The sequence below is a fragment of the Pelobates fuscus genome, chromosome 1 (assembly GCF_036172605.1).
Source record: "Pelobates fuscus isolate aPelFus1 chromosome 1, aPelFus1.pri, whole genome shotgun sequence".
In the NCBI taxonomy this organism is placed as follows: domain Eukaryota; kingdom Metazoa; phylum Chordata; class Amphibia; order Anura; family Pelobatidae; genus Pelobates; species Pelobates fuscus.
Genome location: NC_086317.1, coordinates 411600434 through 412095433, shown reverse-complemented (window position 1 = coordinate 412095433; position 495000 = coordinate 411600434). Strand labels below are relative to the sequence as shown.

Below are 495000 nucleotides of genomic sequence, written 5' to 3'. Positions count from 1 at the left end.
GCCTCTGCTATTTAAATGTTTAGAAATATTTATTTATTTAAAATTCTTAATTTTTCAATATTAATTTTTTATTTGCTTTTTTCATGTTTTCTTTTCCCATACTGATTTTCTAACTCTCCTATTCTAAATATTTTAAATATATATTTTTACTATAATGCTATAATGGTAATTTGCCCTGAGTCCTGCAAATGCATTCTTTCAAGTTGTAAAAATTGTGTGTACACATTTACTTAATCTGCATTGACTGACTTTTATTGCAATACATGAGGTCTGCACACTTGGCATCACTTTCCCATGGTACTATGACCATACATGCACAATTGCCCATGAGCCATGTGCAGTAGATCATTGGACTTCATTCATTGTATCAGATGCCATGTCTCGCCTCAGCATCTTTAATAAAATATTATCTTAGTGGTATGAAAAACAGACAGAGAATACATGTTTCAAAACATTTTAAATATTTCAATACATAATTGTTAATAAGACGATTTGCAAGGGATCTTGTTTGGAAAATTCTTATCTAGGTTATGTTTTAAAAAAAAAAAAGTGTTTTTTAGTATTTAATTAAGAGATGAAAAATATTTACATTGGTACCTCCAACTCTTCTTTATATTTTCTTTTCTTTAGAATGCCCTATTGGGAACTAGTTAATAGCTATTATTACTTTGGAAAATGCTACAAATTCTGCTAAAACTCCCCTGGAATTCAGCACCAGACAAGGATCTTCCATGCCACAACTTCTCGCTGTGTCACTCACTTCCTTTCCATGGTCCAACCAAATGCTTCTCTTTTCATAGAGAAGCATTTGATTGGACCATACATACTGGCTTAGAGCACGAAAGGGAATTCGATGGTTAGAAAAATCTGACAAAAGAACAAATGTGGGAGGCAAGGAGGCTGGAATGGATTATATAAGCAGGGAGGACGCGTGTGGCAGGAACACTGCAAATACAGATTCCTTCCTCGATTTCCATTTCTAAAAGTAGAAGTGGTCATGGACGTTGGAATAACCCTTTAATTCCATAAACATAGAAAAATAAATAGTTGGAAGCGGAGCCAAGCAGCCGAGCAGAATGTTCGCATTAATTCTGGGATCTAAACACCAGGAGCCAATATACCTCACTGTGGGTCTTAATGCCGTGACTTGACTGACCTGGAGTTTTCAAGTAGGATGAGAGAAGCAGCATGGGGCGCAAAAATAAAAATCAGAAAAGCCACGGATGGGCTTAAATATCGGGGACTTACTGCGGCACCCGCATAGCGTGACAGGGCCCAAGATGGCTGCCTATCCGAAGGCCTATTATGAATTCTCGGATGACCTCTCCCCCGAGAAGGGCGCGGAGGATTCCCCAGTAATACAATCTTAGACACCTAGGCCTTTGGGTGCAGTAACCGCTCCGGTGACTATGGCTGTGCTTAAAGCACTAATGGCAGACCTCCAGAAAACTATCAAGGCTGATGTGGCTTCTATCCGCGTAGATATACAAGGCTTGTCGGGCAGGTTGGTGGTGGTGGAGAATACCTCCAGCGAACAAGCTTTACAGATCACTTCACTGCAGTCAACTGTCAAGGAGTCCAACAACAGAGTGGGGTGAACAACCGTCGCTTCGCGTCCCTTGAAGATCTGAGGTGCAAAAATAATATAAGGTTTGAGGCATTGCAGAAGGCATACCAGCAGCAGAAATTCCACATTTCCTGAGACGACTCCTGATGGCAATACTCTCGACTAAACAGCGCAAAACGGTGGGTATGGATGGGTTCTTCAGAGTCCCCAAAGGCACCATAAAACGTACCCAGGGACCTGGTGGTCCAGTTCCAGAGTGGGAGAGATAGGGCCGCTGTTCTGGCTGCAGTCAGAAAGCATGAAGACATGTCACTTACCTTCTTTGTGGACCTTTCAGGGAGCACCCTGACTTGGATACGGACGGTCCCTGCTGCCATTCACTTCCCTTCTCCGACAGCAGAACATACCCTAACATTGGCGACTGTCCCGGGCATTACTGGTTCTCCTGGGCGAAAATAAGCATCTTGTCCATAATGTTAAAGAGACACAGGCCCTGCTCACCATGTTGGACCTACCTCAGGATTCTCTGTCAAGGGCCGGTCCTGGAACGACAATCCACCCACCACACCAGTGGAACCCTGAGGCCACTGTGCCTTTTATCCCACGACAGCCTGTAATGGAGGTCAATGCAGCGGCCACTACTTGACTCACCTACTGGAACTGTCTGCTCACACTCACTGTGACTGTGTCCTAGCTTATCATGCTCCAGAATCATTGTATAGGTTTAATACTGTATTTATAATTTACAGCTTGCTTTATATGTTTAATGTTTATTTTATTTTATTTAGCACACTAATTCGCAGCTACACAAACCGTCTGTTTGAATGGCTACCAGAGCCGAACGTATACCCCCCCCCCTCCGCCATTAGGTGGCGTCACATGCCTTTAACACCTAGGCATTCAATTCTAAGGGCGTAAACCGTAAATCTTCACAATACATTCGGCATCTATATTACTGATCTCTTCATGGTTTAAAGGGGCCAGCGTTATCATAGATGTATATTGTTTATCTTTATATCCAACGTAAAATTGTAAAACCTCAATTCATGGAACACCAGGCAGGTGCGGACTCTTGACTGTCTTGCTGTGTTTTTTTTAATAGTTAAATAGTATTAAGATAATTGTATTTTATTGTAGTCAAGTTTTAGTCTAATGAATTTCCAGTAGATTTTAGTCGTCACGATTAAAATCTAATGGGTTTAGGTAACCCCTTCCTGACTGATGACGTACCAGGTACGTCTGCCAAAAAACGGTTGTTAATGACTGCGAACGTACCTGTATGTCATTTAGTAAATTGCCACTTACCTGATCGCTGGCGATTAGTGCATGGAAAGTGTTAATATTCCACCATTTAAAATACCCTATGATGCCTACTTTTCAAACATATATGGTATGATGGGGGTAAATTACATTGGCCGGCTTCAAAAATTTCCCAAATGGGTGCATGATGACCAGCTGTGAAAATTCCAAGTTGGAAAACTGGAATGCACACCCTCCAAATAAGGTATTTTAGCCCCCAGAGAACCCGACACACATACATGGGTGGTATCACTGTACTCGGGAGATGTTGTTGAACACATATTGGGGTGTTCTTTGGCAGTAGCCCTTAAAGTTCTCAGTGCATATATTCTTAAATTGCTATGTTTGTCAAAAAAAATCACCTATTATTTTTTTTTTTTAATTTGGCATAGATTGACGGTAAAATGTTGCATGAAAAGTTTAATACCTTAGGTTGTCTTCTTTTAAAAGACAGATATCAGTCCTACAATGTAACTATCGTTAATTGAAAGAAAAAAAAAGGTTTGGAAATCGCAAAGTGATACTTGTACTTATTCCGCTATAACTTTAAAAAAAAAAAGCTAAGGACATGTTAACATTGAGTATTTCTAAACTCAGGACAAAATTAAGAAATTATTTATCACGGGTGATTTTTGGTGGTTGTAGATGCGTAACAGATTTTGGGGGTCAAAGTTAGAAAAAGTGTGTTTTTAAAGATTTTCATCACATTTTATATTTTTTATAGTAAATTATATGGCATGATGAAAATAATGGTATCTTTAGAAAGACCATTTAATGGTGGGAAAAGCAGTATATAATATGTGTGGGTACAGTAAATGAGTAAGAGGAAAATTACAGCCAAACACAAACCGCAGAAATGTAAAAAACAGCCCTGGTCCTTAACGGTAAGAAAATTGAAAAACAGTCTGGTCACTAAGGGGTTAACAGCTCTGTCTCTCTTGCCCCTTTCCCAGTCCGTCTGTGTCTCTTTATGTCCCCCAGCCTCTGTGGGTGTCTCTCTCCCAAGCCCCGGTCTGTTTCTTTTGCCCATTCCCCAGCCTCCAAAGGTTTAGTCGACTAAATCTGACAAAAATTATTAGTGGACGAAATTAACACTGCTGCATTGTTTTACATTTCAGGGTTAACACACCACTAGTGGCTGTTTTACGCCAAGGGAGGGTCAGCGCTTGGGAAAAGGTAACAAAACACTTATTTAAAAATATTATTATTTCATTTGTGGGTCCTCGGAACTACCATTAGACTAGGCTAGGCTCTATAGCGTTAGAAGGTGGTTTAAGACTCTCCCAGTACTTGATGCCGATTATAGCCATTCAAAGTGGGATGGATTATTTAGGATGATGCAGAAGGGAACATTTATTCTTTCCATATTATAAAAGGTACAGGATATGAAACATCTATGTTGCTAAGTTTCTTTTATGACATCCTGTTAAATCCTGTCATATGTTAAATTACAGTGAAAAGGGAACAAGTGATCCCAATTCGGAAGGTCACAAGATATTTATTAGTGTGTTGTAACAGGGGGTTGCCACTGATGAAAGTTATGCCACAATGTTTTATACTACAGCACCAGAAATCAACATAAATGAATGAGTATATATTTTAATTCAATAGGGTTTATTCACTAAACAGTGTGGCATCTTGAACATTTATTTTAAAAAAATAATGATAACAAGTCAAATAGATAAATTGAAACATTTCTGCAGTTCAGCTCTTTGTCCGACTTGGCTATGCTAGTCTACTTCCATTGATAAAGCACAGGTAAAATTAATTTATCCCCCTGTGAGTTTTCTTCTGTCTCTGATCATAATCTATAATCTGATTGACTTAAATCACCATGCTACTGATTGGATTACTTGTTTAATTGGTGGGTTATGTTTGAGGCAAACCTATTCCTACCCAATAGAACACATTGATTATCCTCTCCAGAGATTATTAAGCTTACTGTGGCCTCAGTTTATTATTATTGGGTAACCTTTTCAAATGATCTAATCTTTGTGAATCCACTTTTATGAAAATTATTTCATATTATGATAACTATTTAAATTCATTCATATTTTGCTATTTTTTTTATATATATTGCTATATTTATTTATATATAATTTTATAATTTAATATGTTGAAAAATAATTTTACAACTTTTTGCAATAATATTAAATTCTTTGAAAAGCTTATTCAGCAATATAAAATGTTGGCTTATATCAGAAAATCAGCTTTAAACTTTACATTATTCATACTGGGTGTCTTTCAAGACTATTGATGGTTCTTAGTATTTTACTTATGGAGTTACTGTGGAACCACCCTAAGCTACTAACCAATAGACCATCCACTGCCTTTTCATGAGAATAGTGCACATTGTGCAAAATACACTTCTTCCATTATTTTTAATTATACCTTTAGTGCTTCACAGATTCTTTGTGGATGAAAGACTATAGAGGTAGGTTTTTTTGCTCAACTTTCTCATTCTAATATGACTGAGTTAATGTCCATAGTGGAGCTGTCTCGAGCAGCTCTTCACTTTTGGAAGAATAGTTCACTGCAGTTCACAACCACATGAAAGGGACACCAAAATTACAGCTTGTTGTGTTTGTTCTGGTGAGTATAATCATTAGACATGTGCAATTCATTTCGGTCCAAATTTCAGCAATTCGAACATTCGGATGCTTCTGAATGTCCGAAGGGGCGAATTGACGAATTTCCGAAGTGTCGAATTTTGGAAGTGCCAAGCCGAAGTGCTTTGGATTTTTGAAAAGTGACAAAACTGGAGAGGAAGGTAAAATTAAGTGAATGATGACAGGAATATAACCCTAGCCCTAACCCTAACCCTACCCTTCTTGTAACCATACCCCTAATCCTACCCCTTACCCTTACCCTACCCCTAGGGTTAGGGGTAGGGGTAAGGGTTAGGGGTAGAGGTAGGGTTAAGGATAGAGGTAGGGGTAGTGGTAGTGATAGAGGTACGGTTAGGGCTAGAGGTAGGGTTAGGGTTAAGGATATATATATATATATATATATATAGGATTAGGGGTAGGGTTAGGGTAACGAGTAGGGGTAGAGGTAGGGTTAAGGGCAGCGATAGGGGCAGAGTTAGGGTTATGGGGTAGGGTTAGGGAATTTCTGAAGTCCCAAAGTCCTGAATTTCGGAAGGGTTGAAGTGCCGAATTGTAGAAAGTCCCGAATTTCGGAAGTGCCGAATCGAAACAATTTTTTTACCCATGCACATCCCTAATAATCATTCCCTTCAGGCTTTTTGCAGTAAACACTGTCAGAGAAAAGGCAGTGTTTACATTACAGCCTAGGGATAACTCCACTGGGCACTCCTCAGATGGCTACCAGAGGTGCTTCCTGGGGCAGTGCTGAACAGTGTGCAGCACTGATATTCAGTGTCTGCACCCTCTGCATGGAGACACTGAACTTTTCTAATAGAGATGCACTGATTCAATGCATCTCTTTGAGTAGATGCTGATTGGCCAGAGTGGTGTTTGGCTCCACCACCCCCAGCCTGCCTCTTTTGCTGAGATGATCAGAATTGACAACCTCGGCCAATCCAATGCTTTCCTATGGGAAAGGATTGTGATTGGTTGAGATCATCAATTCTGATTATGTCAGCCAAGGAGGCAGATCAGGGGCAAAGCCAGCACCAGCAGACTGGAATAAAGGGAAGGGTGGAAGGGTGGCCAGAGGGTTGAGATTCGAGGGAAATGGGTGGCCAGGGGTTTGAGATAGTGTTTTTAGCACTATTGGATCAGGAATACATGTTTGCATTCCTGACCATATAGTGTTCCTTTAAGGAAGAAATAGCACAACAAAATATTGTCTGTAATCATCTCAACTCATGTTGTTAAAGGGAAACTATAGAGCTAGGAAAATAAAACATTGTTTTCCTAGCACTATAGCTCCCTATAGTGCCCACCCCCCCCATGCAGCCTTAACCCAGTGGTGCTGAAGTGGTTAAAAACCCTTTATCACTTACCTGATTCCAGCACAGATGTCCCCCTGTGCTGAGTCAGCCTCCGCCTCTGCTCGTCCTCTGCTGACGTCAGCGGTCTTGGAGGATTAATAAGCATGTGTGCTTATGATGCTGGATGTCCTTGGGCAAAGTGTAAAACGTCCAGCATTAGTTAGGCAACCAAAAGTTGCCTAACCACCCAAAAGTCACTCTAGTAGCCTACTGGTAGCCAGGGACTAAAGGGGGAGTTAATCCTGCAATGTAATTATTGCAGTTTATCAAAAACTGCAATAACTACAATTGCAGGGTAAGGGGCCTAAGACACTTAACTTCAATGAGCTGAAGGGGTCTGGGTGCCTTTAAGGTTAACCTGGGGGATCTCAGTATGCAGGATAACTTGTTTACAATATGTAGCATAACACAACCAGAAAGACTCAAGGAAACCAGTTAGGGAAGTTCCAAAAGTGTTATCAGAGTGAAGCAAGGGTCAGTCCTGGCAGCATAGGTTCAAGGGTGGTAAAGCATACAAGGGGTCAGGAAACTATTCAATTATAGAAGCTTAATATGGTGCAACAATGTGTGAGATACATCCAGAGTGGTCTTTAAGATGGGAGTCAGGCACTTTTTCTGACAGACTCCACTATATCTTCTGCTCAGTTTGTAATGAGTCACAATAGTGCCTTATGTGGATGCGACTGACAAGAGGGAGCCCCTTTCCTGGTCTGACAAGTAGTAAAGTGGGGAGGCCCTGACACATGCTCATCAATGTGAGGTATTCATGTACTGCTGTGCTAACTAGTGAAAGAAAAAGTACCCATGTGATGCTTTCTGTTTATTATCCCATAGTCTTGGCTGTGTCATGATTAAGTATTAAAATTAATACAGGTCTGTGGTAAGCAGCCCACAGCAACATATACCCTTATAATCTAAAATCCAGGTTATGACAAGCCTTCAATGGAAATACTACTGTAAAAGGGGCAGGTGGAAAAGTATTCCAACTTGCCAACCCCAATAACCTTGCAGATAGAAACATAGAAACATAGAACATAGAAACATAGAAACATAGAAACATAGAACATAGAAACATAGAAACATAGAAACATAGACACATAGAAACATAGAAACATAGAAACATAGACACATAGAAACATAGAAACATAGAAACATAGAATGTGACGGCAGATAAGAACCATTCGGCCCATCTAGTCTGCCCAGTTTTTTTGTTTTTTTTTAATTTAGTTTTTTTTTTCTTTTTTTACTACCATGTGGATTTATTCAAATTAAAACAGAATATGGGAAAGCAATCTTTAAATAAATTAATTTAGCAATGGCTAAACAGTAAAAGAAAAAAATAATAATGGATTTAATGTTCTTAAACATTCCAGTGCTACCTTCGGGTTCTTCTAAAGTAAAGCTGCGGGCTTTCCTAAATGCAAGAGTACAGACATAGTCGAGTAAGCAAGTTAATCTAGTCAATGATGAGCAAATGTCACCAAACAAGCACAGCTTGATTCCCCTGAGCAAACCAAAAGGAATCTTGCAAGCTTCTTCGATGCCAACATTTGCGACTCAATTCTGCAATTCCCCAGTGCCAATAAAGGGTATTCTGACATCTGACACAGAAGAACCCTAAAGTGGGGGGCACTAAGACAGGTAAGGGGGGGAGAGGAACACTAAGGGACAGGGGAGGGAGGGGAGAGTAACACTAAGGGACAGGGAAGGGAGGGGAGAGGAACACTAAGGGACAGGGAGGGGAGAGGAACACTAAGGAACAGTGGAGGGAGGGGAGAGTTACACTAAGGGACAGGGAAGGTAGGCGAGAAGAACACTAGGGGGAAAGAGAGGGGAACATTAAGGGGGGCACTAAGGTACAGGGGAGGGTTGGGAAAAGGAACACTGAAGTGGGGGGGACCACTAAAAGAAATGGGAGAGGAACACTAAGGGGGATGGGGTGGGAAGAACATTAAGGGGAATGGGGGCACTAAGGGACAGGGGAGAGGAACACTAAGGGACAGGGGAGGGGAGAGGAACACTAAGGGACAGGGGAGGGAGGGGAGAGGAACACTAAGGGACAGGAAAGGGAGGGGAGAGGAACACTAAGGGACAGGAGAGGGAAGGGAAACAGGAACACTAAGGGACAGGGACAGGGATGGGGAGAAGAACACTAAGATGGGGGCACTAAGGGACAGGGAAGGGAGGGGAGAGGAACACTAAGGGACAAGGAAGGGAGGAGAGAGGACCACTAAGGGACAGGGAAGAGGACCACTAATAGACAGGAAGGGGAGGGGAGAGGACTATTAAAGGACAAGGAGGGGAGAAGAATACTAAAATGAGGGGCATTAAGAGACAGGTAAGGGGGGGGAGAGGAACCCTAAGGGACAGGGAAGGGAGGGGAGATGAACACTAAGGGACAGGGAAGGGAGAAGAAAGGAACACTAAGAGACATGGAGGGGAGAGGACCACTAAGGGACAGGGAAGAGGACCACTAATGGACATGGAGGGGAGGAGAGAGGAACACTAAGAGGCATGGAGGGGAGAAAGACACACAGAGGGACATAAGGTGGGAGAAAGACACACAGATGGGCCTGGGGGTGAAAAAGATGCACAGAGGTGCTGGGGTTGAGAAAGATGCACAGAGGGGCTGGGGGTGAAAGTGACACACAGAAGGGCCTGGGAGTGGAAATACAAAGGGGCTGGTGGTGAAAGAGACACAGAGGGGCTGGAGAAGAGGAAAAAGAGACATAAAGGGGCTGGGGGGAGATAGACAGGCTGGTGGTGAAAGAGAAACACACAAAAGAGCTGGAAAGAGTAATAAACTCAAAGGGGCTGGGAGAGAAAGAGACACACAAAGGGGTTGGGGGAGTAAGACACGCAAAGGGGGGTTATAAGAGATACACAAGGGAGGTGTAAGACACAATGGGGAACATTAGGGGATAAGACACTAAATGGGGCAAGACAAACCTGGTGAAGGTTTAAGAGGCACACTGGTGAAGGTTTAAGAGGCACACTGGTGAAGATGCTTTTTTTGGGGGGGGGGGGGGGGCGCCAGAATCATCTTCGCCTGTGTACCCAAAAATCCTTGCACCGGCCCTACCTGTAACAGTAAGTTAACAGTCCCCCTGCAGCAGCTCCGTCCATAATCATATGACCGCAATGGAAGTCTATGGAGCTGCCAGCAGGGGGACTGCCTGAGCAATCAGGCAGTCCCCCAGGCACTTAAAGTAAAAATGTATTAATTAATTAATATATTATACACATATTATATATGTATACTATATTATAAAATGATTAAATAATTTCATAATAAATTATACATATGTAATGCATATATATTATTGCATTATAAGTATACTTTGAGATATATACACATATATCTCAAAATACACTTATAATGTAATCATATATGTATAATATATTATAAAATGCTTTAATTATTTTATAATATATTATACATATATAGGAAATAAAAACATGTGTGTGTGTGTGTGTGTGTGTGTGTTTGTGTATATATATATATAATATAGTAAAAGTCCAGTGGGACTGAAACGTCGACAGTCTGTATCCAAAGATTTGATGCTTAAATAAAAAGCACTATTTGAAGTACATTTTGAGTCCAAGGAGTTGGCTAGACTCCCAAATATATATATATATATATATATATGAAACCAGGGGGCTGCACTCACCTGAACATGCATAAATGGGGTGCTGCTGGGGGCCAATTTATACAATACACAAGATCCAGCGGACTCACCTATCCACTAAATAGCAACTTCAATGTTGAAAGATTTTATTTGTTTTTTTAATAACACCTAATCTAGGTAAAAATGATGGGTGTTTAGTTACATTATATGATCATACATTGCATAAGCCTGCCACAACGTCCATGTACCCCATCTTTGGCAGGTCCTACACTAACAGCCTAATATCTGCTCTTATGAGATTAACCTACTTACTTGGGGGAATTCCATCTGGGGCTGTCTGCAGTACAAGGCTAAATAGGGCCCTAGGATGAGGCACCTGTGACAGGGAGGGGTGCAAAACCAAGGAGTTGCCTAGACTCCCAAATATATATATATATATATATATATATATATATATATATATATATATATATGAAACCAGGGGGCTGCACTCACCTGAACATATGAGCAATGTATGATCATATAATGTAACTAAACCCCCATTATTTTTGCCTAGCTTAGTTGTTTAAAAAAAAAAAAAAAAAAAGAATAAAATCTGTCAACATTGAAGTTGCTGTTTAGTGGATAGGTGAGTGCGCTGGATCTCGTGTATTGTATAAATTGGCCTCAAGCAGCACCCCATTTATGCATGTTCAGGTGAGTGTAATGTCTCACGAGTACAACAGTACCCCTCAAGTATAAGTTTAATGGGGATTTGGAAAGTTACAGGGTCAAGCATAATATTTGCCAATTCCATTTTTTGCCTTTGAAACGGTATGGCTGCCCAGAAATGAAAATTAACCCTACCATGACTTACCATTTGAAAAAGTAGACAATCCAGGGTATTCAAAATGGTGTATGTCCAATCTTTTGTAGTAGCCACTTAGTCACAAACACTGGCCAAAGTTAGCCTTTATATTTGTTTGTGTGTGAAAAATGCAAAAAAAAGAATAGGAACGCTAAGTTTGGCCAGTGTTTGTGACTGCTAGAAAAACGTGGCTACTAGAAAAAACTGGACATACCTTATTTGCAATACCTTGGGTTGTCTACTTTTGCAAAAGGTAGGGCATCATGGAGGTAATTCTTATTCCTGGGCTACCATACGGTCAAAGGCAACATAACCAATCTGGATATAAAGTTATCAGTAGATGTATTCTTAAATTGCTCTTTGTGTCAAAAAAAATCACCAATTAATTTTTTTATTTTAAATTTGGCATAGATTGGTGGTAAAATGTTTAATTTTACCAAGTTTAATTGTCCCAAGTTTAAAGGGACACTATAGTCACCTGAACAACTTCAGCTTAATGAGGTTGTTAAGGTGAGTGCTACAGCTCCCTGCAGCCTTTATCTTGTAAGCACTGTATTTTCATAGAAAATACAGTGTTTACATTGGAAGCTTGGAACACCTTTAGTTGCAGTCAATCAGACGGCCACCAGAGGGACTTCCGAGTTCAGAAGCCCTAAAAAGGCTTAATTCACGTCTGACGTATTCACGCATGGGTGAATACTTCAGACTGTGAACGCGCTTTGTGTCCTGAGGCTGCCAGCACTGCGTGGGAGTGGCTTGAGCTGACAGGTCTGAGAGGTTGAAGACTGAGGAGGGGTGGATTCAAACTGTAATTAAACTTATTTAGTGAGTGTGGGTGGGTGACTGAGGGTGAGTGGGTGAGGATGGATATGGATGGATGATGGATATGGATGGGAGTGGATGGATATGGATGGGAGTGGATGGATGAATATGGACAATGGGAGTGGATGGATATGGATGATGGGAGTGGATGGATATGGATGGTGGGGGTGCATAGATTTGGGGATGGATATGGATGATGGGAGTGGATGGATATGGATGATGGGAGTGGGTGGATGATGGGAGTGGATGGATTTGGATGATGGGAGTGGGGGATGGATATGGATGATGGAAGTGGATGGATATGGTTGATGGGAGTGGATGGATATGGATGATGGGAGTGGATGGATGATGGGAGTGGGTGGATTTGGATGATGGGAGTGGGGGATGGATATGGATGATGGGAGTGGATGGATTTGGATGATGGGAGTTGATGGATATGGATGATGGAAGTGGATGGATATGGATATGGATTGGGATGGATGGAGAGAGAGAGTGTGTGTATGTCTTTAATTTTTTTAATACTATAGAGATCTCTATATATAGTGTTTCTATGCAAACACATAGTTTGGCTGAGGAGGGGGGCGGGTATAGAAAGCGAGCTGAGCTGTCTGTCAGACAGCTCAGCTCGCGAACGCGCATTCCGCGCAGATGCGCGCTAGAGGCGCTGAGTTCATTCACAGGGCAGCATTTATGCCGCTCTATGAAGAACGCGATTGGTGCAGTGCGAAGCCGCGCATGCGCACCAGATTGCAATGACGCTTCTCTGAGAGAAGCGTCTGATTGAGCCCCGCGATTTCGGAATTCTGACGAAAAAGGGGTCGAGGCATGGCTGGGAGCTCGGCGCTGGAACGGAGGTTAGTTTTATTATATAAAAGCCTCCAAAATTAGTTTGATTAAATGAAAGTTCATACAAAAGCAAGAAGGAAGGCTGAGGGACCTGCCTTTCTTGCTTTTATATGTAGACTATAGTGTCCCTTTAATACCTTAGGTTGTCTTCTTTTAAAAAAATATATACATGTGAAGGGTTATTCATGGATTCCTAACAGATATCAGTGTTACAATGTAACTTGCCTTAATTTTGAAAAAAAAAATATTTTGGAAATAGCAAAGTGCTACTTGTACTTATTGCCCTATAACTTGCAAAATAAAGCTAAGAACATATTAATATTGGGTATTTCGAAACTCAGGACAAAATGTAAAAACTTTTTAGAATGGCTGTTTTTTGGCGGTTGTAGATACGTAACTGATTTTGTGGGTCAAAGTTAGAAAAAGTGTGCTTTTTTAAAAAAAAATTCATCTTATTTTATAATTTTCTTTATAGTAAATTATATGATATGATGAAAATAATGGTCTCTTTAGAAAGACCATCTAATGGCAAGTAAAATTGTATATAATATGTGTGGGTACAGTAAATGAGTAGGAGGAAAATTACAGCTAAACACAAACACCGCAGAAATGTAAAAACAGCCCTGGTCCCAAACTCGAAAAGCTGTCTGGTCACTAAGGGGTTAAAGGGTTACTGCAAGCACCATAAACACTGCAGTGATTCAAAGTGCTCATGGTGCTTGGATTCTGTATGTGCAACACTTCAGTCAGTGACGTACATACTGGGGTCGCAGGGGTCACGGCTGCCACCGGGCCTGGCCCACCAGGGGGCCCGGCCGCCTTGTGACCCGGTATGTACGACAGTGTGGCCAGCCTCTTCTCTTGGGGGGCCCAGGAGCCGGCCACCTCAGGGCCCCCAGAGGCTGGCCCTGGTGTCACCGGGCAGGCTGGCGGGTGGGCGAGGGAGCACTCTCCCCTGAGCTCACCGCAATGATGCCGGAGCCGGAATATGACGCCATCTTCCGGCTCCGGCATCAGTAAGCGTTGCCAGAGGGAGCTGAACAGGGAGCACTCAGGGGAGAGTGCTCCCTCCCTCGCCCGCCAGCCTGCCCACCCGGTGACCGGCTGCCCAGCAGCACCACTGGACCCCAGGGAATCCCTTCAGCACTCCCAAAGGTAGGGAGGCTGGGGGATTACATTTAAAAAAAAACGTGTGTGTGTTAGTGTGTGTGTGTGCGTGTGTTAGTGTGTGTGTGTGTTAGTGTTAGTTTTTGTGTCTGTGTGTGTCAGTGAGTGTGTTACTGTGTGTATGTAAGTTTGTGTGCGTCTGTTTGTGAGTCTGTTTGGTGTCTGTTAGTGAGTGTGTGTTTTGTAAGTGAGTGTGTATGCATGTCTGTCACTGAGTGTGTGTCTGTTAGCTAGTGTGTATGTGTCTGTTCGTGAGAGTGTGTGTGTGTGTCTGTTAACTAGTTTGTGTGCGTCTGTTCGTGAGTGTGTGTGTGTCTTCAGCACTTACCTTTCTCCAGCGCCGGACTCCCTTGGCGCGGTGGATCCCTCCACCCCGATCCGCCTCTAAGCTCCGAATGCAAGAGCCGCGTGCGCATTCAAACCGCCCATAGGAAAGCATTACTCAATGCTTTCCTATGGACGTTCAGCTTCTTCTCACTGTAATTTTCACCGTGAGAATCGCGGAAGCTCCTCTAGCGGCTGCCAATGAGACAGCCACTAGAGGATGGATTAACCCTCAGTGATACATAGGGGGGACCCACGGATCATTTTTCGCACCGGGCCCCATGGGTTGTGTGTACGCCACTGACTTCAGTATGACGATTTCAAGCACTTTGCTGCCAGAGGTGTAACAAGAGTTCTGGTCTGACCAATGTTAAATATGTTCATGTTTGCATCTGTTGTCAGCACGCATAGAATGCTGGTGATGGACAGCCAATGATGGTGCAGCTTCCCCACTCCATATCACACTACATAATACCTACATGAGGGGAAGTGATATTGCCAGAGGTGCATCTGATGACTACAATGAGAATGTGGTCTTGATGCAGGGTCGGGGTACGTTTCTGGTGGTTTATTGTTTCTTTCTTTCTTTCATGGGCAGGGAACATGCCAGCAAGGCTTACTCCATTCAAAAACAACATTTTATTAACACCCTTTTTTGTGGTTGGAATAACCCTTTAATCGATATGGATTTTACCATCTCCCCTACATAGATAAATTAATTTTATGCTACTCATTAAAGCATTGCATGAGGGATATGTTACTTTGTTTGCTACTTGAAATAACTGTAAATTAATTCTTTAAAAAATGAATTGCTTGGCCAAGAGGTTAATTTGTTTTTCTATGCACAATGATATTACCATAATGACTCTATGCTTCATGTTATACTTTATAGTTTCGTTTTATATGACATTAAACACATATTTTGCTAATTTCTACCCATAAAATGCATTTGTTTAACCTTTAGCTACATTGTTAAAAGTAGAAAGTTGTGGGAAAAAATCAATTGCTGTTGTAAATGTCTGATTTCCTACATGAAACATCCGAGAACAATTGAATCATATATATATATATATATATATATATATATATATATATATATATTTTATTAGCATGCTCCTAAAAACATTATTGCTATTACATAACTGGGCCTTCCCCCGATGTGTAAGTCATTACATATCCCCCATTGTATTGTACACGGTCCACTCTTGCGTAAGATGTGCATTGACTCATTATCAGCACAGGATATAGTGTCATATCTGGATGTTTTAAGGAAATTGACTCATAGCTATGATACTTCACTTAGTGTTTATATGTTTACATACACTTTACAATGATTTTTATATTTTTTATTCTATGTAAGCCTGCTACTTAACAATGATTCTAGGAGAGTTAAATTTATGTTTGTATTTATATACCCCATTGTACAGCGCTGCGGAATCTGTTGGCGCTTTATAAATAATAATATTAATATACGATTCTATTCTGCATGCATTTTATATATTGCCTTTGGTGACTCCTTTCTTAGTATTTTGGACATTAAGTAACAGCTTGACTTTAAATAATTACCTAACATATAAATTAAAAGGTTTTACGAGAATGGTTACAATACAAATGTAGTAGCTGATGTAAGTAGTGTTGGTGACCTTCCAAGTGAGTGAACGTGTAAAGGTTGAATTTGATTTACTTTATTGGTTTTGTTCAAGTCATATTATATTACTTTCATTCATTATGTCCTAGGCAATCTGAGCAAGATTGGTCATTGTATACAGCCTGAATATAAAGGGCAATAAATAAAAGTTATTTTTATGTTTTAAACTTGGCTTCGTTTTAGAAAAGGCAGTGAGTGATATCACCTCTATCAAAGGATACAGAGGTGTTCTGACCATCATGACCCATCTTTCATGTTTGCATAGTGTAAAGTGCACACACTCGCCCGTCTTTCCTGCACTCTGTTACTTAAAGTGAAACTCTAACATTTGAAATACAAACTTGTATTTCTTTTCAAATTCTTTTATTTAAAGTTTTGTATACAATTTTAAACATAACATACGTTTTAAACAGACATAATAGTTATGACAAGAAAAAAAAAGAGGGAAGGGAAAGGGGACAAATTATACAAACATAAAATGTACTATATATACAAATCCAAATCAATAAATGTAATTTATCAGTCAATGTGATAACACAAAATTGTAACTCTGTAACAAAAATACACTTGAATTAAAGGATCACTATAGGGTCACGAACACAAACATGTAATCCTGAACCTATACTGAAAACCCACCATTTAGGTGGCAGAATGGGTTAAAACTTACCTTATTTCCAACTCTCCACGGGTCTGCCGGCACTGGCCCCGCCCTCTTGGTGACATCATCAAAATTCCCATGGTGAAAGCATTGGACTGGTTAAAATCAGCAAGGGGCGCAAACGCCATTTTGGCCAATCAGCACCTCCTCATAGAGATGCATTGAATCAATGCATCTCTGTGAGGAAAATTCAGCAGAGCGTGGGGACACTGCAGCCCTTAGCCAGGAAGCCCCTCCAGTGGCCATCTGAGGAGTGGCCACTTGGACGTGTCCCTGGGGGCAATGTAAACACTGCCTTTTTTCTGAAAAGGCAGTGTTTACATGAAAATGCCTGAAGGGAGCTATTATACTCACCAGAACAACTACATTAAGCTGTAGTTGTTCTGGTGACTATAGTCTACTCTAATATATAATGGTTGATATAGTCTGGTGACTATAGTCCAATATATAATGGTTGATATTTCTAATGCTGTAATTTTCTTCCAGTTTAGATTTAGGGCCTCACTTTAGAAGTTAGAATAAATATTAACTTGTCTTTAACCCTGCTACGCCACAGCTAAGACCATCTTAGTCAAGCCAATCTTAGTCAAGCCAATGCTTCTCCTCAGAGGAGCATTCAGAGGCTTACTGTGGGTACAAGGCCATAAGCACTTTGCATCAGTCACTCTGGTGATGTAGCTTTTATTATATTTGGCTTAGGTATTGTATGGTCACCTAGCTGGGGTTGATGATCATTACAGTCCACAGCAAGTCACCAGTAAAACATATCAAGGTTTGAGTGGGGAGGAAGGGGTACATGAACTGATATTTGCCCATTGTTTAAGCACCATTATATACAGACTTGGATCCTAGTTTGTGGTGGAAGGATAGTGGAAAGGGAGGGGTGGTGTAGACTGAGGCAGGATGTCCCACATTTAAAATGTCTGACCATATCTTTTTTTAGCAGACCTCAGCTCATTGCTCATTGCACCAAAACAATGTTAGCTTAATAAAGTAGTATTGGTGTTTGGATGATGCCACTGCAGTCTCACGGCCCAATTCTCTGCCATTCAAAACTCTATAAACACTTCATGAAAAAGAGTCTATTTTTTTAGCTTCCCTTATTGCACAATGTGTTTAATTTAGAATTCATTATGTCCTGCTCTGTTAGTAGCCTGCCAGATCTGGCAATAAACACGTGTGTGTGCGTGTGTGCATGCTTAAAGTTCAATCAGGAGATAAGAACATCTAATGTAAACACACTGTGCTGTAAGATGATTGAAAATGAAACAATTTTCCACTTAGGCTATGGTAGGGGAAGAGTGACTAGGGTTGCATAAACAGAAATAAAAGTGATCTAACTCCTGAATGGCAGAGAATTGAGCACTGAGACTGCAGGAGTGAGATATACACTAAAATGTCTTTATACATTTAGGTTGTTTTGGTGCTTAGAGTATCCTTTTATTCTTTTTTTTTTTAATCATTCTTTATTTATCGGATTTTTTGTGTATTTAAATAAACATATCAATATTCGGGAGAGGGGGTACAGAAAAGAAAAGAAGGAAAGGGTTGGGGTGGGGGCATAACATTTGCATCCGTTCAGATTTGTACCATCGCAGGGTACGCATAAAAGTATTATAAAGCAAGCAATGGTATACAGTGGTGTATCGGTATTGATTGGTAGTCAGGAATCCATGCGTTCGTTCTCGCTCGTTTGGGAGCCAGTAATTGTGTATACCAATATCGTCGCGGTGGGGGGTTGCCTTTAGATTAAGGGGGGGGGGTCTGGTCAGGTCGTGAGTCCAGCCAGGGTTAGAGTGCCTAGTCCCGTCGGGGACTTTGTTTGGTTCCTATCTGTCGTGTCCGTCGGGGGTGATTCGTTTAGGGTTGCGTCAGTGGGCTTGCCTGGTTGATCACCCAGTTGGTATTGAGTGGTGAGGGTGTTGGGGACTCGTGCTGAGGGTAGTCCTGCTGTAGACCCTGATGTCGGGTCTGTCCATCTCTTGTCGTTTGTGATAGGCTGTGCGTGGTCTCTACAGTGCCCCATCTGTAGGGTCACAGTAATGGTCTGCTCTTGTCAGGTTCGGTAATGTGTGTGTTGGTGGGGTGGTCGTCTGTGCGTCCCTCTGATGCATGGGTGTGCTGTGTGTCTGTTTGTGTTGTGTTAGGGGACGTCCTGATGGTGGGATTAGGTAGGTGGGTTGATATCCCTGCAGGTGGTCTTATATGGGTGAGTTGGGGTATAGGAAGGGGTTACAGCCTGTGGACCGCCCGGGGCGCCGGGCCCCCCCGCCCGAGCCCTGGGAGGGCCGAGAGTGTGTAGTGTGGAGTATGAGTTTTGTGGTGAGCCAGTGTTGTGGTGGAGTGTTGGCGGTTCAGTCTTTACTTATGATGTTGATCGTGTCCCTGTCTGTGTGTGCGAGTCACCAGGGGATGGTCGTGTCCCCCTCCAGCCATGGGTCCCATATTTTGTGGAACTGTTTAGGGGTGTCTCGAATTAGTGCCGTCAATTTGTCCATTTGCGAGCACTCTACTATTTTTCGTGTGATCATGTCTTGTGGTGGGATACGGGGCGTGGACCAGAGTTCTGTAATGGATCTGCGGATGACCAGTGCGATTCGGGCAATTAGTTTGTTTTCTGATCTTGTGAATGGTTCTATGGGTTTGGATAGCAACAGGGCCCAAGGGTCCACCGGGCACGGTTTGTGTAGCAGTTTGGTGATTAATTGGGTGGCGCTTTGCCACAGCGGGCGGAGTTTCGGGCACGTCCACCAGCAGTGTAGGAATGTCCCCGTCTCCCCGCACTGTTTCCAGCATGTGTTAGTCGGCGTCTGGTGCATGGAGGCTAGGCGTTGTGGTGTGAGGTACCACCGGAACAGCATTTTATATGCTTGTTCTGAGTGGGTTACGCATATGGACACTGAGGTTATTGCCTCCCAGATGTCGGGCCAGTCCGTCGATTCAGTTGGTGGGCCTAGGTCTCTCTCCCATGCTAAAATGTATGGGAGGGAGCGTTGTGTGGGGTGGTTGGCGATGGTCATGTATAGGTCTGATATTTGGCCTTTTCTGTTTGGGCGGGTTGTGCATTCACGTTCGAATTTGGTGAGCGGAGCCGTCCCCGCTTGCTTGATACTCGGTGTAGCCGCGAAGCTTCGCAGTTGGATATACCTGAAATGGTCAAATGTTGTTAGGGAAGAGGATTCTGGGATGTCCGCGAATTGGATGGTTTCGGTGCCCTGATAGAGATGTCCTATTCTGGATATATCTCTTTGTTCAAAGTTGGCAGAGTGTTTGGGGGTGAGACCTGGGGGGAACAGTTTGTTCCTCCAGATGGGGGTCATCGGGGATAGGAAAGAGGAGAGGTCATATTTGTCCCTCGTCTTGTCCCACAGGTCCAGTGCATGGTTAATCGCGGGAGCCGTCGGCGGTGGTAGGGGTCTATGAGGTCTGGGTGTCCACATGTATAGGGACGGGTGGTCGCGTCCAAAGATCAGGTGTTCCAGGTCCACCCATCTTTTCTTTCCAGGCGGGATATGCCATTGCTGGATCTGGGCTAAATGTGCTGCCGTATGGTAGTGTAAAAAGTTAGGTAGGCCCAGACCTCCCGTTTTCTTTGGCACGTATAGTGTGCTCCTTCGCACCCTTGGTCTACGTCCGTTCCATATGAACGTGTCAATAGCTGATTGGAGGGCTTTGAAGTCCGGTTTATGTAGCGGGATGGGTAGGGTTTGGAAGAGGTAGAGGAACCTAGGGAGGAGATTCATTTTAATGGAGGTCACGCGCCCTAACCATGATATCCCCAGGGGTCTCCATTTGATGAGGTCCTCATGTGCTTTAAGGAGTATGGGGGTGTAGTTCTTGGCATATAGGGAGGAGACGTCAGCTGGCAATTGGATTCCGAGGTAGGAAATAGCCAGGCGGCAGATCCTAAGTGGGAATGTTTGGCGTAACCTTTCTAGGCTCGCAGAGTCTAACTGCACGGGAAGGAGTTCAGATTTGTTTAAATTGAGCTTGTAGCCCGAGATGTCGGAGTATTCCTGTACGATGCTTAGAAAGGGCCCTAGGGAGTGTTCCGGGTTGGTCAGAGTTAGGAGAATGTCGTCGGCGTACGCCGAGATCTTGAATGTCTCCCCCCTTACAGTGATCCCCTCCACCTCCCCGCTGGCTCGCACCGCCTGGAGTAAGGGTTCCAGGGAGAGGGCAAACAACAGGGGTGATAAAGGGCACCCCTGGCGCGTGCCGTTGGTGATGGGAAAGCGCGGGGGCGGTATGTGGGGCAGTAGGAGTGCCCCTTGAGGATCGTGGTATACCGCCTGCAAGAATGAGGTGAATTCCGGCGGTAGTCCTATGTGCGTTAGGGTGTGGTGTAAAAAGGGCCATGTCAGGCGGTCAAATGCCTTTTCGGCATCAAGTGATATTACTGCAGTTGGGATCTGTCTATGGTTAGCGAGCCATATAAGGTCCACTGCTCGTCGGGTGTTGTCCGCGACCTGTCTGTGGGGGATAAACCCCACCTGATCTGGGTGGATTAGGGATCCTAGGTACGGGTTCAGTCTATTTGCCATGACCTTAGTCATGAGTTTGAGGTCTACGTTAAGTAGAGATATTGGCCTATAGTGAGAGGGCTCTAGGTGGTCCTTACCGGGTTTGGGCAGGAGGCAGATGTTCGCGCTAGTCATGTCCGGTGGGAGGGTTTCTCCCCTAAGTGTAGCGTTAAATACCCTGCACAGGTGGGGGAGCAGTAGTGGGCTAAATTCCTTATAATATAAGGCAGAGTAGCCATCTGGGCCCGGGCTTTTGTTGGGCTTGAAGGAGCCAAGGGCTAACGCCATCTCTTCCACCGTCACGTCTTGCCCCATTGAGGTCTTTGCCTCCTGGGTCATCGCGGGTAGGGACACGGTGTTCAGGAATTTATCTATACGGGCGTGTAAGGAGTCTAGGTTGTTCTGGGAATGTCGGGAGTGGTTATAGAGGTCAGTGTAGTATTCTTGGAAGATACGACCTATGTGTGTCGGGCAATTGCTTGTATCACCTTTTGCGGTGCGTATAGCGGAGATCCGTTTAGCTTCGATTCGTTGCTTGAGGCGGCGGGCCAGCATTGTGTCCGCCTTGTTCCCTTTTTCGTAAAAAGTGCGTTTTAGCCACATCAAGGCTTTGGCGGTGTCTTTTTGCGTAAGGCTTTTGAGTAAGTCCCGAAGTGCTGTCAATTTAGTTAGCGTGTTGGGGTGTGGGTTCTTTTTGTGTAGGGTTTCTAGGTGACGGAGCTCCGTCATTGCGTCTGTGATTTGCTGTTGCAATCGTTTTTTCTTATGTGAAGCTAAGCTAATAAGGGTGCCTCTAATGACCGTTTTGTGTGCGGCCCATATCATCGCGGGTGTGGTGTCTGCCCGTGTATTGAGGTCGAAGTAGTCCTTTAGTTCCTTTGTGATTTTGTCTTTGATTAGGTCGTCTTGTAAGAGGAGAGGGTTTAGCCTCCATGTCCAATGTTTGTGGATGGTCGGCAGGGTCAAAGTAATAGCGATCTCAGCATGGTCTGACCATGATATGGAGCCTATTTCTGATCTGGTGACCTGGGGTACTAGGTTAGGGGTCACTAAGAAGTGGTCTATACGGGAATACGTGCCGTGTGGGTGGGAGTAAAATGTGTAGTCCCTGATTGTTGGGTGTTGTGCCCTCCATATGTCGATCAGGTTTTGTGACGTTAGGAATTGGTGGAATAAAGCGTCATTTTGCGATGGTCGGGTGCGCGTGTTATGGGGATGCGTCCTGTCGATGGCCGGAGTATGGACTGCATTGCAGTCTCCTCCTATCATGAGGCGTGCAGTGGAATAGGTGTTGAAGTGTGTCATTAATTGTTGCCAAAATGATGTATCTGGTATTGTAGGTGCATAAACTGAGGAGAAGGCATAGGCCGTGGTGCCCACCCTCCCTTGTATCGTGACGTAGCGTCCCTGTGGGTCCCTGTTGCATACTATATCAGAGAGGGGGCAATTGGCTTTTAGTAAGATGGCAACTCCTTTTGTTTTGGAGTCTGGGGACGTAGCCATATAGCTTTTCGTGTAGTATCTATTTGTTAAGGGGAAGGCTCGTTGGGTTGTGAAATGAGTTTCTTGAATAAGCAGGATGTCTATGTTTTGTTTATGTGCCCATCTGAGTATGCTGTGGCGTTTGGTGGGTGAGTTTAGGTCTTTTGCGTTAATGGATACGCAGCGTAGGTGTGTGGGCATTGTGCTAGTGGTGCTCGTGAACGGTAGCTGGGTGTGGAGTGTGAGCGGGCGTGGGGTCCGCGCCCGGGCGGTACAAGGCTGTGGGGCTGAGGGGAGGGGAGAGAGGGAGAGATGGGGGGGGGGGCTCTAGTCCTCGGTTCCCGAAAGGGGGAAAGGGAGAGGGGGGGAAGCCGGGGAGGAAGGGACGGTGAAGGGCAAGCGAAAAGTCGGGGGGGGGGGGTGAGCTACTGGGCTTATAGTGTGGCCAGTAGGGAATGGGGGTGAGCGTCTAGCCGCTCCGTGGGTATTCTTACCCTGGTGGTGTTGTGTCGTTTGGGGTTGGCGGTCTCTCTAACAGAGTCGCCGGCAGGCATGTAAGCTGGTGATGCGTATACCTTAGTGTGTGGTGGTCGGTCCGTGTCACTGGTGGTTCCGTAAGGCCTGTAATGTCTTACCTTATGCCAAGGCGTAAGTGTCGTAGGTCAGTGCTGTCAGGTCGTAGGGAAGTTGGTACAGTATCTTGGAGTTGTCGATCGGGTAGCTGTCCGTGTCGTCCTTTGTGTGTCGGTGGGTCCCGTCTTCCATGTAGCTTACGCTAAGTCTAGAGGGGAGGCAGCGTCACAGTGAATAAGACATATAACAATCAAAACATTTAAAACATTGAAAACATGGCATGCATAACATAAACAGCTTGAATGTTCCCTAATGCGGTTTAGCTTCATGTACACTAAGTCCTGATCTCTAAGAGACCCTGCGCGGGGTTGCAGGCATGGGGAAAAGGGGATGCCAATCATTTGGTGACGGTTTCCCTGTTTTTCGCGCCTCCGATTTCAGGCGAGGTGGCATCCAGCGAGCGTGGAATATAGCAGGGTGGCCATGGGTCTTGGATTACTCGTATGTCCCCCCCCAGGGGCAATGGAGAGTTGCTTGCCTATCCTTTCTTGAGCATCCCCTACATCACCTATTCCCTGTGATGCAGTCAGAGGGGTTTAAAGTCAGCGCTATAGGTGAGGATCTAAGCTATAGGGTTAGGCAATCATGAATACTTTTTTTCTTTGTTTTTTTTTATTTATTTTATTTTATTTTTTTATTTTTTTATTTTTTTTATATTATTAGTATTTTAGCATTTTTTTTGTTTCTTTTCCCTTTTTTTTTTTGGTTTGTGAATGGCTGGGGGGGGAGTGTAGCGGGTTGCGCTCAGGGCCAGCGGAGTAGGGTAACCCATTTTTAGGAGCTAGCGTTGCGCGTGGGAAATCTGGGGTAGGCCTAACGGGGCCCTGGCGGCTTTCCTGTTGATACATGGTGATTAGGCTAAGGTCGAGGCTGGTGTTTTATCGTGCCCCTCTAGCCTGTCATAGGGGCAAGAGCTAAGTATACATGTTCAGGACAAAGTCATATCTTATCTGGTTCTTGTCGACAATTGGCCGGGAAAATGTTGTCTTCTGGTGAGTGTGTCCGTGGGTTCGGCAATCTCACGGATACAGTCCTTTTAGTCCTGGTGGCTTATTGATGGTGAGGTTTGTGGAGGAAGTGGTAGTCTATTCCCTTATGCCTCTCGCATATAATCGTGGTTAGTTGGTGGTTGGGGGACGAGGTCCTCCGGGCGCTGGATTTCCTGCTAGATTTGGGTGTGGGCCTCTGGCTGCTGGCCTTCCAATGGGTCGCCTGTCTGTCGATTCCGCAGAGAAGTCAATGGCGGGTAGGCCCAGAAGTTCTGCGAATTCAGCGGCCTCCGAAATATTGTGCAAGGTGTGGGTTCTGTCATTCCGCCTGACCTGCAGCTTGAAGGGGTGTCCCCAGGTATACCTAATATGTCTTCTGGCCAGTTCCAGGGTGAGGGGCCGTAGTTCCCGCCTTTTGCGTAGAGTGCTCGGGGCTAGGTCTTGGTAGAAGGATACCTGATGCCCCTCTATCTGCAGTGGGTTGTCTCTGGCCGCCCTCATGAGTGCTTCCTTGATGTGGAAGTAATGCATGCGGATAATAATGTCCCTGGGCTGGGTTGCATTGGGGAGGGGGGCTTTGAGGGCCCTGTGTGCCCTGTCTAGTAGTAGTTCGGCTGGTGAGGCTTCGGGTAGTAGGCCGCAGAATAGTTCCCGCAGCGTGGATGCTAGCGTATCAATTCCCACTGATTCTGGCACCCCTCTAATCCGTATGTTATTACGGCGGGAGCGGTTATTAAGGTCTTCCTGGGCCTCTTCTAATTGGTGTACCTGCTCTTGTAGTGCAGCAATGGCGGTCTCGTTCGCCTGGGTCCGCGAGGATGTGCGGTCCATTTGATCTTCAATGGCGGTGGTTCTGTGTGTCAAATCATTGAGGCTCGCAGTGATAGGTGCTAGGTGCCTGGTGAACTCAGCGGCCATATTAGATTTGATCTCCTGTAGCAGGTGCCGGAGGTCGTCCTTTGTGAGGGGTTTTGCAGCTGCTGTGCGGCTTGTGTCACTTGCCGCGGAGTCAGAGTCCTCATCGCGGCCATCTTCCCCGCGTGTGGAGCTCTCTGCCCTGCGGGCGCGGAATATCGGCGCCACCTCCGTGCCGTGTTTTGATTTTCGTCCTCCACCCATGTCAGGTCGGTCAGGGGCGTTGTGGGGATGTTGTGGACCGAGTGTGGGGAAATTTCGCCGGGTATACTTGCAGTTAGTATTGCTTGATAAGCCTGCCGGTACGGAGCTCTAGAAGAAGGCAGCCATCCGCACCGGAAGTCAGGCGCCGCCCCCCATCCTTTTATTCTTGTATAAAACTATCTGTGCGAATGTGCTGCTCTCTCTTCTCACATCAATACCCTCTCTGCTCCCTTTTTGTGCCCCTACCTTCTTCTCTGCTCCACAACTAGTCCTATCACTCCTATTGCTCCCTCAGTAACCTTTTCCAAACCTCCTTCTCAATTCAACTAATTTTCACTACTCCACTGAGTGACCACAGCAATGTAGAGGTAGGTCAAGTTTCTCATTGAAATGTGGTGATTGTGGTGTTCTCTCATGCGCATGGTGGACTCACAAACATTCATGCTCCCAAAGAAGGGCTGTGACTGAGAGCTGGTTGCAGACCAAGAAAAAGGGGTGATGGTAGTGCTAGAATAGTTTAGCAGGAGGTGACATTGAAATTTAGTAAAAAAAAAAAAACCACAGTTCATTCAAACACTACACATGTGAATTTGATCATTGAGTGAGTGTTCCTTTGACATCCAATTATCTGATTTTACGGGGATTTAATTTGTAGAAAATTATAAATAAGTTAATATTACTCACAGTTACATACACACTCACATTCACCCACAGACACACATATATACTAACTGACAGACACGCATTCACCGACAGACACATGCACACTCACTGACAAGACACACATGCACACTCACTGACAGAAATGCATACACACCCACTGACAGACGCACACTCACTCAGTGTCAGACACGCATACACACATTGACAGACACGGATACACACACTGACACAAACTAAAACACGCATACATATGCTGACAAACACACATACACACACTGACACATGCATACACACACCGACAGACACACATTTTCAGTGACACATACACACACACTGACAGACACACATACACACTCACTGACAAACACATATACACTCTCACTCACAAACAATCATGCACACTCACTGACAAACACATATACACATTCACTGGCAAACACGTATACACTCACACTGACAACATACATACTCACTGGCAATAACATATACACTCTCAGTGACAGACACACACTAACACACACACACTCTAACAGACACACACTAACACTCGCTAACAGACACACACTAACACTCACTAACATACACACATGCACTCTCACCAACAGACACACTAACAAACACATACTAACACTCACTAACATACACACATTAACACACTAACTGACACACACACTAACACAATGACAATTTCTATTTATTTTGTTTAAAGTTCATTCCACCCAGCCTCCCTACCTTTGGGAGTGCTGGAGTGGATTCTTTCCTGGGGTCAAGTGGGGCTGCTGCTGGCTGGGCTGGCAGGCACATGGGCGGGTGGGCAGTCAGGAAGGCAAGTTCATATTGGAGGTGGCGAGGGAGCTCTGATCCTCCTGCTCAGCTCCCTCATGTGCCTCTTAGTGATGCCAGGGCTGGACTGACATCATATTCCAGCTCCGGCATCACTGCGGGGCGCGAGGGAGCTGAGCAGGGAAAGCTCAGGGGAGAGCGCTCCCTCGCCACCCGCCTACAACATCAGTAGATGCTAGCCTTGGGGGGCCTTAAGGTGGCCAGCTGGCCAGCTCTTGGGCCCCCCAGGGCAAGAGGCTTGCAAGTGCCGCCCAAGGCAAATGCCTTGTCAGCCTCGCGCTAAATACAGCGCTGTAGTGATTATTCATTCTGCCCAAGTGGTTCTGGGTGCAAAATTATCTTTCTGTCATACTTCTATATTGTATATAATATAGCAGGAATGTGGAACTGCACTCAAACCCATTTGAAATGTATCCGGGTGCCCCAGACTAGCCCCAGTACCTGGAACCAAGTATTTAATGAGAAAAAATATAAGAAGTCCAGGCACTCTCAGGATACAAAAAGGCAAATTTCTTGAACCCACTGCAACGCTTCGACCTACATAGACCGTTATTTTAGACTCTTTTATGAAAATTTTTCCAGTTCTACATCCCTTATTTTAATGAATTGCATCAGCTTATAATTGGATCTGGATTTTTTTCCATATACCACAAGAGCATCCTGATTATTTTATTTCGAATCATTTGCATTAATAAGGAACCAAATGTTGGGACTGTGATTCCCCGTGGACTGAGCATTTTTGGTTACTAGACGTTTGTGGCATAAATTTGTAGTTACATCCTTCTATCAGCCTTCATTCTTGGGCAGTACGTTCCACTAAATGTTGTATCATGAGATTTGCTTGCATACGGGCACAAGATTATTATTGATGTGTTGGTGATTATGTCTGGCTCCTAGCTGGCATTTCAATATATCCCAAAGTGTATTGTTTGCACCAATTTCAACAAACATTTTCAATACAGACATCATTGCCCAAACCACATAAACAGCCTTGGATCATTATTCTTCTTCCATCAAACAGTTGACACCATGCAGTCGGGCACCAAGTGCTCCTTTGACATTGGCTAATCCCGTCGTTTTCTGTGAAGTTCTATTAAACAGTTGGCACCCTACAGTCAAAAAATCTAGTGCCTGACTCATTAGCCAACAGCGTATGTTTACTGCTCCAAAAGTCAAACAACGGTGGGCTTTACACACTCCAACTGATATCTGACATTATGCATAGTGATCATAGACATGGAGATGTGTCTTACAACAAACTACAGACTATTTATGAGTTCTTCACATATCACTTTCCTTTTCTTTGAGATTGCGTGGTGTACCGGACAAGGAATTGGAGGGTAGTGTACCAAGAGATTATTGGGAAGAGGCAAATTTTGCCTGTACTACATGATGACCAAAAATTATATAGAGATAAAAATCCAAGGGCAGGAGGGGGCGGGGCCGGGCCGCCGAGCAGAGCGGTCGCAGGGCTGCCGGAACCGGGGAGAGGCTTGCTCACTGAGTTTTAGTCCCCCAGAGGGGAGATCTCTGCAGCAACAGGCGGCACCTTTCCTGGTGGTGAGTGGAGTGGACGGCCGCCGCTCCACTATCCTGCCTACCAGAGTCCGACAGAACAAGCTGCACCTGTGCGGACCCGGTCCCGGTCCCCCCCCCTCTGGACCGGTGGGGGTGATCCCGGTCCCAACTCTGAGGCAAGTCATCCGAGGCACAGCAGCGCTGCCACTAAGATCTGCGGCCTATATCCCTCACCTAAGATGGCGGACGCCACGTGTGCTAACGGCACTGTGAGGGCTGGCAATTACACAGCACTGGCAACACAAAGTGCCCACAGACACAAGCTAGCCTACTACCCGCAACACCTGGAGGTTAAATCACATCAAGGGGCCCTGGCACGACATCAGCCTTCTGAGACGCATAACTGTATCTCTGCACCAACCCCAGGGCAGGCCCGAAAATGGCAAGAGAGGCAAGGGCACAGCAAACCAGTACCCGCAGCAAAACGAACACTAAAGGCAAAAGGCCAGCAAAACTTACCCCTCGGATATGCAGGAGTGCCGGTCTCCCACATGAAGCACCGTCCCCTCACAGCCAACACAGACGAAGACGCCCGTCACTACGACGTGCGATCCACAGTGGGGCCCCGCAAAGCCCCCTGAGGGAGGCAGCAAAGCAGAGACCCAAGAAGCCACACCGCTCCACTACCTTGCAACCATCTCACCAGCCACAGGTCCAGAAGCGACAGACTACTCCTTTAAGCCGCGACATGGCGCGGGACGAAGTGTCCCTGAGCATACACAGGACATTTGTTGCCGGACAGTACACACATGGAAGCGGAGCGCCCAACCAAGGCATCGTCTGACTATAGTGGCTGGCTGTCATCCAAGCCACATCGGCCTGGGACTCTCGCCTGAGATGCAACAGATCCAGGGGCACACAAGTGACGACCATTCTGTTTTATGTTATATGGTTTAATTTTTCCTTTAAAATATTATGTGCTGACAACCTGCCATACTTCGTTCACTCTAACACCCATATTACGCTGCCCAAGACAGGTAGGGCAACCTCATACCACTTACTCACTTACATAACCCACACCCTAGCCTCTCTCGCCACTGCTCCGCATGGCGGAAGTAACACCATTTGCCAACTTGATAATACTGGCGGGCTAGGCGCCAAGGCAAAATAGCGCTGCCACGAGTCATACGTCCCAAGGTGGCTTTTCTTTTCCACTAACAAATCAAAAATGGCACATCACATCTCACTGCGCACCCTGCGACTGTACTGTAGCCATCCACATATAGGCGCAAGCATGTCATATAGCAAAATGTGAGGGAGAGAGAACCGCTATAATGGGTGGTAGCGTGCTGAGCATTGACCTTGCCTGCAATGCAATGAGTTTAAGCCTGCATATATATAATTATTAAAGAATATTATAGTCTAGCATGCAGTCTAAACGTGGAACCTTGGCCTACATTATTCCCACAGACAGTAAGAAAAGCCTGTATCCTCTGACTACGTTTTGCCTCTCCACTGTCTTTTCATCCTATCGTTACAAACAAAAAAATTGTGCTGTATATCTGAACGTCCATAATGCTTGTACTTACTCTGATTGTGACGGCTATTGTGGGGATCTCTTAAAGGACTTTAGGCTTAGGGAAGATTTTAAATTGTGCGGGAGGTCGTCACACAATTGCAGTGCTCTGTAGGAGAAGGAGGATCGGGCTGCTTTCTTTTTGTATTGAGATAGACTAAGTAAAGTGTTGGTACTGGATCGGAGGTTATAGGAAGTGGGAACAGCCGGGGAAAGCATTGTGTTCAGGTAGGGTGGGAGTTTCCTAGAAAAGCTCTTAAACACAAGGCTGGAAAGATGAAGGGTGCGTCTGGATTCCAGCGACAGCCAGTTTAGTTCTTTTAGCATGTCACAATGGTGGGTCCTGTAATTACATTGTAGCACAAATCGGCAGCACGAGTTATACAATGTGTTGAGTTTATTAATGTGGGATTGCGATGCAGATGCATATACTACATCTCCATAATCAATTTGGAAGATCAATTTGGAAGATGCATCATTGAAAGTCACAGAGCTGGGTAATAGAAACATAGAAACATAGAATGTGACGGCAGATAAGAACCATTCGGCCCATCTAGTCTGCCCAATTTTCTAAATACTTTCATTAGTCCCTGGCCTTATCTTATAGTTAGGATAGCCTTATGCCTATCCCACGCATGCTTAAACTCCTTTACTGTGTTAACCTCTACCACTTCAGCTGGAAGGCTATTCCATGCATCCACTACCCTCTCAGTAAAGTAAAACTTCCGGATATTATTTTTTAAACCTTTGCCCCTCTAATTTAAGACTATGTCCTCTTGTTGTGGTAGTTTTTCTTCTTTTAAATATAGTCTCCTCCTTTACTGTGTTGATTCCCTTTATGTATTTAAATGTTTCTATCATATCCCCCCTGTCTCGTCTTTCCTCCAAGCTATACATATTAAGATCCTTTAACCTTTCCTGGTAAGTTTTATCCTGCAATCCATGAACCAATTTAGTAGCCCTGCTCTGAACTCTCTCTAAAGTATCAATATCCTTCTGAAGATACGGTCTCCAGTACTGCGTACAATACTCCAAGTGAGGTCTCACCAGTGTTCTGTACAATGGCATGAGCACTTCACTCTTTCTACTGCTAATACCTCTCCCTATACAACCAAGCATTCTGCTAGCATTTCCTGCTGCTCTATTACATTGTCTGCCAACCTTTAAGTCATCAGAAATAATTGCCCCTAAATCCCTTTCCTCGGATGTTGAGGTTAGGACTCTATCAAATATTCTGTACTCTGCCCTTGGGTTTTTACGTCCAAGATGCATCATTTTGCACTTATCCACATTAAATGTCGGTTGCCAAAACTCTGACCATTTTGCTAGTTTACCTAAATCATTTTCCATTTGGCTTATCCCTCCTGTAACATCAACCCTGTTACATATCTCAGTAACATCAGCAAAAATACATACCTTACCATCAAGACCTTCTGCAATATCACTAATAAAAATATTAAAGAGAATGGGTCCAAGTACAGATCCCTGAGGTACCCCACTGGTGACAAGCCCAAGCTTGTATACTGCATTGACTACAACCCTTTGTTGCCTGTCACTCAGCCACTGCTTTACCCATTTAACAATATTGGAATCCAAACTTAAAGATTGCAAGTTATTGATAAGCCTTCTATGTGCAACAGTGTCAAAAGCCTTACTGAAATCTAGGTAAGCAATGTCTACTGCACCACCCTGATCTATTATTTTATCAAAAAAATCAATAAGATTAGTTTGGCATCATCTCCCTGAAGTAAACCCATGTTGTCTCTGATCTTGAAATCCAGGTGTTTTTAGATGTTCAACAATCCTATCCTTTAACATGGTTTCCATTACTTTCCCCACTACTGAAGTAAGGCTTACTGGCCTATAGTTGCCCGACTCCTCCCTATTACCTTTCTTGTGAATGGGCACAACATTCGCTAACTTCCAATCTTCTGGGACTACTCCTACTAACAATGATTGGTTAAATAAATCTGCTAATGGTTTTGCTAGTACACCACTAAGCTCTTTTAATAACTTTGGGTGTATTCCATCTGGTCCCATGAACTTATTTGTCTTTACTTTTGACAGTTGAAATAGAACCTCTTCCTCTGTAAACTCACATGTAATAAATAACACATTTGTCCTTTTTCCTAACTGAGGTCGCTTTCCTTCATTTCCATCTGTAAATACTGAAAAAAATATTAATTGAGGCAGCAGCTAGACTTTTATCCTCTTCTACATACCTTCCTTCTTTTGTTTTTAATCTAACTAATCCTTGTTTTACTTTCCTTTTCTCATTTATGTATCTAAAAAATGTGTTGTCCCCTTGTTTTACTGACTGTGCTATTTTCTCTTCTGTGTGTGATTTGGAAGCTCTTATAACTTGCTTAGACTCTTTCTGCCTAATCTTATAGATCATTCTGTCTTCCTCACTCTGGTTTTTTTTTTTATAATTACTAAATGCTAACTTTTGTTTTTTTACTATTCTGGTCACATCTGTGGAGTACCAAAGTGGTTTCTTGAATTTTTTGCTTTTACTGACAAGCCTAATGCAATTTTCTGTTGCCTTCAACGGTGAAACTTTTAAATAATCTCATTTCTCTTGGACTCCATTTAAATTGCTCCAAATTGATAATGACTCCTTTACACATATTCTAATTTTAGAAAAGTCTGTTTTTTTAAAGTCTAAAACTTTTGTTTTTGTGTGGTGGTTATGTGTCATTCTGCTGTTAGCCTATGGTGATTGCATGGTTGTGTATTTTATGCAATGGTATCGATAAAATAAATAGATCCACTAATTATAGTGGGTGCCCCTTTAATTTGATTTATATAATTTTGTTAATTTAGTAAAGAGAGGTCCAGTGCTGAATTTTAAACATTTATTATGCTTTGGCATTACAATGGATCTTTTTTTTTAGACTTTAGACTAAATTACAAAAAAAAAAAAAAAAAAAAAAAATTGATACCATCAAGAAAACCTCAAATGTGACTGTGAAAAGGGACATTCCAAGCACCATGACCACTACATCTTTTTAAAATGTAAAGTACCTGTTTTTTTGTCGAACAACTTCCAAACAGTTTGACAAAAACTTGTGATTCCCCTATTTTTTTCCTTAAAGGACCACTAAGAGCACCCAAACCACTTCCTCTCAATGAAGTGGTATGTGTGAAGTAGCCCTGTAGTTATGTAGACACTGCAATGTTTACATTGCAGGAATAAAAATACCTCTAGTGGTTGTCTTCCTCTACAATGGTCTACAAGCATTTAAATGGACTTGTGCAAGCACCTCTAGTCCACAATGCTCCTCTACAAGGAGTATTGGATTGGACAAGAAGCCGGGAAGTGATGCCTGCAATATGACATTGTGGGAGGAGAAGTGGGCAATAACACCAAGTGAGTAAATTCTTTCATGGAACACTATAGCGATAGGAATACAAATGTGTAAGTAAAGAGTAGCAACTTCTATTGATTATAATTGAAACTGCTCACTCCTATTTAATTACCATCTTCACATAGCAGCCAGTAACTTCCTGTCACTACTCGTGAAGCCGGGTATTCAGTAGGTTGCCACTACTCACTAAAAGTACCGATAGGCATTTTTAGGGAGTAAAAATGGACCCATAAAAAATAGTGATAAGAAATCATCATTGTAGCAACTAGAAGTAGGGGTGGGGGTGACAAATTCCTTAAAGACTCTCCATTTTGCACCTCCTTGCTGGATCACTCTAAGATGGATTATGCTAACTTATGCCTTTGCTAACTTATGGTAGCTCTGATCCCATGTATTCATTGAACTCTGAACTGTAGCAAATGAAAATATTTATTACAAAATTCTTACTAAAATACTAAAATAGCCAACTGTTTTCATTGCAGAGAGATTTTTTTTTCCAAATAATCTACTTTGCCCCTAAATTTTGCCATTTGGATTTTGGTTTGCTAAAATTTAGAGTTTACTTAATAAACCCCATTGTAATACACTACAATCTATATTATATCCCTGCACCCATCTATCATGTAAATGAGATATTCAGCAGTGTCTCCTCCTCAGCAAACATATTTTAGAGGATTGAAGTGTTCCTTTTAAAACTTCGTACAGAAATGGAATCTTGCATCAAAAAGTGCTTTCTATGCAAATGGAACCACAACCTCTAGTTATCTGATTGCATTAAGATTATGGCTCTGATATATATATATATATATATATATATATATATATATATATATATATATATATATACCTAGGGTAGATATTCATTTAATTTCGCTTTAGTAACTAAGCCAAGTTAGTGTGTACTTTTAATTGTTTTGCACACTCTATGCTAAACGATATAAATTGATTGAGCTAATTTAAATTCTCAAGTGTTCTCTAGTTTTATAATACAGTTTCTGTTTACCAGCTAATTGAAACTTGGAAGAATTAAATCAATGTGTGTTAGGACAATTTATGGTTAACGTAAAACATTGTATTTGTATATTTTTCTTTCTTTTTTTTTAATCATATTTCTCTGTAGCTTTTAAATCGCAGCTTCATATATTTATATGCTGCAGGACTGAAATCAGTTAATGCTGACATGATATGTTTCCACGAAACATGTGGGATCTGACAGGGTTATTCACTAAAGTGAGAATTCAAAGTGAATTTAAAATTAAGGCCAAAATAGGCAAATTGGAATAAATTCTCTTGGTCTGCTATGCTTCCAATTTGGGTGCTATGAACTAAAATTTGATGTACACTTTGTGTCAAAATAATGATAAGCCTGCATCTCTTAATAATATTTAGATAATAATATTTAGATATTCCTTCAGTAAGAGTGGTGCTTCCGCAACTAATGATAGCTTTGAGCTAAGAGTGAAAATATGTTTGAAACTCTCTTTGACGCTTCAATGAACACTCCCAAGTTGTTATGGAACCAGAAGTGTTGGGGCACCATAATACATTCTAAGGTTAAATCATTTGGCAGCGGTTTAACCCACAGTTGGAACTCTAGCAGTCGACACTGCAGCTGATGCTCTCAGCCTATCACCTGCCACTTGGCTAAACCATCCTTACACTACAGAGGGAGGGAGAAAGAAAGCTGGGGGTAGTTGTGGTTTGCACTTGAGCCCCAACTTTGAGATAAGAATGTTGCAAAATGGTTTAAATTTAGAAGTCAATGCACGAACATGCCTGATCCTCTGACAACTTAAAATACTTTAAGGGTGTTCCTTCAATCGTCAAAGAGCCCACATAATGACTGCAGCAAACCTCTGCGTCATTCTACTTGCATATAAACACACAGCTTGGATCCGCTGTGTTGTAAAAGATCAGGTGGATTCAACATGAAAAGCAAATGAATCATCTAATTCTAAAAGTAAACATTAACTAGTGATTCAAGCAATTGTAAAAATAAAACATCATACCGAAAGTCAGACATTAACTCAATCTGGGTTATAAAGAAGCAAACTGATGATTTCTGTCTGAAAGGAGAAAAAACATTTGTCATTACTTATATTCGTAAAATAAAATCTTATAACTCCTGAAGTATGCTTTGATCTTTATTTATGACTTCATACATGTGGCAGACAGGGCAAACTGAGAGCCACACATTGTCATTTTCTGCTAGGGGTTAACAGTCAAGACAGCACAGCCACCAGATGGCCATCTAAACCAATCTCGCATTGGTAAAATTGTCCACGTCTACATTTGATCAGATGGGCGATGACATTATGCAGACAATATCTCTCAAAATTGTATGATACATCACAATAGTGATTGATTAGCAGTGTTCCAAACACTTGTAGTGTTAACAGGTCACAATCTCAAAAGTATAGATTTGATCTATAAATTCTGCTGACAAACGTTTTACAATATACTTATCAAAAAGCATGCACACAAACACAACACAGGTCCTAGAACCATAGAAGCAGGTGAACGACCTGACTGCTGCTCACACTACTCTCACCCACCAACTAGCAGCTATGGAAGACAAGCGGCAATGGAAGCATGTGAAAATCAGGGGCCTCTCTGAAGGAGTAGCCCCAGCTGAACTGCATCACTTTATTCGCAGGCTATTTGTGGCCCTTCTACCCCCCAAGCAAACTAAGGGAATACAACTTGATGGAATGTTCCGCCTGCCCAAGCCAACAATGCCCTCAGGTGCAGCTACTAGTGACCTCCGTATTAAGTAAAAAAAATACCCCTCTCTGTTTCATTAGAGATATCTTTGCCAGAAGCTCAAGGAAGCAAGGTGAAAGGTCAGTGTAGGACCCACCTGAGGGGGTTTGCCTTGACAGGGCAGGCTGGCATTCCCTCCAATGGCCATTGGAGTAACTAAATAACCTCCATTTGTTTAAATATACATAGGGATTTAGGAGAGAGTGCAGGTAACTTTTTCTTTGGTTTCTACTGTATGTATTGGGGCTGATGAGTACTGTGGTAGTACTGTGGTCGTTGCTGCCACCCAGGAGTGATGAGAGTGAGCGCAGGACTTGTTTTTTTGTATTTATTTTTCTCTGTGTTGGGCTTAGCCCTAAGTTAAATGTTAAATGTATGTCAACAACTGTTTTAGATGACCACTAACTCTAAGGCCAAATAAGGCCGAGACCGGGAACATCCCGGGTAGGCTGGCTCCATTCTTAACAACCACCCCCCACCCCCAGCTCCCATCATGTAAATCCATACTATGCATATCATCTTGGAGCTGGTTTTTTACGCATTAGGATGCGCATCAGATCACTCTGCACAATTGTAATGCTCACTGTAGCAATTGGCATGTACTAACCCTTTCCTAAAAGTTAACACAGGAGTTTCTAACATGGCTTATACACCTCAACTTTATTATATGCAGAGGTACATTCAATTTACTGATGTTCATATACTATTAGTATTGGCTCTGCTCCATCACAACAGGGTCAACCGACCAACCTATTTCTGCGCCTCTGTCATGCATACCCTGCAGCCTCATGGATCGTTCCTAAGAGCCAATTTTACAGTAAGCTGTTGTTTATTCATTTCTGTTTATTCTCACTTATAAAATGTGCAGTTCTCTCAAATGTCATGACAAAGTCTGAAGCTATGCTTGTTACAGTTGTTGTGGCCATACAGGCTGGATTGCAATTTTATGCACAAAAATAAAGAATAAAAAATAATAAAAAAAAAACCAATAATGTCATACTAAGTGTATTTTATATTAATATAAAAGTACATTTATAATTAAATTACACACGTGTGTGTGTGTATATATATATATATATATATAATTACTATATATAGTGTATATATATATATTATCATAAAATATAAATAATAAGTAAATAAAAATAAATGTAAACAAATTTAATTAATTTTTACAAAAAATATATCAAAATATACTTAGATTGCAATTGTATATATATCTATATATATAAATAAAAATAATACGAAATATATATCTATATATCCGTATAGAAACATAGAAACATAGAAACATAGAATGTGACGGCAGATAAGAACCATTCGGCCCATCTAGTCTGCCCAGTTTTCTAAATACTTTCATTAGTCCCTGGCCTTATCTTATAGTTAGGATAGCCTTATGCCTATCCCACGCATGCTTAAACTCCTTTACTGTGTTAACCTCTACCACTTCAGCTGGAAGGCTATTCCATGCATCCACTACCCTCTCAGTAAAGTAATACTTCCTGATATTATTTTTAAACCTTTGTCCCTCTAATTTAAGACTATGTCCTCTTGTTGTGGTAGTTTTTCTTCTTTTAAATATAGTCTCCTCCTTTACTGTGTTGATTCCCTTTATGTATTTAAATGTTTCTATCATATCCCCCCTGTCTCGTCTTTCCTCCATGCTATACATGTTAAGATCCTTTAACCTTTCCTGGTAAGTTTTATCCTGCAATCCATGAACCAGTTTAGTAGCCCTTCTTTGAACTCTCTCTAAGGTATCAATATCCTTCTGAAGATAGGGTCTCCAGTACTGTGTACAGTACTCCAAGTGAGGTCTCACCAGTGTTCTGTACAATGGCATGAGCACTTCCCTCTTTCTACTGCTAATACCTCTCCCTATACAACCAAGCATTCTGCTAGCATTTCCTGCTGCTCTATTACATTGTCTGCCTACCTTTAAGTCCTCAGAAATAATCACCCCTAAATCCCTTTCCTCAGATGTTGAGGTTAGGACTCTATCAAATATTCTGTACTCTGCCCTTGGGTTTTTACGTCCAAGATGCATTATCTGCACTTATCCACATTAAATGTCAGTTGCCACAACTCTGACCATTTTTCTAGTTTACCTAAATCATTTTCCATTTGGCTTATCCCTCCTGGAACATCAACCCTGTTACATATCTTAGTATCATCCGCAAAAAGACACACATTACCATCAAGACCTTCTGCAATATCACTAATAAAAATATTAAAGAGAATGGGTCCAAGTACAGATCCCTGAGGTACCCCACTGGTGACAAGCCCAAGCTTCGAATATACTCCATTGACTACAACCCTCTGTTGCCTGTCACTCAGCCACTGCCTTACCCATTCAACAATATTGGAATCCAAACTCAAAGATTGTAGTTTGTTGATAAGCCTTCTATGTGCAACAGTGTCAAAAGCCTTACTGAAATCGAGGTAAGCAATGTCTACTGCACCACCCTGATCTATAATTTTAGTTACCCAATCAAAAAAATCAATAAGATTAGTTTGGCATGATCTCCCTGAAGTAAACCCATGTTGTCTCTGATCTTGAAATCCATGTGTTTTTAGATGTTCAACAATCCTATCCTTTAACATGGTTTCCATCACTTTCCCCACTACTGAAGTTAGGCTTACTGGCCTATAGTTGCCCGACTCCTCCCTATTACCTTTCTTGTGAATGGGCACAACATTTGCTAACTTCCAATCTTCTGGGACTACTTCTGTTATCAATGATTGGTTAAATAAATCTGTTAATGGTTTTGCTAGTACACCACTAAGCTCTTTTAATAGCTTTGGGTGTATTCCATCAGGTCCCATTGACTTATTTGTCTTTACTTTTGACAGTTGAAATAGAACCTCTTCCTCTGTAAACTCACGTGTAATAAATGACTCATTTATCCTTTTTCTTAACTGAGGTCCCTTTCCTTCATTTTCATCTGTAAATACCGAACAAAAATATTCATTGAGGCAGTCAGCTAGACCTTTATCCTCATCTACATACCTTCCTTCTTTTGTTTTTAATCTAACTAATCCTTGTTTTACTTTTCTTTTCTCATTTATGTATCTAAAAAAGGTTTTGTCCCCCTTTTTTACTGACTGTGCTATTTTCTCTTCTGTGTGTGATTTGGAAGCTCTTATAACTTGCTTAGCCTCTTTCTGCCTAATCTTATAGGTCATTCTGTCTTCCTCACTCTGGGTTTTTTTATAATTACTAAATGCTAACTTTTTGTTTTTTACTATTTTGGCTACATCTGTGGAGTACCACAGTGGTTTCTTGAATTTTTTGCTTTTACTGACAAGCCTAATGCAATTTTCTGTTGCGTTCAGTAGTGCAACTTTTAAATAATCCCATTTCTTTTGGACTCCATTTAAATTGCTCCAGTCTGATAATGACTCCTTTACACATATTCTAATTTTGGAAAAGTCTGTTTTTCTAAAGTCTAAAACTTTTGTTTTTGTGTGGTGTGACTCGGTCACTGTTCTTATATTAAACCACACTGACTGATGATCACTGGATCCTAAACTTTCACCTACAGTAATATCTGATACCAAATCTCCATTTGTTAACACTAAATCTAGTATGGCCTCTTTACGAGTTGGCTCCTCAACGACTTGTTTTAGAGACAATCCCAGTAGGGAGTTTAGAATATGTGTGCTCCTGGCACAAGTAGCTATTTTTGTTTTCCAATTTACATCAGGAAGATTAAAGTCACCCATGATGATAACTTCCCCCTTCATTGTCATTTTAGCTATTTCTTCAACTAGTAGATTATCTAACTCTTCAATTTGTCCTGGGGGCCTATAAATCACACCTACACGAGTTACTGTGTGATTACCAAATTCTAACGTAACCCAAACTGACTCTATGTTCGCCTCACTAACCTTTATTAGGCTAGATTTTATGCTATTCTTTACATACAGGGCCACCCCTCCCCCTTTCTTGCCTTCCCTGTCTTTTCTATATAAAGAGTACCCTGGTATTGCTATGTCCCAGTCATTTTTCTCATTATACCATGTCTCAGTAACAGCGACTAAATCTACACTATCAGTTGCCATTATTGCCACAAGTTCATGGATCTTATTCCCTAAACTGCGAGCATTTGTAGACATGACTCTAAGCTTATCATTTTTTAACACACTTGCTACAGGCACCTTCTGTCCTTGTTTTGGGGGACAATTGGATTGATGTTTTATCACCCTTTTGCCCCCCCCTCCTAGTTTAAATACATCCTAACAAAACCTCTGAACTGCTCACTGAGAACATTTGTTCCCTTTTGAGAAAGATGCAAACCATCTTTTTTGTACAGTTTATTTCCATTCCAAACAGAGCTACCATGAGCAATAAAGCCAAATCCTTGCTCCCGACACCATACACCAAGCCACAAGTTAAAGTCCCTAATACGCATCCGCCTGTCATTCTGAGTGTTATGCACAGGCAGAACTTCAGAGAATGACAATGTGGAAGCAACCTGCCGTATATCATTGGCAAAAACACTAAAAACTTCCTTAACCTCTGAAAGCTCATTGCAAGCCAAGTCATTTGTCCCTAAATGGACAAGTACATCCAATTCCCCTTCCTGCTTTGCTTGCTTAACAATATTACAGATACGTCTCCTGTCTCTGTGAGCAGTAGCTCTGGGAAGACACCTCACAAGACCACCATTGTCCATCTCCACACCTCTTATGATGGAATCCCCCACCAACAACTGCTTTCTATTAGGCCTCACCATAGTCTTCAAGCCTCTCTGCACAACACCACTAGCCTCAGTGCCTCTCTGCACAACACCACTAGCCTCAGTGCCTCTCTGCACAACACCACTAGCCTCAGTGCCTCTCTGCACAACACCACTAGCCTCAATGCCTCTCTTCACAACACCACTAGCCTCAATGCCTCTCTTCACAACACCACTAGCCTCAGTGCCTCTCTTCACAACACCACTAGCCTCAGTGCCTCTCTGCACAACACCACTAGCCTCAGTGCCTCTCTGCACAACACCACTAGCCTCAGTGCCTCTCTGCACAACACCACTAGCCTCAGTGCCTCTCTGCACAACACCACTAGCCTCAGTGCCTCTCTGCACAACACCACTAGCCTCAGTGCCTCTCTGCACAACACCACTAGCCTCAGTGCCTCTCTGCACAACACCACTAGCCTCAGTGCCTCTCTGCACAACACCACTAGCCTCAGTGCCTCTCTGCACAACACCACTAGCCTCAGTGCCTCTCTGCACAACACCACTAGCCTCAGTGCCTCTCTGCACAACACCACTAGCCTCAGTGCCTCTCTGCACAACACCACTAGCCTCAGTGCCTCTCTGCACAACACCACTAGCCTCAGTGCCTCTCTGCACAACACCACTAGCCTCAGTGCCTCTCTGCACAACACCACTAGCCTCAGTGCCTCTCTGCACAACACCACTAGCCTCAGTGCCTCTCTGCACAACACCACTAGCCTCAGTGCCTCTCTGCACAACACCACTAGCCTCAGTGCCTCTCTGCACAACACCACTAGCCTCAGTGCCTCTCTGCACAACACCACTAGCCTCAGTGCCTCTCTGCACAACACCACTAGCCTCAGTGCCTCTCTGCACAACACCACTAGCCTCAGTGCCTCTCTGCACAACACCACTAGCCTCAGTGCCTCTCTGCACAACACCACTAGCCTCAGTGCCTCTCTGCACAACACCACTAGCCTCAGTGCCTCTCTCCACGACACCACTACACTCTGAAAGTGCAGAAAATGAATTATGTAGATCAACAGACTGTGCAATATGCCTTTTATCCACAACTCCAAGTCTACCAGATCCTACAGTAATCCATCTGCCATTCCTAGTATGTCTCTGCGGCAGTGGCTTTGCAGCAGTTCCAGCCTGAGTTTGTTTACCAGATAATTTACAAATCTCAGACTTCAAAAATACAATCTCCTGCCGCAAAATAGAGAACTGTCTACAGATTAGACAACAACCAAACCTCCAAAAAGTGGAACGTGAAACAAATGCAAAGCAACTATTACACTGAACTAAGTCTGCCATTCCAATGAGGTGAATAATTTAAATCAAACAAACCTTAACTTTTTATTTATCCTCCTGAATACCTCGGATTACCTCCAGGTTATCTCCAGAATATCTCCAACCACAGACACTTAGAAGCAACACTCTCCAGAATATCTCCAACCACAGACACTTAGAAGCAACACTCTCCAGAATATCTCCAACCACAGACACTTAGAAGCAACACTCTCCAGAATATCTCCAACCACAGACACTTAGAAGCAACACTCTCCAGAATATCTCCAACCACAGACACTTAGAAGCAACACTTAGAAGAAGCAACCAAGCTCTATTAGCCAAGCTAATGACAACAGCCCTTATATACTCCTAAAATCACCTCCCACTAGGAATGTTTAACACCTGGGTAGGCCTCTGCTTATTAGCAAACAATAGCTAATTTAAATAGCAATCAATAGCAAGTAGCTACCTAATCCAATCAAATGCCTTATAATTACCAACAGGAAATCAAACCTTGTGCAGTCAGTAACCTTTTCCTACAGATGAATCTTACCTGTAACAGTAAAAAATAACTCTTAGCACAACTCTTAGACAGTTGAAGCTTCTGTAAAACTCTCCAGAATATCTCCAACCACAGACACTTAGAAGCAACACTTAGAAGAAGCAACCAAGCTCTATATACATAATTACATAAATAATTTCATAAATATACACGTAGACTTCAAATATATACTGTATTTTTTGCTCCATAAGACGAACCACACCATAAGATGCACCTAGTTTTTAGAGGAGGAAACCCAGAAAAAAAAAATATTTTGACCAAACTATCCCATAGTGTTTTTTACTATGGGAAAGTTTGTTCAGAATATTATTTTTTCTCCCCTGTCCAATAGTGTTCCTTACCACCCACTCCCCTCTCCTGTCCCATAATGATCTTTAACCCCCCTCCCCTATCCCATAGTGATTTTAACCCCCCTTCCTCTGTCCCATAGTGATTTTTAACCCCTCCTCCCCTGTCCCATAGTGTTCTTTAACCCCCATCCCCTTGTCCAAGTGTTCTTTAAACCCCTCCTCCCCTTGTTCAATAGTGTTCTCATCCCATAGTGTTCCCCCCTCCGCTCCCCTCCTCCCATAGTGTTCCCCCCTCCCCTCCTCCCATAGTGTTCTCCCCCTCATCCCATAGTGTTCCCCCCTCCCCTCCTCCCATAGTGTTCTCCCCCTCATCCCATAGTGTTCCCCCTCCCCTCCTCCCATAGTGTTCTCCCCCTCATCCCATAGTGTTCCCCCTCCCCTCCTCCCATAGTGTTCTCCCCCCCTTCCATAGTGTTCCCCCTCCCCTCCTCCCACAGTGTTCCCCCCTCCTCCCATAGTGATCCCCTCTCCCCTTGCCTTGTCCACCCCCTCTCCCCTCCCCTTGTCCCATATTTACTTACCTGTCTTGTAGCGTGGGCCGGCTTCACAGCCCTCACCGCGGTACTGGAACTTCAATTTCAGGTTCCGGTTTCCGGCGGGACTGAAAGGAAGTGTGCAACCGCCTAGGGCGCCATATAGGAGGGGGCGCCCTCCTCCCCTGTCCCATAGTGTTCTTTAACCCCCATCCCCTTGTCCAAGTGTTCTTTAAACCCCTCCTCCCCTTGTTCATTAGTGTTCTCATCCCATAGTGTTCCCCCCTCCGCTCCCCTCCTCCCATAGTGTTCCCCCCTCCTCCCATAGTGTTCTGCCCCTCATCCCATAGTGTTCCCCCCTCCCCTCCTCCCATAGTGTTCTCCCCCTCATCCCATAGTGTTCCCCCCTCCCCTCCTCCCATAGTGTTCTCCCCCTCATCCCATAGTGTTCCCCCTCCCCTCCTCCCATAGTGTTCTCCCCCCCTTCCATAGTGTTCCCCCTCCCCTCCTCCCACAGTGTTCCCCCCTCCTCCCATAGTGATCCCCTCTCCCCTCGCCTTGTCCACCCCCTCTCCCCTCCCTTTGTCCCATATTTACTTACCTGTCTTGTAGCGTGGGCCGGCTTCACAGCCCTCACCGCGGTACTGGAACTTCAATTTCAGGTTCGGGTTTCCGGCGGGACTGAAAGGAAGTGTGAAAGGAAGTGTGCAACCGCCTAGGGCGCCATATAGGAGGGGGCGCCCTTCGCCCCCATCGCCGGCCCTTTAAATGTTGCAGCCGCCCAGGCGGCTGCTGCACTGCCTCACCTCCCCTCCCCTGTAGCATGGCCGAGCTCCTCTCCAGTCCGCGGTCCTGGCCGGACTGACAGGAAGTGCACACTGAGTGTGCACTTCCTATCAGTCCGGCCGGGTACAGGAAACTGAAACTCCTGTACCGCGGACCGGAGAGGAGCTCGGCCACTCTACAGGGGAGGTGAGGTTAGGAGAACTGGGGGAAGGTGGGGGAGGGAGTGAAGGAGAACTGGGGAAGGAGTGAAGGAGAACTGGGGGAGGGGGGAAGGAGAACTAGGGGGGGTAAGAAGAACTGAGGGAGGGTAAGAAGAACAAGGGGAGGGGAAAGGGGTAAGAAGAACAAGGGGAGGGGGGTAAGAAGAACAAGGGGAGGGGGGTAAGAAGAAGAGGGAAGGTGGGGGAGTAAGAAGAAAACTAGGGAGGGGGGAGTAAGAAGAAGACAAGTGGAGGGGGGGAGTAAGAAGAAGACAAGTGGAGAGGGGGAGTAAGAAGGAGGGGGGAGTAAGAAGAAAGGGGGGAGTAAGAAGAGAGGGGTGAGTAAGAAGAGAGGGGGAGTAAGAAGAACACAAGTGAAGGGGGGAGTAAGAAGAAGAGGGGGGGGAGTAAGAAGAAGAGGGGAGGGGGGAGTAAGAAGAAGAGGGGAGGGGGGAGTAAGAAGAAGAGGGGAGGGGGGTGTAAGAAGAAGAGGGGAGGGGGGAGTAAGAAGGAATAGGGGAGTGGGGAGTAAGAAGAAAGTGGGGAGGGGGAGTAAGAAGAAGACAAGTGGGGGGGAGTAAGAAGAAGAGGGGAGGGGGAGTAAGAAGAAAGGGGGAGAGGGAGTAAGAAGAAAGGGGGAGGGGGGAGTAAGAAGAAAGGGGGATGGGGAGTAAGAAGAAGAGGGGGATGGGGAGTAAGAAGAAGAGGAGGGGGGAGTAAGAAGAACACAGGGAGGGGGGTGAGGAGAGGGTGAGGTGAGAAGAACACAGGGAAGGGGAGTGAGAAGAACACAGGGAAGGGGGAGGTGAAAAGAACACAGGAGAGGGGGTGAGGAGATGAGGAGAAGGGGAGGTGAGGAAAACACAGGGAGGGTGGGTGGGTGTGAAAAGAGACCCCTAGGGGAGGGGGGGCGAGAGGAGAGACCACTAAGGGGCAGGGGAGAGCTCTGAGGGACAGAAGGGAGAGCTCTTTCACACTACACGCACACACACACAATGCATCCCTATACATACACAGAAACACACAATGCATCCCTTACACACACATGCAAACACACACACACACTGCTTCTCTTACATACACACAGAAACAATGCATTTCTTACACACACTCAAAGCCCACACTTACAGACACACACCTTGCATCCCTTATGCATACAAACACAGATTCACACAATGGATCCCTTACACACATAGGCGTGCGCACGGGGTGTGCCGGGTGTGCCTGGGCACACCCTAATCCCCGCGGCACGTCTATGGATTGTCCTGCAGGAACAGCGTTCCTGCACTGTTATTTGCGCAGGAACGCCGTTCCTTCAGGCACTCAGCGCAACTTAATGTCCCCCTTCCTCCCCCCTGTCCATATCAGCCTCTCTCTCCATATCAGCCTCTCTCTCCATATCAGCCGCGGCGAGGGAGCTGTGAGCTGTGAGCTGTGTGCTCTCTGCTCCCTCTCGCCGAGCGCTGTTTGCTGATGCTGGTAGCCGGAATATGACGTCATACGCCCAGCTACTGTAGACAGCCCGCGCGGCGAGAGGGAGCAGAGAGCACACAGCACACAGCTCACAGCTCACAGCTCACAGCTCCCTCGCCGCGGCTGATATGGAGAGAGAGGCTGATATGGAGAGAGGCGCCCGCCCCACTGGACCCCAGGGACAAGTCCATGCCAGCACTCCAGGTAGGGAGGCTGGGTGGACAATTTTTTTTTTTTATGTGAATGTGTGTGTGTATGTGTGTCTGTGAATGTATGTGTGAGTGTGTGTGTGTGTGTGTCTGTGAATGTATGTGTGAGTGTATGTGTGAATGTGTGTGTCTGTGAATGTGTGTGTGTGTGTGTGTGTGTGTGTGAGAGTGTATGTGTGGATGTGTCTGTGAATGTGTGTGAGTGTATGTGTGAATGTATGTGTGTGTCTGTGAGTGTGTGTGTGTGTGTGTGTCTGTTAATGTATGTGTCTGTGAATGTGTGTGTGTGTCTGTGAGTGTGTGTGTGTGTGTGTCTGTGAGTGTATGTGTTTGTAAGTGTGTATGTGTCTGTGAATATATGTGTGTGTCTGTGAATGTATGTGTGTGTGTGCCTGTTAGTGTGTATGTGTGTGTGTCTGTGAATGTATGTGTGAGTGTATGTAATTGTGTGTATGTGTCTGTGAATATATGTGTGTGTGAGTGTATGTGTGTGTACGCGTATATATATATATATATATATATACACACACACACACACACACACACACAAGTGTATATTATTTTTTTGGGGGGGGGTGGGAATCTTGGGAGAGATCCCACACATTATTCCCCAGCACTTGACCCCTGCCGGCAGGGGAGATCTCCAGATCTCCCCTGTCGGCTCATGCAGAGCTAGCGCTATCTGAGTGCCAGCTCTGCTCTTAGCCTCCATGGGCCGGTGGGGAGATCAACGATGTACCTCACCAGCCACAGCAGCATGGAGGGAGGAAGGAGAGGACCCGGGGAGCTCTAGACAGAAGCTGCGGCAATTGCCGCGGCAATGCTCAGATCTCGCGAGAGTGAACTCTAGCTCCGCAGGCTAGAGTTCACTCTCCCTTGGACAGCAAAGGTAAGAAGGGAGGGGGGTTATTTACTAATCTTCCCCCACCTTCACAATCCCTCCAAACATACAGCACCCACACACACACACAGCACCTACACACATACAGCACCCTAACACAAACAGCACGCGCACACGGCACCCTCACATACACAGCACACAAACAGCACCCTCACACACACAGCACACAAACAGCACCCACACACAGCACACATACAGCACCCTCACACACAGAGCATCTTCGCACACACACACACACAGCACCCTTACAAACACACACACACACAGCACCCTTACAAACACACAACACCTCACACACAGCACACTAACAGCACCCTCACAAACACATACAGCACCCTCACACACACACATATCACACAAACAGCACCCTCACACACACATATCACACAAACAGCACCCTCACACACAGCACACTACCAGCACCCTCACACACAAACCGCACCTTCACCCACATAGCACACTACCAGCACCCTCACCCACATAGCACACTACGAACACCCTCTCTCACACACACACACAAACAGCAGTATGTGTGTGTGTGTGTGTGTGTGTGTGTGTGTGTGTGTATGTATGTATGTATGTATATATATATATATATATAAAAATATATATATATATATATATATATATACATGCGGCGTGTGTTTGTGCTTTAGGGTGCACACCCTAATGCAATGCTTACACACAACCACAAACACACACTGCTTCCACTACACACAAACACACTGCATCACCTACACAAACTAGTATGCCTATACACTACATTCCATAAGCACACCCATTAGATCCTCTACAATAACACATAACACATCCCCTACACACAAAACTCCCTGTGAGCGAATTTAATGGGTGGAACATATAGGTGAACTTATGGGTGTGCCTTATGGGCATATTCACCGTGTAAGGGGGCCCAGACCTTGAGCTGTGTAAGGGGCCTCAAAAAATGGAGCTGCTTCCTGTTCTCCCAGAACATTGAATTTTGTGACTGCAGTTACAACAGCCTCCAGAGATCCGGATCTACACCAGACCAGTGGAGCCAAACTGCAGCCAGTGCCCATCACCATCTTAATCTGGTTGTAAGTAGGCAATCTAGTATATTATTAGTGACACTAATCTCTAATTAACCTCACATTAAAGGGACACTATAGTCCCCAGAGCCACTGCAGCTTAATGAAGTGGTTCCGGTGTCTATAGCCTGTCCCTGCAGGCTTTTTAATGTAAACACAGTGTGCAGCACTGGCGTTAGTTCATATGGGTGGGACATTGTGATGTCACATGGGGGGGCGGCGGCAAATTTTTCTTTTGCCTAGGGCGGCAAAAATCCTTGCACCGGCCCTGAGTGTGCACACTGAGTGCGCACTTCCTTTCAGTCCCGCCGGAAACTGGAACCTGAAATTGAAGTTCCTGTACCGCGGTGCGCGCTGTGAAGCCGGCGCACGCTACAAGACAGGTAAGTAAAGCTTCATATTCGCTCCATAAGACGCACAGACATTTCCCCTCACTTTTGAGGGGGAAAAAAGTGCGTCTTATGGAGCGAAAAATACGGTAAATATGTATATATATATATTTAAATTCTACGTGCATATTTATGTAATATTTTTACATAATTAAGTAATTTTATTGATTGCAGTTTGAGGGACCTGCTTGACAAACCAGGCCGAAAGTCCAGAGAATTTAATTTGCTAGTACTGTATTTAACCCTGTAACTTTCCATGACACCTGAAAACCTGTACATGAGGGGTACTGTTTTACTCGGGAGACTTCGCTGAACACAAATATTAGTGTTTCAAAACAGTAAAACATATCACAGCGATGATATTGTCAGTGAAAGTGACGCTTTTTGCTTTTTTTACACACAAACAGCACTTTCACTGATGATATCATTGTTGTGATACATTTTACTGTTTTGAAACACTAATATCTGTGTTCAGCAAAGTCTCCCAAGTATAACAGTACCCCCCATGTACAGGTTTTATAGTGTTTTTGAAAGTTACAGGGTCAAATATAAGGCTTGATTTTCCATTTTTCACATTGAAATTTGCCAGATTGGCTATGTCGCCGTTGAGAGCGTATGGTAGCCCAAGAATGAGAATTACCCCCATGATGGCATACCATTTGCAAAAGAAGACAACCCAAGGTATTGCAAATGAGGCATGTTCAGTCTTTTTTAGTAGCCACTTAGTCACAAACACTGGCCACAGTTAGCGTTCATAATTGTTTTTTTGCATTTTTAACACACAAACAAATTATACATGCTAACTTTGGCCAGTGTTTATGAGTGGCTACTAAAAAAGACTGGAGATACCCCATATTGAATACCCTACTAGTTGTCTATTTAAAAAAAAAAAATGTACATGTGAGGTGTGATTCAGAGATTTATGACAGATATCAGTATTACAATGTCACTATTGATACATTTTAAAAATATATATTTTGAAACAGCAATGTCCTACTTGTAATTCTAGCTCTATAACTTGCAAAAAAAAAAAAAGCTAAGACATGTTAACATTGGGTATTTCTAAACTCAGGACAAAATGTAGAAACTATTTAGCACAGGTTTTATTTGGCAGTTGTAGATGCGTAACAGAGTTTGGGGGTCAAAATTAGAAAAAGTGTGCTTTTTTTCCCATCATATTTTATAATTGTTTTATAGTAAATTATATGATGAAAGTAATGGTATCTTTAGAAAGACTATCTAATGGCGAGAAAAACTGTATATAATATGTGTGGGTACAGTAAATGAGTAAGAGGAGAATTACAGCTAAACCCAAACACCACAGAAATGTAAAAACAGCCCTGGTCCTTAACGGTAAGAAAATTGAAAAACGGTCTGGTCACTAAGGGGTTAAACATCAGATCTCTCTTTACTGGAATGTGCAGGGAGAATGTGTAGGTCACATGCAGGGAGGTGTAATAGAGACTGTAAAACCAACGGGATTTAACTCCTAAATGACAGAAAATCGAGCAGTTAAACTGCAAGGGCATGATCTATACACCAAAACCACTCTATTAAGCTAAGGTTGTTTTGGTGACTACAGTGTCCATTAAATGGTTTTGCATTACAATCCTCCCAACATCTCAGATCACATTTCCTCTTTAATACATGAGAAAAAATGTTCAGGTTGTCTAATTGTCATGCGGTTTTGAATGAACAGAAAATTATATATTTACATTTAACTGTCAACTAGAATATGAAGTCAAATAAAAGATTTATAATGCAGGTCATTTTTAGTACATGTGTTTTATACACAGTCACACCCATAGATACATGTTCAATACACACACAAGCTTCTGCAAAATATCAGACTGAGCAACAACAGTAGGCTGCTACTATTTGACCCAACTTTTACCTATGTACATGTATAGTGCAACTACAGCCAGCTCTCCAACTGCAATATATTTCACCCATTAATCTCAGCCATCATTAGACATAAACCTGTATTATTGGGTTTGATTTTGGACCCCCCCAAAACAGAATCCAAACTTTTAAATATACCGTAAAAGGTACTCAAAGTACAATAGCCAGTACAGCTTATTTTAGTGATATTGAGCAAGGATCTTGACCCTACAGATAAGGCAGCGCTAGCTCTATTAGAATGTTGGTCCTGTTAATATTTGGGCAGATTTATGTAGATAAAGTGGAGGAGACATTTCTGCATTATCTATAGCCAGAATTGTGACCCCAGGATACTCATGCTTTTAACAAACTGCTTAAATGGTAACTGTCACTTCAAAATATTTTATGATGTAGTAATCCGTAGTGTTTAAAAACCAAGAGTTAGTCTCTATCGTTTGAAGCAGGGTGAATGTACTGTATATGGCTGAAGGATCCTGTCATACACTAAAGGGAGGTTTTGCTGTGTGCCTGCACCTTCCATTGCTCCCCCCTTCTGTCAGTCATTGGCTTCCCATAAGGGCACAACTTAAAATTCTGGTGCTTGCTTAGAGAACTCTACTGTCATGCCTTAATTATGGTATCCTCTTACTTCCTGGTTCCACGGAGCTTAGCCACACCTCTTTATGACACGGTCTCCCTATTTAATCTGACCGCACCAGCTGATCGACGCTGGATTAATGAACTACGTTCCGTACTCACGAACCGGCTGCAACATCGTTGTGAAAGCCTCTGTTACCGGACCGGACTGGAAGACTTCAAGTTCCCTTCACCTTTCCTCATCCACGACTAAAGCTGAACTCTCCCCATTCAGGATAAACCGCCTCTGAGGAGATCTCGGGAACCAGTGTTCTATGTGCCGGAAGCTAAGTAAAACCTCTGTGATAAGCGTTGCATCTCAAAGCTGTTATTTCCTGTCTCCAAAGTCCTTCGTTAAAACAAACCCGTTACAGCTAACTTCAACTCATACTTTGTCTCAGTTAGCTGCATCTGTCTTACTTCAGTTAAAGTCTATGGAACAGCTATTGTAACTTCTTATCACCTAATTAATTAATACTACTAAAGGACTCTTTCTGATTCAGTCATCGTTTACTACTTAAAGCTACAGTGCATATAATTGTGGACTTCAGTTATCGTTTACTACTTAAAGCTACAGTGCATATAATTGTGGACTTCAGTTATCGTTTACTACTTAAAGCTACAGTGCCTATAATTGTGGACTTCAGTCATCGTTTACTACTTAAAGCTACAGTGCATATAATTGTGGACTTCAGTTATCGTTTACTACTTAAAGCTACAGTGCCTATAATTGTGGACTTCAGTTATCGTTTACTACTTAAAGCTACAGTGCCTATAATTGTGGACTTCAGTTATCGTTTATTACTTAAAGCTACAGTACCTGTAAATTGGAATTAAAGTCAATACCTTTTACTTTTTATAATAAATATTCAAACTATAAGAAATCTGCAGTTGTGTTCCTTCATAACAAATGTTTAGACGTGACATCTACACACAGTGACTGAACTACTTTGGTCGCAGGGGTCGCAGCTGGGACCGGCCCTGTGGACCCCCGTGACCAGGGTGCCCGCCGACAACGTTATGCGGCCCCAGCCCGCACAGTAGAACCACCGGGGCCGCGCATTCAGGGCCCCCTCGGGTGGCCCATGCTGTTAAGGCCACACGTGGTAATAAATTTACAGTGGGCCCAGTCAGCGCTACGTCGCTTTAACAGTGCGACCGGGCCCCCTTTGATGATGTCAGAAGCTGGGTGGTAGTGACTGCCCTGGTTACTTCCTCCCAGCAATCATGGATAGCCATGTGGGAGGAAGAGGAGGAGAGTGTTAGGAAAGCATATCAATTAAACTGTTCATAGCTTTACCTACTTTTGGTAAACCACATGCTTCCTCTCCTGCAACTGTGTCATCCAAAAAACTAAAGCATCACTAAAAACTATTTTAGTAACCTTCATTTTCCTATACATGAAATACATCCTAACCTTACCTCCTGTGCCACTTTACCCCACTGGCTCTAAGATGTAATTTTGTTTAAGAAGGGCCCTTAACTCCCTCTGTTCCTGTGCATCCAACTCATCTTGCTGCAAATCCTTCTCTGTTAGTTCACCTATTGTACAGCGCTACAGAATTTGTAGGCGTTTTATTTATAATAATAATAATAACTTTGTTCTGTACATTATTTTGAATAAACTAAGTGTTAATTTATGCAGACTCAAGTAAAATAACATGCATATCAGCCTGTATTCACATTTATCAGCACCCAAAATACTTTTAAATAGATGAAACTGCTGATTGCAAATATCACCTGAGAATCTGAAACTATCCCTCGGGGCAAGCATACGGCTCTCAGCTAGATATCTGTGATGAAACAAACAAACGAGTGGGTGCAATGATGCTGATGGAAACAACAGAACTGAATAGTCAAAACAGAGAAGCTGTCATGGTAGCACTAAGTGTGCCTAAAAGTGCTATAGCGCTGAAGCTATATTTAACATTTTCACCTGGGTATTTGTCTAATGCACAAATCCTTGATTCAATTAATTCATAATGAAAACGTGGATGGAAGAAAGGTAAAATAGAATTCATGCCTTGCCTTGTATATTGTCAATGGGGTAACCACTACACACAGAGAGTAGGGAAACAGCAGCTAGAATGATAGAAAGAGCGAGATATATGTATACCGGACCTTAGAGTGGCCAGGCTTAACGTGTGCCTTAGATAGGCGAAAATACACAATTAGTATATAAGCAGAGGTCAAAGATTCCACAGGTACTCATAAAACGATAAAACAAGCCAGGGTCAAGGTTAAAGAATAGCAGCTCTCGGAAATAATAAACCATGACAGGGCAAATATCCTAAGAAAGAGGGATATATTTATTGGGGCAACTCCAATACTATTGGACCGCATCATCACCCTGCACCAATTCACATAAAGGGGTGTGACTTGGGTAGAGTAGATGATGTATCCCAATGATATGACCTTTTTAAATATTTATTCTAAATTCGCGTGGAATTACAGGGTCCTGTAACTTTGAGGACCCCTGTAGGTGGCGCAAGGTTGCCATGGTGATCTGACAACCTCGCAAGATTATCCACATGCAGAACATGTTATGACAGGTATGACATATACACATCTCAAATAACTTTTATGGTAATAGCAAGTGTAATAATAATAATACTAGTACTCTACATAGCCTCTCTTCTCAAATGGATTTCTGCATGTGCAGGTAACAAATAGCTATTGTTATTGCCCAAATTGAAAATATAAATTTTATTAAAGGGACACTACAGGCATTAAAACAACTCAATGAAGCAGTTTTTGGTCTATAGATCATGTCCATTATTTTGAGTTAAATCACTTTGTACAGCAATGATTTGTGGACCCAGGACATACTTGAAAACGAGAGAAATCTCAATGTATCTTTCCTGGTAAAATATTTTATAAATAAATAAATTAGTCACACCTCCCTGCATGTAACTTGTACAAACTTCCTGTAAAGAGGTATCTAATGTCTGAATGTCCTGTTTTGCACATTATGTTTAATTTAGAATTCATTATCTCCTGCTCCGCTAATAGCCTTATAGACAATGCAGGAGCAACCTGTTTGTGATTAAAGTTTGTGATTTACAAAGCAAGAGATTAGACCTTTTCCAATAAATTAACATCTAATTAAAAATGAAAAATTTTTTAATGCAGACTGTGTAAGTCACAGCCAGGAGATATATGGCTATGGCTGCATAAACAGAAACATAAAGGATTTAACTCCTAAATGGCAGGTAATTGAGATGTGAGACTGCAGGGGTATGATCTATAAATCAAAACTGCTTAATTAAGCTAAAGTTGTTTTAGTGCCTATAGTGTCCCTTTAACTTGAAAATATAAGGATGAGCTACTAGCTGTTGCTATGGTTCGTGTCTGGACACTCTAATAAGATAATACATACAACGTCTCTTTTTACCATGTTGGATATCACACTTGTTGATCAAATATTGAATTTCAAAAAAAGATCAGTGAAGTTGGATAAAAAAAAACCACAAAAACAAACAGTTATATATATGATTTATATGTTAAATATTGAGACAGACTTCTTTGTGTTTTATAACAGATTTTGTTCAATTTAAAGAATTGTTTATTTTTTTTGTATTTTGTACAGATAACTACCATGAGTAGGAGACAGATCCACTACGCAGCATACTGTTTTATATCTCTGAATTTAGGAGATTTAGGCCTCTTTAAATCAAAAGGAACAAATGTATTCAAAGCGAGGGGAGAGTGTGTGAACACCGTTCAAGTGGAGGTGGAAATGCAAACATTTTGTGGACATTTACAATTTCTTGGCATGGGCCCAGGGGTATCCTTAACAGGAAATTAGATTTGAAAAATAAATATGAATATGGTCAGAATATAGGAACTAATTCTTATCTTTTTTATTTTTACTTTTATGACAGAACGTGTCTTGCTGGCTATCCCATGATGTAAAGGGAAAGAATTCATTTCGATCAAATCCTGTTAAGAACTTTATTACACTCTGTGTTCAGAAAAAATGAATAGCAGCCAGGGGGAATAGAAACAATTACTTTTAGACTAATTACTTTTACACAATATTTCACTTTAGAGAGGATCTGATACTACCCAGGATTTTCAATACATTTATCTTTATACATAACAAATATGTATTTGTGAGGTGTAAAAAGTACAATTAAATATATAGGTTTTTCCTGCAACTGTGTTCCTCCATGTTAGCTCCTTGTCCATCGCAGTTATAAACTATATAATTTCCACCTGTCAGTCAGCATAGTAAAAGCCTAAAGAGAGGAGGAGCTATGAAACAACGTTTTTATTTCTCCTCTTCATTTGCAATGTTGGCTCTGCCTAGTCTGAACTCGCTTATAATGAGATTTGCTAAATCTTAAAATATATATTTAAAAGAAAATAGAGCATCTCAAGAAAAAAATTTAAGTTAGAATGCACTGATTAGACACCATATTAAAACCACTTGCTTAATATATAGTTCCCCCTCGTGCCAGAGCAGTTCTGACGCGCTGAGGCATGCACTCCACAAGACCTCTGAACATGTCCTGTGGTTTTTAAAAAAACAACAAGACATTAGCAGCAGATCCTTTATGTCCCGCAAGTTGCGAGGTGGGGCCTCCATTGGTCGCATTTGTTGTTTCATCACATCCCACAGATGCTCATTCGGATTGAGATCTGGGAAATTTGGAGGCCAAAGCAACATCTGGAACTCTTCCCATTTTCCTCAAGCCATTCATGAGCAGTTTTTGCAGTGTGGCTGGATGCATCAGCCTGTTAAAAGAGGCCCCTGTCATCAGGGAACACCATTGCCATGCAATCTCTAGGTAGGTGATTTCCCAGCAGAACATTGCTCAGAGGATCACACTGCCTCCTCCGGACTGCCTTCTTCCAATATTGCATCCTGCTGCCATCTCTTCCCTAGATAAACAATGTACCCACACCCGGTCTAAAAGAATACGCACTTCTTCAACCAGGCAACCTTCTTCAATTGCTCCTTTATCCAATTCTGATTCTCATGTCCCCATTGAAGGCACTCATGGTGGTGGACAGAGGTCGTTGTACTGTGTGTTCTAATACCCATCAATCATGGCCAGCATTAAGTTTTTCAGCAATCTGAGCTAGAGTAGCTCTTCTCTGTGATCGGTTCAGACAGCCTTGCCTTTGCTCCCCATGTGCATCAATGAGCCTTGGGCGTCCATGGACTTTACACTGGTTGCCCTTTCTTGCACAATGTTTGATACAAGACTTACTGTTTTAGAGATGCTCTGACCTACTTGCCTAGCCATCAATACACATGAAATTAAATAAATGACTGTTCACTTGCTGCCTAATATATCCCACCCCTTGACAGGTGTAATTGTAACAATATAATCCATGTTATTTACTTTACCTGTAGGTGGTTTTAATGTTGTGGCTGACCAGTGTAACTCATAGGTGATTTTAAATGCTTAGTTGAATGGTGGAAATTCCAGAAAAGTGACAACCTAGCCCAGGGGTCGGCAACCTTTTAGTGGTACTGTGCCAAAATAGATTTGGAAGTCCCTTGGTGTGCCGGTCCTATTTTTTCAAGGGGAAGTATGTATGCTGCTGTGTTGTGCTTGTGTTATTTATGAATGCTGTATGTAGTTGCTTTGTAGCATTCTGTTTGTGCGTATCTGGGCTATTATATTGTATATATTCATGAGTAGTTTGTGGTATTGTGTATAATGTATGGTGGCTGCTTATGGAATTGTGTGTGTGGATAATATGTCACATGATGTGTTTGGTGTGTGTATTGTCAGTGGTGTGTCTGTGGGGATTGTGTGTAGTTTGTTTGTATTATTTGTATGACGAGGATGCTTATTCTGCAGCTCCATGCATATCTAGCAGTGTGGGTCCATTGGGGACCGGACTGGCCAGGTACAGGAGCTGCAATAGCTGCTGCGGGAAGCTCTACTCCAGTGTGGTTTGCGGTTCACACTTTGCTGGGAGGAAGTGATCTGAGACCATTCCTATAAGTGCTATAATGCATTAATTGAGGATTGTTGATCTTTCAGCTGTTTGGTAGATAGCGCCCTAAGTTGACACCTTTGTGTGAGATTGCTATTTTTAAGGAAATAAAATTAGTGAGCTATCTGCTAAACAGCTCAATAATTTGGTATCCTTGGGAATAATGGCTCGATAGTTACCATATTTAGGACAAAGCAATATTAAAAAATGAACTAATTTAACCTAAACTCATTTTTCGTATGTGTGCATTTCGAATCATTTTATTTCGTATCACATAGAACTATAGAGATATGTAAAGAAAACATGCCTTCAGTTAATGTTTCTGTACTAAATTTGTAGCAGGTTATTTAGATTCCCATTTGACTTACATGTTAACCAGATGTTTTTTTGCTAATTGTAGCTAAATTAAAATGTGCTAATAGTAGTGCACATGTGTATTTCATTGCTAATCTTGGAAACATTGGATGAGATTTATCTAATTAATCTCGTTATGGTGTGCTTTAATTCCCAATGATATAAGGCACTTATGCATCATGATGTGTTACAAATATGGTAATTAAATGATTGCTTGATTAGCTACTGGAAAACATATGGGCACAATTTGGTATGAAGATTTCAACATCATTATTTTCATTTTATATGTCCTTGACATATGTCCATGGATGGGCAAATATTCCCCACAGATGTATGTTCATTACAGGAACAGAGTAAATATATGTAGTCATGGTGTATTTGTGATGTATGTGAAAACTCCATCATTTATGTTTGTGTATGTCAATCCAGTTATAAATCGGTCTCCATTCTACAATGTACATTTCATATAATTCTATGTTATACAAATTAATTTTTTGATATTACATTTTGTTCTAAAAATATCCTCTTATATCTGCCCCCCTTTTTTTTTATTCACTCTATCCCAACAATGAACAAGTTCTGATGTTTTTTTTTTTTTAAATTAGAGCCTGTTTTAGGCTCTTCAATCATTTGAAGAAAAAAAGTAAAAGAGGGACACTTTAATTTTAGGGGTGTTAGTGGGGATGTGGCCAGGGATATGACTGTTTTGAGAAATCTTAGGTGACTTACTAATAACATATTATGCAACTAAAATGTTAAAAAGAACGATGTATCTGATTTACACAGACTGATCTCTAGTTTAAAGAAACATTGCTTGGAGTACTATTGCTGTGGAGCTCTGGTATACACTTATACACATCAACAACAAAGAGGAACATTTTGGGGACTGTTTCTGCAAAAAAATGGGGACTTTTTCTGCAAAATAGGAACACTTGGGAGATATGGAAAAACAAAGGTCTCAAGGCTATACTTCGCTAGAAATAAAATATTTCAGAAATTCCCCTGTGTATAATAGTGTGTGTGTGTGTGTGTCTGTATGTGGGTCTGTGTGTATATGTATATGTGTTTTGTGCATGAGTGCGGGAATATGTGACCATGTGCGTGTTTGCATATGAGTCTTTGTGTATTTATATTAATGTGTATATGTGTATCTGTCTGTGTGTGTATTTATTCTTGTATATGAATGTAAGTATGTGTGAATATGGATACCAATGCATATGAATGTGGATGTTTATATGAATATGTGCATATCATTTCCATGAAAAAAAGTTATTGGGGGTGCATAGGGTTCCCTTTAAGCTAACTTTTCCTCACTGTGCCCCTTCCCTTTGCTCTCCCTGTTAGTGGAGTGTATTGGGATTTTTTTTATTATCTTTCGATTATGGTCTTTAAGGGTTACCCCCTATGAGGAGCACAGTTTAGGTGACCGTCCTCCTTAAAGGATGAGAGATTCTGCAATACCTTTACTCCCCCCACGGTTTGGTGGGATAGGTAATTATTGCATCTCTGGTTGAGTCATTTTTATATGAAACAAAACGGATGTTTAATTTGTATAGCCTCAGCAGCTCTTGATAGTCAACAGATACTTGGGTGACTTTGCAAGCCTAAGTTTCACTCCGTTATGAGTCTAACATAATATTGTAAAGCGCTACGGAATCTGTTGGCGCTATATAAATGGCGATGATAATAATAATAATAACATTCCAGAAATTTTAATATTTTGAATTCTTGTGTTTTTTGTTTTTTTTTAATTCTTTATTTTTTCTGTGCGAGAAAATTACAGGCATTTGCGAAGTGCCACAACAGCACGCATAGATTAGGTAATAAATATGTAGTTAGGCACTTGGAATCTGCACATTTTTAGTTATTATGTTGAAGCAGGCTTGACACAATTTTTTAAGTATATAGCGAGAAGATGACACGTTAAACACGTGTCAGTAAACAATAGTAAGACAATAGGCTAAGCTCTAAAAACTCTAGCTGACAGCATGAAAGTGAGTAGCCAAGGTGAGTAACCAGGGTGAGTCTGCGTGCTAAGGTATAGTAGATAATGTTAGCTTAAACAACAGTATAGAGGGATCCCCTGGACTGTAAGGAAGGGGAGGCATGACTGCTGCCACACAGTAAGGGGTGTGGACTGATGGGATACAATTGTGGCAATATGGGGGACAGTATAAGTATGTATGCTAGGGGAGGGTACTCACCATTCCTGAAAGAAGGCTGGAACAGGTTTTTCCCTATTGTTTCCCTTCTTTCCATATACTACACAAAAAAAAAAAAAAAAAAAAAAAGGAAAATTTCAGGAGATTTTATTATTGCCTTACCTGATTTTTGATTTTAAGATGGCTGCAGTGTCTAAGGATGCCCTGATTGGGATGCTGCAGGCTTACCGTTCGTCTCATGGAGCTGGCTCTCTGGCTGAAGTAATGGCCGGTTTACCCCAGGAGGTGAGAGGAGAGGACCTGCTGGATGCTGAGAGCCCATCGCTGGCGAGTGGTAGGAGGCCTAGGCGGTCTAGGCCTCCTACTCGTCTTTCTCCAAGCCCAGTGAGACGAGGTGGCGGTGAGGTGGCTGTTCCGGTCGGGAGAAGCACCAGGATCGTTGATGGCGTGGTGAGCGGTGGATCCCGGGCTGCCAGGAGGCGGCCGCGGGCTGCAATGATGTCGGTGAGTCGGGCCCAACATGGCGGAGCGCGGGAAGAGCGCTCGAGGAGTCCTCCTTCTCTTCCGGCCGCACCGGAAATGACGCGCTCACTCAGGATGGCGGGAAAGAGCGTGGTCGCGCCGGCAGTGACGGGCGGCGCGCGCGTGATGACGTCACGCGCGCAAGTGCCGCGAAACCCGGAAGTGGGGCAGAGGAACCCGGAAGTGGGGCAAAGTCGGCGCAGAGAGGCTCGGGAGAGCCAGGAAAGAGCCTCAATAGGTGAAGGAAGGCACCGGAGAGGCAATATGGCGGGGGGTCGGCCCCTGGCTGCTGAAGGACGTGGAGGAAGCAGCAGAATGGTCACTACCAGCAACCCATCTGGTAGTGGACCCAGCAACTGGCGGACCGGCCGGAGTACTGCTGACCCACAGGATTCGGAGTCTGGATCCCACGAATCAGATGACCAGGACCAGCAAGGAGATGGTGGCGACTGCCCTGGAGAGCGGGCTCACGTGGCAGCTCCTGTCAGTGGTGAGTTGGCCTGCGCTAGCGCTTGGGGTAGCCTAGTTGGGGGGTCACATCAGGAGCAAGGGGACTTGTTGCGCCTGCTTAGAGAGGTAGTAGATAGGTTGCCTCCCGCTGCGCACAGTGAGACCCATAGGGAGGTGGTACCTAGGTTGCCACCCGCTGCGCACAGTGAGACACATAGGGGCCTGGGGGTGCAGGCCCCAGCAACGCCGGCATGGGGAGGGGTGTTCCGCCCTCCGCTACCTGGCTGTGAATTGTCTCCGTTGGGCATGCATGTCCCAGTAGAGACATGTGATAAAATTTTAAAAGGAGAGTTTGTAGATTTTCTCTCACTGGTCCCTCCGGAGAAGGATTCTGCCGTGTTCGCTACTATCCTGACCAAGAGTTTTCCAGACCGGGCACCTGCCTTGTTCGGCTACCTAGACCTTATTTGGGGTGCATATAAGGTTTATGGTGGTCAGAGCTGGTACCGGTATGACCAGCAGTTCCGCCAAAAGATGGCGGCGTGTCCAGGGTTAGATTTTAGTACCCAGGATGGTAGCCTATGGCTGCTGATCATGACTCCCAGTCGTCCTTCCCCCTTTTCAGGAGCAGCCGGGGCTCCTTCAGGGGCACCGGCTGGTCCAAAGAAAGGAGTGTGCTGGCTCTTTAACGAGAGCCACTGCAGGTGGTACTCCTCCTGCCGTTTTAGGCATGAGTGCTCGCATTGTGGAGGGGCTCACCCCGCTATGCGGTGCTTTAAGAAGGCGAGGCAGCCTGTGCCTAAGGCGGGGGGGCGAGACGACGGGTCAAAGGGGGAAGACCCCAGTGAGCGTGGCAAGGATGTTGCCGTGGCTCGAGCTTTACCCTAGACGCCACGACGCAGTGGTGCTGGGGGAAGGGTTTTTCCGTGGGTTTTTGGATCCCGTTTGTTTTTTCCCCAGAGCCACGTTGGGCTGACAATCTCCGGTCAGTCAAGGGCAGGGAGCCCCTGTTGGGCGCAAAGTTGGCTAAGGAGACAGCGATGGGTCGCATGGCTGGGCCATTCGATTTTTCCCCTTTTTCTAACTTACGGGTCTCCCCTTTGGGACTTGTCCCAAAAAAGGAGGCTGGCTCTTTTCGGATGATTCATCACTTGTCCTACCCGGCTGGGAGTTCAGTGAATGATGACATTGACAGAGAGTTCAGCAGGGTCCGGTATGCCTCCTTTGATCGGGCGCTGTCGCTGGTTAGAAAAGCGGGAGTAGGGGCACTCATGGCAAAATCTGATATTGAATCGGCATTCCGGTTATTGCCGGTTCACCCGGAATGTTTTCACCTTCTGGGTTGTCAGTTTCAAGGGTCATATTTTTATGACATGTGCCTTCCCATGGGTTGTGCCATTTCCTGTTCCTATTTCGAAATGTTTGCTTCATTTTTGGAATGGGTAGTTGTTCAGTTCTCAGGTATTGCGTCAGTTACGCATTATCTCGATGATTTTTTGTTTGTGGGTCCTCGGGAGGGGGTGGAGTGTGCCCAGTTATTGTCGGCGTTCCGGGCAGTGGCGCACAGGTTTGGTGTGCCGGTGGCGGAGCAGAAGACAGAGGGGCCGCTTACCAAATTGTTAAACACGTGTCAGTAAACAATAGTAAGACAATAGGCTAAGCTCTAAAAACTCTAGCTGACAGCATGAAAGTGAGTAGCCAAGGTGAGTAACCAGGGTGAGTCTGCGTGCTAAGGTATAGTAGATAATGTTAGCTTAAACAACAGTATAGTGTGATTGCACACATTTCTAGGTAAGTGACTGGGTTTCAGACTATTCATGTATGTCCTGTTTTATTGTACTATAGATTCTATCTTCAGTGTGGCTTAGTTGGACACGTGAATGGATAAATAAACTAGATTAGCAACATGCTTATAAGATACGAGTTGGGAGGGAGTAATTGTTAGGCAATCAAGCAGGTCAGTAGTAAAGGGACACTCCAGGCACCCAGACCACTTCTGCTCATTGGAGTGGTCTGGGTGCCAACTCCCACTACCCTTAACCCTGCAAGTGTAATTATTGCAGTTTTTCATAAACTGCAATATTTACATTGCAGGGTTAACTCCACCTCTAGTGGCTGTCTATTAGACAGCCACCAGAGGTCACTTCCTGGGTTCTAGCACAGGTTTCCTGGGTTCTAGCACAGGTTTCCTGTGCTAGAGCGTCGCTGGACGTCCTCACGCTGTGTGAGGACCTCCAGCGTCGCTCAAAACCCCATAGGAAAGCATTGAAATGATTTTTCAATGCTTTCCTATGGGGAGACGTAATGCGCATGCGCGGAATTTCCGCGCATGCGCATTAGGTCTCCTCGGCCGGTGAGCGAGATTAGTCTCGCCCACCGGCCGACGTAATCACTGGGAGGAGCGTCGCGGAGGCGGAGACAGCGGCGAGGGACATCGCCGCTGTCCCAGGTAAGTGACTGAAGGGGTTTTCACCCCTTCAGTAACCGGGGATTGGTGGGTGGGAGGGAGAGGGACGGATCGTTTTTCTGGCACTGGAGTTTCCCTTTAAGGCCAGTATGTGACCGGCTATCTGGAGACATGGCTAGTGGAAGTACTAAGATAGTTATAATCATTAGGATAATCTAACTGAGCCTATTCTTGTGCATTAGAGTTTACAACAGAGATACCTGTAGCGCCACAACCGCGTTTACAGGCGTTTCCTTGGTATACATAGTCATGGCATAACTTAACCGCACAATTTTTCTTAAGGATAGAAAAACACAGGTTAGTAACACATTTAGGTTTATAAACATTTTGTGTGCTGGCTAACAGAGCCTGTCTATTGAGGTAGGTCACAGTGCTTCATTCATACCACAAGCTATGATTTTGACCTGTACAATAGCAATTAGAGCCGTTCTAACTTTGCCTAACTGGCTGAGAGTATTATCTCGGTTGCTCGTACGTATGGCGTTAAACCGACGGGATATTGTCGTCAACTGAGCAAGTAATATATACAAACATGGAGTAACATGAAGTAGCAGGAGATTAGGTCCCCAGTTCAGTTATGAGCAAGCTACGCGTATTGCAAGATTCTCACACGTTATGCATTAGCATAAGTATTCACTCGTTTCAAGAATAGTAACCAGCTTATGTAACCGATTAACTGACATTAAGTACCATTCAGGGGTATACAATATTAGTGTGCGCCGTAGGTTATAGGCTGGGTTTTAGAAGGCAAAAGAAGACAAACAGGCACACAGATTATGGGTTAATGTCGCTTGTCAAAGGGTTACCTCCTGTCTAGTTATTGGTGGGAGTGATGAGCAAAAGTAAATACAAACTAGATATAAACATAGTTTAAATGCACTCTATATATGGTTAGTAGTATGAAAAACCTCAGGTACTCAGTTCACTGTAGGTAAGAAAGAGGGAGTCCGCAGGAACTTGGAACTTGGTAAGATTGCAAGGTATACTGGAACCACTGGGTCTGATGGTATAACGTCAGCTAGCATTCACCCAAGTCTCAGCATCTTACGGCAGCTTCACAGTTCAATATGGATGAGGTATGGGCGTTGTGTCCTTGTATGCTATGCTTGGGGCTGGCTGGATAGGCCAAGTGAACCCATTCAGCCGATGCCCCTGCGTGAGGCCAGTGCCGTCGGGTCTGCCGGTGTTGCTGTCATCGGGTACAAAGGCCCAGATAGAGACAGGATTTGTGGCGTAGTGGAGCTTGAAGGCGGTCCCAGCTGCTCTTGTGAGTAATAATATGCTGGGGAGCGATCTGGCTGGGTCCTGTTCTTAGTGTCCTGCCAGTTTCTCGCCCGCGGTGTTCTGGTGCTGCTCAGGGAGGTTTGTTGACTCGAGTTGCTCTGTGGTTTGAAGTATGCCAGCTGTGTCTTTCGCGGCTTCCTTGCAGCCTCCTGGTGTGCTTGTCGGTGCTTGTTTGGGTGGACGCCCGCTTGTAATGCCTGCAGTGGGGCACCATAATGGCGTCGGCGGGTCATCGGCCGGATCCACATGGCCACCGCCCGTGCTGCGTTAAGGTTTGGCATACCCCTGCTGTGCTGCAGTTTGTAGAAAGCTGAGCAAAGCCTGTCGAGGGCCTCTAGGGAGGAAGGCTGTGTATGGTTGCTCGTGGCTCCCCTCTGTGGACTGTGACGAGCGGCCATCTTGGACGCGCTCCGCCTGACCCGTGTTTCTTCCGATTTTTGAGTTCCTTAGCCAGAGGACTGATCAGCTTGCCTGGTCTGTCTGTCCAGCGGGGACCGGGATATCCCCCACCAGTCCAAAGGGGGGGGGGGGGGGGTTTGGAGACCTGCTTAGTTGCTTAGGGGATCCGGTGTCTGAGAGAGCGGCCGCCTCTCCCTGGCTCCGCCTTCTGTAGGCCGCGCTTGGTATCCCGCTTTTCTAGCTCCTACGGGCTTCAAAAAGGCCTCGATTTGTTCAGGGGTGCACCCCCGACGTGGGTGATGCACTCTGGTGGGTCCTTGGGCAATTTAGCCCTCAATAATGCCTTTTTTCCTGCTTGTTAAGCAGGAGCTCGTGTCCCCTGCTTCTGCTTAGTTCGACGGTCGGCTCCGCCCCCCTAATTCTTGTGTTTTTGACTACACAATACATATATACCCCAAATATCTATTCAATGGATTCAATAAAAAGCAAAACACCATGTTTAATTGTAGAATTAAAATGTTTTTAGACATTATATAATATTTTAATTAATTTAGGCTTTGAAACACAATTTTTGACAGTGTCTTTTTTGAAGAAGTAAAACAAAAATAGTATTTGTATACATTCTGACAGTAAGACATGTTACTTCTCATTTAGAATAGTTTAATATACAAAAATTAATATTTTAGCCATTACTTTGACTATAACATTGTATAGGCTTATTTGTTCTTACTGTGGTTTCCATACGGAATGTGATACGATACATGGTCATAACTATCTCAAAAAGTATGGGGATACCTGACCGAGGTAACCAGTAGGCTGACAGAGAATTCAATGACATCACCTCATAAAAACAAAGGGAGTGAACTAGCAAACAAAAATCCAACAAATAATAATTTTGTATCCATTCTCAAGTTATTTAATCTGTGTACACTATAATAAAAGACATTTCCTTTATTTATTCATTTTGTTTTCTTATTTTTTTTATATATATATATATATATATATTTTTCGTTTTAGCTAAGTGTAGTGGTCAAGGTGCAAAGAGACCATGGGTGCGTTTCACATTATTTGTCAAACCATTTTGCAACAGTTTCACAAAACTGAGTCTTGTCCTTTATTACCAGATAACAGTTGTGCTGTTGTGGTGTAGCCCAGTGATCTGAGTCTGTTACAGTCTGTAAGCCGTGTGTGTTAGTTACCATCTCGTTAGTAGTTTCCTTTGTGTTTCTATATGGTATTAAACAGTGAGTACATATTTTATCTGAGGTCGCTAATCTCCACTGTTCTGGGGAAAATTGTTGATTTCATTCTTTCTACCATCGTTCCTTATATTTAATTTTTTGTGGTCTAGATAAAGTTGCTAGAAATGTGTAACAGAGCAAAAGTGGCTTTTGCTGGCTTATATTTCATTTACATATACTTCTGAAGGCATTGAGGTCAACTGTGTTGAGCCCATGAACTGAAGCTCGTTGAGAATATGTTTGATACTTGTGAAAAAATGTGTATTTGGGAGATTATTGTAAAAATGTTTTAAAGCCTACACAGTTTAGAAGTTGTGGTATTTTGTCAATGCCACCATCTTCCATCTCAACAGAGGTAGGTCGGATGTGTGATATCACAGGCCATCTATTGGTGCAATTGACAAACTTGGGACTGGGCCTAAGAGCTTGTTAGCCAATGTTAAGCATAGTTTCATAGTCACTAGCATCACTCACCTTGGGTAGTACAGCAGGGAATAATTTCTTTAGGCATGAAGGCAAGGTTTCTTGGGCAAGCGTTTCTGGTATCCCACATACCTGAATATTGTTTCACCTGGAATAGTGTTCAATGTCAGCTAGTTTCCCAATCATCATTTTTTTGTCTTTCTCTATTTTTTGGAGTTTATCTATGAGCTTGTTGTGAGCCACGCATAGTTTGTCCATTCTGGCACCAGTGCGTCCGTCCTGGAGCCAATATCTCTTCCTCATTCCTTGTGTATACCTTCTGTTATCAAGAAGAAATCTGCTTTTAATGTGGAATGTACAGCTTGCAGCATCTTTGATCATTTTTGTGCTGAGACTGGGGAGTCTACTCCAGTGGTCTCTTGCATGTCAATCTCTGAACCTGCATCATAGGAATGGGTTGGTTAGTGCACAGCTATTCCGCCATCTTGGATATTGCTTAACACCTCCAATGCATGGAGGCTCCACTAAACTGAAAGTTCCGCCCTGTGTGTTAATAATTCCATATAAATAACAGAGTCGTTAGATTGTAACTATGTGTATGTGTCTGTTGTCTGTTCCAAGATGATTATTAACAGATTGAAGGACAGTATCATGATTATGTAATTGAAATAAAATTCCATGTTTCATTTGATCAACTAACCAATTAATCAACTATTTATTTGACTATATTATATTTCCCTTTTTGCCCTAATGTATTTATTAACCTAAAATGCAAGAACAGGAAGTAATGCAAGTTACTAACAACAACTAAGATTTTAGACACAGTTAATTATTATGTGTTTGGTTTGCAAGTAACACGGTTTTACTGTGATGTCCACAACCTTAGAGGGAGTATGAATGCATTGCTGCAAACCAGGATTCTCCATCAACAGAGCGCGGCTGAAGCATTTGATTATGGTAAGAAATTCCTGTAATGATATGCCCAGATACAGATACAGCAGAACCAGGGTCTAAAATCAGAACAGCCCACCAGATTTGGGTAGCTGGTACTCATGCCACTATTTTATAAAATTGATGCATAAAATGTAAATCTGAAAAAATACATAAAACTGAAAATTATATCTACCAAGCTTATTTAGCTTAAAGGGAAACTCCAGTGCCAGGAAAACAATCAGTTTTCCTGGCACTGCAGGTTCCCTCTCCCTCCCACCCCCCAATCCCCGGTTGCCAAAGGGGTGAAAACCCCTTCAGTGACTTACTTACCAGAGGCAGCAACGATGTCCCACGTCGCTGCTTCTTCCTCCGCCGCCGCTCCTCCTCTGTATTATGTCGGACGGTGGGCGAGACTGATTCAATGCCACGCAATAGAGCTCCCCATAGGAAAGCATTGAAAATGCTTTTCAATGCTTTCCTATGGGGCATTGAGCGACGCTGGAGGTCCTCACACAGCGTGAGGACGTACAGCGACGATCTAGCACAGGTTTTCTGTGCTATGATGCAGGAAGTGTCCTCTAGTGGCTGTCTAGTAGACAGCCACTAGAGGTGGAGTTAACCCTGCAAGGTAATTATTGCAGTTTATAAAAAAACTGCAATAATTACAGTTGCAGGGTTAAGAGTAGTGGGAGTTGGCACCCAGAGCACTCCAATGGGCTGAAGTGGTCTGGGTGCCTGAAGTGTCCCTTTAACTGTGTAGTGAGTAAACCTCTAAAATAAAATGTTGTAAAAATTCACTGTAAATGTAATTTGCACTGAATCAGTAAGTTATTGCATTAAAAATGTATTTGATTTTATTCAGCAGGCATATATATATATATATATATATATATATATATATATATATATTTATTTATTTATTTTGTTAGACGAGTTCAGATAGTACTTGGCAAACTGCTGAATTGATTTTTATTAAATTAGAATTTATTTAGTATTTTTAAGTAAAGTATCCAGTAGAAAAAGTAAAAAGTATCCAGTAATAGAACTGCAAGCTAAACCCTATCAGAAGCTTTATTGCATAGAGACAATATGTAGCATATATCCATATGGTGCGGATTACTGATCATAATAAGTCTGAGAAAAAGAGATAAAAGTCACTTCAAGTAATGGCACTATCCCAGGTGCTACTAAAACCAGCAATGAAAATAGTAAAATACCAGCCTGTTACCAACCAGTCAACTGACCCCAACTTACCGTCTTCTAAATGATTTTCATATAAAATATCCAATATAAATGCTTGAAGACATAACAACTAAAGTAAAAATTTAAGGTAAAACTAGAGAAAAAATACTTATCCAAAGGATTACTGAAAGTCTGTAAATTTTCACAATATACGTGAGGGGTTGAAAAATTCCATAATGCTAATGGGTTCAGTAAGTCAACAATGGTTAGCCTGTTTTCAGTCAAGGATATGTTAAACCTCTCCCAGCGCATTTATTTTTCTAGTACACATTTGTTTGCAATTTTCATAATATTGCAATAAAATTGTGTTCTGTGCTTTCATGTTTTGATTTAGTTTAGTTTTTTTGTTTTACATAATACATTAAACTCATGCTTTTTATTAAATACATTGGCTGTTAACTTCATACATCATTAGTGGGTACCAGTGGCGTAACTACCACAGTCGCAGGGGCCGTAGTTTGGGATACTGGCAGGAGGGGAGTGCTGTACTGTGCTGCTCCCCTCCTGCTGGGCTCAGCGTGTAGCGTGGCAGAGTGGACTGCAGTCTGACAGGAAGTACTCAATAAGAGAGCTCTGCCTGTCAGAACAGGTACTGCGGGGAATAGGTACAGAAGGGGATCGGAGATTGACACATGGAGGGGCTGGGGGGCAAGGAATGAGATACATGGAGGGATTGGGGGAGAGGAAATGAGACACATGGAGGGGATGGGGAGAGGGAATGAGACACATAGAAGGGATCGGGGGAGGGAATGAGACACATGGAGGGGATGGGGAGAGGGAATGAGACACATGGAGGGGCATGGTGAAGGGAATGAGACATATGGAGGGGCTGGGGGTTGAGGCACATAGAGGGGCTGGAGTGGGTGGGAATGAGGCACATGGAGGTGGGGAAGGAATAAGATGCATGGGGGGGCTGGTGGCGCAAGGGAATGAGACACATGGAGTAGCTGGTGGGGAGAGGAAATTAGACACATAGAGGGACTGGTGGGGAGAGGGAATGAGACACATGGGGGGATGGTGGGGAGAGGGAATGAGACACATGGGGGTAAGTGGATGGAAAGCAGGAAGGAGAACGACAGGCATAATGACATAAAACATTCAAATAAATATTTTAGCAAAATATCTTTTAATCTTTCACCTTTTTAATATAATTATTTATTTATTTGCTCAATAATGTATGGGGGGGGCTCTTGAGAGGTGAATGTAAAATGCATTTTCTCGATATGCAGCGTGACATTGAAAGGTGGAGTCTCTTGAAGAGCTGCCAATCACAATTTACAAAATAGAACTCTATGTAATTTTGCTACTGCATCTATCTATGCCAAGAATAACATGCATCGTACTGTACACAGGGTGTTCCTACCTGGTGTCTCTGTTATGGCCACGGCACAAATAAAACAAAATATATCAACAAACCATAAACTTGACATGTTCCATGAAATGTAAATGCTAGTGGACAATGGAAAGTGATATATATACCGGTATATATATATATATATATATATATATATATCTTTATTTATATAAACTCTAGGTGTGTTTAAGATTGTCAGCACTTAAGGCTACTTGTCCTTGAGCCAACTCTTTGCTGTGTCATCATGCAGTCATTATCGACACATCACTAATTAGTACCCTATACTTGTGTCCCTTCTCTCCTATTATGGTATCAAAGTAAATATACTAATTGTGTTTTATCTATTGAATTATTACTTTCTGAATCTTGCTACAAGTATACACTTTATAGAAGTATGTCGAAAAAATAATAATAATATATATATATTTCATTATTACCGTTTACTTGATATTCAAATATCAAGGGGCCTGGGGCCTATACTAAGCAGGGCAACGGAGAGGCGGCCGCTCTCCCAGCCCATAACCGCATGCAGCACCCGCAGCAAATGGCATCCCCCCCAGGACCGGTGGGGGTTATCCCAGTCCCAAACGCCTCGACTGGCAAGCCCCAATGGACCCTAAAAGCGGACACCGACCCTATCTACGCACCGAACTTGCAAGCAGCCCACCATATCAAAATGGTGGACACGCAGCCTCGTGGACAATCTGGGCCTTCACTACAAAGCCCCAACACAAACGACTCCCTCACTACCCGCCTAGACGGGCTGTTTGAGGCCTTCTGGGCAAAGATCGCGGCCCGACATAAGGAAGAGCGATCCAAGCTGCTAGAGATCAGAGGTACGGAGGGCCAACAAGGCGACACCGACCGGAGTGGGACCAGGCTGCCTTCGGGACCAAAGCCGTTAAAACACAGTCCAAGAATCTCCACACCAGCCCATCTGGGCCAAGGGCCAACAGGGGATCAACCCCAGAGCATCGACCACGCAGGCGGAGACCCGTCCGCCAGAGGCAGCATACCACAAACCCCAGGATCTCCAGACCTACCCCGAAAGGGAAGGACTCGGCCTTCAATAGTCCCCGAGTCCGTGGCCACAAGGTGCCGGCCCTGCTACAGGCCCGGAGCGAGAGGGCACCACTGGTTAGCTCCTGGCCGACCGACAACCTCTACACTACCCCACGCAAGCTCCAGAGGGCACAGCAGCACGCACCCGTGGCGAAAGCTCTACCAGCGCGCAAGCAGCAGAGCCCAACGAAGCCATCAGCAGCATGTAGGTGGGAACTGCCGAAGTACAAACCTCAGCCCTGCATCAAACCTTACAACAAGCCATGGAGAGCCGGGTCCCTGACCACAGAACAGCACAGCCTCAAACCTGGGACTCAAACTGGTAACAACATACCCTTCCTAATCTGCGTCTGGAAACACCATAGCAGGATAGCAGAGCAGCTGGAACCCGGCAAAAGACCGCTAAGCGGCATCGGTTGACTGAGCCTGGCATTACCAAGTACCTAGTAGCGCAGAGCCTGGGCTTCTTTTATCATTTTTTTTATTTTTTTCTCTTCACTTCTCAAATTTACATTAGCCCACTGTTGATTAACTCTGAGTTGCATAACTGCGCTGCCTTATTATAATTATTGTATTTATTTGAATTGTCTAGGCGTCATATAAATGTCCAGTGATAGAATGTCATATGTACTTAAGACAATGTCACACACAACATGCCGACCAGCTGACACATTCACACTGATAAAGCCGGCAACCAACCTTCGCTGTGCTTCATGCTATTTAACCACTCAACTCCCTAGATATGTCACCTGTCACATATTCGGCTTAAGGCACCTGGCATTATGATACTTAAAACGATGCTCACACACTTACTCAGTCCTAGAGGCACCACGTAGGCCTCAACCACGTTTAATCTCTGAAAGCTTATAAGATAACTCAAACTGTCTATTTTTCCTTCATGTAGTTCCCAGCATGGATGTCACTCATGTTACGGACAGTCCGACTAAATATGACCTTTTTAAAAAAATGTGCTGTAAATGCTTGCCATGTTACTGAATATTTTGTGTTACTCTATTGGCTTATATCTGTTGTCGTGGCGATATAAGCGTATCTGTAATTCTAAGCACTACAAAAATAAAGAATTAAAAAAAATAAAAAATAAAGGCCCCTTTCTTAATTTGCATCAAGGGTAGGGAGTGGAGAATGGCTTTTTAAAAAACAAACAAAAAAAAACAACAATGTTCAACAGAGTTAGGCAGGAGGGAATGCAGAGTGGGTGTTTGGGTGGGAGGGGAAAGCTAGCTTCCCCTTCCAGGTGCTCTGTCTGCAGTGGGACATTTTCACATCTGTCGACAGCGTGCAGTGTGTACTGACTACAGATGTATTTTATGCACAGAATTAACATTGCCAGCCCGGAACAAAGTCGTGGCTTGCCAATGTCACGTGTGCTGGGGGTGCAACTAGTCCCCAACACACAATTACAAATTTCTCAGCATATACAATACTGAAACACTGTACATAATGACTTCTACCACTACGACCACTTCAAATCACTGAAGTGGTCATGGTGGTTGGAGCAACCCTTTAATTGATGACCTCATTAAAATAAGTACCTATATTATGGAATTTAATAAATGATATCAATCAGTTTGATATGTCTAGAAAGTGTAATCTTTGTTATGCTGCAAATTTAAAAAATAAGCAGTAATGTACAGAAGCCCAGAGAGGCCATGTATTTTAATATTCTTCTGATTTGTTATTAAAAAAACAAACTTGTTTTCTCTAAAAAAACAACTATTGTTATCTTAAAAAACAACAACTTGTTATCGCAAGAAACAGCAGCAAGAAAACATATGTTAAAAATGCATGGCCTCTCTGCCTGCCATAGTAATGTGCTATGTGAATTTCATCATTTTCTGCATGGTGTATTTACTGTTTGTCTCTTTCATTCACTATTTATCGCAGGTGTGAGATTATACGCAGTATGTTGATCTTTTTTTCAGTCCTAGTGCAAATAAGCAAAATTAGATGGGATGTTCATTATGTATGAACACAGTCACTCTTGTATATACAGGGCATATGGTAGATTTACATCACTTAGTTATTTTGCTTGCACCCTCATTACCACACCCCTCATATGCTGGAGTTACCTTCTTCTTTTTAAGTACTTTTGTTCCAGCACCCTAACTGCTATTACAATAAATGTGTTTGATTTTCAGAATCAATAGTTCCAGCAATTTCCACCCCCTGGTAGCTTGCATCGGTTTGGTGGTGCTGAAAGGCCAAGAGGCAACATGTATGACAGGATTTGATTAGGAGAGTGCATGCTCACTCCGTACATGAGTTTGAACATAATATGATTTCTTCAACGTGATGTCTCAAATTAAAGAAACATTCTAAACACCATAACAACCACTGCATAGTGTATAGTACAATGAGGTATTCTGGCACAATTATTATAACAGCAGGAATCTGCAAAAAATGTATTTAGATGCAGATTATTCACTGCACCTGTTAAAACCGGTTAAAACAGGTGCAGTTAATAACATTGATTATACCATTAAAATGGCACCTGTCACTAATGATATTGATAATTATGTCAGTTCTTGAATTCCATGTGATGGAAGCAGGAAAAATAAGCAAGCAAAAAGTTCTGAGTGACTCTAAAAAAGGCCAAGTAGTGTTGGCTAGATGACTGGGTCAGAGCATCTTCAAAACAGTCTTGTGGGGTGTTCCTAGTAGGAAATGGTTAGTACCTACCAATAGTGGAGCAAGGAAGGACAACCGGTAAACTGACATCAGGGTCATGGATGCTGAAGGCTTTTTGATGCACGTGTGGAGAGAAGTCTAGCCTGTCTGGTCCGATCATACAGAAGAGCTATTGTAGCTCAAATTGTTGAGAAATTTAATGCTGGCATGATAGAAAGGCGTCAGAACACACAGTACATCGCAGCTTGCTTATGGGGCTGCACAGTCGTAGACATGATGACCCCTGTCCACTGCCAAAATCACCTTCAGTTAAGACTTGAGCATCAGAACTGGACCATGGAACAATGGAATTTGGTTGCCTGGTCTGATCAATCACGTTCTATTTTAGATCAGGTGGATGACTAAGTGCAGGTACATTATTTACCTGGGGAAGAGATGGCAGTAGGATGCACGATGGGAGGGGAAGGCGGGCTGGCGGAAGCTGTGTTGTGCTCTTGGCAATGTTCTACTGGGAAACCTCGAGTCCATGAATGTTACTTTGACACATACCACCTACCTAGAGATTGTTGCAGGCCACATACACCCCTTCGGGCAATGGTGTTTCCTGATGGCAGTGGCAAAATAATGCAAATTGCATGAATTGTTCAGGAATGGTCAGGAAATAGTGAATAAGAATAGTAAAGTATAATAGGAAGGTGAAATAAAATAAAAGAGAATGAATTTTCACAGTATCGGAATAACAAGTTGTGAGTCATGAGAGAATGATGGTAGAATGATCAATCCAGAATTTGCATTCAAGAGAGTAATCCCTTCCTCTATTCTCCATAACATTATACATGTTTCCTTATCTCATCTAACAGTTATCATTTAGGCTAAATAACAGTACTCTTAAACTTCACATAAAATTAAAGTAGAGCTATATAAAAACTAATCTGCATAAATTACTAATTACACTACATTCATGGGTTAATTAGAGACAATCAAAATATAGTCTGAGCACAAGCTCTACAATCTACAAGAAAGCCATAAGTAAACAATCATTTATCTCAATTATAACATCTTGCTGAGCTTTGTGGGGCAGCTAGTGTAACGGATCACCTGGCACCCCGACTGGGCACCTCCGCCAACATATGCTTCCTAGTTGACGCTGAGAATTGTAAGCACCGCACCAGGCACTACAAGCACTGCAGACTCCACAACCGCCGTAGCTTAGCTGGGATCTCCCCGTCTTCCTCCCACCCTGGACCATCTTCAGATATCCAGGACCGTGTGGGAAAGACCTCTCCTACTTCAGAGAGCATACAGGAACAGCTCTTACAAGAGCTAGTGGTTAGAACCCAGGGGAGTATAGGGAGCATAGGAATCCCCAGTGTGAATATAGCAGTTCCCCTCCAATCACGAGACCAAGCTACGTGTTGAGAGTAAAGCAGGAACTCAATTTTAATGGAGGCCCACTGGCCTTTTCTGCAAGTTTCCCAACAAGGGTGACACCCAGGTGGACCTTGTTGGGCACAGGGACACAAAGGGAGTAAACCAATAAGAACAGTTATTAACTGTAAGACACTCCCATAACACACATACAATCCCTCCCCTCTGCCTGTGAAATAACTGAATGAAGTACTGTATGTAGCTCAATTATCTCCAGGCAGAAAAACACACATTTATTATAAAGTCCCTTAAGTACCCCAAAACACAACATATCCCCTGATAGCCCTGATCTGGGTGAACAACATATCCAAAAATCACCCAGATCAGATCAGGGGTTCAGAAATTTTATGGAAGTCATAGTTTTGCCCAGTCACAGGCATGGTCCCATGCCCAAAACAGTTCCATAGAATCGCAGGCTAAGTGCCGGTGGAGAACCGACCGGGAACCACGAGGTTTTCATGCCAAAAATAGTTCCAGGGCATTTACGGCTTAATCCCCCCGAAGTCTCTTTTCGGTTTTGGTCCACAAGATGGCCGCCACCACGTGGTGGAATGGCACTTCAAATGGCTTTGGGAGTTTGGGAGTTTGGGAGTTCGAAGTGCCGCTTCGAAAGTTCGAATAATTATTGTCCAAAGTCATTATAAGAACAAATAGGTTTTCTTTAATCATAAATTAAAAAGGCCATAGTCACAGGGTAAAAGGCTGGCAAGTAGTCACCTCCAAACCCAAGTGGCAAAGTGGCTTTCGCCACAGGTAGTAATTTTCAAATTTAATTAGAACATTTTTAACTGTAAAGGCCAATCAGATATCTCTATTTTCATATATGTTAATACCAAAGGTTGCTATTCATCTGATTAAGCTACTTCCGTTTAACGAACATGATAAAACAATTTCCTTCTAAACACCAATGCAGATTCTCTCAGGCTTTTGAAACAGACCTCAATAAGGTCTTCACATTCTTTACTTCTTCACAAACATCAGTCTAGTTTCTCTTCTATAAACTTTAAAACTTCTCAACACCTCAAACACTTTCACCTTCGCTCTTCACATACTGTACGGGACTCAAGTTTCAAAATTCCTTGACACAGTGAACTTTTAAGTGAATATTCATTTCTAAATCCTTTAGAGCCACTCCATATTTACTGACATAAATTCCAGCCATATCTACATTCATTCTGCTTAAACAATTCGTACCAAGAGCACATACACTTAAACACTACATTTATATAAAATAAGATATTCTACAATTCAACCGAAAGCAGAAGGTTTAGAGATGCAAAATATGTTATCAGTGGTGGGTGTAAAACATATCACTGAAATATTTAATTTACTAAAATCTTAAACATCTATTACTATACCAATTACTTTAACCCACCTCACCCCTGGGAATTTAAAACCTTGCCTGCAATTACAGCCCCTTACAGTAACAACAGGATTCCCATCGTGGGAAAGCAAGATAAAACAAGCTATCAGCACACCCTCCTTTGGGATCCCATTTCTGCCACCAAGTTTGTTGGGGCTCCTCTGCTCGACCCGAGAGACTTATTTTGTGCTGACACCTTTCCCTGTATACTGGCAAGATCCGGTCACACCCTCAAGAACTTGGGGAGCAACAAACTCAGAACGGCACAAAGTAAGTAAAATAAGTACTTCAATTTAGTTTAAGAAAGCAAGGGTTTATATAAACTTCATAATGGAAAGTTTGAGACTTTAAGAGGTCAGCATAATTGAGCCATAAGGGGTGTACATAATAAAGTAATACGAGGGATGTCTTTTCCTACTATTAGAAAGTTTGGTGTATGTGACAAACTGCAGGTTTTCGTTTTTTAAGCTGCAAAGCTTACATAGCGATAAACTGGCCAGAGCAAGTTTTAGCCTAGTGGAACTCCACTAAATACATTTTAACCCTTTCACTCTCTTTACTCATGTTCTTGCTTTTTTTTTTTTATTTCACCTTAGGGTTACCGTTTCTTATGCAGAGCGTGATCTTTGGCAACTTTTGGTAATTGGTGTGGCTCTAGTTGCCTAGCAAATTACCAATAATGCATCAGTCAAAAGAATCTCAGAGGAAGATAAACTACAGACATCATGGGCAGAGGAGAACAAAATGGTGGCGTCCAGATATTGAGAATCAGCGCAAGGTAGAAAAGATAAATATAAATAAAAGAAAGTGGCAGGTCGGAAGCTTAGTCATAAGGAAGGAAAACCGAAAGGAAAAAAAAGGACACTGTCACTTTAAGTGTCTGTACAGTTCATTAGAATTGCAAATGCAGGTTAATAGGACTTGAAGAAGAGCTACTCAATATTCTGGTAAAGATAAATGAAGTTTTTTTTTCCCAATTTTGACTTCCTTTACATAATTCCACAAGGCCAGCACTAACTTCCTTCTGCTTTTCATTACAGTGTGCACTGTAATAAACCATTCTGATTTTCAATCCAGCCCAACACTGTCCTTTCACTGAATGATGAAATAGTGGTCAGTGTTAAACGGCTAGCTTAAGAAATATAGATAATTACAGAGAAATGCAGAAGTATTTACTTTGCAACAATACACTCTACCACTTTGTTCAAAATCAATGCAGTACTTTTTACTATCTAAAAATTTTTTACTGTACCCCTGAGCTACTATCTCTTGTATGTCCTCTTAGACTTCATCCCTCTCCTGCTTAAACAAATTGAATGATAGATGTATTCATAAACGTATGTGTATTTTCTTTGGCTTCGTCTTATTTAAAATAGGGTAATTAAACAATATTGCACAAGACACTTACTGTAACTTAAATGGAAAAATACTCTAAAATGTGAGCTAATATTTTATATAATGATACATCATATCCTGGGGATCATTCTGAGTGGAAATACTTGTTTCCTTTTAGGCTTCATGGCAGGCAGGGACGGATTAAAATAGGGGCTGATGGTGCTGCAGCACCAGGCCCATGGAATAGGCCCATTAAATTATTATTTTTTTTAAGTACTTTTTTTCTTTCTTTACACACTACTCTTAGGTTTGCCACCTGACTGGTATTTTACTGGCACAGCTGGTATTTGAGGCTGCCTGGCTGTGCAGGTATTGCAGTAATACCGGCAATACAAATGCAGGTATTTTTCTCAGTATAAATGGAGATTACTCTGCAATACCAGCACCGGGCAGTAGGGTTTACTGTGTGTGGAGAGTGGCAGGGATAGGAAGTTACAGCATATCCCTGCCTCTTTCTAGTACTCACTGATCCGTGGGGGAGCAGCTACACAGCCCAGAGAGTCCAGACAGCAGCTCAGGTAAGTGAGGTATGGGGGGAAAGGCAGCAGGGACACTGGGAGACCTGGGGACACTGAGATACTTATGGACACTGGAAAACATGGGGATACAGACACTAGGGGACACTGTGAGACATGGGGATGCTGAGACACATGGGGACGCTGTGAGACATAGGGACATTGGGAGACACTGAGACATTGGGACATGGAGACACTAGGGACACAGTGTCCTCATGTCTCCCAGTGTCCCCACGTCCCCCAGCCAGTGTCCCTAGTGGCTCAGTGTCCACATGGCTTCTAGTTTCCCTAGTCTCCCAGTGTCTGTTTCCCCGTGTCTCTCAGTGTCCCTAGTGACTCAGAGTCCCCATGTCTCCCAGTGTCCCTATATCTTCCAGTGTCCCCAAGTCTCCCAGCGTGTGTCCCCATGTCTCCCAGTGTCCCCATTTCTATGTCCACAAGTGTCCCTAGTGTCTCAGAGTGCCCATGTCTTCCAGTGTCCCCAAGTCTCCCAGTGTATGTCCCCATGTCTCTCAGTGACCCCAAATGTCTGTGTCCCCATGTCTCTCAGTGTCCCAATGTCTATGTCCACAAGTGTCCCTAGTGTCTCAGTGTTCCCATGTCTACCAGTGTCCCCTAGTCTCCTAGTGTCCCCTAGTCTCCCAGTGTCTCTGTTCCCATGTCTCTCAATGTCCCTAGTCCCCAAATGTTTCAGTGTCCCCATGTCTCCTAGTGTCTGTGTCCCCATGTCTCTGTGTCCCTAGTGTCTCAGTGTCCCCATTTCTCCCAGTGTCCCCAAATGTCTGTGTCCCCATGTATCCCAGTGTCCCGATGTCTGTATTCACAAGTGCCCCCATGTCTCCCAGTGTACCCAAGTGTCTCAGTGCCCCATGTCTCCCAGTGTCCCCAGGTCTCTGTGTCCCCTAGTATCCTAGTGACATGGGGACACACTGAGACATGGGGACACTGGGAGAAATGGGGACACTAGGAGACTATGGGACTGGGCGACATGGGGACACTGACACTGTGATACATAGGGACACTGAGACACTGGGTGACTTGCGAGACTGAGACACTGGGAGACAGGGAGACACTGGGAGCAATTTATCTATACAGCAGAATCAAACTGTGAGTAGTTTGTTGGTGATTTTACAGAATTTTCTTTTATGTCACTCCTTGTGCTTTACATCATGTGATGTCATGCATAACAAATTAATTATACAAATGATTAAGGCTGGTATTTTTTATTTTTTTTTTGCAAGAAAGGTGGCAACCCGAACTACTCTTCACATACTCTTGCTTAAAGGAACACTATAGGGCCAGTAACACAATCATGTATTTCTGACCCTATTATGTAAAAACAACCATCTAGCCCCCCTGACCTCCTCTTGCCTCCCTAAATATAGTAACATCTTACTTGTATTCAAGTCTGCAGATGCTGGCTCTGCCTTTGCACTGACATCATCAGAAGTGGTGGTCTGAGCAAATTACAATGCTTCCCCATAAGATTGGCTGTGACTGTCAACTAGGCAGTTTAGGGGCAGAGCCAGCACAAGTCAAACATAACCCTTGCCAATCAGCATCTCCTCATAAAGATAAATTGAATCAATGCATCTCTATGAGGAAAGTTCAGTGTCTGCATGCAGAGGGAGGAGACACTGAATGGCAGTACTGCCCCAGGAAGCACATTTAGCAGCCATCTAAGGAGTGGCTAGTGGAGTTATTGTCTCTGAAAAGACAGTGTATAATGCAAAAAGCCTGAAGGGAATGATTCTACTTACCAGAACAAATACAATAAGCTGTAGTTGTTCTGGTGACTAGTGTCCCTTTAAGGTTGGAAGCTTAAGAGGGATGTATGGCAACAAAACTTGTGTGGACTGGTTGACAATAAAATTAATTTAGGTAATGCAGACTTTGGTTTCTCTAACACTGTGGCATGTCCCATTTCTTCTACACTCACTACATACACCTTTACTCTGTCCCAGACTATATATCAGGAACTTCTGCCTGCTAGTAAGATGATACGGAGACACGTGGACATGTGAGTACTAAGGGACAGTCCTTAGAAAGCGTGGACTAGGCGCATCATTTGATGCATTTATGTCAAGCTCAGGGTGCTGCCTGCATAGTATGCCCTTAGTTGGACAGCCTGCATGATTGGCAGGCAGGCCTTCCAGTTCTTTGGACAAATATGCTCCCTTTTTGGGCATGTTCACCCCTTTTGGCAGGTCTGGTCATGTGATTCGCGTCAGTGGCACACCCTTTTACCCTGCCCATTGATTTCCTGCTTCACTGGACACTGCTATTAGGGGGTATGGATTTACTTGAAAGATGAAAGCATAAATTAGAGAGAGATTAGCATAGAGTATGTATTTTCGTATAGCTGCATCCTTTCCCTCCAACACCATCTCCATTAGATACACGACGCTTGGGAGGTATGGTTGTTTCAGTGTTTTTGGTCGATACGATTCTGTAATTAGGCTCATCATAATTGTCAGCTCCAGGCCCACTGGGCTCTTAATCTGGCCCTGATGGCAGGGTTAGGAAACATTTTAGCAGCACTGTGCCAAAAGAAGAAAGAAGACACTAAAGCCCCTTGGTGTACCAGTCTTATATTTACTTTTTTTTTGTGTACATGTGTATGGATGTTGCAGTATTCTGCTTGTGTTATGTATATTTGCTGTGTCTGCCTTGAGGGGCTGTTTGTCAGTGTATGTAGGCCGTTACTATGTAGGCTGTGTGTGACACCTGGTCACCCAAAACAATTATGGTAAGTGGAGTAAACATTTTGTCACTTAATTTATCTTCTTTCATGGAATGCACAGTACTAAAATATGCATTTATGCAATTTGAAGTACCAGAATAACATTAAATGGGGAAGTATGTGGTATGACAGTAAAACACACAAATACTTTCTATTTGTAAAACATACCGATTGCAATTGTGATCTAGCACTCCAACAATTGTACTTTCTTGCCAATTGGAGTTTAACCAGTATCACTTAACTATATTCAAATAAATGGAAATAGGACTGGAAGTATTCAGTTTTATTCATATAAATTCAGTTTTCAACTTAGGCCCTGTCAACGCTTACATACTTGCTTGTCTTTGTCAGAACTTGAGGTAAAGGAGTTTAAGCATGCGTGGGATAGGCATAAGGCTATCCGAACTATAAGTTAAGGCCAGGGACTAATGAAAGCATTTAGAAAATTGGGCAGACTAGATGGGCCGAATTGTTCTTATCTGCCGTCACATTCTATGTTTCTATATATATGGAAAATATGAGTTCTCACATGCTGTTTGTGGCTGATTCCTGCATTTAAAGTGTTACTCCGAGCAACATGAGGACGTCAGTTATTTGAAGTGGTCATGGTGTCCGGAGTCCATATAAGAAATGCTTAAGTTTAAAGAAATTTGCTGCTGGAGTTGTAACTCCATCTCCAGCAGGGTCATTAGCCAGCCTGAAATGAGTGGCTGGCTAATGTTCATTCGATTAATTCCATGAATTAAAGGCATCTGTTGTCAGCACACACAGCATGCTGTTGACAATCAATGGCGGCAGGATCCCGCCTCTGTGCCGCACAAGTCCTCCCCTCAGCTCAGCTTTCTCCCCAAGGCAGATCGGACTGAAGGCAGATCGGACTGCAAGGAGAATGTGACCTGTGTGGGACTGCAAGTGTTTTTCTTTTCATTTTTTTTTTTGGTAATGTTTTTTTTTTTTTATTCATTTTAGTGGAGTTTTTTTTTTTTTTTTTTTTACATAGAGGAGATGCCAGCAAGGGTTACTTGAACCAAAAATTGTGTTTTATCAAAAAAACAGTTGTTGGTTGGAGTAACTGTTTTACATCTTGCACATGTAAACCCTGGTACTTTGTTTAAAATGTCCTATTATTTAGTATAGATAAATGGATGTTATCCCATCCCGCACTCCACTTTGTATAAATGTATTACACACAAGAGGACTCTTATTTTCTTTTCTATCAATGTGTCTAATAGTATATTGTATTCTATCTAATCCCAGCCTTTTGTTAATGTTACGGTTGACTAAATCTGTGTAACATATTGGTGCTTTTCTATTACCAACAGCTATTCAAATCTATGCATTGTCTACTTCACATCCTTTTAACCGGTAGGTGGAATGAAATATAAAAAAATAAAAAAATAAAACTACAAAATTAGATTACAGGTGAAGAGAGGCTCAGTTCCTGTCATTGTCGGTCAGTGAACTATTCAATTCATGAATTGCCAATGCATATCATCATTACCCAGGCAAACTTGTTGGAATATTCCTGTCCAATCAGATGCGGGCTACCAGTAAAGAAAACTACCATTACCTCCTCGTGCTAAACTTTTAAACTGCCACATGCTACCATTGACAAAGCATGAGAAGAGACTCAATGAGACACTAGAGTTCTTAACATTTTGACTGCTTTGATTAGGCTTCATTTACATCAGGCAAAAACCAACTGGCCATTGTCTATTCATTCCCCTTATAAATAAATGTATCTCGTACTATGAAATTTTATGGTAATGCCAGGGTGTGAGTTATATAAATAGATACCATACCCACAATCTACCTTCTCTGCCACTGATGTTTTTCTGTATCTCAGTAGTTCTCTTTTATTATTAATGCCAGATATATTGAATGTCTCAATGCATTGGATGTTAAGACCAGATACATAACTTTAAATATATGATTCATTTCCATTTTCATATTATATTTTTAAACCTTATTGTAGATAACGGATGTAGCACCACACACTCATCGGATACATGAGTCCAGCGGTCTAATTATTACACAGATTAAGAGAGACAAAACAGATGTGAAAGAAAATGTTTGAGTTAGGTTGAGTCATCATGGTTCTTAGAGTGGAAGTCGTGTTGGTATATTGGGTGCATGTGATATGGTGCATGCAATATTTAAATAGAATTGTAAATAGAATTGTACAATGTTTTACAGAAACAGGACTGCAAGTGGTTTAGATGTTAGACAATTTAGGGATCAAGGCAGACAACAAAATGATCATCCATTAGGAAACAGTGTAGAATGAAACTTGAATAGAATTGATAAAATTACCAAACATATACAGTATACAATAAATATAATTTTTTTTTCTCTCAAACTATGTTGATACTTATTTCAAGACCTCATGCAGCATTTGATTGGCAGAGTCATATAGGAAGAGCTTTTAATGGAACACTTCCACCAACATATTTTATGAAAAACATGATGCCATTGTAAAGAACTGTGCTCTGCTCAGTTATGAGCCTTCCAAACCGCAGCCCCTTTCCTTTGCCTGTTTGCCTACTTCAGAGAGCCGGAAAAAGTTAACACTGCCAGCAGGGCAGATCCTAGGGTCACTGATACCTGGGTGCAAAAATATTGCTGGTGCTCCCACGTGGGCATGGCTCCTCCCCTTCACAAACATAACACCTTTTAATCACATCAATTTTATATGGAAACACTCCAACTTTGGGCCCCCTAACTATACAAGGTAGCATGTCAACCATTTCTTACATTGACAGCTTTGCCCCCAAAAAGCTCATCGGTGACATATTTGTGCCCAGTTTCCCAGTGCCATCTCTTTTCCTATACAGCTATCCAGAACCATTTTGTCCCGAAATAACTAATCAGTACCCTCTTTTTCTCAACATGACTAATCAGTGCCATTGTTGTGCCCAAATAGTCTATTAGAGACATATTTATGCCCATGTAACTTATCAGGAGGGGCATTGGTAGTGGGCATTAGTGGGGTAATAGGGTCTGTAATTCAGGAGTTAGGGGCTCTAGTAGGGGGTTAAGGGGCTGCAGTGGTAAGGGGTGTAGAAGTGGGTTTAGGGGCTGTAGTGGTAAGGGGCAGAAGTGGTGGGTTTAGGGGCTATAGTGGTAAAGAGGGTAGTTATGGGTTTAGAGGCTGTAGTAGGGGGTCTAGGGATACCAGTGGTAAGGGGTGTAGTAGTGAGCATTTCTTCTAAGAGTATGGTATCAGAGTGCTATTTCCCAGGATTGGGCGCTTGAAGACAAGCTTTAAGGGTATACCAGATTTGTGGGACTCTTACTGTTTTTACGTTGTATTTTGGGGTTATTTGTGTAAGCACTCTCTGTATCCTAGATATAATTAATTTAATTAAGAGCTGACTCAATTATCTACCAGACACAGAGACACCTGGGTGGGCTTATTGCATGTTCAATGGGTACCCCATGCTGGGGGTCTGTGTATAAAACCCTGTGCTTTTCCCAGTAAAGACATTATTTTTATACCCTTCCTCAAGTCTAGGCTGATATTTGGGTGGGAGTTAAAAATACTTTCACTCTGCAAGAATAGGGAGAACCTCTTACCGGCAGAGCCGCCATCAGGGGGTGACAACCATAACGGTTGTCACGGGCCTGTCGGTCCTGGGGGGCCCGGCAGTCCGGGGCCCCACAATTACTCTCTGCACCTACATATAGCGATGATCGCTATATATAGTTGCAGCCGCGGGCCCCCGGCTCCCTATACTTGCAGAGGGGGCCCAGCGGACTGCAGGAGCATTTTACAGCATTTCCCTCGCTCTAACTCCCGCGAGACGTGCGGCCGTTAGAGCGTTGCCATGGGTTACCATGGCAACTCTCCGCGCGGCGCGCACGCCACGTCTTGCAGGAGTTAGAGAGAGGGAAGATCTGTAAAGTGCTCCTGCAGTCCGCTGGGCCCCCTCTCCAAATACAGGGAGCCGGGGGCCCCACAATGCCACCGGACCACCAGGGATGGAATCTCCCCCCTCCCTTAACCAGGTAAGAAACAGGGAGGGGGGAGATTCCATCCCTGGTGGTCCGGGATTACATATACATTATTACATTACATGCATACACAAGTAAACACACACACACACACACACACACACACTGCATTCACTACACTAACACACACTCTGCATTCATTACACTGACACACACTGCATTCACTGCACTAACACACACACTGCATTCACTACACTGACACACACTCTGCATTCACTGCACTGACACACACTCTGCATTCATTACACTGACACACACACTGCATTCACTGCACTAACACACACACTGCATTCACTACACTGACACACACTCTGCATTCACTGCACTGACACACACACTGCATTCATTACACTAACACACACACTGCATACATTACACTAACACACACTCTGCATTCACTACACTGACACACTCTGCATTCACTGCACTGACACACACTCTGCATTCATTGCACTAACACACACACTGCATTCATTACACTGACACACACTCTGCATTCATTGCACTAACACACACACTGCATTCATTACACTGACACACAATCTACATTCACTGCACTGACACACACTGCATTCATTGCACTAACACACACACTGCATTTATTACACTGACACACACTCTGCGTTCAAAACACTAACACACAATCTGCATTCATTGCACTAACACACACACTGCATTCATTACACTGACACACACTCTGCATTCACTACACTGACACACACTCTGCATTCACTGCACTGACACACACTCTGCATTTACTACACTAGCACACAGTCTGAATTCATTACACTAACACACAGTCTGCATTCATTACACTAACACACACTCTGCATTCATTGCACTAATACACACTCTGCATTCATTGCAATGAAACACACTCTGCATTCATTGCACTGACACACACTCTGCATTCACTGCACTGACACACACACTGCATTCATTACACTAACACACACACTGCATACATTACACTAACACACACTCTGCATTCACTACACTGACACACTCTGCATTCACTGCACTGACACACACTCTGCATTCATTGCACTAACACACACACTGCATTCATTACACTGACACACACTCTGCATTCATTGCACTAACACACACACTGGATTCATTACACTGACACACACTTTGCATTTACTACACTGACACACAATCTGCATTCACTGCACTGACACACACTGCATTCATTGCACTAACACACACACTGCATTTATTACACTGACACACACTCTGCGTTCAAAACACTAACACACACTCTGCATTCATTGCACTAACACACACACTGCATTCATTACACTGACACACACTCTGCATTCACTACACTGACACACACTCTGCATTCACTGCACTGACACACACTCTGCATTTACTACACTAGCACACAGTCTGAATTCATTACACTAACACACAGTCTGCATTCATTACACTAACACACACTCTGCATTCATTGCACTAATACACACTCTGCATTCATTGCAATGACACACACTCTGCATTCATTGCACTGACACACACTCTGCATTCACTGCACTGACACACACTCTGCATTCATTGCACTAACACACACTCTGCATTCATTGCACTGACACACACTCTGCATTCACTGCACTGACACACACTCTGCATTCACTGCACTGACACACACTCTGCATTCTTTGCACTAACACACACACTGCATTCATTACACTGACACACACACTGCATTCAGGGTGGGGGCAGGGGCCCCAGACCTTGTGCTTTGTCAGGGGCCCCAACATTTCTGGTGGCGGCCCTGCTCACCGTATATACTTAATCAGAGTATAGGGAATCCGTTGCAGTCATAATGCAACGTATATATGCACAACATATACATTACATATACATATACTTTCTTGTATTTATCATGTGAAATAATGTTTTACATGTTAACAGTTTGACACTCTGACCTTTATAAAGATTGATGCTCCTGTATTACTTTGATACACAACTCCCAAATCCTCCGCCTACTTGAGTCAAAGCATTTGCATCTGTGTTTGTGGAAACAGTTGCATTTCTTTATTCTGAGAAAATGTCCAGATTTAAATTGTTTTTATACCTTCACATGATGATTTACAAATAGTAAGAGCGCTATTTCTGTATCCCAAAATTTGGGATTGATAACTCCAGAGATATCGACTATTTTTAATGTGTAAAATTATGGTAATCTGTACTCAAAACTTTACCCTTTATCCTTAAATCCTGTGTTAGAGTTGTTATACATCGCTAGATACCATGTCTGCACATATCTGCATTGGAAGGCACTGACATTTTCAGATAATTTCTCCTTATTGTGGCTTGTTTAGTAAGATAAAAGTTAGTGTGCACGAACACATCATAGAGAGGACTGTTAGGCAGATATTTGGGTTTTCGTACCAGGTGAATCCAATCTTTTATAAAATTCAGAAGAAACAATTCTCTATGTATTATCCATGGAATAGGAGGTTTACGTATCTTGTTGAACAGACTCAAGTACTCTTCTGCAGAGAAGGATTACAATTATGCAGGGCCTGAGGTGGGTTACATTGCTCACAGAGGGATGGTGAATGGGTCCAAGTAAACTCATGGTGACACTAAATAATCCCCGGGTCTTAGGCGACTGCCTGAAATCACCTTGTGGTTAACCCTGGTCTGCCCCTCTGAGAATCACATTTTTTTTTTCTTCACCTGCCCTCCAGGTCACTTAATTTTCCTGAGCACAGGGTTTTTTGTTTTCTGTGAGACTCTTTCCCTCAAATCAGCTATGTATCTTTTAGAATCTGCTTATTATTATTTTAAATTGTAGCAACTATGTGTATGGCATTTCTTGCTCCATAGTTTTCATCTATTGTATCTCTCAGAGATCAGCCAATCTAGTGTCATAATAAGGATTCGTCTTTCTCACTAAACTCTTCTTCCAACATTGATATCCCACTGGACCCATCATGCTCAGCATTGTTTGGTCAAAAGCGTTTAAATAAATATAAAATTAGCTACTGAATATCTCCTCTTAATTACACATCCCCTCACTCATTACATGTCCTTCTCAAACTCCATATATAGTTCCCTTCTTTCCCCCCTTCCTGTTCGAGACCTCCTTTTATGACAGATATCCACATAGTACATTAGATAAAGGACTCCTTCATCCATTTTTTTTATACGAGAAGAGACACGATAAGAAACTAAAGTTCTTAACATTTTGACTGCTTCACTTGGCTCCATTTGCATTTAGACAACACAGTCTACCTTTTCTGTTTTTCTGTATCTCAGAAGTTCTTTGTTATAATATTCTTTTTTAATATTATTAATGTCAGATATATTGAATGTCTCAATGCATTGGATGTGAAGGCCAAATACATAGCTTTAAATATGTGATTCATTTCCATTTCTAATATTATATTTTTAAACCACACTTATTGTACCACACACACATCAGATACATGAGTCTAGCGGTCTGATTGTAACACAGATTAAGAGAGGCAAAAGAGATGTGAAAGAAAATGTTTGGGTTAGGTTGAGTCACCCTGGTTCTTAGAGTGGAAGTCTAGTTGGTATATTGGGTACATGTGATATGGTGCATGTAATCTTTAAATAGAATTCTATAATGTTTTACTTTTACTTGCAAAAACAGAATATTCAAGGATATAATCTTTCAATGTAGGGTAATAACTGCTTGATCCAAGGATAAATCTGACTGCCATTCTGGGGTCAAGAAGGAATTTGTTTCCTAGCTTGTTGCAAAATTGGAAGTGCTTCAAACTGTGTTTTTTGCCTTCTTTTGGATCAACAGCAAAAAACATATGTGAGGAAGGCTGAACTTGATGGACGCAAGTCTCTTTTCAGCTATGTAACTATGTAACTACCGTATATACTCGAGTATAAGCCGAGTTTTTCAGCACATTTTTTGTTCTGAAAAACCCCAACTCGGCTTATACTCGAGTCAATAGTCTGTATTATGGCAATTTGCATTGCCATAATACAGACAGGGGCTGTGGGGGCTGGCAGAGCTGTAACTTACCTCTCCTGCAGCTCCTGTCAGCTCCCTCCTCCTCCGCGCCGTCAGTTCAGCACCTCGGTCAGGTAAGTTACAGCTCTGCCAGCCCCACCTCTCCCCCCACTGAACTACCAATGCTGGACCACCAGGGAAGGAGAGCCCCCCTCCCTGCCATATATAAACCAGGGAGGGGGGACGAAAAAAATATGTATTAACAATAATAATTAAATTAAATAATAATACAAAATTATAATAATGAAATTAAATAAAAAATAATAATAAATAATAATAAAAAAATAAATAAATTGCCCACCCCCCACCAAGCTCTGCAACACACACACACACACACACACACACTGCACTCATACACACACTCTGCATGCATACACACACTGCACTCATACACACACACACTGCATTCATACACACACTGCATTCATACACACACTGCACTCATACACACACTGCATTCATACACACACTGCACTCATATACACACACTGCATTCATACACACACTGCATTCATACACACACACTGCATCCATACACACACACTGCACTCGTACACACACACTGCACTCGTACACACACACTGCACTCATACACACACTGCATTCATACACAAACACTGCATTCATACACACACACTGCACTCATACACACACTGCACTCATACACACACGCTGCACTCATACACACACTGCATTCATACACTCACACTGCATTCATACACACACACTGCATTCATTAAACACACACTGTAAATAAATATTCAATTAATATATTTTTTTTAGGATCTAATTTTATTTAGAAATTTACCAGTAGCTGCTGCATTTCCCACCCTAGTCTTATACTCGAGTCAATAAGTTTTCCCAGTTTTTTGGGGTAAAATTAGGGGCCTTGGCTTATATTCGGGTCGGCTTATACTCGAGTATATACGGTATGTAACTGTGTAACTATGTTTTACAAAAAACAGTATTGCCGATCATATTCTAAAGTTAGACAATTTAGGGACCAAGCAGACAACAAAGATATACCATCAAGAAGCAGTTAGGTTTGAAACTTCCACAAAATTGATATAATTAGCAAGCAGTATATCATAATTATTTTATTTTTCTCTCAAACAATCGTTGATACTTAATTGAAAGCCTCATACGGCATTGGATTGGAGAGGTGACAGAGGTTTGAATGAGAGATGTTGTGTGATCAAACTCAGTATCTTTAAAAAGGCATATAGGAAGAGCTACACATTATGTGTAGAATATGATCTCATATTACAACATACGTATATACAAAATATAAATTACAGTGTTTATTTATTATACTCATTTACTAAAAAATAAGAGGGAGGAACAAGATGTTTTAAGTATTAGTTTACAGTTTTTCCCTGACCTTTATGAAGATTGATGCTCTGGTATTACTTTAATACACAGCTCCCAAATCTTCCGCCCACTAGATTCAAAGCAATTGAGTCACTTTCCATCTGTGTTTGTGGAAACAGTTGTATTTCTTTATTCTGAGAAAATGTCCAGATTTCAAGAGTTTTTATACCTTCATCCGATGATTTACAAATAGTAAGAGCTCTATTTCTTTATCCCAAAATTTGGGATTGATAACCCCAGAGATATTGGCTATTTTAATGTGTAAAATGACTGTAGTCTGTAATCAATCCTTTCCTATGTTATAGAGATGTAGATTACATGTCTGTACATATCTGTATTTAAAGGTAATGACATTTTCAGAATATGTGTCCATATTGTGGCTTGTTCTCAAGATTTGCTATATTTTTCATTCTTTATTTCAGCTTGAACAGCCGGGATATCACATGAAATTGACAGCGGACAACAATACGAAAATTATGTCTGTAAGTTACACAAGAAATCAGGCATGAATAAACTGCGATAAAGTGTAACCAAATACATGAAAAAATACGCCATAACATAAGATAGTATTAGTTAAATAATCCACATTGTAATCATATCAGTAGACGTCTGTACATTACATCAAGTGACAGTAACAATATAACTTCCAATATAGTAATTAATGCATACTTTTGTCATCCATTATCAAAGTATAACAACAGGTAGCTTTATGGTAACTCATTCTCTAAGGATTTCAGCTCCTTTTTGGAGACGTCCCCGCTCAGGAGCTCAAGATTCGCTATTTAGTATGCTAAAAACTGGTGTGCAAGAACACATCACAGAGAGCACTGTTTAGGCAGATATTTGGGTTTTTGTACCAGGTGAATCCAATCTATTAAAAAAAAGCAGAAGAAACAAGTCTCTAAACAAAGTAAAGTATAGCATAGTTTTTTAATTTGTCTTGTTGGACACACATGCAGAGCAGGATTAAGATTCCACAGGACCTTAGGTGGGTTACCAGTTTGGGGCCCTCCTTTCATTCTTCACATCGGGGTGGTGAATGGGTCCAAGTAAACTCATGGTGGCTTTATCTAATCCCAGGTTTTAGGCGACTGCCTAAGGTCACCTTATGGTTAAACCTGCTCTGCCTCTCGGAGTCTCAAATTGACCTTCCCCACAAATCACTTAATTTACTGAGCATGTATCATTTTATCATGCTTCTGCAAAGTCTTTTTATTTTGTTTTCTAACTGTGAGATCCTTTCCCTCAAATCAGCTTTGTATATTTCAGTATCTGCTTGTTCTTTTAAATTGGGGAAACTATGTGCCTTCATCTATCTCTCAGAGATCAGACTATCTAGTGTCATAACAAGGATTCATCCTCTTCACTAAACTCTTCTTCCAACATTGATATATCACTGGATCTATCTTGCTTAGCATTGTTTGATCAATAGCCTTTAAATAAATATAAAATTAACTGCTGAATATGTCCATTCAATTATGCATCCCCTCTCTCATTACATGACCTTCTCAACCTCTGTATATGGTTCCTTTCTTTTTTCCCTCCCTCTTCCTGTTGGAGTCCACCTTTAATGGTAGGACCTGGGCAGATATCTACATTGTCCATTAGATAAGAAAGTCCAGTATTAATTTTTTTTTTTACTCTTAAAGGAACTCTTTAACGTCACCCAATATATTTTCTCAAAGGAAAACACTAGACCAGAGTTAGGCAACCTTCGGCACTACAAATCTTGTGGACTACATCACCCCATATGCTTTGTCACATACACGTACAGCTGTAAGAGTTTTATAGGAGATGTAGTCCACAATATCTCGAGTACTGAAGGTGCCTACACCTGGACTAGACTAATGTATCTCTATGGAAGCTTTCACTTCACAATAATCAAGTCGAGTGAATCAGCAAGCCTCTTTGGCTATGAGCTTGTCAGCTAGAAGTGTGTTCCTAAATCAATTCCTAAAGTACAAATTGTTTCTTGAAATATGCACTTTTAGGAATTGGGTAAGGGGGCCCGTAAATAATATGTGTATATTTAAATTGTTTATCTATTGTTTTGTCTATTGTACAGGACTATGAGTCACTTTACTTGGGGGAACTTTTGTTAACTTTTGCACTTCAGCACATTATAGGGGTCTTTTTAATATAAATGTATTTTATCTTTTTTTTTAAATGTCTGAATATAATTCACTGAAATGGCAATATATTAATCTTTGACAGCAAATACTGTTATTTAGGATATTAAATGAGTGTATATCCCATTGTTTCATTGAATACTGCAGAAAAATCAGAGATATCTGGATAATTTGTGTATTTTTTAAATGTGTTTTGACAAAACCAGATAGATTTTCTGTGACATATGTAAAAACATGCCACACTAAGTCTTGTGAATCACTGTACTGCCCCTCCCCCCGCAAAAAAGTCAGCTTAAATATTATAAAAATATATATGAAATACTCATGTTTTATTGTTGAATGCTCTAGAAACTAATTCACCAAGGCAAATTATGTAATCCAAAAATACATAGAACTAAAAAAAAAAAAAAAAAAAATGTAAAATGCTATTCTATTGACAAGAGTTTGGATTGTTCAGCAAATGAAAACAATGACTAGAGAAATATAAAAATATTCAATTAATCCCGTCTTCCAAAGACAAATAGGGAGAAAAGAAAAACATTTATACGTCTAGCGTCTCAATAACAAAACATCAATTCCACCCATGTCTAGAGGCTTGCCCAAAAAAGCATGTTTTCTTTGGTGTCTTTGTTTTCTTCTTTCTTTGTCTAACCTGTTTTTTGCCTTTACTCACATTTTGAAGATGAAATAAATAGTTTATCCCCTTAAGGACACATGACGTGTGTGACACGTCATGATTCCCTTTTATTCCAGAAGTTTGGTCCTTAAGGGGCTATAATTGTATTCTATATTCTGCGGTGAAGTTTTGGAATCTGGACAGTCAAATTTACCTAAGTGTGATAGCAAAGCAGGATTTCTGTGTTATTTTAAACTTACAGAAAATAAGTACTTGCACCCTATCTGCAAAAGTAACACAATTTTATTGTATATTGTGGGTGTGCTGCTTCCTTTTCCACTCTGTGGACCAAACATTTTATTGTATATTGTGGGTGTGCTGCTTCTTTTTCCACTCTGTGGACCAAACATTAAAAGATATGTTGAACTACACTTCCCATTATTCTGTGCCAATCATTACACAGGCATAGCTGGATGCCCTATTATGTAGGTAGGAACATATACATTGCCCGGCCAATAAAAAAGTCGCCACCAAAAAAAAAGGTCACACAGTCTAATATTTTGTTGAACCGCCTTTAGCTTTGATTACGGCACGCATTCGCTGGGGCATTGTTTCAAAAAGCTTCTGCAATGTCCCAAGATTTATTTCCGTCCAGTGTTGTGTTAATTTTTCACCAAGATCTTGCATTGATGATGGGAGAGTCAGACCACTGCGCAAAGCCGTCTCCAGCACATCCCAAAGATTCTCAATGGGGTTAAGGTCTGGACTCTGTGGTGGCCAATCCATGTTTGAAAATAATGTCTCATGTTCCCTGAATCACTCTTTCACAATTTGAGCCCAATGAATCCTGGCATTGTCATCTTGGAATATGCCCGTGCCATCAGGGAAGAAAAAAATCCATTGATGGAATAACCTGGTCATTCAGATCAGAGCACTGCCCCCACAAGCTTGTACAGTACACACGGGGCATGATAGATGCATTACTTCACCGGCCTCTCTTTTTGCCCTGATGCGCCCATCACTCTGGAACAGGGTAAATCTGGACTCATTAGACCACATGACCTTCTTCCATTGCTCCAGAGTCCAATCTTTATGCTTTGTAGCAAATTCAAGCCTTTTTTTTTCTATTAGCTTTACTGATTAGTGGTTTTCTTAAGGCTACACAGCTGTTCAGCCCCAATCCCATGAGTTCCCTTTTCATTGTGCGTGTGGAAATGCTCTTACTTCCACTATTAAACATGGACCTGAGTTCTACTGTTTTCGCCAATCACAATCAATCTGTATTTTTTTACGACCGCATTTCTTCCTCGAAGACGATGGTTCCCCACTATCCTTCCAGTTTTTAATAATGCGTTGGACAATTTTAGTAGTTTCTACAATCTCCTTAGATGTTAATTTGACCCTTCTCGAATAGACTAGCATCTTTTCCACGTCCATGGGATGTGTCTTTTGACATGGTTTTTTTAAGAAATGAGAAGCTACTCATTGCATCAGTTGGGGTTAACCCCTTAAGGACACATGACATGTGTGACATGTCATGATCCCCTTTTATTCCAGAAGTTTGGTCCTTAAGGGGTTAAATAACTAGTTGCCAGCTGAAAGAGAATCGTCCATGCAGTAACTGTCCAATAGGAGGCCCTTACCTATTTGCTCCAAGATGGAGGACACCTCATGTCAAGGTGCATGCTGCTGAGACCAGGTTAAGCTTACCTCCAAATTAGACCAGATCTTCGCGGATTTCTGGGACAAGCTGGTCCAACGTGTGCATCTGCCAGTCAGGTAGGAGGGGAGCAAACACCCTCCTAGGAGATCATCATCCAGATTGCAGCAAGCAGTGTCGAATGAGGGTGAAAAAAGGGCCAGAGACAGGTGGCAGTAGTCGGAGCAGCCTAAAATAGCGGCTGCAGTGAGATGCATAATTGGGGGAGAGCATGGCCCACTCAGTTCAGATCGGGCACTGGCCCAGAAGATTGGCATACAGCAGTAGATGTCACCGCCATCAGCGGGCTTATCTTTCCAGAATGCATGGGTTCCGCACCTGCTGGCAATGCTAACATGGAGCATACAAGTAGCCATACCAAATTGTGACCATCTGGTACCACTGGAGGGGGTCGGATGACTTGTAAATCCTGATTTCACAATTATTTATGCATCTGACATGTTCTCTTTCTGTAGGATTTTCCAGTAATCTGGTTTTCCTTTTTTCTGTTTTTCACCTAGCCTAACATTTATAATTACCCAGGGGCATTACTTACCTCAGGCATGAGTGCTGGGCTCCCCAGGCCGTAATTATACTCTAAAGCTTATAGCCTGCTTTTCTACTACTTTTTAAAATAAGTTTGTATATGGCATAGCAATTAATCTTTAGGTCTGATGATTTTTGTTTTTAAATCTCATACATTGCCTCATACTCATACACAAATGTTTAGCAGAATACTTCATTAAAGGAACACTATAGTCACCTAAATTACTTTAGCTAAATAAAGCAGTTTTAGTGTATAGATCATTCCCCTGCAATTTCACTGCTCAATTCACTGTCATTTAGGAGTTAAATCACTATGTTTCTGTTTATGCAGCCTTAGCCACACCTCCCCTGGCTATGATTGACAGAGCCTGCATGAAAAAAAAACTGGTTTCACTTTCAAACAGATGTAATTTACTGTAAATAATTGTATGTCAATCTCTAAATTGAACTTTAATCACATACAGGAGGCTCTTGCAGGGTCTAGCAAGCTATTAACATAGCAGGGGATTAGAAAATCTTAATTAAACAGATTTTGCAATAGAGAAAGCCTAAAAAGGGCTCTCTTTACAGGAAGTGTTTATGGAAGGCTGTGCAAGTCACATGCAGGAAGGTGTGACTAGGGTTTATAAACAAAGGGATTTAATTCCTAAATGGCAGAGGATTGAGCAGTGAGGCTGCAGGGGCATGTTCTATACACCAAAACTGCTTCATTAAGCTAAAGTTGTTCAGGTGACTATAGTGTCCCTTTAACATAAAAAGTACAGCTATTGTAACATGTTATTTGCCTCTTTGACTGAGAATAATGTCATACCTCCTTGTGTTATTTATGTATCGGTCTGTATTTCTCTGCACTACAAAAATAAATAGAAAAAAAAGGAGGGGCATACTTGATGTTTAGTCAGAGCACAGGGCTAATCCAGAAAAATAGAATGTGACGGCAGATAAGAACCATTCGGCCCATCTAGTCCATTAGTCCCTGGCCTTGTCTTATAGCTAGGATAGCCTTATGCCAATCCCACTTCAGCTGGAAGGCTATTCCATGCATCCACTACCCTCTCAGTAAAGTAATACTTCCTGAAATTAAATTTTTAAGCCTTTGCTCTCTAATTTGAGACTATGTCCTCCTGTTGTGGTAGTTTTTCTTCTTTTAAATATAGTCTCCTCCTTTACTGTGTTGATTCCCTTTATTATTATTATTATTATGTTATTACTTATATAGCGCCAACAAATTCCACAGCGCTTTACAGTGGGTGGACGAACAAACATGTAGTTGTAACCAGACAAGTTGCACACACAGGAACAGAGGGGTTGAGGGCTCTGCTCAATGAATGTACATGCTAGAGGGAGTGAGATAAAGTGGCAAAAAAGGTAAGGATAGTATTAGACTAATGACAGTTTAAATGTCTCGTCTTCCAAAGACACTCATTGCCCCAAAATTATTTTTTTACATTTTATTTAAAAAAAAAAAAAAAAAAAATCACTTTAGCCTCCCAGGCTGTCTGAGTAATGGCCAGGAAGGTTTTTATGTCCTATATTGACAGCCACAAGAGGCCCTTCTGTGGCCCTGACAGCTTTCCTATGGCGAAACCTTTGTAACCACTACAATCCACTGTTGTAATTAGCAATGTGGACAGCGAGGGGCTGTATGCATGCTCCAAGAACAGCCTTGATTTGTGTCAAAACATTCGAAAATGCTTTCACACAAACCAGGAAATAGAACACCATTACAACTGCAGCAATCCGTTATTGTTGTATAGTGTGGTTCAAAGTCATGTTTCGTTTTTATATATTATACAATTTATATTTAGGTTATATATTTTTTTCTAGAGGCTGTTTGTCTCAGCAATGGATTCGCTTTTATTTTTTTACATTTTTTATTTTTATATATAATAAAGTCTGTTCTGCAGAGCCCCTAGTTACTAAAAGTGTTGTTGGCTTTTCTTGGCAAACCAGCTTTCTAAGACTTCTATAGCTCTGCTCATATAAGAGAATTTCGGTCAAGATCAAACAGCCTTCTAAAGCTGCACTATGCAACATCTACAGTGAATATTCATTAATGCTCCAAGTTGTTAAAAAAATTACACTATATAAATATATAAAAAGAAAAAGAGAGTACAACAATACTATAGAAATATAAACATTTATTATTTACATATAGCATTTATATACACAGAGAACAGAGAAGCTGCAGGCACAAAACAGCAGTGTTACACATTGACAAAATAATTTAGTTACAATTTTACAGTGCATCTTTTCATATTGTGCTCATAAAATACTAAATTCAGTGACTTTATATTAATAAAAGTTTATCCTCCTCAGTGTGACTTATCCAAGTAATAATGTCCAATTTTTATTTACCATCTTCTTATTTTTCCAACAGTGAGCGAGACGACTCTCTTGTAAGCGTCCCGGAATTGGCGGTTCATGGCGGCATAGAGGATGGGATTAATGCAGCTGTTTAACCAGGTGAGATTTGCAGCAATCATGTGAAGCATCTGGGGGGCTTTATTTTTAGCATCAAAAATGTTGAGTAGCAGGAATGGAATGTAGCTCACCACAAAAAAGATGAACACCACAAAACACATACGGGTAACTTTTTTAAAATCAGAACCAGAGTCTTTAGGTTTTGATATTGTTACTGATCGCCCCTGGTCAGTGGACTGAGAAGAAATGTTTGAAATATTACTCTTGGAAGAGGGAACCTGTTCCGAAATGACCTCACTTGAAGCTGCAGTATCCACCCCACTATCTAGCTCGTGGTATACACCTGGAGTTGTTGAAGTGACACCAGCAACATGTCCCTTTGGTAGTGTAGCAGTTTTAAGTTTGTATTGGTCCAGTGCTTTAGCAGCAGATTTAACTTTACGGTGAATTAGGAAGTAAAAGACACCAACGCAGCTAAGACCAATAACAAAGTAAAATGCCATCAGAATGGTGGTGTACGGTCTCCCTCTTATCCGGTGGAAACTGCAGGTGCATACTTTAGGCACCAAAACAAAGACGTTCCAAAGTGGTGCAAAGCTTGCAAACCCGATCACCCAAGTCCCCAAAAGAATGAGGAATGTTCCATGTTTGGAAAAGATCTTATCAAAGAGTTTGTTGTTGCTAATGAGTATATATCGACTGACGGCAATGAGGCACAGATTCAGGATGGATACAGAGTTGGAGACAAACAGTAGCATGCCAAATACTCGACAGAAAGTGGCACCACTTCTCCAGTAGAGATGGAGGTAGGCATCTACGGAGAAAGGCTGAAGAAATGAGCAATACAGGATGTCGGCCAGGGTCAGATTGAGTATGAGTAGGTTAAAACGGGTCTGTAACTTCTTATCCAGAAGGTATGCCAGCACAGTAAGCACGTTTCCTACTGTACCCACAATGGATACGATGATACCCCATGTCACACCGACATATCGGTAGTCCACAATTGAAGGGTGGTAGCAGGAGAAGTTGGAATCTGTCTCGTTCATATTTATAGGCAGTTCTTGATACAGCTCACTTTTCTAAAAAAGAAAAGAGAATATGTTTATTATATAATACACAACATGGTTACTTATGTGAATCTCTTTCTTTGTGCTCATTAAGCGTTTGGACTATCCACCTCAAGAAGCCATGTAGAAGTCTGTGCTTGATAATCACTCTGCTTAAGAAGGCAGGAAAAGATACATGAGTGGTGCTATCAGTTGAAAGGAAGGCTCCAAGCACCATGACCACTATAGCTCACTGCCCTGGAATGTCTTTGACTATTTTAGACAGTAGGGTAAGCCTGCACTACTTCCACCAAAGAGCCCAAGGTTCTTTTTCTGAGCCAAGCCCAGCAGTGCAAGTCTTAGTTCATTGGCTGAGAGAAATTAGCCAACACACTTTGTCAATTAGCTGGCCCTGCACTGCAAGGCGTAGATCAGGAGAGCCTGCAGAAGTTCTGGTTTAGGAGTTTTTGGCTCGGTCAATAGTTGTGGAGCAAGCAATAGTGGTTATAGTGATTGGACTATTCTTACTTACCGAAGGAGAGATATCTGTAACTATAAAATGTGGCCTGCTGGAGCATTACAGATAAAATAGTAAAATAGTAAAATATTGTAAGCTTGTATTATAAAAAATATCAGCTACTAACACTCCTGAGACACAGACCCCCTACAGCAAGAACCCTCTAAACAAAAGGACCCTCTAGAGCCTGACCACCACCTAACCCCACCGGGCCCACCGTACTGGGGCCCAGTGCCGTGACCCACCCTAACCAATCTCCCAAGGAGCCCTCCGCCCAAGAGACCTCCCTTGAGACCCATCCCCCACCCGTGACACCACCACCTCACCCCTGCACAGAACTCATAAGCTTCGATACCCCTTTTTGTCGAGACACACAAGCCCGGACACACACAAAACCACGCTACAAAGGAAGTCCGAGACCCAGGTCTACGCCTGACCCTGTGATACAACCACACAGACTTCCCAAGCAACAGGTACCGACGACCGACTGCATCTTCACAGAGGTCAGCGGGGGGAGGGGGGAGGAGAGAAGGGGACAACAGGATAGATACCTCCAGAACATAACGAAGACCCCTTAGAACCCGCAGCAACACAATAAGCCAAACGGGCGCGCAATTGCAAACTGTAACGCAAACCATAGCAAACTGGGTCTCTTCCCTATCACTCTCCTTCCCCCTGCCTTTAGTTATAACTCTCTTCCTTATCACTTTATTGAAAAAACAAATCCAACTCGGACATACATAAATAAATATATGAAGGGCAAGTGTATGATTGTACAAATAAGAAATCCAGAATGTAAAGCGAAACTGTTCAACTGTGCAATACCTCCCCCACCCCTCCTCAACTTCTCTTCTGTAACCCCACCCCACTTACCCTGTTACATAACCCAATACGCACCACAAATGAAGAATTCTAACAAAATAATACTAAAAACAAAAAAAAAAAAATCGATAGGGCATCCGTATCCCCTCCCTTTTCTATTTTGTACCCCTCCCTAACCCTTAGAATCAGAGCTGCAACAAATGTTACATACAGAGTACTATTGTATAAACAAATAACAGATACGGTAACCAAAGATGAATCGTACCAAACCTGTTTCATATGCAAGATTGTCGTTAACAACGAAAATAAGCTCTGCGAACTTTGTAACAACAATTTTACTCCCTTGTTTTATTCTGTACCCTTACCCCAACGACAATGAAAACATTTCAAAAACATGTCAAAAATAAAGAATTTAAAAATAAAATAAAAAATATCAGCTACATAGCAGCCAATTACTTGGCAGCTTACTGATTCACAAAAAAAAAAAAAAAAAAAAAAGGAATTAAAAACACTTCTATACATGTTCTCGGGCAGGTGGTCATGTTTGCTTATCAAACTTGTTAAAACTGATGAAGCCTATTCACTCTCTGATTGAAATTTTGTTCACAATGTTAAGAGTTTGCATCTACATTTCTCAATAAAAAACTGAAAATCATCCACTTGGCTAACTACTGTAGTGACCGGATATTGGACAGCTTGGTCTGCCTATTACTATGGCAAGACTTGATAGCAATGGTTTTCAAACACCAGAGTGGTAATAGGTTGAATATTGTCTTTAAATTGTCTTGTTATTTTTTTTTTTTGTAGTAAGTGTCAGCATTAAAATTGTGATTCCCATCTGGCAATTAAATAGGAAATTTCGCTATAAAGTATGTACACGATATCTATCTAGAAAGGCTTCAAACGTGATATTTACAAGGTTCTGATGAAGGTTACAAGAATAAAAGAGGTGGAGTATATTTTTTCTTATTAAAGTCTGTCTTGGTCAAGAAAAGGGTTAGGAACCACCGCTAGAGAATACCAGTTATACAGATTTATAAAGGTAGAAAAATGTTCTATACTTCCAGATTTATTGGTACAAGCAAATTTATTAGAGCGTGTCTCCTCCGAGACAGGGAGTTAGCCCTAAAAAATCATCAAAGTACTGAATAATATTGCTAAATAATTAAAACCATGAGTAACCTTAACATTAATTTTACCCACAAAAAACAAACAAAAACAGTAAATGGTTGCTAAAACCACAATCTTTACACAACTAATTTGGTTTGATGTTCCCACAACAGAAAACAAGTAATGATGCAATGTTCTCCCAATCAGTGTTTGGTCAGAACCCAGTGATACTGGAATATGTAGAATTTAAAGGGTATCAGAATTTAATATGAATTTAAAGTTAAACTGAAGCTGCAGACACAATTTTGTTAAACGAGAGCACAAATCACAACTAAACAAAAAGTAAAGTTTGAAGAAAAAAAACAAACAAACCCTGAGTTTACATTGACCTCAGGGATTAGAAGGTAATAATCCAACACCATCCAGGGGCAATAGGGCCATAACATTTGAACATTGTTCACAAGTTTTTTTTTGTTTTTTTTTTATCAATATCCGGATGTTGCAATACTCACTAGGAACACAGAATGGATTACAACCAAACAGCTGGATTCTGGAACCACATTGTAGAAATAAGCAACCAAACAGAATGTACAGGCAGATAGTGTCCAACTTCCATACCAGCAATTACATCACAAAAATCTGACACTCATTAACTAACTTCTTGGGAGGGATGTAAATCCATAGAAGAGAATAATATACCCAATACTTATAACATACATGTTTAAATGGTAAAATGAATGGCAAGTTCCAATTTTGGCTATTTTAACCAGATTTTTCTGAGCCAGACCAACTTCAGTACTTGGTGAATGACTGTGTCAGCGTTACATAATATGGAACAAATTGATGATTACCAGGGGTAGGTAAACTTTGCTCCTCCATGTTTTTAAACTAGAGCAGCCAGAATTCTGTATGGCAATGCCAGAGAATTATGGGAGTCATAGGCCAACATGACCTGGGGAAGGTGGGAGCAGCTTGATGAAGCTACAGTAGACAAGTGGCAATTTGCAATTTTTAACATAAACAACTGACAGATGAATTAGTTGTAAGAATGCAAGAGCTACATTAGTTGTCCAGAAATAAAAGGTTATCCCTAAAAACTAAACAGAAATTCTCCTAAAAAAAATAATAATTAAGTAAAGTCACTTTGCAAGAATCGTTCCATAGTTTGATTCCACGAAATAGCCAGTTTAATAAAAATTACAAGATTCAGAATAAAAAAGCTATTTGTTAACTACAGCAAAGTTTTTTCAACTATTTTTTATTTTTAACGAAGAGGTGATTAACTAAATTGTGAATCGTAGTGAATCACAATCTGAATGCCAACATTTAGATGAATATAACGGAGCTGTGAATATAGTGGTGTTGGGGATTTTTTTCAGATCAGCATATTTTGCAATTACAGTTTTAAATGTGCTATGAATCAGAGTTTAATGTTAAAACCCCCCAAATGAGCTATATCCCCCCAGTTCTGTCATTTGGAATGAATGTGTTCTGAATAACCACGATTGAGTTGCTAGTTATATAATATTTTCTAGTCCAGTTCTAAGTGCAATTCGATCACTTTCAAATATTTTATTACTTACAATTAGGTACTAAACTCTGTAAAATATTAACTACAAAAATTACTTCCAAAAGGTGTGGCATAAAGAACATCAATGGCTTTTTAAGGCTTGATTCCTAGGAGCCAGGCAATTAACCCCTTAAGGACCAATTGTTAAACCTTGATGTCATCACAATCGGATCCTTAAAAAAACTAATGTGATGCTCTTTTTATTTTGCTTTGATAGCTACATGGAGTGGGTCCCTTCATTTCCGTACAGAATCCATAAAGAACAAATTGTTATGACCATCGTTGGACATTAAGGTGTTAAATCCGAGTGTTTATAAACACAGATTGTAATGAATTGTCACTTAATCTATCATCCACAATTTACATCAAAGCGTGCCAGGCGAATCTAGAAATGTAACAAGTCATTAAAATAAAAAGACTGGCAGAACTAGTATCTGATTTAACCCCTTAAGGACCAAACTTCTGGAATAAAAGGGAATCATGACGTGTCAGACATGTCATGTGTCCTTAAGGGGTTAAAGTATAATGATTTCATTGATATGTCAATTTAGGTTTTACGCAACGTTAACTCAGCATAAAATAAGCAGTAAATATCATGCAAGGTTTCCCTTACCTATCAGAGGTCTGCAGCTGGTGGTGTCTAGAATTTTAAGAAACGATCTGGGTTTTATATACACTCAGTCTTACTCCAGTGTGAGCTATGGAAACCCCACCTTGCTCAATCCTTCCCATAACTTCCTCAAGTATCTTACTTCTTGTTTTAACTTGTATTTTTTATTTTTTTTTGGAAAGTTACAGAATTTATTTGTTTTAACTCGAGGATTGCGGATTTACATTGCCTCGAGACACACTTTAAATAAATAGATAATCTAATTATTTATTGGCATTAAGTTCTTGTAGTACTCAGCTCAGCATGATGGGGTCTGTAATCAATTTTGTTTTTAAATTGGAGTTATAAACCACTGCATTAAAAAGTTACTCAAACTCTTTTTCACATGTTAGGTTTTGTACCTTATAATGCCCTATTGGATGTTTCTAGTGAGGTCTCTCCCCCTTAAATGGTGAAAAAAAATGTTTTAAAAACATACCTTAAAGGGAATCTCCAGTGCCATGAAAACAATCCGTTTTCCTGGCACTGCAGGATTCCTCTCCCTCCCATCCCCCAATCCCCAGTTGCTTAAGGGGTGAAAATCCCTTCAGTGACTTACCTGAGGCAGCGACATGTCCCACGTCGCTGCCTGCTCCTCCCCCGCCGCTCCACCTTCTGCCTACGTCGGCCGGTGGGCGAGACTGATCCCGTTAGCGCACCCCATAGGAAAGCATTGAAAACGATTTTCAATGCTTTCCTATGGGGAATTGAGCGACGCTGGAGGTCCTCACACAGCGTGAGGACGTCCAGCGACGCTCTAGCACAGAAAACCTGTGCTATAGAGCAGGAAGTTCCCTCTAGTGGCTGTCTAATAGACAGCCACTAGGGGAGGACTTAACCCTGCAAGGTAATTATTGCAGTTTTAAAAATACTGCAATAATTACACTTGCAGGGTTAAGGGTAGTGGGAGTTGGCACCCAGACCACTCCAATATGCAGAAGTGGTCTGGGTGCCTACAGTGTCCCTTTAACCTCCCTGGCGGTCTGATTATCTCAGTGTGTTAAAGCAGTACATTGTTTTTACAATGTATTGTGTGTATGTTTGTTTTTTTTTCGTCTGGTTCTGCCAGGCGGCGCTGGCAGGGAAACGGAAGACAGATGCCAGCATTGGGCATAGGACACTGCGGGAGGACACAGGGGCTCGTAGGGACAAGGTAAGTGATACTACAGTGTAATCCTGAGCGTAGCTCGGGTTACCACTTTTGGTACTGAAAATTAACCACGCTCGGGATTACCACCAGGAAGGTTAAATCTCTTTGCCAAACCAGACATCACAACAGCCCTAAAGCATTCTAATAAGAGGCTTCTCATAGAGAAGCCCGTGATCGTTCTATTTTGCAGGTTCTGAGCCGGCGAGGGTTTTTCATTTAAAAAAAAAAAAAAAGGCTATTAATTTAATGTGTGCTGTTTTGAAACACTAATATTTGTGTTCAGCAAAGTCTCCCGAGTAAAACAGTACCCCCCATGTACCGGGTAAGTAAAAAAAAAAAAAACGGAGGGCGTACTATTACGCCCTGCGGCATTAAGAGCCGCTTAGAATAGGGCGTAATAGTACGCCCTCCGGTAATAAGGGGTTAAAGGGAAAATGATAGTGACAGGACAACAAACTCGTTTTCCTGGCACTATAGCTTCCCCCTCCGTCAAGGCGTTAAAAACCCATCTGTCACTTATATGGGCCCGCTTTCTTTCCTCCCCTGTTTACGTCAGCCGGCAGGGAAAAACCAATGCACATGAGCTGCAATGGCCACGCTCGCATTAGGATTCCCCCATAGGAAAGCATTATTCAATGCTTTCCTATGGGGTTTTGGGTAACACTGAGCGTCCCCATGCACGTTGTGAGGACATCCAGCGTCAGTCGCCTAACAGCCTAGAAGTCCCTCTAGTGGCTGTCTGGCTTTGTTAAAAACTGCAATTATTAACTGATCAGTGTTAAAGAACCTGGGTAGTGAACTGATCTGGGTGCCTATAGTGTCCCTTTAATATATATAAGTTGATAAGAACTGCCTAAAAAAATAAAAAGTTTAAAATTACAAAAAGTGTGTGTGTCAGAAGTTCAAAGTTAAAGTTGACTTATTAGTGAAGTCATCTTTAACCAGCCTTGGGCAATTCTAGTCCTCACATAGACCTAGTAATGAACCCAGAGTTTAATTAAAGATATTGCTAAATGTTATATGCAAGAACTAAGTGCAAGTGTATCTAACCACATTCTCCCTTCTCGTTTATGGTGCAATATCTCCCCTTACCCTTTGAATGCCAGGATTAATGTATGATTCAACACCACGGAAAATCTTCTATAAAGCAATACTTGATGTTAAATATTATACCACTAAAATCAATGCAAACTTTACTAGTTGATAACCAAGTCATCCAATAATCACTACACAATCTACATTGAGCCCTTTTAGTTGCAAATTAAATAGTGCTAGTGATAAATAAGCTAAAGTGTATTTAAATAATCTGTTGTAAAAGCATGTGACTATATAATCAGGGCCGGTGCAAAGATTTTTGGGCTAAACAGGCGAAGATTAATTTTGCCTCCTGCCTCCCCCCAAATAAAATGCCTCTTTAGCGGTGTCTCATATCCACCCTTTTGAAATTCTTACTCTATATAGTGTATTGTACCCCTCTTTAGTGTGTCTTACACCCCCTTGTATGACTCTAACAAACCTCCTTGTGTATCTCTTCCCCCCCCACCCCTTTGCCTGTTTTTGTGTCTTTTCCCTCCCAAGCCATATAGACATAGATATATAGCAACACACACACACACACACACACACACAGTCACAGAATTATGCAGGCACACAAACAAACACAGTCATAGAGGTACACAGTCATATAATCAACGCATACAGGTACACTGTCATACAAACACAGACATAAAGTCATACTGACACACACAGACATGCAGACACGGTCATATAGAGAAATAAAGACACAGTCATACAGTCATACAGAGACATAAAGACGCAGGCACACAGATACATACAGGCAAGCAGAGACATATATACACAGAAAGTCACACAAAGATATACAGAACAGGGCATACAGAGACATATGGACACAGTCATACAGGGACATACAGAAACATACGGACACAGTCATATAGAGACATACAGACACAGGCATACATACACAGACATATAGTCATACAGAGACATACAGACACAGGGTGTAAAAGTGGGTTAGGGCTGTAGTGTAGTTATGGGGTGTAAAAGGGGGTTAGGGACTGCACGTGGAGAAATATAGGCTGTAGTGGAAGGGATGTGAAGTAGGGGAGTTAGAGGCTGTAGAGGAGGGTATAGGGGCTGTGGTGGGGGCACAGGGGCAGTAGAGGTGGACACGAGGGCACTAGAGGGGGACACAGGGGCAGTAGAGTTGGACACAGGGGCTGTAGAGGAGGACACTGAGGAAATATAGTGGTGTCACAGGGACAGTATGGTGGGGTAAATGAGCAGTAGAAGTGGGGACAGGGGCAATATGGTGGTGCACAGGGGCAGTAGAGGGGGCAACAGAGGCAGTAGTGGGGGGCGGACAGGGACAGTAGAGGGGGCGAACAGGGACAGTACAGGGGCCACGGGGACGGTAAAGCGTCCAAAATTGCAGAAAAAGAGGAGGGCACAGGGGCGACTGAGGCTGTGGAAGGGGGACAGAGGCAGTATGGAGGGGGCAGGGGCTGCAGAGGTGTGACAGGGGCTGTAGATGGAAAATAGAGTGGCTGTAGCGAGGTGATGGGCTGTAGAAGGGGGACAGAGGCAGTATGGTAAGGGCAGGGGCTGTAGAGGGAAATAGAGGGAGCACAGGGGCTGAAGAGGAGGGCACAAAAGCAATAGAGGGGGACAGGGGCTGAAGAGGATGGCACAGGTGCAGTAGAGGGGGACAGGGGCTGTAGAGGGGCACACCGGCAGTAAAGAGGGGCTGTTAAAATAAAACAAAAAAAATACTAAACGGTCTTCCTCCCTTACCAGAGGCTTACCTGGGGCCAGGGAGGGGAGAACCTTATCCATGGTGGGAGGGTGGGACGGGCTGCACTGGAGGTTGGAACTGCAGATAGAGTGGAGCGCTCTTCAAAAGGAACATGCAAAAAGGCAAGTAGACTAGAAAATGAGAAAGTGATAGCCAAAGATAGCAAAACCAAGCCCAAAACATTTTAAGCACATCAATTCTAAATATATATATATATATATACACACACACACACACACATATACATATACACATATACATACACACAAACTGAAAGCAGAGACGGACAGGGCCGGTGCAATGATTTTTGGATATACAGGTGAATATGCATTTTGTCACCCCTCCCCTCAAAAATGTATCTTCACCTGTTTGCCTAAAAAAAAAGAACATTCCCTTTAGCGTTACATATCCCCTCTTGAATATGTTACCTCCTTTAGTGTACTATATCCCCCCATGCCCAGTGTCTCGTACTTGCCCACCAGCCCCTTTCTGTGTCACTGTGCTTTAGTGTTGGGGAAAGGGGCAGATTTGTGTGGGATAGGGACTTTATTATTATTATTATTATTATAATATACATAGCGCCAAAAAATTCTGTAGCGTTGTACAATAGGGCTTTAGTAGGCGGATAGGAGCAGTACTGTGTCTGTGGGACAGAGGCTTTAGTCGTAGTATTGGGGAACAGAGGCAGTATTGGGGGGCAATAGGAGCTTTAGCAAGGGTGGAATAGGGGCAGTATTGTGGGGGGTTAGGGCTTTATTGTGATGGGGCAGGGGCCGTATTGTAGGGGACTGGGGTTATGGTGGGAGGGGATATAGGCACAGTATTGTGGGGGACTGGGGTTATGTTGGGGGGATAGGAACAGTATGGGGGCAGCGGTGGTATTGTGGGGGGTAGGGCAGCATTGTGGGGGACTGGAGCTCTGGTGGAGGGGGGAAATTGGAACAGTTTTAAGGGACAGGACAGCATTATGGGGACTGGGGCTATGGTGGGAGGGGGATGGTAACTGTATTGAGGGAGCAGGGCAGCAGTGTGGGGGACTGGGGCATTGGTGGGAGGGAGGGATAGTATTGTGGAAAAGAAACACACTTTATTCAATCCACCCAGTCTTCCTACCTTCTGGAGAACTGGAGTGGATCCACAGCCTGGGGTCCAGTGGGCTGCTGCAGTTCTCCTCTGAGGGAGTTCCGACCCAGATCCGCATTTCCTGTGTAGCTCCATCGCGCGCCCCATTGTGGTGCCTGGGAGTCGGAATATGACATCACATTCTGGCTCCCAGTAACTCTACAGGGCGTGCAAGGGAGCTATACAGGAAATGCGAATTTGGGTTGGAGCTCCCTCGTACGCCCTCTCCTTCTGCGCCGGGCAGCAGAGGTACTGGCGCTTGACCATGCTACAGAAAATAACCATCAGGAGAAGAGTGCTGTGCACTTCTCTCCTGATAGTCAAGTAGATATTTGCGCCCCCCGGGCCGGAACATCCTAAGGCAGCCGCCTGTGCAGTCTTATGATAGCGCCGGCCCTGGAGACGGGCGTGTTAGTTAATGAAGACCAGGAAAGGGTAGACATTTTAAATAACTATTTTTCCTTAGTATATATTAAGGAGAATCCAATGGCAAGAGATAGGTAAATGATTGCTGCAAAAACCCTGCATACAAATTGTGATTAGATGACTCAATACAAGGTGCTGCAGCAGCTAAAGAAAGTTAATGTAAACAAAGCTTGAGGGTCTGACGGTATTCAGCCACAAGTACTTAAGGAGTCAAGTGTGGAAATAAGTGAATCTCTGTTTTTAATCTTTCAAAATTATTTTCTTTCAGGAATTGTACTGGAGGTCTGATAGTAGACAGAAGTGTTTCCTATATTCAAAAATAATTCTAAATCTTTGTCTGGAAATTATAGACCTGTGAGGTTAATTTCTGCAGCTGGGAAACTATTTGAAGGGTTATTAACCCTTTAAGACCGGAGGGCGTACTATTATGCCCTATTTTAAGCGGCTCTAAACGCCGCCGGGCGTAATTGTACGCCCTCCGGTCTTTTCTTACTTACCCGGTCGCCGGCGATCCCACGCCGGCGATCGCGGTTGGGGGTACTCTCAGGGAGCCCCCCGCGGCACGTCCTTCCTCGTGCAGCCCCCCCGGCCATGTGAGAGTGAGGTCCTTGCGAGGACCTCACAATCACATGGCCGGGTTAGCTGGCTGCTGCATTGTAATGACAGGTAGTCCCCCTGCTGGCTGGAAATAAAATAAAATAAGTGTAAAAAAAAAAAATATATATATATATATATATATATATATATATACACACACACACACTGTCTAGGTGTATTTTACTATTAATATATATATATATATATATATATATAAAAATATGTAAATACGTAAAAAAAATTACAAATAAATAATTAAAAAATATATAGATGTGTGTTATTTCGTTCTAACTGTATTTTGATATTAATATATTTATATCAAAATACACGTAGAACGAAATAATATATATATCTATATACATAAATATATACGTATATATCCAGTGGTGTATCCTGGTTTTGTGCTGCCCTAGGCAGGACAAAACTCAGGGGCCCCCTCCCCCCCCACCCTTTCCCCTGCCCCCCCCCACCCTTTCCCCTGCCCCCCCACCCTTTCCCCTGCCCCGCATTCTAAATACACACATTCACTGACAGATACGCATACACTAGCTAACAGAAACACACTCAGTAACAGACACACTCACACTCAGTAACAGACACACTCACACTCAGTAACAGACAAACACACTAACAGACACACACACTAACAGACACACACACTAACAGACACACACTCACTCACTAGCAGACACACACACTCACTAGCAAACACACACACAGTCAGACACACACGCACTAGCAGACACACACACACAGACTAACAGACACACACACTCACTAACACATTTTTTAAATTTATTTAAACACCCCCCCCCCAGCCTCCTTACCTTTGGGAATGCTGGGGGGGGTGTCTCTTCCCCCCTGGGGGTCCAGTGGCTGCTGGGCGGGCGGCACTGGCTGTCGGGCGGGCGGCTGGCGAGGGAGCACTTCCTCTGAGCTGTCTGCTCAGCTCCCTCACGCGCCGCAGAGTGAGGCTGGGAGGCGGAGCCGGAATATGACGTCATATTCCGGCTCCCAGTCTCACTCTGCGGCGCGCGAGGGAGCTGAACAGACAGCTTAGAGGAAGTGCTCCCTCGCCAGCCGCCCGCCCGATAGCCAGTGCCGCCCGCCCGCCCAGCAGCCCGCCGGCATGTCTGTTAACCGCAAGGCTAACAAGGCATTTGCCCTGGGCATTTGGGGGCGGCGTTTTTTGCCGCCCCCTGGAAAATGCCGCCCAAGGCAAATGTCTTGTTTGCCTCGCGGCTAATACGCCCCTGTATATATATATATATATATATATATATACACACACACACATATATATAAATAAAAATATAAAAAAAATTAAAAAAAAAAATATATATATATATATATATATATACACACACACACACATATTAATTCTACACATATATTTATGTAATATTTTTCATAATTATCCTAATTAATTACAATTAGCGGGACCTGCCTGACAACCCATGCCGAAAGTATAGGGAATTTAATTTGCTAGCACTATATTTAACCCTATAACTTTCCAAGAAACCATAAAACCTGTACATGGGGGGTATTGTTTTACTCGGGAGACTTCGCTGAACACAAATATTAGTGTTTTAAAACAGTAAAATGTATTACAACGATGATATCGCCAGTAAAAGTTAAGTTTTTTGCATTCATCACGCACAAACAGCACTTACACGGACGATATTATTGCTGTGATACTTTTTACTGTTTTGAAACACAAATATTTGTGTTCAGTAAAGTCTCCCGAGTACAACAGTACCCCTCATGTACAGGTTTTATGGGGTTTTCAAAAGTTACAGTGTCAAATATAAGGCTTGTGTTTCATTTTTTTCACATTAAAATTCGCCAGATTGCTTACGTTGCCTTTGTGACCCTATGGTCAGTGGTGTATCCTGGTTTTGTGCTGCCCTAGGCAGGACAAAACTCAGGCGCCCCCCTTCAGCCCACGCCACCCCCACCCAACCCTCCCCTCCCCCCCTGCCCGCGCCACACCCACCCAACCCTTCCCTCCCCCCCTGCCCGCGCCACACCCACCCAACCCTTCCCCCGTCCCGCCTTCTAAATACACACACACACACACATTCACTGACAAATACGCATACACTAGCTAACAGAAACACACACACACACTAACAGACACACACACAGTCTAACAGACAAACACACTAACATACACACACAGACACACACACTTACTAACAGACACACACTAACAGACACACACTAACAGACACACACTAACAGACACACACTAACAGACACACACTAACAGACATACACAGACACACTCACTCACTCACATATTTAATACATTTTTTTTTTAATTTTAACCCCCCCAGCCTCCTTACCTTTGGGAATGCTGGGGGGGTATCTGTCTCCCTGGTGGTCCAGTGGCTGCTGGGCAGTGCAGGCGGGCGGCGAGGGAGCACTTCCTCTGAGCGGTCTGCTCAGCTCCCTCGCGTGCCGCAGAGTGATGCTGGTAGGCGGAGCCGGAATATGACGTCATATTCCGGCTCCCAGCCTCACTCTGCGGCGCGCCCGCCCTCCCACCCGCACTGCCCAGCAGCCCTGGGCAGCCCAGCATGTCTGTTAGCCGCAAGGCTAACAAGGCATTTGCCCTGGGCATTTGGGGGCGGCTTTTTTTGCCGCCCCCTGAAAAATGCCGCCCAAGGCAAATGCCTTGTTTGCCTCGCGGCTAATACGCCCCTGCCTATGGTAGCCCAAGAATGAAAATTACCCCTATGATGGCATACCATTTGCAATAGTAGACAACCCAAGGTATTGCAAATGGGGTATGTCCAGTCTTTTTTAGTAGCCACTTAGTCACAAACACTGGCCAAAATTGACGTTTTTTGCATTTTTCACACACAAATACTAATGCTAACTTTGGCCAGTGTTTGTGACCAAATCACTACTAAAAAAGACTGGACATACCCCATTTGCAATACCTTGGGTTGTCTACTATTGCAAATGGTATGCCATTATGGGTGTACATTTATTTCCTGGGCTACTATACAGTCTCAAAGGCAACGTAACCAATCTGGCAAATTTCAATTTCAAATGTAACACACTATATTTGACCCTGTAACTTCCCAAAACACCATAAAACCTGTACCGAGGGGGTACTGTTTTACACGTGAGACTTTGCTGAATACAAATATGTGTATTTTATTGCAGTAAAAGCAAACAGTATTATGACATTGACAGTTAAAATGTCATGTAGAACTAAAAAAATAAAAACAATTCTTATTTCCTCCCATTTATTTCATATTAAATTATGTTTCATAGCTAAATATTTGATATTAAATGAAAGCCCTGTTTCCCCTGAATAAAATTATATATAAAAAGGGGGGTGCATTTAATATGAAAGAGGTGAATTACGGTTGGACAGACATATAGCGCAAATACCAGGTTTTGTTTACGTTTTGTTCTGTTCACAACGTGTACATTTGGCTCAGTCCTTAAGGGGTTAAGAGATAACATTTGGTGGGGAGAACATTGTTATTAGAAACTATCAGCATGGTTTTATGGAACATGGGTCATGTTAAAAAAAAATCAGGGCAGGGGTTCCCAATTATATTTTCCCGTTGAAACCTTTGACATAGTATATAAACATCTTGGAACCCCCACAAAAAGATTTTGCACTGTAGCATAAACTTTTAAATTAGCAGAGTGTAATGTTTTCTTTTTTGGCAAGTTTAGTTTTTTTTGCTATACACACACACACACACTAATTTCAGATGTAGCTGAACAATGTAGTGATTTTTATTACAGTGGGACACATCAAGTCTTCTAAATAAACAGCTAAATTGCAATGCTTGTTAAAAAAAAAAAAAGCTAACATACACATTTTGAAAGAAATTGGTGCAAAAATGGCTGTTCAATATGGATTAAAATATTGATGACAGACCATGTGTTTAGTTTTTCAAATGATATGCATTTATGGGGTGATTTGAACTGTCAATGCCCCAAAATGAGAAATACGTCTATCAAATTCATCTCTTAAAGGGACTCTCCAGTGCCAGGAAAACAATCCGTTTTCCTGGCACTGCAGGTACCCTCTCCCTCCCACCCCCCAATCCCCGGTTGCTGAAGGGGTGAAAACCCCTTCAGTAACTTACCAGAAGCAGCGACATGTCCCACGTCGCTTCTTCTCCCTCTGCCACGGTTCCTCCTCTGTATTACATCGGCCGGTGGGCGAGACTCATCCCGCCGGGGAGACCTAATGCGCATGCGCGGCAATGCCGCGCATGCACATTAGAGCTCCCCATAGGAAAGCATTGAAAATGCTTTTCAATGCTTTCCTATGGGGAATTGAGCGATGCTGGAGGTCCTCACAAAGCGTGAGGACGTCCAGCGATGCTCTAGCGCAGGTTTCTAGTAGACAGCCACTAGAGGTGGAGTTAACCCTGCAAGGTAATTATTGCAGTTTATAAAAAACTGCAATAATTACACTTGCAGGGTTAAGAGTAGTGGGAGTTGGCACCCAGACCACTCCAATGGGCATAAGTGGTTTGGGTGCCTGGAGTGTCCCTTTAAAATTCTAACCGTAAAAGTCGAAATGGTCAGGTCTATTATATGTGGCTTCACAGGATAGTGAAATACATTGGGGGTATTGTACTCAGAAGATGTTCAGCTGAACACAATATGAGGTATTACCACAATAGGGAGTATTGTATAGTTTTTGCACATGACAGGTTTACAAAGTACACATGAAAAAAAAAAACCTTGTGTTACGTGTGTATGTTAAAAACAAATCAGGAAAACAACACTTTTGCTACAATATTAAGTGTCAAATTACACTTCAGTAAATGGGCTGTGATGTCTACTTTATATAGATATAACCGGTTGTGGGGCAAACCAAATTCTAAAACAATTCCACATAAAAACATCATACTAAAACTTGAATTTTGTGACCTGTAACTATCAAAAACAAGCTGAAATCCGAGACATGTGATGTGCTCTGTAAATCAGGATAATTAATTAATTTACTTTTCTAAAACCCCACTAATTATGCACAGGTTATTATTGCCAAAATTATATACATTATATTTTTTGTATGTCACATCAAATTAAAGTTAGTTTTCCTTAAAAAAAAAAAAAAAAAAGCAGCCTATAATATATATATATATATATGTTGGTGCAATAAATGAGATAGACAGAAACTGTGGTTGAAAACAAACATTAAAATGTCAAAATGTTTTTGGTACTGAAGTACAAAACAAGCAAACCGAGACTTGGTCCTTTTGGGGTTAAGAACAAAAACTGTGCATTCTTAGAACAGGGAATGTTAGAAATAATAGCAGAACTGGAAGAGAAGGGGAAAAAAAGCTGATTTTGAGATTTGAATTCCTCTGTCAGTTCTCCAAAAAGTTCTGTGTAGTGAATAAAATCTTAATGAATGAATTAAGGCACTCTGGCTGGTAATGAACACAGATCACAATTCAGATTATGGAACATTTAGTTATTTTATTTCTATGGTTGATGCCACTTAGATACAATTCCTCTAATTTAAATGCTGCCTGAGTGTGATATGAGCAGTATTCCAAAATCACACAAACACTTTTACACAGCCTTATCTAGTATTCCATTTGTTCCCCCTAGATAACTGTAAAGCCTGGATCAATCAGAATATAATTAGCTGGGTATTTTTTGGAGCCCTTCATACACTCATCATTCTGATTCTTCCCCCTTTTAGCCATTGGACTCACCTCAACACCTCTTGTAAATCACAGGAATCAAGGGAATAAAGTTGTGTATCACTGTCCAGCCTTCTCGATGAGAATTGAGTCAGTGTCTTCTCTCAGGTTATAAACAGGAATGTAGACAGTACTCACAGTGGGTTGGGCAGGCACATGATGTGCAGGGAGACAGATTGCACAAACTGTAACTCATTCTCTTACTCAGAGAACACCTACTATCCCCCTGCATTCCATCTATACTGCTATGACAGAGTACTGCAGGCTGTGCTGTCTGTAGTTTTAAGGTTAACAGATCTACCATGATTTTTCTGGACATAGTGCTTCTTTATGTTAGACAACACGTAAATAGTGCGGCCTTGTAGTATGTAGTATTCATATGCTGCAGGAAGGATCAATCCTAGATGGAATCCTAAAGTGATGGAATCCTCCCCCACGAAATCCATATACTACAGGGAAGCACCATTCATGTGCAATCCATTATGCATGAAGACATATAGTGTGTCCTGAAAAAATTTAAATTCTAGAGAATTTCAAAGTTTAGACTTAAATACCCAGACTGTGACTATAATGGAGTTGGAGAGGTTTTTCCAAGCCAGCTCTGCCTAAATGCTGTAATTCAGCTTTCAGTTCAGTAAAAATAGTTGCTTAGTGTATAAACCCCAATCCAATTGTACAGCGCTGCGGGATATGTTGGCGCTATATAGATGCCAGTAATACATAAATAAAGAAAGAAATTAATGGGAAAAAAAAACTAAATGTAATTAATAGTACATGCAAACCATTTTACACAGTAAAGTGTTGGTTTTAAAAGAAAATACCCAGGGGGTAAAACTGTACATGCCCAAACACCAATGAAGGGTTTACATTCCACACATGTATTTTATCTAATAAGAGTTTCACTCTGTATTCTGCCTGAGGTTCTTCAGAATGCAGCGCCTTCACCTGAAGGGTAAGGAGCCTATAGCATCAATAAATAGTATTATTAGAACACTCATTAACTGATAATTGACATCAGGCAAACACATCACTCAGCAGGAATCACCCACAATGCTCTCAGCAGACACGGTTATTTACCAACGTGAGAATTGTCTGTAATTCACAGGTAATTTCAAACTTAAGGATAAAATAGCTGAATTGGAAAGATTGTCCAAGTAAGCTGTGCTTCCAGTTTGGCTATTTTAGTAAAAAAAAAATCTGAAATTCCCTTTGAATTACCGACAATTCTCACCTTAGTAAATAGCTGTGTAACTCTTGAATTGGTTACATTTTTTAAGTGTCCAGGGAATCCTCGCAAAACCTGCAGAAATCAGGCCATGCTCCTCCCTCTTCCCCTCACAATTATAAATACAGGGCATGTATAATAAAGGGTCAGGGTGGACAGTGCAAGTTCCTTCCTCAGCCCAGGGCCAAGGGATAGAGCAGGTCAAATTTGCCTCCAGGAATATCCCCCACAGGGGTCCTTGTTCATTTTTCTGAATAACCTTTTTACTATAAAAATTGCTGAAACCGGAAACCTGCCAGCTAAACTGACACTTTAGTTAATACTATGTATTTTATAGCTTTTAGCCTAAACTACTACCTATACTTGAGCAATTCCTTAAGTTGTTCTGCCCCTTTAGATTTGGTGCAATGTACAGTTAACAGGACACTATAGGGGGGCAGACCCTGACAGTGATGGCAGCTAGACGTCTTTTCATGAAGCTCCGTATAAACTGTGCATTTTAAGCCGCTTGCCTGTATCCTCGACCTACTACCGGGGTCTGGGTGTGCAACAAGTGTACTCTGCATCAAACGACCGGCTTGGGAGTGCATCCAGAGGTCGTGGCAGACATCTGGACCTCCGTGAGGCCTAGCAGGTGCTGCGGGCGGGAGAGGAGGACGATCTTTTGAACCAGCTCAGGCTTATCCTCGGCCAAATCTTGATGGAGCCACGCTATCCCCCTCCCTCTGGACCAGTGGGGGTGATCCCGGTCCCCACCCTAAAGGCTCACTCACATCTCCAGCGATATGTGGTTCTGCTTTAAGCAGTGCTAATCCACCAACAGGCACACTTAAAATGGCGGATCCCACATGCCCCACACCTGACTACACTGGAGCAATGTCCGTAGTGCTGTCCAAGCTGGACAAACTCTTGCCGACTTCTGCAGGAAGCTGTCCCTCTGGCACTTGGTGCCTACCCTGCACCAAGCTCACAGGATTACTCACCTGAACATTCACCTGCATGAGGACATCCAGCGTCACCCAAAACCCCACAGGAAAGCATTATACATTATACTAACGCGAGCGTGTCACTCACCGTGCATTAGGTCCTCATGCCGGCTGGGATCAGCGAGGGTGGGGCGACTATAGTTTACCTTTAACTTCAGCACAGTCAAACAAAATACTTTGCCCCACATGTCAACAGTTTGACTTGCAGATACAAATTCCACATTTCAGTAAAGCAGTACCCCATCCAGCTCTTCCAATAAAGTTGTGTCCGTCTAAAAGTTGGCAAAGCACCATGGAATGCAGAGTTTCGCAATAACAGAAAGTCCTTCCCTTCCCTTCCCTGTTGTTCATCCATGCATTAGGTGAAAGAGAAAAAGCTGGAAGTGGAGTTCTCTGATAAAATATTAGCATTTTGAACCCAGGCTAGAAATGAAACAAATGAAATGATTTGTTTAATGCAAAAAATTTTTTATAGATAATATTGGATGAAAACATTATTATACATTTCTTGATGGAGAAATTACTACTACAAAGATTTCAAGAATTTCCCAAATACCTCTTTATTTGCTACTCCCATAGTAATTGTCTACATGCCTTGTAACTAGCAGGGTGTGTGCTGCGTGTGCCTTAATGTGGATTGAATGCGGAACTTGTTATGTCTTGTAGGGAGAAAAAGCATTTGACCCCTTTCTTACAACTAATGCTTTTAGCAACCACAGATTATACTGTATTAATAAATGCATGCTGAGTCAGTGGTTGTGGCACATTATTTAGACTGTAGATCTGATTCACGAATAACTATGTAAATAAATATATATTACTGCAATTACTGCACGCTGTAAGTTCATGGTAAGAAGTGCCGGAGGCACTTTTGTCTGTAGAAAGCAAATGCATTTATTTTGTAAATGTGCCTTCTATTAGAACATGCAGGTATGTGTAGCACATCTCATTAGGGTGTGCACCTGGAAATTCTGTCCCCATGTTATTTTTTTATTTTTTACATCAGGTGAATATTGACTATTCACTCACAGATGAAATTTGTTTTTATCAAACAAACTAAAACTCAACATGTTTGTGTGTGTGTGTGTGTGTGTGTGTGTGGGGGGGGGGGTGGCTGTTGGGGGTTGTTATGTGTCTGTGGGAACGTTGTGAATAGGTGCAGTGGTTTTGTGTGATGTGTTGGCAGCAGTGTGCTCGAATTCTGTTTTATCCAGCCCAGGGCTGTATTTCCCATTAGGTAGACAAGGCACCTTGCTACAGTTGCATGTCCTGTAGGGAGTGCCTGAATATATAAATTCTCCACAGTTCTCACATTAGTGAATAACCCTATTACAACTACTATACATTGTAGTTGAAAACAGGCACCACTTACAAGACATGCGCCTGTAGGCAAGTGCTAACTCTACATAATGGCAGTTCTTTCTTTAGTGAATAACACTTTTAGTGAGCTTATGGGGAGAGACAAGAACAATGAGTCTCGGCCAGTGTCCTTTGTAATCTACTCAGTCCCCTATACTTGATAGTAAAGCTGCAGAAACAGTTATAGAGGGTGTAAAACTGTCCTAGCTCCTCCAGTGTCTGTGTGAGGCAGGCCAGGAAGTGGGAGAGATCCCTTCCCATCACTTCCCATCACTTCCCACTAACAGCCTCTCACACAGGAAATGTCTGTCAGGAGGATGAGGTACATGACTGAGTGATGCACACTGTGTTGCAGCTCATGCAGCTCTATCAATCATAGGAACGTGGCTAAACTACAGCAGACGGGAGGGTAAGAACTTTGAAAACAATCCTTTAGACTCCACATGCCCTCTTCCCTCTTCCCTACATTTAAACTTTCCAAAACCTTAAACAAATCCTCTCCTCAAAACTTAAAGATGGGAAAAAAACGTTAGTCTCTTTATTTTCTGAAAACTGGAGCACTCAGGAAAAAATAAAAATAGATACAGACTCAATGAGCTATAGGAGCTATAGAGAAGCAGACTAGGTAACGTTAGTTTAGATGACAGAGCCTATTTAAGAATAACTGGGAACTTCAGATATCATTTGATACGTGGGGCTGACCTCTGTTAGATGGGTTGAGAATAAGTGGCCCCATGCTGACAGAGTGCGTGCTGCATACATTCCTTTAAATGGGGAGTTAAATCACAGTTTTGAAAACTTCATGCTAGCAGGATTTAGTGGCCCTAAACTGATAGATGAGCTGTATGCAGCACTCTAAGTTAGCTCTGCATTCAAGCCTTTCATTCATTTAGAAGTTCAGTCTTTAAATTACCGTGGCTAAATTTCCAGGTCCAGCTGATACCGGTGATTCCCTGCAATAGGACGAGACCCACAGGGTCTGAGGATACTCAGATCAGGTCTTCCTACAAGCCCCATGCAGCACAATCACTGGCTGTAGAGGGTGAGTAGCTCTTGGCTATGTAGGCTGCCCTGTGCTGATCACAGTAAAGGGTTGCAGTTGCAGGGAGAATTTGAATATTTAAATACTGTTGTGAATAACTGGCCCAATATGATTTAGCAGAAAAGAGGGAAATAATTCCTTCAATCCTGCAATTGTAAAACGCAGAGCGCTCAGAGAGTGGTGTCAGGAAGGGATCAGCAACGAATTCCGTTTGAAATTTAACAAGAGATTCCCTCTGCTGACATCAAATCCCTTGCTAATTCTAATCCTAACCCTAGTTCAATTGCTAAGAATGGGGTTATATTTATGATTAGGATTAAGATTAGAGTTAGGGTAAGGATTAGGGTTAGGTTTAGCATTAGTGTTAGGGTTCATATGTTTAGCATTAGGACCAGCAAGGGAATCCCTCTGTTGAAATCAGCAAGTGAATTCTTCTACTGACAACAGCAGAGGGAACCTTTGCAATACAATTGCTAGGATTAAAATTAGGGTAAGCATTATGGTTAGGTTTAAGATTAGGATTGATACTTTGCAAAGGTATACATAGGAGATATTGTGCTCAAGAGATATTGCTAAGTACAGTTCAGGGAATTTACTCACTTTTTAAAAATTCTACATTTATTGAGCATCAAGTTACCGGGCAATACAATTTGTCAAGAATGGTAACATAATCAGACAATACAGAATCATCGTACATAAACACAAAATCCTATTAAAAGACTTTGTGGTGATCAGAAGATTAGTCCCCCTGGCAACATCTCACCATTTTTGCTCATTAATCTTCATAATCAAGTCATGGCCTAAATACATTTCAAACAGCAACACAAAGAAATATAAAACATTGAAAGGAAAAGATATCCAGTAGAAGGAAAAGAAAGATTGCAGAGGGGAAAAGTTGTGGGAGATTGGTGCAGGTTTGCCACAAAGGAGGGGTAAGCGAATAAAGCCACCAACTGCTCAGAGGGAGACCCACCTCCAACTACCAGATAGCTCCAGTTCTGTGCAGATGAAAAGTTCATAAGGATCCATTGGAAGTCAAACTAGTGGTTGAGCACACACACACACAGCAAAATACGCCAAAATTTAATGTGTCACTAAGCAGAAAACAAGCACACTGAAGCGATCTCTCCAATTGATTAAATGTTTGTATAAAAAGATCCTTTGTTCCATTAAAAAAAAAATAGTAAATAAAAAAAGTGATTGATGGAAAAACATTCAGAAAATAGTTAACAAAAGAAAAGATATTATGAAACAAAGGGTTAAACAATATACAAAATATATAAACTATTGAAAGTCACCTATCAATTTTAATTTAGTTTTTTCACATCTAACAGATAGATATGTGTTTGTGTTAAATTGTTTTGGTACCAGGGGTGTCCCTATAAGATAAGCAAAAAAATAGGGGATGGTCTGCTAAACCAATAACAAACGATAAAACATAGCGTATAACTGCACACTACCAAAGTCCCTGAGGAAGTCCTATCCACGGACGAAACGCGTAGGACCCCTGGTGGTGACTCAGATATACTACCCCTATTGTTTTTAACCTTGATGTAAGTGATTAAATAAATTTTTTACTACACTCTTGTGCACTACAATTTTATTATTCTTTCTCTCTTGAGCACATATATTCCAGCCAATCCATGTTGATTTAAATACAGATGGAAGAATTGAATAATGGGAAGGAATTTATACTTAAGGCTCTTTAACTTCAGTGAATGTGTGAGTGGCCATTTGTGAATAGAGCATTTGTGGTTAATTCATGTACACAGTTATACGCTATGTTTTTTCGTTTGTTATTGGTTTAGCAGATCATCCCCTATTTTTTGCTTATATTTTGTGGAAGACAAGAGGAAGTCTTTGGGGATACCATTGAAAGCTTCACCTTGTACAGGGAAGTTTTGTTTCTGCTTGTACCTAATTTGGCACTAATTGCACGTTTTGGGTTTGTGTACACGTATACTGTGTCCCTATAAGAACAGAAATTGGCAGGTTGAAATTGTTGATTTTTATTCTGGGACAGTTTCAATAAAGTTTGTGGTCAATGCTCGTATCCAAATCCACTAGGTCTCTTATTTTGGTGGTCACATTGGGTGGATCTCCAGATATTTTATAATTACAGCTGCCAAAGCATCATGGGAGTTGTGGTTCTAAAACAGCTGTAGCTCTACCTTTTGGAATATTTACATATTGCTTTGTAAAAGGGTTCACTATAATAAAACTTCTTGGCAGATAGCATGAACAGCTGGAGCTGGAGTTGTATTTCTTTGGAAAGTGAGGCAGTATCAAGTTTGTCATATATTTTATAGTTAAGCTGTCTTATATTTTAAGATTATTCTAATTCGTTAATTATATTCAGGTGTGTCAATAACAAGACAAGGAAGTTGGGGGAAAAAATGATTCATGCCTTTATCATGTGTCCTATTTCACAACAGCTTTTACCTCTGAGGTTGTTTATATTGGAGCAAGCAGATCATTACCCATTATTTTCAGGACCATGACGTAATGGGTACAATGCTGAACAGCTCCCTGTAACTAGTCTGGATTAAAGTGCCAATACATTGCTATGAGTTTGGGAAATGTGAGGATGTTTATTTACGCAGCATGAATTGTGGAGAATTAAAGGAACACTCTAAAGCACCATAAGCACTACAGCATGAATTATCTGAGCATGTGCCCAGTTTAAAAAAGGGAGCATCAGGTATCTTTTGTTACTTGAGGGTCCCTTGGGGTGTCACATCATGGTGCCGATCTGGTGCTGTCACACTGAGGTGCCGATCAGACACCGTGACAGTCTTCACTCAGGTTTTTGATGGTCCTATTAATGCGTTGATAACTCATTTTTGGCAGGATTGTGATGGAGAGTACGTATAGTTTAGGGCCATTTTGTCTAATTCAATAAGGGTAAAAGTGTCGGAATGTGTCGGAATGGTTGGGATTGTGATTGTGTTGACATCATTAACAGTTTATCAGTAGCCATTAATATGTTAATAAATAATGGGAAGACCACAACACATCAATTTAATATACAGAGAGTGCAGAATTATTAGGCAAGTAGTATTTTTGAGGATTAATTTTATTATTGAACAACAACCATGTTCTCAATGAACCCAAAAAACGCTTTAATATCAAGGCTGAATATTTTTGGAAGTAGTTTTTAGTTTGTTTTTAGTTATAGCTATTTTAGGGGGATATCTGTGTGTGCAGGTGACTATTACTGTGCATAATTATTAGGCAACTTAACAAAAAACAAATATATACCCATTTCAATTATTTATTTTTACCAGTGAAACCACGAGGCCATGCGTTTAGACTGGAAGAAAGAAGATTTCGTCTAAGGCAAAGGAAAGGTTTTTTTACTGTAAGAACAATCAGGATGTGGAATTCTCTGCCTGAAGAAGTGGTTTTATCAGAGTCCATACAGATGTTCAAACAGCTACTAGATGCATACTTGCAAAGACAGAATATTCAAGGATATAATCTTTCAATGTAGGGTAATAACTGCTTGATTCAAGGATAAATCTGACTGCCATTCTGGGGTCAAGAAGGAATTTTTTGTCCTAGCTTGTTGCAAAATTGTGCTTCAAACTGGGTTTTTTTCTTTTTTTTTTTTTTTTTTTTTTTTTTTTTTTTTCTTTTCTTTTGGATCAACAGCAAAAAACAGGTGTGAGGAAGGCTGAACTTGATGGACGCAAGTCTCTTTTCAGCTATCTAACTATGTAACTATGTAATATAACATCTCAACATTCACAAATATACATTTCTGACATTCAAAAACAAAACAAAAACAAATCAGTGACCAATATAGCCACCTTTCTTTGCAAGGACACTCAAAAGCCTGCCATCCATGGATTCTGTCAGTGTTTTGATCTGTTCACCATCAACATTGCGTGCAGAAGCAACCACAGCCTCCCAGACACTGTTCAGAGAGGTGTACTGTTTTCCCTCCTTGTAAATCTCACATTTGATGATGGACCACAGGTTCTCAATGGGGTTCAGATCAGGTGAACAAGGAGGCCATGTCATTAGATTTTCTTCTTTTATACCCTTTCTTGCCAGCCACGCTGTGGAGTACTTGGACGCGTGCGATGGAGCATTGTCCTGCTTGAAAATCATGTTTTTCTTGAAGGATGCAGACTTCTTCCTGTACCACTGTTTGAAGAAGGTGTCTTCCAGAAACTGGCAGTAGGACTGGGAGTTGAGCTTGACTCCATCCTCAACCCAAAAAGGCCCCACAAGCTCATCTTTGATGATACCAGCCCAAACCAGTACTCCACCTCCACCTTGCTGGCGTCTGAGTCGGACTGGAGCTCTCTGCCCTTTACCAATCCAGCCACGGGCCCATCCATCTGGCCCATCAAGACTCACTCTCATTTCATCAGTCCATAAAACCTTAGAAAAATCAGTCTTGAGATATTTCTTGGCCCAGTCTTGACGTTTCAGCTTGTGTGTCTTGTTCAGTGGTGGTCGTCTTTCAGCCTTTCTTACCTTGGCCATGTCTCTGAGTATTGCACACCTTGTGCTTTTGGGCACTCCAGTGATGTTGCAGCTCTGAAATATGGCCAAACTGGTGGCAAGTGGCATCTTGGCAGCTGCACGCTTGACTTTTCTCAGTTCATGGGCAGTTATTTTGCGCCTTGGTTTTTCCACATGCTTCTTGCGACCCTGTTGACTATTTTGAATGAAACGCTTGATTGTTCGATGATCACGCTTCAGAAGCTTTGCAATTTTAAGAGTGCTGCATCCCTCTGCAAGATATCTCACTATTTTTGACTTTTCTGAGCCTGTCAAGTCCTTCTTTTGACCCATTTTGCCAAAGGAAAGGAAGTTGCCTAATAATTATGCACACCTGATATAGGGTGTTGATGTCATTAGACCACACCCCTTCTCATTACAGAGATGCACATCACCTAATATGCTTAATTGGTAGTAGGCTTTCGAGCCTATACAGCTTGGAGTAAGACAACATGCATAAAGAGGATGATGTGGTCAAAATACTCATTTGCCTAATAATTCTGCACTCCCTGTACAAAATAAAAACTGCAACCACAAGATAATCCAGGGCTGTTCAAATGAAGGTATTCTACGACACAATAGTTTTTTTTTAAAAAAACAAGATCATATGGGGAGATATTTACATTATTGCGGTTCCTAGAAGAAAAAGATTGTTGAACTATTAATCATAAACTTAAAGGTATTGACAAAATACCTCAAAACAATGAACTCAACAACTCACCCCTTTCTGCTGAGCAAATTGAAATCTGCAACTACCAGATCTCTCAAATGAACACAGGTCCTTGGGAAATAGGATTGAGTAAAGATACCAAGAAGGGGTTTTATGTTGGTCAGAAATGGAAACAAGGTCATGCCAGTGAATGATGTAACTAAAAAGCCATTTCACACCCATGTGCTAGAGCCATTTTTTATGTTTGTTTTTTGTGCTCACTGGCTTTAAACACCTACACCAGTGCTTTCTCTGTGAATTACTCTCACAAATTATATAAGGTAAATTAGATTAATTAATCTATCAAGCAGACCTCATAGATTGGATGAATGCTACTTGACTTAAAGTGAACCCGGACAAAACAGAGTTACTCTTGGTGACAACAAAAATATCCCAGGATCATCTGAACTCATTAGTTCATCAAAAGGTACGGAACCTCGGAGTGCTGATTGACTCTGGAGTATCATTTAAACAGCAGATTTCCTCCATAATAAAATCTTCCTACTTTCATCTGAAAAACATAGCCAGGATACAACACTTAATTCCACAGGATGATATGCCAACAGTAATTCATGCATTTGTATCCTCTCGGCTAGATTACTGCAATGTACTTTACTTGGGCCTCCGAGAAAAAGAACTCCATCACCTTCAGACTGTGCAAAATGCAGCAGCCAGACTACTAACCAATCAAACTCGCTCCTGCCACATAACACCTGTTCTCTACTCCCTGCATTGGCTTCCAATTAAATGGCGAACATATTTTAAAATTGGCCTGCTAACCTTCAAAGCCTTAAACAATCAACCTGAAAGAGCTCTTGACACCCTACATTCCATCCCGTTCACTTCGGTCAGCCAGGAAATCCTTCCTGTCAGTGCCAAGAATAGAGACAGACTCAGATTCCAGGGCATTCAGTCACGCTACCCCTACCTTCTGGAACTCTTTACTGTGCACAATCAGAGAGGCACCGTCCTTACAGACTTTAAAAAAAAAAAAGCTGAAACCCACCTCTTCCATCAGGCATTCAGTCCGCTCATCTGACCTGAAGAAACTCCTAATTTTTATGTCTTTATGTTTGTATATTTGTAAAGTATATTGTAAGTATATTGATATTTTCCTCTTTTATTGTTATATTTTAAACAATATTACACTATGGTATTTCCTCTGATTCCTCGAGAGGTGTTAGAAGAAGATATGAATAGCTTTATGAATATACTCTTGATTAAGGAGAGGGGCCGCATTACCTGGCCAAGGAGCAAGCACAGCGAGAGGAAGTTTATTAGCTCATGTTTGTGGGAGTGTGCAATGAACCTATATTTTTTTTAATTTGGGTGTGTTATGTCACATTACACTATGATGTGTGTATTTTATGTTTTGGAGGTTGAATTATTGATGGGACTGTGATACAAGTTGCAATTTAAAGGGAAACTCCAGTGCCAGGAAAACAATCCGTTTTCCTGGCACTGCAGGTTCCCTCCCACCCCCCAATCCCCAGTTGCTGAAGGGGTGAAAACCCCTTCAGTAACTTACCTGAGGCAGCGACGATGTCCCTCGTTGATGCTTTCTCCTCCGCGCCGCTCCTCCTTCTGACTCCGTCGGCCAGTTGGCGAGACTGATCCCGCCCACCGGCTGAGGAGACCTAATGCGCATGCGCGGCAATGCCGCGCATGTGCATTAGCGCTCCCCATAGGAAAGCATTGAAAAAGATTTTCAATGCTTTCCTATGGGGAATTGAGCGACGCTGGAGGTCCTCACACAGGTCCAAAAATATTTGCTATGAGTCAGGAAGTTTCCTCTAGTGGCTGTCTAGTAGACAGCCACTAGAGGTGGAGTTAACCCTGCAAGGTAATGATTGCAGTTTATAAAAAACTGCAATAATTACACTTGCAGGGTTAGGAGTAGTGGGAGTTTGCACCCAGACCACTCCAATTGGCAGAAGTGGTCTGGGTGCCTGGAATGTCCCTTTAAGTGTGTAAATTCTGGTGTTATAGTGATCTGCTTCACTGTTATATTTTGGTATGTAGTGGTTCTAGTGTCTCTTTAAACCCAGGATTTGGAGCTGAGGTCAGGACATTGTTCAACTTTTCTGAACGTGATATAATCTGTGTAACTAGCTGATGCAACCTGCTTTGTCACAGTAAATGCATACTCTGTAAATTAACTGTTTGTGCATTATTGTTCTGCAACCTGCTTTCTGTTCTACAGAAATAAACCCACAATCTGCACAGAACAAAATTTGTTTCCTAAACACCAACGGAAATGCAATTCCCTAGACCACTTACACAACATTAAATTCTGGTGGACAGTGAAGTAGTTGATCACCTGCAATCTAAAAGGACAAGATAGCCTTTATTTGAAAGGGCAGATTTAGTCATGGCAAATGAGGGGTACCTTGTTCCTTATGGTAGAACGGTAAAACAGAAGAAGAGGTAGGGGCTCAGTTAGAGCACCTCTTTGCCGTGCGGTGACGTTCAATCCCTTTTTATTATCCTCTTGTGATGTCAATAGGGGCTGGGATGTGAAGGACAATAATATGTCAACATCCACATTTGTGTTACACTGTCAAGGGATGAAATCGTTTTATACACCACAGCAAAGCTGTTAAAAGATAGCAATGTTTCACAACAAAGAAACTAAAATAAATACTGTATTTTTGGGTTTAATTGTAAACCAATAATTGAAGGCTATTCATACATGTGACTATTTAGATAATATTTTGGAATTTTTGCTGTGCTCTTTGGGCACCTGAGGAGCCTGTAACTATAACATAAATTGATTAAAAGGCTAAATCTTTGCTTTATAAAATAATTGTAAATGAATGTTCGTGTCTAATGTTTGTTAAGATGTGTGAATCACTATTTTCTAATAAGGAGGTACAGGTGTGACTACATCAAAGGGAAACCAAAGTGGAAAAGAAGCTATATGCAGTCACTTATAAATACGTTGGTTAAAGGACAAAATCTTAGGGATCAAACAATATATGTAATTAAATGGAATGTTATATGTGTCTATGAATAAAGTATGATTAACTTAGATATTCAGCTGTACTGGTAACCACGGTTTTTACAATCTATGCCATAATCATCACTAGCTCACTAGGGTTGTCTGAGCCATAGTGATTTCCTAGACATTAAGGAGTTTTCATTTTTTTTTTTTGTCAATCAGTTTTTTTTTATTGAGGGTAAGACAAAGCCAGGTATATCACAATATCACAATCGTTTTGCCACACCTCATATTTTTTATTTTTTTTATTTATAAGAAAGGACAAGTTAAGCTAGGCATACATGTCTGATTTGAAAACAGATACTAATATCGCAAAATAGAAAACTAGCTAGACATGGGTGTTTTAAATTATGCTAAGCAAAAAAAAAACGTCTAAATGAAGGACAATGTATAGGCGTCTAGGATAGCATCAGACAGGTGTAAATAGTATTGGCTATGCCTGATGAACAGGGGCTGGAGAAAAAGTGTTAAACATGTCACTCAGGCATTTAAAGTGTCACTGGGACTGAACACCATAAGTAAATTATTATTAATATCAGAATGGCTGCTCCGCCCAACTACAAGTAAAATTAAAAACAAATGAAAATACAGGACATACAAAGCAAAATAAAACGCTAGCTGTGAATTGCAATACGACTTATATACCAGTACAGCATAGCCAATACTATGGAAAGCACGAGGTCAGAGTGACTTCTTACACAAGGAGATAATATTAATAACTGATGATATCGGTAAGATGGCATCTGCCAGTGCCCCTGCTAGGGTTGTAGTTTACTTGTGGGAGCAGCCCGTAGATCAGCAGCACAGTCGGTCCAAGGTGAGATACTTTGCCCACTCCAGGCCAGCTGCAGAGCCACCACCATGGTGCCACCAACTCAGTAACTCCTAGAGATAGAGTTGAATGGAAACTCACAGAAGGCCGCTGGCACCACTTACATCTCAACCTGTTCTGTTTGCGTGGCCAGTGCGTGGGGGCTGAACCCCAGATAGCTCCAGGCCCAGGTGAGCATGAGGCAGGTTTGGTAGGAGATGTGATTGTCAAGCCATCTGTAAAGGGCTTCTCAGGCCTCTCCCCGCAATGCCTCCATTCCAGCAAGTATGACAGTGACCGACTTTGCCAGCTTCGTTCTCTCTTCCAGGGTGGCCCAGAGGCAGTCAAAAATTTCAAGTCGATCTGCAAGGCTGTATTGTATGTCGGTGAGGTCAGCTTGGTGCATAGCCAGGTTTTGTGTCATTGGTGCATATGCACCCGCCAAGTTGTCTACTGCTGCGTATCTCTGTCTGTGTAGCTGTGAGGCAGTCTTCCATGCTACAGTAGACTCTGGTTTGCAGCCCAGCATGGAACAAGATGACTCCCACCGGTCCAAAGTGGGTGGGTGAGGGACGAGACACAAGCTGTCGACTAGTCACTGAGTAGGCGGGAGATTGGCCACTTCCCCCACCTAGGATCAAGAGGTAGACCTCAGGAAGACTTTCAGGGTATAGGATGCCTAGACACTCACGCCACAATGGGTGTCTGTGTCAACTCAAGTAATGAAGAATGTCTCCACTTTTAAGGTTAGTTACATAGGCAAAATTGAGGATTGCACTCAACTCGCATCCAGCTCCTGTTGTAATTTTGGATCTTTCTGTGGTAGCATTAATATATGATTGCGATTGCAATAACATTTTTTTATATTTCTGTTTGTTCCGGTAACCTGGACAGATCACAAACTGTCACTACACACATGGGTGGCTTTGTGTGGTGAAAGTTTCCCTGCTGTGGCAAGAACCTGCCCAAGAGACGCACCTACCTAAGGACGGGGCGTGCGACGTCAATACCCAGAACATTTAAAACCAGACCAGGCGAAGCAGCGTTACTGCATCAGGTATCTTACAACACCAGTTATATAACATCAATGTTCAATCTTCCATGTTTTATCGACCAAAACAACTTTTTATGCAAGTAAATAAAGTCTCCTTATTTTCACTCATCTGGCTGCGTCCAATTTATTGCTGAGATCCTGCCTGAGGACCCGAGAAGTGCTATCCTAAAAATAGCTGCTATTTATACCAGAGCCAAAACATATAGGCTCTAGTCCATGTGAGTTTAACTCCTAAATGCAGAGAATTGAGCAGTGAGACTGCAGAGGCATGATCCGTATCCAAGAACTGCTTCATTAAGATAAAATTGTTTTGGTGACCACAGTGTCCCTTTAACTTACACGATTGAGAAATGTCAATATAATATTTTATCTTTGTAATATTCTAAATTACTTATACTCTTTATCCAAAGCTATTTTTATTTATTTATTGTTTTAAATGACGTGTATCTTTATTATAACAAGAAAACAACCCATTATGTCTTCGCTAATTTGAATAGGCTTACAAAATAAGAGCTGCACGTTGGAAAGTGGCATAGTGCCCATTACAAAATCAGAGGTAATTTGCCATTTAATCATGTAATACTCACAGAGCAGATTACTAATGTCTTGTATTAAATAAAATGCTTGTTTCCTCCGGTTGCATTTAGCAACTGCAATTTGTTCAACAGACGTTTAAAATGACTGATGAAAAATAAATTGGAGAATACATCTGAAATCGATCAACAATTTAATGGTCACTTTATTCTTGCACATAGCTTAATCTTAGTATCCAGAATGATTTAGAGCGTGTGAGTTATGTTGTTGTCAACCTAGATGATTAACCTGAAATATGTATCATTTTGTTTGCAAGTTTCTCTGAGTTTGTATGGCTTGATCTTCACGGCCTATATGTTTTGTTTTGTTTACCATTTTCAGTCTCTCATCTTTATTGCGCTTTTTATTTTTTCTTTCATACATCTCTTTCTAGATTAGAAAAGTTGTTTCGCCATAGGTTGATGTGATTGTGCCTTGTGGATACTCATTGCCTTTGGATTTTTTTGGGAAGAAATAAACCACCTTCTAAGTAGCATTTTCTATGATTCACTAAAAAGAAAAATAACTCATATCATGTGGTTTTTACAATCTAGACTTTTTTTTATTGTAAAGTGATTCAAAATAAAGTCTAAATGGGGAACTGTCACATCCAGGATTTTTAGTAGTATGTCTACCCTCTGTTTTATTTCACTATTTGAAATACTAAAAAATAATATACTTTTAATCTCTAGCTGTTGTATCTGTTAATACATTTATGCAAATAAGACTATTATTACAGGATGGTCAAACAGTAATATACCATGAATAACAATTCATAGCAAATGTCATATATCAAATGCAACAGACTAAATAAAGTCCAATATTGGTCTGTGCAAATCGACTTATTCCAGGTATTCTCTTGGATAGTGCCACTCCATACTAGAGTTGAGTATATGAAAAGGTATATAGAAAAACAAATTAGTGGATTTTTGTATCAGTGAAATACATAAGAAGCTATCCAAGTTTGTAAAAAATAAAACTGGCTTTATTAGAGTCTTGGCTCTCAATTAAAAATCAATGTAGAAAAAGCTCAGATAAAAAAAAAAGTCCAAATAAATTACTAACACATGTGTCTGTAAGCTGATTCATAAAGTGCATATTAGGTGCAGACCTTATATTGCTCACGGTGTCCCGGATCAGCAGCTGAGATGTTACTTTGCTGGATACAATATAGGCAAGTGCTTCCTAGACACTGGCTTTCAGTAATCAGCAGTCAGTCCCTCCAATTACTGATTACTGAAAGCCAGGAAAAATAGGCTGTAGCAAATTGGTGGACGACCAGATAATTCAAGGGCCTAACCCTATTCATTCATTACTTATTCACAGGTGTTAGTGTTCACATCATCATTGTTGTGGTCATACTCAGTGTATATATCTCCAACGCTCTCCAATTTAATTTATGTTGAGAAAGCACCAGGGGGGTGCAAAACACGTCCAAGGTTACACTCTCTCATTTTTGGACAAGTAGTGGTGATGATGGTCTCCCTCATGTTTGGCAACTAAAAAGTATTATCATTTCCTGGCTAATCATGGCAGCATCACTTATGGGTAGCTCCTCCCTTAGCAGTCACAGGACAGGAATTAATTAGATTAATTAATTAGACTGATAGGTATAAAGAGTCCCTCCTCCCCTTACACCACAGTCTTTTTTCCTGTCCTTAGCAAGTTCTACAGGACTTTTAACCTTTTCTTTTATGGCCGCCTTCCTGCGTTTGTCGTGGGTTCGTTCCAAATGAAGTTCAGCCTCTCTTCATTTGAAGGACCCAGTAAACAGCCTGCATGGGCAGGACTAACTGGGTCAGGTTCTGTGTAAGTACTGAACCGCTGCGTGGGATTTAAGTGTTCTGAGGGAGACACTGGATTTCTATTTGCCTGATGGGGTTGGTCTTCCTTAAAAATTCCCCTTGTTATCAGCTTGCCCCTCTTAATTGGGGTCCAAAATATCCCCCCCCTGCACCTATTTCTGGCAGTTCTTGGGATCCATACTATGGGGCCTGGAGTGCTCCTACCTGTTGCTTGTCCGGTTTCATGTGGGGTCTCTTGGGCTGTTGGCTATGCCTTCTGGCCCATGGGGCTATTCCCCGACTGCCTGTGGCTTCCTGGGGGTTCGGGCATCGCAGGCTGGGACTCGGTTTGTTTTCCAGCATCAGGCTGGTGCTCGCGGCCGGATCCGGCGAACCCGGAAGTGATTTTCATTGGCCGCGAGCGTTTGGAACGCACAGCGTGCGTTCCAGCGGTCTGCGCATGCGCGGACCGGATGGGTTTTCCCGGCTCTATTTAAACAGGCAGATTCTGCCTGTCTGATCGTGCGCTGCATCAGCTGTTCGGAGATCTCGTTCCTGACTCCCCTGCAGTTCGCCCTTTGCTGTTTCTTGGCTGCCTGGAGGTCTTTGTGTCATTATAAGGTAGGATTCCTGATTATTCTTGTTTGAGGTTGTTTTAATTTCTCTTGCTGGTCAGTCTGCTCTGACCTTTTTGATTGGGATTGTGTGTTGAATTTTCCTTGGTTCTTCCTTGTAGTATGGATTCCCCCTCTGCCTCTGCAAGATCCCTCTCTAGAAAACATAGGTGAGCCATTCAATTTTTTCTATTGGGGGGGGTTGTTAAAAAGAGTGCCTAACTAAGCCTGTAATATATGTCATATATGGCTTTATTTCAGCCCCAGCAAGCATCTGGATTCCCCAGCGAGGAAATCAAGGGAAAAGTCCAATAAATGCATTAATTGCTCATCACCTGCTCCGCCTGGAAGGAACCTCTGCAGGGAATGCTTGTCGGAAGCGGCTAATGTCCCCAGTAAGACTTCACCGCAGGATGATCTTAAGCTCTGGATTTCCCGTGCAATTGCTGAGGGTTTTAAGTCTACCACGGGATGTGGTGGCCCTCCTAAGAGACGCAGAGCGGAACCTCAGTCTTCCAGCTCTGAGGAGGATCCGGACCTGTGGGAGGTCTCTGATGAGGGGGAGGAGGAGGCGGACTATGTCTCCAGGTCTCTGGACTCTAAATCTGTGGATCGGCTTATTAACCTCCTCAGAGACACTCTTAGCCTCACGGAAGAAAAGTCTGAATTGAAAGAGGCTGACGGGTTTTTTGAGGATCTGAAACCTAATAGACCGACGTTCCCTGTGCATTCCTCTATAAAGGACATGATCCTTCAGGAGTGGAATAAGCCGGAGAGGAAGTCCACCTTGAAAAACAAATTTACTAGGACTTATCCTTATTCTGCCGTGGACTGCTGCCTTTGGAATTCGGTTCCCAAGATTGATGCCGCAGTGATCCATATGGCTAAAAAGACCACGCTTCCCATAGACTCCATGGCATACTTAAGAGAACCTATGGAAAAGCGTATGGATGGTGACCTGATTAAAGCCTATCTGGCGCTAGGCTCCGCCCTTCATCCGGCAGTGGCGCTGACCACTCTCTCCAGGGCCTTGCGAGTTTGGCTCGCTAATTTGGAGGAAGATATTGACCAAGGTGTCCGTAGAGAACATCTCCTGGGAAGTCTCAAGGATTTGAGCCTTGCCACTGAATTTTGCTCTGAAGCCTCCCTGGACATCACTCGCATGATTGCCAAAGGTATGGCCCTATCGGTGGCCTCCAGAAGGGCTTTGTGGCTTCATTCCTGGGGGGCGGACTATGCCTCCAAGGCGTCCTTGTGTGGTCTACCGTTCCAAGGGGACCTCCTGTTTGGTAAGATCCTGGAGGATGCCATTCAGAAAGCGGCTGATGGGAAAAGAGCGTTTCTTCCACAAGTCAGCAGAAAGGGTTTTTCCTCCTCCTGGAAAACCAGGCGATTTAAGGATCGGTCCTTTCGGGACAGTAGAAGCTACAAGCCCGGAAGGGAGTATTCCAGGAACTCTTCGTGGAAGTCCTTCTCTCACTCCTCTTCCAATAAGGCTTCCAGAGGTAGAGGTGCCAGGACCTCCGGGAAAACCTTCTGAAGGTCCTCGGGCCCATCCGGGTACGGTGGGTGGAAGACTGCAGTTCTTTTACCCGGTGTGGGCCGCAAATGTCACAGACGAGTGGGTCACCTCAATCATAAAAGAAGGCTACAGGATAGAATTTTCCTCTCGTCCACGTGCTGCCCATTTCAGAAAATCAAAAGTGTCAGAAGGTGTCAAACGAAGGGCCATGAGGACTTGCATTTCCACTCTGTTGGGACAGAAGGTGTTGGAGGAAGTCCCTTCTCACGAAAGATTCCAGGGGATGTATTCCACTGTGTTTTTGGCCCCAAAGCCCCAGGGAAAGTGGCGTCTCATCCTGAACCTAAAAGGAGTGAACGCCTTTCTAGACGTAAGGACTTTCAAAATGGAATCCTTACAGACTATCCTAAAGTGCGTAAAACCAGGAGATTGGATGACATCCATAGACTTAAAAGACGCCTACTACCAAATCCCTGTAAACAGCAACCACATGCAGTTCCTTCGATTCTGGGCCTTAGGAAGACATTTCCAATTCCGAGGACTTCCGTTTGGTCTCAGCTTAGCGCCAAGGACTTTCTCGAAGGTCCTTGTCTCTCTGATTGCCGTCATAAGGATGAGAGGTATCGAGATATTCCATTACCTGGACGACATACTCATCGTAGGGCCTTCGCAGGGAATAGTGGAGCATCATACATTAATGGCAATGAACATCCTGCAAGATCACGGGTGGCTTCTCAACATAGAAAAAAGCTCCCTGATTCCGTCTCAGACCATCGTGTTCCTCGGAGCAGTGATAAATACCATTTCTGCTCATGTGTTTTTGTCTCCGGAGAGGGTCCTGAAGCTACAAGACAAGGTCAAGAAGCTCCAGGTTCTCGAGAAGGCCTCGGCAAGGGAAGTCATGAGTCTCCTGGGTTCTTTGACATCTACGATAGGTTTGGTGAAGTGGGCCCAATGGAAGTTTCGACCGGTACAGAGTTGTTTTCTTCTCCAGTTCGACAGAGGAAAAACGGATTGGGATCAGGAAATTTCTCTGCCCCTGCCAATAAGAAGAGAGTTGGACTGGTGGAGGAACGGGAAGAACCTAGCAAAGGGTTTTCCTTTAGAAGAACCTCCGTGGACCGTCATTACGACGAATGCCAGTTCTTCTGGTTGGGGTGCCCACCTCGATTCCTCATGGACTCAGGGGTGGTGGACTCGAGAAGAAAGTCAGCTCCACTCGAACCTAAGAGAACTGCGAGCTGTTTCCAAGGCCATTCAAGTGTTCCTTCCAGAGATCAGGAGTTCCTGGGTGTTGATCAAGACGGACAACCGAGCGGTGGCCTCTTATATAAACAACCAGGGAGGCACAAGGAGCAAGCAGCTCTTAAAAGAGCTGGATCCTCTAATGGTGATGGCCATGACCTATCTCCAGGGACTGAAGGCTATCTATCTTCCAGGCTCGGAGAACGTAGCGGCGGATTTTCTCAGCAGGTCGGAAATTCTCCCGGGAGAATGGAAACTTCACCAGTCAGTTTTCGCTTGGATCACCCGTCGGTGGGGCATGCCCCAGATCGACCTGATGGCCTCATTCAGGAATCGCCAGGTGGAGAATTACTACTCCCTCCACTCAGAGAGTCAGGCACTGGGCCAGGATGCTCTATCTCTTCCTTGGTCGTTCGATCTGGGGTATGCGTTCCCTCCCCTACCCATGATACCCAGATTCCTGAGAAAAGTTTGGGCAGAAGGAAAAACCGTTATTGCCGTAATCCCGATTTGGCCTCGAAGGCCGTGGTTTCCCCTACTGTCAACGCTGAGCCAGGAACAGCCTCGGCCCCTGCCTATATTGAAGGATCTGCTAACACAGGGTCCAATATCCCATCCTCATCCGGAACGCCTCAAATTGGGGGTGTGGGTCTTGAAAAAGAAAGACTTCAACAATTAGGCCTTTCAGAAGCAGTGGTCAATACTCTCTTACACTCAAGGAAGGCTTCTACATCTTCATGCTACCATAGAATCTGGGATGTGTTTCAGGAATGGGCTTCGGCCAAGCAAGTTGACTTCATACGCCCTCGCAACACTGACATCTTGGAGTTCCTGCAGGAAGGTCTGGATAAGGGTCTTAGCGTCAGCACTCTTAAAGTTCAGTCTTCGGCCCTGTCAGCTTTGTGCAACACCTCTTGGTCATCAGACCCATTGATCTCCAGATTCCTCAAGGCAGCTTTCAAGTTGAGACCGCCCTCTAGATCCACTACCCCTCCTTGGGACCTTCCGCTTGTTCTTGACTACCTGTCTGAGGATCTATTCGTTCCTCTTGAGAATTTGGATGCTGTCCTCCTAACTTACAAAACATTGTTCTTAGTAGCAATTACTTCCGCTAGGAGAATTTCAGAGATCAAGGCCTTCTCCACCTTGCCTTCTTGTCTCCAATTCTACCACAATAGGGTGTGCCTGAAACCTAATCCAGCATTTCTGCCTAAAGTGGTCTCTCGTTTCCATCTATCTCAAGAAGTGGTCCTGCCATCCTTCTATCCCAATCCTTCTTCACCAGAGGAGATCAAGTGGCATCGTTTGGATGTTATGGACTGCCTGTCTGTGTACCTTGAACGTTCTGCTCCTTACAGGAAAACTCACCAGCTTTTCGTTTTGCCTTCAGGGGCCAGGAGAGGTGAGGCAGCCTCTCTATCTACATTAAAGCGTTGGATTGCTCTTGTAATTAGAAAGGCTTATCTCAATAAAGATCGCTCTCCTCCGCTGAAGATCAAGGCTCATTCAACCAGAGCATTGTCAACTTCCTGGGCTAATTGGGCAGAGGTTCCATACGATGATATTTGCAAGGCAGCCACCTGGTCTTCCCCGATGACGTTCATGAAACACTACAAACTTGATGTGGATGCTCCTTCCACCTCATTTGGGAAGAGTGTCTTGTCTACGGTTTCTTTGTCCCGTTGATATTAAATTCAGTCATAGCATATTGATTTGTTCTGTGTGTTTTTATCATACTTTTATTCCCACCCTAATTTTGTGAGCTTGGGTATTACCCATAAGTGATGCTGCCATGATTAGCCAGGAATGGAGAAAATTTATGCCAAACTTACCGTAATTTTCTTTTCCTGGCTATTTCTCATGGCAGCATCAGGGTTCCCGCCCATTTTTATTTTCAGCTTTATAATTGGACTGTGGTGTAAGGGGAGGAGGGACTCTTTATACCTATCAGTCTAATTAATTAATCTAATTAATTCCTGTCCTGTGACTGCTAAGGGAGGAGCTACCCATAAGTGATGCTGCCATGAGAAATAGCCAGGAAAAGAAAATTACGGTAAGTTTGGCATAAATTTTCTCTATTCCTTTCCATCTGTTTGCAACAGTGTTCACATTTAGCAAGCATGTCACTTCTGCCTGAAACTGAACAACTGAACTTCAGACATACCTACATTTATGAAGATCCTGTATTCAGTTTTCTGAACTTTGCCAAAACTTTTTTTTTGCCTATGACTGCTGTTATCTTGCCAATAAATGTGCACTTTTTTCATCATTTTCTTTGTTCATTGATGTATTTTTTTTTTTTTTTTTACTGTGGATTTCAAGGCTTATTTTTTGAGTGCGGACCGTGTTATAAGTTTTATCTAATTTAAGTATAACTACCTATAAAAAGAACCCCCACCTGAGAGTTCGACTAAACTAATTACCTCTAATAAAATGTCACGTGTAATTAATTTGATTAAAAGTACTAATCAGAAAAAAAGGGGGAAAAGAAAAAGAACCAAAAACAAATGTACCAATATGCAAGTGATAATGTGAAATGTATTCTAAGCAAGACACATAGTTAGGATTGGGGATGGGGCTGAGAGAATAATCAACCCCCTTTTCTCAAAAAATGAGCTATAACAAAGTCGAATTCCACATGGGTCAATGAGTCTAGAATGGCAAATGAAATATAAACTTTAACAGGGTAACACAATATGTTGAACACTGTATTAATCTAAAAATAATATATTTTTCAGTTTTTGCAAAGGGTCAAAGCTATCACTACAGAGCTGATTAGAATCTAATTTCATTGGAACGCATTTCGCAAATTCAAACCATAAATTAGATCGGATAAGGAATCTATCACTCTGCCAGGTGTAATCTGAAGCTTAATATGTACAGTACAGATACACTGTCAGAGACACAAAGTTACTAATTATCAGAGACATTACAGACTCCCACTAACCATAAATAAGTAAAGAATGTAAAAGCTACAAAAGGTATTCTACACATTAATTATCCAAGTACAGGTAACATTTCAGTACCAATGTACAGTTACTGCAGTTGAATATTTCACAATACCTTGCTATCACTGATGGCTGTTAAAACTATTTTTTTTTTATATATATTGCAAGGGTGTACATGAGGACTGAACTAGTGCTATGTAAAAGTCATGTGACATGGAATGTAGGGAGAAGAGAAGAGAGGGGTAGTTGGTGAAGCCAATTGTCTATATAGGTAGTTATAGCCATGTAACCGTACATAATAATTTTGTGGTCATTAAGGCTATATAAACGAAAACAGACAAATTCAAGTAACAATGGCACTAATAAACAGATCAAAGAAACATTCAAATGAAGCTGCTCCTCATACAGTGTATAAACCCAAAATGACACTCAGTACAATCTTAAAAACAAATAAGGTGTGCCGTGTCTTTAAGACGCGTTCTTAGTAAAATATATAAAATCTTTGTATAAATGTTATTTGCTAAAGTGCATATATAAAGTGCAAAAGTAAATGTGCACCAGTGCAATAAATAGATAACAATGAAGTGCTGCAATTCTTGTGCAAAATAAATGTTTTGTTTGTTTTCATGGAAAGCAGAAATACTCAAAAAGTTGGAAAGATCCAACCTAGCAGAGTATAAACTGTTTATACTCTAGTTTATACTCTGCTAGGTTGGATCTTTCCAACTTTTTGAGTATTTCTGCTTTCCTTTTTGAATAGGGGTTATGCCCCAGGACACCTCTGGAGTGTCCAACTAGGTGTACTTCCACCAGTTGGACGGGTCCTAACTTTAGGACCCCTCTACACAGGTGGAGTTTCTTTTGTTATTCTTGTCTGCTTTCATAACTGTTTATATCAGGTTTGAATTACTGTAAGATAAAAGAAAAGTAACAAATATTCTCTAAAATTGTATACACTTCTCCACGCCCAGATCCATTTTTATGTTAAGACAGAAACAATAAAAATTGTGTACATTTACACAATTAAATTTTTAGATATCACTGGCAAGCAAACAATTTAAGAAATAGTTATGTTGTTCTACATCAATGTTCTAGATATTCAACACAGTTTTCAAATAAAAATTATGCTTTTTATTTTTTTAATTTTTTTATATTCTTTATTTTTATTGCGCTTTGAGTGTAAAACATACAGGCTCGTGGTGCCCCAACAGCAGCCCTCGAGCTAATTTTCAGGCAAAACAGTTGGTGCATTAAGATTTTCGGCACATTTTTTTTTGTATACGTTAGAGTAATGCTGAGTAAATCAGTAGATTAGTTATTGCAAATGGCATTAGCAAGAGGTGTGTTTACAAGAGATAAATTGTCATGACTGACATGGATTAGTAACATGCTGATTTAAACATCTTCATAACAGGCTGATATGTCTACCTATACATAGGTATTAATCTGACGAATAGCTGGAGCACTCCTAGCCATTAAGGCTCTAGGTTAATGGTCTCCAAGGTATGTGTGTTAAGCTATCTGTGATAACCCGGTATTAAGGCTATACTTGGAGAGGCTCAGCATGAAATCGCTTGGGTCCTAGTGGCTCCCCCCCCCCCCGTGGCCCCCGGCGTGAACAGTGTTGAGTGCCAAGTTAACTTGCAAGTGCCCAGTGTTAATAGGATGTTGGGCATAGGGGTTAGAAAGCAACAGTGGGCTGGCTTTGCACGTAGTGTGTAATTAGCAGGCTGATGTAGTGCGTAAAAGGAAGAACAAAAACAATTAATGCAACATATATAAAATCAGGGAACACTTTGTACTTTTGCTGTAAATAGAGTCCTCTGCTGTCTGTGATTAGGTATGTCCACAGTGTAGTTAAGGTCAATAAGTGTCCCAGTGGAACCCGAAGTAGGCGTTGTGCTCCGGTAGCCGGTTTAAGGTAGTCATCTAGCCGACTCCAGATCTCAGGGCCTGCAGCCTGGTCGCAGCGATCCGCTTGGAGGTATGGTGTAGCCAGCCACTTCGTACGATGCTGGCAGTCCTTGCGACGGCGAAATCAGAGCCCCGTTCCGGCGAGGTCGACCTGCTAACGTGCGGGTGTCTGTGTGAGGTGATGTATTGCAGGTTGTGGTGTCGCCTACGGGGTATGCCAGAGTGAGGGTCCTCCTCTGCATGGTGTCGGCAGGGGAGTTGTGGTTTGGTCTGCTCGGGACCCTTCAGTTGTGTCCAGTCCTTGTTTGAGACAGTGTGCCGCTGCTGCAGGGTCGCGTTGTCGTGTCTCTCAGGTAGGTTTAATTTCGCCGGGTACTTGTTTTGATGGGTCGCCGCCATTGGCAGTGTTAGTCGCTTGAGCTTACGGGTTCTTCGGTTTTGCCGTCCACGGTGCCGTTTATGGGCTTTGTTTGCCTGAGGAGGTGTGCACTCAAGTTGAGGGTTCACCGGCACCATTGTGGCAGGTGTGTGTGCTTTGGCCTGTTGCTCCTTGATTGCCATTGTCCTCCAAAACCTGGCAAATAGCTCATCCAGCTTGGCCTCGAGGTCAGGTTTCTCCTTGCCTCGAGCACACGTGGCGGCGGCCATTTTGCCTTGTTGTGCTGCTTCTCGCTGCTCGACGGGTTCCACCCCTGGGGCCCTGGTAGAAAGGTTGCCCCTCAGGGCTGGACCAGGATGACCCCCACCGGTCCAGGTGGGGGAGCAGGGCATCGCTGGGTCTATACCTCCAATGTTTGGGTGGGGAGAGTGGCCGCCTCTTCCCGATCCCGCGATGTGTAGCCGCAGCTATCCACCATGGGCTCCCGATCTCCCACACCAGGGGCGTATTAGCCGCGAGGCAAACAAGGCATTTGCCTTGGGCGGCATTTTCCAGGGGGCGGCAAAAAAAGCCGCCCCCAAATGCCCAAGGCAAATGTCTTGTTAGCCTTGTGGCTAACAGACATGCTGGGCTGCTGGGCGGGCGGCTGGCGAGGGAGCACTTCCTCGGAGCTGTCTGCTCAGCTCTCTCACGCGCCGCTGAGTGAGGCTGGGAGCCGGAATATGATGTCATATTCCGGTTCCCAGCCTCACTCTGAGGCGCGCAAGGGAGCTGAGCAGATAGCTCAGAGGAAGTGCTCCCTCGCCAGCCGCCCGCCCAGCAGCCAGTGCCGCTCGCCCAGCAGCCACTGGACCACCAGGGAGGAAGAGACCCCCCCCCAGCATTCCCAAAGGTAAGGAGGCTGGGGGGGGGGGGGTGCCTAGGGCAGCACATAACCAGGATACACTACTGTCCCACACGTCCGGTTCTGATATCAGGATTATTACCGGGTCACCCCTGAAGTAGGCAGTGCACCCCGGTATACCCCAAATATCTGTAGGAAATCGGCAAGTAAAGCAGGAGCCCAGCTTTTTACTTTGTTTTTACTTCAATTATGCTACTTCCTCTTGATTTTACAGTCTTGCGCCACATATATTTTCCAATGTATAAAAATTCAAACTCAGTACTAATGTACTTTATAAACGCAGAGAATTAGCCACACTGACTCCAGACACTTGTAGCTCTCATTGAAGCAATAAATAAAAATAGTTGGCATTTTATGGAACTCAGAATGTAGTTTCAGATGTGTCCACTAGGTGGCATTAATATGTTTAAGAAAATTCACGTTGAATACGGAATACTAAAGAATTGTAAGGGAGGGGATAAGCTGAAACTAATAATTTTGTTTGCCGATAGTCTTAGTATTAAATATTTACTTAAGGTTCTCTTTTAAGTTGCTTTTTTAAGTTGAGTTTAATAGAACAGAATGAAGCAGACAATTACAAATATGGTCATTTTTAATTCTTGTTCTACTTTTTAAGATGTTAAGCTTACTGTTGTGTTGTCTTCTATCAATATTAAGACCTGCTGCCTTTGCTCAACTATTTTTCCTCCCTTGAAATAGTTTTTTAAGCGTAATATTGGGAAGCAGATAAACAGTGCTTCAATCTGATCTCATGAGTGTGCTATGATTACTGGAAATGTTGTGTGATGTAAAGAAAGAATACTACTATAAAAGTACTACTGAGCCTGAACAGCAAATAATTAAAGGGACAGTATATTCACCAAAACAACTTTAGCTTAATGAAGCAGTTTTGGTGTATAGATAATGCCCCTGAAGTCTCACTGCTTAAAAAAAACACTATAGGGTTAGGAATACAAAACCATGTAAATGCTCTAGTCTAGTGCCCCTCAGCAATATGACTGTCTGCCCACCCCCAGGGATAGAAAGAGGTAGAAAAACTCCTTTTACACTTACCTCCTCTGACATCAGCAATAGGGGAAAAGTGAATGTGCATGCCACACACGCTTAAGTGCTTCCCCATAGAAAAGCATTGAGTCAGTGCCTTCCTGTAGAGACTTTGAAGATGCTGGACTTCCACATGTAAAGTGTGAGGGTGACCAGTCGCGTTTCACTGAGTTAACCCTTTCTAATTTAAGGAACTGCATATAGTGGCTGTCTTAACCCTGCAATGTTTTACATAGCATGGATAAGAGGACAGGGACACTGCACCCAAACCACTTCAATGGGATGAAGTGGTTTGGGTGCCTATAGTGTTCCTTCAATTCTCTTCTATTTAAGATTTAAATCAGTATGTTTATGCAGCCCTAGTCACACCTCCCTGCATGTGACCTACACAGCCTTCCTAAACACGTCCTATACTGAGTCATCTAATGTTTACATTTCCTTTATTGCACATTATGTTTAATTTCTTATCTCTGCTTTGTACATAGCATTCTAGAGGCTGCAGAAGCCTTCTTTGTGATTAAAGTTCAATTTACAGAGCAATAGATAAAAACCATCTAAACTGAACACACTGTGCTGAAAATGAAACCATTTTTATTATGTAGGCTGTATTAGTCTCAGCCAGGGGAGGTGTGGCTAGGGCTACATAAACAGGAAAAAAAACACATTTAACTCCTAAATGGCAGAGAGTTTTGCACTGAGACAGGAGGGGCATGATCTACACACCCAAACTGCTTCATGTAGCTAAAGATATTTTGATGCATATAGTATCCCTTTAATTTGGAAGCAAACAGTAATCCCAGCCAATGTGATAATGTTAAGGAACCCAATAGCTTTGTAACTTCTAAGGTTCCATCTCCTTGCGGTCTAGTGTAAGGGATTAAGGTTTTATATTCTTTATTTTTGAATTCACACAGGGGGAGATTTATAAAAAAAAGTCTCTGTAGAATACTATAATTATAATATATAAACATATAATCTAATCACACTTAATGTATTTATTACAATCTCGCCAGAAGCAAAAAGGAACTAAGGCAGAGCAATCATTATGAAAACCAATGGAAGGTTATATTTATTCCATTCTTTGCATTGTGATTGGTAAATTTTTAGAACTTTGCGACAGTTTTCTGTTGGTGACACTTCTACAAGTCTCAGCCAGGTTACACAATGTATAAGAATGTCCAAATTTCCAATATGTAAAAGAGGCGATCTTCACATCAATCATCACATATAATGAGTTTCCTTGTGAGACTAAAACGTAGGTGGAGCAGAGCTGTTAGAAGTGTAGATAGTTTTAGAATCTACTACGTTCTGTACCTGTACTCAACATGGCTCCATGTTTAATAAGAGTTCTATTCTACACAGTTTCTAATTATGTTTCTTAGCAACTATTAATTCATTGCATTCTTTTCAGTCTACAGATTGACCTTGAACAATAATCTGGACCTAAAACAATCTGTATTAGAAGGAAGTTAGTGGTACGTCTTCAACACAATAAAAAAAAGTTAGTTTTGAACTGCAACCAGGCACAAGTTTTCAGTGGCAAATCCAAATAATAGAAATGATGCTTGTCACGGGTTCTAGGGTCTCTTAGTTTCCCTTGGTCGTCACTTCTCTAATCTTCCGCTGCTCCTGGATTCAGCTATAGTATACAGCGATTCTAGCCCTCTGGAACCTTGTAAAAATTCCCCCAATGTAGTGGACAAGACCAGTCATATTGGGTAAAACAAGATAACTGTTTATTTCAGAGAAAAACACATGCATTTATCCCCCTACACACAACAGGGGGTTTTCAGCCAGCACAATGGAAACCACTCCCTGGTGTCCTGGTGTCTGGGACATAATTGGGTCAAGACACGATAACTTAATTTCCCGATGGACACCATGACACATAGCACAATAGCTATTACATAATACAATTAAAACAATAGCTTTCATCCAGCTCAACATTTTACACAATAACTCAAAATTAACACAATGTACACCCATATCCTATATATCATTTTAAAGTCTGTGACAAGGCCCGTAGTCTGTGGGCAGGAGGCTAGCTGTTATGCCTTGCTGTGGCATGGGAGCTTCCGTGACATTGCTACTATCTGGTTGTTTAACCTCCCTAGCGGTAATCCTGAGCGTGGCTCGGGGTTAATTTTCAGTTTCAAAAGCGGTAACCCCGAGCCATGCTCGGGATTACACTGTAATATCACTTACCTTGTCCCTACGAGCCACTGGTGTAAAAAAAATACACACAATAAATTGTAAAAACAATGTATTGCTTTAACATTAAAAAATACTGACATAATCAGACCGCCAAGGAGGTTAAGCTTGAAATGTTGACATCCAATTACTTGGGATGTGCTACACAGAGACACAACAATTTATACTCATGCAAAATGGACAGAAAGGATAGATAATAAATAAAATAAAATAGCACAATAGCAAGCTTCCTTGTAGAAAGTGATCAATACATTAATATCATGAATGAAGACACAGCAAGAAACTGCATGAATGTTATTTTTAAGAAATTGTATAAGATTAGGCTGGAAAGGCAAGAACACATGAATGCTGCGGTAGAACCTATCAAAACATTTGGGAAGATATGAAAGGCAATCATGTAGTGGTTTATCCAAATCAAACATTTACAAAGGAAACGTGTGTAGGGAATACAATCCCAGGGCCAGCGCCCAAAGTCCACATAGTAAAATAGCAGAAACCCAGGTGCGTTAATGCTATAAAAAAAGCCAGTTATATCAAAAGATGCATGTGGAAAGATAAGCAACAGAGGTTAGTGACATGATGGTAAAAGGAAATGTCAGTTCACACTTCAGGGAATGGATGTATTAATGTTACTGAAAATAGTTCTTCACATGTCTGGTGGACTAGGTACCATTATGAACAAAGGGGAAGCAAAAGAACTCTAGATGGACACTTGTACAAATTGACCACAAACATTCTAAAAGGCTTCTACAGACAGGTACCAAGTATACGAAGCCACAAGAAACCAGAACCCCATTATGGATGTTACAAGAGTCCTATGAGATAGTGAGGGCAATATAATAGGCCTTAACATTAATTTGATTACCTGTGAAGAAAACACAAACACAGGCTTGGTTCTAGGTTCAGAGAGCCATCAAGAATAATCTAGGCATTGTGGCTGTTTATAACTCCCAGAAGAAAAGAGATGAGACATTTTAAGATTTTCCAAAAAGTTACAAGAACAAGAAGAAATAACCCAGAAAAAGCTACAAAAAGCAAATAAGTAATTCAGCAACTGTGATGGCACAGGTCTAGTAAGGTTTGGATAGCAGCAGATGCTAGAACGACCGAGAGTAGGACAGAAATAAAAGATATGAAAAGTGAAGGATGGAGGAAAAAAAAAAAACATAATAAGGACAAGACAGACCATTTGCCTATAATGCAGTTTAATAAATACGCACTAGGGGGAGTTTGAACTCAATATTATATGAGTTTTAGGCAGAATCATTCTTTTGAGTTCTTTCTCCTACTGCAAACCATAGTTTTATCCTTGTCTTTTTAGTTGTGTTTATATCTAATCATACAATCTGTGTAATCTAGACAGTTGCCTAAATTCATAAAATTAATTTGTTTGTGGTCCCAGGACATACTTGATAGCGAGAAAAATCGCAATGTATCGTTCCTGGTAAAATATTTTATAAATACAGAAAAAAAAAATTCATAAAATGAAAAGAAGTGCATATATAACCTATCAATGTTAATTTATATATTTGTTGCCAGATAAAGGGCAACCTTTTCTACTATCGTTTCTTTGAACCTGGATCCTCATTCTGTACATCTTGACTGTTATTTAATTATTATCATCATTTTATTATTTATATAGTGCCAGCAAAATTCCGTAGCGCTGTACAATGGGTGATTTAATAGAGGAGTAATGCTATTTAATGTTATTTAAAACATATTTTATCCTCATATATATTGGAACGTTTTATTTTTCCACAAGTCCAGATAAGTCAGAGGAATTTTAGAAAACAATTGGTGGCTATTTTGTCCTAAATTGTTAATTTTGGTTTAAATTACGTAATTCTTCATGATTCACTTTTTGTTAATAAACTCCTTTTGGATTCATGACCTGCATTTGACTTATGTGAGACTAGTTTGATTCTTCATCATTCGAGCATAGTCTGTCTTCAAAGTGTTCCTGTGAAGCTGGTATGAAGCCAGTGATTATGTCATCCTACCCGCTGGAATCCTATGATGTAACGCACGCTGGTAAACTTGGCAAAATGTATCTGGAACTGAGTTAACTTAAGTTAATATCTCTGTATTAAGGCTTGAGTAAATGTACTTTGTCAGCTTGTGTCCTATTCTAAGGGTTTACGTTCTTTTAATTTATTAATAATTTATAGACTTGTGCATTCTTTTTCAGCCGAATGCAAATTCATCAGAAATTTGGGTCGTTTAACCAGTCGTACAATTCACAAATAAACTAATTGCAATTCAAACTAAATACATTGCTTATCGGATGGAAACGTAATCATTGAAAAATAGACGCTTCCTTCCCTCAATCCCCCAACGGGTTAAATTAAATCTCCACGCTTACTTCAGGAGAGAAATCTCATGAACTAAGCAGCAAATAAGACCGCTTTTTTATTATAAGAGACATTTAAAATCTCCCTCGTGCCCACTCACACCATATCGAGAGTGTAAACATGTCTACCAAGCAGCCAGCAGCCACTGTCATAAACCTTTAGTAGTCGCCAATATAATACATGGAGGAACTGAATAAACAATAAAGGGGGAGGGGTGTTAGATAAAATGAATGGGGGAAGCGTAGTGTAGTTCCCAGCCCCACCCAACCTATTAAATAAGTACAAAAATACATTAAAATTCCCCCGCAAGTCTCAAGAAAAGTAAGACTTGTCTCTCAAAGTACTCTTACTGAGATTACATAGCGTGGGAAAGCCCTTACAAAGGCTTTTCCCACTATGCAAGCTCAGTCTGCGGAAAACCATAAATAGGCTAACTTGGACATATTTTTTAACCCACATGTTTTTTCCTGGTTAGTTAGGTCTCTCAGGAACCAGAGAGCAATGGCATAGATAGAGTGGTTCAGAGTATGAATCAGTATGATCTTTGAAGCCAGTCTCTATGGCAAGGTTGGTCAATGTTATCATGTGCCAGACACAGAGGATTAACAGTTTGCATTCCAGAAAGTGTTCCGGTCTCTCTCCTATTGTGAACAGGCATTCTGTAGTCCCCTGTGCAATCAAACCCCTTACTGACATAATGATACCATGTGGGAAGACAGAGTAGAACCAGATTGTATGGGTAACCTGAGAACCCCTCAGAATAGCAGTGGTAAGTAATAAACTAGTCGTGCAGACCTGTACTATTAGGGGTTTCGTCCAACTACCATGACCACCTTACTGATTTTAAAAGGCCATGGTACCTGGAGTCTGAATGGGCAGTATTTTATTATGAAACACTGCACATAGGTGTATCTCCACCTCCGTCTGTCATCAGCCTGGAACAATATTTCTGAGTAGTTAAGGTCAATTCTGTGCAAAATGTTTGTCCGATGCCAGCATGCTAGACAACCATTTACAGCATGGGGAGGAGGTGGCATGCCGCCATTGGCTATTTGGTGCCAGCATGCTATGCTTGTCCTCCGCTCAGCATGTCCTCCCTTACCTCCACTCCTCTGGTGATAGGGAGCGAGGTCAGCAGTGGAGGATCGGACTGCAGAAAGAGCTAGGCCTCGGTTCTGGAATGGAGGTAAGTTTTAGCTTTATTTTTGTTTTTGTTTAACTCTGTCATAACATTTCTGCAGCAATGCGCTATAGAGAGTGTGCTAATATTAGAGCATGAGAGCTTCAGTTTTAGTGGGATTCAGTGTTTAAACTTTTTTTCCTGCCAACATTAACAGCTACTTGTTTATAAAGACGTACTTAGCTGTTTTTTATGTGTTTTTATTGAGTTTAGAGGTCTTATCCTATGTTGTTATAACAAGCAATTTACTAATCAGCCAATGGCCAATTTTAGCAAGTATTGTATGTATTCTCTGCTGGACTGATTTGTTCATCTACATCTTATGCTATGAGTGGCAAAAGTTCAGAAAATAAATGGATTGTCATGTTCCTGAGCAGGTCAGAGAGGAGACGATTGCCAGGGTTATTGGTTGAAACGTTGTCTTTTTAGACCTAGCAATTTACTTGAAAGAAATAAATAAGGCAATATGCCACAAAAAGGATACTTTGAGAGTTAAAACAGAATAAAGGCAATATGTCACAAACAGGATACTTTGAAAGTAAATGAATAAAGTCTATTATATACAAGTAGGTTTGACGTTATTTCCAAGTAGATTCATTTTTTGTGGAATGTCACACTGCAGCCAGGTTCAGGGTGATACAGGGTTGAAATGGTTAAAGCTGGTAAGTACTTTCAGTATAATACAGTACAGGTTGCTTACAGGATCATGCAGTGTTGCAGCAAATGAGACAGGTAAGTAGATTCCAGTATAATGGAATACAGGATCATGCAGTGTTGCAGCAGGTGAAACAGGTAAGTAGATTCCAGTATAATGTAATACAGGTTGCTTACAGGATCATGCAGTGTTGCAGCAGGTGAAACAGGTAAGTAGATTCCAGTATAATATAATACAGGTTGCTTACAGGATCATGCAGTGTTGCAGCAAATTAGACAGGTAAGTAGATTCCAGTATAATGCAATACAGGATCATGCAGTGTTGCAGCAGGTGAAACAGGTAAGTAGATTCAAGTAATGTAATACAGGTTGCTTACAGGATCTTGCAGAGTTGCAATAGTTGAAGATAGGAGTTTCAGGAGGATTCCGGTGACGGGACACACGGAGTCTCAATAGAGGATCAGGATGTTTTCAGGAGTCAGGATCAGAAGTTCTATGTCAGAACACTGACTTCAATGTAAAGCCCATGTGAAGAGTTGGGTGTGGCCTTTTATAGCAGACTTGGAAGATCAGATGAGGCAGGTGAGAGCAACTGAGGATTGACTAGTGGTTAGGGAGGCCACTAGAGGCGAGAAACAGGTATTGCAGCAATAAAATAAAACAATACCTTGGTTGTCAGGATAGAATCCTGACATGGATCTTCAGCAATAACCCAATACACAATAGGTGTACAGTCAGCAGTGAACAGGATAGGGCAGCAGTATATTGTGTCTAAAGGTAAAGATAACTCAGACCAGTGATGTGACTTGCCCAAGTCTTCAGACCTGAATCCCATAGAACGTGTATCTTACTATTTGGCAGAATGGTCAAAGCAAAGTTAAAATCATCTGGTGTTTCCAGGTGAGTTGTCTGGTGATTGGTCCATATGCAGCTATAAAATCCTGCCACAATGAAAATTGAGTGAAACATAACCAGTATTGTTTGCTTTATGGGATGAATTGCTTTTAATCCGTTTAGAATAAAGGAAGTATATTTTTGATAGATTGGCAAAAGCATTTATTAATAATGGGACAGAATGTCTTCATTCTTTCATTTATATAGAGGAAAAATACAAGGTTATTGTTAATTTCAGTGTTTTTGAGAAGTTGGTATTATGAAGATACAGAATGAAAGTTTTTGTTCACTGTTCCTCGCTATAAACCCACCCCAGCACGCCCTCCTATTGGTTTATAAACTTGGGCAGTGGTGACGGGTCATATGATAAAAGTAACTGATATAATTCAGATATGCCTCTGCGAAGACAATCACCTAGAAAGTAAAGATGTTCAATAGACATCCCAGGATGTTCAATAGACATTTAATTATGCAAGCTTGCTGTTAATACAGCATGGAGTGAGGCTAATACAGGAGGTGTGGCATTTATAAATGTAGGCTTATATAAAATTATCAATTCACTCAAATATTCACAAATTCTCAAATATTCAAAAGTCACTATATGCGGATGCGGCTATAAAATTAACAGTTAAACTAAAGCCCTGGCCTTTTGGTCACCTAGCTTATCCCCGGTTTAGGAGACCATATTAAGGCTACAAGTGTCTATTTTGAGCAATAGTAAAAAAAATAAAAATAAAATAAAAACATATATAAATATATATATATATATATATATATATATATATATATATATACATATAGATAGATAGACACACAAACATACATACATACATACATACAGAGAGCATCTCCCATGTATGTACTCTAAGGTACAGTATACATGTATATATATATGTAAGTTCTGACCTACTAGACCTTTGAACAAATCTTGTTATTATTATTATTATATATAGAGCACCAACAGGTTTCGCAGCGTTGTACAATGGATCGCCATTAAGACACTTAGTTGAAACCAGACAAGTTGGACGCACAGGAACAGAGGGGTTGAGGTCCCTGCTCGATGGACTTACATGCTAGAGGGAGTGGGGAATAGTGACACAAAAGGTAATGGTGGAGTAGAAAACTAGTTTGCTACAGTAGTAGTAGCAGCTATGCTTATTTAATCAAATGTCTGTTAATGGTTGGTTGGTTGGTTGGTTGGATGAAAGAATTGATTAGTACCTCAGAACACAAACAAATCAGTTTGTTCGTATAGCGATTAGCAGGCATTTGGTTAGTTCAGCACAGCTCAACAGGATTTGTTCACATGTCTACTGTATATTAGGATTGGTAGTGTAGGTCAGCATCTCTCCACTAGAGGGTAGACATGTTTTACTATCGTGCAAAGTCATTTATTTGTTTTTTTGTTTGTTTATTTGTTTTTCTTTTACTTTTAAGAACAGACATGTTACAATCCTTTGGGATTTCAGATGTAGCAAATGATTAAAAAGAAAAAAAAAGAGAAAGTAGGAAGAAAATTGCCATTACAACATTAATACTTTGAGTCTGAATATTTTTATTTGCTCTATAAAACTGGTGAGATGGACCAAGTGTGAAGGTATTCCGTCTGCAAATAGTTAGAACGTTAGTGTTTTCTATAGCAGGTTATGAAAAAACAGCTGTCTCAGCATAAAGCAACAGAATTCCTGCACATAAAGCCAGATGTTCTCATGTGGCACTTAACCCTCAGAGCAATATGGATAGAAATAAAATATATACAGTATTTAGATTGTTTGAATTCTACAACTCTCATGTTTCTGAACCTATCCCTGCCCCTGATGCAATACGTTTGTGATACAAATTATGAAAAGACACTCTACCTGTTGTCACCTTACAAAAACTGACAAAGAAAAGGTTAGGTGAAATGGGAGTTGCATTCCATTGGAAGCGAGGCTCTATTTGCGGCCCATGTTTTTCTCTGGGCAATCTCCAGTATACAAGGACCATTTTTCAGTTTACTATGGAGATTATCAAAACCATTTTTTTCTCTAATTTAGAAGATGCGTGGATCCCTCCTTTCCCTAAGTCAGGTTCTACCCCTGCCTTTGGCATGATAAAGAATTGGAGCAGTAATATCTTTATCTTTCACTTTCATATAGCTTTGCTTCGTGGAACTGAGCTCCCACAACTATTGCACTGTTAACAGCCTTTCACAATATTAAATCATTCATGAGATATTCTATAAAATCTTTATAACCTTCTTACAGTAGATCAAAGGGAACACACTGCAGGGAACCTGTAATATAGAAATACAGGTCAGAGAAAGCACGTGCTGTCAACAGCCAGAACTTTAATCACCCCCTATAACCGGGATTATAAATAAGATTTTAGGTATTCCCAGAAGCTCCACAGAATGAAACAGATGTCTTACTATCACCCATTTTTAGCCTCTAGAATAAGACATGGGTTGGTGATATACTACTATGCACCATTTAAACCCCATTCTTTCAAAGATCATAGGGCAAGAGGGTGATAATTGCCACAATCCAAAATTTCCCCATAAATGTTAACCACTAATGTGATTGTCTAGTCCGATTACACAGAAAAGCTATTGTAGCTCAAATTGCTGGGAAACATAATGTTGCCCATGATATAAAGGTTCAGAACAGGCAGTGCATCACGATTTGATATATATATGGGGCTGCATAAAACATACAGACCTGTCAGAGTGCCCAATACTTGTCCACCTCCGAATGTGCCTTCAATTGGGATGTATGCATTAGAACTGGAACTTGGAGCAATGCAAGAAGGTTACCTGGTCTGATGAATCATGTTTTCCTTTTGATCAGGTGGATGGCCGGGCGCATTGTGCATTGTTTCTCTGGGGTAGAGATGGCAGCAAGATGCCCTCTGGGAAGAAGGCAAGCTGGCGGACAGAGTATTGTGCTCTGGGCGATGTTCTGCTGGGAAACATCGGGTCCTGGCATTCTTGTGGATTTTACTTTGACACGTACCACCTTCCTAGAGATTGCTGCAGACCATGTACACCCTTTCATGGCAATGGCGGTCAGCTAAATAATGCACCCTGCCACACAGCAAAAATTGATCAGGAATGGTTTGAGAAACATTACAAAGAGTTGAATGTGTTGCAATGGCCTCCAAATTCCCCAGATCTCAATCCAGTTGAGCATCTGTGAGATGTGCTGGAGCAAAAAATCTGATCCATGGAGGTCTCACCTCATAACTTGCAGGATTTATAAAATCTGCTGCTAATGTCTTGGTGGCAGATAGCACAGGGCACATTCAGAGGGTTTGTGGAGTCCATTCCTTGGTGCATCAGAGCTGTTTCAGCAGCACAAAAGAAACCTACACCATATTAGGAGGTGGTTTTAATGTTTTGGCAAATCAGTGTAGATATGATTATTTAATAATTTTTTTTAATAATTAATAGATAAGGAACTAACCCAAACTTACACAATAAGTGTATTTTGGACCAATAATTTAAGAAATTAAGTGCAGTTTGTATATCCAATACTGTCTGCCTGGGCATATCATGCTCATCCATTGTGGGCATCTACTTACCCAAGGAAAAATACAATACCAATCTCTTTGGCAAAAAGCAACTAACAGCGATAAATCAGTCAATCAAAAAAGTCACACAAGTTTATGATGAATGTTCACCATGCCCTCGTATTTGATCTACGTAAAAAGCTTGACAAAAATGTTCTGCTGCTTCAAAAGTTAAAACAACTATTTTTATTAATCCAGTGGCTGTTAAAAAAAAAAAAAAGACATTTATATGCAACTTCCTTTATGAAGCAAAATTTGATCTGAAAAAGGAATCAGAAGGTTTGGCACAGAATCTAAAATCCATTCATTAAAAAACAAATGTATAAATATTAAAATATTGATAGCAGAACTCACACTGTGAAAGAAAAAAATAAAAGTATTCACATATAGAATCTGGAGATATGGAAATCAAGTCTTAGAAGTGTGATCCATAGATCAGTTAAAATGAATGTTTCACTATGAAATCTCCAAGGATGAGATTTACTAAGGTACATTTAGTTCTACCACACAACAGTTATGCAAAACAACTATATAGGTGGAATTTATTTATGTCACTAATGCGGATGTAGGAATTTCTGCATTCGTGACATGATAAGATGTGGCTAGACTTGAAATGCCGGGGAAGTGTCAAAACGTGTGAAAACAGATTGACTATTACCTGGGGATCACACCATGCTTGTCTTTGCACTACAACCATTTGTGGTTTGACAATTAAATGTTAGTTCCCATCACCGAAGCCAGGCCCAGGCCCCCTGCTTGAGAGATGGAATGATTTTTTTTTTTCTACCTTGTTTCCTATTATGTCAATTGGTTTGTGTAACAGGCTTTGCTTCCTTTCCTGTCATTTTGATTGGCATGTTGTGTTTGCTCGGATTGATACAGATATAATTTGTAGCAATTGGTTACCTACACAATGCCTGCGGGTGACTGGAGAATATGCTTGCATGTTTGATGCATGTTGACAGCCTGTTTGTAAGTTAGGTTCAGTTTGCTGTTATTGGCATTGTAGAACTTTTTCTCATTTCTATGGTTGTTGGGAGATAGAAAATAGGCTTCTCATCAAACGATTTAATAGGCCAAATTTAAAAGGGAACCTTCATGCACCGTGACCTCTTTTACAATGACACTATGGTTACCCCTACCCAAACCACTTCATCACATCGATGGGCCAGTGTCCCTGTCCCAATTAGTTCTGCAATGGAAATCATGGCAGTTTTAGAGAGACTGTAATATTTCCCTGCAGGAGTAGGACTGCCTCGAGTGTCTGTCAATTAGATAGCCACTAGAGGAACTTCCTGGATTTTAAAAGACTCCAGGTCGCCTTAATGACGCTGGAAGTCCTCATGCTTTTTTGAGAATATCCAGCATCAGTGAAATCCCCATAGGAAAGCATTGAAGCAATGCTCTCCTAGGAGGAGGGCCTAATGCGCTTGCCGCACATGCGCATTAGTCTGCCCATCGGATGCCGATGAAGGAGGCTGAGCTCTGACCCAGCTCCAAGGGAAATCGGTGCGGGAATCAGGTAAGTGACTAAAGGGGCACAAGGAGAGGGGGGAGGCAGAGGGCACTATGGTGTTATGAATACAACTTTGTATAGATTCCCTTTAAGATCACTGCATAAGATAGTACACAAAACATCCTGTCCTTACTTTTATATTGTTCGCTGTAGTTGCAGTGATTTGTACAGATCACTGTAGCTATATTCCAGCCATCCCACTACTGACCATACATAATCTTGTTTACTCATTAGCATGCCTGTCCACGATAAGTCTAGTACATGAAAAAAGATGAATGGAATTATTTGGCAAATTAGTAAAAGCAATATATCAGCTGTTGTTTTTCTTACTTTATACCTAGGGGCATTTCAGTTCTATATAGGATACTACTGGTGGACCCGCCACTCCTTTTTCAGGGTGCATGGGAGATAGAGTTGGCGACATCACTATATGACCCGCAATGGTCTAAAACAGCGTTTCCCAATTGGTGTTCCGCGAGAACACAAATAGGGTTCCACCAAAATGTGTGTGTATTCATACACACTGACACACAGATACACACACTGGCGCATACAAACACAGATACACACACCTTGATACACAGACACACACCGGCACAGATGAGGACATGAGGTATGAGCCCTTATCAGTGCTCCTCTCACAGACTTCAGTCCTGATTTCCAAATATAAGCTGTCCCTGACTAGACATTTTCTAACGGCAGTGAGATCTCTGATCCTTGCCCTTGGGAGGCAGCGTGTAGTGCCAACCTTTAACAGTTGGGTGGAGAGGGTTGAGGAAATCAGATCCACGGAAGAACAGACTGCCACATTACATGACAGGCCGGCTCGGTTCTTAGCGGCTTGGACTCCATGGTTGTTCTATTTATCCTCCCAGGCGACTGTGGGTTAGCAGGGGACTTGGGCAGGGGGATGTCTCCATACAGGATGGGAAATTTATGACGGACAATACTTGTGCAGTAATACAGTTTCGCATAGAAAGGGGAGAGACACCATGTTGTCTCTTCTTGTAACTTGTGTATTAAGCACTAATTTCCTACGCACATTATAAACGACTTAATCTGTATATATATTTTACCCCCCCTCCATCCCCCCCTTTTTTCCACTCCATTTTCTTCCTACTGCTTCATTGACTCTCAAAGCTGAAGATAATTATTTTCCTAATCTTCCCTGAGATAATCTCGATATCCACTGGTGTGGGTATCGTTCATGGACCAAATACTTATTTACCCATATTACGAATGGAAATATCCATCCCCATCAACGTATGGCATGGATGAATAGTTACTTACTGTTTTATTGATTTCTATTGTTCTCAGCTAAATGGAGTATTGGGTTGAAGTGTATTTGAAGGGTAGTCTTACATTATGGTGCTGTACATTAAGAGGATGTGCTGCATTGTACGATCCTATTCTTATAAATCACGAATAAGTTATAACCTGTATGACATTTTCAAAATACCTGCTGCACAAAAACTATTGTTCATCTCATCACTTCTTGTTTGTTTAATATGCAACAACCATGAAAAAAAATAAACTTTTTTTGCTATAAATATTGTCAAAAAAATTAAATAAAAAGGAGCTGAAGGCAATCCTCGCCTGGGGTGTACTGATAACATATAAATGTAACATTCGATAATAGTGGCTGATAACAACTAGTTGGCTATTTTAGGTGATCAGTTATGAAATCTTAGACTTGTTTTGCTTATTGTTCTCAAGGCGGCCAGCTTTATGCACACCCCAAGAGTTTTATTTCACCATGTTAGCCTTTGTTATAGCTTACCTTCGAAGGTTATACAAACTATCTACTACACTTCCTGTAATATTGTAATTTCACACAACTCAACGTGTCCATGAGGACAAGAGAGGTAATTCAGCTTTGTTCCATTCTAAGTGACCTACGTTTAGGAAAGAATATTACTACACTATTGGGCTGAGCAATACAAGGGATATATGTGCTTATTATGCTCTACACATTGTCCGAATTTTTTTTTTTTTTAAATATGGCAACCAAATCTAGCATTTTGACATCAGTTTTGGTTTCATTGTTTCTAAATTAAATTAAATTAAAAGAAAGTGCATTATTTAAAAAAGTTTAATTAAAAACAATGTACCTAAGATATATGTACCTACAATTGAATTGGAGAGATTGAAAACACCTCATTAGGAGCCATAACATAAAGAATCACTGTGTGTATATATGTGAGCTGCAGTGACCTCATGGCTCATAAATGTTTAATACACTTGGACTGGTTTCTACTCAGTTTAGTTATTTGCTCCGTTGGGGGCTTACTGCCATATACACTTGGCTCAATATCCACCATAGCAACCAAACACTCTCTAGATATTTTTCTTTCAGCATTTTCTGAAATCATATACTCCTAGTATTGTTTTTCTATTCTTTTTTTTTTCTTTCTATTATTCACGTTTTCTTTTACCCAAGCCTCAGAAAAAAATGAATTGTGGTTTGTGAGTTTGTTTGTTTTCTATTAAGGAAGTAATCCCTAATTACAATGTTTCCCATCCCAAATAGCTTCCATCAAACAACGGTCAAACAGAATGTTTTATTTTCTATATATTACTTTTGTATAATTGTATAATTTTGTTTTTAACTGAAAAAGGAGCCATCAGAATGTATGAGTTTATTTTAATATTTTACAAAAAAAAAGCGAGTGTGTATGGCTTCTTACATATGTTTTTCATTTCATGTAATTTTCACCGAGATCACAAATGTATTTTTAAAAGATATATTTATGAATATCACCCCTTTTCCCATGATTCCTCTCCCTTCCAGGAAAATGTTTTTATGAACAGCACACAAACTCTGTTATTTGGGTTCGGGATAGAGCGCAGGTAACTTTTTTTTGTTTGTTTTTATCTGGGCTGATGAATACTATAGCCATTGCTGCTGACCAAGAATAGTTGGTAGCACAGGGCTTGTTATAGTGTGTTTTTATTTGCTTTTGCATTACACAGCTATGTTACAGTGCTGCCACCCACTTAAAGCTTAATTTTTTTTCACAAGAACACCCCATTCTGTCTCATTAGAGATCTTGCCTTTTAGCTGGACGCAGCAAGGTGTATACGTAGTGTAGGACTCACTTAGAGGTTTTCCTTGATACCACAAGTGAGCTTACATTTGAATGTCCAGCACAACTTTAGCTTAATCAGGCAATGTTGGTGTATAAATAATGCCCCTGCAGTCTCACTGCTCAATTTTCTGCCATTTATGAGGTATAGAGTATGCAGCCCTAGGCACACTTCCACTGGCTGAGACTCACACAATCTCCATAAAAAAGTAAAAATAATTTTTAAATCGATCTTTGCAGAACAGTGTGTTTATTTTAGAAGCTCCGATCTTCTGTTCTGGTAACAGAACTTGATTCATGCACATGAGGCTATTATAGGCCTTAGCAGGTATTAACAGAGCAGGAGATAAGAACTTATACACTAAACACACTGTATAATAAGCTAAGTTTAAAAAATAAACCTACAAATGAGTATGGAGGCTGTGCGAGTCTCAGCCAGGGGAGGTGTGGCTAGGGGCTGCATAAACAAAGTTATTAACCTAAAAGTGGCAGATAATTTAGCAGTGAGACTGCAAGGACATGATATATTTCACTAAAACTAAGTCCACTTAAGATTGTGTGCAGGAGTGAGCATACCATAAACCATTAAAGAACAACAGTCACATTGTCTTTTATACATACTACTGGAGTGACCAAACATTCACGAATTCCACTTATGTATGGTGCTGTACAAATACAATGATGGTTTTGTGCATCTACCAATCTGACAAAGAAAATTACACATTTTTATTTTATTTTTTTTAAAAAGGAAGACACGTTTTATTCAGATTTGTCAGTAAGACGCCAGAGCCTCCAGGAGCCTGCAATGTGGTAAGAGACAGATGGCATGACTGCAGCTTAGTAAAGACAGTTGCATTCTCACACATCTTGTACCCCTCTCATAGACATGCCTGTTTTACATGCTATGTGTTCTCCCTGCTTCTAGAATCCCATCTTGATTTAACAATAAACTTCATCAACTGGTACCATTTCCTAAAAGATATGGCCTGAAGTGGCTCCAATCCTGAGTGCTTTATCATGCCAGGCAGCGCTGGCACAGTTAGCTTATTGCAATGGCAGCTTCACAAAGCTTTTTTTTAAACTTCTTATTAAAAATAAAAATCTGACATCATAGCCGTTACAGTTCTTTTTTTTGGGGGGGGGAGGGGGGGGAGCAAAAAGGTATATACATTGGTCCTCAAGACCCAGTTTTATCCTAATCAATTGTGGCTTTTAATATATCCCACAGAGCAGCTTCCTAAGGCCACTGACAAAACAGTGTGTACCCGGGTGCAAACATATACATGGAGCGGAGTTACTTTGCCCTCCCACATATAGGTAACAGGTGAACAGTTAAAAAAAAAAAACATACATCTTTAACATGGTACATAACATGCATTGCAGATCCCTCTAGTAGTGAAATGCTCTAACCCTGTTAAATTTACTAATACAAATTACACCAGATAATCTAATGACCTTTCTTTCTGTAGGTTTAGGAACACATAAAGGGAATGCATATACCACAATAAACCTTTGTATCTGCTGCTGTATTTGACTGCGATGTAAATTTGCGATAGAAAATACTGAAAAATGTCATGTTTGCACACGTAGTAGATTAAATTCTCATCAACTTAAATTCTCATCAACAGCTTTAAAAAACATTTTTTTTCTCCTCCTTAAGAATAAAATATGTGATTTACCTTTGTTGGAGGGAAATTTGAACCCAATGGTAATCAATCACTGACCTTCATGTTATTATTAATATTATAAATATTGATTTTATTTAAAAAAAAATGCAAACATATACTGCAGTGCTGTACAACAGTCAAACAAAACTTACAGATAGTGAGTGACATAAATAGTTTAGACAAACAAAAACAAAGGGTTGTATTCCCAAAATAGTGGGTTTTGGTACACTGAGGTAAACTAACAGCTGACCTATAAAATTTTGTTGAAAATAGCCAGTTTAGGGGGAAAACAAAGGCTGTTTAGGGCCTAAATTTTGCAAAACAGTTGTCAACTCAGCACAACACAGTGTTTAGGGAATAAACTCTAAAATGATGAGGAGGGCCCTGTTCAAACTATATGACAGTTTGTATGGCTTAAGGCTTCTAAAAATCTCAACCAGCCACATAATTTGCAAGTGTCTGGCAAAGAGTTCTAGAAGTTGCAGTCCGGTAATACTGTGAGGTCTGCATTAGATGAGCGTCTAACTATTGTGACAGCCTGTGCACCTTCTCTCCACAGTTAGAAGATAATTTATCACTCTGGTTGCTGTCTGCAACCTCCTAATCGCATTTTACTGACAGAAGTCAATGTGATGACCATTTGCAAAGCAGCTACGTACCTGTCTACAAGCTGAATATTTATGTACCGTGCCTAGACATTAGTGCTGAGCCACTCACTATTAATGCATAAGGATATACTGACACATGCGATTGACAATCTAAGTGTGTGAGTGATGTGTAAGGACTGTATCTATGCTCATAAAAAGAAAAAAACAAGCAAATGCATCGTCCTAATGATTGCATAGTCTTTATGAAAGATCCATCAGCAAAAATAAAATTGATTGTCAAAGTGCACAAAGCTTCATTTCCCAGAAGTGCGAATAGTTTAAAGGGGGAGTGACCCTATTCACTAAAGAGGGATTTCTAAAAGCATTTCTCTAGGCCCTTATGAGTAGCACAAAGACAGCAAAAAATGTCATAAAACCAATGGCTTAAAATATGCTGTATAATATGATAAATAATACCAAAGTTGCCATTGTCCTGCCACAATCCATAAAACAGTAAATGGTACTGTGATACTTTTGTCAAGACTCAGATAGTGTAGGTTTTACACTTTTGCTAAATAGATCTAGAAAACAGGTCTAGAAATCCCTCCAAAGCAAGGTGTTCATTTAATCAACGTATTAAGTGCCTATCTGAGGAAAGGGAGATCAATATCTTATTGCAGACATCTGAACGTCAATGCAGATGTTATGTACTCCTTGGCTACAAAGCTAACACTCTTTCTATGACAGAGTAATAAAGTTTGTTTCAGCCACGTTTTAAAGACATTCAATTTTAATGTGCTATAGCATCCCCTACTGGTGGTTTACACTAACTTGCAGGTATATTACCGTAATTACTATAACTATATTGCTTTTATTTTGCTTGAGGTCATAGCATAAAAAGGAAAATTCTGCTTAGTAAATTTTCTGAAATTGCACCCACAGCTGGAAAATTACGCCCATGTCATCACTTTACCACCTAACTTGCTAAAATGATCAAATAACCTGTAACATTTTCTGCAATAGGGAAGAATGATGACTACAGGATAGATATGCACAAAGGGCGAGGAGAGAAGAAAACATACATTTTGTTACAGTTGCACTATAGGAAAGTGACTAGTTTGTATTTATTTTTTGAAAGGTGACTGTTGCCCTTCTATCTCACATCAGAATGCGTAGCATATAAGGTGGGGCTAGAAAAATCACCTTGCCTTTCTAGAACAATATTCAGAGGTTAAAAAAATGGTATGTAGTCAAAAATACAATAATCTATATGGCGAATGATTGATTCAACACCTTGTTGCCAAAGTAGGAACTACAATTATTTGTTTTTTTTCATTACGGATATATATGTTCGTGTATGTATTAATTTATCTATAACTTGTTGTTGTAGGAATACTTATTTAGAGTACATACTAATTTAGATTAAACATGTTTTTTATATCTCCATGCTTTTATAAGTTTTTTTTATTTTATAAGCCATTTCATTTTGACTTTGTGATATATTTAATTTATGACTTGAGATATTTGTCTTTCTAAGAACCGCTTTATGTGGCAGTAAGAGCATTGTGTTGTCTTGAATTATCTGAATACTAAATTCCGTTTTACGGTCATAGGCCAGCAGAACATGTTTTGTATTAACTAGATATGAACAACCAAATACGTTTTATATACCATATGTCTTGGAGATTGTAAATCAAATACAAGAATGCATGTTCTTCTCCTAAAGTATGATGCTTACCCCTCCAAAAAAATCTAAAATACTGTGGAGATTATTTATTTAAAATAAAGGGAAAAAAAGTCTGGTGGGCATCGAAGAAGTACAAGGGCAATCATAAATCACAATTAATAGCACTCCTTCCCCCATCATCAGTGGAAGAGGGAACAGGAGATGTAAGCAAAGCAGCAATGATTGAATACACCCTCACTCTGTGGAGACTATCAATCCAGTAAGTGAAGGCATGTTGTCTTACAGTGGACAGATTTCCCCTTTCGAGTCTAGTGAATGTCAAGTTTAAATGTCAGTGTGTTTATTTACTTATGAGTTGGCAGGTTCTTTGCCCCGGATTAATATGCTGTTTCGTTCAGGTTAACAAAAGACAAATATTTCAGACATTCACTGCATCTTCATATGAAGAAGAACCAACCACGTGAGTGCGGCAATTGGCCTCTAATGCCCTAGGCTTCTATCCCTAAATATATACCCTGAGCTATCCATCTGTTTCTAAGTGGAAATTCTGTATATGTTGTTTCTTTTCTAACACATTGCCCAATTCATTGTAACCTTCAGAAGGTCCATATATGACTTTTTCAAGCTCATCATTTCTGAATGCAGGCAAAGTCCCACACATGGACAACTCTTTATCTTCTGTGATGTTTCAAGTGTCTTGGCAAGATCGGTGTCCATGCACTGGGAGAGTGTTCCAGTTATTAAATATTATTGAGGATAGGATAGGAGGCTGAACTTGGGGTCATCGGTCAAGTCCTACCCCATTTTCTCTAAGTGCAGGTTTAGGTTCCAGTGGATAAGTGTTGGATGTGAAGGTAGCGAGGTCTCCTTAGTACGGGGAGAAGAGAAAAGTTCCATGTGCAGTTCTGATGGGTCCTGGTGCTGGTCGGAGAAGATGGTGTGTAAGAGGTGGAGCCTGAAGTAGGGAAGGTGTTGGAGCTGCATGTAAGCCTAGCGGAGAAGGAACAGCAGCTGCCATTGCGACTGCCAGTGGACTGGGAAGAAGACCTGCAGAAAATGATTTGCGAAAGTTCTTGGGGAAAACAAGACCAGCCTGCAACAGAAGAATACATTGTCACTGACTAAATATAGGACCTTGTAATTTCCAAATTGTTTTGGAAGATAGGATGCATTTTTTAACCCTGCCTGCATCCTATATTCCAAATATACATTTATCAAAGATCTCCTTCAAGTGCACAGAAAAGCTTTCCAGGGTGGAGGGGTCCATGAGACTCTAGCTAGCACCTTCACCAGGTGCAGACAGAATATTTCTCCCCCAAGTTCTGGCCAGTTCAAAGCTTTGTTGCGGGTTACCACATCAATGCTCAGATATCAGATAGTGCTTGAGCTTGCGAGCAGAGCACACTCAGTCTGCACCCGCTGACAAGAATCTCTCACCACTGGACATCCAGTGCATATGCACTGCAATCACCGTTCTGCACCAATCAGCATCTCCTTAAAGAGATGTATTTGCTCAATGCATCTCTACGGGGAACATTTGACGTCTTCATACAGAGAGCAAACATGCTGAATGCCAGGAAGGGCCTCTAGTGGCAGTCTGTGTGACAGCCACTAGAGGTGACCCTAATAGCAATGCTTCAAAAAAGGCAGTGTTTGCATTGCAGGGACTCCATGGAGAGTCTCTTTGCTCCAGAACCACTACATTACGCTGTAGTAATACTGTACTTAGAGTGTCCCATCAATACTATTAAATACAAGTGTTTTTTCATGTTTTTACAAATTTGCTGGCAAAACTTTTTTTTTTTTTTTAAATAGATACTCAACTCTTTCATTTAGACAAAGTCTTTATCAAATTACATGCATCATTCGGTGTATGATTTTGTGAGTTGAAAGAAATAAAAACGTGTTGCAGCCTCTAGGTCTACAAGGAAAAAAGTTAATTTATGGCATTTAAGCGCCTAGGAACCAAAAAAGTAGATTTTATAGGCTGTGTCTGGGAGAACTTAATTTATTGTATACAAAACATCTTTCATTGGAAGTGGATAGTGTCCATGTAAGGGAACGCGGTTTCTGCTCAGAACTTTTTTATGCTCTAATTACCGTGAGTTCTTGTAGAGTTTGATGTTTCTTGTGCCGGCTCAGAAGAGGGTTGGGTTTTCCGGCCACACCATCACGATGTCTTCGACTTGAGATATGCTGGAAAACATTGAAAATTCTTTTCTAAGAGTTCAAAGCACTTTTAAAGAATGTACAATGAAGAAACCTGCAGGGTTTTCACTAAAGTGTCAACCAGAGCAGACTGAAATCTCAATGGCAACATGATGGCTCAAAAACTATAGTTGAGATGGAGATTTTTTCCATATCCGGTATTTTGCCATATTGCCATATGGATATTAATTTGAGTTTCACTCATAAACCTCATAATATGGCACTTCTGAACATTGCAGGACCTCATATTTGGAACTGAAACTTCAGTGGAATAATTATCTAGACCCATGGGCGTAGGAACCAAGGGGGATGTGGGGGACGCATCTCCCCCAGGAAATCATGCAGGGGGCAGGTAATAGAGAAATCCCCCCAGTTAAATTTGGCATATATCATTTTGCTGCCTCTGCAAAACGATATATGCCAAATTTAACTGGTGGCATGGAACCCTGTTCCATGCCGCTTCTGCATTACTGTGGTGCCGGCGCTACTAATAACCCCTCACAGGGGTTCCATACATTTCGGAGTGAGTCTCCTACTCCTGCACTCTAACCTTATGGCAATCGACCAATCCGCGGTCTTGTTGCTACGTGGTCGCAGATAGTGCCGATTGCCAGCCAATTGTGGCGCACGCTGTGTCGCCAATGACGTCACGCTGCAACGTAACCCCTCCATGCATTCCCCCATCTGCGGTGCACAGAAGAAGGAGAAGAGAAGAAAAAGAAAGAAGGAGACTAGCTGAAGGAAAGGTAAGGAGAGCAAAGCAGAAGGAGAGCAAAAGGAATAAGGAAAGGAGGGGAAAGCAGAAGAAGAGCAAAAGAAAAGGAGGGGAAAGCAGAAGGAAAGCAGAGCAGAAGGAAAAGGGGGGAGAACAGGAGTCAAGGAGGAGAAGACCGTGTCAAAAGAAGGCAAAGAAAAGGAGATTGGAACAGTGTGGACGACAAGTGATCCCTCCACTTCATCCTGGACACTGGGCTGAGGCTTTGGTACCTGGCAGGCAGACTTTGGACCCTCTCAACATCCCAAAATAAAAATAAAAAAAAATATCAATGTATTCACTTTTTTGATTATGTGAGTTGTAGACATATTGGTTATTTTTAAAGGAACACTGTTCACCATAACAACTTAACCTAAATGAAGTTGTTGTGGTGCCTGTAGGACCCCGGGCGCTCTATTAACTTAATGAGTTAAAACCTATCCTAGATCTTTAGGTCCCCCAGCAGAATCCAGCTTCTGAAACTGAGCTTCAGAAAGGTCAGAGTCCCGCTGCGTAATGGCGCCGCAGGTTGGGTATAGCAAAGAGTTACTGATTGGCTTAGAGCACCAGATGACCTCTCTAGCCAACCAATGACATCCCTGCCCGGCTGCAATCTGTGTTTCCTGAAACTCCTTTTCAGAAGCTGAATGCTGCTGAGCAACCTGTAGATCTGGCTTTGGAGGAAGCATTTGGGGTTAAACCATTTGAGCAGTGGCGTACATACCAGGGTCGCAGGGGTCGCGGCTGCGACCGGGCCCGGCCCACCAGGGGGCCCGGCCGTCCCTGCGACCCGGTTTGTACCCACAGGGCCAGCCTCTTCTGCTGGGGGCCCAGGAGCCGGCCACCTCCGGGCCCCCCGAGGCTGGCCCTGCTGTCACCCGGCTGGCGGGCGCGCGAGGGAGCACTGTCCCCTGGGTGCTCCCTCTTCAGCTCCCTCGCGTACCGCACTGAAACCGGAGCCGGAAGATGACGTCATCTTCCGGCTCCGGTATCAGTACGCGGCGTGCGAGGGAGCAGAAGAGGGAGCACCCAGGGGACAGTGCTCCCTCGCGCGCCCGCCAGCCGGGTGACCAGCAACACCACTGGACCCCAGGGAATCCCCCCAGCTCTCACACAGGTAAGGAGGCTGGGGGGATTAAATAAAAAAAAAAAAACAGAAAAAACGTGTGTGTGTGTGAGTGTGTTAGTGTTAGTGAGTGTGGTAGTGAGTGAGTGTGGTAGTGAGTGAGTGTGTTAGTGAGAGTGTTAGTGAGGTGTTAGTGAGTGTTAGTGAGTGTGTTAATGTGAGTGTGTTAGTGTTAGTGAGTGTGTTAGTGAGTGTGTTAGTGAGTGTGTTAATGTGAGTGTGTTAGTGAGTGTGTGAGTGTTAGTGAGTGAGTGTGTGTGTTAGTGAGTGTGTTAATGTGAGTGTGTTAGTGTTAGTGAGTGTGTTAGTGTTAGTGAGTGTGTTAGTGAGTGTGTTAGTGTTAGTTTGTGTTAGTGTGTGTGTTAGTGAGAGAGTGTGTTAGTGAGTGTGTTAGTGTTAATGTGAGTGTGTTAGTGTTAGTGAGTGTTTTAGTGTTAGTGAGTGTGTTAATGTGAGTGTGTTAGTGTTAGTGAGTGTGTTAGTGAGTGTGTTAGTGAGTGTGTTAGTGTTAGTGAGTGTGTTAGTGAGTGTGTTAATGTGAGTGTGTTAGTGAGTGTGTTAGTGTTAGTGAGTGTGTTAGTGAGTGTGTTAGTGTTAGTTTGTGTTAGTGTGTGTTAGTGAGAGAGTGTGTGTGTTAGTGTGAGTGTGTTAGTGTGAGTGTGTTAGTGTGAGTGTGTTAGTGTGAGTGTGTTAGTGTGAGTGTGTTAGTGTGAGTGTGTTCGTGTGAGTGTGAGTGTGTTAGTGAGTGTGTTAGTGTGAGTGATTGTGTGAGTGACTGTGTGAGTGATTGTGTGAGTGATTGTGTTAGTGATTGTGTTAGTGAGGGTGTTAGTGAGGGTGTTAGTGAGTGTGTTAGTGAGTGTGTTAGTGTTAGTGAGTGTGTTAGTGTTAGTGAGTGTGTTAGTGAGTGTGTTAGTGTTAGTTTGTGTTAGTTTGTGTGTGTGTTAGTGAGTGAGTGTGTTAGTGAGTGAGTGTGAGTGAGTGTGAGTGAGTGTGTGTTAGTTAGTGTGTGTTAGTGAGTGTGTTAGTGAGTGTGTTAGTGTGAGTGATTGTGTTAGTGAGTGTGTTAGTGTTAGTGTGTGTCTGTTACTGAGTATGTTTGTGTGCGTCTGTCACTGAGTGTGTGTCTGTCAGTAAATGTGTGCGTCTGTTCATGAGAGTGTGTGTGTGTGTGTGTCTAAAGCACTTACCTTTCTCCAGCGCCGGGCTCCCTTGGCGCTGGGGATCTCTCCGTCCCGATCCGCCTCTCGGCTCCGAATGCACATGCGTGGCAAGAGCCACGCGCGCATTCAAACCGCCCATATAGGAAAGCATTACTCAATGCTTTCCTATGGACGTTCAGCGTCTTCTCACTTTTATTTTCACAGTGAGAATCGCAGAAAATCCTCTAGCGGCTGTCAATGAGACAGCCACTAGAGATGGATTAACCCTCAGTGAAACATAGCAGTTTCTCTGAAACTGCTTTTTTCAGCTGCAGGGTTAAAACTAGAGAGACCTGGCACCCAGACCACTTCATTGAGCTGATTTGATCTGGGTGTCTGTAGTGGTCCTTTAAGTGTATGTGTTTATGCATGCACTGGCGTACATACCGCGGTCGCACGGGTCACAGCCCTGCGACCAGGTGCCCGCCCGCCATGTGTTGCGGTCCCAGCCCGCGCAGAGTAAGCGCGGGGGGGGGGGGCCCACAGATCAGTTTTCGCACCGGGGCCCCATGGGTTGTGTGTACGCCACTGCATTTGAGAGCTGTTTAACCCCTTAAAGTAAAGAGAGCGCCCAGGGGACTCCTGGCATCATAACATCTTCATTTAGATGCAGTTGTTAAAGTGACCAGAATGGTCTTTAGTTTGCTGAAAGGAACACTATAGTGTAATGAATACAAACATGTATTGCTGGCAGCATAGTCTTAAAAATAGTTGTCCTGCCCTTATTTCCTTCGCCGCTATCCCTGCGGCTCACCCTGCTTCGCCTTCCCATGGAAAGCATTGCAAGGCTATTGCACATGCGTGGCAAAATGCCACCCTGCGCCAATCAGCATCTTCTCACAGCGAGTCTTTAAATCAATGAGGAGCGTTCAGCCTTTTCTCTTATATATATATATTTTTTTTTGCATAGAAAAAGCTTGTGAAGGGCGAAGGTAGCCATCAGACTATGGACAATGTAACCTTCTCTCAGTCTCCTTTTCAATCTGAGCCGGCCTGCATGGACACTGGACTGGCTGGCACACCCAATCGTGTGGTCCCTCTCATTTCATTTAATCTCTTTCAGGTAAGGAACCTTTTTTTGTTTTTTTGTTTTTTCACTACTTCCACTGCAGTTTGAAGCTTGAATCAGGAAGCCTCTGACTGGCTCAGCCAATCACAATATTTTCATATTTTTCTCACGGTTTGTGTGAATGGGGAAATACTGCTAGGCTGAGCTCTCAGATGATGTTCTTAGCCTATCATTGATGCCCCAATCAGAAGGTTCAACCAAAGTATTAATTGGGTTTGAGAAAATATATTTTATGTATGTATATATATATATATATATATATATATATATATATATTTTTTTTAGAGAACATTTTTTTTAAAAACTGGTTAAGTTGTGTCTCTCTTTTTTTTTTTAATTTGGTTAACTTTTGGTTAATTTCTGTGACCTGAAAAATAAAGAACTGTTCCTTTTGCATATTTTTTTGTTGTGAGATATTTTACACACACACACTTAAAATGTAACGTTTTAAACAACTCCCAGTTTACTGAATAAGAATATACCTGACGGCCGGCGAGTAAAAATGGTACCCCTCGAGATTTGTGGGGGTTCCTACGTCCATGTCAAGACCATGGGTAGCAATTTTCTAAAACTATGCAACCTCATGGTCTGGATCAACAAGTAGAATCTTGGTATTTATCACTAATTTAGGTGGAAGACTCTTTCATGCTAGTGCTCAAGACCACCAACATTTAGGGATTGACCAAATGAAAATATATATTAAAATATGAATTAATCAAGGCCTAGATGACTGGTATGACAAACACTATCTTTTTTTTTTGATGGCTTGATAGCCCTAAGTAAATGAATTCAAGGTGGTTTTAAAGCTGTGATAGGACATTTGCCGTACAATTAACATTAAATAAAAAACACAATCTATATAGTAGGCCACATGTAATTGGGCCCAAAATAATACAATATTCTACCTGTTTAAGTTGTCCTTCTGAGGTGACTCTAATATTACAGATCTCACAGTGGAAAGTCCTCTCCTGATTATTGGAGTCTGCAGATCCAGTGGAACCATTGCTCAAACCACCCATTCGAGGATAGGCCTTAATTGGACCCAGCCCACTGCGAGCCTCAAGTATAGTCTTGTGCTTGGTACCTGTAAACAATATAATCAGTGAGTAAATCACATTCACAAATAAGAATGTCCCCAATAACTAACAATCTGCAAGTTTTGCTCAAAATCAAGAAAATATAACAAAGAAAAAAGCTGAGTTTGGGCAAGCTGGGCAGCTGTATTTTTTCCTCATCAATAATCTAGCTTACTTTCTATAAATGACTGCAACTTTGTAAATCCAGTCTTGTAAAAAAAATACATCCGGCAAATAATGCATTTAAAAGAACAAGCTTTTGGCTGCCAATACCATTATTCTTATTGTAAATAAACATATCCTCTCCTAAGTGCAAAGTGTCCCTCCCAGATGTTCCAAAAATCTGCAAACCGTGCAGATTGGTGAATGTAACCTCCAATAAAGGCGGAGGAATGCATGGCTGGAAAATTAAATATAATTTCACCTTTGTTATGGGCCTCCAGTTGAGAAGCAGAGTTTACAGAAACCTTGCAGAGGGCACAGTACAACTGTTTCTTGGTTCTGTCATCATCACTCTCTGACGTAGATGTGCTTGTTCCACTGCTGGCAGGAGCTGATGAAGAAAGTGGCTTTGTACACCCCAAGTCTGTCTCAGGAGATGCATACTGATAGCTTGCTTCTGCTGGATCCGTGTTCTCATGTAGCATGATTGTTTCGGTTTCCGGGCTCTCTGCAATCATCAAATCTGCTCCATCACTTCCATGCTGATCTAATGCAAAAAGAGAACAAAACATATAATACCTTGACTGGGTATTGCAAGAGTAGTCAGCAAACATGCTCGGACAGCAAACATGGAGTTGGAATGGCTTTACATTGAATGTTCTGCATATACAATGTATTAAGAGATACAATTGTTACAACTCATTAGATCTGAAACTACTTTAAAGGAACACTATAGGGTCAGGAACACAAACATGTATTTCTGACCCTATAGTGTTCAAACCATCATTTAGGTGATTTGCTCCCCCTTAGCCCCCTTAAAAGGTAATATAACTTACCTTATTTCCAGAGCCGTGCGGGTCTGTCGGTGCTGGCCCTGCCCCAGATCCACCTCGTTGCTGACATCATCAGAATTTATGATTTCAGCATATCCAATGCTTTCCCATAGGAAAAAATGGGAGGAGTGGCCACTGCAGGTGTGCCTAGGGGGCAATGTAAACACTGCCTCTTCTCTGAATGGAATGAGTATACTCACCAGAAATACTATATTAAGTTGTAGTTGTTCTGGTGACTAAAGTGTCTCTTTAATATCTAAAGGATGGATTGACCAGCTGCATCTTGCCATTTCCAATATTGTGGGTAAATAATTGTAGAGCCCATTGATCAGTTGGAATAAGTGAAGTATGATCTTGCTCTCCATGCTTTATTCTGGATAACGTTTAGAGAGTGAACTAAATACAATTACTATAATCAATTCTCACTGGCAATGAAAAAATAATTCACATCACACTTTGAATAATTATCAGTACTACACAATATAAAAGGTGGCATAAACTGTTACCAAATTTCCACACAAAATGCCATTTCATGCCCCTTTCATAACCCTCCCTGACCCTCAGCAGCTTCCTTATTATCAATCTACTTGTTAAAGGTCCGACTTAACTCCAAACTATGCAGACTCCTGATCTGTCTTCCTTACACATTGTTCCTTTTCTGTTAATGCGCTCAGCCCACCCTCCCCTGGCTGGCACGTTTAATCAATAGTAACAGTGTAAAACCTTTTCTTCACTTACCAAGCCCTGCATAACGCCTCTCTGTATGTCTAAACACCCACCATTCTTAACAAATACTCCATTTCCAAATTACAATTCTTCTCCCAAGCTGCCTCACAATCTCAGATTCCCAAATATGCAGAGTCTTCCCATTTTATTTATTTTGCCCAACGCGCACTACGTGTATTTGTGCCTCACCTTTTCCTTTCTTCTTTAGATTTTAAACTTGTGATCAGGGATCTTCTAACCCAGTGTTTCCCAACCCAGTCTTCAAGGCACACCTACCAGTCCAGGATTTAAGGATTACCCAGTTTTGTCTAAGGTGTTTTTTCTTTTTTTTCTAAAAACTCCTTAGACAAAACTGGGTAATCCTTAAATCCTGGACTGGTAGGTGTGCCTTGAGGAATGGTTTGGGAAACACTGTTCTAACCCGATGTTTTGGTTCCCTCCAGTTGTCAGTTAAGTGTTGTTATATATTTTACGTATCAAGTGACCGTGACATTCATAACACATGCTTGTTGACATTGGTGGCAATTTAGTCTCTGGACACAGAGTCAATGACATGTTTCTTTTAATATTCTGTCACACTGTGTGTGCAAATGATGAAATTTGCAGGGATCAGTTGCTTGTTTCTGTTTTTTATTTTATTATTTATTATTTTTTAAAATTTTTAAATGTATTTTAGTAAGCTCAAGTTTACTTCATGTGTCCACGAGAAAGATCGTTATTGTAGTGGTATTACAGTGCCATACCAGATTACGTTATCGGATTTTTATCTATATGGTTTCTTTTTTTGCTTTAGGCTCAACTGAGTCTATATATAATTATATTTATACAGGCACTTGGAATATGCAGATGGTAATATGCTTTGTAAAATATTGTAATTCACTATACAGTATGGATTGCATTTGTGCATATATACTTCTCTTTAGGATATATGTTCTGATATGATGTTGTGCACATTTTTTGTTGTATGTGTCTTTTATTATTTAAGTATATAAAAATTGATGAAAATTTCTTCAATAAAAAATAAAATATTGAAAGAAAAAAAAATTTGCAGGGAATATATGATGTCACACCTCGCAATTCTAACAGCCTCCATTTGTCAAATTTGAGTTTTGTGCACAAAAAAAGGTAATTTGTTTCTACATGCCCTTCAGGCCCAATATTGCCAGACCCCTCCCCCTGTGGAGTATGTTGGTTTCGCATAGATAAATCCTAGTGTTATAGCTTCATATGCTTTGCAGCAGCCGCAACGTGACAATCAGCATAATCTGATGCAAAAAAATGACTTTGCATCTAAGTGCGTTGCCCAGTAGACATATTCTATTTAACAACAAATCCAGTGGTGAGGCAGTCATCCATTTCTTAAATAATGCCAGTAGGGGACTGATAAAGGTCTGATTGTGGATTGGAAAGGTCATTTTACCCTTTACTGAGCTGGCATTACTGTAACTCATTGCTTCTACGACTGTGGTGTACACAGTGATAATACAATCTGTCAGACTACACAATGTAGAGTTACCGGACATTAACAGGATAACACATTAAACACATTGATGGAAATGAAATAATAAAGCTTGATATTAAGAAACCTAACAACAATCTGGAGGTATATACTCAAAATTGCCGAAAAAATGGCAGATCGGGAAAATGCTAACTTATAAATATAATATATTTAACCTAACTCTGCTTTTCAACCTGATTGATTTGGATAAGAACTATGATAATCCATAAACGAATATTGTCTAATCCTAAATATTTTGATATTATTATAACTATACAGCCGGTTAATCAGAATTTTACAAATGTATCTCATAGGAACACACAATAGGTATCTTGGCAGTATTATATATTTTAGGTTACAGCATTTATCTGAAGTGAACAGAAAATAGATACTGAAAAAGTGTTTTATATGAGTAAGTGACGCGGGTTTCAGCCTCTCTGCCTTACTTGAAAACCACATGGTGGCTTTTTAATGAGTAAGCACTGGCAGTACAGTCAGCAATATATTATTAAAATAATTCTTCACACCTCACTTGTCATCTGCATTCTTCTCTTCCCAAATTACTACACACATCCACTGCATTGTCAGAGAAACCAGTAGAACAAGGCAGATGCCTCTGGCATCATCAAGTTTAATAACAGTGCAAAAGGCAAAGCCCTTGTTAAGTCTTAAACATTCATTCTACAACCAAATACCAAAATCCTGAGTTTGTACATAGTGCATGCAGTATAGAGATGTTACTGCCTGGTAAAGCAGATATTGGTTCCACAGTATCCGTCATGAAAAAAATAAATGTACCCTACATGTACAATGATACATTTAATCTGCTCTCATATTGAAATGCTTATATATTACTTTAATTACAGCCCGATTGTACTGAAATTGACAATTTAATATTAAAGTGACACTATAGACATCAAAACAACTTGAGCTTAATGAAGCAGTTTTGGTGTATAGATCATACCCCAGCACTCTCACTGCTCAGTTATTTGCCATTTAGGAGTTAAATCACTTTTGTTTCTGTTTATGTAGTCCTAACCATACCTCCCATGGATGTGATTCATCCATGGGAGGTATGGCTAGGACTGCACATGCATGAAAAAATATCTTAATTTTCAATCAGATGTTAATTTGCTTTAGAACTTTTTATCTCTTGCTCTATAAATTAACTTTAATCACACATGGGAGGCTGCTGCTGCAGGCTCTAGAAGAAGAATCTTAGCACGAACGTATACACGATTGCCAGTGTAGATACCCCTCAACCGTGTATAGACAATTTGCATAATTACAAGTTAAAATATTTTATTGCAAACTAATTTTGTTTGCAAATTATGCCTATAGTAACTTCTGAAATGTACACCTCTGCAGCATCAAAAACCACCAAGCTGTAAGCTTCATAGTGCTGAACACAGAGACTGGCTGTGTGTTTAGCTCTCTGTAGCAGCTCTTCTCCTCGGAGCTGATTTAACTCCTATCTTGCAGAGAATTCAGTAGTGAGCCTGCAAGGGCATGATCTAGACACCAAAACTGCTTCATTAAGTTAATATATCCTATAGTGTTTCTTTAAAGTATAATAATAATAAATGATAAAGTATTTAACCAGGAAATGTACATTCAGACTTCTCTGATTTTCAAGTACGTACTGGGGATGTTACCTTAACCCAACATCCTGGGGTTGTTACTATTACCCAAATTAAGGGTACTCATCACCCTTTATAAAATATCTTTTTCTCACAAGCATTATTTCTAAAAGAAACATAGATGTACAATATAGTTGTATAAATGCCACATTACACATTCCACCACAAATAAGTAAGATAACTACACTGCTACCTGCAGCCACAAGGAGGTAAGAACGTAAGGATCAAGTGGCCAATCCAATGTTTTCCTGCAAGTAATCGCAGAATATTTTAAATTGTAAAAAAAAAAAAAAGTGAAGAAGTGGCAATCTCCTAAGAATAATAGCACAAGGACACAAATTGTTACCAAAAACTTAAGTTACAGCTTAAGGTTTTTTTTTTTTTTTTACACAGTTTGGTTATGGTAATAAGATGTAATGAGGAGCATTGAAATCCAACTGGAGTAATATGTATCATATTTATCGTTAGCCTTATATAACAACAAAAATATTTTCAACAATAATTATAAATGGCATAAAATTTGCAAATATTAACATACTAATTCTTTAAAGCAAGGTCTTTCCGAAATACATAAATAATATATAACATTTAATGTAACGAAAACTGCCTGCAGCTTCTCAGCCACATTTTCAATTTGCAGTATGTATACCCCACACCAGTACTTGGGAACTTTTTTTCCAATCTCATTTTAAAGGTTAATCATTTTTAGTAGGAAATGTTGATGTTAAAGCTGTGTGTTGTCATTTACTATTTAAATGCTAATCGGCATCACTGCTTTATATATTTATATATTTCCAATGAAGTGCTGTAGGTGCTGTGCCCCTACTAGTTAAACCCTGCAGTAAACATTGCCATTTTGTAGCAATGTTTACATTGCAGGGTTAAATCACACTTCTAGTGACTGTCTTCCTGATAACTACAAGAGGCACAAACCCTGTGAGAATGGAGTCAGACTCGGTTCTCAATCAAATGCTGCTCGTAAAGGCCCATCTGCTTGGCGCAACTCAGCAATTTGCCACACATGCACACTGGCCTCCCTATAAAAAGCATTGGGTGGGGCTGAGATCATAAATCTTGATTATCTCAGCCAGTAACAAGGGGTGTCACTGGCGAGGGCAGAATTAAATGTAAACACAGTTTTTTTTAGTGATTACATGGGGGAAGAGATCTGGTAATCCAAACAGCAGGGCTCAATAGTTTGTATTCCTACCACTATAATGTTCTTTAACCCCTTAAGGACACATGACATGTGTGACATGTCATGATTCCCTTTTCATTCCAGAAGTTTGGTCCTTAACAGGTTGAAAGATACATTACTATAATTATATTATTACTATTATTGCTGTGGAGCTCTCTTATACATAATATGGCGCTCGTACAAAAATAGAGACAAAGGGATTCGGGCACAGAATAGGGAGGTATGCAGTTATCATTTAAGCCAGTTGTTGCCAAATTTGTCATATTTTTGGCATACTTAATGGAAACCATATTTTCAAGTGCACACCTACTTCTTTTTCTTCTAACCTTCATAAGCAGCTTAAAAATATCACATTTACTTGAAACTTTCTAGAGAGATATACATACTTCAAGCCACATTAACTTATTAGTTTTAATTAATTGCCAGATGGTAATCCAAATTTTAATGCTGACATTCATTAAAACACGTTCATGGACAACATTCAACCTATTATAGCTCTGAAGTCATTGTTTTTATGAAATACTTCGAGGTGGATTGAGGTACACAAATGTGCTACTAGTTGAAAACCACTAATCTAAGGAAATGTACCTATGCGTATAAGCACTTATTCCAAATGCCAGCATTGTCGCCTTATTCCTAGCCTGCAGAGATGGAGACATGTATTATTGAGATATAAAATTGAGGTGCGCTTAGATTCGATGGCGCATTAGATTTGAGTAAATATGGGTAAATACCGTATTTATTCGAGTATAACGCGCATTTTTTTAAACCGATTTTTAATTTAAAATTAAGGGTGCGCGTTATACTCGAATAAATATACCTTCCAGGACCGCCGGGCTCATTACAAGCCCGGCGGTCCTGGGGGGGTGGGCAGCAAGCATTTACTCACCTCCGTGCAGCTCCTCCAGCTTCCCAGTGTAAATCTCGCGAGACCCGCGGCCAGCTCTGACGTCGTCAGAGCTGGCCGCGGGTCTCGCGAGATGTACACTGGGAAGCTGGAGGAGCTGCACGGAGGTGAGTAAACGCTTGCTGCCCACCCCCCCAGGACCGCCGGGCTTGTAATGAGCCCGGCGGTCGGTATTATCGAGCACCCACTCGAATATTTATTCGAGTATAACAAGCACCCTAATTTTAGATTAAAAATCGGTATAAAATTTTATACCGTTTTTTAATCGAAAATTAGGGGTGCGCGTTATACACGTGTGTGCGTTATACTCGAATAAATACGGTATATTTAAGATGCTAAAATACCTTTTTTATTGGACTAACATAATATTTCAAAGAAAAGTTTTCGAGAGTTTTCCTCCCTTCCTCAGGTCTGAATCTATCAGATTGATCAGTATTGCTTCAGACCTGAGGAAGAGAGGAAAACTCTCTCGAAAGCTTGTCTTTTAAATATTATGTTAAATATTATGTTAGCCCAATAAAAAAGGTATTTTAGCATCTTAAATATATTTACCCATATTTACTCACCTCAATTTCTGAAACCTGGAAGCCGAAAACTGTTTTTGCAGACGAATGTAAATGCGCATTTATACAAGAAGATACTTCTACACAACATTGTGCTACAATTAAAGTGTTTATTGCCATATACCATAATAACATTGGTGGAAGTTAAATTTTAGTTTTACATGTTAAGTTTATTTCTTTCTTAAGCTCTCTTTTAGGAACAAAATTTGCCTGTGTGAATTGACCGTAATGACATTTGCCTGAAATTTTCAAATGTTGCCCCGAATGTAATGCACCACCGCATCTAATTGGCATTCAAATTTTGGAATCTTTATTTTTTTTTAAAAAGGGTGTGCATTAGATTTGTGTAAATACGGTATATATACCGTAGTTCATCTCAATATATACATATGCCCATTTCTCAGCTGTGCACAAGATTATCTATCAGCTGATTGAATAAAGTTTCCATATTTCATCCCATTGCTATTGATAAACAGTTACGGTCGAATACAATGCTGAGCTACATAGAGAAACGAGTGATTGCCAAAATTAGGGGAGGTGTCATGTCTACAGTTATTCACTTATTTCCATGCTAGGCCCTTAGTAAACCTTTGTACTCCATGGACAATTTAATACATGCACCAGGTGGGTCATAAATTAAATGTTTTCTAAGAGACAAGTTCCCGAAATGCAGTGCGTAGGCGTATTTTATCCTCATTTATAACGCTAATGCCAATGCCATAATTAATGTAACTATCAGCCTGTGTTCAGTTATTTGGTTTTCATGAATGGAAGGTCTGAAAAAACCGTCTAAAAATAGATCACCATAGCTATCATAGCCCAGTGAAACCTGGCTGGAGTCTACGGCAAGCTGTTAAAGAAAGGATTTCTGACTCTGAGTAGCATATTGGAACTGTGAGGAAATGTCTTCCATATACTAAGGCTGTTCCAGAGAAAGAGTAATAAAGTTTATTGTGGTTGCTATGCAACCAAATGATTCTGTTTGGCAGGGTTCTTGGCTGGAATACTGGGCGTGTTTCTGTGTATTTTATGTGATGGACACTGAACTCTTGTCTGGGTGTAATCCAACACTGTGAGACCCACGAACAAGGCAGCCGAAGGGAGAATGTAATATCATCCTATAGCCAGAGTGCTGTTACATACTAAATTAACCAATGAATGAATGAATGAATGAACGTTCCAGTTAATATCAGGAATGGCAAGTATATTTTAAAACAGAAATACAAAGAGCGCATATTAAAACTAGAAAAAAAATATATAACAAGTGTCGGGAATCGGACATGGAAATAGACCTTCCTACGTGGATTATAGACAATGGCAACGTTCCTGCGTGTCTTAGACACTCGTAAGGCAAGGTCTATCGCTGCTTAGCAGGTGGTCAATCATTCTTACATTCAGGAAAAGGTCCCAGTGCTTGTAGCTGGTTTATCTGAAGGAGAATTATGTTCTTGGATTTCATTTAATGTTGAGTATGGCTTGTGTTAAAAAAAAAAAAAAGTCCAGCTTGATGGTGACATAATTTCTATTTACTGTTTGACCATAATAGGAACAGTTGTTAGGAAACTGTCATCAGTAGGCAATTGCACATAGGTGGAAAGACGCCTGGAGGCTGAAAGCATGCCATGATCATGCACCAACCACAGGCATTACGTCTTTGGAGTCAAAGCAAACTCAAGCACTCGTAACACCTCACTGTGTATGTTGGCTATTGTTGACTCCATGGGGATCAGCAGTATCGAGGTACATTTTGATAGTTGCATTGAATTTAGTTATGAAATTAATAAGGAAATGAGAGATGATTTGGTAATTTGTATCCAATGAACACACACACACGTTGTTTGTATCAGCAAATGAGAAACAATTATTCCCCCAAATCATGAGATGAAGAAGTTTATCCTTGCCTTGCAATGACCCTGACCCTGGGTCTAAAATAGACATGCCACAAGGTGAAAGGTTATTTCGAAAAAATGTGACTGAAGAAAATATAATGGAGTTGATCTAAGTTCAATTTGAAATTAATTGGTAAATAGCGATTTTGCCAAAATATTTTAACTAAATGAAGAACTAGGGAACACTGGGAGACATGGGGACACTGGGAGACATGGGGACACTGGGTGACTTTGAGACATGAGAGGGCACTGGGAGCTATGGGGCACTGAGACACTGTGATACATATGGGACACTGTGATATCAAGGGGACATTGGAAACTTGATAAAGACCTGGGTACAGGTCAAAACGTTGCAGTGTCTAATAACTGCTTAAATCTATCACAGTGAATGCCTGAGATTTTTTTCTTTTATACTAGGGGACACTGAGACACTTGGGGGCACTGTGAGATATGGGGACACTGAGAGACTAGAGGATTCTTAGAGACTAGGGGACACTGAGACACTAAGGACATTGAGACCCAGTCGTACTTCCTCACACCCAGTCGTACTTCCTCTACTACAAATTCATGTTGCGTTTACACAGCACAGTCCTTGCCCTCGCCAAACAGTCATACTTTTACTCCCTCATTAGCTCATACTCCCGCAATCCCAGGCATGTTTTTAATACCTTTAACTCCCTTCTTTGCCCTGCTGTTGCCATCCCCAAACTAACCTTACAGCCGATAGCTTTGCATTCTACTTTACCGACAAGATTGAACAACAAAGGAAAATATTCTCACCACTTTGCTGCTCTATTTCTCAACCACATCTGGATCATGCCTTTCCTACCCTTCAGACTTTCTCCCCAGCTACTGAACAAGAGGTGGCTGCGCTTCTCCTTTCCTCTCGCCCCATCACTTGCCCGCTTGATCCGGTCACGTCTCACCTTATCAGATCTCTCTCCTCTTGTCTTGTGCCTTCCTTAACACACATCTTTAACTGCTCTCTCTCTTCTGGTGTTGTCCCTGCTGCCCTTAAACATGCTACTGTAGTACCCATCTTAAAAAAAAACATCTCTTGACCTGTCCTGCCCTTCTAACTATCGCCCCATATCCCTGCTCCCCTTTTTCCTAAAGCTTCTGGAAAGACTGGTCTTTACCCGTCTGACTTGTTTACTCAATTCCAACTCTCTCCTTGACCCTCTTCAGTCTGGCTTCTGCCCCCTCCACTCTACTGAGACTGCTCTTATTAAAGTCACTAACGACCCAATCACAGCTACATCCAAAGGGCACTACTCCATACTAATTCTTCTTGAACTCTCTGCTGACACTGTTGACCATGTTCGCCTTCTCCAAACTCTTCAATCACTTGGCCTCTGTCACACTGTCCTCGCTTGGTTTTCCTCCTATCTCTCCCAATGCTCATTCAGTGTCTCCTTTTCTTTTTTTTTTTTTTCAATTCTTTATTTTTGACGTGCAAATACATAGTACAAGCAGGCGAGAGGTGCCCCAACAGCAGTCCTCAGGCTTTTCCACGTGGAACATGTGGGGTACATGAATATCAAGCACATTTTTTATATTGTTATCAGGCGTAAACAATTAAATTTAAACATAGAGTGAAGGTATATGAACGTTAGATCTTTGCGAAGGCCATGTTAGAAGCCACCTAGTTAGTGCATTGGAGTGTCATTAGTTTTACAAAAAGCCTCTCATTTTAGTATTAACAACATATTGGACTAATCACACTGCTGTAACATACATTTTCGGTGGCATTAGATATTACTGCACATTCCAAACACATATACAGAAGGTGTCACTGGTAGGCTTCAACACAAACATAGATTTTATAATTTTATCATTAGAGTGATCATTTTATCATTAGAGTAAACATTCAGGCAATGCGTGTAAACTGTAGGTATGAGTATGTTAGGCTAGGTATACCAGCTATCATATTGCGCTTAAACGATATGCTCATAATTGGGTGCTTGGTAGAAGTGCTTAGGTCGCATTGCTTAGCGGCAGGCTTAGGGAGCCATGGCCCCCACCCTGCGGTTTACACTAGTGAGAGATATGGGTCTGGTCTGGTGTCCCCATATAGGCTTGCCGTGTGTGCGGTAAGTGTGTGCAGATGTTTGTGGTCTGCTGGGTAGGTAGGTGGCTGTGCTCCTATCCTTTGTATGCGTGTACTGGTACGAAACCTGTCGGTTATTGGTGAGTCGCTCAGCTAATTTACATGCATACCCAACATTCTGGATCAATTGCATTAACGTGTGTCCGGGGCAGTTCTACTGTTTCAGGGTATAAGTATCACAGTTCGCTATGAGGGTGGCCCTGTGCATGGCCGGAGCGAAAACAAGATTTTCATTAGTGGATATTTAGTCCTATTTACTGTGGCTGTCTGCGCCATTGTACAGCAAAGACTCTGTCCCTCTTGTGCTCTGTGTCGGATTCCAGCTCAGGGGGTGATGTGAGGGCTGGGGGTAGCGTCGAAGCAGTTTCCCCCCCAGAGCCCGGGCTGTTTGGCAGGCCTGCACCTCTTGGCCTTGTAGCTGGGTCCTCGGGCAGGAGGTCGCAGTTTTCTTCCTCGGTCCCTGCGTTTTGTCGCCGCCAGCGGTGTTGAGTCTGCAACATTAGTGGCCGGTGCTCCTGGGTAGCGTCCCCGGTGGCCTTCAGCTCGGAAGGGCCTTGTAAGTAGGAATGAGGAGTTGGTGTGAGAGGGGCGCCTGGGGGGTCCCGGTTGTTCTCTGTCCCCTGTTCAATCTGGAATAGTATAAGTAGTGCTGGTGATGTCAGGAGCCTGTTCCAGTGGCTGTTATCTGCCCCTGCTCTGCTGTGTCGCCTCTGATCCCCACCACCTAGTGCACGAGGCAGTCAGTCGGCCGCCATCTCAGGGTGCCGTGTCCAGGCCGCGATTTTCCGCAGGATGGGTAAGTGTGGTGAAGTGTAGCAGTGGTTTGCCATGGGAACCGGGATGACCCCCGCCGGTCCGGGGGGGGGGGGGGGACGGGGCAGCGGAGCGCCGACCGGAGAACTGGGAGAGCGGCCGTCTCACCCCAGCTCAAGCCTTCCTAGGCCGCAGACCTCAATCAGGTTACTTTGAATCCGGATCGGAACTTGAGGGGTATCCCCGTGTTCAGCGGCAGCTAGTGAGTCCTGTGGGTCCAAAATTAGGGCTGTAGCTGTGATCGGATCGCCGTTAGCACCGATATTCCGGTTCTGGTGCAGGAGCTCAGACGACATGCGTCTGATCCGGTCGGCGGTCAGGCCCCGCCCCAGTGTCTCCTTTTCTAATGATAACTCCTCCCTTCATCATGTCTCTGTTGTAGTCCCCCAAGCCTCTGTACTTGGTCCCCTTCTATTTTCTCTTTATACTGCCTCTCTTGGAAAACATATTACCTCATTTGGATTCCAATACCACCTGTACGCTGATGACACTCAGATATACCTCTCCTCCCCGGACCTCTCCCCTGCCGTCCTGCAACGTGTCACTGCTTGTCTTTCTTCCATCTCTGACTGGATGTCCTCCAGCTTTTTGAAACTCAATCTCTCTAAAACTGAACTCCTTGTCTTTCCTCCTCCTAATACTGATCCTCCTCCTTCGCTCTCCCATCAAGTTAGTGGTACCCACATCAGTCCATCCTTGCAAGTGCACTGTCTTGGCGTTATACTTTATTCTGGCCTCAGATTTGAGCCTCACATCCAGTCTGCTACCAAATCTTGTAGATTCCACCTTAAAAACATAGCCCACATCTGCCCCTTTCTCACGCAAGATGCTACTAAGGAGCTTGTCCATGCTCTAGTAATCTCTTGCATGGAATATTCTCTCCTAATAGGTCTTCCCACAAGTCATATTGCCCTGTTACAGTCTGTAATGAATGCTGCCGCCAGATTGATTTTCCTCTCCTGTCGCTCCTCTCACACCTCTCCCCTCTGTCAGTCCTTAAATTGGCTTCCTGTATTCTATAGGAGTAAATTCAAAGTACTAATCCATACCTATAAAGCACTGACCAATTCTAGCCCATCCTATATCTCTTCACTGATCCGCAGGTATGCCCCTTCTCGGTCTCTCCCATCTCTTTAGGAAAGCTTATGGCCTCCCAGAGTAACCTCTACCTTACATACCTGTATCTTGCTCTCTCCTAAAGGGCAGCACTCTACTCTCTCCTCCAGCTCTGCTTCCCTCCCACCCTTTTTGATTGCTACCTCCTGTCCTGTTGTGTTTTAAGCCCCACATCCTATAGACTGTAAGCTTGTTTGAGCAGGGCTCTCTTCAACCTATCGTTCCTGTAAGTTTTTGTAATTGTCTCATTTATTGTTAAATCTTCCCCTTTGATAATATTGTAAAGCGCTACGGAATATGCTGGCACTATATAAATACCAGTAATAATAATAATAATGTACATGCTTTTTTAATTGTTTCCTGTCCATAACCAAGAATCTACACAGATATTTACTTTTTTCTGTTGAATAATTTGTAATATATGCATGCTGAACTGAAAAGTAAGTTTACACATTGTTTTTCAGAACAACAACAAAAAAAAAAGTCCAAGAAAACTCTGCTTTTTTTTGGTCTTTTGTCAAACTGCCTGAACGATCAATAACTATACTAGTATTAATAATGTCACTGAAATTGCATGGAAATCAGACACAAAATAAAATCACTCAGCATAGCAGCTATATAATTGACATTTAGACCATAAATAAATTATGCACTTGCCCCCATTCTGTCTCTCTGCAGAGATACTGTAAATGCCTCTTCCTGCTCTGACCAAAAAGTAAAAAAAAAAAAAAAAAAAAAGACTACAGACTTCTGTCTAGACTCTAATACAGGCTTCCCCAAACTCCGGCCCTACAGATGTTGCTGAACTACAACTCCCATGATTCTATGAATGAAATAGATAGGCCGAGAATCATGGGAGTTGTAGTTCAGCAACATCTGGAGGGCTGGAGTTTGGGGACGCCTGCTCTAATAGATAGACTCAGTCTAATACTAATAGATAAGGGAGGTGGGGGACATAGGAAGTAAGCTCTCTGAGTACATTTAGCCCAACTAGATGGTTTGATTGAGGGATGCAACAACGGCAAACCTCACTTTTATATTAACTTTTACCTCGTTTCCCAGTGGTGCAACAGCAGACAAGAATTCATCTCCCTGCATCGTCATGGCTGTACCAAGTAGTGCAATACACAGCACAGGATGTGTGGTCATGTTGTCTCCCCATGTACACAGCCAAGTCACAAGGATGTGATGAAATGGGCGCCTTGTAGCAATGAGGGCACATTCTGTTCTTGCTGCAAAAATGGCCCTGACTACAAAACCATGATGACAGTTGAGGAAAAAATAAGATGTCACAATTTTCACTTGCAGATGTTAAATTTCCACTTTCCTACAGAGAATGGCCAAGTGGAATGTTTGAGCCTCGTATATATTACTCTTAAATTCTAATGGCATTGTTTTGGAACCTAAGTTGGGTTCTAATCAGGTTCTTGACAAATTTGAATACTTGTAATTTTAAACATACACTAGACTGCATTTTTTGCGAAAAACTTATGAATCCCATGTTTTAGGAAACTGGCATTGAATTTTTTGAGAGAATGAGAAGAACATGGCAGTGAATGGGTTACATGTCAACTAAAACCAAAGGTGAACTATAATCTATGTTTATTTGTTATAAGAATGAGGAAAGTACTATACAGTGTAGAAACATTTTGCGCAGCTTAGCAAATACATTCCAATCATTTGACTGTGAGACAAAATCAACTTTTTCCAAATTGTAGTATGTGTGCATGGAAAAATTAAGACTTCATAAGTGAAAACATGTGATTGAAACCTGAGAAGTCGAATGTATTGTTATTATCATTGTTCTAGGATGAGCCAATCTATTACACACTGCAGTATAATAACAATAAAATGACAACACTGATTTATTCCAGGGCTGAATGCTTGGACAGTCTTGCTCGAAGGAACACTAACAATTCCAGGTTGCAAAAACACTCTGGTATAAATAGTATCATCTCTGCTGCATCAAAGAAATATAGCTTTCTGAGCAGTTTTATTGCCCAATACATCTGGTGCAATTTTTGACCTACTTTTAGTCTGAAACATTAAAGTAGGAGATTTTTATCTACATGTTTCCAGTCTTTATCCTATATAAATGCATGGTCTGATTTTTATCCTATTGCAAGATTTAAAGTGACATACCTGACCCCTAAATAACTTTAGCTTGCTAAAAAAAAACTTTATGTGTAAAGAGTGTGTCCTATTTTTTTTAATTATGGAAATAGGGCAGATTTCAATAGAACTTGACACTTTTATAAATTATACTGGTTACACCCCCTGGCTTTTCAAGTAGACAACAGGTCTTGTTACTTCCTGGTTTGGTTGCACTGAACTCAAGTGGCAGCAATTGCCCAGACCACCTGCTTTGCAAAGACTTCTCATTGTACTGCATTAGAAAGTCTGTGATTGGACAGCCACATAAAGTCTGGGTGGGGTCAGAAGGGGAGGGCTTGCAAAGGCAGCAGACAAGAGAACTGCAGGTTTGTCAGGCACTCAGTACAGGCAGAACATCGAAAGCCTGCCTGATAGCTTCCGATGCTCTGCTCTACACTGCCGGGCGCCACATGCGCCAGAGATGCTGAATGCTCCCCATAGAGATGCATTGATTCCATGTTGCAATGCAGTGTTTTGCCGCGCATGCTCAATAGCCTCCCAATGCTTTTGAAACGTCCGAGATCATCATGGTAATACCAGTGTGGTGAGGGAGAAAAAGTACGGTAAGTAAAGTCAACTTTTCAGAGTGCTCGAAAGGGGGGAATGGGACCTTAACACCCAAACAGCAACTATAGTGTCAGGAATACATGTTTGTATTCCTAACATTATAGTGTTCCTTTAAGCATTGGATATCTTGTCAAACTAATTATGTCATGTGTAAAATATTGTGACTACGCAGGAGAGTGAATATGTTCAACATTCAGATGTTCTAGCACGACCGAAAATTGGACAAGGCCGTTGCAAAACATTTTCTCACCATGAAAAGCCAGCTCTCCTTAACAAAACCTGTAATCATGGATCCCTAGCCATGTAGAAGAGTAAAATCTTTAGATCTCACGCTAGGGAACAATTTAAGACTCACTTGGGTTTGTTGCAAATTATGCCAGTATCAGAATGTGTTCCTTAAAACAAAAGCTGAAACACTCACAGGGGTAACCACAGGAAACAAAAACAACAAAGCACTTTATCAGTTCTCTCTAATGAAATATATGGAGATATTGTAAAAGCCCTTAAAAACCTTTCTACAATGGGAAACATTCTGGATTGCATCTTTATTTGATTGTCAGTAATGATATCCTCCTCGTATTTTCTTTATATGGTGTTTATCGTTTATGATTTGTTTTTTCCACCTAGTTTTTATCTGTTACTTCAATTAATAATATTTTCATGTCTCACATTTACCATCTCAGTAATTCTCTCAAACTCACTATTCCACTGATGTCTATTTTCCATTTTTTTTGTATTTTTCTTTTTAATTCGTTGTTTTTGCTAACTACATGCTCTCGCTTTTACACCACACATTTAGTGTCACATTCTGCTCTTTATTAGCACTGTCATTCCATTCAACATAAAGCCCCAATCACTTGTTTTCTCTTATATTCACACTATTTTAATCTATGTTGGATCATCAACACTTCATAATGTATCAGTCCTGATTCTTGATTTTAATTTGTGGGGCCAAACAGTGGTGACTCTCTATGACTATCTTCAGTCATTCGTTTATGATAGTGTCCACCTCCAATTTCATAGTGTGCTATAGTGGTTATAGTGCCAGTATTGTCTGGCACCCTTAATGTAATTAGTCAAACTGTTTTAGAGCAGTTTAACTTGTTACCTGGGATCTGCCCCCTGCAGGAATCCCTTTGCTCTGAGCTTACCCCAGTGGTGCACAAACATCTACATCTGTTGGAGGGGAGGAGGTAGGAAACAGCAAGTAAAATCATTTTAAATCAGTTTTGTCTACTTACGATGGGGGTGGGGCAAGGCAGTCCAGGTACCTTGATTACTACAATGCATGTAGTGGTTATGGTGCTTGGAGTGTTCCTTTAATTGTGAGTATTCCATTTACCCTCTGCATTTCCCTCTGTATTTCTCTCCAAGAAACCATTCTTGGTTAATGATGGGATTTGCATTGAATGTATGTATGATGAGTCTATAATATTTATGTTGGCGCCATTGAACAATAATATTTTTGGAATTCCAGGACCTCTGATTTCAAAATCAGAAAAGGTCTATTTGACAAGCAACATAATAATCCCTCTAAGCAGGAATTACCTATAGCTAAAGGATATCTCTATCTATACTGTGTTCATATAATGGTATTCTCAGTTTCATCATGTATTGAAGCTGTACATACTGATGGGACTCCTTCAATACAAGAGCTAGATGTTACGGCAAAGGATCCACTCCATTATTGGCTGTCCCTCATGGCATCATTATCTGCATGGGCAAGGAAGGAACCACCAGATGACACACTTGAAAGGAACATGGTAGTGACAAAGAAATAGTAAAGGGCTTCTCTTCCCTTATAAGGGTAATATTCAATGGACACTCCAATGCTCAGATCCTACAAATAAAATAAGTTTAAAAAAAAAAAATCATAAATTAGTAGCTATACCCCCAATGAAAACATGTAGGCATTTAATAATTCATTTTTCATTGGGGGAATATCTAAAACGTCTTTCAAAGCATGCAGATCTCTTGCCCACTGAGCTAACCAAACCAGGAAGTAACAGGACTGGTTGTTTGATTGACAGTCAGGGGGGTGTAACAAGGTTAATTTAAAAAGTGCCAATTTCTATTGAAATCTGCATTTTTTGTTTAATGAAAAAAATAAGACAGACTTTTCACACGTAAAGCTTTTCAATACGTTTAAAAGTGCTTAAGGGGTCTGAAGATTGCCTTTAAGACAGGATCCTTAAATTCAATTCATACACACACTAACATGTATATGTGGATATATACCCACAGAGTGAAGATACCACATGGTATATTTCCATGTAAGCGTCTCTCTGTCATCACTGTATTTTGGTACACGTTCAAGGGTATATATTTACTGCTTTTTAGCTGTTGGCTGTAATTAGACAGTGTGCCAAGTACAAATACCACAGTCCCACTGTTCAAATTAATGAATGCTTTTCTGAAAAAGAACAGAAGGTGATGTGAAGTGCCACAATGAAATATGTGTGTGTAACGAGGGGAGGTGTCACATGTGTTCTGTGCTTCTGGCATTGAAGGCATTCATTAGCAATATCAAAGGGGTGGGCCTCAGAAGTCATCCCAGCACTATGAGTAAGGGGGCTTGTTTGTTATACAGGCATATTTGTCTATGTAACTGCAGCAGTAATTAAAGTAAAGAAAATGGCTACAGTAAAAAAAATTTCTGACTGTGAATTTAAATATTATTAGACAGGTGCATGTTTAGATAGTAAACTAATTACTAAGAGAGTTTATGCAATGTACTGTTTTCCATCAGGATTCTAGTGCAATTAGTTTTGCATTCAATAGAGAGTTATAGGCCGCTGCAGGTCCACATTTACTGAAGTGCAAGACAAATGGCTTTATCCAGTTTTCGGAACGGCACCATCTACAAACCTGTCACGGAAACCCGCACTAATATGTTTGCGACACTAACAAGTTGTATTATAATGACATGTTCCTTTTGGGGGATTTGTGCTCTTGGGAAGGAGTTACAATCTCTGTGTCCTCAGTTCACATTGCAAAAACAAACACCGACATGGATTGCAAAATCCGGCCAGCAGCAGAGAGAGAGAGAAAAAGACCTGGGATCTACAGACTCGCTGGCATGCAGTTTAACAGAACCTGGTTTATTGTGCATGTGTGGGAGGCAGCCTGTACAGGAACAGCAGAGAATGCTTGTGAGCAAGACCGGAGTTGAAACAAAAAAGGAATGCGCAATGTCAACAAATAAACATAGAATTGCAGGATTGTCAAGGGCACAAAACATTGTTAATATCTTCAGATGTTCTCAGAGGTTAACTGCTGGGGAGCTAAGGAGCTAACACTTCGCTAACTCGAACTCCTAGGAAATAAATGATTTAGGCAAATCTCAGGCAAGAGATTTAACCATTTCAGCGCTACTGAGATGGATTACAAAAACGGAATAAAACCACAAATGCTCCCTCCTAGTGTAATTGAAATAACTGAAGCAAAGCTCCAATATAACTAGAACACGAGTCCATCGATTGTTAGTATGAGGCAAACGGGTTGTTTGGGGGCAAAATGTTAAAGAAGGAAAAATCACAATGGAAAACAGTAAAACGTCTTTCAATATTTGCCCTAGAATTGCACCTGTTTAGGATTGGGAAATATAACACATTAAATAATGAATTCAGATTACAATGTGCAAAACAGGATATTGTTATCAAATCTTTTTTAATCAATGTGTTATTTTGTTTATTTTTTTGTAACTTGTTATACAAGTATTTTTCTTTTATTGTAGTGGGACATGTATGAAAGACAAAGAGCATAATTTTGGCCAAAACAGCTGAGCTAGAAAAAGTATTCTAGCTCTAAAACTGTTTCTGATTGTTTCTATAGGGTTTCAGGCTAAAGCTTGTCAGTTCCCCACAATTCTGGATTTAGAGAATACATTACATAGCTGTGTATCTGTGAAATAAAAGAGGCTTCAGAAATTGCTTTATCAAATGATCTCTGCACAGCTCAGAGCAATAGACCAGAAAATGAACAAACCCATCCACTTCTTCCAGTCTGTCTGGACTGGATATATTGAGTATGGCTAAAATTCTGCACCTCTGCCACAATGCATTGCAAAATACACCTATACTTGCACTTTGTTTTATTGAGTTAGCTTAGTACACATGATGTGCAGGTCCTAAAATGGGCAAAAGGATACATACAGTATATATTCACAATCCAGATTGCAGTGAGACAACATGTACAATGTACATGCGGCTATTGATGTATATTATTAATATTGTATATACTGTATAATGCATATGCTTCTGTCACTGTATGGTGCAATGTCATGTAGTATTGATTTGTTGCTATACATAGTTACATAGTTACATAGTTAGATAGCTGAAAAGAGACTTGCGTCCATCAAGTTCAGCCTTCCTCACACCTGTTTTTTGCTGTTGATCCAAAAGGCAAAAAAAAACAAAACAAAAAAAACCCAGTTTGAAGCACAATTTTGCAACAAGCTAGGACAAAAAATTCCTTCTTGACCCCAGAATGGCAGTCAGATTTATCCTTGAATCAAGCAGTTATTACCCTACATTGATATGTTGTGATGACATCTACATATTACATACTGCTATTAATATATGTTGTATGTAAAACTGATATAGTACTATCTATCAATATATGATATGCTGGCAATGTATTTTAAGAACATATTGCACTTCCTGTAGATTGAAAAATGAATTTGCATGGTTCTACAGATCACAACAAGTTGCCACCCTGCAGACCCCATTTAAAGCATCTAGTCACGTGAAGAGCCAGCAGGGATACAATAATAACAAAGTATTTAACCAGGAAAGGTACATTCAGATTACTCTGTTTCCAAGTACATCCTGGGGCTGTGACATGTGTCCAATTTAATGGTACTAATTTTATCAACCTTGGAAGGATAAAAGGCTGAGTTAACCCTGCCAGGAATTGAACCTGCAACCCCCAAGGGTTGAACAGATTCTACTGATAATGCATTAGCCAATTGCGTTATCTCACTGGCCTTTGTGGAGTAGCTTGTTCCCATCCCATCTCTAATATACTCAGGGTAGCGGTATACTTTAGGTTATACTAACTTTTAACACACCAAATCAATGTGCATAGACAAAATACCATAGATCTGTTGATAAACATAAAACAAATTCCATAATTCTGAGTCTCGTACAGTGTACTCCAGAAAGTGGTGCTATAGTCATGCACTGTAATAGCATATTTGGCCATAAAACAAGCCTCAGGATAGAAGTCATAGTTCAGCGAAAAGCTTCATGATCCTGGAATATTGGGTTCTTTCCAATGGTCTCTAGTCTACTGGAAGTAAGGCTGTTTTCTTATGTAACGTCTCATTTGTTGTCAGTTTCATATTCTTTAAATGTCAGAGATAAATGGAAAACCTCCATTTGTCCATGGCTCCTAGTGTTCAAAAACATCTTATTTTGCAGCTACACCAGAATCCACACTAATTTTAACTTTCATCTGCTCAATCAGCAGTATCCACGGGAATCAAAACTGAGCATCATGCAACTCCTACAGCAACCTGAATTCTAACAAACACTGTCTTTTGATTGGTCAGTGTGGTTCAAGCCTAACATCTCTGAAGAAAACAACCCACCACAAAGATATCTCTTCTCTGTAGCATTTACTAGCCAACTGCTGATGGACCTCACAAAGCACAGATACAAAGTATACTCAGAATGCATTTAGCATATTTTATGAATAAGTGTAGAATGGAATAGCTATATCTACCGTGTTTTCCCGAAAATAAGACATCCCCCGAAAATAAATCTTAGGATGCTCCTAATATACGCCCCACCCCTTAAAATAAGCCCTAGTCGATTTCCCCGAACATAGATACGCAAGATTCCATTCGCGAGTATGTTCCATGAACATAGACCTGCTTTCTAGCACACGTTTTTCCCTGAAATTAGACCTCCCCCCAAAAAAAGCCCTAGTGCATTTTTCAGGGGAAAAATTAATATAAGACCCGGTCTTATTTTCGGGGGAACACAGTATCCTTCATATTAAATATCACATAAACTGCGCTTAAACTATGCAAGTCACAAAATAGTAAAAATTACAAGGAAGACAGATGATCCAAAAACCATACAGATCTGATGAAATACTACATAAATGTGTTTATCAGCAAGCTATATTTGCCATGTAAAATTCACACAGGTTTAATTACTAAAGTGAAAATTTTCAGGAATTCAAGTGTATTTCAAATTTAAGCCAAAATATTGGAATATTGAATTGGAAACATGTTCATAGCCGGTTATGTTTCCAGCTTTATTATTATGGTCTAAAATTTGAAATAAATTACAATTTCCCACTATTCTCACTTTAGTGAATAGTTCTATTAGGATGACTGGTACTCAACAGGAGAATAGCAATAATTCAAATGAATATGTGCAAATTCTGAATTTCTTACAATGATGTAATACAAAGTGCTCTATTAAAACCAGCCGTGAACTTTCTTTCCAAATTGTCCTATGTCAAACTACATAACATGATCTATGTAAAGCCAGACAGTATAATCACATACACAATAGTTTAAATGCAAACATATGGAGGCTTTACTACATTCTCACAAAAATAGTAACACTTTAATGTGACACAGTGTGTAAAGAGGCTTGGTTTCGCTATGGATGAGTTAGATTAACTAGCTGCATAATATTTTAACTGCGATTATAGGTGGACGATATCTATCTGATAAAGTGGTATATGACTGTTGTATGTTTCATATAGCATGAATGATCACAGCTACTTTTAATAATTTATTTAATATGTTTTTTATTTGTATCAGTCTATGGATTTATAGTGAATAAAAACATAGTGATTTTACGCGCTGTTAATCTAGAAGATAAATACATGTTAATACAAACAGCTCTATAGATTATGGAAATGTTCTCAGTAGTGGTTAGCACAGATAGGGAAGGATCGAAGACCTTTGTTTTAAGTTTCTCTTAAAACACTGAATGTTGCTTAATTGTTGATTTCCATAGCTGTGCTCTCTGCAAGGATGGACTTTAACGTCTGTCTTTTTGAACCATTTTACCCTGATGCGTAATGTTCTTGAGGACCTAGATTATAGGGAAGGAAAAATAAAATTAATTCCACTACCACGGGACATGTTGACATGCTGTGTTGGTGGGCCAAGGTGAAGAGTGGGTCAAGATGAATATTTTGAAATGTGATGTCTACATATAAAAAAGTTGGCTAAAACTAGTCACTGGGGGATCGCTGGTGGGTCATGTTAAGCACCACTGCCCAATTCAACTGGCTGTAAGTTGCAAGGATAAGTCTGATATAATACTGAGTTGCCCAACATTTTTTTTTTTTTTTTTAAATTCTTTATTTTTGCACTCGACAGGAAAGGCAAAAGCAATACGACATGTAAGCTTGCGCAGAAGCCAAAATATACAGGAACATATATTCAAAGACAAATATATAACACCTTTGGCACCCACAACAATTCACTGTATGCAGTCTGTAATACCTGCCCCCTATCGAGGGATTTTTTTTTTTTTTTTTTTTGTAGCAACATCAATTAAGTTCCTTACTGTTACACAGGAGAGGCATAGCGAGAAGTAGCGGTAAGGCAAATCCTGTGCAATAGTATACATTGTTAGATAACCCCTACCAGAGCTCTTATCGTAACACATACCAGTCCTATAGATAATCCACCTCCGGAATTCCAGGCTATCCGCCTCTCTGCAAGTATATTGTACTACTAGACAGGTCTTGTACCTTAAGCAATAGCCCAGAGGCCACCCAAAGTAGGATGAGCCCCAGGGATCCCCGTCTCTCCAACATGTCCCATGTCTGTGTTAGGAAGGAACCACTTCCAAGTGAACTGAGACAACACAAATGAAAGAATAACAGAATAGAAGAGAAAACCCCTATATATATCAAGGGTTTTGTAGAAGTATAAAAAGAAGAGAAGAAGAGAGAAGAAAGAATAGAAACAAGGATTAAGGAATAAAGAGGGGGGGGGGAGGGAGGGCGGACGAGCTAGGGACCCCCCGAAGTAGTGTGCGTGATCCCATCCCATTAAGTATCCCCAGTGCCCGGGGCGCTATTGTCCCACGGTTCCCAAACTTTTTGGAAGGCCGCTACGGTCCCTCGCATCCTGGCAGTAAGATCCTCCATGATCCTGCTGTCCCTAATTCTAGAGATCACCCCCCCGAACTCCGGTCCTCCAGGTGTTAACCAAGCCGCTGCTATAGTTCTACGCGCACTCAAGGTGATTGTCCTCACCAATCTCTGTTCTTTCCTGGACCATCCCTCTATAGTTCTATTTAAAAGATAGATCCATGGGTCTAGGGGGAGGGGTCTGCCAAATGTCTGTCTCATTAGGTTTTCAACAGCCTTCCAGAAACCCTGGAGCGCCGGGCATTCCCACCACATATGGAGATACGTACCCCGGAAATGCCCAACATTTTTAACTACCTACCAACGCCAGTTAGGTGACCACATGCCCTCTTTAGCAAGGAACACATATGGCAAAGGCATAAGGTAGAGCTGTAAATGAATGTCAAAAATGTTTTGCAATAGATTAAAAATGTATATAGGGCTTATATAATGCAGATATGTATTGGAACATCCAGCATTAAGTTGGAATGTTTTATTTTTGGATATAGTAGAAGAATTGCTTTTTAGTTATACATTTTTATATCCTGCAATGTACGGGTTGATTGAGGCAATGTTACAGTATGTGCCTGCAGTGCTTGGCAGGCTGTATTGCCATATAATGAGTTAAGGCTATTAAAATGTTTGGATAAATCATCCACTCAGCTGCACGCTAGAGCAATGCATGTGATTTTTACAGATGTTCATTTTGGTTGGAACAGCGTATCTTGGCAAGCCTTTTTCTGTCCTACAGAAGGTAAATAAAGCTCTTGATGCAATAGTCTCACATTTTCTTAGTCGGAAAACAGGTCAAATACAAACACACAGGTAAATAATCAATAGGACGATAAGAAGAAAGGATATTGTAAGGATGGACAGGTTTGGAAAATGTATTGTATGTACAGGGCTGTATGAAACATAAAGCTACCCTGCATAGTGTGTTTGCTATAAGGTAGGCAAATCAGTGAGTTTTGTTTTAATGGCATATATAGTGGATGATTGACAAATCCCTCCTGCAACAGAAATGGTCCACGCTGTCATATATTCTTTGTTATGTGTCTCCTAAAAGTATAGTGACGTCCCATGTGTCTGCAAAAAACACTGAATATATGTGGTCACGTTCATAAGTATAACAAGAGGTTTGTTTGTTTTTTTCTGCTTTTTTTTATTTTTTTTTAATATGCAAATATACATTTTGTATTGGACTATAATATATATTTTTTAAATTAGCTATTGGTAGCTGCTCTCTCAAGAGACACTATAGTTCTCAGAACAACTACAGCTTAATGTACCATTTACATTGGTGCCTAGTAACACAGTCACTCACACGACCACTAGAGATGCTTCCTGTGTCAGTGCTGCATGCTCTGCAAGGAGACTCTGAATGTTCCCCATTCAGATGCATCGCTTTGAGGAGATGCTGTTTGGCGCAGTGCAGTGTTTTGCCACGCATGCACATTAGTCTCCCAGATCTTTCCTAAGGGAAAGCTCTGGATTGGCGGACATCATCAGCACTGATTATCTCAGCAACAGAGGCTGGGCCAGCCGCGGAGAAGAAGAAAAGGTGAGTAAAATCAGGGCTGGGTACCTAAACAGCCACATAGGTGTCAGGAATAAATTTTTATTCCTGAAACTATCGTGTTCCTTTAATCAAGTTGAAAGAATTCAAATATTTTCTAAAATGTATAGCAAAACATATGCACACACCCACCTAGATACCTAGATGTCACTTTTCCATATTAACCTATAACCTCTTTGTAAGACAAAGATGTATAGTTTAGGGTTGTACAGGATACATTAGTATCATCCCGATGAGAGATGGGCGAAAACAACCTACTGACCCGGGTACATAACCGAATAGGAATGCCAGATTGCTAAATTGTTTTGCATGAAGCATAAGGATGCTTCATACTATGTGGATATGCATGAAGAGAGCTCCTCGAAGTAAGTAGGTTTCATGTGCTGTTGTAGTCACAGTGGTTCCATTGGTATCCTTGCCACAATAAACAGAGTTCACTCTCACAGCACATGAATACTTTACTGCTGCTAAGAGATCTTTTCCTGCACTGTCTAAAAAAGTTATTAATATGTAACCTGCTAAATTATGACCGTTTGACAGCTCTAATATCATTTTAGTGCCCAGTCTCTGTATGCACTCTCTAAATTCAAACAGGGCGATTAAATCAGAGGGAATGCCAAGGCATGGATCCCAAAATGTACAGTCCTTGCACAGTAACCCAGGTTGCCCTGATAGCCATGTTAGCTTCTACAATGTGGTGTTCATTTTGTCCAATACCTAACTGCAATTTTACATTTTAAGCTTTACTGATTATGTGACATATCCGGCACACACTGTAATCATTTTGGAGCTCCAGAGAATTCTCCAGTCCTAATGCACTCAAATTTGTTGGGATGAGTTCAATGCAATGCACAACACATGTACATTTCCCGAATAAAACAGACAGACAGTATAGAGCAAACACGCAAATAGACACAAAGCCTAACTGGGCATAATCAGGTGCACATGCAGTGTGATTCCGGGGTGATGGTGCAAAGGGACATGCTATGTTCTTTTTCAACCCTGCTTTGCTTGTAGGTGGGGGTAGGGATAGTGGGTGGGGGCTAATGCTTTTAGTAGATTAGTTTCTCAGGAAACTTGTCCAAATCTTGATAAGTGGCCACAGCTGGAAGAGCAATTACTAAATTAACCCCATTTTTGCTAAGGAAACCAGCCAAGGCATACTCCTATATTGCAGCACTGAGCCAGTTCTAGATTTACTGGGCCTTAGGGGTGCCACATCAACATTTTAATCATAATAAAAATGTATACTCAAGGGCTGTTATTTATATAAATTGTGGACAATCTGCGGTCTACCTTTTACCTAATGGAAACATTAGCCTGATGTACGTCAGAAGAAACAGAAGGATAAAGGGTCTGTGTTCAAAAATATACGCAACAATATAATCTGTATAAACACGTGTAATTTACAGAATGGCTCTTTAGAGAGAGAAAGGTGACACTAACAGGGTTATCCACAAAATCATGAATATTTATGAAGTCACCTAGGATTTACAAATTTAAAGCCAAAGCAGCTGAGCCGGAAACATTGCTGACTTGAAGAATGTTCCAGTTTGGTGGGTTTGGCCTAAGTTCTGCAATCCTCTTGTCGATTCTCCACAATTCCCAATTTAGTGAATTATTTCAACAATCTAATTCACTAAACTCCAAATTGTAGTAAATTGAAATCAGCTCAGCTACAGACAAAATTTGAATTTACTACAATTTGAGGTTTAGTGTAAGTCACATGCAGAAAGGTGTGGCTAGGGCTGCATAAACACAATTATTTAACTCCTAAATGGCAGAGAATTGAGCAGTAAGACTGCAGGGGCATGATCTATACACCAACACTGCTTCATTAAGCTAAAGTTGTTTTGGTTCCTATAGTGGCCCTTTAAATATGAAATTTAGTATACATTGTCGACAATCACCACTTTAGCAAAACATCTGGAATCCGCAATCAAGAAACTTGGAAGAGATTTATCAATGCAACCAAGTGCTAATCTGGGTAGAAAGTGCTAAATATAGAAGTACATTCTATATTGGTTTCCATAGTGGCTGGTTTTTATTTTGCACTTTGCTCCAGAATTGGCCTTCATTTTTCTCTTGCTAAATCTGCTTTAAAACAACCTCTGGCATTAAAAATAGTAATTCTATGTGCAGCCACATTCATAAAGATTACAGCTCATATATTTCTTCAAACCAATTCGTTGGGGACTAGAGACTGGTGTGTGAAGGTACCCCCTATAGCCCACCCAGAGGGATAAAAATCTGCTAAAATGAGATAATATATTCCCTTGCTGCTGCACTGACATTTCTTCTGCAGTTTTATTTTTGGTAACTTTCCAGCAACATACTAGAATCTTCTGATCATATTATCTGTTATTTCAAACAATCTCTAAAGAGATCTACAGTACATCTTTTAACTGATATTCCTACTTTGTTCAAAGACTTTTGATTAGGAGAGGTATAAATAAATCACAGCATTGCCAAAGTCTAAATTGAAGTAGAAATGTAGTATGTCGGTATATAAAGATCTAAAACTGTATATCACCTTTTAACCTACATTTTTTTTTATTACATTGTTTTCAATATAATTGTATATTTCTGCTGACAAAATTATATATATATATAAAACATTTTTTTCTAAACTGGAAAAGCAGCATGAATTTCAAATTGTATTCCAAATACGCTGAATGCTAAAACAGAAACATAACTGACTTGGACATTTTTTTACGATTTATCTATTTCGATCCAAAATTTAAAATTCTAAATTGACTTTGAATTGCTGGCAGTTCACTCTTTAGTAAAAAACCATCTTCATCTCTCAATTTTGAAAATTGTCTTTTGTGCTCCAATAGTAGCTCTTCTACCTGTCTGGTCTAAACCATAAAACGATGCATTTTTATAGTAGGTCATTATGAGATGAAAAAGATGAAAAGCACCTTTTTTTGTAGTTGTTGTTAAGTACTGCCTCTCCCTTTGCTCACATGGTAGCATCTCTGGGAACGAGTATTTAAATGCCAGTTGGGAGGATATCCCAATCAGAGTCTATCCAGTCACTGGTTTGCCATAGAACAACCATCCGTACCAAGGAATTGTAATTTCCGACAAATCATTTTTTCTTTACACTGGTACACTGGTAAACCTTTGTGATACATTTATCTAAGAGGCTGGTTGCTTAACAGACTTCACATTTTGTGTCTCAGTATCTTACCAATGTCTACGGAGAATCTACTGTCGTTGTTGGGCAAAGAAAACAGTGGGACTACATAATGCACATAATTTGAATGCTGCTGCTTTCTTCTTGAATAAAATAACTGCTTTATTGATTTTTCCTAACGTTTAAATAATGCACATCCTAGCATTAAGACTATGCATCATTCAACAAAGAACTAAGGGAAAAAGAACCAGTTCACTTAGTGTCACAAGAAACCACGTTAAAACCCATTAGAGAGCAAACTCATAAACCGTAAGAGGCCCCTATTTTCCATAATATGCCTTGGCATAATATTTACTTTTGTCTTATTCACATGACAACAATTACATTTACCGTCAAGTGGAATATTGACATAAAACATTGTGTAAATTATATCTCCAGGGAGTTGAAACAGATTGAAACAACTATGGTTGGCCTTAGTCAAACTGAAAAAAAACAAATTGTTACTAGAGTATAAAAAAAAACCTGTATACTATATTACCACCCATGGAATGTAACTACGGAATGCCAGTAATTGCAGTACACTGTGCCACCACCTTGATCATGGGTCTACGGCAATATGGAAGATACTATACGATGTATCACAACTGTGGCCATTTTATTTTTTAAAGCTTGCTAAAATGGGGTCGAAGCCAAGTGCATGCTGGGAAAACTTGACTCCAAAATTTTACTGCCAAGTATTCATTTACTTCAATGGAAAATTCAGATCATGGTGGGTGGTGCATGAGTGAAACAAATGTCTGTAAGTCAGCACACAAACTCAACAATTTAGAAAGGCTGTAAATGCACTTCAAAATGGTCTTGGAATAGTCCAGTGTGACATTTGATTGAGGTGAGTTGTGGTGCATGAACAGGAGTACAACAGTGATTTGGTTCCTGTTCTTGTCTTGTCAGGCATGTGTCAAAAAAATATGTCAGGGGCCCTGAGGGTAGAGGTAAACAAATCTACCACACTCGCTCTATCCTACTGTGTTCTACTATCTATCTTAACTATAGCACACATGTTAAAATATAGAAACCCCCCAAATGACAGGTGTTGCATGCCATGGTTTTAGATGCTACGTTTTGGTGAGTATTTAATGTAATAAAGCACCAGTAATACACAATGTTTAGATCCACCATAGTCAATTTGCATGTTTTTGAATAAGCCTAAAGTTTTCATGAAAAAATTTACAAGCAAAACAATTCAGTCCTTCCCAGAAAGCATGCTAGGATTTGCTGCTAGTAAAACTGAGTGCATAATGCTCAGCGTTTTCTCAGTTACAGGCACACTCCAAGCACCACAACCACTACTGTTCACTGCAGTGGTTATGGTACCAGGAGTTTCCTGGTGTGGTACCATAGGGAGATGTCAAACTGTCTTAGCATGGCGCATCACATCCAGTCTCCTCCGACAGGAGAAACCAGTTGTCACTGTAAAACAAAGCAGAACTGCAATCATTGGCTGAGAATGTAGGCCGATCACTGTCAGCCAATCACTGCAGTCCTCTATCTCTTCTGCTTTGCTCTAAAGTAAATAATATATGGTTTCTCCTGATAGAGAAGGCCAGATGTGGCAGATGTGCTGGTGGGACCCAGATGAGTTGTCAAACCATGCTAGAACACTATGGCCACGCACTCTTGGCACCATAATCACTACAGCAGGCTGAAGTAGTTTTGCTGTTTGGAGTGTTTCTTTCACAATATAATTAAAAGCTATTCTGCTTATGGAGCAAAAAGTAAGAACTGATACTTCACCATATTAGAGTCCACCTGTTTCAGCTATTTGTGAAGGATTCTCTTGAATTATAATTTTAGGTTTTGGGATTGTATTATCCTAAAACTGTTAACTTGCAACCAAGAATTAAATTGCATTGTGTATTCACTTTACCATGGCTTTCTCTTCCCCAGTTTACAATCTGTTACATCAACCGTTGCCTCAAACATTAAATAACTTACTACCCACAGTATACAGGCAGCCAAACACATACTTACCTCAAACTAAAAATGCCTTATGTGAAGATTACTAATATTGGAAACTACAGCTGTTGTTGATTACGTTTTCCATGAAGCTCATCTTAAAAAATCCCTAATCAGATGGAGAATAAGCTAAAAGAGTCCACATTTAATCATTGCATGACACTGGCATGCAGTTTAGCTGCAGTGTCTAAGAATCACACTGAAGTGAATAGCTCATGTTGAATATTGTCTGTCACTCACCTTTGCTGTCAGTGTCGCTCTCTGTGACGCTGGGTACCGGACTGATCATCGGAGTGGTTCTGTCTCCATCCTGTCCTCCCTCTTTCTTTCGGGTCTTGGCATTTTCTATTCCCTTCACTCTCCGAGCATGCCGATTCCCTTTGTAATGTGCCTCCGCTTGGTTCTGCAGGGAGAGAAGACATTCAGTTGATTGGTCAAGCTTTCATAGTAATGTAGGCACCACTAAAATATCACATTCTCCTAGTAAACACAAAAAAACACCTTGAGAACTGTGCTGTGTGCCTTTTACATACCATGTTGCTGAAACAAGCATTATTGTCTGCACGTGTTGTCCTATCTAGTTCTCTGTGTTTCTGTGCTGTCCAACTATCACTCCCTGTGAAATCATAAATGGCTCTGCCTTGTGACAAGAAGCATTTGGTAGCAGCAGGAGGGTGTGTATTTTGGGGAGGGGGGGGGGGGTTGTTATTTAAATATGAATCTTAAATCTGCCATGATTTCTCTTGCAGCAGTGACTCATTTGTTTCAGAAGGGAGCTTAGTGCTTGTTAAAAATATAAAGGAAAAAAAATGTATATTGCCACAAGCAATGTCATAGACAGGGTTACATGAAGAAGATCTGAGGACAATCCATAATTATAAATCTAAGGGGTCACATTTTAGGTATTTGTCCTACATAAACACTGCTACCTCAATCATATTATGCATCAATAAGACATATTGAAACAAGCCACGTGCCCCCATGCCTGCATGCTGTCCAGTACTCAAACAGTTGTGGACAACTGCAAAACTACTCAATGCAAACTGCATGGTGCAGTTATGATAAATGATCTTGGCTTTTAGCATTGGAACTGCTAACAAAAGTGGCTAGAAGGAATATTGGATAGGCTTTCCTTTCAATGTCATATGCTATGACATGAACACTGTATAACTAAAGCAGGTGAACTGGATGTGGACAACTTATAAACAAACATCTTATTCCAAAATCCAAAATGGTCTCCTCATAACATCCCGTCAGAAGGGTTACCACTAGATAAATGATAGTGATGCGTAATCTTGACTACTAGATGTTTGTAAACTACATTTCCCACAATACTGGTTGTTACCACAGGAGATGTAGGTTACTATGATATTAGAGAAAAAAAAGTAGCAAGAGAGGTGAGAACGGACAACAGCTCAATTAGCCTGCTCAGATCTAAAGCTGGTTTTAGCTCATCTTGTGCCATTACAGAGAGAACATATCTGAAGCATATCAGACTGGTCCCACCCGTACGGGTAATCCAGATCCAAAATGCCAGCAAGTTCCCTCTGCACGAGAGATACAGCAACTCCAGATGATCGTTTCAACCTTGTAAGGTATCATCAGTGAGGTATAGCCAATGGCCACTAGGCACCATGACCAAGGGGTCCATGTCTGGATTGCCCTTTAAACTCTCTTGCTACTTGGTTTTCTCTCCTTAAGTCTCCTACTATGATATTAGAACACCTATGTCCCCCAAATGAGGATACTGGGGGCTAATAGCATTTTCATTGATTTTCCATTTATGTTGGTTGTGACATATATTCCCTATGTGATCAGGGTATGTGACCAGATAGTGTGTTTTTTTTTTCTCTATTTTCCTTGATCACAAACTTTCAGCAAGTATTGGAGTTACCTGCCTTGGTACAAAAAACAAAAACAAAAAAACAACAACTGTGATTCTACAAATGTTGGTGATGTAAGTTGGTAAAAATCACATTGAATCACTTCAGAATTCCAACTATTTATACACTTTCATATTCAACATATAGAGTTGAGGCGTATGTTGTAACAAGACCGAAGTCAACAATATTCAGTTCATTTAGAAAACATTACAAAACTCTATCGCTGTGGAAGCAATAGTGCTTCTTGCTCTGTTTTATTTCTGTACTTTGATGACATGTAGGAATGTATTCCATCAAACGACCCAGTCAAACTAATGACTGTTGCTTTTAAAGATGGAATATTCAGGGTTTGTGCTCACCTTTGTTCTTACAACACGGGATTAAGTGAACTCACTTTGTTGTAAGTATGTTCGTTATTATGAACTGTATTATTTGGTAAGCATTGGGTTTATTCCTGAACACAGTGACTGTGTGTCTACACTTTATCAGAGGTCATTGTGGCTTAAGAACCTTTTATTTATGAAACAGTGTCACAGTGGAACCTTGTCATTGGACTTATCATATCTCCTGATTTCAGTGAAAAGACAGAGAAGCAATTTTCTACTAAGAGGTACATAAGATGCGCTGGCAATATGCTTTCAATTTGTAATTCAACAACTGAAAACAAAAAAAGGAGGCAGTTAAGCAATGGACGGTCCTGCTTTTTATATTTGTCTGAGAACACCAGCTAAATTGATGAAAGCTATGTATAAATATACACAATTCGTATTACACAGCCATGTTACGATACTGCTGCCCAGCCCATGTGTTCCCTAGTAAGGCTTAATAGGTGTGTACTGGTTTAGAAAAATACCCCTCTCTGTCCCAGACCTTTTCTTACCTGAAGCTGAAGGAAGCAAGGTGAATTGTTGGTGTAGGACCCACCTAGGAGGTTTGCCTTGACGTGGCAAGTGGGCTTACACTCAAGTGGCCACTGGAGAGATACTAAAAACCCTCTAGTTATTTAAATGTGCATAGGAATTTGGAAAAGCACACAAGTAACTATTTTCTTTTGTTTTAAACAAAGCTCTGTAAAAATGCTTTTTGGCTGCACTTTCAAGAACTATGGTATAAACTATTTTATCTTTACTGGCCTCTTGACATTGATGTCTGCCTTTCTGTCCATGCACATGCTATAAAATATTTCAGCAAGGACTTGTGAAAGAGAGCTGTTTATACATCAACTTCATGTTGTAGATTCCTTTATATACACAAGTCATTAATCCTATGTACACATACAGAAATATATGCAGTGTTCAGATCATGCAACATGGTCATATTCCACAAACATAAGCACAGCTTGTGCACTTGCCAGACTCCAAAAGCATTTCAGATGTGCACAGACATTTCTGGCCTTAGTAAGGTGTTGAGTGAGCTTATATGCTGGGCTAAAACCATATCATATGTCATTTCTGGCTACCCACCCAGTTATTGCAGGGATCAGATTTACACGTTAACTGCACTCTTATAGACTGCCTTCCTTCAAAACTTGTTGATAACATGCCTTGGTGCCATTGTGGCCTCTTATAAATCGGTCTTTTTTTTGTAAAAATAAAAATAACAAATAAAATATATATATATATATATATATATATATTTACACATGTAAATATAATATAATATTGAGACGAGATCCTTCCCACTATTGGAACTGTTGCTCACTGTATATTTTTTTTTTAATTCTATGTAATTTTAGAGATTGTTCATAAAAATCCCACAAAATCAACAGATAATTAAGTCGAAACATCTGGCACCAACAATCGTTCCACAATCAAAGTCACTTCGTTAATATTTCTGCCTCATTCTGATGTTTGGTATGAACGAGAATGGAACATCTTGATCATGTGAATCTGCTTTTAAGCATGGAGCTCTTGCCACAAGATTCGTTAAGTAGACATTGGCATCAACGAGCAAATGTACAGAAAAGTGTAAAATGACCATTAAAGCAGTTCTGCCTTTTTTTTGTTTTTTAAATAAGCCCTTTTTTGTTCCTCTATTTCTCCTTTTTATTTGATGTGCAATTCACCTTTTTTTTTTCACTAATAGAAAAAATTATGATTTTATTTTTCTTATTAGGAGCTTGATTTTTTTGCAATGTGTGGAGCTTAAAGGGACACTACTGTCACCTGAACAGCTACAGCTTATTGTATTTGCTGATTGGCCAGGGCTGTGTTTGACTTCTGCTGGCTCTGCCCCTGATCTGCCTCCTTGACACTCTCAGCCAATCCAATGCATTCCCATGGAAAAGCATTGTGATTGGCTCAGATCATCAATCATCAATTCTGATGATGTCAGCTAAAGAGGCCGATCAGGGGCAGAGCCAGCAGTAGACCAAGGACTGCAACTAACTATCTCTAAATATATATATCTCTAAAGTGATAAAACATCTGGGTTGCAGATTCCAGACCTTACATGGTTGATTTGCAATTTGGTAAATGTTATACTGGCCTGGGTCTACAAAACGTGAGAATTTTAGCTGATCCCCCACACCAGTTGTAATTAGGTACAGGCACATTTGTGTTTTGCTACACCCTTTCATTGTAATGAAACAGAACAGCTAACAATGTCACTTGACTTTGTCCTAATAAGAGTGAAATAATCCTTCTTGCTTAAATAATTCGATATTATGAAATAAAATGATACTAAGATCTAGTATGAGAGTGGCAACAAATTAAAAATGCAGACAAGGCAGTGTCAGTGTTCGGACCTTGATTTTTCTTTTAATTTAAAAAAGTCATAAAAGTTTAATAGGGTCACAAAGAAAATCAATTTAAAGATAAAGCAATAAACAAATATATGAGGTGGATCGGAAAGTAAGGTCAATATAGGGGTTATAGACAAACTTGAAATAAATCATTCAGTATAATAGGTGTGGAAAAACAATTGATGTGAATTAGAAATTGGCAATTGTTTTTTACCCCAGAACAAAAAGTAAATAAAAGGCTTTTACTGCAGTGAAAAGCACGGGTCATAAAAACAGTAATCTTTTACGCCATACTATTTGTTAACACAAGCAGACATTTTATACAAAAATGATGCAGACAAAGACATTTTTTTTTATATTTTCTCTTTTATTTTTCCAAGTATTATGACAAAAATAGGTGCAGATCTATGAATGCAGCTTTAAAGAGGAAAAACAAATGTAAAAAAATCAAGTGTCCTTTCGCCAATTTCTACAACAAAAACAGACATGGAGGCGCAGCAGACTGTGGGAGAAGAAATGAGAAAAACAAAGAAGAAAAGTTATGGCTACAAAAAAAAACAAAATAAAAGGAGCAGAAAGTAACAGATCGAGAGCAGAAGGAGAGAGCAGTCTCTCCCTTTTGGCTGCCATTGAGTCGACATACGCTTAATATCTCCCCACGCCGCCTCAGTACAGTGTTTAGATAACTGGGGATTAACAGGAAGTCGCCTCTGAAAAAATTCTTGGACGGCCTTATCCACAACACACCAGCAGTCTCCTGAGGCAGAGGGGAATCTGTCAAGCTCCTCACTGCCAGAAATACTACAGGCCCAACTTAAGAGGAAGGGATGAAATTTGCTGATTTGAAGCAATCAACTTTTAATCAAGATGATAATTAGATTATATAGCTTCCATATGAAAATGCCTTTAATTACATCTGCGGTAATAAAGCTGTGGGTTTGATTGCTAATCAGGAATTATGGTCGCATAAGGATGTGGTGTTAATGGGTGTTGGTCCAAGTCTTTAACACCCTCCAGTCCTGACAGTTATCTACTACAATTAAGCTGTCATACAATGGCAAATTAAATATATTTTCTTTTCTTTTGACAAAGTTTTTCCATGACGCATTAAAGAGTCCTGAGAAATTCCACAGATTGGGGTTTTATGAACTCATGGACAACGCAACAAGCACATCCCCGTTCTGAGCAGTCTTGACATTTCAGTATTTGAGCTCATGATTAAAACGGATCCTCATATTTTCCTTTCGTGTATGAATGTATTTCCATGTAGAATTCTGTGAAAGCAATACACAGTTACATCTGCCTGGAGAAGTGCAAAAAACACCCAGATAATTCCTCTTTCCATTCTCAAATTGAGCTGCTTATAAAGAACGTGATATACCAAAAATCTGAGCATATGTACAATATTTCAACCTATATAGGCGTCATCTGCCATTCACGTCGCTCCCAAGCTTGTTCTGCCGTGCAATCTGGCAGAAAACGATTTAACCCCTACAGAATCAAATGTTACACATTGCTGCCATCACAATCTGTGCCCTGGAGACCTAATGCCAGTATGAAATATCCTGCTTATTTAGCTTTATCAGGTTTATACAATCCTTTAGTTGTTAGTTTAGTGAGTTTGATTTTAAAATAGAAACAGATTGTTATGATGACATGGACCACCTGCTCTGAGGGGCTAAACCAGATATATTATCATCATGAATTTAAGCATTTTGTAACTCGTTCTACTGACTCGTGGCAGCTGGAGGAATTAACCAATCACAACTGCTAAGCACATGGCAAGTAAATCACCTTCATTTAGGAAGCTACTTACGAAATGCCACCCAATAGAGGAACTCCCTTGCAATAACACTTTAGAAATAGAATTTGTAAAATGAGTTAACTTTTGGGGTGACAAATGACTGCACAATGGTTTTCCAAGCAATGCTTTGTTGACCTTCTGATGCTGGAAGGGTTAAATAATGATTCAGATTTTATATTTAGCCATGAATTTTGTGCAGTAGGCATGAATTCACACTTTTAGTGATACTCATCAGAAGTTTAACACAGTATTTGACACTGTAACAGATGGGCTGATGGGTAATGTGGGATCTAATTAATACAGGCTTTACAGTCTTCTTGCAGATACACGCAAACTGGTTATATTTATATCAATGGAAGAGCCTTGTTATTTTGCTGTAACAGAGTTGCGAAATAGGATAATTTTAGCAGTGGGGCAGAAATAGAATTAGCTTGGGATGCATACACTAATCTTGCTGTCTTTCAATAGCACTCAGCAGGATATTGGATAACCTATTGTCAGCTCAATATTCAGAGGTCAAGTACTATTGAACGTTAGTTGTGCTTGATTCCAAGTGCTCTCTCATTTGGAACAAGTGGGAAAAGCTCTTTAAATTCAGTTTTTACAGGTTCATAGCAGCAGAAAGCACAGTAAAGCATTTACACACATTATATATAGCATAACCGTAGGGCTAAGTCCTGTTGAAGGATACTTGAGCTCGATTTCAAGGGCTCACTCATTTGAAACAAATGAGGGGAAGTTTTTCAGTTTAGTTTTCTAAAAAGTTCATATCAGAAAGAAAATGTACAACAAGGTCTATGCAACATGAAAATGTACAACAAGGTCTATGCGATATGTTGTTTCGTCCGGTTCTTATGATATTATATTCCCAATAGAAATATTGTTATGAAATCTATGGGTGTATAAATTGTGGGTGTTGCGTTCTAGGGTGCATGTAACTCTGGATATGCAATCCAGTAAATACGAAAGTAAAAAGAAAAACCATAACTGGTCCAGCATTCCTGAATTCAGAGCTCTCCTTCGTGTGCCCGTCTTAATAAAGTTCTGAATATAGGAGTGCTGAATTGTTTGGTTTCCTTCACTTGTTGACAGAAGCAGAGTCACAGTCCTATCTGGCAAGAGTTTGGACTATAATCCCATTGATGGACCATAGGTCACCAGGTTTGACCCACATGAATGGTCAGACATTTAGGTCAAACTGTGTGGCACAACTCCTATCTGTAGACCTTCTAATCAGACCTTCTTTTTAAATTTACTTTGTGTTGTTTTGAATCCCATTAGTTGTCAGTGACACCGCAGGTTTGTCTGGAAACATTGGCAGTGCTGAGGTTAGAATTACATAAACTGGTTTTAGATCACACCCAATCAATCTCTGGGACAGAAATCCCTCTTTCATCCTGAAGCTTTGGTAGATAAAGCTATGGTTTACTGATACAAATGTAGGCTCCATTGGGAAATGTAAGATTTTTCATTGATGACATCTTGAAATGGCAAACTTTTCACCTCTAAGTAAATTTTTCCTTTTAAATGCTATCTGGCAATTTTTACCAGTTAATGAAAATGATGAATTGCTGCTTTGGTGCGTTATGGTGTACTCATCACAATAATCTACCCAGTATGGGTATATACCACTTTATCATATAGCAAGGGGAAATTAATACACAATTCAAATGGAAGAAGTGTTGCTATGTATTCTGTCAGTGAAAGCGTGTGTGCCAATGACTGTGTTACTGTCAGTGAGTGTATGTCAGTGTACGCGTACCAGTGAGAGCACAAGGGAGGCCTTTCTTTGATTCTTGCACCGGGGCCCTGAAATTATAGTTATGCCCCTGGACCTGCTTCCCCTTAAACTGTAACGCACTGCTCCCAAGATGCAATGTTATTAGCAACACAAGCAGAGTAAAGATTGAGATAATTCGAATTGATGATCTCAGCCAATCAAATATTTCCCCTATATAAAAGCATTGGATTGGTTGAGCTCCCAAATTCTGATGATGTCAGCCAAGGAGGCGGATCACAGGCGGACTTGACCCGCACTGGAATAAAGGTTAGTTTTTACTGTATTTAAGAGTAGAAAAGGAGAGGGCAGGGGGTTAGATTGTTGTTGTGTTTAACAGTATAAGGTCAGGAATACATGTTTATGATCACATAGTGTTCCCTTAAATGTGTACTGCCACCTGCAAAATATTATGAGTTTTTAGCATGTGATAGTGTCTGTGTATCCCAAGGTGAGGATGTTATGGAAATAAGTTTTTATTAATAAAAAAAAGCTACAAAAAAAAACAAAAAACACTGTAACAAGTCACCCTCCGCCCACTTTTTCCCAAAGCTACTTCTTTTTTCCTCTGCGGTAGTGCTGGGAGGAAATTATCTTGTCATGAAATTAGTGTCTTTAGTGTCATGAAATTTAGTAGTTTCAAGTTATATGCTCTTAATTTTTTCCTACAAATCTGGTTTTAAAAATTGAAGTTGACAATTTTTGTTGTTCATTTTTTTTTGTGTAGGAAGTAGGCCCCGGGTGCAAGAATCAAAGTAGCTGGTCTTGCCTTTGGCACAAAATAGTTTAAAGGACCACTATAGTGCCAGGAAAACATACTCGTTTTCCTGGCACTATAGTGCCCTGAGTGTGCCCCCACCCTCAGGGTCCCCCTCCCGCCGGGCTCTGGTGTGAGGAAGGGGTTAAACTTACCTCTTTCTCCAGAGGTCCTAGAGGGACCTGGCACCCAGACCACTTCATTAAGCTGAAGTGGTCTGGGTGCCTAGAGTGGTCCTTTAACACTGGCCCTGGGGACAGCCAGTAAATTAATGTAACCCTTGTATGTCCGCAGAGTGTACTACTGAAGGAATACTGAGAATGTACAGCATTTTTGTACGCTCAGGGCTGCTTGGGAGACAAAGCTGCCCACAACATGGAAATGCTGTGGGGTTAGGTAACTTTTCTGCTTACTTTGCTTTGTTCTCCTGCAAAAGCGTTACTGGAGTAATGGAACAAGGAGCTCTCAACCACAGAGAAGTGTCACTGCCACTTTAAATTATAATTAAATCAGTGTAAAGAAAGCAGAGCCAAAAAACAGGCTGCTAGCTCTTACGTGACTAACACTACATAATATCCATCAGCCACTTGCATTATTTGCGGCTAGAAAGAGTTTAGCAGATACAGGCTGGAAGTTGGAACCCATTTTAGCCTATACCTCTTGTGAGGTTTTAAATTAAGGCCTATGCTGCTTTTAAAGCCTATAATTGTGAATTACATTTATCCTTCCAAACCCAGAAACCAGCAGGAAATTAAAACAACGAAGAAAAAAAAAAAGGCTTTGGCCTACACCCAAAATGTTTAAACGCACTTTCAGTGGTGTCTATAGAACAGTCAGTATAACATATAATTCAGTACAGTCTGAGCTTCAATGTACATGGACTGCTGAAATAAAAAAATAAAAAATAGAAATGATAATAGAGAAAATGGAATTTAATGAATATACACTATATATATATATTTCCCAGGTCAATACAATGAGTGACATTGAGTTAGGTAATACAAACATTTATCCCTCAGTACACAATTAAAAACAAGAGCAAATATGAATGCATGCTAATAAAAAGGGTCTGTTACTTTTGATGTCACTGTGGGGATTTGAATAAGAACTATACGTACTACTCCACCAATATGTGACATTTAGAGAAATCTCTTCACTAGGAATACTATGAGTGTTTGCAATTTGTGTGTTCAATGACCTCTGTCACTATGACAATACCATTCAATTCAATAACGATTGCAAGAGGTTCTAGGAAAGAACAGATGTGGAGGAATTCTTTATCAGAAAGTATTCTGGTTTACAGACCCGGAGGAATGCTTTTAAGGCCTCTATGTCAGTAAAAAAAAAAAAAAAATTGCTGAAGGAACCAAGTACATTTGCATAGAATATTACACGATTATGTACAGGAAATGGTCTTTTAAATGTTCTGAGCGAAATGTATCTTCATTAAACACCTCCACCACTGCATTTCATTGTATAAAACAGGGCAGCTCGACACAGAATGGAATGCAGCACAGCGGCAACAGTATAATTATATCTAATACGTATGAGAACAGCTTGGAACTTTCTAAATTAAATTAATTGGTCAGGATAGAAAACCCTGAATAGAAGATATAGACTGAACCAAACAAAATGGACGAGTTGCCTGACGAACATGAACTTGTAGCTCAGTACCAACTGGAGGACCACAGACTGCCTGTTTTGTTACAGACTTAGAATTTTTCTTAGTAGATCCATTTCCTCTCTTGTTGTGATATATATATAAACGATACAGCCTATCTGTCCCAAATTTGGTAGGACCTAACAGTAATGTTCCCCGCCACCCCGTCCTTGGCTGGTGTTCTGATGTCCAACGTCTGTGGACAACTGACACACAGGGTGAGCATATCATTAAATGAACTCATACAGTGCTCCACTAATAAAGAGCATTTGACCTATGGAAAAAGAGTATTTGGCATTTAGCACTTTAGGGTTTGATGGAAAATATGACTTAATGTTTCTTCCAAGACCTTGAGAACCATAATACATCTAGGCCTTCATGTAAAAAATTATTAACAGGTGTTTTCAGATACTGACTCTCCGACTTTCGATGAACTATATATCTTATAAACCTCAGCTAGCCACTCTCTGTGTTGTGGGGTGCTAGAGAATCGCGTTTTTACCTGCTAAGAGCTGGAGATCTGTTATTTGGGAAACTAGGAGCAATGGGCTTCTTAAAATGGGCCGCAGGCTTGGGATGTGTAAGATGCTAGCCATATGTAGACTGTTCTTCAGTTCTTTTGTTAAGCCTTAATTTAGAACGACTGACATTTTTCTAAATATATCTGGGATTAGACTAGTGCCTTTTATTAAACACAGAAAGATACATTTATCAAGGTAATCTATGGGCGATTCGGGGGCACACTGGTAAATGTTCACAGACATTCTATTGGTTTCATGGTATTTAGGTACTCCTGTGCCCCAGAATTATGCCAACTTAGCTCTGATGAATATGACCTGAAGCACGGGACCCAGCAGTCCTATAAGCGTGATATATACTTGCAATAATATACTGCCTCATGACTACTGGCAGATAACAAAAGATGTTTTACGATGAATAATGGATTTACTACACATCACATGAAAAAAATGTGGACTCGCTTGCTAGATAACATTCCAGAGGCCATATGCATTCTCTGGGGTACAATGTATCTATTACACAGTTCTTTTCTTTCATTAGTTCTCACAGAAAAGTATGTGTGTGCTTTAGAAAGGGAGAAAACGTTGGACATCAAAGTTTATAACAGAGATGTTAAAGACCTTAAGCAAATCTACCATATTTCTAATTCCCCCCTCTTTAATTTAGCAGATTTTTACAGATTTTTATTCTTGCCCGTCAGAAGCTACCTTACCCTCGAAGGGAACACTAGTGTGTAAATCCTGCCTAAATGTTAATGACCTGGGGTTATTTACCTTATTATTCCCCATCCAATGGGATTCAGTAAACTCAGAATAACAATGCAAATCTGACCATGATGTACCTGGTACATTGATTTATCCATAGTAATTATATATTTATACAAAAAGAATTACCAAAAATGGGGGAATATTTCAGTCTCACATATTATTGCAGGGAAAAATAATTTTCTCATTCCTGAATCCTAATATCCTTTAAGTGATTGCACAAGTACATAAGCAGAGCCCTCCATCCCGCATCACTTCATCTCACCACTGGAAGATAAGTGCAGGGGAAATGCAAATGCTCAATCAACTTGCTCTATGAGAATTCACTAGGGAAGGTTTAAGTACAGTGCACCCGCTAACTTAGACATAAATCGACATAAAAGGAAAAAGGATGGTACATAGTAGGGATAGACCTATTATCAGTTCCGCAAACTATTAGAGCCGATATTCAGCATGTTTCAGATTATTGGTATTAGTCTTGTAATTTACTGATATTACCGATAACTTACTCACTTCTCCCAGTCGCTGCATGTCGTCTTCAGCCAGCATCCAGAAACTCCAGCAGCCAGCCAATGGGGACCACGTCTCAACCTCCCTTCACCCCTCTCTGTGAGTCCCCTCATGCGGAGCTCAACAGAAGGCAGGGAGGTGCAACAGTGAACAATCTCCTGGGCTGACTGAGAGTGATAGGAGTTTGACTGTTGCCAGCAAGTACACTCCTATCAGTAGCAGCACTGTACATGCTGGTATCTCACTGATCCCGGTATGTACTGGATATCTGAGAGGGATGTGAGTGTGATTGCTGTCAGCATGTTCTGTTACAACCAGATTTGTTTAAAACTATGTTTCTTTTTCAAATATCGGAACCAGTTATATGCAATCGGCTAGAAAGGCAACCGATAACCTGCATCGGCTATGGAAAAATTATATTGGTGAATCCCTAGTATATGGACCATCTTATGTACGCACATGTCCCTTTCATGTCTATGGTAGCAACAGGATTGCCTGGGAGTCTTAGCCTCCCCTGCATTTTTGTTTCTGAAGTTAATGTATTTTTCGCCGGAAGGGGAGGACTGGACCTGAAGGAAAGTTTCAAGAAACTGACATTTGTTTATTTGTTTAACAGAAATTGGCTTTATTATCTTAATAAAAGTCTTTTTTTTTACAAGTTGGATGGTCCCTTTATGTAAATATTCTGTACTGATGCTTTGAAAAGCTTAAGAAGGTTCAACCAGGAATACTTAAAATGTGTGTTTTTATTTGAAAGTGTAAGACAGCAGTATTAAGGAAATGTAACCATACAATATATTATAGCTGATTTAATAAGAGACCAGCTGCGCACTGCTCAACATCCTTACTGGCGAGCGTAAATATTACTCTGGTCCTCTCTGAATTTTTTGTCCTCAGAATTTGCAGCTGTGGATGGGAAATAAATACAAAAGCTCTCCCAGGGGTTTCCACCGCCCACTTTACAACCCTCCCATTCCCTCCCTCAGCTGGGTGCTGGGAGCTGAGATATCATTTGAAGAGACCCAGCTGTTCAGACAGCTGTTCCAAATGCAGGACAGTTAACTAAAGCTAGCAGAGACTGATTAGACGTGAAGCAATCAGACAGAGATATAGGTCGTTCGCAATTAATTTCTATTGCGCTTTCTGATCACTATGGATAATAGCTGTGATTAATCCCTTGCAAACAAACAAGTCGAAACGCATGTCACTAGCCTTTTCTGCCCTTATGTAAGTTATGTAACTAGGCAACTCTAGAAGTTGTGGACCACATATCCCCTAATGCTTTGTCAGCATTATGACTGTAAGAGCATTATGGGAGATGTAGTCCACAACATCTGGAGTGACGAAGGGTGACCACCCCTGCGGTATACCAGTGCTTACCTTTTCCATAGCTAACCTTCTGAGGATATCTATAGAAAATGAATACTAGATGCTATATTGCAAACCTTGCTGTCATTGGAGTAAAATATTATAATGTGACCCAAATAAACAGAGTGCTGTGTATGTGTGTAGAATATTGGATATCACATTAGATGCAGAGCAATGGTGAACCTTCACGTGTTTTTAAAAAAGATAAAAGGACAAGCTTTCACGTTAACCAACAACATACAAAAGTATTGACAATTGCTACCACCCTTTGGATGGTAAACTTGAGGAGAGGGCTTGCAAAAAATGACTCACAAGGCTCAAAATCTATGTTGCCATTTTGCCAACCCTGAAAATAAATCTGGGTCTAGTTATCAGGGAAGGGAAGTCTAGTAGAATTTTATTTTCATAGTGGCTTCATGATAAGTGTCAAATAGAATGATGAGAACTGGGCACTGGTTAATGGAGGATCTAGGACTAAAGCCCCTGGTGGTGGTTCTTTCCTCCCAATATTAATCCTCCTCTCTCGCTCTCCCTTCAGATTGGTGGTACCCATATCAGCCCATCCTTACAAGCACGTTGTCTTGGGGTTACTTTTGATTCTGGCCTCACCTTTGAGCTTCACATCCGGTCTGTTGTCAAATCATGCCAATTCCACATCAAAAAACATCGCCCGCTCTAGTAACCTCTCGCATGGACTATTGTAACTCTCACCTTATTGGTCTTCCCAATAGCTGTATTGCCCCGCTACGGTCTGTAATGAATGCTGCCACCAGACTGATTTTCCTCTCTAGTTGGTCCTCTCACACCTCACCCCTCTGTCAGTCCTTACATTGGCTTCCTGTATCATATAGGAGTCAATTCAAAGTGCTAACCCATACCTATAAAGCACTGAATAATCTTAGCCCCTCTTATATCTCCTCACAGATACATAGGTATGCCCCTTCTCGGTCCCTCCGCTATGCCTGTGACCTTCTTCTGTCCACTGCTCATACCCGTACAGCCAACTCGGCTTGCAGGACTTTTCGCGGGCGGCTCCCGTCCTATGGAATAGCCTGCCTACCACCATCAGACTCTTCCCTAGTCTTCAGACTCAGACTCTCCCCTAGTGCCTTAAAACGAATTTCTTTAGGAAAGCCTATGGCCTCCCAGACTAACCTCTACCTCACATACCTGCCTCTTGCTCTCTCCTAAAGGGCAGCACTCTACTCTCTCCTCCAGCTCTGCTTCACTCCCACCTTATTTGATTGATATTTCCTGTCCTAATGTGTTTTATACCCTACCTCCTATAGACTGTAAGCTTGTTTGAGCAGGGCCCTCTTCAACCCTTAGTTTCTTGTAAGTTTTCTTGTAATTGTCCTATTTATAGTCAAGTACCCCCTTTAATAATATTGTAAAGCGCTAAGGAATTTGTTGGCGCTATATAAATCGCAATAATAATAATAATAATAATCACTTAGAATACTACACTATGATGTGTTCCCTCGTGTTTGCATTTTAGGAGATACTTGTTCCTATATATATTTTGAATGCACAATTCAATTTGGTAACTATAGCCACTGTGTGAACTCTCACTCTTTTTATTTATTTAATCCCTCCCTTTACAGATACTGGCACACACTCAAGTTATTTGGATTAGTGGTTTCCATTGACCATTCATGAGCCCCTCCCCATATACTTAACTGTCCTCACATAAATACATATATACCTAGCCACCTATCAAGACTATCATCCATATGTATCCACATGTACATACTATTACAAAAATAGATAGGACACAGTCACACACACATACATACTTAGAAACACAGTCACATTCAAAGACACAGCCATGCACACAGATGACAGACACACAGTCCCATATATATATATATATATATATATATATATAAAACATACACAAACATACATGAACATACACACAGTCGTCTACAAACATACATTTAGTAGATTAGTCAACAGAGGGGGCTGAGATAACCAAAATAGTTCCACACAAACAAAAACACTAATATATTCACACACAGCGACACTCTACATAAATATGCATCTCAATTCACACAAATACAATCCTGCATCAAAACACTAATATTTGATACATGTAAATCCCTGCCTTCACACCATCACACCTCCATACATGAGCACTTTCGTCTTCACACACCGACAGACGATATACACATACATACACACCCTACATACACTCAACTTACAGGGGAGCAAAATATGCTCTGGCATAATGTTGCAATGCACATTTAGAAGTTGGAACACATACATGATAATACACATTGAGTATACTTTAAAGGTAAAGATCATTAAGGTTTTGAGAATTTTATTACACGCTTGGATTTCAGAAGTACACTAGTTATTTCTCCATTATTTTTACTATTCAAAAATAAAAAATAAACTATTAGTACTAGTATATATATACAGAGCCAATATATATAAAAGACAGTACAACATTCACAAACCAATACAAATGGCAAAGAGAACTTTGCCCAGGAGAGATACTTAGCCTGTCAAACTCTTTCATACAAAGTACTTAGCTAGATAGCCCGTGAGCTTACAATCCATACTGACTACAAGATAACACATATCGAGTTCTCATGCTAAACATCTATTTTGTGCACAAAAATACCTTTGATGTATAATTGTAATGATACTACTTCTAGGTTATTTTTCTTTTCTTAGAACACAGACAGTTATGTTAGGAAAACGACACAATTTTGCAAAGTATCACTATACGTGCATAATTTTTCAGATACGTATACATTTCTAATTGCAACTATTTTAATATTACAGCAAAGATATTTTTTTAATTTAATACTATACTAAATATTGCAACTAATAAATACTGGAATCATGTGTGTAATATATCAGTTAAAAACTTCTGCTGGCTAACTTTTGACAATTGTATCAATGATGTATAATCTTTTGTCAAGTGGCTGGCTGAGGTTTCTGGGAATTATTGACCACAACAGCTGCAATACCAGAGGTTAACTGTCACTGGTCTAAACGTATTGGCTGATATCAAGTACACTGTAGGTACAAGCACTTACCTCTGAATTAAATCGGATCTGACACACATTGCAGGATATCACTGGCCTCTTGGTCCTGATAAAGGGGACTCCGAAATTAGGGCTGACCACGGCCTTTCGCACAGGATCCATCTGTGTAGAAAAAGCAGGAGGGAATTCAGTCAAACTCGGAGTTAAACAACACATGCCAGAACAGGGAAGTGAGCGGCCAGCAAAGCTAAGATCTGCTTTCCTTAGACGAGTTTGTCCCAAGCCACTTCATTTCCAGAAATGCACAGAGAGCACACAAATGAATGATGCTGCAGATGAACTGGTTATAACACTATCCAACAAACTAAACGCAGGTGCCCAAGCCCACTGGAGGTTCTATGAATAAAGAGCGGATCGGATCCGGGGACGAGCTTTGCATTTGAAGAAGCAGGAGGTTTGCCGGCAAAGTGTTTATGGAAGGTTTATGCAGCAGGAATGTTTTATAAGGCAACTCGGATTGAATGCTCGATTCTCCCACCCTTCCCCTGGGGAAATCCACCCTCATCACTCATCCACAAATGAAGAAAACCACAGCCAATCAACAGTGATAATCCAAACCTTAAAGGGACAGTAATACCCCCAAAAATGAATATGATTCTCATCAACTGATTCCAGGTATTATAAGCAGAAAAGAAAAACGAACATCAACTAGTTAACGTGATACATGGCAGGTATTTTGGCACAGTCCCCAGGTCTTTAATTAGAGGACATTAATGTGTACAGTAATTAGGGCACTTTGTGAAATAGTCTCTCAATAAAAGACTTGGGAGAGTTTTAACCTCAGATTAGTTTCTTTGTTCTTTAAATATCTCTCTTAAAAAAAAAAAAAAAAAAAGAGAGAGAGATTTTGCAGGACACGATTTTTGAATTTCCTGACCCATTTCCATATTCAAGTGTTATGATTCCTTTACAGAATGATGCTAACACTGCATGCAGGCGAGTGGGAGTGCTGTGTGCTTAACTCTTTGAACACCATCCCATCCTGAGCTATTCTACAGAAATCATACCTCAATAACCAAAGACATCAAAACTTTATCTAGGTTGTCAAAAAAACTGCAACAGGAAAATGCATTAGAGTGTGAATTGCTCAGAATTCAAATTTTAGGCAAATGTAGCTAAAATAAGAAAAACATAGATGAGTTCCCCAATTGAACTATTTTGGCCTAGCATTAGAAATTCACTGAATACATTTTGATTTCACAACAGTTCATTCATTGGTCAGTAAAAGCACCAGAGATTTCACTTTAAAAACAATTTGATTTCATAATTCACACTTGAATTTCCGCAGCAGATGTTTCTTCACTAACAGCAATTTCAGGTTAAGCAAACTGCCTAGCCCTATCAGCTGCATTCAACAATTACTTTGAGATTGACTAAACATTATGGGAGACAGGATCTATTCTTAAAGCATCTCTGTCAAAATGTTTTTTCTAAAAAATGAGCATTTCATGAAAATAAAATCTTTGTGAAATGTTCAATAAGGTTGTGTTCAAATTTCAATGAAATCCAATACAGCCAATAAATATCATAAGACAAAATAGGGACTACTTTATCGTAAGGTAACTTCTGAAGTTGTCAAGACTTGACACAAGGTGTAGCAACCATCATCAAGTTTTGTTACATTCCAAAGCCATAACTAGCAATGTCTGTGGGTATAAAGCAATATCTTGCTCATGGCGAGATAATATCTATGGAGAGACTAACAGGATCTACATAGACATCAGTGTGTCTGATGATAGCCAAGATGATGGTGGCCAAGATGGCATCACCCACAGGGGACAGCATCAGGTAAGTATAACTCACCACTACCACTGCACCCCCAGGACACTGCACACCAAGAACTATTGGCGGATTATCCTCGAGATCTTTCTTCAACCCAAGTTTCTCAGGCAACCTTCATTTGTTCCTGCATTTTAGAATGTGCTTTTAAATGAAGCTGTTGTACCAATGTGTCATGTAATGCTGAAATAAGCAACTCCCTTAAAGGGCTGCTATTAGATTATCCCTACAAGAGCAAATATGAAAAAGTAAACCAAGGTCAGGCAAAATGTATTTGATTTATGACTCTCCAGCTGATGGTAAAATACATAGTCCATGAGCTGCACTCAATGGATCATTGGAACATTAGCTCAATAGCAACTAGAGCTTCATAGTAATTCATTCTATGCTTGCATGGGTAATCTAACCTCCCTACATCTTTTTAGAATATGCACAGGGTGTAAACAAGTTGCTTATGGATGTCCACAATTGCAATGGACCAACCAGTGAAAAAGCCAATGGTGTCCGGCCAATTCATTCTTGTCTTTCTTTTTCTGCATCCAAATATTTATAACAAAATACGGTTCTTTTTCAATGTTCGGTCAGTTTACAAACTATATCGGAAGCAACATAATCGAATTTTACCCAGTGTAGCTTCCAATGATCTTGACAGTTGCATTCTTGTCCAGAGTTTATTAAGTATCTCCAGCAGTGGTGTATCCTGGTTTTGTGCTGCCCTAGGCATGACAAAACCTTTTTTTTTTAAATTCAACCCTGGGGTCCAGTGGGGCTGCTGGGCGGGCGGCGCTGGCGAGGGAGCATTGATTAGTGAGCTCTCTGCTCAGCTTCCTCGCGTGCCGCAGATTGATGCCGGGAGCCGTAATATGATGTCATATTCCGGCTCCCAGCATCACTCTGCGGTGCGCAAGGGAGCTGAGCAGAGAGCTCAGGGGAAAGTGTCCCTCGCCAGTGCCGCCAGGCTAACAAGATATTTGCCCTGGGCATTTGGGGGGAGGTGGAGAGCTACTTGTTAGCCAACCCAGGTTTAACGTTTAGAGCAGGGGTGCCCAAAAAAAAGGTCCCCAGATGTTTTAAAACTACAGCTTACATTATGCTTTTCTTCTAAAGACATGCACAGCATCATGGGAGTTGTAGTTCTGCAACATCTGGGGGATCTACCTTTTGGGCACCCCTTGTATAAACTTGAGAAACCTTTAGATTGCTGACTATATATAAATATTAGAAGATTTGCCTATTATGTAAATACTAACAAGTGTTTTTACTAAAATAAAAAATATTAAAGTGAATTCCAAATTCATTTCAAAGGTGTGTCTTTTTGCGGATGATACTAAGATATGTAACAGGGTTGATGTTCCAGGAGGGATAAGCCAAATGGAAAATGATTTAGGTAAACTAGAAAAATGGTCAGAGTTGTGGCAACTGACATTTAATGTGGATAAGTGCAAGATAATGCATCTTGGACGTAAAAACCCAAGGGCAGAGTACAGAATATTTGATAGAGTCCTAACCTCAACATCTGAGGAAAGGGATTTAGGGGTGATTATTTCTGATGACTTAAAGGTAGGCAGACAATGTAATAGAGCAGCAGGAAATGCTAGCAGAATGCTTGGTTGTATAGGGAGAGGTATTAGCAGTAGAAAGAGGGAAGTGCTCATGCCATTGTACAGAACACTGGTGAGACCTCACTTGGAGTACTGTACACAGTACTGGAGACCCTATCTTCAAAAGGATATTGATACCTTAGAGAGAGTTCAAAGAAGGGCTACTAAACTGGTTCATGGATTGCAGGATAAAACTTACCAGGAAAGGTTAAAGGATCTTAACATGTATAGCTTGGAGGAAAGACGAGACAGGGGGGATATGATAGAAACATTTAAATACATAAAGGGAATCAACACAGTAAAGGAGGAGACGATATTTAAAAGAAGAAAAACTACCACAACAAGAGGACATAGTCTTAAATTAGAGGTACAAAGGTTTAAAAATAATATCAGGAAGTATTACTTTACTGAGAGGGTAGTGGATGCATGGAATAGCCTTCCAGCTGAAGTGGTAGAGGTTAACACAGTAAAGGAGTTTAAGCATGCGTGGGATAGGCATAAGGCTATCCTAACTATAAGATAAGGCCAGGGACTAATGAAAGTATTTAGAAAACTGGGCAGACTAGATGGGCCGAATGGTTCTTATCTGCCGTCACATTCTATGTTTCTATGTTTCTATGTTTCTAGCTGAACTTAAATCATAGCTTACTTTTTTCCAGTTACACTGTTTTTACTATAAAATAGATTTCACCCTGGATACTCACTTCTAGTGAATCACCTAACCCCTATAGTACCTTAATGCCCTAATACCCACACTACTTTAAAAATTACCCAGACCTAAAATTATCATATATATAAAACGCACAATGAAGAAGTGAGCTCATAACCAAGGGCAGTGGTTTCTAAACCAGTCCTCAAGACCTGCCTACCAGTCCAAGATTTAGGGATTATCTATTTGTGTCAAGGTGTTTTTGTTTTATACCACCTTGGACACAATTGGGTAATCTCTAAATCTTGAAATGGTGGGCGCACCTGGAGGCTTGGTTTGGAATCCACCGATCTAGAGATAAAATGTACAGTGATACACTAGGTCACAAGAAGCATTTACACAAATATAAGTCGGTGCTGGTACTTGCAGGGTATTACAATAGCATATAATAAATCAAATAGGAATATAAGTCAATGACTAAACAGTGAATCACGTAGATTACAAGTATGATTAATATGGAGAAATACATTTGGAGATGCCCATGTTTGAGCAATTTTGGGAAGAAAACATGGTGTTTGGTGAGTGTGAGAGAGGTTACAATGTGTATAGCATATATATATATATACCTAGCTGGGCCATATTCCAAGTGTTAAAATTAATCTGACAGGAGAAATTGGATGAGGGGGTGGAAACTGTACAGTAACACTGGTCTAGAGCAGGGGATTATGGGAGTAGGATATAGTAAACTACAATGAACTGAGAGGAATCAGTAAGGGATTTGATATATATTTATATGAAAATAAGTAACATTTGCCAGTCAATGGGTTAAACTGTATCAGTTTTCAGCAAGCACAAGAAATATTTGAAATCATAATATTTAGCATTCACCAGAGAAAGTAGCCAAAAGCGCACTCCAGATAGTGCCTTAAAATGTAAACAAACATGCTTTCAGAAAAGTCTTCAATCTATCTAGACCACTAATAAATATACATAAGGAATACACAAAATAAGAAGCTCAGTGTACTACAAATATGTGTTTGTGCAACATTCTCAGGGCCCCTCCCTTAGCATGTTCAGTGTATGGTTATTGTTTATCCATGGAGCTGGGAGTCCAGCAGAGACAAGTCAAACAAACACTCAGAGAAGGGAGTATCAGGACAAGTCAACTTATCCTCACTGCAAGATAACACTGCATTCCTAAACTAAAAAAAACAGCTTTGTTAAAACCAAATAAATACTTGTGTGTTCCTCATAGGCCAAATTGTGCATTAACTCCTCTCCTTCAGCAAATCTCTTCATTCTTTACTGTGAACTACACAGGCTATTCACTAAATGGAGAATTAAAAGTTCATTTAAATTGAATTTCAAATTTAAGACCATTTTCGCTGGTCTAAAAGCATAGCTGTCTGAAATTTACTTTGAATTTTCAGTTAGTTGAATAACCCTTAAAGACGTCAAAATGCATGGGTCTCAATAAGCCACCAGTCATTTTTATTCTTGGGTACCGGCCCTAAAATTCTAAGAGGAACAATCCAAGCACCATACAAATTTCATTGTTCTTTTAGTGGTCCTACTCCTACACAACTGTGCATCATTTAAAAGAAGGTTACCTGTTGCCTTGACTTTAAATCACACATACCCTGTTACTCATTGCATTCCCTAATAATAATCTACTGTCTTCCATTAGATCTTCTGGTAACGTATTTTTAAACATTCCCTGAAACTATGTGGGCTATTCAGTAAAGTGAGAATTCAAAGTAGCCAAAACAATAGCCGGACCTTTCAATCAATAAGTCAAATCGTGCTACTCCTACAGCCTCATTGATTCTTCCACTCTGTCTGTCTAGGACTTACAGAGAAACCCACGATCTCACATATTACACTTGAAAAACGAGCACCCCGGGGATCAACATATTTTTTTTCTCCTGAACCACTTTAGAATGGTGTAACTTTGAAACAAACTAATTCACTTTTCCTATTGCAGGCAGAAGATTAATTCTGTGCACGTTTCTATGGTTTAACTACAATATAGTTCTACAGTATTATTTTATAAAGAATTGACAATAATAAAGAGATAGAATAACTTTGATAATGTGAGGTTCAGGTATACGTATAAAGGCTCACTAAAGGCACCCAGAGCACTTAGTCTCAATAGAAACTGCAATATTTACTTAGAACGGTTAAACTCTCGTCTAGTGGCTTTTGCCCTGACAGCCACTAGAGTCGCCCTTGCTGCAATGACCAAGCTTCCATCACTCATGTTATTTTCGATGTCCATGAGGACATGGAACGTCATCACATGCTGCTCACAGAGCAGCATTGGATACAATGCTTCATTATTAGAAGCATTTGATTGGAGGAGCATGGTGCTTCTCGTCTGCAGTGATTCTCTATAAGATTTAGTCGTTTGATTGGACGAGAAGCAGACAAGATGAGGAGAATCTGCAAGGACTGTGATGCAGTGCTGGACAAACAGTAAGAAAAAAACGTTTGTTTTTTTTCTTTCATTTTTTTCAACTTAAGCTAGGCAGGTGAATATAACTAGGGACTAGAACCGGCATAGGCAACCAGATGTTTTGGACTACACCTCCCATGATGCTTTGCCAGCATTATGGGTGTAAGAGCATTATGGGGGATGTAGACCACAAAACCTGCAGTGCCAAAGGTTGCATATCACTGGACTAGAACATATACAGAATATTCCTAACATCATAGTGTATTTGCAGCAGGTAAACTCTTTTCCACATGTCTGCACCTTTGTAAATAAACCGATTTAATTGCGTTACAAAATAATAATTCACCTATTAGTAAACAAACTACTATGGTGAAACGATACACACTCCCTATCTCGTGGTGAGGAGTGGACGTGCTCCTCTAACCTCACACCAGGGTCGGGCGGACAGGGTAAGTTGCTTTGGCTTACCCTTAGAGTTGTTTAGCTCGGGGATACTCTTCATAGCAACACCCTTAGCCTACCCCTGGTCGTTTGGCCTGTTTAAGAGCTCCCTCCCCCAGGATTAGTGGATGTGTTTGGATATGGTTGTTTTTATTTTACATTTTCTTTCCTAATTTTCATGTGCACACTTTTCAGTTCCAGATACTACCATTTCATCGGTGTAGGGGGCCCCACACTGTGCTTTGAGACTTGGTACTGGATAACATTATTGCTGTTTGTGTGATACATTTATTTCATTTTTATTGTATCAATATTAGTTTATTTTATTACTTCTATATGTAAATACATTTTGTACTGTGTATTCCACATCTGATTGATTCCATTGTTATACTATATCAGTTTTAATGATCCTTCGATGATCAATCAGATACTTATCAGTTTTGTCCAGTAGTTGCCATCCTGGAATACAGTTTTAAGTGGTGGTGATATTTGTATTTGGAGCGCTCACACTTGTTTTTTAACATACTGCTCTTACTATGACTTCAATGTAGGCAATGGTACATCATTTGTAGACTTTTTTTTAAAGTAGTTTCTTTTTGGAATTATATAAAAGGAATGTATATTGTGGGTTGATGGCGCTGGGTGGAAAGTTCCTATGACATTAAAATTTGACTTTTCAGCCAATGCTACTCATAAAAAGTTCAAAAGCATTTCTAAGAAATGGGAGAAACATAGCACAGGTACTAAAAGGACAGGAAACCAAGGTTGCATTGATTAAAACAAGCCAGCTGTGCCGTTTCAGAAGGTTGCTTCACAAGAGTGAAAATTTAGGAAGGAAATTCTATATAAAAAAATGTGACATTGGTGATCGCTCAATATGACTTGGATTGTTTTCCATAATCCTGTTAGTCTGGAGCCACACATTCTCTGACAGTGTGAGCACGTGTATACTAAGGTGTATACTAAGCATATTGGAAGTAGTTTGTGGTTATTTATGCTGCACTCGTATTGAGCTGTACTAAATTTTCCTCATAATCATTGTAGCTATTAACAGAAACTATTCCCCATTCAGAACAGTCCTGGACATAAATGTTATGATTCTGAAACATTGTCTTCAAAGGAGAATGCAAAACCAGTTGCAAAACGTAAAGAGACACTATAGTGACCCAGATCACTTCAGTTCATTGAAGTGGTCTGGGTGCAGTGTCACTGTCCCTCTTAGTCCTGCAATGTAAATCATGGCAGTTTTAGAGAAACTGCAATTATTGCCTTGCATGACTAAGACTTCCTCTAGTGGCTGTCAATTAGACACCCACTAGAGGTACTTCCTGGATGTTAACAAACCCCAAACACACCTAAATTATGCTGGGCGTCCTCACACTCTGCATGAGGACATCCAGCGTCCGTAAAATCCCCATAGTAAAGCATTGAAGCAATGTTTTTTCTCCGTGGAGGTCCTAATGCACTTGTGTTGCTCACAGCGCATGCACATTAGCTCCCCGTCAGATGACATCAGCGGAGGGCAGATCCAGCGCCAAGGCACATTGCCACTGGAATTGGTTGAGTAAATAAAGGATTTTTAACCGTTTACATGCAGATGGGGAGCTAAGGACAGGAGTGCACTATAGTATGAGGAATACAACTTTGTTTCCTAACACTATAGTATCTCTTTCAGAAAATTACAATTTGCTTGACTGGCACATTGCTACAGTACCTGGAATGCAGGTAACCCTCCTACCCTAAACTCCTCCTAAATTTAAGCCCCCTTATCTCTAACAATGAGTCTGTTTAACCCTATCCAAATGTAAACCCACCTGACCATTAAAGGCTTTTCCAAATCTAAATCTTCCTAATCCAAATCTTATGTAAGTGGGATCCTTTAAAGTGACTAATGCATCATTATTACGTTGTGCTATTTTTCAGGGGCATTTAAAATGTCCTTTATATATGCAATAATATATATTTATATATAATAGCGGGATTAAAACGACACTGACTTCCGATTTGACAGATTTGCTTTAGAAATGACAAGGTGTAAATTAAAATGTGATTTTTTTCACTACCACCTCTATCACCTTCCCTTTCATCCCCTTCTATATACTTTGCTCCTCTCATCATCCCCCACAGCTCATATCCCTCTGTGTCATCTCTATTTCTTATTTCCTGTTTTGAAAACACGTTATCTCCATGAAAGTTGATTTCACTTTTTTTATTTATCATCCCCTCATCATCTTCACGGCGTTAAAAACACTAATCTCTGGCAGGCTAGCCTGCAATTCCATTCCTCTTGCCCATCTTCAATATCCCCATATCCCACATAACAAATTATGTAACTCTTCCTCGACTCCTTATACAATCACACTGTCTGACGGCTAAGTTTGAGTAGTGCTGCCAGGACTGCAAAACTTTGGCTAACTGGAACTATCTCTCATCCAGTATAAATTCATAAACAATGAATTGTGGTGAATTGACGAATACAAGTCCTATCTTCAGGATAAAACAACTAGACTGTCCGTAGAAAATACATTGAAAAGTTGTATAAAAATCAGATATTTTGGTCTACACATTTTAAATTGGTCTACAATGACATGTTTAATTAAATAGAATTTATAATATTTTCTATAGAATATGGATATATGGATGGATAGATAGATAGATAGATAGATAGATAGATAGATAGATAGTGATCATGGTATCTTTAGCCTGGATATAAGGATCCTTTGAATGAACAAAATCACATGAAAAAAACAAATGTTCAACTGCAGAAAAGTGATTTCAGTGAAAGGCTAAAGCTGGTTTAAGGATATAATCCTAAAGGTTGGATTATTTCCTTGTGGCTAATCCTAGCCCAGCAGCGCTGTCCATTAATCTAATCCTTTCAGAGCTCACTGGCATCATAGCCTCCAATACTCTGTTCCGCAGACTAGAGGCATATGGCACACTAAAGGTAAATGCAATTCTAGACGAATAATTTGGGACACTGAACAGGAACTGACTGCTTTTGCCAACATTTTATTTTATATTGGTCAAAGTCTTGAGAAAGTCTTAATCTTGAAGCAATATGGTTCTGGTGCTAATAATGTTCTGACAGTGAGATGCAGAGCAGATTTCATTTATTCGTGAATCCCCGCGCTAAAGAGCTTATGAATTTATAGTAACAAATCACTTGCAGCAAATAATGAAATTTTATATTAAATTAACACACTCCATAGTTGCAATGGCAAATAACTCACTCCAGATGTCTTTGAAAGATCAAATGTAAAATATTTAACTTAATTCTATTTTGGGACAGAAAAAAACCAACACATTAGGAGAAATATTTTATTTTGAGATAGCGCTGTATGTGAGATCATGAAAATAAATACTGCATTTTAGTCCTGGCAGCGAAAAGTAGCTTTATAATCTGAGCCATACTCGTCCAATTTTTAAATGGGAAAGCGTTTCTACCTTTTAGAAGCTTAAGCCGTGAGGGAAGGGGAGAGCATTAAATTAAATTAATGATGTAATATAATGAATAATGTTTTTTTCATGCATGCTAGTCTTTACTAATACTCATGTGAGCCACAGCCTTTACTTTTAAAGATAAAACAAATCTAGACTATTTCTTTGATAAAATATTGTTGTACTTAGAGAACTGGTTGATGTGATAGTTCAGTGCTTAATGTTCCAGCTACAGTACCGCCAGTGCTTGTTGAAATTGCAGGTTTAATGGTGGACAAGGTCAATTCAGCTTTTTACCTTTGCAAGGTTTATTAAAATAGTATCATTCAGTTGGGTCACCTCAATACCCTAAGTCAGGACTCGAACGTTCCACTTTCCACAGAAAATTCATTCCAGGCCTGCAGTGGTGAGTAACTATCAGTCTTAATTATTAAGAACTAAAGAGTGAATTGAGGTAAACTGATAACCAAACCGAAAATGGAACATGACCCAAGTTGTTGCTTTAGGTTCACCACAACTTACTGCTCAGTGAATAAACCCTCAAGTCTTTCCATAGAGGGGACATATGATTTAGCAGGCCACAATATTTCATCACCTGCATATTTACAGGATGCAGTGGGGCTTATTTGCTAAACAGCTAATTATTGTGATATGAAATGCTAAATGTCAAATTTAGCCTGAAACGACTTATTTATAAAAATTCCCCAACTCAGATATTGTTATAGCTTGTCTATTTCAGCCTCAATTTTGCAATTCAGTTCACGGCCGCTTACTGTTTAGTACACAGACTGGGTGCTATCCTAATAGGTACTAGTGGGATTCTATTAAAGGGCCCCCAGATCACTTTATCTCATTGCAGTGGTCAGGGTGCAGTGTCCTTGGCCCTTAACCCTGCAATATGTACATTGCAGGGTTAAAACAACCTTGGTGGCTGCCTTCCAGAGAGCCACTGAAAGTGTTTCCCAGCTTCTCATGTAGTTTAACTCATTGAAACAATGTACATCCTCCTGCTTTTGCATCTTCAAAATCACTATAGGAAAGCATTGATTCAATGCTTTTTTATGGGGAAGCTCTACTGCATGCATGGCACGCATTAGGTACCTCAATCAGCGAGACGTCTCTGTAGGAGGAGTTAAATCCAGTGCTGAGGGACCTCGGTGCTGGAATTAAGGCGAGTGTTAAAAGAGTTTTCGATCCTGTCATGCGCACCAGAGAGAGATGGACCTAAAGTTAGGGACAGGGGCTTACTATAGAGGTAGGAATACGGTTTTCTATTAATAACGCTATAGTGTTCCTTTAAAACTTCTTTAGGAGTTATCCAGATATTACCATTTGCTTCATCTTCCTCACAACTGACTAATCATATCATATAGTTTTCTTTTTTATATTCTTTTTCTATTGTGTGTCTCTCTTTTTTTTTAATCTCACGTTTTGCTTTTCTTCACTTTTTTTCTGACTCATTCCTTACACAGGAACACAATGCCTTCCATATGGTGACTGAAAGTGGATTATTTCCCGTTATCTCCCGATAACAAGCCACTGTTGTTTCTTTTTTTTTTCCAATAAAGTTTGTTATAAAAAAATACTTGAGGTCACATGACTCAAAAGCCCTTCTTAGAGGGACCAACATACCCAATCTTAAGGCCATTTGGCAATACGTATCAGTGTCTGAAAATCCTGCCTATCAGATTGTAGCAATACAAGGTCCGTGGTGCAGCTGCTCAAATATTTTTCAAAGCTAGATTCAAAAAATGTCACTGGCGAACTGGGTCAATATAAACCGACAGTTTTATTATTGAATTACCCACTGATGTCAAAATAATTCAGTTTTAAGTAGTATATTAATGAGATACAGTTTCAACAGAAGCTCTGACTCTGCAGATAATTCTGTAGCTGAATCTATAAAACTACAATTTGTCGCAGAGATCAGTTTTCAACAGGATTAACATTAAACTCACGTATTCTGCCCATCAAGATTCACCTTGAGATTTTACAATGAATTGTACTGAATTCAAAACCACATTGCAATATCTGGGCCAAAATAACTAATTCAGAAAAATTCTCCAACTTGGCCACAGTCAGAGCGTTGGCTTATTTTAGTTTAAATTTAGCAATTTGAAATCCCAGACACCACAATGTGGTGTTTAGGAAATGAGCCCCTCAGAAAACAATAAAAAACATAATATTATATGTTTTCAAATTTGAAGTGTAGCTTAAGTCTGAAGAAGTTCAATGGATTTTACAACTTGTCAAGACGCCTTTCAAGTAATGAATAATGCGTTGCAGTATCTTGTAATAAAGTTATTAGATGTTTTTGGAATGACTAGCTTACAGGAGTTGGCAAGACTCGATAAGTGAAGCAACTCCCAAAAATTGGTCTTTCCACAATTTTGTTAGACCAGTAACACAGGGAGTTAGAAAATTCTTCAATACTCTATTTGTAACACAGCCTCTCCAAATTATCCCCACCTCTCCCCAAAATAATACAAACAAAATACAAAAAGCATACATAATACAAAAAGATATCTTAATGGCCCTAGTAAATTCGGATTATAGCTAAAGCTAGAACAAACTACTAGTAGGTATTTTGGTTCTAACAAATGATACCCATTATCCAATTTCAGAAAGTATCATTGTAATAAGGTGTTCTAACTAAACTGAGATTATCTAAATGAGATTACTGTTCTCTTTAAAAGCAAACCACAAATAAAATACTGTCTAGGTTGCAATCATTTCCGTAAACCCAGGGATTGTGGGGGAATCTGATAACGTGGTGTCTTTGACACTGAAATCCTGAAATACTATTTGAGTTGTGTAACAGACATAGCTCACATGTATTGCCATTATGACTTCCGTGACTCTGAATCCTGCAAAGCCAGGATCTACAGATTCATAGATCCATGTCATTAGCCCTCGGAGTCTCTTTATCCCATTGGGTTTTTTTCTAATCTCAAACCACATACTCTAGTAAGATACGCTAGACATGTACAAACCCAGGAGACGCATTAATACGTAATATATATTTGCCATGACAAGTGACAGCAGACACACTTTGGCTCACAGACAATATAAATGTTTACAAAGGCTCTCAGGCAGGAATACTATTAATAAAATTTATAAGGCATCAATAGATTAAGATTACACATTTCTAAAACAAACATCTTGAACCTTTCTCTATTTCCTCAAGTGATCAATGGGCCAGAAATTGCTATTAGCCTTGCTACATTCAAGGTCATTAGTTTGCACGCTAAGGTTCTCTTATCAGATGATATTTCACATCAAACTTACTGGTGCAGTAGAGTAACACTGAACTGAGTGCACAGCAGTGCAGCAAAAAAATAGCAAATCATTGCTGAAGATGATAAAGAGCAATACAGCGCAGGAGATAATGCAGAGTGGAACAGATCGGCGCAGCAGGTGAAGAGACAGTGCGGTCCACCATGCGACAACAAACACAGTTAGGTTGGAAAGCAGAGAATACAGAGCACAGCAGAACAGAACAATGCAGCAGAAGTCACAGAACATAGCAAAGCAGTGCAATGCATTTTTCTTTTACAGTAAGAACAATAAGGATGTGGAATTTTCTGCCTTAAGAGGTGGTTTTATCAGAGTCTATACAGATGTTTAAACAGCAATTGGATAAATAACTGCAAAAATATGATATTTGGCTATATCATTATTAATATGTGAGTTAATAGCTTCTTGATCCAAGGATAGATCTGACTGCCATCTGAGGTCAAGAAGGATTCCCCCCTCCCTCCCCCCCAGTTTGTTGCAAAATTGGAAAGCGCTTTTGCCTTCTTTTGATCAACAGTACAACATGATGTGAGAAAGGCTGAACTTGATAGACGTATGTCTCTTTTCAGCTATGTAACTATGCATGAGAGTGCAGAGCACAACAGATGACAGTGCAGAGCAATGCAGCACAAGCAAAAGAGACAAAGTGGTGTAAAATTGACAGATGAAAAGATGGGACAGTTGTCAACCCTTTTACAATGTATTTTGTGATCATCACGTCAACGAAGACAGTTCTCTATATATGGTGAAGCAGACAATGGTTCTTAAAGGGACACTATAGTCACCTGAACAACCTTAGCTTAATGAAGCAGTTTTGGTGTATAGAACATGCCCCTGCAGCCTCACTGCTCAATCCTCTGCCATTTAGGAGTTAAATCCCTTTGTTTATGAACCCTAGTCACACCCCCCTGCATGTGACTTGCACAGCTTTCCATAAACACTTCCTGTAAAGAGAGCCATATTTAGGCTTTCTTTATTGCAAGTTCTGTTTAATTAAGATTTTCTTATCTTATTATATGTTAATAGCTTGCTAGACCCTGCAAGAGCCTCCTGTATGTGATTAAAGTTCAATTTAGAGATTGAGATACAATTATTTAAGGTAAATTACATCTGTTTGAAAGTGAAAACAATTTTTTTTTTTCATGCAGGCTCTGTCAATCATAGCCAGGGGAGGTGTGGCTAGGGCTACATAAACAGAAACAAAGTGATTTAACTCCTAAATGACAGTGAATTGAGCAGTAAAATTGCTGGGGAATGATCTATACACTAAAACTGCTGTATTTAGCTAAAGTAATTTAGGTGACTATAGTGTTCCTTTAAAGAGCATAATCTCATTTGAAAGCAGTCCTGATTGTTATTTTATGTGCTCTACCTATATATTAAAAAATATTAGTAACATTTATGGTAATATCCCTGGAGTGGAACATGAAACACATTTCCAATAGTAGCCAATTCCATTACACTAGTGGCATTAACAAGACAGATATCAACTCTTGGGATTGCTTCTTGCTGTTCTTGAACAACGATGTGTCAATCACAAACTCGGGTTCTACTGTATGTCACTACATGCCCAATGGGACGTGTATAACATCAAATGTAATAAACCTCAATAGCACAGAACCCCAGTCACCATGTATAAAAATACATTTCTCGCAACAAGAGATAAAGGCTTGACGGGCACGGACTGACCCGGGGACTACACCTATCAGGAAAGCATTACCAGCCCCTTGCCCAGTCGCAACCACTCTGTCAGGCATCCCTGCCGCCCTCACCACCAAGGGTCACCTGCAGTAGAGCCCATCCTGATTCACTATGCCGCGACTTACAATCCCCTGGCATTTCAGATCTAAAGCACCCAATAAGCTGGCAAATCATTTTAGTTTTTAACTCCTTTTTTTGTTATAAGCATCTGTAACCATTTAAGCGTCATTGTTTAAAACGTTAAAATGTTATGAGACACATTCTCTACGCCTGCTCTTTGAGTCGGCTTTATAAGCCTGATCTCTAAACCTGTCTTATAAGCCTGATTTCCAAGCCTGATTTCTAAATCTGATCTCTAAACCTGATCTCTAAGCCTGACTCATAAGCCTGAGTCATAAGCCTGTTTTCCAAGCCTGATTTATAAGCCTGCTTTCAAAGCCTGTTTTATACGCCTGTTTATACGTCTGTTCTTCAAGCCTGTTTCATCTTAAATATAACTCACTTAAACTAAACGAGAACATACACTGTTAACATATAGATCTCTTTAACTTAAAAAATTTGTGCTGTTTTTACATATGCCATGATGATGTCTTTCCCTACTGTCATTATTGTACTTGCCCATGCTGTCGTGGCTGTGCAAGCTCTTTTGTCATAACATGCACAACAAAAATAAAGAATTGAAAAAAAAAAAAAATACATTTCTCGGCAACTGGCAGTGGCATGTTCCGAAGATATGTAGAATACAGACATCTTTGTCAGTGCTACGAAAGGCCGCGGGGCAGTTATCCAGCAATGATTCCGGTTTTGCAAATTGACATTGCAATGGATTAGATGTGCAACTGGCCAGAAAATGAACGTCCATGCCAGTTTTCTTTTTTTTGTTTTATTACTAAGGCTTCTCTTCTTCCATCTTGGCCTCTCCATGGCCCACAATGGAATCTACCTCCCTCGCTACAAAACATAAAATCAGCATTTCCTTCACTAAGAACAAAAAACAGGGCTTGACAATATCAAACATTGTATTCTCTAGCGACATCGACACTATTTCAGAATGATACATGTAGAAAGGAGGACAGGGATCCATTGTACAGGATATAAATTCTGCTTTTGCAGCACCACCTGCTAGGCCAGTATTAAATTCTCAAACACACTTTTATGTCGCTACAACACACGCATGGCTCTGCTATTCATGATCACAGCTCTGCCGCCTTACTGCAGCTCTACCCTGCTGTTCACTTGTTTTATCCTGTAATAAAAGCACAGCTTACGTGTCCCTTTCAGCTATTCCATTTCTGATTTCAAAAAAAAAAGGAAAAAAGCCACAAATAGCATGTTACATGCACACCTTCCTCTAGTCTTCTTTTAATTCCCACCTGTGCTATGCTGTAATTTACTCCTACACTCAAAATTCAAATTGATGTTTTCTAATCCAAAATCAATAGAATCCATTCTGATGGAATGTGGACCCGTGACTTTCCTTTTTTTCCATTGAGAACTGTGGTTTGCCCTGTGAACCTCAATTTCTTAGTGGAACATCCCCTGCTTTTAAGTATATTAAGGAACTGGCTGTGTTTTTGCTTGTGTTATTTCGAAAGGCTTTCCTAGCAATGAATGAGTAATGAAGCATTCTGCTGCATCATAATATATTTATAACCTTCTATTAACCTCTGCTAAGCGTGCCCTAAAAAAATGCCTTTACTCTCTATTTTCTGTAGAGGTAAAGACACCGCTGCTGTGGCCTCATCAAAGCCAAATGGACCACGCATTAGGGTCAGAGGGATGAAGGACAAATGGCAAAAAAATGTTACAGAAATAAGGAAAATTTAAAGGAGAGCCTTGAACCAAATATAAAAAATCTCCAGCATAGTCATGTCACCTGCCAGCATGGTACAGCTTAGTGAATGTGTTTCTTCACTTCTAACTTAAAATAGACTGAGAATATCTAAAAATAGAAATAGACTTAGAATAGATCAAGTGTACATTCAAAGCTTGAAAAGTGATACTGGGTGTTCATTTCACTAATGTAACAAGGACAGTGAAACTAAGTGTCATCCAGCTAATAATGTTCACCAACTACCATCACCATCAACCAGCCAGCGCTCAATGCCTGATATTAGGTCGGTATGGCACGGTAGCTCCACAGAGTTCAATTCGATAACCTGTAGTGATTCTGAGACCTACAATCATACTCAAGTCACAGGATACACTGCAGGTCAATAGAGCAGGATATGTAAACCTTAAGGGATCCCCCTCGTTCTGAACTGCAACTCTCATCATCCCTATAAAGTTAGAGGTCAAGTAGTGATAAACAACCTGTGTTTGGCAGCTGGTGAGGATGATGGGAGTTGGAGATCAACACTGCTTGAGGACTAGCAGGTGCCCACAATCACCTCTACACTTGCATACCTATTACAGATTACGAATGTTACTATTTAACCATGTCAATGCCAGAAGAGTCTCTAGTCCAAAGTGCAAAATAAAGATGTCTCACACATCATAAGGTGTCTGGCTACAATTGCTGGATATCACAAGTAATGCAAGCCTGACACAGAAACTCAGCGGGAAGATGGATTTTTCTACAGACACCCAATGATCATCACTGTGAAAATTAAATTATAATCCAGCTGCAAAATAAAACAGTAATAGCTGTGATAACCAAAGTAAAAAAGATACAACGTACATAGTGAATTAAAAAAAAAAACACAAGTTAAGATCTTAGTAGAGAAAATAAAGTTGCACAGAAGGAAGACGATAAGAGATAAAAGGGGAGGGATATATAGATAATAAGACACTATAATATAAAACAGAGAACGAGTGGAGAGGAAGGAATAAGATGGAAGGAGGAGGAGAAGTGGGGGCAGACAGAAAAGGCAGCAGAAGGTGAAAAAGAGAAAGAAAGAGGCGTACTGAACAGATGGAAGGAGAAAAAAAGAAAGATGGAAAAAGAGAAGAGTAAAATGAGAAAACGTTGGAGATGGCTTGCACGCTGCAGGCGGATGGGATGATAGTTTAGGGGTGACAAGCACTCTCAGTGTATACTTACCCTTCATGGATTGAATCCTGCATCCCACTTCTACAGTGTGTGCAAACAGAAAGCAGCCTCGGAGAGTCACAGAGCTCAGAGCATCCTGAGAGCAGCCCTCACCCCTTCACTGCCAGAGAGCAGTGTCCTGATTACCCTCATCACTCAGAGAGCAGAACCCTAGTAACCCCTTCACTGCCAGAGAGCAGTGTCCTGATTACCCTCATCACTCAGAGAGCAGAAACCTAGTAACCCTTTCACTGCCAGAGAGCAGTGTCCTGATTACCCTCATCACTCAGAGAGCAGAACCCTTGTAACCCTTTCACTGCCAGGGTACAAACAAGAGCTGCTAATCTTTTAACTCTACATCAGATAGCCCTTCCATTTCCCATTAACTCCTTCACTGCTGGAACACTTCTAAATCCCTGCTAAGGCACATCCTACATCAACTATTTGCCTAGTAAAGAAAAAGAAACAAAAACACAACAAAACCCTGTTTATAACCTATAGTACAGCACAGACACCTAGTTAACTATTTATATACTGGTGACTCACAAACTCAGTTAGAGGGCAGCATTCTCTTTAACCCTTTCATGAAATAAGCCTGCATGTATTCCTGTTTCAAAAGACCTAATTAACCCCTTCTCTGTCACTATAAGACCTCAACCTCTGTTATGCTGCTCATATTTAGAGGAGGAACAAAGATAACTTATTCACCTGCTGTAATAATATGGAGCATGTCAGAATAAATCAATTAAAACAATGGAAAATGCTCTAATTTAACATCTGCACTGCTACAATACAGACCATTCTAATCCAACGTTATAATAACGAACACCCTTTTAAAGTAGCACAGCAGAATAAATGCCAAATCAGCTGAAATCCCATTTAGGAATAGAAGGCAGGCACGTCCTATACAGTAGACTAGCCCCTCCAATGTAGCCCAAGCCTTTTTGCCTTGATTGTGTTGCAGGTGAATGTGAATGTTTATCTCCAAAAGCAGAGCACCCGGCTACCAGATCTTGTCATTAACTCTTAAAATCCCACGAATCGGTCCCCCAGTCCCAGAAAGAAAAAGAAGAAGATGACACCGGATGATAAAGAGTTACCCATTGGGGCTTACCCTGCAGCACGAGGTGTACAGGAGGGGTAAGCCTGGAGCTCCAGCCAATCAAATTGTGGATAAGGATCAGGGGGCGTGGCGTAAACTGAGCCCTTGCTGTGATTTAACACCTGAGAGGCCGGGATAGATCACATTCTACAGAGCAGGTCCCAAGGTTGTTTAGGACAGTAAGGCACACAGTAAGGGGGCAGTCATTTCTCCAGACAGAAAGGCAAAAAATGGTGCCAAATAAATGGAATGTTTTCTTTTCATCAAGTTCCAACACAGAATTAAAAGTGCTATGATGAATAATACTGACTAATGCTGGGAGACAAAATATAATGTTCATGTATAACACAGATGGCAAAATGAAGAAAAGTATGTTCTTTAGCACAATAATAAAGCTTTATTCACTAAGTAGTGGTTTTGAGGACAAATAACCACTGAAAAACAAATCTGCTATTTTTCTAACTTGGCTGTTTTTTGGGGTGATTATTTTTTTAGTTCACCACTTTTCACTCTTTGTTGAATAAAGCCTTTATGCACTATTTCTTACTGATATGCTTACAGGTATATTTTTAGGAAGTCTTATGGCATTTTTGGGGAAGCAGTTCCCTAGAATTTTCTCCATAATATAAAAAAATATATGCATGTATACTGGGCTACAAAGGTGCTCTGAAGGGTGCTCAGTGTCCTTCATGATATCCCTTCCTGCTAAAAAGAAGCGCTGCAGTTTGACATACAAAGATTTCAAACATTGTTGGAGGAATGGGGGGGAGGGGGCATTTACACTACTTCTGAACAGGCACAGATGCCAGAATAATTCTAGGTGACACTTGAGAAAAATGAATGACAAGTGGGGTTTATGGACTAAAAGTAACATACCCCTTGCTTGTCTTACAAAAAGCACTGAAGTATGCTCAATGTCCTGCTTCTTATTCCCACCCTGGTTGAAAATAAGAATAGGTCTGGAATAGGACAGGAAAGGGAAGGGTAGCGAAGATATATCAGCAATTGAGGGTGAATGAGGGAAGGATCTATGGGTAATATCATGGAGGGGGCGAATCTTAGGACATGAACTATGGCTATGGGGGTACATGGCTGTGAGTGGTAAATTAGAACAGGGGTGCCTAAAAGTTACATCCCCAGATGTTTTAACAGCTTCCATGATGCGTTGTCCTTCTAAAGGCATGCAAAGCATCATTGGAGTTGTAGGTTTACAACATCTTGGGATCTACCTTTTGGGCAGCCATGAATTCGAGTTATATGACTGGGAGAGATTGTTACCCTGACAGCAGATTAAAGCTATTTACTTCCAATTTATATCTGAGTAGGACATAAAATAAAAAGGCAGAATGATAATGTTCAGCAAGCAGGTCTCCCACGTGCAGTCGTAGAGCCACCAGGTGTGGTCTTGGAGCAGGTAGATGAAGCAAGCAGGATGACCTTGACTGCTCCCATGTGCTCTGTTGAGAAAGTTGAGTTTGTGATCCAGTGAAATGTACAATCCTCAATCTTTACAGGAAGCCAGCTGAATCCTGCACATCTGTAAGTTTTATAAGAGTTCCCTCTTTAGTGACTTGAAGGGAACTTGGGGTGACCCACCGATATGGAATATTTTAGATTTTGGAAATTTTTTGTCACAGGACACCACAGCATAGTCGACCTGGAGATATATGTATAGAGGAATAAAGTGTGTGATTCAAAAAGTTAAGTAGGTGATCCCCCAACTGCCAACATGACTGCCATCTTGTCCAATCGGGTCACAAACTGGACAATTCAATTTTTTAGAATGCTGAAGGTGTTTTAGGGGATTTGGTAAAATGTATTTAACCTGTGTAGGGGGTAAAAGGCCCTGGAACAGGCGGCATAGAAAGTGCGGCATTTCCCTCTAACCCTAATGTTACAAAGATAATTTTTGTCTTCCTGAGCTGACATCTTCATCAGCAGCTCATTGTGAGCCTTTTGCAGCTGCGAGTTAACATAGTGGAAATCTGGTGAGAGTGCATATCCTGAAAGTCCTCCTCTAGGGCTCTCACTTGGTCTGTATGGTAAGGTATGGATGAAGATGTCCGCATGAAAACGTTGCTGAATGTCCTTCAGCAAAGCTTTGATATCTTTCTTAGTAGCCGGTATTTCCTCTTCAGACGATAATAGTGTAAGCCCCCACTCTCTGTCAATTTATCAATATTATCCATGAATGGTTCCTTCAAGGACAACTCATTTTGGTCTGCCATTTCAGACTGAGATTGTTTTGGGCTTTGTGGAGAAGATTTCCTGTATCTCAGGATCTTGCTGAAGTAACTGCTTCTCTCTTTTTTGCTTCCTTCCCTGTGTCAGCACGGTGAGTATAGCAGTGGGTGAAGTGAATATATCTTCAAAATTGGCTTAAAGCAGCACTGTCACTGTTTGGGGATTTTGCAGAGTTAAAAAAGACATCGCCGTTAGGGGTCCGGTGGCCAGGGAGCAGGTAAAGGTGATATTTACTTACCTGAATCTGTCCCGTGCTGTGGCGACCATCTTCATCCAGTGCGAGAGTATAGCAGTAGGGTCTATGGAAGATGTCTATAGACATAGCCAATTTCCTGCATGGTGACAGCTGTAAGAATTGACACTTAGACTCCGCCCAGATTCTAAGAAAGTCAGGTGGAAGAGAAATACAGAGACAAAGTAGTCTCTACTTTGTCTCTGTATATCTCTTGATTAGTTTGGAATTTCAGCGAAATTCCAACACTTTCAAAAGGAGTATTTCATAAAGATTCTGTGTTATGAAATACTAGGTTTTCATGGGGGTAGAGTGACAGTGCTGCTTTAAATTCAGGATTAGCCATTGAATCAGATCGGAGTTCGCTAAAAACCATCTGCTCGGTCAGCCTGTTGCTCTCTCTTCCCCCCCTTATTTTTGCCTCTTTTAAGAGGGTCTATTGCCTGGGTCAATGCTACAAATATGTGGTTGCCCTCTAGCAAATTAAGGGGCAATTATGGTTTGTTTATTTTTCTACACAAAGATATATATGTAATTTGGGGAAACTTTCTAAAAGGGTTTCTCTTATAATTTAATCTTATGTTTGGAAATATCAGACGAATCTGAAGTAGGTTTAAGCTATGTCCTCTTCAATTTCTATTTTAAGCTGGAATCTGAAAAAAACTCCAGGGAACAACGTTTTTCCTATATAGTTTATTAGATGTCATGTTATATTTTCTCAGTGGTATCCCAAGTTTAGTAAGATTCTGAGAAAAAAGTAATGAAAAAAAATGGTAGTGTAAATTAGCGTTCCCACGCAGACTGGGGACTACAGAAGAAGTTCTTCTGGCCAAAATCCAAACCTGTCGCCCTCCAGTTAAACTTCACATCACGAGCTGCGCAGGTTTCAGGATTTTTTTAAAGAGACATTTAGACACTAAAACCATTTAATCTCATTGATTTAGTTATTTCAATGTTAAACTATTGTCTAGCAATTTAACACGAAATGAGGGTCCCTGGGCATTCACAGCCGAGCCCCTATTCAACATAGGCCTATGGCAGAGATTACACACTTCCCAACACTCTCAGCCAATCACAGCTGTCTATTGTGGCTCAGACTACTGGATTGTCATTTATCCAAGAAAAGCAGAGCAAATAGGCTGCTGGGCTCTGTCATTTAGCATTAAAACATTAAAAAACATATCAATGCTGAATGAAAGGTGCCAGGGTACTCCAGAAATTATAACCACTTCAATAAGATGAATCAGTTACAGTGTCTACAATGTCCCTTTAAATGAGTAGGTGCTGCTTTTCAATAGAAGATGAATAATAATAGATAATCTCAGAACTTCAATAGGCTTCCAATACTACAATAGACAACCTATCAGTGAGACGTTTTGGAACGTGTTCTTGGTGGTGTGAGTGATATGCATGTTAAAAGAAAATTGTCATCCTTTTTAATTAGTACTAAAATGAAATATTACATGTAATAGAGCCTTGCTGTATATTATTTTGTAACAAGTAGATGTATAACTTTTTCAGTGTATTTTCTGGTTTACCCTTGCTCCATGCAAATGGCAATATTTAGCTGTATTTGGTCAGGAGCACCACTTATTTGCTAAGATGGCACGTTAAGGAACACTATTGCAAACCTGTCCCTGTTCCCCCTCTCGATGGCAAGAAAAATGTAAAAAAGGTTTTACTTATTTTTAGCAGCGCCAAGGCTCCCTGCTTATCTCTCCATCTTCTATGATGTTACAGAGGAGCCATGGCCTCCTCTCGGATGGTCCAATCTATCTGGGAATAGGCCTAATGTCCCATAGGAAAGCATTATATTCAAGGCTTCCAGGCCATGTGACAGAGTTTTACTCAGTAAGTGCCTCTAGACAGCCACTAGATGTAAACTTAACCCTGCAATGTAAACATTACAGTTTCTAAAAAAAAATAGCATTGTTTCCACTGTAGAGTTAAAAGGACTGTGCCTCTGCACCCAGACCACTTCATTGAGATTAAGTGGTCAGGGTGACTATAGTGCTCCTTTAATTTAAAGGTGTGAAGGGTCTCTTAGAATATTTTTTTTTTTTTTTAGACATTCTTTATTTATGATAAAAAAAAGGGGGGAAAGGTTAGCGCTAATAATATATAAACAGGCAGCGACCTTTAGAGGGTAACCCTCTAACCCTCTATATAAGAGATATACAGTAAAGGAAAAAAAGGTTGCGCCAAAGATAAAATGGACAGAATAAAAGTAAAAACAACAATACAATAAAAATATATATATAAATAGGTATAGTCCAAAATAGTTTATCAGTTCCAATAGGTGTCTTGAGGTAAAGTAGGTATGGTCACTAATTCCACTGTGGGGGTAGGTTCTCTTGTTGTAGTATTTTCTACCGTCTCGTAATATGGAAGACACAAGGTGAAAAAGACTACAAAAATCACAGTGAAACCCCCATTTCACCAAATATTCAAAAACCTAGCCACTACTACAATAATCACAGCGAAACCCCCATTACACATACCAATAGGTATCAACTATTATCTGTAGACTCCGAAATCGAAAATGAAGATCATTTTTTAGAGATTCAGACACACCCCAACACCTTCAAAAATACACCACATCCAACAAGAGTAAAGAAAAGAACTCTAAGCCCAGAGGCAAACGGAGCGGCAGAAGAGAGCAAAAGAGAGAGATTAGAAAGACAATGATTGCACCAAACGAGTCCGATGCTGGTATTTTTAACTTATCACAGAAAGTTTTAAATGCAGCACAGATTTCAGTTTTAAGTAAAGGACTAAAATACGCACCAACCGGGGGGCGTGGCTTGGCTGCACATGGAGTAGGTCGCACGCTGCACTTGCTCCCGGGCCCCGATCCGCCTAAACCCAGACCCTGAGCGAAATTTGCGGTCCACATGGGGAAAACTAAACGTATGACGACCCCGAGACCTCCTCCTACACCCCACACCACCCTTAGACCCGGTCCGATGGACGAATTTCTGTCCACACCTCAGCACCTCAGAGACACACGCGGCACGGACAAGATGGCGCCCACCTCCCCGAGCACCAGCAGCCTGGCGGGCTCCGCGAGTGACACACCCGGCGCAGCTGCACTGTCCCAAATGTCGCTGGACATAGCGGCTATATCGGCCAACATGCTCACACGAAGTGACAAGACGGCCCTGGTCGCGGAGCTGCGTACCGTCATCCGGGAAGAGGTAGCCGCAGTGCGCAGGGACCTGACGGCCCTGGAGCAGAGGGTGGACGACCTGGAAGAGACTCGCCTCCAAACTGTGCAATACCAGCAGGCCACAGACCTAGCTACGGCGAGGCAGGGGAATATACTTCTTGAGATGCGCAGACAGGTCGAGGACCTGGACAACAGAGGCCGCCGCAACAACATACGAGTACGGGGCCTCCCTGAAGCCGACAATGAGTCCCCACGGGAACTGCTGACGGGCCTTTTCTTGTACCTGCTAGGAGAAGACGCACCCCCTGAAATATCCATGGAACGCGCACATAGAGCGCTCCGAGGCCCTAGAAGGGATGGCCAGCCCAGGGACCTGATTTGCTGCCTCACTTCGTTCCAACTCAAGGACGACATAATGAGAGCGGCCAGGGCCCGACGCACGCTCACATATATGGACTCCCAGGTCATGCTCTTCCAAGACCTGTCGCCTCTCACGCTAGATGCCCGCAGAGCGCTGAAACCGCTCACGACCATGCTAACGGAGAAGCGGATTCCCTACAAATGGGGCTTCCCATTCAGCCTACAAGCCAAGATCGAGAACCGTTGGCACTCGCTGCGCTGGCCCAACGATGTCACCAGATTCCTCCAGTCCACTGGACTGCCACATGTCCACGTTCCTAACTGGATTCTTGAGTATCCGCCTGCACGTCCGACTGGACCCCACCCAGCGGCCGAGAACCTGTCGGGCGACCGTGTTGCCCCCCTTCCGCAACGACGAGGAGGCCCTGCCGGCCCAGAAGAATAACACCCGATGACGCCACTACTGACCACCTTTGCCTGGAACCATGGACCTCACCCTACGCTACCTAGCCCTTATAAAGGTACCACACCTGTCCCTCTGACTTTGAAGATTGCCGACCTCATCCTGTACAAGGTGGACACTGTGAAGTTGACCGCAGGTTAGTGGGACATTATCGCTAGCTCATCACAGGGCTTAAGACTTAGAGCTGCACTTTGGGTGGGGGGGGTTTTTGGGGGGTCACGGACCGTACTGGGTGGGCTGTGATGCGTTGGACTGTTTGGGAGGCGGGTTTGGGCTGCTCAACCTCACGTAGTGCTGGCTCTTAGTCATACCCGGGCCTAGCAGGTTGGCACACTCAGGGGGCAAGGTATTGAGGTACGACTCCCCACGTGTAATGCTTCTTGCCTATATCCATTGTCTTCAACTCTGTTTTCCCATGACATGCTTAACTTGTTTTAAGTCAACACCCCTGGCGCATATCCCATAGCTAACGATAATTAACGTGCCACCTCACTGGTTCATATATCTTGTAATGCATTGCACTGTATTCCACATGTTGACCCGCCCCATTGCTTCCCGTCTTAGAGATGTCGTGGTGTTTTGCCCGCGGCACTTAATGCCCAGTACTTGCCGCCCACCTAGCGAGGATTAAGCAGCTGACGTAGGTGTGGCACCACACTGCCCGATGTAGGTCGTGTTAAATTATACTTATATTGTTGACCACTTCCTTTGCCTCCATTCACGTGGTCCCCAAAGAGGGTTCAATAATTGGCCTGTTGTTCTTGTATGTCTACCGGTTTGTGATGCTTTATTTCGAAAATGTTTAATTAATAACGTGTATTTCAATGTTGGCATAGGTGCCATTGAGTTTTCCACGGCATACGTTGTTCTTGAATACGCCTACTATGCCGTCACCCCCTGCTGCGCTACTGCACGGCCACACCCTGTATAATAGGATAGCTCGCACATGGGCCGGGGTGACGGGTGCTGGTCTCCCTTGCGTAATGGGTACACTACCGCCATTCATATGCCCTTTATATATAGCCGATACGCCTAAATTATACCACATGTGCCGCCTGCGGCATCATATGCTACTGTGGCTGGTACTGCACTGCTCTCGCTTATTACCCAGTTACATGCTACATTGCTTGGTGCCGCACGTGGCGACCCCCCCCCCCCCTTACTGCCACACCCCACCTGAGCGCCCTATACACACGTGTCGCGCCCCATTTCCAGGTTCCCGCTATGCCTCAGGCACGCGCAGCAGGGCCCCTATGGGATGCAAGGCACACCGTCTACTATAGGTACTGTGGGCCAACACTCATATAGTTATTCTTCGTAAAACTAGTACCATACGCACACCCAAGAGATCCATACCCTGTGCCTGTTATATTAGTGTAGAAAAATGTTTGTGGTTTCCCGAACCCTGTTATGGTTTTGCTGATGACTTGGGCTACAAAGCCGATGATGAGAATATAACGTTCTGTTCACATGTGTTGTCCTGCATTGTATTGTATTACACTGTGCTGTATTAACCGTATCTTTGAATGACACACGGCTCTGACTACCACTCCCCGCAGGCCTGCCCTGGGGGCCTGCCCCCTCCCCCCCCCCCACCCCCACTTTGCCTTCCCCCTCCGCCCGCCTACTGGAAAGGGACGTAAACCCACGGTGCTGACAGATGCCCCTACGTTACCGACGGACTTGCAACCCCCCCTTCTTTCCCCCCCCCCCCTCCCCCGGACACGCAAAGATTTAGACAGCCATCTCCCGCGGCGGATTGGGAGCCGAGGGACATGGGTGCCGATTACATCCCCTCACGTGACACAGACTTCGTGGGTGGCCTTCCCCGCACCTCACGCAACTGAACTTTTTTGTAAATAAGACCGCAGTTCTACGAGACTTTCCAGACCCACAGTCTCCCGAACGCTGTCAACCGGTCAAGGTTCACACGTTGCATTGACTCTCCCTCCCCCCCCCCCCCCCCCCCCTTACTGGATGGCGAACTCCCATCCTCCAGGCGTCCACCGTGCGGGGGCCGGAGCGGGATTCGGCCCGGCCCTGCTTAAATACTGGTCCAATAATACTGGGGGCCTCAACCAGCCGGAGAAACGTTCGCACCTGCTCCGCCGTCTTTGGGCGGAGAGGGTGTCCGTGGCGTTCTTGCAGGAGACGCACTTTCGGGGTCCAAATGCTCCCAAACTGGAAAACAAACGTTTCCCCCTGGCTTACTATGCCAACCACCCTGATTCTAAGAGAGCAGGCGTAGCAATATTGTTCGCACACAACACACCCTTCTGCCACGTAGAGACCCAAAGAGATCCGGGAGGCAGGTACATTTTTATCAAGGGTACGATAGCTGACCACACGTACACATTCGCTTGCTTATACTCTCCTAACCGCGGCCAGCACACCTTTCTTTCCCGCACCTTAAACAGGCTGAACAGGTTCAGGGAGGGGCTTCTTTTGGTGGCTGGTGACCTGAACATGCCACTTGACCCACTCCTGGACACGTCACGGGGAACATGCACGCACCCGCCGCACTGCTTGCGGACAGCTACTAGGGCTCTTACTAACTTAGGACTAGTTGACTGCTGGAGAACCGCACACCCCGATGACAGAGACTACACACACTTCTCACACGTCCACCGCCATTATAGCCGTATTGACTACATTTTCATGCCCCAGGAATACCTCTCCCTCCTACGCGACGCGCACATTGGAATCATGACCCACTCGGACCACGCCCCGGTTACAGTCTGCACGAGCTCCCCACTTTACAAACCAAAGGACAGGCAATGGAAACTGAACGTATCCCTTCTGACTGACCCAGTCACCCGCGCATCCACACATCAGACGCTCACACAATACTTCGACACTAACGAAAACCCGGACACCCCACCCCTGACGGTCTGGGAGGCACACAAATGTGTTGTGAGGGGCCACTACATCGCCATTTGCACTCAGCGTAAGAGAGATAGACTCAAGCACTTCACCAATCTCACCTCCAGGGTTACTGACTTGGAGAACAAGCACAAACAGACATTGGATGACGACACCTACCTACAACTGACTGAAGCTAGGAGGGAACTTAGGGATCACCTTTCACAGGGACTGCTGCACACCCTGTCGAAGTCGGCCAGATACTTTTATGAACACTCTAATAAGAGTGGTCGACTTTTAGCACGGATGCTCCAGACAAAAAGACGGACGCAACACATTCATAAAATAAACACACCCGGCCAACGTAGCACGCGACTCCCAGGAGGCATTCTTGAAGCCTTTCAGACCTACTACGCTGACTTATACAACCAGACGCAGACCGTTCACGGACAAACATCTCAGACACACCGACGTCAAATCACCGATTACCTCTCCCAGCACATAGCCAAAACGCTCACCCAGGAACAATCGGAGGACCTAGAACTACCCCTGACACTTGACGAACTTAAAGGCGCTCTAAAGTGCATGAAGCCTCACAAAGCACCGGGCCCGGTCATACCTTCGCACTTTTAGTGACACACTCTTGCCTAAACTTCTATCAGGTCTGAACTCGATTCGCGAAGGAGGGCAGTTCCCGACAGACACGCTAGCCGCCACCATCACAATAATCCCCAAGGAAGGTAAAGACCCGTCTAATTGCTCGAGTTACCGTCCGATCTCGCTCCTAAACTCGGACCTTAAGCTCTTTGCTAAAGCGCTAGCACTGCGGATCTCCCCGCTCCTCCCGGATCTGATTCACCCAGACCAGGTCGGGTTTATCCCGGGCAGGGAAGCCCGCGACGACACGATCCGGGCCCTTAACGTCATCCATATCGCTAAAACCAAGAAACGCGAGGTTGTCCTGTTATCGACGGATGCCGAAAAGGCGTTCGACCGGGTAGATTGGTCATACCTCGCGTCCACTCTCCACCACTTCAGATTTGGCCCACAGCTGCGCAACTGGGTGGCGGCTTTGTACACGACCCCGACAGCACGCATCCGCGTCAATGGTGCACTGACGAAACCTTTCCCCATCAGCAATGGCACGCGGCAAGGTTGTCCCCTGTCCCCCCTCCTGTTTGCCCTCTCTCTAGAGCCTTTCCTGGAGGCGGTCAGACGGGACGGGGGTATTACGGGGGTGACTCTGGAAGCGGAGGAACACAAACTTGCCGCCTATGCTGATGACATGTTGTTCTTCCTGGAGCAACCCTTAATTTCCATCCCTAACCTCCTCAAAGCGTTCCGCGATTTTCATCGAGTTTCCAACTTGAAATTAAATATGTCCAAGTCAGAGGCCCTGCCTCTCCTCGATAACACCGAGCTGGTTGATCGGTTGAGCTCAGAGTTCGCCTTCTCTTGGCGACCAGATAGACTACGGTACCTGGGCACTTGGCTACCGAGGGATCTCGCACAACTCTACCCGATGAACTTTCCCCCCCTACTCGCTACTATCCAAAAGGACCTTCTGCGTTGGTCCCCAATGTATCTCACCTGGTTCGGCCGCATACAAGCCCTGAAAATGAATGTCCTCCCCAGACTACTATATCTTTTCACGACATTACCTGTCGCGATCCCACAAACGTTCTTCCGTGCACTGGCCAGAGACATCCGTAGCTTTGTATGGAACCGCTCCGCCTCCCGCATTCGCAGAGCCACCCTGGAGCGCCCAAAATCAGCAGGGGGGGCCGGACTACCTTCCGTGCAAAGATACTACCAGGCCACACATCTACAAAGGGTGGTGGACTGGCACGCGAACACGGGTGCCAGGAGATGGGTGTCTATGGAGGTACAGCAATCTCGCGGTACGATCCCTGCTAGACTCTGGCTTGGCTCCCTTACGTACTCCGAGCTCCGACTCCAAAATCCCCTCATAGACGCCACCCTTCGGGTATGGTGCTCACTACGCTTCACGCACAGGCTCACCACATCACCTAACCCACTGACCCCGATCACACATAACCCGTCTCTCGCGGACGGTCTCACCCCCGCGGCAATGCGAAATTTTCACCAGACGGACTGGCTCTACCTGCATCAGTGGATCGCAGACAGAGCCCTTAAACCGTTACCCGATGTCATATCGACTCAGCAACCGACCCTGATAGACGCGTTCCACTACCACCAGGTGAAGACATACTACACAAATATTCAAGGCAAAGACCACATTCACAGACAACTGACCGACTTCGAACAATTGTGCACTGACAGACAACACCTTGATCACGCTGTATCCCACCTCTACGTACGCCTACTGACACCGGACAATGAGGGCACACTGGGGTTCACGGACAGGTGGGAGCGGGAGACGGGCGTGCACTTGACTGCCCAGGAGTGGGGCAAAGTCTTTCTCCTAACCCACAAATGCTCCATTAGCTCCAAATACCAGGAGATGAGCTACAAATTACTCACGCGATGGTATAGAACCCCAGAGGTGCTCAGACACATGCATGGTACAACCTCTGGCGACTGCTGGAGATGCCACTCCGCCCTGGGCACCACCCTTCATATTTGGTGGTCTTGCCCACGCATAGCTCCGTACTGGCAAATGATACACGACAAAATTAAAGAAATCACGGACACAGACCTCCCATTCTTGCCTCTGGCAATGCTCCTCCACCACACATCCATGCCCATTCAACAGTACAAAAAATCCCTCACAATACACCTGCTCTCTGCTGCGAAAAGCCTTATCCCGCTGCTTTGGAAAAACCAGGCGGCACCCACTTACAAGCAATGGGTAGACAAGGTTGAGGAGATCCGTGGGATGGAAATGCTAACTGCATCTCTGCGGGAGCGCTCGGACAAGTGCGCCCTCCAATGGTACCCCTGGACGTCCTATACTGCGCGGGGACGGGCCTGGCCCCGTACTCCGGGCCCCCCGGGAGACGCCTGATACCCTCGCCTGCTACCCCGATCCATATCCCTATGACGGAGATTAGTCCCCAGACTTAGCCACCCCCCTCTTATACCCAACCTTTGTCTCACCTGACAGCTACAGACGCGCCTGTAATACATTTTACACCTGAGGAAGGTGCCCCATATTACCAACCACAACCCGCTTAGGCGGACACGCTGTACACTGATTGTGACAATATCATTGGTGAAACATTATACTCGATTATGTATCCATGCCGGGCTCGATATACTGAGCCGATGTATGTCATCCTTTGCAATTTGATGTTTGTTTCCCCTGCCCCTCCCCTCCCTTTTCTTTTTTCTGTACCCCTTCCTTACTTGAAAAATCTCTCATAAATAAAGAATGTCTAAAAAAAAAAAAAAAAAAAATACGCACCAACCAACTCTTTTAAACCCTTTGAAGCATTTTTAGATGTAAACAAATTTGTACGGAAAGCCACACTCAAAAGATTTTTTAATGTACATAACTCAGAGGCCAATCCCCCCAACCCTCCTTCCCCACTCCCCTCGACCTCCACTGTCAACCCTCTTCATATCAACACTGACCTCAAACCAAAATCCACTTTTTATCCCTATCATTTTAAAACAGCCCCACTTGTGATGTTTGAAAAGTCTGTACTAAGAGATTTTAACAAAATTAAATACAATAAATATGACGCCCAAAATCTAAATACACTAGAAAAACAAGCAATTAAACAATTACAAGAAGATAAAGACATTGTTATCAAACCTGCCGACAAAGGTGGAGGCCTAGTTATCCAATCTAGTACAATGTATATAAAAGAAGCTTACAAACAACTGAATGATGTTGCTGTATATGAAAAACTATCTAGTGACCCTACATCCTCTATACAGAAAAAAGCAATCACCTTTTTACAAAAAGGACTAGATAACAATATCATAAACAAAAAAGAATTTGATTATTTGTTTTTAAAGTACCCTCGGATTCCGGTAATTTATTTTTTACCAAAAATACATAAAGATGCTAAAAATCCCCCAGGTAGACCAATTGTATCTGGGATTAACTCTCCACTGTGTAATTTATCTCAGTATATTGATATCTTGCTACAACCAGCAGTAAAACTTACAAAATCTTATTTGAAAGATTCAATGTCACTGCTGAGATTTTTAAACAGTTTTAATTGGGAACCAGATCTTATACTGGTCACATGTGATGTCACCTCATTATATACCATCATCCCTCACCAACTTGGATGTGATGCTGTCAAAACTATATTATCCAATGAAAAAAGAATTCCAGATACTCAGATTGATTTTATTGTAGAAGGTATTAATATTATTTTAACCAATAATTATTTCTGGTTTTATGATTCTTTTTATCTCCAAAAGAGGGGGACAGCTATGGGGACCAGGTTTGCTCCCAGCTATGCCAATCTCTTTATGGCAGACTGGGAATCCAGCGCCATTTGGGGACAACATGCCTGGGAGCAAAACCTGGTCTCCTATTTTAGGTATATTGATGATTTATTTTTTATATGGAAAGGCTCAGAGGACTCACTTAATTCTTTTATATCCCATCTTAATTCTAATAATAGAGGGATTGTTTTAACATGTGAATATAGTAAAGAAACAATTAACTTTTTAGATTTATGTATTTTTATCAAAGAAGGCACAATTCACACTAAAACACATTTTAAAAAAGTATGCACCAACACTGCAATTGACCACACCAGCTGCCATTATAAACCATGGCTTGAAAGTGCACCCAAAAGTCAGTTTTTACGAATACGACGCAATTGTTCCCATATCGATGACTTCAGTGAACAATCACAGTTTTTAAAGAAACAATTTAAAGAAAAAAACTATTCCCCCACAAAACTGGATAACACTATACAAACAGTGAAAGATAAATCAAGAGAGAGTCTTCTTACCTATAGGGATAAAAGTAACACAGAAGCCCCCACCCTCCCGATCATTTTTAACTATAATAATAAAAGTGGTTTTATCAAGAAAACAATCAAAAAGCATTGGCATCTCCTAAAACAAGACGATATCTTGAAAGACATTTTACCAACACAACCGAAAATTGTTTTTAGAGGTGCTCCCAATTTTAGATCCATTCTGACTAATAATTACACGAAAGAAATCAAAAATACCCAACACACTTTTTTAAATGGAGCTAAAGGTTTTTACAAGTGCAAAAGATGCATTGTATGCAAGAGTACTGACCCCTCCACACAGTCCAAAATTACTAGCTTCAGATCTAACAATACTAAGAAGAACTATACTATAAAAGACTTTATAGGCTGTAATACCACCAATGTCATCTATCTATTGGAGTGCCCTTGTGGCCTCCAATATGTGGGCATGACCACCAGATGTCTTAAGGTTAGATTAGCAGAACATTGCAGAAATATAAAGAACGGATATCCCAACCACTCTGTATCAAAGCATTTTGTCAAACATAACCGAGATCCTAAATTCCTCAAATGTATAGGAATCAAGAAATGCAAAATGCCATGGAGAGGTGGAAATATGAAAAATATTCTAGGGAGATTAGAAATGGAGTGGGTGTTTAATTTACAAACTTTAACCCCCCAAGGTCTTAATGTTGATTTTGATTTATTTAATTTTTTATGATGTTATTAAATTATATTATCATTTTTATCTCTTTGCTGTCAGTTTGGGGCTATCCTACTCATAGTTGTCAACTACGGCATTATGGTCTAGGATACCCCCAACCTGACAGCATCCCTCACTGCTATTTGCAGCATATATATATATATGTCAACACACATTCAATGTATGCATTACAGTTGCAGTATGTACATATAATCCCCACTATAATCATTTTTTTATGTGGCATTCCTATATTTTTACCTATCACCATTTTATTATATAATGGTTCTCAAAATGTTTTATTATACCTAAGTTAACTTTTAGAAATAACTTTTAAAAAATATATTTATTTAGAATACCCCTTGTAAAATGGTTCATATAATGTGTTATTAGATTTAAAATTATTTTATGTATTTTTAATAATCATATTACTAATATTTGTTATATAATTCCTATACACTTGTCTCTAATTAATTCCCCCCCCCTAATTTATATCAACACAATCAATTTAGCTTTTATATGAATACAAAATATGTCCAACCAAAATATAAACATTATGTCTATTCTTAAGTCTACATATATGTGTATAAGAAAAGAATCCTTTTCATTTAAATCCGATGTTTAGACAAAAGGGCGCTTTAAACTACATCTCCCAAGCGCCCTTTCGCCGATCTGCCGATCACGTGACCCGCACACTACTTCCTTATTGGCCGCGGGTCACGTGATGATCGTTGCCCCACCTTCTGAGGAGTACATGCCGCCCACCAATAGGACGGCTGCACTACCTCACGCCGATCACGTGACTCGCACACTACATTCCCCAAGATGCTGTGCGAGTCACGTGACGCGCAATTTTTAAAAGTTATTCAAATCCATGTTTCAAGACTTCGGTTTTGAACAGAATGTAACCCACAAGGATAAGGTACATTAAAGAATATGATGCATATTCTTATTTAAAGTTTTTACTTATTTTATGTGAAATGTTAATTGTATGATTTTAATTGGCTGCCGAACAATGATGTCATCTTGGCGCCATTTTTTAAAGTACCAGTACCTATATAAATTCTTTATGTGCCAGGAAATATGTTATTCCATTTTTGATAAAGCCCCAGCGGTGAAACGCGTTAAATGGTTATTTATATTGTGTTATTTTATAATAAATGATTTTTTGGTCTAATAAGTGTACCACTATCATTTTATATACACAATTATTACTATAATCTTATTTTATTTAATTTTTTCCTGGCATTTTTATTCTACATATCCTGAAGTGGGGATTATACCACTAACGCTATTACCTGAGTGCAGTGTGATCTGCACTTTATTTGTGAGTATATTTTATCTTATTTTATTCACCACCTTTTAATCAATCAATCGGAGAGCACTATCTGCTGTTTTTATTTCCTTCTTCTCCTGAGAGTTGGACATACCCCTTGGAGGACAAGCAACAATATATCCCATCAGCGGGGATTATACCGCTGTATGCCTACAAACCCCGAGCTGGCTATAGCTCAACTAAATGTGAGTGTAACATATATCATTTTTATACCATCACATTAAGTGTATACACTCCGCACGATTAGTCTTTTTCACCTTGTGTCTTCCATATTACGAGACGGTAGAAAATACTACAACAAGAGAACCTACCCCCACAGTGGAATTAGTGACCATACCTACTTTACCTCAAGACACCTATTGGAACTGATAAACTATTTTGGACTATACCTATTTATATATATATTTTTATTGTATTGTTGTTTTTACTTTTATTCTGTCCATTTTATCTTTGGCGCAACCTTTTTTTCCTTTACTGTATATTCTTTATTTATGAGAGATTTTTCAAGTAAGGAAGGGGTACAGAAAAAAGAAAAGGGAGGGGAGGGGCGGGGGAAACAAACATCAAATTGCGAAGGATGACATACATCGGCTCAGTACATCGAGCCCGGCATGGATACATAATCGAGTATAATGTTTCACCAATGATATTGTCACAATCAGTGTATAGCGTGTCCGCCTAAGCGGGTTGTGGTTGGCAATGTGAGGCACCTTCCTCAGGTGTAAAATGTATTACAGGCGCGTCTATAGCTGTCAGGTGAGTCAAAGGTTGGGTATAGGAGGGGGTGGCTAAGTCTGGGAACTAATCTCCGTCATAGGGATATGGATCGGGGTAGCAGGCGAGGGTATCAGGCGTCTCCTGGGGGGCCTGGAATACGGGGTCAGGCCCGTCCCCGTGCAGTATAAGACGTCCAGGGGTACCATTGGAGGGCGCACTTGTCCGAGCGCTCCCGCAGGGACGCAGTTAGCATTTCCATGCCACGGATCTCCTCAACCTTGTCGACCCATTGCTTGTAAGTGGGTGCCGCCTGGCTTTTCCAAAGCAGCGGGATAAGGCTTTTCGCAGCAGAGAGCAGGTGTATTGTGAGGGATTTTTTGTACTGTTGAATGGGCATGGATGTGTGGTGGAGGAGCATTGCCAGAGGCAAGAATGGGAGGTCTGTGTCCGTGATTTCTTTAATTTTGTCGTGTATCATGTGCCAGTATGGAGCTATGCGTGGGCAAGACCACCAAATATGAAGGGTGGTGCCCAGGGCGGAGTGGCATCTCCAGCAGTCGCCAGAGGTTGTACCATGCATGTGTCTGAGCACCTCTGGGGTTCTATACCATCGCGTGAGTAATTTGTAGCTCATCTCCTGGTATTTGGAGCTAATGGAGCATTTGTGGGTTAGGAGAAAGACTTTGCCCCACTCCTGGGCAGTCAAGTGCATGCCCGTCTCCCGCTCCCACCTGTCCGTGAACCCCAGTGTGCCCTCATTGTCCGGTGTCAGTAGGCGTATGTAGAGGTGGGATACAGCGTGATCAAGGTGTTTTCTGTCAGTGCACAATTGTTCGAAGTCGGTCAGTTGTCTGTGAATGTGGTCTTTGCCTTGAATATTTGTGTAGTATGTCTTCACCTGGTGATAGTGGAACGCGTCTATCAGGGTCGGTTGCTGAGTCGATATGACATCGGGTAACGGTTTAAGGGCTCTGTCTGCGATCCACTGATGCAGGTAGAGCCAGTCCGTCTGGTGAAAATTTCGCATTGCCGCGGGGGTGAGACCGTCCGCGAGAGACGGGTTATGTGTGATCGGGGTCAGTGGGTTAGGTGATGTGGTGAGCCTGTGCGTGAAGCGTAGGGAACACCATACCCTAAGGGTGGCGTCTATGAGGGGATTTTGGAGTCGGAGCTCGGAATACGTAAGGGAGCCAAGCCAGAGTCTAGCAGGGATCGTACCGCGAGATTGCTGTACCTCCATAGACACCCATCTCCTGGCACCCGTGTTCGCGTGCCAGTCCACCACCCTTTGTAGATGTGTGGCCTGGTAGTATCGTTGCACGGAAGGTAGTCCGGCCCCCCCTGCTGACTTTGGGCGTTCCAGGGTGGCTCTGCGAATGCGGGAAGCGGAGCGGTTCCATACGAAGCTACGGATGTCTCTGGCCAGTGTACGGAAGAACGATTGTGGGATCGCGACAGGTAATGTCGTGAAAAGATATAGTAGTCTGGGGAGGACATTCATTTTCAGGGCTTGTATGCGGCCGAACCAGGTGAGATACATTGGGGACCATCGTAGAAGGTCCTTTTGGATAGTAGCGAGTAAGGGGGGAAAGTTCATCGGGTAGAGTTGTGCGAGATCTCTCGGCAGCCAAGTGCCCAGGTACCGTAGTCTATCTGGTCGCCAAGAGAAGGCGAACTCTGAGCTCAACCGATCAATCAGCTCGGTGTTATCGAGTAGTGGCAGGGCCTCTGACTTGGACATATTTAATTTCAAGTTGGAAACTCGATGAAAATCGCGGAACGCTTTGAGGAGGTTAGGGATGGAAATTAGGGGTTGTTCCAAGAAGAACAACATGTCATCAGCATAGGCGGCAAGTTTGTGTTCCTCTGCTTCCAGAGTCACCCCCGTAATACCCCCGTCCCGTCTGACCGCCTCCAGGAAAGGCTCTAGAGAGAGGGCTCTTAGAATATTTTCACCTAGCAGAAAAAAAGTTTCTATGCCAGAGCTGATTCCTGATTTTGTTCGTTGGTGTCTTGCATCTGAGGACACCAAGGAACTATCCTCAGACAGTACAGTGCAAGAACATCATTAGATGCAGAACCATGAACTCTTACCAAGGTCCTGTATGAAGAGGACAGCCATCAGGCATCACAATTTTGGGAGTAATGGATCATTTTCATTTGTTAGGAAATGCTGAAAAGCAGTCTCCGCGTGAACATACTTGGGTTTCAAGTAGATGTTACAGTAATTTTTTTTTTTTTACTTGATAGTTAAGCGGTTAACATGGGTGAAGTGATCAAAAGTCAATGACTGATCCTAGAGCGCTCAGAAGAACTGGACTCAAAGAATGCACTGTTGGGTATAAAAAGTAGATAACAATAGCTGCTGGTATATATAGAAGTGGCATTGTAACATCGACTCACAGAACACTGCCTGTGTTCTCAATATCATTTTTCTCTGGAAAAATAATATACCGTGGGAGTGTAATTGTTTAATCTTTCCGGTGTGTACATTCTCTACAATGTTTCTATTTTAGTGCTTGCTGGGGGCAATTTGCATTATTTTTATTGTTCACTGACTCCAAACACAGAGATCTGTTTACGTGATGGAGCAAATAGCTGCAGTTTGTGAAAATATTTTGATTTTGCTCATTTAAATGGTAAAATAGCGGAACAGATCCCATGCCAAGTATTTGTATTTATATCTGCCTAATATCCTCTGGATAATGAGATATTTGCATGATCCAAACGAGGTTTACACTTACTTGTCTGAACATTATTTTGATTATAAAGAAATGTTTATTCATTGGTATGTGCGTATTAGAATGGTGGCATTTGATTATATATCTAATGATGATATGTTTCGGGGAGCAGAGGGCGGAAGGTTAGAGTGGAAACTCCTGTCCTGCTGTGGGGTTTGACATCATTCACCCAATTCCAGCACCAATGTCCCTCAGCACTGGCTCGGTGCTCTGCCTCCTCTGATGTCATCTGACAGGGGGGGACCTAATGCACGTGGTGAGCACTGCGAGCACATTAAGCCCTCTCAATAGGAAAGCATTGAGTCAATGCTTTCCTAAGGGGATTTCACCGATGCTGGATTTCCTCATGCAAAGTGTGAAAGTGTCCTGCGTCATTTAAGGGACCCAGAATCCAGTAAACTCCTGAAAGTCTGTCTGGTAGACAGCCACTAGAGGCTCTCTTAGTACTGCACTGTAAACATTGCAGTTTCTCAAAAACAGAAATGATTTACATTGCAGGACTAAGGGGGACAGGGACACTTAATGAGCTGAAGTGGTCTGGGTGCTCATAGTGTCCCTGAGCAAGCCATTAGATGTGCTTGCACTATGTTCAGGACACTAGGACCCTGCTGGAAGCATTAAAACAGTGCTCCCTGCAAGGTCTTGCAGTGAAAGACAGCAATATTGCACCATAACAACTACAGTGAGCTGAAGTAGTGATGGTATTTTGACTGTCCCTTTGTTATCTGACTTTGATCTTGAATTGCCTATAGTAAATATCAAAATTGCAGTTTCATATTCAGAGATTTCATCTATAACCTATGATAGTGAGGTCAGTCCTCTGCAAACTTGAAAATTCCAAAGCAAAAAGTCCAGCTTGACAAAGACCTTGCTCGTAGTTACAAATGTTGCTCACTGAGGGACTGTGATAACATGCAGAGTGCTTATTTCGTATTCACTACTTGAATGAAACTGGACTGCTGGAGTTCCTAATGCATCCAAACGAGAGAGATGACTGCAATAGTGTGAATGCTGCCTGTTTAGCTTGTTCCTGCAATGTGAGGTGGGCATGTCATTTCTAAATAAAAATAAAACATAACGGTTTAATTGCTAATGAAGATACGACCATTACTAAACCTGCATGTACATTTTTCAATCACTGTCAGGTTGATTACCGATACTTAAGCAGAAGACAGTGCTGCCCCCTGGTGGCATATAAAGCTGTGTTTTAATTTATATATATATACAATGTATAATGTATATATTGCTGTTGAAGATGTGAAATGTATTTAAAATAATGGATAATAATGACATTTTCCATTTTACCATAATCCAGTGTTTTAATTCCAGCAGTTTCATGAAATTTATTAACAGCGAAATTAAAACCCGAACCAGATGAATTCTGCCAAAACATATCAGCATGTGAAGAAATAAATCAGAATATAAAAGCTGTAAAGAAAGCAGGCAATAGGTGGCATCTATATACGGAATATTATGTTGTTTTACTTCTGTTTTGAACCAATGTTTTTTGTTGTAAATTAATTAAGACAGTACAAAAGAAATAATGAAAAATGTGTGCAGATGTATACATTGCCATTTGTTATACAAAAAAAATAGAAATAATCAACAACTAAAGTGCAATCAATAGGTGCTAAGTGCTACAGAAAAATATTCTGCAGGCTAAGCAGTAAAGTGCTAATAGTGCAATTTGTGTTAAAAAAAAATCACACATACCAATTATAATCACATATATACAGTGTGTAAAGTGCTTATAATCACACAGAACTGCCTTAGTGATTGAAGAATCATATAACATGCAGCAACCATAAAATAATGTAGCCAAATAACTCCAACCAAGAAAACAAAAAATAATGAAATATGGTGCGAAAATATTCTTTATGTCCTTTAGGGGCTTCAACAAGCCAATTCACATTAGTCGTGCCTTTAAATGAAGAAAGCAAAAACATATAGTGCAGACTATCTGACACATCAACAAAATGTAAATGAATGTAAATCTTAAGGTTGGCAACTCACAAATGAGAAGTGGAACAGTGCCACTCACACATGCAGGCTCTGCGTGTATCAGGTCCTACTCAGTGATGCACCCCCAATCAATAAAGCCATATCAGGTCATTAGAATGTCAGCTTCAGTAAAACTTGACTTCACAAATGTGAACACCATCAAAGGAAAGCAGCTACTCTGAGGTAACATTGCCAAACTTGGACAGTAACACCCAGCGGCAGAACTATGCACTTATGGACTCCCAATGGCAATGTGTCTTCAGTTGTCTGGTCTTGTGATGAATGGGCACCTTTAATAATGGCAGTGCTTCCTCCCAGCTAACGCCAAGCCATGCAGGAGCGTAAGGCAGAGAGAATGGGATGCAGAGCAGGAGAACCTCTGACTCCCAACAGCCTCAGCCACCAGACTGGATTCCAGGGATACCATCCTCCTGCATCCAAAAGATAGGAAACAGGAGGATGGCTAAAATGTGTACATTTTGTATGTGTGTGACCATCTGTGAGTCTGTATGCATGTCTATGTATCTGCATGTGTGACAGTGTGTGCAGCTGTGCATCTGCATGTGTGTCAGTGTTCTTATCTGTATGTGTCATTTTGTGCCTCTGTGTATCTGCATGTGTGTCAGTGTGTATCTGTGTGTCACTCTGTGTGTCTGTGTATTTGTACGTGTGTCTGTGTTTGTATGAAGAATACCTAATGGTCCAGGCACTTAGGGTGAAACCTAGATAAGCAGATTTATTGGAGCACAAATTAGCCTTTCAAGCTTGAAAAAGATCCTGAGTGGGGTAAAACCAGTGGCGGAACTACCGTGGTCACAGGGGTCGCAGCTGTGACCGGGCCAGTCACTCCAGGGGGCCGGCTGCCCTGCGGTCCCCTGCGACCGGGTGCACGCTGCCATGAGTTGCGACCCCAGCCGCGCGGTAGATCTGCCCGGCCCGCACGTTAACAATGAATATCCAGGTGGCCCGGTCAGTGATGTGGCGCTTTAACAGTGCGACCGGGCCCCCTGTGATGAGGTCAGAGCACAGGGAGGAAGTGACTGCCTCTGTCACTTCCTCCCTGCAACCACCAGGAGCCGCGCGGGAGGAAGAGAGGAGGGAGTCAGAGTGGGAACTCTGACTCCCATCAAGCTGAGCCACCACTGGCTATAATTATAGTGAAAGGGTTAATTTGACCTTTTTCATCCAAACAGAAACCAACAATTTCGTAATCTTACAACAGAATTGTTATTTTTTTTTAAATTCATTTCTGTCCCACTATTCCCCATCTTTTTATTATTTTCAATCACCTTAGTTTTATTTTAAAACAAAAGATAAAGTAAAGACTACTGTTTAGGCTACTACTTATTAGGTTGTACCGAAGGACACCTAGTATTAAATATATCCTATTACATGTTCCATATTGTGAAGAGTGTAGCAGGAAGCCTGATTCTTAGTGGGTCTGGGAGACATCAACATTAAAAGGTTACTCTAAGCATCCTGCACACATCAGTGTTTTGAAGTGGTCGTGGTGCAAGGAGCCTGCATGTGCAGTGTGTCAGTATAAAATGCTGCACATACTGAGATATTTTATACTGCTGCCGGAGGTGTAACTCCATTACAGAAGCATCATTGGCCAGTGCGGAACAAGAGTTCCAGGCTAGCTCATAAACATTTTTGTTGTATTCTTTGCACAGAAATTCATTCATTGGCTTACAGCTCCCTTAGAAGAAGTGGAGAGACACTTGCATACATACATACTCTGTATTAAAGGGATACTATAGGCATCAAAAAATGTTTGCTAAGTGAACCAGTTTAAATCCATAGATCATACCCCTGCATTCTCACTGCTCAATTATCTGCCAGTTAGGAAATGGAACACTTTTATTTCTGTTTATGCAGCCCAAGCCACACCTCTCCTGGCTGTGACTCACACAGCCTGCATGGAAAAATGGTTTCATTTTCAATCAAATGTTAACTTGCTTTCAAAGCTGTTATCTCCTGCTTTGCTAATTCAACTTTATTCACACACAGGATGCTCATGTAGGATCTAGCAGACTATTAACAGAGTACGGGATAAGAAATTCAAAATTGAACAGAATGTGCAATATGGGAAGTTTAAACATTAGATCTCTCTTTACAGGAAGTGTTTACGAAGGCCGTGCAAGTCACATGCAGGGAGGTGTAACTAGGGCGGTATAAACAAATTGATTTAACTCCTACATGAGAATTGAGCAGTGAGACTGCAGGGGCACGATCTACACAATAAAACTACGTCATTAAGTTGTTTTGGTGGCTATACTGTCCTTTGACAAACACAAGACCACCAGTGTAAAGGAAAGAGTCCCTGGTAATACTACAGAGTCCTGGGGCCACCAATGCTTTCATGATTATTTATGTGTGTTTAATTATTTCTTGTAAACTAGTTCAGGAATTATTCAGGATGCTAATCTAATGAATCCTAGTAGAACTGAAAGCACTGCATTGTTCAAACATGACTGGTAGGATTTCTTTTATTTCTTTTCAAATTCAGTACTTTATTCTCTAAATAACGAACTGCAGTTAGTTGAAAACCAAATTATAAAATTCAGGCAAAAAAATGCTGTTTTAGAGAAAATTCTTAAGCTATTGTCACAGCTTGGTTATTTTAGTCTAAATCTAGCCGTTCGTTTTTTAATTCACTACGGTTTGCAATTTAATGAATAAATCCTCCAGTGTTTTCTGAAGAACCTTTCAAGGTATCATCAAAGCCTTATTGCTGACTAAGTAAAATAAAACTTTTCTTAAGAAAAACCTAAGGAGACAATAAATCGAATTCAGGACACATTTGTGGGGAATCTGCCATCTGTAATTCTCTAAAAAAATACGTTTTCAATAATTTAAAATGTTTTTAAAGTTAACTAATATGAAAGAAAGAAAAAAAAAGTGCTGTCGGTTTCAGTGAAGGCTTCACTCAAACAGTAGCTTTATAAAAACGAATTGTATCACTAAAAGCATAGACTGCACAAATATTAAACATTTGAAAGAACAGTCTGGAATGTTCTTATATTTATAATGGTGATAAGCAGATTGTTCAGCAGAAATTGTTATACCCAAGAAATAGGCACATTATTCCAAGGAAGATCAATCATGGCTTTCAAAAGGGCCTTTTAAAACAAAGTCAAGTTCCTTTAGTCCATAAAGCCTCACTTACATACGTCTATATACTCCTGGAATTATTACCAGTATGTAAAGAAATTAATTCCTTTGCAAAAAAAACATTCCGCCTATTAAATGGCTGCAAATAGACATAAAAAGACAGCCCTCACTCCCTTCCTTCCAAACATTAAAGGGGCACTATAGTGTCAGCAACACTATGATATATTCCTGTCACTATTGTTCTAAAACCACCATTTAGGTGGTTGGCAACCCTTACCCCATGTTTGAAAGGTGATTAACTTTCTGCCAGAGCCGTGTGGGGTTCCACGCATCTGGCCCTGCCCCGATCTGCCTCCTTGGAAAGCATTGGATTGACTGAGATAGTCAATTCTGATGATCTCAGCCAAGGAGGCGGGGCAGGGATGGAACCAAATGCCGCCCTTGTCAATAAGCATCACCTCATAGAGATGCACTGGATAAATGCATCTCTATGAAGACGGGTCAGTGTCTCCATGCAGAGCATGGAGATGCTGAACATCAGTGTTGCACACTGTGCAGCAATAACCCAGGAAGCACCTTTAGTGGCTCTCGGAGGAGTGGCCAGTAGAGGTGTTTCTAGGCTATAATGTAAACAGTGCTTTTTCTCTGAACTCCATGAAACGATGCTGGATGTCCTCACAATGTGCATGATGATGTCCAGCATCTTGCAAATATGCATAGGAAAGCATCAAGTCAATTCTTTCCTATGGGTAAGGTCTAATGCTAAAAAAAATTAAATACACATTGCTTAGTATTGAAGGGGGTTAACAACAGACATGACAGAGAAATATATGAAATATATATTACATATTACAGATATCACCTACCGTGCTGAATCTAGGGAAAAGGCCAATGGCTGGTTGTGGTTCCATGGGAAATGAAAAGAAGGGTTTAAGATCTAGATGACGTTGAACCATGGCTGCAGGAGGACGAAGCAAGGTTGGTAACCCCCCAGCTCTGTTAATACTCCCTGCGAAGAAAACACAAGGCAATGTGAGTGTTACATTATTATTAGCATTTAGATATGCAGTGCCTTACCATTATAGAAAGGAGAACAGATGAAGAAGGCCTTGCTCAAACAAGCTTACAATCTATGAGGATATATTGTTAGGTGTCTTGCTAAGGACACTTACTGGTAAGGTGGTCTGATCAGTACCCAGTTTCCTGGTTCTAAGGCAGTGACGCTACCACTTGCACTAACCAGTGGATATACATTAAAGGAACACTATAGTGTCAGGAACACAAACATGTATTCCTGACCCTGTAGTGTTGAAACCACTATGTAACCCCCTGCTCCCCTTCTCCCATAAATATTGTAAAATCCTATTGTTATTCCAGGCTGCTGGTCTGCCCCTGATCTGCCTGCTTGGCTGACATCATCAGAAGTGGTGATATCAGCCAATCACAATGCTTTCCCATTGGAAAGCATAGGTTTGACTGAGATTGTCAAGGAGACAAATTCGGGCAGAGCCAGCACAAGCCAAACACAGCCCTGGCCAATCAGCATCTCCTCATAGAGATGAATTGAATCAATGCATCTCTATGAGGAAAGTTCATTGTGCAACACTGCCCCAGGATGCACCTCTAGTAGCCATCTGAGGAGTGGCCAGTGGAGTTATCACTAGGCTGTAATGTAAACACTGTAAAACATGTACATTGTTCAAAAGTAGAAGGAAAATGTGTCAGTGTTCAAAGGTGAATAAGTCCCTTTGTTCATTAGTCATTTTCAGGAGCTCATTCAACTTTAACTCAACTTTAATTTGGGGCCAAAATGTGTCCAGATGTGTTGACGTGAGACAACCCACCCACCTCAAAGTGTCACTTCAAAATATCGACAGAGAAGAGCTTGAAATTGAACTTGCAATTCATCGACTAGATTCATAAATATATTATAGCGCATTAGAGTTGCCAGTTTTGCAACACACAAATTAAAGCATACCGGTACATAAAAATAAAAAAAAAACTATAAGCAGCCACTGGAAATCACAAATCCAAAAAGACACAGAAGAGCAAGGAGGAAGTATTATATTCATTTAAATATGTATTTTATCATTTATTTTAAGCTCAAGACAAACAAAACATTTTGATTGTATAAAGGATGTAAATAGACAATGTAAGAAAGAGAATAAAAGACAAAGTAAATGTGGTAGGTTTATAACCAGCTTTTATTTTATTTTATATTTAAATGACTAGGGATTTATAGAATAATTAGAGCACTTATGATGTGTCATGAGCAAATTAGAAGGATTTATTTATGCAATTTCTCAAGGATTTAACCCCTTCTCAACAAGATTGTTTGTAAATAATAAACCATCTTACCGGCGATGGTGACGTAATATTATACATGTTTTGGTTTATGAACAGTTTTGGAAATAAAAATACATAACATAAAAAAAATATATAAAAAAACATCAAAATACAACAATAACTAATTATTTTATTCCAGAATTCAGATGTAATTTCCATGCAGTTCATTGCTTCGAAACTGATTCAGAAAACAGTTTATAGGGCATTTTGCAATCACATCACATCGTGAGCAATCAGAAATGGTTATCAGGAGCGCAATGTAAGCATTCCGTAAGTGAGATGTTACAATTTAGAATTATGTTCTGAAATATAGTTTGGATAGAAATGCAATTTAAACCATATATATGAGCTTGGCATATGATGGTATCTACTACTGTGTCCTGGGTATACATAACGTTGGGAATAAAGGGATTAATTCTAGCTAGCAACAGCAGTAAAGGGAGGCTTGACAGCAATATTTAAAGATATATCATGAAGAACACTCGCAAGAGGATTTGGGAAATGGTCTGTCTAGTTAGAGGGAAGTCATAGCTGTGGATATACACGTTGATAAAATAATAAGTACATGAGTTGGACCGATTGGTGTATTTTGGAATATAATGTTAAAATGAAGAAATATTCCTTTGTTGTCAGCAACAACAGGTATACCAAGGGACTGGATACCAGAACTGAAATGAGGACAAGGTCAAAGATTATTTGCTAAAGGAGTAGAACTGATACTTTAGTTATGCCTGGCACAGAGTGATTAAGTTTGGAAGTGATGGAGGGGTGAGAGGACAAAAGGAGTCTTGTTCTGATAAACTAGAACAAAGGGGTTATAGAGCTGAGTCCCGAAGGCCAGAGGTTTGGGATTTCTATTAATAATAGCTAATTAATTTTGGGTTGTAAGCACTATGTCGAATATGCATTTCAGAAAATCAAAGCAGTTTTATTACACAACTGCAAAAACTGTAACTTGGAATACATAGCTATAAATGCTATTGATAAACATCTGCAATCGCTATAAATGCAGTAACAAAACAACTGCCGTTATGCTGTAGGAACACACAACTGCCATCAGTACAAGTGTGGACCACAGAAATGCACATTCTACAATATTGCACTGCACAACTCAAGTTGTAGCTCTGCTGAACACACTATTGCTATTCTAATAGTAGAGTTAATAAACTGCCACAAATATATAGCAAGAACACACAAGCTGCAACAGAATCCCTACATCAATATACTGCTCTACATTTAGTAATACACAACTGGAATTATTAAATCAAAGGAACAAAACCACAGTCACTACAGCGCAGAAACAAACACACACAAAAAAATATGACAAATAAAACATACAATTGAACTGTAAAAATAAAAAAATATATCTATTATACTGTGCTTGTCAAGTTAGGAAAGTAACTATATCAAAAGTGCTGCGCATCCGGAGGACATGTCCTTTTCACAGACAACACAATGTGACACCCGACAAGGGGATTGGATTTAAAATGTGACTATTTTATCTAAAATGTACAGTTCCCTTATCAATGCTTTGCGATTCCCAGTTTAGTCAATAGACCTCATATGTGCCATAAATATACTAACAGTTCCACTATAAATGGTGCTGAAATGTAGACATACTGAAGCAACATGACTTGATTTGGAAGCTGGAGCAGAACACACAATATTGGAAAACAATGAAAAAGCGTAATGATCGCTCCATTATCCTAGCAGTGTTTGGGGGGTTTTGTTTTGTCTCAGCAGAATATTGATATTGATTTGCTTTCAGATTCCAATCAAAAGTGCACATCAATACAACCCTGATGAAATGGAAGCCCTTTCAAAGGTAACATGGTTTCTTATGTTTAAAAAGAATGGCTCTATTGTGAAACTGATCATTGTGTTGTTGTTTAAATATTTGTATTTAATAGTGTAAGAAAAGCCTTTGAAACCTTAGAGCATCGGGTCCACAGAGATCTATAGAGTTTGACAGGATCTGAACAAATCACATCTATTAGAACTAAGCATGTAGGGTAGGCATTGTATCGTTGTATCCGTTTCTGCCTGTCATGGTAAAAATTACTTAAAGGGACACTCCAGGCATCAAAAGAACTTTCATGCATTTTATAGCTATTAACTTGAAAATAGCTGTTTGAATGCTCAATTTTATGTGTTGTTTTACCATTTTGCTGCATTCTGCATCATAAACGTCTTCCTTATTAATTACTATAGCCGGGTATATGACATCACAACTTCCTTTATGTCCGCTCTACAGTAGCAAACTGGACATGTATGTCATCAGAAAGCACAGCAAAGGTGTGTAGGAGTTGTAGTTAAGCTAATCTCTTTCATGGGTAGAAAGCTAATAAGTAAATCCCCCAAACCCCTGATCTTAGCAGAATCACACACACACACACACACACACACACACTTTTACTAATGTGCTTCATGTATAATGGATAAGAATGAGACTCAACTCCAGCCTGGGGTGACCTCTTAATGCATTTAGTGCTCCAAGACTTGGTGTTTTACAAATAATTGATTATAATAATAATAGCAAATCTTGTAGGTTTATTAAGATGGTAAATCACTGTTTATGACACTGGATTTCCCGAAGCTGAAACTAATTTCTGAATGAGCTCTATTTGTGTATGGAAATCAGATGGATATCTGCAGGCCATTTAAACTGATAAAGGTGATTTCTCACTTGTTCCTTTAAAGATGGTTAGCACATTTACTTTTTTTTTAAGCAGAATCCATATAGCAGGTTATGATAATCAGACGTAAAGAGTGCTTTCTCTTTCACCGCTTGCCGGATTTTGTATCATCATATAACAATTTGCTACTTAAAGTCCCTATTCTGGCTGTCAGCGGTCTCCGCAGAGCTGCAATTCTAAGTGAGCAGGACATTTTATACATGCAAACGCTCTTTAAGGGTTAGATTGTGATGACAGAATGGAATATTATTGGTCCTTAAGGGTATAAGAGTACTGCATATTTTTCAATTTTAAAACTGCTAACCTGCATGAAATATGTCTGACTGCTGTATACTTTAAATAAATTACATTAATTCCACTTGAAAACATCAACACATTTTTAACATGCTAAACTGTGGTTAACAACAGAAATGCAATTTAAAACAAAACATTGAGTATGTGCATTGCTTTCTGTAGGTTGGGTATAGTTAAAGCTATGTTTTATGCCCAAGATAGGCACCTATAAATATTTTTCCTGCAAACCTACAGAGATGTGTAACTAGAAACCATGGGGCCCCAGTGTGAAAATTGCCCCCCCATACGTCTACCCCCGCTAGCCCCTCTTACGTCTACCCTCCCATACGTTGCCCCACACACATAGACACACACACACATACACACACACATATGCATACACACACTTGCATACAAACACACACACACACACACACACATACATACATACAAACACACACACACAGACACACAGACAGACATACACACCCCCCCACACACACACATATGCAAAATATTTAAGTCACTTCCCTAGGGTCCAGTGGTGGCTCAGCCTGATGGGAGTCAGAGTTCCCACTGACGGGGCAGTCACTTCCTCCTAGCGTCTGCCGTGATCATAGGGGATCCGGTCGCACTGTTAACACTTTTCTATTCCTTTAATAGCCTACTAGAGCCGACAGGAGCCTATTTTTTATGGTTTTCTTTTAAATATACATTTAAAATGTAGCAATAGATATCACAAACCAGTTCAGTCCTGGCATAGCCAGGGCACAACACGTAGCGCTTATAGTAATGATTGACTAAGAGCCAGCAATGGAGAAACTCCGCAAATACATCAATGTGTTAATTCATTAACACGTCATTGTTAAACATAAGGGATAAGCAAACATCATAATAAAAATGGTGAGAAGTGACAGGGATAATGTGTTTGCACTAAGCATTTGGTTTTATTTCTGTTGTACTGCCCTCACCCTGTTACATGCTGCAATCTCAGAATAGTTTAAATGTTTCCCTAGAGAGCTGATAAAATACAAATAAATAAATCTTTTACAGCATTTACATCTACAAAGCACTTTGCACCTTTAATGCAGACTTCTCTGTCACACAGATTGTATAATTATTTATGTAACAGCACGCAGGAAAACAAATCTTCTTATGATAGAATTATGTTAGTCTGAGTTCTTTATAATGACTTTGACCTGGTGTGATTTCTTTATACATTATATTTCGATAAATTCAGTCTCATGCTTCTAATCAGGTCTTGAAATCCAAAGCATGAATGATACTGCATATGCATTGTATTTACAAAATATTCTCCAGCACAGCTACAGAAAGATTAGAGGAGAAAAACAAGGATGGCTTCTGCAGGTTCTAGAACACAACCGTTTGAATTTCACAAACACTTGAACAAACCCAGTGTTCAGAATTACATGCCTTGAACACTACCGTTCTATTTACTTTGCATCGAGTAATAACAGCATATCACCAGCAGGAGGTGCCAGAGTACAACAAAAATAGGTGGAATTTGGGCATACTCTAATAATTGGGCATACTCTAATTTCTCAAGTCTAGTGATCAGCAGAACTGCTTTTCGTTATCACTTAAAGAGATTTACATTTTTGTTTTGTTGTGTTTTTTTACTAAACACTGAATTGTAATGAATTGAAAATCACACTGCTAAAGTTTAAAGTGTACCAGTCATTGTTAACACAACTTGTTAACAGTGACAGGTTAACATAGTGGATATTGGAGCTGACGCTCCAGGCCCAAACTCTGCAGTAGGCCCAAATTGTCTGACTTTTTAAAATGTGTTTAATTTTGTGATGTGCTGTGAATAGCTCAGTGCTATAATGATTACAGTGAATACATTAGATTATAGGTATCCCCCCCTTGCCTGGCTGACCAAATGGGACTTTATGTGTCTACTGTGCCCCATAGGCCTGTAGACAGTAACCCTTTGTACCTATTGCTCTCCCAGTGGATTGCTCGATGCCCCAGCCAGCTTTTAGATGGCTTGCTATGTTTAATGTTTCTGAGTAATAAATGCATGGGAGATGTATTTTAAAGGCTGCAACATCTAGTCTTTAAATCACAAGATGCCAGAATCACAAATCAATGTCGATGAAGCCCCTAATCCAACACTACTTGTTAATCAATTATTTTCAATAGGCTTCTATGCCAAAGAATAACTATCAGGAAGAGCAGCGAAGACCATAATGTGGTGGTTTTCCTTCAAGCTGATTAACTGCAGTGCTGATGGTTACTACCTCGCTGATGCTTCTAGCGCTGGCCCAGGAATAAAGGGACGTAGTGACTGATGTGACATCATTCTAAGACCAGCATGCTGGCCATAAAGCCAGAGTGACAACATCATGGAGGAGGTTTGCCCATATTTCCCCAATTAGGGTAAATTAAATTGTAGGACAGGCAGACCTAAGGATGACCGGCAGTGGGTGTTACAGTTGTGTATGAAACTGCATACATGGCAGCAATGGAAATAAGCTAAGGTAATATCTGGAAATCTGTAACTGAATATATCATTTATATCTATATAATACATGATATTTTCAATGACTATGGGGTGTGAATTGTGTTAAAGTGAACTTGTCACGACAGGTTCATTTTAAGTACTGATCTTGAAAAATTCTTCAACCTAGCTCTAGTTACAACTTGGATATTTTATCTTAAGTTTTGCAATCCAGTTTTCAATGCATTACAATTCAATGTTTAGTGAATACACCTTCCTAAGTGTTTTTCCTTAAAGGGTCACTATAGTCACCAGAACAACTACAGAAAGGGCAATGTCTACATTGCTCTCTAGAGACACTTCCAGTGGCCACTCCTCAGATGGCCACTAGATGTGCTTCCTGGGTTAATGCTGCACAGTCTCCACAATCTGCATAGGGACACTGAACTTTCCTCATAGAGATGCATTGATTCAATGAGCAGATGCTGATTGCCCCCCAGCCTGCCTCCTTGGTTGAGATCATCAGCACCAGCAGACTGGAAGAAAGGTAAGATTTCTAGGTACATACTAGGAGGATTTATTAAGTTACAACATTAAAAGTGGGACATATTTTAGAACTATTGCATGGTTTATATAGCATATTCAAAAACATAACTAGAGGGTCCTAGACAAGGTGGATTTGATTTAAATCAAGTCGATTTTAAAACACTAGTCAACAAAACTCGATTTATTTGTAAACGTAAATACTCATTCTTGCGGGTTGCTATAATCTATTTGCAACCAGATATAGTTTTCAAATTTAAAATAATACCCAGATCTACCAACAGTCCCGCATTTGGCAGGACAGTCCTGATTTCTGGGTCCTTTCCTGCTTTAGTTCTTTGATGTTCCCCTGCAAGGAAACTGTGCCAGTGCAGCACAGTGCAAGCACATCATTAGATGCACGCACGCTGTGCGGTGGGCACTAGGACAATGCAGGGTGGACTTTGGCAGTGGTGCCTGTATGGTAGTGAAAGCTGAGGGCTAGTCAGGCCCACCAGTTTTCCAGACGGGACTACCAATTATGGACATTGCTAGTGACGTGAGTTGTATCACTGGAGATGGCCCTTCAGGGGCCGGTCTAAACTATACCAATTCTCCCTTCCTCATTCTCCCATCCAGATTGATGTGAGGAATAATGTGTCAGATTAGTTTAACAATTATATCAGAACGTTTCTATGTTATATTTTTTAGAAATACATGCGCGGTTAATTACTAAAGAGACAGAGTTATTTACTCATGTGCGAATTGTTGCAAAATCAAAGGCCAGAGTATCTGATCTGAAGGCACAGCTGACGAAGTTGTTTTTTCCAGTTTGGCTATTTTCACTTTAAATTTGAAATTACTTTGAATTCAACTTTAATTCTCACTTTAGTGAATAACCCTGATAGATAATGATACAATTATAGAAAATTGAACGATCACCAGGTTAATAGGTTAGTCAACAATTTAGAACAACGGCATTAAGGTCTGTTTGTTTTAACAATTTTTGCTGTGAAAAAAAAGCATTTTATCTCTGGGGACACAAGTTCAATTAAGTTGGATTAATGGAATTCATTTACCAAAAATGTAAATATTGCATGAACGTACAGCCTCATGCTACACTAATCATTAATAATCCATATTTTACACTGAATAACCTTTTGGCCTATACTGTATATTAAACAGAACACTAGTTTGTATAGATTTTTCCTTTAAAAGCATTTTATTAAAAGGAATCTAGATTAAATTTAAAAAAAGAAAAATCCGATTTAAATAAAAAAAAGTCAGTTTCTTTATTTTAAAAATCATAAAATGTTATGCCTCTTGTCCTAGAGCAGGGGTAGGCAACACCGGGACATTCAGATGTTGTTGGCTACATACCCCATAATGCTTTGCCAGCATTATGACCAAAAAAGACAAATTGTAAGAATTATCCAATTTTGGTATTTTTTTAGTTCAGCGACATTAATCCTACATTTGCAATTCCTTGTCAATTCTCCACAATTTCCAATTTAGTGAATAGATCCCACTATGCAGCTTATTACTATTGTTCTTTCGGTGACCTATTTATATAATCCTTCTAGTATAGCTAGAAAATAGATATCTGTCTGTAGTCAAGACGTCAAAAACAGAGACTGTCTAGGTAATAATCAATTATACAATTGCAGATTAAGATCCACTGTTAATATAGAAGGAAGCATTATGAGCAAATTGCATGTATCATTTTTAATGTATACGGTTAATCATTGCAAAAAATATGCATTTTATAAAATTTGCACAAATATTTCCAAACCATTCCCCATCCACCTCCTTTTCGTCTGTAACATCCTTATTAAATGCTGCTTCTCATAGAGAAGCACCAAAGTCAAATCTCCATGATTCCTTGTTGCACTGTACAAATACTGTTAATAAATGTGATGTATATTCAAGGAAATGAAAGGATTTTTTTTTTTTTTTTAAATTCTCCTTCTCCTTTTCATGTTTGTTGGTGTAAATAATGTATCATCTATTTTGTTATGTATGCACTGTAACCATTTTTGTTCATAATAAATGATCCTTTATCACGCCCTGTCTTTGTCTGATAAAGAATCACGTTACATAAAGAGACCAATACAATAGTACTGTGGTTTCATAGGCATTTCTTGTAAACTATGTTTTCTGTTTTGTTTTTATCTAATTTTGGTGGGCGTAACCTAAAGCTCCTCATTTAATATTTACCTTGGTGGGGACAGCTTTTATAGGAGTTGAGTTTTATAATTTTTATTGTAATTATCAGTCTAGTGCAGATAAACAGTGATTTCTAACGCTTTCATCCCCAGAACCAAGTCACATGTAGTGTGGTCCATGGCACAAAGCTCCTCATAGAGATTAATTTTTTAAAGACATTAAGGGATTAATATTTAAAAAAATAAATCATAAATCATATTTTAGGGTTGCATTAGTTAAAGTAATTTTATTGTGTCCTTTAAACGTTGATTTTCTGTATAAAGCTATTGCAGACTAAAATTCTTTGAAAGCTCAGTTGCTTTAGGAGGTAGATTGGAGTTGTATTCCATGTAAATTAATTAGCAAGTGGTTGTCTCATTAGCTCATTCCATGACATGTGACTTGTGTTTTGTTTTGCGTTTTTATTTTTTGGGCAAAGGTCAACAACAGGTCAAAAACAGAACAAGTTTATGGTTTTAAATGATCAGGAAGTTAGAGAGTTAAATTGTCTAAGGACAGGAAAGCTGTAGCTTTTACACTGTGTGTATAGCTCACACAGCCACAAGCAGCCTGTTAAAGGCATGCTGTGTTTGTTGCGTAAGACGACACCAGATGCAAAAGTTGTAAAAAACGGATATTGCCAGGCAGGAAGAAAGTTTTCCAGCTGGCTGAATGACAACCAAAGGAGGCGTCCCTACACACAGAAGAAAGGTATTTCTCTCCAGAGTAAAGCATTTAAAAAAAAAAAAAAAAAAAAGAAAGAAAGACTGCAAACACAGGGTTGTTTCCCCATAATCACTTAAATATGGTGCTTAAAGTGACCCTTTAAAATAATCCCAACTATATGTATTATGATATTATGAGAACCATTTTTTAAGACAGTTCCTGTTAAGTAAATATAGATCAGATCACAACTTTAGCTAAGAGAGTGTGCGAAACCCTTAAACAGGCCTTGGTTTGATTAATCTAGAGTTCATGCAGGAACACGGATAAGTGTTTACAGGGAAGATACCCTTCAGGAATTCTCAGTGAGCCAAACAGGGTTACACACAGGTCATCCAAAGTCATAAACAGAAAGCAATATCCAGAGCTAGAGACTAATGCAGAGGCTCGGAGTATTGCCAAGCTGACCTTTATAACTAGTCGATAATTGTGACTGGCTTGGTCATAATGAGACAATTCTCAGATCCACTATATGTCTCTGAGCAAATCCCATATGCTGATTTCCCACTCGCCCAATAAGTTACAGTAGGTATGTAGGCGTGGTTACATTGAAACTCTGCCTATTTTAACATATACACAAGTGCGCTGTGCCTACCATTGGATAATTTGCTGTCGGATTGCATATCAAATGCATTTTAAATAGTGTAAATGTAAGTGTATTTTTAGATCCCTTTGCCATTACTACAGAAGTGACAGTGTGCTGATTAATTGCTGATTCTCATCTCAATCGCATAAAGCATAATAATATGAATGGTGGTGTGCTGAATTGTCATTATTTATGGTGGGAATCCTGCAACTTACTCTCAAAAAATCACATTTCCTCTAGTTAAAAATGTATTGATCTATATATCCAGCATTATATTGGCCATGACATTGGACTAGTCAAATAATCTGTTCTACCGACAAAGCCCTGCTATTTTACATTGTGTTAATATGTTCAATAAAAAAACACAAACACAATGGTGAGCAATGGATGTATTAGTTTATATATAACTATCCCCATTGCTTATCAATTCTTAAACGAGCAACAAAAATATTATAAATCTCATTCTATCAAAGACTTATATAAAAGTATGCTGCTGATGGGTTATTATATTGCATCAGACACACAGAAAAATCCATTCTAATTAATTCTTCCATAATACGCCTTCCTATAAAAGAAAGATTTCATATACACAACTTATCCTTCAGCAAAATAGGATTTTTTTTTTCTGGATATGTGTCTTATTAAGATCTATCAATTGTTTTGAACTGTCATTGCAATAAACCATAAAAATATTAATGCCAAAAAAAAGCGACAGGGTCGGTGGACCATAGATTTCAGATCGCACAGTCACTTTCTCGTCCTTTTGTGCAATGGACAGGATTGATGGACCATGGCACCCCACTGCCAATATTGCCATGCCACTCTGCCAGATGAAAAAAAATATTTCCTTTACTCTTTATTTTCGCACACTGTTGAAGAATCAGTTGACAGCAAAGTGTTTAATTCATTTGTGCTTTTATTTACCCAGATGCAGAGAGACAATCGTCTATTATGTGTTTCTCCCTTTCAGAACCTCACAAGAAGAGTTAGATTGTCCCTTGTTTAAACGACTTTCCAGCCGTGACTGTATTAATATAATATATTTAAAGTGGAATTGATTGGGGTCTTATAAATAAAAGTCATCGGTGGCAGCTGTCATCTGCCGATGAGACGTATTGTTTCTTCAACAGGAATAAACTCCTTAAACTCCTTAAAGACACGTAAATATGAGTTCTTGAGATTGGTATAAAACACACTATAAAGTACAGTTCCTATAGTTTTTTTTCTTTTTTTTTTAGCATTCTGATGTATTTAATATATTTGCTGTAACTCCTAACCTTGAGGTTTGGAGAGGCCATTTGTTTCTTTACGAGAAATTAATCTCAGTTGTCCAGCTTCATCTGTATGGACAAGAACTTCTGTCGAGTGAGGGATGGTGCCCAGCTAACCATTAATGAAAGACAAAATAATGGATCCCTTGGCCGTATTTGCTATTGCCTAATAGGTCTTCCTGCAACACATGATCTATAGCATGGCAGGCAACCTTTGGCACTCCAGTTGTGGTGGACTACATCTACCCTGATGCTTTGCCAGTGTGATGTCCACGACATCTGGAGTGCCGAAGGTTGCCTACCCCTCACAAGGTATCAATTAAATTATAATTCTAAAGCATACCTGTTGTTTATCTAGCAATGGGCCTTCTTTTGTCTTCTTACAGTAAGCGATAAGCAAATATTTTGCATTATGGCTCATTTATTTCACCAACCAAGCTGCATTATGATATTAATGTTAAAAAAAAAAAAAAGATAGGGAAGTGCTGATGTCTCCGATTCTTTTTTTTTTTTTCTCCATATCATCCAAGATTTAATATTTCCGGGAACTTGTGTGGAATAGAACTGTAATAATACTTACTTTTTTGCAAATTTATATACACAGCTGAACATAAGTTATATTTATTATTTTTGACCTATTTCCCTTGAAGGATATTTCAATTCAAATAAGATCTGCTAAGGGACATTAAGAGTCAGAGTCACAAACCATTTCAAGAAACAATAAGTCTTACTGCCAGCAATAAATTGCACTCATAAGCCATCAATCAATTCCACTTAGCAATATTATAATAATGCAGTCATTGTTTAAAAAAAAAGTCATCTTAACAATGAATTACTTAAAGCAGCTTGGAAGCTTTTCAACGGGGGAATATATGTACTGATTATATCTATTTTGCTGAAACAAGAATATAATTAAAAAGGCCAAGTTGGTTGTGAATACTTTGGATTTGCGATCTGCTGATTAAAAAAAAAAAAAATCATCAAAAAATATATTTAAAAAAGAAAATAATTAATACACAATTTTAGAGATTTCTTAGGACTGGAAAGGGGACTCTGCATTCAAGTGCTGATTTGAAGCCTCATTTGTACAGCGCTATGGAATTTGCTGGTGCTATATAAATAATAATAATTATAAGAATTTGAAGTGATCTAATGAGTCAAAAGAATGTGGCATATCTTGTGTATGGTCAGTGACAAATGACTGCAGTCTGTACTTTGCAAAGAGCTTAGAAATGCCATACCATAAATAATGGTTTACTAGTGTTATTATACTGTTTGAGGATTTTTCTCTGACACGACCTTCTGGGGTCCAGAATTAGTACTGGCCCTTGGATATGGGATTGAAAAAATGATGATGTTTTGAAACTTCTTTGTAAAGAAGGAAGCAGTGTCAATTTTGGCAGCAAATTTCTATTTAGTTTTAGTCATAGTCTTTTGACTAAAAAGCCATTTTAGTTTTAGTCTTATTTTACTCATCTAAATTGTTTGAGTTTTAGTCGACTCAAAAATGTTAGTTGACTAAAATTGTTAGTCGACAAAATTAGCACTGGAAGGCCAGAAATATATATATATTTTTTTAAAACTCATTACAGATACAAAAACAGAGCACTATCCCTTTATTTAATTCTATTTTTAAGACTGGAATTATGATGAGGCTCTGTATAGGCATTGGTGAGCCCTGTCCCTTGTTTAAAAGAGAACTTCACACAGACAAACTATGGAGGGCCGGGCCTGACCCAGTCACAAAGGAAGGGAAGTGTTCAATGTCTTCCTGACAGATTCAACTCGGCTACAGAACTCACTGTCAGATTTCATGACCGGGCTGTCGGCGTCTGTAACTTTCATGGGATAAATGAGGGCTTTTTATTTTTATTCCTTGTAAATTAGTACTTTAATTTCAAAGGCCTGCAGTTTGCTAGATGTTTGGATCGGTTTAGATAAGCCGCTTTTTTTATCAATTATACAGCTAAGTAATTATGGGCTGGACATTTGTCTTCTCGCTGAAAATAACAAACAAACTAAAAACAAACAGAATGTTGTCATCAGCCGGTAATAGCGGCCTCGGAATTGTGCCCTGGGGATTATTAATTTCACAGAATGTGGCTACGCAAGAGGGCAACACAGTAACTCTCTGAATGTCAAATTACGTTTAAGCCATAATTTGGCAAAACTGGAGAGAATTGCACAAATATTAGTGCCAAGTAAATGTGTAGCAAAATGATAGCTACTGGCAAAGGTTTGGAATATATATTAAACAAAACAAATGCCCTTTCCACTTACTGTGGTGCAGATATGTTTTTATCTTCTCCTCTATGTGTACCTATTTCCTACCATGGTATTCCTGTATTAATCATGTGTCCTTATTTTCTACTGTGGTGTATATCTATCCTACACTGCTCTTCCTTTTTGATTCCACTATTACCCTTTATACTATCTGCTTATCCCTTTTTCTTATTCTAGTGCAGAGGTAGGCTACCTATGGCACTCCATAATGCTCCTACAGCCATCATGCTGGCAAAGCATCAGGGGAGATGTAGTCCACAATATCTAGAGTGCTGAAGTCTGCTGCCCTTTTGTTTCAATTTCAAACATTTCACAGTTTTCAAATTGTGACTGAGTGTATCATAGTAATATAGAACAGTGCAACTAAACTTAATATGACTTTTAACAAAAGTAAATATGTTATGCAGATTAATTAAGTAATGTAAGTTACATGTTCTATTTGGTTAATTCTTTAAAAATAAACTCATTAGAAAATTATACATTTTCACAAGAAATAATGTAAACCATTTTTATCCATCAAAATTTGTTGCTGAGCAATTCTTGCTAGGCATAGGAGACCCGAGTTCTCATAGGCACATGATTCACCTAGAGAATCCATTATTTTAGGGGCATCAAGTGAAGTCAACCTTCCCTGCACTTTTAGTAATACAATTGATAGGTCTAATAATGGTCTAGATCAGTGGTTCCCAAACCAGTGCTCGTGGCCCACCAACAATCCAGGTCTAGTCAGTATCTCCATTGGAATAAAAAAGGGAAATTCCTAAATTCTGGATTGTTGGTGGGCCTTGGGGCCTGGTTTGGGAACCACTGCTCTAGAGGTCTTTTGTATAGGTGAAGAATAAGTTTTAGAAAGAGTGCTACTATCTATTGTACATTTTCAATCAGTATTTTTTACACTTTGTTTCTACCCTGTTTAATAAAACTAACTTTTGGAGATAATTTGTTTTCTCTTTAGAAATGAATGCCCAAAATGTAAGATTTTATTTTGGAATCTGTTTAATAAACTGTTATTTGTTCTAATTTGACTACCGACCTGAAATTGTGTAATATTGAGCTGAGTTGTATAATGGTCTAATGTTTGAAGGTCTGTGTGGCAAACTCCGTTTTTTACAGGAGTTTGCCACAAGCTCCTGGAGGAACCTGCTTGCCAGCCTCCTGCCCACAGACTATGGACCTGGTGAAACTATAATGTTAAAGTCTCTGTTCGTGCCTTTTTGGACTTATATGGCCACACTTCGAACTTTTGAAGCAGTACTTCGAATTACCGAACAACCGCACGAACCAGAGACCACCCTGGAGCTTGTTAACATCTATTAACAACTTGGAACATTTCTCATCGCAGTATTCTAATTGTTCGTCTGGGTAGCCGCAATTCCTATGGACAACCATGAGGTGGTGGCCATCTTGTTCGCATGAACGCAGGCAGCGGTGTTTGGGCATGAATCTCCTGGAACTAAAATCGGATACAGAAACTCGCGAACTAGACCGACCGCAAGCCCCGATTCTCTGGAACTGGTTTTGGGCATGGGACCATGCCTGCGGTCGGTCAAATAAGTGACTTCCATAAAATACCTGAACTACTGAACTGATCTGGGAGATTTTTGGATATGTTGGTCACCCAGATCAGGGCTATTAGGGGATGTAACATTTGTGGGGATATTATGTGTTTTGAGGTACTTTGGGGACTTTATAGAAATGTGTGTTTTTTCTGCCTGGAGATAATTGGGTTAATACAGTATCTGACTCAATTATCTCCCAGGCAGAGGGGAGGGATTGTATGTTGTATATGGGAGTGTCGTGCATTTGAACTCTATTGTCATTGGTCTGTGACATTGTAAATCAGTCCACCATCAGGTCCATGTGGGCGTACCCCTTGCATGGGGATTGTCATATAAGGCCAAGTGTGGCACCATTAAAATCCATTCCAGCTTGCACTCCAAAACTGTGTGTCATCCTGTTATTAGAGGGAAAGAAGATTTACTCCTGTGTCTGCTGTTTCGGCTTTTAGGGGATTCAATGGGGAAAGTCCTTGTAAGAGCAGCCAGGACTGAGTGTCGTCCAGTGCCTGGGGGTGTCTAGAGCTAATTCCCCATGAGGCTCCAGGAAGGAGCGGTTCCAGGGCCCCAGTCAAGCCACGGCGACTGTGGGCAGAAGTGCTGCGGTTTGTCCCCTGTTCCAGCTAGGAAGCGGTCCTTGGCGGAGGTACCCAGCCAGGGTTACAGGGAGCTCCATCACAATCTGTTGTTTTTAGCTTACAGCAATATCTTTTTAGAGACGAGGTCCCTTTGTTGTAATGTCTTTCTGCATAGGGCATTACGCCCATGGTTCAGTTTCTTGTATACTCCTATGATGCTCAGTCAGCCTCTTACAATCCTGGAGGCCCCTGTGCACATTTTATTGCTGAACCCTGTTCTCCGAAGAATGATTATCTGAATTGTTACACATACAAATATATCTAATTGTCTTGATTCTCGGAAAGTGTATGAGAAAATGACTTTGTGATACAATAATGTATAGTAAATTTAACAATTTTAGAAGAGAATAGCAAAACAATTGTAGCATATTGCCTGTTCCATATCTGACTCAAATACCTTAGCGGTATGAATAATCCTATTCAAAAGCTTATTCAAAAGCTTCATATGCAAAATATAAAATTTAAAGTAGAGGCTTGTCAGTGTGGTTCAAAATATATCTGGCCATCAGCTACTGTGATTTGTATTCTAAATGAAATGTTCACACCATATATACATCATATGCTCAGTGATGAGCTTTATAAGGGGGAATTGATTGAGACAAAGAAAAGGCAATTCCTAGACAAGGTTATAGCAAAGAAGAAATCTCCATATAAACCAAGAAAAGGTATTTCAAAATGTAGCACTTATATTTTTGTGATAAATCTCTCTATCGTTCGTGTGATTTGTAGAAATGACACCCAATATAGCTTTGATGAGATAGCTCAATGAGCATTTCTCCAGCTGTAGCGCCTCTAGTACTTGTTCGTGGCAATTTTGCCTTTACTGTAATAAGTTTGATAAAATGAGTTCCTTTTTACTGAGTAATAATAATTTCAAAAGTTCAGGATATATAGAGAGAACAGTGAAAGCCGAATGTTCCATTTCAGGCAAAAAAAGTTGAGATGAACATAGAGTAGACCACATGAGGTGTCAACTGCAACTAAGGCATAGCTGTACAGTGACACAAATGTAATGAAATGAATTTACCGGTTTAAGAACAATTGCCAAGTCAGCAGTGCTGAGGTTACATTAGTGCTGCCACTCTTTCCATTTCTTATTAGGTTAAATTGTCCATAGTGGTTTATAGATATATAATGCATAGTTCCTTTCCCGTCACACGGATGGGGAGTTCAAACCCTGGTGAACTCACTAAATGAAGACAGCATCACTAGTGAGTCAGCTGTAATTGGATACTGGTGAATGGAGAATCCTTACTCTCTTCTGGAGATTCTATTCTGGCTTTCCCTCCTGGCATGTCCTGCAGTGCTCATGGTCTCAAAACAAAGTCCTACTGCTCAGCTAGATTTAAAAAAAAAAAATGAATACACTCTTAAATTATAAGGGCATTTTTTATGTAAAATAGGTGAAATCGGTATCTTATAATACCGTTTTATATTGGACTAACAGAATTTTGACAAGAGAATTTTGAGAAAGACTTGAGAAAGGGAGTTTTTTCTGAAAGCTTGTCATTCCAAAATTCTGTTAGTACAATAAAAAAGGTATTACAAGATACAAATTTAATTTGTTCTTTTACATCTGCATCAATGGACTAATACGGCTACAATCTTTACTCTAGTGTAGTTTTGAGTAATAACTTTAGATCTTGGATTTTGAAAATCCATTGTTAAAATGGCAACAAAACCAGCAATATTGTTACCATTTTTTCTTTTACAGTTAGTTAAAATAGATTGGTATTAATAGAAATAAATATGAATTTGTTTATTCCAGGGCCGGACTGGCCCACCGGGATAGCAGGAAATTTCATGGTGGGCCATCGGCACCTGGAGCTGGGGAAACAGCTGGCTGTGCTGGCGGCCGCAGGGGGAGCTGTGCTGCTTCTGCTCCCTGCACGCAGCTTAATGAGAACAGGGACGCAATCTGACGTCATATTCCGGTTTCGGTCTCATTAAGTAGTGCGCGAGGGCGGGGTGACAGAGCAGAGACAGCACAACTCCCCCTGCTGCCGCCAGCACAGACAGCTCCCCCTGCGGCCGCCAGCACAGCCAGCTGTCTGCCCTGCATGACCCCCTAGCCGAGAGCCCACAGGTAGCAATAATGTGTGTCAGTCTGTCAGTGTGAGTGTATGTGTGTGTGTCTGTCTTTCATGGTGTGTGTGTGTGTCATGGTGTGTGTCTGTGTCATGGTGTGTGTCTGTCTGTCATGGTGTGTTTGTGTGTCAGTCATGGTGTATGTTTGTCTGTCATGGTGTGTGTGTCTTTGTCATGGTGTGTGTGTGTCTGTGTCATGGTGTGTGTGTGTCTGTGTCATGGTGTGTGTGTGTCTGTCATGGTGTGTGTGTGTCTGTCATGGTGTGTGTGTGTCTGTGTCATGGTGTGTGTGTCTGTCTGTCTGTGTCATGGTGTTTGTCTATCTGTGTCATGGTCTGTGTGTCTGTCATGGTGTGTGTGTGTGTGTGTGTGTGTGTCTGTCATGGTGTGTGTCTGTCTGTCATGGTGTGTGTGTGTGTCTGTCATGGTGTGTATGTGTGTGTGTCTGTCTGTCTGTCTGTGTCATGGTGTGTGTGTCTGTGTCTGTCTGTGTCATTGTGTGTGTGTCTGTGTAATGGTGTGTGTCAGTGACATGGTTTGTCTTTGTCATGGTGTGTGTGTGTGTGTCTGTCAAGGTGTGTGTGTGTGTGTGTGTGTGTGTGTCTGTCAAGGTGTGTTTGTGTCTGTTATAGTATATGTGTATCTGTCAAGGTGTGTGTGTGTCTGTCAATGTGTGTGTATGTCTGTCATGGTATTGTGTGTGTGACGTGGGGTGTGTGTGTGTGTCTGTCTGTCATGGTATATGTGTGTGTCCGTGTCTGTCATTGTGTATGTGTGTGTCTGTGTGTGTTTAAAAATAGTGTTCTTACTCACCTTTTTTTTTCCACGCTGTGCTGGTCTCCCCTCGACTGGCCTTGCCTCTATGGCTGATATCATCAAGCTTGATGATCTCAGCCAATCCAATGCTTTGCCATAGGATTGGCTACAAAACGCTACACCAATCAGCATCTTCTCATAGAGATGCATTAAATAAATGTATCTCTACGGGGAACATTCAACACCTCCAGAGCATGAAGGCCCTGAATGTAGGTGCTGCACACTGTGCAGCACTGACACAGGAAGCACCTCTAGTGACAGTCTGAGTTACTGTCACTAGAGGTGTCACTAGGAAGCAATGTAAACACTGCATCTTCTCTGAAAAGTCAGTGTTTACATTGAAAAGCCTGCAGGGACAGGCTATAGACACCAGAGCCACTACATTAAGCTGTGTGTGTGTGTGTGTGTGTGCGCGTGCCTGCTAGTGAGTGAGCTTGCTTGCATGTGTGTGTGTGTGTGTGTGTGTGTGCTTGCTAGTGAATGAGCTTGTGTTTTTATGTCAATGAGCTTATGTATATCAGTTAGATTGTTTGTCTATGAGGCTGTGTATCAATGAGCTTGTGTGTGTCAGTGAGATTGTCTGTGTTTGCATGTGTGTATGCTTACTGTATATTTGAACATTTTACTCTGAAAGGACCAATATTTTGTATTAGAAAAAGCAATATATATTTGGCAAGACATAGCTTTACATATTACATGCGACAAGATATGGCGCAATGACTTATGGGGCTGGCATAGATTTTTTTTTTTCCAGGGCTGCTTTGTATCCCCAGTCCGGCCCTGGTTTATTCCCTAGGTGAAATAAATGCACTACATGGCTTTCCTCTTCAAATCCATGTCTCTTGCTTGTGACTGGCTAGTCTATTATTTATTATTTATTATTTGCTGTAAATTTCTTACCAAGAACGTATGACAATGTATCACTGCTAGTTGATAGGTACTGTGTGTGAATGAAGGGAGACAAAGTAATTAGCAATGCTTCTAGCGGGAAGCACTAGGGCGCGAGACAATCAGAGCATTAATGAGGCGTGCATAATTTGGCTGGAAAATGCACACATTCTGCAAAGAGAGAAAGCAGGAAAACACCCACGAAAGACCTAAAAGTTTACTTAGTTCATTACTTTAACAATTTGATTGCCAAGTATAGGCACATATATTCAAATGAGCGCACGATCAGATGAATTAAATTAGTACTAAAGAATTGTTTTACTATAACCACAAAATAAACATCCATACCAGTTTTCATAAACATGTTGTCCTATTAGCAAAAAAGAAATGGTTTCTCATTTTACTCTAAGACATATATTAAAGGGGCACTATGGTCACCAGAACAACAGCAGCTTAATGTGGTTGTTCTGGTGAGTATAGTCAGCCCCTGCAGGCTTTTTAATGTAACACTTGCTTTTTCAGAGAAAAGGCAGTGTTTACATTACATCCTAGAAACACCTCTGGTGGCCACTCCTCAGACGGCCACTAGAGGTGCTTCTTGGGTCAGTGCTGCACAGTTTGCAGTAGTGATGTTCATCATTTCCACGCTCTCCATGGAGACGCTGAACTCTATGAGGACATGGTGATTGGAACAGCGCTGCTTTTTGCCGCACATGCACAATAGTTTCATAGAAAAGCATTGGATTGGCTGAGATCATCAAGACTGATGACCTCAGCCAGGAGGCAGATCGTGGGTCCAGCTGCGCGGTGATCCGAAATTTGCCTTCAAAGGCATACTGATATAAGCGCTGGAACAGCCATCACTGAAGGTAAACAGTAATATACTTCAATCAGATATCAACAATTGTAAAAAAAAAAATCCCAGACAATGGTAATATGCTTTGTTAATGCAGTGATGACAATTAAGAAGCAAGTGTGGTTAGTAAGTCCTTAAACTCCAGTACAGTATAGATCCTCTTTAGCATGAAGTACACAAGCAGTGCTATCTGTAAAGCCATGGTAATCCATGGAATCACATAGAGGGTCCATAACTTACTAGCTAAATAGTAAAGCAAAACAGTAGCAACTGTTGATTGCTGCATTGTACAATGTATTTTCTCTAGTGGATTGATAATCTCTGTGTTTGTGTAACAGCAGTGGGTCCTAATAAAAACTTTTTGCATCAGTGTCCTCCTAACAAGGTGAATACTTTAAATACAAACCCGGAAATTATCTTGGTAACGCCAGGTGTCCAGGCCACATTAACCACATCTAGCCTCCTCTAATAAGAAAACCCAGATTGTTCTATGGAGCAAAGTAGAATCATGCAAGACGGCACTCATTGGCTAAAAATATCAGCCAAGTGCTACCGGCATTGGTCCTGCATCAACCATGCTTCATTCTGCAAAAAAAAAAAATATATATTTTCTTGCCGGAGAAACCAGGTAAGTTGCCAAATAGTGCTAAAACAGTTTCACATCTTATGGATGGTGCCAGGGCACGTCTAACATCATAACCTCCAAAGTGTGCTGTAGTTGTTATGGTGCTTGGAGTGCTTCTTTGAAGGACCCATAGCTCTGTCTCACATACCGTAGTCAACAGGGTTCACCTTAAGAGGTAACCAACAAACGTGGTATTACATATAATATTGTAAACCATAGCATGTAATGTTTCTATGTAAGCCTAAATTCCACGTAGTTCAACAGGAAATGGCTAATGGAGGAGCCTGCTACTCTGTTTGTGATCCCTAATGAAGAGCGTAAAAGTAAATAGCAGGTTGCCTTTTTTTTACCTTACTACGTAAATGGCTTCTGATTTGTTATGTAAGCAGTTTAATCTAAAATGACCCAGTGAGTGTCCCTAGTCATCTGGAGTGTGTAGGTGAGAGAGATTTTACGGATTGCAGGTTATCGAGCCTGAATATAAGGAAAAGCACAGACTGCAGTGAGTTAACAAGCAGGGCAAAAGGCCCGCAGGAACGTCCACAAATTTTTGAGTTAACATTGAAGGGGTTAATGGAGAATTTGGTTATGTAAGGTCACAGGAGACCAGGGAAAGTGCTACATACATCATTAAACATTGCTAAGCCTTTAGTTGCCCACTCAGCTCTTCGCTTTAGCTTCAGCATGCAGAGCGCTCCGGTAAAGAACATATTAGAGAGCTGGAATTTCGTAGGGGCAATCTTTACTTATATCCTGCTCCTGAATAAGAAAAAAGCCCTTTAGTAATCAATTGTATAATAACGGGACAGTACAGGGGATAACCCTACGTAAAGAATGCAAGCAAAAAGGAAAAGGGGAAAAGGGACTGTCCCTAAATAGCGAAAAGTATCAAAAAAATTACTTTAATAAATTTAGATAATTAATAATTATTACTTTGGAAAAATGGTCACCACTACCGGCCTTGTTGGGCTAAGGGGCAGATCCTAATTTTTTTTCTCTCCCCCTTTCCCCTGTCAGCACAACTCCTGGGTTGTCGAGTGCTTCGTGATCAGACACACAGATCACGATCTTTTCGTTGGCTAGCGCTATACCTTTAATTTTGGATGCGCCCAGCCTCCGTAGTGACTCACTACCGCTGATGACATCACATCTTTGGTTGATCCAATGATGACTCTTGGCGGGGTATTTAAACTCACCCTCTCTGGAGAGCCGGTTCCCCCTGATGAGCCTGTCTCTGGCGAAACGCGCGTCGGGGCTCGACGTTTGGTCCTGTGCAACTTACTTTAAGTTGATTTTGGTGCTACCATGCACAGAGACATTGCACTTACCTTTGCTCTGCTCAGGATTTTTGGACCTCTCCTCTCTTAATCTCGTAACATTAGATTAACAGTTTCATTCAGCACGTTAGCAAGCTCTCTATCCTTACGGCTAGGTGCCCACGAAGGCACAGATTAGGGTATTTATTTGCTTGGAGACTTTACTTTAGCACGTTAGTGAGCTGATTACCCTCATTGCTAGGTGCCCACGAAGGCACAGATTAGGGCAAGAGCTTGTATACTTTATCTCAGCACGTTAGTGGGCTAATTACTCTACTGCAAGGTGCCCTTGAAGGCACAGCTCAGGGCACTTGTTAGCAATATATTAACATATATTTTTCCTTATATTAGGTGCCCACGAAGGCACAGTTCAGGATTACTGCTAGCTAACGTACAGTGTTGCTATTATAGCCAACCACTAGCTATTGTACAGTGTTGCCATCATAGTGAGACGCTTACTTTGACTATACCCCCCTGCATACTTATTGGGACCCTGTTGTACTCTATATATACGCAGTGGTATTTCCTAGGGGGTTTATAGCCTGACAACCAGTGTGACTATACCAAGCCTCTTATACCTATCATTAGCTGCTTACTTATTATTATTTTTTGGCTCTACCCTCCTGTATACCCATTGGGGACCCTGCTGCACTTTATTGTTACGCAGGGAAATTACCTAGGGGGTTGTTAGCCCTTGCAGCCATTGATACTAGCAACTGTACAACTTTATCGCTATTCTAGCGAAGTGCTCACCAAGGCACATACCAGCCATATAAGCTAACTTCATTATGGGTATTGTTTAGACCGTTAACATACCCTTCTCGTGTAAGCAACGTGCTGTTTGTTGAGCTATATCCTACTATATACCCATTGGGACCCTGTTCTATACACACACTCTTTAACACAGGGTTATTCCCGAGGGCGATATCAGCTCATGTTTTTATATATATGTGTGTCCTTTTTGATTGTTCACTGTCTTTCCGTCTATGTACACCCAGCAAATGTAGTTACAGTCACCTCGTCTGCCCCAATTATCCATTATTGAGGCAGTAGTGTACAGCTACTTTGTTAGTCTTTGGTGTGTGTGTTTTTATCTCAATTTATTAAAGTAATTTTTTTTGATACTTTTCGCTATTTAGGGACAGTCCCTTTTCCCCTTTTCCTTTTTGCTTATATCCTGCTCCTAGCTGTTATTCTGGGCATTTTCATTTTGCTCCCTCATTTATTACTTTAGCTTGATTAGCTTTAAGGCTTATTCATCAAGCAGTACATTTTGGCAAATTGTAAACCAAGTAGAAAAATCCAGACTCAAACTCTAAAGATTTTTTTTTATCTAATATTCTTGTTTTCACTAAAAACAACAACAACATTTGAGCTTGTTTTGGTACCATTCACACTATAAAACCCCCAAATCAATTTTCATAAAGTAATAGTGTGTATACTGAATATAGCATTTGATAGTAAATGATTAGAGTTGAGCGCACCCGAACTGTAAAGTTCGGGTTCGTACCGAACATTACGATTTTTTGACCCCGAACACGGACATTTCAGTAACAGTTCGAGTTCGGCGTTCGGCGATTTAATGGTGCGTTTTGAAAGGCTGCAGGGCAGCCAATCAACAAGCGTTTGACTTGTGTGCCCTTAGAAGCCCTCACAGCCATGCCTTCTAATGACATGGCTGTGATTGGCCAGTGCAGCATGTGACCCAGCCTCTATATAAGCTGGAGTCACATGAGCTCTTATTAAACATGTCTAGTAAACAGTGAACAGCCAGTATCTGCTCACTAAAAAACAAAAAAACAAAATAAAAACCTATTGGCCCCCACCCCTTAACAGCGGGTGGGGGCCCTAAAGTAAAATAAGGGGGGGGACCTATTTCCCCCCCCCTCTACCCCTGCGCAGTGGGTGGGGGCCCTAAATAAGATTGAGGGGGGGGACCTACTGTCCTCCACCTCGGCCCCCACCCCTGCGCGGCGGGTTGGGGCCCTAAATAAGATTGAGGGGGGGGGGCCTAATGTCCTCCCTCCTGGCCCCCACCCCTGAGCGGTGGGTGGTGGCCCTAAATAAAAATTGGGTAAGGGGGAACCTAATGTCCTCCCTCCTGGCCCCCACCCCTGAGGACAATAGGTCCCCCCCCCTTATTTTACTTTAGGGCCCCCACCCGCCATTCAGGGGTGGGGGCTCAGGAGGGGGAACTTTTTTTTTTTTAACAGTGAGCAGCCATAGGCATTCTGAGTTCTGCAAATACCCTTAGCAAAGGAGCACTGTTTTAAACATGTTTTGAAACCAAAGCATGTTGTAATCCAAAAGGCCCAATGACTCAAAAACTATAATTTTATCGTGTTTGGTCTTGCCACAACATATTATGTATGTATGTATGTATATATAAAATGTATGTTTACACAAACAAAACTACAGATGATGAGTGCCATACCACTAAATAGTAAGCATAGCAAATAAAATAATAATAAAATGTACATATACAAAATCTATCCTTCTTTTGAGTCCATTTTGACTAAAACAGGACAGTCAGCAGTTATTTAGAACTCTGCCACTGTGACCTAAATGTACACTAGTTTTTATATTTATATATGCACCTTTATTCCTCTGAGTTACTTAATCTGTTTTTAGACGGACAGCTGAGGTGCTGGAGGACAGATGAGATTTGAATCTGTAACAAATTCAGATCATTTATAAGAATGTGTTACAGTTTCACTCTCAATTAATCAGGGCACTGTAGTCAGTGTTGCTAAAGATGTAAACACTGACCAATTCAATCCATATAGCAAAGCAATTAAGAATGTAATAAGTGACCCAGGTGAGTCCTAATAGTAATTGTTTCTTTGGGTGTATTGTTTAAACTATGAATCACTTTTGTGATTCAAAACACTGGCAAGAAGTACTCTGATACAAAAACTCTGAATAAGATAAAAACTTAATCAATGCGCTAATTGGGAAGAAGTAACCCTAGGGCACTTTCCTTTGTATTACAATAAACCACAAAATAAACACGTTTGGGCGATGTGCAGAGCAAAATCCATGTGTTTGGCCATCTATTAGGAAGAGCAAAGATCTAAAACCAGAACCGATTTATATAGTTTTTTTTTATCAGGGAGTTAGAGGGTTAAATAGAGCATTGGCGAGTACGTATAACTTACACAGCCATGGGTAGACTGCCCAAGTAGTTGGTCTTAGCGTGCCTTGTGTGCTAAAACCAGATGGAAAAGTTGTACAAAACTAAAATTGCCAACTAGGAACAGAGTAAGCCAACTGGCTGATTGACAGATCAGGGAGGTGCCCTACATAGAGATAAAAGAGGTGCTTATCTCTGGCATAGGACATTTGAAAAAAAAACAAAGGCTGTGAGATCAGGGCCTTGGCACCATAAGCACTTTATTACGATGAAATATGAAGTGGTTATGGTTCATAGAGCAACTCTTTAAGGAGTTATTTGCTTGTACAGCACTTCATAAAAAATGGCGCTACTATTATTACAGTTAATTTTATGTTGAGGGATTATTGGAAATTAATTTTTCACAATTTTGTCAGATAATTAACCAACATTCTGATAGATTCAAAGAAGCTTCAATTCCGGACTAACTGGTTATTTAAGAGCTCAATTATCTCAATTTGAATGATTGTAAAATGAAATAATTTGAATCCTAGTGTGAGTTTATTGTCCAGAATTGCTGCAAGTTGTTGTTTTCTTAAGTTTGCCAATAAAAAACTGGAATTGAGATATATATCCCCATGGTCTATTGTCCAAGTACACCACAAAGAAGCATCAAACAATATCTACACCTGTCACCTAACCTGAAATAACTCATTAATTTACATAGAAAACAGAAATTGATCCCCTTTCTCAGGTTCACCCACGTAAGCTGCTTTTTCCCTCTGCACGGTCTGAAACCTGAGCCTCAATTTTAATCTCCTGTTCCATATTTCTGAATAGTCACGGATTAGGTTCTGTGCAGAACAAGTCATTTCAAATTCCTTTACTGCATTAGCTTTCAGCACCTGTGATTGGAGAGTGCTCCATGAATCCACTAGCTATTCAGAGGAGAAGTTATTTCTTACTTTGTAACAAAGACTGCAATTGTGGGCACATGTCTTGTAATTCCAAGATATATCTGGCTTGACTAATATGTATTCTGTGTATCGCTGGATACAATGTTCCTATAAGGAACACTGTGGGAAAATGGATAGGAAGCCTAGTCAGTCAGCATAATATATGAAATAGTAAAGACACAATACTTCACAGTAGATAGGAATACCTATTAAAAGATAAAAAAAAAAAAAAAAAAGCTTTACTGAAATTCCTATTGTTTTCTATTATTATGTGTTTTCAACGGAAAGGAATATTATGTTCTACAAAGTCCAACTCTAACATTGGGTGCATTCCTTCAATTAATGTAAGGCCATTAAGCATTCACTTAACAATTATAACATAATAGACTTTAAATGATGAAAGAAACATGCACAGGTTTTTTTTTTAATAAAGTGTGACCTTCTGGGATTTTAAAGTGAATTTTATATTTCAGGCCAAAATAGTAGAATTGAAGACATAGCTGGATTGGAGATTTTTTCCCAATGCATCCATTTTGGCCTGGAATTTTGAAGTTCAATATCAATTCATTTTGAACTCTTGACGATCCACTTTTTAGTGGATACGTGTGGTGCTGATTTAGTCACCAGCTGAAGTAACAATGGAAATTGACTAAATGTAATCTGATACTATAGATCAGGGGTCCTCAAACTCCGCCCCCCCAGATGTTGCTGAACTACAACTCCCATGATTCTCTGGCTACCTATGTAATTCAAAGAATCATGGGAGTTGTAGTCAGTTTGAGGACCCCTGCTAAAGATCCTATAGGTTTAGCAAATTAACATATTTTCCTCGGTTGTTGCAAAAATGGAAAGTGTTTCAAACTGTTTTGGTTTTTTTTTGCCTTCTTTTGTATCTACAGCAAAAACAGATGTAAGAAATCCTGTAATCAATGGACGCATGTCTCTTTTTAGCTATATAACTATGTTACAAGTCATACATTAAACTAAGAATTGTGGAACGGTTTAAAAATCGGGAATTTAACAGGCGTGAAACTTGGTGAGACCTTTTCTACTTGCTGTTTACTGGGGACATCTTCTTTATTGGGATTTTAAATTGTCATGATTTTGTTTGGATCATTTCTCACATTACATACACTAATTTTGGAGGTGCCAGATGGGGGATAAGTCTTCCCTTCTCCTGATCTACTATCGAAGGAAAGCCCCACCTTACATTTGCTTGTACGGGACTTCATAAATAAATGTTCGAGGGTGGGTTAGCTCATCCAACGCATGATGGGAAAAATCAGCAGAACAAAGGAGTCCTGCAGCATTAACCCCTTAAGGACCAAACTTCTGGAATAAAAGGGAATCATGACATGTCACACATGTCATGTGTCCTTAAGGGGTTAAGTGTGGCTTAAACTTACTTACAGTGAACTATTTATCCTTGTAAATAGTACGAAAGTGTATACCGGAGTGAAAAATTGTAACTGTTAGAAAAGTGGCAACCTCTTTAAAACAGTTTACTGGTACTGGTGCCAACCTAAAAATAAATAAAATATCCCTTCGAAAACTAGCCACATCTATTGTATCAGGCAATTTGTCAAGAACAGTGAGCAGGAGCATTTAACTTTCATTATGTATACAACCGAACGCCACAGTGATTCTGGGTTTATACAAACTAAAATAAAAAAATAAATCATCTCAATGTTTTGGAGCTGCAATTAACAACTTTTTAGGTCTGAAATACTGAGCTAGTAAACTTGTATTTCAAATGTAAAAAGTTTTTTTTTGTTTGTTTTTTTTTTAATCTTTTTTTAAACAATAAAAATTGCAGCCTTACAAATCACAGTATATTTAGCAGAGGAAAGAAGGGTAGGGTAGAACCAGTACCTAGTCTTAGTGAAAAAAGAGTGAGAGAAGAGCGGGAAAAAAAAAGAGGATAAAGAATGAGAAAGCAATAATGATAATGAGTAATGAGAGGTGCTAGAGGTGCTAGATCAGAGCACCTAATAGGTAAGCCAACTCTTGAGAGAATAACTGTCTCTTGAGTGAATAACTCTGGGCAGACTAGATGGGCTGAATGGTTCTTATCTGCCGTCACATTCTATGTTTCTATGTTTCTATGTCAAGTTTATTTGCAAAAGTGAGAATTCAAAGTGAATTCCCAGTGAATTTTACATTTCAGGCCAATGTAGCCCAAACATATGGATAGGTGATTTAGAAAACTGCCTTAAAAGAACACTACGCTCATCATAACAACTTTTTCATTGGAAGGAAGTTGTTATGGTGCCATAAGGTTCCTGATGCTGGCTTACCTTTAGTAGTTAAACTGTAACCTCAAAGTCTGCTCTCCAGTTACAGATTGCTTTGTGCCCCCCAACATGAAAAGCTTCAAAACGGAAGCCTGGGACTGCCATGGACAAAGATACTACTGATTGGCCTAGAAAGGTCAGTTAACAATCTCAGCCAATCACTGGCTCCCCATTCATAAAAACAGCTTGAGAAAAATATGTACGTTTCTCAAGCTGTTTTGTGCATGGAGAGCCACTGATTGGCTAAAAGCGTCAGCTGATCATCTAAGCGAATCCACACTTCCTTGACCGCGGCACTCCTAGGCTTCCATTTTGAAAACAGGAGGGGGGGCAGAGTGGTTTGCCGCTTGGAAAGGAAACTTTAGGGTTATACTGTTCCTGAATACAAAGCGTTCAGTGTTACTCACTAAAGTAAGAATTATTGGGGATTTAAAGTAAATTTGCATAATTTAGGCCAACCAATTCAGAAAAATTCTCGGTGTCAGCTATGTGTTCAGTTTGTCTGGTTTGACTTTACATCTGAAATTGACTTTGAATTCCCAGAAAATCCCACTTCAGCTACTGTACCTGGTAATGTGTGGTCTATACATTTCCTAATATTTATAGATACCGTTGTTAACTTCATTGATGAATTAAGTCCTAAATAATATAACAGGTGCTCAGTGTACGGTAAAGAAACCATCACCACCTGGAATGTACAGATTAAGCAATGCACACTGCGTGTACGCATGTCTCTGCTTAGATCCACATACACCAATCTGCAGTAATAGGCATTGCGCCCTCTCTTCTCATGCTTCCCAGCCCTCGCACTCCCCCTCTCTGGATCCTGCTGCTTGGCGTAATGAGGCAGAAGTTACTTTTATTATTTCTGACAAACTAGGACACTTCTTCAGCTATGCAGAAATCAACGTGAAAGGAAGATATATATAGGGGGATGTAGGGGAGGGTGGAACGTGGGGACTAGGGAAAGCGGTGGGAAAGATAGGGGAACTATGGTGTAGGGGAGTGAGAAATATTAACGCACAGTACAGGGGTAGACAACCTTCAGCACTGCAGATGCTGGGGACTACATCTCCGATAATGCTCATATAGCCATAATGCTGGCAAAGCATCATGGGAATGGTGCTCCAAGGCTGTGGACCACAACCACTTATGCTACTGGCCTGGAGATCAATATACCATGCCCTCCTTGCCAGCCTTTCTCTGAGAAGATATTTCCCAGACAAAATTGAAACACACACCCATTCTACTGAAACTAAACATAAACCAATACATAAACCAATTACACCACCATTAATACTAACTTGAGAGAGGAGTCAAACAAGGATGGATATCTCATTTACCAAATGGTGCCCAGTGATCAGAAGATTTCCCACAGTGGCGCAGTGGTTCATTCTACCCCACTGTTAGCATATTATTGTGTGTAGTGTCTGCAATTTAGACTTTCACCTAGTCTCCATTCCTTCAAAAAATAATTGAAAACTCACTCCCTCTAGCATGTAAGCTCACTAAGCAGGGCCCTTAACCCCTCTGTTTCTGTGTAACCAACTTGTCTGCTTACAATTACGCGTCTGTTAGTCCACCCATTGTACAGCGCTACGGAATTTGCTGGCTCTTTAAATAATAAAATAATAGTAATAATATAATTTTGATTCTGTGGAATATTAAAATATACGTCATTCATTTACTGAATGTTCATGAGACAGTGAGATTTTTTTTTTCAAAACAACTCTATTTTGCAAGGCAGGGTGCAGGACACCCTATTGTTTATAGTGTCCTTAATGCCACGCTACGAAAATTCCAATTTGTATTTGGTATCACACGAATAAATGACATCACAGGGGATACTAAAGTACTAAAGTATCCAAGTAATAAAAAGATCTGACCCTACGTAGCTTCCCATTCGTATTCGTAAAATAAAACGTACTTTTATAAGCAGTTAAAGAAATGACATTATATGAGAATAAAAATAAACTCCATATGTGCATCTAATCTGCACATTTTTGCCAAAAATAGGCCTTTGCTAATGAGTCACTAAAAACCGAAGATCCGCTGCTAACTTGTGGTAGGAGGAAATGACATTTAATGTTCTATTTCTTGACTTAGTATTGTGATGTGGGAAGCAGATGCTTAGTAGTAGTGACAAGTCCCACGAGCCATATCGTTGAATCAGTGTCACTCTATAATAAGTGAGCAGTACAGGTGGAATAAATGTTGAGTTAGTTGTGTCATCTCCATTGGGTCTCCTACTCTAGGCATACTATACCGATAACGTATTTTTTGTGCTAGTCACAGCAGATGGATACCCCGGCCTGTTGCATCCCAGATGTTTGTGATATAAATATTGTCAAGGTTATGTTCTGACCATTTCATGCAGATCTAATGTCTACCAACCTATAGTTTGAGAAATTATAGAGAATAAGATTGTCTTAGGAGGTGTAGAAGATGATTAACATGCAAAAAGGAATCCACAAACTTATATGATGATGAACCTTTGTGCTACCAGGCCTGGGGCTGACAACCCCTATAAATGAAATAAAGGAAGTAGTGTGCTCCAGGAACTTAAGGTCAATTATGTAGCAGCTTTATTGGAAAAACAGGTTACAGAGAAGCCGACTTTTCGACCTACAGAGAGGTCTTTGTGAAGCTAGAAGGACTAATACTGCACTTATAGTGAGAGGATATACTTCACGTGTGAACACGTGGTGGAGCCAAGTCCACAACAAATGATGCAACAGGACACGCATCTGTAGATTGATGCAACTTAAGTGATCCTGAGTTGTACTAGCAAGACACAACATTTGTAAGAAACACAGTGTGGCATTGCGTGTCAAAAGGGGGATGGCTCTCAGAAATAGCTAAATTATTTCCATTTTTGATTATTACTAAAGGCTGACAATCTCTTTGGCAGTAGAAGAGTTTATGGAGTTTATTGATGAAATGTAATGATGTCACAAGTATTTCAGTACCATGACACTAGGTGTTTACCACTCAACATCCAAAGGTTCTAACCTTGGCCAGGAGCCTCCTCCTCCTAATATGCATCACTGAGGCTACATGCTAACAACACCAATGCATTGTTATGTGTGATATCAAGGAGGATTATAACATCTAATTATTGCGGAGCATTGATTTGTTTCAGGTGTCTATATGATGACACTGAGTTTAATAGCAATGATATATACATCATTCTGCTCACACAAAGCACTCATGTGACAAAGAAACGTATGCATTTCTAATGAGAAGTACCGTAAATATTTTATTGCAGGAAATCTATTATAATTTACATTCCTCAAACAGTGAGAGATTACGATTTAGCCCCTGCATACATGTCCTCTTTCTAACTACTCTGTGGCACAACGTTACTGTGGGTAACCACCCCTCTTCCAATGTTAAACGAACCATTCCCCTGAGGCCAGGATGCTGCCAGTAAGGAGGTATAAAAGAACCTATTCAACAGGGAATCAGCCCTTTCTCATAGTGCATTCCATGCAAGGTTCAACCAAGTGCCTGTGAAAGCCAATTAACTCTTCCACTCCTAATAGTTCCTTACCTGTCAAGTCTTAGTTAACCCCTTACGTATCACTGTGCTGCATTGAAAAACAGTTTTCATTTGTATGTCTTTTCAATGGAATGGTGAGGACAGCATGTTCCGAAGCAGAGAAATTAGCTGTAATTTGTACTGTTTTTCAGATTAGGCTTTATAAAAGACTTGTTTTGTATTGTGCAGCAGAATAAGTCACGCACTGTGTGTACATCTACACATGGAACAACTGTCCTCTTGTCAAGACAATTTTATCTTGTACTAAGCACTCTGTCATTGTCCAAGAATCACAACCTGCCACTTACAGCGGGTTATGCCTGAGCATTTCCTTGTACAATGTTGCAGAAAATTTTGAGGTGCTATAAAAGATAGTAATTTGCTCCAATTTGGCTCACTCTGTACTTGTGTAGAAATTATGTTGACAAAAGTAGCATAGACTACTAACTGCAGTAATAATTATATATATTTGTGCTATGCATCAGTCGACTGTATTATTTTTTTTCTTCCAGTTACCAAAAACGACTTCTGTTCCAGCATTGTTTAACCGTGTTCTTTGGGGAAAAAAATGCGTTCACGGGACTAGATTTAATGGTAATGATAAGATATTAGATTTTAGACTTGTGCACAGGGGAAATAATTGGTTCAGCCAAATCAATTAACCTGCAAACAAAAACATCTCGTCCAAATTTTGTCTATGCAAATTATTTGGAAAAAATACATTCTTGGCAAACCAAAAGGGTGGAAAAATTGGCCACTTAGTGGACTGCAAGGTATACACGCAGGGCCGCCATCAGGGGGTGACAACCGTGACGGTTGTCACAGGCCCGGTGGTCCTGGGGGGCCCGGACTGCTTTGGCAGTCCAGGGCCCCACATTTACTTTCTGCACATATATATAGCGATCATCGCTATATATATGTGCTGCCTCAGCCTGCCACTGGACCCCAGGGAAACCACCCTCCAGGAAAAGGTAAGAACCTGGAGGGTGGCTAAATGTATGCTTGTGTGTGTCAGTATGTCTGTCTGTGTATGTATGTATGTGTGTTTGTATATGTCAGTAGGCCTGTGTGTGTCAGTATGTCTGTCTATGTGTATGTCAGTATGCCTGTGTGTGTGTGTGTCAATACTTCTGTCAGTGTATGTGTCTGTGTGTGTCAGTGTATGTGTCTGTGTGTGTGTGTATGTTTGTCTGTCTGTGTGTCAATACATCTGTCAGTGTATGTGTCTGTGTGTGTCAGTGTATGTGTCTGTGTGTGTGTCTGTGTGTGTATGTCTGTCTGTGTGTGTGTGTCAATACATCTGTCAGTGTATGTGTCTGTGTGTGTCAGTATATCTGTCAGTGTATGTGTCTGTGTGGGTATGTATGTCTGTGTGTGTCAATACGTCTGTCAGTGTATGTGTCTGTGTGTGTCAGTATATCTGTCAGTGTATGTGCCTGTGTGTGTATGTATGTATGTCTGTGTGTGTGTCAGTATGTCTGCCAGTATATAATTGTGTGTCAGTGTATGTGTGTGTCAGTATGTATCTGTGAATGTTTTAATGTCTGTCTGTGTGTATGTGCCAGTACGTCTGTCTGTGTGTGTGTCAGTATGCCTGTGTGTGTGTCAATACATCTGTCAGTGTATGTATCTGTGTGTGTCAGTATATCTGTCAGTATGTCTGCCAGTGTATGTGTCTGTGTGTGTGTGTATGTATGTCTGTGTGTGTGTGTCAGTATGTCTGCCAGTATATATTTGTGTGTCAGTGTGTATCTGTGAATGTTTTAATGTCTGTCTGTGTCTGTATGTGCCAGTACGTCTATCAGTGTGATTGCGCATTGGGCGTAATTGGGGGGAGGGATAGGAGGGGCAGGGCCCAGGGGGCCCAAGAAAATGCATTGCCCAGGGTCCTAATCATATTATAGACGGCCCTGCTAACACACACACTGCATTCAGTGCACTAACACACACACTGCATTCACTACACTGACACACACACACTGCATTCACTGCACTAACACTCACTGCACTAACACACACACTGCATTCACTGCACTAACACACACACTGCATCCACTGCACTAACACACACTCTTCATCCACTACACTAACACACATACTGCATTCATTGGGGGGGGGGGGGGGTAGGGGGAGGCAGGCCGGGCAGAGAGGGGGGGGCCCAGACCTGGTGGCGACCCTGTATACACATAATATTTATACATAATTTTATGTATGTGTGTATGTATAGGGCAAACCTTATTTCCTGAAGCAATTCTGGTGGCAATTCAGTCAACCAAATTATGACCAAATTGAATAATATTTTACCATTAAAATGTTCGAATTTTGCTGATTTTGAGCATTCGTTGTGAATTTAAACAGCCAGCCAAGTTGATGCCTAGTTTATTTATTGATTGATTTTAATTTAGTGGCTGACCCGCCGACCGCTTAAAGTTCAGATGAACTGCAATTCGAAAGAAACAAAATCCACAAGTCTATCAAGGTTATTCACTAACGTGAGAATTCAAAATGAATTTCACATTTAAGGCCAGAGAAGACAAATTCAAAGCACAACTGACTTACATAATTTTTCCAGTTTGGCTATTTTGATTTTAAATTTGAAATTCACTTTGAATTCTCACTGCAGTGATTAACTTTGTATAAGATTTGTCAAAATGTCTGATGAAACATTCCATGTTGATTGGTGGAGAATCAATTTACCGCCAACACATAGATTCCATAAAAATACATCCATTCACCTGAATTTATATTCTCCAAATTGATTATTTGTCAATCATTTTTAACTCTGCTCAGCAGCATGTTCTGCAACTTAATGAATAGTTACCTTTACAAACTACTTATCATTGTGATCCAACCCTTAGATAATATCAAATTATTTAAATGCACTGGGTATATTTATCATTCACTAGTGTTTAATTACATCCTGTGACAGATATATTATTTTTACCTAGTTTACTGGTAAACTGGTAAGAACTGTGGAAAGATAAGTTGACCCTATCAGGAATCCTACCTGCAATTCTGAGGTTTAAGCAATAACAGCCATTGGCTAATACTCTACCAGACAGGGAAATTATGAGAGACAGGAGACCCTTTGAATTTACCTATAAACCACAAATGCAGCTCTGTGATATGTGTTCCAACCTTTCTGAATGTGAAATACACCACAGCCTGCTAACAATTCCCCTCCTTGGTTGATATCAGAAGAGTTGATGATTTTAGCCAATCTAATGTTTTCCCAGAGGGAATAATTGAATTTGCTGAGATGATCAATTCTGATCATCTCAGTCAAGGAAGTGGGGGCGGAGCAAACACTGAGCTGTCCAATCAACATATCCTCATGATGAATTGAATCAATGCATTTCTATGGGGAAAGTTCAGTGTGTCCACGCAGAGGGTGGAGACGCTGAACGTCAGTGCTGCACACTGTGTTTACATTAAAATGGCTGCAGGGACTGACTATACTCACCAGAACAACTACATTAAGCTGTAGTTGTTCTGGTGACTATAGTGTCCCTTTGAACTTGAAATTCACTTTGGATTCTCGCTTTACTGAATAAGCCTGCATTGTAAATTGCTACATTACTAGCTCCTACAGTCCTATTGAATTTCCTAGAAATCTTCTACAACACAGTAGTTTTCTAACTAACTGAGCACAAATGTTCCCTTTTACAGCCAGTGTGAAACAGTTCAGCTAGTTGAAATAATAATGATATATTATTACTGTATACAGTCCATTTTCAAGAGAACTCAACGCATTTAGCACACACTCTCATATTTGTACCAGAATTACAGCTAGGTATTCATGTTGCATGAATTAATGGTACTTATGTTATTGACTTGTTAAGAATAAACGGCTAAGCTGCCTCTAATAAGGATAGAACCTACATCTCTGATAGGTACAAGTGATGCTTTAACTCACCACCAATAACACTCCAATTGTAGAACCTGCTAAAGCCTCATAGATTTATTTGTGATTCCCAGCAGATTTAAAGGGGGAGGAACTGCCACTACTATGGAATTTATAATATTGAATAAAACATTGAAAAGCACTTATACCATGTATTAACCTTTTTTGCATGAGATATTGTGTTTCCTTTTAAATTTATATTAAAGATTTGGCACAAATCAACTGTTAAAACAAGGCAAAGATTGCAAATGAAGAGGAGAAATAGAAACATTGTTTCATATCTCGTCTTCTTTGTAAGCTTACACTATGCTAAATGTCAGGCGCAAAGGACAGAGTTTATAATGATGATTGACAGGGAGCTAAGATGGAGGCTCCCAGTTACAGGATAAAGAGATGTGGATTTCTATATATAATACACCTCACAAATAGATATATTCTAAAATCACAGGAAGTGATAATTCTCCTTCAGGTCAGACTTTCATCAATTGGAGGTGAATGAAAGCTGGGTTATAATACTATCTATTCTCCAAGACATAGAAGACATAACCCATTTAGCCTTCCTGGTAATTTCTTTGATAATGATCATATCATGCTGCTGGGATGAATAATGCCCTTTTCATCAAATAGAGGTTTCTTTTGTTTGTGAGATACTATGCTAAGGAGGATAAACTTTGATATAAAATACATGACTTCAATGTATTAACCTGTGTGTGTGTGTGTATTGCTGTAGTGGTTGTGGTGTCTGTCTTCCTCACAGGTGCTAGAAGTGCTTCTACTGCAGTCACTGGGTTTCATTCGGTCATGTGACGTTTGACATCCATGAGGAGGTTGAGTTTTAACACATGCTTGTCGTGCATGTGCTTTTCACGCCCAGTGATTCACTGCGAGAATGATTTGATTGGACGAGAAGCAAAAGAAGAGTCAGCAGAAAAATATGACGTCACAGGAAGAGGAATTGCCGGTTACAAGGACTGTGATGCGGTCCTTCAAACGGTTTGATTATTTCGTCTCGGTGGGCAGCAGAGTACTCCTGACACCGCAACCATTACAGCAGTCTCTGTGCATCCACTCCTATGTGTCCCCAAGGCAGGCAGTCCCCCTTTTTATGCTACTGAATATCACCTATAAACCTTTTTTTATATGATGCACCATTTTCTTTTAATTGTATATTAAAGGAACACAAATGTGTATTCCTAAAGCTATGGTGTCCTGGTAGCCATTTAGGTCTTCAGCCCCCACCTGTAGAGAGTAAAGAAATCTTTAAAGAAGCCCTGGTCTTTGCACTCACGTTCCGCCTCCTTGGCTGAGATCATTGAGAGAAATGATCTCTGACAATCCCTTGCATCCCTATAGGAAATCATTTGGAGGGTAGTGCGCATTTGAGGCAAAATGATCCGTGGCACCAATCAGATGGAGACCATCCTATAGAAATGGCTGAGTTCTATTTGGCTATTTCTGCCGAAGTACCTCTAGTAGCTGTCTGAGTGACAGTCACTAGAGGTATTAAAACACTGCAATGAAAGCATTGCCGTTGCAGAACAGCAATGCTTTCACTTGCAGGGATTAAATGGGGGATTGTGGGGGGCATGGCATCCAGAGCACTTCATTGAGATAAAGTTGTCTGGGTGTCAATAGGGTCCATTTAAGAACTAACAAATTACAAGAAAATCTAGCAAGCCATGATGGGGCATAAATCGGCTAAACTCGTCGTGTATTTATGTTAGAGCTTTTTAAGTTCTTATATGTTAAATGGCCAGTAGAATTTTATATATTATTTAATACAGTTCCTTTTTAATACACTATTTGAGCTATCGGTTTCCTGCATATGTGTAGTACCAAACTACACAACGTGCTGCAAGAGAGCCAATACGTGGCTCCACCTTTGTGAGTATATGTATCACCATTACGTTTAAAATTTACTCCAGTTCCTGAATATATATATATATATATATATATATATATATATCTTTGTTTAAGCTTCAGTGAGCACTGGAAAAGACCATTAGAACTTGAATTAAAGATGGGGAGGTCGCCTTTATGGACCTACAAGCTTTCTATCCCTGAGCATGGCGAATAGCTCAGAAGAATGGGAGTTATTCCATATGCATTATAGATAAGGACTTTTATGCATTACAATATTATGCTATTGGAGTTTATTTTATATTCTAGGTCTACCATCTACAACTAATAGTGGTCCTGGTTGGAATACCCTTTGGGTCTGTAATAATTCTTTATTTTATATATAGTGCTACACCTTTCTTTGTGTTTTCATGATGGGGCACTGGTAGAGCGGTACTTGTGCAGTGATATTGAAACATTATATTACACATGAAATTAAAATATTGGAAAGTGACAGATCCTCTTTAATCTTTACAGTAATTTTATCAATACCGTGATAAATGCATACACATGTGTTCCACTTCACCTATCTTGCACAATGCAAGTTTACCTTTTAACACATTTATTGATATTAGCTATAGGCAATAGTTTACAACAGATACATCTCAAATTGTGACCTCACAACATGACAGGAAAAGCTCAAAAACTATAACAAAAGATCACTGATAGCTTTTGAAAGCTTTGTTTACAGTAAACTGCAGGATTAGTGGTAGAGTACAGGATATTCAGTGTATCGCAAAACAAAAAGTGTATTCCTCTTCGTGTTTAGAAAGCTACATCTCACTCCCTTAGGGTCTAAGAATCTCCCTTCATAATTCCTTAAATGTCTGCTCACGGACACTCGAACAAAGAAAGCAATGCCTGCAGGCTGAGTGTATCTATAGTGTGTATATATGTCTCCCTGCCACCTGGCTCAGGTGATATATCCTGCATGCCTTCACTACAGATCATAATCCTTAAAATGGGGGCTGGGAGGGAGGGTAATAAGTCACACAAACGAAAACAACCAAAAAAGAAAAAACAGCCTTTGGCTGTAGACAATGAACATTGAAAAAGCAACATGTAAAAGCAGAGACATACACAAGAGGAGGAATCATTAAATAGGCAGCTAGGGCAGGTTATGACAGGGTCTAGGGCACTCTCGCATGCCTGGAGCCGCACTCTTAGAGCTCTGGAAAGTGGTGGAGAGATAGCTTGGCTGTCAACCATGACAGTTCAAACAGGAGATTTCAACTTCTACTGGGTGCTCACACCCATGCCCTTTCAGTAACACCTTAAAATTATGGGAAATTACTTGGAAAGGAATTAACCCTTTCATGATTATTTTTTTATATATTCCTGTGAAAAATTACATTGATGAATATGACAGGGACTGATGCCAATATTACCATTGGCAGAGAAAAAAAAATAAAGTTTTTTTTTTAAATGAATGCTAACATAAGCTTGGTTGAGAGTGCTTTGACTTAAAAAAAAACAAACCTCAGATTTCTTCCAAGAAACAGAACACTTTCATTCTTGAGGTTCCATTCTTTGTATTTACACACGTATGCAAACACTTCTGCAATGTTTGCTTTCATAAAATATGCAATGGAGCTATATAAAAACCGAATTACTACCAACACACCTGCTAGGCCGCCATAAAACAAAGGCACAGAATGCTTTTCTGCAACAACAAAAAAAAGTTACAGAAAGCTGTTTGATAAAAATGGCGGAAACTCCCATGATTCTCCATTCGTAGGTAGATAGAGTTATGGGCACATCATCCCTTAAAAAGATATTGCCAAATACCAACAACCCATTTTCTGTTGCTGAGGTATTTTTTTCCCTCTGGAACATAATTCCGTCCAGTAGATTATTTTCAGCCCCCATTTTCAGCCATAATAACACTGAAACATGTATGATTGTATGCCCCGTTCTTCATATTTTCTATTTTAAGACATTCACTACGTGGAGACAATTAAAAAAAAATACATTTCCTCCATCAAACATTGATTTCTAACTGCTAATTCAGGGCAGGGTTTACTAATTGCCCTTTGATAAACATTTGTCAATTTTCATTTCTACAATATAAAAATAAAACAAACATGAAACGCATTTAATAATCTACTGATTACTTTTTTTCCCCCTGCATTGTTCCTTTAAGCTTGTGAAATGAACAAGACTTGATGTTGGGTTTAATCCAGATTGTGCATCTAAAGCTAGAAGCGTGTGAAAATCCAGATTTTAATGAAATGCTCTGTCAACCCCAAATGATGTTTGTTCAACCATGCAGACGTAATAGTAGTCTGATTATTCTTTCGGTAAAAAAATAAGAAAAAAAAGAATTTCTTGTTAGCCAAAGCATTCATTTAACCTCTTAGCTGCAAGACCAATCTCTAGAACAGAAAGCTAACAGAGACATCATTCTAATAAGGAAAGTGACATCTATATTGCACATGCACATTTTACTCATGAGATTTCCAAGCATCAGATGAGCGTAACAAGGGGGCTGAAAGGGTATTGGCCCAGGGTTTGTTGGTGCAATGTATCCCGTTGTTTCTTACACAGACAATTCTGCAGTCTAGCAGCATCCAACTTATGCAAGCAAACATTCAGAAACCACAACTCCATCATCATAATTGAAAATTAATTGCAGTTTATGTAAGAGCATTGTTTGGTTATTTTTTTGTAAATAAAGTTATAACATATTGGATGGGGTTCTTTTCTAAATATGATACATCAGGGTACCCCTTTTTATAAGTCAATTGACTAGCGAAGGTCAATTCCTTTGATGTCAAATCACTTTTCAAATTGAGGTCATGAATACGATTTTGACCATTAAACCATGGATGTTCAAAACAGCCCTTGATAATAATAATGGGACCAGACTATTACAAGTCCTCTAATTATCATGTAATTACTCTAAAAGCTTTCATTGTCTCAGGCCCTCCAGGACTATTTTTTTTTTTTGCCAGCCCACAGTTTATTCTGAGGTTAATATCACTAAAACATTTTGTAATGCATTTTCGACTGCGTGATTTTCGATATTCTGCTTCATAAAACACAATAAATAGAGGTTAATGAAGCTATTCTACTAGTGGTCTACCCTAAATTGCCCTTAATGCACTCCACAATTAAGAATTGTGAGATTTAAAGACCAAACTGATTGGATATTTGGATATTCACAAAAGCAAATTTGGCTACAGTTTTCTTATTGCTGGTTTTTGTTCTACATGCTTATAATTAAGTACTACTTAAAGAGAAAAATGCTATAGGATGTTTTCTGGGTCACTTGTCTCCCCTTTTTCATCTCGTTGAGAGCATACGCACATGTTTGGCTATTCTGGAAGAATTAATTTGTGTATTTACAACACTTGCAGGGTTATTTACTGGAGTCAGAATTCAATGTCAATTTCACAGTTGACCAGAGTAGCCCGAACTAAAAGCATAGCTGACTTGGAGAATTTTTTCAAGTTTGGTATTTTGACCTCAACTTTGAAATTCACTTTGAATTCACTTTAGAGAATAACCCTGTAACAAGTAGATTAAATATATAATGTGTTTACAATGTTCTATAACCAGGAATAACATTCACCTCTTTTTTTCTATTACCAAATATCTTTTGGAGGAAATGTGGTTTAAATCAACAATAAAAAATGTATACTTTGTTATAGACTACCCGAGTGTTTTGTTGCAGCTACTAAAATTACATATGAATGGCCATCAAAGTCAATCTCAGAAAACTGACCTTTACTATAACCAATGGAGGTTTTGATGGTCAGGTGCTCATACATGAAGATGATTCATCAACCAATCCTGGACCTCTGAATGTATAGTACATATTGATATTTCAATTATAAATCATACATACTTGCACAAAACTAATTGAAGCTACCAAAACTAAATGGCAAACTATAGGAAGTCACAGAGCAAATGTTTTCGATATCATTAACCTTTCTGTGGATTCCTATTTCCCTATGTCCGGTCTAGTGATACCATATGGAGAATGTGTGTTGGCCATCAGATATCAAAGTCAACATGAAAGTTCTAAGTCTGCAATCTATGGAAACTCTTAAAGAGAAGACTCCTAAGACACACCCTACTGTACGCCAACAGAGAGACTAAAGCACAATAAATGTTATATTTTATCCTTCGTTAATCACACGATCATTATGAGTAATATTGTCCACAACAAAACCAAGCCAATACACAGCTATTTTAATAGTAAATCACTCAGTGTATATTACCAAGAATTATATATTGAGAATTTGTTTCATCTATAAGTATATTTTTGGATATAGCTGTTTTCCCAGTTATACTCATTCTCCCCTGGAAAGAAAAATGTTGACCATCTAGATAGTGTAGCTGCTACCATTGAAGTTTGGACTGTTTCTAAAACGGGTGCATTAAGCAACTGAGATACCTTGCTGCCATCCATAGCAATACCTCTGTAGATGTAATCTTTACTAAATTGTTTTAGCTTACTTCTGGTATAATATATTGCTAAATCTATTGAGCTGTGCCTCCCAAGTATAAGAAAGATAATGAGGCATTGACTTTAAAGGGTAGCTCTCATGGTACCTACAGGTTTTGCTAATTTAAAAGAGCATACCATTTCATCTGTTTATTATGCTAGCAGATTTGTAAGCAAATGTATATTTAGGGAGAAAAACATATTTAAAAACAAGTATTCTTCAACTTCTTAGTGAAAACTTTGGCACAGACTTTATGCCGACGACTTGACTTACAAGGGAGAGAAAAAATAGGACCCCTCATAGACAGTCCTTCTGCTCTCCTAAGCACGCAACCACATCACACGCACTCTGGTTGCTATGAAAACTCCCAAATGCCCCTGTTAGCGCTGGCAACAGAATTTAGGAACAAAGTGTCTGCAGTCCGTTCAAGCGCCAGCATGTTGGCAAGCAAGCTAGCATGTCGGCATCACACAGGAGGCTTGCCCTGTTTGGGGAAATGTCGCCAAGCAGGGCAAATGAAAGAAAAGACCAGGAAGAGCACAGGTGGGTGTCACATGAAGAGTAACATACGCGAAGGTGTGAACATTTTGATGTTGGATCGGAGGTATGGTGAGTGATATCTCGATATTTGACATCACTTATCTTTGTGACACATGATGTATGCAATGTATTTGGGAGCGATTTAAGTGAATTAAAAAATGGAACAACAGGTTCACATTAGGATGCGCATTTAAGGCACACCTAGATGTCTTCTTTCCACTGAATTAAACCCTCACCCGTTCGTCCTGTTTGTGAAGTGCAACCCTTTCTAATATCTCTTGAGAAATCACAAGGACTCGTTGTGATCTGTAATTAAGATAGGAGTGATATGGCTGCCTATGATTTATCAATGTATCAAGATAGAAAATAAAACTCAAAAACACTGATGGGAGCAGCAGAGTTAAGCATAAGCACATATGATTCTTTGCAAAATATGGTTCATTTCTTCACTATTAATGTGACCTACTTAGCAATCAGGAAATGTAATAAGCAAGAGCTTCAGGGTATGAACTGAATAAGGCAACTCCCCATATAATCCTTTGTAAAATTTACAAAACATTTTAAGTTGCACCATAAAATAAGATTTAAACAGAAACCATGCAAAATGTGTTGCCTTTAAACCATGTTCTGATTCCCTGTCTATTTATTCTCATCCATTTTAATCTAAAAATAATCTGGAAATAAGTATATTATTAGTCAGTGAGTGTGGCAAACTAAACAGAGCATGTTAGCAGCATTTTAGGGATTAATAACAAGGACCATATGATATTTACATTGAAATCTTTATGAGGCAGTGGGCTCTGGTTTTATAACAGGGGTTCTCAACCCAGTCCCCCAAACTGTCCAGGATTTAGGCATTACCCTGCTGTTTCTAATGTGTTTGTAAGGAGGGGTAGACAAAAACTTTAGACACAACAGGGTAATCCCTAAATCCTGGACTGGTAGGGGGTACTTGAGGACTGGGTTGAGAACCCCTGTTTTATAAAATTCCTGTCCTAATGTGTTTTACACCCCACCTCCTATAGAATGTAAGCTGGATTGAGCAGGGTCCTCTTCAACCTATAGTTCCCGTAAGTTTATTTGTAATTGTCCTATTTATAGTTAAATCCCCTCTCATAATATTGTAAAGCGCTACGGAATCTGTTGGCGCTATATAAATGGTGATAATAATAATAATAATAATAAAAAGAAGTCTTAGTTTTAAAGATTTTACTGTTTACTGTTTAATTCAAGTGTCAAGATTCAAGTGTATAATTCAAGTGTCAAGATCTGAAAAATGGAGCAAAACTCTCTAACTGGTGCAATCATCATCCAAATTCGTGATATTAACACGCACCTTCTGTTGGCGAGTACTAGACTTCATAACTTTTGCACCACTTTCTGGATCACCGTACTTTCCTAAATCTTCCCTACTATGTACTATGTTTTACTAGGTCGCGTTAGACTCTGCAATGTATAAATTGCATTTCCTACAAAACTGCACAGTTTCTATTGCAGGGTTAAAATGACCGGACCAGTGAATACAGACCACTTTATTGAGATGAAGTATTCCAAGTGACTTTAGTGATCCTATAAACTTTTTATTACATCACTAGGACAGTCTCTATGCAACAGCCAATCCGCCTCTGGTAAAAATGTCAATCCTGAGGGGTTTTGTCTAATCAGACGTTTCTTGTAGAGAAGCATTGAGGACACGGTATATGTCTGGCAGTTACCGTGATCCATCACCATGGTATGTGACTATGTCCTTAGATGTGTTTAGATGATCTGAAAAAAGGGTCAGCATCAATTCACCAAAACCACTACATTAAGCTGTAGAGGCTTTGGTGCTTAAAGTGGCTCTTTAATGATTATTAGCACGTGCTAAGAGGCACAATTATAGCAACGTATTAATGCTGCCATATTATTATTAGGAGGATATCATCTTGGAAATACATGTATGATTTCATGAACATATAAAGTTAGGCATTCACCTTTCTCAGGGTATAAATACTACAGATTACAAACTTTACAATACTATAACAAATGACATATAATGGCTTTATATAGGGCTGGGGCTTGTTGAAGGTGCAGGAATAAAACATAGTGAGCTGCTGGGTGGGTCTGCAATTTTACAACACAACTAAACATATATCTTTCACATTTTATAGACTTGTTACGGTGCATCCACTTATCTTTATATGTTTCCTATTATTTTTTAACTTACCTTTGACTTATTAGATATTTTGAAGGCACACTCTAAGCAACATTGAGGGGCCTGGTGCCATCCCTGAGTTTCATTATTAAAACATTTAGGGAAAAAGGGTGTTCTTAGGACCACCATCTTAGCCTCATTGATAATGCATTATCTATGTCAAATGTGTCCAACCTGGACTACAATGATTGGCTCAGAGCACTTAGCTATCCCTCTCTCAGCCAGCACAATCAGCCTATGAATATCACCCAGGTTGGATGACATTGACACTGGCAACGAGGAAGTGTTAATTCCACATTATCAATCCAGCTGAGATGGGTTGGCCTCTTGTCACCAAGCTGTAGCCTTACACCAGTCTTACAGAAATAAAGTAAACTGTTAGGACTTACCCATGAGATTTGCTCTGGTGTGGGCAGGCAAACTTATGAATTAGAAGTGTATAATGGGGGTTTTGTTTATACATCAGAGCTGAATACTGTAGACCATTCAGCAGAGCACTGAGCTACTATATGAGTTTACATAATTCTTCAAATCAATATACATATATTATCTAATAAGATCTGTATTGTGGAATACTAGTAAAGAAATAAAAGAAGTTCAAGTATACATCACTTGGCAAATATACTGACACAGTAACTTTTTGCAGAATTGTTAAAACCCCCCCCAAAAAATAAGCTTACATTACAGTAATAAAGGCAAGGAAATAGGGTCAAATGATGTGCCTGAGGTCTCTGGCCCCTAGGGTGTCCATATTGTACTAGCATTCTGTTATTGCTGACTGCAATGTCACACAGAGCCCAATTTCTGCTTGAAACAGCTTTTTCCTGAGTATGATCAGCTTATCCATACAACCATCACGCATATTCATAGCTCCAATAGATTGAAACGGTTTAGAATTACATTTGCAGTACATAAAACCTGCACACATACAACATACAAAATACACAATTATACATTATACAGAAAATAGCTTTTCATATTAAAAAAAACAAAACAAAAACACCTACAGAACAGTTAACTAAGCAATACAAGGATTTTTGAGGTGTGTATATTTTAGAAAGAGTATGACGAGTTTTATAAACCAGAGTCATGATATTTAATAATACTTCTACAAAGTAGAACATACTTTTTTATGACATATTTTAATAGCTTTGTTGGTAAAACTACAGCATCACCATAAAACAGTCATACTTAAATTACACCTCTCTTGTTATAATAACATGGTAATACTTTATAGCAAATATCATTTCATCCATACAGTATAATGAATAAATGATGCTCTGTTTAATATTTAAGATTTTAGCTTGTATTTCTGCTGTCTGCATTCATGTGCGAACTGAATTGAGGAGAGACCGTTGTCAGACGCTTGTGAGCGCAACAATTCATTAAAAAGACCTGAAAGCAAACCAATTAATTTAATATATCTTTTACGTAAAGGGACACTCCAGGCACCCAGTACACTTCTGCCCGGTGTGCCCGATGGCCAGTCCTTGCCTGGCTGGGGGCCCTCATGCAGAGGAGGTCCGTTTCTGGTAGACAGCCACTGAGGGCAGACTTAGAGCTGCAATGTAAACATTGCAGTTTCTCTGGAACTGCAATGTTTAACGTTACAGCACTAAGCGCAATAGGGACACAGCACCCAGACTACTTCAATGAGCTAAAGTTTTTTGGGTGCCTACAGTGTCCCTTTAACACAAATTCAGGACAAGAGGGGATGATGACGAGACAGGGGGGCAGGTAAATTAAATTTGCGGTGTCATAGGGATGTGTCAGTGATGTATCACTGAGAAGTGGGGGTCAATATCTGCAGTATATATTTTCTAACAATCACTCTGAACTAACACATGTTTACTGCCAGCAACTCAACCAGGTTGAGTGTAGAGATGTAGAAGGCTGCATTAAAGATCTGACATGGCGTGGCATTCTTATTCAGTTTAAAGCACTCTCAAGGATGCTCTTGATCTATGACGTTTGGAGGATTTTCCATGGGGTCCTTGAGAAACAGAACATCTGAGGATTGACCCAGGATGATGTGAAAAGTCTCTACACTGGGACTGTCCTACCACCAGATCAGGGATTGTCCCCAACATCTGCACATTGATGGGTGGCAAAAGACTATAAGAACCCTAATAGTTAATTAGACGAAAAAAAATAATTTTAATATACCTAACACAAATCTGTGGACAAAGCATCATCTCACACTCAAACTCAGTGAAGCTCTGCATTTAACATCCTGCATAAAATCCTACCACTCTCAGGCCTCATCTCACACTCAAACTCCGTGAAGTACTGCATTTAATGTCCAGCAGAAAATCCTACCACGCTTAGAAGATACTCCATCTAATTTATTCTTGTATTGCCACCATATTATCATGTGTTACTATAGATTTGTTACCATTTGTACCTGTAGTTTGCCACTGTAATTTTCTGTGCATGCAGTTTGTACCCCCTCTTTCCTATGCTCCTTCAGGCTGTAAATAACTTCAAATAACTGTTCAATTTCAATCTCTGTTCTTCAGGCCTCATCTCACACTTGAACTCAGTTAAGCTCTGCACTTTTTCTCACCACTTCCCACCCACCCAGGTTCCCCCTAAATATATAGCATGTTCCACCAGCTGTTTGAGATCCTCCCTAAATTACCTCTTCATTCCCTTTGTATTTTACCAATAGCTGCTTCTCTCTGTTAACTCTCTTAGCCATCACCTACAAATTTCCCCTGCTACCTCTTGTCTCAAATCCCCACTGTATCCTTTAGATTGTAAGCTCACGTGCAATCTAGCTAAGCACTTTGTATAAAAGAGCTCCAATGGCTAGATATCAGCTTACGGGCAGGGCTCTGTCTACCTCTTGTATTTGTCTGTGTATATTGTACGTTCTCCACTAATTGTACAGTGCTGCGGAATCTGTTGGCGCTTTAAAAATACCAGTAATACATTTTTAAAAAATCATGGGAGATCTTCAAGAGAAGGGATATATCCTTTAAGTTTCTCAGACTTACAGAGCCATCTTCATCAGAAACAGAATGTGCGTGCATTGTGTGTCGTAGTATGTATATGCCTGTCTCCCCACATAACCCGGAGCCTCTATCTCACCATCCCCCACACAATCATCTCTTTCTGTTAAGGACGGAAGGGATTTAGGTCAATGCTCTGCAAATATGTAACAGCGAATGAATACTGTGTAAGGCGCAGGAAATAAACAAGGGCAGTCTTAGTAATATTTAAACCATGTCTTTAGAACCTTCATCTCTTTAGCAGTTGATAAACCATAACATCAAAGATAGTGGAATTCCTCTCCTCACTCTGTAGGGCTCTCTCACATTCCTCAACTTTAAAACGTCTCTAAAATCCCACCTCTACCAAGAGAATTCCCATTTACTTCCCATAACAATCTCTTTAAGATCTCTGAGTTTAAAATGTGTTATTTGTCTTCCCTACTCTCCTTTGTTTTTTCTTTTCATTTTTATACATTTTTATTAGATAGAGTATTACATTTTTTAGAAAGTTCTCATAGAATTTTTGCTATTCCAATAGTGATCTATGGCTCTTTACACTGTTTTTTTTAATTTTTATTTTATTGCGTTTAATAATTTTTGTTTGCATTCTACTCAGTCACCAGCTCTATTATCTTGCATACTCCATCATGGGTGTAGGAAGTTATGGGTAATTTGGGGACAGATCATCCAGAAAATAAAGCAGACGGATGAGAGATGTAAGATCTCTTTGAGTTATGATGGCGCAAATGATTAAATTACATATTTTACTTTTTAAGAAATATGAGATAATTAAAACACATATTAAAGTAGTTTGTTACTTTCTCTGCATAACTTTAATACAATAACATATCAACTAGAAGATGCAAAAATATCAGGGGAAATAAATTGCGTATTTATATAAATATAGTAAAAGGTAAGGTTAAGTAGCTTTAATTAGCCTAAACTTGTTTTAACAAATAACTTCCCTGTGACCGTGTATTATTTTCCCTATAAAAAACTGCAAGGTTTTAACATTTGCTCTATAAGGGACGCATATTTGTTAAAGGGACACTATAGTCACCTGAACAACTTTAGCTTAATGAAGCAGTTTTGGTGTATAGAACATGCCCCTGCAGCCTCACTGCTCAATCCTCTGCCATTTAGGAGTTAAATCCCTTTGTTTATGAACCCTAGTCACACCTCCCTGCATGTGACTTGCACAGCCTTCCATAAACACTTCCTGTAAAGAGAGCCCTATTTAGACTTTCTTTATTGCAAGTTCTGTTTAATTAAGATTTTCTTATCCCCTGCTATGTTAATAGCTTGCTAGACCCTGCAAGAGCCTCCTGTATGTGATTAAAGTTCAATTTAGAGATTGAGATACAATTATGTAAGGTAAATTACATCTGTTTGAAAGTGAAACCAGTTTTTTTTCATGCAGGCTCTGTCAATCATAGCCAGGGGAGGTGTGGCTAAGGCTGCATAAACAGAAACAAAGTGATTTAACTCCTAAATGACAGTGAATTGAGCAGTGAAATTGCAGGGGAATGATCTATACACTAAAACTGCTTTATTTAGCTAAAGTAATTTAGGTGACTATAGTGTTCCTTTAAGAAAGACTCTCAACCCCAGATTTTCTTTGCTTCCTCCACCAGGGTCCACACTAACCATTTTCACTCTGCAGTGATGCACTCTTCAAAACTGATCATTCTCTTCCACGCAGACTTTTCACTTTCTGTCTAAATCACTCAATATCTGCAGCTGAACTGCATGCTTGCAAGAACAGGGCATCCAAATCTTCTGTCGGAATGTATCCAGGCATATATTATATTTCATGACAGTTATTCCTGTACGTCCACTTGTCTGCAACTAGGTTTTAATGCAGATCACTGTGAATTTAATGGCCTTTTAAACATAATAGAAAACAAATTGATTAACAGATGAAGTGTCGCATGTTACAAAATTCTAGCATTGTATCTGTTATCAACTCGGAAGTTTCTATGAGTGAACAGACCTCATGGATCAAAGAACATGCAAAATCAAACAGTATCCACTCAGGAAGGGCAGAAACTCTCTAATGATAGAGCCGAGATCAGCTTCTACAGGCTGAATTAGATTTTACAACATTTTAAAAAATAAAACAGACCTGCCATTTATATTTATAATCTCAACAGAATGATTGGCATCAGATATTTAGAATTCAAGTTATTTTTATACCAGTATTAAAATGAGGCTGTCAGATTAACGTAAACCGTTCATTTACTCAAGAGGGTAATAGCAGATTGCAGGACGGGATCTCCAGGGCAATACATAAATCCTGATCATCATCCTTAATGTAACACGTGATTCACTAGTAGGTCCACTGACAACAACGACAAAACTGTGTGTACAGGTGAATATACTTTTCTATACATTTCTCTCTGTAATGCAGTTTGATTTATAGAAAGCCAGCAACATTAACGAAATAGATAGATCACACAGATTATTTTTTTTCTGCATACCATGCTTGCTCTCAGCCACTACTGGTTTCCATCATTTACTAGTGCTACGTGTGTCACAGTTGCTTTTTTATCTGCTAGAAAATACTTTAACAAGTGATAGCTAACTTTGGCACTGAAAACGCCTTTGGAATACATTTCCCATTATGCTCAGCTTGCTAAATGACGCAAAGTCCATGTATCATCATTCCATTATGGGCAGCTGAGCTTCATTTCCCAGAATCCATTGCAATAGGTCAACTAGGACCTTAAATGAGATATATTAGGATTTAGAAATAAACGGAAACCGTGGATTTAGGGACATTAATGTCCGTTAGTTATCATTAATATTCTACATGTCATATCACATTAGCTAGTCTTATAACTGTCTATTGCTTGTATTTTTTAAAAAAAGAATATGTTTCCTACATGCAGTGCAGAAGTTATTTGTATAATTTATTAAAAGGCATCTGTTTTTGTGCTGTGATCTTTAAGAGTCCGTGTTCTCTGCTTACGAATGCATTCCAGAACACAGCAAACCCAGTGCTGTGAGTTTGGATGCATTCAGAAAACAGCATCTGCTGCCGTGATTGATCTGACGGTTAATTGGTGTGAAGGGTGAATACATCATTAGGAATGGTTTAGGATATGTGTTTTGGTACCTCAATCAAGCTTGTCTGGATACCTACTGCATTTAAAAAAAAACTACAAAAAATGACAAAAACTTGAAATGTGTTTAAAGCAGTGATGGATAACCTTTGACTCTCCAGCTGTCTTAGAATAGCCCATCATTGGAAACACAGTCTGCAACAGCTGGAATGCCAAAGGTTAGCAATCGGTGGTATATAGGAACATATCTCTTCTAATGAATCCTGTATAAAAAAAAAATTGCTGGAAAAAGCACTGGTTTAATGTACCATACAATGTCACGCCACTTAAAGTTCTAGATTGATCTGGGCCAGTAAGTTTAAAACTATATTTTTAACCCTGTTCAGAGGAGTAGATATCACAAACTCTGTATGCTATCTACTACATCACAACAAATAAAAGACACTAAAAATGCATTTACGCAATTTTTTTTGTTGAAAGGAAAGTTTTGAGGTCAGGATTAAATGAACCCCCTGTTAATTTATATTGTAAAAGTATTAGAGCAGGGCACCCCCATCATGTTTTTTGTTCACCTGAATGTGTTTGTTGTTTATTTGCAGTTTATATATTCCCTTATGCAACGCTACAGAGTATGTTGGATCTTTAGAAAAAATATCATGACAATCCAGTATTCTCACAACTATTAACACTTACAAAATACCCTAATCTCTGAAGTCTACTACAATTACAAATTCACAGCGAGTGTCAATTTGCAGGTGAATCTTGTATTTATATTTCTCGTTGTCTTTATTTTTCTTGCAATTCACCTTAGTTTTTTAGTTATACATGAGAATAAATAAGGACTACTTTTTCTCATGGTCTGCATAATATTTAGCAATTTTTGGCAATTAGCCTAGTTTAAAGGGACACTATAGGCATTATAATTTTTTTTATATCATTGAGATAGTTATAGAAGATGGTTAATTAAAGAAACAAAACGCCCAAGTCTTGTATGTATGATGGATATTCAACATCAATAAAACCATGATATGCACACACAATAGCCACATCACACATTTAAAAATGTATTTTAATACCATATATACGGCCTCTTACGTATAATTATTCAGTAGTTTTATATATTCGTTTCCCAGGGTCGTGCTAAGTAACCCGATGTCTGGAAACAAGTAACCCTTGACATAAAATGTAACAGGTGATCAAAGTTCACCATTGTCCCACCTGCAAAATAAATACCTGTTTAAATCATATCTTTGTTTATCAATTCTGCTGCACTATAGTTTTTAAAATTCATTGGTCTGCAGTAAAGAATTCCAGTTCCTCTCCATGAATAAAGCTGTGCTTTTGATTTTATACAAACACTCCACTCCCACGGCTGATAAATGTAGAGACACGAGTCTTGAACACAGAGTCGCAAATATTATGTCTGGAAAGATCTGCAGAAGGTTTTGGGTACTTATTACAAACAAAAGCTTTGAAAAATTGGAGAATTTTCTGAGCTAAAGGAAAAGGCAAATCAGAAATCCAAAAACAAAACACAGATTAGCAAAAATTCAATAAACAGATAACATCTTTACGTGCCTTATTTAGAATTTCACCGAAATGGTCCTGAATGAAGAAGATCAGTGACTGTGACTCATTACTAGGTTACTGTTCCTATATGTATGCCCAACACGTAAAACCTGAGACTGTATAATGTTAGAAAAATCAGTATTACTGGCCCTTAGAGATGACTAGGCACGTGCCTAAAGTAAGGCAAAACTCATCTGCAAGTAGGTGAAGTAACAACAACAAGCTGGGGTCAGGGATACCAGAGAAGCGACAAAATGAATAACATAGCAAATGTCAGGAGCACAGATATTAGCAAGGTTAAAGGATTAAAATATAAATTTGAGTATCACAACATTTTTGTCGAAATAAAGTTGTTATGGTGTCAGGAGATCCTGGCGTTGGCTCATCTTTAGGGTTTAAACCCTTCACGAAAGGTACAAGAACAATTACTAGCTGTTTCCAAAACAGAAATAAATTGCAAGGGTCATATCGATAAACAGAGGATTGCAGAGAATTGTCAACAAGGTATCAAGGTATTTTGTCAGTTTACCACTATTTTCAGTTAACTATACATTATGTGTTATGAACTGCCTTTAGAGATAATGAAAAAATAACATTCTGTTATGCAGAGTTATAAAAATCCCCCTCACTCACTACTTTTGAGGAATGAGAAATATATATACAATATATATATATATATATATATATATATATATATTCCTAACTTTGTTCACACCCAACACCAAGTCTATTTTACTTTCTGCACTAGCCTCAGATCATGCCATTCCATATTATAAGTAATGATCCCAAATATCATGTCATGCAATGCTAAGAATGTGTTATTTGTGTTGAGTGAGTGAGTGTATGATGAATGTAGTCAGCTTGTTTGTAGTGTGTGAATGGAGGTTCATATTTTTTTTCTCTTTTTTTCTATTAACCCATCATTGGTGGCCCATAGCAAGTACAGTATGTACACCAGTGATGAGCAGAGAACTAAATGCACCCAATACTCCCTCGATGACATAATTTTAAAGGATGAGAGTCCGGGGAGCATCTTAAGTGTTAAACCATTTGAAAATGGAAATAGGGAATAGTTGACTATCCATTCCCAGCTCCAGGACCACCCCTCTCCACCTTCCCCCCGCACCACACACACACACTGTCATTGCCACTTATTATAACCCTAAACATTAAAGGCAGTAAAATAGAGCACTCGCAGTCTGGTGGATGGGATCAGTGGTGTATTTTGAAATGGTGCTGCCCTAGGCATGACAGATCTCGGGCACCCCCTAATTTAAATTTACTCACCCTTCCTGCCAAGGCTACACCTCTTCCTGTCACACATTTTGACTGACAGACACACACTCATGGACCAGCACACACTCTCAGATACACTGACATACCCACACACACATACACTCACTGATTTGACACAATCATTCAGACACACACTGACAGACGCATACACTCACTGACAGACACACATAAGCACTGACAGACGCGCCCACTTACTGACAGACACGCGCAATCACTCAGACACACACATTCACTGGACACACACACTCAGACACTCACTGACATACATACACATACATTCACTGACAGACACACACTCACACATAATCACTGATGCACACAGTCACATTCACTGACACACACTCACTAACAGACACACTCACTCACATTTACTTATAGCCTCTATTAACATCAGAGTAGTTTGTAAATCAATGCACAATGTGTAATAATCACATGTTTAAAAGTAAATGTTACTGTGATAATAATTGGGGTTCACTTAGGGTTTAAATGTTTCAGTCTGAGATTAAGCAACCTTCCACTCAATTTATGTTAAGGCTCCTTATACTGCTCTTCACCTCTTCATGCAGATGGCAACATTAGAGGGATTGTGACGTTTTTACATTATTTATTTACTTTTTTTCTTTCTTTGTATATAATTTATACATTTTCTGGGCTTATTTCACAATGTCACATTTGCATTGACCCAATAATGCTAACCATATAACTTTCTTTTAACAATAGGGTCTGTTGTGAATACACCGGTGGTAGCCATATTTACACAGCTGTATTGTGTATTTTTTAAAATTTAAATCCACCCAGCCTCCCTACTTTTGGGAGAGCTAGGTGGATTTTTCACCTGGGGTCCAGTGGGGCTGCTGGGCAGTTGGGCGAGCGGACATGCAGGTAGGCGCGGGCGGTGACGCTAAGCTGTCAACGAGGGAGCTGTGATCTCCATGCTCAGCTGCCTCGTGCACTGCAGAGTGTTTCTGGGAGCCGGCTCCCGGCATCACTGCGGGGAGCAGAGCAGGAGAGCTCAGGGAAAAGTGCTCCCTCATCACGCGCCTGGTAAACAACTTGCTGCCTGCCCCGGGGGGGGGGGGCCTCTAGGTGGCCAGACGGCCAGCTCTTAGGCCCCCATAAAATGAGACAAACAAGACATTAGTCTGGGCTTTTGGGGGCAGCATTTTTTTGCCGCCCCTTGGAAAGTGCCACCCAAGGCAAATGCCTTGTTTGCCTCGCGGTAGATACAGCCTTGGATTACCAGAGGCAGCAAATTAATTAAATGTCAGTTCAGAAAGAAGGATGAAATCAGAGAGTAGTTTTGCAGTTAGAGGGTAGTAAATGGAGTGTTAATGGAAGAAAATACTATGTTACAGAAAGGGTTGGGGATACATATGTAACGGAGTTCCCTGTACCCCGGCTGGGTACCTCCGCCAAGGACCGCTTCCTAGCTGGAACAGGGGACAAATCTCAGCACTCCTGCCCTCAGTCGCCGTGACTTGACCGGGGTCCTGGAACCACTTGATTGGGAAACTCGCTCTATCCACTCCTGGGCACTGGACGACACTGCTGGGAGCTCTTGTTCTTACAAGGATTTTCCACGTTGAATCCTCCACACTGGAACAAGCTGGAGTACTGATTAGCCCTTTCCCCTCCCAGTAACTAGACGACACATAGTTCTGGAAGTACAAGCTGAAATGCTTTAATCTGGCCAGATGGCCTGCTTTTATACATTTCAGAGTCATGGCAAATACGCCAAAGACACTCCAACACAAAACAGGGTAATCCCTCCCCTGTACATGAGAGATAATTGAGTCAGGAACTGTACAAGCTCAATTATCTCCAGGCACAGAAAACACACAATTTATAAAACACCCCAAAATACACAAAAAGTACATGAAAACCCCACAAAAGTTACATCCCCTGATATCCCTGATCTGGGTGACCAACATATCAAAAGTCACCCAGATCGGTTCAGGGGTTCGAGATTTCCATGGAAGTCAATTATTTGACCAACCGCGCACATGGTCCTATGCCCAAAACAGTTCCATGAAATTAGTGCTAGCGATCGGCCAACTTCTGTAACATAAAAATGAATACAATACTGAACATAGTCTCCATTTGTACTGTGGAGCTTGTTACCCTCATCTAGATGAATGATTCCACCGAACAGTGTTCTTCTAGTATCTACAGAACCGAACGCAGGTTATGATGGAAGTCCAGCGGTGTTTGGGAGTTTCAGTGTCCGATTTTAGTTCCATGAACTCGACGACCAAACACTGCTGCCTGCGTTCATGTGAACAAGATGGCCGCCACCTCATGGTCGTTTATATGAAGTGGCCACCTAGATGAACAATTAGAAGAATGAGGTGAGAACCGTTCCAAGGTGTTAATAGGGGTTAACAAGCTCCCGGGTGGTCCCTGGTTCGTGCGGTTGCTCCGTTCCCGAAGAGCATAGGTTAATCACCCGAACCAAGCCAGTTAAATAGTCTTTTACAGGTTTCCCTAGAGGGCCCATAGTCTGTGGGCATGAGGTTTGCAAGCCGGCTCCTCCAGGAGCTTGTGGCAAACTCACGTGGGAAGGGGAGTTTGTCACAACATGGAATTGGATTTCAACAGTAACAGCAATGTGAGGAAACACAACATGAAAGAAATGATAACTGGAATAGTCTTTCTATAGAAGTAGTAAAGACTAACAGGGTAAAGGAATTCAAGAATGCTTGGAATGCATATAAAGCTATCGTGAAGAACAAATAAGCAAAATATTTCTGAGATTTCATAATGGGCAGGTGAAATAAGCCAGTTCGTTCTTCACAACCATCACAATCTGTGTTTATGTAACCTCTCCAAATCAGAGCCTCTGAGGCAACCCAGGACAGTTCACAAATAAGATGATGATGTAGAACAGTTAGATAAGAAACATCATACTTTTATCAACAGAAAAAAAAACAACTGGACCATTGTATGCGTTTTCTCCTCAGTTCAGTAAATAACATGTCTATTCTAAGCCTTCTTGAACTCATCTTTCGTACTAGACTCTACCACCTTTTCTCGAAAGGTCATTCCATGCATCTACAATTCGTTCTTTCTTGTTTTAAAAATTGCTCCATGATGTTGATCCTACTCCACTTGTACATTACTTCAGATGATGAAATCGTATTTTCTTGCAAGCGAAAATGTTGCCCTCTTTTGTGCTGTTAAGTCCTGGAGATTTTTACAAGGCTACATCAAGTCACATTAGTTAATCATTTCTTTATAGCAATTATGCCTAGCGGCATTGTCACTTGTAGGATCTTTACCTTTTTTGTAAAGTGACATGCCTGCTTGAGCTATGTTGTCCAGCGGGGAGAAGCTAAAAGCAGATTTACCTCAGTACCTGAAGATCCCTCTCGTGGGCACCTTGACTTTATCTGTAAGATCTACATAAGATCCTGTGAAACTGTAGAATCCCCCATAGAATTTCACGTGCAATGCTAGTGACAGCTTCATGGAGATTACAAATGTTGACAGCAGAAGCTTCTTTGAAGCGTTGCCGTTTGTCAACTTTAGTCATAAAGATTATATCTTTATTGAAAAGCCCAAAAGTGGCTTTAAGGCTTCTAGTTTGCTTTGATAAATAACGTTAAAGAGTAATATCTATTGGGTTTATAGACTGCATCTTTCGTTTTTATATTAGATACTAATTTCTATTCTAGAGCAACATGTGTGTAAAAAGGAATTAAATACTTCTTAATTTTTAATCGCCATCACAACCCATATTATCGTTTCTTCTTCCACAATAAACTTTTTACTTTTCGTTTAAACTGTGAAACATACCCATGTACATCCTCCATTGTAGCTTTTTTTTTTCTTCCAGCCCTACTGATGTATCAATCCCCACTCCCTGTTGCTACCTATAAGTAATTTGAAATATTTATTAAATGTGGATTTTTTTTTAAAAGGTAACACCAATAAACTCATTCCCTGTCCCTTCTCTTTTTGTCTGAGCTGAGCTGCCTTAATTTTTCGTTTTATCAGCACTGGAATGTCGTCTGTTCATTGTGTTCTTTAATTAAATGGGAGATGGGTGGGGGTGGGGGGGAATTTAATCAGGCGAGACTGGTTCCAGTACGCATCCATATGTTTCTATCTCTCTGAAGGGGATGAATGTACCATATTAACCGTTCTACATCCTCTTACAAAACCACTGATGTAAATGAATTACAGAGTAGATCCACAATACTTTCTTTTGTACTTAAAAGAGAACCATTATTAAACTCTAATAGTCTATTCTGCAAAGCAAAGTTAGTACCAGTAATAATAATAATAATAATCATAATAACAATAAAAAAGATGTAACCTACAAACTATATACAGAATATGATCTAGTCACAACATGACCAGTTATAGGTATTTTACAGCAATTGTACCAATGAAAATATTGGCATAACACATGCCTTGGTATAGCAATGTGAATTAGAAATCCCTGGAGGGGGAAAGTTGTCGCATCTGCGTATCATGAACGTTAGTTACAGCTTTACATTTAGCATAGATAAAAAAAATTGTGTTTGGATATTTAGCGTTAAATTCTTTGGATCTCAGTTTAAGAATGAATGGATCTCAGTTTATGGATACACTTGTTAGTATTTGTAGTGTATTAAATTGTATGTATTTTAATTTTGGTCCCTGAAGAAGTTTCCTAAAGGGAACGAAACGCGTAGGACCATTTCTAATTTATTTATTTTACTATATGCCAATAAATTAACAGTTTTCTACATCCAACCATTGGGAGAGTGTGAACTTCTTGGTCTCCAGATTGGCGTTACTACAAACAGCAGGATATACCCCCCTATCCACAGGGGTGGCAACCTGAAGGCTCATTATATACAACAAATCTGTGAGTGTAACCTTGAACCATTGGGCAATCAATAAGGCTGCAACAATATTACGCTATGTTGTATTTTTTATTTGTGTTTTAGTGATACAAGCTGGATCCCTATTCTAAATGTACTGCATAATATTCCATATATAGTTACCAATTTGGGAGGTAACTTGAGGGAAGCAAGTATCCAAAGTTAAGTTTATTTTTTATTCCACAGGTGATCTGGTGGAAGCTATACTGCATAAAAATGAAGTTGACTTGAATAAATTCTGAATAAATATAAAAATTATATATATAGACAAACCTATATATTGACATGTACAAATATATATATATATATATATATATATATATATATATATATATATATATATATTCTTAAAGCAATTCTATAGTGTTATGAATTCAAAGTTGTATTCCTAACACTATAGTGCCACCTCCGCCCAGCATGGAAAGGATTATCCCTTGGCCAATCTCCCTCAGCGCTGGGTCGGTGCTTTACCTCCGAGGTCATCAGACGGGGAAGCCTAATGCACATGCGCAGTGAGTGCTGCAACTGCATTAAACCCTCCCCACAGGAAAGCATTGATTTAACTGACGCTGGATGTCCTTATGTAGAGTGTGAGGATGTCCAGCGTCATTTAGGCGACCTGGAGTCTTTTGGGGTCCAGGAAGTGCCTCTAGAGGCAGTCTGATTGACATCCACTAGAGGCAGTCTTAGTGCTGCAAAGTACTCATTGTAGTCTTTGTAGTGTCTCAAAAAATATATTCATCCCTCAATGATATTATTTTTTCATCAATACACCATTAAACAGTTATATAATATACACCACAATAAATTACCATCAGTTTTAGCTGTTCTACTGACTAAAGAGAAGATCCCTGCACTAGCTAGACAACCTGATAGCGTCTCTGAAAAATGAATACAACTTCACTACTTTAAACAATTTCCAAAAGGAGCTCTTTAGTTGAACAACCTTCACAACCTCCTAATACAGTCAAAATTACTAATAGAGCAAGAACTCCCAGAGTAGTTTTTATTGTTTTCTGACAGCTAGAGGGGTTAGTATTAAACATTAAACAGCAAAAATGTGGAGCAAACACAAACATAAATCCCACGTTTATGAGTGTTGCTAACATTTTCTTTATTATATCTTTTCTTTGTGGTTATTTTGTACTTTAGGCATACTCGACAAGTCACAAGATTTTATTGTTGAACATACTGGTAGCAAACAGTCCTTCTAATCACCCAAAAGAGAGGACAGGGGCGAAGTGATGCACTTGTTATAATTTATGGGGTATTGCAACCCATACACAAGCTCAGCTGCACTCAGCAAATGGACATTTGTGACTGACTGCCCTGCTAGGCAGCCTGCCATCCTACTATTCGAGTATTAATGGCTGACACACGCCCTTTACTGACAGGCATATCACCAAAGACGTTAATTGTATCACAAACACACCCAACTGCAGGCCTTGCCACTTCCACTCTCTTTTAAATGGAGACGTGTCAAACTTGGTAGGTGTGCTTTCAGAGTGTGGGCAGTGCAGTGGCACCGCAACGTAGTAATATGTTTCTGTTTATATAAGCACAAAATGGGTACTTCAAAATGTTGAACTTTTTGGACATTACACAGCATAGTCAAAGTTTTTACCTTTTCTGATAAAGTTGGGCAAATCCTATGATGTCCTACTATATGATGACAGCCCTGGCTCATCATCTGTCATAAAGTAATCAAAAACATATATTAGGAATGGGTTGAGGTCACTGGGCTAACACCTGTGACTTCCAATCATGATAGGAGTGGCAGTGCACTGCAGAGGATCCACTTTACTTTATGCCTCACTGTTGTGCACCTCTAGGAATCTAGTCAAATAACTCTTAAAACTTTACTGAAAAACTATGCTTCCTGTCACCTTAATACATTAAACAGATTTATGATGATGAACCCATTGAAAAATCTATATGCATTTGACTCTGGTTTCTGTCAAAAATACTGCTTACACATGTTAAAAAAAACCTGTGTAATCAGACACTTTAACCCCTTAAGGATACATGACATGTGTGACATGTCATGATTCCCTTTTATTCCAGATGTTTGGTCCTTAAGGGGTTAAGCACCCTAACCACTGGCTATGCAGTCCCTGGGTGCTGATTCCTTGGGTTTCTGTCACAAATCTTGGCAGAGTTTTGACAAAAGTAGTGACTTCTGGCACCCAATCTGCATTAGTAATGCAGAAATAACATGCCTCCCAAGTGTCCCTATTTAGGGCCCATGTCCCTCTGTCCCGCTCTTCTACCCTAATGTCTGTCTTTTCTACAAGCTCCATATTGTTGGTGTGTCTGAGTGTATAACAGAGCTCTGGTAATGTCTTTAAACTACAATAAATGTGCTTAGAAATCAGTCTGTGTAAATAAAACACATTGTTCTTGTTCTAAATTACATTTTAGTGAAATAAATTGTTCTTAGTAACTCACCTAAAATGTCTCAGAACAGCCATGCCCATGACTACACCCCCACCTACAACCCTAACATTAAAGTGTCCTCTTTGTCCATTTGAAATGTTGGGAGGTGTGACATAATTAAGTGTACACCAACCCAACCTTGGAAGTCAATGATAGATTAGGAGAACAGCACCTCACCCATTAAACACATAACTTACCTCATTATTTTTAAAAGCTGTGTCATATGAATAATAATGTTGAAAAATGAAAATTTGTATCTGTAGGTTTTATTTTTCGTTTAACACAAGCAGCACTGTAACTTGGATGCAAATGACTGTGTTTAAAAATAATATATTCTATTCGTGCTTGAAGTAGTAGATTAAAAGGATAAGGGTGCTAAAATTGCGCACAAACTGGAAATGCTATGCCATCTGTAACTTTTAAGCAGATGTTGTAAAGGCTAACTTTAGACCCTCTGTTGTGTAATATGGGTCCTATGCATTTTGATTGCCTGACTGCAATAGGAGTTGATGTTCATTGTAACAGTGGTGCAAAAGGTGTCGCTGTAGGTGGTGCTTCTTCCACGGAACATCATCAATAAAAAATGTAAACCACTTTTGATAAAAAAGTTTTTTCAAATATTTAAGCATTTATATTCCTCTGAATAAATATTCCATTAATGGCATGTAAGCCCTTTCTTTATTGACTGAAAAATCTGAAAAAATTAAGTCTTTTTCTGCACATAAAATGAAGTTTTTAGGTGGGAAGAAACTTTTGTCATTGTTGAGCCCTGAATTATATTGCACAGAGCTCATTATCTCATGAGAAGCTTGAGCTTGATTCTGCTTCATTTTGAAGTCATTTTCAGAACTGGAAGGTCTTTCTTAAGCTTAATCTGATCCCAATTACAGACTTCTGTCTAGAGATGAACAGATTGACACAGTGCCAAGCAAAGATCTTATTCACATGGAAAATCACCACTACAGAATTTCATGTTCAGAGCTGGGTCAGCTGAACACGCAAGAGATGCATTGGCGCGGTCATCACACTCCCCTGAGGGGCAACATCTGTCACCGTACAAATGCCACAAACAGAAACACTAAGTGACCTCTACTTGGTGCACAGCTTCAAGCAATAAATAGTTGTTTCAGCACCACACTTGCTCATGAAGAAGTTACGGTATGTAAACACTAATTATATTCTCTCTCCAAAAAGTTAATGTGCATTGTAGTGTTCCCAAATGTCTGCCAGTTAGTCTACCAACAGAATGTTCTGTAATTACGTAGTTACAAAGGAAATTCAGGAAATACAGGTCTGGTATCAAGGCCGATGTGCACCATATTAATCTCATTCACTATTAGGGCCGAGGGTGTACTTGGAACTAAATAAAAGATTTAAGGAAATCTCTGCAAGTGGCAAGTCCCAACACTGATCAAGAAAATAAAACCAGGATTTGTCTTGTTTATGCCTCTATAAATTTATATATGGAGAGATTGATGGATAGACAGACAGGCAGAGAGAGAGAGATAGACAGACAGACAGACAAACAAAGTTCCCAATGCGTTTGCAATATTTATTTTTATAAAAGACAACAGAACAGTTACAAATGTGCTTAGATAGCAGCGTAGAAGCAAACAAGTCCAAAATGCTATATAAGGGTGAGATGCACAGAATATAATTAACTTAATTAGTTCATTTAATTTAGCAGATTGATTATTCAATTCAAGTGAGCAACTATGTATTAACGTTTATAATTAAGACAGATTAGTTTTCTGCGGACAGCAGTATAGCTGGTGAACAAAGAATAGAAATACATCTTGCGGTGCTGCAGTATATGTAGAAAAATATATGCTGTGTTATAATATAGTAATTTTAATTTACAGAATTTTAGAAATATAATTTGTAGCTACAGACAGTGGTATGAGACAGGCTTTGACCCCTTCACTAAGAACTTTTTAAATGTGCAGCTTCCCTTTACTGGCCTGAAGTTAGGCGGTCCCTTTCGTCACCTACCTCTCGGGAACAGTATTTTGTAGTTTATATGAATGTAAACTAAGCGTCCAATGCTTCTCCTTTAGAGGAAAAAAAAAATATGAAAGATTCTAGTAGGGAGCTTTGCTATGGTATAGGTTTTCACCGTGGGAACTGCATCATTATTAACTGTGACTCCTGCCCTCTGGGCCAAAAGTCTTCTCACTGGGTTACTTTTTTGATTAGGACCAGGTCCGGTGCAAGGATTTTTGCCGCCCTAGGCAAAACAAATGTTGCCGCCCCATTCGCTCCACGGGAGTACTGTATGTTAAACCCCACAAGATTAAACATTTCCTTACCTTGAAGGGTTAAATAAGCCTCTAGTAGCTCTCACACCGACAGCCACTAGAGGCGCCTCCGTTACAATGCCATGTTTAACTACGAGGAGCATTGGAAGTGCATAGCGCATATCAGGTCCCCAATGCTCCTGCATGAGGAACATTGGATTGGACCAGCGTTGCCCCATCAGTGACATTGAGCGAGGTATAGAGGCAATCAGTGCAGAGGGAAGGCTTAAATTTATGTAGGGACAGAGACACTATAGTGTTTGGAATACAGGTTTTCTATTCCTAACACTACTGAAGTGGTTCCCAAACTGTGTGCCCACAGGGGTGCAGTGGAATATTTCCCCGGTAAAACATTACTACTCAACAGGGACCCGGTCCAGTGCCACGGTCCTTTAAGACCGTGACCGGGCCCCTGTAATGTGTATGTGCATCTGTGTGTCTGGGTGTGTGTTTTTATGTCAGTGTGTATCTGTGTCATGGTGTGGGCATGTATCAATGTTTGTGTGTGTCAGGGTGCATGTGTGTATATGTCGGTGTGTATCTATGTGTGTGTATGTTTCGGTGTGTATATATATATGAATTTGTGTGCATGTGAATTTTGTGTGCATTTGTGTGCATGTATTTACATGCATCTGTGTGTTAATGTGCATGAATATCTGTGTGTGTATGTATGTATGTATGTATGTGCATACATCCAAGCAGTCAAACACCAGCACAACATTCAAGCACACTCATACAATCTAACACAAATATTACATACTAACACACCCCTTCATTCAAACAAACAAAAACTATATAAAAATACATCCCTTCACTCAAACACAAATACTTCACACAAATGTACATCCATATTTAAAAGTGAAAATTACATTCAGACACACCCCTGCAATCAAACACAAACATTACATACAAACACATCCCTGTATTAAAACACAATAACTATATGCAAGCACCCCTTCAAACACCAACACTGTATGTTACACTTTAGTGCCAGTAAATTCAGCAGCGCTGTACAGATACGCAACCTAGAAATTTTTACTTTGGGTGCCTTGGAAAAATACTGAAATATTAAGGGCGCCTTATACCTAAAAAGTTTGGGAACCACTGCACTATAGTGTTCTTTTAAAAGTATTGATTTTTTTTTAAATGATCTTTTTTGCACAAATGCTATAACTGATACATACATACACACACTCACTCACGCACACACTCATTCACTCACCTCACTCACACTCAATGGTCCACACAATCACAATCAGTGACCAATGCACACACAATGCAGTGACCCAAGCAGACACACACACACACTGGCCCAAGCAGACACACACACACACACACACACACCGACTGATGCAGACTGACACACACACACTGACTAACACACACACACACTGGCCCAAGCAGACACACACACACACACACACACACATACTGATCCAAGCAGACACACACACAATGATCCAATCAGACATATATACGCATTATTTAAATCACATACACACATACACACACACAGATACACACCCACACATACACTATTAAGTCCCCCTCTTGCCTTCATTTGATGTTAGCTCTCCGTGGGTAACAGGATTGAAAACTGCGTTTGGCTTCCTTGACTTTCTCTCAGCTCCGCCCCTCACTATCCTCCCGCCCACCTGACCCTGAGTACAGGTGAAGGGGCTGGAGCGATCACAAGATGTGCCTGTGAGCTGTCGGCAAATGAGAGGTGTGTGGGGGGGGAGAGCTCTCTGATCTTTGTGGGCTGAGGTTGATGGCACCGGGCGCTAGTTTGCAGCTATGTAGGTGCCAAGTAGGTGCCATGACCTGCAGCACACATTTTGACCTGGTGCCCCCTTAACAAGCGCCCTAGGTGGCCGCCTAATCGGCCTATAGGACACGCCGGCCCAGATTAGGACTGTTCCTGGTCTTTAACTGGTGGAAACCTCTTGAGTAAATTCTCAAGTAAGTTTAGTAAAACAGCATGTCCCTTAAACCAGACATGTTAATGTTAATGATATCTAGAAGGAATTTCATAATTATCACCAATTTGTACAATTAACCTCTCCCCATTTCACAAGAGACCTTCACTCATTGCAAGACTATTTACAGTAGGTAAATTCTTCCTAAAATGTACATTCCTAAAGAATTCTTACTGAAATAGTGACCCACAGAAGAAACCTACTCTAACAAGAATGTGACAGGTCTGTATTATTATCAAAACAACAGCACATGGAGAGACAAAACAATATAAGAACAGCCAGGTGCAAACCATATAAGCGCTCCCTCAAGTGCTTTAAATATTCAAATGTATATAGAATATAGAATGCACACCATAACAATCGCAAAAAAATATTTAAATTTTATTATGCACAAAAAAAGTACCAGAATGAAAACATATAAGAAAAATGAATATAAACAAAGTAACAGAAGCAAAGGCAGATACAATAAAATAATAGTAATAAATTACCACAAAAATCCTTACAAGCCTCAGACAGAAACACCGAGTCATCAACCCCCCCAACGTTTCGGCACCAACTGGCTGCCTTTATCAAGGTCTGTCTTATTAGACAGGAACAGCCTAATCAATTAACACCAAAAATCGAGTGGCACAAATATGTCTATTCTGGAAAAAACATCTATAAGTGGATCTGTTGTCAGAACTTTTCTTTGCTCTTTAAAATCTTACAATATGTAGAGCAGCATTGATAATGTTTTAATCTGTTCCGTTATTAGTTTTCTACAAACTGTTTTTTAATTAACCCAAACAGTCTGTTGGCACCGCCTTCAAATTTTGAATTCCTCTCTTCTCTGCTCTGTTTTCAAACTTGTGATGCAGTTTTAACCCCGTATTAACTCATCGCTTTATACCACCGCCATGGTCATCATTTGTCTAAGGAGCAAAACTCATTGGTAAATTTAGAATGTGGCATAATTATATTAAACTGATATTGGGAATCTTTTTTTGAACTGATTGACACAATCATGATTTCAGGTGACAACGCATCTTTACAGGATAGTATATATTAAAAAAACGAACATATTTACTGGATCTAATTGTGACCTGAAAAATCTTAATCCTGTTGTCAGAAGTGGTACTCATGTTGAGACACATATAAAAGGTGAGTATCAAGTCTTATGGAAATACTACTGACAGAAAGGAGCATATAGCTAACAATGGAACTCCAGATTTGTGGATATCTAGATGTGTGCAAACTACATGCTACTCAGTTCGCACGAAAGCTGGATATTTTTATTTTTGTCCAGCAATTTTCTAGTGGTCTACTAAGAGGTATATTTTTTAGGTACACTTCTTCGATACCACAAATATCTAATTCTAGATTGTAAGCTTGTTTGAGTAGAGCCTTCTTAAATGCTCCTCAACATATAAAAGCATGTAGACCTGGTCAAAAGGTTCAATGGTTGTTCCTACAAAATATTAGAAAGGGTAAAAAAATTTGTCTAAGGGTCTTTGACCTTGGAACGATTGTTGGTGCCAGATGTGGTGGTGTGGGTATTTCAGAAGATACTGATCTGAAATTTCTATATACCAAAATGTCTAAGATTTAAAAAAAAATCATCTAGTGAGTGACAATTTAATAGCCAAAAATGCCTTTGTACGAGAGGTCAGAAGCCTTCTGCTTCCATCCAACCTCCCATCTTACTGCTCTGCTACCCATCAGAGGAACCCTTCAACCCTCTCCAACCTACAGCATACTGCATTACATAGGAATACTTAACTTCCCCCCCCTACAATACCACACACATTGGGCGAGGGGAGAGGGGGGATTTTTGACAAGCCCCCAGCATTTATCTCTCTTGGGTTCCTCGGGTATTATACCTAAATTTCCCTAGACAATTGTAAACATTCACAAATCACTGTTTAGAGAATAATCCCTCCAGTATATCAGAACACAGCAATAACGTAATGAGAAATCTATAATGCACAGTGCAATTCAAGCACTTACTTATGTATACAGATGACACCATGAATTGAATACTTTATTGTATCCATCCTACAAACCAAATCGCAGCCACCATTACTCAAGGTTATGGCCTTGGGGTGTGTTTTACTATAGGAATAACTATACACGTTCTTGGATTTCAGACCTGCAGGAAAAGAGTTCTAACAACGTATCCTCTATGGATTTTATTGGCCCACGATTATTTGCTGTGGTGTGCACTTATTTCCTTGTCTTGATAGAAGAAGACGTGCCCTTGTATAATAGCAGTCAATGAAAGGGCTTCGGTTTTATTTACTGTATGGCTGTTTAATTGGAAGACACTTTACCTTTCTTGCATTTCATTTGCATTAGCTGTTATATATGACATTTTTAATAAAATGTAAGAGGAATTTAAAAATGTAAACTAAAAACTAACACACAAATAACATTTACCCCCTTTTTTACTGAGCACTTTCAGGTGAAAAAAATATTACTATTACATTTATTTGAGGCAAATGATACATAGCTAGAATATAAATATATCACAATAGATTGCTTTCTAGACAAACGTTAATTCATACAATTTTATTTTTCACTTATTCGTTCATAAAATATATTTGTAAAATAAACAGCTTTTGACAATATACAGAGTGCTTTATCTTGCAATGTTTCACCCAGGGTCTGAAATTTTACTATAGACACAAAAATAATATTTTTCTCATATACAGAAGATGTGAAAAAAATAGATAAATACAAACTGTCAAATACCTTGCTTATATGTATTTATAAGGATACTGAAGGCATTAATAGCAGTTAAGCTTAATAAAAATGGCAACAGAATGTAAAAAGAATGTCTGCATTTGAGCACAATGCCCCCATACAACAAATACAGTTAAATATTATATTGCTAAAAATTAGGAATTAAAAATTAGGTATTTAAAACTGCTATAGCCAGGGCCGGCGCCACCTGTAAGGCGACCTAGGCAGCCGCCTAGGGCGCAACTTACCAGGGGGCGCCGGATTCCTGTCCCCGCTGCGCCTCCTCATGCTGCGCCGCCTGAGCGCTTTAGCAAGCCCCAGGCGGCGCAGCACTGCTGCCTGGAGGGCGGCCGGGTTTTTAACCGGCAGGAGGGAAGCGCAGAGCGCTCCCTCCTGCCGGTCTCTCCATGTAGCATGGCCGGGCGGCGCGGAACGCGGGACAGGAACCTTTGTTTCCTGTACCCGGCCGCCGGCGGAATGACAGGAAGTGCTCACTCAGTGAGCATTTCCTGTCATTCCGCCGGCGGCCGGGTACAGGAAACAAAGGTTCCTGTCCCGCGTTCCGCACCGCCCGGCCACGCTACATGGGCAGGAGGGGAGGGTAAGGACCACTAAGGGGGGGGGGGAGGGGGGTTTAAGGACCACTAAGGGGGGGAAGGGTTTAAGGACCACTAAGGGAGGGGGGGAGTTTAAGGACCACTAAGGGAGGGGGGGGGAGTTTAAGGACCACGGAGGGGGGGGGGTGTTAAGGACCACTAAGGGGGGGAGGGGGGTTAAGGACCACTAAGGGAGAGGGGGGGGGTATAAGGACCACTAAGGGAGAGAGGGGGGTATAAGGACCACTAAGGGAGGAGGGGGGTATAAGGACCACTAAGGGAGGGAGGGGGTATAAGGACCACTGAGGGGGAGGGTATAAGGACCACTAAGGGAGGGGGGGGTATAAGGACCACTAAGGGAGGGGGGGTATAAGGACCACTAAGGGAGGGGGGGTATAAGGACCACTAAGGGAGGGGGGGTATAAGGACCACTAAGGGAGGGGGGGTATAAGGACCACTAAGGGAGGGGGGGTATAAGGACCACTAAGGGAGGGGGGGTATAAGGACCACTAAGGGAGGGGGGGGTATAAGGACCACTAAGGGAGGGGGGGGTATAAGGACCACTAAGGGAGGGGGGGGTATAAGGACCACTAAGGGAGGGGAGGGGTATAAGGACCACTAAGTGAGGGGGGGGTATAAGGACCACTAAGGGAGGGGGGGGTATAAGGACCACTAAGGGAGGGGGGTATAAGGACCACTAAGGGAGGGGGGGGTATAAGGACCACTAAGGGAGGGGGGGTATAAGGACCACTAAGGGAGGGGGGGGGTATAAGGACCACTAAGGGAGGGGGGGGTATAAGGACCACTAAGGGAGGGGGGGGTATAAGGACCACTAAGGGGGGGGGGGTATAAGGACCACTAAGGGAGGGGAGGGGTATAAGGACCACTAAGGGAGGGGGGGGTATAAGGACCACTAAGGGAGGGGGGTATAAGGACCACTAAGGGAGGGGAGGGGTATAAGGACCACTAAGGGAGGGGGGGGGGTATAAGGACCACTAAGGGGGGGGGTATAAGGACCACTAAGGGAGGGGAGGGGTATAAGGACCACTAAGGGAGGGGGGGGGTATAAGGACCACTAAGGGAGGGGGGGTATAAGGACCACTAAGGGGGGGGGGGTATAAGGACCACTAAGGGAGGGGAGGGGTATAAGGACCACTAAGGGAGGGGGGGGGTATAAGGACCACTAAGGGAGGGGGGGTATAAGGACCACTAAGGGAGGGGGGGGGGTATAAGGACCACAAAGGGAGGGGGGGTATAAGGACCACTAAGGGAGGGGGGTATAAGGACCACTAAGGGAGGGGGGGTATAAGGACCACTAAGGGGGTATAAGGACCACTAAGGGAGGGGGGGTATAAGGACCACTATGGGAGGGGGGGGTATAAGGACCACTATGGGAGGGGGGTATAAGGACCACTATGGGAGGGGGGATAAGGACCACTATGGGAGGGAGGGGGATAAGGACCACTATGGGAGGGGGGGGATAAGGACCACTATGGGAGGGAGGGGGGGGGTAAGGACCACTATGGGAGGGGGGATAAGGACCACTATGGGAGGGGGGGGATAAGGACCACTATGGGAGGGAGGGGGGGGTAAGGACCACTATGGGAGGGGGGGGATAAGGACCACTATGGGAGGGAGGGGGGGGTAAGGACCACTATGGGAGGGGGGGATAAGGACCACTAGGGGAGGGGGGATAAGGACCACTAGGGGAGGGGGATAAGGACCACTAGGGGAGGGAGGGGGGATAAGGACCACTATGGGAGGTTGGGGGGGGGGATAAGGACCACTAGGGGAGGGGAGATAAGGACCACTAAGGGAGGGGGGATAAGGACCACTAAGGGGGGGAAGGACCACCAAAGGGGGGTAAGAAGGGAGGACTACTAAGGAGAGGGGAGGAGGGTAATTACCACTAAGGGGGTGGGGGGAGTAGGGGAATGTCTACTAAGGGGTTTGGGAGAGGGAGGACCACTAAGGGGGGAGTGAGAAAACCACCAAGGGGGACTGCAGAGGGACAGGGGGCCAAGGGAGAGCACTAAGTGACAGAAGGGGAGAACACGGAGGGACAGAAGGGAAGGGGAAATCAATAATTGAGGGGAGAGCACTATGAATTTTTTAAAAAAAAAGAAAGCTGTTCCCATCTCAGTCCCTATCCTACCCCACAAACCCTCTCTTTTACACTACACACATACACAATGCACCCCCCCCCACACACACACAGAAACATACAATGCATTCCTACTCACACACAGACACACCCGAAACACACAATTCATCCCTTACGTTCTCTTACATAATTAATGCACCCCTTACAGACACACACTGCATTCAGTTACATACACAGAAACAAACCTTGCACCCCTTACACACACACACACACACACACAGAAACATACAATGCATTCCTTACACGCAAACACACACTACATCCACAAAAAACACACTACATCCCTTACACAAATTGCACACATAAAACATCCCCAACTCATGGATGGGCCATGTAGGTGGATTTATGGGTGGGCATTGTAGGTGTATGCCCCTTGGGGGCCCAGACCTTGAGCTGTGTAAGGGGCCCTAAAAAATGGAGCTGCTTCCTGTTCGTTAATTGTTGTGAGCATTGTTATTATTATTATTATTATTATTATTATTATTTTATTATTTATATAGCGCCAACAAATTCCGTAGCGCTGTACAATGGGTGGACTAACAGACACATAATTGAGATCAGACCACTAGACGTACAGGAACAGAGGGGGTTGAGGGCCCTGCTCAATGAGCTTACATGCTAGAGGGAGTGGGGTATAGTGACACAAACGGGTTAAAGTAGGGGAATTAAATAGTTTGTTAGAGAAGGGTTTATTGAGTGTTTGGTAGGTCATTTTTGACAGTTGCAGGAAAGGAGTCATGGGGTGGGGGATGAGAAGCCTGCTGACAGTTTAATTGATACGCTTTAACGAAGAAGTAAGTTTTCAAAGATTTTTTGAAGGAGTGGAGGCTGGGTGAAAGTCTGATTGAGGAGGGAAGGGAGTTCCACAGAATAGGTGCAGCCCTAGAGAAGTCTTGAAGGCGAGCGTCAGAGGTGGGGATCCGGGCAGAGGATAGGCGTAGGTCTTGGGATGAGCGCAGGGGTCTCGACGGGACATACTTGTGTATGAGGGAGGATAGGTATGTTGGAGCAGCATTATGTAGGGATTTGTAAGCAAGTGAAATGTTCCTATTTATAGTTAAACCCCCCCTCTTATAATAAAGCGCTACGGAATCTTAAAAACAGTCTCCAGAGAGCCTCTTCTACACCAGACCTGTGGAGCCAGACTGAGCCCATCATCAGCCTCTTGTCCTCATCTGGTGGTAAGTAGGCAATCCAATATATTATTAGTGGCACTAATCTCTAATTTACCTCACATTAAATGGATACTATAGTCACCAGAAGCACTACAGCATAATGTAGTGGTTCTGGTGTCTATAGCCTGTGCCTGTAGGCTTTTTAATGTAAACACACTGTCTTTTCAGATAAGACACTTTGTGAAGACTGGCTTTGGCCCATATGGCAGAGCATATGGGCGGGGCATTGTGATGTCACATGGTGGTCTGGACATATGGGGGGGCGGCAAAAATTTTTTTGCCTAGGGCGGCAAAAATCCTTGCACCGGCCCTGGCTATAGCAATCTTTAACAATCTCTGGAATACTAATGTAATGCTGACAGTTAAATGGTTTTTACCATTCACTCCTCCCCGTTCCTGACTGAAGGACTGACATCACCCATTGAACCTTTCTGTACTGTTTAAAAGCAGGGAGTGAGCTTACATTTACAGCAACTTTACAGGCATATGCAGTGACTAGTTTCTTCTGGCAGAGATATGTGTAACTCTACATACTGGTAATTATAACTAAATAAGGGTGAGTGAGGTTTTATGGACTAAAATTTATATTGCAAAATGCATGAAAATAAAAATGTTTATACATAGTACAGTGTGAAGATGAAAATTATAGTCAACAAAAGCCTTGCTCTTTTCTTAAAGGATCACTATAGTGTCAGGAAAACAAAGCGGTTTTCCGGACACTATAGTGCCCCCACCCTCAGGGTCCCCCTCCTGTGGCGCTGAAGGGGTTAAAACCCCTTCAGTTACTTACTTAATGACCTCTCCTCCCCTGCCAACGTCAGCTCCCCTGTCTGACGTCAGCGGAGCCGAATGGCAAGTGCCGCACGCGCATTCAAAGTGTCCATAGGAAAGCATTTCTCAATGCTTTCCTATGGACGCTCTGCGCGGTGGAGGCATAATATGCCTCCAGTGTCGCAGATGCGCCTCTAGTGGCTGTCCGGAAGACAGCCACTAGAGGCTGGCTTAACCCAAAATGTAAACATAGCAGTTTCTCTGAAACTGCTATGTTTGCATCTGAGGGGGTAAAACCTGAGGGACCTGGCACCCAGACCACTTTATTGAGCAGAAGTGGTCTGGGTGACTATAGTGTCCCTTTAATGGACAACTGTCATCTCAAAACAATTTTTTCTGCTCAAACGAGTGTCTACATGGAAGGATTGAATGAGCCTCTTGGCAGCTATAGAGTTAAGCTCCTGGACTATTATAAAGTTGGTGAATGCCTCACAGCTGCCTATAATGCAATAAACTAGAGGTAGGCAACCTTTGGCACTCCAGGTGTTATGGACTACATCTCCCCTGATTCTTTGCCAGTATTATGAACGATGTAGTACACAACATCTGGAGTGCCGAATGTTGCCTATCCCTACAATAGACTGATGCGTCATTTATAGAAGAATAATCACAGCCTAAATGCAGCCAGGGTTATTTCTTAAACAGAGAATAACCAGAAGTTCCTAATTAATTTTAAACTCCAGGCCAAATTAATCGAACTGGAAATACTATCCAAGTCAGATATATCTTCTAGAATATCAAGGGTTTGTCTGGCATATAATTAAATAATTATGAATGCACCATGACATTATGCACAGAGGCCATTTTATTATCCTTACTAATTGCACATTCGGTTTTAAGTGCTCAAAGTTTTTTCAGGAAATGGCTTACATGTGATTATAGTGGTATTTCTGAAAGAGGAACATGAGTAACCTAGTAGGGTTATTTAGTAATTAGTTAGTAGAGCATTAGTAATGACTTTTCTCAACTTTCATATTTGCATTTCGTTTAAAAGATCCTTGACATTTGCTAGTCATACTCAGGCATTAGTTATTTACTAAAGTGAGAATTGTGAGGAATCCAGAGTGAATTTAAAGTGAATTTTAAATATAAGACCAAAATAGCCGAACTGGAAGCAGAGCTAACTTGGAGATTTTTTTCCAATTCGACTATTTTGGTCTTAAATTTGAAATTCACATTGAATTCACTTCAATATATCCAGCTCCAATGTAATAATTTTTGCTTGTGTAAAGCCGCCAGACAAGCCGTATTTTTATCAAAGGGATTCTGACAATCCGCTGTCACTACTTTACCATTTGCAAGACTGCGCATGCAATATAGCAGCAGCAACAGCGATGGAATAAGTATCAGTCTGGCTTTTAAGTAGCGGCTGGTGGTAAAAAGAGGGACAGGGATAGAATGACTGATTGCAATGCTAAAGGGACACTATAGACACCCGAAAAATTCCAGCTTAATGTAGTTCTTGTGTAGGCTTTTTGCTGGAAACACGGCCTTTTCAGAGATAAGGCAGTGTTTACTGTTATAGCCTAGGGATACTTCCACTGGCCACTCCTAGTATAATTGTATTTAACGTCTGTTTGTAAGTTGCAATGTCTATCCAATAAATACAATTTCCCGATATTTCTGTGTTTCTCTGTGTGAGTTTTCAACTTGCTTAGAGAGTTTCTACACCAGTGTAACGGATTAGATATGTGGGTGTGAGTGTGAGTGTGGCCATTGGCGGGGCTGTTCTGAGATGTTTTAGGTGACATACTAATAGCAATTTATGTAACTAAAATTTAATTTAAAACAAGAACAATGTATCTAATTTGCACAGACTGATGTCTACACATTTATTGTAGTTCAAAGACACATTACTGTGAGTATTATTGGTGTGGAGCTTGTTATACAGTCAGCCACACCACCAGCAGTATGGCGCTCCTAGACAAAAGGGACAAAGGGATATGACATAAAATAAGGTCTGTCCCTCCTAAATAGAAACACTTGGGGTATGAAAATGGACACTAGCAAATGTGATTACGTTAACTTTAAGTTGGGCTCTATTAAATTCAGGGAAAGGTGTTTAGTGGCCTTCACAAAATATAATAATAATAATCTAAACATTATTATTTAACTATTTATTCAACTTTAATCTGCCTATGATGGCAAAACTATTGTTTTGTGTCTGTGAAAAAAAACATAGAATGGGCAAAATGATCTGAAAAATGATTTGATTTAGCCAAAACTCTAATTGGATGTATTGTTTGGCCTTAGTATGTACAATGCACTTCACTAAGTACATCTTGCATTAAATGCAGATATTAAACAGATTTTTTTGGCAGTAGCAATCACACCTGCTGGTCCCTGGCTATTTTACACAGGATTCACCAAAAGTATCAGATTTCAAAATGAATTAATCTGATAAAATGCAAAATACTGCAAATATATGCCATCTATTGTAAAAACCAAAGAAAAAAAGTTACCTGCGCTCTCTCCTTAATCCCTATGTATATTTAGAAAAATGGAGGTCATTTAGTTACTCCAATGGCCATTGAAGGGAATGCCCGCCTGCCAACGTCAAAGCAGACCGCATGATGTTGGCAGGCGGGCATTCCCTCCAATGGCCATTGGGGTAACTAAATGACCTCCATTTGTCTAAATATACATAGGGATTTAGGAGAGAGCGCAGGTAACTTTTTTTTCTCTTTGGTTTTTACTATATATTGGGGCTGATTTGTACTGTGGTCGTTGCTGCCGCCCAGGAGTGATGGGAGTGAGCGCAGGACTTATCTTTTTGTACATGTCATCTATTGCTCATTGCTCAAAAAACATTTCTCCATGGTCTTGTTCTTTAACATACCTCTTTATGTCAATCTGTCTGTCTATCTGTCTGTCCCTCATCCATAAGACATCTCATGGCACATACACAACCAGATCAATGGAAGTTGACTATTCTATACACTACTGAAATAGACGATAAAGGTGTGATGGAGGGAAAGGTTCAAGTAAATCTTTTTTCTGTTCCACTTTTCCCCTCGGTGCTGCCATACAAGTGGGACATGACAACACGCATATTTTTGGAACGATCCAAAGGTGACAGTGCTGGTTTTAGGTAAATACAATTCAAATCTATACAGTGTGGTGGCAAAGTCACTAGAAAGTGAATACATTAACCCCTTAGTGACCAGACCGTTTTTCAATTTTCAAAATGATAAGGACCAGGGCTGTTTTTACATTTCTGCGGTGTTTGTGTTTAGCTGTAATTTTCCTCTTACTCAATAAATGTACACACACATGTTATATATCGTTTTTCTCGCCATTAAATGGTCTTTCTAAAGATACCGTTATTTCATCATATCATATAATTTACTATAAAAACTAATTATAAAATATGATGAAAATAAAAAAAATTAAAAAAATTCCAACTTTGTAAATCAGTTACGCATCTACAACTGCCAAAAAAACACCCGTGCTAAATCATTTCTAAATTTTGTCTTGAGTTTAGAAATACCCAATCTTAACATGTTCTTGGGGCGGAGCTTGGACCTGAAACGGAGCAGTCGCCATTTCTGTACGCTCCCAAAACTCCTGACAATAATCCACAAACATCCTGAGAGGGGACGGACGGATCTCCACACTTACCCCAAAAACGGCATCGGGACGGTGGGGCGCACACTTTGATGCCTTTCTTTCACACCCCGCGATCTGGCAAGGTGAAACGGAGGCTTAAGGCCTACCCCTCGCCTAACATCACCGGACTGGAGTATTTCCTCAACGGAATCTACACCCGAGGTGAGCCAGACCCAGCAGACAGACCCCAGCCGACCCACAACACTGCACCTACGAATATGGGGAGGCGCACGCAAAAAACACAGCAGGGCCCGCCGGCGGAGCAAGCCGACATCGGAACCCTGCTGCAGAGGCAGGCGCAATCCAAAATGGCTGCGGAGGCCTCACGGGCCCCGACACCATCCCGATCTCAACCCCAAACACCTGTACATGCAGAGGTGGAGGAAGAGCATACCTGTACAAAAACCCAGGCGCTACCAGATAACACACTGGCCACTAAACAGGACCTACAAAACTGGGTACAAGACATAAAACAAGCGCTGGCCACGGATGTGGGCATACTTAAAGGGGACTTACAAACTGTGACAGAAAGAGTAAGGGAAGAGACGGAAGAGACCATCATAAACCTGCAAACAGACATGGCACAAATGAAAAAAGAAATCCAACAAATGCAGATCACCCAACAGGGTCTCTCCCTCCAAATGTCAACCCATGAGGACCGTGCCCGTCACAACCATATAAAAATACGGGGGATACCCGCCGACGTCACACCTGACGACTTGCCCCACTACGTGAGGAGGCTGCTGGCCACCATCCTACCGCCCGCAACAGCCAGGAAAACCACCCTTGATGGGATGTACAGGCTCCCGCCTTCAACCAATATACCCAACGTAAACTCCAGGGACGTCATCCTGCGGTGTCCAACCTCACGGGACAAAATTAACATCATGTCGGCAATACGGGGTAAAACTCCCCTGGACTTTGAAAGTACACAATTACTATTCTTCCAGGACCTGACTAGAGCCACGCTCCAATGGCGCCGCACATTGAACCACCTCACAAGCCAATTGCGCACCGCTGGGGTGCAGTACAGATGGGGCACACCCAGACTCCTCCTGATCTCCCAGAACGGCACAACTCACAAGATATCATCGGACAAAGAAGCCCCTGCTTTACTCACCAAGTTGGGACTGCCAGGCAGTGGCCACAATGCAAGAACCCCTGCACAGACATGGGACCCAGACAACATAATACCATTCACCCCGCGAACAATGGAACCAGCAGACCGAGTCACCTGACGGGCCACGGCACAAGAGAACCTTCCAAACTCCACGCAGATCTCGAAGAAGGACAGCGATGCTTATAATACTGTTGATCCTTATTTTTTGTTCTTTTGACCTTAGTAATTTTCTCGCATACACTTAAGTACTGTTTTGCCAACCTACTAGTTCCACACCCGAATAAGGTTCACACACTTGTCCACCTATCTGACAGCCCCACCCCCCAGAGGCCAATTAAACATCGGCAGCTCCACTTACCTCGCGAAGAAGCAACAAATCCCCCCCCCCCCCCCCCCCGCCACCCCTTTGGTCAGGGGCAACTAACCCCAACCTTACCTCATCGTAAGATGACATCCTAGCTCATATAATCCCCTGAACCACCACGACTCGTACAGCTCCCCAGACTAACATACTCACCTGCTTATCTGGCTCAAGGCTACACATAACTAAACCAAACACGCACACTCCTGAACTGCCAAATCTGGCAACTTAGACACACAACCCTGATACACCCTTATACCTATCTTGTTGATAAACACATCTTAGTTGAATGTTTAACCACGATACAGAAAAACAAAATGTGCGAAAACCTCAAAATGTCACAATGCTTGACTACTGGTACTGGTTAAATGTTTTTTATGCCTGCTGTTGTGGCAGAACACACATGTATGTAACCATAAGCACATTGCAAAAATAAAGAATTAAAAAAATAAAAAAAAAATAAAAAAAAAACATGTTCTTAGCTTTTTTTTGCAGGTTATACTTTAAGTACAAGTAGGACATGGCTGTTTCAAAATATTTATTTTAAAAATGTATCAATAGTGACATTGTAACACTATTATCTGTCATACATCTCTGAATCACACCTAGGGTATTCAATATCGGGTGTGTCCAGTCGTTTTTAGTAGCCACTTAGTCACAAACACTAGCCAAAATTAGCATTTATATTTGTTTGTGTGTTAAAAATACAAAAAACTATTATGAACGCTAACTTTGGCCATTGTTTGTGACTAAGTGGCTACTAAAAACGACTAAACATAACCCATTTGCAATACCTTGGGTTGTCTTCTTTTGCAAATGGTATGCCATTATGGGGGTAATTCTCATTCCTGGGCTACCATACGCTCTCAAAGGCAACATAACCAATCTGGCAAATTTCAATGTGAAAAAACAGAAAATCAAGCTTTATATTTGACCCTGTAACATTCAAAAACACTATAAAACCTGTACATGGGGGGTACTGTTATACTCAAGAGATTTCGCTGAACACAATTATTAGTGTTTCAAAACAGTAAAATGTATCACAACAATTATATCATCAGTGAAAGTGATGTTTGTGTGTAAAAAATGCAAAACTTCACTTTCACCGACAATATCATCGCTTTGATATGGTTTACTGTTTTGAAACACTAATATTTGTGTTCAGCAAAGTCTACCGAGTAGAACAGTACTCCCATGTACAGGTTTTAGGGTGTCTTGGAAAGTAACAAGGTTAAATACAGTGCTGGCAAATTAAATTCTCTGGACTTTCGGCCTGGGTTGTCAGGCAGTACCCCAAATTGCAATCAATAAAATTACTTAATTATGTAAAAAAGGGACAGAGAGTGGTACAACAAGAAGTAAGTGAGGATCAGATTAGGATGGCCCCTGACCTAAAATGGCCTTTATATATCCCCCATAAATCCCTCGCCCCCACTGCACTCATACCAAATCACAAACACTACCAAAAATCTATACCTGCCTCCTAGCAATGTCAAGACCCACTCACCTTAACTACGCTGGTCCATGGGCTACAACGCAGAATGGTTGATTTGGAGATGCATGGCTGGTGAATGGTTTAATAGACAAAATCATTTTAATTCGCTAACTTTTAGGAGTAATATTAGAAGTCATACAAATAAAAACGCAAATTTCAACAGTTTAGAGCTTATGCATGTGCAGCAATCCGTCGAGGAAGGAGTGGATAATGTAAAAAATAATAATAATAACTGTCACTGGAGGGGAGGGAGCAGACAAAGGGATGGGATGGATGGGAGATCAAGTATCCCCTTACAGAAGCGCTCCCGGCTCTGCCTGCAAGGGGAGTGTGTCTGTCACCAGTGCACAGTGCAAGCTGACGGCAAGCACAATTTTTCACAAATTTGAAATCAGGCAGAGTTCCGGGGTGCCTAAAACTCATGTGCCGGCAGTGCAACTAGACCCCAGCACAAAAGTGTACATATCTCTATACGTGTAGAGTTTCAAGCAGAAATGCTGCATGTACAGAGTCCTACCAACGTGACCACTTCTAGGACAAAGTCATGGTGGTTGGAGTAATCCTTTAAGTCAGTCTGTCCAAATATGGATGAAATTGACTTTACAAATGTAGAAGTGCAACTTTCTTATTAGAAATAGTTAGTGATGGGCCAGGACAGTAGTGCTGTAGTGTCAAACCACTCAAAAACTGTTTTGCGCAAAAACCATGGGATTCACTTGCGGCCTAACAGCACCATAATAACTACCCTGGCTGTAGTATATTTGGAGCTTAGATTCCCTCTTTAATAGAACAAGCATGTTCTTTGAACAAAAGACATATATGGGTGGATTTATAACCCTTTTCACACTTTAAATAATTTATTATAAATACAAAATGACACAGTCGATGCCTGGCCTCCCATAGCTTTCCACAGAAGAGCAAGTGAGCTTGCACACCTGTGTGACATAATGTAGTATTGAAATCAGAGGATGACTTGTGAGGAACACAGGAGCTCTGAAAATATGGTTAAAAAAATATATAAATGAAAAAAGCTGTTGCACTTCACGATATATTTTCTTATATCCAATATATGTTATAGTGATTTCTATGGGGAATTAGACAGCAGGGATTAGACATGGCAAACAGGTTTCTGGCCAGGGACCTGATTTCCATCTGGAAACCTAGGGGTGAATCTACACCATGTGCCTTGTTTTCAACCTTCGGTGGGGGAATATATGTATATTGTATATATATATATATAAAAGACAATCTGTTTTTACGTGCACTAATCCAAAATGCAATGCCCAACTCATTGAACGCTAGCAGGGCTGTAACAATCTGATGATGCCTGATAAGCAGGCTTTTCTAAACTGGTATAGGCTTTTTAGGGACCAAACTGTGATCATTCCAGTAAAATGTAATTGGTTCTGAAGGGGTTCAGTCTGGTAAATATATTTTACAAGGAACTTTTTTAATATGCTTTAAAGATGATCAGGTACATATCGTATCTCTTCAAGACAGCTACTGATTTGCTAATCATTCATGCAAGGACACTCTGATTGAGGTAATGACTGATAAGACAGTACACTGAGGAGTATTGCTTTTTCCACTCACTCAAACCACGCACAGCTGGCCTTGTGATTTAATTGAATTAGTAGGTAATGTAATTATATGACCATCCCTTCTCATCATCCACTCCTGGAAACGAGTGGTACAAGTCTCTCAATTGGGTTTAAGCTACACATTATAATACCTGAAACACAAAACCTATTCTGTGCAGTGTATAGTTATTATAACTGACAATGGGTATAGTTCTTTTTTTTTTTAAGTAAGGTTTATTAAATAGAGGGTTTTCCTAAAGACACCAGTTCCTGCTTTATTGAATAATACAATAAATAATACTGCATCGTAAATTAATCAAAGTCGAAATGTAGTGGCTTGATAGTTATATCACTTTATATTATTATATTTGTTATGATGTCTGTTACAGTTAACACACTTGAAAATCTTTATCTATTCCAAAAAAGAAACTTAAAAGAGACACACTCACTGTCAAAGTCACCCAAATAAAAGATAGACCTATAAATGTTACCATATAAAAAATACAATAAGCTAAATAAAAATGGCAGTTTTTGACTCCAACATGGAGCTTTGCACCCAAACAAAAATCCATTATTTAAAGGACCACTAAAGTCAAATGGGTTATATCATCTCAATTAAGTGGTCTGGGTTGTTGTCTTTTAGTTTTACTCCTGCAATATAAAACACTGTAGTTCTGTAAAAACTATAATGTTTACATTGCAGGATAAAAGTAGTGTATCTGCAGCATTGGCCAAGTAAAACTTTGTCACATGGCACAGAAGCCCCCTTAGGAAAGTATTAATATCAATGAGTTTGCAGTGCATGCGCATCGGGTCCCAAATGCTCCTCAATGAGGAGTATTGGATAGGACAATGGACAGTGTAGGCCATGCCCCCTCCATGATCTCACAGGAGGCAATGAGGTTAGCAGCACCGAAGGAGCTTTAGTGTTCGGCTTTAGTTTTTCTTTAACAGACAGCACTAAACAGCAAGCATCAATGTGTAGCAGCTATGTTACTAAACCAATGATCTGAGTCATAGTCATAGTCAACGATCTGAGTCATAGTCTGGGTCAAAAAGTCAGTAATTCTATAAAATGAATACGAAGGTAACAGTAGGTGTACACAGGTAGTAGAAATAAGGTTAGAAGTCTGCAAATTTGGAATATTGACCACAGAAAATAGATTTTAAAATGCTATTTCCACATGTTCATTGATTCTCTTGTGAATACTTTTTGTTCATTTCGGCAACACCCCAATTAATGCAGATTCTTTAGGTGTCACGCAAGTGCTTGTCTCTTCAATGTATGCGCCTTAAATCATTTAATTGGCAACTGTAATTGACTGATATAGGGGTGTGTGTGTCCCCAGTCAAAAACTGGGCTAAGTATACCTTTGGACAGAAGTGCCCTCCTTTCATCATTCTGAAACAAGGGCCTCCTTGCTACAACAAAACTGCAAGGCGGGTGAGCAAGGCACAGCAGCTGAAAACGCCTGTCCCCGTACAAGTCTTATACTGGTACTTAGCCAAGGTGAAGAGGGACATGTGCAGCTGTATCTGTTACAATATTACATCCCTGGTGTCCAGCATTCATCAGAAATGCATAGACGGCCAGAAGTTAAGACACCTATTTGGCCACTATTGAACTACATGGGGAAAGTACAGATTTTTTTATTTTTTTTAAATTAACCCCTTTATAACACCACTTTATTTTCCTTGTCCAGGCAACACATTTATAGTGATAGGCTACCTTTTCAAACTTTACTATTTTATTTAGAAATGAAGCCATTATTATCTTTTTCAGTTTGCTGTATGACATTCAGCAGGTACCACTAAGTGCATCTCCCGAGCCAGGTTACTTTTTTTACTGTCATGAAATATGCACCCACTTAAACAACAGGCAGAATATACACATACTACCTCTAAATAGGGGAGTCACAGCAGCCGCTGCTATTGTACTCCAAGTAGAGACTTCCAGCCAACACAGAGCATATGGCAGCTGATAAAACACTGTGTATATATTCTGCCAACATGCTCTATAAATGCCAGTTATCTGTAAGGGCACTGCTGTTACATTGCAAGAGAACTCACTTTGATTTTAATATGCCTCTTTAACAATTACTCTTAGCTGTAATACAAGGTATGGGGGGCTGCTTTGATTTAGAAACAAATGCATGTTTTCTGCCAGTTATCGGCGAGGAAGGCACTGTTACCGTGCAGATTAATGTCCCTTAAACAAGACAATAGTGTTTACAAGTAGCATGGGGGTTTTGTAAGCAAAAAGCAAAGGCATTTGGTCCAGAATGAGTTATGACCAGGGAAGATCATACATAAGAGGAGATGGTGGGGGTGGATTGGGGATCTCTTCACAGAATTTAAGGGTAAGTCAGACATCTGTCCTGGTTGTAACGTTGAATCTATAAAAAGCTTTGGTTCCTTTTAGTGTATGTATATTCCATCAGTGTATGCAGATTTCCAAGACAAATAAAAATGATTTCTAAAGAGCTAGAAGAGAGGGCAGAAGGAATCGGCGGCCAATCTTAGGAAGTCAATAATGCAGTTGGAGAAGAGGGAAAGTGGAAGAAAATGAACTAACAAATGTAAATAGAGCAGAAGAAATCAGACAGGCTGGAAGGTAAAGACTAACATAGGCAGTTTAGGGAGAGAAAAAAAGAGATAGAGGAAGAATAAAATATTGAGTTATTAAATAGAGATGAAAAAAGCTACACTGAAGAAGAGAGATGCTTGTAAATTGATGCAGGATTTAAACGATCAACATAGGTCAACGGTGTTCACAAGACCGTACGAGCAGAGAAAAAGAGGAGAGAACATAAAATAAGGAAATAAGAAATTAAATGCATGTTCACTTACCCAAAATCATGACTTCAGCCTGCAGGGTCTTAGACACACAAGACAAGAAAGGTTCACTTGGATCTTGAAAGGAGGGGCTGGGGCTGTTCGCAGTCCCTTTGCCTTTTCTTTCAGTCAGTTGTGAAGCACTCTGTCTGATCCTCTCTTCTTCAGGCACAAATAGGAAAGCCCTTCACCAGCACAGAAAACGGAGAGAAAATGTTAGGGCTCTGACAGATTAGGCGACAGGCAAGCCCGGAGGGTTAAAGAGGGGGGTAGAGTGAGGGTTAGACACAGAAAGGTTTTGCAGATTTTTTTTCAATTTTTTAAAAATAAATAATGGAAATTATGGTATTCTAAAAATAATCCTGATATCCAGGCCAGTGTCCAGCAGCGTGGATGGAATAATCATGCAGAGGATTACAAATCCAAGTTAGAAATAAAAAGGAGAGATAAATCCTTTCTCCCTTCCCCTATTTGCAAAGTAATAACGGCTGCAATGTGCAAGACACAAAAACAGCTGCAAAAGTAACGCAGGCTACAGACTTCTGGACACTTTCACAATCCAGTTTCTCATCTTTTTCCTTCACACAGGGGATGATGCTTCTGGCAAAATTCCAAGCAGGGTTCACCCCTGTACCCCACCCTGCAATCAGGTAAAAAAAGAAAACTCCCAACAGAGGAGAAGGAGAATGTCTGGGAGGGACGAACACCCTGCACCTCTCCTGTTCCTCTGTTGTGCTCTGTGCCAGGTGAGGGGCAGGACTCAGTCTCACCTGTGCTTCCTTGCCATTGGCTGGCTTATTCTGCCAAAGGGGGGTAAGGGTGGGGACTGCAAAAGCTATACACTTAACTCTTTTTAAAACTCTTTCCTTTACCATTGGAATCTGCTAACCCTTATCCATCTGAAATTCTTTGTAGTGGAAAAAAAAAGACAAGACCAACTACAGCACATTTTCTCTGTATTGACACGCCTTTCAGTAAAGTGTCTTAAGACTTAAATAACTACAGTAACAAGATCAAAGAAATACAATTATGAAAATATTATTTTTTTTATGCAAATGAGAAAAATTTATACAGGGAGTTTTTTTTTTTCCTTTTACCTTAATCTACTTACCTTTCTCCAGTTTTCATTTGCTATTTGTGTAATTTGACAGAGACAGGTGACTGACACCCCTTTAGCTGTTTAGCTACAACATTATGATTATTTTCAGCTAGCCTACAGCTGAAGATCAAAGGATGTGCAGTTCTAGAAAAGTTAGCAGAACCTGCCAATGAATTACTGGAACACACAAGTTTCTCTGAATTTGCATCTTTGTGCACAGTACGCCTGAGACAGTCACAGAGACCACGAACATTGTCTGCAAATTCCTTCTGGCACCGCTCGAGTTAACCGTTACTACACATGCTGTAGAATGATTATTCCTTGTTTCATTCTAAGTCTAGCTTTTTTTTTCTGTCTCTGTTTCCTTCTTACTGCAACTTCACTCAATTTCTTAAAGACACCAGTGGTTACGTATGACTAGCCGTTGTGGGGCAAAGTTTTCGCCATGGAAACCACAGGAAAAGCCTGCTGATTACTCCACTTTTAGAACTTTGCCTCACAGTTGCTGTAAATCCCTATCTTTCCTAGCTGCTAGGCCTTCCTCGCTGTACCTTAACTCTTCATATACCATGTGTATTTTTAAATCATTGTATTCCTAAAGCAGTGTGCACTCTCTGTGTCCATCTAAAATGCGTCTTAATTATTGTTCACTAAATAGTTCAGATCTCTTACTCTATTCCTTATGCCCCTCCCCCTCTATATATATAATGTCTCCAATTTCATGCCCATTACTTGGCGGATTCTTGCATTCCTACATATACCTGCGCTCATACAGCTACCCCGATCCTTCTCCTGCACTAGCTGTTACAGTGTCTCTCAGAGTACACTAACATGGTACATGCTTTTCTCATCTGTCGCTCACGTTCCAATCTCTGCATAAGTTCTAATTCTAGAACTGCCTCTAGAATCCCATGTCCTCCAGCACACCCCACACAGTTCTCCAGTTCTGTCATCACACGCTTGCTCCGTGCCATACCTATTTCCCTTTCTCCAGCATGCTGTCGGTACATCTCAGCTGTGCTCCAGCCTCCCATTCAGTCAGTGCACCAAACCCCCTCCCCCCAGTGAGTCAATGACAAGTGCCCAGAATACTAAACGTAGGAGATGCTGTATAGGATTGGAGCCTCTCTGGACCAACGGATGAGGGATGCAGCAGGATCCGAAGGAAGTGCTGCCCAATAGTTTTACAGCTTTTACAGATATTGATCAAGAAGTCGAGTTCTCAGAATTCCTCATCTCCAATGTTATGTAACTCTTATGTGCTTTTATCAAACCCCTCTTCTTTGACATGCCCCCTTATATCCTTTCTAAGTTTTTATGTGAACAGCTTTTCTTCACTTTTACTCTTTGCATACTGTAACACCTCTCCTTATATTATAATATTTTCATCTTGCATTCTTCAATGACTTGAAGTTTCCTGTCTATACCATAAATGTAAAGGACGTTGTAGTCATTATTGTTTTGCAGGTTAGCTGACTTAGCATAAATGGCAATTATAGTTATGAAGTGTTAAATGTTTGCTCCAACCCTTTATCAATACTTGTTTTTTTTATTTATTATTATTATTATTATTATTATTATTATTTTACAAATCCGTGTGGAGAAGGGGCCCCTAAAAGGTAGATACCCAGATTTTTTTTAAAACTACAGTTTCCATGATGCTTTATCATTCTAAAGGCATGAAAAGCATCATGGGAGTTGTAGTTCTACATCTGGAGACCTACTTTTTGGGTACCGCTCCTACCTTTAGAAACCTGCAAAAAAAATTTAAAAAAGCTATAACTTACTTGGAATTCAGCGCCTGCCGAAGCACCGCTAGCTGGATTCCACACCCTAACTAACATCATTCCTTCCTAGACCCTGCTCCAGTCAGCTGCTTCTCATAGAGCTGGTGACCACCATAGAAATTGCAGTCCTTCCATATCTTGTTTGCAAACATTAGCCATGGCTGCATTAGAGACTTATTAATGTCATCTACCAATCATTGCTCATTTGGAAAGTAATTAGACAGGAACCATAATTTCTTTATTTACTCTATAGAATAATATATTAAAAATCACCTATAATATGTATTAATCTTTTTATGCGATGTTCTGTTTTGTTTTTAAATCTATATTAAAGGAACACTATAGTCACCTAAACAACTTTAGCTTAATGAAGCAGTTTTAGTATATAGATCATGCCTCTAAGGTTTCACTGCTCAATTCACTGCCATTTAGGAATTAAATCACCTTTTTTCTGTTTATGAAGCCCTAGTCACACCTTCCCTGGCTCTGATTGACAGAGCCTGCATGAAAAAACTGTTTTCCCTTTCAATCAGATGTAATTTACCTTAAACAATTGTATCTCTTGCTCTGTAAATTGAACTGTAATCACATACAGGTGGCTCTTGCAGGGTCTAGCAAGCTATTAACATAGCAGGGCATAAGAACATCTAAATTAACCAGAACTTGCAATAAAGAAAGGATAAACTTTAGATGACTTTACAAGAAGTGTTTATGAAGGCTGTGCAAGTCACATGCAGAGGTGTGACTAGGGTTCATAAACAAAGTGATTTAACTCCTAAATGGCAGGGAATTGAGCAGTGAGACTGCAGGGACATTATCTATACACAAAAACAGCTTCGTTAACCTAAAGTTGTTTTGGTGACTATAGTATCCCTTTAAAAATGTAGAAAATTGCATCACAATCCAGTCAGTTCAGGTACATCCAAGGCACAGATTGGTAATAGAAACATTGTTTTGTTTTCTCCTTTTCTTAAAATGCTTTATCTATGCTGACTGCAAAGTCGAAAGGACAGATGATTGACAATGATATGAATAACAAAGATTGACAGATTAATAATAATGACTGACAGAGAGCTAAGATGGAGACATACATATTTGTTAAATATAGAGGATGAGTAAACATAATATTGCAAATCCTTGCAATGGATAGTTTCCCTTTTAAAAAAAAACACAGGATAGAATCTATTTTTTATGAAAATTACAATTTGGAAAAAGCTCTTCCGGAGTGCATTTAGTGATCATCAGGTGTGATCTGAAACGGTTTTGCATCTTTACAGTGAATTGTTGTGAATTTAAAAATAACCTACAACTTCCGTTCCAAGGGCTGGACATGCCTGAATTTGCTTTTTCAATTCCCATCAAACAGCTTTTTAGTGATTTCACAGAGTGCTAAGTATGATCCCACATTAAGTCCTAATTTACAGCCATAGGTGCCCATTGAGTAAGTCCTTTATTGCTTGCCGTGGATCCTAGTAGTCTTCCAAACTTGCCAAAAGGCCTTACCACGAGCTCAAATGGAATTATGAATATTCTTCATTGGTTCCACTGAGTTAAGTGATATTTTATATTTTTCTCTGAACATGGAAGAGCAAGATCCTACCTAAATTCATCTATCCATAGACTTGTAGTTGAATAACAGCTGAAGGTCACAGACTGTGTAACTCAGCTGTAGAGCATACGCTGTGGGAAAATGCTGTGTATTTTGAAAATCACTTTTAATTGCTGCAGAATGACAGCCCTGTGACTGTATTTTAAATAGTTCCAGAATGCCTTGCTTTGTGTGTGTCTGCCTTCCAATTATATCAGACCACTTTCCAATAATTAAGACTGCAGAGAGTAATGCTTTAATGCAAGCATTTAGTGAGTGCTGTGTTTTCACATGCCCGAGCAGTGTCTGTACTGGAGAGCAGATTAAATAAACCGAGACGCTGTTGCAACAAAAGAAAAATTGCCTAGTGCTGATTGTCCTCAAATCCCAGTCAATTCACATTCTTACTTTGACTTTAAGCCATCATCCAAGAACTTGAAGGAGCAAATGTAGACAGCAGAAAATCATGGACTATGGTGATAATGTCAGGTTTAAAGCAACGGGTATATATGTATGTTTCCTTAAAAATGCCTATTTCTCTCTACCTAGAGAGGTTGCTAAACCAAATTTAGCATTTGCCTTCAGAAAGAAATGGATGCATTTTTGACAAAGTAGAATATTACTGGTTAACATGGGTGTTATTAACCTCTTCACTGTCTAAATTGAGAATAGACATTTTTATTTTCATGCATTTAAAGGGACACTCCAGGCACTCAGACCACTTCTGCCATTGGAGTTGTCTGGGTGCCAACTCCCACTACTCTTAACCCTGCAAGTGTAATTATTGCAGTTTTTTATAAACTGCAATAATTACCTTGCAGGGTTAACTCCACTTCTAGTGGCTGTCTACCAGACAGCCACTAGAGGGAACTTCCTGACTCATAGCAAAGATTTTCTTTGCTAGAGCGTCGCTGGACGTCCTCACGCTGTGTGAGGACCTGCAGCGTCGCTCAATTCCCCATAGGAAAGCATTGAAAATCTTTTTCAATCCTTTCCTATGGGGAGCGCTAATGCGCATGTGCGGCATTGCCGCGCATGCGCATTAGGTCTCCTCGGCCGGTGAGTGGAATCAGTCTCGCCCACTGGCCGATGGAGTCAGAAGGAGGAGCGGCGCGGAGGAGGAAGCAGCGACGAGGGACATCGTCGCTGCCTCAGGTAAGTAACTGAAGGGGTTTTCACCCCTTCAGCAACTGGGGATTAGGGGGTGGGAGGGAGAGGGAACCTGCAGTGCCAGGAAAACGGATTGTTTTCCTGGCACTAGAGTTTTCTTTTAAGGTAAAAATAACTGAAGAAATTGCTTTATTCAGTTTTGCTCTCAGTCCAGCTATCCTGGCCTCAAATCTGAATTTCACTTTGAATTTACGCATGATTAAATAATTCTGTAATTTAAAAAAAAACTAACCCATGCTTTCAAACAGTAAAGAAGTTTTAATGGGTCATATGGTTCCTACAGTCAGGGAGGGGGAGGTGGTAATGGGTTCTACCATTTCAACATTACATTTGCATTCCAGAGATTAGTAAAGATTGCTATAGCAGTTTTAAATACTTTTTATTTTAGAAATATACAGTTTAACTGTATTTGCAGTATGTGGGTATGAGGCTCAAATTCAGACATTCTTCTTACATTCTTTTGCCATTTTATTAGGCTCTACTGCTAGTAATGCCTTCAGGTTGCATATAACTCTAAGCAAGGTATTTGACCATTTTTAGTTATATATTTTTGTCACATCTACTGTATTTAAAAAAAAAAATGAATTTTTGCTTTTATACCAACATGCCAGACCCCGTGTAAAATATTATGAAATATAATACACTCTATACTGACTAAATCTTTTCAATTCTGATTTTTTTTTATAAAAGCAGAATGAATAATTGAATAATTAACATTTTACATAAAATAATTTACATAATTTAAATTGTTACATTCATATGCTCAGCAATATATACACAGAATTGCTGCGTTGTGATATGTTTACGTGTTAGCTATGAATCCCTTTCTTCAAATAAATGTTATGCTAATGTTTTTTCGATCAAAAAGTGCTCAGTAGTAAATGAGTTAACAACAAAATATTGCATTTCAGCTTTAGAGTCAAGAGGGCCATGTTTCCATTTTTTTTAAGGTAGAAATTAAAGTTTCTGTTGGATCAACAGCAGAAAAAAAGGTATTTATTGACGTGAGATTTCTTTCATCCTATATCAATATCCTACTATGACATATCACAAGCACAAACTGCTTTAGGTATCACTGCTGCTGCTGTGTGCCTGTTCCATGGATCTACTATCCTTTCACTGAAGCCCCCTATGCTCTGGTTTTATAAAAATGCTGCCTAATGCAGTTTGGGTTTTGTGAAATACATTCTCCTCTCTAAATCCTGACAAACCTCTTGATAATCCTTGAAGGGTTTTGCTATGTGCTCCATTTCTTAAATCTACCTCAGACCATACATTATATCACTTTTCTGCCATTAACAACCAATCACCAAAACATGGGTTTCGTGGCAGTATCAGAATTTCAATTCACTGAACAGAAAGTTAAAAACTCAGCCAAAGTGACAGAGTAGGAAAGATCTTTATGACACGAAAGTTAGATATTTTTTAAAATTGTGATACTTTTTCTAAATGGTTATAAAAATGAGATGACTCTAAAGGTTCCATTTTTGACAAATACTGGGATGACTTTCAAGGCTCATTTCCAATGTTGTTACTTTTTTTTTTTTTTACCAGCTAGCCCTTACTTGCTAAAATGACGGTCGCTGCTATTAGCAAGTAGCAACTGTTTAACAACTGCAAAATTTCACCAGTACCGACAATTATCTTTTGCTACATATGACCAGTGGCCGATAGCTGCTAATGGCTCCCCTTATTCTTCAAACCAGTCACTATGCTTTACTAACTGCTGCTAACCCACTAAACCAACACCAGCTTCTTGCCTGGTAAAAAAAAAAAAAAATTAATGAAAAATTGCATTGAAGACATCAACCACAAAATTTACATAGTCAAAGAAAGCATTAATAGTACGATAGTTACTTCGACTGATATGTGACAATACAGGCAACCGTTATACTGATCAATGTACTTTGCTTTCATGAGAATGTGATATTATCACTACTTGTGCGGAACGTTACCTCCATTGGATGTAAGGGATATTTCATGTTGTTAAATACAACTGCCGCCCGGATACAATGGAGGTTGTAAGTGGAAAACAAATGCTCAATACATGAGGGGATTTTAATTAATGTTATATGTTATATTTCACATATCAATGTCAATGCTTAAAGAGACACTACAGTCACCAAAACAACTTTAGCTTAATGAAGCAGTTTCTGTGTATAGATCATGCCACTGAAGTGTCCCAGCTAAATGTTCTGCCATTTAGGAGTTAAATTGCTTTTGTTTCTGTTTATGCAGCCCTAGCCACACCTCCCCTGACTGTGACTGACACAGCCTGCATGGAAAAAATTGTTTCATTTTCAATCAAATGCCAATTTGCTTTAGAAGTTGTTATCTCCTGCTCTTTTAACTGATTTTTATTTACACACAAGAGGCTCCAGCAGGGTCTAGTAAGCTATTAACAGAGTAAGATGGAAGAAATTCTAAATTAAACAGCATTTGCAATAAAGGAAGTGTAAACATTAGATGACTCTTTACAGGCTACAGAAACAAAGTGATTTAACTCCTAAATGGCAGAGAATTGAGCAGTGGGGTTGCAGGGCCATGATTTATACGCTAAAACTGCTTCATTAAACTTAATTTATTTTGGTGACTATAGTGTCCCTTTAAGGATTGTTTTCTCTATGATTATGCGTAGATACTTGATTGTCTAGTATAGCTCTTGTGTCTATTCTTGTTGCCGAACTCTTAAAAATAAAGATAAAAAAAAGTTACACAGTTATATACAGTATCTGACATAGCACAGAATCACAGGTTGATACATTGTATACACTGTCGCTATCTCCTGCTGAGTCCAGTCATTGGCAAGGTGTGGTTTTGAATCGGCAAGGTGTGGTTGCCTTGATGACATCTTTTACAGTATGTGTTACTGTGCCTAAGCAATGTCCAGCTAATCTGCAAGAGGTCAGTATCTTTGCACGCAGACATTATTGGCCGTCAGCCAGTAAAATGCACAGACATGGTTGTAAAGCAGTTGGTAATTAGTAGCCGCTGCTAGCTAAAAGCTGGTGTTAATAGTAAAACAGTTTACTCTGGCTATTTAGCGACATTGCTTGGAACAAGGTCTTAGACCTTAAATATATACAATAATGATAACAGTGCAAAAGCACTGGATGTATTTTATGAGAAATCTGCAGTTCTATTTAGGAATACAGGATCCCAAGCAACCTACAACATATGGATGTGTGTTTTATTATTAGACAGGATATCTGTTTGCATCTTGCATCTTCACATTTTCTTTGCATTTTAAACTTCAACCCAATATGCTAAAATGTAATTACAGGACCCACCATTGCCACATGTTAAAAAAAATTAAACTGGCTATCACTGGAATCCAGGCGCACCCTTTATCTTCACTGCCTTGTGTTTTTCTGGGAGCTCCCACCCTACTCGAGCAGAATGCTCTCCCCGAATGTTCCCATCTTCTATAACATCCGATCCAGTACCAGCACTTTATTTAGTCTATCACAATACAAAAAGTAAGTGTCTCATTCCTCGTTTTCCTATAGAGCACCGCAATTATGGAATAATCTCCCGGACACTTTCAAATCTACTCCCAGCCTTAAATCTTTTAAGAGATCCTTCTCTACATATCTCAAAACAGAATGCGCCTGTAATCATGGTTGATTATATTTTTTTAGCTGTTCTGTATTACATTTTTTTTTAATGTATTAATATTATTATGTGTTTTTAAAGGGACACTAAAGTCACCAGTCATACTGCTTATTGTATTTGTTCTGCTGAGTAGAATTGTTCCTTTCAGGCTTTTTGCAGTAAACACTCTTTTTTCAGAGAAAATGCAGTGTTTACATTACAGCCTAGTGATACCTTCACTGGCCACTCCTCAGATAGCTGTTAGAGATCCTTCCTGGGCAGGGCCGGCGCTACCTGTAAGGCGGACTAGGCAGCTGCCTAGGGCGCCCCTTGGGAAGGGGCGCCCCCAGGAGCGCCGGCCCCCCTCATGCTGCAGCCGCCCGAGCGCTCTGTAGAGAGTCTCAGGCGGCTGCAGCTTTGCCCGGGCTGGTGCGTCCATGAGGAGAGGGACTAACAGGAGGGAAGCGCTCAGTGCTCCCTCCTGTCACTCCCTCACTGTATGGTCCGCCGGTACAGGGAGCATCTGTCTCCTGTACCCGGCCGGACTAACAGGAAGTGCACACTGAGTGTGCACTTCCTTTTAGTCCGGCCGGGTACAGGAAACAAAAGTTCCCTGTACCCGCGGATCATACAGAGCTCGGCCACGCTACAACACAGGTTGGGGGGGGGGATAAATAGAAAGGGGGAGGAGATAAATAGAAAGGGGGGGGGATAAATAGAAAGGGGGGGAGATACATTGAAAGGGGGGGAGATAAATAGAAAGGGGGGAGATAAATAGAAAGAGGGGGGAGATACATTGAAAGGGGGGGAGATAAATTGAAAGGGAGGGAGGGGAGATAAATTAAAAGGGGGGGATAAATTGAAAGGGGTGGGAGATAAATTGAAAGGGGGGGTAAATTGAAAGGGAGGGGGAGATAAATTGAAAGGGAGGGGGGAGATAAATTGAAAGGGAGGGGGGAGATAAATTGAAAGGGGGGAGATAAATTGAAAGCTAGGGGGGGAGATAAATTGAAAGGGGAGGGGGATAAATTGAAAGGGAGGGGGATAAATTGAAAGGGGGGGAATAAATTGAAAGGGGGGATACATTGAAAGGGAAGGGAGGGGAATTGAAAGGGGGGATAAATTGAAAGGGAAGGGGGGATACATTAAAAGGGATGGGGGGAATAAATTGACAGGGAGGGTGGGGGGATAAATTGACAGGGAGAGTGGGGGGATAAATTGAAAGGGGGGAATAAATTGACAGGGGGGAAATAAATTGACAGGGAGGGGAGGAAGAAATTGACAGGGAGGGGGAATGAGAGTGGGGAGGGGAGAAGAGAGTGACAACGGGGAGAAGAGAGTGACAACGGGGGAGAAAAGAGGGACAAGCAGGGGAGAAGAGAGTGACAAGAGGGGGGGAGAGAGGGTCAAGGGGGGGAGAAGAGAGTGACAAAGGAGGGGAGAGAAGAGAGTGACAATGGAGGGGGGAGAGATTGACACCCATCACACACACACACACAATGCACCCCTTACACACAGAAAAACACACAATGCATTACACAAACAGACACACACACACAAGCAATGCAACCCTTACACACAATGTATCCCTTGCACACACAGAAACACACAATGCATTCCTTACACACACTCAATGCACCCCTTACAGACGCACACACTGCATCCCGTACATACACAGAAACATACCTTGCAGCCCTTACACATACAAACACAGATTCACACAATGCATTCCTTACACACATATCAGGACATCCCCTACACATTCCACCCCCTGTGAACAAACTCATTGGTGAAACATGAAGGTGGACCCTAGGACCCAGACCTTGAGCTGTGTAAAGGGCCCCCAAAAAATGGAGCTGCTTCCCGTTCTCCCAGAACATTGATGTTTATGACCACAGTTACAAACAGCCTCCAGAGAGCCTGTTCTACACCAGACCAGTGGAGCCAGACTGCAGCTAGAGCCCATCATCATCCTCATCTGGTTGTAAGTAGGCAATCTAGTATATTATTCGTGGCACTAATCTCTAATTTATCTCACATTAAATAAACACTATAGTCCCCAGAACCACTTCAGCTTAATGTAGTGGTTCTGGTGTCTATAGCCTGTCCCTGCAGGCCTATTAATGTAAACATGGCGGCACTGCAGCACTGGCATTAGTTAACATGGCAGATCATATGGAAGGGGCATTGTGATGTCACATGGGGGGGGGGCGGCAAACTTTACTTTTGCCTAGGGCGGCAAAAATCCTTGCACCGGCCCTGTTCCTGGGGCAGTGCTGCACAGTGTGTGGTATTGACATTCAGCGTCTTCACCCTCTGCATGCAGACACTGAACTTTTCTCATAGAGATGCATTGATTCAAGGAGGAGATGCTGATGGGTCAGGGCTGTGTTTGACTTGTGCTGGCTCTGCCCCTGATCTGACTCCTTGACAGTCTCAGTCAATCCTATGGGAAAGCATTGTGATTGGCTCACATAATCACTTCGGATTATGTCATCTGTAAGCAGGCAGATAAGGGGCAGAGGCAGCAGCTGCAGACTTGAATACAAGTAAGATTTTACTGTATTTAGGGAGGCAAGGGGGGCTAGATGGTGGTTTTAACACTATAAGGTCAGGAATACATGTTTGTGTTCCTGACCCTATAGTGTTCCTTTAATATTATATTGTACCCTATTGTAACAATGCAGTGATAGTGGGCCTAGGACATACTTGAACATGAGAGAAATCTCAATGTATCCTTCCTGGTAAAATATTTAAAAACAAAATAAATAAATATGTTCCAGGATCACATCTTACAACTACCCCATATTCCGAACATTCCATCCTCTGGGCTCTGACATCTAACCTCTCATACTTCCCAGTCTCACCCATACGCTTATACCCTCGCACACACAAACTGGGTTCATTTTCATTTAGTAAATACAAACTTCATTGTTGTAAAGGAACATCACACAAGTCGGTACAGCAATACACAGTATAATAAGGCAGGAATAACAGAAGTACAGTTTAAACATTGCAATTCTAGACTACAGCCAGTATATGAGCTGCACCCTGTATGGTAATTGTATATCTGCCATTCAACCTAGCGAACCGCATTCAGCACTATAAACAGAATGAGAACAAAACAACTGCCTCTGCTTGCCAGTTTAATGTAACAAACAGATTTTGCTGTATGATACAATAGCTGCTCTTTTATTATTAGACAGGACGTCTTTTTGTTCCGCTTTAGTTTATCGTCTTTAAAGGAAGCCATGTGAACCACCAGAAATTGACTTACAGATCTGGACATTTAATGAATTGACATTCCCTTGTATTAAGGAAAGGATACAAGAATTGTACAGATGTGTGCACCGGTGCAAATAATCTGCATATCTCAATTCATTCAAGGCTAGACTAACACTTGAGCTCTTTCATAAATTGCACAGACCTGTCCTACGCGTAAAAGAAAATGTGAAAGCGTGAATGAATGCCCAATCTAATAATTATATGAAACATATCTATTTGGCAACATAGCCATTTAAAATATCAAATTCCTTTAAGGAATAGCAATACATATTTTTAAATAGTAATCGGAAATATATCATACCATGCTTCTGTTTTCATTATCTCTTTACTCAATCAAAACTATCCTTTGGCATTTGAACTATTGTGGCCTACCAGTGGATTATGGTTTCCAATTGTCATGATTGGCATCAAGGAGACAGTAGTTATCAGTTATTGAAGTGCAAAATATTGCCCACACTGAATTAAGTTGTGTTATCTATTTCAAAGAGACCCTACCCCTGACATCTTCCTAATGCTACACGTTTAAAGAGACACTCAAAACAATATGAATAGCAGAATGGAATGCATCAGTAATGATACAAGGGCTATAAGGGCATAGTTTTTAATTGGTTTGGCAAAAATCTGGAAATATTCCAAGCACCCAAACCTCACCACCTCATGTGACAAATTGTACAGATATACACACAAATGCATAAACATACAGTCACACAAAGATGTACACACACAGATACACTCCAAAAACTAGTCACACACACTAAAATACACACAGTGATACACTGTAAAAACAACACACACAGATACACTAGCATACACAGATACACTCCAAAAAATACACACTGACACACATGCACAAATACACATACACATAGACACACAGATCTACAAACATTGACACGTGCACAAATACATACACTGACACAAACACAATCACAGACACACCGATTTTCTCTGAGTCCATCTCTCTTTCCTGCTGTGCACACTATAAATGTCTCCCATAGGCCCTGGTAGGTCCAGTTCCAGACTCCCTCGAGGCCTGCCGCCCTGTCTGGCGATGCTGGCTTTGCTTGTAGCTCTGCACATGAGTATAGTATTGGTGTTTGTATTCACAGCTACTCTGTGCTATAAATCATGCATTATGGTTGCACACTAATATGTACAATAATATTGTGAAGCACTGGCGTACACACAATCCATGATATATTTCAAGACTACGGATACTGTATAAAATATAATACTGCATATCTACAGAATATTTTTTACTTAAAAATGTATATTATGAAATAAAAAGAACAGCCCATCCAAAATATTTGAGCATATTATCAAGAGATTTAGAATTGGTATCTTCTGGGAACATTAAAAAAATACCTAAATTAGAAAAAAAAAATCCTGAATTGTGTTCTGTCCTTATGCACCAAAGGCAGCATTCACAATTGATTTTACAGGTATTAATCTACAGGTCTATTATTCACGTCCTATGCGCTTGGCTGAGGTATGTATATTGTTCATAGAGCGTGATAAAAAAAGGGGTTATTTTGTTTATAGTTATGAATAGTTATCCAAGTTATTTGTAACTGGGATTAATTCAGTAATTTGAGAATTATGGAAAATTGTCATGGAAATTACACATTAGGCAAAACTAGTCTAAATGGAAACATTTATCAACTGATTTCCAATTTATTTTGGCTATAAATGTAAAATTTCATTGTTAATTTTCCACATTTACAGCTTAGTGAAAAAACATGATGTGATTGCTTTTTACTCATTGATTGTGTCTGTTAAAAGTGTAAATCATAAAGTCGGGGTTTTTTACCATGACTGAAAAAAAGTCTTGCAAGATTGAAACACAATAAAAAGGTAAAAAAAAGAAATTAAATAAAAAAAGTTTAAAAAAAAGCAGCATCAAAATATATTTCCTGTTCACTACACTGACAAAAGCACTTAGAATAATGTAGCCTTGTGCAGGTGTTTACAAGACATTTTTTTGTTTGCATACCTTGGATTTAGAAACCAGGAGTTTGATAAGGCGTATTTATTATGTTTGACGTGAGTGTTGAAGGAGGAAATATTTATTTTTGATTACCTAATCTACTTATGCAGGGCGTCCATTCTGCCGGGAGAAACTTCTATATGTAATCAGATTTTAACACAATGGGGAAAATGTATTTAACCCCTTAAGGACACATGACGTGTGTGACATGTCATGATTCCCTTTTATTCCAGAAGTTTGGTCCTTAAGGGGTTAAGGAACAGCATAACATTAGGAATACAAATCCGTATTCTTAACCCTATAGCGTCCCTGTCAGTAGCTTTGCATAGGTCCTGCCCTCCACTGCTATAAAAAAATAAAAATAAGAAGTCCCGAATTGCCAAAGTCCCGAATTTTGGAAGTGCCGAACCGAATTTTTTGCCCATGCAACTCCCTATTACGTATTCCTAATCCATTCAAATGCATTAAAAAAACAGGAAGATTTTAGTACCACTCGAACGGCTATTAAAGTGTGAGCTCACCTGCCCCATCAATGCACACCTCTTTGGTGAGTCCTACACTACCAATTCTCCTTGCTACGTTCAGCTAATAGGCAAAATAGTCAAAATCTCTCTTAAGTAACTGAAAAAAAGACTGCAGAGGTTTCATTCTAGAACCAGAACCACTTCAATATGTTGAAGAGCTTATAATACTATAGTACTTATAGTATAGTAGACTCATCCTATCAAATGCAGTAATATCAGCCAGTGCTTATACCTGCAAAGCATGGTGGGAAGGTAATACACAACAGCTGCTAATACTAGTTATCACTGTTTAATAGGGGTACTGAACAAGACAAGTAGGCAGGGCCGGCGCTACCTGTTAGGCGGACTAGGCAGCCGCCTAGGGCGCCCCTTGGGAAGGGGCGCCGCCAGGAGCGCCGGCCCCCCTAATGCTGCAGCCGCCCGAGCGCTCTGTAGAGAGCCTCAGGCGGCTGCAGCTTTGCCCGGGCTGGTGCGTCCATGAGGGCGCACCACCCGGGCGCAGCATGAGGAGAGGGAATAACAGGAGGGAAGCGCTCAGCGCTCCCTCCTGTCACTCCCTCACTGTAGCGTGGCCGAGCGCTGTATGGTCCGCGGGTACAGGGAGCATCTGTCTCCTGTACCCGGCCGGACTAACAGGAAGTGAACACTGAGTGTTCACTTCCATTTAGTCCGGCCGGGTACAGGAAACAAAAGCTCCCTGTACCCGCGGACTATACAGAGCTCGGCCACGCTACATCATAGGTAGGGGAGGGGGGGAGAAAGAAACAGAGAGGGGGAGAAACAGGGGGGGGGGGAAGAAACAGGGAAGGAGGGGGAAAGAAAGAAACAGGGATGGAGGGGGGAAGAAAGAAATTGACTGGGGGAGGGGGAGAAGAAAGAAACGAACAGGGAGGGGGGAGAAGGAAACTGACAGGGGGAGAAGGAAACTGACAGGGAGGGGGGGAGAAAGAAACTGACAGGGAGGGGGGAGAAAGAAACTGACAGGGGGGAAAGAAACTGACAGGGAGGGGGGAGAAAGAAACTGACAGGGGGGGAAAGAAACTGACAGGGAGGGGGAGAAAGAAACTGACAGGGAGGGGGGGAGAAAGAAAGTGACAGGGAGGGGGGGAGAAAGAAAGTGACAGGGAGGGGGGGAGAAAGAAACTGACAGGGAGGGGGGGAGAAAGAAACTGACAGGGAGAGGGGGAGAAAGAAACTGACAGGGAGAGGGGGAGAAAGAAACTGACAGGGAGGAGGGAGAAAGAAACTGACAGGGAGGGGGAGAGAAAGAAACTGACAGGGAGGAGGGAGAAAGAAACTGACAGGGAGGGGGGGAGAAAGAAACTGACAGGGAGGGGGGGAAGACATTGACCGGGAGGGGAATTGACGGGGAGAGAGAAATTGACAGGGAGGGGGGGAGTGACAGAAGAGGGATGAGGGAGTGACAGGGGAGAGAGGGGGAATGAGAGTAACAAGGGAGGGGGGAGAAGAGAGTGACAAGGGAGGGGGGAGAGATTGACATTCATCACACACAATGCACCCCTTACACACAAAGACAATGCACCCCTTGCACACAGAAAAACACACAATGCATTACACACACAATGCATTACACACACACACACACACAATGCAACCCTTACACACAATGCATCCCTTACACACACAGAAACACACAATGCATTCCTTACACACACTCAATGCACCCCTTACACACACTCAAAGCACCCCTTACAGACTCACACACTTCATCCCTTACATACACAGAAACACACCTTGCAGCCCTTACACATACAAACACAAATTCACACAATGCATTCCTTACACACAAATCAGGACATCCCCTACACACTCCACCCCCTGTGAACAAACTCATTGGTGGACCCTGGGACCCAGACCTTGAGCTGTGTAAAGGGCCCCAAAAAAATGGAGCTGCTTCCCGTTCTCTCAGAACATTGATTTTTGTGACCACAGTTACAAACAGCCTCCAGAGAGCCTGTTCTACACCAGACCAGTGGAGCCAGACTGCAGCTAGAGCCCATCATCATCTTCATCTGGTTGTAAGTAGGCAATCTAGTATATTATTTGTGACACTAATCTCTAATTTACCTCACATTAAAGAAACACTATAGTCCCCAGAACCACTGCAGCTTAATGTAGTGGTTCTGGTGTCTATAGCCTGTCCCTGCAGGCCTTTTAATGTAAACACGGCGGCACTGCAGCAATAGCGTTAGTTAACATGGCAGGTCATATGGGTGGGGCATTGTGATGTCACAAGGGGGGGGGGCAAACTTTACTTTTGCCTAGGGCGGCAAAAATCCTTGCACTGGCCCTGCAAGTAGGTGTTATTAAATGGTTGCATTAAACATTTTCCTGTTTATCACATCTTTTAATATCTTCTCTATATTATTAAGTACAATTAAGGATTTTACTCCAGTAATGTAACTCTCTCCAATTCTGTTATTATATAAAGGTAATGTTATTGCACACAGTATAGAAAGTATTCTAGAACACTATGGGAACCTTTTGACACTCAAACTGAGATCTACAACTACCTGCCTCAATTGCATGTTCAGGCAGTATCTTTGTCCCTGCATAATTAATTACACAACTCAGCTAATGCACTAAGTAAATATGTTGCTGTAGTCACACCTGTCCTCTGCCTAAATTTCATATTAAGGTAAGCAGATTTTCACTTTATGGGTAGATAATTAGAAAACCCATCTACATGATGCAGTCTTGTTTTATAGAGTTTTCATTTACACACCAAATGCAGATTTGTTTTACAATCAGTTCACAGTTTTATTTTTATTATATGCCCAATATGCCCACAGCTATATTACAGAAAAAAAACATGATGGTCACAAATGAAACTTTGCAGAACTAAACCATATTACTGGCATTACTGATGGCTATCACATAATATTGCAGACAGGAAGTTCCAGGAGACTTACGCATTTGTGATACAGCTCCTGAAACCCACAAATCGCATACAAAATCCTGGATATCACACGCAATCTGACATACAATATGTGTGTGTATGATTTCCTTTATATCGTATATGATTTGTGCCCCTTCCCTCCTAATACTCCCGAAACAGGGGCCAGATCAGGTGCCGACCCTTAAAGAGCTGACAGAGCCCCTCTAATATCAACCGGCAGGGAGGAAATGACAGCCTGTCACTTCCTCCCTGCTTCACAGAGCGCCGAGTGGGAGGAATGGAGGAAGAGGCTGGAGCACACAGCAACATTGAGGCAGAGGACAGGGTGGAGTGAGCATCTGCTACATGCTCACTCCCATCAGTCTCAGCCAGGACCAGAACTCCAAGCAAGCCACCCTCCTGGACACAAAGGGAAACTAACAGGAGGGTGGCTGCAAATATATAAAGTATGACATGTTTGTATGTACCTGTGTGTGTATCTGAGTGTGTGTCTGTGTATGTATCTATGTCCGTGTGTGTATATGTATGTGTCGGTGTGTGTATCTGAGTATATATGCCAGTGTGTGTTTCAATGTGTGTAGATGTGTGCCAGTGTGTTTCTGAGTGTGTGTGTATATCTGTATGTCAGTGTGTGTATCTGAGTGTGTGTGTCAGTCTATGTATCTGTTTGTCACTGTGTGTGTCAGTGTGTGTATCTGAGTGTATGTGCCAGCGTATGTATCTGAGTGTATGTGGCAGTGTGTGTATCTGAGTTTGTGTTTCAATATGTCAGTGTGTATCGCCGGTGTGTGTGTCGCATATTGTTGTGTGGGGAGTAATGAGGCATATGCATAGGATCTTGACTCTGGGTTCTAGAAAGATTAAGGTTAGACATTACTGAAAGAGTAAATTTAATGATGCAACAGGAAATTAAGATATGGTCGCAGCTACGGGGTTAGTCCACAGGGGAACGTCATGTAAAGTTCCAGCTAATAAAGAGATTTTTGAGTTAGGGGTGAGTGGATGCAATTTTATTTCACATTATTGTTATGTAAATGTCAGAGCTGGTAATGCAAGGATATTTGAAGCAACTATTGTAATTGCCACTGCTTTGGCTTGTCAGCCCTAATTTTATTTACCGGTAAGATTTTTGTTTCCTTAACCCCTTAAGGACACATGACATGTGTGACATGTCATGATCCCCTTTTATTCCAGAAGTTTGGTCCTTAAGGGGTTAATGGAAAAAAAAAAACTTCTGTGAGCCAAGTCAAAATTTCTTCAAATACTAAAAATATTTCTATGCCTCAAAAACTGAGTGACAGGGTTGTTACATACCGTAGTTACTTAGGAATCCAGGTTGAGATCATCAAATTGAACCTTTCACACAACTGTTTCTGATGCTGATCTTAAAGAAGGTGAAAATCCCAATTAGAAGTAATTTCTGGTAGTGTCTCATATAGGGGGGAAAAACAAGTAGATTGTAAAATTTAAGATTTCTCCATGGATCAACAAACCCTGTTACAAAAAAAAGCAGGAGGGCATTTTTTTGCAGATACCCTTCAATAAAATTTAGCTCGGTGGGTGGTCTGCAATAGCTTCAAAAATAGCTGCATCTTCACTTACATCATCAGAAATATCGTAGCACACATCCAAATGACGATATATAATGATCTTATACAAAATACATAAATAATGTGCCAAGTCGGGTAAGTATGGGCTTTAAAAATATTGTGCAGGTCTCTGCTACTATAGAAGGTATTCTGTGACAAAGTGAATTGATTTTCCATGCACGCTGACATTGCATATGATCCACAAAGACAGTCATTAGAGACAGGGAAAGACAGATGTCAGAACATACTGTGGCTGTATATGGGATGTTATGCAGGGACGTCATCTGATAGCACAGTCATTGTAAGGAATAGGACCCAGTTCCATCCATCATATGGTCAGTGTAAATTGCAAATACAGTTGGTCGTGAAAGAGTTACATTCTTCCACTGGTCGGACAACTGTACCCCTAAACAGAGGTATATGGGTTTGTAAGCTGGCTTCAGAGTGTTGAAAGTCATCACAGACAGCTCACTGAATTATACCCCATGTCAGTGGATTATGAAATAACTCACCTTTCTCGGCAATACGTATTTCAGTATTAATACAATTGTTTTGGTTGATATCACATAATGGCTCAAGCGGGTCTACAAAAAACGGATTTGTCAAGCACAATGAAGAATGTTTATCAATTCACAGGCCTTAGGCACAGAACGATGAAGTGATTTTTTTTTTCCCAGGGTTATCTGATACCGAGATCTGAAACATGTTCAGAAACTTAAACCAAGGAGATGACTTCTCACAGGCAATTCTGCAGTCATGGAAAATAGGATTAATATGTGCGTTATGTCAAGGTATTGCAGGTCGTACCGCAGCTAACGTTCGATTTATTCAAGTAATCAGTTACTGAAATAATAGCAATTACAGTTCAAGCAATCAGCGTAATTTATAGCAGCGTCAAAGTCATCACCCTGCAGCGTCAATCAATTACGCCAAATAATGCAGAGAATATTTGAATAATAAATTATTATAAACCTATAATCCTAATTGTGAGAAGCATTCCTTTTGCGGGTTATAAATGGAGCTGTTGTTAATGAGAGAAACCTTCATTGTATAGATGATTACATAAGCAGCCTTTGTTCTACAGTGCGCAATGTGTCACTCGCCTGTCCATATGGTTTTTCTTTCAGTTATAGAGAACATGCGGTAAACTGAACTGAGATAGGTATGGCGTTTATCAGGATTTTTCCTGGAGTCTCAGAAGGTGAATCGGCAGATTGATAATAAGTTATCTTAGTAGTTAAAGTTCTAAATCAGGGGTTCAGGTGCTGGCAGGGGCACCGCCATCTTTTATCCACAGATGTTGATAAAATGACGAGCATTAAATAGGATATCGACAACATCAAGACACCAGGACGAACGTGGAAATTAAATCTAACTACGCCCATCCAGGTTAAATACATGATATTGTCATTTTTTTTCTTGACAAATTCCTGTTTGATAACACTTCTGCATTCCATCTGTTTATTTTCTATATGGCATGCCTGCACAGCACTTCAGAATATGTTGGTACTTTTTAAGTAAAGTGATGGAAAAAAACACATCAGATAAATGTGGATCACTTAATTACTCGATTAATAGGGACGCAGGACGTAGGATTTCCAACCCCTCAAGTCCGGCAAATCAAGAGAATGCAAACCCCCGATGCTTTTGCAAATGAAAAAAAAAAGATATAAGAATAACATTACTCTCTTGTGAATTTTTGTTGCTGTACTTTTCTAGCAGTGGGTTGTGACACTCTACATTGTTGGGTCACCGTGCCGGAGGATGGTTTGTCTGGTTTAGTTCTTTCATTGAGTTCCAGCAGAGCAAGGGTTAAGTCTGCAGTATTTCTTCTTTCGAGGCTGTGGTTTTGCTATGCCTGCATCACTCAAGGTGACCCCACTGCTGCAGTAATATTAATCCCTTCACTGCTGTGGGAACTACAATGCAGGACCCTACAACAGAGCAATGAGCCAAACAGGGATTTACTGGAGGGGAAGCTGGAGAAGGGCCATTTAGTCACCGTTGTATAGACATTGATATGTTTTCTGTCATTAATATTCCTGACTGAGCCTATTCTTGTTGTTTTTTTTGGTTGTTTTTTTTGGACGAACATCATTAAGTAATTTAAAAGAATATTGTTGCGCTATAGCACGCTACGAGAAGAAACTTGCTTCAACATGTCTCTGGGAGGAAAGCACAGACTAGTTTGAAGAAGCAGGGTTTTTTTGTTTTGTTAGCTAAACCTGAAGCTCATTATCAAGGGACAGTATGAAAATAAATGGATTCCACTATGATAAAGTGACATTTAGACAGCGTTTGGTAAATGGATGGTAATGGATGTTATACTTGGGTCTTGCACCTTGGTGCCTTTAAACAGGACAGAACTTAATAGGACAATCAAATCCCCTGTGCACGTTTGCAGTGAGCTGTTGTGGTTTATAGAGTCTGGTTAAGAAATATATACCTTTCTAAGAAACACATATAATTATAAAGTACAAACACAACTGTCCGTTAACAAATTGCAACAATTTTTTCTGAGATTAGAACCAGTAAGTGATTGATAGCATATTCTGAACAAATAAATTTACCCATATGAAGTATTTTTTGCGTTCTTATTGCATGTTAAAAATACATGATTTGGGAGGGGCGTGGCTTGACCGGGAACCAAGCTGGACGTGCAAGCCTAGAGCTCCGCGCTTAGCCCCCTGTACCAACAGCTCACAACGGCGATAAACCGAACAAAACAAAAAAAAAACCTTACCTCCCTTCTCCTGACCCGCCATGGATAGGCGCCAGCCGAGAAAATCGGGCAAAAAAAACATGGACAACACCGCCACGGTACCCGATCTGTTTGCGGCCTCCCGCACGCCGCGCCAAGACTCCCAAAATGGCGGCGGATCCAGCCCACGAGCCCAGGCCTCACCGACGACCCTGAGCACACCTCAGCCTCACAGCCTGGCATCTTCCGATATGGCCCACATACTGACCGAACTGGCGGCGGTCAAGAGCTACCTAGCCCGAGAGATAGATAGGTCATCGAAGGAGGTGATGTCTGAAATCCACAAGCTGGGTGAGAGAACAGCAGACCTTGAGCACCGCGTGGAAACAACCACGGTGGCTCACAACACGATGTCCGCCCATGTCAACACGCTCACAGCCCGGCTGGAAGCATCTGAGGCAGCTCTAGAGGACCTAGCGAACAGGTCGCGCCGCAACAACATCCGCGTGCGCGGCCTACCGGAGCAACAAGATGAAGGCCCAATTTCGGCCTTGCTTCTCACGATCCTGCGCCCCCTCTTGCCGGAGATACCAGATGAGCACTGGCACATTGACAGAGCCCACAGGGCCTTGCGGGCCCGAAGAGACGACAACACAAGGCCCAGAGACATAATAGTCCGGTTCCTCCACTTCCAGACAAAGGAAGCAGTGCTGAGGAAGGCCAGGGACAACCCCATAAAACACCAGGGCAAAGAAATCTCCCTTTTTCAGGACTTGGCCCCCATCACCCTCCAACGCAGAAGAGAGTGGAGACCGATTACGGAACTGCTCAGGGCCAACACGATCAGGTATGCCTGGGGACATCCGTTTAAATTAATGGTCTTTAAGCAAGGCAGACCTCACATCCTCATGCCAGGCACTGACCCTACGCCCTTCCTCCGAGAATTGGGTATCACATTGCCAGAGGGCTTCTCGGTGCCAGACACCACCCTCCCAGCCTTGCAACCCTTACCACGCGACTGGTACACCGCCGGAGAATAAACGGGCGGCAGACCGACACCTATCAGACTTACCCAACCTCCCAGGAACGAGCACACCTGACCCCCTCTTGACAAACGGCATAGCGTCGCTACCACCCTTCCCCATCCACCAGAAGCAGATCAACAGGCCACTATACATCGAGAGAGTCGCCCTACCCGCTGATTGGAAAGAACCCACGCTACCCAAGACCCCGTTTTTGCGATGGACCCCACCGCCTCAACCTCACGCTGCAGCACACGGACTTCTCTTTTCCTTGGCGGCCGCTGACACACACTACTCCGGCTTCCTAGACCCTATCTACCCACACGACACCTGTCGCGGCGACAGCTCCAATTATATTGTACTGTGTACTGTGAGACTATCAATGGACTATTGCCGCCATATTGACACCGAAAAGAGACTCTGGTACCGGCTGTCAAAATTCCGACATCGCATGGAAGTGTAATGTATACCAATAACACCGGTGGGAGGTATTGAGTTAGCTAGCCAGGATACACACACCACTGTAAGCGTAACACATCATACTAGACATCACCCCACCGCACAAACATACTATACTTGGGTGGGGACCGGTGGCGGGGGCCACTTGGGGGGGTGGCGGGGCGGGATGGTGGGTGGTGGGCGGGTGGGGGGGACGTAGGGGGCTAGGGCAGGTTGCAGAGCACACGACTCTCGGGACACAAAGTCTACCCAAGGAAAGCAGTGTAACGTACGGGGAAGAGAGTGTGAAGTAGACATATTCCTGCTCTGTCATAATATGATGTGTAATGTTTTATCATGTAATGTTTTATGCAGCTGCCACGGGCCGGTTCTCGTCCTCCTCCCCCCCCCGGGCTTATGTCCACTAAACGGTCCAACCACGTATTCAGGCGATGGGGCCCTCTTCCTTCCATCCCTTAATTTCTATCTAAAAATGAAAAAACTACTTTAAAACAAAAACAACAAAAAAAAAACGTGAAATGCAACATAAGAAATCCCCGGCGCTATTATGCTCATTGCTGGGAGAGCCGTCACGACTCATACGAGACGACACCATGGGACTCACCCATAAAGGCTTTCACCTCCTCCCCTCCCCATACACCCCCCCCCCAAACTCACAAGAGCTCCCAGTCCCGCCTCCGCGTTGCAACCATTTAGCACTTGAGAACCAGGTGGAGCCGAACAATCCGCTAGGTTTATCAGAAAGCTCATGACACACTTAAGATATAATAGGCAAACGTTTTATGGTATTAGGGGGCCACACCGGCTATCAGGTTCATGACCCATCACTCCCTGAATGGAATAGCCGTCACGGAGACGAGGGTTCATGCACCCCCCCACCGTCTGGCAAGGTATAAGACCAGACAAGTACGGCTATACCGTACCTTCTCCTTCCTCTCCCCTCCATACCCCCTACTTTTCTTCATCCACCTAATCACCCCCCCGCCCATTGTCCACACCGGTCTTGGACGAAACTAGAGGCGCAACTGACACACTCACATTCCCAGTCCCAACACAGCTCTCAATGGAACAGAGGTGGGAGCGCAACCCACCACCCTCTACACACATACGCCATTCGACCCACAAGGAGACACCAATACCACCCGAACATCCATCGGGTCCAAGAGCACACACCGAACCCTCATGACCATGGCTCTTAAAATATCCTCACTTAATGTCAAAGGCCTTAACGCCCCCCGCAAACGAAGAACATTGTATAGGGAACTCCGCAGGCTGAATCCAGACATTGTATTCCTCCAGGAGACACACCTACCTCGGTCCGCCCAGGTCTCCCTCCGTGACTCCTCATACCGCTTGACGGCCGAGGCTCGCTCCTTTCGCAAACATAACGGAGTAGCGATTCTCACACACAAACGATGCCCGATACACATAACAAAAGTGACACCAGACCCAGACGGTAGATACGTCTTAGCAACCGGCCGGATCCACTCGCAACCCATCCACCTAATCAATGTATACGCCCCCAATACACACACACCTCAATTCTGGAACCATATGTCAGATATGGTCCTCGCCCTCCCCACCGGGATAACCCTCCTGGGGGGAGACTTAAATGCAGCACCCGCTCCAGCCATCGATAGAAGTTCGCGCCCAGGACTACTTAGATCCCACGGCATGGGCACTCAGGACAAACAACTACACCATTTTATTCGTAAAACAGGCCTCATAGATGCATGGAGGGCCCAACACCCCTCAGATAAGGACTACACATATTACTCACCGCCCCACGACACATACTCGCGCATAGACATGTTCTTGACCAACCATACAGGCTACACGAAAACGCAAAAAACAGACATAGGTTCCATCGCATGGTCCGACCACGCCGACATCGCAATCTACCTTACCGGCCTCCAATGCCCTACCCCGTGGACATGGAGATTGAACACATCCCTCCTTAAGGACCCTTTAGTAGTGGAGGACATACAGAAACAACTGACCACATACTTTACAGAAAACATATCTCCAGACATCCCAATGACCACAGTGTGGGCAGCCCACAAGGCAGTAATTCGAGGCTCCCTCATCAAAATAGCTACCCATAAAAAAAAAAAAAAAAACCCAGAAACTCACTCAACTGCTAGACACCCTCCGCACGGCGGAGCAACGCCACAAAACCGACCCAACTCCCCAAACACTTCACATTCTCCAGAACACCCGCATTACGATTAGGCAACTGCTCATAGACGACACAGCCAGAGCACTCACCTGGACAAGAAGAACGTATTATGACAAGTCCAATAAAATGGACACCCTTCTGGCCCGCACACTACGCCCCAGAACACATCACCCACATATCACCAAGATAAGAGCCCCTGACGGTACCCTGAAAACTTCCCCGGCCGAAATAGCCAGAACTTTCACAACCTTCTACACAGCACTATACAACCACTCCCCACAAGACGACGCAACAAACGCAATAGAGAACCAGAAAATAGCCGACTTCCTCACCAGCTTAAATTTACCAAAACTGCACAATGCAGCCATAACGGAACTAGCAGCACCGATCACGAAAGAGGAAAGAGACTCAGCCATCTCCTCTCTTACAAGCAACAAAGCCCCCGGCCCTGACGGTTTTGAGGGCAGCTATTATAAGACCTTCAGGGAAACCCTCGTCCCACATCTAGAATCCTTGTTCAGGGACCTAATGTCGGGAACTCCGCCAGATAGAGACATGACTAGGGCAAACATTATCCTCCTGCCGAAACCGGGCAAGGACCACACACAGCCAGAAGCATACCGACCTATCTCACTCATAAACCACGATAGCAAAATTTTCGCCAAGATCTTAGCGGGTCGGTTGAACCCATACTTGACAAGTCTAATCCACGCAGACCAAGTGGGGTTCATACCCGGACGCCAGTTGTTCGAGAACACGAGACGCAACATCGACTTGATAGGGATGCTAGCTGACACAAAAACACCATCCTTAGCGCTTTCTCTCGACGCAGAGAAAGCCTTCGACCGTGTGAAATGGCCCTACATGTTTACCCTATTGGAACACCTAGGCATGCCCCATACATACATAACAGCCATTCGCGCATTATACACCTCCGTTTCAGCGCAAATAAAGATTACGGGGACGGCCTGCCCGTCCTTCACAATTACCAACGGCACCCGACAGGGATGCCCCCTGTCCCCTCTACTCTTTGTACTGACACTCGAACCGCTTCTCCAAGCCGTTCGGGAACATCCACAAATCAAAGGGGTCACGGTTGACAACCAGGAGTACCTGGTTTCGGGTTATGCAGATGATATCCTGCTGACCATCACTGAACCCACCCACACGCTACAGGCCCTACTACCACTCCTGGGTGAATATGGGACGATCTCGGGATACAAAGTCAACGTAGACAAATCTAGCGCACTCCCAATTAATCTCACGCAGACGGACATACTCGGAATCACATCAGACTACCACATACGTGTTACGCCAACATACCTTACCTATTTGGGCATAAAATTACCAGCAGACACCACCGCACTCCATAGCCTGAATTATACTCCCATGATAGAAAAACTCATCTCGGACATGGAGACCTGGGCGGACAAACCCATATCCTGGATAGGGAGAATACATTCAATTAAGATGAATGTTCTACCCCGAATTTTATTCCTTTTTCAAGCTCTACCCATCCCCATCGCGAAACATAACCTCATCCCCTTACAACGAGCAATAGATAGATTCATATGGCAAAACAAGAGACACAGGGTAGCCCGTAACATACTGTTTCGCCCCAGAATGCAAGGAGGTCTGGGGTTGCCCCACCTGCACTTTTATTACATAGCCGCACAAATGGCACAAATAGCCCTATGGCACCCCCCCCCAGAGACTAGACGTTGGGTAGATCTAGAATCAGCACTAATGAAATCGGATCTCCCACAATTCTATATCTGGACACCGAGGGAGCACAGAGCACTCCCGAGAACGGCGTGCCCAGCTATTACTAACTCGATCCAGTTATGGGACACCTACGCCATCAAACACGGACTCACCACCACATCCTCCCCCCTCACCCCATTATACCGTAATAAGGCATTCACACCAGGCATGAGACCCTGGGACTTTAAAGGCCTAGAGCATGCCGGACTCCAGAGGGTCTTCCAACTTTATGAAGGAGACACGATAATCACCTTCCCCGACCTACAAGCCAAAGCAACCCTAAAGCCAGCCGACTTCTTTAGATACCTACAACTTAAGCATTACGCGGCCCAAGCGACAGTGAAAGCAGCCGCCAAAGCCAACCCAACCTTCTTTGAGCGCATCTGCCTCACAGAACGTTATCAGAGAGGCCTAATCACCCAATTGTACTCCCACCTCTGTTCCACCACACGGGAATGGGGGACCTTACATTACACGGAGAAATGGGAAACAGACTTGGGGGAAACCCTAGAGGGTATAGACTGGCAGGATATTTGGGAAGCCAATTCCAAAACCTCCATCTGTGTAACGATGCAAGAACAGGCATATAAGACGATGATGAGGTGGTACATTACTCCGGTCCAACTTTATCATATGAAAAGAACACCCACAGATCTCTGTTGGCATAACTGCGGAGAAAAAGGGACTTATGCACACATGTGGTGGTTCTGTCCCACAATCAAAATATTCTGGAAAAATATCCAGCAGCTTATATCAGGGATCCTACACAGACCGATAGGCCTAAACCCTTGGACCTTCCTCCTGGCCAGACCCCTAGACGACTTACCCAGATCAGAACAACAACTACTCAACAAGATTGCCTTAGCTGCCAGAAAGGCTCTAGCCCAAACTTGGCTGCAGCCTACTCCCCCCCCACTATCCACAGTGCTCAACAAAATCAAAGAGTGCCATCTCATGGACAAACTAACGGCCCAATTGAGAGGCACTATGACAACATTCACGAAGATATGGGAACCATGGGATAACTATACTGACGACTGATTGGCCACAGGTAACGTCCAGGACCATCCCCCCCCCCCCTCCTCTCTACACCCAGTTTTCCGCTACCCCCTTTCCTTGATTGTAGGCCGAGTTTACCGGTAACCCGGCCTATAGGTTCGACACACTAAAACCAAGGCAACTAAACGACAACTTTGTCATTTGATTTAAAGTTACGTATTTTGTTATATATGTTTCTAAGTGTTGATCTTTTTACTGTACTGTACTGTACTGTATTGAAAAACGATGACAGACCGATAGCCTATACAATGGATGTAAACGGCTTGTTATGCAATTCTCTAATACTTCACTTGGGCTTCTGCGCAAGCCACGTAACTGCACTATTCATTTCTGTCTGTCATTGCAAAATAAAGAATTATAAAAAATAAAAAAAAATACATGATTTGAATTATTTTAATACGCTGTCCACTATTGGCCCTGGTTTACAAATGCCCCTCTATGGTGTTTAAGTTACAGTACTTTATTGGTTTCTATATGTTGGTATTTTTCATGTCCCCCCGTATTGTGCTGTCTGGCACATACTGTACTTTTGTTCATCCATAATAAGATGTTGGAGGTGACAGTGACGCAATGGGATCTTGTATCAGGAATAAGAAGCTCCTGGGCTAAACAAGGTGTCACAACTCAAACATTTAAAGCAACACCCAACGCTCTACCTCATTAAACGTACAGTATCTCACAAAAGTGAGTACATCCCTCACAACACTGAAGAAATGACACTCTGCTACAATATAAAGTAGTAAGTGTACAGTGTAAAGTAGTAAGTGTACAGCCTGTATAATAGTGTAAATTTGCTGTCCCCTCAAAATAACTCAACACACAGCCATTAATGTCTAAACCATTGACAACAAAAGTGAGTACACCCCTAAGTGGAAATGTCCAAATTGGGCCCAATTAGCCATTTTCCCTCCCCGGGTGTCATGTGACTCATTAGTGTTAGAAGGTCTTAGGTGTGTATGGGGAGCAGCTGTGTTAAATTTGGTGTTATCGCCACACTCTCTCATACTGGTCACTGGAAGTTCAACATGGCACCTCTTGACACAGAACTCTCTGAGAATCTAAAAAAATAATTGTTGCTCTACATAAAGATGGCCTAGGCTATAGGAAAATTGCCGAGACCCTGAGAAACTGAGCTGCAGCACGGTGGGAAAGACCATACAGCGGTTTCACAACAGGTTCCACTCAGAACAGGCCTCTCCGTGGTTAAACAGAGAAGTCGAGTGCACGTGCTCAGCGCCATATCCAGAGGTTGTCTTTGGTAAATAGATGTATGAGTGCTGCCAGCATTGCTACAGAGGTTCAAGGGGTGGAGGTCAGCCTGTCAGTGCACAGACCATATGCCGCACATTGCATCAAATTGGTCTGCATGGCTGTCGTCCCATTCTAAAGATGATGCACAATAAAGCCCGCAAACAGTTTGCTGAAGACAAGCAGACTAAGGACATGGATTACTGGAACCATGTCTTGTGGTCTGATGAGACCAAGATCAACTAATTGGTTCAGATGGTGTCAAGCATGTATGGCGGCAACCAGGTGAGAAGTACAAAGACAAGTGTGTCTTGCCTACAGTCAAGCATGGTGGTGGGAGTGTCATGGTCTGGGTCTGCATGAGGGCTGCTGGCACTGCGGAGCTACAGTTCATTGAGGGAACCATAAATGCCAACATGTACTGTGACATACTGAAGCAGAGCATGATCCCCTGCCTTCGGAGAATGGGCCGCAGGGCAGTATTCTAACATGATAACGACCCCAAACACATCTCCAAGATGACCACTGCCTTGCTAAAGAAGCTGAAGGTAAAGGTGATGGACTGGCCAAGCATGTATCCAGACCTAAACCCTATTGAGCATCTGTGGGGCATCATCAAATGGAAGGTGGGGGATCAAAAGGTCTCTAACATCCACCAGCTCCGTGATGTTGTGATGGAGGAGTGGAAGAGGACTCCAGTGGCAACCTGTGAAGCTCTGTGAACTCCATGCCCATGAGGGTTAAGGCAGTGCTGAAAAATAATGGTGGCCACACAAAATATTGACACTTTGGGCCCAATTTGGACATTTCCACTTAGGGGTGTACTCACTTTTGTTGCCAACGGTTTAGACATTAATGGTTGTGTGTTGAGTTATTATGAGGGGACAGCAAATTTACACTATTATACAGGCTGTACACTTACTACTTTACATTGTAGGAGAGTGTAATTTCTTCAGTGTTGTCACATGAAAAGATATAATAAAATATTTACATATATGTGAGGGGTGTACTCACTTTTGTGAGATACTGTATATCACAACTTATTCAGTATCGGGCTCCATGGCAGTCAATATTGATGATAAATTGTCCTCCATACCGTCTACCTCTCTCCTTCCAAATATGGCCATTATACAATTTTTACAATGCTGATTGTTAATATACCTCCTGTTAAAATAGAAACATAGAAACATAGAATGTGACGGCAGATAAGAACCATTCGGCCCATCTAATCTGCCCAGTTTTCTAAATACTTTCATTAGTCCCTGACCTTATCCTTTAGTTAGGATAGCCTTATGTCTATCCCACGCATGCTTAAACTCCTTTACTGTGTTAACCTCTACCACTTCAGCTGGAAGGCTATTCCATGCATCCACTACCCTCTTAGTAAAGTAATACTTCCTGATATTATTTTTAAACCTTTGTCCCTCTAATTTAAGACTATGTCCTCCTGTTGTGGTAGTTTTTCTTCTTTTAAATATAGTCTCCTCCTTTACTGTTTTAATTCCCTTTATGTATTTAAATGTTTCTATCATATCCCCCCTGTCTCATCTTTCCTCCAAGCTATACATGTTAAGATCCTTTAACCTTTCCTGGTAAGTTTTATCCTGCAATCCATGAACCAGTTTAGAAGCCCTTCTTTGAACTCTCTCTAAGGTATCAATATCCTTCTGAAGATATGGTCTCCAGTACTGTGTACAGTACTCCAAGTGAGGTCTCACCAGTGTTCTGTACAATGGCATGAACACTTCCCTCTTTCTACTGCTAATACCTCTCCCTATACAACCAAGCATTCTGCTAGCATTTCCTGCTGCTCTATTACATTGTCTGCCTACCTTTAAGTCATCAGAAATAATCACCCCTAAATCCCTTTCCTCAGATGTTGAGGTTAGGACTCTATCAAATATTCTGTACTCTGCCCTTGGGTTTTACGTCCAAGATGCATTATCTTGCACTTATCCACATTAAATGTCAGTTGCCACAACTCTGACCATTTTTCTAGTTTACCTAAATCATTTGCTATTTGGCTTATCCCTCCTGGAACATCAACCCTGTTACATATCTTAGTATCATCCGCAAAAAGACACACCTTACCATCAAGACCTTCTGCAATATCACTAATAAAAATATTAAAGAGAATGGGTCCAAGTACAGATCCCTGAGGTACCCCACTGGTGACAAGCCCAAGCTTCGAATATACTCCATTGACTACAACCCTCTGTTGCCTGTCACTCAGCCACTGCCTTACCCATTCAACAATATTGGAATCCAAACTCAAAGATTGCAGTTTATTGATAAGCCTTCTATGTGCAACAGTGTCAAAAGCCTTACTGAAATCTAGGTAAGCAATGTCTACTGCACCACCCTGATCTATAATTTTAGTTACCCAATCAAAAAAATCAATAAGATTAGTTTGGCATGATCTCCCTGAAGTAAACCCATGTTGTCTCTGATCTTGAAATCCATGTGTTTTTAGATGTTCAACAATCCTATCCTTTAACATGGTTTCCATCACTTTCCCCACTACTGAAGTAAGGCTTACTGGCCTATAGTTGCCCAACTCCTCCCTATTACCTTTCTTGTGAATGGGCACAACATTAGCTAACTTCCAATCTTCTGGGACTACTCCTGTTATCAATGATTGGTTAAATAAATCTGTTAATGGTTTTGCTAGTACACCACTAAGCTCTTTTAATAGCTGTGGGTGTATTCCATCAGGTCCCATTGACTTATTTGTCTTTACTTTTGACAGTTGAAATAGAACCTCTTCCTCTGTAAACTCACATGTAATAAATGACTCATTTATCCTTTTTCTTAACTGAGGTCCCTTTCCTTCATTTTCATCTGTAAATACCGAACAAAAATATTCATTGAGACAGTCAGCTAGATCTTTATCCTCATCTACATACCTCCCTTCTTTTGTTTTTAATCTAACTAATCCTTGTTTTACTTTTCTTTTCTCATTTATGTATCTAAAAAAAAATGTTTCCCCCTTTTTTACTGACTGTGCTATTTTCTCTTCTGTGTGTGATTTGGAAGCTCTTATAACTTGCTTAGCCTCTTTCTGCCTAATCTTATAGGTCATTCTGTCTTCCTCACTCTGTTTTTTTTTATAATTACTAAATGCTAACTTTTTGTTTTTTACTATTTTGGCCACATCTGCGGAGTACCACAGTGGTTTCTTGAATTTTTTGCTTTTACTAATGCAATTTTCTGTTGCCTTCAGTAGTGCAACTTTTAAATAATCCCATTTCTTTTGGACTCCATTTAAATTGATCCAGTCTGATAATGACTCCTTTACACATATTCTAATTTTAGAAAAGTCTGTTTTTCTAAAGTCTAAAACTTTTGTTTTTGTGTGGTGTGACTCAGTCACTGTTCTTATATTAAACCACACTGACTGATGATCACTGGATCCTAAACTTTCAATAGAGCTACTGATACCATCATGTTAGTATGCATTATGAACAAACTTGTATAAATAACCTGTTTGGAAATTCAAGCTTAAAACATTATCATAAATAGGAATGTCTCTAGTACCAGTATGTATAGCATACGGGATAGGATTTTGCTTTATAAGTGAATCTACCGATTCTTTTAGGAACAGAAATAAGAAAAGAGTGTCAGTGGAGGAAGAAAAAAGCGATAACAAGGTTCAGAGGAGGATAAAAATTGAAAGAGGGTCCAAGTAGGAATAGTAGGTGTGACGAAGTGCCCTTCTCCACTTGTGCCTGGAGAGGACTAATTGCTAGCCTCCTGCCTTGGTACTATGGCCCCTGGGATATATTATCTGTTAAAAACGACATTTTAGCAGATTGGATTTTAAAAGACTCGTTCTACCCACTCGTTCTACTCAATTGTATTGGAGCCGAGGATACAGCCGAAGTGCCAAAGTAGTTGAAGTGGCCGCCATTCGACAACCGAACACGTGGCGGCCATTTTAATTCATTCGAACGTGGTCAGTGGTGTTTTGCCATCGAGTTCATGGAACTAAAATCGGATACTCGACGGCACAAACACCGCTGAAGTTTTACCTTCCATGGAACTAACTCATTCGACAATTCGAACGCTGTTCGACAATACGTTCGACAATTCGAACGGCTGCCGTTCGCCTATTTGAACTGAACTTAACATGGGAAATAGATCGGTCGCACAGCTCAAATCTCTGGAACTGTTTTGTGCATGAAAATGTGCGTGCGGTCGGTCAAAATATGACTTCCAGCTAACTCCTGAACAGCTGAACGGATTCGAATGATTTTTGGATATGTTTGTCCCCTAAGTATGCTGAAGAAAATGTAAAGTTTATTAATATTGGATGTATAATCGTGAAGTTATAAAAGTTGTATAAAAAGTATGTTTTTCACTTGGAGATAATTGAGTTAATCCAGCCATTAAACTCAATTATCTCCCAAGCAGAGGGGAGGAATTTGTTGTAATGGATGGGAGTGTTTTACCGTGTGTCTGTAAATAATTGGTTGTTGAATGTATGTTGTCAGTGCCCCACAAGGTCCACGTGGGTGGTAACCTTGTTGGAATAATTGTATAAAAGAAGCAATAAAGTCTCAGTGAGTTCAGATCTTCTTACCCTCAACTTGTAGCCTTGTCTCTTGTGGTAGGGAACAGCTATACCAGCTATACCAGCTATATCACTGCTAGCTCTTTTACGAGCTCTCTACAGCTGTACTCTCCTGGAGGAGAGCCCCAGCTATACTCTCCTGGAGGAAAGGTCCTTTCCATATGCTCCTGGATCCAGAGGTTGGAGTCCCAGGGTGGGAAGGAGAAGGCGAGATCCCAACCAAGCTATGGCGGTTCGTGGAATCTGCGGTGTCTATGGTGTTAAGTTTGGTGCTGATGGTCCTTGAACAGCGCTAGGAGCATCGGCCGGCGGAGGTGTATCTGTCACAGTAGGGGACACAAAATGAGAAGAGAAGAAATAGAAAGGGACCCAGAAGAACAGAGGGAAATAATAGAGGACTTAGTGACAAAACATGAAAAAGACAGATCTGCAAGGTGGAAGTGCACACAATGGAGAGATGAAACACAAGGAATATAGAAAATAGACTACCGTAAATACAGCAATGTTAAGATTCTCTTTAGTTTAGTAGGTACCTGCACACAAGATGCTGTAACTCTTGAATAATGAGGGTTACTTCCACAACAACATATCCAGTTTCCACAAGGTTTTAAGGGTAATCACTGTAGCCCTTATTTTTCCAGGGACATAGGAATAGAGGTGGTGCTTTAATAAAGAACACCATTACAAAAGGTGCTGGAATGACTATGATCTCTTGTGAATATGGTGCCATGATCGGGTCACTATTAAAAAGGTCGCCATTTAAACTTGACATTCTTAAAGTGACTCGAAAGAGAGGAGAAGGTTCTAACATTTCTAATAGAACCCACATTTTAAATAACAGCCCTGGTCCTTCTAACATATTTATACATATTGTGAGGAAGAAGACTAAAGTGTAAATCCCTAAGGATAAGCTAGGTGTTAAGCAGTCAATATGTAGTGTTACCACAAGCTAATAGCAGGATAGATAAACCGATCATATCATCATGTGTTACAAATGCCCCAGAGGGCATGCTTCGATGGTGGGATGGATTAAGAGGCTTTGAAGACAAAACTGTGTTAGATCTAGCATGACTGGAAAGGACATTTATTCAGCTGTGTCACAGAAACAATAATGACCTGGGGTGGTCGTTCGAGAATATGTGATAGATGCTAGCTATTAAGAGCCATTTAACAGCTAGCTCCATTTATTCAAAATCCCCTTAAGAATAGCCACTTGAATATTTCAATACAGAAAAAAAAGTAATTGTATATCATACATCATCACATTCAGGATGGGATGGTGGTTTCAGGTGAATGTGCTGTGCATGAAGAAAAATGAATGTTCTGCACTCGCAGTTATAAGATCCACTTTGTTGAAGCAAAAGAATAAGAATTGCTACAGGAAAACATTTTCTCTGGCCTGTCCATTTCAACCTCAAGGAGCAACAATAACAGATAAAGGCCTTTTTAAAGGCCTAATAATTTGCTGGAAGCAATTATGTACACATGGAATTGTGATCAGTGGCGTCTCCAGGATTCATACTGGGGGGGAGGCGGTGGGGGGGGGGGGGGGGGGGCACATAAGGGGGCCAGGGACAATAGTAGGGGGGCAGTTATAAAATGTGTGCATATATATGTGTGTGTCTATATATATATATATATATATATATAGATATATTTATATATATATCTATATATCTATATATATATATATATATATAGACACACACACACACACACATTATAACTGTGTGTATATATATATATACAGTGGAACCTTGTAACTTGAACGTTCCCGTTCTCGAACAATTTGGAAGTCGAACTAAAATTTTGCATAAAAAATGTCTTGGTACGCGAACAATCCTCTGTACCCGAACACATCACGCAGCATTCACAGAGGGACACAAGTGTGGGGAAGCATGGGATACAAGTGTGAGATGATGAAGTATGGGCAGATGGACTATGTAAAGGGATAGAGGGGAATATAGGGAGAGGAAAACCAGGGGGCAGAGGAACACAAGTAAAGGGTGAAGGCATATGGACAGAATTATTATGCAAGAAGAAAGAGGAAAATATGACGAGAAGGATACCAGAGGACAAAGGGACACTAGTAAGGGAAGATGGACTATGGACATAAGGATACAAGCAGAGGAAAGATGGGTATTAGATATTTTGAACCTGTTTCTGCCATTTTATATGCTTTTGTATGTAATGCCAGAAGAACAGTTACTTATCCCCTTTGCTAAGCCGTGCAGGAAACATTAAAGTCGGCCCACGAGGAGGCAGCGCATGAGGGAGCAGTAACCTTCCTGCAGTTCCTCTCTGCTCTCTTGTGCGCTGTTTAGTGACATGACGTTGCTCTGCCCCCGGCATCACTACAGAGAGCCCGCAGAAGAGCAGAGAGAAACTGCAGGAAGACTGAGAGGATACACACTGGACGCCAGGGAAAGATCCACTCAGCTCTCCCAAAGGTAGAAATTAAAATAAAATAGCAATTTGTAAATGTGTGAGAATATATGTGTGTGTGTGTGTGTGCTGAAAGGGCCTGTAAAATGTGTGTGTGTGCATCTAGGGGCTGCATTTTGAGTGTATGTGTATTGGGGCTGCATTGTGTGCTTATCAAGGAGCTGTAGTTATTACAGGGCTTGACAAATTTGCTTCGAATCTACGAGCCATCAAAAAAAGTTAGGAGCCAGGTTTTTCAATGTCAAAAATACAATTCTTAAAGGGACACTATAGTCACACGAACCACTACAGCTTAATGTAGTTGTTCTCATGTCTATAGCCTGTCTCTCCACACTATTCAATGTAAACCCTGCCTTCTCAGAGAAAAAGGCAGTATTTACATTGTTGCATAGTAACGCTTCTAGTGAAAGTCACTTAGATCGCCTCTAGAGTGCATCCTGGGTCAGTGCTGGACAGTATGCAGCACCTACGTTTAGTGTCTGCATGCTCTGCATGGAGGCGCTGAATGTCCCCATAGAGATGCATTCATTCATTGTGATCAGGGCCGGATTTCCAAAAAGGCCACTGAGGCTTCGGTCTTGGTGCGGCAGGCATGAGAGGAGAGTGGACGAGGCTATGCCATTAATGTTATAACCCCCACATGACCTCCTCCATGCATGTGATGGAGGGAGAAGGGTCCAAAAAGAAGGGACCAAGCAATGCATTTAAGAGCAATTGCCCTCTCCTACATTACCCTGCCCTTCTCACCCTCCATAATATCTATGGGCCTATGCCAATCAACAGCCTGCTCAGCAGCAGCCTGCCTTGCCCAGCCCTGTGACCAGTCACCCAAGCCCATCCTTATCAGTGTGAGTTTGTTGTCTGCTTGTGTCAATGTGTGTGTGTCTGCATGTGTCAGTGTGTGTGTTTCTGATTGTGTCAGTGCGTGTGTGTCTATATGGGTCAGTGTGTGTGTCTGCATGGGTCAGTGCGTGTGTTTGCTTGGGTCAGTGTGTGTGTGTCTGCTTGGGTCAGTGTGTGTGTGTCTGCATGGTTCAGTGCGTGTGTCTGCATGGTCAGTGTGTGTGTGTCAGCATGGATCTTCACAAGGTTTTCATTAAATAAAACAATACTTTTAAATTGTGGAAGAGTATCATGTATGTGTACATATATATATTTTTATAAGCAGAATATAAAATTACTATAAACTATAAATTACTATACGCACATACAATAATATGCATGTATAAATAAAAGGACTAGTTGGAGCTTATTGAGGAAACTGGCCTTGGGGCAGCAAGGAGGGTAAATCCGGCCCAGAGTGTGCTACTAAAATTTGTACAGTCTTACCAAGGCTATGGCTTTAGATTACTGGGATTGCACTAGGCATGGAATCATTGCAATCTAATCCAGACAGCCACATTATGTAATGGGACATTAACCAATTACATTCGATGGTCACAGGGACCATTCTGTCACAGAAGATAAAAGGATCTACAGTTTATCTAGAAATGCCACAAACCTTCAACACCAAAAGTCTTCATTTGGCCAGCTGTGCTTTTGATTGCTGGATAACCCTACAAACACTAGCTGATATGAATTTAATTTCCCATGACAGTCAGTTGTTAGTGATAAAATTCTCAAAATCCTTATATCAGATAAAACTGTATTCAAACCTTGAACATTGACACAGTGACTATTCACCTCCTACAATGCCCAGCCTGTACATGTTTAACCTCATTATGGTAAGGATTTTGCGAGTTCCAGGTAAACAAACTATTAGCTACAAAAACTATAACAATCCCATAATCTTGCATTTTCTAAACTCTCACTAGTATTGAGGATATATAGCACATAGCTTCTGCTATGTACCTACAGTCTTGCGGAAATAGGGGCTATCACAGCATTTCTGCCAAAACCTCACTTTATACTCAGAACAGATTCAATGAGCAATCAATAACTCCACCAAACACACTGCCCACCCACTATATCACCCCTGCTAGCAATTTCTTTTCTTCTCAGCAAAGGGCCAAGGGTCAGGTCTCATGGGTGCTGTTTTTAGAAAATGCCTTTGTGTAGATAAAAGAAACATTTTTCAGTATTTTATCTCCAATCAGGCAGGCACTTTGAAAATAAAGAATCTGATATAGTACAATTCTCTTATCTTCAGGTGTGCTAGTCTTTCCAGGTTCCATTCCAAAAAAGTGGGGAGTGTGAAACCCAATTATTTAAAGATTTGTATTATTTTATTTATTTATTATTGCCATTTATATAGCGCCAACAGATTCCGTAGCGCTTTACAATATTATGAGAGGGGGATTTAACTATAAATAGGACAATTACAAATAAACTTACAGGAACAATAGGTTGAAGAGGACCCTGCTCAAACGAGCTTACATTCTATAGGAGGTGGGGTGTAAAACACATTAGGACAGGAATTTACAATCAAATAAGGTGGGCTGCCCTTTAGGAGAGGGCAAGAGACAGGTATGTGAGGTAAGGGTTAGTCTTGGAGGCCATAAGCTTTCCTAAAGAGATGGGTTTTAAGGCACTTCTTAAAAGATGCAAGACTAGGGGAGAGTCTGATGGCGGTAGGCAGGCTATTCCATAGGAAGGGAGCCGCCCGCGAGAAGTCCTGCAAGCGCGAGTTGGCCGTACGAGTGCGGACAACGGACAGGAGGTGGTCACGGGCAGAACGGAGAGACCGAGAAGGGACATACCTATGGATCTGTGAGGAGATATAAGAGGGGCTAGAGTTGTTCAGTGCTTTATAGGTGTGAGTTAGTACCTTGAATTGACTCCTATAGCATACAGGAAGCCAATGTAAGGACTGGCAGAGGGGTGAGGTGTGAGAGAAACGACTAGAGAGGAAAATCAATCTAGCAGCAGCATTCATTACGGACTGTAAGGGTGCAGTACGGCTATTGGGGAGACCAATCAGGAGAGGGTTACAATAATCCATGCGGGAAATTACTAGAGCATGGACAAGCTCCTTGGTAGTATCTGGTGCGAGAAAGGGGCGGATGCGGGCTATGTTTTTAAGATGGAATCTACAGGATTTGGCAACATGCTGGATGTGAGGCTCAAAGGTGAGACCAGAGTCAAGTATGACGCCAAGACAGCGCGCTTGCAAGGATGGACTGATGTTGGTACCACAAACTTGGAGGGAGAGCGAAAGAGGAGGATCAGTATTAGGAGGAGGAAAGACAAGGAGCTCAGTTTTTGAGAGATTGAGTTTCAGAAAGCGGGAGGACATCCAGTCAGAGATGGAAGAAAGGCAAGCAGTGACACGTTGCAGGACGGCAGGGGAGAGGTCCGGGGAGGAGAGATATAGCTGGGTGTCATCAGCATACAGGTGGTAGTGAAATCCAAAAGAGGTAATAAGTTTGCCAAGAGAGGCAGTATAAAGAGAAAATAGAAGGGGACCAAGGACGGAGCCTTGGGGAACTCCAACTGAGACAGGGCAAGGGGAGGAGGTATCATTAGAAAAGGAGACACTGAATGAGCGTTGGGAGAGATAAGAGGAAAACCATGAGAGGACAGAGTCACAGAGACCAAGCGATTGAAGAGTTTGAAGAAGGAGAGCATGATCAACGGTGTCAAAGGCCGCTGAGAGGTCAAGAAGAATTAGTATGGAGTAGTGGCCTTTGGATTTAGCTGCGATTAGGTCGTTAGTAACTTTGATAAGGATTGAAGATTGTAGTTACAAAAGCAGTGGAAACTCAAAACCCATGTCGTTTAGACAACTAAGATTATGTTAAAGGCAAAACAATTCATGTCGTGGGCATCCTGTGAATTTGTTATTCCATTGAATGGTTTCTAAAAGTGACAGTGTATGTATAGAATGTGGCTTTGCCAACCGTCAGAAAAAAAAAACATTTTGAGAATATACTTCCTGCAGGCTTTTTGTACACCAATCAGTGTGCTAAAAGGAACAATGCCCTAACAAAGTAAAATTCACGTACCTTCAACTAGGTAAATACTGTTTTAATACTACTTTCATTTTGCAATTCGTTTGGTACCGCAATATGCTGCGGGCGCATACCTGCGTGCTCAGTCATCTAATGAAGAAATTCTGCATGTGTACATCAATGCATTTTCTACAGCAATGCTGAATGCATGCATGCGCTGCTGGATAAAATGGAGAGTATGCAGTTTTCCTTTAAGCACTATGTATCATGACAACCAAAATGAAGAATTTGACTTTAGAGTCAGTCAGTATCTTTTTTCTTTTATACTGAGTAATAGTAATTTAAATGACATTTGGCATCTACTTTTCCTACAAAAGTCACATGAGTTGCCAGGATTTTGTAAAAAAAAAAAAAAGTAAAATGTGAAGTGAAGTGATTCACCTAGATTATTGCAAACGTACGCATGAGCATTAATAGAAGGAGACACAGGTACATTTAATAATAGTAACATATGCTTTTTTTTTTATTTTAACAGCATTCCAAAAAAAGTTATAGGGTTTTGAGTCACCATTACTTTGATGTGAACAATTTAGCTTTTTTTATTTGTTGCCCAATAAAACATTGCCATGGCTTCTCCCAGCAAACTGGTTTGACAATCCCATTCATATATCAAAAGATTGCAGTAGCAGTCATAAAATAATTACGTGCAAGAAACACTACCTAATTTAGAATGGCCACAGCAACTTATTTTGTAGGTGCCATTTCCTCTTTACATATTGATTGGATCCCAAAGAGAAAACAGTAATGCACCTTCCAAATTCAACTCTACATTCAGCATGTTCCTGAATTTAGGAAAAATTCCAGAACACAAATTGAGTTTTTTTTTTCTCTAGCTGAACTGGTTGTCTATACATTATAACTGGCACAACTGAGAATTAAAAAAAAAAAAAAAAAATCTAAAAAGTTTTTCTTTCTTTATTTAATTTTTATAATGTATTTATGCTAAATAAATGTGAACTCTAAGCACCATAACCACTGCCACTTATTGCAGTGGCTGTGGTGCTATGAGTCAGTGAGTGCTGTCACCCAATGTTCTGTCGAGCAATTTTAAAATGACTTGACTAACCTGCTTCTCTTCCTAGCACCCATACCATTGATGATGTGAGAATTTCACTTCTGCATTATCAAGTGTTAAACTGTCTAATCTAGAATGGCTTAATAGACCAATAACACTTTGTGTCTGAAATCATTGTATCAAAATGGATGGATTCATACCTGTGGCTACATGGGAAGTGGGACAGTGGGGTATGGGTGCTGGGGAGAGAGACCTGGATTTGTAAAATAGCTTCAACAGTTTGTTAGAACCCATGGACTACACCACCCTAGACTGATAGCATTACTACAGTAAGTTATAATGGTTATGGTGCTTACATAAATCCTTTAACTAGGTCTTCTCTATGCCAATTACATATTCAAAGATGAGATGCTCAGACAGACCATGTGACTCTCCCCGCTTAATTGGCTAGACGGCTATAGACATGATATAACACACAATGCAAAACTGCCTGAATCTGCATAAACACAGGCTTGTGGTGGCACATACAAACGTTTGTTTTAAAAGAACAGTTGTAACCTCACTTTCAGGTATAAGATTGCCTTAATCTGAAAAGGAAATTTACAGGCACCGAGACCGGTGGGAAGACGTCACTGCCACACTTATTAAGATGGAGTCGGATGAGAAGAAGCCTAGTGTAATTTACAAGGGGCTTTTTATATGTTAAAATGGGAAAAAAGAGTTTAAAAAAATATGCTGGGAGTAAAAAGAAGATTAATAAAGCTATAAATAGGAGGATGAGATTTATAAAATCTCAATAATAGAGTTAGTAGTATGGTATATGCAAACCACTCAACTGGAAATAGGGACTCCACTAAAAATCCCCAAATGGGCAAAAAGGAAGAGTTAATAGTAGATAAAATCTAATAGGTATCCAGGAGTAGGTTGTGGTATACACCTTTAAATAAAAAAATGTGTGGAATGTAAACCTGGAAAAATAACAGTAAAAGGTGATTACTATCAATGGTTTAGGTGGGATATATTCCAATATAGTATTCAAGGATATATAACTTTGAAAGACAGTAAAACTGATTGCCAGTGACAGAGACGCTTTAAGTAGAGGAGGAACATCACGCCATAAGCCCCCCCTTAAAATGAGAATGTGGTGTTTAAATATATATTTTTTTATATTTGGACTGCCTGTACTTTAACTCTAGACTCGGCCATCCAGCTTCAACCTGCTTTTGTTCAAGTGTTTTTTTTTTTATTCTTGTTGAGAATCACTTTCCTTATCACACAGAAAATCAAGAGTGGCTCACAAGCCAATCAGAGAGACTTCACACAACGTTCTCTGATTTTAATTTACTTCAGTGTTCCATTTTTAAAACTGACATATCCTTGCAAAATCGCTGCATTTTTACACTTTACACTTATATGTTGCACATAATGCTTTATTTTTTTTTCATAAATAAAGAATTAAAAATAGCATTTGTATACATGGCTCTATGTGTTGCAATCTATACCACTTACTGCTATTATTAATTGGGGTATTGGATCTCCTTCCTGTTTATTCTCAGAGGATGCTTCTATTTAGCTTTTCCAACATCCATACATATCTCCACAAGATGTATCTGTGCAGGCCTTCACATCGGGTCCTGTGACCTTGCTAGGCTATCACTTTGCTGCCCCTCGTCTCTTTTTACTCATTAAGCTACTGTGGGTATTAATAATTCACGGGAGTCAGTGTTGTGTTCAATAGCTTTTCTACTAATATGCCTTGCTACCCTATTGTCAGCATCGCCATTCCCGACTTTAATGGATGTAATGAGGAGAAAGAGTGTAACTGTAGAAGTCTTTCCAGATCCTGGTTACTAACCACAGTCGCCAGCTGGCAGAACAGAGGAGAGGACACAAACTGATCTATCCCTTCTTCCCTCCCATGGGTGCAGTTATTTATACCTCTCTACTAATATAAGACAATGTCCGTGTGTATCGGAAGTTTGAGGGACAATATCTCAGAACCTTCAGGCACTCCTGCAAGGATTGAGCAGATTAATGGTAGAGATATAAACAGTTCAATTCTTACTCTCAATTTTCCCTGTGACAATGACAAGTCATTTTATTTTCAAGCTCCTGGGGACCCACAATTGTGGCACAGAGACCAACGAGCAACAATACAGGAATTTTACATTAAATTCCACCACAGACTAATCTTATACTTCGATGATATGATATGATGCTCTAATATAGGTTTGATTACCATTATTATGTTGGGGAAGATAACGGGTATTACCCAGAGATTCAATAGTTCTTAAAATAAATCTATATGTTTTATTCTTCTGACTGCTATAGTAGATAGTAGATACTCCATAAACATTAATTTATACAAATATAATAGATAGCTAGACCGATAGACAGACAGACAGATAGACAGACAGACAGACAGACAGACAGATAGACAGACAGATAGAGAGATATAGAGATAGATAGATAGACAGATAGACAGACAGATAGACAGACAGACAGATAGACAGACAGATATAGAGATATAGAGATAGACAGACAGATAGATAGATAGATAGATAGATAGATAGATAGATAGCACAGTTCATGTAAACTATGAACTAGATAGGGATAATTATATAAAATGAAAATTGGAGTCTGGAATGTGCACCTTCATATAGGATGTATTAAGTACCATTAAGATTGTAAATGGATCACAAAATTATCTTTTTTATTTTTTTTTTAAACGAGAGTTAGTGAGAAAAAAGTGGGAGGCGAAAGATCTGTGAGGACTAACAAGTTATTTATCAGTAGAAAAGGTATTATTAAAACAATATCAATATACCAGCAAATGTAAGCAAACAACACGAGGTTTACAAAAAGGAATGCTTGGAAAGAGAGTCTGTCACAGTTGGACATGGCAGTATCACCCAGGCTGAATATGTTCAAGCAGGTCAGGTCATGCAGGAAATACGAAGAGCATTGACATACTGACAATGAACCTAAAAATCCAACCAGCAGCAGCTTAAAAATCTATTTACGGAATTTATGGAATGTTTACCATCTCATACCCTGAGCTGCAGTTAAAAACACTGGATGGATAGATGGACAGATACAGGCCCGTCGCTAACAGATAGGCAAAACAAGCAATTGCTTGGGGCCGGTGCTTGTTTTGCTTCCTTTAAGGCTGCAGCCGCCTGAGCGCTCTATAGAGAGCCTCAGGCGGCTGCAGCACTCCTGGTTACCTCCCGGATCCAGGGGGGGGGGCACCGAGGCAATTGCCCACCCCGAGATTCCCCCCTGCCGGCTAGTGCAGGGCTGGCATTGCCCAAGTGCCAGCCCTGCAATGTGCCTGCGGACCGGGGAGGGAGATCAGTGATCTCCCTCCCCGGTCTGCAGACACTGTGCTGACAGCCGGCAGGGGAGGGAGAGGGAGGAGAGAGGACCCGGGAACTCAGCCCGCAGCTCCTCCGGGTCCTCCTCTCGCAAGATTTGGAGCTTTGCCGCGGTTACCACGGCAACGCTCCAAATCTCGCGAGAGTGAACTCTAGCCCTGGAGCGCGGGCTAGAGTTCACTGTAACCACTGAACCACCAGGGATGCACCACTGGAACCACCAGGGATCTAGAAATGTCCCCCCTCCTCCTCAATAAAGATAAGAAGGGAGGGGGGACATAAATATATTTATTTTATTAAATACATTTTTTTTTTTATTTAAAAGCCTCCCTTCCCTCCTTCCCCCCCCCCCATACACACACTGCCCCACATACACTGCCCCACATACAAACACTGTCCCCATACACACACTGCCCCACATACACTGCCCCACATACAAACACTGTCCCCATACACACACTGCCCCACATACACTGCCCCACATACAAACACTGTCCCCATACACACACTACACACACTTCCTCCATACACATACTGCCCCCATACACACACTGCCCCCATACACACACTGCCCCCATACACACAGACACTGCCCCCATACACACAGACACTGCCCCCATACACACAAACACTGCCCCCATACACACACTGTCCCATAAACACTGTCCCCATACACACACTGCCCCAAAAACACTGTCCCCATACACACACTGCCCCCATACACACACAGACACATACAGTGCCCTACACACACTGCTGCCCCCCATACACACATTGCCCCACGCACGACCCCCCATACACACTTACGCACTCACACGCACTCACACTCACCTCACGCACTCCTTACGCACTCACACTCACTTCACCGCTCACACACACACTGCACCTTTCACACACACTTCACCCCTAACACACACTACTTCTCCTATGCCCTATATCCCAGCAGACCCCAGGTAAGTTGTCAAACTGTTCTTAAACTGTATGACTACTTACTCTGGGGTGGGATCCTGGCACTACTGGCACCATAACTACTACAGTGTGCTGTAGTGGTTATTGTGCCAGGATTATTTATTTAAATAATCTACAAGTGCCCCTCCCGAGATCAGGCTCTGGATCCGCCACTGTCCCGAGTTCCTCCTCTGCTGAGTGCTGACTGCTGCTCTGTAGCGTGGCCGAGCTCTCCTCCTCTACCTCCTGCCTGTCACTCAGTCCGGCCGGGTACCGCGCGGTACAGGAACAGGGGATTCAGTTTCCTGTTCCCGGCCGGACTGACATGAAGTGTACACTGAGTGCTCACTTCCTTTTAGTCCGGCCGCGGCCGGGAACAGGAAACTGTCTGAATCTCCTGACCTGTACCATGCGGTTCCCGGCCACACTGAGTGACAGCCAGGACTGGAGGTAGAGAGCGAGGAGCTCGGCCACGCTACAGGGTCCAGGGAAGGAGCCGGACGACTGAATTACCTAAGGTAGAGTAGGGAGTAAAAAAAACCAAAAAAAAAACAGGGAGGGGGAGAGTAAGTAGGACACAGGGAGGGGGAGGGGGAAGTAAGAAGGACACGGGGAGGGGGGACTAAGAAGGACATGGGGTAGTGGAATAAGAAGGGAGGGGGGAAGTAAGAAGGACATGGAGTGGGGAATAAGAAGGACACAGGGAGGGGGGAGTAAGAAGGACAGGGGGGAGTAAGAAGGAGGGGGAGTAAGAAGGACAGGGGGAGGGGGGACTAAGAAGGACATGGGGTAGTGGAATAAGAAGGGAGGGGGGAGTAAGAAGGACATGGGGTGGGGGAATAAGAAGGACACAGGGAGGGGGAGGGGGGACTAAGAAGGACATGGGGTAGTGGAATAAGAAGGGAGGGGGAGTAAGAAGCACACGGGGAGGGGAATAAGAAGGACACAGGGAGGGGGAGGGGGAGTAAGAAGGACAGGGGAAGGGGGAGTAAGAAGGACAGGGGAAGGGGGAGTAAGAAGGACATGGGGTAGTGGAATAAGAAGGGAGGGGGGAAGTAAGAAGGACATGGGGTGGGGAATAAGAAGGACACAGGGAGGGGGGAGTAAGAAGGACATGGGGTGGGGTAATAAGAAGGACACAGGGAGGGGGAGGGGGGGACTAAGAAGGACATGGGGTAGTGGAATAAGAAGGGAGGGGGAGTAAGAAGCACACGAGGGGAATAAGAAGGACACAGGGAGGGGGAGGGGGAGTAAGAAGGACAGGGGAAGGGGGGAGTAAGAAGGACAGGGGAAGGGGGAGTAAGAAGGACACAGGGAGGGGGAGGGGGGACTAAGAAGGACATGGGGTAGTGGAATAAGAAGGGAGGGGGAGTAAGAAGCACACGGGGGGGGATAAGAAGGACACAGGGAGGAGGAGGGGGAGTAAGAAGGACACAGGGAGGAGGAGGGGGAGTAAGAAGGACACAGGGAGGAGGAGGGGGGAGTAAGAAGGACAAAGGGAGGGGGGAAGAGATGAGGAGAACACAGGGAAGGGGGGTGAGGAGAACACAGAGAGGGGGCAGATGCAGAGCTCTATGGAACGAAAGAGAGAGCTCTATAGGAAAGGGGGCAGGACAGGGGAGCTCTTTCACACTACACCGCGCGCACACACACATAATGCATCAGTAAAGTGACACTTTTATCCCTCCTCAAGGGGTCCCCTCTCTCAGCAGCCAGCCAACCACGTGATCTCGGCTGCCGGCAAAAAAGAAAACCTCCTCGGAGTCGGCAGACATCATGAAGCGGAATTATGCTTCAGGAAGCCAGAAAAGAAAGAAGAGAAAGGAAGAGGAGGATAAGAAAAAACAAGATAGTGGTAAGTGATAAATTACATACACTAGATAAAATAGCTCTACTTGTCTTGTATAAATGGTGTAATTTTGCAGCAGGTAAGCTAGCAAAAATATGTTTGTTAGCTTCCTGCCTGACGGCAAATGCTGCTTGTAACGAACAGTTAGTGCAACTACAGTATCAGCAGTTTTAGATCATTTGCACATGTTTGTAAGAACTGAAAAATTTTAATGTGTGTGTTTTAAGTATGTTGGATTTAGTTATTGTGCACTTTTTTAATGTATATTGGATTGTATGGTACAGTGGTGTTTTTTGCAAATGTTCATTTGTTGAAAATTTTCAAATTTCATGCACATTAAATGCAACAGTAGTATTTGCACTGTAAACCTCCTTTTTTATTTATATAAGGTGTGGGTGAACTTAAACTGTATGGCTATATTGTGGTTCCTGTAGGCTTTGCGTGCGTAAGGTGGGGAGGGCGTGGAGGGGGGGGGGGCCTCCATGTCTATTTTGCTTGCGGACCCCAAATTCCTTCAAACGGCCCTGGATAGATAGATAGATAGATAGATAAGCGCTACGGAATCTGTTGGCGCTATATAAATGTATACATGGCAATAATAATTATAATAATAATAAATAGATAGATAGATAGCACAGTTCATGTAAACTATGACTGGTAAAACATGTTTATAAGGTAATGTCAGGTTTGGCAATGTGGCTTCCAGCACCAACAGACAATTTGGAAGAACAGATTGCACACAGATTGTCTCCTTTACAGGCTATCATACTCGAATGCATGTTTTGACTCTAAATGTTTCAAGCCATGTCACACGGTAAGTATATTCTCCGTGTTATGCATTAATTTGTACTTAATGTATGCTATCATAATAAAGCTGTCAATAAGAAGTCCTAAAAAGTATGGATTAAACATATTATCAGCATTAACTTGCATGGAATCCTCTACGCCGTCATTCTAACTAAAGTTCTTATGTTCGAAACGCACATTCTTATGCCATTATTATTATTATTGCCATTTATATAGCGCCAACAGATTCCGTAGCGCTTTACAATATTATGAGAGGGGATGTAACTATAAATAGGACAATTACAAATAAACTTACAGGAACAATAGGTTGAAGCGGACCCTGCTCAAACGAGCTTACAGTCTATGGAAAGGGGGGTAGGAAATTGCAATCAAATCATAAACACACATACCATTGCAGGTTTATTTGCATTATCCTAGTTCTCTCCACTTGCTTTCGAAAACGTTTGAGATCTAACTCTGATCCCTTGCAGTTGCCTGTTTGATAATATATACAGGTTTGCACATCATCATGGTAGAAAGGACATCTGAGGATCTAGTTTTTAACCATCCCTGTCCTAGGACACTATCAAATTTTTACAGAGTCTGACAAAAATGTAGGGACACTCTAAGCACCATCATCAGTACAGATTGTTGTCTTGGGGTACTATCCCTTCCATTTTTTCGAGTTTTGAGTCATCCAGACTTGGACAGCTGTGATATTTACTGGTGCTTCTGGGAGGGTTAGTTAGTGTTTACGAAGCTTAGATCGCTCCTCTAAAAGTTGTATTAAATGCCACCAATAGAGATTCACATTGTGTAGTTCAGGCCTTTAGATTTAAAGTCCTATGTTACTTGCCAGGCAAGTTACTGGCCACTGCAAGCCTGGAGAGTCCATGGCACACTCACTGGGGGTCAGTTTCTACTAGCCATGGCTAAATTTTCGCTAACCTATAGCTAGTGAAAAATGGAAATGTTGAACCCAGAACCCCAGGTATACTTATACATTATGCTATTGCTGGGTCTTTCCACTAAGTACAAATGCTTCTGTGATAAAGTTGTTTTAACGACACATAGGGTTGTAATCTGGTATAGATAATGCCCAAAATGATAAATATGCATAGAAATTCAAGGCAATTGAAATAGTCTCATCTAGTCTTTCTCTAATACTGCCACTCGAAGTGTATTCTACTAGTGCAGAGAATTTGGATGCTCAATAGCTATAATGAGAGAGCATCAGTGCCCTCTAGCAGGCTTTGTCTAAAATACACATGCAGAATCTAACAAGATATCGTAGATAGGACAACTAGCTTTTACAACTCTCAGCTGTCAGATCACTTAATGCTTCATCTACGATGACTATCATTGGAGACAATGGATGCGATGGGCAATGGCGCATAAATTTCATGCTCAGCACATCTTATTTAATGATTGCAAGTCTTCCAGCAGGAAGTCACGCACCGTAATTTGGGCTATAAGTAAACCTTGAATTATCACTATCCTGTTGAGAGCCCTTGTGGCAGACCTATATAGACAAGGTTAACGTGGTTTCTATGTTAACCCCATCTATATTTAAATAAAATATTATAATAGTAGATAAGTAGCAATTCTTAGGATGTCTTCAGTTTCGCTGGCAAAGCTAAAAATGTACACTTTTGCTTTTTGAAGATAGGCATATGCATAGTTAAAAAATGGCTTAAACACATTTGCCCCTGCCACATTTGCTAGTAGGATTGGAGTGATACGCCAGTTATTTACTTGTCCTTTATAAGTAAATTAGTACATTTATCCAAATGATAAGAAAAGCATCTATACTTATCAGGGACGACTCAAGACATTCTGCTACCTGGGTCCAAGGATTAAATGCTGCCCCCCACCAAAACCATGCCATCAAAACATAGTTTATGCAGAGAATATGTGTATAATTTTATTTATAAAATATTTTACCAGGGTACAATAAAATACAAAAACAATATTAATACACAATATATACAAAATTTAACATAGAACGGGTAGGAAATATAAAATCAACCATGACATGTGCATTCTGTTTTGAGGTATGCAGGGCCGGCCTTAGGCATTTGGGCGCCCTGTGCAAAAAATCTTCACAGCGCCCCCCCTTCCCGTCCCCCCCTCCCCCATTCCTTACCCCTTCCCACACACCCTGTCACACACACACACACACGCAGACAGTCACACACACACACGCGCGCAGACAGTCTCACACACACACAGGCAGACAGCCACACACAGTCAGACACACACACTCACTGACAGACAAACACACTCACAGACACACACTAACAGACACAGACACACACTAACATACACAGACACACACACACACTAACAGACACACACTAACATACACAGACACACACTAACAGACACAGACACAAACTAACATACACAGACACACACACACACTAACAGACACACACTAACATACACAGACACACACTAACATACACACACACACACACTAACAGACACACACTAACAGACACAGACACACACTAACATACACACACACACACACTAACACACACACACACTAACAGACACAGACACACACTAACATACACACTAGCAGACACAGACACACACTAACATACACACACACACACTAACAGACACACAAACACTAACATACACACACACACACTAACAGACACACACACTCACCCACATTAACAAATTTTTTAACATTTATTTAGACCCCCCCCCCAGCCTCCTTACCTTTGGGAATGCTGGGGGGGGGTCTCTTTCTCCCTGGTGGTCCAGTGGCTGCTGGGCTGGGCGGGCGGCGCTGGCGGGCGGCTGGCGAGGGAGCACTTCCTCTGAGCTGTATGCTCAGCTCCCTCGCGCGCCGCAGAGTGAGGCTGGGAGCCGGAATATGAAGTCATATTCCGGCTCCCAGCCTCACTCTGCGGCGCGCGAGGGAGCTGAGCATACAGCTCAGAGGAAGTGCTCCCTCGCCAGCCGCCCGCCAGCGCCGCCCGACCGCCCGACCGCCCAGCAGCCAGGCATGTCTGTTAGCCGCAAGGCTAACAAGACATTTGCCTTGGGCATTTGGGGGCAGCTTTTTTTGCCGCCCCCTGGAAAATGCCGCCCAAGGCAAATGTCTTGTTAGCATTGCGGCTAACAGACATGCTGTGTGAGCTATGCGGCCGCAGGGCGCCCCCTGCACCATGGCGCCCTGTGCGGCCGCACAGCTCGCACACCCCTAAGGCCGGCCCTGGAGGTATGTAGAGAGGGATATCTTAAAGGACTTTAAGCTTAGGGAAGATTTTAATTTGTGCGGGAGGTCGTTCCACAATTGCGGCGCTCTGTAGGAGAAGGAGGATCGAGCTGCTTTCTTTTTGTATTGAGGCAGACTAAATAAAGTGTTGGTACTGGATCGGAGGTTATAGGAGGTGGGAACAGCGGAGGAGAGCATTTTGTTCAGGTAGGGTGGGAGTTTCCTAGAAAAGCTCTTAAACACAAGGCTGGAAAGATGAAGGGTGCGTCCGGATTCCAGCGACAGCCAGTTTAGTTCTTTTAGCATGTCACAATGGTGGGTCCTGTAATTAACATGGCAGCACAAATCGGCAGAACGAGTTATACAATGTATTGAGTTTATTAATGTGGGATTGCGGTGCAGATGCATATACTACATCCCCATGATCAATGATTGGCATCAGCATTTGCTGTACAATCTTTTATTTTCCTGTAGGGCTTAGGTAGGATTTGTTTCTGTACAGGGCACCTAGTTTGGGATAAAGTTTAGATGCAAGTTTTTCTATGTGCAGGCCAAAAGATAGATTGAGGTCTAACATCATACCCAAGTATTTGAAAGAGTGGACTGCGGTCAGTGTGCTATTTGAATTAGTTTTGATGGATAGGTGGGAATTGTGTAATTTGTATATTTTAGGTACTGTTCCAAAGATCATTGTGACAGTTTTGTCAGTGTTTAAGAAGAGTTTGTTTTTTGCAATCCACTTTTCTACCTCTGTAAACTGGTCTTGGAGCACAGCCTAATAATGGATGCAGATAGTATGTAGTGGATGCAGTGAGTGTGTTTTTGTAGTGAAAACAGTGAGTGTGCACTCTGATAGACGATATGGAGAGATGGGTGGATAAGCCGATCTCTTGGATTGGCAGAATACACTCAGTAAAGATGAACGTTCTCCCCCGAATCTTGTTCCTGTTTCAGGCACTCCCGGTCCGACTGACTAAAGCGGACTTGGGAGCACTTCAGAAGGCTGTGGGTAAATTCATCTGGCAGAATAGGAACCATAGAATCTCGCGCAACGTTCTATATAGGGCAAAAACGAGGGGAGGTTTGGGGCTGCCAAATTTTTATTTTTATTATCTAGCGGCCCAACTGACCCAGGTAGCTATGTGGCACTCCCCTGTGGGGGAGAGGCGATGGGTCGATTTGGAATCCACTCTTCTGGGTGCTGATTTGCCGCAATTCTACATGTGGGTCCCTCGGGACCGTAGACCACCGGCTCGTATCGCGTGCCCAGCTATCAATAACTCTATAAAATTGTGGGATGCAGCAGCTTCAAAGTATGACCTGTCCCCCCTAATATCCCCTTTGGCTCCTTATTTGAGGAATATGGCATTCCCCCCCGGAATGGAGGCACGGGATTTTAAGGGGATAGAGAGTACTGGGGTACAGAGGTTTTACCAATTCTTTGAGGGCGGTTCGTTTGTAACATTTGAGGAATTGCAGTCCCGCACCCCCCTACGTCCGTCTGATTTTTTTCGATACCTCCAACTGAGGGATTTCGCTCAGACTCCGGAGGTGAAAACAGCTGCATTGACCCCGCCCACGTTTTTTGAGCGGTTATGCCTAAAAGAACGATTCCCGAAAGGTTTAATCGCAATTTTGTACGCGCATATCAGCACGACTACGACGGAGTGGGGGGATCTCACTTATACTGCCCAATGGGAGGCGGACCTGGACGAGGAGTTGGAGGGGGTCGAGTGGCAGGAGATTTGGGAGGCCGCGGCGACCTCGTCGATGTGTGTCTCCGTGCAGGAGCAGGCTTATAAGACCATGTTTAGATGGTACACCACTCCGGTAAAGCTCTGCAGGATGCATAGGGTGCCTTCCGATTTGTGTTGGAGAGGTTGCGGTCAGAAAGGGACGTACCTTCATATGTGGTGGGATTGTCCAGAGGCGCAAAAATTTTGGAAACTAATCGCGGACCTGCTAAGGGATATATTTGATAGAGAGGTCCGACTGGACCCCTGGGTCTTCCTTCTGGCCAGGTCCATGGATGACTGGACTAGGTCGGAACAGAAATTAATACTTAAGGTGAACCTAGCTGCTCGGAGAGCTTTAGCTCAGGTCTGGCTACAGAGGGAGATCCCTTCGATGGACCTAGTTCTCCAAAAGATTAGGGATAATTTCCTGATGGACAAGCTGACGGCGCAGGTCAGGGGTACGCTCTCCAGATTTGAAAAGGTCTGGGGCCCGTGGATGGAGAGTGGAGTTGGCAGCTAGGGATGGGGGGGAGGGGGGTTTCCCCCGGCTCTCCGTCTCTTCTGCCGGCTGCTTTGCTCAAGCTCTTGATATGCCCATCCTGCGGTCTGGCGTGGAGACGAGCGGAATAGGCGGACTACCCCTGCGCGACGGTATGTCGTATCACGGGCGTGTTGTCGTTTATCCTTAAGTTGCTGTTGTAGGTCTGTGACGAGTGGCCCTGTTGAGGGCGTGGCAATTGGTTCCCTGTCATTCCCCCTCCTGTCCCTCTCTTCTCCCCTTACTACCTTCCCGTTTTTTATCCCTCCCTCTCCTTCTTTTCTCTGTTCTTTCTAGGAGTTATGTGTACCTCTATGTTTCCTCACATAACCTTTCACCCGGATCTGACTGATGCTGGCGTCTAACTATCGCCGAGTAGGGGGACACTCCCTCGCATACGTAGAGTCGCAGGCGGTGCTGACGTGGCGCTCTGGGCTCGATGCGAGAGGTGTAGGCTCCCCCAAACATTATACTCCTGCCTGTATTATATATAGGACACTACATGTAGACGCTTCATATGAGAATTCTTGATTTGTTGGCTAGTCAGATCTCGGGTCTGTCCTTTTTTATCTCATCCCTCTTAGTTAAAAACCTGGCGGGGCACTAATAAAGCAAGGAATGTGGCGGTTTGTACATGATAGACATATGCGTTTGGAGAATGACTACGTTTACTTTATACTCTCACCTCGCTTGTACAATTTTGAAAGTATTTTATGCTATTTGTGTCTTACTGCATTATAAGGTTTGCATTCTTTTTGGTGTACTGCCTTGAAATAAATAAAGAATTTAAAAAAAAAAAGAAAACAGTGAGTGTGTGCTGGTGATGCAGTGTGTCAAGGGGATGCAGTTAGGGTTGCCACTTTCTTAAAAATAAAAAAACTGGACATGCTAATTTGCATAATAAATTATTCATGCGTGTAATCACAGGACATGACATCACCAAATGTTACATAACATCAAAAAGAGTGACATAAATGGAAAAAAAAAAATGAAAGGGGAAAATTCCTTAAATCAATAAAAAAGTATGACTGCATGTAGCGTTTTGTGTGGATACTGTTTCTGAGTGTGTGTGTGTAGTGGAGTTTATGTCAGTGTGTATACTGTGTGAGTTTGTGTCTGTGTGTATAATTTCTGTGTGTTTAGTATTGTGTCTTTGTGTGTATACCAGTGTCTCATTATGTGTATATTGTCTGAGTGTGTAAAGCAGTGTGTATATATAGCAATGTGTCATAGTGTGTATACATTGTCTAAATGTGTGTAATAGCAGTATGTGTATACTGTGTCTGGGATTCAGAATCACTGTTTAGATGACATATTTTGTTAGGGGTTATATGAAGCTCCCCAGATAATTTACCAATTTTCATCTCTCCCCTAGTTCATCCTTGGAATCATAAGTAAACTGTTCATACAAAGAGCAGTGCATTTAGATACATAAGAAATCATTTGAATCCATTTAAATTGTCATATTAAAGGACCACTATAGGCACCCAGACCATTTCAGCTCAATGAAGTGGTCTGGGTGCCTGGTCCTCCTAGTTTTAACCCTGCAGCTGGAAACATAGCATTTTCAGAGAAACTGCTATGTTTCACTGAGGATTAATCCAGCCTCTAGTGGCTGTCTCGCTGGACGTCTATAGGAAAGCATTTAGTAGCGCTTTCATATGGGCTTATTGAATGCGCGCGCAGGAGAAAGGTAAGTGGCTGGAGGGGTTTTAACACCTTCAGCCCAGCGGGAGGGGGACCCTGAGGGTGGGGGGGACCTAATGACTCTATAGTGCCAGGAAGCCGAGTTTGTTTTCCTGGCACTATAGCGCTCCTTTAAGGACATAATTATGGTTATCTGAAGATGTGATTGATCTTTCCTTAGTGCAGTGATTGCTTGCTATACCACCCCAGATCCTTCTGCATTGTATTTTCTACCCTGCCAGAGGAGCTGAGTATCATAGTACATTTGTTCCCCATATTTTTCTGAACTACATTTTCCAGAAAGCGCAGGCTGGGTGGCTGAGCACTATAAGCAAAGTAGTCCAAAATTACCTGGGCTACTCAGGTTGCTATCACTGCCCTGGTGTGTCACCCTCCATATACTGAAAGATTAGCCCCATACTAGGGTACAGCAGGCAGACACTGATCCCTGTATGAACCCGTCTATAACCCCATACCAGTGTCACTGATCCCCACATTAAAATGGTATTAACCCATACCTGGGAAGAGGAATTGCTGTTCTCTTTTGCTCTTTGGAAACTGAGCAATTCTCTTGCCGTCACTATGATAAGGTCAGCAGCCGATGCAGGGTGAGTGGTAGCGATCCTGCCCCCGTAGGCTGAGCAGGGAGTTAGCATTGTGTGAACCAGAGAGGCAGGCAGGAATGCTGCAAGCTTGTATACAGAGAGAGACAGAGAAGCGAGCGCTGCCAGAGAACATACCGGCCTTTGCATTGCCGGTACACTATAACCGCAGTGAGAAACGTGTCCCTGGCCATCCCAAGCTCAGGCATCCAATCCCAAGGACAATGACTTATTTTTCTTTACAATTTTAGGTGGCCTCTAAGCCCGCCAAGGCTTGTGTTGTTAGGCATATGATGTATGTACAGGATGGTATTTTTTTTTTCATTTTCCATTGTTTTTTCAAATATGTTTTCTTGCTTTGCTGCTAATGGAATTAAAGAAAGAGTGCATTATAATACTCGCCTCCGTGTCTTTCATAAACTCATGACTTTACGTCATGATCTTAGTAAAATCTGGGTATTTTGTAAAACATCTACTACAATATATTTCATATTTCAAGTCAAAGAGATACTCCCAGGATCATATTGATGACGTGAGAAACATTTTTCTAATTGTATGAGTTTGAGAAAAACAACATCAATGTAGAGGAGTGGATTGAATAAAAACCAGACTCATTCAAGTCAATCGAAAATATTTTCCTTTCAACATTTCCTCTTCAGGATTCTAAAAATACGTTTACCAATATAAAATTTCAACATCAACAAGCATTTTAAGATGGAAGTGCTGCTCAATAAATAAAATGCTAATTAAATCAAGACTCCAAGTAATGCCCAAATCAATTTAATAATTTTGGTGCAATATTAAAATCATCAAACAATGAAGGGTGGGATGACATCTAATAAATGAGAGCATTTATTGAGAGCATAAGAATAATAATTAAAGAGTATCTGATCATATGCACATTAATCAGTAGAGCAAGAACAGAGAAATGCAAGTTCTTAGGTATGAGTTCTATATATGTATGTATGGTATCTTCCTGGTACCTAAGTCCAACAAAGGGTGCCCAAAAGGAGAGTTAAAGATGATTTTTAAAAAATCTTTTTTTTTTTTTTTAAACAATTTCATGGTGTCATGGTGATATGTCATGATAGCAAAGTATGCTCCAGGCTGTTTTCTTAATAAAATATACCTCTGAATGTAATTTGCTGGAGGAAATAACTCATAAAATGTGCTGCTGATTCTACAGTGACATTTGGAGATACCAAAAAATTGGCGAGTTACTAGACTGTGTGCTGGATTCTGTGTTACATCATGGCATGGTATCATTATGGCCTTCGTGCTCCAAGAACGACTTTGCAAAATCAATTACTTTCCCCTCAAATGTACACCACACTGTTTCCATTACACAGGGTAATTTTCGAAAAATACGAGCCCTAAATAGTATAGGCATCCAGTGATGATGTGACAGCAGACAGATAGACAAACCAACAGTTTGGATGTCATTATTATAGTTCAAGTATTCATAGGGCTCTGGTTAAAAGTTATCACAAATGAAAGACGATAAAGTATTATTATTATTATTATTATTGCCATTTATATAGCGCCAACAGATTCTGTAGCGCTTTACAATATTATGAGAGGAGGATATAACTATAAGTAGGACAATTACGAAAATCTCACGGGAGCAATAGGTTGAAGAGGACCCTGCTCACTCGAGCTTACAATCTATAGGAGGTGGGGTGTAAAACACATTAGGACATGAATTTGCAGTCAAATAAGGTGGGCTGCCCTTTAGGAGAGGGCAAGAGACAGGTAGGTAAGGTAGAAGTTAGTCTTGGAGGCCATAAGCTTTCCTAAAGAGTTGGGTTTTAAGGCACTTCTTAAAAGATGCAAGACTAGGGGAGAGTCTGATGGCGGTAGGCAGGCTATTCCATAGGAAGGGAGCCGCCCGTGAGAAGTCCTGCAAGCATGAGTTGGCTGTACGGGTGCAGACAACGGATAGGAGGTGGTCACAGGCAGAGTGGAAAGACCGAGAAGGGACATACCTATGGATCTGTGAGGAGATATAAGAGGGGCTAGAGTTGTTCAGTGCTTTATAGGTGTGAATTAGTACCTTGAATTGACTCCTATAGCATACAGGAAGCCAATGTAAGGGCTGGCAAAGGGGTGAGGTGTGAGAGAACCGACTAGAGAGGAAAATCAGTCTGGCAGCAGCGTTCATTACGGACTGTAGGGGTGCAGTACGGCTATTGGGAAGACCAATCAGGGAAGGATTACAATAATCCATGCAGGAAATTACTATAGCATGGAAAAGCTCCTTGGTAGCATCTTGTGTAAGAAAGGGGCGGATGCGGGCTATGTTTTTAAGATGGAATCTACAGGATTTGGCAACATGCTGGATGTGAGGCTCAAAGGTGAGGCCAGAATCAAGTATGACGCCAAGACAGCGCGCTTGCAAGGATGGACTGATGTGGGTACCACAAACTTGGAGGGAGAGGGAAAGAGGAGGATCAGTATTAGGAGGAGGAAAGACAAGGAGCTCAATTTTAGAGAGATTGAGTTTCAGAAAGCGGGAGTGTCAGGGACCAGGAACCAGACAGAGACAGAAGTAGATGCAAACACACCTTTATTAATAAATAACAAATAATAAACAAAAGCAAAGTCCAGGAATCAAGCAGGGGTCAGTCACCAGAGCGGGTAGTCAGACAAGCCAGGATCAGGAGCACGGAGAGCAGCGGAGTCAGGAACAAGGCCGGAGTCCGGAACCAGGAGCAAACAGGAAACACAGGAACAAGGAGACTTCTGGGAAACAGGAAACCACGCAAGGGCAAGGAGGTTCTGGGCTTAGCTGCTTAAATAGGCAGAACTGATTAGCAGCAGGGTTGATTACTACTCACAGGTGAGTAACCGTGGCAACAAGCAGAAGGAGCTGATAGTAATTGCAACTGAAACTCAATCACTGAAACAGAAAAGGGTTGCTGTTTAAAACAGCAAAGAAACCCTGACAGGGAGGACATCGAGTCAGAGATGGAAGAAAGGCAAGCAGTGACACGTTGCAGGACGGCAGGGGAGAGGTCTGGGGAGGAGAGATATAACTGAGATATTCCCGAACATAGATTCAAGGGATTCTTGCGCTAGTGAGCTGGTCTATGTCCGAAGATAGACCTGACCTCTAGCGCATCCAAGACTTGATTGTTGCGCCGTTCTGAGGCACCCTCGCTTCCCGACCAATTTGCTTAAAGGGACACTCCAGGCACCCAGACCACTTCTGCCCATTGGAGTGGTCTGGGTGGCAACTCCCACTACTCCTAACCCTGCAACTGTAATTATTGCAGTTTTTTTATAAACTGCAATAATTACCTTGCAGGGTTAACTCCACCTCCAACCATTACACTACTGAATGCTGCACAGTGAAATATGTTAGCACTATACAAAAAAAATAATATTCTACATATCACATCATTATAAAAGTTAATATAAATTGGTACATTTGCAGTATATTGCAACAATGGCACAGCCTGTCTGTGCTTTGTTAAGCATGTAGTGAATACGGATAGCAGCTACAATTAAACATCTAAACATCATTGACTCTTCGTCGTATTTAAAATTGACAGACCTACAAGAAAAGAAATAACCATTTTATTTTGCACAAGTAGCACGTAAGCTATTATTTTTTTCTAAGAAAACCAATTCCGCTGACAAAATGCTTTATTTTGTCAACGTGCCTAACGGTAATGAGTGTGAGTGCGATAGCTAGTGACTGATAAAGAATGGACTCTCGTCTCACATTACACGGATCCTCTCTTCTCTCATTCCTAGTCAATAACATGATTGATTTTCTCTGCTTAGATCCGTAACGCCAGAACCTTTAACGATGACCTTCAGGCATATTATCGTCTCTGACATCGTCATCAATGGTGGAAAAGATGTCCCTTCCTTCAAACCATTAGCATACAGGGCAGTCAATATATTATATCTTTACATGGTTTATAAATGAAATAAATAAAACAAATTACAATAATTATGTTTAAAAAAATTGATAATTTCATGGAGCAATGATAACGAGTACATGCCGTAAAACTGTGATATTAAGATTGACTCACTCACTTTTAAAAAGTTTAAAAAAAATAAAACATTGACCTTTAAAGAGGGAGCTTTACAATGCCAATGCTATCATTGAGTCATATTTATATTACCACATCATTATTATTGCAATGTTTATTATGACAAGTGCCATTACACTGCCGTACTCAGAACTGTAATAATTTGGCTTCAGCCATGTACCCCAAGGAAAAGGGGGGATTAGTTTTAGTGGTACACAGCCAAGCAACTGGATGGCCAGGGAAGGTTACTGCGTTGACTTCTCTTGGGTGGGTATTGGTTAGCACCTTGGACAGGGGTTTTTCCATGGAGCCTGCTATGGCAGCATTATTCATGGACTGGATGCACTGTGGCTGTTGACAGGCCCATGATAGATGGTACAGAAAGCCCTGTCCAGAGAAAGAGAAGTATCAGTGGGATCAGGATATAAGTAAGGCACACAGGGAAGCCTGGCAGCCAATTGCAACTGGGACTCACCCAGGATGAGGCTGGATAATAACGGTGGCATTAAGAAATGGTACAAATGGTAATGATATCATGGGCTCACCCTCAACTATTGACCAACATGAACAGTCAAATGTAAAATGGATTTCCCTTTAACACCATACAGGAGATGCCGACAGTCTATGCGATAGAATGGGGAAGGGGTTCATCCTTAAAAAAAACTGTCACCAACAGAGTGGTCAGATGATGTGGGTTCACACCATTTATATAGCAGGGGGATCACCTCTGCAGGCAGATGTACAAATATGAGCACTAACTTTGGCCAGGGTTTTGTGACTAAATGACTACTAAAAACACTGGATGTACCCCATTTTAAATACCCTAGATTGTCTACTTTTACAAATGTCAAAATTACCACGATGGGGGTAATTTTCATTCCTGGGCTACCATATGGTCCCTAAAGCAACATAACCAATATGGCAAATTTCAATGTGCAAAAACTGGGCAAGCCGTATATTTGACCATGCAAATTTCCAGAATGCTGTGAAACCTGTTTATGGGGGGCATCGTTGTACCTGTGGGACATCACAGCGTAAAAAATATGTAAAAGCATTCATATTGCATTCATAGTCTTCATTTATTTATATTTATTTATTTTTTTTAAATAATTATTGAGAATAAAGGTCACATTTGTATACAAGGATACTAATACTCTTAAAAAAAAGAAATGTCAATTTTTTTTTAGATTTTATTCATATTCTTTATTTTATTTGTGCATAAAGAGTATAAACAGGTTTGCACTGCCCCAACATCTGGTGCAAGACGGTACATATATACATCATTATAACACTTGTAGGGCATAGAGAAATAACAATGCACATTTTTTTTTGATATAAAGATTATGTGGCGAATTGGTTGTAAAACATTGAAACATTGAAAATTCTTATTACAGGCTAGCTTAGTATGTCTGCAGTAATGGGTTATAGTGGGGTCGCCTTGTTAAAAACAGTGTACATATAGCAGTTCTAGCGTTTATAACATTAATTAAACATTGATTAACAGTTACTGCAGTATAGTTTGTGTGTGGGTGAGGTAAGTTTGTGTTTCTGTGTACAGTTGTGTACTACCGCTGCATATTAGAGGCTTGGGTATACTAGCCTGGGTGAAAAACAGGACTGGCTGAGCAATCACAGGGTACAGCAGGCCTATGAAGTGTTAATTGCGTCTGTTAGGCAGACAGGTGATTAGTCAGCAAAACTAAATGACTAGTGTAACGAGCCCCCCATGTTTTCCTCTCTCAATCAGAGCTACAATTTGTGTAGAATTGGTATGGTAAGCACTATGAGAGGTCTGAGAAAAGGTAAAATAAAATAAGACATCAAAAGGAAGCATACGATACTTTGCGCCTTATTCTCAAGCATGTTGGTGTTGGAATAATGATGGCTTGTTCAGAGAGTCCAGCTTCAGCCGATACCCCGACGTGGGGGGGAATACTGGCTGTCCATGAGTTGTGCCAGGTAGGGGCTAGGCATGGGGGCCCTCCAGCCCTGGGTCGTAGCGGAGATCATCTTTGGGAGGCCACAGGTTTGGGCCCTCTGTTTCGTGGCTAAGTCCCTCTGGGGTAAGGGATGGTTGGTGCTCCCTCTGTTTCGTCGCCGCCGGCTGCGGTGGGTTCCCAGCCTCCGTGGCATACGTCTGGTTAGTAGCTTGGGGGTAGTTACTTTGCCTGGGGTGGAGGATCTCTTCCCCCCGCTCACAACTCCAGTCTTGCACTTTGCCTGCCTGTGCGATGGTACCTGTCTTCTTTCCCCTTGGGGATGATGCAGCTTACTCGTTCTTGGTAAGGTTTGCAGTGTTGCTCGGGGTGCTTGCAGCCTTTCGTTTAGGTTGTGCCAGAAGCGGGCAAAGGCTGCTTCTATACGCCACATAACATCGCTGTGGGTCTCCGTTTCAGGAACGCAGCTCAGTGTGCTTGTTGACCGCCCTTTTGGATGCGCCATGTGCTCGGCTTCCCGTGTGCTGCGGTGAGTCAAGCTGTGGGTTCAGCCTGTGACTGCTCCTCCTGTCGTTTAGAGCGGACCGAGATGACCCCCATCAGTCCAGACGGGGGGGTAGGAGGTGGTAACCCCGAGGAATCTCTGTCCAGGTCAGTCAGCGCGGGGAACAGCCGTCTCCCCGCTGCTCGATCTCCGGCAGGTCTCAGGGTATTATGTCGGGTCCCCGAAGGGTTACAGGCTTGGGTTTGGTGTCGGGAGATACCCCCGGGTGTCCCCGACATGATAGCTGCCTTTTAGTGCGCGATTGTGCTGTTAGTGTGGATTAGAGCGGGAGCTGAGGTTCAGCACAACCACTCAGTCTGGCTGCTAGGCTCCGCCCCCCAGATTTTATTCATATTATCCCCTTAAGGACACAACTTCAAAAATAAAAGGGAATCATGACGGAATATCTATGTCATGTGTCCATAAGGGGTTAAATTATGTTTCATGTATTAATATTTCAGGTGAAATGAAATCCCTATTGCTCCTGAACAAAATCATATATAATAAATGTGGGTGCACGGAATACAAAAAAGGTAAATTATGGTTAAACAGACATATAGTCAAATTCTAGGTTACGCTTTGGTCCAGAACTTGGACAATTGCCTCCGTCCTTAAAGGATTAATATAGAATGTCTTATTTCCTGCTGTGCTAAGTGCCTGCTAGAGCTTGCAACATCCTCCTGTGTGTGTGTGAGTAAAGTTAATTTAGATCTTCATCATAGTTTCAAGGCAACCGTATTTGCTAAGCAAAAAAAGCACTTCTGCAAGCTTGTGGGAACTTATCCAGTGAATAAAAATTTGGAATTATTCTTTAGTCCTATTTGGAGAACAGATGGGAGTTTATCAGTATTAGAGCCAGAGGTACTGTGCACTCTCTGGACATTGGGACTGGACATATAAGTTAGCTAGGAGCCCTTAGTCCTGTAATTAATGTATTCTCCATTCCAATGGTTAGGGTGTGGATGAAGATTTCCCTAAACTACAATACACACAGGGAAAGAGGTGGTGAGTTTACAGACTCCACACGTGAGATGGAGAATGGTAGAAGCCATTTGCTGAGCTCTCCTAGTCCAATCATGGGACTAGGATTATCACAACAAAGAGTTAGTTACATAGTTACATAGACTGAAAAGAGACATCTGTCCATCAAGTTAATGTTGCTTAATCACATGACATTCGTTCTCTACATATGTAAAATATCCATAAAAGAAAAATGTTGTTACCATAACTCAGCATACATCACCTTCGGTTCCCAGAAATAGGCATCTTTAAATAAAAAAATCATTAACAAGTTAATAAAATTAGGAAGGAAAAAAAAAATCAGCAAAAAATTCATTAGTCCACAATGGCTCGACAGCTGTGAAAAAAAAGATCTCTGGTGAAGCGTAGGGTATTTTAACTCCCTGCATCAGCACTGAGGAAGACTGCCTTTTGTGTTTTATTCATTTATTTATAACTCGGCCAGCTGGCGTTCATATGTCATCACTTGACTGATTTCTAATTTTTTTGTTTTTGTTTGTTTGTTGTGGTTTTTTATTTGACCAGAAACTGTGAATTCATTAACAGCTGAGCAGCTTCTGACCTGCTAATTTTTAGTTGATTGATTTTCATAAATGAGTGGATTATTGGTAATACTCCTCTGATAATGCCATGTCAGCTCTGGGAAAGCTGGCAAGGGGGACAATTGCTCCCAAGATCACTAGTATACAGGAGTTGTGTGCTGTAGATTCCCACTATTATTTGTGGATTAAAATAGCAGTAGTTGTGTAGGAATATCGGTTAGCATGGTACTGCGGGAGTAAGACAGCAGGTATGATTTTTGAAGGTCCTTTGCTAGTCCATCACTTTAGGCATGCTCTGGTGGCTTAGAATCCCTATGTACTAGACCTGGGCTGATCTACAGGTGGATTTTAAAAATGATGCAATTCAACTATCAGTGTCACACACATCACAAAGACGAGGCTGGTAATGAAGGAGGAGTGAGACTATCTAGTTGCCCATAAAAGGACTTGGGGAGTACTAATGGTCCACTGGTTAGGGGACGCCATACTTGCCTTGCTCCGGTCACTAGCAACCACTGGTCCCTGGAGGAGAAATTTGACAACACAAATTAATGGGTTTACCATAGAAGGATTTATGGAGTTCTCTGATACCCCACTGAAGTGCTCAAACATGGTCAGAATCATGACCAGAAATCTCCTTCAAGAGCTGCTTGGAGATTTCCACTAAAGTAGGATGCAAAAAAAAAAAAAAAACCCTCAGGGCAGCAGTAGTCCTAACATTGTGTCCTTCCAACCGTGTTTGAGATTGTAAGGAGGTATGCAAAGAATCTTCTCAAATTTAGAACTGATGGGTCATTAAGTGCTATGGATGAAATTGTAAGCTGTGAATTATTCTAAATAAATAAAAAACATAGTTTCCTCTCTGTATCAAATGTAAAGTGTTTGTGCTTTTATTGAGTGGTGGAAGAGATTTTCACATTCAGAGATAAATACAGTCATGTTGATACCCCAAGAAAAAATAATTTCCCCTACCTCTAAAACACTGCCATTAGAATCCATATGCATATCCATATGCATTAGAATCCATATGCAGGACAGGGGATGGGGCAGGACAAGAAGAGAAGAGAGGTGCAGAGAACCAGTCTGGAACGTCAGCTCAGGACTCCAAATCACGATTGTTATGAAAATCTGGGACTGTTGAGGGTTATGAGCTCAAGCGACACAAACATCCTCCAAATATTACCTTATTGCCTATAACCAGCTATCACCGCCAAGAGCACCATTCCAGAAAATGTTAACAGTGCCCTAAACACCAAACTATAGAGAATGAGACAGAACGATAAAGTTTTGGCCAAAATAGGCAAACCCTGTAGTGGAGTTGGAGATTTTTACAAATGTTTTCAAATCTGATGCTGGGAACTGGAATATGACGTTACACAGCTCCCTCGCCTCGTCTGACAGGGAGACAGGCACCCGCCGGGGAGGAGGGTCCATCAGGTGGTCGCCCCCTGAGTGCCTGCAGGAGCAACGGGAAAGGCGTTCCTGCTGTAAAAAAAAGTGCAGGAACATTGTTCCCACGCGTTCCTGCAGGACTCGAGCCCTGTGCATACTGTATGTATATAGATCCCTTCTGTACTGCTTGGGCTTATGATGAACTATTAGCCTGTACAGCAATGGGAACTCTTGTAGTCCACCCTCCCTGTCCCAAATTCATACCATTGTAAGATGGATGGTATAGAATAAGAATATTACACTATGTCATTAGGCTATAAAGCGACAATTTTCTGTCAGCAGATTTTAGTCTCTTCCCTGTCCCCAACTGTGTCCACTGAGCACAGTGATTACCAATTGTAAAATCCCAGAGTCTTAAAACCCCTGAGTAGACTCAGTAACAAAAATCTTTATCCAACTTCTTAAACTCTATTTATGCCACTACATAAATCAATCAACACGAACATTAACAATCAAAAGTTTGCAAATGTATTTAAATATACCTGCCAATATTGTCTGCCCAATATCTGGGGTGTGATGGGCAGGCAAGAGAGCAGGCTGCACAGAGGGGCGAGTTCCCCAATTAAAGGGGCAGGTAATGCTGGTGGCCAGGCTGACTAATAGCCCCCATTCAAGCAAATCATGCATGGAGCACTGCTTAAAGGAACAGTCCATTAAAATGCTGGTAATTTTTTTTAAAGCATTTAGTAGATGTACCCCATATAACATGCATGTATTATTTCTGCATGTTTTCTTCGGGGGTTTATGAAAAAATAACCCTGGAAAAGCTGCAGACCTGCTGAATGCAGTCTTTTCAAGCTCCAAAATGGACCATCAGTCTGAGCCAGGGAATAAATCAGACGTTTCTCATTGAAAAGACTCTGTGCTGGAGCCTGGTACACATGCTCACAAGATCACAGCTTTTCTGTTCTTCCCAATGATATGAGAAAGTGGGGCTGACCCACAGGACCCGTATATCCGGTGACAGGACCCCAAACTGCAGGACTGTCTTGGCAAATCAGGAATCTTTGTACATATGTCCTTTCTCTCACAAAAGTAAGAGATTAGCCTATAATTCAAGAAATGGAGAAAGCCTTGAAAACCAAGGGCCTGGGACTCTTACAGAGTTTAACAAACACCTGCAAACCATACCTGAAGATATTCGCAGTTAACTTGAAATGTAATAATATTCTGTCTATCCTGAAATCCTCTAATCAATCTCAATCCCCTGATATACCAGGGATTCAGTGCGTCTGGACGCTGTATGTAATACTCCTGTATGGAGCTGGATCTGAGACCTACACAAAATTGGCAATGCATAAATTAATAACAATTTTAATAATAACATGAATATTATCTTGAGTGAGACTAAGTATCTAGAGAAATCACTTTATTCCTTTTGAAACTTACTACCTAAGAAAATTATATTTGTATTGATGTCAGAGTAACTTTCTTCCTTAACCCTTAAAAGGCAATAAAAAGATATGAAGTCATCCCGATTTGGTCCCTGTGACCCTGTGCACATATGGAAGGTACCCATTTGTTTACAGCCTTTTGTCTCTAAATAAGATGGTAATTCCATATTGATATAGAATGTTTAGATGTAGAATTGTCATGACGGAATTATTCTGTCATAGGTCATTAATAGGGTTAAGACACTATGAAATTCAAAAGAGGTAGTTGGGCTAGTATTGCCTTAAATAAATGATGGCTAAAATTGGCATCACATATGGTTCTGAACTATTTGTCCCAGGAAGGGGTAACTAACAATGTTTGATACAACTGCCCTAAACATAGCATTGGCCCTATACAAATATGGTATCCCTTAGTACTGTTGCTGACCAGCTAACAAAATGGGTAAATGTAACATAGCACTAAAGCAATGTTTCAAGACTGTTCCCCTTTAAGAACAATCTGTAGTGAAATTGAGAATGAGGATCCTGCAGACATCCCACGGGGACGCTAGAACAGATTTGTGGTTCACAGATGGAGCTGAGAGCACGTGACGAGTCCCTCTCCTAAGCACCACAAATAGCTCTGCTATTTAAAGCCTCTGAAACCACCTATTTACAAAACTGTTAATGAGTTTACAATACTACAGCTGCTGGTGTAATCAAATCAGCATCAGTGAAGTCCTGAGAAACCAAGACGCAGAACAGTTTGTGCTGCGGTGGATTTGTGACATTATGTGGACGAGGCTAGATATTACCACTATTTTTATTTGCATTTGTTGCGTGCCATATCTGTAACATAACTTAATACTGTAAGATTGCCTTACATTGCTCTCTCGAAAGCAAGAACATTACAGTTTTGGCGGTTAAAAAAACATAACCAGGCCATTTCAATATGAGGGGATACACAGATCAGCTTTTACTTCCCATTTGCTGGAAAACCATTACAGACAGGTTTTTGCGATATGACAGACATCCAATTTGCACCAATAGCAGAAGCACATGGTCTGTATCACATGAATATCTAGGTGAAAATGCAGGGAAACACAGTAATGTCCCGTAGAATGACACCAGGTAATGGAGTGCTACACACTAGTACAGTTATAAACAACCTTCTGCACTCCAGCTGTTGTGGACTACATCCCCCATAATGCTCTTACACCCATAATGCTGGCAAAGCATCATGGAAGGTGTAGTCCAAAACATCTGGAGTGCCGTAGCTTGCCTATGCCTGCACTAGTATCTTGATGCTCCGGAGCTCTGTGGGGGAGTTCCACTAGCCCCCTAATATAAATCCAGAAGTATAGAGCCACAGGCTACACAGTGCAGGGTGAAGAATAAGGTACATTTAATTACGGTCCAGAAAACAAAACAAAGATGCAATATATTGTCCACCTTAAAATAACACTGAGCACCATAACCCCTACAGATCAATGTGAGTAGTCAACAGTTTGAGAATGCTTTGACAACTTATTTTGGGTCTGCGAAATACCCACCACTACCTACTCTGTACCTAGAAGCTCCTGACATGCGCTCATTGGCTGAGAGCGCCAGCAAAAAAATCTTAGATCAGTGCAGAAGCTTTCAGGGTCAGAGAAAGCAGAATTGGGCACCTGCCTCACCCCAAGTAAATTGTTAAACTATTCTCAAAACTCTTTCATTACTATTATACTTGTATGTGTTTATAATACTGGGTAGTCTATAGTGTCTATACTGTCACATGGCATGCTGCCAGCCTGCCCCTGAAATGAAGCAGGTTATTGACATGGCATTATCCATTATAAAAATCATGCAATAGCAAAATAGATCCACATGACCTTCAAGTTAATCATCACTGAGAATCCTTGGCTGGTATCCCTGAAATGGACAGTATATTTTTCAGCGATGGTGTGTCACATGACTGATCCAAAGACCTTGCAGAACATCGCTTAGTTTATTGAACAAACTAGTGTTGTAGAAGGTACAACAAAATGTTTCTAAAGTACTGCAGCTTCTTGACTATGCATGGATGAGACCATATGAACATCAACAAGTTGGGTCACATTGAACAACTCACAACTCACAAGCTTGGGTGAGCCTGGAGTGTTGGTAACGGACACTCTGGTTTATAGACAGGAATGACTTGGAATTTCGAGGACTGTCAGTGCCAGGAGCCTTGTCAGGAATACTAGCAGGTCATTTAACGAGAGCATGATGATAGTGACTTCTTTGCCAGGATGTGATGTTGCCAACGCAATATACTTAGAAAGGAAATGATATTGCAGCAAGAGAAGCATAGGTTGTTCTTAAATATACTGCATCAGACCAAGGCACACTATCAGGACATAAGGTCAAAAAAATTGAGCAACTTGAGTAATCGCATTGAAAGGAGGATGAACTGCACCGCTAAACTTAGCAAATCAGGACAAAGATTTTTGCAAGACAAGACAAGGCCTCGAAGAGCCAGATATAAGATATCTAGAATCTTCTAAATACAGGCACCACTGATTGAATGGTGATAAAGACAGTTTCCTGAAGGACGTAGAAGTACATACGGTCACAGGCTTGGGCTCAGTACAACTATGGTTTTTAGTTTGATAACAAATTTGCATATGTGCGTTAAGCATTGCACTTTTGTACATGGTGATCATTGTGGAGAGACAGCTGTAGAGCCAAGAAAACAGTGGAACTCTGTTCAGAGCCAGGAAGTTGAAACCAACTGCAACTCAGTGGGTGATCAGTAAAACAGGGACTCAAGTCCAGCAGCTGTCGTTGAGAGAAGTATGCATCCATGCACATAGATGAAGAAGGTTCTATAAAACTTAGTAGCATTTTCCTCCTGACCTATATATTGTTCAGGAGTCACCCTCTCACCTCTCATGATGAGTGATTCTTTGATGAGGCACCCTGATCATACATTCTTATGACTGATCTAAGCCCCTTGTGTTTGATACAAGAAAGTATGTCTGTCCTGCATTGTCAATAATTCTATTACTTAGCAATGCCCTGTGTGATGCGATCCACTGCTACTATTGTTCTATTTAGAACCATCCATTGCCCCTTAATAAACAACTTGAAATAAATTGTGATACACACATTCATAGACGGCAAAAATAATATTATTACAAAGCTTTTACTTCAACAAAATCCAGATCTTCCCCTCCATGTGCATTATGTTACAGGTACAGAAATGAAAGGAGCAGAGATAACTCACTGAAATGATTCCTGTGACTTTAGCTAATCTGAGAGGGTATTCTAATGGGTTAAATGGCTTGGGGTGGCAGGTGTGTTGTATGCATAAGAATTGACTGAGCCAGTGTTGGTTGACCCACCACGTTAATTATGATTGTGTGGCAGCATTTTGGCGCATATTTGTGTAATCATGCTTTTGCCACTGGGAATTTCTAGTGATCTGAGCAGAAGAGCTGTAGTCACTCATTTATTGTCATGGTATTGTTTGGGGTAAGTTATCTGTTTGATTAAATAGGATGTATATTTTGTATTCAAATGGTTTTAATTGGGGGACTGGCTTTAGTTATGCTTTAATTAATGCTATTTATTTGAATAGTTTTAGTGCAAAATTATGTGCAAGCATGTATAGTACTTTATGTACATTAGTATTCATTTATTAAAGCCACAAACAAAATGCCACAGTTTTACATAGTAAATATCAAGTAAAATATTTGAATATCTATGTATTCATTGTGTACAAGTCAGGTACTTTATATAATTATTGGTATAGTGAACTCAAGGAGTATGGTATTCCTAAATATGCCACTAGAATTGAATCTTCTTTATCACGACTACATCCAGAGTAGCCTTTGCAGGAGAGATGAACAAGGATCCTAGAACTCTGAAGAAGGAAATTGACATTTGCACATTCGTTTCTCCGTCATGCCGTTAACTTTACCCTGAACCCCATTAAAACACTGACACATTTTACTGTTGGAAATATTAGTCTACGGTTTTATTAAATTGCTAAATAACATAACAAGAATAGGGTCATTGCCAACAAATCTTTTAATAAAAACAACATTCCCCCCATGCATAAAATGCCCCTGGCAATGACCCCCCAACAATAAATAACAATATAAATAACAGATAACACATAAAATGGGCGTCAAAACGGCCCCTTTTACACTTGATTAAACTGTAGGGGTGTACCGTGACACCCCTACACCCCCAGGTTTGGAGCCACCGATGAGCTGGAACCTACAAACCAATTGTAACACTGCCTAATCCACACTAACCCTAACACTGCCCACTTCCTACTCCATCTATCCCCCGATTTAACCTTGTCATTCCCCGCCGCTGTGAAGAAAACACCCAACTATCAAACAAATGGAAGGGTGGTAGGTAGGGACAGCTAACAGGTAAGTTTAGTTTTAGTTAAGATGGTCAATTAATAATTTGGCCGGTATATATACTCCTGCCAATTAATTTAAACTGGTTGCTCTGCCTACCTCTTGGCCCTGTCAAGGCCCAATCCCCTAGCTGCACTGTTTCATGGGCCACAGACGGACTGCTGATATTTTCACTGGTAGTGTAGCTACTCAGACAAAAAGGACTACAACTCAAATAAAGAAGAATTACAGGGGTTAACCCCGTAAGGACACCTGACATGTGTGACATGTCATGATTCCCTTTTATTCCAGAAGTTTGGTCCTTAAGGGGTTAAAGAGACATTCTTGGCGCCTGCAGTGCAAAAATACCAGCATTATGCTAGGTTTATGCTTTTACATAACATACCAAAGCATTAGTACCACACTGTGGCTTCCCAGTTCCAAAATGAAGAAAATATCAAGTAGTTTTCCTTACAGATGTCATAGATAAAGGTAAAGAAAGGGTTAAAACCTTTGCCTTAGTTGAGTTCCTCCACGTCTGAAAAGGTTAAAAGGTAATTCCTTCACTTCTGCTTCTATCGTCTTTGCAGAACATTCCTATCCTATACATGAAATGTTACTTTTCTTTTTAACCTTGGTATTCCAGCCTAGCTTAGATAACACTTTCTCAAGTAAGTAATTGTGGCTTGTTTTCATGTACACATGCGCATTAGACTAATGCTATAATAAATATGCAATGCTCTCGCAATTAAAGATAATATTGAACCACAACGAAGTAAGTCTGTGGTTTTATTATTAGTTCTTCTGAATCCGTGTACATCCAAATAGGAGCCTCTGGTTATCGCTTGGATGATCTTATCCATCGTAAAATTTCTATATCACAGACTTACTGTGTAAACGTGACGCCAGTAAAGCATTTTTTGTTTTAAACATCTTTATTAGGAGCAAGAGTCAAGTACAAATATGTTTGTTAGAAATACAATGTATATATATATATATATTAGAGACAACTGGATTGTGCAAAACAAGATAAACATATAAGTTACCATCCAGTTCCAAACAGGAAAAGAGAATCATTCAACATTAACGCAGTCCTTAATGACTCCAATATAGAATTTAATAGAAAACATAAGTACATATTATTATTATTATTTTATTATTTATATAACGCCATCAGATTTCGTAGCGCTGTACAATGGGTGGACTAACAGACATGTAATTGTAACCAGACAAATGGACGTACATATCACCTGTACCTCAGGATTATATTGTACCACACCCTTGTTAAAATATATCTTTTTTTTTAATTTGCATTTGTTTCATACTTTATCTCCATAATACATTAAAAGAAGACATTTGTATCTCTCAGACACAGAAATGTACTCTTTAAAATGTGTTTCTGTCTCAGATACAAAAAGTACTCTTAAAACTGTACTTGGAAAGGCTGGTTGTGGTAATATAAATTAATATATATAAAATAGCCTTACAGAACAGAACACAGAGGTCCCCTTAATTCCAATAAAGCCCATATTAAAATCATTGATTAATTGGCTGTTACATGCCCTACTGACAGCCACGAGTTCATCATTGAGGCTCAGCTCTGTATTTCATGTGGTTTACGTGGGTTCACGGTAATGACAGATTCATTACCTCATATAACACAGGCCACTGTCAGGAATTATGAAATGCTTCCTAATTTTCTAGCCTTGGTCTATTCTACTATAGACATTGATATGAAAAGAAATACATACTAAAAATAAAGCAATTGTACCAAACACCTAACCTGTGAAAGGATAAAAAAAAAAAAAACAACTGACCTGGCCAAAGTCTAGGTCTGAATATACATATATTTATGTTCTTTGAGCGATGCATTACTTTAGAGCTAAAATTCTAAAACCCCGCTATTTTTCTTACCTGTCTTTGGTCTAACATTTTCATTTCTCAAGAAATCCCTGTTTAATGAGTAAAACCTTACTTATAAGTTACACAGATGTGCTTTGCATGGGAAGAACAGTGAGCAAAATCTACATCTACCCTTAGAACCTCATTATTAGATGTCTGCAAGATATTCACATGCTGGAATTGTGTGAGGATGAGTTTTATATTCGGTATTTTGTGACTTAATCTGAGCCAGGATAGGTTTTCTCTCAGGAATAGGGCTGAGCAAAACATTACAGTTTGTCCTCATGGGAACTCACGTGAATCAGGAACCAAGTTTCAGCTTTGCTGTAAAATTCATGGAGCTTTTAATGGCAAAGAGAGACGTTTCTGTGCCTTTTATTATGGTGTATGACATTACCACTGGCTGGCCAGCGTGTTTTAATTTAATATAATGGTTTTAACCTCTTTCCTGCTGATCCTTTTCCCAATCCCCATTACAAGATCTTTTCTGATTCGCTCCTTTCCTTGACCTTATTATGGCGGTCTCAAATAGCAATAAAAGCCATCAACTGCTTAAAAAAGTAAAACAAACAATAAACAGTTGCCCCAGATCTATGTGCTATTCTGCATTAGTGTATTACGGTACACCATGATGACGAATCGCGCAATCAAAGAATTTCAAATGAAAGGAAACGTGCGTAACTAAATGTGCGTATAGTATATTGACCTCTGTAGTGCATTAGCACATTAACATTTCACACAATGGAACTCATAGCTAGAGGTCTTCAGGAATATGGAAATATAACAATTTATTACCTCATACCAGAATTTCCCACTTCTGTAAAGTTACAATATAGAAATAGAACATTAGCTGTGAGGAGGTAGGGCAGAATGACACTCACGGACAGGTAAGCGTGCAGCCATATAATAAGATGCACGGCCAGGTAAGCGTGCAGCCATATAATAAGATGCACGGCCAGGTAAGCGTGCAGCCATATAATAAGATGCACAGATACTGCTCTAAAATGCTTTGTATTAAACTAATACCAAATTGGGACAGTCCCAGCAGATACAAGACTGGTGGGCCATATGGTATTTGTTGACGTCCTTTATCATTCAGAAATCCTATGTGTCCCTATTTAGGAGGGTCAGTCCCTATTCTTCAACCTGAATTCACATATCCCTCTTTTCTTTCCCAATTTTCCTCTTTTCTCAGAGCTCCATATGTTGGTGTGTCTGAGTGTATAACAATGTGTAATGTGTCTTTAGACTACAATAAATATGTTTAGAAACCAGGCTGTGTAAATAGATACATTGCTCTTATTCTAAATTACATTTTGGTTGGATAAATTGTTATCAGTAAACACCTAAAACTTCTCAGAGCAGCTCCACCCCTGGCCACACTCCCACTCACATCCCTAAAATGAAACTGTCACTCTTAGTCTATTTCAAATGATGGGATGTATGCTTTGAGCCTTTTACAGCAAGGTACAAACTACACTAGGAATGTTTATTACACAGAAAAGAGGAATTGTTAAGCAAGGCATGAACTTGATGCTTAAATGGGGGCTGAATACACAATACACAAATCTTATACTCCAATAAGAAATTTAAACATATGCCTTTATTGCCCAGTCCTAAAAGTTATGCTAGATGCAAAGCAGAGGCAAGTTTCAAGTCATGTGAGAAAAAACATTGTCAGACTAATGAGCCAAGGAGTGTTTAACTCATTCTATGAGAGAGAGAGAGAGAGAGAGAGAAGATTGGATTAGCCGTATTAGTGCAGTAGGCAAAATACCAGAGTATTGCAGTGTGTAATGATGCCTCTTTTTATTGGACTAACATAATATTTCAAAGACAAGCTTTTGAGAGTTTTCCTCTCTTCCTCAGGTCTGAAACAATACTGATCAATCTGATAAGAGTTTATCACTTAAATCAACAGGTGTTAGAGAAGGGGAGGGTCGAGGGGTGAGTGGGGTGTCATAATCTTCTGTTATTTATGACACCCCACTCACCCCCCCCCCCTATATATATAACACAACAACATTCACTAGTGTCCACTGGAGTTCCTCAATAAAATGTAAAGATACTTTCCTTATTTCTTGTTTAGTTAATTAGCTAATAGGCTGTTAGATACTAAAAAGGCAAACATGCTCTAAATGAAGTTAATGCCATTCGTAATTGCTTAGGCTACAGTACCTGTTCAATGCTCTGGATCACAGAAGAGCTTGTCTTCAGGTTGTGCAAAACAGTAACTTCTGAAGCTTAGACAGAGCCCAGACAATTCTGCCACCATAACAACTTCAGTGATCCAAGGCTGTTATTGGATGGCAGTGTTGTTTTAAGGGCAAAAAATAAAATAGCCAAACATGTTTGAAATGGAATAGGAGACCTCCAGAGAAAGTCCTACAACCTTCAAGTTTCTCTAAGTGCAACATTATGTTATATGCCTCCAAAATGTCCCAATTTACTTTGGCTAACTTGCAGCATCTCATCTCTTGAGGTCACAAGAGTAATGTAAGAAATTAATTCTCAAAATGGCACTTCATGGGCAAAAATACCAGGAATCTTGGCTAGTGCCCTCTGTAGCCCAGACAGTCCCCCTATGCTTGATAGCAGAGCTGCAGGAGCAGTTATAGAGGGTGTAAAACTCAGTTCTGTCCCAGCACCTCCAGTGTCTGTGTGCGAGGCTGGACAGAAAGTGGAAGGGATCACTTTCGATCCTTGCAGGAGATGCAGGGACAGCATTGAATGATGCACACTGTATAACAAACTCCCCATGCCCTAATTATTATTATTATTATTATTGGTATTTATATAGCGCCAGCTTATTCCACAGCGCTTTACAATAAAAGGGGAATTTACCAAATGAGACAATAACAAAATGTAATAGGAACAATAGGTAGTTGAGGACAATGAGAAACTCAGCTTTAGAGAGATTGAGTTATAGAAAGCAGGAGGACATCCAATCAGAGATAGAAGAAAGGCAACTGGTGACATGTTGTAGGACAGCAGAGGAGAGGTCAGGGCAGGGGAGACATATCTCTGTGTTGTCAGCGTACAGGTGGTAGTGGAATCTAAATGAATTAATTAGTTTGCCAAGAGAGGCAGTATAGAGAGAGAACAAAAGGGGACCAAAAACTGAACCTTTTCAACCCTAAACACCCCTTTTCCTTAATCCTAAATTTAACCCCTACCAAAACAAGCTCTTTTTTAATTTTACAAATCAACCTGAAAAAAATCTCTTTAAAGGACCACTCTAGTGCCAGGAAAACATACTCGTTTTCCTGGCACTAGAGTGCCCTGAGGGTGCCCCCACCCTCAGGGACCCCCTCCCGCCGGGCTCTGGGGGGAGGAAGGGGTTAAACCTACCTCTTTCTCCAGCGCCGGGCGGGGAGCTTTCCTCCTCCTCCTCTTCTTCCTCGCGACGTCATCAGCTGAATGCGCATGCGCGGCAGGAGCCGCGCTCGCATTCAGCCGGTCGCATAGGAAAGCATTCATAATGCTTTCCTATGGACGCTTGCGTGCTCTCACTGTGATTTTCACAGTGAGAAGCAAGCAAGCGCCTCTAGCGGCTGTCAATGAGACAGCCACTAGAGGCTCTGGAGGCTGGCTTAACCCTCAGTATAAACATAGCAGTTTCTCTGAAACTGCTATGTTTATAAAAAAAAGGGTAAAAGCTAGCTGGACCTGGCACCCAGACCACTTCATTAAGCTGAAGTGGTCTGGGTGCCTAGAGTGGTCCTTTAACTTAATCCTATGGTTAACTCCTCTTGAAAACTAAACACCTCCTGAACCCCAATATTAAATTAACCCCTCTCAAACGTCTAATACGTTTACTACTACATCCCCAATGTAATCTATCTCTGACATTAACCCCCCTCAAACCTTAAACCACCCCTTTACCATAACCACTTCTAACATTATCTTTGACCCTGCATGTAGTTACACAGCTGCATACACTCACTATACGTTACAAGTACAAGTAGGAATATGCACATTCATTTATACATATGCAATTGTCAAACATGAATTTTATTTTTCCCAATATACTTTGCACTCCAAGTTTTAAAGCATATATTACCCGATGCTCAGCAACATTCGTATACATCAAAATTCCAAATGTCAGCACTGGGTTTTCAAAAAAAAAAACTTACTTTACCATATCAGAAGAAATCCAGGTCGACGTTTCAGTTCTCGTACAGAACTTCAATCAGGACAAGGATGCTTGTAAGAGACGCTAAAACATCAACCTTGATTTCTTTTGTTATAATAAAGTAAGATTTTTTTTTGAAAACCCAGAGTGCTAGCATTTGGAATTTTGATATATATATATATATATATATATATATATATATATATATATATATATATATATATATATATATATATATATGTATGTTTCTATGCCTGCACTCTCCAGTTAATACATTTAATAAACTCACTCTCTCTGCATCTTCTTTTTTTTAGATGTGGGATAAGATACCCATGTTAGAATTCTGTGGCCCTGACATGCAAATCTGACCCTGGGTGCTGTTAGATTATCTGCAGCTGACATTATGGATTTTAACTCATTAGTGCATGCCCTACATGCTGTCAAACCTCCATCCCTGGCCACAACATCTGCATCCCAAATCCGTGTACAAAGCAGAGACCTGCTCTTTTTATGTTTTTTTTTTTTTAATACATTTTTATGCTCTTTTTATGTTTAATGGTTCTTACTTTCCCTAAATAGTTTGCCATGATTTTAATTAAAGATCACTGCTACGGCTGTTTTCCCGAGAGCATGGGTCTGTTTAGCAATCACGCTGATTATGCTCTTGGTATAATTCAAATAAAAATGTTAGAAAAAGATCACGGAAATGCCATGCTTTGCTCTCCACTGATTAAAAGTAATGTGCCTGGTAAAATTAGTGAGGTTTAACCTTTCTAGCGCGGGTGGGGATGTGCTACATTTATTCATTATTCCTGCAAGAGACTTAAAGTTAGTAGATAGAGTCGTGTTTTGAAAACTCTGATTTCAGGCCCTGGGGAATCAGCACAGCTAAACGGACAAGGGCACATGTATGAGTGTGGGGATGGTGCTAGTAATTGGCTATATGCGTTTAGGGGAGTGGTTATGGGTTTGTAGTGGGGCAGGGATCATCTTACCTCAGTGCCTTTTGGGATTCTGGCCAGCAAACAACTTCCCTCCCACCCACCCTAATTTTCTGTTTTTGTTCCGTCACAGCTAGCGGGAAGCGTGTCCTTGCCAACAGGGTTGGGGAGCAGATGGAATGTCAGGAGATGGACATGGTGGGTCTCAACCTCCCCTGCTCTGTAAGGTAAACTTTTAAGTTACCGAATAGGACGTGCCCACCGAGCAAAAAGCCGGCTGGTGGTAGAGCATTTAAGATGATGGGAATTTTTGGTTTGGACGAGGGGGGAGGCGAGACACCAGTGGGTAAAGTTTTGGTGCATAGGCACCTGGTTAAGTTCGTTGGCAAGGACGGTTATTTAAGTTGGAAGCTGTAGGGCAATAAGTGTCATTTATATGTTAATTATGGTATGTATATGTATATATTTATGTGTTTATATTTGAATTAAAGAAAAAGAATAAAGTTCGGATGAGTCCTACAGTTGTAAGTTTAATAAATGCTGTGGCCTGTTTCATCCAATATTCGTTGTTTGTCATTATTGGGGGGAGAATTGGGGTAGTCTCCTTACTCTTAGTCGCACCACAATCCCCGCTACGTACATACATTACTGAGCATTGACTAATGGTAGACGTGTAACATATGGAATGGTAAAATGTAACAAAAAAATCAAGAAAACAAATATACATACACGTGGACAAAAGTATTGGGATACATCTCTCAAATATTGAATCCAGGTGTTTCAATCAGATCCATTGCCACAGGTGTATAAAATCAAGCACCTAGCCACGCAGCCTGCACTTACAAACATTCGTGGGGGGAAATGGGTCATTCTAAAGAGCCCTGTGAATTCAAGTGTGGTACTGTGACAGGATGCTACCTTGCAATAAATCAGTTTGTGGAATGTTATCCCCGCTAGATATTCCACGGTCAGCTGTAAGTGGTTTTATTGTAAAAGTGGAAGTGTTTAGGAACAGCAGCAACTCAGCCACAAAGAGGAAGACCACATAAAGTTACAGAGCGGAGTCGCCCAGTGCTGAGGTGCATGGTGCGTAAAACTCACCAACGCTCTGCTGATTCTATAGCTGAAGAGTTCCAAACTACCACACTGCCATTAATCTCAACATGTGCGGCGGAAGCTTTATGGCATGGGTTGGGTTTCCATGGCCGAGAAGCTGCATTCAAGCCGCACATCACCAAGTATGGCAAGCGTCAAATCGAGTGGTGTAAAGCACACCACCACTGGACTCTGCTTAGCAGTCTGATTGGCGGGTCTGGGTATGGCGGATGCCAGGAAAACATTACTTGCCTGACTGCATTGTGCCAACTGTAAAGTTTGGTTGAGAAGGGATAATGGTATGGGCTGTTTTTTAAAGGTTGGGCTAGGCTCCTTATCAGCAGGGCCGGCGCTTCCTATAAGGCGAACTAGGCAGCCACCTAGGGCGCCATATAGGAGGGGGCGCCCTGCGCCCCCATCGCCGGCCCTTTAAATGCCGGCCCTTTAAATCTATAGAGAGCGCTCAGGCGACTGCCGCACTGCCTCACCTCCCCTGTAGCGTGGCCGAGCTCCTCTCCGGTCCGCGACTCGGCCGGACTGACAGGAAGTGCACACTGAGTGTGCACTTCCTGTCAGTACGGCCAGGTACAGGAAACACAAGCTCCTGTACCGCGCACCGGAGAGGAGCTCGGCCACGCTCAGGGGAGGTGAGGTTAGGAGGAGAACTGGGGAGGGGGAGGGTAAGGAGAACTGGGGGAGGGGAGGGGAGGGGGGGTAAGAAGAACTGGGGGGGTAAGAAGAACGAGGGGAGGGGAGGGGGTAAGAAGAAGAGGGAGGGGGAGTAAGAAGAGGGGTGGGGGGAGTAAGAAGAAAGGGGGAGGGGGAGTAAGAAGAAGACAAGTGGAGGGGGGGTAAGAAGAAGAGGGGTGGGGGGGAGTAAGAAGAAGAGGGGAGGGGGAGTAAGAAGAAAGGGGGGAGTAAGAAGAAAGGGGGAGGGGGAGTAAGAAGAAGACAAGTGGAGGGGGGGAGTAAGAAGAAGGGGGGGAGTAAGAAGAAGAGGGGAGGGGGGACTAAGAAGAAGAGGGCAGGGGGGAATAAGAAGAAAGGGGGAGGGGGGAGTAAGAAGAAAGGGGGGTAAGAAGAAGAGGGGAGGGGGGAGTAAGAAGAACACGGGGGGAGTAAGAAGAACACAAGGAGGGGGTGTGAGGAGAGGGGGAGGTGAGAAGAACACAGGGAGGGGGAGTGAGAAGAACACGGGGGTGAGGAGAGGGGGAGGTGTGAAGAACACAGGGAGGGGGGAGTGAGAAGAACACAGGGAGAGGGGGTGAGGAGAAGGGGAGGTGAGGAGAACACGGGGGGAGGTGAGAAGACACGGGGGGCAGGTGAGAAGAACACAGGAGAGGGGGTGAGGAGAAGTGGAGATGAGGAGAAGGGGAGGTGAGGAAAACACAGGGAGGGTGGGTGTGAGAAGAGAACCCCAGGGGAGGGTGGGGGAGAGGAGAGACCACTAAGGGGCAGGGGAGAGCTCTAAGGGACAGAAGGGAGAGCTCTTTCACACTACACGCACACACACAATGCATCCCTTACACACACATGCAAACACACACACACACACACACTGCTTCTCTTGCATACACACAGAAACAATGCATTTCTTACACACACTCAATGCACACACTTACAGACACACACCTTGCATCCCTTATGCATACAAACACAGATTCAAACAATGGATCCCTTACAGACAACAAGGGCCGGACTGGGAAAAAAATTAGGCCCAGGCATTTTTCAATCAGAGCGGCCCCCTAAGAAGGGGGCGGGGCCAGAGAGGGTGTGTTTTCATCACTAATGACAAGCACACCCCCTCTCAAAGTGAGCAAGTTGGTTCAATGCGCAGAGCCCTGCTGAAGAGCTCTGGCATTAGAAAAAGGCCCTGTATTTGTTCTGCGCAGCGCAAGCAAATTTAATAACATGCTTGCGCTGTGTTTGCTTTTAAATTGTCTCTGGTGTCTCCACAATTGGGATACCAGAGGACAAAAGGGCCAGGAAAGTGTATGGTGCATGTGTTTGGAGCCTGCTTGTGGGATTGTGTGTGTGAAGAGTGTGGTGTGGTATTGTGTAAATAGGTCAATTTCATTTGTGTTTGTGGTGTAATATGTGTGGCTAGGGGCTGTAGAGAGTGTCTGTATGGGGGGCATAGTGTTATAGGGGATGTAGTGAGTGTGTGCATACAGGTTGTAGTGTGTGTGTATAGGTGACGTAGTGTGTGTAGGGGTTGTAGAGAGGGTGTGTAGGAGATCTAGTGTGTAAAGGACCCAGAGTGTGTATAGGAGATTGTGTGTGTGTGTGTGTGTGTGTATAGAGGATTAAGAGTGCATATAGGGTAAGGGATCTAGCGTGTATCTGGAGCGTAATGTGTGTAGTGGTGCAGTGTGAGGGGTGCTAAAGTGTGTGTGTGTGTGTGTGTATATATATATATATGTATATATATTTGGACGTATTGTATGTGTGAGGAGCGCAGTGTGTGTATATGTAAGAGGGGTGCTGTGTGTGAGGGTGTTTTTATCTGCCGTCACATTCTAGGTTTCTAATTTTCTTTGTCTGTTAACTCACTGAGGGTTATTTTATATATTATATATGTGTATATATATATATATATATATATATATATGTGTGTGTGTGTGTGTGTGTGTGAGTGAGGGTGCGGTCTATCTGAGGGTGATGTCTGTCTGAGGGTGCTGTGTGTGAGTGAGGGTGCTGTGTGTGTCTGAAGGTGATGTGTGTGTCTGAAGGTGATGTGTGTGTCTGAAGGTGATGTGTGCTGTGTGTCTGAGGGTGCTGTGTGTCTGAGGGTGCTATGTGTCTGGGTGTGCTGTGTGTCTGGGTGCGCTGAGAGTGTTTGGGTGCTGTGTGTGTCTGGGGGTGCTGTGTGTGTCTGGGGGTGCTGTGTCTGTCTGGGTGCTGTGTCTGTCTGGGTGCTGTGTGTGTCTGGGGGTGCGGTGTGTGTTTTGGTGCTGTGTGTGTCTGGGTGCTGTGTGTGTCTGGGAGGGGGTAGCCGTTCTGCCTGCGAGGAGCCTGTGAGGAGCCGTTCTGCCATGCTTCCTTCCCTGGTGGTCCAGTGGTGAGAGTGAACTCTAACCTGCAGGCTAGAGTTCACTCTCGCGAGATCTGAACATTGCCGCGGTAAGCGCGGCAACGCTCAGACCTCGTGAGAGGACCCGGCGGAGCTGCTGGATAGAGCTCCGCCGGTCCTCTCTGCTGCCTCCCTCACACCCCATAGCCGGCGGCCGCATGTTACAGTGCCTGTGGGCCGGTGAGGGAGATCTTTGATCTCCCCACCGGCCCATGGAGACACACAGCATGGCCGGCGCTCGGGTAGCGCTGGCCCTGCTGGGGCTGGCAGGGGAGATCCTGTGATCTCCCTGCCGGCCTCGGCCCCGCGGCCATCGCGGCCCTTCGGGCATTTGCCCGGTGTGCCCGATGGCCAGTCCGGGCCTGCAGACAAACACAAACACACACTGCTTCCACTACACACAAACACACTGCATCACCTACACAAACTGGTATGCCTATACACTACATTCCATAAGCACACACATTAGATCCTCTACAATAACACATAACACATGCCCTACACACTACGATCCCTGTGAGCAAATTTAATGGGTGGAACATATAGGTGGACTTATGGGTGGGCCTTATGGGCATACTCACCGTCAGGCCCTGGGGCCCAGACCTTGAGCTGTGTAAGGGGCCTCAAAAAATGGAGCTGCTTCCTGTTCTCCCAGAACATTGAATTTTGTGACCGCAGTTACAAACAGCCTCCAGAGATCCGGTTCTACACCAGACCAGTGGAGCCAGACTGCAGCTAGAGCCCATCACCATCTTCATCTGGTTGTAAGTAGGCAATCTAGTATATTATTAGTGACACTAATCTCTAATTAACCTCACATTAAAGGGACACTATAGTCCCCAGAACCACTGCAGCTTAATGAAGTGGTTCCAGTGTCTATAGCCTGTCCCTGCAGGCTTTTTAATGTAAACACAGTGTGCAGCACTGGCGTTAGTTCATATGGCAGATCATATGGGTGGGGCATTGTGATGTCACATGGGGGAGGGGGGGCAAGTTTTTCTTTTGCCTAGGGCGGCAAAAATCCTTGCACCGGCCCTGCTTATCAGAACCTATGATGAACTTTGATGAACATGTCATTAACATTCCATCACTGACAGGGCACTGAGAAATACTGAAATTAAACTGGATTTACTGCATGTTTTGCTGATATAAAAGCTCCAGTGTACAAAAGCCTGATGCTACGGCTCCATAATTTTTAATTTGGCAGCAGACAAACAAGCTGGAGCAGAAATCCCACTGTGAAATCCCTTGTCGAACCCTGAAAACAAGGGACATAAATCAAAATTATAATTTGATTCATAAATCTAATTAAAATTAGAATTCTGATAAATAGTGAATGGAAATAAAATGGGTTTTAGTTATCGTCCCTTTAACAGGTTATTAACAAGTGATGGGACTGAACGCTGAAGCAAACAGAAAGCAAAATAAATGCTCAGAACAGTACACTAATTATGGAATAACATTTGCAAATGCGTTGACAGATGTAAACGTTATCGTATTTGGCTTCTAACATCATTAACATTGTAGTGTGCTGCTTCGGAAGGGAAAAATTATCAGATCTCCAGCCCCAGTCCAATTGAGCGTGCTAAAGTCAAAACTGCTCAAACCAAGCAGGAGATTTAAAAGGCTGCATGTAGTATGAACAGAGCAGTAACACTGAAAATATCCAACTGGAATCCAGTTATATCTATGGATCGCAGATTCCTGGCTGCCATTGACTGGTCCCATTTATTGGCCCGTTATTAGTCCTATACTATAAAAAAGAGATCTAATTGTTTGTGGTTTAGAGATGTAAATATCTTCAGATAAGAGATAAATGATTAATGATTCCTTTAATTTGTATATTATATATTTATAAAAATGTTTTAACAGGATAGATATATTGAGATGTCCTGGGTCTTTGTCCACAAAATGTTGCATTGTTACAATAGGATTCAATATTAGAAAAATACAATATACAAACTATATATTTATACACACATATATAAATTTAATACAGGTAATAAATTGATTCAATCATGACAGGTGCATTCTGTGCTGAGCTATATTGCCATAGATCTCTCAATTCGGAACTTCGGCAGTTCGGTTCGATTCGGCACTTCCGAAATTCGGAACTTTAGCAATTCGGGGCTTCGGCAATTCGGTTTGATTTGGGACTTCTGAAATGTAGGACTTTGGCAATTTGTCAATTCCCTAACCCTACCCTCAACGCGAACCCGAACTCTATCTCCAACCCTTACCCTATCCGCAACCCCAACCTTAACCCTACCCCAAACCCCTACCCACCACAACAACTTACACTAGGATTAGGGTTGGGGTAGGGTTAGGGGTAGGGATAGGGGTAAGGTTAGGGTTAGATTCCTGTCATTATTCCCGTAATTTTCTCTCCCTCTCTTGTTTTGCCACTTTTCAGAAATCTGAAGCACTTTAGCACTTCCGAAATTCGGCACTTCGGCAATTTGGTTCGGATCAGCACTTCGCAAATTTGGCCAAATTGACATTTGGAACTAAACGAATTGCACATGTCTAACAACTACCTATGCCGATCGACATACCTTTCGATGTTGGGAGGTATGGTGGGAATGGACTGCATTAAGTGTGTGAAGTGCACGGTCAGTGCAGCTTTAATTTACACCTCCAGTAGCCATGATTGTCTAAGGTTAAATAATTTTTCATACAATGTGGGAATTTAAAAATGGTGAACATTTTTAAGTGAGCATATTTTAAAATTTTCATTGATGCAATATTTTATCGATTATTGTTTCAATTATAAAACATAATCACTGAGGTTTTCTGTATATTTATTACTTGTGTTGTGCAGTTACAAAAATGCTAATTAATATCAGCATTAAATAAGCATTAGAGAAGTTGATCAATGCAATCTAGCTGCCATTGTAAAGATGCATCGTCACATTTTATGATTACGCCAGAAAGTACGCAAGATAAGGAAAATAAAGGATCACGGAAAAAAAACAGTAAAAGAAGAGAATCATAGACAGATTAAAACAAATAAGATTACTGTAACCTTGCTGAGAGACGAGAGTCCATCGCAGAGGAACGTGAAGTAAACACGGTAACATGAAATAAACTCGATTACATGAAATAAACTAAAGCTGTACAGGTCACAGTCCAATATCAACATAACTGATATCCAGTCTAGTCTCACACCTAAACCCATCTATATAGTAGGAATAGTAATACAATTACAAATAATGCACAGACGTTACCCAGCAGTGTTTATTTTGTGTACCATTCATCTCAAACCCGGTAACAAGCCAGAATGCATTATCACATCACCGGATTTATTAAGCTTTTTGCTTTCATTTAAATTGCATGATGTACACTCAGAAAAAGACAGATGCATTAGCAGACTGCAGCGTATAGTTTGCCTAGCCCAGTGGCTTTAGCACAGCCATAGGACTGGCGTTACATTTTTATTATTATTATTTTATTATTTATATAGCACCATCAGATTCCGTAGCGCTGTACAAAGGGTGGACTAACAGACATTTAATTGTAACCAGACAACTCGACGTACTGGAACAGAGAGGTGGAGGGCCCTGCTCAATAAATTACATTTTAGAGGGAGTTGGGTATAGTGATACAAAGGGTAAAAGTAGGGGTACGAAGTAAGTTGTTAGAAAAGTATTCACTGAGGGCTTAATAGGTAATTTTTGACAGTTGCAGGAGAGGAGTCATGGAGGGTGGGGGATGAAAACCTGCTAACAGTTTAATTGATATGCTTTCTTGAAGAAGTGAGTTTTCAATGATTTTTTGAATGAGTGGAGACTGGGTTAAATTCTTATGGAGGAGGTAAGGGAGTTCATACTCACATTATGCCTATTATTAAAGGAAGACTATAGTGTTAGGAAAACAAATGTATATTCCTAACGCTATAGTGCCCTGCTAAATGTTTAGGCCCCCAGCCCCAGTTTGTAAGGAGCTATTTGAAGTTCATTTACCTTTTCTCAAATGTCGCACTACTCTGTATGTGGCTGGGCCTGCCTCCTTATCGAGATCACTGAGAACGGTGATCTCAGCCAATCAAATGCTTTCTGTCTCATAGGACAAAAATTGTGAGGCTAGTGCACATATGCGGCAATACTCTGTGCTGCACCAATAGGATGGTAAAAGATTTGCTCTGCTATTTTGTTGAGTGACAGTCTCTAGAATTCAGACTTCCCCTCCAGATGTTGCTGAACTACAACTCCCATGATTCTATGAATGAAATAGGCTGAGAATCATGGGAGTTGTAGTTCAGCAACATATGGAGGGCCGGAGTTTGGGGAAGCCTGCTCTAGATGCATCTAAACCCTGCAATGTAAACATTGTTGTTTTGCAGAACGGTAATGTTTTGCACTGCAGTAACAAAACCAGAGGGGATTCGGCACCCAAACCATTAAGACCGTTCAGATGAAGTGGTCTGGGTGACAATAGTGTCCATTTAAACATAAAATAAATATTAATCAGCACAATATTTTAAATCAAATATTGAATAAGTCAATTTAGTGTTGCAGACCCAATATTTTTAACTCCCTTAACAAAAATGTAAATGTCTGCAGTGACCTCTGGTGGTTGATAATAAAACATCTGCATTTGCACCTGTCGTTTGTAAATACCATATAAATTCAGTGGGTGCCTGAATGGAGACATGTTATTTTTATCGATAGAATATATATGTATATATAAGACATGTAACCACACATAGCTTACACCGGTATATGGACAAATAGACAGACAGATATATAAATAGCTGATCATCTAAATGATAAACATAATAAACAAAGCTGTTTTAATAACTTTGCAAAAGGAAATTGACATTGCTCGGTGTGCTTATTTGCATAATGTATGCAATTCTAGGAGAAATCTGTCAGGGCTGCTGTGTCTGGGTATAAACTGATTAAGAAATGTTGATGCTAAACAAGAGTACTTTTCAGTAGTAATTTCAATTGGCAGATCATGTATTACTTGAACAATATGGCAAAACACTGCGAATCATGAGGCCCGGTTGTTGGGCAGACCAATGTCTATGCTGGTGTGGATGGAAACACCCTGGAGTGTGAAATTGGCCACTACTCACCCAATGCTTGCTGCAACACTTTGCGAGTGGCATTCCTCAAGGGCAAGGTTGGAGCTCTCCACCTTTCCATTCCTATTGCTCCCCTTGTTAATCAATGCTGCACCTCCAGGCCTTCCCCTCAGACCTGGGGGTGCAGGCTAATGCAAATAGTCAAGTCTGACATCTTTTTAATGGGAGAGATCTAACAGCAGCTGACATTAATGGAGCAATTCCATTACAAGCAACTTAACTGGGAGGGTATCCCACAACAACCTCTCCTTTTTAAAGAGTCTACTACCTTTAAGACCATAATCTAATGACCCAGACCCACTGGAACATGCGACTAAGATCCTGTATTCTATGCTTCAACAGCAGTCAAGAGCCCCTAGTCCCACATTTTTTGGGTGATAGGAGGAGGCCTTAGGCAGGACACTTACGTCACCACCATACAATGGCAGAAAATCTGACCCTACTCTGTGCTATCACATACAGATTTCAAGATTCTGACCCTTTGGTATAGATCTCCTCAGCTACTGTACGCTATAGACGATGCCAACTCAAACCAATGTTGGAGATGTCTAAGTGCAGATGGTACTTACCTGCATATCTAGTGGGACTGTCCCCCTGTACAAATCCAGAAGCTTATAATTAAGTTCTCTGACAGGCCCTCATCACCGCAAACCAACCTTATGTCACTTCACCATACCATAGTTAAAACCTCTGTGTACAAAAATCGATGACTATATGGAACCTAAATGTAACTAAAAGTCTGATCCCACTCTATTGGAAGTAAATTATCACGCCAACCCTCAATATCTGGTTCAGATGTAAGGAAGAATCGCGTTCTATAGAGTAATTTTATTAAAGACACGGAGGCTCCTATTATGCTTCTCTTTCTTTAATTCTCCCTCAGCAGCGAAGAGAGATATATGCAAAAGAGATAAAAAAGAACAAATAACAAGCATATTGACAGTGCTATCATGGGTATCCACCCCCTTAGTATATAAGGTGTAGCACTTCCTGTTTCTTCCTCTTTCTTCGCTGCTCCCTCAGATAAGTACACTCTATTTTTATTTATGGTGTGCTCTGGTGGGTTTTTTAGCTTGTGACATCTTGTATTGATTTAATATACTGTTGGGATATTCTCTTCCCGTTATCCCTTTATCCCACCTTTACATAATTTTACTTGTATATTTCATTTATTATTTCATTTATTATTATTTACTAAGATATTTTATTGTGCTGTTACCTTTCACTGTGTGACCGGGCTGCCCGCAGTTCGCCCTCTGGGCGCTGCCGTTTTTTCTTTCCCCTCGCCCCCCCTCCGGGTGGGGCTCTCCCCCCGGTCACACACTACCGGGTTTCGCCGGCGGGGCTCGTCTAACACCCCCGCGGCGCTTCCCGGCACTATTTCCGTTGCCGCCGGCCGGATCTACTTTATCCGCGCGGCGGTTTCATTTCCCGCCGCTCGCGAGTGGCGCGCATGCGCAGTTTGCTCGCGGCGGCCATTTTTTCGGTTTCCGTCGCCGATTAAGGCGGCGGCCATTTTCTGTAGCGTGTTTCACGGATTTTGTTCCTCTCACACGCTGGTTTTCGTTGCTCTCTCATCCTCCATCTCACTATCCTTCCCATCCTGTATCTGGGTTAATCAATCCTGATACTGCCTGTCACTCATATTTCGTTTATTATTTTCCTTACTTGCACTCATTATCCACCATGCAATCTGGTGATAAGTTCCCTGGCAAACTTAGCCCACCTATGGCCAATACTAATACTGACCCCCAGGTTGACCCTGGACTGATGGGCTCAGAAGAATTTCAATGCCTCCTGGACACCACCATGTCCAACTCTATCTCAAAGGCCATATCATCGGCCATGGGCGCTATGTCCTCTACCATATCAGACTCCATTGCACTTGCACTCAGGCAAGTACAGCCTCAATCTGCCCCGGCCTTGGCCCAGGCCCCCCCTGTAGGGACACTACCGGGGCGCAAATCATTGGGCAAACGCAAACACTCACAGGACCCCCCCCCACGCAGGTTGAACCTGCTCTGATTGACATGCCTCAGGCTGTCCAAGATGGCGCGCAACAACCGCGCAGTAGAGCTTCTGGGAGAGCTACGGCTACCAGAGACTGGAAACGGGCAAGAGCCCAAGATATTATGTCTGACTCAGACGAGGAGGGGGATGAGGGGTCTGACGTCCCGTACTCAGACCCGTACGAGGACGAGCTCTCAGAGGGTGAAAGCCTCCAGGGAAAACAATTCCCTTTAACGCCAACACGTGCCTTGGCACATTCAGGGACGACCGGGGCAGATACTGAACACGACCCTAAAGAGGTTCCGCTTTTCGACCCGGACAACCTGAGACACCCACGCTCTGCTGAGTGGGAACCCTCCGAACATATCGCCCAATATCTGGCCCTCAGGGTGCGTAAGTCCCTCTCTCAAGAGGGCCGTAATAAATTGAGAGCAGAATGCCCCCGACCCATAATTCCTGATGCTGTGGCAAAAACCCCAGAAGTGGACCCCCAGATAGCCCAGTTTCTGGCCAAGACAGGGTGGAAACCTAAAAGGGGACTAGACTATTCCCTCCGTAACTGTCAGGACAAGTTCCTCGACACCCTGGGTCCCGTTACGAAACTTTATGAGATGCTGGAGGCAGCTCAGTCGGGTGAGGCATCATTAGACTTTGAGGTGGCATTTGGCTGGCTCCAACGCCTGGTCTGCATGATCGGCAACGCCAATACCGCCATGTCCACGGAGCGCAGGAAGGCTATCCTGCTGAAAATTGAGCCTAAACTGGCTAGCATGGCCTCCTCTGAACCAGGGGCCGCAGCTAAGGGTCTGCTATTTGGCGACTCCTTCGTCAAGGATCTGGGCTCCTATGTAAAAACCTTCACAGCCCTTGACAAAGCCCAGTCATCTATAAAGAGGGTCTTCCACCAAAAGGTTTTCGGTGGGGCCGGGAGAGGTAGGAGCCGTCTACCCGGCCGCAACCCCCGAGGTTTCTCCAGACCGGGCAGAGGCTCCTTCAACACACAGAGGCAGAACCAGGAGCGTTCCTATACACCATTCTTCCCCTCTCGAGGAAGGGCTTAGAATGCCCGCGGCGGCAGAGGTACAACCCCAGGAAAACGCCCTTATGGTGAGTACGATTTTTCCCCATTTTTCCCATATAAATGTGGGGGGCAGGTTGGCTTTGTTCACTCAGACTTGGGCCACTATCACATCCGACAGCTGGGTGTTACAGACTGTAGAGGGTTACCACCTAGAACTGACGGGTCTTCCCTTTCAGGACTCCCCTCCCAGGGTACCACACATGCCACAGTCACACCGCGACCTCATCTCCGCAGAGATAGAGGTCCTTCACAACAAAAATGCCATAGAGGAAATCCCTCTAGATACCCCAGGTTTTGTAAGCAACCTGTTTTTGGTACCAAAGAAAGGCGGGGGTGTCCGCCCGGTTATCAACCTAAGACCCCTCAATGCCTTTATCCGATACCATCATTTCAAAATGGAGGGCTTACACTGCCTCCGAGACCTCCTTCTCCCAGGAGACTGGATGGTGAAACTCGATCTGCAAGATGCGTATCTTACGATCCCGATAACTCCTACACACAGGAACCTATTACAGTTCCAATGGGACACAAGGAAGTGGCGCTTCCGCTGCCTTCCCTTTGGTCTATCCTCCGCCCCCTGGTGCTTTACGAAAGACAACTAGCCCGAGTAATCGGATTACTAGCGGCCTCCATACAGGCGATCTTCCCGGGACCACTCCACTATCGGGCGTTACAGCGCCTGAAAGCTTCTTGCCTACGGAACGGGCAGTCGTACGAGTCCAACATCACTCTAGACGAGGAATCCAAGGAGGAATTGGACTGGTGGTTGACCCACATGGAAGCATGGAACGGACGAGCGATCTTCGGTTCCACTCCGGATATAATAATAGAGTCGGATGCGAGCTTACATGGCTGGGGCGCGCGCTGCGGCTCCATCTCCACAGGAGGCAGATGGTCAGTAGACGAATCCTTCCTCCACATAAACTCACTGGAACTACTGGCAGCCTCATTTGCCATACGCAGCCTCACTCCCAGGAGCGTCTCTTGCTCAATCCTCCTCAAGTTGGACAATATCTCGGCGGTCAGGTACATAAACCATCTGGGAGGTACCAAATCACGCATCCTGGCGGTTTTAGCTCGAGACTTCTGGCATTACTGCTTACAAAACAATGTGTCGGTGACCGCGGAGCACATACCAGGCCTAGACAATTACGCCGCGGACTGGAACTCCAGATACCTGAGGGATCTGGGGGATTGGAGACTTCAACCGAAGGTCTTTTCCAAGATCGCACGGCTATGGGGTCCATTGAGTGTGGATCTCTTTGCATCCAGACTGAACACACAACTTCCTCAATTTTTCAGCTGGCGACCGGATCCGGAAGCCTTGGCAACAGATGCTTTTCTTCAAGACTGGACCGGGGGACGAGCATACGCCTTTCCCCCGTTCAACCTGATTGCTCGGACTCTGGCGTACATCCGACGGTTCAAAGCAACAGTAGTTTTGATAACACCATGCTGGAGATCTCAACCCTGGTTCCCTCACCTTCTGGAAATGGCAATCGATTTCCCACATCTACTGCCGGATCACACGTCCCTGTTAACCAATCCGGATGGGGAGAACCACGACCTGATAGAACGGGGAGTACTCCGTCTCATGGCATGGCTCCTTTCAGGGGAACGCATGGGCACCAGGAACTCGGCGCACATATGCTGCGGCATGGAGAGTTTGGTCCGATTGGTGCCTGGAGAAATCAGTGGATCCCATATCAGCTCCTGTGAAGACAGTACTAGACTTTCTCACTCATTTATTCGAATCGGGCAAGGCGTTCCGTACAGTCAACATCTACAGATCGGCTATCTCGGCTGGTCACGATAATGTAGACGGAAGTCCTCTCGGACAGAACCCCCTGATCTGTCGCCTGCTCAAAGGCATACGTTTTGCACGGCCTCCAAAATCCAGATACGGGTCCTTTTGGGATGTCAACATTGTGTTCAAATTCTTAGAAGAGTGGCCCGACAACTCGGCACTATCACTTAAACATTTGTCTGCTAAATTGCTCATGATTTTATGCTTACTATCCTGTAAACGAGTATCAGATGTACGAGCCTTAGACTGGCAAGCCCGCACATTCACCCCGGAGGGGGTGTCATTTGATATTTCACGAAGAACTAAATCAGCGACTAAGCATGTTTTCTATCCACGCCTCCCGAACCAACAGAAGCTGTGCCCAGTACTGTGCTTGAAAGAATACGAATCCCGTACTTCTTCCCTCCGACCACCAAACGAAGGCCCGTTGTTTATTTCTCTGAAGAGACCGCACCTCCCGGTATCTACACCTACGCTTGCCCGTTGGGCCAAGTGGTTATTAGCTTCAGCAGGGATAGACGTAACAGTTTTCTCGGCCCTCTCGGTGAGAGGCGCTATGGCTTCTAAAGCATCGACGATAGGATGTCGATTAGAGGATATCCTGAAGGCCGCAGACTGGTCTACGGAATCCACATTCCGGAATTTCTACTTTAAACCAATCCAACATTTTTCGGAAAGAGTTATTGCTCAGCTTTGAAAGAGCATAATAGGAGCCTCCGTGTCTTTAATAAAATTCCTAGATTTTACTATTAACATGACGTAAAGTCATGATTTTATTAAAGACACGGAGGCGAGTATTATTCCCTTCCCGCCCTCCCTGGGTGGAGGGATTGGATTTGCAAGGATATCGACCTCAAGCGGATGTAACCGTAAGTTCAACTGCCTTTTACAGGTTTTTCCTACATCCTTCAGGTAAGTGGCTCTACGTGCTACTGTGGACATAATCTGATAGATATCTTATGTTTGACGTCATGACGATAATGCTGTACACATTAATTATAACTGTTGTGGGGGTATATGATACAACCAGTCATCAACCGAATATTACCATATTTTCTCCTTTCATTTTAGCCTGAATTATACTGTCATGGTGTTGAAGTACCGTTACTAAGTTCTACAGTCCATCATCAAAGAATGGAATTTTGACTACCGCCCACTGTTCCTGTTCGGGCCAAGTTTATCGTTCAGTTATGGATCTGGTCTTCGGATCGCAGAAGAAAGAGGAAGAAACAGGAAGTGCTACACCTTATATACTAAGGGGGTGGATACCCATGATAGCACTGTCAATATGCTTATGTTATTTGTTCTTTTTTATCTCTTTTGCATATATCTCTCTTCGCTGCTGAGGGAGAATTAAAGAAAGAGAAGCATAATACTCGCCTCCGTGTCTTTAATAAAATCATGACTTTACGTCATGTTAATAGTAAAATCTAGGAATTGATATTCAACTCATAGGGGCGTAGTCAGGTTTACCAGGCCATCAGGTTAAGCACGGTAATGGGTGGGTGAGACAGGCCAAAATGAGGGATAAGAGTGAGTGACTACTAATGTGGACATTTACATTTGAGTCTGGAGGGGAGGGAGAGTAGATGGAGTGAATCAGTGGCAATGCTGCAGGTGCTACCAGGGAATAAACCCACCTACCCCCTAATGTCTTCGGACAATAAGAAGGGAACCATCACAGCTCAATTAAACTATGTTGGGGATCTGCTGCACACTAGAAAACGGGTTTAAACCACTGGTATTTGTTGTCTCATCAGAGGATCAGCCTCAACATTTCTAGGTTTTTATAAGAAGAAGGGAGATGACCTGCACCACAGTTCGAACGTATCTCCTAATGTGACACATAATCAAACTTTTGTCAGAAAAAGCTCAATATTTACCTACCAGTTTGATTTAACCTGATTGTTTGAATAGAATTGCTCTGACACCTGATTATGATTTTTGTTCTGGAAAGTTCTCTATTTCTCAATGTATTTGACTAAAACGGATTGCATGAATATTATACTGAATAGAAAACACGGATATTTGTACAACTTTTTTTATGACCTGGCAATGTATGTTTTATCTGGAAAACTTTAAGAAAATATGATATACAAAAAAACAAACCAGAAACACTATGAATCATGAAATCTGTAAGTCTTTTATCTGTCTCCTCTTACTAATATAATGGACAAAAGGTTGGGAGAGAAATAAGTACACATTTCAGACTCTTTGATTAATTTGAGTTATACTCCTGGACAGATGCTATTTGCAATTGCCACTACTATAGTGAATTGCTGGGAGAGGGCCTTAGGGGAAAGTGAGATTCTGTCTCCCCTGCTCCTCTCCCGGCATATCATTAGCAAGAAAGGGGATGAATTAAGCACGGCTACCACAAATACTAGTCTTTGAGTGCAACTCCGACCAATTTCAGTATGAGACCAGGACATGTCTCAATGCCACCTTAAGATTAAATTAACAATGACCATAGCCCTAAACCTAACCTACAATTTTTTATATACCATAGGAGGGGAAAAAATGTCTTCTGGGGGTTCTGGGAACATTATAATATACCACAAGACCTAGGTTAAATACACAAACAGAAAAATAAACAAAAATAGGATATATATATTGTACAGCGCTGCAGAATTTGTTGACATAGAAACATAGGATGTGACGGCAGATAAGAACCGTTTGGCCGTTTGGCCCATCTAGTCTGCCCAATTTTCTAAATACTTTCATTGGTCCCTGGCCTTATCTTATAGTTAGGATAACCTTATGCCTATCCCACGCATGCCTAAACTCCTTCACTGTGTTAACCTCTACCACCTCAGCTGGAAGGCTATGCCATGCATCCACTACCCTCTCAGTAAAGTAATAGTTCCTGATATCATTTTTTAATCTTTGCCCCTCTAATTTAAGACTATGTCCTTTTGTTGTGGTAGTTTTTCTTCTTTTAAATATAGTCTCCTCCTTTACTGTGTTGATTCCCTTTATGTATTTAAATGTTTCTATCATATCCAGGGCCATCTTTAATATTGATTGGACCCCGGGCCCTGCCGCTGCCACCTCCCCCCTCATTCCCTGGCATGCAATCAAGCCCTCCACACCAACACAGTGACAGACTAAAGTAGAAATAGTCCTGGTGCAAGAATTTGTTTGGGCTCCCCTATCGCAAGGGTGGCCAGAAGGTAGATTCAACAATGCTTTGACAGCTGGGGCTCTACCATTTTCCCATGCTTGCAGGGTTGTATTTAGCACTGAGCCGTATTGGTGTGTTTGAATGTAAGCATGTTTTTATATGGAGTATGTTTGTGTGAATGTAGGCGTGTGTTTGTATGTGGTGTTTGAATGCAAGCATGCATTTATGTGTAGTGTTGTTTTTTAAATGTAGGGGTGTGCTTATATATTATTGGTATTTAACACCAAGATGTGTGTGTTTGTATGTAGTGTTGATGTTTCAATGCAGGAGTGTGTTTGTATGTAGTGTTGAAGTTTGAATTCAGTGGTGTATTTGTATGTAGTGTTTGTGTATCAATGCTTAGATGTATGCACATATGCACATACACTGCCACACACACACTGTGATACTCATACACACTGACACACTGAAACACACGCAGATACACAGATATACACACTGACACACTTGTAGATACAGACAAACAGATACACAACCTGACACACATGCAGATGCTCAGACACACAGACATACACACTGACAACATACAGATACACACATAAAGATGCACACACACATACAGATACACAGACACATATACTGTCAGACACACGAACACAGACACATACACTGACAAACATACTGATACAAACATACACTGACTATGCCAGGGACGTTTTAGCCGCAACGCAAACAAGGCATTTGCCTTGGGCGGCATTTTCCAGGGGGCGGCAAAAAAGCTGCCCCCAAATGCCCAGGGCAAATGACTTGTTAGCCTTGCATCTAACAGTCCAGCCAGGCGGGCGGCTATGTGAAAATCCGTGTGGGCGGCGCTGGCGAGGGAGCACTTCCCCCTGAGCTCTCTGCTCAGCTCCCTCACGCGCCGCCCGCAGAGTGATTCTGGGAGCCGGAATATGATGTCATATTACGGCTCCCAGAATCACTCTGCAGGCGGCGCGCTATAGAGCTGAGCAGAGCGCTCAGGGGAAAGTGCTCCCTCGCCAGCGCCGCCCGACCGACCGCCAGCAGCCACTGGACCACCAGGGAGAGGAAGAACTTTAATTAAAAAAAAAAAAAAAACACTAGTGTGTGTGTTAGTGAGTGAGTGTGTGTGTGTGTGTGTGTTAGTGAGTGTGAGTGTGAGTGTGTTAGTGAGTGAGTGTGTGTGTGTGTGTGTTAGTGAGTGTGTGTGTTAGTGAGTGAGTGTGTGTGTGTTAGTGAGTGTGTTAGTGAGTGAGTGTGTGTGTGTGTGCGTGTGTGTGTTAGTGAGTGTGTGTGTGTGTGTTAGTGAGTGTGTGTGTTAGTGAGTGTGTGTGTGTGTTAGTGAGTGTGTGTGTTAGTGAGTGAGTGTGTGTGTTAGTGAGTGTGTGTGTCTGTTAGTGAGTGTGTGTGTCTGTTAGTGAGTGTGTGTCTGTGTGTGTTAGTGAGTGAGTGTGTGTGTGTGTTAGTGAGTGTGTGTGTGTTAGTGAGTGAGTGTCTGTTAGTGAGTGTGTGTATGTCAGGGAGTGTGTCTATTAGGAAGTGTGTTACTATGTGCGTGTCTGTTAGTGAATGTGTGTGTGTCTGCTAGTGACTGCATGTGTCTGTTAGTGAGTGTGTGTGTATTTAGAAGGCGGGGCAGGGAGGAAGGGTGGGGTGGTGCGGAGGGGGGGGGGTGCAAGTTTTGTCCTGCCTAGGGCAGCACAAAACCAGGATACACCACTGGACTATGCGTATGTGTATGTGTATCTGACACACATGCAGATACACAGATACACACACTGACAACACACAGATACACTGACACATATGCTATCAGACATACTGACACACAGACACATGCATCGGCACACATACTGACATACACAAATACATACACTGACAGACATACTGACACATATACATTACATACACTGAAAGACATACTGACACACACACACACACACACACACAGACACAAACACTGATAGACATACTGACACACAAACAGACATACTGGCCCTCACACACATTCACATATAGTGACATAAATACTAACACACAGACAGACATACTGACAAACAGATATACATGTAAATTTACACTTTTAAACCCGACCTTTCAGTTTCATACTTGGGGTCCAGTGTGGTGCTGGAGGCTGATGGGAGGGAGGAGTCCCCTTCCTCACTGCCTCCTTCTCCTCCTCCCTCCCGCACGACTCATCTATATGGGAGGAAGTGACTCGCGGCTGTCACTTCCTCCCAGGCGGCTGCTGGTCGCGCTGTTTGTAGTGCGTGACCAGGCCCCTGATAAAAACAAGTCCACCGGGTGGCCCTAAGTGCATGGGCTACCCGGTGGCCCTACTTAGTGTGTGGGTCCCCGGCTGGCGGCAATGGGGGGGGGGGGGGATTCTTGAGGGCCGCAGGGTCCATGGGGCAGCTGCTTTGGGCCACCTGTAGTCACTGGGGCCGGGGCAGCGGCCCTGTTTGCCCCGCATTAAAGACGGCCCTGATCATATCCCCCGTCTCGTCTTTCCTCCAAGCTATACACATTAAGATTGACTCTTTATAAATAATAATAATGAAAATAATACATACAAATATACAAAAACTAAAATAATTCAGCACTCATGAGACATAAAATTGAACTTTTATTCATCAGGTCTAAAAATAAATATCAACATTTCATTTTTGTGATCATAAACCAAGTAGTGTTGTTCCCTTTTTAATTATGATTAGCTAAGGTTGTGTTTGCAATACACATATACTATAAACAGTATTGCATTACATACATGACATCTATACACAATATATATGTATATTTACACAAAATAAAATGTTATATTCACAACGCAATTTTAAAAATACACGCATAGTGCTAAAATGCTCTTAATGGTGCACAACATATTGCAGTGTCTCATTGATAAACAAACGTTTCCTTTGCATACATCATGCCCTGTGTCACATGGCTACATCACCATCTTCATTGCAGAGCACATTTTAAAAAGTCACTCTCTAACCACCAACGCTGTAGCTGATTTTGAACAGGGCATGACATATCATTGGGTTATGTGGTAGAACTCAGGGATTTAACTGGCTACTATTTTTTATTTTATTATTATTTTTTATTTATTTTATATTTTTGTTGTGCAGGTAGTGCCTGTCTTGCCACAACAGCATTCACAGGCTCAATCAACATTGTTAAACAGAGATTGTGACATGTTTTGCTTGCACAGTTTTGGAACTGGCTTCTATTTAACAGCACCTGTTCAGTACATATACTCCCAATTAAAACAAAAGTATGCATTTTTTCATTGGGTATATCTAAAACAACTTGCAAAACCTGCAGATCTCTTGTCTGAAAACCTGAAACCATGCCCATACTTTCTGTGGCTGTCCAATCACAGACTTCCGAATGCAGCTCAATGAGATGTGTTTGCAAGGCAGACAAGTGCTCTGAGCAATGACTGCATCTTGAGTCTAGCTCCACTGAGCTAACCAAACCAGGAAGTAACAGGACTGGTTGCCTGCTTGACTTCCATGGGGGTGTAACAATGTTAATTTATAAAAGAGCTAAAATATATTTAAATACACACCTTTTTTTAAATGAAAAAAAAAAGACAATACAGCAAGCTAAGGTGCTTTATGGATCTGGAGTATCCCTCTTTGCTGCCTATAAAATCATATACAGTATACAACAAACTATTCAAAATGTGCCTTTTCTCACAATTTAACAGTTTTTAAATACAAAGGAGTACGCTAGAGTATAACAGAACAATAACAAAACAAGTAATAATAAAATTAGAATTGGGTCAGTTCTAACTAATAATAAAAATAGAACTGAACGAAAATAAAACAAAGTAGAAAACAAAAAACTATATTCAGAAGTAACTGTAAAAGAAAAATGCTAAGGATACAGTGTGTTACTACCACGCACATGGTTTTATCCAGAAAAGTTACCTCTAGATGGCTGCACAGACCCGAGCTTGCTTCTTTCTTTGAATGTCCTGAGGTCAGTTACACTCCTGGAAGTTTTAAAACACAGGTCTGGTAGTTCACACTCTGATCGCAAGGTGTTAGTCTCATACACGGTGCTCTGGACTCTGTGCAAGTGACTTGTGACTTCCTAATTGTGCATGCTCCAGGATCAGTCTGTGCCACAGGCTCTGTGAAGTTTCCCAGGGTCTCCTGCTGTGTTCCCTTCTCAGCATATGAAGACAAGTATTAGGTGTCCCAGAGGGTCAAAGGCTATGGAGTGGGGGAATTTTTTGATCCCAGCTGACATGACAGTTGTGAGGGCAGAAGGGTCAGAGAAGGAGCTTGTGTGCTTGCTATAGCCGAGGTTCCCCTTTGCCTGTTTAAGCATATTCCAGGAAGACTTTCGCTGACACTTGTAAAACTATCCCTGAAACATGGGTTAGCAAACAGCAGTCACGGGAGGGAGAGAGGACCAGACACGCGGGACTTTTAAACCATGAATCGTCTTCTATGTACCCAATTTACTGCTGAAATGCTTTGATGTTGTTTAACGGTCACATTTTCTCATAATACCTGCCATTTCTTAATGTCTACTGGTAGGATGGATTAAGAAACTGTCACTTGCAGAGAAAGGTTTGGACACACTATATGGTGCTTTCTGGAAAGATCTGTGCGTTATCATACAATATATATATATATATATATATATATATATATATATATACACACACAGGTGATCAGGGCCGCCATCAGAAATTGCGGGGCCCCTAACACAGCTCAAGGTCTGGGCCCCCAGGTGCCCGCCTCCAAGCTCGCTTTCAAATCCCGCCCACAGGAATACACACACACAGACACACACACAGAAAGATACAGACATACACACATAGACACATACACACACACACACACTGACATACAGACACACACACTGACGTACATACATACTCACATACTGACACACACACATACATACAAACATACAGACATGCAAACTGACATACAGACATACAAACAGACATACATACACATAAATACATACTGACATACATACATAATGGCATACATACACATACATACTGATATACATACATACAGACATACACACACAGATAGATATATATACATACACAGATACATACATGCATACTGACATACACACACACAGACATATATACATACTGACATACAGATAGACACATACACACAGACATACATGCATACTGACATACGTACACACATACATACTGACACACACAGACATACATACTGACACACAGACATACATACACACAGACATACATACTGACAAACAAACATACATACAGACATATATACATACTGACACACACACACACACACACACACACAGACATACTGACAAACAGACATACATGCATACTGACATACATACTTGCAGACACATACACAGACATACATACTGACAAACAAACATTCATACAGACATATATACATACTGACATACACACACATACATACTGACATACACACAGACATACATACACACAGACACACACTGACATACAGACACACACACTGACGTACATACATACTCACATACTGACACACACACATACATACAAACATACAGACATACAAACCAACATACAGACATACAAACAGACATACAGACATACAAACAGACATACATACACATAAATACATACTGACATACATACATAATGGCATACATACACATACATACTGATATACATACATACAGACATACACACACAGATAGATATATACATACACAGATACATACATGCATACTGACATACACACACACAGACATATATACATACTGACATACAGATAGACACATACACACAGACATACATGCATACTGACATACGTACACACATGCATACTGACACACACACACACACACACACACACAGACATACATACTGACACACAGACATACATACACACAGACATACATACTGACAAACAAACATACATACAGACATATATACATACTGACACACACACACACACAGACATACTGACAAACAGACATACATGCATACTGACATACATACTTGCAGACACATACACAGACATACATACTGACAAACAAACATTCATACAGACATATATACATACTGACATACACACACATACATACTGACATACACACAGACATACATACACACAGACATACTGACACACTCACAGACATATATACATACTGACATACACACACACAGACATACATACTTGCAGACACACACAGAGACATACTGACAAACTCACAGACATACACACACACATACATACTTGCAGACACACACACATACAGACATATATACATACTGACATACACACAGACATACATGCATACTGACATACACACACAGACATACATACTTGCAGACACATATACAGACATACAGACATATATACATACTGACATACACACAGACATACATGCACACTGACACACACACAGACATACATGCATACTGACACACACACACACACACACAGACATACTGACACACAGACATATATACATACTGACATACACACACACAGACATACAAACATACTTGCAGATACATACATATACACACACACACTTCATTTAACAGCCACCCTCCTCTTACCTTTAAGTTGCAGGAGGGTGGCTGGAGATGATGGGAGCGGATGCCTCTGGTGTCCTCTCCTGTCCTCTGCTCTCCCTCCGCGCGGAGTAAGCTGGGAGGAAGTGACTGGCCGTCACTTGCGGTGTAGCCGCAATTTTTTTTTAAAGGGGCCCGGTCGCGCAATTACCCGGCCGCAGCACTGACCGGGCCCCTGAAGATATTGGGCCCATCGGGAGGCCCTAAATGCTTGGGCCACCTGATGGGCCCCGGTGCAGATGCACCTGTGGCAGTTTCGCCAATCCACGTGGGGCCCGGTCGGCAGGGCCCCCCAGGGCCGCCGGGCCCGTGACAACCATTATGCTTGTCACCTCCTGATGGCAGCCCTGCAGGTGATACTCGAAAAATTTGAATATCATGCAAAAGTTAATTTATTTCAGTAATGCAACGTAAAAGGAGAAACTAATATATGAGATAGACACATACTGAAACATTTGTACTTTGTGTTGACGTAAAGCCAGGGCCGGCGCGTCCATAAGGCGGCACAGGCGGCCGCCTTAGGGCGCACCGGCTCTGGGGGCGCAAAATTCAAGTGACCGGCAGGAGGGAAGTGCTCCCTCCTGCCTGGTCACCTCCTGGATCCCCGGAGAGGCGCGGCGTGCGGCTGAAGTGGATTAGGAGGCGGCGAGGGAGCTCTCTGATCTCTCTGACCGACTCCCTCGTGCGCCTTTTGCTGATGCCGCGGGAGCCGGAATATGACGTCATATTCCGGCTCCCGCGGCATCAGAAAACAGCCTGCGAGGGAGCCGGTCAGAGAGATCAGAGCTCCCTCGCCGCCTCCTAATCAACTTCAGCCGCATGCCTCCCAGCAGCCTCACTGGACCACCAATGAGAGACCCACGCCAGCTCTCCAGGTAGGGAGGCTGGGTGGGAAATTTAAATTTAATTTATTATTAATTCTTTATTAATTACTGTGTGTGTGTATGTGTGTGTGCATGTGAGTGTGAGTGTCTATGTCAGTGTGTATGTGTGTCTGTGAGTTTGTGTGTTTGTGTGTGTCTGTCAGTGTGTGTGTCAGTATGTGTGTCTGTCAGTTTGTGTGTGAGTGAGTGTGTCTGTCAGTGTGTGTGCGCATGTGAGTATGTGTGTCTGTTAGTGTGTGTGTAAGTGTGTCTATGAGTTTGTGTGTGAGTGAGTGTGTCTGTCAGTGTGTGTGAGTGTGTATGTCAGTGTGTGTGTGCGCATGTGAGTATGTGTGTCTGTCAGTGTGTGTGTGTTCCAGTATGTGTGTCTGTGAGTTTGTGTGTGTGTGTGTGTGTCTGTCAGTGTGTGTGTGTGTGTACGCATGTGAGTATGTGTGTCTGTTAGTGTGTGTGTAAGTGTGTCTAGGAGTTTGTGTGTGAGTGAGTGTGTCTGTCAGTGTGTGTGAGTGTGTATGTCAGTGTGTGTGTGCACATGTGAGTATGTGTGTCTGTCAGTGTGTGTGTTCCAGTATGTGTGTCTGTGAGTTTGTGTGTGTGTATGTGTGTCTGTCAGTGTGTGTGTGCGCGCATGTGAGTATGTGTGTCTGTCAGTGTGTGTGTAAGTGTGTCTATGAGTTTGTGTGTGAGTGAGTGTGTCTGTCAGTCTGTGTGAGTGTGTATGTCAGTGTGTGCGTGCGCATGTGAGTATGTGTGTCTGTCAGTGTGTGTGTGTTCCAGTATGTGTGTCTGTGAGTTTGTGTCTGTCAGTGTGTGTGTGTGTGTCAGTGTGTGTGTGCATGTGAGTATGTGTGTATAAGTGTGTCTATGAGTTTGTGTGTGAGTGAGTGTGTCTGTCAGTGTGTGTGAGTGTGTATGTCAGTGTGTGCGTGCGCATGTGAGTATGTGTGTCTGTCAGTGTGTGTGTGTTCCAGTATGTGTGTCTGTGAGTTTGTGTGTGTGTGTGTGTGTGTCTGTCAGTGTGTGTGTGTGTCAGTGTGTGTGTGCGCGCATGTGAGTATGTGTGTGTAAGTGTGTCTATGAGTTTGTGTGTGAGTGAGTGTGTCTGTCAGTGTGTGTGAGTGTGTATGTCAGTGTGTGTGTGCGCATGTGAGTATGTGTGTCTGTCAGTGTGTGTGTGTTCGAGTATGTGTGTCTGTGAGTTTGTGTGTGTGTGTGTGTGTCTGTCAATGAATGAGTGTGTCAGATAAGTGAGTCTAAGGAGATTAAGGAGTCTAAGTGAGGCTGTCAGAGACGTCTGTGTGTTTGTCATTGAGTGTGTGTGACTGTCAGTGTTTATACACCCCTGACTGTAGCGTGGCCAAGCGGAGTGTACCGTGGTACAGGAACTTCTGTTTCCTGTACCTGGCAGGACTGACATGAAAAGCTCACTGTACCGGGATTCGCTCCGCTCAGCCACGCTACAAGAAAGGTAGGAGGCACACCAGGAAGGGGAGGGGACCACTATGGGGGTGGGTGAGGAGGGGAGAAATACCCTGAGGTACAGGAAAAGGAGGGAGGGGGGAAAGGAACACTAAGCGACAGGGAACAGAGGGGGGAGGGGAGAGGAACACTAAGGGACAGGGAAAGGAGGAGAGAGGGGAGAGGAACAGTAATGGTCAGAGAAGGGAGGGGACCATTAAGGGACGGGGAGAGGGGCTGGATGTGAGAGAAACACACAGCGGGGCTTGAGAAGGAAAAAGACACACACAAAGGAGCTGGGAAGAGTAAAAGACACAAAAGGGCTGGGAGAAAAGGAGTCACACAAAGGGTCTGGGAGGAGTAAGACACACAAAATGTGGGAGGATGTAAGTCATACAAAGAGGAGACATAGGAGACACACAAAGGCAAAAATAGGAGATAAAATACAATGGAGTCAGATATTTAAAGACGGGATAAGAAACACAAAAGGGAGGTTAAGAGGCACACAGGTGCAGATGTTTTGGGGGGGCGGAAAAATGCATCTTCGTCTATGTACCCAAAATTCTTTGCACCGGCCCTGCGTAAAGCAGAACATTTTTCAATACGAAGTCCTCTGAGTGCTTTTTTTTTTTCAAACGTGCGTATATACATATACACATACATATATACAAGCAGGCCATACGTGCAGTGTAACATTCAGGTAGACTGCAGACATACTAACTATCAGAACATTATGAGCCTTTTCCAAAATTCTGTGCATTCATGACTGACCTTTTTTGCACTTTTGCTATGCATTTGTTTCACCGTAATTGAATATATAATATATTTGGATACTCTATATGTATACATAACACAACATAATATGAATCCCTTAATGTTAGGACGTTCCATGCTGTCCTAACAATAGTAGGCTTTAACACCATTAGGATGGTATGAAACATCCTAATGTTTTGGTGTGCGTAGGATTAAATCCCTATTCACACCAGGGAGACTTAGGTATCAGTCGATACCTGGGGCTCTCTTTTATCAGGCGTGATCGAATTTTGTGGGCCCAGGCTGACAGATTGAGCTGCATGCAGCGCTCAAAGTGAGTGCTGCATACAGTGCTTTAAATCAATTTAAATCCCCACGGCTTAGCATTCTGCCGAGAGAAGGAAACCCCCAGGGTCTGAAAACCATGACTCTGTCTCCATGCCAGTGGTGTAGTAACAGAGGGGCGGGTGGTCCACCCCAGGTGCCACTCATTAGCGGTGTGCCATTCAGGGGTGGACTGAGTGGCACTGTGGCCTGGGGAACGCGATCTCTGTGTGACCAACACGAGGAGAGCCCACTGAACAGTGCTCCCCTCCATCAGGTCATTGCATGTAGCGTGGCCAAGCAGGCGGACCGCGATAGAGGAGCTTCTGTATCCTCTACATGCTCCCTTGACAAAGGCTTTTCAGCTGAAACGTTGTTTTTTATTTTTTGATTGACTCTGTCCCTGCTTCTCACTGATCTTGGTATGGTTTTTTGCATTTTTTATATGTTTGGGTTTTGTTTATACTTTATACTATATTGGTCTGTTTGTATGATATTTCTGTCATTTATATACCACGCATTGCGTGTTCATATGTGTTTGTATACATATGTTGTTTTGGTAAATGCTTTTTATAGCATGACTTTGTATTTCTGTGGATACTATTTAAAGAGACAGACCCAGAGTATATACCCATGTAAATAAAGTTTGTTCATTTCATATATATAAAGATTTTTGGTGTGCTCCTTACTCTATTCGCATTGTTATATTTTTTGGGTTCTTTAGGGGATAGAGCCCTATGTGGGTGAGCACCCTACATATATTACATTAGCCTTTTCCTGGGGCTAATTCAACGTTTAGTCGAGTGTGCCCACCTTGTCTCATTTTTTATCCTCTACCTGCTTTGACAGGAAGTGCTCACTGACAGCAAAAAAATGCTTCCTGTCAGACCGGGTACAGGAAACAGAGGCTCCTCCGCAGACCGTCAGCTCACCCATGCTACATGGATGAAAGTCAAATAGAGCAGGTACAGGGTGGGTGTGGCAAAAAAAAGGGGCACAAGTTGCGAAGGGATAAAGAAGGGCAGAGGAGGGGAGGGGGAACAAAAGAAGGGCACAGGAGGATGGGGGACAAAAGAAGGTCACACAAAGGTAGGGGGACAAAAGAAGGGTACAGGATGGGAGGGGAAAAAAGAAGGGCACAGGGCTGGGGGGGGGCAAGGAGGGAAGCAAAGAGGGGCAGGGAGAACAAAGATGCAAACAGAAGGGTTCAGGAGGATGAGACGCAGAACGGAAGTGGAAAAAGCGACACACTAAGGGGTTGGGATAAACAGATGCACAAAGGGGCTTTGAGAAGAAAGAGACCTGCCAGCCACACTAGTCTACCAGCCACAGCTGTGCAGGACGTCTGTGCAAATGTTGAGGACGTCTATACATCAAGTCAGTATTCTGTCAGTGCAGATCTCGGTAATTACCGATTAGAGGTCCTGCGCGCGTTTCGAAAGTGCTCAGCCAACCATCGATGAGTTGCTGAATACTGACCTAATGTATAGACGTCCTGCACATTTTTAGGGATCTAGCAGTCCTAAGATCGACTATTTACTTTTACTTATTACTAATTTTGAGTGGTGGGCATAAGACAGAATAGACAGGTTTTTTATTAAGGGGTGCCCTCGAAGGCATATGAGATAAGAATCTTTTCCCTAAGAACTATAGACCAGCTAAAAGATAAGCATTAGCTTACTGATTTAAGTACCTTGTGTTGCTTATTTCAATGTGAACTATACAATAGAAGCTCAATAATACAGCAGGTCTGTTCTATAGAATAAAACCCGTTTTACGGATACATTTTTTTCTGATCTGTCTTCACTATTCTATGTAAGAGATTCAGGTCTATTTAGAACCAACCTGACATATACTTTATAAATCAAAGACTGCTATTTTGTAACGTTTGGGTGCACTTCAAGTTTCCTTTATTTGGTTCAGAAGTTCGACAATTTCCTATAGAGGTTAAAAAATTAGAACAAAATTAAAAACACAAACACTTTTGTTTTTTTATAGAATGGCTTATAATATAAATTAAATACATACTATTTAATGCTGATTGCTAAAATGCCTTATATGTCCTGGATTTATTTCGTTTTTAATTTATATAGAACAACTATTGCAAGTGAATTACAATTTGAAAGCTAACCTTTTACAGAATATGACCTGATGAGACTATAACTTTAAGAGCAGTGATGTAATCCAAAACATCTACGCAAAAAGTACTCATTTATGGAAAATAGACAGTCCTATGGGTATACAACTAAGAGCATTTTGAGATTTTACACATAGATTTTTCCACATTTAAGCACCTCTTTGTGTATATCTGTGTCTTTATTCACATAAATCATACTTATCAAATTCGTGCCCCTTTGCATAAAGCTCTGTTTGCCTCTGTGAGTTCCCCTTTAACCACTCACTGACTTGTGGTCACTCTGTCTAATATAAATGAAACCTTAAGAGACCAGAAGACAGGAAGGAAAACCTCAACTCTGTCGCCGACTCAAAAGGTGAAAAGTGGTCACCTAGACTGGGTAAAGAGGGGATAACCCTCGGGAAAATGACACAAAATATAAAGAAGAGATCTCCTTAGGTTGTCTAACTAAGAGACAGCCATATGGAGAGGTACCCAGTCCAATTCCGTAAGTATAATAAGAAAAAATAATAAATAACTTTATTAGATAGAAATTGTATATCAAAGTACAAATCTAAGTAGATAGAGAAATGCCTACCATCAGAACATAGACAAGGTGGCTAAAAATTAGCTTACTATGACTATATATATAGACCTTCTAACTAGAAGGAAAAAATACTGAATAGTACTGGGGGTACTCCTGGAAAACCCACAGGGGTATATAACTCAGGACTCTATCTAACATAGAAAAAAGCACACAAAATTAAAACATAATAACTAATGGAAAACGATCTCAATAAAAGGAGCCAGAGAGACCAGTGGGGAGACCAAGCACAATACAAAGGGTGGCTAAAGTAATAGCCTACCATAGAAAGTGCTCACTTTCAAGACTCAAAAGGGAATGAGTACACTGGTGCTGGGGCTAAAACCGCAATGAGAGGGGAGGGAGTATGAAAGGAGAGAGGTAATATCAAAGTGATAAATGACTAATATAATACAATCATGAAACATATATACCTCTCCCCCCACTTGCCAAATCCCACACAACCATCTCTGTGCTTAAGCCCTATGCTCCTCAGATGACACCTTCGAGGAGCATAGGGCTTAAGCACAGAGATGGTTGTGTGGGATTTGGCAAGTGGGGGGAGAGGTATATATGTTTCATGATTGTATTATATTAGTCATTTATCACTTTGATATTACCTCTCTCCTTTCATACTCCCTCCCCTCTCATTGCGGTTTTAGCCCCAGCACCAGTGTACTCATTCCCTTTTGAGTCTTGAAAGTGAGCACTTTCTATGGTAGGCTATTACTTTAGCCACCCTTTGTATTGTGCTTGGTCTCCCCACTGGTCTCTCTGGCTCCTTTTATTGAGATCGTTTTCCATTAGTTATTATGTTTTAATTTTGTGTGCTTTTTTCTATGTTAGATAGAGTCCTGAGTTATATACCCCTGTGGGTTTTCCAGGAGTACCCCCAGTACTATTCAGTATTTTTTCCTTCTAGTTAGAAGGTCTATATATATAGTCATAGTAAGCTAATTTTTAGCCACCTTGTCTATGTTCTGATGGTAGGCATTTCTCTATCTACTTAGATTTGTACTTTGATATACAATTTCTATCTAATAAAGTTATTTATTATTTTTTCTTATTATACTTACGGAATTGGACTGGGTCACTCTGTCTAGTCCATCACCAAATCCTAGTTGTATACTGATATCAACTTGAGCTGCAAATGCTTAGTTGTTGATGTTGCAGGACATCAAACTTTAAGATTGATGGTCATGACATCTGTGCCACAAGTTCGTGACCACGGACAATAATAGATTAGTTGACTTTTATTACCCCCTGTTTCAAGGAATAGTGGAACGCACAAGCTCGGTTTAACTCACTTATAGATATGCATGCCTTTTATATTTTAGCACAATTAAAACTCCAAGGAACGGTCACTTCAAGAGAGGAGGCAATTGCCCTTTGGATTGACTTGTGGCTATGGCAGGGCTTGTCCTTTGTTTCTGCTTGTTTCTGCTCTTAGGAAGGTCAGAAATCAAAGACTAGAACCAATTTGTGTTTCTTTTTTATCAGGAATTTAGCTAGTTAAACTGCTTAAGAGCCAGAAGCAAAACTTTTTACACTCTCAGAGTTATTCAATAAACGATCAGTTTACCCGAATGGAAAACCAGAATCATAAATAGCGGGTTTAGAAAAATTCCCAGCAATAGTCACAACTTGGCTATTTTGCCTCGGTTTTGCCATTCAGACGTAATTTGTGAAAATTCAGGAGTTTAGTAAATAACCTTGTAACTTGTAACACCATGGACTCCGCTACGGGCAGCATGTCCAAGGCATTTGGGTTTAACAAAAGTTGAATGGAATTGATAGTCTAGACGACTGATTGATAGACATGTGAGGTGACACGACACATGAAAAAGGTGTTGATCTCCGGAATGAATGGCTGTACGGACAGGATCTTTGCACTGTAACCACTTCAGTAGTGAAGTTGTTTTGGTGCTTAGAGTGACGCTTTCACATAGCAATTAGTTATCTGGGTGCTTTTGCTCTCAGTACGTATAATGCCCTGATATCTTGCTCCTGGTTTCCTGGCATCGAACAGTGGCTTTTGTTAATTGGATTTATGAAAGTGCTTAGCCTGTCCTTAGCTCCCTATTTGTGTCCTAGATATCTTTTGATATATTCTTGGTATAATCATTGGAATTTGCTACCTCCAGACACCAGATATGCCCCAGTTTCTCCTGCCAATTTCTGATGAGATGTCGATCATTGCAAGAACTGCCTGGCTAACTGCCTGGACTGCCTCCTATACCCCTAGATCCAACCATGGCAGCTATCACATTAAGTATTTTGATACTTTGAAGTGCAGAATCCCTTCAGCAGTCACACAGGTGGGAGTTGGACCATGTCAGAGGTTCAGTGCCAGGGAGCCCTGGTGCAAAAACGTTTTGTTGTCTCACCGTAGAGCAGGGGGGGGCCCAACAGGTAGTTGTACAACTCTCATGATGTTGAGGATCTACTATTTGCTCATTCTTTCAGTATTCTGTGTGTGCAGTGCCTGAAACTATGTGTGCTTTCGTATGGAGTATGTATGTGAATGTTGTGATACATAATGCTGATGTTTGCATGTAGGGATGTATTTGTGTGTAGCATTGGTGTTTGAATACAGGGATATGTTTGTGCATTGTATTTGAATGCAGGCGTGTTTATAGTGTCAATGTTTGCATGCAGATGTGTGTTTTGTGTTTGAATGCAGGTGTGTATGTAGGTGTAGTGCTTGTATTCACACACAGGCCTTTTTATGTATTGTGTTTGTGTTTGCATGCATTGGTGTGTTTGTGTGTACTGTTAATGTTTGAAACTCCTACTGAACACTCGGCCAGCTTGTGTCTTGGTAATAAAAATGTGTATTAAAAAATAATATAGCACAGTATCCAGGACCCACTACACCAATTTTCATACTCGCAAATAAAGCCTGCTTATAAGAACAGCAAGTACTCCAAACGCAATATACATTCATTTAATAGGGGGAGGGAGGATCTGATCCATTTATTAATGTAATGCACATCATAACCATTCACTATTTCATACAGGAACCTGGAGAATGATTAATTTTTTTTTGAATTATTATTATTTCAAGGGCTTATTTCCTGTTGCTGGAACACAGACAACAAACTAGCAGTATTGTGTTAGTTGTTGGATTTTATTCTGCTTCTTGTAGGGTGTAGTCATACTGCAGAGAGAAAATAAACCAGTTGGTTATAAATCGAGGCACAACTCCTCTTATCAGTAGTTTTAAATACTGCAGGTTCTCCATTCTCCAGCATTTAGAATACTTTATTTATATCCTCAAGGCACACCTAACAGTCCAGGATTTAGAGATTACCCTGGTGTATCCAAGGTGTTTTTTTTCTTTTTCTAAACACCGTAGACACACCCTGGTAATCCCTAAATCCCAGACTGTTAGGTGTGCCTTGAGGAGAGGGTTGAGGAGCAAAGGTCTAGACTGTGAGCTCGTTTGAGCAAGGTTCTCCTTGACATGGGATCGTACCCCAATTTACAGGAAATGGCCAATCCCACAAACAGAGGTTCTAAATAGACATATTACCTTTTTTTCCTGATGGAGGAGATGGGCGGGCGGAACGTGACGTAGGTGCGTACGCGCGCGCCTTCACGGACCAGGAAGTGGGGCAACCCCTCCCCCCCCATATAGATAGCTACCCGCAGGCAGCAGAGAAAATGGGATGTATGGATAAGATGTAATGCATGGTATGTTTGTACGGCTGTAGATACAGCAGAATACTGGGAGATGTTTATTAGAAGCACGGCCCTACTGTTATTTATAATTATTATCCTATTGTAAAGTAACTTTTTGTACTGTGTTTCAAATTTATAGTTGAAAGCTGTATCTGTACTTGAATGAATTTTTTAAAAATGAAAATAAAGACATATATATATAAAATAAAATAAAAAATAGACATATTACCAACAGGGCTGGATTAACATAGGGGCTGATGGAGCTGCAGCTCCAGGCCCATGGAATAGGCCCATTTAAAGCTTTTCCTCCTGACTGGTATTGTTACAGGGGAATAACAGGAACAAACCGCAGAAGCCAAACATATGGAGATATGGACACAGGTCTTCAGGAAGTAAAAGGCCTTTATTTACATACCAATCGGGTCTCAGATGAAAAAAATATCTGAGAGAGCAATCCATTGTGCACAGGACTTTTGTTAACAGCATATCCCCTCCCATACAGTATAACCCCTCCTATATTTCTCAGCCCAATCAACACACAGGATATTCAGGATCTCCTTATATAGCAGACCACATGGCTTGTTGAAGACAAAGGAATTTTCTATCCACTTCCACACATCACACATGCTCAGTATACTGATGACTCATCCAACTGTTTGTAACCAGATACTAATTAGCATATGCTTTATGGAGATTTCGGCCTACTAAATTTTGACCATGCTGGAATCCCATCACAGTATTTTACTGGCACAGATGGTATTTAAGGCTGCCTGGCCGTGCCGGTATTGCAGTAATACCGCAATACAAATGCAGATATTTTTCTCAGTATAAACGGAGATTACTCTGCAATACCAGCGCCGGCTAGTAGGGGTCAGTGTGTGTGGAGAGAGGCAGGAATAGGAAGTTACAGCATATCCCTCCCTGCCTCTCTCAATTCACTGATACGCAGGGGAGCAGCTACACAGCACAGAGAGTTCAGACAGCAGCTCCCAGCCTGCAGAAACAGACTATAGCTTAGGGAAGTGAGGGATGGGGGGGAAAGGCGGCACGGAGACATTGGGACACAGACACTAGGGGATACTGGGAGACCTGGGGACACTAGGGGATGCTGTGAGACATAGGGACACATTGCAAGCCAAGTTCAATATCAAAATATATCGAGAGTTACTATAAGCACTAAACGTGTATCAAGGCAGAAACCACAATAGGGCCCTAAATAAGGGCCCAAATTAGCATTATCTAGGTTTACTCATGTTCTGATTGGTCCACTTAATCTCTGTGACTCCAAAATAATTGATAATGGGGTTGCCTGGATGACATGGTCACTTTAAGAATGGGCGTGACATCACAACAATCAAACTGATAAAAGGCGCACCATTCAAGCAGGCGCCATTTGAGAATACGCAGTGAAGCAGCGGCTGTGTGATATTCGGCTCATGTGAAACAGGAGTGGTTCGTCGAGTCAAATGGTAAGTAATGTAATACTAGTTCCCTATTTAGGTTGCACAGCTACATGAACCATTTGGTTTGTACAACCTAAGGGGAACAGCATGGCTGCTTGTCGTATTCGGCTTGTGTTGCTTGATGAGAGCAGCAGCCTAGGCGCGTGGGTCAGGTAAGTTTGCTACACTCATCAACCTATTGTTCTTGTACAACTTTGGAATTGGCTCATTTGTTAACTTCCACCCCTTTATTATATTGTAAAGCACTGCAGCATAAATTACTGCTGTATAAATGCCAAAAACAATATATACACCCTGTTCCAAATTATTATGCAAATTCTATTTAAGTGTCACAAAGATTAAACATTTTGTTTTTCAGTTTAACTCATGGATGGCATTGTGTCTCAGGGCTCTTTTGATCACTGAAAACAATCTCGGAAAACTGTGATAATTAGATTGCCATGTGAGCCCAATTTAAAGGGACAATCCGTTTTCCTGGCACTGCAGGTCCCCTCTGCCTCCCACCTCCCAATCCCCGGTTGCTGAAGGGGTGGAAACCCCTTCATTCACTTACCTGAGACCCCCGCCGATGTCCCTCGGCGGTGGTTTTCGGGTCGCCGCCGCTCCTCCTCCTCTTCATTACGTCGGCCGGTGGGCGAGACTGATCCTGCCCACCGGCCGTGGAGACCTAATGTGCATGCGCGGCAATGTCGCGCATGCACATTAGAGCTCTCCATAGGAAAGCATTGAAAATGATTTTCAATGCTTTCCTATGGGGAATTGAGCGACGCTGGAGGTCCTAACACAGCGTGAGGACATCGAGAGACGCTCTAGCACAGGTTTTCGGTGCTATGAAGCCCAATGAGGCCCTGTCTAGTAGACAGCCACTAGAGGTGGAAATTAACCCTGCAATTGCAGTTTATTAAAAAAAACTTGAATAATTACACTTGCAGGGTTAAAGGACCACTCTAGGCACCCAGACCACTTCAGCTTAATGAAGTGGTCTGGGCGCCTGGTCCAGCTAGGTTTAACCCTTTTTTATATAAACATAGCAGTTTCAGAGAAACTGCTATGTTTAAATTAGGGTTAAGCCAGCCTCTAAATCCTCTAGTGGCTCTCTCACTGACAGCCGCTAGAGGCGCTTGCGTGATTCTCACTATGAAAATCACAGTGAGAGCACGCAAGCGTCCATAGGAAAGCATTGTAAATGCTTTCCTATGCGATCGGCTGAATGCGCACGCAGCTCTTGCCGCGCATGTGCATTCAGCCGAAAGGGAGGATCGGAGGCGGAGAGCTCCCCGCCCGGCGCTGGAATAAAGGTAAGTTTTAACACTTTCCTCTCCCCAGAGTCGGACGGGAGGGGGTCCCCAAGGGTGGGGGCACCCTCAGGGAACTATAATGCCAGGAAAACGAGTATGTTTTCCTGGCACTATAGTGGTCCTTTAAGGGTAGTGGGAGTTGGCATCCAGACCACTCAAATGGGCAGAAGTGGTCTGGGTGCTTGGAGTGTCCCTTTAAGGAAAAACTACTAAAGGAGGGTGTTCCACATTATTAAGCAGAGCACCATTTTCATGCAATATGGGGGGGGGGGGGGGGGGGGGGGAATCTCTCTGCTGCCGAAAAGAGTGAAATAGTTCAATGCCTTGGACGAGGTATGAAAACATTAGATATTTCACGAAAACGTAAGCATGATCATCGCACTATTAAGAGATGTGTGGCTGATTCAGAGCACAGATGGGTTTGTGCAGATAAAGGCACATTGAGGAAGATGTCTGCCAGATCCATGCATCGGATCAAGAGAGCAACTGCAAAAATACCATTACATAGCAGCAAACAGATAGTTGAAGCTGCTGGTGCCTCTGGAGTCCCACGGACATCAAGGTGTAGAGTCCTCCAGAGTCTTGCAACTGTGCATAAACCTTCTATTTGGCCACCACTAACCAATGCTCACAAGCAGAAACAGCTGCATTGGGCAGAAAAATACATGAAGACTAATTTTCAAACAGTCCTGTTCACTGATGAGTGCCGTGGACCCTGAATGGTCCAGATGGATGGAGTAGTGGATGGTTGGTGGACGGCCACCTTGTTCCAACAAGGCTGTGACGTCAGCAAGGCAGTGGTGGAGTCATGTTTTGGGCCGGAATCATGGGATGAGAGCTGGTCGGCCCCTTTAGGGTCCCCGAAGGTGTAAAGATGACCTCTGCAAAGTATGTGGAGTTTCTGACTGACCACTTACTTCCCTGGTACAGAAGGAAGAACTATGCTTTCCGTAATAAAATCATCTTCATGCATGACAATGTACCATCTCATGCTGCAAAGAATACCTCTGCATCAATGGCGGCTATTGGGGATAAAAGGAGAGAAAGCCATGGTGTGGCTTCCATCCTCCCCTGACCTCAATCCTATTGAGAACCTTTGGAGCATCCTCAAGCAAAAGATCTATGAGGGTGGGAGGTACACTTCCACTGTAGTGTGAAGGTCAGTCAATAATTGAAGGTGCAAGGACAAGCAGGCTTACCACAGCATCATCCTCACCAACAGGTTATCACACAGTGGAACATAAGGAATGCATCATTCTCTGCTGCTTGATCATATCATTGAAGATAAGCATCAGAGTGACATGTCCACTGGGGAGAGATGAATGGGGAGCTATAGGTCAGATAGTAGCAGTCATTAAGCATTTAACCCCTTAAGGACACATGACATGTGTGACATGTCATGATTCCCTTTTATTCCAGAAGTTTGGTCCTTAAGGGGTTAAAGGGATGTCCAACAATTTAAGTGAAGTCACAACAAGCATTGGGCAGATGAGTTCCTTATTCACACTCCTAAAGAGCAAATTGTAAGGAATCCTAGAGAACCGAGAATAAACCTGGAGATTGACTGTATTCAGAAGTGGCAACTTTCATCAGGAAGTTGGAGGATTTGAAAGCTCCTTTCAAAACCAGCACAGATAAATGGTTTAGCAGTTGTTGGGCAATTTTAACCATCAAGAAAAAAGTGTCCTTACAGCCAACATAAAGAAAAGAAAGGTTGAGAGGGAAGAACACATTAGAAGTTGGGTTTATGCATATGGCATATAGTGATATTTTTCCTAAACTCCCAATTTGCCAAGGCAGATTTTGAGAACATTGCTTGGTACAAAATCATGGCAATTCACAAAATATATATAAATATTTTTTTTTTTTTAAAAAAAGCTCTCTTGATAGGCTATTCTGACTTAATTTTTAGAAGGATTCGAGGCTTGAACCCTGAATAAAATTTTGCTGTTCTGGAGTACATTCAAACGTTAGTGAATAAGCCTTTGAATTTAGCCTATCACTGCTGATCAAGGAATGGTTTGTGTATTTTCAAGCAGCCAGATAAGATGAAACTAGACTGATGTCTGGGAGACATCACTTAAGTGTTAGTTTGAAAATAAGGTGGAAGGACGCTGTGGGTACTATAACTTCCTTGACCTTAAGTGGTTTTGGTGCCCAGAATGGCCCTTTAATAAATTGTAATCAACGTGATTGTGCTCTGTGACTTTTTGAATAGGTGTGCAGTCATGCTATTGTATGTGCGTGATCATTTTTGGGTCCAAATGGGTCCTGCTTAATGTTACTGTTAAATCATACATTATGGCAATATAAATTAATAATCTCTACACCAGCATATCATTTTACGTAAATACTCCATATATGTTATATGTATCAATATCCATGAAGTTTGTCTCGCTCAATCACGTTAGATTTCAGACTTGTGTGTAGAGTCAGCAGGTCGGTTAGGTAGAGAAAGGAAGCGATTAGCAGTTCGGAAACGACTTAAACTGGGACAGGGAGGGGGCGAGGGAACACTCCTTGCACCATAACCATTATAGCAATCTATTCATCAGAGAGAAGTATACCAAAAAAAAAAAAGTAACCACTCACTGTAGGTTATTGATTAAACCAGGAATGGTGGAGTGGCTAATGGTGAATGGTGAATGGTGGCTAATTCAAAAATTTTAAGTCAAAATAGCACAGGTGCAAAATCTTTCATAAATGAATTGCAAACTTTAGCAGAGCTGGAGAATTTATCCATGTGAGCGATGTTTGCATATAGTCTCAGACTGACTTTGCAGCTTGGTTTTAAATTAGTTTAAAATTCAATGTTTACTCCAAGTCTGTATGTGTGGAGTTTTACTATGCTACAGTGCACCCCTTTTCTGCCAGAGGTGTAGGTGAAAAGGACCAGTATAGGAAGGGTTACTCTGACCAAAAGCAGTGGGTTTTTTGTTTTTTTTTAAGTTAGGGTAATTTTTTTATTTTATTAAATGTAGCTTCCTCCCCACTAAAAAAAAATCCTCTACATGGTAAAAAATATTTTAAAAAAGTGTAAAATTAGAAAACCCTTTTTTGTTTTTGTTTTTTTCAAATAGAATGGGCTTCCAGAGGGCAAGTTCTGTATGCTGTGACAGCTGTTATAGCAATAGGCGTTAAGAATAGGAGCGCAGAGTCAGGTCTGAGCAAAAGGTGAAGGTGCGCATGGAACGGATCGATCAAGAACAATCTGAGTAATGGATAATCTGAATGGTCAGTGAACAAGTAAATAAGTAAACAAGTAAATAAGTCACAACGTTTGCTTTATACATTTTATTACAGTAGGATACCCCTGAGGAAAAAAATTTAACCCTCCCACCCCCACATAAAATTTCAATGTAGATCATTTGAGAGGCACATTACATCTGCTAAAATGTCCGGGATATGTTTTGTCTATAAACTAGAAGTTGCACTGAATTGAAGAAGGGAGTTGCAAATTTTGGGTGTTAATGAGCAAAGTTGGAGATTTTTTTTTGCCATTTAATCTGAATGATTTACACTTTAACTCAAGTGATATATAAATAATTTTGTTGGAAATTCTCCATAACATTTCTCACTTGCTGATTAAACCCCTGTGCGATTATAATGCAGGAATATAAAAAGACGATAATATAAATTATCCTGGAACAAAAGGGAGTGTACAAAATGAAAATATGGGGAATAAGGGGAGAAAGAGGTGGAGAGGAAAAAAAAAAAAAAAAAAGGAGGCTATATGTGTATGACAACAAGACAAACATTTTAATAACAAACATAACTTTGTACAATCTCCCACTCACTTTGGTTTATCTAGAAATGAGAACGATTTTCACAGACCCGGAATTCCAGATTAAAGCTTTGTTTTGGATAGAGGCAACACTGGTAATTGCCGAGGTGGGAGGACCTACATGTGCCATGTGACACAGGTAAAGCAAGCTACTGTAAGCTTAAGGCACCACGTCCCTTGCACTGAAGTTATTTCTTGAAATAGTACATTAGTTCCCAGCTCTGTACATGTGCCAATATTTCATGTTACTCACAGCTGGAAGAATACGTGGTGATGTCATGAAAATGCAGAAAATTAGGCAAGATTAGCTACCTTGCTAGGTGTAACATTACATTTTCAATCATTCAACAAGACAAATTGTACTCAAGGTTCCCTACAAATGTGCTGACCTAGAAAATTCACATCTATAAATACCTGCAAAACAGCCGCTTTAAAATGATAGATAGAATTGTTAGGTCACCCATGGAGTGCTGTATGCTTACATTAAAACAGCATTTAATGCACCACGGAAACATTGGTTGTAGCACTGGGTATCAATATACAGCTCACACTTAAATTCATGAAGATCAAAATCTAAAGCTACAAAAACACAGACACTATAATGCAAATGTTCATGATCTGGACACCCGAACAGAACAGTTTAAAACTTTCAGTACAGGGACCAACAATTAATGTATTCATAGTTTGTTACAAAATTCTATGTTTAACTAACTTCTTTAAATTATTTCTAGCACCAATCACCAAACAAAGGTCCAAGTTTGGTTTCTGCTCTAAAATAAAAACAAACAAAAAACCTGTCACCTCAAAACTATTCTATATGTTTAATCTATTTCCTTTCAAAAGTTTATGAAAGGATTAGTATATTAAATAGTTTTAGGTGACAGCTAACATTGGACGTTTAAACTAGTTTGAAACATACCGTATTTCATTTGAAAGCGTTGCTATTCCACAAGGCGAGTTTGATCAGATATCCAAAGCTGGGCCCATGTTTTATAAAAATGCTGCCCATTTAGAAGGCTTTACTCGTTAAGAGGCCTTGATTACAGTTAACAGTAAAGTGATTTAAAGTATGCAATTACCAATGTTGCCAAAAAGGAGCACTTCAGGATGCGAGTTATGTCAAAACACAAAGCAGATTCTAACAATTCCATCTGACTAATGACAACCCAACTCTTCCAGTGCCTCAAAAAAAAAAAAAAAATATAAAGAAAAAAAAAAAAAGTTTCCCCAGAATTGTCATAACAGATAAATGTGCAAATCCAGCCACCAAAGTGGTTAAAATAAATGAATAGCCAATCCTATGACCAACTTCATATCAAATACATAGTAAAAAAATATTTAATAATAAAAATAGCTAAAAACACACTTATTGCACTTGCAACACATTTTAAATATCAGCCAGATAGCAAAGCCCTTTCTGTCCATGTGTTTTTAACACTTCTGGGTCAGGAACCAAGCAACATAAAAGCACCACAATTTAATGACGGTTCCCAAGCAGTGAAGTGGTCATTGCAGCTTTGCAGTGGATAACAGAGTCAGTGTTCATTTGGGTGCACAAACAGCCCACCGTTGTTTCAACATCTAAGAGGCTTGTGGCTTTCGTTCATATACCTGATTTGTTACAGGAAGCCTTTGGTGTTTGTACATAGTACTTAAAAACGTGAAGGACTCTGGGTGTTTGATACCAGCTCCTGTCCACGCAGATACAATCAGAGCTCGAGAAAAAGAATAGCTCCAATATATTACAGCACACGTCCCCTGAGTCTTCAGTCCCTAATTATTAGCAGTGACCAGCAAACTTTTCCACATTTATCAAACAGTGCTGTCCCACAAAACCCCTTCCAGCATTGGTAATGGTTTATAATAGGGACATAAGCTGGTAGTAAAATAAAACTAGACTAGCACTCCTTCATATAAACGTGGACCTTCTCAAACCTCCCCAGCCTCCACAAAGTCTCTAAGTTGACAGTCTGGACTTGTAAACACAGTTACCATAAAAAGGGGAGGCTTGTGATCTGTAATAGTTGTGTCTCCCCAAATTCAGACATCACAAGTAACAGTCTGATTTTTTTTTAAAAAAAGGTTTAGAACACGACTTTCCAGTGGTGATCAGAGCTATCTTACACGTTAGTGAAGAAGCTAAAACAGAGTTGATATGCTCATTATTTCAGAACTTAAGGCACAACATTTAAAAAAAAAAAAATCACGACAAGTAGACTATGGCACTACCACAGGAATTTTTGAATTGTCAGCTCTGTTGTCTCATCTGTGGACATACACATGTCTAGGAAGAGTGTAGCAGTGCCTAGATAATCCACCTTAAAAGATCTGTGGATCAGAGGTTCTGTGCAACCCTGTCCAGACTCCTCTCTAGGGTACAGGAAGCTCTAGATTCACAGTGTGCTTTTATCACTGCAACTGGGATTCCATCTAAAATCCTACATATTCTGCATAGAGCAGCACACTTACATGTGTTAAAAAGCATAATAATTTAACCTTTAAATTTCAAATACTGGTTTTACCTAACCCACTCTTACCAATTTACATTGGGACAAAAAAAAAAAAAACACAATTATGAAATAGGTTCATCAGTTAAAAACAGTCCTTTTGTTTCCTCAAGATGTCCCAGTAAAATCTGGAGCAGAAAGGAAAAAAAATAATTGCTTAAGAAAGCAACAAAGAACCCACATTGTGTATTCCATATCAGATAAACCTGCATCATAAATGACCCAAGAAAGATGGTGGAAATTTGTTTCACGAACAGTTTTGTCTGGTTTAAAACAAAGTTCTGTGACTCTTCTCTTGCTTTGGACGGTTGGAGAGAGAAAAACTTTTTTTTTTTTTTAAATAAAAATATTGTTCTTAAAAGTTTCTTCAAGAAAGTTCATCTTCATAGAAATCCAGAAAAAAAAAAAAAAATAATAAAAAAAAAAGGTATACATCTATCCACCATTGCCCTCTGTAAATTGGGTCTTTCAAATCCACGAGGATCATTTTTCAAAATAAGAAAGGCATCTTCTTGGATTCCCTCCCTCCACATCCAATGTAGTGTCAGAATTAGTCTGTTCTAGGTCAATTTTCCTTCCGAGGATTCTTTGGCAGTGCAAGGGATTAAAAAGCTGGAGAGGCAGTTTAGGCTTCGGATGCAGCCTGTGGCTTGAGTTCAGCTTTCTCCATTGCTGTTCCATAAGGTAGGGAGCGTTTAAAGAAGCCAAGCTATAAAGAAACATAAAATAGGTTAGCTGGAAAAGAATAAGTCTTTGGTGTCAAGAAAGTGCAGTAACTGCAGTTTATTTTTTTTTACTATTCTCCATCTAGCAGATGTACGTGTGGCTTAACTGCTATATGGGTAACTCTTGTAGATTACGTTCGTTCACATGACCAAAAAATGGAATGTGGCTGAGCTTTACAGGAGGTTGTCATACTGGAGAACAAATTCACTGAATAGGTATCAAAATGGTCTTTGTTACATTGTATCGGATATATAGTCAAGAAAATACAGCTAAGAGGGAAATTACTACAAGGGTGAAAAAGGTCAGTTTAGCACTTTAAAGTGGCACGGTCACCACCCTGAACAATAAGTATTTCAAAGGATAATCTCTTTATGAAATACTCTTTTTGACAATGTTGGAAAATCACTGAAGAGGACCTGCCGGAGGAAGATGGCCACGTTCACAAGGGACAGATTCAGGTAAGTAAATCTTACATTTGCCCCCGTCAGCCATCGGACCACTCAATTCTGGGGCAAAGTCCCCAAACAGTGACGTTGAGGAACACTACAGTCATTACGTTTGGAACAAACAGCCACACGCCTAGTGATTAATATGAAAGTATTACGGGTAGGTGGCTTCTTGAAGACTTCTGATTATAATGGTTCATAGCATTCACAAAGTAAGCCTCAGACAGTATCAGGGTGGATTTGATTTAAATCAACCAAGTAAATCATGATTTAAATCGCTAGTCGTAAGACTCAATTTAAATCATAATCTAAACACTCATTCTTGCTCGTTGTTACAATCTTTAAGGTCTGCAAGCAGATGAAGATTTCATATTTAGAATAATAACTTTTTAGATTAATTTAACAGATCTATCAGAACTGGTTTGCTACATACTAGATAATGATGGAATTATTGCACGGTGAACCATTTGCAGTTTAATAGCTAATCACTTTTATTTTTTTATTTAAGTTCTTCTCCAAATATTGGTGTTCATTTGAGATACATAGATTTGCAAAACAATTGGATTTCAGTCTTTTTTTTTTTTGCTTTGAGAACATGTTATCTCTGCAGACACACGTTCAATTAACTTGACTTAATAGAATGCATTTATCAACATTGTAAATATTGCATGAATATGCATCCTCATGCTACACAACTAATCCATATTTCATGCTGTATAACCTTTGGACTAATTTATCTTAAATAGAAAATATTCTTTAGAGTATTTTTTATTAAGCATTTTATTAAAATAAATTTAAAATAAATAAAATCAAACTGATTTTTATTTATTTTTTTAATAATTGATTTTTTTTATTATTTTTTTGTCACTGTTTTTTATTTAAGGCATATGAGATAGGATACAGAAGAGAAAACAAGGAAAATGTTCGAATGAGTTACAGAGAAAAAGTATGTGTTTGAACATAAGCAAAACCATAGCAAACATGGCTTAGCAAAAATGACATAGCCTACATCTAAGCTAGTTAGGTCCACTAAGTGCTACGATGCTTAGTTAGTTAAACCAGTGTGACTGCAATATGTGAGCATGTTGTGCTGTGTGTTTTGACAGCCAGAATAGGAGACTATTCTGTTGAGTAATATTAGTGAAACTTAATACAGTTCTAACGTCAATACATGCATATAATGGTGACTGTGCACACAGGTTAGGATATTTTGCTTATAAATGAAGAGAGTAAATTGGTTAACATACAGCGCTAAACCACGTTAGGTAATTATTAACTCAGGTAGCATAACCTAGTTTCTGCGTTAGTAAGCATACTTGGGTCCCATAGGTTGCCCCAGCATGCGCCAACAGGCTAAGGGAGCACTGAGTGGACGCACAACATGCATGTTAACGTTACAGTGCGCGCTGGGGGAAATTAAAGGCTTAACTGTGAGTCAAAAGTATAAACATACAAAGTATATTCAGCTTGAGTCCCTGCTGGGTCGGAGACCTGCACCAGTTCACCAAGATGCTGTTTCTATCTGGGGTCGTGGTGTCATTGCGTCCAGGGACCGCCTGTCTTCGGCATGAGGCCTTAGTGGGTGCTTGCGCCTGTTCGCCATTGATCCCATCAACAGGATCGTGGGCCCAGGGTTCCGATGGATCTCGATCTTCTCCCTGGGGGTATGGCAGGCTGTGGAGGAGTCCTCCCGGTGAGCACCCAGCTCAGAAGAAGGGCAAGCAGTCTCTTCGGCAGCCTATGCCACGGGGGTGGTACGTCGTGTTGGGTACTGGCGCCATGTGCCCGGTGTGTCTCTGGGCTCAGTAGCTGCTGTGTAGGGTGGGTTGTTTGGTACTAGTCGCTTTATATGTCAAGCCAGATGGTGTCCATAGTCCGCTTTCAGGTTCCGCAGCTCGGCTCCCCCGCCATCTTAGATCTAGGCCTGAAGCCTGTCCGGTGGTATGGCGGTGCTTCAGAGTGGGGCTGTGAGACCGCTTGGCAGGGACCGGAATCACCCCCCTGGTCCAGAGGAGGGGGGGGGGGGGGAGATCAGGACCGGGTCCGCCGATTTTCGTCGGGTTTGCGGGCTCCGTTGGGCAGGATAGTGGAGTGGCGGCCGTCCACTCCACTCACCGCCGTGTGAGGTCTCACCTGATGCCACAGGGACCCCACATCTGAGGGACTAACACTCTGGGCGCAAGCCTCTCCTCAGCTCCGGTAGCCCTCGGATATCAAGGGTTGCAGTTGGTGGTCTTTTATTCCCTCCAAAGGCACGACTTTAAAGCTTAGTAGGACTTATATGGCGGGAGCTGATCTGTCCTGCGACCGCTCAGCTCGGCGGCCCAGCCCTGCCCCCCCAATAATTGATTTTTATCCACACTGCACAGTATTTGCAACTTGTTAATAGAAGCAAATTATATTTGAAAAATTTACTTAGAAAGTTGTGTGGGACTTTTTAATGGTTATTGAGACCATTGCCAACTAGTTTAAGCTTTTTTTTATTTTATTAAATTTTTTATTCAACTCACCTTATATAGAACATATATAAGCAATGCAAGCAGTAGAAGACCAATTAAAATGGCCAGGATTATAATCCACAGCGGGACACCATGGCTGCTCTCTGCTTTTACCCAGTGAATGGTTGTGTTGACCTAAATCAGACAAAGGAACAGGTTCAATGACAGTACAGGTTTATTTTCTTTTTTATAAAACACACCAGCATAATATAGATCTCTCTCTATAGTTTATGTATAGCTTGAAAGGGAGGACCGAAGATAATGTCTAAATGGCACATGAAAGTTCAGGATTGTGCTGGAAGGGTATGTATACTAATTTAAAAAAGGCACCCCTTTGAAATTCACAAAAACAAAAGTGTGCAAATATAGATGGAAAGGCCTGAATATATGGAATATGTAGTTTTCCAATGATAAATCGCTTTATGAAATGGTTATAAATATATCAGTGTTGTAAAAAGGTTTTTATTGGAGGCATGTATGTGGAGGGAAACAATAGCCTACTTATAAGTTACACATTAACTATATACCCAACTAATCTACAATCTCGCAAAGGTTCTATTGTGTGTAGAAAATGTGTCATTCATCTCAAAAGTTATTTACAACAGTTTAAAAGTATACCCTCAAGGGACGTTTTAGACCAAAATGTTACATTAAATCTAGCATCCACAATTAGTGGTGAGAGGAGAGATTCACACTATATTCAGGATATCTGCCATCTAGTGGCCAAATTTAACACTCAGTATTTGAATACAGAGGGCTCAATAACTGGCGTTTAAACCAAACCACTCTATTGACACAAGACGTTTTAACACGTTGGCATGATGAGATTCATATTTAGAAATAGGGAAATATTTAGAAAGATTTATTCACTAAACAGCACAATTTAATAAACTAAGAACCGAATGACAAGATTTAAGCAAAAAAAAAAAAAAAAAAAAGCCAAGCTGTCACTGGAGCAGATTTAAAGAGTTTTTGCAAAAAAAAATAAAAAAATACAAACAAAAAAAAAACACAAATGCTCCTTCCACCAGCTAGATAATGAAAAAAACAAACAAAAACAAACAAAAAAAAACCTTCCCCTCCCCTAATTGTTTCAAAAGCATATTAGCCCTGAAAATGTGTTTTGAATGTATTGGCATAGTGAGATGGCTTTATGTGGTAGGACTAATGCTGTATATTTTAGATCAAAGTGATAAAGACCATGTGAAAGAATAGACTTGGAAATTCATGTTCGTCCAAACTAATTTTGCCTGGATCTGTGCAGAACAAATGACTGGTCAAATTCCCAATCTCCAAGCCAAGACTGACACAAAACACAAACTAAATAAGCCAAATGGCCAAACATTAGTTTTTGATTCGGAATTCTGAATTCTGCTTGTGGTGCAAGCTAAAAAAAAAAAGATTAGGGACAGTCACCAAGTGCTGATTTTATTCACAGACCAAGTGAGCAATACAGGGGGAAGAAAGGAAAGTGCAGTAAAAAAAAATTAAAATAACCAAAAAAAACAAACAACTATATTTATAGATTTAATATATACATTTTTTTTGCTCCTGTTTTTTTTGGGGGGGTTAAGGTTTCTCATTTGATTGGTGAATCCAATTGCAGGAAAATGCTCCTATTGGTGTACTGCAAAATATATACACAATATTAAGTATATATTCCGAAGTACACGGACAGGTCCATTTTCACTTTCTTTAGTTTTTTTTCCCGATTTGTTGCCAAATAAGGTTTTTGGTATCAAAATCTGCTGGGCAAACCGACATACAACCGAAATTCCAGCGTACTCAAAAGTTTGCCGTCTTCGGAAAAAATGATTTAACAAAATCGAATTTTCCTCACTGTGCACAAACCTACTATATAGAGTTCAGAAGCTCTGGTTAAGCCTTGCTTTACAGAAATATTAGACATTACCATGTAGTCGCATAACAGGTTTTTAGTCTCAGTTCACACACAAATTGATTTTAAAGTATAGACAGAAACGTGACACTCTGTTTTGACAGCACAGAGAAAACATTCTCACAGCCCAGATTACCTGATGATTCCCCTGTGGGTATGTGCGAGGAATGATCTTGTATGGGAGTCGTTGAATGTGATATTTTGCTTCACACTGCAGAGCAAATCCCTGATTCTCTTTCTAAAAGACAAATAGAACGATCAGTTTCCACCAGTCAAAAAAAAAAGACAATGCTTGACTGCACTGCCCCCAAGCTACACACGCACTGCCCCCTCACCACTTTACAGGAGTGAGATCTAGTGATTTATTGATTAGGTTTCATCTCTGACAAAATATCATAAAATAATAAACAGCTATAGAAATATTAAAGGCAGACATCATTGAAAGAAGGCAAGTAAATGGAGAGGTGTGATGAAATAGACAGGGAAAAGATCGATCACATCTCTGATATGGGGAAAAAATAGGAGTGAAGAAAGAATCACTAAAGGGATAGATGTGGGAAGGGAAAAGCACATAGAGGAGGCAGAATCATACGTACAAGGGGATTGATTTTTACAAATTCTAATGCAGTTTTCTTTTGTAGCACATATTACGAGACACAGATTAAGCAAAATATTTAGATACAAAGAAAAAAAATGACAAAAATATGAAATAACTGTATAATGGAGAGTACTGCAATACTTTAATGCTGACTACTGACACAACGTGGTGCAATTGCTGCATTGCAGGGGAGTTGCTAGCATCCAGAAACACCTAGTGGATCACAGATACCATGGAGTGCTAGAAGTTTACAAAGCTATAAGCTGCAGTGGAAAATGAGAATACATTTTTCTTTGGATACAGGCCATATTTACAAAATGATGTCTGCAATCTAGACTAGTGCAATAATTAAAAAACAAAACCGTTCTCACTATGACTCACACAGCCTATAGAATGTCAACAGGGCCTGCTGTTAATTGCCTGCTAGAGCTTGCAGCAGCCTCCGGTCAGTGATTAATGTTCAGAGCACCAGAGCAGACACGAACGTCCAAAGTGTTGAACACAATGTGCTGTAAGATTGACTTTAAAAAAAAAAAACTTGCCTCCCCATGGAGGCTGAATGAGTGACAGTAAAAGAGGTCTGGCAAGAGCTGCAAGCGTTTAACAGTGTTATTAGCTAAAACAACTCCATTAAACTGAATTTTATTTCAGGGTTTAGAGCATGCTTTTATTGTAGTGGGAAAAACTGGCCACTAGGGGGCTCAATAGTTCTACATTGGTTCTAAGTTATTAATTTCAGTGGTGAGCTCACATTGGGTTATTGACCCAAATTGACCTGAACAGGCTTACACAGTTAATAGAAAGCTTTGATCTTGGCTCACTAAGCCATTGTGCCCACAATATTTTAAAACTGTGTTACTTTCATATCTTCAACAGTTTCTGATATAACAATCCCAAATTTACATGGCAGGGAAAAGAAAAGGAAATTAAATTACCTGATAGAAGGTGTTGGCCCATATACGGAAACTGACCCCAAGGATAGCTCGCTGCTCTTTTTCTAAGGGTCCGATGTCACAGCGCAGACGGAAACAGTCCATGTGTCGTTGATTACACTTCTTCTCGGACAAAACCAATATAAAACAATAAGACAAAAAATAAAAATATAATGATAAGCAGGATATAATGGCATTGAAAAAGGCGAGAGAAAACAACTTGCAAAAACAAATTCCATCTATGACGAGTCCTTAAGGGCTGCACGCATTCTCACACCAGGGAAGGTGTAAAATAAAATAAAAATCAATTTCTTGCAAACCTAAAGAATCAATATACCCCTGTACTCATGCATCACTAGTATGCTTCACACTCCATGGAACAGATAGGATAGATGCAAGTGTGAGGTGTCTACCTGTGTTTAAGATCAGTACATTTTACAATAAAACAGATAAGCTTCTGTTATTGTGACATGTTAGGGATTCCGTATTCGGGCTTACTTTCTTTACAAGAAAAACAAATACTAGAATCTAGAAAGGACTGCTAACACGCCATGAATACAATATATTCATCACTTCTCACTTTGTATATTCCTTCATACGTTCCACATACATAAGGATTCAGCATCAATACAGCTGTAGTGAATATTATTGGCTTACAGGAGCCAGTAGTGTACCTTGAAATTAATGTTTTGTGACCTTAAAACAGTCTTGTCGTATAATTTATTAGCTCACCAAAACATGGGATCCTGTTTGGGTTTGCTTAGAAGTGTCTCGCCGCTCCACGTGATGGATTGAATTTTGTGTTGAGGACTGTTCTGCTGTGGAACGCTGCGGAAATGCAAACGGATTAATGGCGTACTGAAACTTTTTATCAGAGAGATGAAAACATCACACACCGACAAACCTTGCAACCATTAAAGAGTTTTGACAACCATTTCCATGGCAGAAACAAACATGTGTTAAATTGAAAGCCATCACAAAGTTGTTGTTTTTTGCATTTTATTAAGCAGCCCAGTCTGTTTATAGAACATGCCTTTACACACGGTTTTCTCTTATATGCCTTGTTAGAACATGTGCATCTTCTCAAATGTTAAAATAAAGCTCTCTCCCCTTGACTAAGATCTTACAGTGTGTATGTGTGCGGACAGGCAGCAACTACTGTAGCAGAATCTGTTGGGTGTTTTAACTGTGGTGAAAGTGGGGTCAATCTCCCAGGGCTACTCCCCAGGAACACTAATGTGGACTGACTGGGTTAGTATGACAAGAGGTAGAAAATGCAAACTATGAACAGTTAACTGCTTGTTGTGTTCTATAGTAAGAAATATATGATGGTGGTAGTGTGCTTTTAATTAATGCATTACAGACCAAGATAAACGATACACTGGTAGAATAGTGCTTAATAATTAATAGCAACAATACCAGAGTGGCAGTCATTCCTCTTACCTCCAGGAGAAGCTGGTTGGCAGGTTCACTAGTGGTACAGTTGGCCAGGCGTTCAACAGAATAATTCATGAAGTACATCACAAACTCTTTATTTAATTTCACTGGGCAAATCATTTCTAAAATTCCATGACTGATGGAGCTGGGTCCAAGGTTTACCAGCTGAAAAGAAGAATGTAATCTATATTACACACGCAAAACATTTTTTGAAAAGATGAGAAGGGGAAAAAAAAGAAATGGCAATATTTCCGTGAACTAGTTTTAAAAAAACATTTTAAATTCACAAAAAAAAATACCCAAAACTGTATTAAATATCAACACACAAAACATGGAACAGATGGGTATTCAAAATAGTGACTATGATAAAGATGAATGACTGCAAAAATGAATAAAAGTACACTCAATACTAGGCTGCATCTTCCACGGGTTGTAGTAAAAAGTTTCTCTGTCCCCTAGTTCACTGCATCCTGTTGCTTATGACGGCAGCAAGATTTAAAATATTACTCCCTTGGTGTGATATGATAGGGTGTGCTTGCATGTGGGCACAACATCAATTTTTTTAATTTATTTTTTACAGGTTTGTTGTGCTTTAAATGGGCCAAAACAGGCAGATGGCCGTTTGTTTTTCACCTTAATGGTGCATTACCAATATAGTCTAGAGAACAGTTGGTTTAGGGTAAAATAAGATACCGTATATACTCGAGTATAAGCAGAGTTTTTTCGCAAATTTTTTTTGCTAAAAAACCCCAACTCGGCTTATACTCGAGTCAATAGTCTGTATTATGGCAATTTGCATTGCCATAATACAGACAATGGGGCTGTGGGGGCTGCAGAGATCTTACTTACCTGTCCTGCAGCTCCTGTCAGCTCTCTCCTCCTCCGCGCCGTCCGTTCAGCACCTCGGTCAGCTCCCAGTGTAAATCTCGCGAGAGCCGCGGCTCTCGCGAGACTTACACTGGGAGCTGACAGAGGGAGCTGCACAGACCGCGCGGAGGAGGAGAGAGCTGACAGGAGCTGCAGGACAGGTAAGTAACAGCTCTGACAGCCCCCTTCCTCCCCCCCACTGAACTACCAATGCTGGACCAGCAGGGAAGGAGAGCCCCCCTCCCTGCTATGTATCAAGCAGGGAGGGGGGACGAAAAAAAAAAAGATAGTAATGATAATAAAAAAAATAAAATTAAATAATAAATAATAATAAAAAAAATAATAATTAAATTAAATAAATTAAAATAATAATAAATAATAATAATAAAAAAAAAATTAAAATAATAAAAAAAATAAAAAAATTGCCCACCCCCCACCAAGGCTCTGCAACACACACACACACACACTGCGCTCATACACACACACTGCACTCATACACACACACTGCACTCATACACACACACTGCACTCATACACACACACTGCACTCATACACACACACTGCACTCATACACACACACACTGCACTCATACACACACACACTGCACTCATACACACACACTGCACTCATACACACACACTGCACTCATACACACACACTGCATTCATTATACACACACTGCATTCATTATACACACACTGCATTCATTATACACACACTGCATTCATTATACACACACTGCATTCATTATACACACACTGCATTCATTATACACACACTGCATTCATTATACACACACTGTAAATAAATATTCAATTAATATATTTTTTTTAGGATCTAATTTTATTTAGAAATTTACCAGTAGCTGCTGCATTTCTCACCCTAGTCTTATACTCGAGTCAATAAGTTTTCCCATTTTTGGGGGGTAAAATTAGGGGCCTCGGCTTATACTCGAGTATATACGGTATTATGAAGTAACAGTGGTCCTCCCTTTGTCATCTAACCCAACAAGCATGCTCACCTCATACACATGTTCAACTTCTGGACCGGCTTCTTCCGCTCGAGTAGGCTGCTTGGTGGGTTTCCAGTTTGCAATTGGAAAGATAACACTATCTGGCTTTGAACCACTGAAACAGAAAAGAGGTTTTGACATTTAAAATAACAAAAACAATAAAACCACATAATAGTTCTGCAGGCCATTGTCATGCTTGACTGTTTTCCCTCCTACATCCCCTTCTCATCTTCCTTCTTTATTGACTATACTTGCTCTCCTGGAACTCTTGACTCCATGCAATTAGGTAGCAGGAGAGGGTCGGATACTGGTGGACGTGGTTACTTTAATTTGTTTTATATTGTATTATAAAATGAGAATATCTTTACATGTCAGTGCCAACAAGCATCCTTTCAATAGCGCACTTACCACCTTGTATAAGCCGCAGACAAATCCTAATGGTAACAGGACAACGTCATTTACTTTTATAGGTTCTACTACAGTCAGTGCAGAGCGCAAGGTTTGTAATATTCTCTAAACCCCTCGGAGTGCTGTAACAATGATCTGCTATAGGTATAACTGTCAGCCCAGCCATATACTTATTTTGGGAATCTGTGGTTTATCTTTCATGGGAGAATTGGCTACTAGTGTTCACCACCATTCCTGCATTTGGACAAATTTTAGTAAAGTGTTTCACCTGCTGTTTCCTTCGTGCTTTTATGGCCACCAACTCTGTTTGGCATTAGCCCATATCAGACTTACAATGACCTAATTGATGATTATATTATCTATGTCTATTGCACTTGTATGTATCAGACATTCTCAAGAAAAATAAAAATACACCTATTACACAGGGCTAGAACTATTTAAAGGGACACTGCACAAACAAAGCACTTCATCTTTCTTGACCGTTTATAAAATGGCAAGTTTCAATAGAAATCAGTAAATTTTATAAAATCGGGGCAGAAGCAGCTCCCTGGCTGTCAGAAAGTTATCTTCTTCAATTAGCTCCACAGAGCCAAAAGAAGCATCAGGCGCTCAGTGATAGCAATTTTGCCTCGCTCATCTCTTTGAACTGTATTACAGCTCATTGAGAAACATTGGGGGGGTGAATTGCAGCTCCAGAATAGACTTCTAAATGAAAAGCCTCGGATTGGAACATTCCCCAGCACCGACTCAAAAAAATATAATTATAAAATATATATACACACACACACTTTTTTTTTTTTTTTTTTAACCCACCAAAGACAACCTGCAGGAAAATAATAAATAAATAAATAGATAGATAGATTCTATATACATATAGACTTTCTTCAGGGGTATATCGATTAAACCGTTACATATATACTATAGAGTTTTTATTTAACAACACTAACATGTTATAAACTACAATTAATTTTAGTAAATAACCCAGTTATTGTTCAAAAGTGGGTTATGTATGGAATCTCCCTATATCTGTAGTATCACTATAACCATACATACACAGTTCTCCCCTGTAACAAAGACACATACTATATATGAACAGTCCAGGCTTGAATACATAACTAAATAACACACTTCTTCCTTCACATCGTGACAAGCAGATGACTTGCAGCACTGTGCTCTATCATTATCTACAACAAATATTGACAAGGCACATGGGCGGGTTGTGAAATTCACTGGTGGGGGCAAAACAGACAGTGGGAGAATATGCCTGGAAAATTAGAGTTTACATAAAATGAGCTAATAACCAACAACCTGTTTTGCGAACATACCCAAAAAATGAAACGGCAGAGTAGGCTTCCACAGTCAGAGATAACGGCACCAGTTCACTTTGAGAGTTGTTTGCATTTTTGCTGGATTTAAAAATAAATAAAAAAATAAGAGAAAATGTTTTAAAAAGTTATCAAATATAGTCATGGCAACACCTGACAGCTTATTCATTGTGTAAGATACAGGGTATATAGCATAAATGAAGTAATCCTGAGTCTGCTAAGCTTTATCTTAGGAGAAGAGGATTCTATTAATTTATTGGTGTACATCATTTAAATCACAGCATGTAATTCTGTAAAATAGGTAAACGGAACAGTAATGTTAAGAATCAATATATTTACAACTGGGGACATAGGGTGCATGTGAAGCAATAACTGATCTGCCAAATAATTGCTTCAGAGTTACCATTAGCTGTAGAGTTATTACACTGTGTATGATGAAGTCAATTGTGAACAACTTTGAAAATGTAAAGGTCATTTCAATAAAGTGGTCTGGGTTCCGTGGCCCTTTATTTTTGACCCAGCAATCTAAAAAAATCCACACCACATTACTGTTAATAGCTACTAGAATATTATGATTTCAGGGCTAACACACCTCTAGAGGCGGACAGAGTCCAGCTATTATTCCTTTAAAAAAAGCTCTCCTAGAAAGCATTTGATTGGTGCAGTGTGGCTTTTGACACGCATGTGCACTAATATCCCAATGCTTCCTTACTGGAGATCATAAGTATTGGTGGTGAGTAAGGCAAGACTTTTTTAATACTGCAAATAGTATAGTTACATTACTATAGCATTTGGAATACAAGTTTCTATAGCCAACTCCAACATGTCCCTTTAAAGAAGAAAAACCTATAGTGGCTGCCTGACGGACAAAATGTAAACACTGCTGCTTCTCAGAAATGGCAAGGTTTTACATTGTCCAAAAACAGACAGCAATTATGCACCAAAACGACTACATTAAGACCAAGCTTAGAAAGTTATGATGCACCCAGCTCATTATTAAGGTGCAATGTGGTTTACAGTAATAAAAATGCATAGAATTTGATCTAAATAAAAACAGATTTGTTTTTTTTCTATGCAAAAATATGATTTTTTTAAGCAATATTTTTCTTTTAATATAACCACAAAATTATAGAAATAATCTCGCTCTCTCTCTCCATCTTTCTTTCACCTCGAATACAATGTAGAGACTTCCATGGAGTATTTTTATGCCAAGGTTGACAGCAGTTATCTAGGGGTGGCCCGGAATTAGATCTACAGCTGTTGAAGAACTATAACTACCATGATGCTTTGCAAGTCATACAACAATAAAACATGTAAACCAACTTGGGAGATGTAGTTCTGCAAAATTTGGGAACTACCATTTGACAAATTGTAGTCTAAAAACAAGAGTTAGAGTCTGGAACATACCTGCGAATCTGGAAGTCAAATTGCACATTTTGGCTAGAATCACGTAGATGTGGCACCGTAAATCTCAGTCCTCCCCTCAGCTGTAGAACACAAAACATACAGACACAGCAAAATGCTGTTTAACAGACAGCCCACAATGTCTTTAAATAAACATATATGTCAATATACAGGTCATTGGATCCAGTTTGGATATATACCAAGTTTCAAATGTATATTTATGGCACACTCACATTTTCTCCAGCCTTCATTGGGTTTCCAAGGTCACAAATCACTAGCTGAGTTTTATTCTCCAAATGGTATTCACAATTTACGACCGATTTCTGCACAGAGAGATACATTGTCAAGTGTCTGATAAGAAGAGGCAGCTAAGCATCTATTTAAAAACACCACATATTTATAGCCCAGCCAATCAATCTGCAAAGCATCTATCTAAAATTCCTTTTCAACATTAGTGAAGTGATTGCCAATGTAACCAGACCTAGTCTGTCTGTCTAACTGACCAAAGCAGCACAATCTAGAACAATTCTCTATGTCTGCATCTCAGGCTCTGTAACAGCACTAAAGGTGCCAGGTAATATACCGCCATGAATCTATTTTATAAAAATAAAAAAAATGTATCAAGCCCAAGTAGATCATAAGAAAAAGTATCCATGTTCTTATGGCAACTCTTTAGAATTGCACCCAACATGCAACTTTTTCCAAAGGGGAATGAGTTAGTCCAATTTTATGCACTCATGTATCCACTACACCTCCTTACCTCCATTTCTAAAATATCCCTTTGTACATGTACACACACACACACAAAATGATCTGCTTTCTATATGCATATAAATCTCATATAAAACACTTACTAAAGCAGAATCTATGTCAACAACCAGCTTCACCAAGTTATTTGGGTTCTTTAGATTGTGGACCTCTCTACCTGTTCCTGTATGTCATGTGTTTTCTTAGAATGAAAGGTTTCTGGTGTACAGTGTTGCGGAATATGTTGCAACTATATAAGGAAGTGACCTAGATACAGATATATTGCCTACATTGTGTGTGCGCCCAACTGCACATATTAAAAACTTTAAACATTCAGATTATTTACAAGACAAAAACTATAGTTCTCCACTACTGACCTCATTGGTTCTCAAAACACCACTGTACATTGCTTCTGAGGGCAACGTGACCACCAATTCAGCCTCGTACGCCCCTCCTTCGCCGTCATTCCAGGCATTGTACAACAATGTGAGAGCATTCACATCTCCCAGATACACAGATTTCCGATCTCTAAAACAAACGATAAGCATTGTTAGAAAGCTGCAAGTCATTTCCTGCAGATGGTTGATTTACAGGAACCATTCCAAACACATCGCATCCCTAACCAGCAATGCAACCTCTAGTATCATTAGACTCTGAGAACTCCTCACTTATAGATCAACTGAATTAGAACAAAAGGTTTCAGTTCAAGGACACAGATAGAATACGTGATTCTATAGGTTGATGCTGCTGGAACCAACTTTAAAAGATGTATCTATGTACTACCTGCCAATTTTTCAATCTATTTAAAGAGTATGACAACCAGGAGCTGACAAAAAAAATAAAATAAAAAGGAAACAAGGTATTTGAGAAGCTTGTACAGAGTTTGTACTAAGAAAAAAAAAAAAAAAAAAAAAAAAAAAGAAAACGGGGTGGGAATCTGTCTGCCCAACATTCAGGAAATATGAAATGCCATATACAGGAATATACCATGGGCAAAGATAGCTGGCTTGTACAGCATGTTTTTTTTTTTTTTTTTTTTTAACGGTCTACCAGATGGCATCATGTTTGAATTCAAATTTCTATACCATCTTTGCTCAAAAAGATTCAAAACTATACTGCAATATCCCAGAATTCCTTTAAATGACTCATGGAAAAAAATGTATGCTCTGACATCACTTCCCTGTGCTCAGAGCTGCACGACCACAGTTTTATTGTCAAAGTAACCAGCTAACAAAACATGCAGAGCAGTTGCGGAAAAGTGTCGCTGCTTGTCTGCTGACAGACTTACCCTGAGACATTGAGCTTCAGATCTGGCACACAGATGTTGTCTTCACCACAGTCCAGCTGGATTTGAGCCTGACACGGGCAGACAGAGGAAGAACATGTTACTAAGCAATGACATACAGAATACTAAACAGAATATTCTTTGCCTCAACAATGGGAATTATTCCACCTGGTCAGATGTGACTTGAATCAACGGAGACTGGTCCGACCAAAACAAAAATTACTTTGCCTACATTTTTCTCTGCATACAATCCAACTACAACCTCTGGGCATGTTTGACAGACAGCTGTGACCTATGTTCATTAACCCAGTGGAAAATATGTAAAAAGGACATTATTATACCTCGTAATGACACGTGTACTCCACTACTTGCACTGAAAAGAACACAAACAAAAATCGATCTATAGCTGTTGCACAAAATTATAAGTGAGATAGCTTGTATAAAGAACTCATGGAAAGATGCAGCAACTTGAAAATTTTCCAAGGGAATCTAGTAATTTGGAAGACGTCCGAAAGGTTCAACTTTTGGCAAGAATTCAAGTCATGTACAGCCAAATACTTTACAAAACCACAGGGACAATGAGCAAGTGTTCGGCTCCAAGTTCCACATGTTCATAGATCAGCAGACCTGGCATTAGTTCCTACAACAATCAGTGCCAATATATCTATGCAGCCACGCGCTAAACACGTGGTCACAGACACCAATAGGATTGAAAACATTTTGAGTAGTGTTCACTTTTAACTTTGTGAATCCCCAGTCCTGTGTGGGCAGGGGTGACAAGTAATTCCAACCAAGTAACGGTATTGCCATTCAGCTAAAACTATTGTATGATTGATGTGGCCACTGATCTATGGTTTACTCAACTGATTGTTAGTAGAGAAGAAATGAGAAACATGTTCTAAAAAGCAGGATTAGGTAAACATTAATGAGGTTCAAATCAAAATGCAAAAAAAAAAAAAAAAAAAGAATTTTACAATATTAAAATAAAAAAAAAAATATGACATTACATGGAGTATAAAAACCATTTACTACCTTCTGTTCAATATAGTTCTTCGTCTGGTAGTTGAAGATTGGCAGCAACCCATGGGTATCAGCTGGGGCTTTAGGATCCAGAGAGAAATTCAGAGCGATGTAAATTGGAGAAAGCTTATCCCGGAACTCTGATTCGTCCTGAGGGAGTAATGAATGAAAACACAAGGTTCATTCAAAACCGACCAAAATACTAGAATTTTCCACTTTAGAAAAGTATAATGAAAAAACAGTCCTAGTCAAGCTAGCGGACCAAGATTATTCCCCCTCCCCCCCCCTCCTCCATATGCAATGTATGATCATATAATGTAACTAAACCGCCATTATTTATTTGCCTAGATTAGGTGTTTTTAATAAAACTAGCAAAATCTGTCAGCACCAAAGTAGCCGTTTAGTAGATAAGGGAGTGCGCTGTATTTTTATTTTTACTTGCCAAATTACAGTATGAATTACCTGCAGATAAATCTTTAGGTTGCGGCATTCCTCCTGGCCTTCATTGCGCAAGTGAATGGTCTGGATCATGTTGGGTTGATGGCTTTTCAAAAACAGTGCTCTCTTCACAGCTCCTTTTTGCTTCTGTCGGTCCAGCTGCAGTTCCACATTAATCCCTGTAATACATACAACACATCCAAGGCATTCATTTTTTAGGAGAGTAGTAGGTTCTCATATTACTCTCCTAACTTTAAAGACTTGATAGATAAAGGACATTTTAAGAGATATGAAGGCCGTGGAGGGGGGATATGGTTGGAGAAGAATTGACACTAGTGGTGCACAGCATGGGGCATGCATATTTAATAAGATTTTTTTTTTTTTTTAAAAAGGGGCATCGTGATGGCAGGAATTCACCCATCACAGCCATGCAAGTCAGGAAACTGGGGTTGAACACTTGACAGGAGAAGGCGCCCCCCCCCCCCCCACCCCCAAGTTGAGCATTTTGTGGATAAGACAAGGCCCTAAATTGGGACTATCCTGTTGGATTTTGGATGTGGGAGGTATGCATGTAAAGCTAGTACAAATTCTTAAAAATATAAATAAATAAAATCAAATGCAAACACTCACCAATAGAACGAGGCACATGTTTTCCTGAAGCATTTAGACAGAAACTGAGGTTAATGCTGGAAAGGGAGGAGAGACATAAAGAGGTCCAGATGTAAGAACACTTTAGACTAAGGAAAGGCATTTGTGAACAAATGAACCGACAGTTACAGAAAATGCAATCTGCTAGATTAACCATTTACATTCTCCTCAATGCAAGACTTAATTGAGGAGTAGTTGGAGTCGATTAGGAGCATTGGCCACGTCAATGTACTCGTGTACACAGAGTCCTTGAATTTTCAGTTCTGTTCTTTGGATTAATTAGTCTAATGCCCTCTCCCACACAGCTCTTACTGCTGGCACGAGTTTCAGCTGAGGCCTTTCCTAACTAAGGCACCGTTGATCACGTGTCCAACCATTCTGGCAGCATGAGCTAGGGTTAGACTCGTTTGAAGAGGAAAGGGTGGAGGTGGGATAAGTCTAGCATTAGTCTCCAGAGCAATGGGTTATGCCATCGCACTCCAACTTACAAAAGAGAATTCTAGCCATTAGACACAAAGATGTACTAGAAACCTCTCCAGCAGCAAGGAGGTTAAGCAGCTGTTTTTCAGACCTGCACAATTGCTCATTCATTGAAGCCTGAGGCATCCTGCCAGGATTTACATGGTCACATAGCAACAGTTAAAAAAAAAAAAAAAAAAAAAAAAAAAAAACTACAGCATTCTAAAAATATAAATTCCAGAAACTTAATCAGATGACCTCACTAAGAGGAACTAAATCATTGCAAGATATGAGTGACCCCGTGACATTATGCATGGAGTAGAAAAAATACTGAGCTGGAAAAACCCCCAAAAGAACCAAAAACCACCAAGCAGTCCATAGTACGGATATCTAGTTGTTCTTTTAACCCTCTAATTATAATCAGAGATTACTCTAGGACAAGATGAAAGACTAGTCTGATTACTGTATCCTGAATAGACTGCAGAACAATGCTCCAAATCTACTGCATTCAAAGTTCTTTGATTTTGGCCTACATCTTCAGGTTTGTTTTTTTAAATTACGATTTCTGGAATAAAGGTGAAATCTCATATTCATGAGCTTTGGAAACTCACCAAGAAACGCGATTGCCGGTCTCTTCAATCAGACAATTCTTCTCCTCTGGGTTAAACATAGAAGGACTGATTTGCAAGGAGGCGCTGGCATGGACTATAGGACGTGCCCTACAGGACAGAATAGAAGATAAAGTGCCAAAGTGATTAGTGATGCTTATGATGAATATGAATACAATGGTCTATGGTAGCAGAACTGTCCAAAGAGAGTACACGCAGGGCAAGAGATATTCCCTAGAGCTGGGTCTGAGATGGGGCACAACTGAAGCCATTTTAATAAGCATTCCATTACATACTTAAAAGGACCACTATAGGAAGCCAGACCACTTCAGCTCAATAAAGTGGTCTGGGTGCCAGGTCCCTCTAGTTTTAACTCTGCAGCTGAGAAACTGCTATGTTTCACTGAGGGTTAATCCAGCCTCTAGTGGCTGTCTCACTGACAACCACTAAAAGCGTTTCTGCGATTCTCACTGAAAAATCTGTGAGAAGACGCTGGATGTCCATAGGAAAGCACTGAGTAATGCTTTCCTATGGGCTGTTTGAATGGATGCGTGGCTCTTGCCGCCCATGCGCATTCGGAGCTGACGTCGGCAGGGGGAGGAGAGGTCACCAGCGAAGAGGGAGTCCAGCGCTGGAGAAAGGTAAGTGGCTGAAAGGGTTTTAACCCCTTCAGCCCAGCGGGATGTGGGCACCTAATGACCCTATAGTGCCAGGAAAAAGTTTGTTTTCCTGGCACTATAGTGGTCCTTAATTTTGCATCTTTCATACAACAAACATTTTTTTTAATCCCAAAAATATAGCATATCAAGCCATTTAGACACTAATACATAAGGTTATGACTCAATAAAAAAAATGAACAATTACAGATTGTAATCTAATCATTTCCCTCACTTGCAATTTTACCGCAACAAGAAATGTTCATATATACTGTATATACTATTAAAAACATGCTCTTTAAGCTTTGACAACCCTTAAATATTACTTAGGACTTTTATACCATAAAGAACTGGTACGAACATCACTTAATGAGTTGTGAAAATATAGTGTACACAGGATTCAGCAATTGTTTGTATATAGTGAACACATACTAAAAGCAACAATATTAACATGAGTGCCAACATCACATAACTGTGGGAAGAGGGAAGATCGAGGAGAAATACAGACTAACAGGGAAGGGGAGTGAAGGGGTAGGAGATATCAAAACTTTGTAAGGAGTTCAAAAGCCAATACCTGTATACAAGAGCCTTATCAACACCAAAAGCACCCACAATGAGATCTGAAAAAAAAAAGTTACTTATAATTAAAAAATAAATACTTAATAAAAAAAAAAAAAAAACCACAAGATTAGATTTAAGTAAGATACAATAAAAGCACTTATAAAATGAATCTCTCTGGCCATACAAGTGTGTAAGGTTAATAAGGCCTTATTCTGTCTGCCATGTGTTTCCCTGAATTACATTACTGATTACACCTTGGAGTATTAATTTATTCACAGCAGGGATAGACTGCATTAAGGTATAGTGATCCAGTGGTCTTGCTTGCCTAGCAGCAGTGCAGGTACAGAATCTTGCAGTAGTGGCTTTGAGTCATTCTGTGCTGGAATGTTGGGCAATATATTGCTTGCTAACCATGAATTAGGATTAAGCATAGAAACCAGCTCATAAAGGACACATCCAGCTAAAAATCTTATGTTAAAAAGGCAACCTAAGCACCATAACTACAACAGCTCACTGCCGTTGGTATGGTACAGAGAGTCTTTTGAAGCAGTCTCCCTAGTTTGCGTTAAACTTTTTGGGGCTGTCCCCATGTGCAAAAAGCACAGGCCCTCTCTTGTGGATCGATTAGCGTGACTAGAACATCTGCATTCGCTTGTCAAAATTTCTACAGCAAGAGATGTGCTCTCAGCCCATCCAAAGACAGATAGCCAATAAGGAAGTGCACGTAGGCATTAACCAAGCTGCAGCATTGGGGATTGGCTTTTAAAGTTATTCACTCAAATTGACAGGAGACCCGGCTGCATTCCTCCTGCATCACACCACCATGGCGATACAAACATACAAGAGATCGGTTATCCCTCGACTCCTGAACGCAGCCAAGGTGACCATACCTATCTTCTGGAAACAGACAAATACCCCCCCCCCCATAACAAGATGGTTAGAGGAGGTGGAAGCCACAAAGTCATTCGAGGATATGAAAGCAGACACCCCGAACCTCAGAGACTGTCATAACAAACGCTGGTTCCACTGGACGAGGCTAACTACATCGGACTCCTTCAGGCACCACCTAAACACTCCGTAACCAGAGGCAGGCGGCGGTGGCCAGGAGAAACAAGGAAGGCGAAAGGAGGCCGGCGGGACGCAGCGGCTCGGGCGGGAGACAGGGGGCGAACCACAAAACACCAGGCCCACCAGACCATATCACATACACAGACACCCACCCGCTACAGCACTTACCACAACCAACTGCGCAGACCATGACACCCACGGACAAGGCGACGTACTCACGACATACACACGACCTCAGGCCAGCCCACGTCTGCGCATAGGGATGACCGGACTGATGGCCCTCACGCGAACAGCAGACTGCTAACACACCACATTGGACCATACCCTTGACCCAACAAGGTGCAGTACCCTACCCCAGGACATACATAACGAGTACGGAGTATGAAGGCAGGGGGTCGACCAGATAAGAGAGCCAAGACGACAATGACGAAGTTGCTGACAAAATTAGCAATGGAGCTAGCACACAGCACTGATTGTTAGTACTGAAGCATAGACCCACCGATCTAACCCACGAGCGGACCTCTTAAGGGCCTACTAGCGCCTAGCAGACGTTCGGCTGGAATAGTTACAAGGCCAAATGCTACACAATACTAGACTGGAATATAGAACCCCTGCGCAGGCCACAACTTATAGACTCGTCCAGGAGACTATAACCAGAACTCTGCGCAGGCGCTGACCCGCTAAGCAACCATTACGTTAGCAGTGTAAACTATTAGGAATCTATTACTCGCGTACGACAGCTCGGAGAATAGGACACAAAATAACGAACTGTGAACAAAACAGCTACGCCATATAGCCCCCTGCACAGGCAATCATATGCATACACGGCTCTTAACCGCAATACACGCTCACACGTAAGCAATCTCAAGCCTTGGTGTCATACACAGCGACCAGATTCACGTATCATTGAGGTGAACACAATAGACATTTTCGAAACAGAACAAACACCTGAACAATACAAACCTGACCACGCAAAGCACTTACACATACCAACACACGCGCAAAGCAATGCGCACACCAACCACTCCGATGAGATTACATAAACCGATTAACATAACAAACCTTCACAAACAGACCCACGTACTGCAACGAGAGGGTACCTCAGACCTATCCCTACATTAAACTATGTATGGGTGCTGAATCTTAAATACCATGTTCTTGTTTACTGTTAACCTGTATTTGCACTGTATCTGTTTACTTGCAGTTCTATGACAGACAATTATTGCCTAATCGCTAGAAAATGCGTATGACACTTGTAATAGTGCCAACCTACACAGGGCAATTCACGCCGCAATGCTTGTACGTTTAACCCTGCAAAGTTTGTTTAAATACGATTCTATGTTTTCACCGAATTCGCCGCTGCGTAGGCGATATTATGCATTTCTCCTCTTCTACTGATAATTAAGCCTCTGCGTAGGCAACTAATCGTCTTATTGAAAGTTACTGCATAAGCCCCTGCGAGGGCACCCACTTGCCTTACTATGACTCAATTCGAAATACACGCTTATGTTATGAAACAATAAAAATATTTAAAACAAATTGACAGGAGACAAAAATTAAGACACCTGAAGACCCAAGTAATATAACCACTACAAACAGCTGTAGTGGCTACATCGCTGTGACTGCCAATTTAAAAAACTTTAACCATCAAATCCCAGTAAGTACAGAACCAAATTAGTGTGGGCAATGCACCTGGATAGCCATTTCCGTCAAGGTCTTTGCCTCCCCTACTGGAAAATCCAAAGAATGCAGGGGCTTCAGATGTTCCCCACACCCCGTGCAAGACTTGAGAAGGTTTGGGCTTCAGGCCTTCCGAATTTCCATTGAAGATGAACACAGCACCCTTGCCATCCTTTCCTCCAAATGGAGCTCCAATTGCAACATCTGTAGAGCAAAAGGGAGAAAATGAAAAAAAAAAAAAAAAATGAAAATGAGACTTTAAAAAAAAAAAAAATGCTCTGGGTTTTTCCCCTCACAGACTGCTGTGCACAATCTTTCTTGTAAACGTTAAATTTTTTTATTTTTTTTTTTAAAACATACCATTGTAACCATCTTGATCCAGATCTCCTAAAGTAGCTATAGAACTTCCAAAACGTCCGTATACCTCCTCACCACTCAGCGTTAAGTCTGGGTCAGATGACATACTCTCCCCCTGCAGGTATACATAGACCTGACCCACTTCCTGCAATCTGCCATCATGTGTCCTTTCCATGAAGAGTGGAGCACCAATCAGGAGGTCATCTAACCTGCAATGTACATTGGGTAAATACATTTGAAAGAAACAGAGGTAACATTTTCAAAAGATGTTGATTTCCCACTCTTTCAATAGACAGGTTCTTAAATACCAGTCACCTCCTGTTTCTTCAGTGCCATACATGAATTGGCTGGGGCCCCTTAGTCAATCCCTGGCTTTCCACGCTTTTGAAAAGATGGATTAGGAATAATGCACATGTGCAACACTGACCAACATTCCCTTTCCAAGAATGAATGGAAAAACCCAGGCTTCACCTAGATAAACAGGCAAATATGCTCGACACATGTTTCTAAAAACCACCGGCATATTCGAGATCCTATGACAGCTGTAGTTTACTCAACAAATATTTTGTCAGCTGATGTTTACGTTTAACACAGGGCTGTCCAACCTGCAGCCCCCCCAGATGTTGCTGAACTACAACTCCCATGATTCCCTGGCTGTTTCATTGAAAGAACCATGGGAGTTGTAGTTCAGCAGCATCTGGGGGGCTGCAGGTTGGACAGGCCTGGTTTAACATCAAGAACAAAAATAAATAAATAAATGAGGTCCAAACTCACGTAAAGTTCCTGTTGCATAAAGCTAATGGATTAGGTCTCATTACAAGCCAGTTATCTTGGATTTATCACGGTTTAACTTTAATCAAGAATATAAAATTACAGCAACACCACAAACATTTACAGGCGCTCATGTTTGCTAAGGCATCACTTGTGGTCCTGTGGTTTGTAGAAGAAAAATAGATATTAAGTTTGTGTTGGACTAGTACAGGGGTAGGCAACCTTCGGCACTGCAGATGTTGTGGACTACATCCCCCATAATGCTAGCAAAGCATCATGGGAGGTGTAGTCCAAAACATCTGGAGTGCCAAAGGTAGCCTATGCCTGGACTAGTAAATACTAGACACTTTTCCAGGTCATCAAACACAGAGAGAGGAGACTACGAGAAAAAAAAAAAGCACATTACAAAAACTCTAAATCTTTAAAAGCTTACCCATCGTTGTTGAGATCAGTGGCTGCAACAGAATATCCAAAATATGATGCCATCTAGAGAAAAGAGACAGATTAAGCATACTCCATATTCATGCCAGCAAAACCCTTACACTGCCAAGTCAAATTAGAAAAACTTCATGTTATATTTAAAGGAACAGTCCATTAAATTTTGTTATCATGGTTAAGTAAAAGCAGTAATTTTTTTTTCTTCCTTTTTTCAGTGTTACATGAAAAAAAAAAAAAAAAAAAAGACTGCTTTCAAAAGCTACAGACCCGCTGTGCAGACTTTGCAAGCCCTGCCCTCTTTCCCTGATGCATATATTCAGTCTGTACTAGGGAATGGACAAATAAGAGGCTTCTTGTTGAGAAGCCTCTGTGATGGAGTTGCGAGTGCTTCTCAATGAGCTGTAGTACAGCTTACGGGGCACTTGGTCTTGAAGCCCAAGGAAGAGGAAGTAAACAGACAGCTGGGAAGGTTTTTTTTTTGCGCCATTTATAAAAGTGTCGATTGTTGAAAAGCTTTGTGTCAGGAGTGTTCCTTTTAAGTGTGAGAATAGTGTGCAGTGTTACTTTACGGATAATTAAACAGCCTAAATAGAAAGATGTACAAACATGTACAACACCATTAGCACTGGAAGTGTAACTACTCTATGAAAATACTAGTAATGGTCATGTGATATAAACTTACTAGGTATTTAACAATATACGATTTCCATCTCGCAACTGAAATATGGAAAACAAATCAAAAACCTGCTTACCTGGATTCCTGAAAAGTTAAACAGGGATCTCAGATCTGTCCCATTCAAAATGGTCACCTTCAAAGCAAAAAAA

General features: G+C 41.2%; 3 protein-coding genes across 7 annotated transcripts in view; all 3 read right to left on the bottom strand.

The window, feature by feature from the left end:
• Window positions 1-97685: 97685 nt before the first annotated feature.
• GPR84 (G protein-coupled receptor 84) lies at window positions 97686-117822 on the bottom strand. Of its 3 annotated transcripts, none has more exons than XM_063444802.1 (2): window positions 117761-117822; window positions 97686-99020 (listed from the first exon to the last, which is right to left on the bottom strand). In XM_063444802.1, the coding sequence occupies exon 2, from the start codon at window positions 98985-98987 to the stop codon at window positions 97872-97874; it is 1116 nt and encodes a 371-aa protein (XP_063300872.1). In that variant the 5' UTR covers window positions 98988-99020; window positions 117761-117822; the 3' UTR covers window positions 97686-97871. The 3 variants fall into 3 exon arrangements, with proteins under 3 accessions (XP_063300872.1, XP_063300870.1, XP_063300871.1); XM_063444800.1 differs by lacking the exon at window positions 117761-117822 and adding an exon at window positions 115474-115552; XM_063444801.1 differs by lacking the exon at window positions 117761-117822 and adding an exon at window positions 103620-103641.
• A 41855-nt stretch (window positions 117823-159677) lies between these two features.
• ZNF385A (zinc finger protein 385A) lies at window positions 159678-448591 on the bottom strand. 3 transcript variants are annotated; one of them, XM_063428381.1, is made up of 9 exons: window positions 448348-448412; window positions 348165-348334; window positions 262971-263113; window positions 217765-217875; window positions 201170-201332; window positions 170332-170616; window positions 169737-169915; window positions 164573-164668; window positions 159678-163565 (listed from the first exon to the last, which is right to left on the bottom strand). In XM_063428381.1, coding segments are annotated over exons 1-9 (1374 nt in total). In that variant the 5' UTR covers window positions 448350-448412; the 3' UTR covers window positions 159678-163340. The 3 variants fall into 3 exon arrangements, with proteins under 3 accessions (XP_063284451.1, XP_063284470.1, XP_063284461.1); XM_063428400.1 differs by lacking the exon at window positions 348165-348334 and having other exon boundaries at window positions 448371-448591; XM_063428391.1 differs by lacking the exon at window positions 348165-348334 and having other exon boundaries at window positions 448348-448425.
• Window positions 448592-468689: 20098 nt separating this feature from the next.
• Window positions 468690-495000, bottom strand: part of ITGA5 (integrin subunit alpha 5) — a 79461-nt gene continuing 53150 nt past the window's right edge. The window contains exons 10-30 of the mRNA XM_063428412.1: window positions 494928-494984; window positions 494171-494223; window positions 492970-493175; window positions 492622-492813; window positions 489875-489920; window positions 488648-488755; window positions 487560-487615; window positions 486954-487108; window positions 486504-486641; window positions 485475-485542; window positions 484564-484714; window positions 483673-483762; window positions 483443-483522; window positions 482036-482116; window positions 480312-480417; window positions 478428-478586; window positions 477717-477812; window positions 476988-477107; window positions 475591-475692; window positions 473570-473692; window positions 468690-470596 (exon numbers count right to left, since the gene is read on the bottom strand). Coding sequence (XP_063284482.1) covers window positions 470513-470596; window positions 473570-473692; window positions 475591-475692; window positions 476988-477107; window positions 477717-477812; window positions 478428-478586; window positions 480312-480417; window positions 482036-482116; window positions 483443-483522; window positions 483673-483762; window positions 484564-484714; window positions 485475-485542; window positions 486504-486641; window positions 486954-487108; window positions 487560-487615; window positions 488648-488755; window positions 489875-489920; window positions 492622-492813; window positions 492970-493175; window positions 494171-494223; window positions 494928-494984 — 2271 coding nt within the window. The 3' untranslated portion in view covers window positions 468690-470512. The remainder of the gene's footprint in view (window positions 470597-473569; window positions 473693-475590; window positions 475693-476987; window positions 477108-477716; window positions 477813-478427; window positions 478587-480311; window positions 480418-482035; window positions 482117-483442; window positions 483523-483672; window positions 483763-484563; window positions 484715-485474; window positions 485543-486503; window positions 486642-486953; window positions 487109-487559; window positions 487616-488647; window positions 488756-489874; window positions 489921-492621; window positions 492814-492969; window positions 493176-494170; window positions 494224-494927; window positions 494985-495000) is intronic.

What these genes read in the sequence shown, in the direction of transcription:
- ZNF385A (XM_063428381.1), bottom strand. An exon ending in GGCTGAAGTCATGATTTTGG is followed by an intron (nt 263,114 to 348,164) that starts GTAAGTGAACAT and finishes TTTTCTTCGCAG; the next exon opens with GGAGTATTAACAGAGCTGGG. An exon ending in CAGAAGGACAACTTAAACAG is followed by an intron (nt 164,669 to 169,736) that starts GTAGAATATTGT and finishes AATGTTTTCCAG; the next exon opens with CATATCTCAAGTCGAAGACA.
- GPR84 (XM_063444802.1), bottom strand. Translation starts at nt 98,987, where the DNA reads ATGAACGAGACAGATTCCAACTTCTCCTGCTACCACCCTTCAATTGTG.